Source organism: Carcharhinus amblyrhynchos, chromosome 1, assembly GCF_965287045.1.
Source record: "Carcharhinus amblyrhynchos chromosome 1, sCarAmb.v2.hapA, whole genome shotgun sequence".
In the NCBI taxonomy this organism is placed as follows: Eukaryota; Metazoa; Chordata; class Chondrichthyes; order Carcharhiniformes; family Carcharhinidae; genus Carcharhinus; species Carcharhinus amblyrhynchos.
The window spans coordinates 113,819,505-114,383,452 of NC_137324.1; the positions used below are offsets into that span (position 1 = coordinate 113,819,505).

Here is a 563,948-nt window from a genome sequence, read left to right on the forward strand (position 1 = left end):
AGCCATGTCTCCCCTCAGCCTTCTCTGCTCTAAAGAAAACAATCTGAGCCTATCTATTCTCTCCTTATAGCTCACAGGCTCCATCCCAGGCAAAACATGCTGGTGAACCTCCTCTATTTCCACTCTAGCACTATCACATCCTCCCATTAGTGAGGGGACCAGAACTGCACACAGCACTCCAGCTGGGCCTAACCGGCGCACTGTACAATTCTAATATCAGGGTCAATGGAATTGCCTCTACTGAAACTTGGATATAAAATTACTTGTCACCAAGAAGATCTTCTAGAAGGAGATGTTCATAGAATCATAGAAACCCCAACCACTGTGACCACCTGATCAAACAACCTAAGCCTAAGAATGCACTATCCTTTAGAGAGGACAAGGAGGCTGAGCTTCTGGCTGTAAAACCTGTGATGTAAATGGTGCCGTCGGCTCCTGTTCTATGTACCTCCCTCCTGCCCACCAGCTGATCCCACCATTGCATGTCATTGTTTCTATGGATGGTAATGGTCTTCACCATTTGAAAGAATCCAAAGCTTTGAAAAAGCTGTATCTAATCATGAACTCTCTGCCACAGGTTTGCCAGAGGGAACTAAACTTTAATTCAGATCAAGCAATCACAGCTTTAAATGCTCACATTAACCGCAGCTCAATCATGCCATTGTTTCACTGGTCAGTTTCCTGAGCCACAGGAAAACTGTGCTGTGGTGTTACATTTAAAGGTCAGTGAAAGTCAATTCAGAAAGATCTAATTAACTTCTCATGAGGACATTAAATACTGCAATTCATGCCCATTTGCCAACACTAATTAGAGTATTGACTAGAGCAAGTGACTCACTTGCATGTACCAAAATGCATTTCTGTTAAACCTGGGCATGGGCCTGCTGGCACTGGGTTATTTTCATGGTTTCAAGAAATCAATTATTTAGCTACACATGCACTTTCAACACACTCTCTCCCAGGGGTTAAAATTTCACCCAATATTGCAAGTTCAGGCACACATGTGCATCACTTTCCAAAATAACCTGGCTGGAGAGATGCACCACTGACAAAACAGTTGCAAAATGACCCCTGCTTCCTCAGAACATAGGTGCAAAGTACATACTGCAACACAGATTCTATCCATACAGTGAAGGCATTACATATTATATAGGTCTTTTCATATAGAGGTTATAATACAGTTCGGGCATGCATAAAAGTACTGAATAACAAGTACTTTTATTTATATAGCATCTTAAAACAGTAAGAGGTCCCATGGTGCTCTCCCACAGCATTATCTGAGAAAATCTGAGATTGAGCCAGATAAGGACATATTAGAATGGGTGACCAAAAGATTGTTCAGAGGCAAGGAGCTAAATTGGGTGCAGGGTTCCAAATGATGTGGGCAGTGTGTAAACATTGTGCTACCAGCTGATTTCTGTGATTGTGTAACACAGCACAGCACTGAATGTGCTGGTTAGCCTGATTTAAAGTTAGCCTGCATTACTTACAAGCAGCCTCTACCTTTTAAGGGCGATATGCATTTTGGAAGTAGCAGGGACTGAAACGGCTTATGCAGCATTTGAAGTCCTTCAGGAAGGTACCAAAATGATGCAAATAACAAGAGTGTGCTCCCAGATATTTAAATACCATGCTGGAGTTGTTGGTGCAAGATATCAACCAGAAGAAAGAGGTTCTCTTCTCTCAAGTGTTTAAAGCCCCTTGGATGAGTGTTCTGATGACAATGGAAGCAGGCAGTCCCAACAGTCTGTACCACCAGTCTGATGTGCAGGTCTGAATGTAGCTTAGTGACCTTCCATGAATGGTCAAAGTCAGCAAATGCACCCTTACTTGCCAAATCCTTTCAACTGTATCATCTGTCTTGTACATTAACCTCACATGCTTATCAATGACTGATAACAACTATGACTCATAGCTAGTATTTGCTTGCTTCACTTTATCCTCACACATTCACACTGCTGCAACACTCACAACCACATTTCACAGCTTGCACACTGCTAGATTGTCTGCCACAATTGACTATCACCCAAACATGTTGCACCACACTCACTGACCTGCTTCTGTTACGTGACAGGGTCATCCATAATAAATAACTGCAATAGAAGTTAACCAATGGGGTGCTGACATAGCTACATTTGCCCATCCCTGAAAGAGGCAGTGCTGGGGATAATTGGAGTGGCCGTTATTGAGGCCAGGGCAAGTGGCATCACTGAAGCTATCAGAGGTGATAGTATGTTCCTGCCTAATTCGCCTTCTCAAATCCCACTTTACCCTCATCCTGCAATCTATGATGATGTATATGTGGCAGGAGGTGTAATTATATATATCTCATTTCTCCAACTACCTTTTCATGTTGCATATTTTATATTTGGATCTATGCAAAAACAAGACCAGTTTGTGTTTTATTCACAGGGCTTTAAGATATCTACTACTTGTTACAGCTCTGGATTCCAGCTCTTTCCACAGTTTATTTATTTTTCTGAGTCCACACCCAGGCTTAACCACTCAAGCACACTGAACATTAATAGTAAACAGACTCGTATAATCATACGTAGAACAATTGAACACAACACTTTCTTTACCTCAAACATCTGCTTGTGCATTTATGCTTTCAGATAGCCAAGAGCTGCCAATGGTGATGCCTAATAATGAAGGTCCATTGGCAGAGCAGATTGAGGAGGAAGAAAGATCATTTGAGTTGCCATTGACAACCAATAACTCAGAAGATGGCATTGTGTATAAAAGGTAATACGGAGGTGGAATCTAACTTGATGAGTCATCAGACATGAGTGGGCTAAAGATAGGGAAGGGGCAAGTATAGTGTGGGACCCGTTCCTGGAAGGGTGGACTTGCACATAAGCTTTTTTGCAGAGGACTCCGAGGAATGCCTTGTTGACATACAGACAAACATTGATGGGCACACAGTCATGGTTGGAACCTGTTGTCGCTGTCAATAAACATTGCACTCTAACTTGGTACAGCTCTTCAAACAGAACACTATTTTGGCCTTAGCTGCAACAGTTTGTGCTGGTTGGTGACAGACAACAACAAGGGTGATGGTGAAGGAGCAGTGTGGAAATGGTGGCCAACTCCATTAGTTGTGGGCCCAGCCATAATACAGCATCTGGTGACCACTGTCTCAGCTTTGATTGGAGCACAAGCAGAAACCATTCAACATTTGAGTGCAGTAGAGGAACCTCCTGCTAAAGGTACGAAATCTTTGCTTGGTACCATAATAGGTTTAGATTGCTGCCATCGTTGCTGTGGATACTAATACTCAACGAGCCTTGCCGGATCTCTCAGAAATCTGTCCGCTGTGAAAAGCTGGCAATGGTTCCATGGAGCATGTCCTTTGTCAAGATAACAACAATTACACTTCCAACACTGCTCCTCCACCAGCACCCTTGCTGTTGCCTGAGACCAGCCAGCTCAGATTGTTACTGCCCTGGCCAACATATTGTAGTTTAAATCTGAGCTCGCAAATCCCAAAGCGGTTTAGTCAGCCTCCAAGGCCATTTGCCATCTCCTCCACTGAAACTCAGTAGCCTTCCAGCAGTTGGTGGAGTAGTGGTGGCGGTAGGACAGACAACAATACCTACAAAGTGAGCATTTCAGAAATGTATACGACTGAAGAGTTGAGTATTGTGTGGAGTGTTAAATGTGCTGTTGGACAAGGTTTGTGTGGAATGGTTGCTTTGTGGTGAATTTATTTCAGGATTGTGACCAAGCCTGTAACAGAGAGATGGTAAGGTGTAGATGTTGAACAGTGGAGACTTTGGAGTTCATTCATGGGAATTAAAGTCAAATGATACATTCACAGATCATCCATCTGTAATGTGAATGTTCTGGCTGCCTCCTCCCTTCCTCCTCCATCCTTATGATGGCCAGATCATGTTGGATGCAGCAGGTTGCCAGGATTCAGGCCTCCCACTCTATTGGATATTGGAGGATTCCTCCAAAGCAAATGGAGCTGTTGCTTCGGCATACAAATCAATTGCTCAGTGATATTCGACACAGCAGTATGCCACTCATGTAAGAGTACTAGCCACATGTGGTTGTGGAGGGAATTCATTAGACAGACAGAGTGGAGTAGGCCTTGTTGCTGTGCAGCCCCCCTCAGGTTTGATATGATGACCGAAAGGTGGATTGGAATATGTTGACTGCATCATGACTGCTGCCGCTCCTTGTGGATGCACAGGAACACTTTAATGAGTGGTACATCTCAATGAGGTACATTGTCCACAAAGGCACATATATGGATTCAATGGCATCCTGCACCACGGGAAAGCCACTTACAAGCTTCTCCTACTTCTTCTGTTTAGAGAGAGGACAGTGACAGGTTTGGAGTGCCTGCCTCCCCATCTTTTTCACCTCAACCAGCAAAGATAGCACCAAAATCACCAGCTACAGTGCTAAATTGTGTGGTCACAAATTAGAATGAGACTCTTAAAAGAGGAGGAAAAGGTAGAAAGGCAGGAGTTTTAGGAAGGGAATTCCAGAGTTTAGGGCTTGGATAGCTGAAGACATGGTCAGCTAGGGTGGATTAAAATCTGGGATTTCCGGGTCCTCCAAACAGCAGGAGCACAGAGAAACTGGAGTGTTGTAGGGTTGATGGTATTTGAAAACAAGAATAAGATTTTTAAAATCCAGGAAGCAGTTTATAAAATTATCTAAGCCCTTTAAAGTATATTGTGACCTTGCCACATAATCTAACACATCTATTCTGTTTACAGTAGATATATTAACAGTTTTCTCCTTTTAATAAGGAATTTAAATTTTAAATATTGTGTGCTGTGTGCACAATTATGTCAGGCACACTGGGGATTTGTTAACGAATGAAAAGTACCACTGATGGGACATGGACAGTAAAAACTGACAGCCAGCCATTAACAAGTATTATATCCTGATAGAAAAGGAAAATTGCAAGTGTGAAGGTGAGGCACTGACATAACGACATCATTACAAATGGTGAAGATAAAAGGCCTCTTTATTTGAGCCCTCACTCAGTAATAAAGCATAAGCATAAAACTGAAAAATGAAAATATAAAACATTTGAAAGTACCTTGTACAGGGTCACACATCGGTCTGTCAATGCTTCAAACGTGTCCCTACATGGGGAAATTAGTTAAAGGCAACTAAGTCAAAAAGGTTAGCCAGCATCAAAATCAGATCCAATATTGCATATATCAAGCCTTAATGGATTGGATCATCTTTAGTCTGGCTCCTCCTTTATTTCTTTGTAAAGTTAGGTTATGTACTCCTGTTTTTATAGATTGGAGTTGTTATAGTAAACTGGAGAAACAAATATGCTACGGAACCTATTGCTGGCCTTGCTCTAACATCAGTCCATGAGAAAGACCAATGTCACACAATTGTAGTCAACTGAACCCACTAATACATAAAATAGTGGCCTTAACAGAGTGGATAGCAATTTAAAAGTATGTAAATAATTACAAACATTAATTTTTGAATCTCATTACTTGAATAGAGCCCCTCCCTATCCCCACCCATAAATGTATAGGATTGAGCTCGCATAAGGCATAAATATGCATATATACCCCCAGGTCTCTCCATTCCTGTTCCAGACCTTTACCACGTCTACATGGGTTTCCTCTGGGTGCTCCAGTTCCCTCCCATGGTCCGGAAGATGTGCTGGTTAAGTGCATTGACTACGCTAAATTCTTAATGTACCTGACTAGGCACCACAGTGTGGCAACTACAAGATTTTCACAGTGAATTCATTGTAGTGTTAATGTAAGCCTTGTGACATTAATAAATTTAAACTTAAAATGTGTCACTTCACTTTCCCGCATGATGTTTCATCTGCCGTTTCCAACAGTCTGTCTATGACTTCTTGAATTTAGTACTTTGAACCTCAATTCCCAAGTCATCCATAAATTTTGAAATTATGCACTATACATCCAAGTCTATGGCGGTGTTGTGGTGCTGAGGGTTACACCTTGTCTTTGAGCCAGAAACTCCAGGTTTGAGTCCCACTCCAGGACTTGATGGCCAAGGAAATTGTGTTCAAAATGTAGTCAAACAGGTTGAATAGCAACCGGCAAACTTCTTCCAACACATCAATGACAGGCAATAAAAGCAGAGGTGATACTTGACGCAAAGTGGCACCCCTAAAATTATAAGCCTATGACGATAGACCAGTGACCTGTTATAGGAAGAGCTAGCTATGGAATCAGAAGATGATCGGCTTTGTGCACCACTTAAGTGGTGAAATGAGTTGTTGACAATGCTATCAAGTGGTAATTAATTACTCATAACCAACTCACCCAGGCTCAATTTGGGATTTTCAAACGAGTTGGTTCCAGGCCTCATTAAAGCCTTGGCCCAAACGTGGAAGCAAAAACTGAATTCCAGGAGTGAGGTGAGAGTGACTGGTCTTGACATTGAGGCTGGATTTGACCTAAAACTGATGGACATTTGGTTGGGAGGTGTTGGTGAATGCAGCCTCACCCAGCACAAGACATGTTGTCCTTCACTGAGACACTTAAGGCAAGCAGTATGGATTTGTTAAAGGCAAACACCCAAGTCTAGTCAACTAATATGTATCAAAAAAGTAGTGGCCCAATACCAACTATGTGCCTTCCTTTGATCAAAAAACAACCATTCTGTCTTAACTGTCATTCAGCCAACTTTGTATCTATGCTACCAATGTCCCTTCTGTCTTTGGGCTTCAATTTTGCTGGCATTTTTATGAAATGGTATTTAGAAATCCACATACACCACATTAACTACTTGTCCTTATTGACTCTCCCAATTACCTCATCAAAAACCCAATCAAATAAGTTAAATGCAAATTCAATCAAATACACAATTTGCCTTAAGGCAAGCAGTATGGATTTGTTAAAGTGTCTCAGTGAAGGACAACATGTCTTGTGCTGGGTGAGGCTGCATTCACCAACACCTTCCAACCAAATGTCTATCAGTTTTAGGTCAAATCCAGCCTCAATGTCAAGACCAATCACTCTCACCTCACTCCTGGGATTCAGTTTTTGCTTCCATGTTTGGGCCAAGGCTTTAATGAGGCCTGGAACCAACTTGTTTGCAAATCCCAAATTGAGCCTGGGTGAGTTGGTTATGAGTAAGTAATTACCACTTGATAGCATTGTCAACAACTCATTTCATCACACTGCTGACAATTGAGAGTAGGCTGCTAGGACTGGAAATGAATAGATTGGATTTGGCCTGCTTTTTATTGTCAGAATATACAAATATTCCTGGGCATTTTTGCACATTTATAGCTAAATGACAGCATTGGGAGCATGGCATATTCTGCAGTACAAGTCTTCAGCACTATAGATAGGTTTTATTCAGGGCCATTACCTTTGTTGTAATCAGCACATTCGGCCATTCTTGTATCATATGGAATGAATCAAATTGGCTAAAGACTGGCAACTCTTGTGGTGGAGACTGAAATGGATCATTGACTTAGATTATTGCATATGTGTCTCCCTTACCTTTTACACTGATGTGCTTGGTTTCCCCATCATTGCAGTTGGTGGCTTAACTGTCCAATACAATTGGATGTGGCAGAACTGCAGAGCCTGGACCCAATCCATTCTTATAGATGGCTGATCCCATGATGTTGTATTATATACCATATAACTACCATAGTATAAATCTATGACGTGTATCATATAGCTGGAATTTTGCATTATCTTTTGAATCTAGCTAAAATTATTTCATTGATTTAAATGAATAATTATGTCAAGTGTTTCCATGATCTGAATGGAAAAAAAAAGGGCATTATCAATTTCTTAACTGGCACACTTGTTTAACTGGAAACTTGTAAATGGGATTTGCGTCTTAATACACAAAAATGAGTCCATTGCTGATTGAGCTAAGGAAAATCTATTGAGTTCTACAGTTGCATAACGTATTCTGATTCATGTCTTGTCGGTTAATGGAACTGTTGAAATATTTCAATATACTATTGCTAAATACACCTAAAATCCAGCTTCAGAAATGAAACGCGTTATAAAGAAAGTTTGTTGCAGTTAAAGTGTTGTTGCATCTTTTAGTGACATGTTTGATGGAATGTCAGACTTTATAAAACAACTATGTTCAGTATACCTTTAGAGATTATGAGCAGTAATTCAGAATGATATTTTGCATAAAAATAAGGTAATTATGGGCATCTCTCTCCATTAGAAAGAGACCATAAGTTATATACAACTTGATGGACACCTATCCACAACGCACATTAAGAAACCAGGCCTCTGTCAACAACAACATAAAAACCATAACCAGTCCAGGGATTGAACCCAGCCCTCGGCATCTTTTTGCAACAGTCTCTAGCCAAATGAGCTAACTGACCCCATAGCATATATGGGTATTATTAATTTTGAGTAAGTTAACTCATATTTGCCAATATTTCTCTTCATTTGTAGATAAATACTTTGGTGGTTGTTTAAAAAAAATCCTCTGATCTTTGTTTGATGTTAGCCAATCCAAGTAAACATGGGAATATAATCTGAGTTCATGTTAAATCCAAACAGCAGATAACCCCAAATAATTTAGAAGACTGAGATACATGACTGACATGCTTGTGTCTATTTTCTATAGCTAGTTTTTCCTGGAACAGGTCACTAGCCTAAAGCCACAGCTTGAGGGGCATCATTCTGCATCAGGCATGGATGACCAGAAATCTATCCTGCTCTCAGTACCTGCCATTGTCATATGTTGGAAGGATTTACAGGTTGCTATTCAATCTGTTTGACCATATTATGAATACATCTTCTGTAGCTATCAAGTCCTGGAGTGGGATTGAATCCAGAGCATTTGGTTCAATGATAGAGACACTCAATCTCTCAATGTGCTGCAAAACCTCCTTTCAAACCCAAATAGGATGGATGTTACCCTCAAGTCAGGGCAGAACATAAAAAGGATATATCCTAGGTCACGAAAAACAAGGCCCACTTTATGGGAAACAGCTATGATAGTCCTTGCAATAAGACAGCATGTGGCAATGATTTTGGTTAAACAATATACATCAAATTTCTTGTACTTTTTGAATGATCACAAATGGAGAGCAGAGGGGACTGGCATTGAATCAACATTAGTCTGTTATATTATAATTTCCATCGTCAGGTACATGAGAAAAGACAATGGTTTGATAATTTGGAGGATTGTCAGTGCCAACCTACATTCTACTATCTGGAGGCACAATAATTATCAACATATTCTCTGTATATTTTGGTAGTTTGTTTAAAATTCCACAGTTGGGCAACATTTCCTGTTTCATCAAATCCACTGTTTCAAAAGCGATGTGTACATATTTTTGCCACTTTCAATTTCTACACCGAATGAAACCACGCTGGACAAATTGAGAAACATAATTTCAGTTAGGGACTTGCTTTTATATAAATCATTTAATATTATGTCATGGAAACTTTTCAATGAGGTCTTTGCAAATTTTTTTTTATTTAGACTGCAGGATAGACAGGCCGCTGAAACTTCTAATCGTCAAAGCTGCTTGGGGCAATGTCCAGAAACGCTAACCTCCTCTGGGCCATTGCACTGTGCTACGAACCATCCAAAAATGTGATTTAATTTGCTAACTTCATATGATTCTGTCGTCTGTTACCAGTAGTTACTTCAAAAAATTTAGAAGAGTTAAAATCTTTTCTAACACCTGGGTTAATTCTTTAACTATTAAGTTAATTCTTTAACTATTGTAAACATCCAGACTAATCCTCCCATAGGACAACCCCATACCCCCAAGGTACTACCCCACAACTGTGACTACTGCCCCACAGTGGTTTTCCCTACCAACCTGATTCCTCATGGGTTCCCCAGGCGATTGGACCTGATACCATCCAACCCATGGACCCATCCTCTCCCACCGACCTCCGAGCCGTGGGCCTTACCCAACCTCTGTTCTCTGATTTAACCACCGCTCCCGCCCCACTTCCCACCCCCAATCCTGCAAACTACTCAAATCCTATCCACATAGCTTGGACACTTAGCTTCACTCTGGCCTATCAATTTCAATGAGCCCTTTAAATGTAGCTGCTTTACAATTAAAAAGGGGATATGGCCTCCTTGAATCTGCTGGAGCTGGATGGTGCTGAGGACTGTGGGGCCTCTTTCATAGATTGGAAGTTTCAGAACAGTTTGAGGCCAGGAAAGTGGCACTAAAGTCTTCTAATTCCTGTCATACTTGGCTTTTTGGAAAACATTGGGCCATAAATTCCATTTTGTGACTCTTTACTGCTCTGTCAAATAGGTGCCTGAAGGAAACTTTGTAACTCCTGGTCTCAAATGTCTGACACAGTCCACTGTCCCTATATAACTCTGTTCATTGTTAGAAAACATATTACATTGTCTTAGCATTAACAGCATTTAACATGGACCATAACTAAGCTTTTTTTAGGATTTAATGATCAATATTTACTTCCACTAATTGCATTAGCATGAACAGAGACAATTGAATAAATTCATCATTTCTATGTTCTCAGATAGCCATGGCTCTAATGTTGCTGATCCATCAATACCACACTCTGATTATGACTGCCTACTGGGTGTGCCGGATCAGTGGATTTAAAATTCCACTCCTTGATATTTTAAGTCATTTCAACAGCACATCAGAGGAGGCAGATTCACCAGAAATTCATTCAGAACTACAGCCAGAACCAACATGATACTGAAAATATTCTAACATGTTAATCTTTGACGCAATGGCTTATTGGGTGGAAGTTCTGCAGTATGTCACACAGACCAGGACGAGCTGTATTTAATTCCCAGACTGCACTGAGTGAAGTGATCTCAGCAATTGGCACATGACATTTGCCCCAAGATGCGACTGAGCTCGATACTTAAAGCTGCCAGCCATTGTGCTGGTTTCCCAAAACTGTTATAACAATGATTTTTCCTCTGCAGGGGGAAGCCAGGAACTGGCTCATTTGTATTACTGTCCAATTAGACAGTTGGCCATTTTCACAGATGGTCTTTCGAAAGGTGATCTGTTTCAGAACAAAGCTGCTTTGTACACTGGCATCCAGGACCATGATGGCAAGAAGCTGAGATTGCATGATATTAGTCTGAGCTCCTGCCATAGCATTCAGATATTGGATGGATGATGCATGTGCAGCAATGGAAACTGAGACAGCAGATGCTGCATCACATTTGACTCTGTGTGTGTTGATAGAGATGGCCACCATTTCATGTTGAAAGGGCTCCAAGCTCCATGCAAATCCCTATGTCAAGTTAGTGCTGGAATCCCCCACGTTCCTTGACATTGAGGAGAAGCTTTCTGGTAGGGTTTGCAGTGCCTGATGTATTTGAGTGTAGACACCCATCAGCCTTCTTCTGTAACCTGGCCCATTGAAGTGACGATCTTAGTTCTCTGTAGCAGAGTTAGTGAGCTGGTGAGGTGGTGAGGTAGTAGCTGAGTTACACTGTCCCTCTGCCCTGACTACAGTGGACTTGTATCCAGGGTCTTGCCAAGTGCAAGAGCCTACCTTTATGCTTCCCTTTAGTTACACACACTGTCTGTAACTGTGCTGGTAGCTGTAACTGTAAAATTGAATGTTGTGCCTTCATTTTCATTGTCATCTTGTTCTTATCGATTGTCTGACCAGGTTGCAGCTCTTGGGTAAGAAAAAGGGACAAAGATAGGATTGTGATGGGAGAAGTGGAGGCAAATTATAAGTGCGTACGTCAGAGGAGATTGTGGGACGAGGGAGAAGTAGAATGACAGAGGGAGGATTAAGAATGTAAATTGCCCCATTTTTAAAGGCTTCAGCCCCACTGATGACCACAGTTGCAGCAGTGGCCCATCTCATAATAATCAGAACTGTCTCCTTCACAGCAGTAGCAGAAAATGCTGGAAAATCTCTGCAGGTCTGACAGTATCTGTGGAGAAAGAATGGAGCCAACATTGAGTCTGGATGACTCTGCATTAGAGCTCCTTCTTGTGGGCTTGAACACAGTTGTGCTTTTTGTCTCTGGTTAATTCCTGCAGTCTCCAGTCATGTGCCACCTTCTCTTACAAGCAAGGGGGAAGTGTATCAGTGAATATTGTGTAATCTGTATGGAGATGAGAATTTAAAATTTGCAACAGTGCCAAGTGTAGGAGCCTGATGTGAAGCATGTGCCAATTAGAGATTGCCATCACTCACCTCCCAGCAATGTGAAGAATTGAGCAGTAGCTCACACTAGTGGTGCCATTAGCAGGATTATGGCATTTGAAGATTTATTCATGTAGTACTTGGGAAGTAACCATAATGCGAGCAGTCAATGATAAGGGCAGATGGAGGTGGCTGCACTTAGAAATCATAAGAAGAAGCGGGCAGCAAAAAGTTACCATTCTGCCTGTATTTGGGTTAATTTCTCAATGCAATCCTATGCCTGTGTTTGGGGGCTATCCAACTTAACATTTAAATTCAGTCCTTGCCTGTTCTCTAGATTTTATTGATTTTTGTACTTGGACCCCAAAATTCCTCTCTCCTCAACAGTTCCTGGCTTCCAATCACTGAAAAAAAATACTCAGATCTATCTTGTTTCTGTCCAAAGTGGATAACCTCACACTTCCCGATGTAAAATTCAAATGCCAGTTTTGCCCACTCACTTAATCTACCAATGTTCCTTAAAGGCATTTAGCTCTTTTTATGCAACTTGTGAAAAAGACTGCAGTTTTGTTTTGATAACAGCACATTAGGCTTCACATTTTAAGCAGATGTGACCTTTCACCATCAAATGTAAACTCAGTTATGGATTCACTAACCGTTACACATCCTCCATGATTTCCACTTCCTTTTAAGTTAATTGAAAGGAAATTTATGAGGCAGACAATCCTACATGTTGATATTATTGCCTGATGGTGAAATTTAAAATCCACCCGTGTTTTTATTACTGCATCAAATTATATCCATTTAAAGAAAGAACAAACCTGTATTGATGTAGCCCATAAGATAGACCAATGAGCTTCAGTGTAAAAATAACATTTCATATTCTGCATTGATACATCAACTTTAGTTAAAAAATGCTGTGGTGAAAATATATAAAACAACTATAACAATATAGACCAGCTTCATTCACATTAAATAGAACATCCTTTATTAGTTAAAAACCTCATGATAGGTAACGTAGTAGTCAGTTTGCTTATGTCATTAGCTCAACATACTGATGTAATGAAAAAATTACAGCACCACAATTGGATCACTCAATTAACAACATGGACAAGTGCTCATTGAGAGGGCTGATCCACACTGAAAAATGTTGACAGTGTTTTGTTTCTCACTGATACATAATAGAATAATTGAAGACAATAGTGTGCTATTGGATCCCACCAGCAGTGTCTGTTGGGGTCCTCATGGATACAGTAATATAACAATTCAAATATGATTTGCCACACAGCTCTATTAAACAGTTTAACATTGACCCTGAAATGTGTTTGTACTACTTCACTACACAGGATATAAAAGCAACAGTATATATGATACAGTAAATAATAGTGGAATTTGTTTAAAATAAAAGATTTAAACTGAGATTACATTGGGATTGCTAACAGTGTCCAAATACTTAATAATACCATTCTGATTTCAGTTTGTTTGATGTTCTATTTCCCACATGTATAAAAATGATAACTGAAAAACAAACTTTTCAAGTTGAAATAAAGCCAATGAGGACTACAATCACTCAAACACACAAGCTGACCGTTGTACAGGTTAACCTGGATGAACTTTGCCTCTAACTCAGAATTGCACTTAAAAAAGGATATTTACACATCTCATCCAGTTATAAACAAACTTTTACGTGAAACACATATGAGTGCTTGGGTGGAAACAAGGCAATAATACTCAAGTGTAAGTTTAGTGGTTTGATCTTTTGCAGGTATTTTTATACAATTCAAATAATCATTCAGCTCAACTATAAAAAAGAAAAATTTGAATATTTAAAAACATGCACAATGATTGAGCTACCAGTAGAAAAATATTGACAGAGATTATGAGCAGACAGAAAATACTTCACCAAAGGTATCTAATTTTCAAAAGAGCTTATGAACAGATATGCACCTGGTTTAATAAGTACTGTATTAATGTGGTACATGCTTGCATAGAATGAGGTAGCTCAATTGCAAAATGGATCACACAGTACAATCACTACCACTCAAACCATTTTCCCTTTTATTAGTTTTTTTTAAAAAGACCATTCTCTTCCCCACAAACCCTGCCACAAAAAAATTACATATTTTGTAATAAAATTTGTCAATCATCAAACTTCTGTACCATCCTGTAAGTTATTCTGAAGCTTAATATTGAGGTTTACCTGCTTAACCTTGACACCCTTTACCCGAATGATATCATCATTTTTATTTAAAATATTGATATTTTTCTCTGTGCAATGCTTGCTATTTAAATTCTTCTCCAACCTATTCAATGCCTTGTTGCAAATTTCAACTTTTGTGTTTAGTGGATATTCCTCTGGCATCTCCTTGGGCAATTTCTTCTTATGTTTACATTTTCTTGCTAAAAAGCAAGCGGCAGTGAGGAACAGGAGTAGCAGCATTACAGCAGCGACAGCACCGCCTATTGATGCCTCTTTGTGTGAGGTCAATGCCATAGCTTCAGACTCCAGCCTCAAGTTCTTCATGTTGGTGCCATTCTTGACCTGATCGTTCTCATTGTCATAAATCAAAGAGTCATCAAGTGTTAGCTTGCCATACTTATCCACCAGGTCCCGCTTTTGGCGTGGGAGTTGAGAGCTGAGTGAACGTTGAACCCGTGGTCCAGAAAGTGACTCTGGACCAATAATGTAGATGACTTGCAAGTACCACTGGTGGCCAGCTTCCACCTGATAAGAAATAACAAAGCTATAGTAATAGAAAGAAGTTTTGCCAATGGTATTTTAAAATGTATAGGCAGGACTCAATTAAAACCTGGCAATGGCCATCTTTACCAAGAGAGAATCTAACCATTTCTCACTGACAATCAATTGCATGACCATCACTGATTTTCACATGATCAACAATGGGAGTTACATAACTGGGCCAGCCAAATAAATACTTTGCTATAAGAACAGGTCAGAGGCTGGGATTTCCACAGCAAATAACTCAGCTCATGACTCTTCAAAGCATGTCCATCTATATAAAGGTACAAGTCAGGAATGAGATTTAAACTTGCCTGGATGAATGCAGCTCTAACACTCAAAAAAACTGACACCATCCAGGTCAAAGCAGTCTGCTTGATCAACAACTTATCCATTACCTTGCCCTCCACCACCATCACACAAATGGTAGCTCTAAACCATTTGCAAGATGCACTGCAACAACTTGCCAATGTCCCTTAGACATGATCTTCAAAATCTGTGACCTCTACCACGTAAAAGGACAAGAGCGGCAGATACATGGAAATACCAGCACTTGCAAGTTCTTCCCAAACATGCTGAATGGAACCTGAGTGATGTTCCTTCAATGCTGATGTGTCAAAATCTAGAACTCCCTTCCAAACAGCACCATACGTGTATCTACAGCAGATAGACTGCAGCAATTCAAGGAGGTAACTCATCACCTCAAGGGTTAATTAGGGATGAGTATTTAAATGCTGGCCTTGACAGCGATGCTCACATCCCATTTTGAAATATTGTGCTTGTAGTTAAAAGTGTTACAAATAATTAATACAGTGACTCTTTCCATTCTATGCTGGAAGAGGGTTCTATAGTACTGACCAGCTTTCACAGAAGTGCATGGTATTGATGTGTGAACTTTGGAAGTGAGCTGATAGTAAATGGCATTGTAATCAAACCGACTACTATGCTCCTTAATAGATAGGAATAAGGAATGGGTTGCCTTTTCCTCCCAAGGGGGGATAGTGAGGAAATATAGCCGCCGTTATCATGTAACTTTCCTGTATGGTTCAGTTGCTCACTGAACAAACTCCAGTGACCCCTTATCAAGTCCATACTATTGAGGTTGGCTGTGATATCTTGTTCACCATGAATATTTGAACAAATATGTATATTAATTCTCCTCCCCCACCTCCCCAGAAAGTATGATTTGAAAAAGAATATCAGTGTTCAAACTTTTCTACGTCTGCTATTATTTATTTAAGAACATAAGAACATAAGAAATAGGAGCAGGAGTAGGCCATCTAGCCCTTCGAGCCTGCCCCGCCATTCAGTAAGATCATGGCTGATCTGTTGTGGCTCAGTTCCACTTTCCTGCCCTCTCCCCATAACCCTTAATCCCCTCTCTTATCAAGAACCCATCAACCCGCTTCTTAAAAATATTTAGCGAGGCAGCCTCCACCACTTCAACGGGCAGAGAATTCCAGAGATTCACCACCCTTTGAGTGAAGAAGTTCCTCCTCAACTCCGTTCTAAACCGCCTCCCCTTTATCTTGAGGCTGTGCCCCCTAGTCCTACTGTCTTTTTTGAGCGGGAAGAGTCTCTCCACCTCTATCCTATCCATCCCATTCATCATCTTATACGTCTCAATGAGATCTCCCCTCATTCTTCTAAACTCTAACGAGTACAAGCCTAGTTTATCAGACAATGTGTTTTGGTGACACTTTGTGTATTTTTAAAATGTGGCAGATTAAATTTGGGCACCATTTGTAAATGTCCATTTTCTAATCCAGTAAGCAGGCTCCACTTCACCAGTCCAAGGTTCTAGTTTATATTGAGTAAATGAACCAGAGCTGTGGCAAGGGGAGCACAACCTTGGTTAGGAGGTAATTTAATAGTTTACTTACAAAGATAGTCTGGAATGCACTGGATCAAGGGAGATTCAATCTTGTTTCTCAGGTGCAATGATATAAACTATATTTCTCAAGATAATGGTTCAGTAGATTTGGCAGAATATTGATTTTGTAAATTATTGCAATTAACCTCAGAGAAGAAACATATGAACATCAGATTCTTAATGCTTTCCTTATAATTATTTCACATTACAGTCAGGTTGATTGTAAATGCACCAATGATCCAGTGGCTTTGAAAATGTTTTAAACGTATCAACAACTAGGCACATAAAGCAGTTTCTTTCAACCAAGATGTTAACTATAAATCCTCCATTGTGGAGTTTTCTATATAATGGACAAATAATCTGAATGATGTGGAGATCAGTGGCCAAGGAAGGAAGGGTCACAATAGTCACGCATTGTCTATTATATGTGGGTTGCGGGGGGTGGGGGGGGGGGGGCGGAGAGCGGCAGCGGTTCTGAAGTGATCTTGGTCAGGTGAGGGGGAAGGAATTCTGGGGGCAGAGAAGATACAAAGTTTCCTTATGGAACCTGCAGGAACACTCTGGCTCCCACAAGGAAATCTTTAAAAGCTCAAACAATGAAACTTCCTATGCCCTCTTCAGGCCACAATCCTTTGCATTATTTAATTGGAGAGTTCCAGGCCAGGTGGGTCTTTATCAGACTGGAGTTAAAATAGTTTTTGTGTCAGTAATGTAACACAACCTTGGCACAAGGCTGAATTTGTGCCTCATAACTTCCTCAGTATATTGCAACCTGTGGAGGGATGATGGATCGGTGGGAATGGGGGGTGGGAATAGTCGTTGTCTGTTAGAAACGCAAATATATCTACAGAAACAGAGAACAAGAAGTTGCAAAACATTGAGATATTTTTAACTTCTGTATTGGTGGAACCTTATCCCTTCAAGAATAGCCATGAGGTGAGACCATTTCCAGGACCCGATTCTGCTCTCCAACTAAGACACCACCTCTGAGTACTCTTCAATTAAGGATGATGGGCAAGGCTCTCAGATTTCAGGTTTTGACAGAAGGCCAGCAGCTTTGGAAAGATTAAAAGCCCACCAGTTGAGATGGGGGTTTGACACTGCAGGACAAGGAAACCATAGAATCTTTGCAGTGCAGAAGGAGGCCATTCAGCACATCGAGCCTACACCATCTCCCCAAATAGAGCATCTTACCCAGACCCATGACCCGCTGTCCTATCCCTGCAATGCTGCGGATTTATCATGGTTAATTTAGCTAACCTACACATCCTGGGACATTAAGGAGCGATTTAGAGTGCCAAGCCACCTAAAAAGCATGTCTTGGACTGTGGGAGGAAGAGGAAACCCGTGCAGACATAGGAGAACATGCAAACTCCACATAGTCACCCAAGGACAGAATTGAACCTGGATCCCTGGCACTGTGAGGCAACAGTGTACCACTATCTAAGTGTGCCTCCATCTTGATGTATATCTTGAAGTGGTATCAATTTGATTCTGTGGCCAGTTGCCAGGTGCCTCCAGGCACCTGCTGGGCTTTGGCTTCAGCTGGGAGGCCTTTTCTGGAGGCAACCTCAATTTGTCCAGAACTGGGCGCTTAATAATTCTAACTGACCATTTGCTACTGCTAGATGAGTAGCCATTGCCAATGGTGATCTGCCTGCAGCAAGATCACAAGGAAATAGGAACATGTCAGCCAACTGACTCAATACGCATATTTTAGAATCTCCTCCCAGTCCCGCCTTCAAGCTCACCTCTGTGGGAGCAGGAAATTCCCACCTGATGTGCGCACATCAGTGATACATATTGTTAAAATAATTAACATAAATGTCTACCCTGACATAAAATGTAAAATGTGATTACTTCTGAGATAATTGTCCAATCCAAGTCATTGTTTGCTTTGGTTTGAATCTTACTCTTACAGTTACAATTATGCAAATAGGTCACACAACCACTTCACGTTGTCCCATAGTTGAGGAATTGGGCAGGACAATGCACCTATGAATATACAACAGGAGAACGGCCATTGCAATTTCCCTGATAATGTAAATTGATTGAGTAAACAAACCTTGTAAAGAGCATCAACCTTCATTGTGAAACCATCCACTCCAGGCACATCCCTCATTGTGTGAAACTCGGGTGCGTCAGATGCAAACTGAGCATCAAATGGAACATCATGAAAGTACTGGTCAGTTACTTCTGGTTGGTTCCGATCCTTTAAAAGAGCCAATATTAATATTCAACAAAACCAGAATTCAGAAGGAAATCTATAACAAGCAACACAGTCTGTAATCAGCCTGTGTAATCATTACCAAATCATCATTACCAGGAAGAATCTTATAACAGGATTGCACAAGTTATAGTAGTTTTCCAAGCTCATAGAGCTCCTTAATCATTATTAAATCAAAGGTAATTTTCAGGAGCAGTCTATAACAGGACAGCTTAATTAAAAACAAACAAATGTGGCAGACTGAGTGGAAGGCTGAAAAGTAGAGTATGGACTTACTGGGAAGATATTCCTCTTTCATATATCTGTGGAAGCAACATTTCCAATCCACAGAGTGTTTATAAGGAGCATATGATCACCATGCCACACAGAATGGCCAAAACTTTTGGTGTTTTGAAGTCCAAGATGGCAGTGACCAGGAATGTAACTGGAGGCTTTGAGTCTCACCACATGTTCTGGTGCAAGGCCCAGCAAGAAATGGCAGGCGAGATTCTCAATAATCACAGCATATCGAATTAGCCTTCAGCCTTTCTTTTGCTTGCAGTAATATAAATGGCAAAACAACAAACTAGGGGATGGATGACAGCTGATCATTTTTATATAGGTTTTGTCAGCTTACCTCAAACTTTAAGACTACTAACATATCTCAATTTAAAAATTGGAAAGTTTCCTCCATAAACTTTTTATAAGTATTTTTTAAAAAACGTACCAAAAGAAGGAATCTGTGTTTCAAATGTTTATTGGGTTGGATGCAGCCATATTGTGGGCCCTCATTATAAATAGTTCCAGTGGGATCAAAGAAAGGGACATAACCATCTTTCCCTGTGCAGAGGTACACCTTCTCTAATTGTAACCTGTAGGCAGAGTTGAGGTTTTGTTCAGGATTCCAGAGCACACGTCCATACAGTCTCTGACCTATTAAAACAAAAAGGTATGTGAATCACCATCTCCTGGACAATGTTTTATCATGTGGTTTTGACACATGTCCTATGGTAATTGACCATGTCTTGCTATTAAAAGCACAAGCAAAATCACCATGTGTTCATATTTATCCAGCAGTAGAAATTATTTGATTAAGCATAGCTCTCTCTGGAAAACTTTCTTTCTAATTATTCTTTTATCTGTACTATTGTGACTAATATGTCAGATGCAAAGTTAAAGAGGACAATCTGAAAAAGGGGCTGAGCAAGAATCAGTGTTTTTTTTTTAACCCCTGTGCCAAGGCAGAGTAAAGGAAAAAGCTTTAATTATGGGCACTGCTGTGTAATCTTAAATAGAACTTTTAAATAGTATGGTTCAGAGCTGCTCTTCAAATTCTGCTATGTTGGGAATCAGATGAAGAAAAAATAATGAAAGACTGCAGTGAGTTGAATGACTTCTAAAAATAAAACAGCAATGATTTATTTGTTTTGTTCTAGTTAAAGATTTATCTCAAAGTCTGCTTCAGTTAGAATCTTGAGAAAAATTGAGCTCTAGCTAAAAGGCTTGAATTCCTGATTACTTTAAGTTATGGAAAGCTTGTTTGCCATCAGCTGGACCATTGGATAGAAAGACATGCTGGATACAAATTATTCTTTTGAAGCAAAAGTGTCTTGCTAGTGGGCCAGAACTGAATCCCATGCCTTGAATTTAATCAGTGACAATAGATTAGCCAACAGTTCAGAGAATCCAGCTGCCCTAAGGGAGGGAGACAACGTGACATTGAGCAACCTCCAAATGTAGAAATTGTGGAAGTGAGATGTAGAAAAATAGGGGTCTGGATTTTCCCAATGACAGAATCTCCACTGGGGCAAAAATGTCAGAAGAGGCCAGAATCTGGAAGTCCCGCCCCTTAACATGGTACCGACCAATTTTGCGACAGCAGGAATGGGCCTGGTTCCAGATTTGGTCATGCATATTTTATGGAGGCTCATAGGAATCAGCAGCTGCCTCCACTTGGATGATTTTGCAAGAAACCTGGCACGTACAGATTAGACCTGGTAGTGAAAGTCTAAACTTTGTGGAGTAATTTGGATAACAAGGGTAACCTTTGGGAAGCTCATTGGAACTGCCAAAATAATTGTCGACATGTCAAAGGGAGCAATTAAGTTGCCATGGCATCAAACGTTCCTGCCCTTTAAATCTGTGAAAAAAAAACTATCTGGAGTATTTAAAAAAAGACTGCTTGCTATTTCACTCTATTGACATAAACCTTCAGGCTACCGTTACTGAATTAGTACTGCATTACTGATTTCACAACTATTCATTATCACAATAGGGTGCCTGCTATTTCAGTTTGGTGACCAAATCCAAGTATCCAAAAATGTGTGGGTTAGCCATGCTAAATTGCCCCTTAATCTCAGAGGGACTAGCTAGGGTAAATGCATAGGGTTATGGGGAAAGGGTCTGGGTGGTGTTGTGGTCAGTGCAGACTCGATGGGCCAAATAATGGCCTCTTTCTGCACTGTAGGATTCTATGATTCTACCAAAGGATCCATTGAAGTGGGGCTATAAATGTCAATGCTCAGTTTGATAAGCAACTATGCAATTGAATGAAATGATTATTGTCTTAAGGAATAAAATAGTTGAAGAAATATAAATGGGGCTTTATGTTAAAGTCTGCAATAGACACTTAACTTTATTTTATCTCAGTTTGGATTCTGGTCTTCCCATTTTGGATACTGAGTGCATTGGCATGGTAGGTGTAAGGGCAAAGGTTGGTGCTGTGTGGGAAAGCATTGGGCATAGTAAGTTATCATGGTGCTATAAAGGCCCGGGGAGTGGGTGGGGACACAGGTTGACATGGAGGGTATAGGAGGCCATGTGGTTGGTGGGGTGTACGAGATTGGCATGGGTGGAGCATAGGAAATGTGTGGAATTGTGAGGGGTGAGGACTGTTTTCCACTTTTTAAAACTTCACTGTGCCACTGCACAGAGACAGGCCTTCTATCCAACCTGCTTCTACAACTGGCATCCTCCATACTCTTGCCAGTGTCATCCAGTTGCCTCTATTATGTTGAATTACAATGCAATCTGAACCTGTCATAAATGTATCTAAACATTAACATTGTGTGGTAGGTCATTGTTGAATGTCCACATGGTTGGTTTGGCTGATAAATCTTTCTGTAGTGTCTTCTGTTCTTAGGCTAAATAATGGCAGAGGTCTTGATGCCTTGTGCCTGGCATAAAATTGGATAATTGCTCCTAGAAAATGGCTTGGTATGAATTTCTGCTTTGTTCCTGCCACTAGTGGGTAATATCACCTCATCATGTGGCTGTTTCCTTTTGTGGTTACAAATAAGGGTCATTTGATGTGAGTGCGACATTAAACACTATGTTAGAACAGCATGGAATGGAACAGATGACTTGCACACTCTATAAAAGCTGTGGCCAAACTGAAGTGGAACACAGAAAGACTGTTTTAATTCAGTTGCCAGCAATGCACCCGCCAGAACTCCAGGGTCAAAAGGTGAGTGTGGACAGGATGTGGTGAGGGGTGAGGGGACTTCAATGGAGCTTGGGAGGGTGCAGATGCAGAGACAGAGGGAGTGGCTTCAACTACCTCTTTGGTCCCTTGATCAGGTATTAACTATCTTTGAATGAGGAATACCCCAAGGTACCCATAGAATCCCGACAGTGCAGAAAGACTCCATCCAGCCTACCAAGTCTGCACTGATTTGCCAAAACTGCATCCCACCCAGAGCTTCCCCTCTGTCCTATCCTTGTGATCCCATGCATTTACCATAGCTATTTCACCTAATCCTACACATCTTTGGACACTAAAGCGACAATTTAGCATGGACTGCGGGGGTGGAGGGGAACCAGAGTACCTGGAGGAAACAGTCAGTCAGTCAGTCACAGGAAGAATGTGCAAACTCCAAAAGTCACCCAAGGCCAAAAACAAATCTGTGTCCCTGGCACTGAGGCAGCAGTGCTAACCAGGTTTTGGATTCACTTAAGGCTCTGAATGGATAGTCAGGTGGCACTTGAGCAACAGCATTGATGAAGCAGCCCTGTCACCTGATCAGACATTTGCAGCCTCCAGTTGAGCGACTGGCATTGCAGGTACTTGGAGGCTAAAGTTGGATCAGTATGAGTCACCAAGCATGAGAAGCTGCAGCCAGGCTAGCAGGAAAGGAGAGACGGCGAAATCCTACTTGGAGGGCCTTTGGTTTCCATAGAATCTTCTCCAACCATGCTTTGGATCCAAATTTTACAGTCATACATATTCTCCTTTCTCAAGAGGTAACAATTACATCATGGCTTCAGGCAATCTGGAAAGCCAAAATGACTTCAAGTAATTGTAGTCCAAGGTGGGAAGGTTGGGGGGGATGGTGCCGCTGAGCTGCTGATGCAGAATACTAATTCTGTGTGGGTTTAGAACCAAGGCAACTCAGATTCAAATGAGCATACTGTTCTTATTTTAGAAGGGAAAGTTATTTTTGGAACTGGAAGGCAGTTGTTACTGCTAAGTTATCAGTAAGCTTCTATTTTCTTAAAATATGCTTCTTTTGTAAAGCATTTTACTTTTTGGAATCCATTGTGGGTTGAGTGCATTTAATTGCAAACTCTATGTTGGAGAATTATGTTTTGTTGGAATGGAACTGTACAGACCATTTTGCTGGAATGTGACAGTGGAAAAAAGCTCTGCAAAATATGATTGTCGTCAGCTGTAGCTCAGTGAATTGCCTTCATGCGTCTGGGTCAACAGATCATGAACCAGAATTTTACACTCCCCCACTGGTGAGGTTTTAGTTGAACCTGCCAGTCCATACAGTGATTTTTATGCTGGGCCGGGCAAGTCCTTAGGTGGGAAGCACTTTCTTGCCCCAACCGACTCCCACTTAATTTTTAGGTTGGCAGGAGGACTGAACTTTCATGGGGAAAATGGAAAAGGAAGTTAGTTCTCAGGTATGAATGGGGGTATGGGGCTCCATCAGGAGCTCCCATCTGAAACCAGGCATCCACCTTTAAGATCCAGTGGCCTCTAGACCTCTCAGCCCTCTCATCCTTCTCCGAGACCTTGATCATCCCTTTTGTGGCCCCCCCCAATCCTTTCTCTACTCTCGGGTGTGTTGTCTGCCTGGTGCTCGGGTCCGGGATGTCGCAGCTGGGCTGCAGAGGAACCTGGAATGGGAGGGTGAGAATCCGGTTGTTGTGGTACATGTGGGTGCCGGCGACGTAAGCAAAATGCGGACTGAGGATCTGGGGAGGGAGTATGAAAAGCTGGGAATGGAATTAAAAAGTAGAACCGACAAGGTGGTCATCTCTGGGCTACTGCCTGAACCGAGTGCAGACGGTCGTAGGGTAGATAGGATTAAGGAAGTGAATGGGTGGCTCAGGGATTGGTGTGGGAGGAATGGGTTTGAATTTATGGGGCATTGGCACCAGTATTGGGGTAGGAGGTGGGGCGGGCTGTTAACGCGCAAATAAGTGCGGTGTGCAGGAATGGGACGGCCGTAGTTATGGGGGATTTCAATGTGCATATTGATTGGTCGACCCATGTTGGACGCGGTGGGCTCGAGGAAGAGTTCTTGGAATGCTGCCGGGATAGTTTCCTCGAACAGTGTGTGTTGGAGCCGACGAGGGAGCGAGCTATCTTGGATCTGGTGCTATGTAATGAGGCGGGTAGAATTAGGGACCTTGCGGTGAAGGATCCTCTTGGGGAGAGTGATCATTGTATGGTGGAGTTTCTGGTGCAGATGGAGGAGGAGAAAGTGTGTTCCCGGACACGCGTACTTTGTTTGAATAGAGGGGAGTACAGTAGGATGAGGGAAGAATTGGCGAATGTGGACTGGGGGAGCGCTTTGGAGGGAGGGTCTGTTGAGGAGCAGTGGAGGATCTTTAAGGAGATCTTTCTTGGTGCTCAGCAGAAATTTATTCCGATGGTCAAAAAGGATAGTAGGAGGAGAGGTAATAAGCCGTGGATAACGAAGGAGGTGAAGGAAAGTGTTAAATTGAAAGCGGAGGAATTTAGAGTAGCTAAGAGTAGTGGGCGAGAAGAGGATTGGGAGAGGTTTAAATGTCAACAAAGATTGACAAAGAAGTTGATAAAGAAGGGTAGGAGAAACTATGAAGCTGGGCTAGCGCTTAATATAAAAAAGGATAGCAAGAGTTTTTATAAATATATAAAAAGGAAGAGGCTGGCTAGGGTGAATGTTGGTCCTTTAGAGGATGAGAAAGGGGACCTAGTGGTAGGGGATGGGGATATGGCTAAGGTATTGAATAACTTTTTTGTTTCTGTCTTCACGGAGGAGGACGTGAATAATTTGCCGGGTGTTAGCGATGGAAAGGTGGTAGACTGGAGGGTCTTAATGACATTACTGTTACTAGAAAGGCGGTGCTCGACAGACTGGAGGGGCTGATTGTGGACAAGTCCCCAGGACCGGATGGAATGCATCCGAGGGTTCTGAAAGAAATGGCGGAGGTGATAGTGGATGCCTTATTTTCCAGATGTCGCTGGATTCCGGGGAAGTGCCGGATGATCGGAAAACGGCTAATGTTACGCCGTTGTTTAAGAAGGGTGCCAGGCAAAAGGCGGGGAATTATAGGCTGGTTAGTTTAACGTCTGTGGTAGGTAAAATGTTAGAATCTGTCATTAAGGAGGAAATTGCGAGGTATCTTGAAGGGAATTGCTTGATAGAGCAGACGCAGCATGGTTTCATTAAAGGGAAGTCGTGTCTGACAAATTTACTGGAGTTCTATGAGGATGTGTCTAGGGCGGTGGATAGAGGAGAGCCGGTGGATGTGGTCTTTCTAGATTTTCAGAAGGCGTTTGACAAAGTACCTCACAAGAGGTTATTGCAGAAGGTCGAGGGACATGGAGTTGGGGGTAGGGTGTTAGCGTGGATAGAGGATTGGTTGTCAAATAGGAGGCAGAGAGTGGGGGTCAACGAGTGCTATTCGGATTGGTGGATGGTGACTAGTGGAGTGCCCCAGGGGTCGGTGCTGGGGCCTCAGCTTTTTACCATTTATATAGATGATCTGGAGGAGGGAACCGAGTGTAGGGTGTCGAAATTTGCTGATGACACCAAGATTGGGGGAACGGCAAATTGTGCGGAGGGTGTGGAGAGTCTGCAGAAGGATCTAGATACGCTAGGCGAATGGGCCAGGAAATGGCGAATGGAATTTAATGTTGGCAAGTGAGAGGTGGTCCACTTTGGTAGGAAGAATGGTAGGAAGGACTATTACTTACGGGGCGAAAAACTGCAGCAGGCGACGGTGCAGAGGGACCTCGGGGTCCTTGTGCATGAGTCGTAAAAACCCAGCTTGCAGGTGCAGCAGGTGGTCAGGAAGGCGCATGGGATGCTGGCCTTCATAGCGAGGGGGATTGAATATAGAAGTAGGGAGGTCTTGCTGCAGCTGTATAGGGCATTGGTGAGGCCGCAGCTGGAGTACTGTGTGCAGCTTTGGGCGCCGCACCTGCGCAAAGATATTTTGGCCTTGGAGGGAGTGCAGAGGAGGTTTACTAGGCTGATACCGGAGTTGAGGGGGTTGAGCTATGAGGAGAGGCTGAATAAACTGGGCTTGTACTCATTGGAGTTTAGAAGAATGAGGGGAGATCTCATTGAGATGTATAAGATGATGAATGGGATGGATAGGATAGAGGTGGAGAGACTCTTCCCGCTCAAAAAAGACAGTAGGACTAGGGGGCACAGCCTCAAGATAAAAGGGGGGCGGTTTAGAACGGAGTTGAGGAGGAACTTCTTCACTCAAAGGGTGGTGAATCTCTGGAATTCTCTGCCCGTTGAAGTGGTGGAGGCTGCCTCGCTAAATATTTTTAAGACGCGGGTTGATGGGTTTTTGATAAGAGAGGGGATTAAGGGTTATGGGGAGAGGGCGGGAAAGTGGAACTGAGCAGCGACAGATCAGCCATGATCTTATTGAATGGCGGGGCAGGCTCGAAGGGCTAGATGGCCTACTCCTGCTCCTATTTCTTATGTTCTTATGTTCAGACTTGGACTCTGATGTCCTCCTGAACTTCCAATTCTGTCAATAACAGCACTATTGTTGCAGGGACTGGACAGCTGCCAGCCAAGCAGACTGGTTGGCAGATCTCTAAAGCTGGGACTTCCTCCTGAGGAAGGTGCGGAAGTCCCACTTGCAACCACTTAAGGCTCATTCAAGTGAATGGGCTGTGGAGCTCTCAATCTCTTCAGATGGCCAGAAGTGAGACATTGCCATCTGAAAAACTTAGGCTATGCGTTGAAGTCCCGCTCCAGACACATAAGCACATAATCCAAGCTAATATTTCAATACGGTTTTGAGGGCGTGCAATCTTGGTGGTGCTGATTTTCAGATGAAATGTTAAACACAGACTGCATCTGCCCTCACAGTTGACAAAGAAGATCCCAGGAACTACTTTGAAAAAGAGCAGGAGGCACCCTTGCTAGTATTTATTCTTCAACTAACACCTAAAAACAGGTTATCATCATCACATTGCTGTTTACGGGAGCTTACTATGCACTAATTGGCTGCTGTGTTTTGAATGTGGCAACAGTGACTACATGCGAGAAAGTATACTTAGTAAGTAAGGGCCCAGTTCAAAGGGTCACAGGGCAGGGAGAGTAGAGAAAGGATTGGATGGGGCACAAAAGGGATGATCAAGGGAAGGATGAGAGGTTTGGGAGGTCTGGAGGCCACTGGACCTTAACAGTGGATGCCTGGTTTCAGATGGAGGCTGCTGATGGAGCCCCACACTCCCATTCATGCCTAAAAATTAACTTTTTTCCATTTTCCCCATGGAAGTTCAGTCCTCCTGCCAATCTGAAAATTAAGTGGGCCTTCCTATGATCACAAAATGCAAGTCTTTCTTTTTTAAAAAAAAACAAAAGTAGAAAATAATCAATTAGAAAGAAAAAAGCTTCCGGAAAAGGTTGTTCACAAAGGCAGCACTCAAGATATATCATAGTTGATGCTTATGGCAGATTTTATTTGAATGTTACTGAGAATTTCATGGACACATTCTTCTGCAGTATGTGGACATCACCCAGTCGTAAAAATGCAGCCGAGTGGTCGCGATATGAATCCACCTCCTACCATGGCTGCAGGAGTTCTATTCTCTGCCCAACTCTTTTATTGACACCATCATTTATCATAAGTGCAGTATTTTATTCCTCCAGTCATTTTATTTTTTGAGCTGCACTACTGGACAGATTTTATGTGATGAAGGCTATTGAAGTGAGGGCTGGTTAGGATACCATAGGCCTCCAAGCCCTTCATTTTCTGCTCTTCTTAAAATTAATAGGCAGAATGAAAAAGCTGCAGGCAGATTGTTTCCCAGCCAGCTCTCCAGGCAAGGGATGCTCCTCTCCGAGAATGCACTATTAGAAAATCAACTCTCACATTCAGCTTCCGCCTGTATTACAAAATGTTGATATCAACATTTAGTTCCATTCCTCGCCAGAACCTAATGCTCATTTAGATTCTCGACTCAAATGACAGAAAAAAAAATCAAAAATTAGTGAGTGTTTTGCTTTATTCTAAATATCGAAATATCGAAGAATTATTGTTTTTTCAAAATTATTTCATACAAATTCTCAAAATGGAAGAAATGATTTCCTTGGTCCGGGGATTGGGAGAATAATTTTGACTTGTGGATACAGCTCCCATCATGTAAGAGGAGTGATGTTGGATAAACCATCAGTTACGCATCTTTTCTGACGTCATATGAAATTAAGTTACACGTGTCAAGTTTAAGAATGTTAAAAATGAGATTTGCACGAGTTATTTGCAGGTTTGATGAGATGATAGTACATTGATAGATCAACTGATTGACTGACATAGTTAGCCATTGTCCATTCAAAATAAAGCACTGAAAGAGATCATGCAAAAAACTTTATAACGCATTTAGCTCTCTATGTAGGGGGACGGGGAGGGTATTCAAAACTTGTTTAAAGCAGGTGCTAGCAAATCAATGTGGAAGTAAATGGAAACAAAAATCAGGACAGATGTAAAACCGACAAACAATTTGCTTTTACAGGTTTTACACTATCACACAAAACCAAAATCCCACCACCACCCTTACCAAAAAGGTTGGGTGCACTAAGTGCATTTGTTAGACAATAAATGTTGTTTGTGGGATAAACAACTGGTCCTTCAACCAGGTCACGTAAACAATCAGAAATAATACATTTATAGCAATCAAATCTATTATAAAAAGGGTGGTCTGTATTTCATAATGAATTTAAAAAGTTGCATACCCATTGAGAAGGCTCCTTTATAATCCATTTCAGCCAGTGACATCTCTGTTTCAGAAGGATCCATCATAAAAACCTTCTCGTTATTGCAAAGATGAAACTCTGTATTGAGAGAGTAGACAACTGGAACTGGGCGATTTGTCTGTTGAAAGGCAATAGGGACAAGAAACCTTGACGGAAAAAAGAAACAAAGTCAATGTGCTGATACCACCTCAGAAGACACTTATATTGTATGTTCTCTGCAATAAGTGAAAGAGAACCACATCTACAAAGACAAATTTATTCAGAACTGGAAATTATATTGCAATTATTTCTTGATAAGTCTACTTTAGCTCTCATTTTTCACAATGGTTATTACATTGCCATTGAACACATACTGCTGTATTAATTTATAAATTTTGGTTCTGAACTACTGCTGTAGATAATGGTTTACGAACAAGAATCAATTTTAATTCTATGTGGGAACTGGAAATGCAGGGCTTAAAGTGTTCTAGTGCACCAGAAGTTGAAGTCCAGAAAAAATGCCTAACCCCCTACTCTCTTCAGTTCCAGTGGGTATGATGTCAACTCTACACTCTGTGTAGCACTTACAACTACAAACATAGAAAACCCGGAAATGGGAGTGGAATCTACACACTTCGCCTTTACTGGGCAGAAACGTGATGGAAACAGAATTCATCTTAAAATTGCTGGTAGACTACTCCAAGCCCATACACTGCGACACAATCACAGTAAATTCAGGACAAGTAGATATAAAACAGCTAAAGTGTGAATAATAACTTGTCAAATAAAGCCAGGTATTTAATTATTTTCTGGCCATTTGATAAATGCAATTTGCTCTGGCTATTTTCATTCAGCTGGTGATAAATCCATGCTTTTTTTTAACATGACCCTGGCTTTCCCAAACTTAAATCTGGGGTTTAAAACTAAATATGGCCCTAGTGACATTGCTGTATCCCTTCGTATGTATTTTGAGGACACTTTTTCAGATGATACAAGCTACATAGGTGATTTCCTTTCTCACCTGTAAAACATAGGACAGCATAATATTTGGCAGTAGTAACAACATAATTGTCTTTTGTAGTCTTAAATCCTGTAATTTTAGCTCCTTTTGTTATCATTGGCATATTACTGATGGTTCAGTGATTACGAGATTGCAAAAAGTGGTGTGAAGAAAGTTGGAAATTTATCTCTGGTTTTGCTTCTGAACCCTTCAGATAGGTTCAAGCTTACGTCTCTAATTCTATGTAGGTTTAGTGATAAAATGGCACAAAGCAATTTCCCATGACAGAAAAAATGGAAAAAGACTGGATTTTGCACATTTTATGCTGATGTTGAAGAAATAATTGAGTAGTGGAATTATAATCCATACTTTTCAGGAGCATGTGCGGTACAGGCCAATGGCTTATCTCCAGGGTCGATCCAAGGTTGTGTGGGTTGTACAGTGCAGGGGATCAGAAAGATTGTGTACTCTCCTGAATAATCTTTCCTGTGGAGAAGAACACCATCAGAAAAAAAAATCATGCAAATCCTTTTAAAGCTTGGTGCTACATGGTATATGCACAATGAGCTGATATAAGTTGATAAATATCCTACTATATCCTATGTAATCTAATACAATTTTTAAAAAATGCACTGAATGAGCATTTGGTTGATGAAACCTTCATTCCAATAGTTGTGACAATTTTTGTGGATTCAAAAGACTTTTTGAAATAGAATGTCATAAATGATAGTTTGCTGAGAAGTATACTTACTCAGTTTCAAATTCTGACAGGCTAAAAAATCACACAGAAATAGTCAGTAATGACAAAGAACCATGTCAATTAAACATAGAACACTACAGCACAAACAGGCCCTTCGGCCCACGAGTTGCGCCAATCACATCAACACCTATCTATAACCCCCAATCCCATAAAACCCCATATACTCATCCAGAAGTCTTTTAAAAGACCCCAGCGAGTTCGCCTCCACTACCACCGACGGCAGCCGATTCCACTCACTCACCACCCTCTGAGTGAAAAACTTACCCCTAACATCACTTCTGTACTTTCCTCCCCACACCTTAAATCTGTGTCCTCTCGTAGTGACCATTTCAACCCAGGGAAATAGCCTCTGAGAATCCACCCTATCCATTCCTCTCAACATTTTATAAACCTCTATCAGGTCGCCTCTCAACCTTCGTCTCTCCAGGGAAAAGAGTCCCAGCTCCCTCAACCTAACTTCATAAGGCATGCCTCCCAGTCCAGGCAACATCCTTGTAAATCTCCTCTGTACCCTTTCAATAGCTTCTACGTCTTTCCTATAGTGAGGCGACCAGAACTGCGCACAGTACTCCAAATGAGGCCTAACAAGGGTCTTATAAAGATAAAAGAATCTTATAAAGATATAAGAATTTTTAGCAATTCTACACAAGGAAAGGTAGAAAAGCCCAACATGTTTGTCCATTTTTGACAGATCAAAATCTTCAACAGAATTCAATGTTATTCGCATTCTGGACTTAGCAATACAAAATACTCTCATTTTTTGGATATTAATTTGGAATCTTAACCATACAAGATCTTGTTGCTCAGAAGAGCTAAATACTCTTATTATAGTCCTAAATTCATGAAGGTGCTAATACGTTGACATAAATTGCACGAATTGTCCAATTCTTATTACCTACTATATGCCCAGTTTTTAACTACTGACTAAAAACATTCCCCTACATAATTCCAGTCACTACACTTCAACAGTTATTAATTGTGTGGGGCATTTTGAGATTGCCCAACACGAAACAGGATTAACATTTAAAAATAACTTGTGTTGATATTATCAGAAGAGTGTTGAATTGTATAACATTGCCTTTTCTCTACTTTTACAAAGGATTGTAAATACATTACCCATTGGCCCATTAATACAGCTGACAGAAATTTCTAAGCTTATATCTTTTCATATTCATTTGCATGATGTGGGACATCACTGGCTAGGCAAACATTTATTGTTCATTCCTAGTTGCCTTTATATGAACACAAGTATTATTATCCCACAGATCTCACAGATTGCCTTATCTGAAATTATTTCAAAAAGCAGGATCTATCAATGAACCTGCCAAATCCTTCATTAAAACTACATCCACTTAGAATAAGGTAACATTATGTTTTAGATAATCACATTGTCTTATTTTATGCTTACCATCCTATATTGGGAAGCTAATCCTTAATTGAAGACTATTACTGCCTATCATAATACACTGTAAACATTTTCTAGTTTTGCCACATGGATTAAATACTCTCTGGAATGTGTCTCAGCATAGGACTACTGTGCTTTTACACTCACCCCCGCTCCCCCCATCTCCCCAAAGACCGAATTGAATTTTCAAAGTAAATAGATAAACCTTAAGAACACATCAGTTAAAAGGGAATTTTATTTAATATATAAAATGACAAATGACAATTGTTGAATATTCTGATCTGCATGCTGCTGTTTGGTGGAGAAATATGGTTTTTAGAAGGCTCAATGTTAAATTCCCACAGGGATTCTATGGATCGTCCATTGTAAGTTTGAGAGAGAATCTAGGAAAATCTCAGAAAAACATTCTAAATAGAAATTTATTCCCACCCCCACCCCCCACATGGGTGTCTGCAGATCTTTTCCCTAAATTACAATATTGCAATGAATGGTTGAGAGAACCACACTGGAAATGAATATGGATCTTCTTTCCTCTGTACAAGCATTTTTGGTACACAGTGTGATTTCTGTGGCTCTGTGGCTTTTTTTTGGGGGGGGGCGGAGGAGAGGAATTTAGTCTTGTAAACAAAACAGGCATTGATTTTTGTATGAATCGATGTTCAACGAAAGTTTTTACATTTAGCTTCAGAATGCCTTATTATAGTTACAAGAAGTGACGGAAGTCAAAAAAAATCAGCACTATCATCTTTGCCACAACAAACACTGTGCACAACAAAGTATCTCACTAACATCGTAAAAAAGTTAGATTAGCATGTACGTTTTTCCAAAACATGGCCGTTGACAATTCAATAAAACTGCATTCTGCTTTCATGTGTAAAACACTACCGGGTTTAAAACCTATTGTTAAATTGTGGCATTCCTCGAAAAGCACTAGGTCAGCAAGGAAGATGGATTTTTACTTTACCTGTTGTAAGAACTAGTTGCTCGCCATAGCTGATAAGGGGAATCAAATGTCTGAGCACTCCAGAGCAACTGCAGGTCAAATTCAATACCCCCCAAATGATCAGGAGCTACAATTTGAGATTTCTGCCCTGGCAGTGTGTGGTGATCCATCACAAAGTGACCTGGAAGGAAACACATATACCAGGTTCAGGCTTCTTCTCTCTCTGTCAGAATAGCACTTCTGTGCCATGATTTGGATGTACTTTATTTTGTTCTCCACCATCATTGCCATTCTCACATGCATTTTACTCTCAGTGGGAAGTGATGAGGAATCATGCGCTAATTCAACACCTGGAGTGTGTTTTTAACTTTTACTTCAGCTTTATTCCTTTATCATTCAAATCCTGCTCCACCAGTGGTAACCTTTGCTACTTTTTAAAAGTCCAAAATCAACTTGCCTTTCTCTCTTTGGCTGTCTATTTTACACTTTTGGAGGCAGGAGGAACTTACTTTAAGATGAGTTTTCACTGATTATAATCAGCTATGAAGCTGAGATGAAAAGCCTAGATTCAGAATACTGACAAGATTTCATGACAATGTTTGCTCTGGCCAAATTAGGAAATTCTGTGGTTGCAATGCTCAGCGTACTTAAACAAGCCTTATGTAACACAAAAGAAATATTTACTGAAAACAATCAATGCCTACTTTACTGTATTATACATAACATTGGAAAGTGAACTTTATTCCTGGCAGGATTGCTGCTGGAACTGGTTGAAGTAAGACATCTGCCCATTGGTCAGAACCTGCTGCGACTTGATTGGGTCAATTGAGTCAATTTATTGGCAAGTCTCCAGACCTTTCTTTACTCTTCAATTTGAGTTCTTGGGAGTTGAATTGCAAACGACAGCAGTGCACAAGTCTCTACAGGAGTGGATATTTTGCGTTCCTTTAGTGGTGCACTCGGGATTGCAGCTTTCTGGGGCCATTCAGTAAGGTTTCTCGATGGCAGAAACAAACAAATGAGGTGGGTTCTTGGGAAGTTTCTGTTTTGTGGGTGACCGGGAAGCAGTCGTGCTCCAGAGCCAGCACAGCAAAGTGTGAGAAGGAACAAACAGGCAGTAAGACCAGGCATAAATTGGAAAAGTAGTTTTCATTGGAATTAGTGCAGAAAAAAAAAACACACAACAAATCCATCAGCCATGCCTACTTACCATTATTTAGATGTGATTGGCTAGGTAGGCACAGGATAGTGTGATCCACCCAAAATGAGCAGAAGAAAATTCCAGCCACTTCTAAGGACAGTTAGTGGAAAACTATTGACCACCAACACTGCTCCCCCACCTCCACAAAAGAATCTCCCAAAACCTACAGGCTTTTCTGAAGGAACTCCACCCAGAACCTCATACCAAAGGGCAAAATTATTTCTTGACAAATCTGCAGTATCAACCCATCATTAGATACACAGTAAAACCATAATTATAGAGCAATATGATGGTTATACTGGCAGAGCAGTTGGTACAAAATGAATCAATAACTAAATTGAACCAGTTGAAAAGGTAAAAATAGTTACGTGATTAAAAACAGACCTTAAGCTTGAAGTTTAAAAAAGCTCTTACAGTTTAGGAAAATTCAGACATTCAGCTCATCTTAAAAAAAGATTCTGGCGTAGGAATGTTTTTTGTGTTGTAAATTCTCTATTGTGGGGACACAGGAATTGAATGTGGAATATGGATTTGGACTAGCTCTGCTGGAATTTGAGTCCTGATGCATGTGAAGCTCCAGATAGATTACTCCTACATTTTCACAAATGTTACATTTTGGATTCAATAGTAACATCCTGTTGAATATGCATTATATTATTCTGATGAAAATGATTTATAGGACACATGATGGTCGCTTGTAAAATATGAATTATAACCAGTAGCTAAACCTTCAGTAAACCTTGGCTTCTCCCTTTCTCAACATTCTTCAACTCATGAAGGAATTACTTGCCTCTAAATTTTGCATGGGTCTTGAATTCAATGACAAGACGACCATCGTCCCGTATATAAATCCGTATTATCTGAAGTCGCGCTGACAATACACTGTCAGTCTGTATGCCTACATTAAATAACAAGCCAAAATGAAAAACTTTGCATTAGATAAATGGAAAAGAAGTAAAATTAAAAAAAAAATTTCTTTGCAACCATCTTTCTTACCTGTTCTCCATAGAACGGTGTCATAAAAGAATGAGAACTCCATCTCAGTGTGATGCTCGAGTGAAGCCCAGCCTCTTGGTGCTGTTACGTAAATGTAAGAGACGTACAATGGAACCGATACTGTCAGAAATGACTGGGCAGAATCTCGTACCTGCCAATTATAAGAATGTAAGAAAACGTGACATGGGAGAAAACCTTTTGGGCCCGTTAATCCCTCTGCCCCACAGTCTGTGAATATGATCCACTTCATGTGAACCCATCACAATCCATTGCAAGGAATTGTTCTGCAAAGTCTCTGCTCTCACCTCCAAGATCTTTGGCATTCTTATGCATTTACTCAGACTCTCAGTAATCACACATCATGACACAAAATCTAAACTTTAATTGATATCAGAATGTAAATAAGCTGAAATAGTCTAATTAATAATTAATTACCTCATGTGAAAAGATAGACCAAATGTAACAAGCAATATTTCAATTTTATTTGAAATAATCACTTTTTGACAGACTTAACAGCGATGGAAATTTGTCTCATTTGCTCGCATTCCCATTCTGAGTAAGAAGAATGTGGGAGTAATTGTGCCTTTGGGTGATAGTGTAAAACAAATGATATCAGCTCAGTCACCTTTAAATCAATGGAAACAAATGTTGTGAAGAGGTGTATAATGGGTGACTGACCCAATATCATCATCCATTACACACCATTGTCCAAAGTCAAAATGACCCACTATGAGTTTAATGCTTGCTCCAGGGCTTGAGCACACGAATAAAATTAACATTTCAGGTGCATATTTCATTATTGAGGTTCTATCTTTCACAAAAGAGAACGGAGTTGAGGAGGAACTTCTTCACTCAAAGGGTGGTGAATCTCTGGAATTCTCTGCCCGTTGAAGTGGTGGAGGCTGCCTCGCTAAATATTTTTAAGACGCGGGTTGATGGGTTTTTGATAAGAGAGGGGATTAAGGGTTATGGGGAGAGGGCGGGAATGTGGAACTGAGCCAAGACAGATCAGCCATGATCTTATTGAATGGCGGGGCAGGCTCGAAGGGCTAGTTGGCCTACTCCTGCTCCTATTTCTTATGTTCTTATGTTCTAACTAGGGTTCCAACTATTTTTTTATGTAGATTTGAATGCTAGATATGTAGGTATTATATAAACAATCTAGGCCAATATTGTTCCCTCAACCACCACCACCAAAATCATTTGATTTACTGTTTGAGAGGTCTCTGTGTTGAGCTTCATGGCAGCATGTCAAAAGTAATTAACTGACCTGAAAGAACCTCAACAATGTCATTTTATATTTTTTAGATCCCTCTTTTTGATGGGTTAAAAATTAAAAATCTGAATAATACAAACTTTTTCTCTGGTTAAAATACTAAAACAAAGCTTTTTTTAACTATGATAGCAGTTTTTCATTTAATTGACAGAAATGCAAAGTGAAGTTGCTTATAATTTGGACCATTGTCAGTCAAATAATTGTAGACAATGGGCTGGATTTTACCATTGTGTTGTGCCCGTTTTTGGGCGCGAACACTTGGTAAAGTTGGGTGTGAGGCGAGTAGCACGATCTGTGCCTGCCTCCGCGCTGGTTCCCTCTTTACCAAAGCCCAAAAATGGCCTTGGTTGAGACTGCAAATGGGCGCAACAGCCATCTAAATTCATTTACCTGCATTTAAATTGACTCAACGGGCTGCACGCCCAACTTTACCATCGCGTTCGCCCATCCAGAATTGGTGTGAAACAGACATGCTCCATGTAAGTCCAATTCAGACATTCCGGTTAGTGAAGAGGTAGGTGCACAGTGTCTGACGGCTCTCTGCCTGAGACTGGCGAGGGTGGGGAGTGGGGGGTAGGGTGGGGAAGAGGTCTGCTGCCACTCTGCTTGAGATATGTGGGGGGGAATGGGGGTCTGCTGCCATTCTGCCTGAGATCGATGGAAGGTAAGGGAGGGGGAGGGGGGTGGTCACGATCGGTGTGGGTGGCATGGATGATGGCAGGGTCAGTAATGCTGTGGGGGTGGGCAATGTCTGTGGGGGCCAGGGGGAGCCATTTTCTGGCCTGAGGGGTGATGTGGCAGGGGAGCAGCATTCTATCTCTTTTTTGCGTATGCGCAGTTGGAAGCGCCAATTGGAGTTGCAGGGTTTTGGGTGCATTAAGCCCTGCCCACAGACTTGTGCAGCATGATTAGGACTCGCTGATATTTTTGCAGGCAGAGTGAGTATGGGGGCACCTCAGAACAGGTCTAAAAGTTGGAACTGAAGTACTCCCCGTTTCAAATTCACCCAGCACTTAAAATCAAAACAGTAAAATAGGGCCCAATGTTTGCAGAATGAGCATTCAAATTTTTGTGAATATAATCACCTGGAAGTCAGCTGTCACTGACCCACCGCAGACATCAATCAGTTCCGTCATATCATAGTAAGCATCAAATGTCCAGATACAGCTCTTCAGATTGAGATGCTTATAGAGCTGGATGGTCTTAGGTTCTCTTACATTCGGATCAAACTGGAAAGGCCGATCATACCCAGGGCCAAGAGTGATGCTATCATAGTTGACATCATCTAGAAATCCAGAATCTGTAGACACATCATAAACAGAAAGCATAAAAAATAGACACTCTGTTGCTTTTTATTCTCTGACTTCTAAAGTGCAGTTAGTTTCAGGACAAGAATAATTTTGATGATACAATCAATGTACAAATTATGGATAACATTCAAAGGATGCTAAATCAAAATAAGGTAAAATGTTTGATATTTTTCTAAATTGCACTTCTCCCATTTCACAAAATTCCTATATTTTATAGAGATATGTAAAAAAACACAAGCAGGATAACAAATGGGGCCAGAAAGGGGAAAGACCTGAACTATTGATCTTTCAGCTAAGGATCATCTATTACAAGGCTTCAAGTGTGACAACATTTCTATTAATAGCTCCAGGTATTTCTCTGCTATACAGTGTGGATGTGGAACTGGATTTTAAAAATGGGGCATTAAATGTTGTATAAGACAGCCACTGGGAAACTAACTGGCTATCAGCAAATTAGAATGACTCTATGCATGTTACTTGTTATGGAAGCAACACTTTGGGGGTCAATAACAAGGGTCAATTTTTTTTTCAACAACAGAAGGGCTCTCTGCCTTAGCTGAAATGTAACTGGAGCCTTGAATCCAGAGGTCCTGTCCCCACATCAGGCACTCACCATTTTCACCAGTGGGTGATAACAGGGTTGGGATAAATTTCACACACCCACAACAGAAGCAGTGGCACATCTGAATCAAAAGCAATTTTCATCACCCAGGTTTCTGAAATATGACTTATGGCTGAGGTCTAAAGCTGTCTGAGTCCTTTGGAGATATCTGGATCCTTTTAAGATTAACAGTAGACGTGACATGAATGTAGATAAGGTGAATAAAGTCTGCAGAACTGTCAAGCTGTTTAAACACCCTGCCTTTTACATTTTGGAAGGAAACCCAGTCAGCTCTGGCTCTCAATTGAAAACAAAAAGTGCTTGCAATTTCAACAGTTGTTTGTTGACAAAAGCATGATGGTTATCATTATAGGATTAGTACTACTTGACTGCTTCCACACCTATTGTTATCACAAAGTGAAGTCTCTAAGTTCTCACTTTGGCTAACAGCTCCAAGTGATTATAAAGGGACGAACTACCTTTGATGTGAGGTTATGAATACAAGTATTTGGTTTTATAATGATGTGGAGTTGTTGGCGTTGGACTGCGGTAGGCAACTAAGTGGTCTCACAACACCATGTTTATTTGATAGCACGAGCTTTCAGAGCACTGCTCCTACTTCAGAGTGCTGCTGGAACACTTCAGTAGTCAAGGGCATTCAGCCTCTGATCTTCGGGTAAGCATTCTCCAAGGCGGCCTTCAAGACACACGACAACGCAAAATCGCTGAGCAGAAACTGATAGCCAAGTTCCGCACACGTAGGATGGCCTCAACCAGGATCTTGGATTCATGTCACACTATGTGTAACCCCCACAACTTGCCTGGGCTTGCAAAATCTCACTAACTATCCTGGCTTGAGACAATTTACACCTCTTTTACCTGTGTTTAACCCTCTCCCCACTCACATTGTCTGCACCTGTAAAGACTTGATTATCTGTTAAGGCTCACGTTCCAACCATTATCTCGTAATTGAGTTTGTGTCTATATATGCCTTGTTTGTGAAACAAATCCTGCATCATTTGATGAAGGAGCAGCGCTCTGAAAGCCTATGCTATCAAATAAACCTGTTGGAATTTAACCTTGTGTTGTGGGACTACTTACTATTTTTATAAGCAATTAAGTATTTGATGGGGTTTGAATGTGTTGAATGGGCTCTTATCAATCACAGTGTTTTTTTAATATAGTGAACCCTGTATTAGACACTTAGAACTTTATTTTATTTCATCTCAGTATGCCTCCTGAGGTCTGCCCAGGCTTACTGGATGAGTTGGTATGTAGTGTGTAAGGGCATTGGATGGAGACATGGGAATATGAGAGACCATTGGGTGCGGGTGGAGATGCATGAGTTGGCATGGATGAGGAAAGGTGCATGTGGGATGCAGTCAAGAGAGCCTTGTTATTTTTATTATAACTGGGGCAAAATTTTCAAACAGCCTAACTTGGCACTCAGCAACACCTTTGGTTGTCCCTGTACTGGGTCCGAGGGCAGCAGGCCAAAATCCTGTTCTTACCCCAAGAATGAAAATCCGAACATTTGGAGAAATTTCTCCTAAGTCATGATTGGGAAGGCAGGAAAATTTCCACCTCGGGAGTGGAAATTTGGCCTAAAGTGATGGTTCATTTGCTCACTATTTAAATAGAAACAGATGATTTATGGTTCCTTCCCTCAAGTTTAACTATTCAATTTCTTCAGAATATCAGAACTTTTCTGAGCAAACCATTAGAAATAAAATCCTGCATTTTAAAATATTTAAGTTTTAACACATTGATTGAAAATAAATGGAAACATAAAAATGAAGGTTAGAAGATAAACAGTCAGTTGTTTATTGCAGTTTGATCATGGCCATAATTATGAAAAATGTTGATCATAAAGTAGCTCCTGTGAATAATAATTCTAGTTAAAAGAATTGGCATGAGTATTCCTATTCTGATTCATGCTGTTTCCTCAAAATTGTCAACAGAAATAATTTTACCCCTTAGAATGGATATGCGGATCTATTTGTCTTATTGCCTCTCAAAATACAACACACTAAAGCCTGAATTTTCACACAGAAGATGTGCCAGCAGGAACACGAATCCAGTGTTCTAATCCCCAAACTTAGTGCATAATTTTCACACTGGGGGAGGGAATTATAGGGATGTGAATGGATTCTGCCTCAGTAGAATCAGCAGCTGTCTCCATACGTGAGTTTGATGAGTGAGGTGTCTTAAAAGGCTTAAAAGACCTCATAGGAGTAGGTCTGACCTTTTTGGATTAGTTTCAATATTCAGGGTACTCATTGGAGAGGTAAGTACCAATAGTAAATGGTCCTGTGACACTTTTGGTAAAAGACTGGTGCCTTTTGGGATTATTAAAAAAGTACAATGAATGTGCATAAAATGTGCAGAAGCCCATTACAACTGTGAAAGAACTGTCAAACCCATTGGAACCATCAAAGCTGATTTTATTCTGTTGGGCCTTAAGGTAAAAAAAAGTAGTATTTATAAAACAGTGCTGGTTATTTTACTCAGATTGTTGATATGAGCCTCTGGGTTATCATTATAGGACTTGTACTAGCGTTATAGGACTTGTGTTGCATGACTTATTTTACCACCTATTACTGTCAGAGGGGCACCTGTTACGTAAGCAGTTTGACAGCTCCAAGTGGTTATAGAATAGGGATATTTGTTTTCATAAGAGATTAAATACTTAAGTGATTTTTCTTTCATAAGCGATTAGAGAAGGAATTTCAATGTAGTGATTTTTTTTAAATCAATGAGTTTTTGTTTCAAATAGTGGCATCATCAATAGGTGTGTAACTTTATTTTGTGTCAGCATGATCCCTGAAGTTTGCCCAAGGTTTCTACAGGTAAATTGGCATGGAGGAAGTAAGGTCAAAAGGGTGGTGGATTCAGACTATGGTTCACATGATTTGGCACTAAGTCACCATCGTGGCTATAAAGGGCCATAGGGATAAGTGGAGGGCATGGTTTGGTGTATAGGGTATGAGGGACCAGGTGTGAGCGAAGGCATAGATTGGTATAGATGGGGATATGTGGGGGGATGGGGGGGTGGCGGGGGGGGAAGGCGGGGTGGCGGGGGGGAAGAGGAGGTGAGGGCTGGATGGATGTTTTTCTTCTTTTGTTTTTTTTTTGTCAATCTTTCACAAGGTGCCAGCGCACCGGGCCTTCTACCAGACAGCTTCTACACCTGATAGCCTTTGCATTAGGCCCAACTTTTAATTCAACTCCCACCCCCAAATCAAAATCCCAACTTTCAGGCTTCTCTTTCACAGGTCAGGTTCAAGGAGCTGGGAAATGTTCTGACTCTACACACTAACCAAGGAGTGAAATCTGGGCCTAAGTTTTAAACATAATAAAACTCAATCTTATGTGCTATAGTTTATGTCTTTCGACTATATTAATAAAAAGGTGGCAGAAACTTTGCTGCTGAGTTTGTGGAGTTTTGAATTCACGCTTGGTTCTACCTGTAATACTCCTGAGATCCTTGAGTGTAACCAGGTTGGAACAGATGTGTTGGTGCCGGTAAATGGATTCTGACAAGAGGAAGTGCAGGTTATGCAGCGGCATTGTGGATACTAGAGGTAGCATCCCATCCTGATGAGGGATCTGTACAGAAATGTGGATTCTAAGCAAAACAAGTGGAAAAGAAACCTATAAATATGTGAATTGCACTGTTTATTATCTGAACATTAAAATGTTTCACAATAATAGAGTTTTTATTCAATGAACACAATTGGGTGATACTCCATTGTGCTTGCCAATCTTGGCATCACATAACCGCTATTGATTGCTCTTTTGTTCCACATATTCTTCAGCCTGTAGAGATTTTCTGCATTGTCAACTGTTGCAAATAAGGCGTGCATCATATGATTTGTTGACTTCAATACAGAAAAGACAAAGGGGCAGAATATAATGTCCGCTCGTCTGTGGTCTATTTGGTGGTTGACAGGACATTTAATCCAATGGCAGTGGATGAGGTCACCACCATCCTCACCCCAATTAGGCTTATCAAGAATCCTGTCCTGCCCCACTGCCAATTGTGGCCCTTAAGTGAACAATTACTGCACACTTAAGGGCCTCACCCTGGCATCATATTGGGCAGGGTCTCATCATGTCGGGAGTATGACAGGCAAATCTATGCAGTGTCACTTGTGAACTTCAAGTGGGTGCCTCTCATTCAAAGTGTCTGTTGGAGAGAACTATCATCAGAAGAGGAGGTCATCTGTTAAACATAGAAAGGAGTAGGCTACTTGACTCTTCAAGCCTGCTCCGCTATTTGTTTTGATTATGGCTCATCATTGAATTCAATATCCTATTCCCTCCATATCCCTTGATCCCTTTAGCCCCAAGAACTATATCTAATTTCTTCCTGAAATCACACGTTTTGGCCTCAACTACATTCGGTAGGAGTGAATTCCACACATTCACCATCCTCTGGGTGAAGAAATTTCTTCTCATCACAGTTCTAAATGGTTTACCCCTTACCCTTAAACCATGACCCCGAGTTCTGCACTCCCCCACCATTGGGAACATTCAGTTCCCTCTTCCAAATCATCAATATGTAATGTGAACAGTTGAGGTCTGAGTACAAATCCCTGTGGAACTCCACTAGTCACTGACTGCCAATCAGAAAAAGACCCGTTTATGCCAACTCTATTTTCTAACCAGCTTTCTATCTATCTCAGAACATTACCTGCAATCCCATGTGCTTTAACTTTACATAGTGGTCTGTTGCAAGATCTTGTCAAAAGCTTTCTCCTCAGTCAACTCTACTAGTTACATCCTTACAAAATTCCAATAGACTCGTCAAACATGATTTCTGTTTTATAAATCCATGCTGACTTTGTCTGATTTTACCACTGCCTTCCAAATGCCGAGTTATAAACTCCTTGACAATAGACCCTAGCAATTTCCCCAGTACTGACGTTAGGCTCACTGCTCTCTTATTCCCTGTTTTCTCTCTACCTCCCTTTTTGAATAGTGGGCTTACATTAGTTACCCTGCAATCTATAGGAACTATTGCAGAGTCCAAGAGTTTTGGAAAATAACCACCAATGAATCTACTATTTCCAGGGCCACTTCCTTATTCTGGTATGAAGATTATCAAGACCTGGAGATTTATCCATCTTCAATCTCATCAATTTCCCTAAAATCATTTCTCTACTAATACTGATTTCCTTCAGCTCCTCATTAAAACTTGTTTCTCTCAGCACTTCTGGCACATTATTCATGTCTTCCTTTGTGAAGACTGAAGCAAAGTACAAATTTAATTCCTCAGGCACTTCTTTATTCCCCGTTATGAATTCTCCCATTTGACTATAAGGGGCTTACATTTGTTTTTGCCAATCATTTTCTCTTTACATAACTATAGAAACTTACAGTCACTGCCTGCTCTTGTTCACTACCCTCCCTTACCTGTCTCCTCCCTCACCTGTTGCCCCCCTTTTACTCACAGCATACACCCCCAACACTCGCCTGTGGCCTGGGATCCAGCGACGCTGCTAAACCTTTCTGATATACACTAACTGAACTATAGGCAAAGATTAAAGTTAAATGAAGAACAAGTTGCCTTGTATGGCCTCTCAATTTATTCCAGTCTATGAAGGGCACCTGGAGGGCACGTGGCCCATCCAGTCTGCAGTGACCCTCTGAAAGAGCACCCCAGCCAGACCCTCCCCTCTGCATTTAACATATTTGGTCACTAAGGGGCAATCTAGCATGGCCAATCCACCTAACCTGCACATCTTTGGACTGTGGGAGGAAACCCACAGCAGTGTGATGTTTTCCCTTCCAGCACAGCCATTCTTTTGGCCTTGCACATTTGTCAATTAGCACTACCATCATTTGAGCAATTTTATACCATGGACTCACATCTGCTTATCTCAGGCACACTGGCTTCCAGTTCTTCCCCCATTGGCTTCAGGCTGATCTCCTGCTCTCTCCTCTTCCTTGCTCTCCTCCATCAAATTCCCAATTGGCCACTTTGTAAGAACGTTCTAATTAGCCAATCAGGGCACTGAAAGGTATATCCCATTTAAGTGAATGGAATATGAGGGGCAGGGGAAAGGGGAGAGTCCTCAGTGGAGCTGAAAACCCAGACAAGTGGGCAATTTGCAGTAAACTGTTGGGACACCCGGTCCAATGAAAAACCCAATTGTCCCAGTGAAACCAGGATATCTGATCATCCAAGGTTGTTCCAATTATAATACATTTCTATTACAATGGCTAATCTCCGATATTATGCACTTCCTTTAGCTCTTTTTTGGGTCTGTGTATTTCTGAAACATCTACATTGGCCAAACATTATGTGAAAGTCTTCAGAAAACACTCAGTTATACCCAGATACCTGCAATTCTATGATTCCTTTCCCTTCTTACAAAAAAGCGATATGACCATCGTAACAAAAAACCCTGTTCCAAGAGTGAAATCACTTGTTTCATTACATGGTTCCCTTTTCACTCAAACATTAAAGTTGAGAAACATCCACAGTAATTAAAAGGAAAAGAAAGTTGGTGATCTAATTAAAGAATGGCTTCACTGCAGGAATTATGTTGCTCTTGAAGTGCTGAAGTAGGATGCATAGGCACCATTGCTTTCCTATCTGCTGTGGCTTGTAACTATTATAGTCTATGATCTTCCTCATAGGAGGAGGTTTAAAATCTACAAATTATAATGAAGAATCTAGTCTCTAACTAGTCACTTCTCCCTAGATCTAAACTTTCTTCCTTTTCTTGTTTTTTGAATCACAGAATCCCTATGGTGCAGAAAGAAGCCATTCTGCCCCTTGAGTCTGCAATGAGCATCTCACCCAGGCCTCCTACTCCAATCTATCCTCCCCGCACATTTACCATAGCTCATCCACCTAACCTGCACATCTAACCTGTCGGAAAAAGCTGGAGCACCAGACCATGCAGACATGGGGAGAATGTGCAAATTCCACATAGTCACCCAAGATCAGGATTGAGCCCCGATCCCTGGTGCTGTGAGGTAGCATTACTAACCACTGTGCCACCATTCCATCTGTAAGTCTGTGACCTTCTTAGCTTGGCAACACATTTCACCATATTATGCACGCTTTCCTTGTACTAGTGCTGTCAACTTGTCTCCTTATTCCTTCGGCACGCTCTCCGCCTTTGATCACCTAACATTCGATCACCTTCCCACTTTTCCTTCAAAGTCTATCTTTTCATCTATCATCATTCTAAGTAGCCTGGTGACTTAGCTACAATCCCCACTCACATCAGTGAATGAATCTACATTCTTGGCGATTTTAGTTATCACCAAAATTCACTGGGCCCAAGCAACTTAAATTTCTCTCTTCCCTGAATCCCTTTCTCCAGTGGACTCTCCCATTCACAGCAGTGTCCTAGTCTGGGTACATCCATTGTTTCTACCTTTGATAAATTAACCATTTCACTAATCAGTGACTTTGTTCCTCAGATATAAATCCATACTGATATCATCCATGCTTCCCTGGGAAATGCTAGCTCCCACCCCCTTTCCAAGGCTTTCTCAAACTACACATCCTTGGACAACTTTCTTTCTTTTGGAAGCCAACTGCTTCAGCACACCGTTGTCCTTGCCATGTCCAAAAACAGCCCTGCCTTTATCTTTGTGACTTTCTTCTAAATCCTTCAGTTTCCCACACAACATTTCTGGTACAACTTCCACTTCTCTGCCCATAATTTCTAGAGCAGCTGGTGGTCAGCTTCTGAATTTGGATCAATCAGAAAGCAAAACTGCATTTCATGCTCTGGGTTCAAATCACTCCAATATTACAAGATTATCCAGGAGATTAAATGTAATCTCAGGCTAATCTTTCTGATTACAAAATAATGTCCTCCAACTGCCTTCCTCCATCCCCTTCAGATTTTCCTCCAACATCAGTGACTGGAAGTTTATACATTTCTTTATCTTAAAAACTGAAACTAAATACATTGCCCATGTGCAAGGCCCTGTGCCAGGAGCATGAATCCATAAAATATACATTTAATAATTAAACTCATAAGGAGAATGAAACATGAAATGAATGAAAAAGGTAAAGTGCTAAAACTTCCATTTTAACTAATTTGTATATAGGTTGATTTCTTGATCCGATACTTCTAGAAAGAGATTGCCGTCAAAAAAAATATATCTTGAGAAACAGATTCAATCCCAATGAATCAGTAATCAGGATGCACGCCCTGCAAAATGTTACTTCCAGCATGGAGTATGATGAAATGGAGTCACCCTTATAGCGTAATAACCAGTCTGCTAGTCCTTTCAGTCTAATCTTTCTAAAACTGAGTGATACTATGGGAGATCCACTTATATTCAATAGAAAAAAAAATGTACACTGTGGTGGGTTACAGTCAATATCACCACCTTCCAAAATAAGATCATCATCTCAAACTTCACTCATGGCTGCATTGATTACACCACAGCTTTGTGATGTTTTAGGCTGGGACAGTGGTTAGGACTGCTGCCTCATAGCATCAGGGATCCAGTTTCAGTTCTGGCCTTGGGTGATTGTGTGGAGTTTAACATCCTCCCCGTGTCTGCATGGGTTTCCTCTAGTTTCCTCCCACAGTCCAAAGACGTGCAGGTTAGATGGATCGCTAAATTGCCCCTTGGTGTCCAAGGATGTGTAGATTAGATGGAATAAGCCATGGAAATGTATGAGATTACAGGGATAGGGTAGGGTGGAGGACCTGGATAAGATGCCCTTCAGAGAGTTGGTGCAGACATGACGGGCCAAATGGGCTCTTCCTGCAGTATATGGATTCAATGATTTGTAGCATAGTCCTGATACTCACTAAATAACACAAAGCAAGTATTACTGGAAATTGCCAATAATAGGTATTCCCACAATTTATCTTTGCATTTTTTCCCTTTCCTAATTTTCTTCTTTTTTCTCTTCTCAATCTGCCAGTTCATGCTGAAGTTTGGTTCCACATTCAGGAAAACAGCCAATAGCCATTCTTCACCCCCTCTTAGGCAATGACCCTAAAAGAATCGCTGCTGAGGGTTGCCCAGACCAGAGACTCAAGTCTCATTGCATCATCCTTATTACTGTTGCAGCTTATATCACCCGTTTCAACAAAGATCAAATACAGAAATTGAAACATTCTTATCTGTAAGGTTAATATAAGGAGGGTGGAATCACAGAGGAATTGTAACAGCTTTTAGATAAATGATTGGATAGTGAAATTAAAATTTACTGCAGCACAGAGGTCTTCAGTTGAAACAGGAAATACAACTAATAATATTGGACAATATTTTATGAATGAGCATTGGCATAATATTTATGCATTTGCATTAACATGTCCTTTGATGATTATGTCAACCATGTTATGAACACTCTGACAGTAGCTGTGCTTTACAGTACCTGTTTGGATGCTCCTTATGCTTCACATCCAAGTACTTCAGAGTCGCAATGAAGGATTGGGCCTGGAATCCTCTTGCTGTCCCTGCCACTACAGGTGTATGGCAGATAGAACTATCTGTTCCGATGGTGACAATGTTGCTCCTCAGCGGTGTCCCAACATGGCCAGCCTTGTCAACTGCTTTAGCAACACAGCGGACGTGGAATCGACGGCTGAAGTAGATACTATCCAGGACCTGGGGAAGAGGATAATATTAGAGGAAGAGATGTTAAGTTTTCTAGTGTCAAATAAATTTTGATAAAATGCAAAAGTCCTATCACATTTTGTTCAAGTCAAGATGCCACAATGAATTTCTATGTTACTGTGACCAAGGTAAACTCTATCTCTGCATCCTTTCCACTTGTCAGTAGCCAATGGCTCCACTGATCAGACTGTTCTTTTCTGACACCTCTCTCATGTCATCCAGCTGGGTGGAATTACATTGCCTGGTTCCATTCTCATCAACTAAATCACAGTCAAGAAATCACCTGCAATGGCTTCTCTTCCCAATTCTTCAACATTCCCCTTTTTGTCCCACAAGGATCTATGCTTGATGTGCTCGATTTCCACTTACCTGTTACACCTCAGTGACATCTGAAAACACAATGTTAGTGTCTACATCTATGCTGACGATTACCACTCACCTCAACCATCACCACCACCCTCTCCGCCATTAACTGCATGAATTGTCAGAATGTTTGTGCAATATCCAAAATTGGATGAACAGAAATTCCCTTCAACTAAATATTGGAAAACCATTTTCTTCAGTCCAAGTCACAAACTCTGCTCCCTTGCCACCCACTCTACCCTTCCCCACTACCCTCAGCACCTGTTTAAGGCTAAACCAGACTGTTTGGAACATGGTTTCATATTTGACCCTGAGATGAACTTTCAACCATATATCTGCACTGTCACTAAAACCCCCCTATTTCCTCCTTGTAAAATTACCTGACACAGCCCATCTCAGCTCATCTGTTACTGAAGCTCTCATCCCTGCCTTTGTCACTGTATTGACTATTCTAATGTACTCCTGGCTGGCCTCACTTGTACCAAGTTTCATTCACACATCACCCCTGTATTCACTGAGCTACACTGGCTCCTTGTTATGTAATGCCTAAGTTTTAAAATTTTCATACTTGTTTTGAAATCTCTCCGTGATCTTGCCCCTCCATATCTCTGTAATCTCCTCCAGCCTCATAATACTGAGATATTGGGTCTCCACTAGCTTCTTGAGTATCCCCAAATTTAATCTTGACACAACTATTGGCGAGCTGCCTAAGCCCCAAACTCTGGAATTTCCTCCCTAAATCTCTCTATATCTCTTACCTCGTTTAAAACGCTTCTTAAAATCACCTCCTAGGCTAAGCCTTTGACATCTGCCCAAATATGTCCTTAAGTGACTTGATTTCATATTTTGTTACATAATATTTCTGTGAAGCACCTTGGGACATTTTATTACAGTGCTTTAAAGGTGCTACGTAAATACAAGTTATTGTTAGAACAAGTCTCTTAAATTTGTTTCATTTCTCAAAATCCGAGGAAACAAAATTCTAGAATTTCTCCCTTTCCTTCCTTCACCCAGAAAAATCAGTAAAACTCCACAGTGCCAATCAAGTGTTAATCTGCATCATTCGACCTGCCCAAGTACGTTCTATAGACGGTGTTCACATGGTGCCAAAAAGGCCTGGAGCTAAAGCTGTTCAAAGAGTATTTGATCGTCTCTCCCTATACACTACTTTTAGACTTCAATCCTTTCATAATCAGACATCCGTTCAACTATTTTTAAGCTTTAATTAGCATCGCATTAATTATCTTTGATGATAGACTATTCTACCTATCCACTAGACTGAGGGAAACATTCTTCTAATGTCTGGTTTTGCTTGAAGCTCACTAATTTTACAATCATTTCCTTTAATCCGTGACAAGAATTAAATGATTTTCTTATAACCATATTATCTGTGACTTTTAGTGCTTTGTTTCCTTTAGTAATTTCTTCTCTCCATGTTTACTGCCTCACCGCATTTTGTTTAGCTCCAGTCCAGGGAGCAGAGAAGAGACGTCCCCCCCATCATTGCACTAAATTGTACAGATTTCTTTCGTACACAGCTGTTGGCATTGATCAGGAAACAGAAATCTCAACCTCTCTATGGTTGGGTATTATATGAGAAAGCTTTCTCTATCCCTGATCAAAACATGTGTCGTCATCCCAAGTTCAGAAGAGACCAGTCCCAACTCTATCAGTGTGAGTTTGATGCCCAATGTTATTAATGTTAATCATTTTTAAAAAACCTGGGGACATAATTTCCACTATTAAAATATCGAAACTGTGGCAATCTTGTGCAGAGATCCAGAGCGCTGCTTTTTCACATTTGTTGACTGCATTCTGGTCTAGTTGATACTCTCAGTGTAAAAGGCCCTCTGCTCCGCCAGCTGTATGGGTCCTGAGTGAAATCAGTGTAACATCTCAGCTCGATTACATAAAACTACTCAAGTTCACCACATTTAATACTAACTTTACAAACTTCCTGACTAAGACCATGTCAATAATTGCTGTTAGCAGCAAATCAAATTGACACTGGTGTGCTAGGAATGTGTCTTCTGAATTTGGGAATTATGATACTTGTGCATTTAATACTTATTCATCAATCAGGAGATATTCAAAGCAGTATTAATGGCTGAAAAGAGATAAGCTGCATTTCACATAACACAGCATCATAGAATCCATAGAATTCCCCCACAGTGCATGAGGTGGCCATTTGGCCCATTTAGTCTGTACTGACAAAAATCCCACCTAGGCCATATCCACCTTGCTAATCTCCTTGACACTAAGGGGCAATTTAGCATGGCCAATCAACCTAACCTGTACATCCTTGTAGTGTGGGAGGAAACTGAAGCACCTAGAGGAAACCCACGCAGACATGGGGAGAACATGCAAACTCCACACATTCCCGAGGCTGGAATTGAATCCGGGTCTCTGGTGCCGTGAGGCAGCAGTGCTAACCATTGTGTTACCTCACGATGGAATGTATTAAAGTGTCATCTACATTTCTAAGGTTCATAAAAATGAAATCAAAATATGAATACATTTGTACTGAATTATTCTAAACATCCACTTATGCAAACATAACAATGCAGTGAGGGTAACACAGCACAACCCAATTTATTCTGTTTACTTGACCTATTTGTTCCTTCATAGACTCTGCATTTTTTTTTAAAGGAATGCCCCATACTACTTATTGTGTATTTGTTTCTTGTTACCTAATAGATATAAATTTGTGTCTTCATGTGAAACAGTAGTTACACACTAAGGATTGCACTGTATCCTGAAATAAGCTGCTATTTTTGCACTCTGCTCAATGTTGACAGTGAAAGCACAGATTTTTCAGTTTCCTTCAGAATAAGTTTTGGCTACAGCTGTGTTCTGCGCTATGACCATTATGTTCCTGATTCCATTGTTCTCCTCAATGTAATGTACGGTGAGAAAAGATCAGAGGGCTCAGTGTTAGGAATGGATGAAGAGTGTATCAAGATTAACATTTTCCCTGTTTGTATTCAGCATTACCGTTAGTACAGTCTTCCATCTTTGTTAATATTTCACTAAGAGTGAGGCAATGCTGTCTTTCGGCCTGGGGGTGAAACTTCTCACCGTATGAAATAAATGGGAGGATGGCTGTTCCCTAGAAATAATGATCTGTCAATGAAATTGCATTTCCCAAAATCACTTCTTTTTAAATTGCACAACTCTGGAATCTAATTAGTACATCAGTAATTGCAAGGCAATAGTCATGCTCACAATCAGAGCGCTACCATTTTGGGGTTTAAACAGATGCTATAGAGCAGACGCAGCACGGTTTCGTTAAAGGGAAATCGTGTCTGACAAATTTACTGGAGTTCTATGAGGATGTGTCTAGGGCGGTGGATAGAGGAGAGCCGGTGGATGTGGTCTGTCTTGATGTTCAGAAGGCATTTGACAAGGTACCTCACAAGAGGTTATTGCAGAAGGTCAGGGGACATGGAGTTGGGGGTAGGGTGCGAGCGTGGATAGAGGATTGGTTGTCAAATAGGAGGCAGAAAGTGGGGGTCAACGGGTGCTATTCGGATTGGCGGATGGTGACTAGTGGAGTGTCCCAGGGGTCGGTGCTGGGGCCTCAGCTATTTACCATTTATATAGATGATCTGGAGGAGGGAACCGAGTGTAGGGTGTCGAAATTTGCTGATGACACCAAGATTGGGGGAACGGCAAATTGCGCGGAGGGTGTGGAGAGTCTACAGAAGGATCTAGATAGGCTGGGTGAATGGGCCAGGGAATGGCAAATGGAATTTAATGTTGGCAAGTGCGAGGTGGTCCACTTTGGTAGGAATAATGGTAGGAAGGATTATTACTTACGTGGCGAAAAACTGCAGCAGGCGACGGTGCAGAGGGACCTCGGGGTCCTTGTGCATGAGTCGCAAAAACCCAGCTTGCAGGTGCAGCAGGTGGTCAGGAAGGCGAATGGGATGCTGGCCTTCATAGCGAGGGGGATTGAATATAAAAGTAGGGAGGTCTTGCTGCGGCTGTATAGGGCATAGGTGAGGCCGCAGCTGGAGTACTGTGTGCAGTTTTGGGCGCCGTATTTACGCAAGGATATTTTGGCCTTGGAGGGAGTGCAGAGGAGGTTTACTAGGCTGATGCCGGAGTTGAGGGGGTTGAGCTATGAGGAGAGGCTGAATAAACTAGGCTTGTACTCGTTAGAGTTTAGAAGAATGAGGGGAGATCTCATTGAGACATATAAGATGATGAATGGGATGGATAGGATAGAGGTGGAGGGACTCTTCCTGCTCAGAAAGGATAGTAGGACTAGGGCGCACAGCCTCACGATAAAGGGGGGGCGGTTTAGAACGGAGTTGAGGAGGAACTTCTTCACTCAAAGGGTGGTGAATCTCTGGAATTCTCTGCCCATTGAAGTGGTGGAGGCTACCTCGCTAAATATTTTTAAGACGCGGGTTGATGGGTTTTTGATAAGAGAGGGGATTAAGGGTTATGGGGAGAGGGCGGGAATGTGGAACTGAGCCACGACAGATCAGCCATGATCTTATTGAATGGCGGGGCAAGCTCGAAGGGCTAGATGGCCTACTCCTGCTCCTATTTCTTATGTTCTCATTTTTTTAAATCAATTATTCAGCAGAGTCACCCACTGACTGAATATGATAAAACATGGTAAGTTTGTGTTTTGAATGTAATTGGACCCAAAAGGGTCCAAAAGGCACTTGGAAATTGTGCTGGTTAGGTTGCAGTTCAAGTTTCTGCTAATTTGCATTATCACATGACATCTTCCATTAACCAGCTCAACTGGGCAACATAATAGCACATAACTGTGTATACTTAATTCCAGTAAAAATATTTCCTCATGTATCTAAGAGTGGTAACATGGCACAGTATTTTGTTTATTAGCAAAAAAAACACAAGCCAATAATGTCCAATACTCCACCTATGAGAATTTGTTTTAAAATATCTAAAAATGGCCAAAAAAATTGAACTTTTATTAGTTTTATGGTGTACATTGGTCAGTTTACTTCCTAAATTAAATATTTTATGTTTTTTTTAAATGTTTAAAAGGTGACTACTACATCTTGTGGGTTTAAGAAAATGGGAACAATATAAAAAGACTTCCTAAACCAACGCCAAATGGTGGAATTTTGTCACTTCGAGCTTAGGGTGTAACTCATTTGATGCACAGTACTTGATCCAGGAGAACTGAATCTTGGACTTGCGTAAAAGAGGTTTGAAAAATGGAAGTAAGTGGTTTAGGGGATATTTCTCACATACAAAATTTTCCAGTGTTTTGTTTGAGATTAGCCAACTGCACCCAGGTTACACTACTAATAGTGTAAACAAACAGAAACTAAACTTTTGTGACTTTCCAATCAAATTGATTTTATGCAATGGGAACCAATGAGAAACTCCCCTATGGTCATGAATGTGGTCCATTCAGCATGATGAAATTTTAACTCTGGCCATCTTACCACTTGACTTTGCTAACACTTTGAGACCAAATTTTTCTTATGGATCTTCAGTTGGATATTAACATTATCTGACTGAAACCTTCCTTCTAAAAATGGGCATACGTAACTTTGTTGTGAAGTAAAAGGACTTAAAATAATTTCCAAGTATAGGCATTCAAATGTATTCTTGATGATTCTCCGTACCCAACATTTAAATAATAGATCTAGGATAATATACAAAATCGACACTGGATTGTATTTTGCCCTGTCACGTTTGATGACATTCAAGTATTGGCTTCACATTGTGTGTGTACACAATGCAAAATTTTAAGCATGGGACTATGACAAGAATATTTTAGACTGAAGGAGTTTGGGTGATTTTGATAGCTTTAAGTAAATCAGAGGAATTAATTACACTTTATCGAGCAAAATCCATTCTGAAAACGTAATAATGACTTAACATATTGCCATTTAAAGTATTTATCCTCACAGATTAGTTCACTGGAACATATTACATAAATATATGGTGATTCCATCAATGGAATTGATGCAGTGCACATACTATAAAAATTCTCACACCAACATGTGGTTGTTTTAGTCACAAGTCCCACTCTAATCAAATCATAAGAACATAAGAACTAGGAGCAGGAGTAGGCCATCTAGCCCTTCGAGCCTGCCCCGCCATTCAATAAGATCATGGCTGATCTGTTGTGGCTCAGTTCCACTTTCCCGCCCTCTCCCCATAACCCTTAATCCCCTCTCTTATCAAGAACCCATCAACCCGCTTCTTAAAAATATTTAGCGAGGCAGCCTCCACCACTTCAACGGGCAGAGAATTCCAGAGATTCACCACCCTTTGAGTGAAGAAGTTCCTCCTCAACTCCGTTCTAAACCGCCTCCCCTTTATCTTGAGGCTGTGCCCCCTAGTCCTACTGTCTTTTTTGAGCGGGAAGAGTCTCTCCACCTCTATCCTATCCATCCCATTCATCATCTTATACGTCTCAATGAGATCTCCCCTCATTCTTCTAAACTCTAACGAGTACAAGCCCAGTTTATTCAGCCTCTCCTCATAGCTCAATCCCCTCAACTCCGGTATCAGCCTAGTAAACCTCCTCTGCACTCCCTCCAGGGCCAAAATATCCTTGCGCAGGTGCGGCGCCCAAAACTGCACACAGTACTCCAGCTGCGGCCTCACCAATGCCCTATACAGCTGCAGCAAGACCTCCCTACTTTTATATTCAATCCCCCTCGCTATGAAGGCCAGCATCCCATTCGCCTTCCTGACCACCTGCTGCACCTGCAAGCTGGGTTTTTGCGACTCATGCACAAGGACCCCGAGGTCCCTCTGCACCGTCGCCTGCTGCAGTTTTTCGCCACGTAAGTAATAGTCCTTCCTACCATTCTTCCTACCAAAGTGGACCACCTCACACTTGCCAACATTAAATTCCATTTGCCATTTCCTGGCCCATATCATTGTTGGGGATCTTCAACAATGGATTCTTCTGACTTCTTGGAATTCCAAAGGGACTTTTCTTCCTCAACAGACTACACTTTAAAAGAACTGTATTAGTTATGAAGCACTTTGGTCATCATAAGGCCACGAAAGATGATGTATAAATGTAAATTCAACCATCACACTCTCTTCACTTGCCAACAGTTTCTCTCTTTCCACGTTTATTCCTTTACAACATGAATTTAAACTCAATTTTTCAACCAAGCTTTAAGTCATCCTTTGAATTGTTTCTTCCTTATCTCCATTTCGGTATTGTCTAATAATGCTTCACTGAAGCAGCTCCAGGATCCTGGGTTTGATTCCCAGTTTGGGTCACTGTCAGTGTGGAGTCTGCTCGTTCTCCCGTGTCTGCGTGGGTTTCCTCCAGGTGCTCCAGTTTCCCCCCACAGTCCAAAAGACATGCTGGTTAGGTGCTTTCGTCATGCTAAATTCTCCCTCATGTACCCGAACAGGCGCCACAGTGTGGCAACTATGAAATTTTCGCAGTAGCTTCATTATGGTGTTAATCTAAACCTAATTGTGATACTAATAAATAAACTTTAAAACTCTAAACTGAAGCACATTTCCACATTAAAGCTGTGACACAAATGCTAGTTGTTGTAATCATTAGTTTTCAGAGGTTACAGTGCCATCCTTTGAAAGAAGTGGGAACAGCATGCACCAATACAATGTTAAGTAATGATTTCAAGAGGCCTAACAATAACGAGTTAAAATTCCAATTGTCAGATGTTTCCCATTTAAATGTTGAAATTCATTCAATTTGAATTAAAAGCCTATAATTCTGAAAAAAAAACACTGGTGATAACTTTTGATTCATTTAAGCCCTCTACTTCTTATAACAGTTATGCTATTAATGAAATCCAAACACTTGCTCCATGATGTATGGTCACATAGATGAGGAATTGGAGTGCACCATGTTTCTTTATCCAAGTATGAACTAGTGCCTTCAGGATAAGAGGGAAGAAAAAAAATGTGGAGAAAATCAAACTTGAAATTCCCACTACCTAGAAGGAAAAGGGGAGAGGTGTATCTGAATATCACCCTTAAGTTTGCTTCCACATTACACGCCAACTTGACTTCAGAATGTATCCTTCGTCAATATGTATAATTCCCTACCTTACAGTATTGAGTGAATACCTTCACAATATGGACTGCAACATTTCAAGACGGGGCAGGGGGCTCAGCACAAGATTCTCAAGATAACTTAGGATGGGTTACAACGCTGGTCTTGGCAGTGACATTCACATCCAGAGAATGAATATATAGTTTAAAAATAGAATAATGTATATTAGTATGGAGGCAGGAGAAAGAGCAGCTCGTGAACCTCAATTTTACTTTAAAATATAATAAGGAATGATGGTGACACTTTAGTACCAATGTTAACATTTAAGAGCAGGAAAGGAACATTAGTTTGAACAGCCATTACATTTTTGTTAATCTCAATCCCATCAACCTGGCGAGCACATTATATATATTCTTCCTCCCTTCTCCCACTGGAAATTTATCTAATTACCACTGCTATAATATCCATTACAATCACTTCCAGTTTTGCACTGCTGAATGGCCAATAAAATGCAACATGGCTTTTTGTCTGAACTTTTAACCATTGAGTTCTCCGATATGTGTATTGTTTTTTACACTTACCATATGGTTGATGCTGGTGAAGGGGGTATTATCTGTCACAGTCTCAAAGGGTGACCTGGCTCCAGTTGTATCCGTGGGTGTGGCTACTTCCCAGCTGAAGCGAACAGTAGACTGGTTAATTCCTGCCTCATCACAGCGTTCTTTCATAACGAAATACTTTGGAAAATGTGTGTCACATGGTGTTACGCACACCAGCGGGTAGCCCGGGGATGGGTTCCTTTTGGTTCCTTCCTTTGTCACTTCTCCAACATGATCATAATCAACCAAAGACACAACCTGCAGCAATATAGACAAGAATAAAAGTTTAAGATCAAACCAAATGCATTTATGTTTAAAGCACACAATGTATATTATAATTACAGTTTACAAAATTAGTTGGACAGGGTTGTCTAAGTGATCTCAAACTAAACTGACATTCTTTGTGCCTATCTCACACATAAAAAAACAGGCACAACATATTCCAATTTCTACCCCCATGCAGATTAGACTTTCCCTTTGAATAGTTGCAAACTTAATTATTTCTGCATTCAGACTTTAGTCTGGGCATACAGGAACGTAGTCTTCTGGTTGAACTTTAATAGCATTCTGAAAACCCAACGAGGGCCACTGCTCCAGTGCAACGAAGGTGAGTGAGAAAGTTGTCAACAGGCAGGAATCAAATGTGTCCCTGTAGCATAAGTTGCCAATATCTGCTCAGTGTTGTGGAGCGGAGCATTTCTGTGGCCCCTCTGGCCAGGTGTTGAATGTAGAAGTGGCTGTGTCCAAAAGGCACCCAGTCACCGTGTTTTTCAAAAAACAGCCTTTCAAAAGTTAGCAGACACCACTTCTACCAGGAGCAGGTCCTGCCACACTTTGTCCACCTGCTTCATAGGCACAGATAGCAACAGGCAGACTTAGCAGAAATTCCAGCAGATTACATCTTTATGCCAGTCTCATCCCTTTCAGTATTATCCATATGGAAAGGAACAGATGCAAGAAATGCCTGCCCAAGCTTTTGGTGAAAATGGCAAAAGTGGCCAAAACCCAGCAAGACTTGAATCCTACTTCAATGTCTGATTCTCTATCCACTCCAAATGCAATGTCATGGCACTGAAACAGATCAGGCTTTTTAGGAACAACGGTTCCAGTAAGCTTGGTTTCTGCAATGTGCACCCAGCATTAACATTGAGTAGATTTTCTGATCTGGATTCAATTTATTCCTGAACAGGTTAAATGGAAGCAAAGCTCACCTGAATTGAAATGTGGTGTTTACACACCACTTAACAAATCTGCTTATTATCATAATTAAGCGCAGCTGTGGGTGCAGATCTGAATGTGTCCCAGAGGTATTACTATTGCGAGAGGAGAAAATCGTGCGCAAGTGACATGTCAAAGGATGCGAAAGTTAAAGGGAAGCATCAGAAAAAGTGGAAAAATTCCAAGTAGATTTACAAAAGGCCCGAAATACATTTCAATCCATGATATGCCTTTGCTAAACTGAACAGAAACTGCTTAAAATTGATGAAAATAGAGTAATTGCAAACCCGGTGAGGACAAACTGGTGAAGTGGTAGTAGAGCCATCACCCAGTGCATCATGAGAGGATTGATAGAAGAATGGCTCTCTGAACAATTTCATGACACCACCCTCTAGGTCAGCACTGCAACATGCAATAAGGAATCCACTGATGCATGGGGTTAGAGGGATAAGGCCTGAGTGGGATTGTTGTTGGTGGAGACTCAATGGGCTGAATGGCTGCCTCCTACACTGTATGGATTCTATGACAATGCCTGTGCTATTGGGTCTGCTGTCACAACTCCCTTGGTAACAGCAGGCTGTGTGTGTGCCACAACAAGATGCAATGATACGATTACTGACTGGGGAGGGATTTTTGATTTGATTTATTATTGTCACATGTATTGGAATACAGTGAAGAGTATTATTTATTGCATGCTATACAGACAAAACAGACTGTTCACAGAGTACATAGGGGAGAAGGAAAGGAGAATATGAAGGAATGTGTTATACTCATAGCTAGGGTGTATAGAAAGATCAGCTTAATATATGATAGGTCCATTCAAAAGTCTGATGGCAACAAGGAAGAAGTTGTTCTCGAGTCAGCAGATATGTGATCTCAAATTTTTGTATCTTTTTCCCAACGTAGGAAGGTGGAAGGGAGAATGTCCGGGGTGTGTGGTCTTTGGAAGAGGAGAACACAAAATATCTTGGGTTACACATGCAACATATTTTAAAGTTCTGTCTATTTCAGGTGGACGCTTCGTAATGTTTCAAATTTCAGCAGCTGGAGATTTGCAAGTGATGAAATGTAGCTGCAGATTCGAAGTAAAGCATTTCTGTCCACTTCACTGACCAAATTAGCCAGCTTTTCAAACAAAGCAAACTGGATTAGAACATAGTCTTCATAATATTTGACACATGAGCACAAGTAAGCATTCAGATGTTGTGATACTCTGCCAAGAATAGGAAATGTAAATGTGGATTATTTAGCATAACCTGGATGAGATTCGTAGGGCCTGATTTTACCTTTGTGTCACACCTGAAAAACCTGGTAAAGTCAGGCGTGATCTGTGTCTGCGGAGATGCCCACTTTACCAAGGCCCCGAAAATGGCTGCAATCTGAACCGTGCCTGGGGGGGGGGGGCGGCGGCGGAGAGAGAGGGGGGCGGCGGAGAGAGGGGGGGGGCGGCGGAGAGAGGGGGGGGGAAAGCGGAGGGGGGGGCGGCGGAGAGAGGGGGGGGGAAAGCGGAGAGGGGGGGGAGCGGAGAGAGGGGGGGGGGAGCGGAGAGAGGGGGTGGGTGCTTGGGGGGGGTGGGTGCTTGGGGAGGGGGGTGGGGTTTGGGTGCTTGGGGGGGGTGGGTTCTTCGGGGGGGTGGTGGGTGCTTGTGGGGGGGGGGGGTGCTTGGGGGGAGGGAGGGAGGCAGGCATGCAGGCCAGACAATTCACTGGTGGGGGGAGGCCACAGGACAATTCAGACCCCCAATTTTTTTTCAGGCTAAGTGCGTACGGGGACACCTGAGAGCAGTTTTCCAAGTCGGGTCTAAATTGTGCTCAGATTCAGCACTTAGAATCAAAATAGTAAAATCAGGCCCATAGCATTCAGTATGTGCTGCAAAGCAACATGCCCACTTACAATAGGTGGTGCTGGTAAAATGAGACTTCCTGCTGCCTCCTGGTCAAGAATGGTCACTGTGGCCATAGTGATGTCGCCAAGAATTGCCTCAACCGGATCATCTGGGCCCAGCACCAGAGAAAAAGATTCATGCCACTCTCTATCATCATTGGACAGGATTTCCACTTTAAATAGAATGTGGTCAATGCCTGGAAAGAAATAAAATGAAGTCAATAACAGCAATGAAGCTACAATGCCTACTTCTTGTAGAATCAACAGTAGCACATGCACAAAGGTGATTTACTTAAATAAAGTTTATGAGGGCTGGGGCTTGAATAAATAGGAGCAAAGACTATAGCAACGTCCTCTTTTTCTTATCATAGCACACTTCCTAGTGCTGCTCTACAAGTTCATTATTCCTATATTGGCAATTGATTTCCTCATAAAATACACTGGGCCTAATTTCCAGCTTTTAGGAGGGGTAGAATAGAGCAGAGCAGAGCAGCTGCCCCACTATCTGTTCAGCCTGATTTTCCTTCCATTGACCTAGTCTGTGGCCTGCAATATTCCGGATGGCGATGATGTTGGAAGTGGAAAAGGAAAGTGGGAACGTGGGAGACTCTGTGGTTGCTGTGCATTAACCACAGTGTGAGCACCACTGCACATCCTGGGTGAGTGCCGTTTCCAGTCCAATGTGTGAGGACATCCAGGTTTGGATTTTGAGAGTATGTATCAAGTGACGTTGGGAACGTCACTCTCTTTCCCTCCCACACAAGTCACACCTGCAACACCATCCCACTATTGGCAAAATTTGCATGGCCTAAACTGAACATGAGTTGTGATTGTCCCACAAATGATATAGCACTCACCTCACTCAACATCCCCAAACCTGGTTAACACATAACACATTGGTGGTTTAATGCAGAATCACTAGAAGTAAAAGGAAGTAAGTTAGTGCCCTCCAGTTCCGAGGTGGCACTTCCAGCTGCGTATACAGATGGCAGCTTGGTCTGGCCTAATGCGAGGTTCTGACAGTTCCCCAAGCCTGCTCTAGCCTTGTTACTGGTAGATGTTCCCTACTTTTTTTTTATTTCTGATTCTTCTTAGCCTCCTGGAGGACATCAAAAGACTGCTGAAGACATAGCTGAAGGATCTTGAAGGCAGTCATTGGTTCGGCCCCAGATTAACTACTCCAGATTCTCCAAACACAGGATCCCTTGCTCCTGCCCTTGCTATTCCTCCAGTCATAGATTCTGTCTTGGAGGAGCAGCAGCAACAACCATGTGAGAGACAGAGCTGCTCCTCCAATCACAGACCTGCAGTTTGTTCCCACTTTCACTGACTAATAGCAGAGTTGTGTTTTAAGCCCTGAAGGTCACAACGTATTTAAAATGAACAGATTTCTGAGAAATCTTTGTTGGAAACCCACCAAATGGTGGAAATTTCTCATTCTTGCTCACATGTGATTGAGTTTTCTCAATTGTGAAAAAAGAGTCATATTGGACTTGAAACATTAATTCTGTTTCTCCTTCCAGGTGTGCTACTATAGATGCTGCCACAGGTTTTCCAACATGTCCTGATTTATTTCATTTCCTTATAACACTCAAAATGAGTTAGCTCACATTTCACTATTTTCTTGCTGACCTGATTTTGCACTCTTTAGTCTTTATTGCTTTATTTGTTTAATGCCCTTAATTTGTTCCACCATACTGGTGTTGTGTGTTGTGCAGGAATCTGAACAATCTATCTGAATTTGATAATGGCCTCTGTCTGCAATACCTGAGTGTTATTCACAATAGCTTCAGAGGTCAGGCTTCAGACTTTAGATGTTACATGCGCTTCAGTTACTTTTTTTTTTAATAAGAACATAAGAACATAAGAAATAGGAGCAGGAGTAGGCCATCTAGCCCTTCGAGCCTGCCCCGCCATTCAATAAGATCATGGCTGATCTGTCGTGGCTCAGTTCCACATTCCCGTCCTCTCCCCATAACCCTTAATCCCCTCTCTTATCAAAAACCCATCAACCCGCGTCTTAAAAATATTTAGCGAGGCAGCCTCCACCACTTCAACGGGCAGAGAATTCCAGAGATTCACCACCCTTTGAGTGAAGAAGTTCCTCCTCAACTCCGTTCTAAACCGCCCCCCTTTTATCTTGAGGCTGTGCCCCCTAGTCCTACTGTCTTTTTTGAGCGGGAAGAGTCTCTCCACCTCTATCCTATCCATTCCATTCATCATCTTATACGTCTCAATGAGATCTCCCCTCATTCTTCTAAACTCCAACGAGTACAAACCTAATTTATTCAGCCTCTCCTCATAGCTCAACCCCCTCAACTCCGGTATCAGCCTAGTAAACCTCCTCTGCATTCCCTCCAAGGCCAAAATATCTTTGCGCAGGTGCAGCGCCCAAAACTGCACACAGTACTCCAGCTGCGGCCTCACCAATGCCCTATACAGCTGCAGCAAGACCTCCCTACTTTTATATTCAATCCCCCTCGCTATGAAGGCCAGCATCCCATTCGCCTTCCTGACCACCTGCTGCACCTGCAAGCTGGGTTTTTGCGACTCATGCACAAGGACCCCAAGGTCCCTCTGCACCGTCGCCTGCTGCAGTTTTTCGCCACGTAAGTAATAGTCCTTCCTACCATTCTTCCTACCAAAGTGGACCACCTCACACTTGCCAACATTAAATTCCATTTGCCATTTCCTGGCCCATTCGCCCAGCCTATCTAGATCCTTCTGCAGACTCTCCACACCCTCTGCACAATTTGCCGTTCCCCCAATCTTGGTGTCATCAGCAAATTTCGACACCCTACACTCGGTTCCCTCCTCCAGATCATCTATATAAATGGTAAAAAGCTGAGGCCCCAGCACCGACCCCTGGGGCACTCCACTAGTCACCATCCGCCAATCCGAATAGCACCCGTTGACCCCCACTCTCTGCCTCCTATTTGACAACCAATCCTCTATCCATGCTAACACCCTACCCCCAACTCCATGTCCCTCGACCTTTTGCAATAACCTCTTGTGAGGTACTTTGTCAAACGCCTTCTGAAAATCCAGAAAGACCACATCCACCGGCTCTCCTCTATCCACCGCCCTAGACACATCCTCATAGAACTCCAGTAAATTTGTCAGACACGACTTCCCTTTAATGAAACCATGCTGCGTCTGCTCTATCAAGCAATTGCCTTCAAAGTGCAATCAAATAATCAGCTCAGTTAATCTGACACATAAAGTTACAAATCTTTTTAACTATTGTGACATTACTCACTGGGGTTAAATTTAAGGACCCTGCTCTTGGGGTTGTAGTCTATGCCTGACTGGGCTGATCCATCCCGAGTGCTGCAGCGAACCTTTGAAGTCCTGTTTTGGTCTCCCTTCCTGATCACTTTGACATTCAGTATAGCAATGCCATCGGGGCCTGGGGGCTCATGCACCTGGTATGTTGCCTCTTCAAATTCAATTGTTGGGGCTTGAAAAGGAAACATCAAAACGAAGAATGCATTAGAATAGAATTCAAGTAAATAACAGATCAACATAATCTACATACTGCAAGTTAGAACAAAACATCAGCATCTCTGATTTAGATGGCACCCAATAGTAATTTACGTTATGCGATTATTTTCTTATCACTTGTAGTATTAAAGAACTCTTGTATTTTCGATTAACTTAGTTTCTGATTAATCTCTTACTGATCAGTGTTTCTGTTGAGTTACACTTTTTCAAGCTGCTTTTTCTATTGCATATTCAGCAAAATTCTGAATGTATCAATCAAGCCAACAATGCTTAGACACATCGAACTATTGTGAGAGTGGGAATGGATTATTTCTGGCCTTTTTCCTGTCATGCTTACCCACAAAATAGAGAAAAGGCAATAAGTAATTGGACCTACCTTTAGAGTTGCTCTACAAATTTTGTATTGTTTTGCATATTAGAGTCTAAGCCTGGAAAGGCCAAAGTACAAGACTGCAATGATTATACAAAGTCTTTACAATGCAGCAGCCAGACTGCACTTGAAGGAATGCACAAACCGTGCACTGGGGAGAGTGCAAAGAAGTTCTAAAATACCCAGGCCTCCATTAATGCCTTTGGGGCAGTGTCTAACTCTTACTCCGTCCCCTGCCTACTTGAAACTTGGTCCCAATTTACTCCATTACTAAAGAGCATAAGAAATAGGAGCAGGAGTAGGCCATTTGGCCCCTCAAGCCTGCTCCATTGTTCAGTAAGGTTATGGTTGATCTGATCATGGCCTCAACTTCACTTTGTTGCCTAATTTTTATAATCCTTGACTCCATTGTAAATCAAAAATCTAACTTAGTTTTGAACATATTCAATGATCAATTTCTAAAGATTAATGACCCTCTGAGAGAAGAAATTCCTCCTCACTTCTATCTTAAATGAGAGACCATTCATATTTCTCATAAGCCAACCCCCTATCCCAGGAATCAACTTCAAGAACCTATGATGAACTTCCTCAGATACAAGTATATCCCTTCTTAAATAAAAGAGACAAAAACTGTGATCTCACCAATGCCCAGTAGAGGTGCAGCGCAGCATCCGTACTTTAATATTCCATCACTCTTGCAATAAAGGCTAACTTTCCATTTGCCTTCATCTGCACTTGCTGTACCTGCATGCTAACTTCTTGTGATTCATATACAAGTACACCCAGATTGCTCTTACCACAGATTCTGTAGTCTCTCTCCACTGAAATCATTATCTGCTTTAGAATTCTTCCTACCAAAGTGGACAATCTCACATTTACCCATATTATACCTCGAACATCTGTACACCTATTTTCAGATACCTCGTATCCTCTTCATAACTTGCTTTCCTATCTTGTTAGCAAATGTGGCTACTATGCAATCTGACCCTGTCATCCAACTCATTAAAAAGTGTGTAAATAGCTGAGGCCCCAGTACTGATTCCTGAGGAAATCTATTAGGTACAGATAGCCAACCTGAAAATGGTGCATTTAATCTGACTCAATGTTCCCTGTTAATTAGGCAAATCCCTTATTCACACTAAAATATTATTATTACGCATTATTATGAACTCTTATTGTATTAACCATTTGTAGAGATGTTGATGTTTAATTATTTTACTAGTTCTAGTTTAGTTATGTACAATTATCAGGAAATCAAAGTGTATTAATCAATTGCTTAAGTATGTAAGCCTCAATCTTTAGGTGCATTCTTACTTGACAAGTGATGTGTGCCATATTACCTTAGGCTAAAGTATGGTTACATTTTATGGTTTTGCTACAGGATAAATGGTGAAGAGCATCACTGTTGCATTTTATGGCTTGATTAGAGGATACATTTGAGGTCTTCTGTAGTTCAATTGTGAAAGTGAATGCTGCAGCAATGTTGTAGGGATTAGGCGTTGGGAAGGGGTTTGACACTTATGCTATATTCCTCTTAGGGATCTGTTGTGTGAAAATACAGTAAGAAGTCTCACAACATCAGGTTAAAGTCCAATAGGTTTATTTGGCAGCTTTTGGGCTTCTGACCCTTCGTCAGATGAGTGGAGAGTTCTGATCACAAACAGGAGATGTAAAGACATACACTCAGTTTACAGAATACTGATTAGAATGTGAGTTTTTACAGTTAATCAAGTCTTAAAGGTGCAGACAATGTGAATAGAGGCCCAAAAACTAGTGGCTTTTGCTACCAAATAAATCTGTTGGACTTTAACCTGGTGTTGTCAGACTTCTTACTGTGTTTAGCCCAGTCCAATTCTGGCATCTCCACAATATGAAAATACAAGCAGGAGTACACCATTCAGCTCTTTGGGGCCTGCTTTGCCACTCATTATGATCATGGCTGATCATCCAACTCAATACCCTTATCCTGCCTTCCCGCATATCCTTTGATCCTCTTCATCCCAAGGGCTATATTTAACTCCTTCTGGAAAACATGCAATGTTTTGGCCTCAAATGCCTTTAGGTCTCAGACTCGAAAAACATTCCTCTGTCTTATATTATTTTAGTTATTAAACTTAAAGTGCCTTAAAGAGAAATAATAATTTCCTTCAAGGATGCAACAGATCTTGCACATTACTGTAGTTTGTATCCGTTTCTGTAATAGTATTGCAGTTATTTAGCTTTAGTGACCTTTGTTTCTTATGAACATGTAATGTTTTAATCAAACATGGTATTTTTAATATGTCTACTGTTCCAACATTAGCACACAAATTGTTATGTATTGATTTTATATGTACTATAGCAATTTTGTAATTGCTGTATTACTTTAGATTTTGTATCTCTTTTACCTTTAACTGTTTGATTTTAAGAAACTTGCTTCAGGCACCAGCAGGCACAAAAGTTACATATTGATGTTTGAACATTCAAGAACAGCTAAGATGCATCAGGTTTTTGGGATGATAAGCCTGAGAGAACATTATTAGGAAGTGACCCCACAAATTCTCTTGTTACAATAAGCAGACATACTAATTACCTTATGTAGCCTTGTTAACTTAGTTGAAAAGCTATAATCTTAAAGAAATAACAGGAAAAAGCTACAAAGAAAAGGATGTTCACATGTGACTAATATTTTAGGGGACCAATTAGGAATTAATGTGAATTGACATCAGCAAGGAGACCATCACCCTTAAGAGACCAATCAGACATTGATCATGCACCATGTAATCAATCAGGGACTGATCGTGTGCTGCTTGGGCCAATCAGAACTAAAAGGTATGACTGACTATGCATAGAGCTAGTTGGTATCAAGGGTCAATAAGCAACAATGTTCAGTATTGAAGCAAGAAGTTTCACTCAGACTTTAATCAACAGAGCAAGAGACTGTGCCACAGTCAACAGAAAGTCAAGAGCTGGTATTTCGGAGCGAATGGACTGATCCATTGCCTTGCTAAGCTTTGTAATTTTGTACTTACTGCAATTAACTTAATAAATTCTGTGAAACTTGTGACAACATAATCATACCCAGCGTGATCTATATATGTTCGGAAACTACAGGTTTCTTTTAGATTCCTTTTAGCTCATTCTGAAAATTGAAATTGACTTGAGCATTACAACCGAGGTTAGAGCGAACCCTAGATCTTACACATATATGTGGCACCTTATTGAATGTTTTTTGGAAGTTCAATTACAATGCATCTACTAGTTTTCTTTAATCCACCCTACTTCTTAAGTCTTCAGAGAGCACGATTTACTTTTTCTAAAACCACATTGAGCATGCTTAGTTAGATTATGATTTTCTAAATATCCTGCTATGTTGCCTTTAAAAGAATTCCAGCATTTTCCTAATGACAGATTTTAAGCTAACTGGCCTATAGTTTCCTGTTTACTATCTTCCTCTTTTCTTGAATAGTGATGTTGCATTTGTGGTTTTCCAACCAGCTGGGACTTTCCCAGAATTCAGGGAATTTGGAAGATTACAACCAATTAATCAACTAACTCAGCAATCACTTCTTTTAAGATCCTAGAATGCAGGCCTTCATGTCAAGTACTGATCAGCTTTTAGTCCCATTAGTTTCCTGGTATGGTTTCTCTTGTGGTACTTTTTCTGTAGTGATAATTTGAAGTTCTTTTCTCTCTCTTGTTCCTCAATTTCCTGCTATTGTTGGGATACATCTAGTGCAGAATCCTCCTGTTCCATCTGCCACAGCAATCATAGAGGGCAGGACATGGACCATGTAAAGGCCTGCTGACCTTGGGCAAGATTTTCCAGTTCTGCGGCGAATGTGGCTGGAAAATCCCGACCTTAGTGTCCACTATCATGAAGACAGAAACAAAATAATTGTTAAATGTCTCTGCTATTTACTTGTTTCCCATTATTAATTTTGCAGTTTCAGCCTCCAAGGGACCAATATTTAGTTTGGCTATTCTTTTCTTTTTAATGTAATTGTAGAAGCTCTTGCTATCTTCTTATGCATCTTGCTACTTTATTCTCACATTCTAATTTTGCCCTTTTTTTAGCCTTCCTTTGCTGGTTTCTAAAACATTTCCAATCTTCTGGCCTATTAATAATCTTGATATCATTGTATGCCTTTTCTTTCAGTTTGATACCAACCTTAACTTCCTTAGCTAGCCATGAGTGATTCATCCTTCTCACAGAGTGTTTCTTTCCCATTGAAACATTTCTTCTTTGTGAGTTATGAAATATCTTAATTGTCTGCCATTGGTTATCTATACTCATTGCTTTCAACCTATTGCCCCACTCTATTTTAGCCAATTCTACCTTCATATCTTTGTAATTGCCTTTATTCATGTTTAACACATTAGTCTCAGACTAGTGCTGAGTTGGAAAATTCTGACCTACTTTAAACTTATGTCCCAGTTTAGTGGGGGGGGAAAAAAACTTGTTAAACTCATCAACCAAGAGGATGCTCACTCTTGTGGGGCATTATAGGATGAGAAGTCATAGTCTTATGATAAGAGGTAGCAAATTTAAAACACAGTTGAGGAGAAACTACTCCCAAAGGGTTGTCAATCTGTGGAATTCACTATCCTACAGTCCGGTGGATGCTGGCACAGTGTGTAAATTTGAGGAGTTAGACAGATTTTTAATTGGTAATGGGTTGAAGGATTATGGGGAGAAGGCAGCAAAATGGGGATGAGGGGCATATTGGCCATGATCAAATGGTGGCGTGGATTCGATAGATTGAATGGCTTAATTTTTATGAACTTACGAACTAATCCCCTATCTGTTAACTAAATTACTATCTTAGATATTAGGCCTCAGTCTCTCTTATTCCCCACCTTGGACCACTCTATGCCTTGTAAAAAAAAGTCAGAATGGTACCTCTTCGCTCATATGGCTAGAATTCCCTCATTCAACAAAATTCTGCTTTCAGTACAGCATTAAAGCTGTACTCCATCAAGCTGACCTCCACATTACCTTGTGCATTAATTAGCAAAAGCTTCCTGTTTTTACGCAAAAAAGAATTGCAAAGACAAAATGGGTGGCTTCTTTAGACACGCAGTGATAGGCCCCTTTCAAACTGGGTCTGGGAACATCATCTGGAATAAAAGGAGCCTGAAGCTACCGACCCCATTTTGAGGCACTTAACACCAGGCAAAAGCAGCAAAAATCGACCCCTACACTTTGTAATCTAGAGCTTGTTCATTATTTTATATTATTTAGTAAAAAATGTTCCTGCATATAACGTAATCTATAAATTACTGATAGTTTTAATGATAAGGCATAATCCACAGCCATGTAATACTGATAAAAAAGGTTCTTGAAAAAAAAGCTTACCATCTTCATCATTTGATATAGTTATAGTGGCTACGTCATTTTTTCCAACTTTGGCTCCACTCCAATGATTACCCAAAGGGTTTCCCAAGTGGAGCTGGAACCTTTCCTCGGGCTCAAAGATTGTATCGTCATTTATCAACACCGTGCAGTTCTTTACCTGTTCATTTCAAATGTAGACATTAGAGAATAAAACATTTCTCTTCAAGTAAAGGCTTTATTTCTGGCATACCGTTTTTCTGGAGTTTCGTGTTTTCAAAATATTACCTGAGATTAAGCACCAGCTGTCATTTCCATAAATGGAGTTTGAGTGCACACTAATACAGAATAAGCATGTCCATCCAGCATCTAGATACGCAACTCAGAAATCATAGCAGAGAATTCTTATTGAGTACCTCTCCCACAATGTGAGGTCAATAACATAGTTTGGTAGGGTGGTGGCAGAGATCCAGGCTTCAGTATTAACTCAACATGATGCGGGGAGTGGGTTGAATTAAAAAGTTAAAGCCAGTAAACAGAATTTTAATCCACCTTGAGCATGCTCATTCTTTTTTCCCTAGTAGCGAGTTTCTTGGTATCTGCCTGTCCTGCTCTGAAAAGATGGAACACAATATTAACATATTCAAATCAGTCTCCCACTCTCCAATTGTGAGTTCTATTTAAGTGTTCACAATTGTTGTCAGAAATCAAAGTAGGGACTGCAGGCTTCCCAAGGCAAGTTGCTTTTCCAGAATTTCTTGTGCCATGAGGAGCTGAAGTGTCCCCTTTTGTCCCCTGAAAGGAGCCTTCTGCTTCCCCTTTGCAAATTCCATCCTCCACCTCCCCAGTGCCCAATGTTCCCTACCCGCCCAACTGCTGTCAATCCAGGATCTTTGGCTGGTGGTCCCTGTTTTCCTACAGCTTTCAATCTGACCATCTGTTGAACAGGAATGGAAGAAAACAGTGATAGTTAAATTTGGCAGGACTTATTTGTTCTTGGCTTTTCCAGGGTCTTTGGCCAATTTTACCCACCCCATAAATATCAGATAGGGTCTAAAACAGATCTGACAGAGTAGCACACTCTAAGGCATGGCATGGTGGCACAGGGGTTAGCACCATTGTCTCAACAGCTCCAGGAACCTGAGTTCAGTTCTGGCCTTGGGTGACTGTCTGTCTAGAGTTCGCATATTCTCCCCATATCAGCATGGATTTCCTCCCAAAGTCCAGATGTGCAGGCTGTTTTGATACTTGTGAAGAAGTGGGTGTCTGAGATATGTCCGGCTCTGATTGATGAATGACAGAGGAAAGAGGTTAGGTGGATTGGCCATGCTAAGTTGCACTTAGCGTCCCAAGATGTGTAGGTTAGATGAATTAGCCATGGGAAATGTGTTGGGTTACAGGGATACAGCAGGGTAGAAAACCTGGGTAAGATACTCTGTCAAGAGTCAGTGCAGACTCAATGGGCAGAATGGCCTCTTCTGTACTGTAGGGATTCTATGATACCAGCCTGTTAACTGGCATGATCTTCTGACTCTTAGGTGAGAAAGCTGCCATGGGAGCCATATCAAACACTGAAGCACTGCTGTTTTGATCTTTTTAGATGCAACATTAAACCATGATCCTGTTTGATTTTTCATGAGGACATGACAGGTCCTATGGCACTTTTTGAAGAACAGCAAGTTTTGCTCACTGTTTTCAGCTCTGTAAAAGGTGCTGCAAACAGGAGTGCACGCTTCAATCAGCCCACGATAGGGCCTCATTAATATTAATTGGGTGAGCTGTCAGGACCTGTCACAACTGCTGGAGAATCCCAAGTGGAATTGATATGGCACCTATTTACGTCTGTCCAAATTCAGCAAGGAGACCCGTAATATATGTAAATGAAATAATCATGAGGAAAGTCTGAAAAAAGCCCCAACTCAATATGTTGATCCATAAATTTGGCTCTTACTGTGCTTGTTTGTTGTACTTGTAAAACATGTACAATGAGTTCCAAACAAGCACATTTTCTCATCATGCACCTCGGTGTTGTCTGTGGGATTTTGCCGTGTGAAAATTGGCTGCTAAATGTTCCCTTTTCACAACCATGACTACACTTCAATTGCAATTCACTAGTTGTGAAGTGCTTTGGAACAGTTGCTGGCTAAATAAATTCAAGTTTGTTTTTTTCTGGATGTTAGTGTACTTTTAAAAACGTTGAACAAAATTTGGATGGAAATAAGAGTTTACAAATTCTCATTTGGCAGATGTAACATCAAGCAACACATGGGTTTTATATTTCTGCCACGAACATTACTGTGCCAACACTGTCATTCTGTGGTAACTTGGCCACAAAAATGGTAGTTAAACACATTGCAATATTCAATCTTCTTTACTTACAAAAACATCAAAATACAGGACTACATGGACTCAGAACTGGTGGCAACAAGTTACATAGGTCCCTCTCATGAGACTAAGACTGAAAAAGCATCACTCACACATGCTCATACCTGCTAGATGCTTACTATAACACTCTCAAACATTTTTCTCCCTAAGTTCAATCAATCATAGGGAAAGAAACATAACGAAACTCACGTCCCAGCTATATGTCAGTCTTTCAGGAGCTTTGCAACTATGCTGTGACCTGCACAGTGACTCAGTAGACACTGGTGAGACTTGTTTCAGTGGAGCTGGACTCATGGGTGCAGCAGGTTGAATATCTGTGAATGAATGTCTCTCATCCTCTCTTGGAATACAGTCCACTGGATGTCCTTGTATATCAGAAACCATTTCCTGTCAAGTGTTCACAGCAACTTTTCCATCTACTATGTAATCTGGAACTTTTGCTGTCTCCGAGTCATGGTGTAAATGAATGCGATCCTGGTGAGCTTGCAAACGGCTCTTCGGTTGGTTAAGCGAACTGTTACAAGAGGAATCTCTGGCAACTGTCCTTGAAAAATCGCTGGACTGGAGGACACATCGAAAACCAGACATCTGTATGTGAACAAATCTTTGAGAGTGTTGATTGTGACATACTGTTTTAAGTCCTCCTCTAAAAAAGCTGCTGGGAGGCATGGCTCACGTCAAATTCTGAGAACATCTCTCTTCCTGAAAATAGATCTTCCACCCATGGCCATGGGTAAGTATCCAGATTGGAGATCTGATTAATGGTAAATTTGTAATCCCTGCAAAGGTGCACAGTGCCATCAATTTTAAGAACTTGTGGGGAAATACTGATGAGTGAATGAACAAGGTGTGAATCCCAAAGCTCAGTCAGTTGACAAAGAGGGTCCCAGGAAAGTAAGTTTGAAAAACACCGCCATAATACATTATTTTTAAAGGTTATGTAAAAGAGAATCTAACCATCTACCACTGGTATTCAAATGTATCAGGTCGAATTCTCCACCACCAACATCCTGGGCTCACCATTTGTCAGACTAGGGTCACTAACCATCCAAGATTTTATGAGATTGTCCCATAATTAAGGTGATTGCTTTGTATCTTAGGTTGCATGTTGTTTTTCCCATATTAAGATCTTCTAAGTTTTGTGCAAGTGCAGTATATGTCTGCACATATTTGCATTACTTCTGGCTCCTCGATCTGATGGGTTTGCCAACACCTCCGCCACCTTCTCAGTTTTGCCAGCAACACTTGCCCACTTGTATGGTCCCCCGCACCAAAGTGCCCATTAATTCTACCCCCCAGCCCCAGCCCCCGGAGAGTTAGTCACCTAGGATCAGACATTCTGCATCAGCCACATAAGCTGTGATTGTAAGAACAGGTCAGAAGCTGGGTATCCTGTGGCATGTCACCCACCTCCTGACTCCACAAAGCCTGGACACTATAAGGCATATGTCAGGATTTTGATGGAATGCTCTCCATTTGTCTGGATGAGTGTGGCTTCAGTACTCAAGGAATTGACATGATTGAAGTCAATGCAATACCTTGAACGTCATCCCATCCACTGCCTTAAGCTTCACTATCAACACAGTGGCAGGAATGTATACATCAGCAACAACTCATCAAGGCTTCTTCAACAGCACCTTCCAAACCTCTGCCTCTACCACCTAGATGGATAAGGTGCATGGAAACTCCACCTGCAAGTTTCCTCTCAGCCATACACCAACCTGGCTTAAAAACATATCGCTGTTCATTCACTGTCACTAGGTCAAAATCCTGGAACTCCCTTCCGCTCAGCATTGCAGGAGCACTTTCATCACCTGGACTGCAGTATCTCAGGAAGGCAGTTCATCAACATTCCCTGTACTTCTTTCAAGCATGTTGTCAATTTCTTTAAGTGCGCAGCCATGAAGACAGAGCAATCTAAAGCAGACGACTTGTGCCTGACCTACACAGTAACTTACAGGTTGCCATGTAGCCCTGTGACTGCACAGCTGAGAGGGATCATGGCTCATCACCATCTTCTCGAGGCCAATCAATGCTGATCTTGCCAGCAATGACCAAAGAAACTATGAATGAAGTTAAAGAAATGTTTCCTGACATCAAACTGTCTCCATGCAGGGCAGAATGGTACAATACGAAGCTGACATTTCTTCCCAATTTCAGGCAAATGATAAGTAAACAAACTTATGCCGAGACAAGTTAAAGAGAGGTTTACCTTTTCTCCCTTCTGGAATGTAAGACGTGAATCATCGGAATTCCTCCTCTCTTCAAAGTCTTCCATTACTTCTGCAGTCAGCTGCCGAGTATAGCATCTCACTGAAGACTCATAGCTAAGATCACCAGTTCGGATAATGGGAACATGCAACTCATCTTCCTTCTCCTTCACTCTGTAGATCTCCTTACCAAATTGCATACTAGGAACTGAAACATTAATTCTTTTTAAATCACAACAGCAATAAATAAATTGTCTAAATTTGAGGTTTATCAAGTATAACCACATCTATATTTTTACAGTACATTTCATACATTGCATCAAAACCCTGGAATTTCCTATAATTCCCTCCCTAAAGGCATTGTGGGTCAACCCACAGAACATGGACTGCATTGATTCAAGAAGACAGCTCACCAGTACCTTCTCAAAGGCATCTAGGGATGGGCAATAAATGCTGGCCAGCCAGTGATGCCCATGCCCCGTGAATAAATTAAAAAAAAGCTGTACTCTTAATTCAGTAAACAGAATGATAACAGTGATTTTAATACAGCCCTTTGTTTTAACAATGCACCCACATCAGAAATATTAACTCCACAGATGTTGACTGACCTGAGTGTTACCAACACCTTCAGCATCTTCAATTGCTATTTTTGCTTTACATTAATAAATCTTCCCTCTTGATATGATGTCTCAACTGATAATAGCGCATATACCAGGTTCATATGACTTTGGAATAGGAGATCACTTTTCTTGGATTGTCATAACAACATTCTTATGTTTATGCTCAGCTTGTGTTTTCCCCAACACCTACTAAACCAAATCTATTCTCCTCCAATGGAGAGTAGAGAAAGAACAATGCTTATTATTTTTCATCCACATGGTTTGAAGGTGGAATTGTGGGGGGGGGGTAGTGGTTTGGAGAGTCAGACAAACGCAGACAGAGAGCAGAGCTGGATTTTCACTGAGTTGAGGATACTGCACACATCATCCAAAATGGAATTGGGATGCTGGGTGTAGATTCTGTCCCCATTTCTGACAAATCCTATTTTAGTATAGGAAGAGGGGTGGGATATGATTCACGTAGGGAAAACCTGAACCTAGCAAGGCTCAGTGTTGAGTTCAAACAGACTCCATTTTACTGCAGCAAAGTCTATTTCCCACAAAACATGACTAATAATTTTGAGAGGTGAATACTCATAAGAGGCACAAAGGCTGTGGCACTGTCAAGATGCCAAGTTATTTAAATTTCTGCCTTTTAAATTTAGAAAGAACTATTTTCCTGTGTCTCTGGGCTGCATTTTGAGAGGTGTGGGTGGAATGCTCACCATCTCATAAGTGAAGTCAGCTGGAAACCAACTTGCTATATGCTGGCCCATAACATGCTGCAGGCAGGCTAAATTGCTGAGTAGTGGAACTTCTGCTCCTCACACAGGAGGAAATTATGTCCTTGGGAGTTATCAGCCAATCTGATTGGCTGGCAGCTCCATCAGACCCAACAGTAAAGCTCAGTAGTGGGAGCTGCCTGGAAGGCGGCCCGGGGAAGATCATGTTTATCCAAAGAAGATATGTCCTGGTGATTTAGGGCAGGAACGGACTTTACAGCTCATAGATGGGGGAAGAGGATGGTGGGAAACCAGGTTCTTTCAGACAGGTGGTGAAGGAAGAAGGGGGAGGTGACCTTCAGATGGCAGTGCACCATATACATGCAGGACACCCCCCCCCGCCAACCCTGCCGCCCCCAAATGTTGCCTTCTCTCTTGTCATTTCTTGTGTAAACCTTTAAATAAAACTCACCCACTCTGCTCAACTTCCTAAGTTATGTCATAGGTAGGGTATTGTTCAGGTCAATAGACCTATTTACAATCTTAAATAATCATTCATCATTTTACAAATGGTGGGCAGGCTGCTGATTTCAGTATCCACCATTATGGAGTAAGCTCAGGGGTGCAGAAAGTGATGGGCTAGCCACTGAACTATTTTATATCCTCCTCTACCGCCCCCCCGCCCACCTGCCGCCGCTAGAGAAAACATGCCTACAGGTGCAGGTAGAATCCAATTCTCCAAGTTGAAAAAAAAAATTGGTGTTCCCAGTTTCAATAGCTGTTTGTTAACATAGCTCTAGGATAAAGTATTATAGCATTATTACTGCTAGGCTGCTTCCACAAGCTATCATTATCACAGTAGGCAGCTGTAAGTTCACAGCTTGGTTGACAGCTCCAAGAGATTGTTAAAGGGTTAGCTGTTTTTGATACGGGCAATGAATGCAAACGTTTGTTTTGATGAAACATTAAATACCTGTGGAGATTATAATGTAAGAACAAAGAATAAAGAAAATTACAGCACAGTAACAAGCCCTCCAAGCCGGCACCGACCTTACTGCCCGACTTAACTAAAAGCCCCTACCCTTCCAGGGATCATATCGCTCTATTCTCAACCTATTCACGTATTTGTCAAGACACGCCTTAAAAGTCACCACCATATCTGCTTCCACTACCTCACCAGGGAACGAATTCCAGACACCCGCCATCCACTGTGTAAAAACTCTATCTTGTACATCTCCTTTAAACCTTAAACCTCTGCCCTCGAGCAATTGACTCTTCCACCCTGGGGAAAAAGCTTCTGACTATCCACTCTGACCATGCCTCTCATAATCTCGTAGACTTCTATCAGGCCACCCCTCAACCTCCATGGTTCCAGTGACACCAAACCAAGTTTCTCCAACCTCTCCTCAATGCTAATACCCTCCATGATGTGGAGATGCCAGTGTTGGAATTCATCAGGCAAATGAGGCTGCAGGAATTCTTCCACAAACTCCAAGAGGCCACGATGAGACAAATCAGTGAACTGGAACCGGAACAGCCGACAGAGAGATCCGCAGTGCAGCGACCGAAGAGGAAGGAGTCCAATTGGACTCCTCCAGAAGGCCGCTGCCCTCGATTTGACCTGTATGCCCAAGCCATCAGGAGGTGCGTCAACACCAGATTCATTAATCGCACTCACAAGACAACCCTGAACATCACTCAAGCACAACGCAGCACTATCTCTGCTCTCAAGACCAACCGCAACATTGTCATCAAACCAGCAAAGGAGGGGCCATCGTCACACTGAACGGAACGAATTACTGCAAAGAAGTGTACCGACAGCTGAACAACAAGGAACACTACAGACAGTTACCCATAGATCTGACCAAAGAACACACCCATCAACTCAACACTCTGATCAAGACATTTGATCCGGACCTTCAGAGCACCCTCCCTGCTCTCATCCCACGTACTCCCTGCGTTGGAGATCTCTATTATCTCCCAAAGATACACAAGGCAAACACACCCGGCCGTCCCATCGTATTGGGCAATGGGACCCTGTGCGAGAACCTATCTGGCTACGTTGAGGGCATCCTGAAACCCATTGTACAAAGAACCCTCAGTTTTTGTCACGACACTGTGGACTTCCCACAGAAACTCAGCACACATGAAGCAGTTGAACCAGACGCACGCCTCGTCACAATGGATGTCTCAGCTCTCTACACGAACATCCCCCACAATGATGGCATTGCTGCAATTGCCTCAGTACTCAATGCCGACAACTGCCAGTTTGCAGATGCAATTTTATAATTCATCCACTTCATCCTGGACCACAATGTCTTCACCTTCAAAAACCAGTTCTTCATCCGGACACATGGAACAGCCATGGGGAGCAAATTCGCACCTCAGTATGCCAACATCTTCATGCACAGGCTTGAACAAGACTTCTTCGCCGCACAGGACCTTCAACCGATGCTATACACTAGATGCATCGATGACATTTTCTTTCTTTGGACTCCTGGTGAATGGTCACTGAAACAACTATATGAGAACATCAACAAGTTCCATCGCACCATCAGACTCACCATGGACTACTGTCTGGAATCGTTTACATTCTTGGACACATGCATCTCCATTAAGAATGGTCACCTCAGCATCTCACTGTACCACAAGCCCATGGATAACTTCACGATACTCCACTTCTCCAGCTTCCACCTTAAATATGTTAAAGAAGCCATCCCCTACGGACAAGCCCTCCGTATACAAAGGATCTGCTCAGATGAGGAAGATCGCAACAGCCACCTCCAGATGCTGAAAGATGCCCACATAAGAACAGGATATGGCGCTCGACTCATTGATCGACAGTTCCGACGCGCCACAGCCAAAAACCGCACCAACCTCCTCAGAAGACAAACATGGGACATGGTGGACACAGTACCCTTCGTCATCCAGTACTTTTGCGGAGCAGAGAAGCTACAACATCTTCTCCGTAGTCTTCAACGTGTCATTGATGAAGATGAACATCTTGCCAAGGCCAACCGCACACCTCTACTTCCCCACTTCTTGCCTTCAAACAACTGCACAACCTCAAAGAGACCATTGTTCACAGAAAGCTACCCAGCCTTCAGGCCATGACACCACATAACCCTGCCACAGCAACCTCTGTAAGACATGCCGGATCATCGATACGGATGCCATCATCTCACTTGAGAACACCATCCACCAGGTACACGGTACATACTCTTGCAACTCGGCCAACGTTGTCTACCTGATACATTGCAGGAAAGGATGTCCCAAGGCATGATACATTGGGAGACCATGCAGACGTTATGACAACGGATGAGTGAACATCGCTCGACAATCACCAGACAAGATTGTTCTCTTCCTGTTGGGGAACACTTCGGCAGTCATGGGCATTCAGCCTCTGATCTTCGCGTAAGCGTTCTCCAAGGTGGCCTTCACAACGCACAACAGTGCAGAGTCGTTGAGCAGGAACTGATAGCCAAGTTCTGCACACGTGAGAATGGCCTCAACCGGGATCTTGGGTTCATGTCACACTATCTCTAACCCCCACAACTTGCCTGGACTTGCAAAATCTCACTAACTTTCCTGTCTGGAAACAATACACATCTCTTTAACCTGTGCTTAAAGTTCTCTCCACTCATATTGTCTGTACCTTTACGAATTGATTAGCTGTAAAGACTCACATTCCAATCATTATGCATGTAAATTGAGTTTGTGTCTTTATGATCAGAACTCCCGGCCACCTGACGAAGTGACAGACTGTCCCAAAAGCTTGCGGCTTTTGCTACAAATAAACTTGTTTGGACTTTAAGCTGATGTTGTGGAACGCCCTCCATACCAGACAACACCCTGGTAAATATTTTCTGTATCCTCTTCAAAGCCTCCACCTCTTTCTGGTAGTGTGGCGACCAGAATTGAACACTATATTCCAAGTGTGGCCTAACTAAGATTATGTAAACCTGCAACATGACTTGCCAATTTTTAAAGTCAATGCCCAACCGATGAAGACATGCATGCCATATGCCTTCTTGACTACCTTCTCCACCTGCATTGCCACTTTAACTGACCTGTGTACCTGTACACCCAGATCCCTTTGCTTATCAATACTCTTAAGAATTCTGCCATTTATTGTGTATTTCCTATCTGTATTAGACCTTCCAAAATGCATTACCTCACATATGTACTGAATGAGCATTTATCAATTAGTATTTTTTAACATGTGGTGGAATCCATAATGGATGTTTTGAACTTCATTTTATTCGAGCGTGGCTCCTGAAGTCTGCCAATATGGATACTGGATGAATCGGAATGGAGTGTGTGAGAGGGTGTGGGTTTGTATGAATTGATACTAAGTTAGCATATTGTTTCTAAAGGAATATGGGGATGAATGGGCAGGGGCTCATGGATTGGCATTGAGGCATGGAGGTGAGTGAAGCATTATAGGCTGGCATGGAGGTAATGGAGGCCATTGGAGTTGGGTGGGGGCACAGCACAAGTTGGCAAAGATACAGCATGGGGAGTGTGTTGGGATTGAGGGGGTCCGGCTAAGGTTTATAGGGCCTAATAATAAACCACACCATTGGGACAAAATGCCAGAGCACCAAGGTGGGCCTTTTAATTAAACTGTCTTGGCACTCTGCACCCCCTGTAGCTGCCTCCAAACTTTCTGGGGAGGGACGGCTGGGGAGGCAGGCTAAACACAAATACAGACTTGTTCCTCTCTCCCATGGAATGAAGATCCTGTTACTAGGACACTATACCCCAAACGTGAGGGAGATGAGCCAGGAAATTTCTCGGCCTTGTGCACCCAACCTCAGGAGCAAAGAATCAGGGCCAGGGAGAGAGAGAGAGAGAGAGAGGAAATAAGGAAAATAATGGCATGTAAAGAACAGACTAGGCAGCAGTTTTTCTTTCTTTACTGGTTCTACAACCTTCATTTATATAGTGCCTTTAATACAATAGAATGCCCCAAGGCCCTCACTGGAGCTTTAGAAAGCAATATTTGACACAAGCCATGTAAGGAGATATTAGGTCAGACAGCCAAAGAGGTACATTTTAAGGAGAAAATGTTGGCAGCGAGGGAGAGAAAAGTTCAGGGAGAATGTTCCAGAGGTTACAGCATTGGCAGCTAAAGGCACAACTACCAGTCGCAAAGCAATTAACATTGGGGATGCTCAAAAGGCTGAAATGAGAAGAATGAGAGATCACAGGTTCCTTAGTGTAGATTACAGAGCTCGGGTAGGGGGAGCCATGGAGTGATTCACCAACAAGGATGCAAGTTTGAAAACTGAGATGCTGCTTAACAGGGAATTATGAAACCGGACTTCATGAAAACATAAACAGGCTAGTGTCGCAATCCAGTGGGTTAAATAAATCTAGTGTTTGTTTCCATAATAAATCAATAATTTGATCATAATGAAATATTCAATGTTAACAAGGATACAAAATATGTTACACCACATTCACTAGGGAAATTCCCAATGCAATCCGCCTTCCAACATTTAGTAAGAAACAGGACTGAATGCAGTTGAGTTCCTTTACAGCAGTGAACAGTAAAGGAATTGGACAACTGCATAATTTGGCAGCAATCTGCCATGTTAATAATAATGATTGCAAAATGACAGATTTACAGCAGACATCCATTCGAATTCACTGACTTTGCTGCAAGAGTGTGAATACTAAATTTACAAAGGCACATTTCAGACTTTCTGCTTGAACTGTAAGCAACCTACCGTCCTGATAGGTATCATTGATAGCAACGACAGCCTGGAAGGGTTTTGTTAGCTCTGCTCCTTGTGCTGAGCTCAAGAATACAATGAAAGTTTCATTCCCTTCAATGATTGGATTCTGCACATCATCCAGAATTGTTAAAGTGCAGGTCTGTAAGGATAAAAGGAAGATTTTTAAGTAACCTCAGCCATAAGATGGCTCTATTGATAGGAATTAAAACAGGAAGTGCTGGATCAATGATCCAGGATCAAACTACCCATGTTTCAAATGCTTCCTCTCTTCTGCACTAGAATACCGGTGTTCCACTTGTTTTCTGCCCTTTGTAAAAAGAACGTCTGCACTCCACAGGAAGAATGTTATGAATTTGTGCTGCCTGTACAAACCTTGGCAATATCAGAAATTTGGCCCTGAATTGCGCATAGCTTTCCAACTATTAATTTTCACTCACAAGGCTGACTTTGAAAATTATCTATCAAGCATCTTTATCCTTCTAGAAGAAAAATATGAGAGGCATGGATGAGATTGTAAACATGACATTAGGGGAAATCACACGTGTAAAACCATTTGCAAATGAATTTTCATTTTGTATATATTATCACCATGCATTTAATCAATGCCTTGGTTTAAACATAGCTCTGTGCAAATTGTGATATTATTTTAGATAAAGGGCATTTACCTCTTCTGTTTTGCCAGGCGCAAAGTCAATTTTCTTTGAACTGGGGATATAGTCAATGCCTGGAGTTGCAGAGGGAGGATCTGAAGGGCGTGTAGCACACCACACTGAAGTAGGAGTGGACAAATCACTGCCATGTCTGATAACTGGTATTTCAATAGAGCCTATGAATAAATACATTTCAGTATGATATTATGCCAATCTGGTGAGAAACTTCAGTTCCTGCACTACTTCTGAAGTATTATATTTTATACATTTAAATCTTTAAATTATAATTACATATTTTATTATAATAAGGCTGACACACAGGTCAGTCCCACATACTTGTTCAACATTGTACCCAATGTTTACTGTTACAGTGCTGGACCTAAACCCCAATGTATATCATGAAGCCAGACTAGGTCCAAAAATATTCTATTTTGACATAAACATGGAGGAAAGGATACTTCACCTCAGGAGTAATTCCACTGACAAAGCAGGGTTTTGTTTTTAAAAAACAAGCTTTATTCATAACACAATTTAAGTATAACTAACAAAATGAAACAGTTTAACTCTTAACCATTGAGCAATCTTTAAAAATGAAAAGAAACAACTCTTAACTTCTAACTTATCACGATTTTTGTTCCAATTAAACAATATTTCTCTTGCATGCTTAAACCTCACTTGAAATATAGATAGCAAAACATAGATATACTTGCTCTGACTTGGGTAACAACCTTGGAGCTTTAAGACAGAGAGACCCTCTTCTTTTTAACAGCTGCAGTCACCAACTACCTTTTAACAATGAAAATGGAACTTTTTTTCCTGCTACAAGCCTAGTTCCCCCATTAATCTAACATCACATGACTCTGTCAACCTAGTCTGAAATCCAAGCAGAATATAAGTAAACAAAAGTGCATTAGCTCTACAAAGAAACATATTGTTAGCTGAGATGTATTGTCCTGCTTTTGCAGCATCTGCTGCCTTCCCTGCTTGTAGAAAAACATGGAATCATAAAGCAGTTCCACTCAAACGTAATCAATAGCAAAGAATCATTCCATTAAGTAATACCAAAATAAATCAAAAAATATTGCAGAATATATTTTAAAAAGCCCATTATACTTTCTGTAACTTTAGTTTGTGGCAAAGCAATCAAAGAGATTAGTTGATTGATGGTAATAGGAGTAATCATGCACATACCTGCATCTTCACTAACGGTGAAAGAAGAGTTCCCAAGAAACACCAATGAGGCATCATTAGGGCCACTTATAATTACTTTGGCAGCTGCAACTTCCCCAATCCGTGCATTGTCAGATGCATCAGCCAGGATGATCTCAAAGTCTTCCTCTTCCTCATACTCACTGTCATCAATCAGCTTGATATCACATGTTGACATACTTACACCAGGGCCAAAGACCACACGATACTCATGTGTCATTCCTCTGGTTTTGAAATCTGAACCAGAATCCAAGGCATACAGGCTGCTGCCTTTGGCAGTTTTTGGTACAGTATAGCAGATGGCCGAGACTGTACTACTGGTGTCTCCTATGGAATGATAACAGATCAAAGAGATACATGATTATATTTTTTTCAAACCACATCTGGGTCATGTAAAACGAGAACTAGAAGAAAAGTCCCTCTTTTTAAATTTTTTTGTAATTCTATGCTTCATCACACCTCAGTATCAGAATTCAATCAAGCAGCAGCAAGAAAACAGCATCTGCCTGTCACGTGAGATAGTAGTTAATGCCTGTTGAAGCAATAGTAAAGACCATCTACCAAAATGTTGAGAAACTCTTGGGCTAAATTATATAGAGTGTCGTGATCTCTGCCCCCTGCCCCCCAGCTAAAGGTTGGGGGCGGGGGGGGGGGGGGGGGGGCGGTGGCGGGGGTGTGAGGTAGTGAGCCTCTCAGGGAAGAACACAGTCATCATGTAACTGTTAACTGGTTGTTAATAGACTGAGGTGGGATTTGTGTCCCTCAGAAACAGGGGGCATTTTACCGTTCTGCCCATCATGGGAATTGGAGCGGGTGAGAGGTGGACAAAGGGAAGGTCCGTTGACCTCAGTAGGGATTTTATGATTTTGGGATAAGTGAGGCCACAAAATACCGACTACTATCTTAGAATGCTCACGGATAATTAGAGATCAGCAGTTCAGGGGCCAGTGAGGAGGGTGAGGGCTAGGGCTTGAGAGGCCATGGGGGGAAGGAAAACTAGTGGAATCCTACCAGTAAAAATACTCAGAGGAATTTGAAAGAGTCATGTGCTTTTATTCAGGTGCTCCCTTTTATGACTTCAATGTTCATTACAAGGTGCAACATTTCTTGGTGCCCAAATGTTCAATTAAAAATAATTCTAGATAGACATATTGAAAAGGTTCTCAGTTGCAAAATGCAGTCCAATCTATAAACACAGGATAGTGTTTGACATTGTGAACGTTGAATACTCTAACCATATTTGATTATTGTAGGAGGAACTATCCTTCAGAAAGTAATTAAAGTAGGATGATATTTTACTATGTAATTAGAGGAGTTCTATAATCAGTAGGAGCAAGAAAAATTGAAAACCTATTTAAATGTGTGAAGCAGTGTTCATTTTTAAGTGTGAACTTCAGCATGGCTACCTGAAGGACAAGAACAACAAAAGCTCACGTGGTGATTCAGTAAATAAATGTACTTCATGGTTTGGTACAAAGCCTCAAGACAAGAAGATTGCACTCTCAGTTCTTTATTTTGCAGATTTCAGGACAGCAAGAGGTGAAATGAATGGAAAATGTTAGTGATGGAAAGGTGGTAGGACTGGAGGGTCTTAATGACATTACTGTTACTAGAGAGGCGGTGCTCGACAGACTGGAGGGGCTGATTGTGGACAAGTCCCCAGGACCGGATGGAATGCATCCGAGGGTTCTGAAAGAAATGGCGGAGGTGATAGTGGATGCCTTGGTGGTTATTTTCCAGACGTCGCTGGATTCCGGGGAAGTGCCGGAAGATTGGAAAATGGCTAATGTTACGCCGTTGTTTAAGAAGGGTGCCAGGCAAAAGGCGGGGAATTATAGGCCGGTTAGTTTAACGTCTGTGGTAGGTAAAATGTTAGAATCCGTCATTAAGGAGTAAATTGCGAGGCATCTTGAAGGGAATTGCTTGATAGAGCGGATGCAGCACGGTTTCATTAAAGGGAAGTCGTGTCTGACAAATTTACTGGAGTTCTATGAGGATGTGTCTAGGGCAGTGGATAGAGGAGAGCCGGTGGATGTGGTCTTTCTTGATTTTCAGAAGGCGTTTGACAAAGTACCTCACAAGAGGTTATTGCAGAAGGTCGAGGGACATGGAGTTGGGGGTAGGGTGTTAGCGTGGATAGAGGATTGGTTGTCAAATAGGAGGCAGAGAGTGGGGGTCAACGGGTGCTATTCGGCTTGGCGGATGGTGACTAGTGGAGTGCCCCAGGGGTCGGTGCTGGGGCCTCAGCTGTTTACCATTTATATAGATGATCTGGAGGAGGGAACCAAGTGTAGGGTGTCGAAATTTGCTGATGACACCAAGATTGGGGGAACGGCAAATTGTGCGGAGGGTGTGGAGAGTCTACAGAAGGATCTAGATAGGCTGGGCGAATGGGCCAGGAAATGGCAAATGGAATTTAATGTTGGCAAGTGTGAGGTGGTCCACTTTGGTAGGAATAATGGTAGGAAGGACTATTACTTACGTGGCGAAAAACTGCAGCAGGCGACGGTGCAGAGGGACCTCGGGGTCCTTGTGCATGAGTCGCAAAAACCCAGCTTGCAGGTGCAGCAGGTGGTCAGGAAGGCGAATGGGATGCTGGCCTTCATAGCGAGGGGGATTGAATATAAAAGTAGAGAGGTCTTGCTGCAGCTGTATAGGGCATTGGTGAGGCCGCAGCTGGAGTACTGTGTGCAGTTTTGGGTGCCGCACCTGCGCAAAGATATTTTGGCCTTGGAGGGAGTGCAGAGGAGGTTTACTAGGCTGATACTGGAGTTGAGGGGGTTGAGCTATGAGGAGAGGCTGAATAAACTAGGCTTGTACTCGTTAGAGTTTAGAAGAATGAAGGGAGATCTCATTGAGACGTATAAGATGATGAATGGGATGGATAGGATAGAGGTGGAGAGACTCTTCCCGCTCAAAAAAGACAGTAGGACTAGGGGGCACAGCCTCAAGATAAAGGGGGGGCGGTTTAGAACGGAGTTGAGGAGGAACTTCTTCACTCAAAGGGTGGTGAATCTCTGGAATTCTCTACCCGTTGAAGTGGTGGAGGCTGCCTCGCTAAATATTTTTAAGACGCGGGTTGATGGGTTTTTGATAAGAGAGGGGATTAAGGGCTATGGGGAGAGGGCGGGGAAGTGGAACTGAGCCACGACAGATCAGCCATGATCTTATTGAATGGCGGGGCAGGCTCGAAGGGCTAGATGGCCCATTCCTGCTCCTATTTCTTATGTTCTTATGTAAAATCTGGCTGGTTGTGAAAGTGTTCATGAACTACCCCACCGCACGCTCCCCAGACGATGCTCAATACTCAGATGGTAAAGATGAAAAGCTATCCATGCTCAGTCAATGGGTGTATCTTTCTGTACTTTTAGAGCTGAACGTAGGATATTATATCTTTCTCCACAGTGAAATCTGTAGTACCAGTGAGTAAGCTTACAGAGATTTTGAAAATACAGTCCAGCCTAAAGATTCTACTGATTGATATACTGAGGTTGATGAGTCAGAAGATTTAACACAGTTAACACAGTGTTAACATAATAAAGTATTAACACAGGTGACTACAGGGATGCAATCGGATTTGAGGACAGAAACGACCTTTCTACTTTCCTCCAATGTCACCCCAAAAAGACAAATACAATATAACTTCAGAGAGAATGTAAGGAATAGGAGCCAGAGTAGATAACGTGGCCTGTTAACCTGACCAATTCATCCAATATGGTCATGGACTGATTTTCAACTCCACTTTTCTGCCCTCTCTCCATTTCTCTTAATTCCCTGAAAGGCCGAAAATCTGTCAATATCAGCCTTAATTATGTTCAGCAGGAGCATGAATTCCAAAGATTCACAACCCTCTCATCTCGGCCATAAATGATTGGCTCCTAAACCTAAAACTGTACCACCTGTGGTCTAGGTTCCCCAACTATGGCGGACAACCTCTCCATACATATCCTGTCAAGCCCCTCCAGAATCTTGCATGATTCAATTCATTGTATGTTTCATTCAGTTACCAGCATTAAGATCAAAGGTTGCCCAATTCTGAAACTCTAAAGTATCTGTAAAAGTAGGAAAAACATTTTGTAAAATAGAATTTCAGAAAAATAATATAGTTTTTGATTTATTACACGTTACAACAAAGGCCGGAATTCTCTGGCTGTTCAAGCCCTGCCACCGCTGCTAGGGAGGACAGATAATTTGGCACTCAGAGTTTGAGGTGGGAGAATCCTGCCCACGAGGTTCAAAACTTGAACAGGAGAAGGAAACCTAGCCCTTTAAGCCTGTTTCACCATTTAATGGGATTATGGCTGATCTACAACTTCACTTCATATAATCTCAATATCATTGAATATTTCTGGTTGACAAAAATCTATGAATGAGTTTTACATTTAACAACTGATCTAGCGTTAAATGCCATTTACCAAAAGGAGTTCCAAACTTCACCGCCCTTTGCATCCAGAGATGTTTCCTAAATTCATCCTTCAAAGGACTGGCTCTGATACTTAATCTATGTCCCCTAATTCTAGACTCCCCAGCCAGCCTATGTGATTTCCCTCCATCCACACTATCTGCCAATTTCCCAGCAGATCAATAATTTGCTTTCAACTCCATGAGCTTCCAATACTTTATGAGGGACTTAATCAAATGCCTTCTGGAAGTCCATATAACTAGCATCCATAGAGATTCCCCTGTTCACTATTTTAGTCACATCTTCAAAATATCTAATCAGATCCTTCAAGCATGACCTAGACCTCTCAAATCCATGCTGGTCCTCTCCGAGCAGCTGAAAATTTTTAATTTGTTCCATCATCCTAAAATCAATTATAGGACCTAGTATTTTCCTGACAACAGATTTCAAGTGAACTGCCCTACAACTTTTTGTTTTCCCTCTCTCACCTTTCTAAAACTAACAAAAGAAACAGCATCTAGCACACTGTAGAGCACACCTACGCAAACTGGATCCACTTATGTGGATTAAGAAATATCCACAAATTATCTATAATTTTAAGGGCTCGTATCCAACAATGGACTGTGGCAAGGACTAGAATTATCCAACCTATTGTTGGCTTCAGAGCATCAGTGACTTACTACAGTTTGCACTGCTGATGGGATTTAGGAGCAAAATGCAAATCTGACCTGCTGCTCGAGGTACAAGTCGATAGTGTTTTGCTACTACTACAGAGGACCAGATTTTGCTGTTTCCTTTTCTTGAAATTCCGTATCAAGAATTACGCTCTCCTTTGTTTCCCATAACTTAATATTACAGTTCATAGAAAAAAGAACAATACAGACCCTTTCTTTCCACTGGGGCAAGCAAAAATCCAGCACTTTCATTAACTCGATATAGCTTCTTGTCAAACTGTAGTGTGGGCTCATCTTCTGTGTCATTGATATTGACTGTAGCTCTGGTAATCTTCCCAAGTAAGGCATATGCAGGCATGCTCAATTCCACATTAAAGTTTTCAGTGTTTTCAAACACCTGGTCGTCATTTATAATAATAGTGCAAGCCTTTGTATCCTCTCTCTCATCAAATTGAACCTATTGAAGCAGCAAGGATATGGAGACAGCTTAATGTCTTTAATGTACAATGGAAGGCCACTTCATTGTTTCTTGTTCTCATGGCACTCTTAAAATGTTACTGCTCCACCAAATATTAACTGTCCCTTCAAATATATTTTCCCCACCCCCAGTTTTCTTCCACACCTGTTAAAGGTGTTGACACAAATTGGTAGCTCTAGAGGCTTTGTGGATAAAGTCCACTTGTACCTTTCCCAAGTGGATGAAAGCCTAAACAAATGGGTGTTGAAAGGGTTTTTAGTTATAGGAGACTTCACATGACAGCTGATCCTCTTGCCTCACCCAATAGGCAGACCTTTTCAGCAGAAGTCAGTGAATAGCAAATAGTTAAAGAACATTTTCATACAGTTAATCTTAATTACTAATCCAACTTAAATCAGTGAATTCATTATAAATTAGATCCTGTAATATCACTAAGTAACAGCCACAGATTTGATGATACATTTCTGAGCTATGTTATCAGGAAAGTAACATTTTAATTTTGTTTTGTAGGAAAGTGATATCAAATTGGCTGCTTGTTGTATATCCTGACCAATTCTTCTTCATGTTAAAATATTATCGAGTAATATTTGTTTGCTTTAGCCACCATCAGTAATTAAAATGAGCAAAAGCAACCAACATTCAGGTCTAAACAATACCAGGAATGGAATCACTAGATTACAAGAATAACCCAAGGCTGCTTGGTATATTTTTGCTTTCTTCGGAGTAAAATTTCTACCATTTGAAAATTTCAGTTAAAAGAGTAAGGCAAACACTAAGTATTGTTTCCCATGTACATCCTTGTTCACTTTTGTCCAAAAACTTAAACAGGAAAATATAAGAATGGCTCCTGTTCCACTTTCAGAAATGCATTCAAAACCAAGTGTGGAGTTACAGTGACAGATCAAAACCAATGCTGGGGATGTCCAGCAAACCTTCCCTTTAAAGTTTCTGCATCCATCTTAAGTGCATACCTGGCATCCATCCAACTTTACATTGAAAGGACTTAGTTGTCAATGCAAAATACACATTTTGAAATATTTAAAGCAACAGTTTCAAACAAGTAACTGTCAGATATTATTTCATCCTTACTTATTCTGTTGACACCAAACATATCAGTCCTGTATGTATCAGTCTTGCACATACCTGTCCCGCATACTCTACATAATCCTGTTGGCCCAGCTTTGAGCCAGCTCCAGAAGTAGATGTTGCTGACCCCTGTTCAGTACGGCATAGTACAATGGCATACTGATTGAGGTTCCCAGTCCTCTTCACTGTGACACTCACAGAGCCTGCCTTTTCACTGACATTGTAACTGCAAACAGAATAATGGCAGAGATCAGATTTTTTCTAAGGCAACACACTCATTGTTCTTATACTGCTGAATTAACTCAAAGAACAATGAAAAATACAATACAACAATTAGTCATAAAGATAAAAATTAGGCATCTAATAATGAAGCAATTGAACTACTGATAGTTAGCCAAAGATATGTATAATGCCAGTGTGGATGGGAGAGTGGCTTTGCTGAGTTTTCTGCCTCCAGGGAATATACAGAGTTTGTCTGAAACCTACATGAGTACATAACATTTTTACACAGTACTTTAAAAAAACAGATTTTCATATTTCCATGATAAATTATGTATTTATCTGCAATAAGCAAACTTTAATAATTATATACTGAATGTTATTCGCTACTTTATTGCTTATTGATGACTTCTGAGTTCACATTAATTCTCAAGTGTTAAAATGAGGTCGCATTGGAAAGTAGTTTGGGAAGCACTACCATAGATACATTACATTACAATCATCAGCTTTCTCTGTTACTTCATCATAGAATTTAATCAGATTAGTCGGGACATGATTTGCCTTCAAATCCATGATAGCTGTCCCTTAATAACCCATGCTTCTCCGAGTGAGAATTAATTTTGTCTTTGACAATGGACTCTTGGAGTTTTCCTATCACTGACATTAGATAGATTAGCCTGTAGTTACCAGGTTTATTGCTCTGCCCTTCTTTGAATAGTGATGGGATGCTGGCAATTCTCCAGTTCTTTGGCAACACCCCAATTTCCAAGGATGATTAAAATACTGTGGTAAGAGCACCCCTTGTCTTCAACAGCATCTGTCTCATCCTCATCTAAATTCTGTCAGTATAACCCTCTATTTCCTTCTCCCTCATCCGGCCACCCCTTAAATGCAGTCATGCCATTTGTCTCAATCACTCCCATGGTAGCAAGTTCCATGTTCTTACCACTGTCTGGGTAAAAACATTTCTTCTGAATTCCTTCCTGGCTTTCTTGGTGAGTAGCTAATGTTGATGACCTTCAGTTTTCTCTCCCCACAGGTGGAAATATTCACTCTGTGTCTATCTATCAACGCTTTTCATAGTTTTAAAGACTTATATTAGGTCACCCCTTAGTTTCCTTTTCAAAGGCAAAAAAGGTGTGCATTCTTTCCAGATGGGTATAACCTTGTTTTTCTGGCACCATTCTTGCAAATCTGCTTTGCAACTTCTCCAATGCCTCAATGTCTAGAAGCAACCAACAATGTACATAGTCCTCCAGGTTTGACATAACTTCTCTACTAACCTGTCCATCCCTTGGCAGAATTATTCACATTTCAATTTTCCTTTTTGACCAATGTGCCTTTAGAATATTTTACTCTTTTGGTTTATGTTTCTTGATAATTTAATTCTATAGTTTCTTTTTTGCCTTCCTAATTGTTTCTTTGACTTAATTCCTAATCTTTTTGCATTCTTCCTTGTCATGTTCTCCCCGCTTTCCATATACTTGATATGTATCTCTTTTCTAAACTAACCTTTTTACCCGTTTCTTTGGTCAATTAATTTCAGGGAAATTGAAATCCCTCATGGTTATTATCCTACATAGTCATTAAATTTATTTTTCTGATTTGTTTGCTGATTTCTTCCTCCACCTCCTTTCAATTAGTGCGCTTGATCCTTTATTATTTTAGCACTATCGGTGTGGATTTCAATTCTGTCTTTTAATAGCTATGTTACTTTTTCCTATTTCCCATGTTATCTTTAATCAGTACAGCTACTCAACCTCCAGTTTTTCTTTCCTGATCTTTTCCAAACATTATATCCTGCAATATTTCATTCCAAATCCTAGATTTTTCTGCAACAAAATGTCTCAATAGGCTCCAATAGATCTGATGCCCAGCAATATTTTATTCCCTCAGTTTCCTTGTTTTATTACATACACTTTCTGTACTGCTGTATGGACAGTTTAACTTTTTTTTAATGACCAGTTGTTCTCACCTTATGTTTGCTAATCTTTTACCCCCTTGTCTATAACACAACTTGTTTGCTGGTCATTTACATCTTTCTTTAATTTAGTCTGTCCCAACTCTCTTTTCCTGTTCCATTTATAGTTAGGTTTACTTCATTGCTCCTCTTACATGAAATACATGCAAGGTATTCATTCTGCACTTGAGTCATCCACTTTGCCTCCACAAGATTTCCTTCTTTGTCCTTAATTAACTCTAATGTTATTCTGACATTCCTTTAGCTTTTTTATATGTTGATAAAATATTTTTGGGGGTATTCTTGTATACCTGTTAATCTTTCTCATATTCCCTGTTTGGCCTCCTTATATCTTTTATAATTTCCCCTCGCAAATTCTGCATTTTTATTTGGTTTTCTATTGTACCCTGTACCTGGAATCCTTTTTCACCTTTACTGATTAAGCCCACCTGTCTTCTAGAGATCTCTAAGCTTTGGCTGTTCCACCTTTCCTCCTTATAGGGTTGATTTATACCTGAACTATCTCCACCCTGCAAATTCCTCATTACCGTCCTTTTGGCCAATCTTTGTCCTCCGTGGAGAAAGCGCTGCAACTATTCATTGAGATCCTGTTGCCTGTCATCAGGGAGACAGTATATCATTCAGTAAGTACATCTATGGCTCCACAAATGCTTGTCAATTTCACCAACTATTGAATCCCCTGTAACACTTATATTTCTAAGTTCCTTATGAACATAAGAAATAGGAGGAGGTGTAGGCCATCTAGCCCTTCGAGCCTGCCCTGCCATTCAATAAGATCATGGCTGATCTGAAGTAGATCAGTTCCACTTTCCCGCTTTCTCCCCATAACCCTTAATTCCCCTGTCTATCATAAGAACATAAGAAATAGGAGCAGGAGTAGGCCATCTAGCCCCTCGAGCCTGCCCCGCGATTCAATAAGATCATGGCTGATCTGTCGTGTCTCAGTTCCACATTCCTGCCCTCTCCCCATAACCCTTAATCCCCTTGCCTATCAAAAACCTATCAACCCGCGTCTTAAAAATACTTAGCGAGGCAGCCTCCACCACTTCAACGGGTAGAGAATTCCAGAGATTCACCACCCTTTGAGTGAAGATGTTCCTCCTCAACTCCGTTATAAACTGCCCCTCCCCTTTATCTTGAGGCTGTGCCCTCTAGTCCTACTGTCCTTTCTGAGCAGGAAGAGCCTCTCCACCTCTATCTTATCCATCCCATTCATCATCTTATATTTCTCAATGAGATCTCCCCTCATTCTTCTAAACTCTAACGAGTACAAGCCTAGTTTATCCAGGCTCTCCTCATAGCTCAACCCCCTCAACTCCGGTATCAGCCTAGTAAATCTCCTCTGCACTCCCTCCAAGGCCAAAGTATCCTTGCGTAAGTGCGGCGACCAAAACTGCACACAGTACTCCAGCTGCGGCCTCACCAGTGCCCTATACAGCTGCAGCAAGTCCTCCCTACTTTTATATTCAATCCCCCTTGCTATGAAGGCCAGCATCCCATTCGCCTTCCTGACCACCTGCTGCACCTGTAGGCTGGGTTTTTGCGACTCATGCACAAGGACCCTGAGGTCCCTCTGCACCGCCGCCTGCTGCAGTTTTTCGCCACGTAAGTAATAGTCCTTCCTACCATTATTCCTACCAAAGTGGACAACCTCACATTTGCCAACATTAAATTCCATTTGCCAGTTCCTGGCCCATTCGCCCAGCCTATCTAGATCCTTCTGCAGACTCTCCACACCCTCCGCACAATTTGCCGTTCCACCAATCTTGGTGTCATCAGCAAATTTCAACACCATACACTTGGTTCCCTCCTCCAGATCATTTATATAAATGGTAAATAGCTGAGGCCCCAGCACTGACCCCTGGGGCACTCCACTAGTCACCAACCACCAATCCAAATAGCACCCATTGACCTCCAAAGAAACCTATCTATCCGTGACTTATGCTCCTCACCCCATTCATGCCATCCTATCCACGCAAACAAGTTTCTCACAGCCATATGGATTTGCTTCTGATGTATTTCCACAAGGCAACATCATCTTCACTATTAATGAACATGGAATATTGGTTTGTGAATACCATACTCATAGCGAATTCCTTTAACGCCTGCCTGTTCCTCTTAGTTTGTTTGGAGTTACTCACTCCCTCGCCTGCTGAACTCTCTGAAACAGCAGGGTGAACAGCTTCTGAGTTTCTCATCTGTGTTGTGGTGAAGCCATCTGCCCCTCATCTGAATCTCTGGCATCTGGTTAAGGATTTTGGTTCTTGAAGATTCGCCAGTGTTGGAAGAACCACTTTGTTATCAGGGACTTTTGGTTGGAGTTCCTTTATGTATCCTTGCACAAAGATGCAAATAGCGACTGCAATTTATCACAACAGTTAATGTCCATCCCTTCACCACTGGCCACATGCAAATGCTGGCCAAAAGCTAGGAAAGCCACCAGACTTCTTACCACTTCTCGCTCTGACATCTCCAGTATGGGGATGATGCTTGTCCCTGCATCGGTGGTGGTCAGGTCTCTAAGTCATTGAATAGAGGAAGATGGGCTAAAAGTATCCTCATTTCCCTCCGCAAGGGTTTTAACCAACTATCTAGAGGGGCCTGGAAGTCTTCTGGATGCTTCCATCCCATTAACACCTCTCTGGCTTTTCATTTGCTGATATACTAATTTTATTAGAATATCACCTCAATTTTTCTCACTTCTTGGGCCATGTGTACCTGCTAATCTTTGACAGAGGAAAATGAATCAAGATTATGTGGATCAAAAGTTCCTGTAAAACAGAAGCAATAGCGACGAATTTTAATGCATTTGCATTTGGCTACATTTATACAGAGCCTTTCAGAACATCAGAAGGCACTTCACAACTAATGAAGCACTCTTGTAGCATGGTTACTATTATGATGTTCGCAGATGATAGTAATTAAATAACAATATATAAAGATTGCCAACCTGATGTATTCAAAGCTGATTAGAGACCACTGGATGTGGAACACATTATCACTGACTACATTAGGTTTGCTGTCTTTCACCAAAAACTTGAATGTGTCCATAGTCTTTTGAAACTTATCTTCATTTAAAATGTAGGAGACCAAACCCAAGTTGATATCCTCTGCAAGAAAATAAAATTTATACAGAGCATGTTACATAATTCTTAATGAAGAATAAAGTTAATAAACATAAATGCTAGAATCCGTCATCAAAGAAGAAATAGCGAGGCACCTAGAAAAGAATGGTTTGATCGAGCAGATGCAGCACGGATCTGTTAAGGGGAAGTCGTGTTTAACAAATTTATTGGATTTCTATGAGGATGTGACTAGTGCAGTAGACAGAGGGGAACCGGTGGATGTGGTGTTTTTAGATTTCCAAAAGGCGTTTGATAAGGTCCCTCTCAAAAGGTTGCTGCAGAAGGTTAGAGTGCACAGAGTTGGGGGTAAGGTGTTAGCATGGATAGAGGATCGGCTGTCTCATAGGAAGCAGAGAGTTGGAATCAATGGGTGCTATTCTGATTGGCAGCTGGTGACCAGTGGAGTGCCGCAGGGATCGGTGCTGGGGCCTCAACTGTTTACCATTTACATAGATGATCTGGAGAAGGAGGCTGAGTGTAGGGTGATGAAATTTGCTGATGACACGAAGATGAGTGGAAAAGCAAGTTGCGTGGAGGGTGTGGAAAGTCTGCAGACAGATCTGGATAGGTTGAGCGAGTGGGCGAGGACCTGGTAGATGGAGTATAATGTTAGCAAGTGCGAGGTTACCCACTTTGGTAGAAATAATAGTAGGAGGGATTATTATTTAAAAGGCGAAAAGCTGCAGCATGCTCCGGTGCAGAGGGACCTGGGGGTCCTTGTGCACGAATCACAAAAACCCAGTCTGCAGATGATCAAGAAGGCAAATGGAATGTTGGCCTTTATAGTGAGGGGGATAGAATATAAAAGTAGGGAGGTCTTGCTGCAACTGTACAGGATACTGGTGAGGCCGCAGCTGGAGTACTGTGTGCAGTTTTGGTCGCTGTACTTGTGGAAGGATATATTGGCCTTGGAGGGAGTGTAGAGAAGGTTCATTAGGCTGATACCGGAGATGAGGGGGTTGGACTATGAAGAGAGGCTGAATAGACTGGGTCTGTACTCATTGGAGTTTAGAAGGCTGAGGGGGGATCTTGTAGAGACATATAAGATAATGAAGGGGATAGATAAAGGTAGAGGTAGAGAGATTCTTCCCGCTTAGAAAGGATAGCAAGACTAGAGGGCACAGCCTCAAGATAAAGGGGGGCGGGGGGGCAGTTTAGATCGGAGTTGAGGAAGAACTTCTTCACTCAAAGGGTGGTGAATCTCTGGAATTCTCTGCCTGTCGAAGTGGAGGAGGCTACCTTGCTGAATATATTTAAGTCACGGGTAGGTAGGTTTCTGATAGACAGGGGAATTAAGGGTCATGGGGAGAAAGCGGGAAAGTGGAACTGATCCACTTCAGATCATCCATGATCTTATTGAATGGCAGGGCAGGCTCGAAGGCCTACTCCTGCTCCTATTTCTTATGTTTTTATGTTTTCAAAAGGTGGTGGTGAACTGAACTGCTCGAATTCTTGAACTGCTGCAGTCTATATGGCATAGGTACACCCAGAGTACTGGTAGGGAGGGAGTTTCAGGATTTTTGACCCAGCAACAATGAAGGAACAGTGATATATTTCCAAGTCAGGATTGTGAGTGCAGTGCCTTGGAGGGGAAATTTTAGCTGGTGCGTCCCCAGGTATCTTCTGCCTTGGTCCTTCCAGAAAATAGAGGTCATAGGTTTGGAAGGTACTGTCTAAGGAGCCTTGGTGAGTTCCTGCAGCACATCTTGAAATTGGTACACAGGTGCCCTTATACACACTGGTGGTGGAGGGACTGGATATTTGTGGAAAGGGTAGCAATCAAATGGGCTGATTTGTCCTGGATGGTGTAAAGCTTCTTGAGAGTTATTGAGCTGCACTCATCCAGGCAAGTGGAGATTATTCCATCATACTCCTGATTTGTACCTTGTAGATGGTGGACAGGTTGTGGGAAGTCAGGAGGTAAGTTACTCACTGTGGAATTCCCCGCCTCAGATCTGCTTTGATAGCTATAGTATTTATAACTAGTCTGGTTTAGTTTCTGATCAATGGTGAATCCCCACTTGATAGTGGGGGATTCAGCGATGTTAATGCCATTCAATGTCAAGGGACGATTGATTAGATTCTCTCTTGTTGGAGAAGGTCATTGCCTGGCACTTGAGTGAAGCAAAAGTTACTTTTTTTTTGTTGGCCCAAGCCTGCACATTGTCCAGGTCTTGCGTCACTTGACATGGACTGCTTCAGTATGTGAGTTGTTGTGAATGGTGCTGAAAATTGTGCATCATTAATGAACTATTCCACTTCTGACCTTATGCTGGAAGGATTGTCACCGATGAAGCAGTTGGAAGATGGTTGGGCCTTGGACTCTCCCTTGAAGAACTCCTGCAGTGATATCCTGGAGCTGAGATGATTGACCTCTAAACAATCACAATCTTCTTCCTTTGTGCTAGGTATGACTCCAATTGGTGGAAAGATCCCTCCCATTTCCCACTGACTTCAGTTTTGTGAAGGCTCCTTGATGCCACACTTAATCAAATGCTGTCTTAATATCAAGGGCAGTCACTGTCATCTCTTTTGTTCATGTTTGAACTAAAGTTGTAATGAGGTCAAGAGCATCAGTGAATATGTTATTGCTAAGGAAGTGCTGCCTGATAGCTGTTGAAGACCTTTTCAATCAGTTTATTTCTGATTGAGACTCGACTAATTGAACAGGTTGGATTTGTCCTTTTTTGCGTGTACAGGATATATTTGGGCAATTTTCCATTTTGCTGGGTAGTTTCCAGTATTAGTTAGGAGTGCAGCTAGTCCAGTTGGTCAATGGTGACCTCCATTCAGGATGTTGATAGTGGGGGATTCAGTGTTGGTAATGCCATGGAATATCAAGGGGAAATGTTTGGATTCTCTTGTTTGAGATGATCATTGCCTGACACTTAGAATTAAAATGGTAAAATAGGGTCCTCAGTGCTGGGCAGACTTGACATTGGGAGTGTTCAGATCCAACTTATAGATCCATTTTCAGGTGCCCCCATATGCATTCTGCCTGAAAAACAGCAGTGATTCTGAATCATGCTGCAGAAGCCTTTGGGTGAGGCTTATCGCACCCAAAACATTGCAGCTCAAACTAGAGCCTTCAACTGCGCATGCGTAGTAAAAGAGATAGAAAAATGCTCCCCTGCCAAATCGCTCCCGGGCTGGATAATACCTCCCCCGGCCCCCACAGACACTGCCCCACCCCAAAACATAACTGACCCCCTTATCCCCCCCAATCCCTCCACTGCTCAGACCGATCACACGCACAGTGGCAGCGGACCTCCCTTTCCCCCCACCGATTGCACACAGAGTGGCAGTGGACTCCCCTGCCAGAAAACCATCTGACCCGCTTCCCTCTGCCCCCACCTCCAAGCACCAATCTGAGTCAGAGAGCCGTTGGAAGCTCTGAGACCTCCTCAGAAGCTGGAGCATCCAATTCAGATCTTTACAGACCACATCTGTTTTGCATCGAATTTGGATGGGTGAACATGGTGGTAAAGGGGGAAGTGTTGGCAAGTTTGGGCGTGCAGCCCATTAAATCAACTTAAATGCATGCAAATGCATTTAAAGTAATGTCGCACCCATTTTTGGAATGGTCCTGACAGCTGTCATTTTCAGCCATTGATAAAGGGGGAATGGGCATGGATCATGCTACTCGCCTCATGCCTGACTCTACCAAGTTTTCATGCCTGAAAATGGGTGCAACTTGTTGGTAAAATCAAGCCCTTATTGTTACTTACCACTTACTAGCCCAAGTATGGAATTGGACCGCTTCGCTATCTGTGGAGCTGCAAGTTACACTGAATCTTGCACAAACTACCCAACCAGTTACATCCTCAAAGCCAACTCAGTAACACACAGACCAAGAGTACTATGCAGGAAGAAGCATATTGACTAAAATGTACAAGTCAACTGATGATTTACTCTCTACTCTTCTTTATATGTTGGAGTCATTATAATCACCCTGTTTTGTACACTGCAATATACCGCTCTGATTTTCAATAGCATATGAGGATCAGCAGAAATAATATTCAAGAACTCACCTTGTGTGAAAGTCTTCAGGTGGATTCCAGGCCTCAGTTTGTTTTCCAGGTGCCCATGTTTTGGTTCTGCTGTAATTTCATAAATCAGCTGCTTGTCCTCAGTATCAGGATCCATGGTCAATAGCTCCCTCTTGGTGATCAGGTTAACAGCCTGAATCAGAAGGATCATTATTTCACAGAACACAAAAGAATATAATAAGATATTCAACTTGCATAAATTTTGCATGAAAAAGCATTTCAATTTAAGTATATTAGTATAAATAGATGTGTGTAATTTCCTCGAGTTATGCTACAACACCTGTCAGGAATTTCCTTAGTGCTTCTCTTTCTCAGCTTTGACTTTGGTAAAAGATCAACAGAAAGTCCGTTTACTTGTGTAACTGGGTTTTTGACTGAATTCACGCTGGAGGGACAGTGCAGGAGGAGCTCTAAAAATATATCAGTTTTTTGCATTTAGAGCAAAGTGCATATAATTAGAATTCTGTCTGAGGAACTGTTTTGTGAATATGTATTGTTGAATTAGAAAATATAGCAATATTTAAAAATTTGGATTATTCAGTGTTTCCAACCTTTTACTGGTTACAGCACACCTTTAAACAATAAAAATCTTGTGGCACACTTCCAATATTCTCCAACTGAAGGCTCGTCTGACAAAAAAATTACTCACTCAATGAAAAAAATTTGGATCAGATTTTCCATCTCAGTGGAATTGCCTTGATACAAAGGGTTCCACAATATGCAATTTTCACTTGGGGGAAGCGGGTGCAGGATTGAGTCAGGCCCACCAACCCCAAAAGCAGATTAGAGGCAACAATATAGGTTGGCCTGTGCAGAGACTTGGCTCAGTTCTCTGGGTCACCAGCCAGTTAGGTTTTCAAAATTCCACACCTGACTTCCCATCACTCCTCTAAGCACACCCCATTTCTCCCATGCCACCTCCATGTGCTTCTCTGGCCCTTTACATGCCCCTTCCACATCCACTCACCCAGTATGCAGGATGCATCAGAACCAACAAGTGCTGGATGGGAGATGGAATACAAGGCATGGAAGTAGCAAGATGGTGATACGTTGGCATGGAGGGGGCATGAGCAAGACTATTTAAACAAACTTTCAAAAGGCTACCAAATCCAAACTATGGTTCACAATTCCTCTCAGGGCCCATGAGTCACAAGTCATAGAGAATCTGACTTGCCCTCATGGACTTTTGCTGGCAGAGTGTGTCTGAGATGCCTATTCCTACAATGGAACACGCCAGCTTGGGAGTGCAGGGTGTGGATTCACTAGCTGGTGGCATGAAAAGGGATGGGAATCCAGGAATCAGGTCCAGGTTGTCATTTTTAAATACTTCAAGAGTCAGCATAACTTCAGGAAAATCCGGGCCTTAATCTTTGTGAATCTTGGTTTTAAATACAAATTTAATTGGTGCAACAAACTTATTCAAATTTGTTTTATTACAAATGGTATTATTTTCCAAAAAAACAAACTTGCAGAAGATCTGTTTTTTTCTATCTGAGTTCATATGTATTTATAGTTTTTATTTATTCTTTGTTTATAGGTTTTTATTTATGATTTCACTTTTATTTATATGGAATTAAACATTGGTTCAGGCAGTGTTAACAAATGTTAGTTTCATATGAAACGAAAATCATTGTTATATGAAATAGAATGTAGGAATACAGTGCTTTTAAATGAGCATTGAGCTATTTAGAGATCTGACTGCAGATCAAAATCCTCGGATTATTCGATTCGACAGGTGAATTAACAAACTGGGGACATCAAGACTGGTATTTTCTTGGACTGAAGGAGCTGAAATAGATTATTTAAGAACATGCCCATTCAAGAAGGAGGCATAAATTGATTCTCACTTAAGCGATGTCTCAATTTTAGAATTCTTATCTTTGTTCTGAACGGCCTCGCTCCTCCATATTTATGTAATCTCCTCAGGCCGAAAACCCTTCAAGATTCTGCACTGTTCTAACCTGTTGTTCATTCTTATTTTTAAAATCACACCACTGAGAGTGGCTGCACTTTCAGCTCTCTCAGGCTTGTGTTCTAGGATTTCCCTCCCTGCGACAGCGATTTCCATCCCCTCCCACCCCAGTGGCGGATACGGTGAGTCATTGACTGTGAGATCTTTTTGCATGGCATTGCCTGCCCACTGCTGGGGAACCACTGGAACAGATCGACTTCAGCAAGACCAGAACATTCCATTGGCTGGAAGGGCCAGAAAATTCCATCCTTCAACCTTATGCCTCATCACCAGTCTTTCCATCATTAAAATACAGCTTAAAAATAACTTGGTAACAAAGCTGCCCTAATACATACTTATGTGGCTCAGGGGCCAATTTAATTTGATCAAACTCCTCTGAAGCACCTGACAATATTTTGCTGCTTTCAAAATGCTATATAAATGCAAGCTGCTGTTGTTATAATAGAAAACACAAATTACACCGATTGTAAAAATCTGTGCTTAAAAAATTTAAACAGTCTTAGGTTTATTGGAACTATTAATTTGTTTTTAAGTTTTTCTTAAACTTACTTAATCTGTTGCAGCTCTACAGAAATTGGAAATCAGTGCTGTGAGAAAATCACATATTGTAATCAGCCAATCAGATAGAAATTCAATCTATTTGGCTGGATTAGAATAAATGTGGGAGTAATTATATTTTGATTAAAATTGAGAATTACTGAAGATGGTGACGGATGTGCACTACCTAAATTCCTATTGCCTTGCCACTTTTTTTAGCTAAACTTTCTTTAACTTTTGCCATTATAAATTCCTACCCCTTCATTTCTCATTCATCCTTTCTATTTTGATACCACAGTGCAATTACAGACTATGGCCACTGGCTGGCACTTTGAAGTAGATCTGTCAGCTTTACTTGTTGTTGCAGTCAAATGGTTCCTTTTGCACTCCCAATACTGCTTCTGGCTTACTAAAGGGTCCAGACTCCCATTCCTCTCTTCAACTGCTTGTATACTTTCAGACACTGTTGCCTTTTATGTGTATAATTACATAATTTGATGATCAAATTAAAACTTATCCTGGTAAATTAACTGGATCTCTGTAAAGTAACAGGCAACATAATGGTTATTTAAAAATGGACAGGACAGTGACAATATTCAGAAACAATTTTCAGCTGCAAAATGATTTATTTGGATGGATCAATAAACTGCAGCTGTCAGATCCTCTAATGAAGTCCAAACATGATTATATTTTTCCAAGCCTTGCATAGAAAAAATCCTTACTTATCTTTGGTCCTTTTACACACTTCTTTACTCTTATCAATAACTTGAAATTTCACTGAGCTAAAAGTATACATTCAACAATTACTCAGTAAATTGGCACTTGGTGAACGAAAAGGTCTATCTACCCTCATCACTAAACAAAGCAAACTGTATAGACATAAGAGGCAAATTGACTAAGTTACATTGGGAAAGTACATTAAAAATACAATGGCAGATAAGAAATGGCCAACATTTATAGAATTAATGCATGGACGTGGATCTTCCAAAGAGCACCAAGCATCACTAAATTGCTGGTCCGCTCGAAATTTGCCTCACACCGACGCTTTTCCGCATTTCATTCCACATCTTCTGAGCTTAGTTTTACCAGAAATGTAAAAGACCACATCCCTCCAAGAGCTCTGTCACAGCACTATAGAGTTGGAGGGAAGGCAGGACAAGCCTTTTTAAGGCACTAGCTATCTTACGAAGAGTTTAAATGTCCAGTTTGGATGTTGGCAAATGAGTGTGTGAGTGAATGAATGAATGGGTAGCTTGAGTGGAATGACAGGTGAGTGAAGTGGACAGCAGGGTGGGTGAGAGAATGGGTAGGTGGTTTAGGAGCAGTCAGGTCAGATTGGGCGAGTTATACTCAGGTTTGATCAAGAGGGATTGTCTAATCAGGTCGTGGAGGGATATTTGGGTCAGTGGTTGGGTGGTGGGGTTAGTCAGGTGTGGTGGGGTGGGTTGTTGGGTCAGGTTGGGAGGGGTCGTGTCAGGTCAAGGATAGTTGGGTCAGTAGTTGGGTGGTGGAGGATAGTCAGATATGGTTGGGAGGGGTCATTGGGAGCATGGCTGTTGTGTGACAAATGGGGGGGGGGAGGGGGGGGGTGCGGAGTCAGTTCTGGAGTCACCCAGGAGTTGTGCTCAGTTTTTTATGTCTATCATTTCCTGGATAATTATCCAGGTTAAGTCCCATGGAGCTGTCCAAAGTCTCTGACTTGCGCTCAGAGTCGAAGGGACAGGGGTGTCGTTCATCCAAAATTGAAGCATCTTAGGTAACTCCCATGGAGTCTCCCATGGAATCAGTGCATTAGGACCTTCGCAGGATCCGACACACATCTTGGGTCATACATCCAGTCTCCAATGATTCTGACAAATGAAGATTTGGGCCACAACTTGCAGTAAATATGTATTCAAATATGCACAAAAATCTCAAAAAAGTGACCCAACTATGGCTAACAAGAGGAATTAATGGTAATATGAGATCAAAAGAGGAGGCTTCTAATGCTATAAAATTGTACAACCTGGAAGAGGTCATTGAGTGTGTGCAAGTTCTTTCGAAAAGCAATCCAATTAGTTCTACTATCCGACTGTTACCCCATAATCCCTGCAATTTTTCCCAGTCTTTATCCAATTTCTCTTAAAATGCCACCACTGCATTACAGAGAGCTGTGGATGCTTAGTCATTCACTATATTCCAAGATATAGATCAATACTTTTTTGGATACTAAGGGAAATAAAGGATAGAGGAATTAAGTGGTGAGATGGAATTGAGGTAGAAGATCAGCCATGAACTTACTGACTTAGAAAGAGGCTCAAAGGGCCAAATGGAAACTCCATTTCCTATACCTTACATTGTTAGGAACTGGGGAGTTAATAGGGAATGCGGTGGCCTCGTGGTTTTGTCGCTAGACTATTAATCCAGAAACTCAGCTAATGTCCTGGGAACCTGGGTTTGAATCCCACCACTGAAGATGGTGGAATTTGAATTCAAGAAAAAATATCTGGAATTAGAGTGTACTGATGACCACTAAAACATTGTTGATAATTGGAAAAACTCATTTGGTTCACTAATGCCCTTTATGGAAGGAAATCTGCTATTCTTACCTATGACTCCAGAGCCACAATAATATAGTTGACTCTCAACTGCCCTCTGAAGCAGCCTAGCAATTGCTACAAAGTCTCAGCAAAGAAATGAAACTGGATGGACCACCTGGCATCAACCTAGCACTGGAAAAGACAACGGCAAAACAAACAGCCCTGCAAAGTTCTCCTTATTAACATCTGAGGGCTACTGCCAAAATTGGGAGAGCTGTCTTACAGACTAGTCAAGCAACTGGGTGATACAGTCATTCTCACAGAATCAGACCTTACAGATAACACCCCAAGACACCACCATACCATTCCTGGATATGTCTTGTCCCACTGGCAGACAGACCCAGTAGTTGTGGCAGCACAATGATACGCAATCAGGAGGGAGTTGCCCTGGGAGATCTTAATATTGACTCCAGACCCCATGATCTCATGCTTCAGGTTAAACATGGCAAGGAGATCTCTTACTCGTTCCCGCATATTGTCCTTATTTGGCTGATGAATCAGAATTCCTCCATATTGAGCAACACTTGGGGAATGCACAGAAGGTGGCAAGGGCGCAAAATGTACCCTGGATGGGAGAGTTCAATGTCCATCACCAAGAGTGCTCAGCAGCAGCAGTACTGATCAAGCCGGTCGGGTCCTAAAGGACATAACTGCTATACTGGGCCTGCAGCAGGTGGTGAAGGAACCAACAAAAGGCAAAATCATACTTCACCTCATCCTTACCAATCTGGCAGCTGCAGATGCATCTGCCCATGACAGCATCAGTAAGAGTGACCACCACTCAGCTCTTGTGGAGATGTAGTCCTGCCTTCACATTGAAAATAACCTCCATTGTGTTGTGTGGCATGATCATCTTGCTAAATGGGTTAGACTTTGAACAGACCTAGCAACTCAAGACTGGGCATCAATGGGCACTGTGGGCCATCAACAGCAGCAGAACTGTAATCCAGCACATTGTGCAATTTCATAGCCCGGCATATTCCCCTCAATCATCATCTAGCCAGGGGATTAACGCTTGTTCAATGGAGAGTGCAGGAAGGCATGCCAAGAGCAGCACCAGACATACCTAAACATGTGGTGTCAAGCTGGTGAAGCTACCAAAACAGGACAGGACTACTTGCATGCCAAACAGCATAATCAGCAAGTGATAGAGCTAAACAATCCCACAGCCAACAGATCAGATATAAGCTCTGCAGTCCTGCCACATCCAGTCATGAATGGTGATGGATAATTAAACACCTCACTGGAGGAGGGGATATTCACAAATATCCCCATCCTAAATGATGGAGGAGCCCAGCACATCAGCACAAAAGACAAGGCTGAAGCATCGACAGCAATCTTCAGCCAGAAGTGCTAACTGGATGATCCATTTCGGCCTCCTCCAGTGGTCCCCAGCATCTCAGATGCCAGCCTCCAGCCACTTCGATTCTCTCCACATGATGTCAAAAACAGTTGGATAGTGCAAAGGCAATGGGCCCTGCTAACATTTCGACAAAAGTACTGAAGACTTCTGCTCCTCTAGCCAAACTCTTCCAGCACATTACAATGCTGGCATCTACCCGACAGTATGGAAAATTGCCCAGATATTCCTGTATACAAAAGTAGGATAAATCCAACTCAGCCAATTACTGCCTAGTCTACTCTCAATCATCAGTAAAGTGATGGAAGACATCATCAGCAGTGCCATCAAGCAGCACCTGCTCAGCAATAACCTGCTCAGTGACACCCAGTTTGGGTTTTGCCAGGGTCACTCAGCTCCTGACCTCACTACAGCCTTGGTTCAAACACAGACGAAAGCTGAATTCCAGAGGTGATGCAAGAGTTACAGCCCTTGACATCATGGCTGCATTTGACCAAATGTGGCATCAAGGAGCCCCAGCAAAACTGGAATCAATGGGTATCGGGGCAAACTCTCTGCTGGTCGGAGTCATCCCTGGTAGATAGGAAGATGGTTTGGTTGTGGAGGGTCAGTCATCTCAGCTCCAAGGCATCTCTGCAGGAGTCCCTCAAGGTAGTGTCCTAGGCCCAACCATCTTCAGCTGCTTCATCAAAGACCTTCCCTCCATTATAACGTGGGAAGTGGGGATGTTTGCTGATGATTGTACAATGTTCAGCATCATTTACAACTCCTCAGATACTAAAGCAGTCCATTTTCAAATGCAACAAGATCTAGACAATATCCAGGTTTGGACTGACAAGTGACAAATAATATTTGCACCACACAAATGCCAGGTAATGACTGTCACCTAAAAGAGACAATCTAATCACCGCCCCTTGACATTCAATGGTGTTACCATCACTGAATCCGCCACTGTCAACATCCTTGGGGTTACCATTGACCAGAAATGACTCGCCACACAAACACAGTGGCTACAAGGACAGGTCAGAGGCTAGGAATACTGCAGCGAGTAACTCAACTCCTGACTCCATAAAAACCTATCCAATATCTACAAGGCACAAGTCAGGAGTGTAATGGAATACCCCCCACTTACCTAAATAGATGCAGCTCCTAGAACACTGAAGAAGCATGACATCATCCAGGACAAAACAGCCTGCTTGATTGATACCACATCTACAAACATCCACTCTCTCCACCATCAACGCTCAGGAGCCGCAGTGTGTAGTATCTACAAGATGCACTGCAGCAATTCACCAAAGATCCCTAGACAGTACCTTCCAAACCCATGACCACTTCCATTTGGAAGGACAAGGGTAGCAGATAAATGGGAACACCACCATCTGCAAGTTCCCCTCCAAGCCACTCACCTTCCTGACTTAGAAATATATCACTGTTCCTTCTCAGTCGCTGGGTCAAAATCCTGGAATTCCCTTCCTAACAGCATTGTGGGTCGACCCACAGCACATGGACTGCAGTGATTCAAGAAGCCAGTTCACCACCACCTTCTCAAGGGCAACCAGGAATGAGCAATAAATGCTAACCAGCCGACGATGCCCATGTCCCATGAAAGAATTAAAGAAAACGAGTTCGACAGCAAATGTGAGATAAACACAAAATAATAAACAAGTAACAAGATTAGCAGCCACCTAGAGAAATTGAGTTGTGAATTGCCATATCAGAAAAACTGTTTACCAGAGGTCAGTGGCTCTACACAAATGATAAGACACTCTCATAGGTAAAATTAAGAAGTCTCACAGCAGCAGGTTAAAGTTCAACAGGTTCATTTGGTATCACGAGCTTTTGGAGTGCTGCTCCTTGATCAGATAGTGGAGAGGTGCTTCGCAAACAGAGCATATAGAGATATATAGAGACAAGGGCTCATTTGCAAGACAATGGTTGGAATGCAAGCCTTTTCAGTAATCAGTTACAGACAATGTGAGTGGAGAGAGGTTTAAGTACGGGTTAAAGAGGGGTAAATTGTCTCAAGCCAGGACAATTAGTAGGATTTTGCAAGTACAGGCCAAATGGTGGGGATTACTCAGTGTAACATGAATCCAAGATCCCCATTGAGGCCGTCCTCATGTGTGCGGAACTTGGCTATCGGTTCCGGCTCGGCGATGCTGCATTGTCGTGTGTCTTGAAGGCCACCTTGGAGAAAGCTTATCTGAAGATCGGAGGCTGAATACCCTTGACCGCTAAAGTGTTCCCGACAGAAAGGGAACAATTCTGCCTGGTGATTGTTGAGCAATATCCATTCATCCATTATCGTAGTGTCTATGTGGTCTCACTGATGTACCATACCCGATCTTGGACTTTAACCTGCTGTTGTGAGACTTACTGTGTCCATCCCAGTCCAATGCCAGCATCTCCACAAACAGTGGCACAGTGGTTAGCAGTGCTGCCTTACAGCATCGCTGCCTTACAGCATCGGTGCCCCAGGTTCAATTCCCAGCATGGGTCACTGTCTGTGTGGAGTCTACATATTCTCCTCATGCTTGCGTGGGTTTCCTCCTGATGCTCCAGTTTCCTTCCACAGTCCAGACGTGCAGATAAGGTGAATTGGCCATGCTACTTTCTCCCTCAGTGTACATGAACAGGTGCCGGAGTGTGGCGACTAGGGGATTTTCACAATAACTTCATTGCACTGTGAATGTAAGCCTACTTGTGACTATTAAGTAACTTTAACATTATTAGGAGGGTCTTCGCAATATGTCAACACTCACTAAAACTTAAAGACTTTCATCAGGAAAAGTGAGATTCGCCCACCTCCAGAAATCTTTGGTTGTAAACTGTGCTGAAAATAGCAAAGCTAAATCAAGCCTCTCTTCATATTCATTTGATTTCTGCCTTTTTGAAAATTGTTTTTTTTTCCATGTTAATGCCAATTACAGCACATTCGAAATACAATAGTACTAGTTCAGCTGATATATATTAGTTGACATAGTTAGTATAACACAAAGAATGTAATGTGTGGATTTAAAAACAAATGATGGAATCTTGTGGAAGTGATGGGGGTCTTGGCTGCCAGCTGGAGAGCCAGCGAGACCCAGATTGTGCCTCTGCAAGAAAGTCAACTATAACAGGCCAAAAGTATATATTCTCCTGGGATCAAAGACTCCGGGTGCGGAAGTTCTGCCTGCAGAGAGATGCTGGTCAGGCAAAGGCCGACAGGTCTTCTGTACTTAGAAGCACAACCAGGGATATGATGGCTGTCAGTACCACACCACCTTAGACCTTGGGTTGCCCGTGGACCTAAGCACAAGTTGGTGATGGCCGTAAGGAATTCAGGTGTGAGGGGATGTTCAGGGACATTGACAGCAAAGGAAGAGTGTCCCCTAGTGGCCCCACTTGCAGTTGCTGGCTTCAGGCAGGCACTGAGCTCCCTTTGAGCAGAGGACTCACCCCACCTCCTCCCTGCCTACAGTCAAACTTGCCTAAGTTTCCTTGTCATGCTCCCCACATGGCAACTCCCCTGTCTATTGCTGGGGAAATGAGGCCCTTATGTGGGCATTAGTTGCTCACTTAAGATCCTCAGTGGGAAGGCTCAGAGAAAGAAATGAGTTGAATGGACTAGATAGTTCTTTCTTGTCCCATGCTTTCATATGTTCGTATTGTTGTCAAAAGGCAACTTGATTTTCACTGTAAACATTAACTTAAGTTTCTGTAGCAAATGCACCAGTTTTGGTGCTGGACCAAAGAAAATACATTTATTGAAGAAAAAAAATTACCTGTTTTCTCGGAATCTGATGAAACAAACTTTGTCCAATTAGTCTTTTACAGCACCAGAAATCAGCTGATTACTTTTCTATTTAAATATTGCATCCAATTAACATAAATTGCAAAACTTGTAATGCAAAGCATTATGATTAGTTGTCAAATAAAACTTTTAGTTATTATGTTTGAATTGAACATAATGAAAATTGAATTACTTTATTATCCATGTACTCCAGCCACTGCAGTCCCAGGTTGGTAACAATTCTTGGTGTCCCATCATCCACAGGCAGAATATCAATTTTAAACTTCTGGGGAGCAGCTGTCACAATCTGGTTTCAAATGATCAGAACAAGATGATGTATTCAGTGAGCAGCAACTCCAAATTGTACAATTGTGTCATAAGTCATATTGCAGGGATATTATCCAGCTTTGCGGTTCCTACTCTCACCACCTCTCTCCCTCGCCTCTATGACATCAGACTGCTTGAGTGACGACTAGCCCAAGATTCCCCAGCATGGGCCCCTTCAAAATGGGCACTGGGATTGGTGGGGAAATTCCATTGGGGAGCTCGGCATGCATACCAGATGAACCTTGACCCAGGAAATGGCAAGAAGTTTTGGAGGCAGCTGTTATGTAGCATTCTTGTTGCCCTCACCATTCAATTTTTTAAAATATACACTTCTTATAAACGAGTCAGATCATATCTCCCACCTTTATTGCCAATATTTCTATCGTTTGTCTTGTTTGATGCTTTCAGCTGAGAGACAGACAGACCGACAGGATTTTCTGAGGCTCCAGCTGACACTCCCCGAGACACCATCATGAGTGACCAATGATTACCCCAAGCCCATCCTCACTATCCACCCTAAATCTGCCAGGCTTTTGCTTAGCTCTGTGACTATGTACATGCTAAATATATTTAAAAAAACACACCAGAGACTACATTTTAAAATCTAGTGTCAACTTTGAACTTATAGCAACATCAATAAATAAAAAATTAAGTGTAACTGAAATACACATGGAAAAACGTTTGGCTGCTGCCTCCCAACTTCAATTCCCAGCCTTTATTCAATTAACTGCTCTCAACTGTCAGAATAGTAAAGGACAAACGTCCTGAAATTTTTCAGCATTCAGGTGAAAAATTCTTCTCTGCTAGAAGTGTGCAGGGATACGCGAGTGTGCAGGAGTGGGCGCGTGCACAGGGACAGGGATGCAGGGTCCTCACCTGTGCCACTCACTAAATTTCAACACCGCCAATAATCTGGGGGTGGAATTCAACTTGGGAGTACAGAATAGATGACAGAGGATCTGTGACCGGCTGGGCAGTCTGCCAAATTTCTTTTCGACTGCAGATAATGGAATGAAAGATCACATTGGTGTAGAAAGGCTGTCAATTTGCCATTTTCCACTACAGCTGAGTTTTACTCCCTTGGCAGGCAGCCACACACACCAGGGAAATTAAAAGAACAAAAAAAAACCTGAAGTTCTATTTCTCAATGCCAGAACTGAGGTTTCTGCACTCTTTCCTTTTAACAAAGTAACACCTGCTTCATTAAACTAATCCTTTATGACAAGAACTCACCTCCTTCCCTGCTTCTTCAACGATGAAGAAAGGATTTGTCCCATCAGACACAGAGAAAGAAAAGCGATCTTTGAGAGAATTACTACCATCATGATTGTAGCTGATGTGGTTCTGATAAATGTCATCCATTGTAAATGTGTTGGTCTGTCGATAGTGGTGACCATTATTAGTACGTTCAATTGTGCCATGGCGCGGTGGTTGCACAATGGTAAATGTCAATGATTCAGCCTGTAGTGTTAGAGTTCATGGCAATAATTAGGTACTCAGGTTACAATTCATTCTCATTAATTCAAACTATCACATTATTTTTAACACAAGAGGCAATTTGTAGTTTCACAGCTTGAGTGGTAAGTCAGTGAAGTGAATTTTCTTGCCCCGTTTCAACAGTAACTAAACACCAAAAGAGTACTTCATTAGTTGAAAGTGCTTCAGGGCATCCTAAGGTCATGAAAGGTGCTGTACAAAAGCAGGTTTGTCCTTTTATTTCTTTCTCTTTTAGCACCTTCTCTAATTTTGTTCCATTAATGTAAATGGAATGGAAATCAATTGTGTTCTATAAAAGGAGGACTATTTGCTTTGCCAAGTTACTGTCCACTTGGAAGTGGTGCAATTTTCAGAGCAATATAAATTAACAGTGTCTTCAATACAAAACAAAGAAACAGTTGGGAAAGTGTGATTAAATATTGAGCTGGTGATATAATGAAAAAGAAAATAAGTATTCTGCTTGCATTCAATGAAGAACCAAGTACAACTGACTGCAGAAAAACATTCAAAGTGAGATTGTTCCTTACTGACGATGACTAAACAGAAATTTCACTTCCAAATTTCAGTACATTCTTTTCTGTTGATTATTACCATTATTGTGTTATTGCAGTCTCAAAGCACAGAAGTTAAAACTGCAAATCAAATTCTCTTCCATTCATCATTAATTACTATCGGTTACATGCTGGTTGTTGTCCACTTGGGTGGGACTACACTCATATTTTCACATGAATGCTGATGACACTCAGGTCTCTCTCTCCCACCACCTCTCGAGACATTTCCACCTCTCTAAACTGTTAGGCTGCTTGTTTGTCCTCTAGTACAAAATTTGCTGCAATTAAAATTTGAGAAAACCAAGACCATTGTCTTGAATCCCCATGACAAACTCTAGTCCCAAACCACTGGTATCCCTGTCTCTGGCCATTGTTTGTGGTTGAACCAGACCGTTGCGAACTCGGCATTCATTCCCAAGATGAGCTTCTAACCACATATCTGCATCATTACTAAACCCACCTATATCCATCTCCATAGAATTGTCTGACTCAGCCTTTACCTCAGCTCCTCTGCTTTTGGAAGACTTGCTTTGACCAGCCTCCCATGTTTTATCCTCTGTACCACGACAGCATCCAAATCTCTTCTGCTTGCATCCTAACTGGTATCATGTTCCAGTCATCCATTGCCCCTATGTTCGCTGATCTACGCTGGCTTCTGGTTAAATAGCACGGCATTTTTACAATTATCTTTATTTTCATAACTAATGTGGACCTTATTCTCTTTCCCATCACTGTAATCTCCTCCAGCCCCACAACCCACTGAGTTATCTGCACTGTTCCAATTCCCGCTTTTTGAACACCCCAATCTTAACCATTCTATCAGAAGCAGTCGTAGCTTCAGCTGTCAAGGTCCTAAACTCTAGAAATTCCTGCCTAAACCAATCTGCCTGCTTACTTTTCTTTCCTGTTAAGGCATCCCTTAAAATATGCCTTTGACTAAATTTTCGGTCATCTGCTCTGATAGTTACGTGGTTTAGTATCATATATTGTTTGATACCATAACTGGAATACATCTGGGATGTTTTGCAGTGTTCAGGTTGGTATATAAACGGAAGTTGTTGTTGCAGAGGCAACAAAAATATTCTGCTCCGTGAAAAAAGTGGTGAACAGAAGTGGAACTGGAAGCATAGCAAGTACATGTCAGCAATGAGAAAATACTGATAACTCACTTCACTGTCTGCATCAATGGCTTTTAGTTCAAATTCAGTGATCGTTTTTCTCACTCCCTCTTGCACTCGCATTCCCGGGATCTGTACCACCGGCAATGCATCATCCACAGGACGAAGAGTAATGTAAAATGTTTGAGACACCTAATTTAACGAAAAGACAATGCAATACTTAGTCCTAATTTCAGTAACTTTAGGCAGCATAGAAATTGCAACCATCACAGTTTTATATACTTAAAAAGTTGTCACAGGATAAAGTAACAAAGATTACTATCGGCATTCAGTTAGCTTTACAGATAAAAGTAAAACATTGCCATGAATTACATTTATGAGCTGGTTTTTAGAAATATATCAAATTATTCATAAACATTTGCAACTGTGGCCTTCTGCATTAAAATATACTGAAGTATTGCAGTTATTCAAAAATGTCTGATATTTCTCACTCATTATACAATCATAATTTAATCACACTGGAAATATAAATGCCTGAGGTAATGGCTATTGCCTGCTCCAGCACCTCTGGCTTGATTTTACTAAAAAGAGCTTTACATTAGAGTTTAGCTGACACCAAGTGGGGAAGATTCAATCACCTATATGGGGGATTGTACATGGGCTCAGAAAATCACACAGTTGGAAGGCTTCACTAGTTCTCAATGCCTCAGTAATACGAGGTGATTTTCAGAGGGACAGTTGGAGAGCTAAGCTAGCAATCCATATGATCTATTGGTCAAGGATTTACAGTGGCATTGAAGAGTTAGTGAAGATGTGCGAGGCATGCCAGAGCAACAGCCACAGCAACATAAAGAACCTCTAAGGTTCCATGAGTGCCTTGGTGCAAAATCACCACTGATCTATTTGCCATAAATGGAGGTGTTTCTATCTTGAGTCTTGACTCCATCAAACTCTCAGTTGTCAACTCAGGAGAAGTCAGGAGGTACTGTCTATGATGTAATATACAAGTACAAGCTAAGCTTACTGCCCCACATCTGTTCTGATTTCTCAAATCCCTCCATGACCTCATTTAATCCAACCCAACCATTGTGATGGCTTTAACTTTACACCTTTGTAGGCATCCTCTGCCGCTCCTCTAATACCAGGCCACCACTGATGGATTCATATTCACCTTTAGTGCACTGGAAGATGCTGCAACTTGTCATTTGTCTATCTGCTTTTAAAAGCACAAGTCTCAAAGACTTACTCTTTGGTTCCTCCATCCTAATCCATGCTGCTATCCATTTTTCTCACCAGCTTGCCATCCTCCTTCAAACAAAATGCTTTGCGACATTGTGTTATACATATGGAGCATTTTAGAAAGCAGATCCTCACTCACAACATGATGTGGGTAGTTTAATTGTGCCCATAAATGTTAACGTTTACTATACCTCATTGACGCCGTCGGACACTGAAAAGGTGAAATCATCAGAATATTTCTCTTCCTCACTCGTGTGGACGTACTGAATGCTTCGGGCAGCAAGGTCAGCCTGAGTAAAATAGCTGACTTTTGTTCCTTTTGGAGTGAATGAAACAGGAATAAAATGCATGCAGAATATTATAGGACAACTGGTATAAATAAGAAGAAAATCAATTTTGGAATATTTTATCAGATTTTCCAATCTAACTGTTTCCCATTAACCACAAGGATTGTCCATAAGTTTCAGTTGATTTGAGTGAGACTGTGTGAATGATACCTTGGAGCTGGACTATATCTTCCCTTATATTATTAGTTTCAGCAACAAGTTTAGTCGTTTAGACTTGGCACAGTCCCCAACATGGACCACACAGAGTCTTCTTTGTTCATTACTAGTTAGCATAAATACATATTTCTACTTTTGGTTCATTATTGAACATCAACTTACTTTACGGTATGTCCTGTAAAAATTACTTACACTTTGGTGTAACTTACACATTGAAAGTTGCAGAGTGACTAAAGCTATAACAAAATTACAACTAGGGAGAGAAAGACAAGCTATAAATGAATTATTTGTTTCACAACGACAAAACTAAATGAAAAGAATTCTGAAAATGCCAATTTTTGCTAATTATTGTTGAAATTATTTCATGATCAGCATTCTAGATGGTGTATTGCACACAGTATCATTCCTAAAAAGCACAACTGAATTACTCACTTAACCCTCATAGAATTAAAAACTGTGGTTAAAATATTTATGCGCTCATTCACTGAAACATTATTGGCTCATAGCAGTTTATTGAAATTTGATGTCAATTACTCCCTCACTTCCAAAGGAACGTGAGTGCCAGAGAAGAAAGGAAACAGACAAGTTGAAGGTTTAAATATAGAGATGCCATCTTGTGGGTCATCTTAGTTAAATCCCAGGGTACCTTGTTCAGTTTCCAACTTAAATCATGGATGCATTTTTACTCAATTTAAGGATTGCAGGCAGACTTCCAGGTTGCATCATTATCACAAAATTAAAACTTGTCCTGTTATTTGAATAAAAACAAATGGCCATGCTAAATTGCCCTTTAGTTCAAGGGTCTAGCAGGGTAAAAACATGGGATCATGGTACAGGGCCTGGGTGGGATTATTTTTGGTGTAATCTGGATGGACTGAATGACCTCCTTCTGTATTATAGGGATTCTATAAATAAATGCTGGATAAACTGCAGCGCCTGTGGAGAGAGAAACACATTTCAGGTCTATTGACCTTTCTATAGAAGATTCTGTAGAACCTGGACTCGGGACATTAATTCTGTTTCTCTCCACAGATTCTGCCAGACCTGCTAAGTTTGTCTAGCATATTGATTTTAGAAATAATCCAGGAGTTAAGTTATCTTTGTTCTGTTTACCTGGAGAAGCAGCATGCTCAATATGACCCAGCTTGGGTTGTTTGGTTAATCTGTATGTTAGTTCACCAGGTTCACTATCCTGGTCAGTAGCTGACAGCTGAAGGGTTGTTATTTTTTTCACTGTGTTTTCATCCAACACCAAGCCTTTATTAACTACAATAGATGGTGGAAGCTTATCCTCTGCAAAATGAAAACACAAATTTATGTTAGTAACTAGAACATACATAAAAATAAAATGATTACATTGCTTAACATAAATATGATCAGAAAACATTCCAAAATTTGAAGAGACCTCTATAATTTCTTGAATATTTACCTCAGAGTAACCCCCCCCTACAAAGTTGTAGCTTCCATCTGTGGAGGAATCAATTCTACACCTGCCTTTCAACATTGCAGTTCTTTGTAGCAAGAAATTAGAGATCTCCTCAAAGGTTCAGGCCATGATCCTGGCCACAGTTCTACCAATGATTCAAGCATTCTCCTGTGACCATCGTGGTGTGGGTAACTGCCAATGGCAGATTAACGAAGGAATTTTTGCCAACTCCATCAAATTTGCTGGGATCAGTGGCAGAGTTTGTTGGAGGGAAAATCCTGGAAATTATGTTGCGTCATGCACCACTGAGAGTTTTTGGGCCCTTAGTGTTTTGTCAGTGTTACAAAATAACAGTTAAAGTAATTGTTAAGTTTATAGCAGTGACAATTTACAATTAACAGAAACATGAAACAGTCTTTATTATCAAGAATGAAGGCACTCTTACCCAGCACGCTAATGAAGAAGGACTGATCAATTAGTTTATTTCCGTCTGGATCAACAATGTCAAATTTGAAAGCAAAACTTCCACCAGGCTCTCCTTTTTCATGTCTGTACTCTACATATCCTGCAATGTAGAAAAATAATGATTTTTAGTAAAAATATAATGGCCATTTAGTCTTTCAATTTGATTTTGACTATTTTATCATAATACTTAAAATTCAAATTAATTTATTGGATATTTAAAAATCATTCAATTTGCTAAAACTGTTAAAAATGAGAATGCTACAAAATAGTCAAGCTTCCTTTTCGGGAGATTTATACAGAAGCGCGTTCAAGTCCAATTTCATCAACACCAAAGCATTTCCCTATAGTCTGGAAAGCTGTTAAGAATTTCAGGCAGTAAATGATGGACAGCATGTGCCTAAATTTTTGTTACCTGTTTTTGGCAGGTGTGTTTCTTCTAAGTACCATGAATGCAGACATTATTCCCTGTGTGGTTTATTTTGCAGTTAACATTATCAATAAAAAAACACAAATGAATGGCAGCGTTAATTCTTGACCTGAGATGGAGAAGTATTTTGTTAAATAGCTATGTATTGTCAGCATTTGCAGCTAGGCTTACCTTTGTTAATGTCAGCTTGGGTAAATCTTTTAATTGGCCCCCTGATTGAAATTTGAACCAAATTATCATTTTTAGACATCTGCAAACGTCCAACAGACGGATCTTTGGTTATGACAAACGTAAGCTTTTCATCATCAGAATCAATATCTGTAGCTTGCAGGTGCTGTTGTGTGATTACTGATACAGAGCCTAAATGTAAAAGAGGGATTATTTTGTTAAATCAGCAGACATTGTCCAATTGATAGGTCTTTTCTGTTCTGTGTTCCATTATGTAAAGTAACGTCTAGTCTATTGTGTAGTTTTAATGATTGGAAAATCATGGACTGTGTCCTTTCGATTTCCCTCATGTACTGTCTGTGAGCACAGAAGCATAGAACTAGCTCTTACATTTCTACATATATTAGAGAAAAAAAACATATATTGCAGGCTCCAAGGGAATAATCCATTTCAAAGATAAGCTTATTTTTGATTGAGGCAGAATTGCTAGAGATTTACCACTGTTCTTTTGTTAGCACTTTAATGCATTTTCTCCACTTCTGAATGAAGGCTCCTTGCTGCAGTACGTTTGCACTGTTCTGGGATTGCAGCAATTCTCATAGTCATATAAGCAAAGACAGGGATGTTAGCAGGGTATTCAACATCAGAGCATCACAGTAGAGTCCAATACTATTTGCGGCCATGTTAACAGATGTACAGTCCTGGATAGTAGTTTAGAACTGAAACTATTGCTCTGCCATCAGCCTATCTGAACAGTGATGGATCAAGTTGCAGGCAAAATGCATTGTGTTCGCTTGCTGTTACTTGCATACCTCCGTCTCTAGATTCAGGACTAGATCTAGCTAGTGACCAACAGAATCCTTGTAGCAATGTCATTTCAGATCTGATCTGTATGTTTCCACCTTGAATTAATGGCATGAATTTTCCTAGGCAGTTCCCCTGCTCATCTGTCATAATTTAAACAAAAGAGCTGCTAATACTTTGAGGAAAATGGTTCAAGCATTGTTTGTTCAAGCTCTAATGAAGAGTCATCCAGACTCAAAACACTGGCTCTGTTCTCGCTCCACAGATGCTGTCAGACCTGCTGAGATTTTCCAGGATTTGCTGTTTCAGATTCCAACATCGACAGAAATTTGCTTTTGTATTTATTTGTTCAAAGGTTCTGCAGCTTTTCAACCAGAGTTACAGTGAACAAGTGAGTGGACTGTTATGCAAATTAGCCCCATGAAAGTTTTCTTGGTTAATTAAATTCTTATTCTTACCTGCCGAGAACTGTAGGCCACGGTTGGTTGTTAATCTTGGTGCCTCATTCTTCTGCTTTTCCACATGGAACTCCATTTTCCCATTTTCTGTATATAGGCCATCTGTAAAGGCGAAGCGGAACTCATCTGACTGCACGCTGGTCCCATCATGGGTATAAACAATTAGTTCATCCAGCACATCCTGGTACGTGAAGGAGGAGCCTTGTGTCAGTACACGGCTATTTTCCAGAGGCTCTGAATAAAACTGCCTTTTCCGTAGCTTGCCTGTTATATTCAATTAAAATAAGTAAATATTTATTCAAACAGCAAGTATTTCATACTGTTAAGAGCATTAGAGCAGCACAAAGTGTTAAAGTAACCCATGAATATGCCACAAAGTGGTGGCTTTTTGAATGATACCTATGATTCCTCAAGCAATACATTGCTAATTTTACCCATGTTGTCATGGGAAATCAGCAAGCAAAGGAAGTGAAAGGACTAATTACTGTAGACTGAATTCATGCAAATCTTGGCAGGAAACACCAAGCAGCATTTATGTAACACCTTTAATATAAAAGAGAAATAAAGTAAGGTAAATTAAAGTTATTTATCAGTCACAAGTAGGCTTACATTCACACTGTAATGAAGTTTCTGTGAAAATCCTCTAGTCGCCACACTCCAGCGCCAGTTCATGCGCATGGAGGGAGAATTAAGCATGGTCAATTCATCTAACCTGCATATCTTTGGACTGTGGGAGGAAACCGGAGCACTCGGAGGGAACCCACGCAGACACAGAGAGAATGTGCAAATTCCAAACAGACAGTGACCCAAGCTAGGAATCGAACCTGGGTCCCTGGCACTGTGAGGCAACAGTGCTAACCACTGTGCCACCGTGTCAAGGTGATTCACAGATTGATATACAATGACCACCAAGCCAGGAAAGAAGCAATTTAAAAAATCGTAAGACCATAAGACATAGGAGCAGAAATAGGCCACTCAGCCCATGGGAAGGCAAAGGGATGTCTGGTAAGTAGGAGGATTTCAAAAGTGCGTAAACCAGAATTCAGGGTAAGCACGTGGCTCAGAATGAAGAGCAAGACTGGATGACTTGGAATAGTGAGGCCCTGGTCAAGAAGAAGGAAGCACATGACACGCATAGGCAGCTGGGATCAAGTAAATCCCTTGAAGAGTATAGAGGGTGTAGGAGTAAAGTTAAGAGGAAAATCAGGAGGACAAAAAGGGGAAACAAGATTGTTTTGGCAGATAAGGCAAAGGAGAATCCAAAGGGCTTCTACAAATATATAAAAGGACAAAAAAGTAACAAGGGAGAGAGCGGGGCCTCTTAAGGATCAATATGGTCATCAATGTGCGAATCCACAAGAGATGAGTGAGATCCTAAATTAATATTTCTTATCAGTACTTACAGTTGAGAAAAGCATGGATGTTAGGGAACTTGGGGAAATAAATAGTGATGTTTTGAGGAGTGTACATATTATAGAGAAAGAGGTGCTGGAAGTCTTAAAGTGCATCAAGGTAGATAAAGCCCTAGGACCTAATGAAGTGAAGCCCAAGACATCATGGGAGGTTGGGGAGGAAATGGCGAGTCCCCCAGCAGAGATATTTGAATCATCAAGATTCATGGGTGAGGTGCCTGAAGATTGGAGGGTGGCAAATGTTGTGCCTTTGTTTAAAGAGGGTGCAAGGAAAAGCCTGGGAACTACAGGCCAGTGAGCCCCACATCTGTGATAGGTAAGTTGTTGGAAGGTATTTTGAGAGACGGGATCTACAGGCATTTAGAGATGCAAGGACTAATTAGCGAGAGTCAGCATGGCCTTGAGAGTGGAAAAATCATGTCTCACAAATTTGATTGAGTTTTTTCAAGGGGTAACCAAGAAGATAGATGAGGTTAGTGCAGGTGATGTTGTCTACATGGACTTTAGCAATGCCTTTGACAAGGTACCGCATGGTAGGTTGCTGCATAAAGTTAAATCTCACAGGATCCAGGATGAGGTATCTAAATGCACACAAAGTTGGCTTCTTGACAGAAGCTAGAAGGTGGTTGTTTTTCAAACTGGTGACCAGCGGTGTACCTCACGGTTCAATGCTGGGCCCACTGTTAGTTGTCGTTTATATTAATGATTTGGATGAGAATATAGGAGGCATGGTTAGTAAACTTGCAGATGACACTAAGATTAGTGACATAGTCGACAGTAAAGAAAGTTATTTTGAATTGCAATGGGATCTTGATCAATTGGGCTGATGAATGGCAGATGGAATTTAATTTGGATAAATGCGAGGTGATGCATTTTGGTAGATTGAACCAGGGCAGGGCTTACTCAATTAATGGTAGGGCGTTGGGGAGAGTCACAGAACGAAAAGATCTAGGGGTACACGTTCACAGCTCCTTGAAAGTGGAGTTACAGATGGACAGAGTGGTGAAGAGGGCATTCAGCATGCTTAGTTTCATTGGTTAGGACACTGAATACAGGAGTTGGGACATCATGTTGAAGTTGTACAAGGCATTGGTAAAGCCACACTTGGAACATTGTGTACAGTTCATCCTATTTTAGAAAGGGTATTATTGAACTAGGAAGAGTGCAGAAAAGATTTACGAGGATGCTTCCGGGACTTGATGGTATGAGTTATGAGGAAAGGCTGGATAGACTGGGACTTTTTTCTCTGGAGCGTAGAAGGCTGAGGGGTGATCTTAAAGAGGTTTATAAAATAATGAGGGGCATAGATCAGCTAGATAGTCAATATCTTTTCCCAAAAATAGGGGAATCTAAAACTAGAGGGCACAGGTTTAAGGTGAGAGGGGAGAGATACAGAAGTGTCCAATGGGGCAATTCTTTCACGCAAAGAATAGTGAGTGTCTGGAACAAGCTTGTCTTGAACAATTGTCTGGAACAATTTTGTCTTTTAAAAAACATTTAGATCATTACATGGATAAGATGGTTTTCGAGGGATATGGGCCAAATGCGGGCAAAGGGCCTACTTCCATGATGTAAACCTCTATGACTCTGTTCCACCATTCAATCATGACTGATTTTTTTTCTCATCCCCATTTTCCTACCTTTTCCCTATAACTCCTGATCTCCCTTTTAAGGGGTGACCAAAGGATGGGATTTGAGGGATTTGAGGTTTTTGAGGTGGTGGTGGGGTCAAATGAGGGAGTTCCAGAGATTAAGATCCAGGCAGCTGAAGCTTCCATGGCAAAGTTGAGGAAGAGATTTTTCAACATGAGGGCTTGTGAGACAGGGAGTCAATGTATGTTAGTGTAGACTAGAGTGGAGAGTGAATGGAAATTAATAAGGACATGAAGTGTGCAGCAGTATTTTAGAGTTTATGGAGGGAGGGGGTAGATCGGATATATATATTGCAAATGTGGTTCAACTCAGGGTTGAATAGGTTACTCGACTGCATACACTCTGGTTCAGAATCAGTGGCAAGGTGGAGTTTGCAGCAACGTCAGAGAAATTTTGGGTGATTATTTTCAGGAATCAAGAACACTTCTGGGCCCCAAGACCACCTGAGTTAGCAGTATGTATTCTGGAGTGATCTTTGGGGATAGGCCTCCTCTAATTGGACACCTCTGTTGTTCAATTAACAGCTGACAGATTCCTGGGGCTGTAGGTCCAATCAGAGGGCTCACAGCTGGGGATGGCCAGCCAGAACAGGAGAGCAATACTCAGGCAGAAAGGAAAGTGCCTCAAAATAAGGTAACTTTGGAAATGTGCATCAGATTTCAAAAATGGAGAAGAAGGAAGCCTGTAGAGCCTTCAGAACAAATGGGAAACCCCCTGAGGAATTTATTTCAGCTCCAATTGCGGCCTTACTTACCCATGGCCTAGTCATTGAAGTATCAAGCTCTGATGGCCATTGCTATGAGGCTGCCCCCACAAAGCTACTGGGCACAGGGGTAGTTCACTGGGAAAATACTGGTGGAGTACCCACTCCTCCCATCTTCAGTATGTGAATTGATCATTACTAATTACTAACCAATACTGGGTGCGTAGCCATTCACCAGTAAGGTTGTTGAGGTGGGAATGCATCAGCCTATCAACCGGAGCCCTAATCTAGTTTGCTCCCAATCCTGCCTTCAAATGTGCCTCCACAGAACAGGGAAGATTCCACCCAATATGACCTCCCTAATGATTCAACTCTCAAATTCCCTGTCAAATCCCTTATTGAGATCTGCCCTTTGGATTTACCATGGTTGGGTTTTTTGGTCACCCTTAAAATCAGTTCATTCTCAGGTGTGTCCAGATCCTGCAGATTAAGGGAGGTGTTTCTAATCACAACACCTGCTCCTTCCTTTACTTGCACAGTTTCGACACTCATTTTGGGTGGTTCATCATTCTTTTGCTGGTGAGAGAAACAGAGAAAATGATTTCATTTCTGTCCTTTTGATAATATGTATATGTAGAATAATTTCTACAGTATTAACAATTGGCAACAATGAGCTTGCATACAAAATATGAACGTTGAAAGGGGATGAAATCATTAAACAATGGAATAGTTAATCCCAGGTTTGCGATCTGAACTCCTAATCTATCTCTACTTTGTGTTATCTGACAACAGGATTACAAGAAATTTTATCAGACAGGCTGTTCAGCACCCACAAGCAGCAGTTACATACAGCTTACTGTAAAGAAACAGGCTTTCTGGCCCAATGGGTCTCCACATGTACCTTACATAATTGAACTTGATTAACAAACTCTCCTTTTTTTTTGTTTTTATTCCAATTTAATCAAATTAAGTCCAATTCAGAGTCTCAACAAGTTGAAACATTCCTGATCTAAGCTGACAAGTCAGGGCTCTCACCTCCTGTCTTGGGTTTGATCTACATAATCCAGGCTGCTTGAAGTAGGCATAGCTCCTCCTCCAAGGCTTGATTTCATCTGCATCTTGCTGAGATGCTACTTTTAAAAATTGCTTCAAATGGAGCTAAAATGTAACCTAATGACTTCAACCAAGCACATATCGATACCACACTTGATCTTAGCCAAAACTCTCCTATTTATTTCTCCCTCAAACAGATATTTAACTTTCTCTTTAGTGCAATAATAGTGCTCGTCTCAACTCCACATGGTTACCCCTCTCTGGCTGGGCAAATTTCTTTTAAATTCCTTTCTGAATTTATTAGCAACTATCTCAGTGCTTTATTTAAGGGCTGCCCTACAAGTAGAAACATCAAGCAGAATTGAATGCCCTGCACAAGACAAGTTTGGTGATGGAATATTTAATCAAGTGGAAGGATACTACAATGGGATCCCAATACCTCTGCCCCTGTTAAGTCCTTGGCTGGAACACTCATAGCCACCCTGCCACTGTCGGCTGAGATCCTCAAGATGGCAATTAAGCGGGAGGGAAGCCTTGCTGTCAGGCACTCAGAACCTCACTGAGTAGGCTGGCATCGGAAAGGAGGGGGCTCAGTCAGCACCACCCTCTGTCCTTACTGCCAACTCCCTTTCCACCACCATGAACTCTCTCCACCCCTCGCAAACCCCCAGCACTCACTCACCTGTGACCTGGGTGCCTCAGTAATCCTGGGTCTTGGATGTGAGCATTGTGCACAGTGACCACCATTTCTCAGGTGGCACTACTGAGCATTGTAAAGTTACCAGCTTCTGATTAGTCTTTGATCACAAAGGCCCACTGATTAAGCACCTGGTTGGCACTTATTTCAGGGTTATTAGCAAGTATTGAGAGGGATTTTCTAGATTGATGGTACATTAGAAGGGTTGCGGATAGTGTGGAAATGTAGAAGTAATAAAAAACACTGTGAAGGGCAATTGCTGGGCATAGAGACATGGAACTATTGAGAATGGCTTCAGGGGTAATGAGGGAGTTGTAGGTTTAAAAACTAATTGGAGAGGATTGCAAAGTCTGCATGCACTAAGCTACTTAGTAGTGAAATCAGGAAGCAGTTGCCTGTATAGAAGTGTAATTAATTCTGAATCTATCTCCCACAAAAGTCAATGGATTTCAGGCCAATTGAAATTTAAGATTGCAATGGTACTTTTTGTTAGATAATGGTATTAAAGGATGTTGATTAAAGGTGGATAAATGGGATTGAGGCACATGAATGGCGGAAAAGGTTTGAAGGTTTGAATGGCTTGCTCCTGTTTTTATGCTGCAACTGAGATCGAGAAGCAATGGGAGTTGGGATTTTGTTTAGAAATTATTCCAGAAAAGGTTATGTATTTGCCATGTACTGCAAAGGATGTACAATCTGAGAAAATTACAAAAGGGCCTTTGATCTGGAAGGATTGAGATGATCAAAAAATCGTTGGGCCAACATTGGGCATCTGGATAACCCTTCGTCAGAGCTGGTCCTCCAGACTTGGAAGATTGGCTCTGTTCCCTCTCCACAGACCTGCTGAGATTTTGTGGCATTTTCTGTTTTTATTTCAGATTCCAGCATCCACAGTATTTTATTTGAAAGAAAATTGTGAAAGGTCTGCTATTTGGTAGTACTGGAGGCTTAGATTGGGTAGTATTTTTAAGAAGGATTAAGACTTTAAGACATAGTGAATACCTTCCTCCTAGGTGTCTTAAAAGAATACCTACTTGGTGGTTAGTTGGGTAGCTCATTTCAGCTAAAGGCCTTAGAGGTATGAGGTGGTGCACCTTGATAGACAGAATAAAGGGAGGAGGGATCAAGGGATATAGATATGCAATTGCCAGAAGTAGCAATGCAAGTTAATAAAGCAAAAAAAACCCACAATGGGTTTCATTTTTAGAGGGTTAAAATTGAAAAGCAAACAAGTTTTGTTACATTTGTGTGGAAGTTCGGTCAGACCAGATGTGGAATACTATTCACAGTCCTGGTCTTCACATTATATAACAATATGACAATATCACAACAGATGCAGAACTGGAAGGATATACTTGCCTTACTCAAAGATTAAACCGGCTGTGATTCCTTTCTCCAGAAAAGTGAAGATTGTGAAATGGCATGATTTAGGTCTTGAAGTTTATAGAAAGGCTTGGCAAAGTAGATGTTGAGAATATTGGGGGAATTTGATGCCTTTCCTTGAGGGAGGGGGTATTTAATTAGATGGAAGAGTACTGAGTGGGGACCCTGCCACCTTTTCCCCTCTCCCCTGATTAAGTAATCTGGGGCAGAAAGACTCTTTGGTGGCCTACCCACTAAACCAACTGAGGCCCCTGAATGGGCAATGTCTATTTAAGGGCCTCAACCTGATTTTGTTAGTAATCAGACAGCAGCAGGCATGGAAATAATTAATAAGAGCCATCTATTTTTCTACCCCCAGGCAGTGACAACTTCTCTGTGACCCCCATGTCACGCTCACTCACCTGTGGGCTGAATCCCACACTGATCCTGGGCCTCTGGTGGTTGAGTTGTTGGCAACTACCACTGCTCCCCAGGTGATATTGATGGCAATGAGAAGCGGCTGGCTTTTGATTGGCCAGCAGCTCTTTTTTTTGGGGGGGGTGGGGGGAAGAAGAAGAAGAAGAAGAATAAGAATTCCTGCAATGTTTGTTTGTTTGCAGGCCTTGGGGTGGTGGTCCCTTCATGCTTGAATGAGGCCCAGAATCAGGAAAGATTTAGGGGTGCTGAGAGCCACTCCACTACACTACACTTGGTGCTGACCCTAAAGCACCTTTCTACAATTCCCATCTTGCGACCCCTCTGCTGCCATTATTCACCTATGTCGGAGTCAATTGGCGATTCTCGGCTTTAAGAAGATGTAGTATCGGCACCAGCCACCACCTACCAAGTGCTGCTGCTAAGCAATGAAGAGCGCTTGGCCTCTGATTGGCCTGAAGCTAGGTGGGATGTCCGTATCCGGGGTTCCTGATCTCAGGGAAGGCTTGAGTGGCACTTAATATGGTGGGTCTTCCCCAGAGGAGATGGCATGGAGCTCTTGCCAGTTCTCCAACCTGCAGTCAAAATCTCTGCTGCTTGGATTAAATTACACCCCATGTTTCTGCTTGTGTTAGAGATCAAAACTAAGAGTCGTAAATACATGTTACCACTAATAAATTCAAAAAGAAATTCAGGTAGAACCTGTTTATCCAGAAGGTGGTTAGAATGTGGAACGCATTACTATTGAGAATAGCTGAGGTGAATGGTATGGATGTAATTAAAGGGAAGTTAAATAAACACATTGGAAGGCATATGTTATGTTTTTCAGTTAGATAATGAGAAGGTAGAAGAATCTTGTGGGAATCATAAACACCGACATGGATCAGTTGTGCCAAATGGCCTTTTTCTGTGCTGCTTATTCCATGTAACTTTACACTGTATGTCCACAAGTACAGCATGAAGGCACCAGGTACTTTACATGCCTTTCAGCTCAGCACCAGGACAGGTATTCGTGGAAACTTGTGGCAAAAGCTATCACCCTCAAACTAACTACTGTTCTTTAAAGTGATTACTGCATTGTCCTGTTGTGGAGTCTTGGGTCACAACTGGGAATGTGAATATATGACTTCTCACAAGGAGAGCAGCAGGAAGTGAAGGGTGACACATGCAACTGGGAGAGGAATACAGAACGAGCATCAGATGAGAAGTCCTGGGTGATGCTAAAGGGGCAGTATTATCTACATTTAAGGTGCAAAATCTGGGGTGGGAGCATTCAATCATAAGCAACTGTTGATAGATAAATTTAAGCATGACTGGAAGATGCGATAGCAATTTTGCAATATGATGGAGTAGTGTAAAAATAGTTGGGCCATATATATTTTTGGTGACATCATACTCTAACATTGGTGACCATCATATATCATAAATAGTTTTAGCTTCACTTTGAGACCTAATCAGACATACAATCATTTCCTAATTCTTAAGGACTGATTTTCTTCCTAATGTACCCATGAGAAGAGAATGCGTTTAAGTCGGAGGCTAGATTTCAAACCCAATTTATTTCAATGGAGTCCAATATCAAGTGGGTTTTAAGGTTAGTGTTTGGCCCTATTGCATCCAATCTTTCTAGGCACTTTTAAAGTTAAAATCACGAATTCAATACTTCGGTGTTCCTGATCTGAATTTTTGGCTACTTCAGTAAAAATACTTGCTAGCTGTAAAGTATTTAAGAAAGGCACAATTTTGTTCAAAGTACAATGAAAAACAAAGAGAACATTAATTACCTGTATTATAATGTTGAAGTGGTATACTGGAGACTGAATAATACCATCGGTCACATAGAAGTCAAAGCTATCTGAAATTGGCTCAATGCTGCGATGGACACTCTGCACATAGTAAACATTATTGTCGAGAATATCTTGCACAGAAAAGGGCACATCTGGGCTGATGATGACAGCTTGATCAGTTCTTCCTTCTGTCAACAGAACCAAATCACAATTGACTAACAGCTTAGAAAGTGATAACAAGCATATTCTGCATATTAGATGGTTTAAAATCAACCCAGGAGCTGATTCCATTCTGTTGACAGGGCAGATCAAAGCTGGTTATGTTCAGTATAGTCCCCAATATTTACACGCTTAAAACAGTCAATAAATTTTATTGGCCAGAACATAATAACTGGAACTCATTTGCATTAATGCCAATTTCAAAGTTGCCATCTCTTGTTTAAACACATTTTGGACAGAAATTGGTGTGCTTACTCAGTAGTTCACACCTCATTAACCTGCACTGAATAAAAGAATCTTATTAAAGATAAAACTCTTCCACCTTTCCAGTGAATTTGTGCCTACAATTCATTTGCTGTAATAAATGGTCCAAATTCAAAATCTATGTAGTAAGTAAAAAATTCTGGTAACACTGCTTTTACTGCTATATTTCTATTAAAAGGTTCAAATCTGCAAATGCTCAAAATGAATTAGAATCAAAATTAAACTGTTCCAAAATGGAGAATATAATGTTTAACTGCACGAAAGCACTAACTTGTCATGTGAAACAGATTAATTCATTGATGTTTCAGCTATAGCATTACATGCACAGTTTTATGTACAACTAAACGCACCCATGCTGCTGCAGTGTTCCATTTTTAATATTTATCTCTAAATATTCAAAAGTATATCTTTCTAACTGTATTTGATTCTACCTTGGTGTTTCTGAAATTCAAATAGTAGAAGGGTAATTAAGGGCTTTAGGAACATTGGTTTTCTCCAATGCAAAGTGGTTTTGCCACTTTCGTGTACCCAAGTGATAGGGTTGTGCCATATAATATGAACCTCCCTTAAGAATTGCATGCTATTAAGCAGAGTCTCACAGTATTGGATTTTAGATTAAGTGATGCGATAGATCAGGGACTGTGGCCTGAACAAACCAATGTGTTTTGTAGATTATTTTAAATAGCAGGACTTAAATCTGAAAAACAAGTGAAAATTATGAAGCCAGTATAGCCCCACCAATTCCAGGATTCTGGCCATCTGGTCACACTAACTCAACACAAAAAATGGTCTAGATTCTGACAATTGGAAGCAAAAGCAGTAAATATGCTGGAAATACTCAGCAGGTTAAACAACACCTATAAAAGAAACGGATAAAAGTTTCAAGGTCAATGCCAGTCCAAGAAGTAAAAATATCATCAACCACATTTCACAACATTCAATGAAAGCAATGGGGAGTCCCGCCTAACGGCTGGAGTCAGTCAGAGCCGCACATCTTCTCATTTCACAAAGGCCCATCAAACTGGGCAGTGGCAGCCCTTCCCCAGGATCGAGGAGCCTGGAGAAGGTATCTCATCCATCAAGAGACCGAAGAGCTCAGCGAACAAGACCAAGCAGCTCGATCAAGTTCATCAACATGGGTAGTATCAGAAATGTCAGACAGATGGCATAAAGTATTGAGTTATTATGGGAGTTGAAAGGTTTTTTGTATCGATTTTGTTAAAATTGGATTAAACCATGAATCAATTCTTGTCCTTTTTCATCTCATGAGTAAGAGTACCTGGGTAAACAAGTTTTTTTTATAAACAGGTCAAAGTGTACAAAGTTAGAGACAACAACATGGACATCCAAATACTGATCAAAGAGAAATGGCTGCATGGGATCAGAAACATATTTATTTAGCAGGTAACTACAAAATATTTTATTGATAATATTTATAAAAACACAACTTAAAACCAAATAAAAATCATATTTTGCAATGAGTGATTCAATTTAATGTAACTTAAAAGTGCAAGGGGAAGTGAATGATAAGGGAAGATGGTTAATTTGTAGTTCATGCTCTGATGCACCAATGCATTTTGTAATCAACTGGTTGATATCTTAGTAATGTTCCTCTAAAATAACACAAACTAGAAAGTCATATTTATTTTCAAATATAATATAGAAGATTGTGATTTCTGCCTAATTAACACAGTTGCATTTGACAGTATAGTAATATGTTTGCAGCTTTTAAATTTTATAAAGAATAAATAAAATGAGATTTAAATGCAAAATGAGGAAGTTAACATTTTATCTTTTAAAACATTCCTCTAAGAGAGTTCATTCACGAGAATCAAGTTTTTAATCTCATAAACATATTACAAACAATGTATTCAATCTACGATATTTACCCAACCATTTTACAGGTCTTGCTGTATGTCCGCTGTTGACAAGTTAAAGGTACAAGCTGTATTTTGTTTCTTTATCCCATTCTCTTGTCACCCTCCACAAAAGATCGACACTGAGCAAGCTATGTGCTGCTCATTATCTAATGCACACTGCAGCTGGTGCTAATGGAGCAAAATGCCTGTCATTACCAGGGAACAAGACAACACAGTATTGGTCTTGGTTAATTCATTACATCACTACACTTGGCAGTAAAATCTGGCCTTTTCACCTTTTCCAAGAGATTATATGGCTTCCAGGTGTGCCGATGAGTGTTGATGACAGACAGAATGGTTCAGTAGGTTGCTTCTTAGCCATCATTTTCCTCATGTTTACAGAAAAAAAAAACAGCTTTCCCTGTTCCCTCAAATAAACCTATGGTTACATAAGGCAGATATGCAATACCTCTTTTCAGATTTTCAATGTAGCCAAATGTAGGTGCAGTGATTATCTTTATTAACAAGTCCTTCTCTGGGGTGTCTGGATCTGTTGCAAGGATACTGTGAGATGACAGCAGTATTCTTCCTCCTTCTTCTACCTGCAACCAACATAAAAATATAATTCATTAAATACACTATAAGATGACTGACACGTCATACTATCATTTCAATGGGCAGTGGTGTCAGTTTTTCCAAATCCTTCTTTCTCCATTCATCTTTCCAGGCCACAAAGAAAGACTGCAGAGCTGGTCCCAAACCTTCACAAAGACTACTTGTTCAGTAGTTGTGCAACTATGACCCAAAGCAGTTTGCCACCAAATACTTTCATCCAGCAGTTTCCACAATACAGAATTAACTCTTGTGCAGAATCACAGGACATCCAGAGCTTTCACACCAACTGAGTGGCTGAACGCTCAAAGGCATGGATCATAAAACACAATGAAGTTATCACTTCACATTGACAGTTCTTCAATTATTTATTTTAGAAACAACAAAGCAACTCATTCCCAGTGAAATTAATATTTTCAATATATGTTGCATATCCTGTAGTTAGTGACATTCCTTTGAAATCTATTATTAGACCATTACCTATTATTAGAGGCCAACTTAAATTATACAAAATGTAGTTGGGTTTGGTTGCTAACAGCCAATGAGCATGAAAAGGGCAGTATGATTGCAAACATGTTAATAGAAGTCAGCCCAAGATCATCTGTCATTGGTTCTCATGAAACTAGTGACCTCTGGATGCCAGTCAGGCAAAGCACAGGATCTGCAGGCTCAGATGGCTGTGATGGCCTTCAAGACGAGAAACTCAACTTGACAATTCATATCAAATCAGTGGTTACAAGAGCAGGTCCGAGACTAGGAATTCTGCAGCAAATAATTCAACTTTTGACTTCTCAAAGCCTGTTCACAATCCACAAGATACAAGTCAGGAGTGTGATGGAATACTCCCCCCTTGTCTGGTTTTGCAACTCCAACAACACTCAAGATGCTTGAGATCATCCAGGACAAAGCAACCTGCTTGATTGGCACCCCTTCCATAAACAAACATTCACTTCCACCACCACTGACATATAGCAACAGCTGTGTGCACCATCTACAAAGTACACTGCAGGAACTCACCAAAGCTCCCCAGACAGCAACTTCTAAACCCATGACCACTATCATCTGGACAGACAAAGACAGCAGAAACACAACCATCTGCAAGATTCCCTCCAAGCCACTCACCATCCTGGTTTGGAATTATATTGCCGTTCTTTCACTGCCGCTGGATTAAAGTTCTAGAATGCCTTCCCTAACAACACAGTGGATACACTTACACCAGATGGATTGCAGGAGGCAAGCAGGCAGCTCACCACTACCTTTTCAAGGGCAATTAGGCATGGGCAATAAATGCTGTCTAGCCAGTGAAGCCCACATTCCTTGAATGAATAAATAAAGTAGGTAGGTCCCAAGGAGAGTGGGATGGCAAAAATAAACCTGAAGGACAGGGTAGTTGTTAACAGCAACTTAAAGTATTCCTGTGGAGCGAAAGGTTACATTTTACTTCTCTTAGCAACACACTTAGGTATAAAAATAAATTTACTTATTTTGAATTCCAGTTGTCTCTTTAAGAACTGCTCAGTAGACCACTGTTCCGACTGATAAACTAGTCAGCACTTGTGCAGCACACATTCCAAAGTCTTTAACCAATTTCACAGAAGGCCCATAAATAAGTGAATGACCTTATTATTAAACAAGGAATCAAACATCTGTTTAAGGTGGCCATGGGGAATACCCAAATGCCACTTGAGTCAATATGATATTGGATGTAGTTCAGATGCCTCGGGGCACAAAACGTAAACGTGTGCAGAAATTGGCCAACAGGAACAAAACAAACTTCCAGTTTTGCCCTGAAACTTTTAGATGACACTTTCTGGATCAAAATGTAGTCCTATGTCAGCATCATTAAAGCTAAGCTCTGTGCTGAATGCCTAAGGTAAAAAAAAAATCAGTTTTAACAGCTCTTTGAACTGCACACTCATCGATAGATCAGGAAGACGACTCACTCACGTGTGAGATGTGCATATGAAGTTAACAGGTAAGTCAGGCCCAATTTTAACTCATCCAAAACCCATTCACTTGTAGAATTAAAATCAGGATCATCATTCATGTCTTGTACAGAATCAATCCATAGATGTTCTTTACCTTAGCTTGTTTCTATACTTACAGCGACTTCATCCCTGACATTAACAAGTGGCGAGTAGTCCCTGGCAGTGGTGATGGTAATGGTAAACATTTGGTTGTCGAGGCGGTTGTTATCAAGGTCATAGACAGTGAAGTGGAAAATATCAGTGATGGGTTGACCATCTGTGTCAAAGTCTGTAGTGTATCTATTTAGAAAAGGAAATTATGCAAATGGTAAGTATCACCAAAGATGTGTGTTAAATGGTTAGATAATGCAAATATACTGACTTATCAATTACACATTTCTGATTTATATAAACATATTACTCAGCATTGTACAGATGTTACATTGTGACAATGTTTACATCAAGTCTAATGATGGTTCAGTAATAGATTATTAAGAAACAGTAAATCACACTGACAGTTAATAGCACCTTGAGCATATCATCATGTTATAGAACAGAAATAGAATCCATCAATGATGCCTCCTAGATAATCATTCATGATAAATCCACAGTGGTCTACAGTGCAGAATAAGGTCATTCAGTCCATCATCTTTATTCCAGCTCTTTTTTGGAGCATTTCAAATCCAATCCTAGCATAGAAATGTGGAAACTTATGGCATAGAAAGAGGATGTTTGACTTTTTGTTCCTGTACTACTTCTGAGCTGTTCAATTTAGTCTCAGACTCTAATTTGGATCCATTAACCATTCAAACTAGTTCTTTTCAAATACATAATCAATAATTTTTGAAAATTCCAATGGAAGCCAATCTTTTGAGCCAGTGCTTTCCAGGTGTTAACAACCTTCCGTGACGTCATTTCTCCTCCAGTTCTTTTTCCAATTCAATCCCAGCTTCTCCAATCTCTCCATATAAGTGAAAACTCTCCTCACAGGTATCATGCTGATGAACACTTCCTGATTTATCTTATCAGCTTGTCCTGCCACCCTCAAAGAATTGAAAATATGCACCCAAAGTCCTTCTTTACTTGTCACTATCTCGAAAATTGAAAGAAATCTCACAGCACCAGGTTACAGTCCAACAGGTTTATTTGGTAGCACAAGCCACAAGCTTTCGGAGTGCTGCCCTCTGCAAGACGTGCCACATCATCGACACGGATGCTATCATCTCATGTGAGAACACCATCCACCAGGTACACAGTACATACACTTGCGACTTGGCCAACGTTGTCTACCTGATACGCTGCAGGAAAGGATGTCCCAAGGCATGGTACATTGTGGAGATCATGCAGATGCTACAACAGATGAATGAACACCGCTCGACAATCACCAGGCAAAAGTGTTCTCTTCCTGTTGGGGAACACTTCAGCAGTCACGGGCATTCGGCCTTTGATCTTCGGGTAAGCATTCTCCAAGGCAGCCTTCACAACACACGACAACGCAGAGTCGCTGAGCAGAGACTGAGAGCCAAGTTCCGCACACATAAGGACAGCCTCAACCAGGATCTTGGGTTCATGTCACACTATGTGTAATCCCCATGACTTTCTGGGGCTTGCAAAATCTCACTAACTGTCCTGGCTGGACACAATACACATCTCTTTAACCTGTGCTTTGCCCTCTCTCCATTCACGTTGTCTGTAACTTTAAGACTTGACTACCTGTAAAGACTCGCATTCCAACCATTATTTTGTAAATTGAGTTTATGTCTTTATACGCCCTGTTTGTGAACAGAACTCCCACTCATCTGATGAAGGGGCGGCGCTCTGAAAGCTTGTGGCTTGTGCTACCAAATAAACCTGTTGGATTTAACCTGGTGTTGTGAGATTTCTTACCGTGCTTATCCCAATTCAACACTGGAATCTCTACATCAAAAACTGTACCATTTGTATTATACTGCCTCTCCATGCTTTGTCCCAAAACGTATCATTTCAGTTTTGTGGAATTAACTTGCTTCTAGTCCAGCTCTGAAGATCAGGGAAATTTGAGTTGCACTGAATGCAAATTGCACATAAAACTTTGTAAACTTCTGTACCAGTTAAATCAATATAGAGGGAATTATGTTAAAAAAAATCAAAGTAAATGAGCTGAAGCTCCACCGTGAATCTCTTCAAATTGTGCATTTCCGATGTTGATTTTTCTTTAACCTTTTCCATGTCTACTTTAAACTTAATGATAAATATATAGGGAAGGATAACTTGCTGCAGTTAGATAAGATGTAGTCTCCCAAAATCCTATGTACAGTTTTGGTCTCCAAATGGGCTTATATTCTCAGGAGCTTAGAAGAACGGGAGATGATGTTGTTGATATGCATAAAATTCTTCGAGGACTTGTCAAAGAGGCTGAATCCCCAAGAATCTGGGATCATGGTCTCATGATAAGGGCCAGGAGTTGAGCCTGAGATTTGAAGACATTTCTTCAAAGAGTTGCGAATCTTTGGAATTCTCTACTTGAGAGTTGGGAGGCTAAGTCATCAAGTATATTCCAGAATAATGTCAATAGATTTTCAGGTACCACGGAAACAGAGGTTGTAAAGGAGAATTAGAGTAGAATATCAGCCATGATCTCACTGAATGGCAGGCCAGATTCAATGGTCATGTGGCTTAATCCTACTCCTGTTTCTTACATTCTTATTATGACCACTATTACCTAGATGTTCTCCCACAGTGATGTTCTTTATTTGCCATAGTTCATTCTCTAGAATTAGATCCAGGAGTTTAACTCCTTGTTGGATTAGAAAAAAAACTGATTAAGAAAGTTCTCCTGTATATATTTTACAAATTTTTTTCCCTCCTTGTTTTTTACTTTGTTTCCCACACCCCGGCAATATTATGTCATTAAGTGCACAATAATTTCCACTTCATTTTTTTTACATTTCTAGGGGAGCATGTAGATTTGTTCCTCCATCTGTATCACAGTATTTGGGATTTATTGTAAACACTTCTCAGAGTTTTGTTTATGTTATTTAGATCTAACAAAACAGCTTTGGCTTTGAACCTTTTAGTATATCATAGAACATAGAACACTACAGCACAAACAGGCCCTTCGGCCCACGAGTTGCGCCGATCACATCAACACCTATCTATAACCCCCAATCCCATAAAACCCCATATACTCATCCAGAAGTCTTTTAAAAGACCCCAGCGAGTTCGCCTCCACCACCACTGACGGCAGCCGATTCCATTCACTCACCACCCTCTGAGTGAAAAACTTACCCATAACATCACTTCTGTACTTTCCTCCCCGCACCTTAAACCTGTGTCCTCTCATAGCGACCATTTCAACCCGGGGAAATAGCCTCTGAGAATCCACCCTATCTATTCCTCTCAACATTTTATAAACCTCTATCAGGTTGCCTCTCAACCTACGTCTCTCCAGGGAAAAGAGACCCAGTTCCCTCAACCTAACTTCATAAGGCATGCCTCCCAGTCCAGGCAACATCCTTGTAAATCTCCTCTGTACCCTTTCAATAGCTTCTACGTCTTTCCTATAGTGAGGCGACCAGAACTGCGCACAGTACTCCAAATGAGGCCTGACAAGGGTCTTATAAAGTTGCAGCATTACCTCCCGACTCCTAAACTCAATCCCTCGATTAATGAAAGCCAGTACACCATACGCCTTCTTGACCACCTCTTCCACCTGCGAGGCCGATTTAAGAGTCCTGTGGACCCGGACCCCAAGATCCTTCTGCTCCTCAACACTACCAAGACTCCTGCCCTTGATAATGTACTCATTCATCCCGTTGGTTCTGCCAAAATGGACGACTACGCATTTATCCGCGTTGAAGTCCATCTGCCACTTCTCCGCCCAGTCCTGCATCCTATTTATGTCCTGCTGCAACTTTTGCCATCCTTCCAGACCATCCACAATACCACCGACCTTCGTGTCATCAGCGACCTTCATATCATCTCTCTCTAGAATAGTATTATTATCCTTGATCAATAATACTGCCACACTGACCTGCCTGTTACCCCACCATCTTTATTCCTTTCCTATACATTGTAGCAGGAATATTTAGTTTCTTTTCCAGCCCATGTCTCCATTACAGGCATTATACCATAACCCCATGTAGTAATAGCATACCCCATGTAATAATAACTTATCAACCTTAACTGTAACATTTGCCACATTAACACACGTACATTCCACCACCACACTTTTGGTTTCGCTTTTTTCTTTAATCTTTCTGCACTAATCTTTGTTAGGTTGCTATTTGACCCTTCAAATTTATTTTGGATTTCCCAAACATAGATCAACTCACTGGATGGGGATTTTCTGGTCACACTGGACCCAAAAATAGAAAATCCCACCTCCAAGGTCAACAGACTTTTGAGTTGTCCACCCACTGCCCTCTATGATTCCCATGGGAGGCAGGGTGGGCAAATTCCCCCCAGTGTATTTTTGGATTACACACTACTTCTTTGCCTTACCTAATGTTAAAAACACATAAAAGCACGCTGAAATGTCATTGTTTTCTTAAATACACTCCTAATCTCTGATTATCTTGCTCAAGGCAATTCAGAGAATTGTAAAAGAATAGGATCATTATGCCACATTATGCACATCTTGCAATTTTGATGTCAAAGGGGAGACAAGGTTAATATGTAACCTACCGTGGCTCCGAAGGACACAAGGTATTAGTACTGTAAATAAATGCATCCTGACTTCAACTGGAGATAAATTACCCTTAAAAAGACCCTGATGTCAATTAGAAAGCATTTTATGCTGCAAGAGAAGCTTTTTTCCCTCATCAACAAGAAGTAACCATCTTTATCAAACATGTTGACATGCTGGCAGAGCTCTTATGGTGCTGTTCACACTAAATTGGAATTTTATACAACAAAGACATTTGGCTTTTAGGGTGAAAATATTTAAAACAGTCATCCAAAATTCCTCTCTACACTATTTTAGTGGAGATATTAACGTGTTTATCTTAAATGGAATAATATCTCCAGTAAAATCAAGGCGAGGATGTTCAGAGGAATACACGAAGCAGCTGTCTGCCAGCATCCATAAAGTAGCTTCAGGACCAATGTACTATTTTGCTGCCAAGGTGAAGCTGTGTTTAATCTATCTCATCCTTTCAGGACCACTGTCTCTAATTGCTGTAAACAGGCACCTCCTGAGGGAACTGTTGGGACAAACCAGTTGATTGACAGCTGCTTGCAATTTCTGCACCTTGGGGAAGACAGGTTATTGAATTCACAAGAAAACAGCAGATTTTTAATAATATACTTTATATTAATAGGTTGTCTGTTCACTCTTGGGCTTGTTGTTTTATGTTTCAGTATCGTAAATCCTGGTGTACAAGTTAACCTGGCATGAAAGACAACCTATTTTTTCCAGCTCCATGTATCGGGCAGAATTTTCTGTTTTATTTTTAAGTGCTGTTTTGGGTGGGAAATGCGCTGAATAGCACACCGGCTCCACTGATGGCTTTCCCTGCCACATATTTCTAAACTTAGTTGAAAGTAATGCTGAAGCAAGTCCCATGCTGGTGGGGCGGGCTCTAGAGATTGGGGTGCCATTTCTGAAGTGTGCCTCGATCTAACAGAAATAAAAGCAAGGATTTCCCCCCCCCAATTCATTTAAATGAGACAAATCCCCACCATACATGGGGAACCCTGCCCCCACCGACACGGGAACACAGGAACATCTCCCAATGACAGGGGGAACTCACAACCCTCCCACTGACATGAGGAACCCAACACCCACGTAAACAAGGAAATCATGCTCCCCCTTAGTGCCAATGGGTAGTGCCAGGCATGTCTCTCTCCTCCACGGGACTGTACTTACATGTGCACCCCTGGGGGGGGTTCTTTGCCAGGTTCCTGTTGATTCAGATTTGTTGTAAACCCCAGCCCCCTGGTGACATGACATTACATTTGTAGCAGGAAGGGGTGGTGCATGAATCCAAAAGTGTGGATATGATATAGCGGATGAGCCCCTAATGATATTAAAATGTACATAAATGGGGTTCTCACCATTGCCAGCATTGCATGCGGGGAGGGCGGGAGGACCACATAGTGAGATTTTGGCAGCATGAATCCCGTTTATCAGCTCTCGCGATCCCTGCTGGTCGTCCGGCCTCAAGCATATCTTTCAGTGCCAGATTTCTGGTGCCATCAGTTCCATGCCTGAAGTAGGCTCGGAGCTGCATTGGGCATGCAAAGGAGCATTCAAATCTAATTTAGATGTCATTAGTGGGCCTGGGACTTAAGTCCTGGACCCACTACCCTCTTCCACTCCACCAGAAGTATTTCACTCCAGTGGGGTTTACACTAGCTCCCTTCTTTTTGGGAGCTGGCAGCCTGACCCCATTGGAATGAAGGTAGAGAGGGGAGGGATTAGGGCCCCCTAGAGGTTAGGGTGTGGGAGGTACCCCCATGAGCATTGGGGGTACCTCCTGGATTAGGAGCCAGCCTACGCCCCAGAACTGTCCAAGGGCCAAAGTGCCAATGCCCAAGGCGCACCTTGGCACTGCCCAAACATAGCACAGTGCCAAGTGGGCGGGGCAGTCGGTGAAGGGGGTTTCCACTGCCACCCTGCATACTGGTCATGAGCAGAGGGAGGGAGGCCAGCAATCTGGGTTGGGGGGTGTGGGGGTGGGTCGGGAGTGTTGAACAGGAGATCGGGGCTACGGAAGGTGGTGGGGCAGTGACCAAAGCAGGCCGGCGTGGGGGGGGGGGCGGCGGCAGGGGGAGAGTGTCAGGGCTGGGCCTCGACATGTTTGGAGGGACAGTGATCAGGCTGTGAAGGGGTTCCATAGGTGGCTTTCTGGGGATTGCAGGGCTGGCCAGCGATTGACCTGGCCAGTAATCAGGTGGCCAGCAGACAGGGGCCACTGCACATGCGTCTATCTCAGCTCTGACAGATCGATGCACGTGTAGTGGCTCACTCAGCGCTATGTTGCCAGCCTCTCCAGTGAGAATAGGTCCCGTCCACTGATTTTTCACATGATTTGGGCTAGTGCACAATGTATGGGAGATTCCTCTCTGAACCAGTTTTCACACTAATTCAACGCTTAGAATTCTTTTGGGAGAATCGTCCCCAATATTGCAGTACTAGTGCCAATTGGTGTGAATGCCACGTACATTTTGTACGTCTGACATTTTGAAGTGTGACTTCACTGAGTTTTTGTAAGCAAATGTTGGAATTTTTGTGTGTTTAAAAGTTTTTTTGCCACTAATTTTGCACCTGTATATCATGATGCACCAATACATAATGGAAGCAGTTTTGACCTTGTGTGAGCGGGCAGTAAAGTACAGATTGGCCACACATTACATACGCCACCCAATTTCCATTCGCAGCCCTGCCCCCCGCTTTCCCCCATTCGGGTTTTCTTGACCCCACCTAATGTGAGAACTAACTCTAAATACATACTGACATGTATTTAATGAAAATGTCATTGTGCAGATAGTGCCAATGCAACTTCTGATTTGAATTTCAAAGAATATGTTCAGCAGCAGTAAAATTGTTGTTGTGCAAGGTTTTCTTGGGCAAACAGACAATTAGCACCACTGGATTTACTACCCATGGAAACAAATGCTTCGGGCATTCTTTCTATTTAGTCCAGTCTTCTTGATGACTTTAATTTTCCAAAATGGTCCAATAAAAGAAAGTGGCATCTATTATGTCTGTAATCACTAATTAAATACATTTAATTTTATTTTAACAAAGGCATTACCCATTTCTTACCTGAATCTATATTCAGGGCCAAGTGTATATTTTTGATAATATTTTATATAGATTGCTCATTATAAGGCAAACTTACTACACCAGATATCAGGATGGGAGGATCTGTCAACAATTCTGCAACAAGTCTGCCTCTTTAATTGATTAACTTGGATCCTGGACTACCAGCATACAAGTACCATTCAGTTTATCAGGAGACTGCTAAAAATTATAATTTGGAGGAATCACGAAGGACTTTTTTTTTTAAACACAAATGTAAAAGTGTAACCAGTATGTCCTGTACTGCTCATTATGATCAACCCTTTACCTAATTCTTAGGTTATCAATATCCTCCATCGTAAAAGTTGAAAATTCCAACAGCTCTTCATCGCCTTTGGTGAGAATACCATACATGGGCAAAGATATCAACTGAATCCGGATCTTACTGTCAGGAGAATTATTGTCCTAAAGAAGAAAAGGTAAATGTTCAGCTACTTGGTTTCTTTTTAACATTTCTAATAATTTTCCATTACTCAATTGCGAAAGCAACATTAATACATCTAGAAAATAGCAAGTAATATTTCTCGAATGCAACCACTACTGCACAAAACATTCAACATAGATGTGGCAAAACACTCTAAAGTTGGTGTAATATTATCAGATAGAGAACTCATGTCGGAATGTGTTAAAGTGTGGATGTGAATTTACACCTGTGATCCTCTCCCTCAGTGAATGAACTTGGCCTGATTGTGTGACTGAATGGACAAGAGTATAGCATTGGTGAATAAAAGGAAATCTAAGCAAAGGTGTACCTACAATTCCAGCAAACATATTTGTTAGGATGATACAGAGTTAAGTGATAAATTAGGATACAGTTGTGCCCAAAAGAAGGGTAGCCATAAGACATAGGAGCAGAATTAGGCCACTCGGCCCATCAAGTCTGCTCTGCCATTCAATCGTGACTGATTTGTTTTCTCATCACCATTCTCCTGTCTTTTCCCCACAACCCCTGATCTCCTTATTAATCAAGAACCTATCTATCTCTACCTTAAAGACACTCAATGACCTGGCCTCTACAGCCTTCTGCTGCAAAGAGTTCCAGAGATTCACCACTCTCTGGCTGAAGAAATTGCTCCTCATCTCTGTTTTGAAGGATCGTCCCTTTAGCCTGAAGTTGTACCCTCTGGTTCTAGTTTTTCCGATATGTGGAAACATCCTCTCCACGTCCACTCTATCCAGGCCTCTCAGTTTCCTTTAAGTTTCAATGAGATCCCCCCTCATCCTTCTAAACTCCAATGAGTACAGACGCAGAGTCCTCAACCGTTCTCAAACGATAAGCTTTTCATTCCAGGGATCATTCTTGTTAACGTCCTCTGGACCCTTTCCAAGGCCAGAACATCCCTCCTTAGGTATGGGGTCCAAAACTGCTTACAATACTCCAAATGGGATCTGACCAGAGCCTTATATAGCTTCAGAAGTACATCCTTGCTCTTGTATTCTAGCCCTCTCAACATGAATGCTAATATTGCATTTGCCTTCCGAACTGAACCAACTGAATCTACACATTAACTTTAAGAGAGTCTTGAACAATGACTCCCAAGTCCCTTTGTGTTTCTGATTTCCTAAGCATTTTCCCATTTAGAAAATAGTCTATGTCCCCATTCCTCCTTCCAAAGTGCACAACCTCACACTCTTCCACATTGTATTCCATCTGCCACTTCTTTGCCACTCTCCTAACCTGTCCAAGTCCTTCTGCAGCCCCCCTGCTTCCTCACTACTACCTGTCCCTCTAGCAATTAAGAAATAATGTTAAAGAATATTAATAAAGACATTTCTGGTGATTCACAGCTTAAATTAGGTAAATAATTTAACTGATCCCCTAAACGGACCTTCGGAGTGATTGCAAGGTCAGAATCTAACTGAGGGCTTTAGATAATGTGTCATTTCCCAGGATGGCTTATTTGCCACAGGTCTTTTTTTGGACATCAACAAATGAAAATCAAAAATTGACTAAGTGAAACATAACAGAAAAGCAAAAAAGTGAAAGCTAAAACGCAAAATGAAAAACATACAAAACAGATCTAAAAAAAAATCAAGAATTTACAAAGATAAGAATCTGTGAGGAAAGTGAAATATCAGGAAAAGGCACAGGTCAGAAAAAACCCTAACAGAGATGTCCTTCCTGTTAATATCCGACAACCAAAAATTACTGCAAGTTTTATAATGGCCATTGAAACAAACGTATAATTTCTATCACTTAATAGAAAAACAAAGTGTAGGAATGCACTATTTTTTGGAAAGTTGAGATACATAATTAAACTATATTATTATTATTAATTGGGTTTAGAACAGAGTGCAGTCAGAATCAGTTATCTGTCAGAGTATGAGTTAACATACTATGTACGCCAGATGAGATCTTGTTATAGTTTCCAAGCTTTTCTCAGGCACTGAAATAGTCAACAGAGATTCAGGTGCAAGCCTAGGTCCATCACCATCTGTCGCTGAGATATGAACATCCAACATTGTTGTGGCTGTGGTAACTCCATCTGTGACTAAGATTTGCATATTGTCCTCAGTTGTCAGGGTGCCACTGTGCACATAATGAATCGCGTTTCGTACCACATCATCATGTGTGAAGGTATCACCTGTACAAAATGAGAGGGTGGATCAAATTAGGATGTCAGTAGCATGTAATCTCTTAATGATAAACTCATTGATCTTAACTGTATAAATTAAGACAAAGTGTGTACAGGTAGAGGGCACTCATTGGATGTGTGCCTATAAAATAGAGGCTAGAAGAAGCTACCAATTTATTAATTAGTTATATTGGTGTCCTCGAGAGAGAACAAAATTGTGACACTTATGGACACTGGTGGGAAGTTGTAGAGTTAAGAGCTGTACTCAACAATCTCACCCAGGCCTTATCCCTGTAACCCCACATATTTACCATATTAATCCCCCGATACTAAGAGACAATTTAGCATGGCCAATCAAGCTAATCCGCACATCTTTGGAGTGTGGGAGAAAACTGGGGCACCCAGAGGAAACCTACACAGACATGGGGAGAATGCATAAACTCCACACAGACAGTGACCTGAGGCTCAGTTATTGAACTCAAGTACGTGGTATTGTGAGGCAGCAGTGCTAATCATTGTGCCACTGTGTCACTTCTCGTGATTGTACATTTACAGTGGTAACCTGCAACAAGAAAAAGAATGAGATTTTGGAAAGAATAAGGTGCAGCCACTTGTCTGTATGTGGGCTTGGAAGCTAGGTTCCATGTAAATGAATAGATCACTGAAGAACAACCTCTATGGTGAAATTGGTTTAGCCACACCAGACAGCAAAGATAATGCAAATACAAAATGAGATTTCCAACTATTTCAGTAAAATTATAGACAAAAAGAAACTCAGAAAAACCTTCAAGAACAATGTAAAAAAAATAGAAATTCACAAGTAAGATTGTTCTGTGCCACCTTATCTTCCATAAACACTTAAGATGGAATGTAGGACTCTGGCAGCTACAAATGTGAATAAGTTAGAATGGCAATGATTGCACAAATGAATTACATTTCCCAGTTATCTCAGTATCTGGGTATCAATCCAATTCATATGAAATGAATAACATTCCTGTTTGTGATCAAGATTTTGTTGTAAATGACTTTAATTAGTCTCAGCCTAGTTGTTAATAGGCTACATTTAAATTGTAAATGGTACTCAGGTGGTTATAAAAATGATTGATACAGGTTGTTTGTTATAAATTTAGCTATTTGACATTGAGGATGGCACAAGGTGGGGGCAGGGGAGGAGGAGGGGAGTTATCAACTTCACCACCCAGGATGCAGATCACCAATTCATTCTAGAACGGGCCAAATATTTAGCACAATGTTCGGTCAGGTTACTGAGCAGGCAGCAACACTGGAAATTGTCTGATTAGTTGGGATTGAGGAAAAAGGAACTTTGTTATGCAGCTGAATATATTAATTGTTCTTGATCATGCTACACAACTCAGAGGGTGGGATTTTCAGGCCAGGCTTGCTCCAAGACCATAAAATCCCACCAGAGATCAACAGACCTTTGCATGGTCTGCGTTCCGCCTGCTACAATTCCCATGGCAGGCAGGATGGGAAAATTCCACCCAGAGGCTCTGCTCATCTGAGAGATTGCTAGCTGAGATATAACTTCACTCACAATGTTAACAGGGTACAGCAAATTTTTCTTTCCAGTTATATAGTCTTCCCCACATGTAAATTTAGAAGCCACTGCTTTAACGTGCAACCATGTTTGTCAAATCATTACCATGGGTTCCAATCACTGGTCAATAGTTAATCTCAGCCAGAGTGACAGTAAAGTTGACATAATTGCCTTCAGTGTCTCTGAGCTGTAACTGTCACTCACCTTTTACCATTGGCTGTCTGTAGTCTGATTTAATCAATACCCCAAACTGAGGGGCTTCCATCAGTTCAAAAAGGAGGTCATCAGGGTATGTGTCTGCATCACGTACTGCCAACTGGCTCAAACCTTAGCACAAAAACAAAGTGATATTTGCTTAGATAATTGTACTAGCTTATTCTGAGCAGGTTTCTTGAAGACAATTTTCTGTGCTCATTGTGGTTTGTTTGTTCAGAATTTTGCTAATGTTATATTCACTGCAACAAGGGCTGGAATGTAACACTTCATCAGGGACTGAGCTGGCAGGTGATGGTGGTATAAAGTGCATGTCATCATGATGGAGGAGAGAATTGGGGGTGTTATGCCCATCACATACACTAATCCGCTGGAATTTTTGCAGTCGCCAGGAAAATGCTGGGTCACCCTGCCACTCTTGGGCCACTTGAGGCCAAATGATGAAGTAATGGCTTCTTGAATACCACCTCGGCAAAGCAGCCATACTTGTATTCACGCTTCCACCATTGGTCATGCTCAAGAACCGGCTGCATTCCCAGTGGCTCCCAAAAGCTATGACCAGTGAAGACGAGCTTTCCCCCAACTTTCCAGCTGGTGTGGTGAGGCCACCACTTCCACGTTAAATTTCAGTCATTGATTCCAACACGAGGAATAGTCAGGCTTCTCGCCAAGAAACCATTTACTTACAATTGTTGTGAATGCAAAATACATACATGAAAGCAAACTACCTTAATACAGTTCTGCCATATTTGTGAGTTTTAAAGTTTTACAGATAAAACGACCAGCTTACAGAAAGGCACCGTTGTAAATAAATGGGGATTCAGTTAATATTTGACATGGCAAAGAATGGATGGTGGTGGATAAGTTCCTCAGCATTCACCATTCCTGATTTTCTTTTCAGCAGGTAACTGATGTGCTAAAGCCAATTTCATGCTCCCATTAAAGTCATATTTTGCATACAATATTTGTCCACAACACCGATTTTATATGGGCAGGACTTTTTGTATGGCAGAGTTTTCTGCCACTCAAGGAGCAGTATGGGTTGGTGACAAGATTTCTGTCCTTCACATGGGAGGAAATTCCATCTCAGAGAGCTAAGTCTGAATCTGATTGACCACCAGCTCTGTAGTCCCAGCAGCAACAGAACTGGGACTAAAAGCATTCCCCAGATTATAAGTCCTGGATCCAGGTTCAGGAGGGGCTTTCGCAGCAGGAAAGGGTGGTGAGGCCAGGGGAGGACACAGCATTTGCAAAAAGCAGATCTGGGAGGTGGGGGTCCCAATATTGAAAGGGGACCCTTGAGCGAGGCACCCTTCCTTCCTGAGGCTGAACCAGAGTTGCCCCTTGCCCCTCCCAACCCCTGAACTCCTGCCAACATAAAATTATGCAGACACCAGGACTGTCCCTTCCCCCATCCTCCTGCAAAACCTCCAGAGAGAAATCGAGAAAATTGTGCTCCATTTGTCTGTTTTTCATAAATTATGCTATCAATCCAAGATCCCTTCCACTTGCAGGACTTGGAAAAGTACACTTATTGATTGAGAACATTCTCAAAGGAACAAATGGATTACAAACCATTGAAGCTTTGAATCTTATAGGAATTCTCTACCACGTTAACTTCTCCTGTAAGCCCCATGCCTGGTAACAAGGAGTCACATAATCTGGGTTAAAACCGATTGCGTTGGAGACTGAGTAAGGATTGGGCCAGTTATACCTGACAGCTGGGCCGGAATTGCCTATTCCTGATTGGACAGGAATGGAGGTGAGATGGCTAACAAACTGAGAAAACAATTCCACCCTGTGCCATTTTGCTGAGGGCAGAGGAAGGAGTAGGCCTCACACAGTCGTTCCTCCCCCCCGCCCCCCATTAATAAACTCCTTTATATCGTTGCCAGATTGTGAAAAACCCATCGCTGGAAAATTTAATGATTCTGAACGAGGTGGCCGGGGATCAGTTGCTGTTGGATTTTACACAAGATGGAAGCCAGATGAGTTTAAAAGCGAAATAAAATGGTTTTGCCACATTTACAGTCCACCAGAGGACTATGGCTTTTGTAGAATGATTTGTTTCTGTATTCATTTCAGTGAGCCATGACTGTGCTGTGAATGAGAGATTTAACTAAGGATTAAACAAGGTATTTTCCAAATTTTCTCTTAATATTATTGGACATGCTGTGAGAATTACTAGCTCAGTATTGATGAGAAGAGTAATGAACTACAACAATAAATAGCAACCTGGTTACTCAAGGGCACTTCTTTTTGGATAATTGCAGGGAGATACCTGGGTGCTTGCTTATCCATCCTCTGATGAGAATATAGTAGTAACAGCAGAAGTAAACAGATATTGAATCAGTCAATTGATTAGGGCAAATGCCTTACCAATGGCTGCTCTTCCTCCCTGGCTAACCTCGATGAAGGGTTCTAATATTTGAAAAACAGGAGGTTGCTGATTGGTAGCGAGCAGATGAATGGTAAATTCCATTTCTGGTGATGTATGTTCACCATCAGAAACTGCACAAAGAAAAGCAAACAATGTAAGCTTGCAGTCATCCCCAAATACATACGGCAAAATACTTCTGAACATTCTAAAGAAAACCACAAACAAGCCTCAGGCTGGACCTAGGCATTAGACATACCAGTCTCTTGTATTATATTCATGTTAACATGATAAAACATATGTAAGAGGTGTTTCAAGACAGCACATTCCTCTTGTGTGACAGAGTTGCTCCTTAACATTTATTTGGGGGTAAATGGTAAAAATTCTCAGAGACGGTATTCATAAGAAAATCTGGTTTATCAGATTGATGAGATAAGGGTTTACTGTACTTTAAATATAAAGTTAATTAAATTTCTCTAATGTTGGTGTATTGGGAGTAGAGTGGAAGGATGTTGTTTTCGTCACTGAGCATGTTGAACTGACAACAGATTTTCCCTGCGGGTTTCAGGACCCCACCATTAGACACAAATCGGGGCTTGCAAAATGTGGAAAATAGTCATTCATCTATAATTTACTCAAAATTGGTAATCAATGGGCAAATTTGCAATCTGATTAAGGATAGTAACTGGGCTCTTGAAGCTGGAGAGCTGACAGGAAGCCCTCCAACACTGAAGCAGCAGCAGTAAGATGCCATGGGAGATAAGTGGCTATTGCAGCTGCTCGCCAAAAATTTGGAAAATGCATCTCTCTCGGGCAGCCTGAACCCCAATCCAGGCAAACAGGACTGCACAGTCCCTAACCAATTGCAGGAGGCCTGGAGGCTAACTATAAAATCGAGGCATCGCAGCACTAACAAGCCTTTAAGTGCCTCTTGTGGATAGGTGCTCCTGTTGACTCCCTATCCTCCAGGAAAGCAGCTAAAAATTCAGCCCCATGTGTCTTCAAACTGTGAACACAGATCCTCCTCACAAAAAGGGAAAAGACATTTCCACACAGGTAATTTCTTGTCTTTGTAGATTTTTCAGCAGTCACAGGTCAGTGTTGGTATTAGTTTGGCAGCAGGTAACTTGCTCCTTCTCTTTGTCTAACAGTGGTATTTTGCATAAAATTGGAGAAAAGTATGGACCCAAAGGAGGGGAAAACTTATTTTTTATATGCTGAGAGATGTGTGTTATTCAGTCATGAATGCAATGTGTACAATGTTTATTTAAGAGAAAATATTAGTGATTATTTCAAGTTTCAAAATAATTTTCTTTTCAGAAAAATGCAAATACTGTCCAAACAAATCCAACACTCATATCAGTGGAACAGATAATACAGAAATAAAGAAAATTTTGTAAAACCATTGTTATATTCGTACTATTTCGAACTCTGATTTGTGCATCCATGCAAAGGCGTTAACAAAATACCTATGGAGATTACATATTTGTATAGTGACACCCATCCCAACCAATGTTTAGTAAATACTGAGAGGCTCAATGGCATGTAGAGTGTTGCGCATCATTGGTTTTTCAGTAACTGCATCTGTTGAAATGAAGATTTAATTTCTTCATTTGTAAGATGATAATTTCACTATGTTAACATTTGATAGGCTATACAGATGTTGGACATTTTATTGTTGAATGGCATAGAAAGTTGAGCATTTAATATTAATCTGAATTTGGGTTGTGGTATTAGGAGACATGCAAGAATGGAGATAGCCCCTTCCCTGAAAGTCTGGAACTGCTCCTGAATATAGTATGTGATAGCCACCGCAATGATTTTTTTTTCAGATGCAGGAATGTTATGTTCAATTCCACCACATTCAAAAGTAAGGGTATTACCCAAAGCCACCACTAAGTATTTGACAGAGGGTGTTAGAAACTCATTTACTTGAAGCAGTTAGATGAATGTTTATATTTAGCAACTGTATACCTGTGAAAAGGAAGCTCACTGACTCAGGCAGACCTAGGAGAATGAAACCAGGTTCAAATTACATTGTTTGGAGATGCTCACAGTTAAAGTCACTTCTCATACATTGTGGAAAGGATAAATCTGAGGCCAGTCTTTTCTTTAACCCAGGTACATTTCCAAGACGACATAGCATAGATTCTTCTTGTTTCCCCCTTGACGCAGTGTGAATTGGTATTTGTACACTTGCAATAATTCCCCATTCTTTCCCCATTTGGTGGCAGCTGCTCACAATTACAATTTGAAAGTTCCATTGCAGCATAATTCCAACATTAACACCACCGTAGCAGAGTGGCAGTGGAAGTGTGCTGGGGCCATAATCCACTGGTTGATGGATTGATACCATCCTCTGCTATCCCTAATAGCACTGGAAATGAAGTAACTTGACAACAACTGCGAAGCATGTAGTGGCTCTGTGGCTCAGTGGATAGCTTGTTGGATTTCTAGTCAATGACTTGAGCTGCCATTCAAAGGTTGTGGGTTTGAATCCCACCAGAGTTGGGTTTTAGGTCAACTTTCTCCACTTTCCTTTAAAAGAGGCAACATTAACACCCACAACTGAGAAGTGAACAAAGGAACCTACACAAACAATGGTTCTTGGTCCGAATACCAAAACAAATTGAACTGTATGGAATTGACAGTTCACCAAATACAAATATATCAGCACCCATAATTAACTTTCAGGGTTTAAACTGAGTCACAGGATAAGCCACTTATAAAAGCAAGGAGTAATCAAGGACTGTCAGAATGGTGTTGTTAGAGAAGTTCATGTCTGACTAGATATTTTGAGAAGGCAGTAAGGAGGATTGATGAATGTTGTGCAGTTGATATGGTCTACATGGATTTTAGCAAGATTTTTGATAAGGTCTCATGTGACAGTAGGTCTGTTTTCTTTAAAAAAAAGTAAGAAGTCTCACAAAGCCAGGTTAAAGTCCAACAGGTTTGTTTGGTAGCACAAGCCACAAGCTTTCAGAGGGTTGCTCCTTCATCAGGTGAGTGGGAGATGTGTTCACAAACAGGGCAGAAAAAGACACAAACTCAATTTACAAAATGATGATTGGAATGTGAGTCTTTACAGGTAATCAAGTCTTAAAGGTACAGACGATGTGAATGGGGAAACGGTTAAGCATAGGTTAAAGAGATGTGTGTTGTCTCCAGACAGGATAGTTGGTGAGATTTTGCAAGCCCCGGCAAATCGAGGTTACAGACAGTGTGATATGAACCCAAGATCCCGGTTGAGGCCGTCCTCATGTGTGAGGAACTTGGCTATCAGTCTCTGCTCAGCGACTCTGAGCTGTTGTGTGTCGTGAAGGCTGCCTTGGAGAACGCTTACCTGAAGATCAGAGGCTGAGGTGCCCGTGGCCACTGAAGTGTTCCTCAACAGGAAGAGGATACTCTTGCTTGGTGATTGTTGAGCGGTGTTCACTCATCCGTTGTCGTAGCGTCTGCGTGGTCTCTTCAATGTACCATGCCTCGGGACATCCTTTCCTGCAGCGTGCCAGGTAGACAACGTTGGTTGAGTTGCAAGTGTTATGTACCACGTACCTGGTGGATGGTGTTCTCACGTGACATGATGGCAGCCGCATCGATAATCTGTCATGTCTTGCAGAGTTGCTGTGGCAGGGTTGTGTGGTGTTGTGGTCACTGTTCTCCTGAAGGCTGGGTAGTTTGCTGCGGACAATGGTCTGTCTGAGGTTGTGCAATTGTTTGAAGGCAAGAAGTGGGGGTGTGGGGATGGCATTGGCAAGATGTTCATCTTCACCAATGACATGTTGAAGGCTCCGGAGAAGATGTCGTAGCTTCTCCGCTCCGGGGAAGTACCGGACGACGAAGGGTACTCTGTCCGCTGTGCCCTGTGTTTGTCTTCTGAGGAGGTTGGTGCGGTTCTTCGCTGTGACATGTCGAAACTGTCGATCGATGAGTCAAGCGCCATATCCTGTCCTTATGAGGGCATCTTTCAGCGTCTGGAGGTGTCTGTGTGATCCTCTTCATCTGAGCAGATCCTGTGCATTCAGAAGGCTTGTCCACTGGGGATGGCTTCCTTAACGTGTTTAGGGTGGAAGCTGGAGAAGTAGGGCATCATGAGGTTATCCGTGGGCTTGTGGTACAGTGAAGTGCTGGGGTGATTGTCCTTGATGGAGATGTGTGTGTAAAAGAATGCAACCAATTCCAGAGAGTAGCCCATGGTGAGTCTGATGGTGGGATGGAACTTGTTGATGTCATCATATAGTTGTTTCAGTGATTGTTCACCGTCGGTCCAAAGGAAGAAAATGTCATCAATGTATCAAGTCAATAGTATTGGTTGAAGGTCCCATGTGGTGAAAAGGTCTTGTTCGAACCTGTGCATGAAGATGAAGGAGCAGCGCTCCAAAAGCTAGTTCTACCAAATAAACCTATTGGACTTTAACCTAGTGTTGTGAGACTTCTAACTGTGTTTACCCCAGTTCAACATTGGCATCTCCACATAATGGCTACCATTTAAAAATAAAGTCCATGGGATCCAGGGGAATGTAACAAACTGGATACAAAATTGATTCAGTGATAGGAAACAAAGGAAACGAAGATGAGTGTTCTGAGATTGAAAAGATATTTCCAGTGGGGCCTTGCAGGGTTCAATACTAGCTCTGCTGCTTTTTGTACTATGTATTAATGATTTGGGCTTAAATGTAGGAGGGAAAATCAATAAGTTTTCAGATGACAGAAAGGTACAGTTAATAATGAGGAACAAAGCTGTAAACAGCAGGCAGAAATCATTGGCAGGTCAGATGGGCAGGAAAGTTGCAATATCATCCATCATCCTTTGTTTCCTGCCACCTGAGTCAATTTTATATCTAGCAGCAAATGGAATTTAACTTGCAGGAGTGTGAGGTGATGCATTTGGGAATGCCAAACAAGACAAAGGAATAGACAATACATGGGAGGATATTGAGAGGTCTGGTAGAAATGAGGGACCTTGGAGTGCACGTCCACAGATAACAGGACGGGTAGATAACAGGACAGGTTAATAAGATGTTAAGAAGGCCTAAGGAATACTTCACTTCATTGGTGGAAGAGAGCAGGAACATTATGCTGGAACTGTATAAAACACCAATTCAGCCACAAAGCAAGTACTGTGTGCAGTTCTGGTCACCTCATTACAGAAAGAATATAATTGCACTGCACAGGACACAGAGGAGGCTGAAGGGAATTTTGATTGAGATGCACAATGTTGTGAGAGGCTTGGAGAGTGTGGATGGAAAGGCCTATTTCCTTTAGCAGAGAGGTTAGTGACAAGGGGGCACAGATTGAAAGTGATTTGTAGAAGGATTAAAGGTGAGATGAGGAACATTCTTTTTTGGTAAGGGTCTCAAACTCTCTGAATGAAAAGGTAGCAGAGGCAGAAACCGTCAATTCATTTTAAAGGTGTCTGGAAATGCACCTGAAATCCTGTAACTTCCTGGGCTATGAACCAAGTGCAGTAAAATGGGATTTGGCAGGTGCAGACATGATGGACTGAATGACCTCCTCCTGTATCATAAATGTTTCTATGTTTTCTAAATATCTGAAAAGGAGGAATGAGGAGAGGACAGCGGAGTGAATTGCTCTTTAGAGAGCCAGCATGGGCTTAATGACCTTCTACCATGCTGGAATAATTCTATGATTCTATGACTCGATCAACCAGAGACTTGGACACTGATTTTTCACCTTATAGAGGCAGGTCAAACTGACACTGTGGAAACTATTTTTGTTAGCTGTTATTGACTGAAGCAATCTCAACCTTGTTCTAAAACACAATTGCAAAACCACCTAGAGTGTCATTGCTGGTGTGGAAAACTCCAAAGTATAGCAGTTTTTGAGAAGTGAGGAAGAAACAAGAAAACTTTATTCTGCAACTATTTAAGCTGTAATTAGCCTATAAACGATTGGGGTTGATCAGAGATGAGCAAGGTGAAAATTGCACCAGGATTGACATTCTTCACCTTGTCGGAAACAAAATTCATCCAGTAAATTAAATCTTGAGGATCGGTTAACTCAGCCTGCCATATGACGAGCATGTGATGCTGAACAACACCATCGATAGCATGGAATCAATTCTCATTCCAACTGAAGTAGACATGGGGACCTACCCATGAGAGAGGAAGGCATTAGCAAACCACCACAAAAAAAAGCTCAGGATGGAGCATCAGCAAATAATCAGCCAAAGATCTGCCTCTGGGAAAAGCACGTATGGAAATGGATTTTTTTTAAAAAGTAGATTTCCCACTTACATAACAGATCTTCTGGGCACAGCATGTAGATTAAATAGAATGGTTGAAGATGAAAGGGTTGCATACATGTAATCATTCCCACTTGACTTTCTTCCCAATTAATGCGCATATGGGCCTTATGCACCGTACCAATTAAACTTCTATGCCCAGATACAATGAGGAAAGTCTTAACTTTGATGGTTTCTAATACTAAAACTTTGTCTTAATCAGATATAATTTCAGTAATTATGAATCAAAACATTGGCATAATTAAATGGAGAAACTTGTTGTCTACTAATATTACTACCTAGCAGAAACATACACGAGTCATGGAATGATATAATGAACACTCTTCTATGACCATATGTTTTTTGTACATTTTTCATTAATGTTAATGGTCCAGAATCAGAAACACTAACAACATGTGTAAGCTGTGATTCTTAAGTCCCAGGAAAAGAATGTCTGGAATGTCTTGTCACACAAAAATGCTCCATTTACTGCATAATTAAATTATGGTTGACAGAGTTGCCAGGTTTGTGCTCGTTTTGACCATTTACACCACTTTGGAAGTTTTACCCTAGATCAAAATACGTTCTATACTGACATCAAGATGAATAAGTTATCAATAACACGTAGCAGTAACGATACCTGTGCAAAAAAAATGACATTTTATATAAGTATATATATGTGCGCATCATCTTGTTTCTTACCAGTGAAGGAGAACTTGAATAAGCCTTGCGCATGCAAAGATGCTGCTGGAGGACGGTACAAAATCTGCCCATTATCAATGTCAGCCTGAGTGAAGAATGTGACTGGGATGAAAGGGCTGTCAGAGTGTTCAATAGTGCCTAAAAAAGACAACACTGTTATACAATAGGAACACAAATACTAATAGTTACTACCCATCTACTGTCATGTAGATCTTTCAGGGGGTCTACTCAATGGATGGAATAGTGGTGAAATTGGACAGCAATCTCTGGCATCTTCACAACAATGAGAAACCTGGAAATCCAGAAGTTGCAGTCCAACTTCTCCTGTTTCTCCACAAGCTCTGATGATCAGCACCTTGCCAATAGTTTCAGTATTTGAGAACTTAGAGGGCGTGAAGTTGTAACACTTGCTCGCAGGATACCAACTACACATGCCAGAAAATGTTAGGGTTGTGCATAACTAAATATTGAACAACATGATAAATATTAATTACTGCCAAACAATCTTTTTTGTACTGAATCTTGGGTTATCTGTTAAAATTTTAAGTCTTAAATCGATTGCAACCTGTTCCTAAGTGGTCCACCTGGAGGTTTAACAGAAGTGGGTCAAAGGTTGGGCATCCATACTGTTGTTCCCAGAAAGTAGTCTGGCAACTTAAATATTTGAACGAAGCTGGAAACCTCTGACTTAGTCTGCTTTCCGGATTTGATAGTGATCAGCTAGGTTCCCAGATCTTGGGAAACCCGGCAAGGGAGGCAAGGACATCTTCTGGAAAAAGTTTTTACAATATTACTTGTGGCCAGGAGGAATCGGACAGCTAAAGTCCAACACTTGGCAATGCCTACCCTAAGCAGCCCTAATATATGCTCTTAGCACATTAGGATCCATGCCAGGAGCACAAATGAATACAACGTAGCCAACAGGTTAACCTTTTCTGACACAAATAAAAGCACCACGATGGACCGAAAGGTAATACGTGGTTCTATGTTTTTCTTATTGCTTTAGCCCATATATGGTCATAGAATTTCCTTGGCAATCAAATGCAAAGTAACATCTCAGTGAACCTGAAGTAATGATGTTACAGTTACTAATGCTTTTGTCTACTAATTCCTACACAGCAAGGACACCAACTTGTCCTGACAGCTGGTGGTAACAGCTTTTGTGTGCAAAATACTTTGCGACAAAATGTGGTACGAAACAAGAAATATGCTGCAGTGACATATTACATTCATATCTGAGTCAATTAATTTGAAATATAACTTCCAGGTTTGTAGTGTAATTATTGAGTGAATAATTATGTTGGATGTAAACTTTTACAATATTAAGTTTATTATATTATAATGCACTGTTTTTAAACATGAGCTAATGATACACTGTCCAGTGTAGAAAATACCTACTTATGAAAACCATTTTCCTTCTTGTTACTTAGCTGGAAAATAATAATAATTCTGTTGATAGCCAATGTTGACACACTGAGTTGCCTCCCATTGCCCTAAATCCTGGCTCCTTTACCAGCGTTGGAGGAAGTCCTGATGACTCTGAATTTCTTGGAGACCTTGCCAGTGTCAACAAGGCAGATTAAGGTCAAAAATATTTAACCTTATTTAAAATAAGGCACATGATCTTTACAAGGTGGATTCCAAGAACGACCCTCTGAAGAAATTACACCTTTTCTTATGAGGAAAGATGAATTTAGTGTTGAGGGCAGGATCATTGTTTGGGGGTCTCGAGTATTTGTTTTGCCCCGAGGATAATGTCCAATATTAACCAAGCTAAGTAATGGCCAATTCAGAGTGTCAAAAATGAAGGTGCTGGCTGGGAGTCATGTCTGGTGGCCTGGTCTTTACTCTGACATCACAGACTTGGTAAAGCGATGTGACCAGTCCCAGGAAAATCAAAAACCCCACCCTCAGCCTCTCTACATCCATGGGAGTGGCCTCACAGGCCATGGGTGTGTGTACATGTGGACTTTGCAGGTCCCTTTATGGGTTCCATGTTTTTCATAATGGTAGGCACATACTCCAAGTGGTTGGAGGTGCATCGCATGGGTGCCACAACATCTCAGGCTATGTTCGAGAAATTACAAAAAAGCTTCTGTACACCTGGAATACTGGAAATCCTGGTTTCCGATAAAGGCTTGGATTTTACTAGTGGTGATTTCCAGAATTTCATGCTCTCCAATAGTATCCAACATGTCTGGACTGCTCCTTATTAACCCATCATCAAATAGACTGGCAAAACAGGTGATTCAAACCTTTAAAAATGGCACAAAGAAACAACAGGCAGCATCCTTGGAGACTAAACTGGCATTTTTTTTTTTACAGGACCACACTGCACACAATAACAGAGGTTGCTCCAGCAGCATTGTTAGTGGGACAATGGCCTTGTACTAGATTGAGCCTGAAATTCCCAAACTTGGCAGGGAAGATGAAATCCCAGCAGGAAAACCAAAAAAGAAGCTATGATTTTGCAAGGGCAGAAAGTGCTTTTGCAAAGGATGATCTGGTCCATGTAAAGAACTTTGGAGATGGTCCCACATGGGTCCCTGTGACCATTATGGAGAAAACAGGACCAGTACCTTACAAGGTCAAAGTTTAGGATAAAACCTTAAAGAAGTACTCAGAACTAGGAAGTCTTTGCCCTAGCAGCACCCGCCACTGGGTTGTGGGTTTTACACAAAAACAAAAAAGCGTAGATTCAAAGTAACAACAAGGTTTATTCTGAGAGCTGTTGCCTGCATGGAGCAGAAACTGAAACTAAACAGGAGCCTGTAAAATGCAATGTCATCATGATCAAATCATGTGACCAGTTCTTAAAGTAATCATGCAACCACTTTAAATATGTAACATACCCTACCTAGCCTGGCCTAAAATTTGATATTAGTCTACACCCACCACATTCTCCTACCTGTCTGCTGTGGCTTTGGTGGAAGTGCCATGGAAACCCCAGAAAAATGATGTTAACACACATTTAATGCCATGAAGAGACTAAGTCAGTTAGGATTATATTCATTGAAGTTTAGAAGAGTGAGAGATGATCTTATACAACTTATTAAGTTCTAATGGGGTTAGACAGGGTAGATTCAGAAAGAATTTCCCAATGATGGAGGAGTTTAGAACTAGGTGCCATAGTTTGAGGCAAACCTTTTAGAATTGAGATGAAGAGACATTTCTTCAACCAGAAGGTGGTGAATGTGTGGAATTCACTACAACAGAAAGTAGTTAAGGCCAAAACGTTTTCTGATTTCAAGTAAAAATTAAATATAGCTCTAGGGGCTAAAGGATCAAGGAATAGGGGGGGAAATGGCCTATTCCTTCTTCCAGTTTCCACATTTCTACATAAATTCATCTGGAACAGGGGAAATGTTTTTCCACTGCATGTGTTATACTTACCATGTTCTGAGAATAGTGGAACAGTAATGTTGTAGATTAGATCCTGACTTGGTGTGTCTTTGTCTACAAAGGACAACTGCATAGGCTGGATTACTGTAACCCGATCTTCAAGTGCCTAACAAAAATAAAAAGTTATTTTAGAGTATTTCACAAAATAAACAATTTTACTATTTATTCTGTTCGTCAAATATTGCAATGAAAAAGTAGAAAAAAATGTCATATCAAAAACTGATATAAATAATGCTTGCAGTTAAAAAGCTAATAGATTAAATATCAAAATACATTTGAATTATAGTTACAAAACTTAAATTGGCCAATTGTCAGACAATTATATTTTTATTTACAATAAGTCTAAATGCCATAAGGCCAGATTTGAGGTGGGGGAGTATTAATTTAACAAGATATTGCTTACTGTGATTTGTAGAGGAGTAATAACTCCTGAAGCTAGATGTGGAACATCTTCATTTTTCTGTAAAATTCCAATTTGAAATATGTGGCTTTCGGCTCCAGTATAAGGCCCAGCACCATTTGCAATCTGCAAGAAATAAGATCAAATGCATGGCAAAAAAAGTTTCCTTAATAGTTTTATTAATTATTTGTTCCAAAGAACTGCAAATTGTTTCATAATAAACCAGAAGAAAATGAGTGTCTAAATTGATTGGTTCTTTGTGTATTCTGTAAACTAAGTTGTAATCTTAGTAGTAATGGTAAAATAAGTCATTATAATCTTCAACAGTGAGAACCCAAGGTCTCAATCCTTTAAGTGATTCCTTGATGTGTTTTACCTCATTTCTGAATCAATCACTGGGAATTTAAACATCTTTTTAAAAATTATTGGTCTCTAAGAGAATCATAACAGTATTCATTAACAAACATGCCCATATCTTGCACCTCCACACAGAAGTTATCTTTTTGGTCTCTATTGGCTCAACGCTTTCCATAGTTTTAATATTTCACTCTCTCTCTCTTTAAAACATATGTGTTTTCCTTAATCTTAAATGCCAATACTTTTGCATGCCCTTCCTGGGTTTTCTTAACTTCCTCTATAATTTTACTTCTGTATTTCTAGACTCTTCTAGAACTTCTAGATTTTCTGCAGTCAGCGCTTGGCATCTGACATCAGCTTTCATTTTTTGCCTTATCCTACTCCATGCTCGTTGACTTTCAGGGCGGGGGGGGGGGGGGGGGGGGTGGGGCCTGGGTTGATTTCTGAGTCCAACACATTTCTTTGTGGGAAAATATTTGTTCTGAAATCTCGTTAGTTTGTCCTTGAATGCCTCCCACTGCTCTGACATTAATTTACCTTCAAGTAGCTGTTTCCAGTCCACTTTTGCAAAATCATATCTCAGCCTAGTAAAACTGGCCTTTCCCCAATTTAAAAGTTGAATCTTGGCCGAGCTTTATCCTTTTCTGTAACTATTTTAAATCTAGTAGAATGATGAACATGAACATAATGCTCCCCTACTCCTTCCACCTGCCCAATGGCTTTCAAGAAGCATGAAAGCTTCAGGGCAAGGCAGCCCACTTGATTGGCACCCCATTTAACATTTACTCCCTCGATACTATTTTGGTTTTATGTACCATTTGAACTGTAGCATCATGTCAGGGTTGTTTCAACAGCATCTTTCAAACTGTGATCTCTACTACCTGGAAGATTAAGGAGGCATAAGGTGCATGAAAGCATCTCACCTACAAATTCTTCTCTGAGTCACACATCATCCTAACTTGGAAATATATTGACATTCTTTCGTTGTCACTGGGACAACATCTTGAATCTTCCTACATAACCCTATCATGGATGTAACTATAGCACAGAACTGCAAGTGGTTCACGAAGGTAGCTCACTGCCACTTTTTCAAGGGTAGTTATGAATGGGCAATAAATGCTGGCTTTGTCAGCGAAAACCACATTCCACTAACACTTTAAAAAGCATAGATATTTTGCTGGAGTTAGTTTTTAATTCACTCAGTAATCTGCATATTAATCTGGAATATATTTTGAACTTGGGCCTGGAGGCCTGAGCATAAATTCAAATTTTGGACCATTTGGACATTATAGCATTAAAAGTGTCACACTCATTTGAACTGTCAAGAGATTGGAGTTTCAAAGGAATTGAATCTCTTGCCAAATAAATTTGGAAAAAAAACTGTCCGCAGTGTTAAAATATTCAATTCTTGCTATTTCACTTTACATGTTGACATGAGTCTAAGGATCATCAATACAGAATTAATAACTGATGACTGATTTCTTTATTATTAGTTATTACAGCTGGCTGCCTTTCAGTTCACAGTTTGACTGATGTGACTAATTTTGATGAGAGGTTTCACCTTGAATATTAACATCTTTCTCGTTCAAATGCTGATCACCCTATATTTCACGATGTTTTCATTTTCCACTTGAGTCCTGAATAGATTTACAGGAGTTTCTTTCTTTTTCCATTGCATTCAATAGCATCCTAAAGCACAGGGTTCATACACTGGCAAGACCTCCATACTTAGCTGTTTTTTAAACTAATTCTTCCTTACAGTCAGTATGTCTGGCAAGTTTAGTTTTGATACTGATGCTAACAAGTCAAAAGGCCAATAGCATTAACTACAATATAATAGTTTAAAAGCAACGAAAGATTCTTAATACCAAACCGCCAGAGTCAGTACCTGAAACTTGAACGAGTCCTCTGAAGACGTTACCCCTGAGTGTTGGTACCACACAATACCATTGTTAAGATCCTGCTGAGTAAATGACTTTGTCACAGTAGCTATTTTCCCATCAGGCAGCCTTTGCCACCCATCTGCTGGACCATCTGCTGGCATTGGGACCAAAAGGATAACATCACCTATTGAAAATTAAGAATCACAATAAATGCACAGTGAGTTAACATGAGACATACTTCACGTAATTACTGCTACTAGAAGAAAAAGACCTAACAGCAGAAAGTTTGTTTTCTCGATACAAAATTGAAATTGAATGAAACGTAAAACCCAATGATGCTTGGAATAATTTTCTATTCTTAATAAAAACATAAATTTTGTTTCACTCCTCCACACAGGAAATTAAACATGGCATTGGTAAAATCAGGTTTTACCAAATGGGCTCCAGGGTGGCCTACATCCAATGCATAATGACCAGCCTAGTCAAATCTTGTGATGGGAGTCTCTTGTACCAATTTAAATGAGCCAAGGGCAATGAAACTACTGCCAAGGAGCTTGTGCATAATTCTGCCTTGTAGTTATGCTGGTTTCCTGGTGCAATGGCAGCTGGCAAGGGCTGTAATTGGTTGAAATGCCATTCAGCCAGCTTTCTTCTAATTTTTTTACTTGACACTAAGAATGGCTTTGGTGGTACTGGATGAGTCTTTATAAAAATTGAGGGTGCCAATGTAAACAAAGGAGGGCTTTTTAATATTTGAAAAGAATTGCAAATTTTTTTGGATGAATCATAAGACATTGCTGGCCAAACAACATTGTGCCACTCCCCAAGATCTGTGGTAGTCTGTTCCACCCTCCTCTGCCAGATGGACTCCCCTATAGAGGCAACTATCCTACCGGAAGTCTTTAAGAATAAAAATTATTTACATGGCTTTGTCCACAGAAAATCTGCCAGTATCAGGTGGCAGGATTTCTCTCCTCCCTAAGAAGTCCTAAGAACTTATTGAGGTGGAAAACGCTGGTCCCTGACCTTAAAGCGCATTTGACTGGAAATTGGGCCAAATCAGAGTTGACAGTGATCCTAAAGGACTGAAGCAAACCTTTAGAAATAAGTGGTAGCAGGAAGTGAAGAAATTGAACTAAATTGCTCAATAAGTACTTGTGAAAAATAATACTGAAAAGGTGGAGATCCTCCAGCTGGAGGATGCCCATACTTGAAGCTGAAAACTAATCTCCAGCAAAAGTATAGGAACTGGTTAAGTGGATGGAGGCAACTAAGGCAATGCAGTTTATCCATGCACCTGACTGAAAATGAGAAAGATGGCTCATTTCCTGTGATGCCCATCGAGAAAGGTACAAGTTCAATGCTGGAACCTTCCCACACTCTGGAAGGTACCATTTCAAACATGGCACACCCACTATTCTTGTACACATCCGTTGATCTTGTGCATACAGTTGTCCATTGATGGAAGTTGATTTTTGTTGCAAATGGAGGTAAGGACCACAGAATAGGTATGTGGACCTCAAACTGAGGTAGTAGGTGCAACCTATGCTTGTGTACAAATATAGTGGGTGTGCCATGTTTGAAATGGTACCTTCCAAATGAGTCATCGTTCTCATTTTCAGTCAGGTCCATGGATAAACTGCATTGCCTTAGTTGCCTCCTTCCATTTAGCCAGTTCCTGTACTTGCTGGAGGTTAGTCTTCAGCTGCAAATACGGGCATTAGGCTAAATTGAGCTCTGTTGCAACTGAGAGAAAGACAGCAGGAGCGGGAAAGTTTCATGCAAACTAAGAATAGGCCACAAACAGGAACAAGGAGGCTGGTGTGGTATCAAAACCTATTGTTTTCTTTTCAGAGCTGTTGTTTGGACTGGCACTTGATAGTTATATAGTTGTGCAGGTTTGTACAGAATGAGATCTGGGGGGGCTCTACATTATATCATAGGCACACATTCACTTATTGGGATAGATAAGTGAAGAGTACAGGATTATGGAAAGTCAAAGATGAGAATCATCGACTGGAAAAGAGCAAAGTTCAGTGGAAGGGTGAAGAAGTGTTTCACTAAAATGATATCAGATATAAAGCTTTAAAGTTTTATATATGAGGAAACAAACAGTTTAAGAGTTCCAACATGGACTGTTCAAATTATATGGGGAATTTAGAAACATTATTTCTACTATTAGTGATTCAGAAACAAGGATGAATATGTCAAAGTTCATCTTCAAAAGAACAAAGGAAAGGTTGGAAGCTTTTTAGATAGTGTAGTGTGTTGTTGTGGTAAGGCACGTCCAACCAGAAACAGTGATGGAAGCAGAATCTGTTGCACCTTTTAAAAGGAAAGTGGATAAATATTTGAATTAACAATGCTACCTTATGGAAAAATGGCAGAGATGTGGGGAAACAGTGAGTCTGTAGATTCCTCCATAACATCAACCAGCTGGAGTGAACCCAGTCACGTCATTTACAGTTTTGTCAGAATGGAAGAATCAGGCTGCATTATCCAATATAAGAGAATATCAGAATTTAAAGAGATATTTGGTGTCATGTTCAAAAGATAAATCATTAACTACCAAATTTAGGAGATTCTTTTGCATTTATCAGATTGAAGATAATCTCAGAGTCACTAGCATCTTTGTCTGCTGCCTGCAGCAATCGGTTGGTAATCTGGAGTAATCCACCCTCAGGGACCCATCCTTGTAAGTTGTTCAGGAGTTGTGGCCCTTTGTCAATATTCTGAAAAGAAAATGAAAAAAGTTAAAAACGTACCTCACAATCTGGATTAAGTGGCATTGTGAATTAGCAGTGTCCATGTACTTTTAGTAACTAGGTTTGATGGGTGAAATAAAACGCCTGGCTACTTCTCAGTTGCAAGCCCCTTACGTGAGATAAGCTTGAATGACCTCAAACCAAGTCCCAACGAATGCACCACAGAAGTTTAAAATATAGAAGGCCATTCACCCCATCAAGTCTGAGCTAAAGCATTTGAATTCTGTTCCACTGCCTTGCCCACTCCACACAACCCTGCAACCTCCATGTTACTATTCGGCTATGCCATAACATCGCATATCCACTGAGTACAGACATTCCTTTCAACCTTTCTCCTTAACTCACTGAGAATTGTAAATTGATCAATGCTCACCAGTGGCTTTACAGCCAGAGGAAATTTTGCAGCACAACTGAGCAAAATTGATAATCTCACTTCATGTAGCTACTTATGAAAATGGAAAATTTCGCTCTGATGCAGTAGGAATGTTCTTTGGAAGTTCATATTACAGTCGTTGGAAAGAACAAGAGGGAGCTTTTCTCAATGATGATTGTGCACCTCATACTTTCATGCGATTTCCAGCGGCCCTGCTAAATTACATTGTATTTCTTTCTCTGATACAACATACGAGAATGAGTAAAACACCAGATCTGTTTTTCCTCTGACTTTTATGTCGAGGAGCCTTGTTAAGGCCTTTTGATGTCAGTTTTTACAGCAAGTTTAAAGACTTACATTTCAGGTTTTATCTTAAGCATCAAAAGTCAAAAGAAATTTGGGAAGAAAATTAGTACCCAAGGAAGAGTAAATTAGCATTTTGTCACTGTACTATATTGTGCTGTTAAATGATTTACAGTGCTGTTTAGTTACCTAACACTTCGTAGCACAGCATAATACACACTTAAGTTAAAGGACAACTAAAAAACTATTCACAAAGTACTTAAGTCTTGCTGACAAAAGAAACATGCTGTTGAAGCTTTTTATCTTGCGCTTATCTGGACAGATGCAGAACACCAAATTTCAAAGGGAATAACAATTTATAATCCATGAGAAAAGGGTTTTCATTGGTTGGCAAGTCATGTCTGATTAATCAAAGTGTAGGTTTTTGTGTAAATAGATAGTATAATTCTTCACACATATGGAATTGTTCACCAGGTCCTGCTAAATAACAGAATCAAATCAGCTTTTTCTGAGCATTTTGCTCACCATCCAACAATCAATTTGGCTCATAATGTAGCTCATTTCTACTTGCTTGAAACTACTTGAGATTCATATGCAGGGACCTGTCTTCTACAATGAAAAAGGAATATGTCCAGATATTGCACCTTTTTTTGAATTAAACAATTGCTCCCTGGTGTATTTGCCACAACAATTCCTTAACCAGCCAGAGCCAATTTGTCAACCGATCACCATGCAATATAAATTATTGTTCCCTTTGAAGTTTGCCATTGTTGCGTCTGACCTGATGACTGTAAGACAATAAACTTTGGCAACATGTCTCTTTCTTTGGCAATATTCGAATTCTGTATCACCAAGCAATTTTTTATTTACACGATCTACTGATTAATACTTATGAAGCCTAACAGCAGTTCCTAAACATAAACATACGCTACATTAGGGTTCTTTATGTGACAATGAAACGCTGTGAAATTTTAGGGGTGAAATGTGTAAACTATAAGATTTGAGAAGATTATGGGCAGGATTTTCCAGGCCCAACATTGTTGCATACAGGATGAGAAAACTTGGTGAACTGCATTTTCTTCAGTGCTTCAATACCCTACTGGAGCACAGAGACAGTAAAGCAGTTTTCCTGACATCATCCACATTTTATACATTTTTATCAACATTGCAAAAGAATCTCAACATCTTTCACATAGCCTGATTATGATGAAGAGAGATTATATGATATCACAGTTGTTACCACTTTTTCTTTAAGTAGCAAATATTTCAAGCCAGGTGTAATTCTATGAAATGAATACTAATTGTGAAACATTGGTTTTAAAACAAAATTCACATTGCAACCACAATACTTCCACAAGGTGGCAGTGCTTATGCAGTCATCTACAGGTTGACAGGAATTAAAATTCAACATGTTAAGGAACTTTATTCTATAATGTTAGAGTTGACACACACTAAGGTTGTGTTATGGGACAGGAAATTGAAATGTTAGCATTGATAGATATTAGCACGTTTATTTTCTCATCTCCTACTTATCTCTGCGAGTAGAAATCAGGGGTGGAACTTTCCCAATGCAACTTTTTGGCACTCAGTCACTTTTTTGGAGTGTGGTTAGTTTTGTGCAGGGAGGGATGGCAGACGCTAAACATGCCAATAAGCCAGCTGCATTGCACTCAAGTATCATTTCACACTGGCATCCTGATCTTGCAGTGCACTGGAAAACCCCCTCCCACTCCCACCCCATCAAATCGGCAGCATGCTTCCCCCAGCCCCCATCCCCCATGTCCCATGTCCACATCAGGGCAGCATGTGGAAGGAGTGAGAAATCCAGACAGGGTTGGTAGTCTCTCTTGAATATCCTTGGAGGAATGAGAGTGCAGAAGGATCCTACACAAATCCATTTACCTTAAAGCTTGCAGACTTTTCCATGTCAAAATGCCATAGTCTTTGATTGATCATGCATTAAGACAGCAGGAAACGGTCATAAAAGGAAGTGACACAAAATAAGTCTGGGAACAACTCCTGTCTCATTAACTTCGTTTCACTGAGCCACTGGAGATAGAGGCTAGGTTCTCTATGGCTCCTGCTCTGTCTAAAACCGCAAGGAACTACAAAAGGTCGCAAATGTAGCCCAATCCATCATGCAAACCAGTTTCCCATCCATTGACTCTGTCTACACTTTCCACTGCCTCAGCAAAGCAGTCACGTACCAACTGACTCAAGAACAGCTTCTTTCCTGCTGCCATCAGACTTTTGAATGGAAGTTAAGTTGATCTCTCTCTACGCTTTAGCTATGACTGTAACACTATACTCTGCACGCTCTTGTTTCTTTCTCTATGCATGGTATGTTTTGTCTGAGTAGCATGCAAGAAACAATACTTTTCACTGTATGTTAACACATGTGACAATAATAAATCAAATCTCAAGTAAATGTCAGAAATCCTGGTGTAACAACAAAAGGAGTAGAGACACTGAGCTGAAGTTTCCAAGCCCCATAAAGTAGCTTGGAGTCAGGGAAGGAGATGGGAAGGAAAAGGACCAGGAAAATAGTGGAGAGCTGGATAAGGCCAAATTCCAGCCATATGGGAACTTTCTTGGGTGGGTTGAAAGGAGAATCAGCAGCCCATTACACCAAGGCAGGCAGACAATTGTTTAAGGTCCCATTTTGGAGCTATTGTGCCCAGCAGTGGAATCTCCCTATTGTCCATTCCCCCAGTCCAACCCCTCAACCAGCACAGTATCATGTAGGAGCCACGGTTCACTTGATGCCACCTCTCCACAACAGGCCAGAGGGAAGAGACAGAGACTCAATGCCCCAAAAATGGGGCTTGTGAACAGGAAAGGCCACACCCATGGCACTACGTAGGGTCACTCCTCCACCCATCTGGAGGGGTGTCCCTATCCTCTGAGTAGCTTACTGCTTCACGCCTTATAACATTTTAATATCAATCCATGAATTGGGCGTTTCCCAACCTCTCTCAGTGGAGCTGCCGAAGCTCCAGAACTACTGGCTCATGCGCTGTCTTTAATAGGAAGGCAAGCACAAGGAACATAGAACATAGAACATAGAACATTACAGCGCAGAACAGGCCCTTCGGCCCACGATGTTGCGCCGACCAGTTACAAAAACAATGACCCACTAGCCTATACCAATCCCTTTTCGTCCATAAACCTATCCAGAGATCTCTTAAACGCCCCCAAACTAGACGCATTTACAACTGCAGCAGGCAGGGCATTCCAATCCCTCACCACCCGCTGGGTAAAGAACCTACCCCTGACATCCGTCCTGTAGCTACCCCCCCTTAATTTAAAGCCATGCCCCCTCGTGCTAGCTTTCTCCATCCGAGGAAAAAGGCTATCACTATCCACCCTATCTAAACCTCTAATCATCTTATATGTTTCAATAAGATCCCCTCTTAGCCGCCTTCTTTCCAACGAAAACAACCCTAAATCCCTCAGTCTCTCCTCATAGGACCTCCCCACCATACCAGGCAACATCCTAGTAAACCTCCTCTGCACCCTCTCCAACGCCTCCACATCCTTCTTGTAATGCGGGGACCAGAACTGCACACAGTACTCAAAGTGCGGCCGCACTAGAGTAGTGTACAGGAAGGCAAGTGTGGGTTCGGGACCCCCCATTTAGTATTGACATTAGTATCCTGAAAGTCTCTCTCACTTGGCCTTTGTGTTAAAATTATACAAACACATGAAACCAGCTCATGGTACAGAGGATTACCCTGGGAAATGAATACAGAGACCTGCTGTAGCTGCTATTTTCCTTCTGTGAGCTGGCTAATTGTTAAGGTGGAACATTAAAATTAGTAGATGGATTTTCTTGTTGGCAACCCAACACAGTACAAGGGCTGCCATCGTGCCTCCTCAACGAGGAACAGAATAAGGGGGATGTAGATGAAAGGGAATCATATTTTAGGCCTGGTGTCAAGCTATTATTAATAGACCAGCATTCAAAGGAATAAATATCCAGACAGCGAAAATTATAATGGCCACAGTTCTACACAAAGACTCTAAAAGCTTCACTACTGCTTTGAGTTTAGGATCAGCCAGTATGTAGCTCGACACTGTATCTGGGACAATAGATGTCAATGTCTGCCATATATCATCATATATCACATTCATTAGCAGCATGCAATGCGCTGAATGGACAGCAGACCCAAATTTACCAGCCATTTGTCATTCCTTAAATAAAAGGCACTATTCATTGCAATTATGTCATTCATGCACCTGCCAAAAGTGACATTCTTTTAATTGGCAGATACAGTTGTTGCTCTCTCAACATTGAAATGGAAAGCAACATCTGATGAAGGATTTACTTTAAGACGAACCTAGAGGGAATCGAAGGTCCACCTGCTGTTCAAGCCACATAACATGGGAAATACTGATTGGCCAACCCAAATGTAGCTGGTTCCATCACTGTAGGAACCCGAAACTCCACAGAAGGATAACTGTTGTTTGTCACAAGCTGAGCACTATTGCCAACGAAAGTGGTACATGCACATTGTAGCAAATTAGGGCCACGATTTTCTGGCCTCGTCATGCCTCATGCAGATTGTACCAATCCTGGAAAATTGAATGCAGGCCAAAAGATAGTTTTGTACCCTGCGCCACAGATTGCAATTGCCCTAGTCCCTTTCTGCTGGCACAAACCAGATCTCGCCCAGAAAGGACACAAGGATGATTAGCATATTTAAATATGCTTAGCCCATTTGGCAATGGATTCTGCCAGCTCCCGGGATCTTCCAACCTTGGGCGTGGCAGGAACACAGTGAGAATCACTACTGGTCTTCACTAGCACCATTGTGCAAGGGGTATTGCCAAGGAAATGGAGCCTGAGTGGGCAGGGCATGACAGGCAAACACGAAACTGGGGGGCATGAAGGAGGCCTATGATGGGTGAGTTATGAAAGAGGGGGGGAGCAGAGACCATGGGGTTGTTACAAAGTCTTTGAACCTCTCCCGAATGGATCACCCCAGTCTGTCAAAATTTCCCATTATTACTACGCCATCTACTGTGATCCTCAATGTATTTTCATCGTTAGCAGAAGCATTTCTGAAACGCACTTCAACTAACTCTTGTGCGAAGAGATATTGCCTGTGATATCGCTGATGCTCTATCTTGCAGAATAATAGCCTGTAGATTACAGAAATCCAAGCTTCATAACTGGGTGACAACATCCACAAATCTATCCAGGCCAGCTTGTCTCATCTTGTGCAACAAAGCAAGTGATTTCACTCACCAGCTCATACCCATGAAGAATCCTCCAATTTATCAGCCTTCAAGTCATCACACAGGAGTTATAAAATAGGTCAGCTGTAGCAGACCTACGTTGTACCTCCCCACAGTAAGTCTGTCTTTCTTTACCTATTTCCTCAGTCCCTCGTTTATCCATCACTAGTGAGTCATTTGTATCGCTTCATCAAATTACCTGCTCAAATCTTCATAAATTAATATTTCTTACTGTAATATGCTATGATTCAGCAGCATCAGTTTTCTCCTGCTGCCCTGGCAGCTTTTCTATTTAAAACCAAAAAATAGGAAGATGAACATTTATTTGCCTATTGCTGTTACACCATTAGATTATTTACTTTGGTGCCTTTTTTTTAAAAAAATGCCACTATGAAAGGCTTTGGAGCATTTCTTTAAATCAGCATAGAAGAATGCCATTCGGTCCATTTTAACTAGGCTTTTCTTTGAAAAAGTAATCCACATCTTTTTTGCTTTTTGTCCAAAGTTCTGTGAGTTCCTCATCATCAAAAGCCTATACAATTCCCTTTTAAAATTATTTATAGAATCTGCTTTCACCACCTCCTCAGGTAAAACATTCCCAATCCCAACATGTCTCAACAAAAAACAAACTCTCTCCTAATATTGTCTCTCGATGTTTTGTCAATCTATGCCCTTCAATTATCGACCCACTCTCCAAGGGGAATATGTTTTCTCTATCTAGTCTAGCAAAATCCATCATCATCTTGAAAACCTCCGTTAGGCCACATCTTATGGTAGGATAAGTAGGAATAATCTACTTTTTCCAACCTTTTCAAATTTCTTCTTTAAGGCCTGCAACACTCAAGCATGATCTCTTTACCAAGTTAAAGGTACATTGCAAACAGAAGTTGTTGCTTTAATGCTCACTCAGTGGACTAATACAAACCAAAGGTTTTAAATTCTTTTAAAAATCAAGTCACATTTTTGAACTTTTGTTCGGAATGCAAGTGTTCGTCACTTTAGAGGACAGTTTGTTAGCATTAAAATATGTATCTGGAAAAGAAAAGAACACATGAACAAATATCAATGTTTTAAATTAAGAGATTAAAGTAATGGTGGCAAACAAGAGGAGCTTGTCTTTTTCAGAAGAATCCAGTAACGTTATGGCACTGAAGGAAATTGATTTTATTCAAACTCCAATTTTCAACAAAGTCAATGGTTTGAAGCAGCAGCAGCACACATTCATGTTGCAATGGGTTTTTGCAGTAGTTTTCTGTTGTTCAGCACTGTTTAATGAACATTCAGGCAACAAAAGGAGGCAATCAGATCTGAGTCATTAGAAGACACAGTTTTTAATCCATGCAATTACCAGGTGGGTCTTTAGCTTGTTCACTTTGCTGAACAATTTCTAAGCTAAAGGTAGAACAGCCACAGTGTGCTATCTATCTGAAACTTTATTAAAGTCAAAATTTCTGCAGACAACAATTGGCACATTACAAAGAAAGTTTGTTTTACTTGACAAAATGAATTGAATAGCCATGTCTGTCACTTTGAACCATGTATGCACTAAACTTCAGTGCAAATTGGTCTGAAACATTTCAACACAAATCAGGATGTCGCAGAGTAGGCTACCACTATTTATCCAATTTAATTATTTCAGATCTGATTGAGAACTGTAAAACTGTGCAAGAACCTCCAAGTTAGTTAACAGAAACTGCTCGTCTGTGGCAGTTAACTGTCTATCAGCCTGAAAGCAATAGCCTGAATAGGTGTTAATTATGGAAATAGACAGCTGAGTTAGCACTTGTGACTTGAAAATGAATCACAATCTCTATATGAGAAAACAGTATTTGTTTCTGCCTGAGGTAGTTATTAAACAGTGCTTTATGAACAGTTGGGAATTTGATACAAGTGGTAATTGGGGGAAAAAGTTGCTGTTTTTTAATCATATCTTTAGAAGCTCCTGACTTTTTCTTTTGTCCCTTAAGCTAGAAAACAGTAACTTGCTATTATTTTACTAAATTAATATCTTAAATTTGATAAAGCAAGTAAGTAGTCAAACTAAAATAATCAAAACAATTGTTAGGTAAAGAAGATGAGATAGATATGAAGAGCAGTGGATAACTGCTGTACATAAGAACATAAGAACTTAAGAAATAGGAGCAGGAGTAGGCCATCTAGCCCTTCGAGCCTGCCCCGCCATTCAATAAGATCATGGCTGATCTGTCGTGGCTCAGTTCCACATTCCCGCCCTCTCCCCATAACCCTTAATCCCCTTGCTTATCAAAAATCCATCAACCCGCGTCTTAAAAATATTTAGCAAGGCAGCCTCCACCACTTCAACGGGCAGAGAATTCCAGAGATTCACCACCCTTTGAGTGAAGAAGTTCCTCCTCAACTCTGTTCTAAACCGCCCCCCCTTTATCTTGAGGCTGTGCCCCCTAGTCCTACTGTCCTTTCTGAGTGGGAAGAGTCTCTCCACCTCTATCCTATCCATCCCATTCATCATCTTATGCGTCTCAATGAGATCTCCCCTCATTCTTCTAAACTCTAACGAGTACAAGCCTAGTTTATTCAGCCTCTCCTCATAGCTCAACCCCCTCAACTCCGGTATCAGCCTAGTAAACCTCCTCTGCACTCCCTCCAAGGCCAAAATATCTTTGCGTAAGTGCGGCGACCAAAACTGCACACAGTACTCCAGCTGCGGCCTCACCAATGCCCTATACAGCTGCAGCAAGACCTCCCTACTTTTATATTCAATCCCCCTCGCTATGAAGGCCAGCATCCCATTAGCCTTCCTGACCACCTGCTGCACCTGCAGGCTGGGTTTTTGCGACTCATGCACAAGGACCCCGAGGTCCCTCTGCACCGTCGCATGCAGGAAGTAGAAGAAAAGCAGCTAAGGAAGCCTACACAGACATAGGAAGAACGTGCAAACTTTACATACACAGTGACCCAAGGCCAGAATCAAACCCGGATCCCTGGCACTGAGAGGCAGCAGTGCTAACCACTGTGCTACCGTGCCACCTGCCAGCAGTAAGTGCACAAATGTGGCTCTCAGCAGGCCCCCAATTTCCAATGCCAGGTCACTTGATCACGCACTGACACCACAACCAAACCCACCACTGTTGTGCTTCCTGCAAGGTGAGCACCACACCCCCCACTCTCCCCACTCCTCCACCCACTAATCCCAGTGAGATAAGCTTTTGAAGTGGGCTTGAGTTGCTCACATAAGAGCCCCAATTAATGGGGGAGTACTTTCAGATATAAGTGGACAGAATTTATCAGAAACCTAAATGAACCAGCCAAGTTCTCTATACATTCAGAACATTGGTCACAGAAGATGACTACATATCACAGATACAACCGACAGCTTCATTCATACCAATTCAGTTCAATTTCCCAATATCTGCAAATGACAACTTATAAACGGATTCTAGAACTATGCAGACTGAGCTATGAGGGTGGGTTGCTTTATAACTACTTTTATAATTATGAAGGGTGGAGAGAATCTAGATCATAATGAATTTGTCAACAGTGTGTTAAATTAGGAATGGGGGTCACATTTCTGAATTAAAGGCAACAAAAGAGAATGACAAATTGAGGCAAGTTTGTTCAAAAAAGAGTGATAGACTACAATTCCAATAACAGAGAGAACAAGCAAGTGTAATTGGCTTCCTACAAGTCAGTAGGATTCAGGGTTAGTAAATTCAGAAGCACATCATGGGAAGTTTGGAAAAGTAGGCTAGGTGGAACAAAGGTCTGCTTCTTCCTGAACTCTAAATATGTTACTTAAGATGCAAGCGTAAATTGGAAAAATATGATGTTAATCTGATAACCAACGTATGTTGTCCAATCAGATTTTGCAAGCAGAAAGACTTGAGAGATTATTTGCATCTCAGAAAGTTACTTGCATACGAATTGCAGCCTGGAGCATATCTTTAATGGACTGTAATTTGTTTTATTGCATTGAATTCAATGCCAGCACATATACACTGAAATCATGCTGTTCATCTCTAGTGTGCCATATTGTTACTTGTTTTTAGGTTAATTCATGACATGCCCTCGATAATTGTGCCAAAATGGGGGTGTGACTCCCACAGAGTTTATCTGAGCAATAAGCTCTTTATAGCTTCATTTGTTTTCCAATAACAAGCCGAGTGATGCCTTGAATAGCTCATGATATATTACAATATTTGTATTGTACCTTTAACATTCTTTGGGGGTTGTACAGTGAGAGGAAATCATAGAGATGAGGAAGAAGTAGGTAATGGAGGGATTTGAAAACAAAAATGAGAATTTTAAAATTGTTTAACCAGGAGCCAACTTTGTCAACAAGCAAAGGGGTGATGGATGGATGGGGCATGGAACAAAGTGAAGATTTGGGCAGCAGAGCCTTGGACCCCAAGTAAACTTGACCTTAAGTTTATGAAGGGATAGAATGTGGGAGGTCGACCAGTCGTGCATTGGAATAGTCAAGACTGGAGGTAACAAAGACATGGATGAGACTTTCAGCAGAAAATTCATGGGGCAGAGGCAGATTAAGGATGGACAAAGACAGAAACAGTTGGACCTGACATGAACTTGTAATGGAAAATTCTTCTCAGGGTCAGATGTGACAGGATACTGTGTCTCAGCCTCAGACAGTTGCCAGAGAGTAGGAAAGAGCTTGCGACTAGGGAATGGAGTTTGTGGGTGGGTTTTGAGACAATGGCTGGAATTTTACCACCCTGCCCACCACAGAAATTGGAGTGGGTGAGGGAAGTCTGTTGACTTCAGGCAGGATTTTACAGCTTCAGGACAGGAAGGCTGTAAAATCCTGCCAAATAGCTTTGGTTGTCCCAATAATTATTTGAAGAAATTTCTGCTCATCCAGTACTGGATGTCAAACAGGACTGGAAATTGCAGTTGAGGGATCGAGACAGGAGCCGAGTGTTCTCAGCTTTAAGGTGAAAAATAAATGCTGTGTTATCAGCTGATGTTGCCAGTAGGATGTATATAATTGAGAAATATAAGAAGCCTAAGGAAAGGTGTTTTGTTGGGGACACCAGAGGAAAAGTGATGAGGAGAACCACTGCAGTTGATTCTTTGGTTACAACTAGATAGATAAGAATCAAACCAGGCAAGTGCAGTCTCAACAAATTGGATGTCGGTGCAGAGGCAGCGATGGAGAGTTAAATGGTTGACTGTCAAAGACGACAGACAGGTCAAAAAAGATGAGAGGGATAGTTTGTCACACCCACACAGGACGTCATTTGTGATTCTGATAAGATTTGTTTCAGTACTTGCAGGGGGCACAAAGGGAAATATAGAAAGCCTAAAGAAAGATCTGAGTTAAGAGCAAGGGTGGGGGGACCTCAGAAAATCTTGGCCAGATATACTGGGAAGAAGGCAGCAGAGACAACTGAACAAATAGTTTTAACCTTAATGACAAAATAATCCAGGGGTTCACATCTCTTTAAACTGTGATCAGTGCTCCTACCACTCACATTGTCAGCCACTTCAGGTCTTGAACAGCAGGTTAGGTGTAAGGATTCGCATTTTAATCAGTAATCTCTAAACTGTCTGTGCTTTATATGCTCTGTCTGAGGCCAGAACTCTCCATTCACCTGACGAAGAGGCTGTCCCCTCGAAAGCTAGTGAGAATATTATCAAATAAATAGGTTGGACTAAAACCTGGTGTTGTCAGACTTTTTACTTGTGTGGAAGAGACAGGGAGAGGAGTTTATAAAGATGGTTTGTTATAGAGAACAAAACTTCAGAGTTATCTCTGCATTTCTAGGAAGACTCTGGAAAAGAGAATTGCTTTAGCAGATGGGAGCAGGACCTGATTGTACTTTCTGAGGCTCAGTTACCTCTGGCAGTCAATGTTAAATCAGTTATCTTACATATTAATATCAGTCAGCATTTCTTGGAGTTAAGAAATGAATGCTGTGCTGGAGCATTGGTCTGGGTGACAGTGGGTAATGGTTTTAATGGGATCTAAAGTAACAAAGTTGAGGGTGCAGCTGAATGGACCAGCAGCTGCAGAAATGCCTTGGTTGAACGCAATGCTGGAAAACTTAAAATTTTAAAAGTTTGGTTTTTTTGTTTCCCAGCGGTGAACACAGAATAAAGTAGCATTCAGAGGGAAAAGGGTAGATAGCATCAACAGGAAGTAATTAGAGATATAAAGATAGTTAGGAAACAAAGTCATGAGGAGATTACAAAGCATTTGTAAAGGAATATAGTTAGGTTAAATAAATGGACAACATTTGACAGATAGAGCATAATGTAGGAATTTTGCAAGAAGAATAAAGAAGGCAGAATATTAGTTAAATGGGGAAAAAAAAGTGCAAAATGCTGCAGTAATGGGGATCTGGATGTGGTACCTTTATGAATCACATAATGTAAACATGCAGGTATCACAAGTAATTAGGAAGGCAAATGGTACATTGGCCTTTGCTGCACGTAAAGTCTTACTCAGTAAGACTTGCCACAACTATATAGGGCAATGCTGGAACTCCACCTGGAATACCGTGTATAGTTTTGATCGCCATACTTAAGAGATATATTTGCATTGGAAGCAGTTCAGAGAAGATTCGCCAGGCTCTTTCTGGGATGGAAGTATGTCTGAAGTGGGAAAGTTGAGCAAGTTGGGCCTAAGTATTCTAAACACTGGCAATCAGAAGAATAAGTGATCTTATTGACATGTATAATATTCTAAAGGGGCTTGACAGAGTAGACGCTGAGATACAGGAATTCTCAAGCAGCTACATGTTTGTGGCACATGAGACATCTCAATAGGCAGGAGCTGGAAAAATTTACCAAAATGAAAGCCTTTTCAAGCGAATGAACACACAGCAATAAGCAGTTCACAAAATATGCAAATAGTCTGAATGCACAGATAAATAAATAATACTACGCACTTGAATTCTAAAAATGTAAATACACAGCACAGTTTGATATCTCTCTATGCAGCACAAGGCACGATTAAAGCTGAAATTTGAACAAACATGAATTACTTATCAAGGATTTCTCTTGGACAATATCTAGGCGCATCTTCAGATAAAAACAGATTCACCTTTATTGTAATAGTAGTCACCAACTATTGAACACCGACTAAGCACGCATGCTGATGGAGTGACTTGTGGTTGTTTTTACATAAAATCAATGAATTGAGGTTAACTTTTATCTGCCTGGCCTGTTGCCAAAATAATGTACACGTCTCAAGGCATCTTCTGTAAGGTTTTTTTTCTGCAACCACCATGAACTCAAAAATTGTCTCTGAATCCTTTTACAGGATTTTTCAATAGTGAAGACAGATCTGAGAGAATTACAGGGATGAGAAAAGGTAGAAGAATTGGGCTTTGAAAGCATTATTGGGAGAGAATAGGTGCCATAAGACATGGCAACAGGAAGGTGGCATCCTAAGGATGGTAATGAGATATGGAATACTGACGGATCTCTGTGCTGTGTTTGGGGAGCCAAGGGTGTCTGGTAGTGCGTAGAGGTGCCTGGTGGACATATAGAATGAGGCAGTATGGCGGTGCTCAGTGTGGTTTGGAGATCTGGCTGCCTTGAGTTGGAAGTAGTATCACAAGAATTGAGAACAACAAAAAGGATCCAGAGGCATTGGGGAACTTGACCAAACAAAAGGAAATTTCTGAGACACAATGAGATCCTAAGGCAATACAGCACTTGGGGAGGTACCAAGGCCTGCCAGTGTGGAGTTGGAAAAGCATGAGGGACAAGGGAGTATTGATTAGGTGGGTATCAGTGGAGGGCATAGATTTTTGGAATGAGAATATATGAGAAGTTTGGAAGTCATGATGTGGTAACAGAGGAATGGTCATCCCAAGACATGAGGGCGCAGAGAGGAAATCATGGGATCAAGAAAAACTGGGAATAACCACAAAAAACATGGCAGTACTCAGGAGAGACCACCTATGGCTTGGAAACACTGGGAAATGGGATCCCAGGATCCAGGAGAATGTTTGTGGGATACAAAGATCAAGTAGCATTAGTGGGAAGAAAGGTCAGTATCTGATAACATTTGGGGTGCCTGCGTTATTGAAGGAAATACTAGTTTCCTTAAATTTTAAATCAAGGAGGCAGAGTCTTAACAGCACTGAGGGGCAGGAGTGCCCAGGAAAATGTAAACCAATCTACTAAATCCTACCAACTGGGGATATGCAAACTAAGATGTCAATATGAAAACACACTGCTGGCATCAAATGATGAGCATTTAAATTTAATAGATTTACCTATTTTTATGGACTTCATGATTGCAGTAAGCCCAATGGAAATTTTTAATAAATTTCAAAATGTTTCATAATGATTTCAAAACTAAGTTCTACAATGGCTTTCCATTGGCAGCCACGTTATGTTTATACCCAGGGGCCACCATAATTTTCCACCTCCAAAAACATTAGGTTACAATAGCTGCAATGACTTTCTGCTGGCAGCTATGTTACACTAATGATTCCCCATTGTCAGGTAAGGTCCATGACACAAGGTACTGCAATGACTTCCCATTACAGTATATTTCAGTACTCTGGAAAGTGTAACATAGCAAAATTTGCTAACATCATGAAAATAGGTAGGAAAGCAGGCTGTGATGAGGAGATAAAAATCTACAAATGGATATTGACAGGCTAGGGGAGTGGGCCAGAATCTGGCAGATGGAGTTTAATGTGGATAAATGCAAGGTTATCCATTTTGGCTGGAAAAATAAAAAAGGAAAATTACTATTTAAATGGGAAACAGATTCAAAAGGTGTCTGTACAGAGGGATCTGGGTGTTCTTGTGCATGAGTCTCAGAAAGTGGGTATGCAGGTACATAAGGAAGGCAAATGGAATCTTGGCATTTATTGCAAAGGGTCTAGAGTATAAAAGTAGAGAAATGTTGTTACAATTGTATAAGGAATTGGTGAGAGCACACTTGGACTACTGTGTTTAATTTTGGTCACCTTCTTTGAGAAAGAATGTGATGTCACTGGAGGTGGTTCTGAAGAGGTTCACTCAACTGATTCCAGGTTTGAAGACATTGTCGTATGAGGAACGGTTGAGTAGCTTGGGCTCGTACTCGTGGAGTACAGAAGAATAACGGAGGATTTGATTGAGGTATATAAAATACTCAACAGGATTGTTGAAGTAAATATTAACCAGATGTTCCCCCTTTTAGAACAGTATAAGACAAGAAATCATAGTTGTAGAGTAAGACGGGAGAGGTTCAAGACAGAGGTAAAGAGAAGCTACTTCTCACAGACGGATGTGAATCAATGGGACTCACTGCCCCTGGGTGCTGTGAATACAGAATCAATCAATGGATTCAAGAAAGAGATAGGTAAATATTTGATCAAAAGCAGGATTAGAGGGCTATGGAGGAAAGGCAGGGAAGTGAAATTAGGATGAGATGGAGATCAGCCATGTTCATATAGAATGCTGGAGTGGGCTCAAAAGGCTGAATCACCCTAATTCCTGTGTATCAAATTTTCACTCCCAATGGGAGAATTCCTGCTCTGAAAACCTGGCTCAGGAGAAAGTGATCTCAATCTTCTGATTGTTTTTGTGGGTAAGTGGGGGGCACATAGTGGTACTAACTGGAATCAGCACAGGCGCCTCCAGACTTCCCTTTATTAAAAAAAAGCTCATTGATAACATTTAAGTCTGTTCATGTACTGAATTCTTCATAAACCAGCATTTTCTTGAAGTATTTATTCCCTTATGAAACTGTTCATTTCCTTCAAGTGTTTAATCATCAAAGACAGCTTATCTTTTTAAAACTTATTAGAGCTTTCAATCAAACTGAATTTATAGAAGCCCCCACTGTAATAATGATAGGTTTGGAAACAGTTGAGAAGCGCTAATCCTTCTGTCAGCAAGGAGTGAAATAGCAAGCACTGATTTTCTTCAGCTGAAGCTAGATGATTTTAGTTTCAGAATTTATCTCAACAAATTGATAGTTCCACAAGGTTTATCCACTTTTCAATGCACAATCATGTTTACTTTTAACAATCCCTGACCTCTCTAAAATTGTATTTTATCTCTCCAAATAACTGCAGCAGCTTTAGAACATTTCCTCAGACGTCTCAAAGTTGTGATTTGGAAATCCCAATAACGAAAATTTAATCTTTTCAAAGGCAGCTGCGCTTTTACGTGAACCACAGATATGCAAAGGACAAACCGTCCCTAGTGAAAATGGTGTGTGCTGGGTTTGTAGGAGAAATTTCAAGAATTGAGGCTCAAGCATCATTTATGCTAACCTGTGGAGCCCTTCCTTCTCCCTGAAAATTCAGGCATGCATGTTGGAATGACCAACCATTGCTAGAAAGGATATGATACGGAGAGGTACAATACTGATTTCTCTCTTCACACCTGAAGCAATCAACTCAGCTGGAGCAAAAGTATTATGAGCCTGCCAGGATTATAATAATTAATCAATCTGATCCCGAAAGCTGCACTAGATTCAGAAGAGAGCTGGATGAGCGGATGCCAAGCTAGGACCGCCATCAAATGGAACCTTTGTTAGGATCAGATGATCCAGACAACAGGGTGGGGATTGTATACTGAAATATATATTTAATACAAGACATTGCCTTTAGCATTTCAAAATTTGTACAAATGGGCAAGACAAAAGCCTTCTGAGTCAAATTACATTAATGGCCCTGTGTTTCGTTTTCATTTCTTCATGGATACACATTCATAAAATTAAAGAAAAGCATAATTTAGCCTAAGCTGTCAATTGAACAGAGTACAATTTCTGCTGGAAGTGTAAGTGTCACAGTGGTATCTTATTTTAGTTATAGGATAACATTCTGTGAACTATTCTGGCTACATCTTATCTGGCATCGTCGCGAGGTTCACTCTGTGGTGTGACCTAATATGATACAATACTAATAATGTTAATAGATAAAGCAAATTATCCTCGCTGCCAAAAAAAAGGCTGTATAACATTAATAAGTATGACTTACGGGAAGTAATTTGGATCAATACCTGCTGAGTAATTTTGATCTGGAAGGGAACATTCAGGATGTTATGGCCGTCATTAATCTGCAGTAGCACTTGATCATACAGGTTGTTGGTTCCATCATGAACGTAATGCAACTGTCCCCCTTTAAGATCTTTCAGTCGGAACTGCTGTACATTTACACCTGCTGGGTGCAAAATGAGGTGGCCATGTTTTGGAGGGTCCAAAACTGATAATACCACATCTGACGGGTTGTCATCGTCTTGAATGTCCAATATCAGATTGGAAATGGCACCTAATTCACCTCTACCGAGCAATAGAATTTTATTAGTCAGCACAATGGGACCCTGGAAGGAAACAGACAGCAATTAAAAATCACTTATCTCTCAGTTTGATGACTTCTTTTAAAAGCAATTATCGGTCAGATCCATAAAACAAATTAAAGTTGTCAATGAAATGCTTTTATTAGTACCTGGCTGAATAATTGCTGGATAATGAAAACATTTTACAAACAACTTGAAACATTTCACTGAATTATTCCTTTAAATGAACACAGACAAAATATTGTATTATTTTAAAACAAAGAATCTAATCAATCTTAATAAACCTGCTCATCAAGCTACAAGAGTTATAGTCCTGGAGGTTTAAAATGCTGTACATATCATTTATTAAATGTTTAATTTCAGTTAACATAATGGGTGCTAAATTCAATAGCTCCATGAAAACGGATGCAGGGAACTCTTTGGAGGATTAAATTAATTTGCAGAGATTGTTTCTGATGCAGGCAGCACGCCAGCCTTGTTTTGCCTGTTACTTAACATGATACTAGTGTCTGGCCATCGCTAATCATACTGTTAAATCGCTTTGGGTTTCAGGCCTGGTCGCTGACCTCCTGAGTATCGGCTAACTATTTTTTTCCTCCGTCTGTTTTGGATGGTGCCTTCAACATACGGGCCAAACACGGGATCAGAACATTCTGGGACTTGTATGTGGACGGCGTGTATGCATCATTCCAGCAGGTGGTGGATAAGTTTGCTTTACCCGCAACGCACTTTTTCAGATATTTGCAAATTTGAGACTGGGTGTTGGGCCGGCCCCCAATTTTTGACACTTCCACTTCATGCCTCCATTGACATCTTCTTAGTGCCTTTTATTACTATGTGTGGTATCATTTCTGTCCTTTATTCTCAAATTCTATCCCATCAAACCCCTCTATCAGTGGTTAAGCCTTTACGGGAACGAGATCTGGGGGAGGATTTCTCGGAGGAAGATTGGGACATGGCGCTGCATCAAGTACACTTTTCCTCAATAGGTGCCAAGCTGGGTGTGATATAATGTAAACTCTCTCACAGAGCATATCCAACTACAATTAGACTCTCTGAAATGTATCCAGGCACAAGCCCCATTTGTGAATGATGCCGGCAAGCTCCCACCACTCTCTTGCATACATTCTGGGCTTGCCCATCATTGTATATCTACTGGATATCGATACATAAGATGATTGCAGCAATGCTAGTTCGGGACATAAGTGCATCCCCCCAGGCTGTTCCATTGGGGTCGTGCCTTTAAGTCCGCCACTGCCAAAGTTCCAAGCGGATTTTGCAGCTTTCACTATACTCCTGGCAAGACGACTAATTCTGTTTAGGTGAACATTAGGTGCACCCCGATGCACTCACAATGGGTGAAGGAGGCGGTAGATACCATTAAGCTGGAGAAGATGAGGTGCACGCGACATGGGTCCACTGCTTGGTTCTATATGACCTGACAACCATTTATAGCGCATGCCGGGTTCCTGCAGTTGGAGCTGGGTGAGTAGATATCCAATAGCCCCAGGACTCCCACAGAACCCCCCCCATCCCGAATGGTGGATGCACTCTGGCCCTTTACCTGAGTACATCCTCCCACCCTGCCAAGGTATAGGGATCAACATGAAAACTTTTTTTTTCCCTCTCTTTCTGCTCTCTCCTTCGCCATCTCTCTTTCTCTTCACCTTTATAGCCTGGGCTATTTGGGCGCTCAGTTGGTTCTCCAGTGGTGTTCTTCTGCCTTTTTGTTTTTATATTATTACCGTCATTACTGGTGCAATTCTATGGGATTGGGTAGTGTAGGTGCCAGGGATACCAGGGGCTTGTCCCCTGGCCACGGGGAGCCCTATGCCCAGTTGCATTGGAATGCACACACAAGCACTGTGTGGGTCTATGTGTTTGTTTGCTATGTGAAATATAAGAAAATTTTCAATAAACTTATCTAAAAAAAATCATACTATTGAATGGCTGCACGCCTGAGCCTGAAATAATGGGAGGCTAGCAGCAGATAATGCCAACCAGCCCCTCTGAAAGGAGAACTACACTGTGATTGAAGCTGCTGCCAGAGCAGATGTGGAACTCATTCAAGATGTAACATAATAATTGGACAACAAAGGAGAGCATAGGCTCCAGGTAATTTCCAGTACTGCACAGTATTTAATGCATTCTAAAGGCCTTGGTCAAGGAGGTCTATAGAAAAATGTGCTCCATCAAAAGGGGACCAGCAGACATTCCAGACAACCTTTCAGAAGACGGTCATGTTATGTTCGGCGTGAAGCCCCAAGAACCTGAATACAGTGCTGCAACACGTACAAGATCTCACATGAGAGATCGCGGTGAGTGGAATGCGCCCTCAAATATCAGCGGGCCAGGAGACTCAAGCGGAAATTGTTTAGTGGGCTTACCGCTGGGTGCTATGAATGTCGCAGGTCTCTGGGCATTGGATACCTGGCACCGTCAGCATCAGACCAGAAATCGGCACGGAGTTATACAAATTATTTCAATGACAATTTGCATTTATACTAGCAGGCCCGGGACTGAAGTCTCTGGGTCTGCTGGCAACCCCCCCAAGGAGTGTTTTCACTCCAGTAGGATTTACACGACTCCCCATTAACAAGCAACTGGCAGGCTCACCCCGCTGGAGTGAAGGGAGGGGCAGCTAGCATTCCTCCCCCCACCCCATTCAGGAATGTTTGACTCCAGTGGGGTTTACAACAGCTTCCCACTAACTGGGAACTGGTGGCCCAACCCTGCTCAAGGACCCCCCCCTCCCAAGGAGGTTGGAGATTGGGGGGGAGGGGGGGGGGCTTCCCTGGGAATTTCCATCTTGGCATTGCAAACCTGAGCCCCTGGCACTGCCCATGGGACAAGATGACAATGCCCAGGGGATACCTTGGCGCTGCCCACCGGGCATCAGACAGTGCCAAGGGGACGGGGCTGGAGGGGCCATGCCTAATGGGGGCGGAAATCGGTGGGAGTGGGGTGTCCCACTGCCACTCTGCACTTGGGATCAGTGACAGAGGGGAATGACAGCAATCAAGACTGGCCATCAGGGATGGGGGGCGGCAGGGGGAGGTTGGTTGGTTGGTTGAGGAGGGTAGGAGTGCGGGTAGGGAATGTCAAGGCCAGTGATCAGGGCTCAGGTGGAGTTGCACAACCAACTATGTGAGGTAATCAGGCTACTGGTAGTGAGGGGCCAGGGCACACACAATGTGGCCTGCTCAGCAGTATGCCGCCGGGCTCTCCAATGGGAATAGGCCTCGCCCACAGATTTTTTGTGAGATTCACACTAGTCCACTCTACACTGAAAAAAACCATGGTGATTTACTCCAGATTTTACGCAAATTCAACACAAAGAATTTTTTGGGAGAATCCCACCTCATAATGCATCAACTAGCCTCACACACCCATCACTTATCAATCAACAGTCTCTATCAAACAAGACTAAAACCTAAGTTTCATTGTTTACCTCATCCTCATATACATAGTATTGCTATTACTATATCTCAGTTCATGCAAACTGCTAACTGTACAACCATGGCAGCCACATCACTCGAGCACGCTGCGCCGTACTCAATGACACACTTTCCACTTACAGAACGAAGCGCTGCATGGTGGCACAGCATGTGCTAACCAGCAGGGAACAAGGAATGTCTGCATTTCATTATAAAGTAAAAAGTCTGACAACACCAGGTTTTAGTCCAACCTATTTATTTGATAATATACTCGCAAGCTTTCGGGTTAGCCCCTTCGTCAGGTGAATGGAGAGTTCTGGCCTCAGACAGAGCATATAAAGCACACCTGAGAAAAAGACTGAGAAAAAGAATCAAAAGGGACAGCGAACAAAGTACGAAATACAGTTAAGTATACATCAATGTTGGGAGGACGGTTCACATTTAATACTGAACGGTGCTAGTACAGATGGAACTCTAATGGGTGGAATCATAACATAACAGATGTGAAGGCTGCTCAAGAACCGGCTTATATGCAACCTGGCTTTACCATGGCTCTTCAACTTACCCACGGCATTAGTTTCTCGCTATCATATTTCACGCTCAATAACACAGAGCACACATGCTGATGCACAACATCTGTCAAAGGAAGCATTTCCAATGAAACAAAAAGAGTTAAAAAAGCAAACACAAGAATTAAAAAAAGCAACCATAACTGAATGCTACATTCATCCCAGGGGCTTCAAGTATCAAGGAGATGGAATGGACAGCTGGGAAAGCTGCCTTTAGGATCTCAGAGTCATAACTGGAGCCCCAGCTATGCAATATGAGAGATTGAAATGAGGTGATGTTTCCCAAGGCTGGGGAAAAGAGGCCAATCTCTCAAACCAGGCAGGCATGATGGAAGTAACCAAGGAAGTCAGAGCAGAAATGTAATCCTCCCATGGAGACAGTGTTCCCAGAGGATCCAGGACTTTAGAATGATGGGAAAGGTGCGTGATATAACACTACAGATGGTAAGCCACACACTCAAACTATCCAAACATTTCCCTCCACAGACTCCTCAAAAGCAACATGCAGTTCCATTCATTCCCTTCTCATCCCCATTTAAACAACCAACATTCTAACTCTCTCTCTCCTGTTGCCTCTTCACATGGCTCATAGTCACCTCTCACAAATGCTATCCTTCCCTCCTAATCACACAATACATTTCTCACACTCACAACTCCGTTTTCTGTACCGTCAGAACAGAGCACATATGCATCAGGGAGGGAGGAATAGGTATGGCGCTGCAATAGTAACTACCTTGACAGCCGCTGGCCATGCATGCTCACCAGGTTTTCTGGGAGCTGGAGGCAGCACATGTCAGCAGTGACCTGCTATGAAATTTCAAGCTCTCACAAAGCACTGGTGCTCACATGTGTCGAGAGAGCTGATTCTCTCCTTCAGTGTTGGGGGTTTCACCTCCTTCGATTCAGATCTTTGTGCCCATCCATCCTTTCCTACAAAAGGGTAAGTACCTCAGGAGAGGTGACTGCTGCTCCTATTGGTGTTTCTAATCCTTTCATTCTTCATCAGAGGTCCAGGGCAGAGCTGCACAAGCTGCTCTCATATTGCTGAGAAGGCCAACAGCAGGAAAGTTCAGATCAAAGTGAGTGAATCTAAATCAGATGAAGTGATTTCCCAGAAATTGGAAATCACCTATAAGGCACTGAAAGCACATTTTCCAGAGAGGTTCTGATAGTACCAGCCTCTCATCTGGACATGGATACACATTTCAGTTTCATTCTTTGAAGGCCTTCCAGTCTATCAGCTTCACTGAAAAAAGTGCAATACAAATGCAAGTCATTATTGCATTAACAGTAAATATCCAATAGTGGATACGTATGGTATACACATGGCGGCCATGCAGAAAATAAGAAGTGACTTTTCAAAAGTAATGGTCCAAGGGGATTACCCAGCAATAAAGGCATTCACTTAAAGCATTAACAGCTCTTTACATGCTTCATTTTATTTTCTGTTCAGATTTTGTCTCTTTACAATGTATGTTTTCCTGATGTATCTGAAGATACTTCAGTCACTGTGACAAAGGTGTCTGGATATAATGGCTCAGATCTTCTGGTCAGTGGTGTAGAGGGTATGCCTACTGTTGACTGTGACCTCATCATGTCTGTTTATCATTTTACGTTCAAGCCTTTGCACTTCCAGTCTCATCTCCAGAAGGGACCCAACCAGGAAGAGAATTAGGAAGCCAAATGGCAGGCATGTCTTAAGGCATGTCTTCAGTTCATTGATTTACATTGTTTTTAAATGGAACACTGTTTTTCCTTCACTCTCCAAAATAAATGCTCACCCTTTCCCCTGAACCTTCCCTAAGTGTTCACTGCAACTCCTCCATCCCCTGACAGTGGTCACCTCCTCCCCTCATCCCAACAATGCTGGTTTCCCATCCTCCCCCACCTCTCGACAGTATTCACCCCCGACAATGCTCATCTCCTCTCTCCTCACCCCATCTCCTCCTCCCGCCTTCCTCACCCTGAAGAATGCTAATCCCGTCCATGCACGCTCCTGAACAATGCTAACCCCCAGATAATGGTTGAACGAGGACCAGGGAGTCCAAAAAGTGAGTCTCAAGAGGAAGGGTGAACATTGTTGGGGTTGTGCGTGTGAACATTTTCAGAAGGGAATGGTGTGGTGAACATTGTTTGGGGATGAAAATTTCCAAAAAGGAGGGGAGAATATGGTGTCAGGATGACAGTTAAACATTTTTTGGGAGAGGGGTGAACATGATAGCGGGATGAGGATTAAACGTTGATGGGAGAGGTGAGAGCATGGTGTTGGGACTGGGGTGCGGGGTGGTCTAAACATTGTTGGAATTGGTGGGATACTAAAGGTAGTCCAGAGGTGAATGGAGGTCTGTGACAAGTGGCGTTCCTCAGGGATCAGTGCTGGGACCTTTGCTGTTTGTAATATATATAAATGATTTGGAGAAAAATGTAACTGGATTGATTAGTAAGTTTGCGGACAACACAAAGGTTGTTGGATTTGCAGATAGTGATGAGGATCATTAGAGGATACAGCAGGATATAGATCAGTTGGAAACTGGGCGGAAAGGTGGCAGATAGAATTTAGTCTGGAGATATGTGAGGTAATGCATTTTGGAAGGTCTAATACTAACAGAAAATATGCAGTAAATGACAGAACCCTGAGTGTACAGGTAGACAGGTCACAGAATTTTGGCAATGCAGGTGGAGAACGTAGTCAAGAAGGCATACAGCATGTTTGCCTTCAATGACCGGGGCACTGAGTTTAAAAATTGGCATGTCACGTTGCAGCTTTTTAAAACCTTAGTTAGGCCGTACTTGGAATATAATGTTCAGTTCTGGTTGCCACACTACCAAAAGGATGTGGAGGCTTTGGAGAGGGTACAGAAAAGACTTACCAGCATGTTGGCTGGTATGGAGGACATCAGCTATAAGGAGAGGTTGGAGAAGCTGCGTTTGTTCTTCCTGAAACAACGGAGGTTGAGAGGTGACCTGATAGACGTCTAAATAGAAAAATAGGCCTGAATTTTCTGATGTGGAGAGTAACATCTGACAACTTAAGCCCCTAAGCAGGTATAAAGCCTGCTAAGAGAGCAGCTCAGATTAAATCAGCTGGCACACCAAAGCACTGTAGCTCACCTCTCCTCCTGGCAGTGTTAAGCCACTCCCCCCATCACTTCCAACAGTGTTCACTTCTTTTTGGCATTGTTCACCCCACCCCATCACCGACAATGTTAATCCCACCACTCATGGTGACCTGATAGACGTTCCACCCCAGGGTGGAAGAGTCAGTTATTAGGGGCCACAGATTTAAAGTGCAAGGGCCAAGGTTTAAAGGAGATGTACGAGGCAGGTTTTTTTACATAGAGGGTGGTGGTGCCTGGAACTCATTGCCGGGGGGAGGTAGTGGAAGCGGATACAACAGTGACTTTTAAGGGGTGTCTTGACAAATACATGAATAGGATAGGAATAGAGGGATACGGTCCCTGGAAGAGTAGGGGGTTTTAGTTAAGTCAGGTGGCATGGTCAGTGCAGGCTTGGAGGGCCGAAGGGCTTGTTCCTGCACTGTAATTTTCTTTGTTCTTTATGAGTAATCATTATTCTTCATTGAGTGGTGGGATTAACATTGTCGGTGATGGGGTGGGGTGAACAATGCCAAAAAGAAGTGAACACTGTTGGAAGTGGTGGGGGGGAGTGGCTTAACACTGCCAGGAGAAGAGGTGAGCTAGAGTGCTTTGGTGTGCCAGCTGATTTAATCTGAGCTGCTCTCTTAGCAGGCTTTATACCTGCTTAGGAGCTTAAGTTGTCAGATGTTACTCTCCACATCAGAAAATTCAGGCCTATTTTTCTATTTAGCATTAATGAGTCTGAAGACAGCAAATGTATGATTAAATGAATTATTAATTACACTTAGCATCAGTAAGTTTACCTTCCATAAAAATGCCTAAAGAAGACAGATCTCCATATCAGTGGGATATGTAAATCTATGCGACAAAGGCAGAGTACAAGAAGACCTTGTGGCAGCCTGGAAGATAATTGTTGAGCTTGTTAATTATTCAGCAATAATTTACTTGAAGGGCTGACAGCTGATTCAATAGATACTAAAGCTAGAAGCAGGGCCACAATGGCCACTCTGCATTTGAATTCTGCTTTCCTCGCACTATCTAATCTGAATCTTTGCAGAGACTGATAGCCAAGTTCCACACACGAGGACGGCCTCAACTGGGATCTGGGGTTCATGTCGCACTATCTGTAACCCCAATGACTTGCCTGGGCTGGTAAAACCTCACTTACTGTCCTGTCTGGAGACAATACATATCTCTTCAACCTATGCTAATGCTATCTCCCCTCACACTGTCTGCATCTTTAAGACTTGAATAGCAGGTTAGCTGCAAAGACTTGCATTCTAATCAGTATTCTGTAAACTGTGTGTGTCTTTATAAGCCTTTCTCTAATCAGAACCTTCCACACACCTGACAAAGGAACACCGGTTCTGAAAGCTTGTGGGATTACAATCAAATAAACTGGTTGGACTTAAACCTGGTGTTCTGAGACTTCTTACTGTGTTTACCCCAGTCCAACGTCGGCATCTCTACATCACAGTAATATCAGCCATAGAAACTCAATGTCCCACCATGTCACAGTTTGTTCTGCAGCAAAGCAAATATTCAAAACTTTATGTCCCACCATGTCACAGCAAGTATTCAAAGCTCAATGTCCCACCATGTCACAGCTTGTTCTGCAGCAAAGCAAGTATCCAAAACTAAATACATACTGCTGATTTTATAAAAAAACAAATATTTTCCAGTTCCATGGTAATGTTTTATTTGTCAAGATAGCAGTTGAACAGAATGCAAAAAATTCCTATTTACGGAGTTAACAGGTACTGATGTTCAAATAGGTACATCTTTTTAGAAGACTGAACTAACTCTTACAATGAATGAACTCACAGTTGGTTGCCTGTAGTTTACTCCTTCAGACAAAGGCAGGGCAAACACCATTACCTGCCTGGTAACCTTTATTTACAGACAGGAAGTGCTCACAATGAAAAGTCCCTTGTTCTCTGTTTATCATTTCCTCTTCATTAAATGGTAAAATGGAAATGACCCTATTCTCCAAACCTAGAATCCAAATCTGGGAGGAGATTGTCAGAGATTAGAAAAGGTGAAAGAATGATTGAACAATGCCCCTGTGCGAAGTGTGAAAAATGATCAGTTTAGTTTAAAACCTGGGCATTGTTGTCCTCTACTTGACTGCAAGAAACCTCCACTTTTTCAGCTAAAGAAAATCCAATACCCAAAGCTTTAAAGCATAAGAAGGAAATATTTAATTTCAGTTCATACCTTGAATGAAAGAGCTTGAATGTTAATTGTTTCTGGAAGGGAATATAGTTGGTGGTCACTGGCTTTCAGGGTAAACTGACCCTTCCTGACAAAATTAAGAAACAAAAAAATTAGAGTAATAGGAAATCACCAGTTCTTATGCAATTTTTTTACAAACAGTACTTAACTGAGTTTATAAATATATACAAAACATCAAAGCATTTGTCTGTTAAGGTCTGATAGTAGGCTACAGCTTTGAAAATATGCACATGGTTCCCATTATATGACAGCTACACAATAAAATATATTTTTGTGAACATCTAATACTGAATAGTAGAATGAGAGCGATGCAAAGGACCACAAAACTTTCCTGTTATTCAAAGCTGTTTGTTAAATGACACTAATATTAGTCACTGTAGTTCATAAATGGTCTATTTACTCAGTCTTGCTTTGCTGTACTCTACAATACTGATGAACTTGAGCCCATAAACTCAAAATACTTGGGATAAATTTTCTCAACTCTGATTAACTCATTTAACCAAGCTTTGCTGTAAATTTGCAAATGCAGTGGGATTTGGTGTTGACACGTGAAAGGTATATCATATTATTATGAGCAACATGGTGACACAGTGGTTAGCATTGCTGCCTCACAACACCAGAGGCCCCGGCTTGAGTAATCGTCTGTGCAAAGTCTGCACTTTCTCCCCGTGTCTGTGTGGGTTTCTTCAGGGTTCTCTGGTTTCCTCCCACTGCCTGAAAGATGTGCTGATCAGAAGCATTGGCCATGCCAATTTCTCCCTCAGCGCTTCCAAACAGGCGCCGGAATGTAGCAACTAGGGGATTTTCACAATAACTTCACTGCAATCTCAACGTAAGCCTATTTGTGACACTAATAAATAAACTTAAAAAGCTATTTAACAATGTTTACAAAGTTCTAGATAGCAAGGGTTTAAAATCAGTTTGACTGTTTGATCATCTGGGACCAAGCTGAACAGTATAGCAAGTTCTTTTAGGGAAACAATTTTATGCGCAATATATACAGACTAACATACCAAAAAAGAGGAAAAAATGGCACCTAAATGGATTAAAACATTGATATATCATACAACATTATTTCATCATCTATCAGTGCAACTGTAAAAAATGTAAAACACTACAATAAATATTAAGGATTCGGATCTTGTAATCAGCACTAAAGCAAGGATGCTTGTTGTTGATCTCGAAAATAACTGCCCACAATGATCTAGCAATTTCTGTGACATGATTTCCTGATGTTAATTTAAATCTGGTGGCAAGTAAAGGGGCTGTCTTGGCATGCAGCAGATGTGAGGCCAGCAAGCAGGTAACTTAAGAACATAGCAACATGACTAGGCCATTTAGTCCCTCAAATCTGCTCCGCCATTTGATGAGATTACGGTTCATCTGTGATCAAATTATATGTACTCACCATTGATCAAAATGCCTCAGTACCTTTGTTTAATAAAACCATCAATAATTGTTAATTTTAAATCTGCTAATCTAGCATCAATTGTTTTTTGTGGAATCAAATCCCAAACTTCTACCATCTTTTCATGCGTAGAAATGTTTTCTAATTTCACTTCCGAAAAGACTGCCTCTAATTTATAGACCACAACATAGAACATAGAACATTACAGCGCAGAACAGGCCCTTCGGCCCACGATGTTGCGCCGACCAGTTAAAAAACAATGACCCGCTAACCTAAACCAATCCCTTTTTGTCCATAAACCTATCCACGGATCTCTTAAACTCCCCCAAACTAGGCGCATTTACAACCGCAGCAGGCAGGGCATTCCAATCCCTCACCACCCTCTGGGTAAAGAACCTACCTCTGACATCTGTCCTATAACTACACCCCCTTAATTTAAAGCCACGCCCCCTCGCGCTAGCTTTCTCCATCCGAGGAAAAAGGCTATCACTGTCCACCCTATCTAAACCTCTAATCATCTTATATGTTTCAATAAGATCCCCTCTTAGCCGCCTTCTTTCCAGCGAAAACAACCCCAAATCCCTCAGTCTCTCCTCACAGGACCTCCCCTCCATACCAGGCAACATCCTGGTAAACCTCCTCTGCACCCTCTCCAAAGCCTCCACATCCTTCCTGTAATGTGGGGACCAGAACTGCACACAGTACTCCAAGTGCGGCCGCACCAGAGTTGTGTACAGTTGCAACATGACGCTGCGACTCCTAAATTCAATCCCCCTACCAATAAACGCCAAGACACCGTATGCCTTCTTAACAACCCTATCTACTTGATTCCCAACTTTCAGGGATCTATGTACACATACACCTAGGTCCCTCTGTTCATCCACACTATTCAAAGTCCTCCCGTTAGCCCTATACTCAACACATCTGTTATTCCTACCAAAGTGAATTACCTCACACTTCTCCGCATTAAACTCCATCCGCCACCTCTCGGCCCAGCGCTGCAACCTGTCCAAGTCTTCCTGCAAACTATGACACCCTTCCTCACAATCTACCACACCTCCGACTTTGGTGTCATCAGCAAATTTACTAATCCACCCAACTATACCTTCATCCAGATCATTAATAAAAATTACAAACAGCAGTGGCCCCAAAACAGATCCTGAGGCACACCACTCGTAACCGAACTCCATGACGAATATTTACCATCAACCACCACCCTCTGTCTCCTATCTGCTAGCCAATTCCTGATCCAATTTCCTAGATTACCCTCAATCCCATACATCTGCATTTTCTGCAGAAGCCTACCATGGTGAACCTTATCAAACGCCTTACTAAAATCCATATATACCACGTCAACTGCCTTACCCCCATCCACCTCTTTGGTCACTTTCTCAAAAAACTCAATAAGGTTAGTAAGGCATGACCTACCCGCTACAAAACCATGCTGACTATCTCCAATCAATTCATTACTCTCCAAATAACTATAAATCCTATCCCTAATAATTTTTTCTAAAACCTTGCCCACAACAGAAGTGAGACTCACCGGTCTATAATTCCCGGGGAAGTCTCTGTTCCCCTTCTTAAACAATGGGACAACATTCGCTAACCTCCAATCTTCTGGTACTATATCAGAGGCCAACGATGACCTGAAGATCAGAGCCAGAGGCTCTGCAATCACTTCTCTTGCCTCCCAGAGAATCCTAGGGTAAATCCCACCCGGACCAGGGGACTTATCTATTTTCAAACCCTCAAGAATATCCAGCACATCCTCCTTTTCAACTGTAATACTGTCTATTCTACTCCCCTGCAACCCAGTGTCCTCCTCAGCTATATTCTTGTCCCCCTGCGTGAACACCGAAGAGAAATATTGGTTCAATGCCTCTCCAATCTCTTCCGATTCCACACATAACTTCCCTCTGCTGTCTATAACTGGCCCTAATCTTGCCCTAACCAACCTTTTATTCTTGACATACCTATAGAATGCCTTAGGATTCTCCTTAATCCTATCAGCCAGAGTCTTCTCATGTCCTCTTTTAGCCCTTCTTAACTCACTCTTCAACTCCCTCCTAGCCAATCTAAAGTTTTCTAGTGCACTACCCGAGCCCTCAAGTCTCATCCGAACATAAGCCTCCTTTTTCTTTTTAACCAATGAATCAACTTTAGTGCACCACGGTTCCCTAGCCCTACCAATTCCTCCTTGCCTGACAGGGACATACCTATCACGGACTCGCAGTAGCTGCTCCTTGAAAAAACTCCACATTTCGGACGTTCCCAGCCCCTGTAATCTCCTAGTCCAACCTATGCTTCCTAATTCTCTCCTAATGGCCTCATAATTACCCTTCCCCCAGCTAAAACTACTGGCCCGAGGTTCATGCCTATCCCTTTCCATTACTAAGGTGAACGTAACTGAATTGTGGTCACTATCACCGAAATGCACACCAACTTCCAAGTCTAGCACCTGGTCTGGCTCATTTCCCAGCACCAAATCCAATATAGCCTCACCTCTAGTTGGCCTATCTACATACTGACTCAAAAAACCCTCCTGCACACTTTGTACAAAAACTGACCCCTCTAACGAGCTACAGCTATAGCAATTCCAATCAATATTAGTAAAGTTAAAGTCCCCCATAACAATTACCCTATTACTTTCACTCCTAACCAGGATCATCTCCGCAATCCTTTCCTCAACCTCTCTAGGACTTTTAGGAGGTCTATAAAAGACTCCCAACAGGGTGACCTCTCCTCTCCTATTTCTAATCTCCTACTTCTAATCTTCTAATAACTGTCCTAAACATTCCAACCAGCAGAAATAGTTATGTCAATTTTCTCCTATCTCTTTCCCTTATCTTGAAAACTTCAATCAAATCACTCTGTGATCTTTCAGATTCCAGGGAATACTACCCCACTTTGTGTAATCTCTTAATCCTCGCAGTCCAGATATCATTCAAGTAACTCTACACTCCCATTCCATCCATGTTTAATACATTCTTCCTAAGGTGCGCTGCCCACAACTGTTCAGAGTACTGAAAGTGTAATCTGAACAGGGTTTTGTATAGTTGAAGTACGATTTCTACCCATGTATTCTAGTTCTCTAGATATAAAGACCAACAATCCATTAGCCTCTATGATTATTTTCTTTACGTGTTCATGATGTTCTAATAATCTGTACACTCAGACCCTAAATTTCTTTGGATCTCCACTGTGTCTAGCTTTTCACCATTTAGAAACCAGCCTTTATGTCCCTTTTAGGTCCAAAATGGATGACCTCAACTTTGTTTGCATAAAATCTAATGGCACAAATTTATCTATTTATTTAATCTATTAATGTCGCTTTGTAAATTAATCCGTCCATTCACACAGTGTAAAATATCATCTACTTTTGTGTCATCAGCAAATTTGGATATATGAGCTTCTGTTCCATCATCAAAGTAGTTAATAAATAGTGACTAGTTAAGACCCAACATGGATATCCTGCCAATGAGAATATCTAACAATATATCTGTCTCCTGCCTTTCAGTCAATTTCTGAATACATTGTAATTATTCAACATGTCAGGCATTTTCTAATTTTCACTGAAAATATCACTGCTTTCAGCTTTCAAGCTCAATCATTGCTCATTCACACCCTTTTCTTCCTAATATGATTCTAAAGGTAAGTGGCCAATCACAATGAAGAATAAATACAACAAACCAGGAAATTAAGAAGTACTTGGTATCCTTTACTTAGTAAATTATGATTGAATAAAGAAGCAAATAAAGATAAACATAAAAAAAGGAAAAAAATTTGAAAATAAATAAAATGCATTGTCTCTGCGGAGAAATCTGAAATTGCAAAATATACAATGAGCCTTTCCGAACCCTGAGGATGTTCAGCAGTATACACTTCTGATTTTGACAATCAATAACTTGATAGGTCAGTAAAAGCTCAATTATACCTCAGTCACAAGAAGTAACTTTTGAGGTTTTTAGAGCGAAAACAGAGCAAGAAAAAGGAAGATGTGCATTTAGATAGTGATTTATATAGTGACCACTGGGCATCTCAAAGTATTTCAAAACCAGTATTATATTGGTTGAACTGTATATCCTCTAGGCAGAATCTTGTTGAGATGTTGGGTCTCTCACCTGCTGGCTGGTAAGCAGGTGAGAGACCAGTACTGCCTGTTTTCAGAAGGCCCGCCACACACCAATCAGGCAGTGGTAAGGCCAGAGGCAGAATCACCTTGAATCAAGACCCAGGGGATGGAAGTCATCTCAGTGTGGGCAGCGGGTTTTTGCAGACAAAAGGGTGTAAGAGGTCAGCAAGGCCAAGAGTTTGCTCTCAACAATCATCACCCCCCAACCCCATCTTCCTGAAATCCAGTTCTTTGATAAGGCACTGACTGCCTTTGATCAGAGATTTCCTTCAGAAAGTGACAAGCTAGGGTGTTTTGCACATCGCGCAACAAAAGGTCCTCCTGCAGCTGGTTTTAAGCTTTTTAAAGTGATCAATATTTGATCAGTTATGGACCTTTATTGGCAGTGGGGCAGTAAGGTCAATCATGAGCCTACCTGCCCAGAACTTAATGCCAGTGAACATGGGTTGGTGGAAAGGTTCCTATATGCCACCACCCTACCCAAGTAAGAGCCTATTCTGCCTCTAAGCTCACTACCAATGAAAACATAAGATTCTAGCCATTGCTGTCATGTAAGAAATGAAGGAGCTAATCTATGCTATAAACAGCAATGTGATGATGACTCGATAATCTGCTTAAGATTGGAAATACTCAATAATTCTACTGATTTCCGTTACTGCAGTACGGGGCAGAGGAAGAGGAGGGGGTAAGGGAATTATACTTCAACAATACACCCTCTGGAGAAATGTAGAATCACTGACAGAAACTTTTGGATTTCTGTGTTAATCTAATTATGTACAGAGTTCAAAAGTTGTCATTTTCAGTGGCTGAATCGCATTGAATGTTGACAGTTATGCCATCATTACCAGAGCAAAAATTGGGGTCATTGGGATTTATATTGAATCAGCATTCCAAAGTGATTTTTCGAAAACTTGTGATACTACAAAGTGAATCTCTTGGTTTCCCATCATAACTCAAGTGGAGTTGCCCCTAAAAATGGGAAATATAATAGTGGGTGGTACGTGGATCTCTCGTCAAGAGTTTAATTCTCAAGCGTTAGTCTATAAGAGTTAGAGTAGTGTTTTAAAAGCATAGAACAAGAGTAGAAGATAGAATTACAGGGAATGCTGGGAACAGCTTGCAAGAGGTCGTCATACTTGGTGTTATCTCGAATCAACATCAGAGTTTATCTACAAGGACCCATGGTCAATATTGCTGACTAACATTATTCTTTTGCAGGATTTGCTAAGCTGCATATACTGTCATGAGAAGAGAGTTTATACACTTCTGATTTTGACAATCAATAACTTGCTGACCTGAAAACTTCTGACTCGATGTTATACAATATTTTCTGTTCTCACACACACTATTAATGCTGTATTACAAGGACTCCTTGACATTGATTATCCAACAAAGATCTTCCTGAAATTATTTTTGATGCATTTCATTTCTATTACAGAGGCAGTGTAATTAGATTCAGCATGCAAATTTCAAATCACACCATATATAACCATGTGTTTTGGCATTTATGTGAGTTTAAAAAGTTCTTCAGACATTGCATTCTATAAAAACAGTTGTAAACTAACAGGAACAGTGTATGCTGGTCTTAGTAATTAATACCAGCAGCAGGAGGTCAGAATATGCCGACAACATTGAAGAGATTGGCTTCTGCAAAAATGTTTACCTTGACTTTTCTTTGTCATGAATAAAAAGGATGTTATGCTTCCTCAATTCTTGCACGGTGAATGAGTCTCCTTTCTGAAGATGGATTTGATTCCCTTTTTCCATTTTAATCAACTTCCCATTGGTAGGAGGGTTGACGATGTGAAGAATGAGATTTTCAACGGGGGTGTCGGCATCATATATCCTCACAAAAGTAGTGTTCAGTACCTGGCTTCCACCAATGTCCACATTTACAGAACTGCTTACTTGAAGGACTGGTGCATAAATATTGACTGGAAAGATAAAAATATTTCTTCAGTTTGGTTCACTGAAAACGTTAGCACTGCATGTTCTTTTGTTACATCACCCTGAAATTTAACAATACATGTACAGAGGATGAAAATCAAGAAACGTTGGACAGAGGGGCCTCCCACCTCATTCCTGTTCTCCTGAAGTAGGTTGAACACTTTTGGCAGCCACCACCAGATGTGGTATATGCAGGATCACCTTGTGATTATCATGTTATTAGCACTATTCCATCTCCACTCCCCTCCTAGGTTAGATAACAACCGCTGTACATGCACATGTGGGAACCACGCTGTGTTCCACCCTTTCACACCAAACCCACCTCCAGCTGCCACTTAATTATTTTGCGAATGTTTAGAAACTCTAAGTTTGTAGATCCTAGTTTCAGAACAACTGTTGTTGGATGAGACTTGTTTTATATATCCCAATGCCAAATTCAGGCCTCTCCGAGTAACATTACGAGTCAGCACCTTATTAGAAGGCGTTTAGTGCTGAAGGCCCATGCCTGATAGAAATAGGAACTAGATTCAGACAGTTCAAACTTATTTTGAATAACACCCTGATAATTAGAAAAACCAAGACAACATTTATCCCATTGTCTGAGCTGCATTTAAATCCAGTGGTGAAAGGCCAATCTGTAGGCTTCTTTCAAAATTTAAAATGTAACTCATGCTTGCCTTAGTAAAAAGCAGAACTAAATACCTTGAAGCATCCTACAGATGTGATAACAATCATGGATTTAATGACATTCATACAACAGAGAGGTTTGCAATGGGAGTTTTAGCAGTTTCATCTTGTGCCAAAACTACTTCTGACAAGGCAAACTCCCACTACCTTATATATGCTTCAAATTGCTTAACTTTAAACATGCAACATAACATTTAGAGCGCACTTGCCATCCTACCTACTTCCAAGTCAGATAGTTGTTGTCTCATGTTCCACTCCACCACAAAATCTAGGCTGACACTCAGTGCGTTTATGATAATGTCACATTTCAGAAGAGATGTTAAAATGAAGCCTTGCCTTCTCTCCCAAGGTGTATGCAAACAATCCCTTGGCACTATTCAAAGAAGAGGTGGGGAGTACTCTTCAACAGCCTGGGCAACATTGTCCCTCAACCAAACGTTTTCAAAACAGATGATTTGGTCATTAATACAGGGCCGGGTTTGGGATCTTACTCTGCACAAAATGGCTGTTATGTTTCCTGTATTACGACAGTGAATATAATTCTTTGGTTGTAAAGTACTTCAAATCACTCTGAGGTTTTGGGAGGTACTGAATTCCATGAACTTCACAATGAAGTTTCACAGACAAATCAAATACATATGTTATTTGCGCAAAAGTCACCTCATTATTTTGAGGATTGTGTGAGAGGAAAATTGATGTTGCAGCTGATGTTCAATTATCAACTATCTCATCACAGAATTATTTAAAAACAGTTCGTTGCTTATAAAATGCAGTCTTGTACTCAACAGTTCAGACACTGATTGTATCTGAAACCCAGATATTTCTCTACCTAATGTTTAAGACTAAAAAGATCTAATCACGACCTGGATCCCAGCCTGATTCTCTTATATTTTGTCTACTGCATCTGTAATGAGTTCTGCAGTTCCAAATCTTCCTTGGAATCAATCAGTTGAATAAAATACGATTATCTGGCCTAGTTATTTTTCTCTATACAGGTATTCTGTTATCTTTTACTGTGAATAGAACCAACAGACTCTAGAAACAAAATGCAGTCACAGGGCTGATTCCCCAATTCACACTTGTGCTTAAATTCTATTCTGCTCCCAAGAGGCATGCTCCCGATTCAGTCGAAGATTATTTTTGATGCCATGCACAGACCTTGATTGCTCTTGAAAATCACTAAAATGCAACTTAATAGATACTACAACAAACGTTTACTTGCTGGTCCACTCTTTCTGAAGGTACTGTTTGGATGTGTTGATATTTCTGCATTCCTTGCTTGTACATGTAGTGTTTACAGTTATTGTTGCTGAATTTCTAAAATCAGGACTTTATGCTCAGAACTCCAACTGCCAACTACCTTCCTAACATCCTGTTCAACACAAGTCTTCCATTGGGCCTTGCCAATTGACCGTTGTAGTGTAGGAAATAGAACTGGTTTCCCAAGCTACACAATCATCTCCAGACTACATTAAGCAATACCAGTTTTAATAAGAACATAAGAAATAGGAGCAGGAGTAGGCCATCTAGCTCCTCGAGCCTGCCCCGCCATTCAATAAGATCATGGCTGATCTGTCGTGGCTCAGTTCCACTTTCCCACTTTCTCCCCATAACCCTTAATCCCCTTGCCTACCAAAAACCTATCTACCCGCGTCTTAAATATATTTAGCGAGGTAGCCTCCACCACTTCAACGGGCAGAGAATTCCAGAGATTCACCACCCTTTGACTGAAGAAGTTCCTCCTCAACTCTGTTCTAAACTGCCCCCTGCCCCTTATCTTGAGGCTGTGCCCTCTAGTCCTACTATCCTTTCTGAGCGGGAAGAACCTCTCCATCTCTACCCTATCCATCCCTTTCATCATCTTATACGTCTCAATGAGATCTCCCCTCATCCTTCTAAACTCTAACGAGTACAAGCCCAGTCTATTCAGCCTCTCCTCATAGCTCAACCCCCTCAACTCTGGTATCAGCCTAGTGAACCTCCTCTGCACTCCCTCCAAGGCCAAAATATCCTTGCGCAAGTGCGGCGACCAAAACTGCACACAGTACTCCAGCTGCGGCCTCACCAGTGCCCTGTACAGTTGCAGCAAGACCTCCCTACTTTTATATTCAATCCCCCTCGCTATGAAGGCCAGCATCCCATTTGCCTTCCTGACCACCTGCTGCACCTGTAGGCTGGGTTTTTGCGACTCATGCACAAGGACCCCCAGGTCCCTCTGCACCGTAGCATGCTGCAGCTTTTCACCCTGTAAGTAGTAGTCCTTCCTACCAAAGTGGATAACCTCACACTTGCCAACATTGTATTCCATCCGCCAGGTCCTCGCCCACTCGCTCAGCCTATCTAGATTCCTCTGCAGACCTTCCACACCCTCCGCACAACTTGCTGTTCCACTTATCTTTGTGCCATCAGCAAATTTCGACACCTTACACTCGGCTCCCTCCTCCAGATCATCTATATAAATGGCAAATAGCTGAGGCCCCAGCACCAATCCCTGGGGCACTCCACTAGTCACCAACCGCCAATCCGAATAGCACCCATTGACACCCACTCTCTGCCTCCTATTTGACAGCCAATCCCCTATCCACACTAACACCCTATCCCCAACTCCACGCCCCCTAACCTTCTGTAACAACCTTTTGTGCGGCACCTTATCAAACGTCTTCTGAACTGTTTAGCGCAACAGTTCTCTAAGGTCTGTTGCTTGTTACCTTAATGTTCTTTGCAATACCCAGAAAATGCAATGCAGCTATGGAAATTGTTTAAATGAACCTGGCAGTATGAAGGAGTGCAGTGATTGAGTCGTCAGTCCTGATTTCTACAGTTTCTTACCTTCACATATTCTCCTCTTGTGCACATTACCATAGTAACCTGGACCACAATCAGGAACACAGAGTCCATTCTTCAGGAAGGTGGTGCTATCACATAACTTGCATTGTGAGATGCTGTCACATTCTAAACACCCAGCAGAACAGGCTACGAGTTAAAAGAAAAACATTTAAGAAATGAAATGTTGAAACTGAGGAGACCTGCAACAATAAATGAACAATATTGTCAAGGGCATCAAAACATACAAGACCAAATAAATCAGTGGTAATAGGTATGAATCAATAGGAACTTTTGGGACAAATATTACATAAATCGCAAGGCAATTTATCACTGACTTGGGAAGAGCAGGTTTTTGAACGTACAGTACATTCCAGTGTTTTCTATTGTAACAAGAAAATTACATTATTGTCCTATTATTTTATGCACCAAACAATGGTGTCAAGCTCATGGATTTAGTCACGAACACAAAGTGCCAACTTGATCGACTGCTTACTTTGCTGTAGAAGATAATTGTTTTCATCTATAAGATAATTACCAGGTAATCTACATCTCTCCAGGGTTCTAAATTATTCAAATAGAAAACAATCAACTCCTGCAGGCACCTGAGGTATGGGATGGGGATAATTACTTCTTAAAGGGAAGGAACTTATGTTTGACCTGAAAGAGTTTTTCAAAGTTGTAACTAACAAGAAAATACAGGCAAAAAGCATTCAATAAAAGTGCCAAATAAGAGGTTATCACACCAAATTAAAACTCATGAGATTGGGGTAGCATAATGGAACAGTTTGTGGATTTGTTAAGGAGTAAAATTCAGAAACTATGAATAAATGGATTATTTTCAAAGTGGCAGACTGTAAGTTGTGGTTTTCTGAACTCCTGCCTCTACTATTTATAATCAGATAAGGAGACTGGAAGGTAATGTACCCAAGATTGCTGGCATTACAGAGTCAGGTGAGAAAATAAGGTTGAAGAGGACATAGAGGCTAAAAAGGAATATGAACAGGTTGAGTGAGTTGACAAGAACATGACACATGGAATACAATCTGGCTAAGTGTGAGGGAATCCAGTCTGGGAGGGAAATAGAAAGTTGAATATTTTTGAAATGGTGACAAACTAAATAACGTTGATTCAAAAGAACCAGTGTAGTCCTTATACACAAATAACATTCATGTACAGTAAACAACTCTGGAGGCTCGCCTTCATTACAAAGGGATTGAAGTACAAGAGTAAAGAAATCTTACTACAGATATCTGGCATTTTAATGAAGACGTTCCTGGAAGTATGGTGTACACTTTTAACACTCCTCAGGTAAGGAATAGTTATCCTGAAGATAGTATGGCAAAGGTTTACTAGACTGATTCTTGGGGTGAGAATATTGTTCTGTGAGAAGAGGTGCAGTAGACTGAACATAAGAAATAGGAGGAGTAGGCCATCTAGCCCTTCGAGCCTGCCCCGCTATTCAACAAGGTCATGGCTGATCTGAAGTGGCTCAGTTCCACTTACCCGCTTTCTCCCCATAACCCTTAATTCCACTGTCCATCAAAAACCTGTCTACCCGTGACTTAAATATATTTAGCGAGGTAGCCTCCACCACTTCAACGGGCAGAGAATTCCAGAGATTCACCACCCTTTGAGTGAAGAAGTTCCTCCTCAACTCTGATCTAAACTGACCCCCCCCCTTATTTTGAGGCTGTACCCTCTAGACCTGCTATCCTTTCTAAGCAGGAAGAATCTCTCTACCTCTACCCTATCCATCCCCTTCATTATCTTATACGTCTCTATAAGATCCCCCCTTATCCTTCTAAACTCCAACAAGTACAGACCCAGTCTACTTAGCCTCTCTTCATAGTCCAACCCCCTCATCTCCGGTATCAGCCTAGAGAACCTCCTCTGCACTCCCTCCAAGGCCAATATATCCTTCTGCAAGTGCGGCGACCAAAACTGCACACAGTACTCCAGCTGTGGCCTCACCAGTACTCTGTACAGTTGCAGCAAGACCTCCCGATTTTTATATTCAATCCCCCTCGCAATAAAGGCCAACATTCCATTCGCCTTCTTGATCACCTGCTGCACCTGCAGATTGGGTTTTTGCAATTCGTGCACAAAGGACCCCCAGGTCCCTCTGCACCGTAGCATGCTGCAGCTTTTCGCCTTTTAAATAATAATCCCTCCTACTATTATTTCTGCCAAAGTGGATAACCTCACACTTGCTAACATTATACTTCATCTGCCAGGTCCTCGCCCACTTGCTCAGCCTATCCAGATCTCTCTGCAGACTTTCTATACCCTCTACGCAATTTGCTTTTCCACTCATCTTTGTGTCATCAGGAAATTTTGTTACCCCACAGTCAGCCCCCTCCTCCAGATCATCTATGTAAATGGTAAACATCTGAGGCCCCCAGCACCGATCCCTGCGGCACTCCACTGGTCACCAACTGCCAACTAGAATAGCACCCATTGATTCCAACTCTTTGCTTCCTATTTGACAACCAATCCTCTATCCACGCTAACACCTTACCCCCAACTCCGTGCACCCTAACCTTTTGTAGCAACCTTTCGTGAGGCACCTTATCAAACGCCTTCTGGAAATCTAAAAACACCACATCCACCGGTTCCCCTCTGTCTACCGCACTAGTCACATCCTCATAGAAATCCAATAAATTCATCAAACTGGACCTTTATTCCTTAGAATTTAGAAGAATGAGAGGTGATATTATTGAAATACAGAAGAATTTTAATTCTTAAAGGGCTTGACAGGGTTAATATTGAAAGAACTGTTTCTTTTGGCCGGGGAATCTAAAACAAGGGGTCAGAATCCCAGAACATTTTTTTATTCATTTCCAGGACGTGGGTGTCACTGGCTCAGCCAGCATTTATAGCCCATCCCTAACTGCCAATTACACTTGAGACGGTGGTTGTGAATTGCCTTCCTAAACATCTGTGCTCTATGTGGTGTAGGTACACCCAAAGTGTTGTTCAGGAGAGATTTTGACCGTGTGATAGTGAAGGAGCAGCAATATGTTTCCAAATCAGGATGGTGAGGCACTTGGGAAAGGAACTTACAGGTGGTGGTGTTCCCAGACATCTGCTGTTCTTGTCCTTCTAGACAGTAGTCGTCATCGCGGGTTTGGAAGGAACAACCCAAGGAACCTTGGTGAGTTGCTGCAGTACATTCTAAAAATGGGGCAACCTGCTGCTATTATTCATCAGTGGTAGAGCACATAGAACATTATAGTACAGTACAGGCCCTTGCGCCGACCAGTGGAGCCAATCTAATGACCTTCTAACCTAAACTATTCCAATGTTATCCATGTGCCTATCCACAGACCATTTGAATGCTCTTAAAGTTGGCGAGTCCACAACTGCTGCAGGCAGGGCATGACCTTACTATCCTCTGAGTAAAGAACCTACCTCTGACATCTGTCCTATAATTACCACCTCTTAATTTAAAGCTATGTCCCCTTGTGTTAGCCATCACCATCCGAGGTAAAAGGCTCTCACTGTCCACCCTATCCAATCCTCCGATCATCTTGTATGCCTCAATTAGGTCACCTCGTAACATTCTTCTCTCTAATGAAAATAACCTCAAGTCCCTCAGCCTCTCCTCATAAGACCTTCCCACCATACCAGGCAACATCCTGGTAAACCTCCTCTGCACCCTTTCCAATGCCTCCACATCTTTCTTATAATGCGGCGACCAGAACTGTACGCAATACTCCAAGTGTGGCCGCACCAGAGTTTTGTACGGATATAACATGACCTCAAGGCTCCGAAATTCAATCCTTCTACCGATAAAAGCTAACACACCGTATGCCTTCTTAACAACCTTATCAACCTGGGTGCCAACTTTCAGGGAGCTATGCACATGTACCCCAAGATCTCTCTGCTCGTCAACACTACAAAGAGTCCTACCATTAGCCCTATATTCTGTATTCCTGTTACTCTTTCCAAAGTGAATCACCTCACACTTTTCCATATTAAACTCCATTTGCCACCTCTCGGCCCAGCTCTGCAGCTTATCTATGTCCCTCTGCAAACTGTAACATCCATCCTCACTGTCTACAACTCCTCCAACTTTGGTGTCGTCAGCAAATTTACTAATCCATCCTTCTACACCCTCATCTAGGTCATTTATAAAAATGACAAACAGCAGTGGCCCCAAAACAGATCCTTGAGGTACACCGCTTATAACTGAACTCCAGGTTGAATATTTCCCATCAACCACCACCCTCTGTCTTCTATCAGCTAGCCAATTCCTGATCCAAACTGCTAAATCACCCTCAATCCCATGCATCTGCATTTTCTGCAATAGCCTACCACGGGGAACCTCATCAAACGCTTTGCTAAAATCCATATACACCACGTCAACTGCTTTACCCTTACCCTTACCTTTGGTCACCTTTTCAAAAAACTCGATAAGGTTTGTGAGGCATGACCTACCCTTCACAAAACTGTGTTGACTATCCCTAATCAATATATTTCCCTCTAGATGACTATAAATCCTATCCCTTATAATTCTTTCCAAAACTTTGCCCACAACAGAAGTAAGGCTCACTGGTCTATAATTCCCAGGATGGTCTCTACTCCCCTTCTTGAACAAGGGAACAACATTTGCTATCCTCCAGTCTTCCGGCACTAAACCTGAAGCCAATGACAACATGGCTTCAGAAGGAGTGAATGTTTGTGAAAGGGGTACCAATCAAGTGAGCGGCTTTGTCCTGGATGGTGTCCAGTTACTTCAGTTCCACTGGAGTTGCACTCATCCAAATAAGGTGTGTTCCATCACACTCTTGACTTGTGCTTTGTAGATGGTGGACAGGTTTTGAGGAGTCAGGAAGTGAGTTACTCGGCATGCGATTCCTAGCCTCGGGCTGCTCTGGTAGCCACAGTATTTATATGGCTGATCCAGTTGACTTTCTGGTTAATTATAACTGCCAGGATGTTGACAGTGGGAGATTCAGGATGCCAATATCATTTATTCAACATGGATAAATGCATAGTGATCCATTTTGGCAGGTCCAATGGGATGAAGGAGTACAATATCAAGGGTAGGACTCTTAGCAGTGTTGAGGAGCAGAAGGACCTTGGGGTCCGGGTCCATAGGACTCTTAAATCGGCCTCGCATGTGGTCAAGAAGGCATATGGTGTACTAGCCTTCATTAATCGAGAGATTGAGTTTAGGAGTCGGAAGATAATGCTGCAACTTTATAAGACCCTTGTCAGACCCCACTTGGAGCGCTGTGCGCAGTTCTGGTCGCCTCACTACAAGAAGGATGTGGAAGCTATGGGAAGAGTGCAGAGGAGATTTACAAGGATGTTGTCTGGATTGGGTGGCATGCCTTATGAGGATAGGTTGAGGGAGCTAGGTCTTTTCTCCCTGGAGAGATGAAGGTTGAGAGGCGACCTGATAGAGGTTTATAAGATGTTGAGGTATAGATAGGGTGGATTCTCAGAGGCTATTTCCCAAGGCTGAAATGGTTGCTACGAGAGGACACAGGTTTAAGGTGCTGGGGAGTAGGTACAGAGATGTCAGGGGTAAGTTCTTCACTCAGAGGGTGGTGAGTGAGTGGAATCGGCTGCCGTCGGTGATGGTGGAGGCGAACTCGTTGGGGTCTTTTAAGAGACTTCTAGATGAGTACATGGGGTTTAATGGGATTGAGGGTTATAGATAAGCCTGGTAGGTAGGGATATGAATGGCGCAACTTGTGGGCCAAAGGGCCTGTTTGTGCTGTAGTGTTCTATGTTCTATGAATGTCATAGGGTGAGGGCTGGATTTTCTCTTGTTGGAGATGGTCATTACCTGACACTAATGTGGCACAAATGTTACTTGCCAATATCAGCCCAAGCCTGGATATTGGACTGCCTCAGTTTCTGAGTCGTTCTAAATGGTGTTGAATAATTTGCAGTTCACAAACAGCCCCACTTCTGACCTTACGTTGGAAGGAAGGTCATTAATGAAGCAGCTGAAGATGAGTGGACATTACTCTGAGGCACTTTTTCATTGGTGTCTTGGAAATTAGATGGTTGACCTCCAACCACCATCCTTTCTTCCAGATGTGACTCTAACCAGTGGAAGATTTTCCACCTGTTTCCCATTGACTCCAGTTTTGCTGGGGCTTCTTGCTGTTACTCTTGGTCAAGTGCTGTCTTGATGTCAAGGACAGTCACTTTCACCTCACCTGTGGCATTCAGCTCTTTTGTCCATATTTGAACCAAGGCTATAATGACATCAGGAACAGAATGACCCTGGTGGAATGTAAAGGAAAAGAGAGAGACAGAGGGAGAGAGAGAGAATGGTCGGTGAGACCCAGTGATCAGTTTTACGTCGCTGTCAATTTTCCATGGGATCTTCGCTGCACCTCACCAAGGCAGACAGGTAAAACCACTGAAGGACAGCATGAAACTGATTTTCATCTTGTAAAACACAAAGTGGCATTCAGATGTCAGGATTCACTTGAACAATGCCTGGGATTGTCTGCAGAGTTCAGGATGGAGGCCGCCAGAAATCCTGGAACACCACTGCAGTGCATTGACTGAGCATCTACAGGTGGTTTTCCAGATTCAGCATCCTGGAGGAGGTCCATCTTCCAGCCTCAGGTTGTTCCTGCACATTTGTCTGCTTTCACAGGAGGTTCATCTTAATTTTCTGGAGATTCATTTTCTTTGCTCAATAGTTGGTCAGTGATGTTGGCTGCACTTTCAGTATGGTACCTGGATATGACAAGGGCCTGCCCAACCACACAGTGTAAAACTCCTCATTACACAGTTAATGAGGTCTGGGCCCGAAGATTTGCCATGTTTTCCCACTAGCCTCCGTAATGGTAAACACTCCACGTACCTGCCCATCAAGGGACTTAGTCCCAGGATGGGAGAATTCTGTCCGAAGTGTTCAGCCATTTAGCACCAGGACAAGGAGAAACTTATTTATAGAAAGCATCATGAATCTGATCAGAATTCTCTGCCCTTAGAGGTCTGCAGATGTTCAGTCTGAGTAAATTTAAGACACAGATCAAAAGATCTTCGGCTACTGAGGGAATTAAGGAATGTAGAGGTAGTGTAGGAAGGTAATGTTGAGGTAGATGATTAGCCAGGATCTCAAATGAATGTCAGACAGGCTCAAAAGACTGAACAGTCTATCCTTGCTTCTTTTCTTCCATTTTGTTACATGGCTGCCTGACACCCTCTCATAACTCTGATGTTTTCCTCTCCCTTGTGCTGATGTACTTTGTAGAACACCCAGTGAGATTAGATGATCAACACAAACTATGAGTCTTAATAAATATATAGCTCAATTCCCCAGTGGACAACAGTTACAAATCGAAAAGCCTCCCGAGCTGTAATCTATGTTTTCACACGTTTCATTGTAAATATGTGAACAGGCTCTGCATTGGATAAATTATTACTTGTTTACTTTGGGAAAAAAAGGCATTAAATCTTACCTATGCATTTCTGTTGACGGTGATTGGAATAGTATCTTTTCCCACAGTCATGAACACACTGTGTTTCTAACAGTAGGTAAGGTGACTTACACTGGCTACACACACTGGGTCTGCTACACTTCATACAGCGTTCATTACATCCTACAGAATGAATAATTAAAACAAATTCATTAAAGTTAAAATAAAGCTGGCTTCATTTCCTAAGTACAAAGTTTTTATTAAGTGTCTTAAGTGTTGTTGACAAGTGGAATAGCGAAAATGTTTCGAAAATGAGAGTTCTGTTAAATCTATCATGTACATAAGGAATGTTATGGGAACAGCTTTAATATCATATAAGATGAATATTCATGATTTTGGAGGGGAATTTTAATGCAAAAATAGACTGGATTTCAGTCAGATGGGAAGTTAAAGTGCTAAAAATTTGAATCCTTCCCCAACCTGCCTATTTCTGATTTTAACAGAGGCAGGGCAAAGACGTGGAGCCAACCCTGTCCTGTGAAGCAGTCTGGCATTTTAAATTTTATAACCAAGCCTCATTGATTTTCCTAATTTGAAATTTACCATTGAATCTGCCTTGGGAAACCTCCTCCTGAGTATATAATCCCATCTCACACCTCATCCATGCCCCTAATGCCTGCCACTCCCCTTTGACCACACATCCCCAAGGATTCCAATCCAATCCCTCACCTAGGCCTCTGATTTCCCCGCAATCCCCTAAATCTCTCCCACAGAAGCTTTGGAGTAGTGGTGGGCAACCTGCAGCCTGCACATTGCTCATCAGGGTTTCGAGTGAGAGGCATTCTGTTGGCCATTGCCCACAGGAAGGTTCACCAGATTCTGCTGGTTTCTGTGCAAGTAGTTTCTTTCCTACCAAAATTACTGATGTGAAATGCACGTAAAGCAGGGGCGCATGATGTGAGGTGCATGCTGATTGCACACAATGATAGTGAGAACCTTCTATTCCCTCTGCATCCAAAGAAAGCACTGCTACAGCCCTGCAAAGTCTAGGTATGCGAGCACAGTTAGCAAAGCTACCCTATCCTGGGAGATTGTCCTGTTTCCAATACCGGTGGATGAGGCAGGTTATCCGTTTTCTTGCAACTTCAAAGTACAAATATTTATTTTGTTTTTCCCATTTGAGGTTGATGACAGTTTTATTAACATATCATTGTCTAAGCATTTACTATAACTCGTTTTAAAATATACATTGTGTATTAAACGTATTTAATCTTATTCATATTTCACTGAGATGAATGAATGCCACTCATGCAGGCCAGGTTGTCCATCACTGCTTTGAAGCCTCCTCCCAGGCCTCTGAATCCCCTCCCCCACCCATGGTTCCTTTCACTGTCATAGATTCTCAACTCTACCGCTCCATATTAAATCCTACATACTACACATTTGCGTAAGGTGGATTTTGTCAGATCCACATGAGTGCTACAAATATTAAATTATCACATAATTGATGAATATTTAGATCAAAATTGTGCACCAACAAACTTGCTTATAAATAAGTACATCTTGTGGGTATTGATCATAGAATCCCAACAGTGCAGAGGCCATTTGTTCCTTAAGTGTGTACTGACTCTCCAGAACAGCATAGCACTCTGGCCTGTCCCTCCATCCTATCCCTGTAACCCCATGCATTTAACCATGGTTAATCCACCCAATCTACATATCTTTGGACATTAAGGAGCAACTTAGTGTAGCCAATTCACCTAAGCTGCACATATGTGGACTGTGGGAGGATCCAACGCATCTGGAGGGAGCCTGAAGCATCTGGAGGAAACCCTTACAGACATGGAAAGAATATGTAAACTCCCCACAGGCACTTACCCAAGCCCCAAACCTGGGTCTCTAGTGATGTGATACCCAATTTCATTTGCCAAATATGATAAAATAAAGATAAGGCATTTTGAAGAACTGATTACCAATGGTACATGACTGCGGCCTAAGCAAATGATAAATCAATCCTCTTAATCGGTTACAAAGGAGAAGGAACATTATGTTGGCTTCTGGTTATTTTGGATTCAGAATCTTTTCTGCTAATGTCCTTTCATACATCTATGTGAGTCGCAGAAAACTGGTACGCAGATATAGCAGGCAATAAGGAAAGCAAAAGGAATTTTAGCGTTTATTGCTAACAGAACAGATAGTAGTAAGGAAGTGCTGCAACGATACAAGGCACTGGTGAGAGTGCACCCGGGGTACTGTGTACAATTTTGGTCCCCTTATTAGAGGAAGTACGTAGTAGCATTAAAGGCAGTTCAGAGGAGGTTCACTAGATTGATTCCAGAGATGAGGGATTTGTCTTACGAAGATAGATTGAGCAGTACAGGCCAATACTCTCCAGTTTCAAAGAATGAGAGGAGATCTAATTGAGATATATCAGATGATAAAAGACATTGACAAAGTAGATGTACGTAACAGTGAACTCACGTATGCATTCTTCCCCCACTTTGTAGAAGCCTGTTGCACATTGCTCTACACAGGAGCCCTCTTGCAATACATAACCATCCATGCACTGCAGGCAGTCTGTTTTGAGTGGCCCCTTGCAAGCATTACAGCTCCAGTCACATTCTATTAAAAAAAGATTGTTAATTTCTTTAAAGATAGCAGCTTGACATACAAAATGTGATAAGAAAACAAGTGGAATAAACATTTGATGTTTATCTATCTAGTCTCTGAATGATTAGAAGCCTACCGCAAGAAGAGGATACCAGCCTTGATGACAAAACAGATAATAACACCATTGATTACAGCAGTATATATTTTCTGGCTGCTAGTAAGCTGACCTAGATAAAAATAAATTTGATCTCACACAACAATCAATGTAGAAATTATGGTGGCTTTTAGCAAAACAATAAATCACAATTAGAACAAAAAAACTTGTAAAGGTCCTTCCAGTTGCTGTAAAACATCCTGCAATGCAAACTGTGATTTCCACAGAATCAGGACAGTAAGACAACACTGAAGGACCATTTTGTTCATTACTTTTGCTATATTAAAGAGGCATAATTAAAATAATTGCCAGAGATGGTTTCACAACTGGCATATCTTGGTCAAATCTATATTTTAACCTGCTTGCATAAACAGTCAGACTGACTACTCAAGGCACTAATCAAAAGGCATATACTGTTTGCATACACTTCAGCCATGAAGGCCATTGAAATCTAATTATCCTGACAATTAAGATACACAGCACCATGGTAGCTTCAGTTCAACTCAGCTCTGAAATAGGATGTCAAATATGCATACAAAAGCTTCAACATATAATATTCCCCTCTGACATTTAGTCACAAAGACCATTCGAGTCCCAAGTTAAATTGTTGTCAATGGAGTCAGCTGATCTCAGTTGCAATGGCAGTTGAGGCACTGCAATTGAACCAAAAAAGAAAACACAAGTCCTGTTCCTTATTTCTGTCCAATAACACAATTGGACAATAAGAATGTATTAAAAAAAAGACAAGGACATCACTGTACTTGACAATGGTACCTCACCCTCATCAAAAAACCTGTTAAGACTCACCTGAAAAATGAGCATTTTGAGAAGATACAGGTGGACTGTTCAAGTGCAGTGTCACAAGTAAAGAAATAAGGATCACAGACTCCATGGAATCCCTATAGTGCAGAAAGAGGTCATTCGGCCCATCGAGTCTGCAGTGACCGCAATCCCACCCATGCTCTATCCCCATAACCCCATATATTTACTCTGCTCATCCTCTGACACTAAGGGTCAATTTAGCATAGCCAATCAACCTAACCTGAACTGTGGGAGGAAACCGGAGCACCCTGAGGAAACCCACGCAGACATGGGGAGAATGTGCAACCTCCATGCAGAAAGTGACCCAAGGCTGGAATTGAACCCAGGTCCCTAGCGCTGTGAGGCAGCAGTGTTAACCACTGTGCCACCGTGCCGAGGAGGAAACTGTTAAACAAAAAATTACAAGTGAATTTCCATAGAGTTTCTCCTTGGTAACTTTGACAGATGAGCTGAAGAAACCCTGAAAAAATGGTGCAATTTATTTTAACCAGGGTTCTTCCAACAAAGATATATACGTCCAACGGGAGAATCCCTGGAGAAATTCACTGCCACTCTTTATAGTGCGAAGACCGCTTCTAAATTTAAACTGACACCATCAAACTGAGCTTAATAAATCACACTCGCAGCAGGAAGCTTTGGATACCATGAGAGGAAATTTTCAAGATGGCTCTCATATCTGTGATAAAGTGGATATGAAACCCAAATGCCCAAGGTGGTGAATTTAAAATGAGTTACACGTTCAATCCAATCAATTTTTCAGACGATACAAGCTGCTTTTGAGCAGTTGGAAAAGTGGTGGAATAAGTGAGGATGATATGTGAAGCAAAGCCAAGGACTCATTTGGCTTTCAAAGTATTTTTAAATATTACTATCCAAGGTGGTTCAGACTTGCAGTATAAGAATGATAGATCAACATGGTGAAATGTCATTGCCTGCACAGAGTAGAAACTTGAAAATATGATTGTGGAAGCATGTGGAAACATTGCATGCTATAACACAAGTCAGTTCACTTTAGATTCACTATTCTTCATCTGCCGTTTCTGCTAAAAGTTTTGTTCTAAGCTTATTAGCTATAGAGAGAGTTCCAGTCCTGCCCAGAAGGGACAGAGATGGGAGCTTCAGCAACAAGGCAGATGGGATGGTGAGGTTATGAAAGTCTTGTTAAAAGGGTAATTTGAAGTTTCTCCCGCAGCTGAATGTGCGAGATCCGTGAGGAGAGTTGCTGTTTGAGTGCATGATGCTGTGCTGAGTGTTTGGTAGTGGAAGGATCCAAAAGGACTTACCTTGGCGGAGCAGAGAAGATCATTCAATATGCTTCCTGCACTGGATTACACTTTGTGGGTTGGTAGTGGCCATGCTGACCTCCAAGGCAATGGCCTCCCAGGCCAGAAAGGTGAGGTTGTTGTGCGCCTTTGAGCCATTATTGGGATAGAGCATATGCGCATAGAGCATATTTGGCTAGCCTGGACTGCCAAATAAAGGCCCCATCCTGAAAGCTGGTGGGACTTTCTTTCCTTTCCACTATGCACCTGGTTGCTGACAGTCTTAAGAGCACAGGTGGGCTGGAGAGAGTATACTGCACTGGTATTTAAATATGGTGCCAAGACCTTCAAACCTGCCAACTGATGGCAGGCAAATGTATCAGCTGCTGGCTGATACATGTAGCATGGGATATTGCCATTCTGGTGAGTGAGACAGGCAAATTCCACTCTAAGTACCACTTTGGAATTGTGAAATCAGAAACAAATAAAAGGCAAGATCAATAACTAAGACACTGACGGTAAAGCAAAATACAACCAAACAATAAAAAATGAATGGAGACAACAGTATGTTCAGAGCCATGTCATCGAACAAGAAACGGCAAGATGTGTTACACACATCATCCCCAAAATAACATCATTGTGCACTACTATGCAAATTAGAGTTGCAATTTCATTTTAGACATTCAAGGATAAATTCTGATGTTTTCATTAACATTAAAGAGCATTAAGTTTAACATTTACTTTCAAAGTAAATTCCAGTCAAAATCAAAAATAATTTCATGAAGATCATTTTTTGAGTGCCACTCCTAAATCATATAAAGCATTTATCTGCCATTTAAGAACCAACAGTTTAGTAGCTAACAGTCTAATTTCTATGCACCATCTCCTGCATTTAGCTGAAGGGATTTTTTTATGATCTTGTTGCCACAATCCACTGTTGTGCTGTGTGTCAGATAAGCATTTTCATTTTAAACCACCAAGGCACTTCCAACAAATCAGGAATGCTATTTCACAAAGCCTGAAGATAGCCTGAAATGACAGAATTGCTGGAATCCCAGCTGACAATTTATCCGCTTAACAATGTTCTCACTTGAATGTTCAACATGGCATTTTGATACTCAAGTACACTTTTCAAATAGTTTTTGATAGAAAGTGTTAGGCACATAGCACTCTGAAACTTTATATTAACAGACTTCCTCTTGAATTCCTCCTACTGACAATAGTACATCACAACATTTGACATAAAGTTAACTGCCTTCTTGAATAATCAAAATATTCACAAATACACCACCAACATGTTTGGATGAGGAGTTCTTTTCAGACTTTTAAACTCAGCCACATTAGTTTTAAAAAAACGTAAACTAAAAACTGGGAGAGAAGCTGCGTTATCTGCCTGTCTTACCTTGGCAAGTTCCTGTAGTGTAATCAATGTAGTACTGCTGGGCACAGGCCTCATATTGACATTCTCCAAAGAGCAAAACTTTATTGGGGTCTTTACAGGACAAGCAAGCTGACCCAGACTCACAGGTCAAACACTGGCTGCTGCAGGCTAGGAGACACAAACAAATAAGCCATTGAAAGATTTTCCCCTACAAAAAGACCATAACATCATAGAATCCACCTTGTGCGAAAATGAATCATTTGATTCAAAGTATTAGATTAACTTTCTCCCTGTTGCATGGTTAATAGCTTTCATTTGTCACATGGTTACTTATGCTTGCAAATGTTCAAGTAAATCCTATTCACAAAACAGGAGAACTGGGATTCAACTAAATGAGCGATTAGGCTTTAACAGAAAAATGATTACAACAGACAAAATGTGCTACATTTGGATCAAAATGGGTTTTAACTGAGTAAGAAAGAATTTTAAACGTTTCAGAACTGGGTGGCACAGTGGTTAATACTGCTGCATCACAGCGCCAGAGACCTGGGTTTGATTCCCGGCTTGGGTCACTGTCTGTATGGAGTTTGTACTTTCTGGGTCTGTGTGAGTTTCCTCTCGGTGCTCCGGTTTCCTCCCACAGTCCAAAAATGTGTGGGTTAGGTTGATTGGCTATGCTAAATTAACACTAGTTTTGGGAGGATTAGCAAGGTGGGGTTACAAAGATAGAGCCTGGGTGGGATTGTTGTCGGTATAGAGTTGATGGGCCGAGTGACCACCTTCTGTACTATAGGGATTCTATGAACTCTGGAATGCCAGAATTATTTCAGGAATCACTGGTGAAAATGCAAATGAAAACAATAGCTATCAGAAATCTAAACTATTACATAAAGTGGCACTTCTGTTGCCAATGCAGCATTATCACAATAGACTAAATGGCCTCTTTATTTGCTGTAACCATTCCATGATTTGAAATTGAGATGATTAAAGTATAACATACATCAGCAATATTCTGTTCATTGTCAGGTAATATTCTCAATAGGTTATTGTTGTAAATAGTCTTTTAAATTTTGAGTTTTGTTTGATTTACAAAACTGCAAATTTAAAATCACAAATGTGCACCAAGGACTTTAAAACTAGGGTCTCTGAAACATGAAGGTTAAATGTTTAGACCACAGGGTGTTTACAAGGCAACACATTTCTCTTGTTCTGCGATAGATTTCTGTATTTTTTGGCTTACAGACACTGTTATATTTGATGTAGGATACTAACAAAGCACGAATTGGCACCATCTTTCAGAAGTCAGGGAAAGTGTCATAATGTGTCAATATTTTCAGATGACAGAGGTCAATATGTTACAATTGACTGCAATACCCATTAAGGCAGGGGAATATTTGCCACAGTTGCTGCTGTTGATTCTTACCCAGTAGTTTTATGTTAAAAATATGTATGTGTATACATCAGGTCAGTACATAATCAGACCTGGCTATTACATCTCCAATTAGATTCACCTGGGGTAGTGCCAGGTGATATGAAGTATCAAGGCATACACGCATGAAAACATGCCAGGTATGAGCAGCCAACTGACATTTATAGAACTGTATTCTACCAAAAATCAACACTGAGAAAAGGAGAAAAAGTTGGCAAAAACAGGACTGTGTTAGAAATTGGTGTTAGATTCCCTAAATTATGGAACAGTTAATCAACAAGCACTTCCCATTTCTGACTATTATCCAAGAGTACCTCCTTTAAAAGGTATAGAGTAAATTTTCCTTCCACCAGTAATGGGCAGAATCGCACACCAAATGTGCACTACTCCTTCCAAGTCCAGATCTTGATAATCTCCTGGCCTCGGCCAATATGGTAGCCTAGGGCACCTCAGGCAAAGCCCGAGGGCCCAGTGTTGCAGAAGGGGCAGAAGAATTAATTGACAGACCTCTGAGATCAACAGCCAGAAGAACTTAATTACCTTCAGATATTCAACCTAGGGGATTTAAGATTAAAACTGATCACTGATCATTGTTTCTTTCATAGCCCCCAGACATCTGTAGACGCTCTAGTTAGTGGTGACCTGGGGACAGTCCTTGGCGTCCTGGGGTTCCCAGTGAGTAATTCTTAGGAAAATGTCACAGGAAACCATGACTGGCTCCTTCTGTTTAGTTTGTATTGGTGAAATAGGCCAATGTTTCTGTAGCCCCAAGTATGGATCTGTAACCGCAGAGTTCCTGGCACTACATAGAATGGATGGACTCTCTGCAAAGTAGCTCCAGTCACCGTTTTATAACTCAAAATCCCTACAGCACAGAAGGAGGCCATTCCACCCTTCACATCTGCACCGACTACAATCTCACCCAGGGCCTATTCCCACAACCGGGAAGATAGATATTCTCTTGAAATAAAGGTCAATAAATAATCCCTTAAATAAAGAAGTCAGGTGAGAATAGGATAGGATTTGACTATGATGTCTTCCACGCTCAAGTTAAATGCCTATATTATCTATGCTAATGCCTGAAACAAAAGTTACCACTTACCAACAGTACTGGGGGACTCCTGACACTCATGAAGTTGTCTACGAGCATTAATCAACACCATTTCAGAAAGAGGAGGACAAGAGGAAAAACAACACTGGAAGAGAAACAAAAGCAGAAACTGCTGGAAAACCTCAGCAGGTCTGACAGTATCTGTAGGGAGAGAATAAAACCGGGATTTCACCAGCACGACCACCCCAATTCTGGGGGCGGGCCAGGCTCGGAGAATGGCATTCTCCATTGGCTTCGGGCAGGATCATATGAACCGCGGGTGGACATGCCGGTAAAATTCCACCCAACATTTTGAGTCTAGCTGACAAAGGGCATATTCTGTTTTTGTTTCAGTTTCCACCATCCACACTATTTTGCTTTTATGTTGGAAGAGAAATATTCCATCTGAAACTGTTGCCAATTACTAGTAATATGCAAAAATGTTAGCATTTATTGCACTTACAATTTAGATATGAGACCTGAAATTTCAAAAGTCTATAAGGAAAGTGTCTGTTTAGTTTAAACATTGACCGAGATCAGAGGCTGCACATCACACAAAGTATTTTTTCAGTTACAATTCCAACACAGATCCTGACAGTCAAATTTGCAATATGCGATACTGGTGGCCGAGCTGTATTACTGTGAAGTTAGAAATTACGCATGAAGTAGAAATTCCAGCACTGAGCTGGTGTAACAAATATAATGGTTGCAGCCCTTAGATACATACGCTGGCAGATCTGTTTGTTGTCACTGTAGAAAGCTGGGGGACAGGCAGCAACACACATGCCAGTATTGGCCAGAACCAAGTCAGCTGCACAAGCAGTGCAACCATAAGCACCTTCAGTATTGCATGTTTTACATGATGAATAGCATTCTGGAAGAAGCAAAGAGAAGACATACATTTATCAGCAAGTTTATTCCAATCTAAGGAAGAACTAAAAAAAACTATGGAATACAGTTTCATTGTAAGTACCCCACCCCACTGCTTACTTTTGCAAGCGCCTCTGCTCATGAAGTATCCTGTGGGACAATGAGAAATGCAACTGTCTCCGAGCAACAGCTCACGGGGATCCTTGCAGTACAGACAAACACGACCTGCATCTTTAAGGTCAGCTGTACAGTGCTTACACTGAGGGTGGCAATCTGAAACAAAAGGCAAAAGCAAAATTGATTTTGTATGGTAATAGTAAACTATCAGCCAAGAGAAATTGGCAATAATTTAAACACTGATTTTTTTTTAAATCACTGAACTTTTTAATTAGGCATCTATAAACATAGACTCTGAGATTCTGCTTTTGTTGGGTTGAGCACCTGATTAAAATAACTCTTACACAGACAACTTTCTCAAAGCAGGTGTATTTACATGTCAGATCAATACCAAGGCCATTCATACTGTCACAAGGGCAGCTGCTCAGTTTGTGGGAGATGGTGGGTAAGATTCAGATTAACCTTAGCATTTTACCACGATGCAAGTGGACGGGCCATGCATCAGATATTTATAAAAAATAATATGTGTTGAACGATCGCTTTTCACACTGCAAACAGTTCCTCTTTGAGCAGCTGAAGTCTGTATTGAAGTCAAGAAAAAACGGTTCTAAATTTGGAATTCATTGAGTTTAATTGCCTATTTTTCTATTTCCATGCTCCGATAGTTGTTTTTGACATTGTAAAACAAAATAACCAAAACTAGATCAAATGAGGGCATTGTGAACCTGGTTCTAAGCTTATGGATCATGTTAAATTAGTACGTTTGTACAGCAAAAAAGATATAGGCATTAAGAATTTTGTACTGCTCTCCCCATCCACTGGGTTCAACGCTCACCTCCCCCTTATAGCCTGCACCAGGAATGCCTCAGAATTGAAGGCCAACCTTCTGACGTTGAGATTACAGCAGGGACAGCCGTCTCTCTCTTAACTCCTGTGGAGTTCTAATCTTGATCCCGAAAGCATTGTGGGAAAGCATTGTCTCACCTCAACCATGCTGGAAAAGCTAATGACAACTTGACTTCAATACAGGCATTTTTGTTTGTTAAATTCTAGTTCATGATGCTGCTTTACAAGTTATTTCCAGTTGCAGGAAAATTGTTGGGGTTTCTGTTTTGTTCCACAGTTAGTGTTTTGTAAATCATGGTGCATAGTTAACCTGCTCACTTACCCACACAGTATCCAACTTGATTCAGGTATTGCCCTTCTTGGCAGCTGGTTCTGCAGTATCCATTCAGCAGTGTAGCATGAGGGTGACATGCCAAACAATCCGAGTCTGAAGGGCCATTACACTGCTGGCAGGAGGGATGACATGCTAGAAAGGAAGAGGAAGTTTAAGATTAATAATCAAGTGCATTGGGAAGTTTTATTAAATTGCTAATTCTATATAAATAAACACAATATTTATTTTGAAACTGTAGATCTTTGCAGGAATGTTATCATCTGGCCTTAATTTAACCTCTTCAACTGTACAAAAATATTCAAATTTTTCTAAAATATTGTCTAGATCTGATATCTACACTCATTTGCTTTCCCACATTTATTTATCCAATAGCATTATTAACTGGTTTGTGGAATATCATAACAGACATTCCAGCAAGTGCTAATTATTGTTCACCGTAGTGTAAATGTACCCAGTGGATGGGAAGAACAATATAGAATTCTTAATGTTGGCATAATTTTTTTTTCCCGATTGACAGGCAGTGACTAGTGGGATACCACAGAGATCTGTGCTAGGACCCCAACTGTTCAGTTTATATATTAATGATTTGGAAGAGGGAATTAAATGCATTGTCTTCAAATTTGCAAGTTGGGTGGGAGAGTGAGCTGTTAGGAGGATGTAGAGACGCTTCAATGTGATTTGGACAGGCTTAGTGATGGGGAAAATGCATGGCAATGCAGTATAATGTGGATAAATGTGAAGTTATCCACTTGGGAAGAAAAAATACGAAGGCAGATAATCTGAATGGGTGTAAATTGAGGAGAGATCACACCAAGGCTTTGGTGTCCTCATGCATCAGTCACTAAAATTAAATGCCCAAATACAGCAGACAATAAAGCAGACAAATGGTATGTTGGCCTTCATAGCAAGAGGAATGGGAATGGGAATGTTTTGCTGCAATTGTATAGGGCACTGGTGAGGTCAGAGCTGCAGTATTGTGTGTAGTTTTGGTGTCCTTATAGGAGGAAGAATGTCCTTGCTGTAGAGGGAGTACAGCAAAGGTTTACCAGGCTGATTCTTCGGAGGCAGGTCTCTCATATGAGGACAGAATAAATTTGTTAGGATTATATTCATTGGCGTTTAGAAGTGTGAGAGAGGATCTTATAAAATTTTAATAGGATGAGACAGGGGAGATTCAGGAAGAATATCCAAATGGCGGGGGAGTCCAGAATTAGAGGTCATAATTTGAGGATAAGGGGTAAACCTTTTAGGACTGAGGTGAGGAGACATTTCTTCACCCAGGGAGTGGAGAATCTGCGGAATTCATGGCCACAGAAGTAATTGAGGAAGAACATTGTAATTTCAAGAAGGAATTAGATTATAGCTCTTAGGGCAAAATGGATCAAGGGATATGGGCCGGGCGGTGGGGGGGGCAGGATCAGAATATTAAATCTGGTGATCAGCCATGATCATAATGAATGGCAGAGCAAGCTCAAAGGGCTGAATAACCTACTCCTGCTTCTATTTTCTATGTATGTTTTTATGTTAGAATCCTGACCCACCTCCCTACATTCATCTGGGATGACCACCCAATGGCAGCACATTCAGTAGGTGTCTCAACGCCATCCCTCACACCTTCCTCTCTGATACACCTCCACACTGATCCCTATTAAACTCCAGCAGGGTGAGATGCATGGGCGCACCACCAGCATCTCAATGCTACCAAACATCTGCATTCCCGCAGCTTCCAAGTCATCAGCGTCAGACCTTGCATAGGAAGGACACATCAGTGTTATCTGTCCAATGGTGCAGCCTTTCTGGAAATGTTAGCTCAATACCTGGAACACTGGCTTGAAAAGGGTTAAAAATTGACTTCTGCTAAATGGCAGTTTTTTTTTGGCTGCACACTATTTAATAGCCTAATCACTAGTGAGGGAAGGCTGGGGTGGCTATTCAGCTAAGTATCTTCCTCTTCTGGCAAACGAGGCACTGCTGAACATGAGGCCACAATTAGCAGTCCAGTGCATTCCCAGAAGGCATTCTTTCTCCCAGGTCACATGAGATACATAGAACATAGAACACTACAGCACAAACAGGCCCTTCAGCCCACAAGTTGCGCTGATCACATCCATACCTACCAGGCCTACCTATCACTCTCAATTCCATTAAATCCCATATAGCCATCCAGAAGTCTCTTAAAAGATCCCAACGAGTTCGCCTCTACCACCACCGACGGCAGCCGATTCCACTTGCTCACCACCCTCAGTGAAAAACTTACCCCTGACATCCCCTCTGTACCTGCTCCCCAGCACCTTAAACCTGTGTCCTCTCGTAGCAACCATTTCAGCCCTGGGAAATAGCCTCCGAGAATCCACCCTATCTATACCTCTCAACATCTTATAAACCTCTATCAGGTCACCTCTCAACCTTCGTCTCTCCAGGGAGAAAAGACCTAGTTCCCTCAACCTATCCTCATAAGGCATGCCACCAAATCCAGGCAACATCCTTGTAAATCTCCTCTGCACCCTCTCAACAGCTTCCACATCCTTCTTGTAGTGAGGTGACCAGAACTGGACACAGTACTCCAAGTGGGGTCTGACAAGGGTCTTATAAAGTTGCAGCATTATCTTCTGACTCCTAAACTCAATCTCTCGATAAATGAAGGCTAGTACACCGTTCTTGACCACATCCTCCACCTGCGAGGCTGATTTAAGACTCCTACAGACCCAGATCCCAAGGTCCTTCTGCTCCTCAACACTGCTAAGAGTCCTATCCTTGATATTATACTCCTTCATCCCATTGGACCTGCCAAAATGGACCGCTACACATTTATCCGCGTTGAACTCCATCTGCCACTTCTCCGCCCAGTTTTGCATCCTATCTATGTCTCACTGCAACTTCTGACATCCCTCCAAACTATCCACAACACCACCAACCTTTGTGTCATCGGCAAACTTACTAACTCATCCTTCCACTTCTTCATCAGGTCATTTATGAAAATGACAAACAGCAAGGGTCCTAGAACAGATCCCTGGGGCACTCCACTGGTGACCAACCTCCATGCAGAAAAAGACCCATCCACAACCATACTCTGCCTTCTGCAGGCAAGCCAGTTCTGGATCCACAAGGCAACAGCCCCTTGGATCCCATGCCCTCTCACTTTTTCAAGAAGTCTTGCGTGGGGGACCTTATCAAATGCCTTGCTGAAGTCCATATAAACCACATCCACCGCTCTTCCGTCGTCAATGTGTTCAGTCACCTTTTCAAAGAACTCAACTACGCTCATAAGGCACGACCTGCCCTTGACTATTTCCGATCATACTAAACTTCTCTAAATGTTCATAAATCCTGTCCCTCAGTATCCTCTCCATCAACTTACCAACCACGGAGGTCAGATTCACCAGTCGGTAATTTCCTGGGCTATCCCTGTTCCCTTTCTTGAAAATAGGAACCACATCCGCAATGCTCCAGTCCTCCGGAACCTCTCCCATCTCCATTGACGACGCAAAGATCATCGCCAGGGGCTCTGCAATCTCTTCCCTCACCTCCCACAGTAACCTGGGGTACATCCCATCTGGTCCTGGCGACTTATCTGTCTTGACAGAATTTAGAAGTTCCAACATATCCTCTTTCTTAACGTCTACACACTCAAATCTTTTCAGTCCACCGCAAACCTGCAATACAACCTCCCAGATCATTTTCCACTGTGAATACCGAGGCAAAGTACTCATTAAGCACCTCTGCGATTTCTTCTGGTTCCACACAGACGTTTCCCCCTTCACCTTTTATAGGTCCTATCCCTTCACGTCTCATCCTTTTACTCTTCACATATTTGTAGAATGCCTTGGGGTTCTCCTTAATCTTACCAGCCAAGGCCTTCTCATGACCCCTTCCGGTTCTCCTAATTTCCTTTTTAAGCTCCTCCCTACAACCCATATACTCCTCTAGATCCTTAACATCTCCAAGCTCTCTGAACCTTCTGTACATCTTTCTTTTCTTCCTGACTAGGTTCATCACAACCTTCATGCACCATGGTTCCCGCGACCTACCAAAACCTCCCTGTCTCATCGGAACATTGTTGTGCAGAGCTCCAGACAAACATTCCTTGAAAATCCATCACCTTCCTTCAGTACTTTTCCCAAGAACACCTCCTTCCAGTTTACTTGTCCAATTTTCTGCCTGATGTCTTCATATTTCCCCTTACTCCAGATAAACACCTTCCTAGCCTGCCTGATCCTATCTCTTTCCAACGCTATCGTGAAGGAGATAGAATTATGATCGCCATCCCCAAAATGCTCTCCCACCGAGAGATCTGACACCTGTCCAGGTTCATTAGCCAGCGCCAGGTCAAGTACAGCCTCTCCTCTCATAGGCTTATCCACGTACTATGTCAGGAAACCCTCCTGAACACACATAACAAACTCCTCCCCATCCAAATCCCTTACCCTAGGGATATTCCAGTCGATGCTTGGGAAATTAAAGTCTCCCATCACTACAACTCTGTTATTACTACATCTCTCTAGGATCTGTTTCCCTATCTGCACCTCAACTTCCCTGTCACTATAACACCCAGCAAAGTTACCAACCCCTTGCTGTTCCTAACTTCCACCCACAGAGACTCTGTAGACAATCCCTCCACAGTGTCCACCTTCTCTACAGCCGTGACACTGTCCCTGATCAATAGTGCCACTCCGCCCCCTCTTTTGCCTCCCTCTCTGTCCTTCCTGGAACATCTGAATCCTGGACTGAGCAGCTTTCCATGAGTCATTGAGATCTACCATTAGACACAAGCAACTCTGACAATTCATTTTGGTCTCACCTCTTTGTCCTCAACTGTTGCTCGAGTGTGGGTCCCAATCCTCTACTGAGCCTGAGGCCCTTCAGGCCACATGAGGGGAGAGGCAGCCTATTCCTGGTTCCTTTATTGTGCACTGATAGCCATGCCTCTCATGGGACCCCATCTGGATAACCCTCAGCCTCCCCCAGTGCTGAGCCTCTTGTTTTCAAACCCTCTCATCTTCTGGCCAGCCCCAAACACTCTCTCAACTGTGATAAGGATAGGAACCCATGGAGGAGGAAAAAAGAAGCACTACCCGCATACCAGCCTTCATAAACTCTTAAAAGGCAAGGGGCACCCCAAAATGCATGGAAAGTAAGGCCTGCAAAGTTACCGTTATGGACCCCTCTCCCCGATATGGCAGTTGTGGGAGCCCCACCCCTTGCACTTACCTGTGTCCCTGCATCCTCTCTGGTGATCCCTGAGCAGTGAACATCCTGGGAGGGGTGCTGGCTGCCTGAGCCCTCACCTCCAAACTCCTCCTCAGAGTTGAAGGTGTCAGGTTCACATTCATATGGAGCTGTTGCAAATAATGCCAGTGTGACATCGTGTCAGCGCCCTTCATCAGCCTTTTAAATTATTTTTTGCACCCCTCCTGAACTTTTAGCTTTCAGTGATTTGTGTTCATGGGCACGTAAATTATTTGCTTCACCGAAGTTCTTGGAACAAAAATTTCCGATTTGTCTTTCTTGGATCCAAAATGGATAGCTTCACATGAACTTCATTTGTTATAAGTTTGCACACTTATGTAGTCTCCCGATGTCCTTTTGTAAATTCGGGTTCTTAGCTATACAACATACAGAGCATCCTAATTTAGTGTCCTGTGCAAACATGGATATAGAACCTACTATTACCTTATTCCAAGTCATTTATATTTGTGGTGAAATGCTGAAGCCTCAGTATCGATCCCTGGCCAACACCATTTGTCACATTCTGTCAAATACAGAACATTCCAAATGTGCTCTCTCCCATCTCACAACCAATTACCAAACCGTGGCATATGTCTTCTCCAACTCTATACACCCATACTTTTGCTAATAATTTTGGTGTTGGAACATATCAAATGCCTTCTGGAAGTCCACATAGACAACACCCTTAGGCGTTCCCCTGTCTATCATGCCAGTTACCTCATCAATTTTACAACTAGATTGGTTAGACATGATCTACCCTTTATTAATCTTTGTCAGGTGTCATTGATCAATGCATGCTTTGCTCCAAGGGAACAATACCCTCATCATGAATCACAGAACTGATCTTTTGTAAACTGACAGCTTAAAAATCAAAATACATCTATTAGTTTATAACACTGGATACTGCTGTAAAGTACACAAAAACATGAGAGTGGAAATTGAAATAGTGGCTGTGCAAAAAAAAACAGACTTACAGTAACAGACATTGTCTTGACTGTAGAATCCTTCAGGACATGTATGCAGACATTTGCTTTCATAAAGGGCTCTCGGTGGAGAACAGACTGTGCAATTCTGCGGACTGCTCCCTATGCAGCTTGCGCACGTGGAGTGACACTCTATATGCAAAGATGTCAGAAATCACATGCAAACAATTATTAATATTCAGTACTTAACTTCCTTTGTTATATCTCAAAAAAATCACAACTCACCTCAAGGTAACCAAAATTAATTCTATGTTATTCAGATCCACTGCTTTGGCTAGATTTCATACTGCACCAATCGCGGGTTTGAAGATGGGGCTTTTAAACTCTGGTGGCAGCTTACAGCTACTTACTTGCCTGCCCATGGTCTGTTGAAATTTTATGAGGGACAGGACAATCAATAGCTACTTAAGGACCTCATCTTGCTGCTGTCAGTATTTTACCCACAGGGGCGAAGGGGCCTTCATGCAGGAAGCCCCAGTTAGGTCCATGGCAGAAAGACTCATTGACAGCTTTCCTGAACCATTGCAAACTAAGATCCTTAAATGGGCTATTAAAACCCACAACGGCTTCATCCCCTCATCGCTGATATTCACCCAACAATAGACCACCACAGGAAGTGAATAACACCTGTATGGGTTTGCTGGTGGGGGGCTCTAGAGCTGGGATAGAGGGAGAAGTGGGACAATGAGGAGTGGAGAGGGAGGCAGAGGGACCTGGCATCAGAAATGGGAGGCAGAGGGACAGAGAGATGCTGCTGACAACTACATCCTGCCCTTACTGCAAATACCCCTCTCCCCTGTGTGTCTCACCTCATTATCCCCTTCCCCACCATCACTTACCTGTGGCCTGGGTCCCTCAGCATTCCTGAGGCTCAGCTGCATGTATCACCAGCAACATAAGAACAGACATAAGAAGTAGGAGCTGGAGTAGGCAATTCAGGCCTTCCAGCATGCTCCATTGTTCAATAAAATCGTGGCTGATCTCACCTCATCCTCAACTCCATCTTCCTGCCAGCTCCCCAAGCCCCTTCAATCCGCTACTAATTAAAAGCCAATCTATCTACTCAAATGTGTTCAGTATTCTGATGTTCTCTGCACTCTGTGGTAGAGAATTCCACTGATTCATGATCCTTTGAGTGAAAAAATTGCACCTCATTTCTGTTTTAAATCTACTGTCCCCTCGCTTTCCAGAGCCACCACTTTCCCAGTCGTGCTGTCAGACAAAGAATAGCAGTCAGCCTTTGATCTTCCAGCAGCTCTTGGCAGGCAGGACTTCCACACTCGGGGTCCTTGATCCCAGTGAAGGTCTGTTGCTGCCCAGTGCAGTGATTGACAGTGCAGCGGGCCTTCCTGAAAAAGATGACCAATGGCTCTTGCCAGCTTACAGGCAGCACGTGAGAGCTTCATCATTTGCATTAAATTCAGTCCCATACTTTCTGTGGAGTTTGATGTTATTTTCTGTGGAGGCTGGTAATAGACAATCACTTTTGTGTTGATACAAATGCAGATGGGTGTTCTGAGACCCTGTACCAACATAAAGTTATGTCCACTGCAATCGCTTGACACTTTGATGGATTTGATTTTTCTTCCCCTTCCTCTTCAAGAGAAAATAGATGTTTTTTTTCTCTCAGTCTGATCTATTTCTCATCTGGCAAAAGATAGAATGTTAGAATCATAGATGTATAGAACAGAAACCCAGAGGCAGGTCAAGGTGGTTGTTCAATCATGCAATCATTATTTTTTGATTGCTTGCAAGATCTGATGTGTTCTAAAAAAAATTAGCAACTGAGAATGAATGCCTCAAATCATTCAGAAACTAATTTCTTCAAACAACGGCAGGATAAAAGACTTGTGACTTGTAACTCAGCAGAGTGAAGGTGAAAAATAATTCATAACCACGATTGTTGTGCTTTGAAGAAGGAAACCCTAAGGGAAGTACTTTTAATTCCGAGCAAGGATTCAATTCCGAGCAAGGATTCAATTCCGAGCAAGGATTCAATTCCGAGCAAGGATTCAATTCCGAGCAAGGATTCAATTCCGAGCAAAGGAGAGGTGAGTTGCAATTTTTTTGTCCTTTTACCTGTATAAGGGTAACATGGCAGCTAGGGCAGTGTCATGCTCCTCCTGCTAGATGTGGGCAATTAGGAAGCAATCTAGTCTCCATGACAACTTTGTCTGCAGGAAAGTGTATCCAGTTGCAGCTCCTCACAAACCACATTATTCGGCTGGAGAAGCAGGTGGATCAGCTGCAGAGCATACGGGAGGCAAAGAGTGTGATAGATACTAGTTACAGGGAGGTCATCACAGCACAGTTCAGATAGGTAGATGGGTGACTGTCAAGAGAGGCAGGCAGGTAGTGCAGGAATCTCCTGTGACTAATCTCCTTTCAAACAGATATACCATTCTGGATGCTGTTAAGAGGGATAGCCAGGCCTGTGACACCACAGCTGGTTCTGCTATGGGACAGGGTTGGGCAAAGAGCAAGCGAGCAGTGGTAATAGGGTACTCACTAGTTAGAACAGACGGGCATTTCTGTGACCACAATCAAGACTCCAGGATGGTGTGTAGCCTCCCTGGTACCAGGGTCAAGGACGTCTCTGAGCGATTGCAGGACATTCTTAAGGGGGAGGGTGAACAGCCAGAGTTCGTTCTACTATTGGTACCAGTGACATAGGCAGGAAAAGGGATAAGGTCCCAAGATGTGAATATAGAGAGTTAGGCAGAAGGCTAACGTGTAGGATCTCGAAGGTAATAATTTCAGGACTACTATCGGTGCCACGTGCTACTGAGAGTAGGAATAGGAGGATTAGGCAGATGAATGCCTGGCTTAAAAACTGGTGCAGGGGGCAGCGATTTAGATTTTTGGATCATTGGGATCTTTTCTGGGGAAGGGCTGATCTATTCAAGAGAGACGGGTTACATTTGAACTGGAGAGGGGTTAACATTCTGGCTGGAAGATTTGCCAGAGCCACTGGGGAGGGTTTAAACTAGTTTGACGGGGGGGTAGGATCCAAAGCAGTAGGGAGATAGAAGAGAAGTTTAAGGACAGCAAAGAAGTTAAAGAGAGCACATTAGTTAGTAAAGGCAGTGTCAGGAATCCTAGTACCAGACGGATCAGGCAAAAGCAAGACAGAGAGCAAGGGAAGTCCAGATTAAACTGCATTTATTTCAATGAAGAGGCCTGACGGACAAGGCAGATGAACTCAGGGCATGGATGGGTACGTGGGACTGGGATATTATAGTAGTTACAGAAACATGGCTGAGGGAGGGACAGGATTGGCAGCTTAATGTTCCAGGGTACTGATGCTGAAGGGAAGATAGAACAGGAAGAGAGGAGGGGCAGTTGCACTTTTGATTAGGGAAAAATCACATCTGTACTGAGAGGGGATATATCCAAGGGTTCAGCCACAATGTCTATACGGGTAGAACTGAGGAATAAGAATGGGGATATCACTTTGATAGGGTTGTACTATAGGCTGCCAAATAGCGGAAAATTGAGGAGCAAGTATGTAAGGAGATTACTGATAGCTGCAAGAAAAATAGGGTGGTAACAGTCGGAGATTTTAATTTTCCCACATTGACTGGGAAAGTCATAGTATTAGAGGGCTGGATGGAGAGAAATCTGTTGAGTGTATTCAGGAGGAATTTCTCATTCAGTACGCCCAACTAAAGAGGGGGCAAAACTTGACCTCTTCTTGGGAAATAAGGAAGGGCAGGTGACAGAAGGGTAGTGAGGATCACTTTGGGACCTGTGACCATTTTTCTATTAGTTTTAAGATAGCTATGTAGAATGATAGTTCTGTCCCAAAATTAAAATTCTAATTTGAGGCATGGCTAATTTTGATGGTATCAGGCAGGAACTTTCAAAAGTTAATTGGGGGAATCTGTGGGAAGGCAAAGGAACGTCTGCTAAGTGGGAGGATTTCAAAAGTGTATTAACCAGGGTTCAGAGTAAACACATTCCAGTGAAGGGCAAGGCTGGCAAAAATAGGGAACCCTGGATGACTCAGGATATTGAGGCCCTGGTCAAGAAGAAGAAAGAGGCATATGACATGCATAGGCAGCTAGGATCAAGTGAATCCCTTGAAGAGTATAGGGGTATAGGAGTAGAGTTAAGAGAGAAATCAGGAGGGCAAAAAAAGGGACACAAAATTATTTTAGCAAATAAGGCAAAGGAGAATCCAAAGAGCTTCTTCAAATAAATAATGGGCAAAACAGTAACAAAGGAGAGAGTAGTGCCTCTTATGGATCAACAAGGTCATCTATGAGTGCATCCACAAGAGATGGGTGAAATCCTAAATGAATATTTCTCATCAATATTTACTGTTCAGAAAAGCATGGATGTTAGGAAACTTGGGGAAATAAAAAGTGATGTCTTGAGGAGTGTACATATTACAGAGGAGGTGGCGCTGGAAGTCTTAAAGTGCATCAAGGTAGATAAATCCCCAGGACCTGATTGTATATCCCAGGACATTGTGGGAGGCTAGGGAGAAAATTGCGTGTCCCCTAGTCGAGATATTTGAATCATTGATAGTCACAGTGAGGTGCCTGAAGATTGGAGAGTGACAAATGTTGTGCTTTTGTTTAAAAAGGGCTGCAGAGAAAAGCCTGGGAACTACAGGCCAGCGAACCCCACATCTGTGGTGGGTAAGTTGTTTGAGAGATACGATCTACAGGCATTTAGAGATGCAAGGTCTGATCAGGGATAGTCAGCATGGCTTTGTGAGTGGAAAATCACGTCTCACAAATTTAATTAAGTATTTTGAAGGGGTAACCAAGAAAGTAGATGAGGTTAGTGCAGTTGATGTTATCTACATGGACTTTAGCAAGGCCTTTGACAAGGTACCACATGGTAGGTTGTTGCATAAAGTTAAATCTCACAGGAGACAGGGTGAGGTATCTAAATGGATACAAAATTGGCTTCTTGAGAGAAGCCAGAGAGTGGTTGTAGAGAGTTGTTTTTCAAACTGGAGGCGTGTGACCAGCGGTGTGCCTCAGGGATCAGTGCTGGACCCACTCTTATTTGTCATTTATATTAATGATTTGGATGAAAATATAGGGGGCATAGTTAGTAAGTTTGCAGCTGACACCAAGATTGGTGGCATAGTAGACAGTGAAAAAAGTTGTCTCCAATTGCAACGGGATCTTGATCAATTGGGTCAGTGGACTGATGAATGGCAGATGGAGTTTAATTTAGACAAACGCGAGGTGACACATTTTGTTAGACTGAACCAGGGCAGGACTTACTCAGTTAATGGTGAGGCATTGGATAGGGTTACAGAACAAAATGATCTAGGGATACATGTTCATTGCTCCTTGAAAGTGGAATCACAGGAGAGAAGGCATTTAGCATGCTTGGTTTCATCGGTCAGAACATTGAATACAGGAGTTAGGAATCTTTTTGAAGTTGTACAAGATATTGTTAAGGCCACACTTGGAATACTGTGTGCAATTCTGGTCACCCTATTATAGAAAGGATATTATTAAACTAGAAAGAATGCAGAAAAGATTTACTAGGATGCTACTGGGACTTGATGGATTGAGTTATAAGGAGAGGCTGAATAGACTGGGACTTTTTTCTCTGGAGTGTAGGAGGCTGAGAAGTGAGCTTATAGAGGTCTATAAAATAATGAGGGGCATAGACAAGGTAGATGGTCAATATCTTTTCCCAAAGATAGGGGAGTCTAAAACTAGAGGGCATAGGTTTGAGGTGAGAGGGAAGAGATACAAAAGTGTCCAGAGAGACAATTTTTTTTACACAGAGGGTGGAGTGTCTGGAAGAAGCTGCCAGAACTAGTAGTAGAGACGGGTACAATGTTATCTTTTAAAAAGCATTTAGGTAGTTACATAGGTGTGATAGATATAGAGGGATATGGGCCAAATGCGGGCAACTTGGATTAGCTTAGAGGTTTCAAAAAAAAGGGCGACATGGACAAGTTGGGCTGAAGGGCCTGTTTCCATGCTGTAACCCTCTATGACTCTACTCCCTCCAATTCTCAAAAAGCTATGCATGGCACCTTGGGTAAAAACCCCTGATCTATCACGTTGCTGACACTATCATGGAGGCCAACAAGCTGGATGTCTTTTTTCCAGAGACTTTTCAGTAACACAGGATAGTTTGCTTTCATCCCACTGAGACTTCATTGGCTTCAATGAGAGTCAAATGGGCTTGAGAACTGATCCACTGCTCTACTCCAGGGGCCTTTCACAGTATGAAGCAATGTAAGTAAACAACAGTGTATTCTTTCCCTCACAAGGAATCGTCAGTCTGATGTCTGGTGCATATAAATCAAAGTCAAATTCTATGAAAGTTAATGGCTGTGATCCAGATTTTATATATAATGCAACATACATGGTGAAGGCAAAATACTGCAGAAGCTGGAATCTGAGACAAAATCAGAAAATGCTGGAAAACCTCAATAGGTCTGACAGCATCTATGGGGAGAGAATGGGGAGAGCTCTGACAAAGGGTCATCTAAACTCGAAACGTTAGCTCTATTCTCTGTCTACAGATGTTGTCAGACCTGCTAAGATTTTGCAGCATTAAGTGAAAGTCAGGGACATAAGAAATGCAGATAACATGTATTATCTAGATAGCTCCTTTTAGTGCAGTGAACATCCCAATGAGCTTTGCAGGAGTGTGGAAGCTTTGTGGTGCAATGGATAGCATCCTTGCTTCTGAGCCAGAAACTCCAGTTTTGAATCCCACCCCAGGAATTGATGATCAAGGAACCTGCATTCATAATGTGGCCTAATCAGGTTGAGCATCAACCTGCGAAATCTTTCCAACATGCTAATGGCAGGATGCAAGAGCAGGAGAGTCTCCTGATTGGCCATGCCTGATGTAGACTGGCACCTCTCAAGTTATAGACATCTGGCGACAGGCTTGCAACTTGTTCTGGGAATTATTAGCTTACGGAGACAGACAAAAGTCTGCCTTAATGCACCATTAGGTGCAGAAAGAGAACTGGTTTGGATGGATTGCACGAGTGGACAGCAAGATGAGGAAGGGCCCAAAATGCTCTTGAAGCACGATTTTGAAGTCTAAGGGTCTAGGAAAGCAGTTCTGGATAACGGTGACAGTTTTTAAAATTCATTCATGGAACATGGGCGTCGCTGGCTGACCAGCATTTATTGCTCACCCTTAATTGCCCTTGAAGTGGTGGTGATAAGCCCCTTTCTGCATTGCTATGGGTTGACCCACAATGCCATTAGCAGGGGAATCCCAGGATCTTGACCCAGCAACTGTGAAGGAATGCCAATTTATTTCTAAGTCAGGACAGTGAGTGGCTTGGAGGGGAATTTGCAGGTCGTGGTGTTCCAATGTATCTGCTGTCCTTGTCCTTCTAGATGGAAGTGGTTGTGGGTTTGAGAGGCACCATTTAAGGATCTTTGGTGAATTGCTGCAGTGCATCATGTAGATTGTATGCACTGCCGCTACTGAGTGTTGGTTTGGAGAGAGTGGGTGTTTGTAGATGTGGTGCCAGTCAAGCTGACTGCTTTGTCCTGGATGGTGTCAAGCTTCTTGAGTATTGTTGGAGCTGCATCCATCCAGGCAAATGGGGAGTATTCCATCACACTCCTGGCTTGTGCTTTGTAGTGGATAGGCTTTGGGAAATCAAAAGGTGAATTACTCACCGCAGTATTCCTAGCCTCTGACCTGCTCCTGTAGCCACTGTGTTTATGTGGTGAGTCCAGTTGAGTTTCTGGTCAATGGTAATCGCAAGGATGTTGACAGTGGGGAATTCTATGATAGCAACACCACTAAATGTCAAGGGGCAGTGGTCAGAATGTCTCTTATTGGTGAAGGTCATTGTCCGGATTTCCATGGTGCGAATGTTACTTGCCACTTGTCAGCCCAAGCTTGGATATTGCCCAGATCTTGTTGCAATTGAACATGGACTGCTTCAGTATCTGAGCAATCGTGAATGGTGCTGAACATCCCCACTTCTAACCTTATGGTGGAAGGAAGGTCATTGAAGACACCTGGGCATCAGACACCATCCAGAGGGACTCTTGCAGAGCTGTCCTGGAACTAAGATGACTGATCCTCCACAACCATCTTCCTGTATACCAGTCCTATATGACTCCAAGTAGCGGAGAATTTTCCCCTTGATATCCCTTGATTTCAGTTTTGCAAGGGCTCCGTGATGCTACACTCAGTCAAATGCAGCCGTTGTTTTCAAGGGCTGTCACTCTCACCTCACCTCTGGAATTCAACTCTTTCATCCATGTTTTAACTAAGGCTGTAATGAGGTCAGGAGCTGAGTGACCCTGACGAAACCCAAACTGGGTGTCTCTGAACAGGTTATTGTTGAGCCGGTGCTGCTTGATAGCACTGTTGATGACACCTTCCATTATGGGGTCATCAACAGTGAAGCCCAGTCACAGATATCACACAGATTATTGAAGGAGTATGGAAAAATTGCTTGTATTGTTCTCACTTTCAGAATAATTAAACAAAAAGTCACAGAGCAAAGAAAAACATTAAGTACAAACCCCAAATTTTAAACTAAGAATTAATACTGACTATAACCAAGATTTGTGAGTATATAATAAAAACATTTTATTCACATAAAAGTAATTAAATGTTTAAAAGTAATGTTAGTATTTATATTTAATGTTTGTTGTGTGGAATATCCAGTAAAGAAATATTGATTCTAAATTTCTAGCTGCTGTGATTGATTTTAACTTTCTGTCAAAGCTCGGTAATTACCATCAGTCCAATGTAAAAGTGTCTGACCTTTAAGGGATGCTATTTGGGAAGGGGAGTGGGGGGGCAGAGAATGGTTATCACAGGAGATTGGTTGGAATTGTGTACAGGGCTACGTGAGATAATACATTTTTGTGTATATGTGACCTTGCAAAATTCAAAGAAGCCAGCTTTCAACATCTGCCATTAGTTTTTTTTTCATCAATAATTAACATTAACTGTGATACCAATACATAGTTAGGATGTATTACGTTACACCAAAACTACTACTGAGTGAAACAGGCGTGCGACGAAGGCTCTCTTATGTCCCTGAAAACTGATTGTATATCTTCATTCTTTGAGGGGCGAATTGTTGTTGAGTAATTTTTTGACAAGTCATTAACTTTTGTGAAGCGCAGCAGAAAATCCTCCTGTGTCAAGAAGCTAGTCACAGGCATTGAATATTTCACGTATATGAAACTATTAAATAGTAATATCTTCTGTAATTTAAAAATAAAAAAAATCCCCGTATAGCAGAAACATTTCAAAACTGTACTGTCAAATATGATAATATTAAGTATCAATATGTCCTCAAATCTAACTGAATCAACTAAGAGCATTTTATCTGCCATGATGCACTTACCTGTGCATACTTTCTCACTGTTAATGTAGAAATGTGGTTTGCAATCAGTCACACACTGTCCATATAGTATTCCATGGCCATCCTGATGAATCTGAATAACTTCCTCCAGTTTGAGGCAACTAGTACAGTCTGACTGCTTGGGGCCTACACAGGCACGGCAAGGATGGCTACAACCTTAGAAAGGATAAAGTAACAATGAAGGTGTTTAAAACTTCAATTATTTTTATACAACTAACACAATGCTGCTTCATCAAGTTCTCCTATTGACAGATAACGGTCAAGGATTGCACCTGCAATTCTCATTTTCAGCTCATCATTTATAAAAGCAAATGGTGGAGATCAGCTTTTCCTCCTGCCCAAAAAACAATTTTGACAGGCCACTCAGCCGGGCTGCTATCCAGCATCCAGGACAAAGATAACACAGCAAGCCTGAGGTTGTGCCAGGTTCAGCAGCACATTGATCACGCTGTTGGACTGGCCACTAGAGGTCTGGATGAATAACCCAGAGTATTGGGAGTTCAATGCCGACCATGACAGTTCGAAAAACTGGGTTTAGTTCAAAAAAAATCTGGAAACAAAAACCTGATACTACTAACATTGTTAAACCCTAACTGGTTCACTGATATCTTCTACAGAAGGAAATCTGCCACCCTTGTCTGGCTGGCTGAGAGATTAGTCCGGTCCTACACCAAATTGTCCTCTGTAGAGTCCAGCAAGTTGATCAGTTGCATCAGATGGCTACCAGCAATTCAAAGCGAAGGGAGACTTGCGCTTATGTAGTGCTCATGACCACTAAACATCTCAAGGCGAAATCTAGCAAGAACTTATGGCAATCTAAAATTTAAATGTTTGCCTTGGTTTAATCAAAATAATTAGAATTTGAATAAAATTAAACTTTAGACTCCATTTTTTTTACTGCTAACAATGCATATTTTTAAAATTAGTATATTGGTCCAAGTATTCTTTCGTATTAGTATAGTAATTAGTATTGAGGAAAACAATATTCTCTGATCCTATGGAGGAAATCATAAAGAAACTTTCATTGTCCACACATGTGCACTTTAGAGTAGAAAACCAGAAGTTGTTGTCAGAGATACCCAGCTCCTTCACAAATGCATTGTAAAAATTCATGCCAATAGGTTTAGCATTGCAAGGCATGCAACGGTGTGAACTTAGGATACTTGCTCACTGGTGCCTCACTGAAGACGCCATAAAGTGTGCATTCAAGAGTAAGTGAATTTACAATGGCATGATAATGAACAATTACTACAGAATCACAGAATCCTCCAGTGCAGAAGGAGGCCATTTAACCCATCGAGTCTCCACAAACCACAATCCCATCCAGGCCCTATTCCCGTAACCCCACGCATCTACCTTGCTAATCTCCTGGACACTAGGATCAATTTAGCATGGCCAATCAACCTAACCCGAACATTTTTGGACTGTGGGAGGAAATTGGAGCACCCGGAGGAAACCCACGCAGACACGGAAAATGTGCAAACACCACACAGAGAGTGGCCCAAGCCAGGAATCGAACCCAGGTCCCTGATGCTGTGAGCAGCAGTGCTAACCACTGTGCCACCGTGCTGTGCCACTATCCCAAACAACTTTTATTTGCAGCCTTATGATTTCAACTGCTAGGTCATGTTGAAAATGTTTAAAAAATAAAAAAAACACTTTTCTTTTCCGGTGTCTCTCACTTACCAATTCATATACAAATTAATTTATACTTTCAACTTTGTGAGGCAGAACATTCATGAATCTAACCCACTTGTAGTGGAGGGACAGGTAGCCAGCAGTGGGTCTCACAAAGAAATCAGCTTTTCCTTGGCTGTTTAATGCAGCGAAAAGTGGAAGAGGAGTTTACCTGGGTATTTATAACAATGTCAATTTTGTACTGCATATGAACTTCTAACGAATCCAGGATATTAGTTCAAGTCTCCATTGTCAAGTCATCTTCATTGTTGCCTTCGACATTTCAAATGGACATTAGCATTGAGAAGAATGGAATGACCAGAATGGAAGATAAGCAAAAGGTATGAATTAAAAGGAGGGATTTTTAATTGTGGGGATGATTTTTGTCAGGGTTTTGGGGATGGGGAGGATGTGCAGTAGAGTTAGCATTGAAGTGCCATATTGATTCACACACTTCAGGTTATCTGAAACCTGTATGAGTCCATCACAGGCTCCTCTGGTATCCAGGTAAGTGGCTGCAAGCACTTCTTCCTCCTTTTCCTTCATCTCTACCTCCCAAAAGAATGCTGAGCCATCAGCACCTTCCTCCTCTTGTAGCTCAATTCCTCTCTGTAGCAAAATGTTGTGCTGGGCACAACAGACCACAGGACACTCATACCAGTACGTACTGACAGGTACCGCCGGATCTGTCCGGGTGCCTGAATCGTATCTTCAGTAACCCAATGTTTGCTCTTGGTCATGTGGCTCAGGTTATACTTTTCTGCTGCGTCACTGGTGGGCTCTTCACCAGAGCTCCACCTCCTTAGAGGGCAACTCTCATGTCCAATGAACCATCAGCACACTCTGTTTGGGGATGCAAAAGCTTATGAGAGATGTGACTGGCGCAAGATGAAGGCATTACAGCACCTTCCTGAATATTTTGCATAGACGTGCATGAAAAGCTTCTGAAGATTACATATCGGCCAAACATTGATGGAATGGAATCCTCTTTGATTGATAAATATTCATGATTAATCTGATGGCATCTTGATTGCCACATGTGTGCAGTCTATGACTCCCTATACCTGTGGGAAATCAGCCACTGCAGCAACGGCGACAACCAATCTGGTTCTGAGTAGCCTTATCAGCAGCAAACTGGAGGTAAAATTGCAGCCTTAGCAAATACAGCATCTAATCCCTTAAAGGGGGTATGGTGTTAGTTTAAACTGCAGATTAGGTTGAGGACAGCACTGAAGTTAAAGAGAAGTTAAATGGTAAAGGCAGTGTCAGCAATCCTAGTGTTAGACAGGTCGGGCAAGAGCAGGGCAGGCAGCAAGAGAAGTCGAGATTAAGCTGCATTTATTTCAATGCAACAGGCCTGACGGGCAAGGCAGATGAACTCAGGACATGGATGGGTAAATGGCATTGGGATATTTTAGTATTATTGAAACATGGCTAAGGGAGGGACAGGACTGGCAGCTCAATGTTCCAAGGTAGAGGTGCTATTGGTAAAATAGAACAGGAGGTAAGGGAGGAAGGGGAGTTGCGTTCTTGATAAGGAAGAACATCACGGCAGTACTGAGGGGTGATATTTCTGACGGTTTGCCCACTGAGTTTATATGGGTAGAACTGAGAAATAGGAAGGGGAAGATTATTTGATAGGATTGTACTATAGACTTCCAAATAATCATTGGGAAATTGAGAAGCAAATATGTAAGGAGATTACAGATAGCTCCAAGAAAAATACGATGGAAATAGTAGGGTATTCTAACTTTCACAACATTGACTGGGACAGCCATAGTATTAGGGCTTGGATAGAGAGAAATTTGTTGAGTGTATTCAGGAGGAATATTTCATTCAGTATGTGGATGGCCTGACACGAGATGGGGCAAAACTTGACCTCCTCTTGGGAAATAAGGAAGGGCGGATGACAGAAATGTTAGTGAGGGATCACTTTAGAACCAGTGACCATACATCTATTAGTTTTAAGACAGCTATGGCGAATAATAGGTCTGACCCAAAAGTTAAAATTCTAAATTGGGACAAGGCCAATTTTGATGGTATTAGACAGGATCTTTCAAAAGTTGACTGTGGGAGCTTGTTGGCAGGCAAAGGGATGCTAGTAACTAGGAGGCTTTCAAAATTGTGTTGACCAGTGTTCAAGGTAAGCACACTCAGAGTGAGCACATTCAGGGTAAGGGCAAGACTGGCAGAAGTAGGGAACACTGGATGACTAGGGATAGTGAGACACTGGTCAAGAAGGAGAAGGAAGCACATGACATGCATAGGCAGCTGGGATCAATTGGATCCATTAAAGAGTATAAAGGGTGCTGGAGTAGAGTTTTATGAAGGGGTAACCAAGAACATAGGTGAGGGCAGCGCAGTTGATGTTGCCTACACGGACTTTAGCAAGACCTTTGACAAGGTACCACATGCTAGGTTTTTGCATAAAGTTAAATCTCATGGGATTCAGGACGAGGTAGCCAATTGGATACAAAATTGGTCTGACGACCGAACACATAGGATGGTTGTAGAGGGTTATTTTACAAACTGGAGGCCTGTGATCAGTGGTGTGCCTCAGGGATCAGTGCTGGGTCCACTGTTATTTGTCATTTATATTAATGATTTGGATGAGAACTAAGGGGGCATGGTTAGTACGTTTGCAGATGACACCAAGATTGGTGGCATAGTGGACAGTGAAGAAAGTTATCTAGGATTGCAATGGGATCTTGATCAGTTGGGCCACTGGGCTGCTGAACGGCAGGTGGAATTTAATTTAAATAAATGTGAGGTGATGTATTTTGGTAGATCAAACGAGGGTAGGATTTACTCAGTTAATGGTAGAGTATTGTGGAGAGTTATAGAACAAAGAGAACTAGGGGTACAGGTTCATAGCTCCTTGAAGGTGGAGTCACAAGTGGACAAGGTGGTGAAGAAGGCATTTGGCATGCTTGGTTTCATCGGTCAGAACACTGAATATAAGAGTTGGGACGTATTATTTAAGTTGTACAAGACGTTGGTAAGGCTACGCTTGGAATACTGTGAACAGTTCTGTTCACCCTATTATAGAAAGGATACTATTAAACTAGAAAGAATGCACAAAAGATTTACTAGGATACCACTGGCCTTTGATGATTTGATTTGATTTCTTACTGTCACATGTATTAGCATATAGTGAAAAGTATTGTTTCTTGCTCACTATACAAAGCATACCATTCATGGAGAAGGAAACAAGAGACAGCAGAATGTAGTCTTACAGTCATAGCTTGGGTGTAGGGAAAAATCAACGTAATGCCAAATAGGTCCATTCAAAAGTCTGATGGCAGCAGGGAAGAAGCTGTTCTTGAGTCAGTTGGTACATGACTCAGACTTTCGTATCTTTTTCCCAATGGAAGAAGGCAGAAGAGAGAATGTCCGGTAGCATGGGGTCCTTAATTATGCTGGCTGCTTTGCTGAGGCAGCAGGAAGTGTAGACAGTGTCAATGGGCGGGAAGCTGATTTGTGTGATGGATTGGACTACATTCATGAGCTTTTGGAATTTGTTGTGGACTTGGGCAGAGCAGGAGCCACACCAATCTGTAATACAATATTCTATGGTATTTCTGTAGAAGTTGGTGAGAATCATAGCTGATATGCCAAATTTCCTTAGTCTTCTGAGGAAGTAGAGGCGTTGGTGGGTTTTCTTAAATTTAGCATCAGTACAGGGAGACCAGGACAGGTTGTTGGTGATCTGGACACCTAAAAATGTGAATGATTTGAATAAAAAGATGAGGTTGGATAGACTGGGACCTTTTTTCCCCTGGACCGTAGGAGGCTTAAAGGCGGTCTTATCAAAGACTATAAAGTAATGAGGGACATAGATGAAGTAGATAGTCAACATCCTTTCCTGAAGGTAGGGGAGTCTAAAACTAGAGGGCATAGTTTTAAGGTGAGAGGGGAGAGATACAAAAGGGTCCAGAGGGGCAATTTGTTCACACAGAGGATGGTAAGTGTCTGAAACTAGCTGTCAGAGGTAGTAGTAGATGGGAGGGGGGCGGGGGGGATACAATTTTGTATTTTAAAAAGCATTTACACAGTTGCATGGGTAGGATTGGTATAGAGGGATATGGGCCAAATTGGGACTAGCTTAATGGTAAAAACTGGGCGGCATAGACAACTTGGGCCAATGGGCCTACTTCCATGCTATAAACCTTCATGACTCTGTAACAAATGTACTTGTGGACATCAGATTCCTGGAAGGAGCAGGAAGCAAAGAAATTCAGGACTGTGGGGATTTTGACAGTTGTTGGCATTGTGTGCCCAAAAAGTTAACTGGGAAGTAAACCTTATTCCAGAAAGGTACAGATGCCAGCAGCAGCCTGTCTGAAATGCATTCTTTCTCAGGTTTGACAAGAAGATTCAACACTTTGTGCAAGACCCGGCACTGGAGGTGTTGCCTCCTTCAAACTGGATTTGTGTGTCCATCTCTGCTGCCTGTGGAGAGTCTGCAGAGAAGACAGCTGTGGTGCTGCTCCTTGACCTTTACCAAAGGTCCAAGGTAGGGCTGCATAAATTTTTCCCACACTACAGTGAAGGCTGACAGCAGGGAAGTGCAGATCAAAATAGACAAAGTCCAAGATAGGAGAAATGGCTTTCTATAAGTTCAAAATCACTGCTGAAATGTGAAAGAATATTTACAGAGCAGGTCTTTTGAGCACAAGCCTTTCATTCAGGCAAGGAGGCAGCTCAACAGTTTCATTCTTTAAAGTAGTCCAGCCTTTCAATTTCACAAAGTAAAGAATCCACATTGTGCCCTGACCTTGTTGATCCTGCCAAGTTTTACACAGCTTAGGAAACCTGTGCAGACATGTTAAAGCTGGAATGGTAGGTTAGAGTCTGCATTATATGACTCTTTATATATTAAAATTAGAATCAATAGGGTTTCCTACATACATCACTTCTTACAAAAATAGGAGTGAACAAGATCACGTTGGATATCTGAAATGCCAACATATTCTGGGGATTGTACATCTGGCCCACATCCAAACCTGCCCCAGCTGCCAGTTAAAATTCAGCCCATATTCCTGGTTCAGACTCTGAATGCCTTACTGAGGAATCCTAAATTGAGGCCACTGATTACAGAATTGCATCTTGTAAAGGAAAATGATATCAGTTGGAAATGAACGTTAGCTGACTCATATCTCATTAGTATTCCTTTAACTAAAGCTGCCGTGCTTTAAAAATATATTATACATGATTCTAAAAAAATCCAATTTGAATATTTGCATGCTATGAAATCATGCTCCTAATAAAACCAGTTGCTAAGATATTGAAGTGCTTCAAGGTTAATGCAGTACAAGGCTACCACTTATTAATCCGGTGGAAGATAGTGCTGTACAACTAATCAGAGATGAAAACTTGTATTGCAGAATTCAAACCAAGAAACACTATGTAAGTCACCTTTCATAATCACCTTCAAAAAATTACAATGAAATACCCCACATTGAGTTCAAATCTCAGTTTCTGTGAATTAAGCTATTTCATTCTAATATTTCAAGCCATTGCAATGGAACACTGCAGCCTTAGCTGCCATATATTAAACTTGTAACTGCATTGGGCATCCAATAATTTTTTTAATTCTTCCATGGGGTATGAACATCTCTAGCAAGGCCAGCATTTTTTGCTCACCCATAAAACTGCCTTTAAGTGGAGATGAGCCATCTTCCTGAACTACTGCAGTCCATCTGTGTAGGTACACCAACTATAGGGAAATGGTGGCATTGTTTTAATGTCACTGGACTAGTAATCTAGATGTCAAGACTAATACTCTGCGGACAGAGGTTCAAATCCCACCATAGCGGCTTATTCAATTAATAATATCTGGATTTGACAGCTAGTCTTTTGAATTGTGACCAGTAAACTATCATAGTTCTTTAACGTCTAATATCCTGATGGGAAAGAAATCTGCCATCTTTACCCAATCTGGCCTACATGTGACTCCAGTTCCACAGCAATGCAGTTGATTTATAATTACCCTCCAAAATGGCCCAGAAAGCCACTTCATTCAAGGGAAATTAAGGATGGGCAACAAAAGCTGGCCTTGCCAATAATGCCCACAATCGATGAAAGAATAAGAAGATTTTGATCTGGTGAAGGAAGTGCAATATAGTTCCAAGTCAGGATTGTGTCCAGCTTGGAAAGAAACATGCAGCTGCTGGTGTTCCCATGCACCTGCTGCCTTTGTCTTTCTAAATGGGAGAGGTCATGGGTTTTTAAGGATTGGTGTGTTGCTGCAGTATATTTTCTTTTGCAGTGTGTGGGTGGCATGGTGGCACAGCAGTTAGCACTGCTGTTTCACACCGCCAGGGACCCGGGTTCAATTCTCAGCTGGGTCACTGTTGGAATCTGCACGGGTTTCCTTTGGAGGCTCTGATTTCCTCCCAGAGTCCGAAAGATGTGCTGATTAGGTGATTTGCCATGCTAAATTCTCCCTCCATGTACCTGAACAGGTGCAATTGCTGCCACAGTGCATCAGTGGTGGAGGAAGTGAATAGCTACTTCTCAATTGTGCCTTGCAGATGGCGGTGGTCTTTGGGGAGCCAGGACAGGAGTTGCTCTCTACAGAATTTCCAGCTTCTGACCTGTTCCTTTAGCCACAGTATCTATATAAAGTTAATTTATTGGTCACAAGAAGGCTTACATTGACACTACAATGAAGTTGCGGTGAAAATCCCTTAGTCCCCACACTCCGGCGCCTGTTCAGGTACACTGAGGGAAATTTAACATGGCCAGTGACCTAAACAGCACGTCTTTCACACAGTGAAAGGAAACTAGATCACCAAGAGGAAATCCACAGTTAAATCTTTGGTCAATGGTAACCCCTAAGATGTTGATGGTGGGAGAATTCAGCAGTGGCAATGCTGATGAATGTCATGGGGAGATGGTTGGCTTCTCTGTTATGTTGCGTGAATGTTACTATCATATTGTGATCAGCCCTACCTACAGAGGACTGCCAGAACACTCAGTATGCTTTTTTTTTGACTCTCAGTCATTTTCTGTAACATTTGGCACATGCTGTTTTTTACTTCAAGGAATTGTGCTTGTAAGTAACACAGCATGAAGTGTTCATTTTTACAACTGAAGCTGGATTGGTCTATGATGCAGCTCACTGCAAAATGGTTTTGACATCAGTTTCAATTGAAATCCCTCAGATGATAGCACCATTATGATAATGGCTGTTTCAGTCCACGCACATGAATTACTGGAGTAAATTAAGCAGCCAACCAGATTGATAGGTAGAAAAGCTTGTAGCACACAATCACAACCAGAGAGGAGAGCAATCATATATTTTAGAATCCCTACAATGCAGGAGGCCATTCTGCCCATCGAGCCTGCTCCCACAACAATCCTACTCAGGCCCTATCCCTGTAATCTCACAGATTTACCCTATTGATCCCCCTGACCTAATCTGCACATCTTTGGACTGTGGGAGGAACATAAGAACATAAGAAATAGGAGCAGGAGTAGGCCATCTAGCCCTTCGAGCCTGCCCCACCATTCAATAAGATCATGGCTGATCTGTCGTGGCTCAGTTCCACATTCACGCCCTCTCCCCATAACCCTTAATCCCCTCTCTTATCAAAAACCCATCAACCCGCGTCTTAAAAATATTTAGCGAGGTAGCCTCCACCACTTCAACGGGCAGAGAATTCCAGAGATTCACCACCCTTTGAGTGAAGAAGTTCTTCCTCAACTCCGTTCTAAACCGTCCCCCCTTTATCTTGAGGCTGTGCCCCCTAGTCCTACTGTCCTTTCTGAGTGGGAAGAGTCTCTCCACCTCTATCCTATACATCCCATTCATCATCTTATATGTCTCAATGAGATCTCCCCTCATTCTTCTAAACTCTAACGAGTACAAGCTTAGTTTATTCAGCCTCTCCTCATAGCTCAACCCCCTCAACTCCGGCATCAGCCTAGTAAACCTCCTCTGCACTCCCTCCAAGGCCAAAATATCCTTGCGTAAGTACGGCGCCCAAAACTGCACGCAGTACTCCAGCTGCGGCCTCACCAATGCCCTATACAGCTGCAGCAAGACCTCCCTACTTTTATATTCAATCCCCCTCGCTATGAAGGCCAGCATCCCATTCACCTTCCTGACCACCTGCTGCGCCTGCAAGCTGGGTTTTTGCGACTCATGCACAAGGACCCTGAGGTCCCTCTGCACCGTCGCCTGCTGCAGTTTTTCGCCACGTAAGTAATAATCCTTCCTACCATTATTCCTACCAAAGTGGACCACCTCACACTTGCCAACATTAAATTCCATTTGCCAATTCCTGGCCCATTCGCCCAGCCTATCTAGATCCTTCTGTAGACTCTCCACACCCTCCGCGCAATTTGCCGTTCCACCAATCTTGGTGTCATCAGCAAATTTCGACACCACACACTTGGTTCCCTCCTCCAGATCATCTATATAAATGGTAAATAGCTGAGGCCCCAGCACCGACCCCTGGGGCACTCCACTAGTCACCATCCGCCAATCCGAATAACACCCATTGACCCCCACTCTCTGCCTCCTATTTGACAACCAATCCTCTATCCACGCTAACACCCTACCCCCAACTCCATGTCCCCTGACCTTCTGCAATAACCTCTTGTGAGGAAACCGGAGCTCCTGGAGGAAATGCACACAGAAATGAAAAGAATGTGCAAACTTCACACAGTCATCCGAGGCTGAAATTGAACTGGGTCCCTAGCATTGTGAGGCAGCAACACTATGCTACTGTGTCACCCTACAGAGGAGGGAAAGATCACAAGATGGGGATGATCACGGCTGGGATTAAGGGGTCAGGGCAGAGTTGTGGTTGTGGGAGAGACTGTAATGGGTGAGAGTTGGTGATTGCAGTCATAGTTAGCTTATTATGGACAGGGAAGTATGTAAACTTGTTGGACCTAGTGAAAATGGTCTTTTTCTCCTGAACCACAAGTGGCGCACCCACTTTATTCATCTAGCCCTTCTTGATGTGTCAACATAACTGACGCTTGGGAACCTGGTCCAAAGTAAAAAGCCTACAAAAATAGATGCATGCAAACTTCTTGATTAGGGGCAGACACCCTTACTTGCCTCCATTAAATCCAGATGCAAACGCATTGGGGTCAGGTTTGAAACTTACTTGTTACTTGGGTTCAACCCATCTGTCATTGGAAGTTAAAATTACCCAAATTAAGTCAACAATAATTTTTTTTAGAATCTTTAGCAATATTGAGCAATAAGCTGGGATGCCAACTAAATCTATAATATACAAAAATTCTGACGAATGATGGTATTAACTGCTTTTGTAATTGTACAACTTAAGCCTCTCCTGTCAAAGAGTAAGAATGCGTCAGACTATATTTCACAATTGTGTTTACGACATACCTTGGCATGTTCCATTCTCAGAGTAAAATCCATCTGGGCAGGCTATGAGACATTGACCTTTGTGCAAGGAAAAGTGGTTGGAACAGGAAACACAATATACAGAAGAGCCAGTGCAGGTTGCACATGAAGCATGGCAGGCTGAAACAAAGCAACAGACAACCTTAAATACATAAAGAGGATTGACATGAGGAAGTAATAGATTATAGTTTTCAATTATCAAGCTACATAAGAATATACAATTCATCAGCACAAGTGTACAATTAAAGAAGCCTTCAGCCCAGCATTTTAAAAGAGCTATCTAATTAGTTCCACTTACTGAGCTTTGCCCACAGCACTGTAAAGTCCTCCTTTCCAAATAAACCTGCTGTTTATTGTTACAACAAGGCTCATTTTTTGTAAAAATAACTATGTGAATCTATGGCATTAGTACGTGACAACCCCTAGCTGGCTGCACATTTGGCTGAAAGCGTTAAATCTGAAGTACATCAAAGGAGGATGGAGCAACATGTGGCTGTTCTCAGTTCATGAGTAAATAGTCGCATATGTCCTTGACCTATCCCAGCAGGTTGACTTGTTGGCTTTCCAAAACTGCAAATTAACACTATATTTATATAACATTATATAAAAGCTATATAACGCTTGTGTATGCCGTGAACAAATTTAAGGGTACTGATGAAGGTCAATCTGCTTCAACAACATAATTTACCAGCACTGGTCATTTCTGTGCTACTTGCCCTGCTAAAATCACCCCACCCTTTAGAGCAGCGACCTCCAAACTCTGATCCGGATGCGGCCCAGATTTGGCCTGCGGGCCATAGTTTGGAGGCCCCTGCTTTGTGGCAATTTCTTATAAGGTTATTTGTAACTAAGTGAGAAGGACTCAAGCCTTTTTTGAAGAGCCTAAGCCTCTGGATTCTATTTCTGATGTGGACATCAATGGCACTGCCAAAATCTACTGGCCAACTTTAACTGTCCTAACAACGTGCTGAACTATTATAACCATAGCTGCCTGTTTGGCATGTCAGTAGCAATCTGATACAGTGCCACTGTACCTTTCCAATCAACAGAGTATAGTTCAGGATCAACCATGTTCTCTCTTGTATTGCGTGAATGTTACTATCATACTGTGAACAGCCCTACCGACAGAGGACAGCCAGAACACTCAACATGCTTTTTTTTGACTCTTAGTCATTTTCTGTAACGTTTGATCTGTCTAACAATCTGATACAGTGCCACTGTACCTTTCCAATCAACAGAGTAGAGTTCAGAATCAACCATGTTGGACGCGATTTACAGATAGTGCAAACATTAGAAAAGCACTTTCCTTTTACGGCAGTCCAATAGCTTCACATCACTGTTTCAATTTCAATTTTGCATTCTATGATTTTTGAAACCAAATTCAAATTTTCAGATTGTCATCTTGGAGCTTGAACTCAATCCCGTAAAATAACCACTGAACCATCATAATAAGCATTAATGATATCTGTGCTGATTAATCACAAAGAGCAATGTAGATGAATGGGTGAAGTTATGTGCCAGCTGTGACAATCAGAACACCTGTCCTAAGGTCTCCAGGTGTGGTCCATGAAACAAAGAGTTCTGCAATATTTTTTAAAATCCCCAGATAGAGCCTCCAAGGGTGTTTTTCTTCCAATGTCACCTGGCATGTTACGGATAAAGATTTAGAATAGGACGGTGATAGTAAATTATACCTTGCCCCTCTTTCAGGACAGAAAGGTTTGATTAACGTTTCATGTATACATATACTGGAGCTGAAGTACATCTCCTGGGTAGAATCATGTACCCCCACAGCACCCATTCCCTTCATAGAATCATAAAAGGATTACAGAAAGGAAAGAAGCTGTTTGGCCCATCATAACTGTACCAGCTCTCTGCAAGAGCAACATGAGGTCAAAAGTCTTATGAAAGCTTTACAAGTATGATCCCACCACCCTTTCCCCCCACCCCAGATTCACAATGCTCTACAATTTATTATTAAATCAGAATTTCCCCTAGGAGACATTCCTTTTTGTTTGCCTTCTGGTCCTGCAAAACATTCCCAAACATAAGAAATGCATTCATAAAGCACCTTTAATGTAGCAAAAATGTTCCAAGATACTTCCAACAAATGTTGAGACTGCGTGACATAAAGACAAGTGGCGAAAAGCTTGGCCAAAGAGGTAGGCTGGAATTCTTTAAAATTAATTTAATTTTTACTTGTACTGTTCTTAACATTTATTTCCACTTTTTTAGTTTTCTTCTCTGAACACAGCTGAAAATTTTGTCCAAATTTCTAACAATCCATAACACTTGACATTTACAATATTTGAGGGTGACTACAAGTAATCAAGACTAACTTACTGAGCAACATTCTTCCTTTCTGTGGGAGATCTACCTTACTTCTTTTTGTCAGCTTTAGTATATTAAATTCAATGATTGAAGGAAACACAGTTTGGAGCTAGGATTACAAAGTAGGGCACGGATTTTCAGAGCTGCACTTCCTTTGATCATTACTCGCGACTGAGAATAAGATAAGCAATTACTTAGGTGTCACTGGCAAAGGTTAGTATTTATTCCCATCCTAATACAACTGAGTGGTTTACTTGTCCATTTTAGATGGCAATTAAGAGCCAATTACATTGCTGTGGAACGGGAGTCACAAATATACCATATCACGTAAGCAGATCTCATTTTCTAAAGGACCTGAGTGAACCAATTTTTTATAGCAATACTGTATTTTCATGATCAACATTATTGATACTAGCTTTTTATCCCAGATTTACTAATTAAATGAATATTAATTCCCCAGCTGTAATGATTAGAATTCATGGGCTGAATTTAACCAGCCTGCAGGGAACATACTGGAAGATGGAGTAGGCCCATAAAATGGTGAGGGAAAATGGGGATAGGAAGCCATCCCTAATAGGGATGGTCACCCTGGCTGCAGTCAATTAAGTGGCTGACCCTGACAAGCTGCAGAACTGGGTACCACAAGCTGCCAAAGTGGGGTCACCACTCTGCTTTAAGGGCTTTTTGAAGGATTTCCATTGCACAAGAAAATTCAGCTTCGTGTCTCTGGATCATTAGCCCAGGCACGTAGATTCCTAGTCCATTAACAAAATCACTATGTTTCCATCGCCACTTCTGATATTCCATTAGTGTGAATGTTACACATTGGATATGGTAAGGAGGATCCTCCTTGCACTAATGCAGATGTTCCACCTTTTGCTGAATAAAATACAGATGTGAGTGATACATAATAGGATTAATATGCAGGCTTGCACTGAAACATGTGAATATTTGAAAAAAATAATTTAAATTTCTAAAGGTAATCTATAATAATATTATATTTCCTGTTAATGCTGCTTGCCTTTCATATTTCGTTCACTATTTTTAGTCATCATACAATATAGTATATGTTTGGAACTAACAAAGTTGTACATAAAAAAAATCACAATCTCCATTCCTGAATCACCAATACCATCTTTCTCTTTGGCAACTGTTCAAGGATAAACCAGAATATTCACAATATTGCCGTTGTACTGTACTCTGAGATGTAATTTCAACTATAGATCTGCACCATCATTAAGAGCATCTATTTCCATCACTGCAACATTGCCCAACTACACTCCCACCTCAGTTCAATTGTTGCTGAACCCCAGATCCATGCTTTCACCACCTCTACTCTTTGCTTTCACCTTTCCACTCACCTGATGAAGGGGCAAACCCCAAAAGCTTGTGGGTTTACTATCAAATAAACTGGTTGGACTTTAACCTGGTGTTGAGACTTCTTACTGTGTTCACCACCTCTAGCCATGACTATGCCAACACACTCCTAGCAAATCTCCCATGTTCTAGCCTACATGGACTTATCATCCAAACCTCTGTTGCCTGTGTCCTTACTCACACCGAGGTAGGATTTTCTGGCCCCACCCATCACCAGGATCTTCTTGTCCATCAAATGTCAGAGGACTTTTGGCTGGCCCATTATATCGCCTAAAGTGCATCCGCCACACCATGGCTGGAAAACCCGGCCCAAGTTCCATTCCCTCATGATCCCTGTGTCTTCTAACATACGTTTGCTTCCAATTAAATGGTACTCAATAACATTTGCATCCTTATTTTGAAATCTCTTGATGGTCTTGCTAAACCTCTCCTAGTTGTACAATTTCCACTAGCTCTGCACTCCTTCAAATTTGACTTCTTAAGTACCCCTAATTTTAATCATCCCACTACTACCGACAATGACTTCAGTTGCCAGGGTACGAAACTCTGGTATTCTCTTTGAAAACTCTCCACTTTTCTCCTTCAAGATTCTCCTTAAACACTGCCTCCTTGTTAGCTCTACGCTATCATGTGGCTAGTGTGGTACCTGTGCAGCACCTTAGGATTACTGACTACAATAAAAGTGCTGCAGAAAAGCAAATTGTCGTCCCTATGGCTGAGGATTAATCTTGCAACTCCTACCATGCCACAGTGGAGCATGTGAAAGCATGGTCCAAATGCATGCTTTTATTTTGAAGTCTTTGCTAGCAAATTGCCAAATGAAGCTTTTGAACTGCGCATTGAGCTCAGAATCCAGGAACAGGCAAGAGGCCAACTCAGATGTACCTCTTCAGCAGCCAGTCAGGAACATATCCAAAGAAAGGTCATCCAAGTGGCACCTTTCTTGCTGGTTGAATTAACATGATGGGAATATTTTCTCTATGGGAAGGCATATGCCTGCATTTTCTATGTAGTGTTTCTGGGGGAAGAAGGTAACTGTTTATTACCTTTTACCAGCTGCACTCCGTGAAACCACAGTTTTCCACAGATAGTGAATTGTTTCTGTTTACATTTAACATGAGAACCCAGAAGTGTTCCTTACCAGATATTTAACTGACTTTCTTTAAAGGCAAAACGTGATATTAAATGGTGGGTAGCTATTACATACATATCAGACTCATGGGAAAATAATTCTTCAAATCTCTATCAGGTAATCAAGGATCAGGAAGTGGGTGGAAAAAGGGAGTTAAGGCTGATCAGCCATGATTGTGTTGAATACCAGAGGCGGCTTGGGGGTCACATGGTCGACTCCTAATCTTATTTCTTACATTCTATATTTCATTTTTGTATTTCTGATATGAATACCTACTTTAAGAACCCAGTTTTAGTTAAACCAGCTCTTAACTCAATATTGTCTTTAGAAGTGCTATGATGAGTTGGTGCATTCATACAGGGAGGAGAAAGAATTTTATGAACTGCGCCAACCAATTCTCTATGAGGTGTAGGAGTTGTTGTTACAGTGACGAGTCTGAAACAGGACAGACAAATGGAGCAGAGAGTGAATCCTTCACAGGAGGAGGAGGTAAGCTTTCCAAGAAGGCCCTACTCCCATCTTTATCTCAGCCAGAAGCATGTCTCAATTTTAACAAGACAGTAGTCACTGAACTATTTCACCTTCTTCCAGAAAGTCCTGCAGTTACAGACCAGTTGAGGATGATGCAACAAATAGTTGTCAAGATGACTATGATCTTCAAATTCAACACTTCAGGATTATTCCAAGTTGAATCAGGCAAAAATGGGAACATCTCCTACCGCATTGTACATTGCTGCAATAGAAGGGTTACAGAGGTCCTGTACACAAGTAAAGACCACTTAATCTTTCTCCCCCTAACAGAGAGATGGAGGATGAAAGGGTACAGAGCTTTGACAGGATAGTGGGATTCCACAGAGTGCAGGAAGTCATCGACTGCATGCATATTGCACTGTAGGTGCCTCATGTCAATGGAGAGAGGCACAGGAAGAGGAAAAGGATTCCACTCGTTTTATGTGCAGTTTGTGCGCGACCATGCACAAACCATAACATCAATAAATGTCTGATAAGCTAGCAGCAGTACTTGGGTTTCAGTAAGATGATGGCCCCTCCTTTATCTGCTGGTTTGATGACAATGCTAAGCTAGCACTGATGATAAGCTAGCAGCTTATCTTGACAGAGTCTACCATTCCCCTGTCTTCAGGCCTCCTGGAAGATCTAGACGGTGGTTGCATGGTGTTATGATCCCAGTTGGTTTTATAACTGGGCAGGAAGATCCCAGAATGGAACCCTGGCTCAAAAGACTGTAACATTTACTTTTTTTTAATAAACGTAGAGAAGTAGAGTCACAGGACTGCTAATTAGGTTTAAAAAGAAAAAAAGTATTAAAACACAAAAGATTGAATTATGCTACAATATTTCTTTACCCCCCTCCCTTAGCTTAACAAATACACACAGATTTTAAGATTGCCTTTCTCATCCAAATAGCATACTAACAAGGATTAGCGAGCTTTATTGGTGTTGGATTGGTAGCAGATGGCTTGTCAGTTGTCAGACAGGGATGGTTTGTATTGCAAGGGGAAGAGGAAACATAAATACCTCAGTGGATTGAAGTATGATATCCATCTCAAGACAGCCTCCCACACTGAAAATAGTGGATTACATTCTACAAGAACAACCCCTGTACTTTGTCTCTCACACTTCAGTACATACTTCTCCAATGTTAGAGGAAACCATTCACCAGTCCAATTAATTCTGATTATACCATATAAAGGTTACAGAAGAAATTATGATCCATCAACAGCTATCAGATGTTAAGAAAGCCAGTGGACAATAAATGTTTCTCCTTTGAACATTTTCCAGGACTCAAATTAACTTATATCAAATTCCTCTTGCACTATTTTCTGCTTTGACATTATAAAGTATATTGAATCCCATCATTGTATTGCATGCAAGATAAATATAAATGAGCACAATCAAGCAGTATGCTAAGCTGATCTTGCACAGTATCTTCATGGGAATAGTACAAATATCTCAAATAAGTTATATATTTTTTTGTTGAAATGTGGGTCCACTCACTCACTAGTCAGCATTCGTTCTTACCTGCACATCTATTTGCCACATCTTTGTAATACCCCTCAGGGCAATGTAAGGCACACTTTCCATTGTGCATAACTCTTCCTTCAGGACAGGTCAGGCAATTTGGGTTGTCATGGTAGCAAGTCAGACAAGATGAGTCACATGCTACACAAGAAGGGGGGGAAAAAAAAGAAATCAAGCAAAATCTAACAGATTAAACTGCTCTCTAAATAAATGGCTCAAGCCAATTAGCTGAACCATTCATGTATATAGTTAATAGGCTTAAGTTATGTTTTTAGTGCCTCAAGCAATTTCTCTACTTATAGAAACTTCAGTTAGATCTTAGGACTGTTCCCACTTGTATTTTGCAAAGTGTTTAGGTACTCTGAAAATTCAGCATAGATAAACAGTGGCTAAAATAAAATATTGCACAGGTGCAAGTGACCACTGGTACATGAAGGGTTAGTTCAGCATTTAAGTGCACAAGGCATAAAATGATATTTGAGAAGATAAACCATGATATTAGTTTAGTTGTTATCTTTATCTCGAGAAAGCTTTTAAAACTCTAAGTTGCAAATTATTAGACTGAAGAAGTTTGTCACCACTTTCTGCCATTTATTTCTAGAGTATTATTTCTTCACTTTTACTGATTTTTTTAGATTCCTCATGGTTACTGGATCCCTGCTTTCCCATTATCCCGTGGATTTTTTTCCATTTCCGACTGTGAAGGCAAATACAAAGTATTTTTATTTAATGCCCCTGCCATTTCCTTATTCCCCATTATTTCATCTGCCTTTGCTTCTGGTGGTCCATGTTTACTTTCACTGCTCTCTTCCTGTTTATATATGAATAGAAACTGTTTTTATGTCTCTTGCTAGATTACTCTTTGATTTTCTTTTACCTTTCCCCTTTCCTTTTCAAATTCATGATGCTCCCTTGCTGAATTCTAAAATACTCGCAAAGCTCAGGCCAATTACTCTTTTGACATCTTCTTTGATCTCATACTATCTCTAACTTCCTTTATTAGCCACAGTTAGACCACTTTTTGTGGGGTTTTGTAACTTTAAGTTATTTATTCTTCATCATCTTGAGTTCTCTGCCGGAAGAAAGGTACTTGGCAATTATTCACCTAGCCAGACTAAATTGCCATGAATTTTTACTACAGTTCAAGCAAAGAGACAGCATCCCCCCCCCCTCCCCCTCCCCCCCACTGAGTCTACCTCATCTGGAAGAGGGATTGAATCCCATGCTGCTGGTGGGTCACATGCTAGCTGAGCTAACGGCAATCTCTCCCTCCCCCACAAAGGGTTTTATGGGTTGCTGCAAATTCAATTTTACAGTAACTACCCCTGGAAAGAGAAACACAGTTAACATTTCAGGTCGGTGACATTTCATTGTGAAAGGTCATCGACCTGAAACATTGGGGGCAACTGTCCGACTTCGCCGCACCTGGTGCGGATCGCAATCCCAAAAAATTACACGTAGGCCAAAAACGAATTTCATATCTAGCACCAAACGATTTGCAATCACCCTGGTCCCTTTCTACTGGTGCAAACCAGATCAAGCCCAGAAAGGGCATTAGGCAGATTAACATATTTAAAGTAGTATTTAGATATGCATAGCCTGTTTGACTTCAGATTCTTCTAGATCCCAGGATTTTCTGACCCTTGGATGCAACACGATCCCAGTGAGAATCATTGGTGGAGACCAGGTGCGATAGTTATGCAGGGGACGCAGAGGCCATTGAAGCCTTGGGGGTGGTCAGAGATATGGCTAGGCAGTGCCCACCTGGCAAACTGGCAATGCCAGTTGGGTACTGCCAGTGTGCCAGGAGTCGTGCCTCAGCGGAGCTTATGATAGGGGAGTCATGAAAGGGTGAGGCTTGAAGGGGGGTTGTGAAGGGGGATCGTGAAGGGGGATCGTGAAGGAGGATCATGTCTTGGTTCATGAATGGAGGCCCGTTGGGAGGGCCCTGATGCTACTGATCCCTGTTGGGGAGAGGGTGGGGAAATATACTCCTATGAAGGGCGGGGGGAGGGACGATGGTTGTGGATGTTAAAGTCAATGGGGGGGTGGGAGGGGGTCTCCCAGTACACCCAAGAGATTGGGACACCTTTTCAAAACGGCACCTGAGCACTTTGCAGCCTGTCTCGTGTTTAGGCCCTGTCCCTCCAAGAACCAGCAGTTCATCTACTAATACATTTACCAGGCTATAGCCACCACTTTATTTACCAAACTGCTTTGACTAACATTGACCTGGGTTTAATGCAGCTTGCCACCACAGGAATCATGGTAACTGGGCCCATTTAATTGCAGGAGAAACTGTATTACAGTCATCTGGCAGTGGAAAAACTTCTCATGATTGGAGCAGGAATGGGCCCGTGGGGGAAAGTCACCTGTCCATAACATGAATGTCATTTTTGAATCAATTGACACAAATTATCCCTGAACCCACTGGAATTGAATGGTGACTCAGGGAGGAAGTGCAGGTGGCTCAGCTTCCATGTGCTTCTAGAAGGTTGCCGGCCTTGGGACCCTCTCCCTGTGACCTTTATTTCATCCTCACTCACCTACGGCCTGGGGGATCCATCATTGACCCAGAGCCTCTGGTGGATACATTGCGGGTAGCAGACACCACTCCCAGAGTTGCAGCCTGCAATGGTGAGTGGCCAGCCTCTGATTAGCTGGCAGCTCTCGGCAGCTGGGATTTTCACTCCCAGGATCTGTATCTTGGGTAAGGTCTGATACTGGCTAATTACTTAATTCTGTCAGGCCACCCCTTCAGAAGCAAAGTACATTTCCCACAGTTTTCCAAATCAGTGGGCTGAACCTGAGGCAGTTCCATAAAATTTTGCCCTTCATCTGTGTGTGTGGAGTTTGCACATTCTCCTCGTGTCTGCGTGGGTTTCCTCCGGGTGCTCCGGTTTCCTCCCACAGTCCAAAAATGTGCAGGTTAGGTTGATTGGCCATACTAAAATTGCCCCTTGGTGTCCTGGGATGTGTAAGTTAAAGGGGTTAGCAGGTAAACATGTAGGGGTATAGGGGATAGGGCCTGGGTGGGATTGTGGTTGGTGCAGACTCGATGGGCAAAAGGGCCTGTTTCTGCACTGCAGGGTTCTATGTTCTATGTTCATCACTAGTGGGTAAATATATATAAATGAGCAGCATATGCCCATATATGAAACTACAACTGACAATGAAAGCTTTCAAACTCAGGAGATGGTTACAGGCAAAAACAAAAGAATCACTGTAAGTCTTTAAAAGAATTGGCTTACCATGGCAATGTCCATCTTTTACGAAATATCCAGGCCCACAGTTAGCAACACAGGCGCCGTCTTTGAGCAGATATGATTGATCCCTGCAGTTAACACAATCAGTCTCTGAAGGGCCACGACACATCAGGCAGGATTCATGGCAAGCTGAAAGAAACATTTTAAAGTGACCATTCAATCTATGTTGTGAATCATGCTGTTCTTCAACTTACCTTGAAATTTTTATCATCAGTCAAACATGACTATTCCAATTGAGGCTCTTGGAAATGTTATCCGAAGCTATTCATTGTCTCATCAGTACTGACCATATATTACCCAGATGTATATAAAAGCCTTGTGGCTTTAAACAAACAAAATAAACTCTGTACAAAGGGATAAAAATAAAACAATTTACACTATTTAGTCTTTTACTCAAACATTCAGAATTAACATGCGGCACATGTGAATTGACAGGCAAACTGCAGTTATACACAATACTACAGATTAAATAGTAGATGTGACCAAGCCAGAGCCCATCAATTTACCAACAAACCACCCAGTTGATAGTGACCACAATGAGTCACAAAATCTTGCTAAAATGCTGTCTCCCTCGCAAGGGATTTCACCTCCTCATTTACGAAGATCCAGCCTCTGAATTCTCTCAAAACCCACTCCAACTCTGACTGCCTCAATGACTGCTCACTTCCTGGTGGTTCAGTGTCTTTTCCTGAGAATATATTCCACAGGATTCAGAAAGCTGCATTCCTGTCTCCAATTACTGGCATAATTCCACTTCTTTCATAAACTGCTAGATTCTCTAAGATGCCACTGCACCTGGCTTTCTGGAAACCTCAGTTTCCTAATTGTACCAAGATACAAATGGCTCCCAGGGCTTCTTTTGAGCCTTAACCCTCTTCAGCACGGAACTGGTGACCTTCCTCTACCTTCTCAAGCCTTCAGAACTTCTCCCAAGCCCTAACTGTACCAAAAAGCTCCCTGGGCTTTTCTGATCGCCTGCACCCTGCAGCTTGATAACAGCAGCACCTTGTCACAGGAGCCTTTCCCCTGCTGCACAACACTCATCACACTCTCAGCAAACACATGGATAAACTGAAACCAGCGAATCTTCTTAAGTTTGATCCAACTTCATGACAACATAATGTGTTCACGGAACGCTTTAGGTCCAACTCCCAAAAGAAAACATGTCTTTTCAGACATTTCAGATATCACATCTCCAGCTCTCCAGCTGAGTAAGCCCTCCTGCTGATTTAGAGACTTATCTTTCTAGCTGCTAACCTTTTAAGCCAATTTGGCCCCAACCTTCTGACTGTAATAGACTCAAACTGCTTTAATTGCCTTTATTCTGTTTTCTACAGTTAAGATTTCAATATTTCCAGAACCAAATATTGCCTCTAAAATATTAACATCAACTATGAACTAGAAACACATCACAAAAGGATCATGCACCTCTTCAGAAGGAATCTTCATATTGGTGTTGGGGGCGGTCCACCCATCAGGTTTGCACCGACTCTCCAAAACAGCATCTTACTCAGGCCCAGCCCACTACCCTATCCATGTAATGCTATGCATTTACTATGATTAATCCACCTAACCTACACATCTTTGGATACCATGGGGCAATTCAGCATGGCCAATCCACCTAACCTGCACATCTCTGTACTGTGGTAGGAAAACAGAGCACCCAGAGGAAACCCATGCCGATGTGGGGAGAAAATATGTAAACTCCACACATACAGAGACCCAAGGCCGGAATCAAACCCGGGTTCTAGCACTGAGGCAGCAGTTCTAACCATGGTGCTACCGTAACACCCTTAAATTTCACCAGCTGTTGCGGCAGGATTTGAACCTTTGTCCCCCAGCGCATTCATCTGGGCCTTTATTTTACTAGTCTTCTGACCTTACCACGATGCCACTATTTCCCCTGTCAGGAGTCTTCCACTCAAATGTTATCTGGCAACAAGAATCCCCCAGCTGCGTGGAATAGATGGGTGTGCACTTGTACAGGTGTCTACCAGTCCATACAACAAAGACACCCTCAAATTTGAGAATGTCAACACTGATGGGTTGGTTCTGAATTAATTGCCAGCATTCTATTTTAATAGTTTTCAGCGATACTTTGGCAAGGAAATTAGTACATAGTAGCTGGAAGAAACCCCCTGGGTTTAATTACTTTTGCCAGCAAATGTTCCTTGGGCTTTATTGAAGCTCATGGCATCTACATCAGCTGGTTTAGATTTGGTTGCACCAATTAGACGCACTTTGTATGGAATTCATAACGTAGCGCCCAACATTGCACAACACGAGGAGGGATGCAAAGAGACAAGTAGTCTGCCGCCTGCTAAGTGGAATAGCTCTTAAAACAGGATGAAAACCAATCCACCCTTTGACAGCACTGGAGTTCTAGATGGGAATTTATTAAATGTGAAGCTCAAAATAATAAAGCTGGTTCTCTGAGCAAACATTAATAGCTATGAAAACTCAGTCAAAGGAATGTAATGGTAAGTTCTCTAAGTTCATTTTTTAAGAACAAGGACACTTAGATTTACAGCATTAATATTAAATTTAAAAAGTAAACTCGCACCTTAAATTTGATGAATGAAACATAGTAGGGGCCAAAATGCAGACACAAACCCAAATCCTCAAATGTACTGTAGGTACATGAAGCATTGTATCACAACAGTAGCAAAAATGAAAATTTGCCCTTAACACTGTCACTTAAGAAAGTAAACTGCAGGGAATATATTCCAAATCATTATATAAAAATGCCTTTTTAATCTACCTTATTTGCACTGAATAACTATTTACCGAGTGTTCGCCTATCAACAGCATTGCCACACTTTACTGTGACCATGTTAACTTTGCCCTGCATTGGTGCCATAAACATGGCTATCAACACGGTCTCTTCTCTGGTTCCCTTTTACATTCCATTGTTAAACTGCCCTGCCCAGTGTGAGACAAAGCTGTACAGATCAGGAAGATCCAAGGGTCACACTTATTTCTGTGCTAATTTATTTTAATGGAAAATGGCAACACGCTGTTCTTAATGTCATCAGTGCCTCAAGATTACAGGGGTGAAACAGATACATGCACTTTTCTACACTTGCTTAGAGCTCATGATCCCAGTAGAGCTTCAAACGAGGACCATTTTGTGCTCTGTTAGACTTGGAGTGAGGACTGTTTTGTGCTCTACTGTTCTTCCCCCATAATTGAGTGATCTTCACTATTTCTGCTTTCAAAGAACAAAGAACAGTACAGCACAGGAACAGGCCCTTCGGCCCGATAAGCCAGTGCCGATCATGATGCCCTAACTAAACTAAAAACCTTCTGCTCTTATTCAGTCCATATTTCTTTATTCCTTCCCTATTCACGTACACATCCAGATGCCTCTGAAACGTTGCTAATGTGTCTGCTTCTACCACCTCCTCTAACGGCACATCCCAGGTACCTACCATTCTCTATAAAAAACTTCCCCCAACATCTCCCTTAATCTTCCCCCTCTCACCTTTAAACTATGCCCCTTGTAATTGACACTTCAACCCAAGAAAAAGGCCTCTGACTATCCACACTGTCTATGTCTCTCATAATTTTGTAGACCTCTATCGGGCCTCCCCACAGCCTCTGTCTTTCCAGTGAAAACAATCCTAGTTTGTTCAACCTCTCCTTATAGCCAACACCCTTGAGACAAGGCAATATCCTGATGAACTTTTTTTGCACTGTATCAAAAGCTTCCACATCCTGACCAGGACTGCACACAATACTCCATACGCGGCCTAATCAAAGTTTTACATAGCTGCAACATGATTCCCCAATTCTTGTACTCAATGCCGTGGCTGACGAAGGCAAGCATGCCATATGCGTCCTTAATCACTTTGGCCACCTGTGTTATGACTTTTAGAGAAGTTTGGACCTGTACGCCCAGATCCCTCTGCATGTTAATGCTCCTAAGGGTTCTGCCAATTACATATAATTCACACCTAAATTTGATCCTCCAAAATGCATCATTTCACATTTGTCCCAGTTAAACATCATCTGACAGTTCTGTGCCCAAGTCTTCAATCTATCTAAATCCTCTTGTATCCTCTGACAATACCCAGTATTATCAGCAACTCCACCAATCTTCCTGTCATCCACAAACTTATAAATCAGACCACCACAAGGGATCTTGATCAATTGGGCCAGTGGGCTGACGACTGACAGATGGAGTTTAATTTAGATAAATGCAAGGTGATGTATTTTGGTAGACTGAATCAGGGCAGGACTTACTCAGTCAATGGTAGGGCACTGGGGAGAGTCACAGAACAAAGATCTAGGGGTACGTGTTCATAATTCCTTGCAAGTGGAGTCACAGGTGGACAGAGTGGTGAAGAAGGCATTCAGCATGCTTGGTCTTATTGGTCAGAACACTGAATACAGGAATTGGGACATCTTGTTGAAGTTGTACAGGGCATCGGTAAGGCCATGCTTGGAATACTGTGTACAGTTCTGGTCACCCTATTCTAGACAGGATATTTTTAAACTAGAGAGAGTGCAGAAAAGATTTACTAGGATGCTACTGGGACTTGATGTATTGAGTTATAAGGAGAGGCTGAATAGACTAGGACTTTTTCTCTGGAGTGTAGAAGGCTGAGGGGTGATCTTGTAGAGATCTACAAAATAACGAGAGACATAGATGAGCTAGATAGTCAATATCTTTTTCCAAAGGTAGGGGTGTCTAAAACTGGAAGGCATAGGTTTAAGGTGAGAGGGGAGAGATATAAAAGTGTCCAGAGGGGCAGTTTTTTCAGAGGATGGTGAATGTCTGGAACAAGCTACCAGAGATAGTAGTACAAGTGGGTACAACTTTGTCTTTTAAAAAGCATTTAGACAGTTACATGTGTAAGATGCTTATGGAGGGATATGGGCCAAATGCAGGCAATTGGGATTAGCTTAGGGGTTAAAAGAAAGGACGGCATGGACAAGTTGGGCCGAAGAGCCTGTTTCCATGCTGTAAACCTTTGTGACCCTATGACCTACATTTTCCTCCAGATCATTGATATATACTACAAACAACAGAGGTCCCAGCACTGACCCCTGCAGAACGCTACTAGGTACAACTCTCTATTCTGGAAAACACCCTTCCACCATTACACTCTATCTTCTACGACATCTACCCATCTAGCCAGCCCCCCCAAATCCCATATGATTTTAGATTTCCTACCAGTCTGCCAACTGAGACCTTGTCAAACACCTTACTAAAGTCCATGTAAACTACATCCACATCCCCACATATGAACATCATTTTATGACTATGAACAAAGAACAAAGAAAATTAGAGCACAGGAACAGGCCCTTTGGCCCAAGCTTGCACCAATCATACTGCCAGACTGAACTAAAACCCCATATCCTTCCAGGGACCATATCCCTCTATTCCCATCCTATCCACGTATATGTCCAGGTTCTCCTTAGAGAAGTCTTTGAGGGGAACCACTTCTCCTGACTCAATGCTACTTGGGCCAATCTTTTTAATTATTCTTTTCTGGGTTGTGAGCACCACTGGCAAGGCCAGCATTTGTTGCTCACCTAACTGCCCTTGAGAACAGAGGAACATAAATTTGGCCATTCGAACCTGCTCCGCCATTCAACTAGATCCTGGCTGATCTTCTATCTCCATGTCATTTTCAAGGAGTATCTCCACATTCAATAATATCTTTAAAATCCAAAAATCTATCAAACTCAGTCTTCAACATACTCCATGAGCCTCCACAGCCCTTTGGGGTACAGAATGTCAAAGGTTTATCACCCTCTGAACCCTAACAGCTTCTTAGTCTGAGACAGACTGGTCCCCTGGTTCTAGGCATCCTGATGTGTAGATGCCTGTGTTAGACTGGGGTAAACACAGTAAGAATTCTCACAACACCAGGTAAAAGTCCAACAAGTTTTGACTTTAACATGGTGTTTAGAGACTTCTTATTGTGTCTAGGCATTCTCCCAGAAAGGGAAATATCCTTCCATTTCTACCTTGTCAACCCTTAATAATTATCTGTTTCTAAGAGATCATTTCTCATTCTACTAAACTCTAGAGAATACAATGTCTTCAATCTCTCCTCATTGGATACTCCCATCATCCCAGGAAGCAGTCTGGTGAACTTTCATTGCACACCCTCTACAACAGATAAATCCTTCTTGAGGTGAGAAGGTTGTAGGGAACCACCTACTTAAACCACCGCTGTTCATCTCTGGAGGTGTACCAAGATTTTGACATAGCAACTGTAAAGGAATGGTAATATAATTCCAAGTCAGAAAGATGTGTAGTTTGGAGGGGAACATGCAAGCAGTTGTGTTCCCATGTACCTGTTGCCCTTGTCCTTCTTGGTGGTAGAGTTGGCGAATTTGGAAGCTGCTCTCAAAAGGAGGTTTGGCAAATTGCTAAAGTTAGCAATATTCCTTCAAATTCCTGATTTATATATTTGAGATGGGGTGGACAGGCTTTGGCAAATCAGGAAGTGAGTTATGGTCTGCAGAATTCCAAGTTTCTGACTTACTCTTGTCACTTACTTTTTACATGCTTCATCTAGTTCAATTTCTGGTCAATAGTAACTCCCGGGATGTGGGGATTCAGTAATGGTACTATTGTTGAATGTCAAGAGAGAATGGTTAATTTGTTCTTATAGGAGATAGTCATTGCCTGGAAACTTCTGTGGCACAAATATTACTTGCTATTTTACAGCCAAGCCTTCTGCAGAAATTGCAGATGTATGGGATTGAGGGTGATTTAGGAAATTGGATTAGGAATTGGCTGGCGGATAGGAGACAGAGGGTAGCAGTTGATGGTAAGTATTCGACATGGAGTTCAGTTACGAGTGGTGTGCCTCAGGGATCTGTTTTGGGGCCACTGCTGTTTGTAATTTTTATAAATGATCTGGATGAGGGTATAGCTGGGTGGATTAGTAAATTTGCTGATGACACCAAAGTCAGAGGTGTGGTAGATAGTGAGGAAGGGTGTCTTAGTCTACAGGGAGACTTGGTCAAGTTGCAGAGCTGGGCCGAGAGGTGGAGGATGGAGTTTAATGCGGAAAAGTGTGAGGTAATTCACTTTGGCAGGAATAATGGATGTGTAGAGTATAGGGCTAATGGTAGGACTCTGAATAGTGTGGATGAACAGAGGGATCTAGGTGTATGTGTACATAGATCCCTGAAAGTTGGGAATCAAGTAGATAGGGTTGTTAGGAAGGCATACGGTGTCTTGGCATTTATTGGTAGGGGGATTGAATTTAAGAGCCGCAGCGTCATGTTGCAACTGTACAAAACTCTGGTGCGTCCGCACTTGGAGTATTGTGTGCAGTTCTGGTCCCCACATTATAGGAAGGATGTGGAGGCTTTGGAGTGGGTGCAGAGGAGGTTTACCAGGATGTTGCCTGGTATGGAGGGGAGGTCCTATGAGGAGAGACTGAGGGATTTGAGGTTGTTTTCATTAGAAAGAAGGCGGCTGCGAGGGGACCTTATTGAAACATATAAGATGATCAGAGGTTTGGATAGGGTGGACAGTGATAGCCTTTTTCCTCGGATGGAGAAAGCTAGCACGAGGGGGCATAGCTTTAAATTAAGGGGTGGTAGTTATAGGATGGATGTCAGGGGTAGGTTCTTTACCCAGAGGGTGGTGAGGGATTGGAATGCCCTGCCTGCTGCAGTTGTGGATGCGCCTAGTTTGGGGGCGTTTAAGAGATCCGTGGATAGGTTTATGGATGGAAAGGGTTTGGTTTAGGTTAGAGGGTCATTGTTTTTTAACTGGTCGGTGCAACATCGTGGGCCGAAGGGCCTGTTCTGCGCTGTAATGTTCTATGTTCTAAGCCTGAATGTTGTCCAACTTTTGTTGCATATGGACTTAGACTGCTTCAGTATCTGAAGCATCATGAATGGGGCTGAATTGTGCAATCATCCATGAACATCCTCCTATTTCTGACCCAAGGGAAGGTCAGTGATGAAGCATCTGAAAATGGGTGAGCCTAGGACAGTACCCTGAGGGACAACTACTGTGGTGCCTTTAGGCTGATATGATTGACCTCCAACATCCACAAACATTTTTCTTTGTGCTAGGTGTGACTCCAACCAGTGGAGAGCTTCCCTCCCCCCCACTCCACAATTCCCACTAACTTCAATTTTGGTAGGTCCACTTGATGCCACAATCGTGCCCTAGTGGAACCCAAACAGAACACTGGTGTGCAAGTTATTGCAATGCAAGTGCTGCTTCATGTCAATAATGATGACATCCTCCACCACTTTGTTGATGATCAAAAGTGAATGGATGAGATGGTAATTGGCCAGATGGGATTTGTCTTGCTTTTTATGGATAAGGCATACTTGCACAGTTTTCTACTTAGTAAGGTAGATACTAGTGTTGTAGCTGTGTTGGAACAGTTTGGCTAGAGGCAGTGTTAACTCTAGAGCACAAGTCTTCATCACTACTACTGTGATGCTGTCACAGCTCATAGCCTTAGCTGGGTAAATCTTGGGGGTGAAAGGGGGATGGGTAGAAAATATAAGTCTTATTATTTTATGGTAACTATATTATTTTATGGTAACTATTTTCCCAGTGACATCATGAAAAAGGATCAGTCCACAATTAAGACTTCAAGGTAACTTGGAAATTAACGCTTTATGTTATTTTAACCATTTTTAATCATTTGCTTTCCTAAGTTTGGAATGAATAGAATACAGAACAAAACGTCAGGTATGATTTACGGCTGAGAGAAAAACTCATGTACAAATGTGTTGCTCATTTATTACTTGGTCAGCACATTCCTTGAAGTGAGGCACATCATATGATTTGACACCCCATAACCTCAGAACCTACATCTGTACAATTTGTTTTACAAATACAGAGCAACTACATTTTTATCACACACTGCAGACAACTGAATTCTTTACATTCACCATGAGATAGGCATCTAAAGCCGCAGCATAATCTGACTCTCAGATACTTCCAACATCTATCCTAAAGAGAACAGCTGTTTCAGCATGTCTGATTCAGCCAAGCAATTTGTGCTATCACTGGAGCAGAAATCCATGGTATCCCTTCAGAGGAAATAGTTATATAGAGTTTCTGTCCCAGATTGCCTCTAACAAATGCTGCAAAAGCATAAAGCAGGACACATAAAGGAACAAGGACTAACAGGTAGGGACACTAAGTTTGCAGATTATACAGCTCAACTTCAAAAATTATCAAGACTGACACTTCAGTGTATTACTGAGGGAGCACTGCATTGTCAGAGGTGCTAACTTTCAGATGATATTTGAACTGACAGCATTATCTGCTTAGTCAGGTGAACAGAAAAAAAATCCATAGCACTGTTCAAGAATAGCAGGGACCTTTCCTTTGGCTCTGGCAGTATTCATTCTTCAACCAAAATAAGGTTAGCTGATCCTACAAACCCGACAGTGCAGAAGGAAGCCATTCAGCTCATTGAGTCTGAACTGACCACAATCCCACCCAAGCCTTATTCCCATAACCCCACTTATTTACCCTGCTTATCCCCGACACTAGGGTCAATTTAGCATGGCCAATCAGCCTAATCCGCACATCTTTGGACTGTGAGGGAGGAAACTGGACCACCCAGAGGAAACCCATGCAGATACGGGGGAAAGTATGCAAACTCCATACAGACAGTGATCTGAGGCCGGAATTGAACCCAGATCGCTAGAGTTGTGAAGCAGCAGTGCTAACCACTGTGCCACTGCACTACCCACATTCATATAATTCATCATTCATATAATTTACTGTTTATGGAATTTGCTATGTCTAACTGGCTATCACAGTAAGAAGTCTCTCAACACCAGGTTTAAGTCCAACCAGTTTATTTGATAGTAATCCCACAAGCTTTCGGAAACGGTGTTCCTTCGTCAGGTATGTGGAAGGTTCTGGTCAGAGAAAGGCATATAAAGACACACACAGTTTACAGAGTACTAATTAGAATGCAAGTCTTTGCAGCTAACCTCCTATTCAAGTCTTAAAGATGCAGACAATGTAAGTGGAGATAGCATTAGCATAGGTTAAAGAGATGTGTATTATCTCCAGACAGGACAGTAAGTGAGATTTTACAAGCCCAGGCAAGTCATGGGGGTTACAGATAGTGCGACATGATCCCCAGATCCCGGTAGAGGCCGTCCTCATGTGTGCAAAACTTGGCTATCAGTCTCTGCTCAGCGACTCTGTGCTGTGTGTCATGAAGGCTGCCTTGGAGAATGCTTACCCGAAGATCAGAGACTAAATGCCCGTGACCGCTGAAGTGTTCGCCAACAGGGAGGGAACAGTCTTGCCTGGTGATTGTCGAGCGATATTCATTCATTGTCGTAGCATCTGCTTGGTCTCCCCAGTGTACCATGCTTCGGGATATCCTTTCCTGCAGCGTATTAGGTAGACAACGTTGGCTGAGTTGCAAGAGTATGTGCCGTGTACCTCGTGGATGGTGTCATCCATGTTGATGATCCGGCATGTCTTGCAGAGGTTGCTGTGGCAGGGTTGTGTGGTGTTGTGGTCACTGTTCTCCTGAAGGCTGAGTGGTTTGCTACGAACAACAGTCTGTTTGAGGTTGTGCGGTTGTTTGAAGGCAAGAAGTGGGGATGTGGAGATGGCCCTGGCGAGATGTTCGTCTTCATCAATGATATGTTGAAGACTCCGGAGATGTCGTAGCTTCTCCGCTCCGGGGGAGTATACTGGACAACGAAGAGTACTCTGTCCATAGTGTCCCATGTTTGTCTTCTGAGGAGGTCGGTGTGGTTTTTCGCTATGGTGCGTCGGAACTGTCGATCAATGAGTTGAGCGCCATTTCCTGTTCTTATGAGGGCATCTTTCAGCATCTGGAGGTGTCTGTCGCGATCCTCCTCATCTGAACAGATCTTGTGTATATGCAGGGCTTGTCTGTAGGGGATGGCTTCTTTAACGCGTTTAGGGTGGAAGCTGAAGAAGTGGAGTATCATGAGGTTATCTGTGGGCTTGCGGTACAGTGAGGTGCTGAGGTGACCGTCCTTGATGGAGATGTGTGTGTCCAAGAATGTCACCAATTCTGGAGAATAGTCCACGGCGAGTCTGATGTGGGATGGAACTTGTTGATGTCATCACATAGTTGTTTCAGTGATTGTTCACCATGAGTCCAAAGGAAGAAAATGTCATCGATGTATTTAGTTTATAGCGTTGGTTGAAGGTCCTGTGCAGTGACGAAGTCTTGTTCGAGCCTGTGCATGAAGGTGTTGGTATATTGAAGTGCGAATTTGGTCCCCATGGCTGTACCGTGTGTCTGGATGAAGAACTGGTTTTTGAAGGTGAAGACATTGTGGTCCAGGATGAAGCAGATGAGTTGTAAAATTGCATCTGGAAACTGGCAGTCGTCAGCGTTGAGTACTGAGGCAGTTGCAGCAATGCCATCATCGTGAGGGATGTTGGTGTAGAACGCCGCGACATCCATTGTGACGAGGAATGTCCCTGGTTCAACTACTCTATGTGGGCTGAGTTTCCATAGGAAATCAGTTTTTGTTGCGACAAAAACTGGGGGTTCTTTGTATAATGGGTTTCAGGATGCTCTCGATGTAGCTGAAGAGGTTCTTGCACAAGGTCCCATTGCCCGATATGATGGGACAACCGGGTATGTTTGCCTTGTGTATCTTTGGGAGGCAATAGAGATCTCCAATGCGGGGAGTACATGGGATGAAAGGATGCTATGAAGGTCCGGATCAAAGGTCTTGATCAGAGTGTTGAGTTGATGGGTGTGTTCTTTGGTCGGATCTGCGGGTAACTGTCTGTACTGTTCCTCATTGTTTAGTTGTCGGTATACTTCTTTGCAGTAGTCCATTCTGTTCAGGATGACGATGGCCCCTCCTTTGTCTGCTGGTTTGATGACAATGTTGCCGTTTGTCTTGAGAGCTTGGATGGCATTGCGTTGTGCTTGGGTAATGTTCGGGGCTGTTTTGTGAGTGCGGTTAACGAATCTGGCGTTGACGCACCTCCTTGGGCATACATGTCCAGTTGAGGGCAATGGCCTTCCGGAGGAGTCCAATTGGACTCTTTCCTCTTCGGTTGCTGCACTGCGGATCTCTCTGTCAGCTGTTCCGGTTCATTGGCTATCTCATTGTATTCGCTGCTGGCCTCTTGGGGTTTGTGGAAGAACTCCCACAGCCTCATTCGCCTGATGAATTCCTCTGTGTCCACCGTGAGACTGGGGTCCATTTTGGTGGTAGGGCAGAAATTGAGCCCTCAGCTGAGAACTTCGATTTCATCTGGTTGAAGTGTGTAGTCCGACAAGTTGTTACAATAGACTTCCCTGCGGTGGTACTGTTACCTACTGTGATGCCGGGGAAGGCTCGGTTGTTGCTGGTGGTGATGCCAAGTTTCCTGTTCTTGGCGTGCATGTAGACGGTGTAGTTTCTTTATCTCATCTGCTTGGCAAAGTTTCGCAGCTGGTCTGCGTCTTGAGCACAAGTTGAGAATATGTATTCTATTATAGTTTCCAGGATGCAGCATTTGCTGTAGAGCTGGTGTATGAGGTGGTTGAGGAGTGTGACAGAGGTGCAACGGCAAAGTCTCTCAGCATAGTCTGTGTTATAGGTTGACCTGACTGGGTTTGTGATCTGTAGTCCTTTCGGTATCTTGTCTGCTTTTCCTGCATTTTTGTAAAAACTTGATGTGTATACCAATATGTGCAATCTTCTTGGAGATCCTCTCCACTTGGATCCAGCAGTTTGCGGCGTCGATGGTAGTCATGATGTAGAGATGCCGGCGTTGGACTGGGGTAAACACAGTAAGAAGTCTCACAACACCAGGTTTAAGTCCAACCAGTTTGTTTGATAGTAATCCCACTAGCTTTCGGAAAGTGTTCCTTCGTCAGGTGTGTGGATCATCTCACGTGAGAACACCATCCACCAGGTACACGGTAAATACTCTTGTAACTCGGCCAACGTTGTCTAGCTAATACGCTGCAGGAAAGGATGTCCCGAAGCATGGTACATTGGAGAGACCATACAGACGCTATGACAACGGATGAAGGAACATCGGTCGACAATCACCAGGCAAGACTGCTCCCTCCCTGTTGGCGAACACTTCAGCGGTCATGGGCATTCGGTCTCTGATCTTCGGGTAAGCGTTCTCCAAAGCGGCCTTCATGACATATGACAGCGCAGTCACTGAGCAGAAACTGATAGCCAAGTTCCGCACATGAGGATGGTCTCAACTGGGATCTGGGGTTCATGTTGCACTATCTGTAACCCCCATGACTTGCCTGGGCTTGTAAAATCTCACTTACTGTCCTGTCTGGAGATAATACACATCGCTTTAACCTATGCTAATGCTATCTCCACTCACATTATCTGCATCTTTAAGACTTGAATAGCAGGTTAGCTGCAAAGACTTGTATTCTAATTAGTACTCTGTAAACTGTGTGTGTCTTTATATGCCTTTCTCTGACCAGAACCTTCCACATACCTGACGAAGGAACACCGTTTCCGAAAGCTTGTGGGATTACTATCAAATAAACTGGTTGGACTTAAACCTGGTGTTGTGAGACTTCTTAGTGTGTTTACCCCAGTCCAACGCCAGCATCTCTGTATCATAACTGGCTATCATGCATGCCTAATATAATTCGAGATTGAGAGATTGTTAAACTGCTGTAGATGCTGTCTTTTGGCTGAGATGTTGTACCAGGCTTGCTCAGGTAGATGTAGAAGATTCCACGACATCATTTAAATACAAGTACAGTTTTCCTAATGACCTGGGCAAAGTTTTCATATTAATCAAAATAGAATAACTGGTTATTTATCTCACAGCTTTATGAGGAACTTGCGCACTAATTCATTACACACGTAAATACATAAAACAAAATGACCACACTACAAATTAATTTATTGGCTGTGAAATTCTTTGAGGCATTTTGAGCATGTAAAATGCAATACTTAGATGCAAGTTCTTTCTTACTTCTACAGAAGATCATTACATGTAGGAATTATTGGCCAAGGATCTGCAATCTATTTCCGTTTTAAACGTGATCATATGATTCTAGGAACTAATTATTTATTTGAAACAAAAATGTTGGGTGGGATTTTTCAGCCATGCTAGCCCCAAAACCAAAAAATTCCACCCAAGGTCAATGGACCTTTGCACGGTCTACCCTCGTCCACTACAATTCCCATGGTGGGTGGGACAGGGAAATTCCTCCCAATGTGTCAGTTTAGAGTCTGAAAATACAAGGTAGCCATTTTTGAGTCAAATGAAAATATTAATTGATTCAGTGTTTGACAACGATTCATCTCGTGTCAAACAACAAGAAACATTTCTTTTAAAATACCAGACATAGGTATACAGTCCATTCAGAATTGCGCTATTCTACATTATGCCCAAGGGATGTTCCAAGTCAATTCAAATGAGATGATGCATCAAACAGTACCAAAACGCCAGGCTCCACAAAACTGAAACTTAAGCTGAGAGGTGAAAGAGAAAGAACAAACTGAACATTTGAACATCATGGTACCATTTCTCTCAGAAATATCTCAAAGTACTTCATCTACAATATCAGACTTTGAGGTATAATTATTGCGGCTACATAGCAAACACGGCACCCATTAAGCTACTTCCCACAAACACTTGCGCGATGAATGACAAGTTAATTAATATTTTGGTGATGTTGTTTGAGGGAGGATTACTGGCCAAAGACAAGGACAACTCTGCACACGCAGCTGCAGTAAACTGCTCAATTTAAATTTCGTTTTGCAGCCTTACACCGACACCACCCCCCCACCCCCACCGCCCAACTAATCTGGAGGCCCACCCAGCTCTAGTATCTTGCATTCAAACACCGCAGAAAGTAAAGTCAAAGGAAAAGAGTTGAAAATAAAAAAAGAAAGTCAAAGCAATAAAGTGAGAAATAAAGAGAAGTAAAAGACACAAAAACGAACAGCGAAAAACATAAAAGAAGGAGATAAGCAAAAGAAGAGAAACAGCCATGAAGAAGACAACCTGTCAGTGGCATCCTTAGAGAGGCTAAAAGCTTTTCTTAATGGCAGTCCAACCCTTCAAAGTCTGATAATCTTGTTTGAAACTTGTTAGATTTAATGTCAAGACTGGCAATGGGCTTGAGTCATGGTGTGCACATTGGCCAGGCAAGCTCTATACAGTTAATCAATTTCATTTAAAACAAAAGAAAATGTGGTACTCTTGCAAAAAGAAAATATTTCTGAGCCCTTTCTTCTAAGTCATGCAGTCACATAGAAAAAGGATTAGCAGATCTGTCTGAAATATTGTAGTTAAAAATTAACTCCAGCAAAGCCAGCCACAAATGTCAGACAGACATTATTGTGAAAATATTTTGAATGTCAGACAGCCAAGAGAAATCACTTGAAGCAGTTTAAACACATTTAATGGAATAAGACTTTTTTTTAAGCAGCTGACTACATCTTGGCTTTTAATCTAAAATTATGCATTGCACATTTCAATTATGTGTAGACACAATACATGATATGTATTTTCAAATGTGGGGGGAATGTGTTGGCATCAATTGCCACAAATTTGCCATGGAGGCTATAATGGGCAACGGAGTTGGGTCGATGATAGGTTGGCATGCAGTGTTTCAGAAATTGGTGAGGGGCATAGGCTGGCATTGAACGTATGAGAGGTTGTGGCAAAGAATTTATGAAAGATTATGGGATTGGGTTTAGAGGTACGGGGTGTAATGGAGAATTCTGAGGGTTATGGATGAATGCAGAGGGGATGAGGTGGCATAGGGGGTGTGTGAATGGTAAGGACAAAAATGCTGTCTTTTGTTTTATTGCTTTTCTAAAACACAAATCATTGACAAAGTGCCAGTGCATTGAGGCAGGCCTTTCACCTACTCTGCCTCCACATGCAGCAGCCCCTGCACGCAGTCGAGGATTGCCCAGTCAGATTGCCAGAGAATCCTCCCACCCCAGAACAAAAATTTCACCTTCCAGAGCATTATCTCCCGGGTTGGATTTGTGGACTGGGAAATGTCCCTACTCCGTATACCTGACATGGGAATGAAAATTGCCACGGTGCCAGCAATTTTGCATAGTAATGTGCATCTGGGCATTTAGAAATGAATCGGGGTACTGACTATTGATGAAGGGAATCTAAAACACCTGCATCTTTATTGCGTATCACAGAGACGATGCAAATGTATTGTGTCCATTCATACTGCAGCTACATTCAGGAATGACTGGAGTTACAAAGTACCAATTTTTGTTGATCATATGGCAAGGTGTTTGGGGAGCAATTTTCAGAAGCAAAAAGATAATTTTAACAACTTTAATTTAAAAGGAATAGCTTCCCTTGGTATTTTTAAGAGAATGGTGCAGGCTGGCTCCAAGATACACTTCAACTAGGTGTATTAAAGGTGCCAAATATTGTGTCTGGCTTCTGAGGAGCTGTAGACCTGGAAACGCTCAGCACTGGGCACCCCTAATCTGGCCCCCACCAAAGCCACTGACCTTAATCAGGTAGAGAGTCTTCAAGAAACCTAAAATAATCAAAACCCAGTCCTACTTTCAGCCTTCCCAATGCAATCCTACCAGAGTCAAGGCAGAAGCACAATCGAAAGAGCTATGGACTTTTGGACATGATATAAAATGATTGTAAATGTGTTAAAAGTTTTAAATATTAATAAAATCATGGGATAAAGTTCTTCCTTTGGATAATTTTAACATGAGTGCCGAACAGGAGTACATACAAGAAACCCATGGAGTTCTCCTGATGTCATAGCAAAATCCTTGCCGAACACTATTTAGAGCAGGTGTGTACCTGTGAAACAGCAAGCTCAACTAAATAAGGATACAACATTACTGAAATACTAAAGTTGAAACGGATGTGAAAGCACTGGGAAATATGAAAATAATCAAAATTTTCAAAAGAACTGGAGGAAAAGTAATAACATATCATCCTCAGTGGTGCTATCCAGATTATGTAGGTGATGGAAACCTGGTACTTACTCCCCCGGAAAACAATGAATGCTGGATTAATTAAAATGTTCAAGATTGTGTTGGATAAAGTTTTATTGGGGTGAGGACGTTAAAGAGTGTGGAACAAAGGCAGGTGCATGGAATTGATGTATGGGTCAGGCATGAACTAAATGAACAGTGGAAGAGGCGCAAGGTCTAAATGACCTACCCCTTGTTCCATGTGCCTATCTTCCACTGTGGGTGGAAGTGTAAGCAAAAGTTGAGCTTGTTTCCAATATCTACAATCGGTTTTTAGCGTTTTTATCTATTTTTCCAATGAACGCACTGATTTTCTGCTGATTTTACACTAGTGGAACAGGGCAAATCCACGGAAATTCCAGATGCCTGTCTCTTACAGCTAAATGATAAGCAGGAGCTATTTGAAAATATTTAACTTGGGTAAGCTTCACTGAGGTTTTTAAGATGAATAGGATATTGTTAAGTGGTGATCTTACAAAGAAATCAAAATAGTACAAACCATTGGCACATACCTGAACACTGCAAGTGATCCTGGAATAGCTCCTCCCCACAGGAAGCCACACACCGACCATACTTCATCAGCAGTGGCTCCTTACATGAAATGCATTCAAACTCATTTCGGCAGGTTGCACATGACTCCTCACATGCTGTTCACAGAAACATGGTGAAGTACAGATTAGACCAACTGATTCTTCCAACAAAACAGGGCATGTAGAAATAATCCAATCTTGCTAGTTACTGCCACCACATTTTGTACTTGACGTAAACCTGTTCCAACTCCACTCAAACTGCAACGTTCAGAACTCTACAGACCTGATTTCTTTGGTTGTCCTTCACCTGAGGCTCCCAGCTGCAGAATCTGTAGGACAAAGGGAACTGGATGTCCCCCTATGTCTCACAAATTTAGCATGTGGGGACAGCAAGTAATTCAGAAGAAAAATAGAATGTTAGCATTTATTGCAAATGGGGGTAGAGTATAAAGTAGGATGTTTTTCTACAACCACGGCATTGTTGATACTACATCTGGGGTACCGAGTACAATTCTGGTCCCCTTATTTAAGTGAAGAATGCATTAGAGACAGCTCAGAAAAGGTGCGCTAGGTTGATTCCTGGAATAAAGAGTTTGACCTGTAAGGAAAGGTCCAGCAGGTGGGCCTACGCTGATTGGAGTTTAGAAGAACGAGGAGTGGTCTTATTGAAACATGTAATAAGAAACCAAAAGAATTTGATAGGCCAGATGCAGAGAGGATATTTCCCCTTGTGGGGAAATCTAGAACTGGGGGAACTTCCAATTAACATAGATACATAGAACATTACGGCACAGTGCAGGCCCTTCAGCCTCAATGTTGCGCCGAGCCATGTCCAATCCCAAGATCAACCTATCCCACTCCCTATCATTCTGCCTATCCAATAACCGCTTGAAAGTTCCTAAAGTGTCCGACTCCACTATCGCAGCAGGCAGTCTGTTCCACATCCCAACCACTCTCAGAGTGAAGAAGTAAGATAGAGATCAGGAAGGGTTTCTTCTCAGAGGACGACTAATTTTGGAATTCTCTTCCCCAGAGGGCAATGGAGGCTGGGTCATTGAATATTTTCAAGATTGTGTTTAACCAGATTTTTGATGAACAAGGGAGGGAAAGGCAGGCAGGGAAATGGAGTTGGGGCCACAATCAGATCAGCCATGATGTTACTAAATTGTGGAGCAGACGTGACAAGCCCAATCCTACTTCTATACCTATTTCCTACTTTCCACGTTCATGTGGAATATGTTTTCCCCAGCAGAGAAGGCAAACCGCCTCTGCCAGTCCAGTCTTCAAGCCTGTTTTTGGCAATTTGCTAGTAGTAGACCAAATTGATTTTACGTAGAACACTACAGCACAAACAGGCCCTTTGGCCCACAAGATTTTGCCTCCATCCATTCTTGTGGGACATGAGCTTTGTCAAATTCTTTAATGATGCAATTCCAATTCTTTTCCCACACCTAGCAGTGCACTAAGGCAGCCTTCTGTCTGTTACCATAGCAAGTAATTCCTGGGACAGGTTACTAGTCTGTCACCAGGGTCTTGTAGCTTGAGAGGGTACCACTCCACATAACTGACAGAAGACATGACAAGATCAGAAAATCCCCATAGGTCTGTACTTACTTCCTTCCAATATTAATCCAATTTTCTTTTGAAAGTTGCTACTGAATCTACTTCCACCATCTGGTCAGGCAATGCATTCCAGATCAAAGCTCACCATAGTCAGGGAATCACCTGCAATGTTTCCTCTAGTGCCCCTCAATGATCTTTCCTTTGTCCCCTCCTTTTTCTCTGCACATGTGACTGACAGAAGTCTCTCCCCCTCTTACCACTAGCACTGGCAGTCTGGAAGGACTTGCAGTTTGACAGACTCAATCTGTTTGACCATGTTTGGAATGCATCTTCCTTGATATTAAGTCCTGGGGTAAGATTCAAACCTGGAGTTTCTGGCTCAGAGGCAATGATGCTAACCACTGCACCACAAGACCTCCTAGTTTATGAGAGTAGTGCAAATGGCGTCACATACATGAACTTTCAAAATACATTTGACCAACAACAACTTGGATTAATATTATGCTGTTAATATAATAAAATGTCTAAAGGCACTTTACAGGAGTAATAGAGAACAAAACCTCACACCAAGTCACATAAGGAGACATTAGGTCAGAGGAAGGAGGCAGAGATATACAGGGAAGGAATTCCAGAGCTTAAGGACAAAGCACCTGAAGGCAAGATCACCAAAGAGTGACTAAAACAGAAAATGTTCAAGAGGCTAATGATGATGCTGCACAGAGATCTAAATGAATTGTCGAGGTGAAGGTGTTTATGGCAAGAAGACCTTGGCGAGACCATGAATGTATTTGGAGACAAGGATGCAAATTTTAATACTGAGGCAGTATTGATCAGTAGTCAGCACAGGAGAGATCGGTGAGTGGGGCCAACTTTGTATTAGACACAGGCTAAACAAAACAGAAGTTTTGACTGAGGTTAAGATTACAGAGGGTAAAGTATGGAAATTAGACCATAAGTGCTTTGGAATAAGAACGTCTAGTTGTAAAAAAGTACAAATGAGGGGCTTCAACAGCTCACAGACTAAGGCAAGGGTGGGTGATATTGCCAACGTGGAACTAAGCAGTCTTACTGATAGTGCAGATACGTGATTGAGGACGAACACGACACCAAAATTGTGAATAGACTGGTTCAGCCTCAACAGTTTTCAGCTAGAAGGATTAAGTCAGTAACTACAGAACTTATTTGAAGACAAGTACTTCCCTTGCAATATTTACTTGAAGGAAATTAATTCTCAGCCAATTTGGACTTTTGAATATGTGTCGAACAAAAGTGGGGGATTTGACAAAGGATCATATGGACTCAAATAGTCAGCACCTTTTTCTCTCCTTACACATCTGCCAGACCTGTTGAGAGTTTCCAACATTTTCTTTTTTGGTCAAACACAGAGGTAGGGTAAAGAGAGTGAGAGCTGGGTATTGTCAAGTGGTAACTTGCTGCATGATTTTAGATGGCATCGCCAATGGCAGTTGAGAAAAAGGAGGGGGCAAAGGAAAGATCATTGAGGGGCACTAGAGGAAACAGTGCAGGAGCAGAAGATAAACCATTGCAGGTGATTCCCTGACTATGGTGAGCTTTGATCTGGAATGCATTACCTGACCAGGTGATGGAAGTAGATTCAATAGCAACTTTCAAAAGAAAATTGGATTAATACTGGAAGGGAATAAGTACAGACCTATGGGGATTTTCTGATCTTGTCATGCCTGACGCAGTGAGCATTGAGGTCGGGACGCTCTTGCAAAACAGCACCTGATCATTTTGCAGCCAGGCTACTCAACATTTGCCAAAAAGTGTCTGAGTGTGGGATGATTGCAGTGCAGAGCATGCCTGACAAAATGGTGCAGATCGCTCCAGCTTTCTCGCTATTATGACTCTTAGATTTTTGGGGGAAAATTCTATCCATGGTGAAAGGGGAGGAGGATGGGATTAATTGAATGCTTCTGTCAAAGGGTAGGCACCAGCATGATGAGTCAAATGGCCTCCTTCTACACTATATCATGCAATATCCTGTGAAAGAACCCAACCAAACCATTTCTTCCGCTACCTAAACCTTCCCTATCACTTAACACCTTACTAATGCTGGAAATCTCTCCAATTTGATACAGAATTATTTCATCAGGCCAGACAGTTGCTCAATATAAATGTATTCTTAATTAAATAGCTGCAATTTCTGTGTTACACACCCCATAATTGTTTTTCCCTGCTAGAAGTGACAAAGGGAAGAATCATCCCTTGTAATGCTTGAGTGTGAAGGATTGCTCTTCTATATTGTGGTGCTCAAGGTTTCTTATTATAATTATCACTTCTGGTTTTCTTATAGATGTAGCTCACCTTTCTCATTAGGTTGAATAATTAACTCTGGAATTATACAAGAAATGGAAATAAATTGTGTGTGATTAATTCCTTTTTCTTACAGAATTCAAATATATAAAAATAGTTTGTGAAGGTATTTACTCTTCATACAAGAAAATACACCTGATCAAATACATGAAACACATCATATACTTTCAATGCCTTTGCTTTCATTAGCTATTGAAACTAATTTTGAACGGCTAACCTTAAAAGTGAATTCCACAACCTGATAACTCTCTGTAATGAAATTTCTCTTGTTCTTTGTTCTAAATTTCATACAATTAAGTCAGGATTCTCCGGCTGCGAGTGCCCCAATACCGAAAATTCCCACCCAAGCTCAACAGATCTTTGAATGGTCCACTGAATCTTCGATCTCGCTTGCTACAATTCCCATGGCAGGCGAAAGGGGAAAATTAGGCCTTAATATCTTATCCATGGCCTCTTGCAAGAAATCCCTTACTATCTACTTTGCTCTAATTCATAATTTTAAACTTCTATCTTTTTGCCCCATGGCTTACATTGTTCCAACAAAAAAGGCATCTAATTTTTCAAATCTTCCTTCACATCTGAATTTTCTCATATCCCAGTAGCTTCCTTATGACTTTATCAAGCTGTACTGTTGCCTTTAACGTCTGGTGTACTGTACTCAAATATCAGTATCCATCTGCCCTTCCACAGCATCAACTTTTATTATTATTCAGAATATACTTGCCACTGCTAATTTACTGTGATGTATCACATCATATTTACTGTCATTAGAATTCTATCACTCCATCATTTTCAACATCAGTTAGTAGCTTACTATGGTCTTCTAAAGAATGAACAACCATATTTTGGCATCATTAGATATTTTCAGATGATTAATCTTCAATTATCCATGAGGTTCTCTGTCAAAGAAATTCCTAAAGTTCACATACACTACATCCACTGCAATCTTCCATCATCATCTTCTCCTTGATTCTCTTCCCACACTGAGAGGCACTTGAGGTAGATAGAGCACAAGCAGAGGTTACTACCCTGAATCCAGAGGCTATAGCTTGAGGAGCTCCACTTCACATTAAGCATGGTTGACCAGGAGTCTCTCCTAATCTTACCACCCATCATAGGTATACAGATGGATTTGGAGGTTGATAATCAACCTGTTGTCATATTATGAATGCACCTTCCTTGGATTAAGGCTCAAACACTGAGCTTCTGGCTCAAAGGCAGGGGCCCTACCCACTGTGCGACAAGACCTCTTCATTTTTTCATCTTTTGTTTGGTAGAGAGCTATATGAATGCAAAAACGTTAACTCTGTTTCTCTCTCCACAGATGCTACCACATCTGCTCAATTTATCTGGCATTTTCTGTTTTTACTTCCACCTACCAAGTCTGTTATTTCAAAAAAAATTCTATGAGATTAGTCAAATGTGACAGTCTCTTTCTCTTTATCATTGTGTTGTAATTTCATGCTTAACAAAATACAGTAATATTTTTCTTACCATAGTTTTTAAAAGAACAGGATTATAGCTACTCAATTAGCTCCATCTACCCTTTTAAAAATGCATACTACACTGTCTATTTTTCAGTCCTCCAGCACATATACATACTCAATAGAGCCTTGAAATATTTCAACATTTACTGGCTACACTCAAATGTTATGAAGTTTGCAATTATTCCTTCTGAGAAAAAATTCCTGAAATGGGGACTTTTTTGGCAAAGTTGCTGATAATCAAAGTTAAGACATTTTTGTAAGCTATTGAGATAAATTTATTTTCTTGACAAGCGTGTTTATGGATACATTCGCAGTGAATCACTTTCCAACTGACTTTGATGAAAAAGGTAGAGCTTAATGGACTAAGGCATCTGTCAGATTTGATGAAAACAAGAGCAGAAGCAGATATAAGTGCAAGTACAAGATACGTTCCCATTTCCTAACAGATGGAAAAGGGAGATTTAATAATCCAGAATGATAGTCTTCCAATAGACTCTATTAGTGCAGTAATTTAACTATTATCTTAACAATTGCCTTCACCATGAATACTCGCTTATTATACACATGATGTGATAACCAAGTTAGCAAATGTTCTGCATACAGCTCTGTGAATTCATAACATTTAATTTTAAACTATTACATTCCCAATAGAAACATAGAAAATTAGAAGCAGTTGGCCATTTGACCCTTCGAGCTTGCTCTACCATTCATTTTGATTGTGGCTAATCATCGAACTCAATATCCTGATTCCCCTTCTCCCCATTTCCCTTGATCCCTTTAGCCCCAAGGGCTATATCTAATTTCTTTTCAAAATCAGACAACATTTCTGGCCTCAACTACTTTCTGTGTTGGAACACATTCACCACCCACTGGGTGAAGGAGATGCCCATAAAAAAGTTTGCTCACTTTGATAAAGATTTCATTCAGCATAAAATCACTCAACGTACCAGATGCCCAAACACCCTCTGGTATTGTCAGTGTTGCAAGGGCAAATTTCAAAATAAGCAGAAGCACAGATGAATTTATCACATACCTATACATAGTCCACCTTCTGTGTAGAATCCAGGGTCACAGTTCTGTAAACAGCGGCCGTTCTGCAAGAATTTGTTCTTATCATAGCAGATGTCACAATGATCAGGAGTGTGCGTGCAGGTCAGGCAATCAGCATGACACTGAACTATGAAGTAAATAATAAAGTAAAATATTAACTAATCTTTCATGGACTACAAACTATCCCCACAGACATGTTGTTTCCTCCATTTATTCTTCAGACAATATAGAAGAGGCTTTCATTTTGACCAAATGGTTATTTAATAAATGCATACAAACCATTGCTCTTGATGCAAACAGTGCAGGTTTTATGAATACTATCCACATCTGCATCTGTGATTCAATATCCGCATAGATGGGATTCTTCCCCCTCCTTCTCCACTCCAGAGCCTCTGCCTCATGATATCATTGTTGTAGATGAATAATCTCAAGCAATTCTCTCAAGATTGGGAAATCTTGCCAACAAGTTTAAAGGCATCCAATCACTAATGCAGCAATTTCAACAGGAGATAAGAACAATGCTTTGGGAACAGTTTTTACCCACTGCATATGGAGTCTTTGTGTAATCCCTTTCAGTAAACAATGTAGTATCGATATGGCGGGCATGGTACCACACTGGTTAGCACTGCTGCCTCACAGTGCCAGGGACCTGGGTTTGATTCGAACCTTGGGTGATTGTATGGAGTTTGCGCTCCTCACCTCCTCTCCCACACTCCCATGTCAATGTGGGTTTCCCCCCACAGTTCAAAGATTTTCGGTGAATTGGCTTAAATTATCCCTAAGTGTCCAACGATGTGTAGGTGAGAGGATTAGCCATGGTAAATGCATGGCGTTACTGGGATAGGGTGGGCCTTGGTGAGATGCTGTTTTAGAGAGTCAGTACAGACTTGATAGGCCAAATAGCCTCCTTCTGCACTGTAAGTATTCTATGATCCCTTTAACCCCCATGGATGTGACCTTTTCTCACAGATTTCTTAGAGTCCAGTTTCCCTCCGCCTTCAATTGTTTGTCTTCTTCACCCACCTTTCCTCTCTGCCTGCCATTGTGAGCATTTGCCCTATCACCACCCCTTTCCCACATGGCTCTCCTTCCACACTGGCCCCCTTTGTCTTCATCAGGCCACCATCCACTTCTCTACCTTGGTTGAAATTTGGACCTTGATCACAATGGCCACAAGAGTCCCACAGCATAGGGCTGTCTAGATCTAGGATTTGCTCAACTTTAAATCAGGTCCGGCTTTATCTCTCAGCTTCCAAGGAGTTGCAAGCTCCACAAGGCCAAAAACTGACACACTCTCTTAAGCTACTTTTCCAAACATTAAGCAACCTTGCATGCTAGCTGTATCCTAATTGAATTCACAGAGATACTCAAAGCAAAGAATCCCACTTAGCTCCACTCATCTCCATGGCAATGTGACACTCACAGCTTCTTTCCAGTGTTATGAACAATAATTTTAACCTGAATTACTCTAGATATTTGAACGTTAAAAAAGGGAAAAACACATTCAGTTTCATTTAGATTTTTGTTAGTGAACCTTGGTGCTTGGATAGATTTGTCACTGATAGGTTTCAGGTCTTTTGGGTTTGTTTGTATATATACAGTTTTAATGAAGTTTTACAAGCACTGAAGTGAAGGAGATCGATTAAAGAGGGTTGGAATTTCAGTGGTTGAGAAAATAGAATAACAATAGAAAAAGCTGTGACAGCTTTTCATTTCATTTGTCGGACATGGACATCACTGACTAGGCCAGCATTTATTGCCCTAGTTGCCCTTGAGAAAGTAGTGGTGAACTGTCTTCTTGAAACGCTGCAGCCCAGGTGCTGCAGGTTGACCCACAAGGCCATCAGGATTTTGACCCTGTGATTGCGAAGGAGCACCATACATTTCCAAGTCAGGATTGTGAGTGGTTTGGAGGGAAACTTGCAGGTGGTGGTGTTCCCATGTATCTGATATCTTTGTCTTTCTAGGTGGAAATGGTCATGGGTTCTGGTAGATAGTACACATTGCTGCAACTAATCATTGATGGTGGAGGGAGTGGATATTTGTGAATGAGATGCCAATTAAAAAGGCTGCTTTGTCCTGGATGGTGTCAAGCTTTTTGAGTGTTGTTGGAGCTGCACCTACCCTGGCAAATGGGGAGTATTCCATCACACTCCTGACTTGTAGATGGTGGACGAGCTTTTGGGAATCAGGAAGTGAGTTACTTGCTGCAGTATCCCTGGCCTCTGATCCGCTCTGATAGTCACTGTCTTTATGTGGCAAGTCCAGTTGAGTTCCTGGTCGATGGTAACCCCAAGGATGTCAACAGTGGGGGATTCAGTGATGGTGACATCATTGAATGACAAAGGGCTATAGATAGAGTGTCTCATATTGGTGATGGTCATTGCCTGGTATTTGTGTAGCATGAATGTTACTTGCCATTTGTCAGCCCAAGCCTGCATGTTGTCCAAATTTTGTTGTATTTGAACATGGACTGCTTCAGTGTCTGAGGAGTCATGAATAGTGCTGAACATTGTGCAATCATCCGCCAACATGCACACTTCTGCCCTTATGATGGAGGGAAGGTCATTGGTGAAGCAGCTGAAGATGGTTACACCTAGGACACTACCCTGAGGGACTCCAAATGTCCTGCAGCCAAGAAAGCTGACCTTCCACAACCATCTTCCTATGTGCCACGTATAACTCCAGCCAGCAGAGAGTCTTTCCCTGATCCAGTGACACAGATGCAGAAGAGACAGGGTGTGTTCAGTGTGAGTCAGAAAAAGAAGACAATGATTTTTAAGATGAGAAGAAAATCAGCAATGCTAATGGGACAGTAGTTAACTGAATAATTAGTTATGGAACTCAGTAAAATGACCAGTTTAGCTGAGATACTACCAGGTAATGTTTAAAAGTTTAGTAAACTAATTGCTTTGCAGTTGTAGAAACAGTGAGTTCAGAGGCAAAAAAATGCTGAAAATTTTCAACAGATCTGACAGCATCAGTAAAGGGAGAACGGAGCCAACTTTGAGCCTGGGTGTACCTTCGTCAGAGCTGAGTTTAGATGTGATTTCTGGGTGTGTCGGGGAGAAATGTGAGTTGGGTGAGAAGTATGAAGTGAATGCTCAAGATTTCACTGGAAGAAAACTGTTTGCAGCTGTGCTAGTCCCAGCGAGAAGCCTTGTGTCAAGCTGGTGCTAAAGCTTCACTGGTTTATGCCTCTACAAAGATATTGCGCGAGTAGAGGAATAGTGAGAATTTGAATTGTCTTCTTGTGATCTTTCCAACCTTATTGTCTCGTGCATTTAGGGTAGGTTGCTGAATGAGAAACCAAATGGCAAGGATGGAGAGGTCCCTTTTCTCAGATTAATAAGAACACATCAGCGGGTTTATTATGGACAAGGGGGAGGGCAAGGTAGCTTCAATAGGATATCAAGAAGTCAAAAGTGATTAATTTTGCAATAAGGCAGCAAGAAGATTTTGACAGCTATTAAAATACTTTAAAATGTTGAAAATAAGTAAATGCTATTCACACAGGGGGTTAATTTTACAAATTTGTGATCATAATATGGGGTTCACCACTGGGTTCACAAATTTGGGAGTAGAGCAAGCGCCCAACAGATTTCTGGTCAATTCCCAAAACATTCTTCTGGTGGGTGAAGTTGCAAACCGTTTACACAAACATGCAAGATGCCCCGACGTAATACCATTTTATGTTCTACATTATTGAATTCAAGTTGAAATGATTCAGGTTTCTGACCAGCCATTACAACAACCAACTGCTTCAACCATTGTAAAACTGCCCCTCTGATTTGGCCAATTTCCAAAATGAACAGGTCTACTTGTGTTCAAGTTTTAAAAGGTTCCTCTGTTATCCACAGCTGGATGCTGAGGTTGTATTGTGCGTGCAGTACAATAGGGCAGGACACTGGAGCTTGCATCATACAACATATTTGTGTAAGCATTTGTAAGGCATTTAAATACATTGCCCACTTTTGAGTGGATGTATCCTGAGCCAGTCTTGGTGGAAAAGGGAGATGCAGAGCCTCAGAGCTCCAGGGACCTGGGTTCGATTTCCCAATTGGGTCACTGACTGTATGGAGTTTGCACATTCTCCCTACGTCTGCATGGGTTTCCTTGACGTGTTCTGTTTCCTTCCACAGTCCAAAGATGTGCAAGTTAGGTTGATTGGCCGTACTAAATTGACCCTCAATGACCAGGGATGCTTACATTAGAGGGATTAGCGGATTAAATATGTGGAGTTATGGGGATAGGGCCTGGGTGAGATTGCCAGTGCAAACTCGATGAGCCAAATTGCCTCATTGCACTACAGGTATTCTAAATAATTCTAAAACAAAGGCAGCAGAGCAACTTAAGGCTGTTCTGCGGTATTCCACGGAATCTGACTCCCGAGGGTTACTCTAGCAGGAACTTGAGGTGTGCATCTCTTTTTTAGATCTATATACATTAATTGCAAACAAAATACAACTGTGCATACAAACTATATCACAAATCTGTCAGAAAAATGGCAGTTTGAATCTGCTCTTTTATTCTGTCACATAAACTTCACATTTACTTGTAAAATGATGACAGTAATATATAATTTCAGTCAGTTAACATGCCCAGTTATTAAACTGAAACCTACTGAACAACATAAGTATATGCATCATTAGGTCTGGCAGGCTCTGTGGAGAGAGAAACAGAGTTAATGTTTCAAGTCCATTTGACTCTCTCAAAACATTAACTCTGTTTCTCTCTCCACAGATGCTGCCAGACCTGCTGAGCTTTTCAGCATTTTCTGCATTTGTTTCAGATTTCCAGCATCCACAGTATTTTGATTCCACTACAGACATCACTACCCTGCTTCTATAAATTTAATTCCCAGCATTGGTCTAACACCATATTGATCAACTTTGATTTCACTTCCTGTAAAATAGGTGTATTTATGTAAAATGTTAATGTAAATAATGACAATTACTTAGCAAGTGAATGATTCTTTTAAAAAGTAACTAAACACACTAAACGTAGGTCTTCTTGTTTGTAACAGGATAGCATGATCATGAAACTCATACTGCAATTCCAGATAATTCTGCTTCCATCTTGACAGCTGCAGCTTTGATTTAGATTTATTTATTTATATATAATACATATACACACAAGTGCATGTTTGGGTGCTCAGACACGCACATAGTCAGCCTTGCACAGGCACGCATAGACACACACAGACTTCTACCAGCAGAATTTTTAATCAAACGTAAAAAGGAAATGAGGTTATTTATAAATAATATGGACAGCCAGGGTGTTAGAACTATAATCTGTAGTCAGGTTGCAACCATCTTTTCTGATATGTTTAAAAATTAATTAAAAACACAAGTTACATAATGCAAAATTCTCCGGACTCTCTTATTTTTCTCCAGCCACTCTTAGATAAATGGCAGATAGACACAAACCTGGTTGGCATTCAAGGCAACATTCTCCTTTCACTTCAACAGCAAGAGTCCCAACTGGGCAGAGAGGGCAGGAGCGCTTATAACAGGTCACCTGTGAATCGCGGCATTCACATTCTTTACAAAGGCCTTCCTTCCATTTCTCACCATTCTATTTTAGGAAAGATTTAAAAAGGCGTAGCATTTTTAATGGAATAAATGATTTTGATCTAAGATTTATCAAGAAGTTAATGCACACAAAAATATGTACAGAATTCCCAAAGCAAACCTGAGAGACAATACCTGATTCATATTAAAGACAGACAAGGCATTGAACTGGATTCTTTATTAGGATATTAAAATGGTCCTCATTTGAATCTTAATTTAGGAGGGCAAAGTTTAGTTTAATAAAGACATCAGATATCAACAACTACAAAAGACTACGCTGAGTGGAACTATAAAGAGATGTATATGTACAGTTTTCTTAGGAAAATGGAAATAATTACAACTTCAATACCCAGCAGTAAAAATCTCAAAAGACCATGTGATAAAAAGGGATTTGGATTATTTAATTGTGGCAAATCTGTGACTGGTTCATGTTAAAAAGCTAAAAAAATGTATTTATTAGTCACAAGTAGGTTTACATTCACATTACAATGAAGTTATTGTGAAAATCCCCTAGTCGCCACACTCCGGCACTTGTTCAGGTACATTGAAGGAAAATTTAGCAGGATCAATCCACCAGCCTGTACATCTTTGAACTGTGGGAGGAAATCAGAGCACATGGAGGGGAGAATCTGCAAATTCCAAATAGACAGTGATTGACCCAAGTCAAGAATTGAACACAGGTCACCCACAGTGAGGCAGCAGTGCTAACCACTGTGCCACCACTTAGGAGCAAGCAAGAGTTCTAGGTTCTTCTTACAACTTGGAAGAACCTACAGCTCTTGCTTGCTCCTAAGTGCATGCATGATTTCTAGACCTCCGACCAAACAATGGAGTTTCTGAGTTAAACAATTATCATTTCAGTTCTGACATTGTTTAATCATTGCTGCCATTTCACTCAAAGGATCACAAAACAATTTATATACCTGCAGATGTTTTTCACCTTTCAAATCTGAGTGATGCATCTGAGAGAAAAGAAAGGCAATTATTCATAAATTATGCACAAAAACATTTCTTTTGATACGAACATCAGCCTCAAACATGATGAATTTTAATTTTAACCATTCAGCCTCTAATCTGGTGGCTCAGTCATTAAAGAATCAATTGAAATCAATGGAATAATAATTGGATGAATTTTATAACAATCAATGCCTCATTTCACTATCACCTTCGTGATGATTGCAGATTGATCCTTAAAGGGACAAAGTAAAGGTCACATGACAGCAGGAAACCAATAAGGGAGCATGGGCTTCTGTCCTCAAGAGTCATCTCAGGAACTGATTGCAGCCTTGTGGCTATAAGCCTCTGTATAGTTTTTACCTGTAAATAAACGAGTTGCGTTTTCTCTAAACAAGTGACAAGTGTCTTTACAAACAGCCACGTAATCAAGATGAAAACTTACTCAATATGTTAGTTTTCTTTTCTATGAATCTACATTTTTGAATTTTCTTTGCATATCCTTACATTCTTTACTCTGAACTGGCAATAACTATTCAGCACAGAATGTTCCTGCACTATTGGATCAAACATTACATATCATACCTCCAAATTATGCTTTTAGTGCTCCTTCATGTGCATTATCAATTGTTAACACATCAAAATCTTGGTTTACTTTTCTTTTGACAGACCAAAGCTGCAAATTAGGTTTCATATTATCATATTGTTAATCAAATGGAAAAGAACAAACTGACACACTGGCAAAAGATATTAAACTAATATCAAACACTCCAATTGCCAAATTGCTTTAATGCTTAGGTCAGATAAAATGGAGACCATAAACAAACATTTCTCTCAGCAACTGACAAAGAAACTGCCTTGTAATTATTAACCACAGAATTACTATTAAAATATTTCTGTTAGCAACCCAGATATTTTCCTTAAACTTACCATGACAGATTTTCCTGTTAAATATGAATAGTCAAATTAAAAAAACAGGTGGGCAGGTTACATTTGAAGTTTTCATTAACAGCAAACTTAGAATATAAGGGAAAAATTATTTTTTTTCAACTTAACCCAGCACCTACCAACTACTGTACATTGTGGCAAAGGACTGCAACAATTTCCCTACTCCTTTCACGTGGGGACTCCAGCAGCATCATGAATGCCCCCAGCAGCATCCCAAATTGCTAAAAAGTGCCTAATCAAAAGATGAAGTGCTGTTCGTCAAGCTTGCATTGGGCTTCACTGGAATACTAAAGTGAATACGCTACTTTCCACACTGGTGCTTCTGACATGGTTTCCTTTCTCCTCGCCGTAGTTAATAGGACCCTTGACCCTGTCCGGCCCATTTACTGCACTTTCCTTTCCTCCCAGAACAAAAACAGAGTTCCCCTTGTACTCACTTTCCACCCCACCAGTTCCACATTCAATGGACCATATTCCATAATTTCTGTCACTTCCAGCATGATGCCACCACCACATACATCTTCTCCTCCCTTCTCTGTCAGCGTGCTAAAGAGACTAATTCCTCTGTGACACCCTGGTCCAATCCTCTATCATCCCTAACATCCATCTTCTTCCTGCGAAATTACAGGGGCTTTATCCCTGCTTTTGCACCTTCCCTCTAACTATCCAAGGGCCCAAAGCAGGCAAATACGCTTCTTTCAACTGTACTTCTTTCAGTTTCGTATACTGTATTTGCTGCTCACAAGCAGTTTCCTCTACACTGGAATACCTTCACACAATCTGACAACATGACCTCGACTTGTTTGCTTGCCATTTTATTTTGCTACACCCTAAAGTCTGTCCACCATCTCTACAAGGCACAAGTCGAGAGTGTGATGAAATATTCCCCACTTGCGTCGATGAGTGCAGCTCCAACAACACCCAAGAAGTTCAACATCATTCAAGACAAACTTTACTGACACTGCATTCACAAATATTCACTCCCTCCACCACCGACGAACATTGGCGGCTGTATGTACCATTTACAAGATTCACTGCAGCAATCCATGAAGATTCCGTAGACAGCACCTCCCAAGTCCACCACCTCAAACAACTAGAAGGACAAAAAAAGCAAATGCATGGGAACAACACCACCTGCAAGTTTCCCTGCAAGCGAGGCACCATCCTGACTAGGCAACAAATAGGCATTCCTTCACTATTGCTGGGTCAAAGTCCTGGAACTTCTGAAAAGCACTGTGGGTGTTCCTACAGTATATGGACTGCAAAGGTTCAAGGCAGCACATCACACCTTCTGAAGAACAATTAGGGACGGGCAATAATGCTGGCTTAGCCAGTGGCGCACACATCCCATGAACAAATCTAAAAGAAAAATCATATTTCCACCTCTTTTTAGTGCCAAACAAGTAGTGAATTCAAATTGAATTCCTTTTTATCCACTTACTGAAATTTTCCAGCAATTTGCTTTTATTCCTTTTTTTAAACTGAAATTGCTTCTACAATGTTCAAATAGTGCACAAGTGGATTGTTCATCAAGTCTAAGCCTACTGAAATACCACTTTTCAATGAGCCTTCTAGGCAGCCAAGTCTTTGCAAGTTCCAATAGGTTTATGTCTGTAATTGACTGAATAAACACTAATTCTTGGAAGAAGCCACATCTATGTCAACCAAAAACCTGATTCAATGGACTATCAACTAACTGTGGATGTGTCACAAGACATACTTGTTTAGACAGCAAAACCCTGAAGAACTATTGCCTGATCTATCAGGATACTCAGTAGCTTTCATTTCTACAGGCAGTTGATGAAATGTAGCAGACATCCAACTCACTTCTTCCTCCCACCAGGTAACCACTTGTAAGCAGCACAGAGTTAGCAAGTAGAAGGCACATATACACATTTTGGGTAAAGGAGAAGCATCAGGGCTAAGCACAGTGATCACATATGCATTGTACAGAGCTAGTGTGAATATTAACTTGAACTCCAATGTGTAAAAAGTTATTTTAGGATGAAATGAACTCAGAATAAGGCTGCAGTGATAGTTATGGAATTTGAGAACTTGATAGGCTGCTGCAGCCAGTTTGGGCCAAATGGCTTTCTTCGGCACTGCACCAATTCAACGTGGACAATAATGCTTTATTGGTGAGGGCATGAATACACTGCAGTTGTCTGATGCTCACGGTTAGTTCAAAAGCTTAAATAACTATATCATTATTCAACTATTTTCTGCAGATTAAAGGCGTAACCAGTTTCCTGGGCAAACAAGTCTTCAGTTGCCTGACTGATGTCATCATTTGCTGCTGGCTACTGCCCATTCTCCTGTCTGCCCCATGCATGGCTGAGCAGGTGATTGACTCAGCAGGCAACAGCTGGACAGCTTGGATAGCTTGTGCTGCAACACTTCCCCCATGGTTTGGGGCTTCCAAAACTTTGTTTCAGGGTGCTGATAATCTGGTCCACTAAAACTCTTCTAGCCAGGTGTACCTTGTAATATTGTTCTTCACGTCTTCTCCATTGATTCCTCAATGAGGTAAGCAGCCATAGTAGGTAACGTTTGTGCCTAGCAGATTGCCATCTAATCTTCCTGGCTCTTAAGATGATAATGGTGGCTTTGTAGATTGGTGTAAAATGAGCCACTGCCAGGGTCATAGATATTCTTGTGAAAGATTCCATGTATATTGGTGATATACTTGTAGCACATTTGTAACGTAGAATGCCATCTATGCATAATATGGTGATATTGGAAGCTGAAACTTGTATAGCACGTTCTCTCATGTTTGTGAGGGTTTACTCCCAGTGCTCCAATTTCCTCTCACAGTCCAAAAGAAATACTGGTTAGCTAAGTACTGGCCATGTTAAATTCTCCCTCAGTGTACCTGAACAGGCACTGGAGAATGGCGACTAGGGGATTTTCACAGTAACTTCATTGCAGTATTAATGTAAGCTTACTTGTTACACCAATAAAACTGAATAATTTGGATCTCAGTGATTACCCACAATTTGGGAAGTCCAGACAGAATGTGTGAGGGTTCCATGGGAGTACAGATGTACAGTTTGCTAACAATACATCAATGACCAAAACAAGCAAAAGAATTAGTAAAGAAGTAGGTGAAATAATTTTCAGGTTAAAAAGAGCCTTTTTAGAGCTTGTGATTAAAGCTACTTGATAGTTGATGAACTATTTTGAAGCCAATTTGACAAAGTAGGCTCCTTTAAATAGCAATGAGATTTCTAACCAATTAAACAGGCATAATGATGTCTGTGAGGGGTATCTGTAGTCCTTTGCTTTTCTTCAAAGAATGCCATGGGATCTTTTATGTCCAACTGAGAGGAGTTCCATATCACAACTGAGAGGAGGCGGGGTATTGCTTTAACATTTCATCTGAATGCTAGTACTCACAGCAGAAGTAAAAAGAGTTTGTCTTGATTATCTGCTCAAATCTAGAATGCAGCTTGAACACACAATGTTCTAATTTGGAGGCAAGGGTTTGACCATTGCACCAAGGTTAACATCTAAAGCAGCAACACCAAACAAATCTACTTCAACATGAGGGAAAAACATATTTTGTAGCACCAGTTTTACTTGGAGCACTGTTCGGGCCCCCAGTGCAATCTAAGGTTGTTAGGGGGAGACGGGAAATGTGGATCTCAACATGTGCAGATCATCCATGATCTTACTGCTTGGTGGCGCAGGCTTAAGTGGTCGAACAGCCTGCATCTGCTCCTGTTTCGTATGTTGTAAAATTATGACAATTGGAACACAGAACGAGCTGCACAGTAATTCTATATTGGAGAGCAATAGAATCAACTTGTCATTTGGATTCCTAAATAAAATCTATGCAAAGTAGCTTAAGTTTATTATAATCCTTTTTGCTTCCATTTAATCCTTCAGGAATTATAACAGGTAATTTTGTATTGCTGGGAAGTGTGGCCCAGTAGAGGCACAAATTGGAAATTTGGATCTATGTTGTGCATAATCCCTTGACTACTGATTTAAACAGTCAGAGAACCATTTAGTGTTCACCTAAAATTTCACGATGCTTAGCAATGCTCCCCACCAGGAGCACAAGTTAGATAATTGAATGTACAATGTCCTCATTCAATTTATTCATTCAAATAGTTCTACTGAACTTAATTTCATAAGTTAATCAAGCATACTTAAATGTTCAAATTTTAGTAACCAATGACTGGATATACATGTCAAAACTATTGAGTGGGCTACATATGATTATATAGAAACTCAATCCCCTGAATCTAACTATTGTGAGACACGGCAACAAAAATTAACTGTTTTTGACTACTCTTTATGGTGGGGATGTTCTTCATGTTCCATTCATGGTACGTAATCAGATTGAAAACCATTCGTAGTTCATATTTCTGTACCTCGTGTACCTCAAGGCAACATTGCAAGATATATTTGAAAATTTGGAAAGTCAAAGTCAAGAATGCAGTGGCAGAACGGAGGGGCTCTAGGATATGAACAACCACACCATGCTTCCTCCATCACTTTATAAATTTTTTAGTTGAATAAAATAGCACTGGAGAATTCCCCCATCTTCATTTCTTTCCCAGTATCCTCTGCCATCCGTCTTGTTCTTCAGCCTGCAAGTCTAATTGTTCTTCGCTTTGCTGGATTTAATTGTCACTCCTCCAATCTTAGCTCTAAATTCCTCTTTTAACATTCTTCGCTGGGGCCTTAGTCCCTAGGTAATTCTAGCTTTATCTTTGGCTCTAAACACGACAAGTTCTATGCCCTTTGAAATAGTGACAGAACTATGTTGGGTGGAGGGGAGGCAATGTTACGGAGCTGCTCACAAAGACAAATTTTCATAGGCTACTACTAATATCTGGACTTCGTATAATCCCAAATCTTCAGTTCCAGTTCCACGTTATCAGGAAGTACCAATAAACATTTCCTGGGATAATAGAAAGAAAGTGGTCTGAATATCTAAGGCTTGTAAGATTCGAACCTAGACCAATAACTTCCCAGTTTAGCTAACAGCTTTGCAAACAGGTGCACAAGAAGAGGGGGGGGGGGGGGGTGGATCAGGTGCAAATCATGCATTTGATCTAGTCCTCTGGTTTTAACAAAGTAATTCAATCATTCCTTCATTGGATTATGATTAGTTCCTCTGTATGCACACAACCGTGCCATCCTCAAAACATTTTCCATTTGATTCTGAGCATACTCTACACATATTGAGATGGACTTACCTCCTTGACTTGTTCTCTATAAACACAGTAACTACCAACCGACACACATTCAGGACAGCATTTTCCAGGCAAATGTAACAATTCTTCACCCTGCAGATAATTACAAACATTTACTTAAATCTGATAATGATTACCACAACTTATACTGCAAGTCTAAAAACACACACTGCCAAAGGAACACATTAATAGTAATAGTTTCGGCCCAAAGTTCCATGAGCCTTCTTCACCGCAAAAGTGTAAGAGTCACAAAACTAGTCAACAGCATACAGGCAGATAGTTGTATGGAATAAATTGGATTAAATAAACTCTCAGCAGGCAGAGATGCCATATTGAAATGGTAATGATGACCTCAAAATGGAATATTAATTGGTGAACAGATGCCAAGATATCTTTAAAGGTGGTAGGAGTGCCAATGAAGAATAGACCTCAGCATAACAAACATCTGAAGAGATATAAAAAAAATTCTGAAGGCCATCTTTGGTTGATCAAGCATGTGGGATGGCCAGAGAACAATAAAGAGATAACGTTTTAATAAGTAAGGGCAAGAGCCACTGGTAGGCGGCCTTTATGACCACTAACATGTTTAATTATTTACCCCGCATGCTTGTATCCTAATTATATGTCCAATGCATGCGCTTACAAATGGATACAATTCTTACTTCACATAATTTAGCATATAAATGTACGACACAATGGTCGTGACAGCTTTGAGCTGTAGGCAACGCAATTCATAAGGGCCAATAAATTTGTTGTTTAAGAATGAAATTGACATTAATCTCATCATCCTTGCCTGTATGGGGTTTGTATTCATGTGTTGATAAATAAAAATGATTAATTAGATGTGCTTCTGTTGCTCGAGTCCATGGACCCATATTAAAATGAATATTAAATATTAAAATATTAATTTAAAATACGCTTTTTCCTAAACACTGAAACAATTCACTAAAATCCCAAATTGTGGCATTGCGATTTATTTAAATAGCCAGGATGAGAAATCCAACTGAAATGGAAAGGGTGATCACTGACTACCCAGCAGAAAATCAGAGTAGCATATTGTTGGTTGAGCCAAAACTTCTTTAATGTCTGAAATAGGAGTGATAAAATTTTAACTCAATTCTGTGGGATTGAATACTTTTCCTTCTCATGGTGCAGAGAGTCCTCAGCAGATGTGACTTCTTCTGGAACCTAACAAGGGTGCAATGGGCATAATTCCCAGCCAAATCCAGAAATACAAAAAAAGCTGGCAGAGGTGGTGGAGAAATTATGCCAAAAACTCATGGCCAGGATTCTCCCAAAAAAATTCTAAGTTCCCAACATGCGGGAAATTGGGAGTAAAACCTGCCTGTTTTTTCCCCACGTGATTTCCAGAATGAAACGCCAATGCTCTGTGCATCACAGTACCCTAGCAGGATTCTCTCTGAAAATCAGGGGCCTATTCCCACCCAGAAGGTCAGCAGCATAGTGACGAGTGGGCCAAAGCTTATGTGCTGATCTGTCAGCGTAGAGATCGGCGCATGCACAGCGACCTCCCCCTCCTCACTTGCCAGCCTCCAGATCACTAGCCAGCCCCACAAACCCCCTGACCACTGGTCTTTTGGACCTCCTAGGATAAGCCCCTCCCCCCGGCAGTCCCAACCCACCCACTGAACCCAATGACAACTCCCGATCTCCCCCCAACAATTTCAAACACCCACTCCCTCCCTACCCACCTGAATGGCCAGCCCAGATTGCCCTAACTCCCTCCTTCCCTCCCCCCCAACCAATCCCAATGGCAAAGTGGCAGCAGGTTCCCCCCCATTACGCCCTGCCCCTCTGGCCTCACCCCTTTGGTACTGCCTGGTGTTGATGGGCAGTGCCAAGGTGCTCCTTGGGCATTGCCAGGGTGCCAGGCTGGGGGAGCCAGGCTGGCACTGCCCAAGGAGCACCACCTGCCTCCCTTACCGCTGACTTCCTGGACAGGTGCCTCAATGGTCTCTCCTCCCTCCAGCAGTGTCAGTCTGTCTGTTCCCCTTTAACGTGGACCTAGAGAATTCAATCCTGGGCCCGCTAATCTTATGAAAGTGTCAATTACCATTACATTTCCATATGATAATCAGCTATGCGCCATAGCTGACTACATCAGAAATCCTTGCCACGGAGAAGCGCAGAGGCCATAACACCCAGCAGGAAGCCTGCAAAACAACCACCGCTGATGTCTCCCGGCTATTCGAGCAGTGCCCCATACATCTCTCCAATCGTAATTTAGTCTACATGATGCACAGGTGGAAACAAGGTCTAACTCCAAATTCTTGTCCCTACCCCATCCCTCCCACAAGCCATTGAACTACATCTCTGAATGTGTTCCATAACAAGATGTTCCACTTTAAACTATCCTCAGGTATATTTTAATGAATTTGTGCAGGTACAATGTCAAAATAACGGCAAATCTTTATCTTTGTTGGCCTACAAAACATATCTTGTGATTCTCTTCAGAAGCAACTCTTCTGTTCTGATTGTTTTGGATATTATCAAATTGTGCAAGATAACATTTGTATATTTTCAATTGGGGTGTGTGAAGGGGGGAGGGGCAAGTAGCATCTCTCACAGGTGGATTCTCTGAACCATTGAAATAGCTCATGCTGTATTTGTCTGCACCTTCTTCCACCTGTTAACTGTGGCTCCAAGTTGTTGTTAGCACACACACTGGCTGTAGCCTGGTAAACTGCTGTCAAGGGCAGGCCAAACCTGGTGAGAACAGCCAGCGGGTCTCCAACTCTTGATGATTCTTGAATTTGTTGACTCTGGTGTGCGAAGACTGACTCCATTGGGTTAGATGGATGAGACCATTTCAGGCTCAATGGCCGTCAAGGCAGTTCAGCACAGTCTTGTAGAATACACAGAATTCAACAAGCCACAGATGATGTCCTGGTCATCTACCAAATCCAGATCTATCCCTAGCCATCCAGTTAGTCTCACCACTGGACCAAGATAGGTCAGGCTGACGATGTGCAACTCTCCCTCACCACAATCCAACTTATGGGTAAATCACGTTTATCAACTTAACATGATGAAGATGGCTATCTTCACCTCAAAGGATGAACAATGTATTTTCAACTTTACCTGCTTTGTGTACAGGCCAGACAATACTGAACCTGAGATATCAATACTTGATGAGTCAAGTTTCAAGTAAATGTAATATGCATGTGGCTGGGAGGAGGGTAAAATTTGCTTCAAGATGAATCAGTGCATTGATTACAGAAAAGTAATGAATTTTTCTTTGATTTAAGTTAGATGATATGATACCAATTGTCATTGTCAGCCGGATATTGTAAATATTTCAGCAATATGCCCACTTTCAGAATGCCAAAATTCATGATATGCAGATAATTCAGAATAATTGACCTGAAGACCTGAATATTTCTAGCATTTCATTCAGATGATTTCTTTCACTGAATATAGCAAAGCCACACCACCGTAGGTAATGACAACATAGGAAAACAGGCTGCCTTACCCACGAGCATTCCACTCGGGCACATTCGGCAGTCTGACAGATGACCTGCCCCCTCTCACACATGCAGAACTCGCAGCCAGTTACATTCCACATCTCTCCGTGATACCTGATGACACCTTCATACAGGCAGTTCCCTTTTCCAGACACACATTCCTCACAACAGCGTCCAGATCTTCTGACTTTATTCAGTCCCTGTGGAAATAAATAAAACATCAAATATCAAAATGGTGATTCGTTTTGGCATCTTGAGGGTTGTACACAATGGCCCCAATACTGGGAGGGGGGGTGGGGGCAGCAGTATGCATTTCGAAAACTTGGAAGACCAGGTTCCATGTTGAATAAAAACAGAAAATATTGGAAAAACTCAGCAGGTCTAACAGCATTTTTGGAGAGAGAAGGAGAGTTAACAGTTTGACTCTGCATTATGAGGGTCATATGGACTTGAAATATGAACTTTATTTTTCTCTCCAGAGATGCTGACAAACCTGCTGAGTTTTTCCATCATTTCCTGTTTGTGTTTCAGATTTCCAATCTTCAGAGTATACTGCTTTTATTTTGGGTTTTCATCTGGTCCTGCTGAATTTAATGGCAGGTTAACACCGTTTGTTTCCGTTTCTTAGCTGCAATCAGCCGGGTTGAAGACAATCCAGCAGTAAAGTGGGTAGGCTTTGGTGCCAGGTCACAGCTGGAGGTTGCAAAGGAAGAAGAAAGGAGTCATAAAAGGGGAAGGTGGTAGAAGATTGGAGGTTTGAGACACATTTGAGGCTGGTGGCAAGGGAAAATCCAGAGGCTGGAGGGAGTTAGGTATGTTATCCTATATGTTAGGTATGTTATTTCACAACTGTAATTTTGTGTCCAATTGCAAGCCACAAATAAACATACAAAATAATTATCTTCAGCAAATTCAAAATATTAATTATATGTACCTATAAAATGCTCACGCTTTGCAAACAGACTTAAATTGAAGAACAAGTGTCACTATGACAGAATGTGAGATCTTCCTCCTTCTGCACAATTTCAAACTTTTGTTTAAAAATGCTTTTCCCTTTACACTCGAGAGTCCTTGAGTTAAATACCACAAGTTAAAACTACATGTGCATCATGCTTGGGAGGCTTGAATCTCAGCACTCCTTAACTCCATGCACAGTCTTCAGAATGACCCCACCTACATTAACAAACACACAAAGCTTCAGGGCAGCAGACAAAAGCTTCTCACAAACGTACACCATGTGACTGAAACTGCCACCAAACCCACAAACTTACATGGTTAGCAATTCCCAAACAGATTGCGATTAGTTTCCTGGGATATTTTGGAAACACCCAAAAATCTTACAGTTCTTTAATTACAAAGGGTTCATCTGCTGGGTTAGCCATATCAAACAACAGGTGGGAATGTTTAACATTTGCTCATAGCCAAAATATACCCTTTAATCAAGATGGCAAAATCTTCCACTTTGCATGAAGTTTAAGCACACTGCTGACAAAACTTTCAAGTAAGCAGAAAGACATAGCTTAGTCAGTGATGAGTCCTACAAATTTTATGAACAGCATATTTTTGAAAAGACAAGCACCTGACTGCTCACAAGACATGAAAGTGCAAGATGCAATTAAGGTAGTACACTAGGTGGATAAGGTTGTTAAGAAGGCATACGGAATTTTTTAACTTATTATCCGAGGCATGGAATACAAGAGCAGGAGGATACGTAGGAACAATATATAAAAAAATTAGTTAGGTCACAGCTTGAGTAATGTGTGAAGTTCTGGTCACCTCATTGCAGAAAGAATGCAATTGCACTAGAGACGGCACAGAGAAGCTTATGAGGATGTTGCCAGGTCTGGATAATTGCAGCTATGAGCAAAGATTGATAGGCTGGGGTTGTTTGCCTTGGAACCAAGGGGACTGAGGGTAGATTTGACTGAGATATACAAAATAGTTAGGGGTCTGGATGCAGTGAAGTTATTTGGCAGACAGCTCAGTGGCTGGGATGCATTGATTTAAAATAATTGTTGGAAGGATCAGAGGGGGATGAGGAAAAACATCCTCACCCATGAGGGTTGTCTAAAACTCACTGCCCTCAACTTATTGAAGAGATGTCCAGATATGCACCTGAATTGCCATAACCTGCAGGGCCATGTACCAAATGCTGGAAAGTGGGATTAGCCAGGGTGCCTCTTTTGTCAGTCGGGGCAGACATAATGGTCCAAATGCTGTCTTACAGTGCCATAAACTTTCTATGGTTCCAATGTAATGTTATGTTCATATTGTCAAACAATACACGTGCAAAAGCATCCTGATAACCATTGTTAATATTGCTCTGCAATTGATTTAGGGAGGACTAATCAGAAATTCCAACTTCCTTGAAGTAGATGCACTGATGTGTTGAAAAATTGCCTTTAGTCCAAAGTCCAAGAAATCCACTTCTGTAAACCAATTTCCAACATTAACACTGCCAGAGAGAGGGATAGTGCACCTCAAAATTGGCAGGGTCTCTAAATTTCCTTTTAGTACAAAGATGCAGGACAGGAAAACCTTCTTCATAATATCCCATAAATCAACATGTGCTTTACTCCACTTGTAATTACCTTTTCACAAGTCAATGATGGGCATGTCTGCGTATAACATCTAACATCACCATGGTCGCAAATACAACTAGTGCACTCATTCTTCTTCCACTGATCACCATGCTGAGGAAACAAAGAGCAGACACTTTTTAGTAAACATCCAAGACCTAAATTGTACTTTTATGGTGAATAGATATCTGAAATCTGTAAATTTGAGGGCCAATGCCATCAGTGCTGCAATAAGATCACAACGAGGATGTGGCAGAGGGAAGCAGCAAGCTGGAGGATTGAGGAAAGAAGGGGCAAAGCAGATGAGATAGTGAGCCGGAGAGGCAAATGGCAGGAAAGCAGGGAGTGGTGACTAGCAGGAGAGCGGGGAGAGGCAAGCTGCGGGAGAGCAGGAAGATGCGAACGGTGGGACAGCAGGAAGATGCAAGCGGCGTGAGAGACGAACGGCCAGAGAGTGGAGAAAGATGAGTAGCTAGAAAGCCAGGAGAGGTGAGTCAATGAGCTGTTTAATCTAGGGAAGTGGCATGCGAGTAAACAAGTATTTAGTAAGCACTATATAAACGCAAATCTTTCTCTCTTTTGCATCTCAACACAAGCAGCCTTTTCAGATGTATCGCACACTTAAACACTGCTGTCAATATAGGCATCTAAAATTCTAATCTAAGACCTTTTTAAAGGAAAAGCAGAGCCTCAGAACAGCCTACATCAGTTTTTTGTGTTGTCAGACCTGGAACTTGACTGGCAATTGAAAAATAGGCTTTAACTAATAAAATCAAAACTTGTAGATTAGCTTCAAGGTTACCTTGTACTTCTTCCCTGCCAACGTGCAGGATTTTGGCAGACATTCAGGACAGCATTTTCCAACTTGCATTACAACATCTTCATCCTGAAGTTAACGGGGAGGGAAAGTGATAAATGAGAAGCTTTAGACACTTCATTGCTCAGATTATAATTTATTAACATTTAAATTCCAAAAGATAAATATAGGAATTTAGAGACACAATAAGATTTGATTTGGGGTCATAACTGGTTGATTGGTGAAGGAAGGTTTTGGTTTCACCTCCTTCCATTCTGCTGTCACTAATTTCAATCCAAGCTTTGAATTCTTTATCATAATCCTATTGCCTTGCATTGGGAAACTTCTAAATTACACAGGAGCTTATTTTAGTACCTACAAATCCTATCTTTGAAGCACCTTCTTCCCTCTGCAGGAATCCTAATGCCTCAGGCCAGAAGTTTCTTGTTCCTGCTATTTTTTTCCCTGGGATTTGGCAGGAAAAGTGGTGGGAAACAAGAATACATCCCACCTACGGTACAGAGATTTTTTAATTCGTTCCACCCTTCAGAATTATGGCGAAACAGGAATTATTTTAATTTGTTCATGGTATGTGAGAGTCACTGGCTGGGCCAGCATTTATTGCCTATCTCTGGGCCTTTAAGAGTCAACCACATTGATGTGGGCCTGGATTTGTATCGAGGCCAAACAGCGTAAGGGTGGAAGATTCCCTTCCCTAAAGGACATTAGTGGACCAGATGGGTTTTTAATAACAATCAACAAGGGTTCCATGGTCATCAGTAGCCTTTTTAAAAGCCAGATTTCAATTAAAGTTGAATTTCACCATCTGCTGTGGTGGGATTTGAACCAGGTCTCTAGAGGATTACCTTGTGTCTCTGAAATACTTGTCCAAAACAAGTTTAAACCACATGGTTCTTTTTGCCACCTAGATACTGCTCAGGAGATGCTTTAACACCTGACATTGAGACATTTACCCAAGTCAAGTGGATGCCTCATAATATTATCAAATCCTGTTTTTACCAAGAGTAACTATTTATTGAATGGACTGAAACCACGATAAATTTTAAGATGGCCTAAATAGCAGTTCTTTAAATGGTCGAACATTTCCCCTGCAAATTGTAAAGCAGTCAGAAAGGAGGTATGTTGTCTGGAAGTGGACCAAGAGAACAATCATCTTAAACAAGTGGCAAAGTGTAAAAGGCCAATCCTGAACTACTCAAAGACAACCAAACATAATCTATTTATCCAGATGGGTGCACACTAATCAATTAAACTCATCACTTTGGACAATGAACTTCAGCTGAGAAGGTCTCCAACCCAGAGCATTCAGACAACTCACTGTAGTAAACAATTAACACAATAAACCTCAAATGAGGGTATCAAGGTCTGGTGTGACCATATTTAATAACTAGTGAGATTGTGAATAGAGGTCATTTGGCAGCAAGCTTTCATCTTAAAAACAAAAAGAAATTGGGTTTCCAGAGCGAGCCCATCTTTTTTCTCTCTCCCAAGCCCTTCTATAAATATAAGCCTTCTTGTACATGACCAGCCAAACATCACAGTCAACATCCAAATAGCGTGGTCCAAATAGCTGCAGATTTTAAAGAAAAATACAGAGATCATCTGTTAAAACTTTAAGTCACCTCTGCACAGAATCGAGGAAAAATCACTGAACAAAGTCTGAAACTGTTCTCTATGCACCCATTCCTGACTCTTCAGATGGTGAAGCAGTCCACGTCCAAATACAGCAAGACCTAAACAATATGCAGGCTTGGGCTGACAAGTGGCAGGCACATTCACACCACACAAGTGCCAGATAATAGCCATCTCCAGCAAAAGAAAATTTAAACATCTCCCTTTGGCATTCAATGGCATTACTTTGCTGAATTCCTTCTATCAACATCCTGGGGGTTTACATTGACCAGAATCTTAACTGGCCACCCACAGAGATACTGTGGCAAGTCAAAGGCTAGAAATTCTATGAAGGTTAACTCACCTCCTGATTCCTCAAAGCTGTCTACCATCAACAAGTAAAGAGTATAATGGAATACCCTCCATTTGCCTGGGTGAGTGCATCTCCAACAACACTCAAGAAGATTGACACCATCAAGCAATCCACTTATTTGGCACCCCATCCACAAACATTCACTCTGCACCACTGACACACAGTAGCAGCAGCGTGTACCATCTACAAGGCGCATGGCAGCGACTCACCAAGGCACCCTGACACCTTCCAAACTCAAGACTGCTACTATCTAGAAGGACAAGGTGACAGATGCATAGGTACATCCACCACCTGGAAATTCCTCTCTAAGCCACACATTATCTTGACCTCGAAATTGCCATTCCTTCATGGTCACTGTCAAAATCCTGGAATGCCCTCCCTAACAACATGGTAGGTTCACCTACGCCACATGGACTCTAGGAGTTCAAGGAGGCAGTTCAGCATCACCTTCTCAAGGGCAACTAAAGGTGGGCAATAAATGCTGGCCCAGCCAGCAAAGCCCACTTCCCATAAGTGAACAAAAATAAACTACAGGAATCATGGGGGCAATTCTTGCAGTTAGCTATGCAGCGGGCGGGAGACTCAAGCAGAGGCTGTTTGGCAGACTGGGTGCCAATAGCCTCTGCGAGTCTCCATACACTGTATTTCCGTTGCTAGCCTGCCTGTGCAATTGAGGCTGCAAGGGGGTGGGGGACTTCCAGAATGGGGGAAATCAGGACTGCCAGGGGTGGGGTCGAACTGGCTTGGATATGTCCAGGAGGCCAGCAATTGGACTGTGGAGGAGATCGGAGTATCAGTGATACAGGGTCATGGGGCTGGCTGGTAATCAGGTGGCCTGCAAGCGGAACCAGTGCACATGCGCCAATCTCCGCTATGACAGATCAGTGCGCATGCAGTGGCCCCCTCAGCAGTCTCTCTAGTGGGAATAGGCCTGCCCACTAATCTTTCACATGATTCACATTAGTGTACTCTGCAGTGCACAGAGTGTAGGAGATGCATTTTGAAAATCCTGCTGAAAAAATCAGCGGGACTTACCCCAATTTTTGCACAAATTTGACACTTAGAATTCTTTTGGGAGAATCCCACCCCATATATGATTGACTTTCTATTGAACATTCAAACAATTTAACCCAACTGCTCTTCTTGTAACCTACCTCTGTCTGTGTGTGTCATGGGTGCATATTTGAGTTGGAGCATTTTTATTAATTTTTCTTTATCTGCATTAAGGACAATAAGCACTATTTCCTTTTCTTTTAAATCTTACAAGAAAATCCGTCTGTGTTTATCTTTTATAGTCACAGGACTTAACAGTTAAACACTCACTAGGCTGACAAGAAAATTCTAATGGAAACACCTGTTGTGGTCAACCGCAAGGTGGGAGAGATAGCAGCCATTCTACCCCATCTCACCTGGCCGTAACAATATAATATTTATTTTACACAAAGGCAATTTGGCAATTTAAATGCCTGCTGGCCTTGACATCTGTTGTGGGCACTCTTACCAGTAACACCTGCTGGAACAGAAGTGAAGTCACAGAAGTTAAATATGAAACTTACATTTTCGGCCAGGTGCTTCTCTCGGCTGCATAGGAAACGTTTGAGATACTGCTGACCCAGACTCCAGTGTCCTCACCCTACCATTGAAACCTCGCCATATGCTTAAACACAATGCCTGTGAGCAGTCTCTGAACTGCCCAAACGTCACAGGGCAGCAGCTATTTTATGCCTGTTCTGGGTGGGCGGCTATCCAGCAAAATGTTAATGAAGTCTACTTGTTAAAATCAACTGGGTGCCTATGACAACTTCAGATTTGGCATCTTTTTCCTGCTTATCAATCAGGGCTTAAAATCTCTTGGATCTTTTGCCAATTACAACAGATGATCAGGAGAATCTCTATGGAGGTTTGATCTGTGTCTGTACTTAGCTCCTGCCAAGACCCGAGCTCACCATATAGTAAATCTTCAGTTTAAAGTAGTCTCCCACAAGGTCAATATGTGCTAGCACAGTTCAGTTATACGTCCTGAACTCATTTCAATATTGGTTTAAGAACAGACTGAGATGGGAATAAATATATCAGAGTTTATTGGGAATGAAAATTTATGACAGGGAAAGATTGCATGATCAACCTATATAGGAAATTCAGACCAAATTCCAAAGTGGTCTCTCTGTACACAACTAAATTGGAGAGCAGGTCTATCAAACCGACCCTACTAGGCAGATGATGTAAAATTTATAGTGCCACTGGCTTCTCCTAACTTATTAACCACTTGTGAGGGGCCAACAATTATAGGTAATAGTGGCAAGAAAACAAGCCCCTGATAAATTACTCATTGATACCTCACTCCAATTGAACATAATCACAAAGGACTTCAAAACAACTGTTTTCAACTGCTGCTGGCAACCTGTAATACCAAGATGCCACCAGAGTGTTGTGTTCAATATTTATTTATCTATAATTGTTATTTGCATTAGTCACTGTACTGTGTTATTATTATTTGTTTTATACTTGTTTCACCCTTGAATGCTTGCCACAATATACTTCTCTTGTCCAGTAACACTGGGGCAACACTGTTTCAGTCGAGCATCTTGGTTCGACTGGATCATATATTTCTTTCCCATATTATTCCCATTTGTGTTGCCTCTTGTTAAAATTTATTCCTTCCTTGGAAGGCAGCAACACTGGCAAGGTCAAAACTTGTTGACTGTCCCTAATCACGCTCAAGGAGGTGATGCTAAGCTGCCTTCATAAACTGCTGCGGCCATATGGTGCAGGTACAGACATAGTGCTTGCAGTTTGGTGCAGCTTGGCTTGGTAGACATTTCAGAGGGCAGTTCAGATTCAAGCACAATCTTGTGGGTCTGGAGTCACATGTAGGCCAGGCCAGATAATGATGGCAGATTTCCTTCCCTAAAGGACATTAGTGTAGCAGATAGGTTTTTATAACAAGCTGATACTTTCATTGCATCGTTATGGATCTAGCTTTCAATTCCAGATTTATTAATTTAAATTCCTCCAGCTGGATTGTAGATATGAACCTACAATCCATGAGAATTAGTCTGAGCCACTGAAGGACTAATCCAGTGACACTACCACTATGCCACTCTTTGCTGAGCCTGGAAGAGCACAGTGCCAACCTTTACTGATCCATCAAAATATGTCCTCCAAATAGAAAATCTTTAGTCCATTTCTTATTCAGATGTTTGCCTATCTCTATTAAAAGGAATTTAAGTAACACGGTCACAATTATTTCAAAATATTGATTATTGCATGAAAAATGAGAATATAACTTTGTTTTTTTTAAAAATGAACAAATCCCCAAAGCTAGATTTTCACTTTGTTCTGTAAGAAATGATAGCCCCTGACTTTAGATAGGAATATATCCCATTTACCTTTTCAGCTGAAATTATGTTCATGTCTGACGGGTCAGGATATTACGGTCCTGCTGAAGTCAACAGCAATTTAAACGGCTCGGCGCATTTACGGGGCAGGGGGATGCTGTGGTGGGGTTGTAAAATCCTGGGCATGGTCTTTGGAATTACAGATGAATCACATTGATGATCTCTGTTTAATTTTGTTATGGCCAGTTTTCAAAATTAGGGGATTAGTTAAGGAGCACTCATGAAACATTTATTAGATTATTATTTATTAAGCAAGAGAGTAATGAGAACTTTCCACAAAAATCTACTTTTGGTGAAGTCTCCTTTTGCTTAATAGGAAAGAATGGTTTCTTCCTTCTGCCTCCAATTAAATACCTTTTACTTCTGTTGCAGAATCATTGTCATAGTTTGAGACAGCAGGGATAACTGAGCTCACACAGCCACAACTAATGGCACTGTGGATCAGACAGGAGATCAATTTCTGTGTCCTGCAACTGCTCCTCCTTCCCTTACAATTAACATACAAGTAATCTTGGAAAACTTGAAGGGGCTTAAAAGTCAGAGCTCTACAAGTTGAATTACTCAAATGAAATAGAAATGTCTGTCCTCATTAAGAAGGAATGCGTTTCCAAATGGAATCAAGGCCTTTTTGTAAAATGGTCCAGTGAAGACTAACTAAAAAGGGATCAATAATTGAAACATGGTAAATGTACTGTAGATATAGGAAATATTGAAGCACAGAGCTTTGGGGCTCTTTTCCCTTGAAAGACGCCGACTGAGGGGGGATCTAATAGAGGTATATAAGATTATGAAGGGTATAGATAGAGTAAACAGAGGTAAGCTATTTCCTATAATAGAGACAAGTAGGACAAGGGGCCATGGACTTAAGGTGAGGGGGGAGAGGTACAACACAGATATTAGAGGGAGGTTTTTCACACAGAGGGTAGTGGGGGTATGGAATGCTCTGCCAAGTAAGGTTGTGGAAACAAACACGCTAGAGTCCTTTAGGAGTAACTTAGACAGACACATGACTGAGTTGGAGATGGGTGGATATAGGAGATCCTTTTAAATAAAGGTCATTAGCATTGGGGCGTCCCTGGTAATGTAAATGGGTATAGTATGATAATAATGTTTTTTCTCTCTTCATTCACAGGTTTTAAGTCGGTCCACCTCGTGTCCAACGAGGGGCATACACGCAATGGGTCGTACCGGGGCTGCTCTTGGTTGTTCGAGATTGGCCCAGTGCTTCATGTCGTTAGTGTGTGCCTAAACTGGACAAGATACTGGGCAAGACGACAGCTCAGTGACTATCACTGATTGCTGTGCAGACACATGGATTTGGGCCGGTGTCTGTTGGAGTTTGTGCATTCTCCCCGTGCTTGCGTGGGTTTTCTCCGGGTGCTCCGGTTTCCTCCCACACCTCAAAGATGTGCTGTTAGGCTGATTGGCAGGAATAAATTGTCCCTAGATCAGTTTCCCTCAATCCGGATGGCCATAAAACATTAGACAGGGGTCGTGGGTAGAGAGGTGGACTGGTGGTGTTGAGATGGCGGCGCAGGCTCGTTGGGCCGAAGGGCCTGTTTCCCGGGCTGATTTTGTTCTTTGTTTGATGGTATTTTGAAAGGAAAAACCTATTATTTATTTAAGCAGCTTTAATAAAGGTTAGTTTAGTTTGCAGCATTCTTTAATCAATTTATAAAGCTCTGTCTACTGACTAAAATAGTTATGTGCAAACAATTGGTATCAATTATATCATACTTATGAACACAGACATTAGGAACAAAAATAGGTCATTAACATTACGTTGGGATCTAGGACCTAAACCTAAAACCAGCATTCCCTCTGTTGGCAACATCGAACCACCTAAAACACATCTATGCATCTCAGACCTGGATTTCAAGCTACCACATGGTGCTAAACCAAAGGTACACACTCTTGATATATTGTTTGACTCTGAACCCAACTTTCTCGTTGGCATTTTTATCAGTCTCAAATGCCACTTTCTTTAACCTCCAAAGCATTATCGACCTCTGTCCTTAACTCTCCCTCTGCCATTGAAACCTTAGCCAAGCTTTTATAAACACAAGGCTAGATATCTCCAGTCATCTTCTTGTGGGCATTTTAACATTCACTCTGTAAAAGTTACAAGTCACACCAAATGCACAAGTTCAGAAATTAAGTTCATTAACCATCACCCTCACCCTTGTTGATCTTACCTGGCTCTTTGTGCATCATAGAAGCAAATTCAAGCTCCTGGTTCTCATCTGTAAGTCCTTCCATGGCATTGCTTCTCCCTGTTTCTAGAATTTCCTCCAATTATGACCCTCCTAGCTGTATGCCCTTGTATGCATAATTGTTCCAACTCCTTACATTCCACTTCTGGTTGTTGTTTCTTGAGCCACTGGGCTTCATTCCCCTGAACTCCATAGCTCAGTCAAACACCTTGTCACCTCCGTCATGGTCTTTAAAAGCTTCCTAAATGCACCTCTTGTTCTGCTACTCAATATCCACTTTTTTACCTACCATCATGGAAAACACTTTTATGATGTGTCTCTCTGCAAGTTAACAGTGCTACACAAGTGTAATGTTCAGCTTTCAAAGATCCTCTGTTAATTTTATCTACATATTAGATATTAAGAACATAGAAAATGGTTTGGAAACATATTTTTGAACTTGTTTTAAACCTAACAAGAGGAAAACAAATCAGCAGCTACATTTTAAAAATCAGATTGAGGATTTCAAGTGAAAATGAATAAGACATTTCTTGCTACAAGTTTCCCAAATTTCATGCCAGGCTAATCTTCTTCGATTGCCTATTTGAAATCTGCTAAATGCAATTAAATCTTTCAATGGTCTGTGCCAATTAGAGTCTTTGTAAAGTCATTTTCAGGTACCTCACTTACTTCATCTTGTCAATTCCTTGTCCAATAAAAACAAGTAGACACAATACACATTACAATTCAATACAGTGTCTCTCCACTAATTACCTTGCAAGCATCAATACTCCAGAGATTACAAATTTGCAGAGTTTGTAAGTAATTCAGTGTTGGGTAATTTAAACTGCTAACAGAAGATTCAGAACAAGATAGGATATAAAGGAACTTATTCAGAACAAGACAGCAATCTTTGACTTCTGCCCAAAATATATGTAAAGTTGCTGAAGGAGACACACGGAGCCAAATTTCCTTGTTCCAAATTTCCTTGTTCCAAAATGAATGTGGGAATTGGCAAAATTGAGGCTGTGGGACTGTAAATTTGAATTTTCCCCTCAAAAAGAGCCCACACATAGGCAGGAAAAGATTCAGAAGGTGTTCAGATTGTGGCATCCTGCAACATCGGAGTTGTCACTGACATGCCACAAGAAATTTGTATTTAATGACTTAGAGTATTTTCATCAGGTCAGGCAGGCTTTGAAAGTCTTTGAGAAACCCATTACACAAGAGAGTTTGGGAACACGCTGAAGAGTCACAAATATTTGGCATGCAAGTTTAAAATGATTTGCCAACTTCAATATCATTATTAGATGCTGTCTTCTATATTAGATGGGTTTTTATTACAGAGATTGATCTTAGAATCCTGTCTTGAAAAAGTAAAGTGACCTTTATCGCAAACATCATTGCACAAGTGTGAGCTGCAGTAAATAAATTTTCCCATTGGAAACAGTGGTATTGTGTGTTTAAAACTGTATACAACAACGCTTGGAACCCTCCCAACATGATCTGAGCCGGGGTTTCAATGTCCAGAATGCATTAACGTAGGGTAAAAAAACAACCACCTGCTTCACTCCTTTGATTGACAGGCTACCTCCTTTGAAATGGGAAAAATGTTCTTTTAGTTTCAAGAGACTGAAGCAACATGAGGCAGAATTAGATTAATGAGGGGTGAGGCTCAGGACATAAGAATCATGTGGAGACTAGGCTGATATCTCAAAAATGGTGACTACTTTTCATTATTTACACAAACATATTAATTACTTAAGTACACTCACCTTCTTACAGCTCACTGGTTGGCATTCTGCAACGTAGCACTGCACCTCTCCATTACTGCAGACACATTTTGAACATTCAGCCGTGTTCCAGTCTTCACCATCCCTGTACATTCTTCCCTCAAATACACATGACTCTATTCATAAAGACAATCAATACAAACAAATGAGCAACATGAGAAACAATGTGTGAAATTTGCTGTGGCCCTATCATTTTGCCCTGCACTTGAACACATTTCCATCTGAAAGGTATTAAAACCAGACTTCATTTAAATAACATTTTGTTTGCTTAGGACATCCCAATGGAGCTTCACAGTCAATTAATTAAATGGTTACTGGTGTGATGCACATAAATTGTGCAACTAATTTTCACACAGCGAGGTCCCACAAACAACAGATGAGTTGAATGGCCAATTAATTTGTATTCCATGATGTTTAGAAATGAATGCCTGCTACGAGAGTTGATGAACCTCTCTGTTCTTTAAATTGTACCATGGAATCTTTTATCTCCATCTAAACAGGTATACAGGGCTTTTTTTTTATCATCACATCCAAGAGGCGGTACTTCAAACTATATGGCATTCCCTCAGTGCCAGTGTAGATTACATGCTTAAATTCTGAGTAAGCTTTCAATTGGCAACCATCTAACTCTGTGGCAAGAGTGCTATGCAGTAAGACGAGCTGCCCCTAAACGCAGACAAAGAAAATATCACAAAGATCTCAAGTTTTCTATCCTTTTGACAACTTTCGCTGCATAAGCCTTCACATATCATAATACTTCACGTTTACACAAGAATCAAGAATGAAATAAAGTGAAACAATGTCACAATATGGCTCAGACAATGATAGGCCAAATGGCCTACTTCTGTCCTGTAAATTTTCATAGTTTCTATGCGACAGTTAACTGACAACAATCAGAGACACAAAAACTTGTTGGCTTACCTCCAGTCTTGACACATTTTGGACAGCAGTCTCCATCTGGGGTGTATGTTACTTCCCCTCTCCCACAGGAAATGGGGGGACAATATTTTGAGCCACATTCAACTTTATTGTTGATGCAGGAACACACACCACACTTTGAGGTCGTCCACTCTGTCTCATGCTGCCAAAAAAAAAAGCAGAAATCAGGAGTCACCATTAAATCTAAATTACAATAAATATCTTCACTGAAAACTTTTATCCTCATTCGGGTTTGGGATTCTCTGGTGCCATTCAAAGCAAATGGAGTTTTGGCTTTAATGCCAAATTCTCCATTCTCACTTGCAGCAGGATGGCCACGACCAAGTTTAGAAAATCCCACTCCTGGTAGCCATTAATTTGAAACTACACTTGCTGACGTTTGTACATTTAACTTCTGAGTTCCTGTCAACTTTGCGTTATTCTATTACAGTGGAAATCTCAGATATCCATACTCCAGCAATTGACTGTTCTATCATCATTTTGACATTTTCATAGATTTTGACATCAAAGTCTTTTTTTTTAATAAATTAAAGTCCAAAACAGTAATTTCCACTCAGTGTTATACACATGGCACTAATGCAGCTTTGAAATGCTTACAATGCTACAATATTATGTTATGAAAATGATTGTAAAAAATACCTGTTTCAAAAATGACAACAAATGAATCAAAAAGTAAGTAAGTGGAACACATGTTGCAAATCAGTTTTTTTTCTATTCATTGGTGGAATGTCCACAACACTGGTTGCACCAGCATTTCTTGTCCATTCCAAATTGCCCTTGAACAGAATGACTTGCTAAACCACTCCAGAGGGCATTTAATGTTGATCTGGAGTCACATGTAGGCCAGAGCAGGTAAGGATGACATATTAATGAACCAGATGGATTTTTACGACAGTGGTTTCATTGTCATCATTAAACCTTTAATTCAAATTTCACCATCTGGCATGGGATTTGAACCCAGATCTCCAGAGCGTTATTGCCCTATGTTTTGGGATTACTAGTCCAGTGATAATACTACTGTTCCACCGCCTCCCCTAACAAATAATTACATGTCAAGGAATTGCAACATTCTATAATTCCTTATTGGGATTTACATGTTGCAATACACCCATCAGCAACATTCACTTCATTATCTATGTTATCTGTTCTGTTTACCATAATGGTTTCTGCTTTACTGAGATTGCATGTGTATGTGAGATGGGGCTTCTTTTTGTCAAACAAAACAGAAAATGCTGTAAATAATCAGTCTGTACTGATGGAATGCTGCACTGTCAGGGAAGTAGCCTTTTGAATAAAAGTTATTTTCCAGCATTTTCTCTTCAGGTTTCAGCTTCTGGATAAGATGTTAAATAAGATCTCTTCAGTCTCTCAGATAAAAGATAACATGGCATGATTTCATAGAAGGGTGGGGGGTGTTCTTCCTTGTGTTCAGAAGAATAATCATGCTTGACCAATATCACTGAAACAGATTTTTCTGATCATTATTTCATTGCTGTTTGTGGAATCTTTTGAACAGACAAACTTGCTTCTGTGTTTTCTACATCTAAAAATGAATGCACTTCAAAAATAGTTAATTGGCTGCAAAGCACTTTGAAGCATCCTGAAAGGATAAAAAGTGCTGCAAAAATGCAAGTATTTCTTTAATTTTTACCCCACTGGAAAAGAAATAAAGTGACTGAATAGGGGTGTTGCAAATCCACGAGAATCTTCATATTGCTCCCCGACATCGTTGACAGGCATAAGAACAGGTACCACATGTATTGCAACACAACCCAGTTCAATCTCCCCACTGCAACAGTTATCAACATTCAGACTTGACAAACAAAATCCTTCAGCTTTGGGTCCTCCCACCATCAATTCCAACTCCCTCATCAAACATCAGATTGATTGCAAACTCGATAAACTATTTGATCCTGAGCTGAGCTCCTGACCACATAATGCCTCCTTTAAAAGGTTCTACCGCTTGAATTTTCTGGCCCGGTGTCTTCCTTAAACTAAATGATGCTGAACTCCTCAGCCAGCCATTCTCTTGTCATCTCTAAATTGGATTATTTCAATGCTCTCTTGATTAGCCCTCCAGTCTTCACACTCCATAAAGATCAGTATTCTACAGCCCACATCTTAATATGCAACAAATTATGCTAATCTATCATCTTGCAATGCCTCAAATGTAAAAGTCTCTATATGAATAGAAGTTACTGTTATTGGTGAATGTAATGACAATGGTTTGCCAATATGAAAAGAGTCACTTAGAGTTATAAAGGGAATGTTGGGACATTGCAGTATTTTTACATGAAAGCTGACAAGATTAAAGGATAAAAACAGTATTCAAGATCAGGGATGGTAATGGTAAAGAGCAACAGATCATTTTCATGTGTTGGCAAAATGTTATGAGCAGGCACAAATGCAATATTAAATATGCAAATGTTAACATCAAGTGCACATTTTAAATGTGCTCTACTGTTCACCTTGATGCTTGCTTCACCATGAACACAACTGTAAATGCGAGGCTGCTTACCCCATGAACCTGCCCCTCATATTCACAGACATTATGGGTCCTCAAGGCACATTCAGGGCAGCAATCATTTGGACTTATTTTGAAAACTTCACCCTTATAATGAGAAGAACAAAGCATGAGTTATAAAATATAATCCATATACCTAAGATAGAATGCAGCTCCAGGAATATTTTTCACAATTAGAAGACATTAGTTGTTTAACATTAATGGTATCTTCAGCAATAATTTTTAAGTTACTCCTTTTATGAAGATATAAACAAATTATCAACTACTTTTAAAGTAATGCTTTTATTACATATTCTAGATAAATTTGCTGTTCCTAATAATCTAAGAGTACAGCATGCAGGGTAATATGTTTCCTAATATTTTCATCAGGATTTCAGCAAAACATAATGCCAGCCATATAAATGTTTGTCAATCAAGTATTAAATTACATTTCCTTTCCACCCAAAAGTAAATTGTGTCAACAGAGAGCTGTTGAGCATCTTACCAGAAGGATCTTACACTTATGATTAAAGGTCAACCGTTAGCGGTGCACATTGTGTGGACAGTTTGAGGCAATAAATTACACAACTTGCGCCATACAACACTGAAGGAAATTGGCTTAAGTATAATTTTTTTGACCTCCTTGAGTGGTTTGACACCAATATATCAAATCAATCTGAGGACAGCAATCAAAACTTGCTCTGTTGTTTTCTAAAATGTTATGCCACTTGACACCAATTCAGGAAGGAGGCAGAACAAGAACACAATACTATCATTTAAAGGACTGCACACCACTGAAGGGCTGAATGGGTTCTTAACTGGAGAAGTGAAATGGCCCCTACAGCAGAGGCAAAAAGTGAGCATTTAATTTATCCAAGGCTGATGTGGAAGTGCTTTAGTCTCAGATTAAACAATAAAATGATGCCTGTTGGAGACCCAGGGAGCAAGTCATCACGAGCAGTGTAGAAGGAGATAATGACAGCTGTGAGCGGGACTTCAATAATTCCAAGGAACCCTTTATAGTGTCAGATGAAGTTTAACTCACAAAGTTAGTACAGTAAGAATGTTGTCAGATAAATAACAGCACAGCTTCAAGAATAACAGATACTCTCTGGCACAATAGTCAACCAGTGCCTTTTCCCTTTAGGGTATGATAATGGCACCATGTTCCTTTTCTCAGCAACAAAGTCACCGGACAGCACTCATGTCATTCTCTCACATTCCAGCATACTAGGCCCTTGCTCCCTTTCACCTATCATGATGACCACCCATTTCCAAAACCCTGACTGATTGTGATTACAGGATCTGGGATCCTGCAATTAAATGCAGGAATGCCAGAAACTGTTAAAGCACAGAGGGAAAGTGCACAGGTCCAACATTAAAATCATATAAAGGAGAAACAACTGCAACCATTGGCTTTGGTGCCAAAACCCAGGATCTGTTTACGGGCTCAGGTTGAATGGCCACAATCTGGGTACTGAAATAGATCACTGAACTTAATAGGGTGAGTCAAACTGCAGTGGGGAATGATCTGTGATAGAATAAATTGAGTGCATAAAATAACCAACTTATAAATGGGAAATTGCCTGAACTTATAAGAGGTAAATCAGTTTAATTTTGACAAGAAGGTGGTATTGGAAATAAAGCCTGTACTGCGTAAATGTTATCTGTGGTAATCCTCATGTTCACATGTAAAGTTTGTTGATTCAATGTATGTAAATGCTAATATGTTGGGAGTTAATCTTTCTGAAAAGCTCAGGGCTCTGGAGAGTGTCAATGACTTTACAACAGATGACAGGAGTTTTTCTAGTAGTTATTATAAGAGTTAAAATGCTCAAAGGGGGAAAAAATGAACCATTTGTGTAAATTATGTTATTCATAAATAAATTGATAAAATAGACAGAATGATGGAAGAGTTTACATTGTGTTAATTGGGTCAAAGACAAACATAGCATGTGTGTACCAGGTGATAGATTGAGCTGTGACTATGCAAGTTTAAATCTAAAAATGGTAACTGTGACAAAAATGTGCTTATTATTCAAAATTGGATCATTTTTAAATGACGAATATTTTGGAGAGTTAAACCTACCTCTTCAGCACTTTTTGGGTGCATGACCCTCCAAAATCCAAATTTGAATGTTATTTCCTTTTGCATTTGTATCAATGATTTATTATTGTCCTGTGCATAATTCTGAACCTAAAATGATGTTTAGAGTATGTCATTATTTGTATTTGTAGCATATTGTTGTCTGTAACTTCTGGAATATCAATATGCTGTGGGGATGTATTATTACTGTGCATGCCAATGTCTGAGCCTTGCTTGACTATTGGGTGACTGGGGATTTCCTGACAGACACTGGTCCTGAGTTTGTGATCTGTCATGCTTCGCGTTCAGGATGGAAGGGAGATATGTGAACTGAACCTCCAATGTCTACAGACATGGTCAATACTCAGAGATGGGTGTGGCAGCACCTGACTGGACTCTTATCGATGAGGGGGATGAAGTCCTGATTGATTAATTGGCAATGACCAATCAAGAACGAGTTACAGTGAGGGTGACCATTGCCAGCAACGACCAGCAGTTGGAGAGCCACCACACCCGAGAAGGAAGGAAGGAAAACCAGAATGCCAAGCCAGGCCAAAGAAGTATAATACGCAAAGGACAACCGAGACCAATGCACAGATAAAGGCCAGTGTTTGCTTGGGTACTTGCCAGCCACGCATGGTTAAGTCAAGCTCTTGTATTGGACTTGAATTTTGGTATTTTCCTGTAAGATAACTTATTGTTGGTTGAGTAGGTGCTTATTGATTGTGTGGGTACAAAGAATCCCAAGTTGTCTTTTGTTTTTTAACTGGGGGTCCATATGCTGGTAACATTTGGCTTTGGATTGGTCATGGGGCCATGCTTGGGCCTGGCCCAGACCAAAAGGAGGGAGTGAAGTAGGGAAAAGGTGAATGTATTTTTGTACCTGAAGGGAAAGGGTTAATGGATTTTGCACCTAGAATATGTCACAAACATAACCCTTCATCATGGCTGATCTTCCCAGGCTTATATTGATCCTGGCATTACTGTAAGTTATTTGTTCACAGCTTACATGCTTTAATTCTCATTTTTATAAAGACAGATAGTTTAATGTGGCTGTTATTTTGTAGACTTTGTAAATCTTACCTATTTGTGTTAGTAGTCATCGTTACACAGATGGTAGTTTACGATACCGGCTTTTGACAGCTGCTGATGGCAGATCACGATGCTGGCTTTTACCAGGAAAAGTCCTGCTGGGACAGCCAGGATCGCATAAGTAACTTCAAAGACAGGGATGCCGGTACTGCTGCGGAAGAGAATCCTGTGTCCTGACTGCAGGACTGTAATTCCCAATTAACTCTGGGGCTGCATCATGACCCAGGAAGGAAGAAATGGAGGTCTGGCAGGAATTGGAACTTTGAATTGTGATTCCTGCTGGAGCTCATAATGTATAAATGCCCACTTGTGTTTGTGTTCTATGAGAAGTCTGGAAATCCATTGTAAGGAACCAGTTTCTCCCAAAGTTCTGGAATAAGGCGCCAGAGTTTTGTAATAAAAACCACTGTATTTTCACTCACTGTCTCAGAGGTATTATTTTACCTACAACAGCTTCACCTCTAGTCAGGCAGTTGGGAATGGGGATGTGGGAGCCCTAGTGCATACCTTTATTTATTTCACATTTCTGTGCATGTTTCAATCTTCCACCACCTGCTATATAGTTGATGACTAAAATAAAATGTGGCTTTAGTGGGACAAAGTTAACAGTCCTGTCTTTTTCTCCAGAGAATGCAAGCCAGGAAGCAACCATGAAAAGCAAAATATTACAGTCTTTTCCATGCAGCATTCTCAGTTACTCAAGGATCATTCAACCACAATTAATGCCACGATTTTAATTTGGGACAACACTAGGAGGCAGGTTCCAAGTCTATCTCAGCTAGAACAGGGCTCAAGTCTTGTGCTGTCGACGTTATTCTGAACCACACGCTACCTACCTAACCAACTGAGCTAATCAGCACCTATACTTTTCTCTACCTCTCGCAAGTTATTGGCCATTCACACACCCTGGGCTAGATTTAATGGCAGCAGTGGTGACTCCATCCAATGGCCAGAAAGATGTTTGAGGAAGCCACAACAAAATTCATGCTCATTAGGTAATTAACTATTTGGCATTCAGGCTTCCATCCCTTTAAGTGTGAAGATTCCAAAGGCTTCAAAAACTGCCAGCCAATCAGGTGGCCAACAATTCTTCAGTCCTAAAAGCAGTGCCACATCTGGTACTGCAGCAAACCCAGACTAGCAATATGGAGGAAAGCTGGCAAGCAAGGTTAAATGGGTCAGGCTCACCAGGACCAGTGTTTTGCAACACGCATCTGAGATGTCAGATCCTCAAGATAGCAGCTGGAAGGAGCGTCAGACTATAGCAGGAAATGCTTGTGAACACAAAATGTGAACATCAACAAAGTGAATATTTCTATAAATAGCTGCAATTAAATCAATGAAATACTTGATGGAAAGATACTTGGAAAGGTGCTTGGTTCTCCTGTAAGAAAATGGAGAACTGGTAATGTGCCAATTTTGTGGCTAAGAACTAGGATGTCATGGTTAACTGTGAGGAACAAGGATTTTATTCCGACCACTGGGAGATTATTGAGAAGTTGCAGCTCTTTGATGGGCTGAGACTTCCGGGTAAACATGAATCTGATTCTTTCTGTCGCTGAATTAGATTATCAGCATTACCATTATTGGGCTCTGACATTTCCAGCATATTTACGATCAGAACATTCTGACTTGTAAAAATAGGAAGCACAAAACATACTGGCACAAATTGTCAGACAGCACTAAGTGCATCCAAAAAAGCACCCAACAGTTTGCTCAATTCGTGACTGTATCTGTATGCATGCTTTATTATAGGGCTTTTCTTCAATACTAGGGACCTTAAAAGTAAGGCACCATAGGCAATCATCATGAGTATCCCTCATCACCCAACAGCCAGGCTCTTGAAATAGTGCTGAGACACTTGACGAACATAGGATAGAAGCATCACAACAGCTTCCAGCGTGCTGTGAATTCACATGAAAGAAGTTTTGTCTGACATTCCAGGTGGTCTGCACACTTAGAGGTTCATATAAATAAGAGAATTTTGGGCCACAATGTCAAATTGATGCAACTAATAACTTCCACAACTCTGGAGAGCCCGTAATTTCAAAAATTTGTTTTGTCCTTTAAATTATTTCCACGACTTCTGTTGTAGTAATGTTTACAAATCTGGATGTCTCTATTGTCTACATCAATATCCAGATTCTTATTGTATACAGAGAACAGAAATCTGTGCAACATTATTATCTAGTTTTAACCATTCTGAACTGTTACTGAGGTATGCAGGATAAAAACTGATATGGAAGGGGCCATCTGGAATAGTACATGAAGATAAACAGTGAGAGATTGCAAATGGACATGGTTCAGACAAGTAAAAGGTAAACTTGTGGACAGTATGAGGGGTTTCTTCTTCACTGAGACTGAGCAACACTTGGAATAAACTGCGGACAGAGTAGTGCAAGAAACAAAACACAAGATTGTTTAAGAAATAATCAGATTCAGTCATGGGAGATTGTGTCTAGAAACACATGAGGCAGGTGAAAGACATGCTTATATCATCTGTTTCTGTAGCTGATCTTTCTTGGAACAGATTGCTAGCCTGAAGTCAGAAGCTATAGCTTGAGGGACACCATTCCACATCCAGCATAGCTGATCAGGGGACTCTCCTACTCATTTTGCTTGCCACTGGTGTATTGGAAGAGTTTGCAGGTTGACAATCAACTGGTTTGGCCAAATTATGAATGTGCCTTCAGTGGCTGAAATTTCCTAGCATGAGTTTCAAACTTGGATCTTCTCGCTCAGAGGCAAGAATACCACCCACATTGCCACAAGACACTGCGGCATTGCTTTGGATCGATAAATTAACATGGTCCAAATGGTCGGGATCTTATGATATAAAATAGGAAGTGCACAGGCAACTCCTTGTTCTCTTTGCATTTTCACAAGAAAAATAAAATATATATCTGTCAACTATGCCTTATTCTCAATACCACACATGAAGACCTCAAATCTCTATTTTTCAAGTGTGTGGGTGGTGACACATTGTTTCTTACTTCGCCTCAAGGCACTGATTCAGTTCACTGGGTTGGCAGCTTCACTCTGCTGAATAAACATTAGTTTCTTGCCAGCATGGATTTTCACTTTCGTGCAGGAAATTCCATGCAGGTGAGTGAACGGCATGGCCCAAACACTGCATTTGTTTAATCCATCTTGGACAAGCAGTTCCAATCGAAAAATTCTGTGACCGTTGCCACAACCTTGTCTCATGTGGAATAACCATGACTGGCAAGACTCTGTTGTGGAATTTTATCCACTATCCTGCTCAAAATTTATGTCAAAATGCTAGTTTTCCTTCCAGGTGACAATGGCAATTTGCATAGGGCCAAGTCAGAGGAAGCTCCCTCATCAGTAAACATGGCGTCTGACAGAGTGAGTGGTGATCGGAAGGTGGGGTGTGCGCAGTGAGGCTGGGAGAGGAGATGGTGAGGGGTGAGGGTAGGGGCCATTCCAAAACTGAGAAATTCTTTAGCTCCTTCCTGCCTATCATCCAGGGATTTGGACACCACAGAAGAACCCACCATATACATCAGCTTTAAGATGAAAGAATTGCCCTACCTGGAGTCTTGGCCTGGATCTTCAACTGGGCTCCCCTTAAAATCGCAGACACTACCCTGATAGATCAATCTTTAGCACCAGTAACCCAACTGAGTTCCTACGCAGCTCACTGGCAGCAGATTGCACATCCATTTTGTCCAGCCGGTGTCCAGGATATAACTAAAAGACCACTGGCAACCAAAGTTCTGGTAACAAAGTGCCCCTGCCATGATCTCAGATCATCGGTTATGTTAAGAATGGAGATCAATGGCTCCTGCTCCTTTTCCTTAGGGGTGTAAATTTTCAGTTCTCAACAGACATAAATGATTCTAAGTGAAACACAATTATTCAGGTATACTGTACATTTTCAATGATCTTATAAACCTGCAAAACATAGTCCATGAACTAACGTCTTTAAATTAGATTCACATTACTCACCTTCCATGTCAAAGGTATTAACAATACATAACTACATAATTACCTTCTGAAAATCACACTGAGGATTTTGACACTGGGTAACCGTGCAGAGGACAATATCACTGTGGCAGCTGCAATCTTGGCAAGAGTCTGGCTTCCAAACAGTATTATTCTGTAGAAAAGGGCAGAAAAGATAGACATTTAAGACATGTCAATATTCCCAGATTGAATTCTACAGTTTTGACTACTTTGTGGATTTAGATTTCATCAAGCTCACCACACTCTACACATTTGACAGTCGGCATTTTGGGAGCCAGTCCATACATGCACAAAGAGGACCAAGCAATTCTCTCATGAATGCCACTTCTACCCTACTGCTTACGTGGTTTTAAGTGATTCCATCTCTGCAGATTGTCAGCAGACATTCTTGAAAAACACTAATTCTCACCATGGTCATTTCAGAAGCTCAGAGAAACAATAGAGCACAAAGGCGAGGTGGAAGAGGGATGAGAAGGGTAATGGGAATGGAAGGGGCAAAGTCAAAAGAGAGAACCTAGGAATGACTCCTTCGGAGTGACGAGGGGAGAATCAGGAAGAACTATTTAAAAGGAGAAATGAAAGGCAAAATAAGAGCAGCAACATGGGAAGGAAAATGCAAGGGTGAGGGGAATTGAAAACAATCAGGGACCAAAATGATTTATGAGATTGGAAAGACAGTGTGAAAAATAAAAAATTACATTTGGTGAGACTAGGAAAGGAGCATGAATGTTCTATAAATTTAATGGTGTAAATCTACAGGATTTTGTGTGTTATAAATTCACAAGATTTTGGGTATTCGTTGGGCTGATTACTGTAACCAGTACACAGCAAATGTCAGTGGTTAAAAATAATGCAAGTATAATCCTGAGATGGACGGATAACAATCATAAGATGTGATATTGAGACAACGACTGGTGTGCCCTCATTTAAACCACTGCATGCATTTCTAGTCACTTTATTACAAGATGGACATTATGATTCTGGAAACGATGCACAAAAGAGCTACACATCTGACACTTGGCATTACACACACTCGATTCTACTAATCGCCAACTATAATTTCCACAGAAACCCCAGAGAAGCGCCATCTACACCGTTTCTTCAAAGTCTGCAATAAAGTTATTGGAATATCCACTGCGGAAATTCCAGCTAAAGAAACGATGCAAGACTGAAAAGCAACCTTACTGTGGTATTCAAGATCCTTAAGAATAATGTTGTCAAAACTTCTAATTTCTTCACCCATGGGTTTTAGGAATAATTATTTTAGGTTGATGTGAGAAGATACTGAATCAACTGAGTGATACATTGACTTTTAAAACCAAGCTACAAATGTGCAATAGTCCACCTACTGCAGACACAAGCCACAAACATAAATTGCTGACATAAATTGCCGAGGTGGGTACAGCCAATCAGAAGGTTGTAATTCAGAGTTGCTGAGCCAATGGGGGACAAAGAAGGGTTAGGGTTAAGGTGAAGGTTAGGGTTGCCAAAAATAAATGTAAATAAGGCTCGACTTTTCAAAGCAAGCACTCTCACCTTTTTGAATGTAGTTATCTTGTTTGAAGCAATAAAATTCGATCCAAACTTACTGCCAGACTTTGTCTCTTATTGAAAATATGAGAACCCAACAGTTGATGATTGAAGATTTAAATATAAGATAATGGAAGCACTTAGGTTCCGGAGGCTGGTAAACAAATTTAAAATAATTGCAAAAAAGGATGGCCTGTTTTTGTTTAACAAGGTCAGAGCTGCAAGTGGTAAAATAGTGAACAATGAGTGAGCACTTTCTGAGACTTGTGGAGATGTTAAAATAAACACAGTCCTCCTCATAAAGGAGTTAAGTTATTTGTATGATTTCCCACTACAAGGCCAAGTTTGGGAACATGAGATAATGAGTTTGAACGTTTTACTCTATTTTGAACAATCTGCAACATTTGGGTGATTGCTGTTATAAAAATGTTAGGGTGGAGGGGTAAAGAGCTGTATGACATCTCTGCAATAAACTGCTTTTTCTTTGCATTGTATTACTTTTTGGATACAGGGAATTTTCTTTGTATTTTGGATTAATCCCAATAAAATTGATCTTATATGTACAAAAAAAATCTCTATCTGGGTCATCACAATGGTACCATGTTGCTGAGGAGATAAATTGCTGGGAGGTGTTTTTCTTGGTTTGGGGTTTAATCTAGCTGTTTTCTCATTGGCAGTTGCAGTCAGAAACTGGTAGCAACTTTGAAAAGCAGAGAGAGAAATCTGCCAGGTGCTGTAGACAAGAAGCAATGGACAATAAGAATTCAGGATGTTTTTTGATTTTGGAATCACTGGGCATGACTGCAGCAATGCCTATATCTGAGCTGAGGTGTCCATAATCATGAGGTGCTTAAGGAGAATTGGAAATTCACCTAACTTGATGCTAATGGAAACACCTCAAGAAGCATCATACCTAGGGGAACAGTGAGAACAAGGAAGGAAATCCAAGTGAATCCCTAAGTGATGTACAAAACTGGTTTGGTCCCAGGAAAAGTGAAGAAGTCCTCAACATTCTGTAAAACACAGGGTAACTATAGGGTGGAAATAAAAGTAGAACACAAAGTGGCCTGTCAAGATTTTTGGGTTTAAAATCGAAGGCCTCGATTTTACCATCAAGTTGCACCTATTTTTGGGCATGAAAAATTGGTAAAATCAGGCATGAGGCGAGTAGTGCAATCCGCACCCGCCTCTGTGCCGGTTCCCCCTTTATCAAGGCCCAAAAACGGCTGCATGCATTTAAATTGACTTAATGGGCTGCACGTCCAACTTTACCAGCACTTCCCCCTTTGCCACTGTGTTCGCCCATCCAGAATTGGCACAAAACAGACATGCCACATCTAATGTCACTCTGCCTGAGACTGGGGGAGAGGGGGAAGAGGGCTCCACTGCCACTGTGCCTGAGATCGGTGAGGGGGAAAAAGGGAGAGGAGAGGACCAATAATGCTGTGGGGATGGGGCAATGTGTGGGGGTGAGGGGGAGGCATTATCCAGCCTAGGAAGGATGTGGCAGAGGAGCAGCATTCTATCTTTTTTTTCTGCCCATGCGCAGTTGTTTCAGATTCATTAAGCCCTGCCTACAGGCTTGTGCAGCGTGATTCAGACTCGCTGCTATTTTTGCAGGCAGTGTGTGTATGGGGGTGCTGGAGAATGGGTCTAGAAGTCAGATCTGAAACACTCCCAGTTTCAAAACTGCCTAGCACTTAGAACCAAAATTGTAAAATAGGGCCCAAAGCGTCTACAAAGGGATTTAGATAGCTGAAGTAAAAAAATTGGCAGATGAAGTAATGTACTTTGGCAGGGAGGATAGAAAAGCAGCATATGAGCGAGAGTAGGCAATTCAGCTCTTCAAGCCTGCTCCGTCATTCCATATGATCATAGTTGATCTCCATCTTATCCAAACTCCACTTCCCAATAGTCCTTTATCCCGCTTTTGATTGGATTTTATCTAACTCTTCCTTGTATCCATTGGTTGATTCTGCAAACATTGCCGTCTGGGGGTGAGTTCCATGGATTCACAATCCTTTGTGAGAAGTAGCTTTCCCTTAACGCTGTCTTGAACCTCCCTCCCCACTTACTCCACAATATGGCCTCTTGTCCTGGACTGTCCTGGAAAGGGGAACATTTGGTTAACATTTACTTTATCAATCCAGTTGCCCTTTGCCCTTTTATTTTCCAGCCAAAATGGATAACCTCGCATTTATCCACATTAAGCTCCACCTGCCAGATTCTGGCCGATTCCCCAAGCCTGCCAATATTCATTTGTAAACTTTTTATCACCTCATCACAGCCTGCTTTTACATTTATTTTCATGTCATCAGCAAATTTTGCTATGTTACCTGTCATTGCTTTTAAATCATTGATATAGATTGTAAATAGTTGTGGTCTGAGAACTGAACCATGTGGGACCCCACTAATTAGAGACCGCCAACTGGAGAAGAACTCATTTATCCCAACCCTCTGCTTTCTATCAGTCAGCTAATCCACACTCCGAGCCACTAATGTACCCCCAACCCCTTGTGATCTCACCTTCTGGATCAGTCTTGTGTGGCATCTTATCAAATGCCTTCTGAAAGTCCAGGTAGATCACCTTCGCAGGATCCCCATTCTCTACTTTGCTGGTTACACCCTCAAAGAACTCCAGCAGGTTTGTCAAACAAGACTTGCCCTTCATAAAATCACGCTGACATTGATGAATTGAGCTTTGCTTTTCCAGATGTTCCTTAATGAGTAACTCCAGCAACTTTCCCACCATTGAGGTCAAGGCGACTGGTCTACAGTTTCCCACTTCTTGCCTCTCTCCTTTCTTGAATAAGGGCGTCACATTAGCATGTTTCAGGTCTACGATACCTTTCCAGAATCCAGAGAATTTTGGAATATCATAACTAATGCATCCACTATCTCTGCGGTCACTTCCTTGAACACCCTAGGGCCATCAAGTCCCGAGGACATATCTATTTTTAAACCTTTTAGTTTACTAAGTACCTGCTCTCTGGTTATAGTAATTTCACCAAGTTCCACTATTAACTGCAGTTTTGGGATAGAATTATTATGTTCCACTGTGAAGACAGAGACAAAGTATTCGTTTGGTGCCTCTGCCATCTCCAAGTTTCCCATTATTACCGCATCATTTCCATCCTCTAAAGAGCCAACATCTACTATCACTATTGTCTTCCTCTTAAAATACTTATAGAAACCTTTGGTGTCCATGTTTATGTTTTCAGCTAGCTTTCTTTCAGAGTCCATTTTAGCATTTTTGATATTGTATATAGCTACCTTTTGTTGGCGTTTGAAGTTCTCCCAATCCTCTATGTTGCCACTAACTTTGGCAGTATTGCATGCTCTTGTCTTTTTTTCCCCTCATGTTATCCTTGATTTCCTTATTAAGCTAATTAAGGATGATTTTTCACCCTTTTGGCAATTCCTCTTTCTCTCAGGAATGTACCTTAGTTTGGATATCTTTAATATCTCCCTCAACAACTGCCATTTTTCTTCTGCAGCCCTTCCCTTTCATATTCTTGCCCAATCCACTTGGGCCAATTCTTTCTTGAGGCTTGTGTAATTACCCTTGCTTAATGTTCAGACTCGAGTAGGTGATTCTGTTCTCTCACTTCCAATCTGAATTTGAAATTCTAACATGCTGTGATCACTCTAAGTGGATCCTTAACTACAAGGCCATTAATCAATCCTTCCTCATTAGATAATATCAGGTCTAAAGTAGCCAGTTCTCTGGTTGGCTCCATAACATGCTGCTCTAAGAAACAGTCCTTCATACACTCTATGAACCCTTTCCTCATGGCTATCCTTGCCAGGTTGGTTTATCCAGACAGTATACATTTTAAAGTCACCCATAATTACCATTGTGCCTATTTCACAAGACCTCCTCATTTCCTGACTTATGCTATGTCCTACTTCAAAAGGACTGTTCGGGGACCTGTAAATTACTCCTGCAATATTTTTCTTTCCTTGCTTCTTATTTCTACCCAGACTGACTCATCATTTTGGTCTCCGGTACAATATCATTTCTGAATACAACTTTGATGTCATCCTTAACCAATAGAGCAACTCTACCTCCTATTCTGTCCTTCCAGAATACTGAATATCCCTGGACATTCAACACCCAGTCTGATTCTCTTGTAGCCATGTTTCAGTAATCCCCACAGGTCATACCCATTTGCCACTATTCGTGCTGTCACCTCATCAACTTTATTTTGAATACTGGGTGTATTTAGATATAAGGTCTTTAAATAAGTCTGACTGATTTGTCTTTCTTTCTCTCCATCCTTATTTGTTAATGCCTGATAACATCAAGCCTTTTCTCTAATACTGACTCCAGATTTCAGTGTACATTTTGGCTTTTTTATATTTCCTCCTTCCTGCAACATCGTTTTTCGACTGACTATTTAATCCGTTGACTTCCACCTTCTGCTCAATTGCTGTCATGCCCCTTTGGATCCCACCCAAACATGAAACGTTGTAGCATCCAAAGATGTGCAGGTTAGGTTGATTGGCCATGGTAAATTGTCCCTTAGCGTCCCAAGATTTATAAGGTAGAGGAATTAGTGGGGTAAACATGAAGGGTCACAGGGATAGGGTCTGGATAAGATGATCTGCTGGAGAATTGGTGTAGACTCAATGGGAGAATGGCCTCTGTCTGCACTGTAGGAATTCTATGATTATTCAAATAGCTAATAACTGGGAGCTTGAATCATAGGAGCAGGACTCAACTATCAAAAACAACAGGTAGTTAGCTTGAAAACCAGACTGATGGACTCATACATTGACCCTTCACAGTGACTGAAAGACAGGACTATCATCACTGATTTTGGACAGCATCATAAACTAAAAGTGGCACATAAGTCTCAACTAAAGCAAGAAATTCGATTACTGACTTGAATTCTGTCCAGTGTACTTCTCTTAATAATGTATGATATCAATTTCACAAAGTATTTATTCCTTTACTAGGTAATATATTTGCAATGTCAGCAGCCGTCCAAGAAACTGTAAACCATGAGCATGCTTCGCGCTGTTGATTCACTTTCACATCGAAAACTTTAGTCTCTGTGACAAATATCATTATTATTAAAGAAATTTAGGGGGCGCAAGTTTTTAAAAAAATCTAATTACAGATTTAACTTGATCCAATAGTTGAACCAATTTTCTCTTTCACATGATGCTTGACTTGGTTTATATTTCTTCCAGATTTCTAGCATTTACAATAACTTCATTAGTCTTTGAAATTGAACTTTCTATTACCAAGGGTACTTATTTTGAGCATAAGAACACAAAAAGCATGAATGAGCCATACAGCCCCTTGAGCATGCTTCACCATTCAATATGAATATGGCTGATATTTGGCCTCAACTCCACTTTCACACCTGCTCCCCATTTCCCTTGATTCCATGAGAGACCAAACATCTGTCTACCTCAACCTCATATTCAACGATGGAGTATCTGGGCCACAGAATATCAAGGATTCACAATGCTCTGAATAAAGAAACCTCTCCTCATCTCACTTTTAAAAGATTGGCCCTTTATCCTGAGACTGTGCCCCATATCATTTATTCCCCTCCAGGAAAACAATCTCTCAATGTCTACCCAATCAAGCCCCTTCTGAATCTTGTATGTCCAGAGGTTAAAGGCCCAATTTACACAGTCTCTCACCACACAGCAACCTTCTCAGTCTAAGAATAAATTGAGCAAACCTCCAATACTAATATAACTTCCCTTAAATAAAAAAGGCCAAAATACTGCACACAATATTCTGTGTCGCAGTCTCATTAAAGCCCTGGATGATCTTCCTCCTTCCTGTACTACAATCCTCTAGCAGTAACAGCCAACATGACATTTTCTTTCCTAATTGCTTCCTGTTTCCTCTATTTTAGCTTTTTGTGTTCCTTGCATGATTAAACCAATGTCTCTCTGAACATTAACATTTAAAAGTTTCATAATTTGAAAAATAATTGTTCTCATTACCAAAGTGAACGACCTCACACTTCCCCCATTATACCCATCTACCACCATGTTGCCCACTCACCTAACCTGTCTATGGATGGGATTTTATGGCCTCACTCATCCCCAAACAGTAAAATTTCACCTGAGGTCAGAAGAACAAGGAGCAGGATTAGGCCATCCAGCCCTTTGAGCCTGTTCTGTCATTCAATAAGATGATAGCTGATCTTTTCGTGGACTCAGCTCCACTTACCCACCCACTCACCACAACCTCTAATTCCTTTATTGTTCAAACATTTACTTATCCTTGTCTTAAAAATATTCAATGAGGTAGCCTCAACTGCTTCACTGGGTAGGGAATTCCAAGATTCACAACCCGTTGTGTGAAGAAGTTCCTCCTCAACTCAGTCTTAAATCTGCTTCTTATTTTGAGGCCATGCCCCCTATTTCTAGTTTCAGCTGCCAGTGGAAACAACTTCCCTGCTTCTATCTTATCTATTCCCTTCATAATCTTACATGATTCAATAAGATCTCCCCTCATTCTTCTGAATTCCAATGAGTATAATTCTAGTCTACTCAGTCTCTCCTCATAAGCCAACCCTCTCAACTCTGGAATCAACCTAGTGAATCTCCTCTGCACCCCCTCCAATGCCAATATATCCTTTCTCAAGGAGACCAAAACTGTACACAGTACGCCAGGTGTGGTCTCACCAGCACCTTATGCTGCTGCAACATAACCTCGCTGTTTTTAAACTCCATCCCTCTAGCAGTGAAGGACAAAATTCCATTTGCCTTCTTAATTATCTGCTGCACTTGCAAACCAATTCCTTGTGATTCTTGCACAAGGACACCCAGGTCCCTCTGCACAGCTACATGCTGCAATTTTTTACCATTTAAATAATAGTCCATTTTTTTGTTATTCTTTCCAAAGTGGATGACCTCACATTTACCAATATTGCCCTCCATCTGCCAGACCCTCACCTTATTTAGGCTATCTGTATCCCTTTGCAGACTTTCAGCATCCTCTGCGCACTTTGCTCTGCCATTCATCTTAGTGTCATCTGCGAATTTTAACACATTACATTTGGTTCCCAAATCATCTGTATAAATCGTAAATTACTGCAGTCCCACACTGATTCCTGAGGCACACCACTAGTCACTGATTGCCAACCAGAAGAACACCCATTTGCCCCCATTCTTTGGAATGGAAAGGTCAATAGGCCTTTCCATTGTCCACCCCTCGCCTGCTTCGATTCCAGTGGCAGGTGGGCGCAAAAATTCCAGCCTATATCTCTGAAGTCTGATATCTTCATAGTTTGCATTCCCCTCTAGCTTGGTCTCCTGAATAAACTTTGGATACATTATTCTGATTTTTCTTCCCAGTTATTAATATAAAACATGAATAGCCAAGAGCCCAGCACTGATTCTTATACATTCTGCTATTTAAAGCCTGAAAACTAGAAAACACCCCTTTTATCCCTAATCTTTGCTTCATGTCCATTAACCAATCATCCTTCTATTCTAATACACCGTCCCCCAATTCTGTGGGCCTTTATTTTATATTAACCTTGTGTGTGGCACCTTCTCAAATACCTTTTGGGAATCCAAGTATTTCACATGCTTTAGCTCTGCTTTATCTACACTTCCAGTTACATCACCAAAGAACTCTAATAAATTTATCAAAAAACTCTAATAAATTTGTCTAAACAGAATTGTAAAATAAGGCTGTCTTTATCTGATCATAGTATGATTTTCTCAGAGTTACTGAAGTTCCTCACTCTTATTAACACCTTGGTTACCCTTTTTTTCTGGTATGATAACTGTGTCCCCTACTAGGCCCAAACTTTCACTCTGGAATCAGGTGCAGATAATTGGGAAATTTCCCCACTCCTTTAAGCCAACTTGGGAAAAGGTTACTCGAACAGCAAAATTTTCATTCCAGGAGGGAAAAGGAGGGGCAGGAAGGGCTAACTGAAGTCAGGTGGCTGTCCCTGTGGCTGCCACTGCATTGTTTCCAAAGGCTAATTTAGTTTATTTGATTTACCAAAAAGATTGGCAACCACAAAGGCTGCTGAGTGCCAAAGGGCCTGTACTGTGCTGTACTGTTCTATGTTCTATGGCGCCAACCCATGACACTATCAACCTATCTTTATGGCCTTTTATAGTTCCATGCCCCCACACCCTCCATGCCAAACTACTCAGTAACCACTACAAATAGTTTGGCTGCAGGACCATGCTGATATGAAATAAAAATAACATTCTAAAGCATTTATTGCTTCATTATGATTTTTTAAAATTCTTGTTGATAAAAGTCCATTCAATATCTAAATTTGATAGATAATTAAGAACATTCAAATTACTTCACATATTCATTATATGTTCCTTTGTAAAAACAAATAAACATTTGTATTCCTAGCACATTTTTTTTCAACTGAGTGTCACAGCAGGCTATTGTTTTTCAAAATTTAAAGGACAAGAGATTTAAATGACTTTATCACTTAACAGCTCCACAGAGCTTATCCACACTTTATACACATTCACGTCTACTCTTCACAATCCCAAAAGGGTAAATGATCTCTCAAAAGAACTTTAGTAGATTCAGAGCATTTCTTCAAATTCATAAATTCCACAAGTCGTGTTTTAGAGACTTGGGTGATGACAATTGCTTCCGAATGAAGGCAGCTGCACTTCTAAACATACTCCTGCCTCCCTGAACAACAGATGTGTGAAATACATGCCCACATACACCATTCCCCATCCCAACCTCACAGTAAATAGCGGATGATGAATAAGAGGGTGTGACTTCTGGGTGCATGACTCCAATGCTTTTCTGACTAAGGCATGGTGGACCCCTTTTGTCTCTGCAAAAATTTAGACCAAAATATTTGTTCAAAATCTCTGCTAATTCCTCATTCCTCACAATAATTTTGCCTGTCTTTGCCTCGAATAAGCCAATGTTTACAACTGATACTCTCCTCTTTATGTACTTGCAATGAATCTTACAATCAGGTTTATAACCCTGACTAGTTTACTCTTGTATTATATACTTTTCCCTTCTCATCAATGTTTTGGTGGCCCTTTGCTGTTTTCTAATCCTCAGGGGTACTGCTATTCCTTGCCATAATACAAGCCTCTTCTGTTAATGTAATGCTATTCTTGTAAACCATAGATGGATTTTTCTTGCTGATATTAAAATGTAGAGGTTTTATTAAAATTATTATTCTCAATCCAGTTAAGTCAGACAAGAACTGTACAAGGAAAAGGAAATGCTCACTTCCTTTCAGTAAACTGAGAAATTACGCTTCAGTTTAATTTGCTCCTTTCTATATTCATACAAGGTTTTGTTGAAAAATGAAAGTAGTAAAGAGCTTAAACAGTTAACACAGAATTCCCAGCACATACTTAAACTGCCTGTCAGGGAGTTTTATTGAGAGTTAACAGTCAACAGTAAAACTATATTTCAGCATTCGGCAGCAGGTCATCTCCACTGTGAAGAAATGTGGAAAGAGCAGATGGAATCAGGAAATATTTGCTTTCTTCCTGTAAAATCAATCGAAATTAACGCCTTAACTGATTAAGGCTATGGTTAGATTAAATTGTCATGTGATCCAAATCAATAGGTTCATGCTAAATACATAATTTCTTCTGGAAATTAATTGTGTTGTCTTGTGTGTTGGTTTTTTTTTCAAAACTCAATGCAATACTCTCCTTGAAAGGAGGGTTAAAGACAGGTGGAGGGGTGGCACTGTTAGTAAAGGAGAACATCACAGTAGTGCAGAGGGAGGACAATATGGAGGAGTTAGGGATTGAGTCGCTGTGGGTGGAGTTGAGGAATAAGAAGGGAGAGATTACGATGCCAGGGGTATACTATAGGCCACCCAACAGCCCGAGGTCAGTGGAGGAAGGCATTTGCAGGGGCATTTTGGATAGGTGCAGAAAGAATAAGGTGGTTGTAGTGGGTGACTTTAATCTTCCTGGAGTGGATTGGAGGGGGCCTAGAGCTGGGGGTACGGAGGGAGAGGAGTTTGTAAAATGTGTTTTGGAAGGGTCCCTAGAGCAGTACGTAACTAGCTCGACTAGGGAAGGGGCTCTACTGGATTTAGTGTTGGGTAATGAGCCGGGGCAGGTGGTTGAGGTTGAGGTAGGCGAACATGTAGCTAACAGTTACCACAAGTCCGTCTACTTTAGGATAAAAATGGAAAGGGATGAGTGCCGTCCAAAGGGGAGGGTGCTGAACTGGGGGAAGGCGCGCTATAGCCAGATTAGGAGGGAGCTGAAGGACACTGATTGGGAGGGACTGTTAGCTGGCAAGTCCACGGTTGGCAAGTGGGAGGCTTTTAAGGGCAAACTGAAAATGTTGCAGGAAAGGCATGTTCCGGTTAAGCGGAAGGATGGGAAAGGTAGGATTAGAGAGCCGTGGATTACAGGGGGTATTGAAGACTTGGTCAGGAAGAAGAGGGAGGCGTATGTTAGGTCAAAACAACTGGGTACGGAGAGTGCGCTGGAGGAATATAGAGAGAGTAGGATGGAGCTAAAAAGGGGAGTTAGAAGGGCGAAGAGAGGGCATGAAATGGCTTTGGCTGATTGGATTAAGGAAAATCCAAAGGCATTTTACTCCTATATTAGGAGCAAGAGAGTGGTTAGAGGGTAAATTGGTCCTCTTAGGGACAAAGGAAGGGAGTTATGTATTGAGTCGGAGGGAATGGGGGAGATCCTGAATGAATACTTTGCGTCGACATTCACGAAGGAGAGGGGTTCGGTGTCGTGCAGTGTCTTGGAGGGAGCAGTAGATCAGTGGCAGGAAATATCCATTATGAGGGAGGAAGTGCTAAGGCTTTTAGGTGGCGTAAAGATGGATAAAGCTCCGGGGCCTGATGGTATTTATCCCAGGCTGCTTAGGGAGGTGAAAGATGAAATTGCTGGGCCTCTGGCGCAAATCTTTGTCTCTTCCTTGGACACAGGTGAGGTCCCAGAAGACTGGAGGGTAGCTAATGTTGTACTGCTGTTTAAAAAAGATAGTAGGGATAACCCTGGAAATCATAGACCGGTGAGTTTGACATCGGTAGTAGGAAAATTAATGGAAAAAATACTTAGGGGTAGGATGTATGAGCATTTGGAGCATTGCGATCTGATTAGGGATACGCAACATGGCTTTGTTAGGGGGAGGTCTTGCCTTACAAATCTGGTAGAATTCTTTGAGGAGGTGACAAAAACGGTTGACAATGGGCGAGCCTTTGATGTCATCTATATAGATTTCAGTAACGCGTTCGACAAAGTCCCTCATGGTAGGCTGGTAGAAAAGGTTAAGGCACATGGGATACAAGGGCAGGTAGCTAGGTGGATTGAGAACTGGCTGGGCAATAGGAGACAGAGGGTAGTTGTTGAGGGAACCTTTTCGGGCTGGAGGCCAGTGACCAGTGGTGTGCCGCAGGGCTCAGTACTGGGACCTCTCCTCTTTGTAGTATATATAAACGACTTGGGAAGAGAGCGTACGTGGTGTGATCAGCAAGTTTGCTGATGACACCAAGATGGCAGGATTGGCGGATACTGAGGTGGAATGTCAGGTGATACAGCAGGATATAGATAGGTTGGTACATTGGGCAGATAGGTGGCAGATGGAATTTAATCCTGACAAATGCATGGTGATGCATTTTGGAAAGAATAATGCAGAGAGGAGCTACATGATAAAAGGTAGACCGATTAGGAGTATAGAAATACAGAGGGACCTGGGAGTGCAGGTTCACAAGTCTATGAAGGTTGCAACACAAGTAGAGAAGGTTGTGAGGAAAGCTTATGGAATGCTAGCCTTTATAGGAAGGGGAATAGAGTATAGGAGCTGCCGTCTAATGCTTCAGTTGTACAGAACGTTGGTTAGACCGCATTTGGAGTACTGCGTCCAGTTCTGGTCACCTTACTACCGGAAGGACGTGGAGACTCTGGAGAGGGTGCAGAGGAGGTTTACCAGGATGTTGCCTGGCATGGAAGGACTGAGTTACGAGGAAAGGTTGGAGAAACTGGGACTTTTCTCCTTGGAAAGACAGAGATTAAGGGGAGACATGATAGAGGTATATAAAATACTGAAGGGAATAGATAGAGTCAATAGTGATAGGCTGCTCCCTAGATTGGGTACAATTATGAGAGGTCATGATCTAAGGGTGAGAGGGGAGAAGTATAATTTGGATATGAGAGGAAGGTTCTTCACGCAGAGGGTCGTGGGGGTATGGAACGCGCTACCGAGTAGGGTGGTGAAGGCAGGCACGTTGGACTTGTTTAAGGTTTACTTAGATAGACACGAGCGAAACAAGGATGGAGGGTTATAGTAGGGGGTATTAAATAGGGTCAGAGCCTCGGGAGACACCGGAAATGCAGACTTGCATGTTAACGTTTTTGTCTTTTTATTCCGCAGGTGGCGGTCCACCTTGTTGTCAAACAAGGGGCATGCACACGGTGGGTCGTGCGTGGGCTGCTCTTGGAGGTTCCGGGAGTGGCCTAGTACTTCGTGTCGGTGTGTGTGCTTGATCCTGGACCGGTAGACAGGCGCCGCAACAGCTCAGTGACTAGCACCGCTAGCTGTGCAGATACATGGATTTGGGCCTGTGTCTGTGGGAGTTTGCGCATTCTCCCTGTGGTTGCGTGGGTTTCTTCCGGGCGCTCTGGTTTCCTCCCACACCCCAAAGATGTGCTCTTAGGCTGATTGGTATACCAAATTGACACTATTCTCCCCTGAATCTGGCTAAGTTAGGGGTTCCACTCGCATACACGCAGGGCAGGGTATGTGTAGGAGGATGCGGCGGCGCAGGCTCGTTGGGCCGAAGGGCCTGTTTCCCATGCTGGGTGGTTCTTTGTTCTTTGTAAAACAGTTCCACTTACAGATAATGAAAACTGCAAAGTGGAAATCTCAAACTTACACTGCTAACAATTGCTTGTTTGATTAATTTTTTCTATATATTGTGCTTATCATAGATAATAAGAATCTTACAGTGCAGACAGAAGGAGGCCATCGGCCCATCGAGTTCGCACCCATCACAATTCCACCCAGGCCCTATCCCCATAATCCCATGTATTTACCTTAGCTAGCCCCCTTGACACTAAGGGACAATTTAGCATGGCCAATCCACCTAACCCACACATCTTTGGACTGTGAGAGGAAATCGGAGTTCCTGGAGGAAACCCATGTAGGCACAGGAAGAACATGCAGACTCCACACAGACAGTGACCCAAGCCAGGAATCGAACCCGGTTATCTGGTGCTGTGAGGCAGCAGTGCTAACCACTGTGCCACTGTGCCACCATTTCCGCAAGAATTTAGGAACATTTCTTTCTGAAAGCACAGAAGAACTGTTTACGCACTATTACTAAAACTCAGGATCTTCAGCCTGTTTTGAAATGAAGATAAGAAAGTTCACCTGAGTAAATGTTGCTCTCAAGGCTTCGGTAAAATAAGGATGATTCTCATAACATTTTGCAGATTTGGGGTTTTGGAAGAAACACTTACTTTCAATTTTTTTTTTTGAGGGCAGTACAATCCTGTGAGACATTACATCTTGTAGATTCTTGAAGAATTATCTTTATTATATATTTTGTTTATTAGAGGCAATTCAGAAAACTAACAATAAATAGTCAGCATGGATTTCAAAAGGGGAAAACTTGCGTGACCAACCTTATTTTTTGGAGGAAATGGGAGCAAGCAGACAATGGGAATGGTTTGGATGTAATTTATGTGGATTTTCAAAAGGCCTTCAATAAGGTGCCCCATAATAGACTACATGGAGACGGGGAACAAGTGGCAGAATAGATCGTTAGTTAGCTTCAAGAGGGATAACAGAGAGCAGAAATAAAGGATAGTGGCAGGTAGTAAGAAGTGTGGTCCCACAAGTAACAGTGCTGAGGTCACTGCTGTTCACAATTTATATTAACGATTTGGAGTTTGGAATGAAAAAACACAATTTCTAAATTTGTGGGTGACACCAAATAGGGGTGGATAGGCAATACAAAGGAGGATTGTTACAAATTACAGGAGGACATTACTAATTTTGCAGAATGAGCAAATGAGGTTCAACATAAATAAAAGAGAGGTTGTACCATTTTGATAAGAAAAATAGGGTTTGTACTTATTATTTGGACGATGAGAGTCTCAGTAGGGTAAAGGATCAAAGGGATCTCAAAATTCAAATATAACAATCAATTAAACGTGCACCACAATTTAGCAGGCAGCTCTCTAAAGGTGAGATGTCCCATCCTTGTGTTCCCTCTTCTTTGTACTTATCAGCTACCATAAGCTTTGGCATCAACAAATGGTAATCCACCAGATATATTCTCTCCATGTTACTTATAAATAATGCAAACAGTGGGGATTCATAACAGAAATGTACAGAAGTCCATTTAGCATTCAGTCATCTTCCACCTCACAATACGTGGTTAGTTCATGCTTTGGTGATCAACTCTGTATCAGACATGACCTGATGTGGCTTAAGACCCCACAGTAGCCTCTGCCGCATTTGAAAGCAGTGGGCTAAGATGAATTCTGTGTTTTCTCCGGGCTCGATTCTTGGCCAACTAAGCTTTCCATTTCTCCTCACCTCTTCCAGTGTCTCTCAAAACAATCAGACTCCAGAAGTCATGGTCGTCAATGACTGTGTCTCAGTTGTCTGTGCCAATGTCCACAATCTTTACATCTCAATTCCAGGTGTCCATGTTGTGGAGGGATGGACACCAAATGTCTTGACGTAACAAGCAGTTCACTGTACAGATGGCTTTTGGGTATACAGCAACCACTTGTTGAACATAGCTGAGCCAGCATAAATTTTGTTTGCTTAGTAATTGTTTAGTCCTGCGTCAGAGTCCGGTTGGGATTCTTTAGGGTTAGACTATTACTCAAAACTACTCAAGGCTATGGTTCATAAGACCATTGTTGTTTATTTACAGCTCTATGCATATCTCAGTAATCTACACAAGGTTGCACCTCTTTCCTCCAGAGATCTGTTCCTTCATCACATGACAATGATCATGGTTTCATTAGCATCAGGTGCTTCTGATGGTAACCCTTTACTTTGCCTTAATAACACTGATGGAAGTTGAATGTTCCAAGATTGGAGTTGATGGCCATATCCTGCCGACGATACGTCTAAGACAGTGACGGTGGGGTTTGGTGAAATGCAACTAGCTGAGGCACCATTACTTTAATTAGGCTTATCAGTGGCAAATCTATTAAACTAAATTATTCACAGAAGTATAAAGAGAGATCATCCCATTCTAAAAATGATGTGAAACAAATCAAAATTCTTTGCAAGAGATATTTGATGTTGAGACCCTTCTTTAATATGAGCAAAACCTCTACATTCCAAAACAGGATTTAAGCAAAAAATTTGAAAAAAATATCCTGATAAATCAAAAGAATCTGCATAAAAGGACTTGTCATGTATCGAAGTTATTACAGACTTCAAACGACATGCTTTGAAGTGAAGCTTAATCCCAGGCTGCAAGAGCATGAAGTATGTAGAGTACATGCAGCACTCATTGCATCAGGCCTCAACGCAAATTTATGGACCAACATAGTTTATAGGTTGACATCAAATAGCTCTTTTACGAAATACATTGCATCAATATCAGGCAGTTTCTTTTCTAAAGTCCAGGTTAATTTACAGAGATTTCCACACATTCCACAAATTGCAACATCATCAAACACTTCTGAACAAATTAAAGCAACATGCATCTTGATAACACCATACATACTGGTATTATCTCCTGAAGATTATCCAAACATGCAACTCCACTACTGGAAGATAATCTCCAGATTGCAAACTTCTCAACCTCACTAAAGACAAACAAATATTCCTGCCTGAAGGTACTTATGCAAATAGTATGAAAAAAATTTCCATTCTTTGACAATATATAATTACAAGTTAGACCATACACTTTTTTTTAAGTCACTAGCTTCTGGATTTTGTAAGTTTCTTTGAGCCCAAGGAAAAAGTTAATTATATTTTGAATATTTTAGAAGTTACAGTTTAGAGATTTGAACAGAACAAATTAAGCAGATGTTAACAGCATTTTATTTGGTAAAGCAGACTGCAGTTAAGCCAATTTTTGTGATCTAACTAATGATAACACATTAGTATTTTCTGTTACCCTCTGCCTTTCCACTAAAATAAATACTTTCTACTCAGACATTACACGATAATATATTTGATTTAAACTTGGCTTGGCACCAGGCTGTTGCTTTGTAAGAACTACTTCTCAGCAGTGTGGGTTTTCTCAGGACAATATTGACTTGCATTACCTGCCTCATGTTTTACTCCTAGCTTCACCAACTCAAATAAAAATCAAAGAAGATTTATAAGATTGCTGACTATGCACAAGGCCAGGATTTCTTCTGCTTTGATCTTTCAACAACAATGATTAATTTGGAAATTATTGAAGAAACAATGTGCTTCTCTGCTTCTTGGCTGTTACAGTAACATATTGGCACATTCTAATTCATTCCTAGTCTGGCAGAAAACTTACGTTTTCTTCATAAATCAGTGGCCAGTGAATTAAAATGATTAAAAACATATTTTATGTTACATAAATTTTAACTGGTGGGATGTTTGGTTAATAATACTCTGTAGATACTGCCCCTCATAGCCCCTAATTGAAACATCAAAAGGTGATGCAGCCACAACCTCATGAATCTACCAGTCTATCATTTCTGACAAAATCGGCTACGAAGAATCTACGTGCACAAGTTAATTAGAAAGATAACTGAAAGATAAAGCACTTGATGGCCTATTATAAACTTCATGTCATGACAAACTCCTTGAGATCATTTGGTTTATTTTTGTGATAAGTGCTGTTGGGTTAATGGTCTGACACACTGAAGTGCCAACCTCCAGAATAGAGTGCTTTCCCAGCAATTTTCCATCATTACCAACTTGTGAGAAATTACAGCAGCGCTCCAGAAGAACTATTCTAGGAATCAGCAATTTTAATGAAGGGGAAATATTGAGGAAACTAGGTCCGATTTTGTTAACAAATAGGAGGTCACAAGGTGACTCAGTTCTATTTTTTGAAATTAGGAAGGACATTGAGAAAATGAGCACTGTTACATATGATGGCTGTCAATTTATGGTGCATCTTGGATATGGTGTTGGGAACCTGCAAGTGATGATTAAAGAATGTTCCATTGTACGGAGATCCTTAAAAAAAAATTAAAGAAAGGCTATACTTACTCAACTTACATTTTTTCTAACTTTGACGTTAAGGATCAAAAACTCAAGGCTAATACAGGTTAAACCTCCCTCTAATTGCCACAATATAAAAGGGCTACAATTTTATAGGCATTTGGGAACAGGTTTGAAGGTGGAAAGGCTGATAAAATGATGAGTGATGGCAATGGGTGACCTGCCCAATGCCTTCTTGCTGCCATATCAGTTTGCTCAGGTGAGAAAGACACCAACTCACCTGGAGCTCAATTGAGATACCCAAGTGGCCAATTTAGAGCCTCTTCCTGCCACTCCTGGTTTGGGGGAGGGGGGGCAGGAGGAGGTGGTGTTAGTATCAGCAGTAGAGGTCCTCAACGGCCAACCCAGAGACCTTTCTTTGAGGTAGCACGTCCATCAATGCAGTCTCATCTTCCAAATGCAGCACCTGCATTTGGGACTCTGCAATGGTGAAATTCAAATCTGGGTCCCCAGAGCATTACCCTGGGTCTCTGGATTAGGAGTCCAGTAACAATACCACTATGCCACTGCTCTCAGTAAATGAGAAACACCTGCTGACACAAAAGCAGAAGCTCAACCTTTAGGGAAACCAAGTGAAAAAAATTTAAATCATATTTCACAATGTCAACATGTTTGCCGCCAGCCTTGCCTGCAGGAGCAGGTTTTGATGTTTAATTTTGTACTGGAAGCTTCAGCCTCACTTATGAGGAACTGGGCAGAAATTACACAAATATATTTCAAGTGAGACTGCCGCTTACAAAATCAAAGTTCATTCTGGAGAATACAGAAGCAAAGATTTATAGAAGTGCAAAATGTATTTTAATATCAAACAGTCTTTCAGTAGTTTTGAAGCACAACATTTCAAGGTTTTACATACAAACTTTGGAAAGAACTCCTGGACATTTGAAACATTTCTCGCGAGCTGTATGCAGTAAGCCATTGTCATTTTAGAAATGTGACTTGCTGAAAGACAGCCGTAAGGGTGATTTAAATTTCATCACTTATTATCAAAAATTTATTATCATACATTCTCGGTAAGGCATTAATTGCAGCTGCTGCTTTTGCTCATTTTAGTGCTTTTACTACTATGATGCTGGTATTTAGAAATCTCTAATGGTGGCAATTCCACAGATCTAGGTCTGCTGTCATCATGCATTATAATCAATGAAATTTTCCTTCATGCATTCTCAAAGAGCAGAAAATTTGGTTGAAATCTTATCCTACTAAAAAAGCATTTGTGATGTGGAAAATTATACTGAGGCTGCTGAAGGAAACATTTTTATACATCAAAAACAATCACGAATGATAGAACCTGAATCAGCCAGAGGGGTAGATATCAACATCAATCTTACACAGAGAAACCAAGTAAAATTACTTGAAAGTTTATTTTTTACTTGAGATTGACTAATGTGCTACAAAAACATAAGCACATAACTGTTGCCAAATCAGCACTGCATTTTAACTATTTATGCTTTGATCAATTATTTTCCAGCTTGTGACTCCAATCCTGAGTTCAGGTGATAGAAATGGTTGAAGGTCTGCTTCAGAAAGAGGGAGGTGTAGAGGGATCTATCCCAAACTATAAACAGGGTAATAGGAAATACAGTACCATTACAAATGGAGAAAATCTAATAAAGATGCACTTCAGGTCAATTAGAAAAATTAAGGTTCAGATATCTGCTTGCAGCAGTGACATTACACAGCAATACACAACCATATGTTGTGTAATACACAAGTACGTAAGGCAAAAGAAGTATCTGGACTGTTTGGGAGTGGCAAGAGGGAGGCTTGGCTAAATTTGAAAGCTGAACTATATGAGAATATGATGTACCAACCAAAACAACCAGCAAGTTGAATGGCAGCGGCTGCTTGGCCATTAAAATCAGACAGCAGCAGGTTGCCTGGGAAGCCAAGAAATGGTTTCCAGCAGAAGGGAAGTGCTCCAGGTGGGGATTTTTAAAAATTAATTTACAGGATAAGGACATTACTGGAAGAGTCAGCATTTATTACCCATCCTTAATTGTCTTAAGGTGGTGGTGCTGAGCTGTATTCTTGAATTCTTACAGTCTATTTGGTGAAAACAATCTTCAGTGTTAGTAGAGAGAGAAGTTCAAATTTTGACACAACAACAAACTGCAATATAATTCCAAGTCAGGATGGTATGTGACTTGGAAGGGAACTCACAAATGTGACTGTTGCTCTTGTCCAGGAGCAGAGGTCACATGTTTAAGAGGTGCTTGAAAGAAGCCTTGGCAAGTTGTTACAGTGCATCTTGTAGGTGGTACAAACTGCAACCACTGTTTGCTGGTGATGGAGGGAATAAATAATGGAAGTGGTGGATTGGGTGCCGATCAAACTACTTGTTTTGGCCTGGATGACACTGAACTTGAGAGTTTCTGGAGCTACACTCATCCAGCAAATAAACAGCACTTTATCACACTCCATATTTGTGTCTTGTAGATAGTGAGCAGGCTTTGCGTAATCAAGAGTTGAGTTTGGCTCTGACCTGCTCTTTCAGCCACACTAATCATACAGCTATCCAGTTAAATTTCTGATCAATGGTGATTCCAAGATGTTGATGATGGAGGGATCTGACAATAGTAATGTCACTAAATGTAAATGGGGGATAGTTAGACTCTCTATTGTTTCACAACTATTACTTGATACTCATCAGCCAAAGCCTGAATGTTATCTAGGTTTCCCTGTATGCAGACACAGAGGGCTTCTTTATCTGAGGAGTTGAATAGAACTGAAAACTGCAATCCTCAGCAAACTCTGCCTTTATGAAGGGAAGATAATTGATGCAGCAGCTGAAGATGGTTGGGGCGAGGACACTGCCCTTGAGGAACACTGAATGCTGCTGAAATCATTGGGTTCCAACAATCTTCCTTTGTACTAGGTATGAAATATACACCCCCAATTCTCATTGGCTGATTTTATGAAACCTCATGATGCCACACTTTGTCAACTGCTGCACTGACGTAAAGGCTAGTCACTCGCACCTCACCTCTGGAATTCAGTTCATTTGTCCCTGTTTGGGCAGAGGCTGAGATGAAGTCTGGAAATGAGTGATCCTGGCCTAACCCACATTGAGTATCAGTGAGCAAACTATTACTAAGTGCAGCTTTATAGTAATTGGCCTGTTTGAACCATAGAATCCCCACAGTGCAGAAGGAGGCCATACAGCCCATTGAGTCTACACTGACTCTCCGCAAGTCATCTTACTAGGCCCACCCCAAGGCCCATAACCTCACACATTTACCATGGCCAATCCACCTTGTATATCTCTGGGAGGAAACCAGAGCACCCAGAGGAAACCCACGTGTGCAGGGAAGGATGTGCAAACTACACACAGGCAGTGACCCATGGCGGGAATTGAACCCGGGTCCCTGGTGCTGTGAGGCAGCAGTGCAAACCATGTGCCGCCACCGATGACAGCTTTCACCACTTTGCTGATGAGTCGGTTGATGTGACAGTAATTCGATGGATTGGACTGGTCATGCTTTTTGGGAACTTGACATTCTGGAGCAAGTTTACCCTATGTCAGTTAGGTGCCTGTAGCTTTGCTAGAGTCTTGGCTATTTCTGGGGCATGGGTCTTCAGCATTGTAGCTAGGATATCAAGTATCTACCATACTCAGCCGCTATTTGATATAAAGTGGAGTGAATAAGTTGGCTGAAGAATTAATTGCTTCAGCGATGATGGGGACCTCAGGAACATGCCAGAACAGATCATTCACTCAGCACTTCTGGCTGATTGTGGAGTGGAAGAGTGGAGAGGATTCTGGAGCATAGGGAGCCCAACATTCCCTTGCAGGGTGCAGAAGGCCATTTCTACTCCATCTGCCTCATAACACACAATAAAAAGTTAAAACACATCTTCTGGTCCTGGCAGAGGTTCCTGGCAAGATTTTCCTCGTGACGAAACCAGTACTGTTTTCTATCATTCAAGACTGAGGTTAAAATGTCATACTCAGTAACATCATCATAGCTCAATCTGCAGATCAAAGAGGATCCTGCCGGCTTAGGGTGCATGTGCTGGCCACCTAAAAATAAAAACTTAGTCTACCGTATCAGGCCGGAAATGAATTTGTAAATTCTTTCCTCCATTTTAACTGCCTGCTGCCTGGCTTCTTTCCAGCAGAGGAAGAGTTAAAAACAATCCCAACCTGTCCATAATGATAAACAAACATAATAGTGAAATTAATTTTTAATTATCCTATTCTATTTTTTCTTCTCCCCTATAAAAAGTTGATCATAGAATTACAGAGTGCAGAAGAAGCCCCTCAGCCCATTGAATCCGCAAAAACACATTAGAAACACCTGAACTCCCACCTAATCCCATCTGCCAGCACTTGAATGTTATGCTGTGCCGCATGCTCATCCAGACACTTTTTAAAAGGCAACCTGCCTCTACCACCCTCCACTCTCCCAGGCAGCGCATGTCCAGCTACAGGTAAAAAAAAACTGCCAGGACCTCATCCAAGCAGTCATGTTGCACATGCAAATCTGGGCAGATAGTTTTGGCAGATCATTCAAATGTACAGCAGAGTTAATCCAGATCTCTGTGCGATGACATGCTACTTTTCAACAGGTATCACTGAGGCCAAATGTGTCCCAGTCATCACCTTAGTGACCAACTTAATGCTAATCAGAGATTATACCTGGAGCTTCCTCCTTTAGTGAGCCAATATTGTATTATAAGGTGTATTTATTCATATTTCAAAAAATACCAAGTTAGTTTGTAAAAAAAAGCCAAAGACACAACTAATTCATGAAAAAGATGTTTAGATTTGACATATGACATATGTTCAGAATGACATATTACAACAAAATTGAAGTTGATGAGAATGAGCAATAATGAACAATGTTAAACAATACTTCAGCAAACATTATACAACTACCAAAATAAGCATACTGTTTTCCATTTACACTTTTCTTACATTTTAGCTAAGTCTCAAAGCTAAAGGCTTTTAAGAGAATCATAAAAGCTATCATCAGTATGACAAAATATTGCCAGTTTATAAATAAATGATATTCGCATCATGTTCCCCTAAAGCATGACTGAACTTCAACAGTGAAATTGCATTAAATTCTTCCAAACTTAAGCCACATATGGAGAGGACATTGTGAGATATATAACATTTGGATAAAGTGCTGGTGAAGAAATGTCTGTCAGAAGTCATGGTAACGATGGAAGCAATTTGAGGTGATGAATTAAGAGCCTTACACAAATAGGATATTGCTTTCAAGTGTGCCTTTCCCCAGTAGCACATTGGTACCCAAACATTAAATATTTCTTATGACAGCACACTTAACACACAAGGTACAAACATCACTAAACAAATTTAGCATAGCTCCACTGCCAATACAGACTAAGGACAGTGGAGGTTGGAGAAACAGTCAAAGGGCAGCATATTCAATTTAGTGTTGTCTGTTCTGTTCACTAATGACTTGAAAATTAAAAATGCCATGAAGTGGCCATGCTGCCCTCCATGCCAATTCATGTGCTCTGGTTGATTTAGCTTTTATGCCTGGAATGGAGATAAGATTTGGTGCTAAGTAATTCCATAAATACCTAGGATGAGAAGGCTGGGATTCAGCCAAGGATGTGGAAATGCTGGCGTTGGACTGGGGTAAACACAGTAAGAAGTCTCACCAAGACAAACATAATGTTCATGAACAACACAACTCTTTACATGGAACTTGTTCAATTTATTTACCACTGCTGTAGATTTAATCTGCGTGATTTAGTCAGAAAATCCAGTTTTCCAAAGAACACAATCACTGCAAGTCTAAGTACTGCCTTCAGGAAACCTTTAAATCCAGCAATGGCAAGATGGAAAAGCTGCACTTTAATGTACTTGAAATAATAATAGAACCATTAGCACTCATGTTAGCTGACATTGTTAATGGTTCTCTCTCTTCAGCTTTTGTCCCTCCCTGATGTGTGGAGGCTAAAATTCTGTGGGTTCTGATTCCACAATTTCAGTAGAACAAAAGCCCAGGTTTTGGTGTGAAGTTGAGAGATCCGAAACATTAACTCTGTTTCTTTCTTCACAGACACTGACAAACCTGCTAAGTATTTCCAGCATTTTCTGTTTTTACGTTAGAGCAAAAGCCCTGCCTGCCATGGAGGAGGTGACAGACCCTCACTCCAAATCCTATGACTGGGTTCATTTTTCAGCCAGGTTGAAAGGTCAGTGGAAAGTAAATTAGACAGGGTTTAAAATGCTGCTCAATCCAATCATGTCAATCTCCCCCCCAAGAGGTTTAGTTAAAAAATGGAGTCTCTTAGCCACCAATTAGGTTGACAAGAACTATGTGTTTCAGTATCCATATAATACAACATCATTTGGTCATCAACCTAGATTTTCTGGACCCAATATACTCAGCAACTTGAGAAAAGATCAGATATAATCTAGATGATTGTAGACTGAAACTCCCTGACGTCTACCTTCACAATGTACCATAAATTCATTATAATTTCCCACAATAGTCATCCTGTGGCCTTGCGTCTACTAGAACCTGGTTTTGGACAGTCTAAAATGCAATTCGCTTTGAAGCTGGAGCCATCCCAACTTTAACCTGTCAGGTCCTTTTTAGACCAGCCGTAAACTTGCCCCATTTTTACCAAGAGTTCTGGTTGCCACATGTGTTAGTAAAATTGATTTCGTGGTGACATTATGGCATTGTCATGACATCATCCTTCCAGCATACGCATTGGTCAAATGTCATGATCAACCATGATACTGAACAGAATACTGGGCCCCCATTCAGTAGCCAGTCTACATATAGCCTTGAACTTCACGATATCAAGGAAATTTTGAGCTCACCTTGGTGGTCTGTGGGAACACTGATGCAGGCGGAAAATATGAAGGGAACTGGACCACGCGAGAATATGTGTTTGTCAATTTTCCACACCCGTCGGCAGTGACATCATAAGGTTCATGCCCAAATAAACCTGTTGGATTTTAACCAGGTGTTGTGAAACTTCTTACTTCATCATAAGGTCAGAGTTGGGATGTTTGTTAGCACCATTCACAACTCATCAGATCCTGAAGTTGTCCATATACACACATACAAGATCTGAAAAATATTCAGGCATGGGCTGATAAATGGTAAATAACATTCACATCACACAAGTGCCAGGCAATGGCCATCTCCAATAAAAGAAAATCTAACCAGCTGCCCTGGACATTCAATGGCATTACTATTGTTGAATCTCCATTATCAACACCTTTGGAGTTACCAATGATCAGAAACTGAACTGGACTAGGCATATAAATACCACTGATTAAAAAAGCAGGTCAGTGCTGAAAATTCTGGGGAGAATAATTTGTCTTACTCTCCAAAGGCCACCAACCATCTATTAAGGTGCAAGACAGGGCTGTAATGGAAGACTCTCCACTGCCTGGATGAGTTTAGCTCCAACAACAGTCAAGAAGCTTGACGCCATGCAGGACTAAGTAGCCTGCTTGATTAGTACATCATTCACCATCTTCAAACATTCACAGCCTCCACTACCGACGATGTGGCAGAAGTTGTGGACCATCTAGAAGATGCACTACAGGAACTCATTAAGACTTGTTTTAAAAGTACAACCTCTACCAGTTAAAAGAACAAGGACAGCTGAACACACCACCTGCACATTTCCCTCCCAGTCTCATGCTATCCTGATTTGGAAACATATCACCATTCCTTCATCGTCACTGACTCAAAACCCTGGAACTCCCTTCCTAATAGCACTATGGGTGTACTAGTAGATTGCAGCAATTCAAAAAGACAACTCATCACCAATTTCCCAAGGGCAGTTAGGGATGGACAATAAATGCTGCCAATGATATTCACACCCCACGAATATTTGTTAAAATGCATAAAAATGAACTATAATGCTATAGCAGTCCAGCAGCGGATGTGTGTTCCCACCTGTTTCTTTAATTAAATGTTTCTTGGGCTCAAATTCAGAGGTCCATGCATCAAAGTATCTGCAAAGCTAAAGTATGATCCCAAGAATCATGGCTGCTGTCTAAAATTTGTCAGGTGCAGCAAAGTGAGAATAGAACGGGCACCTGGGTGTCCTTGGACTGGCATGAGCAATATAGGCTAAATGGCCTCCTTCTGTGCTGTAATTTTTCTATGGTTCTATGAAAGTGTCCACAGATGCATCTTTCCTGGTGATATCAACAGGAATGGAATGTCTATGCTTACTACAGGGAGATTTTGGACTTGGACATTTCTAAAATAGGTAACCAACAGAAACAAGTTGCCTCAATCCCAATCTCATTCTGCACTTTATTATATTGTATTACTTATTCACTATGGTATTGTACCATCTATCCTTTTAGCCACACATACATATGTGCCAAAAAGCAGGGAAGATTTGACACTGGAGCTTTAATTCCTCACCATGGATTTTAACTTAAAACATTTAATCTTGTGAAATTAGACTGTGCAAATTAAGAGAATGTTTTCCCAGCAGGATTTGACATAGATTTTTTGAAATGTCAGAAGTTTCTTTGATATTCTGCTGAAATTTGTGAAAGTAACTATTGCAACTAATTGATGCAATGAAAAAGAAATCACCGAGCTTTAAAGAAACCATAAGATTAAGATAAGATTGGATCATAAAAAATAAGATACAATATCATAATCTGAGCAAAAAGTTTCTTTGCTTCACCCATGATTTAGGTGAGTGTTTCCTCACTGTGCTTGATAAAACAGCCCCCTCATCCTGCTGGAGTGCAAGGGACACACACACACACACACACACACACACACAGTCTGGGCTGCTGCCCATGAGGGTCGGCCACTTCTGAAATACAAGCCCACCCTATGTAAAGCGGGCCTGACAGTTATGGACAGATCTCCCAGGGCCTAGTGAGCCTCTGCAGGACGTGAAGCCTGTGATGACTCCCCCTGACAGGAAGAAGCCTGAGCAACTGATAAATATGTTTAGACCAAAGCTAAGACCTGCTTCTGCAAAGCTGGTCACCAGTTTTCAGGTGGCCACATCCACTGGCTACTAAGAAGCGATGATGGAGGGGATGCCAGTGTTGGACTGGGGTAAACACAGTAAGAAGTCTCACAACACAGGTTAAAGTCCAAAAGGTTTATGTGGTAGCACAAGCCACAAGTCACTAGCTTTCGGAATGCTGCCCTTCATCAGGTGAGTGGGAGTTCTGTTCACAAATAGAGCATATAAAGACATAAACTCAATTTACAAGATAATGGTTGGAATGCGAGTCTTTATAGTAATCAAGTCTTAAAGGTGCAGTCATTGTGAGTGGAGAGAGGGTTAAGCACAGGTTAAAGGGATGTGTGTTGTCTCCAGTCAGGACAGTTAGTGAAATTTTGCAAGAACAGGCAAGTCGTGAGACATGAACCCAAGATCCTGGTTGAGGCCATCCTCATGTGTGCAAAACTTGGCTATCAGTCTCTGCTCAGCAACTCTGCTCTGGTATTATGAGACTTTTTACTGTATTTACCCCAGTCCAACGCCGGCATCTCCACATCATGACTATCATCGACACCGCAAACTGCTGGCTCCAAGTGGAGAGGGTCTCCAAGAAGATTGCGCATATCGACACAGACATCAGGTTTCTACAAAGATGCAAGAAAGCAGACAAGATACCAAAAGGACAACAGATCACGAACCCACTCAGGTCAACCTATAACACAGACTACACTGAGAGACTTTGCCGCCGCACCTCTCTCACACTCCTCAGCCACCTCATACACCAGCTCTACAGCAAACGCCTCATCCTGGAAACCAAGATAGAGTCCATATTCTCAACTTGTGTTCAGACACAGACCAACTGCAAAACTCTGCCAAGTGGATGAGACAAAGGAACTGTGCCATCTATGTTCACACCAAGAACAGGAAACTTGAGAAACTTGGCATCACCACCAGCAGCAACCAAGACTCCCCTGGTACCACAGTAGAAAACAGTGCCACTGTAGGGAAGTCCACTGTCAACTTGTTGGACTACATATTTCAACCAGATGAAAGCAAAGTTCTCAGCAAGGGCTCAATTTCTGCCCCACCACCAAAACTGATTCCATCAGTCTCACCGCAGACACAGACGAACTTATCAGGCGAAAGAGGCTGTGGGAGTTCTTCCACATACCCCAAGAGGCCAACAGTGAACACAATGAGACAACCAGTGAACCGGAATAGCTGACAGGGAGATCCGCGGTGCAGCAACCGAAGAGCAAAGAGTCAAATAGGACTCCTCCGAAAGACTGCTACCCTCAACTCAACATGTATGCCCAAGCTGTCAGAAGGTGTGTCAATGTTAGATTCATCAGCCGCACTCACAAGACAACCCCGAACTTCACCCAAGCACAACACAAAAGCATTCACGCTCTCAAGACCAACTGCAACATTGTCATGAAACCAGCAAAGGAGGGGCATCGTCATACTGAACAGAACAGATTACTGCAAAGTAAGTATACCGACAACTGAACAACGAAGAACACTACAGACAGTTACCCACAGATCCGACCAAAGAACACACCCGTCAACTCAACAGACCGATCAAGACTTTTGATCCGGACCTTCAGAGCACCCTCTGTGCTCTCATCCCATGTACTCCTTGCGTTGGAGATCTCTACTGCCTCCCGAAGATACACAACGAAAACACATCCAGCCATCCCATCGTATCGGGCAGTGGGACCCTGTGCGAGAACCTCTCCAGCTATTTCGACGGCATCCTGAAACGCATTGTACAAAGAACACCCAGCTTTTCTCGCTACACTACAGACTTCCTACAGAAACTCAGCACACATGGAGCAATTGAACTAGGAGAACTCCTCATCACAGTCAATGTCTGGGCACTCTACACCAGCATCCCCCACAACACTGGTATTGCTGCAACTGTCTCAGTACTCAATGCCAACAACTGCCAGTTTCCAGATGCAATTTTACAACTCATCTGCTTCATCCTGGACCACAATGACTTCACCTCGAACAACCAGTTCTTCATCCAGACACATGGAACAGCCGTGGGACCAAATTCGCACCTCAATATGCCAACATCTTCATGCACAGACTCAACCAAGACCTCTTCACCACACAGGACCTTCAACCAATGCTATACACTAGATAAATCAATGACATTTTCTTCCTTTGAACTCATGGTGAACAATCACTGAGACAATTATATGATGACAAGTTCCATCCCACCATCAGACTTACCATGGACTACGGAATCAGTTGCATTCTTGGACTCACGTATCTCCATCAAGAATGGTCACTTCAGCACTCCACTGTACCGCAAGCCCTCGGATAACCTCATGATGCTCCACTTCTCCAGCTTCCACCCTAAACACACTAAAGAAGCTATCCCCTACAGACAAGTCCTCCTTATACACAGGATCTGCTCAGATGAGGAAGATCGCAACAGACAACTAGAGACGCTGAAACATGCCCTCATAAGAACAGGATATGGCGCTCGACTCATCTATCGACAGTTCCGACGTGCCACAGCGAAAAATCACACCGACCTCCTCAGAAGACAAACACGGGACACATTACACAGAGTACCCTTCATCGTCCAATACTTCCCTGGAGCGGAGAAGCTACGACAGCTTCTCTGGAGCCTCCAACATGTCATTGATGAACCCGAACATCTCGTCAAGGCCATCCCGCCACCCCCACTTCTTGCCTTCAAACAACTGCACAACCTCAAACAGACATTGTCCACAGCAAACTACTCAGCCTTCAGGAGAACAGTGACCACAACACCACATAAACCTGCCACAGCAACCTCTGCAAGACATGCCAGATCATCAACACGGATGCCATCATCTCACATGAGAACACCATCCACCAGGTACACGGTACATACACTTGCAACTCGGCCAACGTTGTCTACCTGATACGCTGCAGGAAAGGATGTCCTGAGGCATGGTAAATTGGGGAGACCATGCAGATGCTACGACAACGGATGAATGAACACAGCTTGACAATCACCAGTCAAAAAAATGTTTTCTTCATGTTGGGGAACACTTCAGCAGTCCTGGACATTCGGCCTCTGATCTTCAGGTAAGCATTCTCCAAGGCAGCTTTCACAACACACAACAACATAGAGTCACTGAGCTGGTAGCCTAGTTTGGCCTCAACCGGGACCTTGGGTTCATGTCATACTATCTGAAACTCCCACGATTTGCCTGGGCTTGCAAAATCTCACTAACTGTCCTGTCTGGAGACAATACACATCTCTTTAACCTGTGCTTAACCCTCTCTCCACTCACATTGTCTCTACCTTAAAGAATTGATTACCTATAAAGACTTGCATTCCAATCATTATTTTGTAAATTGAGTTTGTGAACTGAAATCCCCCTCACCTAATGAAGGTGCAGCGCTCTGAAAGCTAGTGGCTTGTGCTACCAAATAAACCTGGCGTTGTGAGACTTCTTACAAAGCAGTGTCACTAGGGACTCTATGCTAAGCACATCAAGACTGGTGCCCCTGCCCACCTGATTGCCATGAAGATCCTGAAGCTGACCAGCAACACAGCCTGGGACAAGACGGCAACCCACATCACCCCCCCACCACCTCCAGGTGACGATCTGCAACAAGGAGCACAATAAGCAGCAGGAAGGACTCACCATGGTGGAGACCTGTCTGTCATGCTGTTATCTACGGAAACCAGACAATGTAGCAAGGCAAAAGAACAAGAGAAGAAAAAAGAGTGAGGTGGAAGGGACCTGTGATTGGGGGAGTTGGAGTAGCAACCTGGAGAAATTGAATCTGAAATTAGAGGTGCAGATCCTCACAGCTTCTGCCTCCACACTTGCTGCTCCTCCAGTCAAAATAAGTGGAGATTGGGGGAGTGCCCCTTCTAGAATTCTTTCCATCTGTCATTGAAATTTCAGGAGTATTTGAGAGGTTTTCAGGTTGAATTTGCCCAATGACCTTGTGTACTTTGAATCCAGCATGAGCTGCTTCCACTGCAGGTCTTCGTGCAATAATAAAAACAGCTCATTTGTGCAAAAGTTTCTCATTAGAATTTTGGTTTTACAATGTTTGCAGTATGTTTTCATTGTGCTCAATCCATGCGGGGAGTGCAGAATGAGATTCACATAGCTCAGAATATCTTTAATGCCTCAACGTCTTGAACGGCACTTGTGTAAAACGACTGACATGCAGAATTCTGACAGACAATAATAACGTGTTACATGCAGGGTTCAATGTAATGGCTTGGCAGCAAACAGGTGAAAACCACTGGGCCCAAATTCTGATCATTGCCAGCGTAGACTAACACTCCATAAAGTCAGAAATAAAGTTCTCAGCTTACTTTACAACTGCGAGGGGCAAGCAATCAGAAGTCACGCATCTTTGTTAAAATACTGCAGTAACTGATTTACATTACGTCTATAAAGGAAACCAATCCAGGTTTGCCATCTTTTTACATCAGCAGTCTGCAGGAGCCTTTGAAATCTGATTGTACTTCTCTTGTAAATTCTCAAAGCCATTCAACATTGGCTACTCAACAAGACTGTAATGATGTTTTATGGCAATTTGTTTTATCATTGTTTGCTGTGCCAAGTCAAATTTATATTACACTGACAAGATAACTATAACTGGTGAACTATAGTAGTTACAGGCAAAATATTCCATTAACTTTCCACTATTCAAAAATGGACACTATTATTTTCTGTTCTTTATTTTGGGAATGAGCTTTGGTAAATGTCTACATATAAATATGATATGGAAATGAATTACAAGTCTCCACCACCAAGATTAGATATTGCCACTTCTGCCTTTACCCTAAAGATCCTCAAAGCCTTGTCCTTTTGCCATCTTTAAATGCAACTTTGCCATTTCTTCTCATCTTCTATCTTCCACCCCAAGAAACACTAATTTATTAGCAGCACCTGCAATGTGTCAGTATAAAGTTCAACTTACTGACATAATTAATAGTTCCTTGTTCCCCACACATTATACTTATATCCTCATCTTCCATTACTTCTACTGCCTTTAGCCACTCTACCCTTAGAAATCCTGCAACCTCAAGTCTTTTCCACCAATTTCTTCAACTCTGGCTTCTAAGCTTCCCCTATTCCTCCCACAGTCTTCAGCTGCTCCATCCCTATTCTCAGGAACTCCTTTCAATTTCCCTCTGCCCCAACTATTCTATCTCCACTTTTGAAGCAATTTCTTAAAAACATAATTTTAGCCAAGCTTTCAATATTTTCTCTCAACTTTACATCAATATCTTATTCTTCTTTACTTTTCCCCTCTGGAATGTTTTTCCACATTAGAGGTCTTTGATGAATGCACTTATTGTTGTATGAAGCACACAGACATGTGCTCAGAGGCAACTTGGAACCAATCAAACCTTTAATAGATAGGTATTTTCTTTCCAATTGATCACCAGAGACCTTGTGAAATATATATGAGTATATATGGAAATACATAACATCTAATATGAAGTTTGGATATCTCCACCTCATGTTTTAACACAGCTAGGAAAACAATCAAATAGAACACTGCAACAGATTATGTCAAAGTTCAGAATCAAGAAATCACGTACAATTCATTCCCTGCTCTACTGCTGGTCTTAGCATAAAATTAAAGTATTTGTACCTAATGCCATGATTCAGTATTTTATTAAGTCATGCACTGAACTGCAAGTGAGAATCCCGACATATTGTCTGCTCCACTTTTTAAAATAGACAGGATAATCTAGTAAAAACCTGATACTGAAACCTGATGAAGACAGTTGTCAATGATGATATAAATTTGTTAACATATGGAAAAACATATGGAAATGTTCACTTGAAGGAATGCATAATAAAATAGAATGCTATTCTTTCCACATTTCTACATCCTTTTCCCACTGTCCCCAGATAGAAAATACAATATGGAATTTCATTTTGAAATTCCAAGTACTGAATGCTAGACTTATAAAGAAGTACAAGGGTAAATTTTACAAATTCCCATCTGGTGCCAGAGACATGAATTTGGAAGATTAACCAACCATACAATGTCGATTAGGATGCTGATTTCACAAATATGTGACCCAAACCTCACCAGTCAGACATTCAAAGGGAATTCGTATTAATGATTTTCAGAATAGAGCACTGGTGTAAATCACACGTTAAGAATTCCTAATATATGCTTTCCCTGGATGAGGATCCCTGCCAGTAATGTCCAGACGAAAAGAGAAGATAGGTTTTTGAGACTCCCCGCCAGTAACAGCCATCCTATTATAGTTTAAAATTCAGGAACATCAATATGGTATTTTAAAATTGAGGCTGCAAATGTAAAATGGGGTTTTTCCCAAGCTTGTAACAAGCTGTTTCAGCCCCATATTGTAATGTGTTAGCCGTGGTACTTACTCTCAGCAGAAAATTAATTGAGCAGCAAGTATCCAGGGGTAGTGGACAGCTTTAACTGATTTTCTAAATTTGGTTTAGGCCTAAATCACTCGTAAGAGCTGGTTGAAAAATCTGAAACCAATAAACAGCCTCAGGGAACAGAAGTAGAATGGTACCTAAATAGTGCTGTCTACAACATGAACAACATGACACTGAGTATTCAGTGCATGTCATGGCAAATAAAAAATGCTAAAATTAGAGCATAGAACTGCTTTCCAAACTGATTTATTTACCATGTATAGGAGGCTTTTCACCATGTTCACACTCTATCCTAAATAAAGAGTGCGGAGCACATTTTCATCCCTAGAGTTAGCAAAGCTACATAATCCAAAAAGTAATGAAGCCATGAATAATTTATAAACGTCATCCTCACCAGTAGGATAAAAATGACTTTCATGTTACCCACTGCATAGTCTATAAATGTCAGGATTTAAAATATATACATGTATATTAATAACGCATTTTTTAAATACTTAGGATTTAATTTTAGTGAGTACTATTATAAGCACATATGGCACATCAGTTCTGCTGATAGTTAGGTGAGATAGCTTTTCTCTCTCTTCAGTTGGACTGTCACGTAGAAAATTCTCTAAGCCAGGACTTATGCTCAACTGTACGGGCTGATAGAGGCATAAATTCTTCATAAATGTCGCGCCCAGCTCCATGAAATATTCAATGCTCCAATCAAATAGCCCTGGCTATTCACACTGAAGATGATAACAGGTCAGGCATCTTACATAGGTTGGCTGATGCAGTTAAGTTCTCATCATAAGTTGTGGTTGTGTTCCTGAAAATCACAACTTCAAATGAATCACATTAGGATGCTTCAGACAGTTTTTGCCCAGAAAAAAAAACGTACCAATTAAAATGCTGTACCATACATGTGCAGCACTGTGCAATCCTAGCTGAAATAGCTTGAAAAATAGAATAAATCATTGAATATAATGGAAATACTAAAACATTGAAATTAGATAATGCTAAATCACTTAAATAAGCCTTGAGCAGCAATCCTGAAACTCAGCTCAACTTCCACTTTCCTTTTCCATTCTGATTCTCATTTTTCTCACTCTCAATTCTCCCTTCACATTCTGTTGCCTCCTCCTTTCCAATTCTGTCTCTCTCTCAGCAACCATGGGACTGAGACTATGCCAGATTTCACTGTGGTGTCTGTCTATGATAGCAACAAGGGTCAGAAGAAAACATTCATTCATTCATTGGTTTGAAGTAACAAAATTGAAGGAACAAAAAAAATTAAAGAAATTATGCTTGTATCAATGTTGGCTTTGAATTTATGCACTGGCTTTGTTTCCTGAATCATAGAATATCCTACAGTGCAGGAGGAGGCCATTCAGCCCATCGACCCAAAGATTAATTGTAACTTTACTGAAATGGAACAAACAGATTTTGGCTGAGATTACATCAGATGTTAAAATCTATTGTGATAGAACACAAAAATATCTGCTATTTTGTAGCATACAGAGTATATTAACTGTTTGGAGCACAGCTTTTGAAACTCATATTTTTTAACCACTAGAAATAATTTGTGTGTGACAACCACCTTCCAGTTTCTTGTTCAACAAGGAATGGCAGAATATCCGCTTTAGTCAGAAATTGTGAAGTACTTAGTAACCTAGAAATGATCATGGACAAGTTCTGTTTTCCACACTTCTGGTGCAAAGCTTTACACTTATATGACTGCACTTTAAGAATAAAGTATGTGTTTATCCAACAATAAGAATTCAGGCAAATAATGGTTATTGGTGAATGACAACAAAATTATAATTCTACCAAATAAATGACAGAATGAAATTCAAAGGATACATTAGTGTCAAACTCCCAAAATAAACCCTAGCCAGCAATCTCTACAAAACAGATTAAAACCAAAGCATCACTCCTAGGTACTGCAGATTTATTTGATTCATGTTGTTGGCAACAATTAACAAATAGAGAGTGATGGCATCCACTCCTCTCTTTGATTAGAAATTGGAATATGATTTCATTATTCCAGTAATTGAAGAATAATCTGCAGTTGACCAACGGTAAACTCTTACATCCAAATGATCAACAATAACAGATGTCTAGAATGATTAGGAAATAACTTACATTTATATAACACCTTTCATGACCATAGAGTATCACAAGGTTTTCAGCCAATTAGTTACCTGGATATTTAGTCACAACTGTTGGAAGGCAAATATGGTAGCCAATGTGCATCAAGTTCACCACAAAGAATAATAATGGCTTGGATACATAAAGGGAGTTGGAGAGAGTGCAGAGGAGTGTGAATGCCTGGTTTCTGCTGCACAATAGATATTTTTCTTCCATTTCTTGTCCAACAACCAACCATGTCAAAAGGAAATCCAGCAGCAAGAATCCACAGACAGGAGTACTTGAGATCTTCCTTTCTGATTGCTAGAGACTGGAGTAAAAGATCAGATTTTGGTGTGACAGGAGAGAGAGAGCTGCAACTGAGACAGCAAGCTAGCAAGTGTTGTGTTGGCTGAAGAAGAGTCACCGATTATGGCAAGTGGTAAAAAGAGGTGATCCCGGTCCATGCATGGAGTGTTAGAAGAGCACTCACTCGTGGAGCCAGCAGCTTCAGCTTTCTTTTCGCTGCCATGTTTCCTGATCCCTTGTAAACCCATGTATGAGTTATAAAATTTAAATCAAGCTCCATGCACTATGGGAGCATATATTCAAAGTTTTAATGAAGTATGCCGCTTCTCAAAGCTGAGACATGCAATGAAACAAAACCCGGTGCCACTAAAACAGGTACATACATGCAGTTTGGGAACATTTTCCATGCTATAAAGTTTTTAACCTTTCTCCCCCTCTCTCACTTATCATTAATGTTAAGGTCAATCTATTTTGTTTGAGGGATAACTGGCAAGCAGAAGACTAAGAGAATTTTACGGTGCTTCTTCAAGTAATTCACCTGGACCTTTCACATCTATCACACCAGTCAGGCTTAAACATTAAAGCTTACCTGACAGCTTAAAATAAAGGTTGTTCTCACACCACAGCAGTCCCTCAAACATTCCAGATTATTATTTTTGAGTGCTAAAATGGAACCTGAATTTATAAATCGAGATTTCTTAGCGTGTTGGGGTGGAGAGATCACATCTACTGTACATGGATGATGATGCCAAAATTCATCTAATATTTTGGACTGGGCTTCTGTATGAACCATAATCTTGTCATTCGAGTCAGTGTGGTGCTACTGAGTCAAGTCATCATTTGGAGCCATTTTTGAATCAAATGTGTTCAAATATCATTGACAATTAATAAATTATTGCCATGTAACTTCCACTGATGTAACAAACAACTGGAAAGTCACTGGTCAGTTAGCACCTTAAGAAAAGGCATATTAATTTGTTAGATGTTGCTGTGTGCACTCTTGTGATAGGGACATTAAAAAGTTAACAAAAACATTTTTTTGAACATTTCTCTTTACCACTTATAAAAGTATTAGAAATGGGGTGAAACTTGTTAAAGTTAGTTCACAGAAAAATCAGGAAATCAAATCAAGCATGCTGACCTGCACTCCCAATTCTCTAATCTTTTCAACAAAATTCTAAGACAGAAGTGGGGAGTTGGAGAACATATTGGAAGCACTCTTAGCCAGGGCAGCAATAGAATGCTTCAACACCATTAACTCAGGGAGACAACAACCAAAATCAACCAAGGTTTTTATTCCTAACCCTGCTAGCAAGTAGGCAGGGACAGATGCTGAGAATGGGCAGGCTCACGTGTGGCTGTGCCTCTTTCACAGCTGAATATTGCGCTATCACTTTTTGTTAAGGTCAACAATGAAGAATGTCCACTTGGTACAGGATTCTATAATTCATATAATCCCAACAGTACAGAAGGAGGCCATATAGTCCATCAAGTCTGTACCAACCACAATGCCATCCAAGACTTCTTCCCACAATCCCATGCATTTACCTTGTTAATCCTCTGACACTAGGGTCAATTTATCATGGCGATCAACCTAACCCACATTTGGATGAATGCTGCTAGATCCTGTGCAATAACCTGAAGGCAAGAGTCACCACCTTTAGAATGCAAGTATGAGGATGACAAGTAAAATACAGATAACTGATATCATTTGCACATACATGGACAGCAACCAGTACCAAAACATTGCATTAGGAGGGTTAGGAAAGTGATAGAGATCCACTTTCCATTGGTCTTAGACTTCTCCACGTATCATAACAGACTGTCAGTCATAAATGCAGCTCTTCAGGGCATAACTGTATCAAAAGTGCCTTCACTCATGGTAAATCTCACTGTAAAATTTAGATTAGAAGCTGATGACTTTGGAATCAGTTTGTATCTACTGTAACTACAGTATGATACTGGGACTGTCACTAAAATCACAAGAATATGAGAGTAAGGGTTTTACTTGTGGGAACAAGATGATATTCCAGCTCAAGGTAACAATGGCATATCTCCTCCAGTCAATCCTAGTGATATAGTAGGGACATTCTTGTTGCAAGCTTCCAACATCAATTTGACATATTGTTGGACTTCGTTCAATATAGCTCACACTAGGAGACTGCTGAAAGGAACAGGGTGTCATGTATCTTCAGAGGATGTTTCTACGCTGGCTTTGTTAAAAACCTCACACTGAACTTGGAGCAATTACACTGCTGGCACAAGTACAGGCATCATCTGCATCCAATGAAGTACCTATTCTTGGCAGGTAAACAATGCTCCTTTCAACTTGATCTTCCCATCACATTATTCAACAAAGACTGGTATTTAACACAGCAGAATTAAATGATAACAAAATCCAGGAAAGTTTAGACATTACTATCTACTCCCCAGAATTACACAAATGGATGTCAATGGCCATGTGGAGATAATATAACCTTTGGACAAAACATGAATTATGGAAACTGCCATTAATGTTAATTTGTTTTTACAAGATGTTGCCACTTATTCAGAACTTGCTCATGCTGATAAGGAAGGTGGCATTCAGGAACAATTTGTTATGTAAAATGATCAATTGCAATTATTGAATAAAAACACCAGAAAGATTAATGGTTTAAGGCAACCACAATCAAAGAAGGCACAATGCTGCCATGGTACTCAAAGCTTTTGTAAAATATAGAAATATTTTTGCATTGGCTGATATAAGGTTTTATTTAGGAAAACTAAGGGTTACATTTATATGTCCCATGATATCATGCCCTCAGGAAAGCATTTTACAGTCAATTAATTATTTTTTGAAATGTAGTCAAGGTCCCACAAACAAAAATGAGATGGTAACCATTTTAAATGTTGATTGAGAGAGTACATTTTGAGCAGTTACATGGAACTTCCTACATTCACTTAAGAGCGAAGATGGGGTTTCAATTTGACTGGTATCTGCATTGGAATGACAGCCTAAATTACATTTTCACTCTGGAGTGGAGTTCAAACCTACAACTTACTGCCTTAGCAGCAGTTATGCGAGCTTGGTCACACCATCATTATAAGTGCTATTTATTTACTTGTCTGAGATATACAATGACTGGCCTTTCATTCAAAAGTTTAAAATTTATTTATTAGCGTCACAAGTAGGCTTACATTAACACTGTAATGAAGTTCATGTGAAAATCTCCTAGTCATCACACTCTAGCACCTGTTCAGGTATACTGAGGGAGAATTTAGCATGACCAATGCATCTAACCAGAATGCCTTTTGGACTGTGGGGGGAAACTGGAGCACTCGAAGGAAACCCAGACAGACAGTGACCCAAGCCAGGAATCAAACCCAGATCCCTGGTGCTACGAGGCAGCAGTGCTAACCACTGTGCCACCGTAATAGGTGACTGCCATCACTGGAATGAGAAATGCCTAGCTTTTTTCCAATGGGACTTCATCTTTGAATTTAATCAGTTTTACTCCATTTTACTCTTCACTCAAAGGAGCAATGATACAGAATCATATAGGGTACAAGGCCATTATACCCATGTTGACTGTTTGAAAAATTTATTCGGTTATTGCAAATAGGTCTGGGTAGTGAGTTTTTCGTATAGTTTGACCATTTTTAGGCTATTTTCATTTTGTGTTCACTGTAGAAAATTAACATGGTCAAGGAAGCCAATTTGAGACTTAAGTTCGGCTCAAGAAGTCACCTGTAACTTGCAAATACTTTCATCAGAATTACTGCATTAATTGACCATTAGAAACAGGCAACTGAATAAGTAGAGTGCCTCAACTGAATTACAATTGTAGAATCAATAATTAATCAGTAGTAATATTAAAAAATTGGGTGACATTCAAAATTCCATAAGCTTGTTTAATGTCACTAATTAGCCAGCAAAGTTTCTAAGTATGTGAAAGAAATGTATGAGCAGATAAATTGTGCTGGCAATAACTCCTCCTGACCTGGATCAACCTCAGAAAGAGCTATGTGATCTTACATGGAACAAAATAATTGGAATATTTGTATTCTTGCCTAGGATAACGAGCACAGGTAACAAATAATTGGGACCCAATTGAGTTAATTCAGCAATAACTGACAGATAATCAAGTTACAACAGCCCTGATTCGGGGTAAGGTAATGATAATTTAGATGTTAAAAGTAGATTCCCAAAGGAGCTTCCTTGCTAGCTACATACTGAATATGCAGTTGGCAGAATTCTGAAAGAATTGCTGTCAAAGGGGTGTGAGAGAGAGGCACTTCTACACACTGATCATCTGGAAGAAGTTGGAAAAATCTGTCTTAAGTTGATAAGTTCCTCTTCCTTTAATAAAATTTCTCTTCAAATTTACTTTCCAAAGTTCTATTTTTGTCTTAATAATTAATCATTTGGTGTCCAAACCAAAAGAAATTTTTAAATTTTAAGTTGAGGGTGGCTGAAATCAATTAAGTTACAGATAGCAACAAGATTGGATAATATAAACTTTATTAAAGTTATTATCTCACTTCCCTGCTTTTTCCCCATATAGCCCTGCTATATCTGCTTTTTACCATGTATATTTGATTCCCTTTCAACAGTTGCTAGTGAATCAGCTTTAACCACCTTTTCAACTAGTGCATAACTATTCACTCAAAAATTATTCTATCACTTTTTTTTAAAACCAATTATCTTCAATCTATATGCTCTGGTTAGTGATCATCCTACCAGTGGAAACTTTCTCCCCACCATTTCTATCAAAATACCTGATAATTTTGAATATGTTTAATTTCTCCTTAACCCTCTTTTTATGAATAGTGTCTCCAGTGCTCTGGATTCCCCCAGTCTCAGTAACATTCATGGTTAGAGTTACCAACTGGAGTAAATATTTTCCTGGAAGTTCCATCATACAACTTGCCCCCATGCTCCAGCAACTCAACCACCAACACATCCATCCTTGTGATGCATTGTTTTCCATGCCAAATGGGAAGCAAAAAGACCCATTACCTGACTGAATAACGTTTGACTGTCAGCACCCTATTTCTAATGCTTTTATAAGTGGTAAAGAGAAATGTTCAAAAACAAAATTTTTTTAGTTAACTTTTTAATGTCCCTATCACAAGAGTGCACACAGCAATGTCCTGAAGATTGATCTTCAATTCTTGGGGATTCCAAGATAATTCTGGAAGGTTAGCCATTCTGTTTCTGATACATTGCCTGTGCAATATTTCCAAGGCCCTCAAAAACCTTCTTAAAAACTTTGGTGCCCAAAATAGAATAAAATACACCAGCTGAGGTCTATGCCTATCTTGTAACTTTATCAGGAAATGAAAATTTGCGATGCACTGTTCATCCATTTCTCTGAACTGATCTGTTGACTCAACTGCAACCTTAACTCTTGCCTGAAAAGGGAACTTACTGGGATTTTCCGACTCAGCCTCATCCCAAAAGAGGCCAAAACCTGATTTATTTTCTTCTACCTCCTCCATCCTTTCCTTTGTGAAACCTAGATCTCTGTCTTAGGCTTCTCCCTTTTTGACTGCAAGGTCCATGAGATAGTTTCTGAACACAATCTGAATACCTTACTTATCATTAGACAAGGATATAAATGGTTATAGAACCAAGGCAGATAAACGGAAAGAAGATAGGAATCAGCCATGATTTCAGTGAGTGATGGAAAAGGCTCAAGGGATTAAATGGCTGACTCCTGTTCCTATGTGCTTATACTTTGTGTTGGTATTTGGTGCAATTTAACTGATGAATGAGAGGTAGAATAAGCAGGACCTTTTTTCTGGAATAGCAAGAAAGTTTCCACTTCATCGTGTCATCCACTCACCCAGAAACTATCCAGTATCTCTCCCAAATCAAAACTTGGGAAGGAAAATTGGGCAGCACAGTAGTTAGCACTGCTGCCTCAGTGCTAAGAACCCAGGTTCAATTCTGGCCCCGGGTCACTGTCTGTGTGGAGTTTGCACATTCTCCCTGTCTCTATGTGGGTTTCCTCTGTGCGCTCCAGTTTCCTCCCACAGTCCAAAGATGCGCCAGTTACGTTGACTGGCCATGCAAAATTGACCCAGTGTCAGGGAATAGTAGGGTAACTATCTAGGGTTATGGGAATAGAGCCTGGGTGGGATTGTGGTTGGTGCAGACTCGATGAGATGAATGGCCCCCTCCTGCACTGTAGGGACTCTATTCTATGATTCAAAGTTAACTGGAGCTGTGGACTTGTACTGCAGTACAGGCTGAGGAGCTGTGCTCTTCTGTGTCTAAATTTGTAATGTAAATTCCCTCTGTAATCTTCTCCTGCCACCTTCACTGAGGGCAATCAATGGATAGTTTCCTGAACATACTCACGGCTGTGAAACAGCACAGATTGTACGCGATAGGTACTGACTACATTCAAACTGACAGTTCTGATGCAACAGTGAGACTATTTTTTTTGAATGAGAAGTTTGCATGTTAGTTGCTGAATTATTCACACTTAAATAACATGTAAAACTTTGCTACAACACTAACTGAAGCAAACTATTTCTTTTCTACACTTGAATGCCATGATTACATTAAATCATTCAAAAGCCTGTCCTTTTTGATCCTTTTACAAGCAACAGCAGTTTTTCCCAATCTATTTTATCCAGCCCCCTCATGATTTTGAACATCTTTATCAAAACTTCTCTTAGCCTTTTTTTTCCTCTAGTTGCAGTTATTACAAGATCTTGGTTCACTGCTAGGTTCCTGGTAAAATTAGCTTCTCAAACTGAGCAAAAGGCTTATTCCAAAAAGAGAAAGGAATGGTGAGAGAAAAGGAAAGCCCTCAGCATGTTTCCTCTGCTGAAGACTTTCTTGACACCACCTGTGTTACTTGCAATCTCTCTCTAGTGGCTGGCAGCCTTGTTTTGAAATACTTTTCCCATTGTGCATTTCCAAAGCTTTTGGATATGTCTGTCTGTGACAGCCATTGTTTCAATTTCCAATACTTCGCATTTTGAATGTCTCTTTCTTCCTGAGACAGTTTTGAGTTTCAATGGATCGCTGGATTATAAGAAATCTCTCTCTCTTCACACCCCGTTGATGGTGATTCGTTTGTTTTCCACTTCCACCTTGGAATATGGCCTTGCTCTGTCTCAGTCGGAATTGTAAAAATTCCAGTCAATTGAAAGCTTAAACACCATATTTTCAAAGATAAGAAGGCTTAGCCTCTTAACAAATCTCAGGGTGTCCCAATGTGTTTTATGGTCAATTAAATATTTTCTGCAATGTTGCTCCTGTTTTCATGTAGGAAATGTGGTGACCAACTTGCATGCAGCAAGGTTCTGCAACAGCAACATGTTGAATCCCAGAATATAAAACAAAAACTAAAAATGCTAGAAAATCATCGCAGGTCTGACAGTATCTGTGGAGAGAGAATAAAGCTAACGTTTTAAGTCTGGATGACCCATCGTCAGATCTGTATTTGCGACGTTGGGTGAGAGACAAAAATTGGCTGGTACATCAGAGAGAACTCACATGGATCTTTTACACCCTGCTGAAGAGGAAAAATGGGGCTTTAGCTTTTGTTTCATCCAGAAGACAAGATGTTGACAGTACAACACTCCCTCAATACCACACTACAGTGTCAGTCAAGAATTTGTGCTCTGAAGTGGGATTTTAACTGACAACCTTCCAATTCAGAGGCAAGCGAGCCATAGCTGGCACATAATCAGGGCAAAGGAAGTCGATTCCTCACCATGTAACAATCTCTGACGATTTTCTAAAGCATCAAATTACAATCCAAATTTTAATTTTTATCCTCTACTCCAACCTAGCTCGTCAGTGGATGTGTGCAATTTCCCTTCAATAGCAAACATTGACACCAGCTGGGTCAAACTAACATCCATTCTGTTGAAGAGTCAAAAAGTTAATTTGTCTTTTCTCATTTAAGGTACAAATACGTTTAAGAGATCTGCTATCTATTTCCAGCATTTTCTCTCTTTTCACCATTCTCAATGCTTATAGTTTACACAAACATATCATCTGCTCCTAGAAATTATGACACTGAAGGAGGCCACTTGGCCTACCATGCATCACAACTGGTAGATAGAATTATTTTTCTACGCAACCTATGTCACCCAATTACTTCCTTTGGGCCAATACAGGTTTAGGTCATGTTTCCCATTAACAGTGCAATCTATTATTAACTCAGCTTACAATTAGTCATAAATAGTAAGAATCACAGAACAGATAATAGATGTAATGGGTACTCGGTCAGAACAGAACACAAAAGGTCATACCATGGAATGAAAATTTCTTTAGGAATGACTTTCTGTTGTCAGAAATTAAGAGTCCACACTGGCTTAACTCTCGGCAGCAGAACTTGTTTTTATCCAAATTTCTGAAAGTTGCTATTTTAGTCCTGAATGCAAAAGTTTATAACAGTGATAAAGAAGGACTGTAGAAAAAGAGATAGTTGGCAATGGATATCTAAGGAATTAAAGGAGAGTATCAAATTGAAATAAAATGCATACAAAGTGGCAAAGATTAGTGGAAACCTAGAGGATTGGGAAATCTTTAAAAGTCAACAGAAAGGCACATAAAAAGCTATAAAGAAAAGATGGATTATGCAAGTAAATTAGCTGAGAATATAAAAACAGATAGCAAAAGTTTCTATAAATATATAAAATGAAAGAGTGGCTGAAATAAACATTGGTCCTTTAGAGGATGAGAAGGGGGATGTAATAACTGGAAATGAAAAAAATGGCTGAGGCACTGAACAGGTATTTTGTGTCAATCTTCACTGTGGAAGACACAAATAACATGCCAAAAATTGATGACAGGAAAGCTATGGCAGGTGAGGATCTAGAAACTATTATCACAAAAGAGGTAGTATTGGGCAAAATAATGGGGCTAAAGGTAGACAAGTCTTCTGGTCCTGATGGAATGCATCCCAGGGTACTAAAAGAGATGGCGGAAGAAAAAGCAAATGCAGTAGTGGTAATTTACCATAATTTGCTGGACTCTGGGGTGGTTCCCGCAGATTGGAAAACAGCAAACGTGACATCACCGTTTAAAAAAGGACATAGACAAAAGGCAAGTAATTATAGGTCAGTTAGCTTACCTTCTGTAGTAGGGAAAATGCTTGAATCTATCATCGAGGAAGAAATGGCGAGACATCTGGATATAAATTGTCCCATTGGCAAGACGCAGCATGGGTTCATGAAGGGAAGATCATGTTTGACTAATTTGGTGGAATTCTTCGAGACCATTACATGCATAGTGGACAATAGGGAACCTGTGGATGTGGCGTATCTGGATTTCCAGTAGGCATTTGATAAGGTGTCACACCAAAGACTGCTTAGTAAGATAAAGGTGCACATTGTTACGGGTAATGTATTAACATGGATGGAGGATTGGTTAACTAACAGAAAGCAAAGAATGGGGGTAAATGGGTGTTTTTCTGGTTGGCTATCAGTGACTAGTGGTGTGCTTCAGGGATCAGTTTTGGGACCGCAGTTGTTTACTATTTACATAGATGAATTGGAGTTAGGGGACCAAGTGTAGTGTGTCAAAATTCACAGATGACACTAAGATGAGTGGCAGAGCAAAGTATGCAGAGGATGCTAAAAATCTGCAAAGGGGTATAGATCCATCTAAATGAGTGGGCAAGGGTCTGGCAGATGGAGTGCAATGTTGGTAAATGTGAGGTCATCCATTTCGGCAGGAATAACAGCAAAATGAAGTATGATTTAAATGGTCAAAAATTGCAGCATGCTGCTGTGCAGAGGGACCTGAGTGTCCTTGAGCGTGAATCACAAGGAGTTGGTTTGTAGGTGCAGCAGGTAATTAAGGCGGCAAGTGGAATTCTGTCCTTCACTGCTAGAGGGATGGAGTTTAAAAACAGTGAAGTTATGTTCCAGCTATATAAGGTGCTAGTGAGGCCACACTTGGAGTACTGTGTACAGTTCTGGGCTCCTTACTTGAGAAAGGATATACTGGCACTGGAGGGAGTATGGAGGAAATTCACTAGGTTAATTTCAGAGTTGAGATGTTTGGCTTATGAGGAGAGACTGAGTAGATTCAGGCTATACTCATTAGAATTCAGAAGAATGAGGGGAGATTTTATCAAAACATATAAGATTATGAAGGGAATAGATAAGATAGAAACAGAAAAGTTCTTTCCACTGGCAGTTGAAACTAGAAATAGGGGGCATGGTTCTCAAAATAAGGGGAAACAGATTTAGGACTGAGTTGAGGAGGAACTTCTTCACGCAAAGGGTTGTGAATCTGTGGAATTCCCTACCCAATGAAGCAGTTGAGGCTACCTCATTGAGTGTTTTTAAGGCAAGGATAGATAAATTATTGAACAATAAAAGAATCGAGGGTTATGGTGAGCAGGTGGGTAAGTGGAGCTGACTCTGAAAAGATCAGCCATGATCTTATTGAATGGCAGAGCAGGTTCGAGGGGCCAGGTGGCCTAGTGCTATTTCTTACATTCTTATTACATGAAAAATAAACACTATTGAATAGAACCATAGAATCCCTACAGCAAAAGAAGGCTATTTACCCTGTAACCCCATGCATTTATCATGGCTAATCCACCTAATTACATATCTTTGGAGTCTACTAATTAGAAGGCGATTACCACATTCACAAATTGATAACAGTGGTTATTCTGACAACTGTTCGCCCACTCCCAGCTGCCACTTTCACTAGCCAGCTCCTTGCTTGACTAAAAATCAGCCTGTCAATGATCAGGGACCAATCAGTGACAAAAAGGGACATGCTAAGTGGGGAATTCCAAATGGAAGATCCCTAGTGGCATTGATAAAAACCCTAACTCTAATCCATATTGTTTTACAGGGAAATGATCATCATTCAATGCAACCCGTTGCCTATTTTAATTGATATATAGGTTCTGTATTTCCTTGCTGAAACATACCACTACTTCTTTTAGGCAATCCTATGCATGACTTACCATTGAGATGGATAAATGCTCAGGATAACTTAACTCTGCCCTACATTCAAAAATTAATTTACATCTGTGAACAGACACTGGTCCAACTTAAAATTAATTCCTCTGGCAGTCTCATATTTAAAAAAAAAATCTATGCCAAGTTACAAAAATATTTTTATGTTGAAATGCTGTTTAATTGATAGTTGATAATTGATAATTTTATTGCCTACCACATTTTTGTAATGCTAAAAGAACAATAGCTTTAAAATTCTTCCACTCTGGGTTCCACCTCTAGGTTTTAGAACTTTAAGCTTAATGGATCAGGGATATTGGGTGGGGTTTACAATGGACAACTGATTTGCTTGCCAATGTTCAAACCTTTCCTCAATTATTCCAATGCACAACTGCCCAGTCTCAATCTTCACCCTTGATGAACTCCATAAATTCGACTGTACATTTCCTATTGGCGCCAAATCCTGCCCATTCACCACCTTGGTCCAAATAAAAATCCTACCCATTCATCACCCTGGTCCTCACTGACCTCCTTTGAGCCCCAGTCCTCAAGTACCACAAATTTATAATCCCTATTATAGGATTTAAATCCCCTAATGACCTCATCCCTTCCCATCGCTGTAACCTCGTCCACACTAAAACCTTCACACCTCCTTCCCCCATCTTACAACTCTCCATAACTCAGACTCCGGCCTCTTAGGCTTCCAACTTTTTTCTACACAATCATTGATTGCCACGTCTTCATGCTCCTTAACCCCACAGTCGGGAAATACCTTCATTGAAGACCCTCTTTTAAGAGGGGGTTGAGGAGGGTTCGCCCTAATAGTAAAGGATGAGGCAAGGATACTAGTGAGAAAATAAATCAAATCTGTAATGGTGGAAATTAGGAATAAAAAAAAAGTGGAAAACACTGAACCGAATAGTTTACAAGCTTCTTAACCATAACTATTCCAGGGACAGAGTATCAGTCAAGAAATAGTAGAAGTTTGTAACAATGGTCATGCATTAATTATGAGGGGCTTTAATCTTCAAAGACATTAGGCAAATCAAACAGGTACGGTAGTCTGAAGGACAATTTAAAAAATCTGTTTCAAACAGTTTCCTGAAACCAACATCAAGAAACTAATAATGGATAAAAGTGTTTTCACATCATGTGCAATTACATTGGATTAATTAGTGATCTTATAGCAAAGGATCCTTTTGATTTGATTTATTATTGTCACATGTATTGAGATACAGTGAAAAGTATTGTTTCTTGCATGCTATACAGACAAAGCATACCATTCATAGATAAGTAAAGGAGAGAGTGCAGAATGAATGGATATGATCTGGTGGCCATTACAGAGACGTGGCTGCAAGGTGACAGGGACTGGGAGCTGAATGTCCAGGGGTATCAAGTGTTTAGGAAGGATAGGCGAGAGGAAAAAGGGGGGGGCGTAGCTCTGCTGATTAAGGATAGCATCAGGGTGGTATCCTGAAATGGCTGAGGTCTTGAATAACTTTTTTGTTTTGGTCTTCACGGAGGAAGACGTGAATAATTTGCCGGGTGTTAGCGATGGAAAGGTGGTAGGACTGGAGGGTCTCAATGACACTATTGTTACTAGAGAGGCGGTGCTCGACAGGCTGGAGGGACTGATTGTGGACAAGTCCCCAGGACCGGATGGAATGCATCCGAGGGTTCTGAAAGAAATGGCGGAGGTGATAGTGGATGCCGTGGTGGTCATTTTCCAAACGTCGCTGGATTCCGGGGAAGTGCCGGAAGATTGGAAAGCGGCTAATGTTACGCCGTTGTTTAGGAAGGGTGCCAGGCAAAAGGCAGGGAATTATAGGCTGGTTAGTTTAATGCCTGTTGTATGTAAAATGTTAGAATCCGTCATCAAGGAGGAAATAGCAAGGCATCTTTAGGGGAATTGCTTGATAGAGCAGACGTAGCACGGTTTCATTAAGGGGAAGTCGTGTCTGACAAATTTATTGGAGTTCTATGAGGATGTGTCTAGGGCGGTGGATAGAGGAGAGCCGGTGGATGTGGTCTTTCTTGATTTTCAGAAGGCGTTTGACAAGGTACCTCACAAGACGTTATTGCAGAAGGTAAGGGAGCATGGAGTTGGGGGTAGGGTGTTAGCGTGGATAGAGGATTGGTTGTCAAATAGGAGGCAGAGAGTGGGGGTTAATGGGTGCTATTTGGATTGGCGGTTGGTGACTAGTCGGTGCTGGGGCCTCAGCTATTTACCATTTATATAGATGATCTGGAGGAGGGAACCGAGTGTATGGTGTCGAAATTTGCTGATGACACCAAGATTGGTGGAATGGCAAATTGCGCGGAGGGTGTGAAGAGTCTGCAGAAGGATCTAGATAGGCTGGGCGAATGGGCCAGGAAATGGCAAATGGAATTTAATGTTGGCAAGTGCAAGGTGGTCCACTTTGGTAGGAATAATGGTAGGAAGGACTATTACTTACGTGGCGAAAAACTGCAGCAGGCGACGGTGCAGAGGGACCTCGGGGTCCTTGTGCATGAGTCGCAAAAACCCAGCCTGCAGGTGCAGCAGGTGGTCAGGAAGGCAAATGGGATGCTGGCCTTCATAGCGAGGGGGATTGAATATAAAAGTAGGGAGGTCTTGCTGCGGCTGTATAGGGCATTGGTGATGCCGCAGCTGGAGTACTGTGTGCAGTTTTGGTCGCCGTACTTACGCAAGGATATTTTGGCCTTGGAGGGAATGCAGAGGAGGTTTACTAGGCTGATGCCGGAGTTGAGGGGGTTGAGCTATGAGGAGAGGCTGAATAAACTAGGCTTGTACTCATTAGAGTTTAGAAGAATGAGGGGAGATCTCATTGAGACGTATAAGATGATGAATGGGATGGATAGGATACAGGTGGAGAGACTCTTCCCACTCAGAAACGACAGTAGGACTAGGGGGCACAGCCTCAAGATAAAGGGGGGGCGGTTTAGAACGGAGTTGAGGAGGAACTTCTTCACTCAAAGGGTGGTGAATCTCTGGAATTCTCTGCCCATTGAGGTGGTGGAGGCTGCCTCGCTAAATACTTTTAAGACGCGGGTTGATGGGTTTTTGATAAGCGAGGGGATTAAGGGTTATGGGGAGAGGGCGTGAATGTGGAACTGAGCCACGACAGATCAGCCATGATCTTATTGAATGGTGGGGCAGGCTCGAAGGGCTAGATGGCCTACTCCTGCTCCTATTTCTTATGTTCTTATGTTCAGTGTTAAAGTCATCGCTGCAGGGGAATTTCACAGTAACTTCATTGCAGTGTTAATGTAAGCCTTACTTGTGACAAATAAACTTTAACTTTAAAGCTAGGGTGTAGAAAAAGATCAACTTAATGCAAAGTAGGTCCATTTAAAAGTCTGATGGCAGCAGGGAAGAAGCTGTTCTTGTGTTGGTTGGTATGTTTCTTCAGACTTTTGTATTTTTTTCCCAATGCAAGAAAGTGGAAAACTATGTCCGGGGTGCATGGGGTCCTTGATTATGCTGGCTGCTTTGCCGAAGCAACGGGAAGTGGGGACAGAGTCTATGGATGAGAGGCTGGTTTGCATGATGGACTGGACTTCGTTCACAACCCTTTGTAGTTTCTTGCAGTCTTGGCCAGAGCAGGAGCCATACCAAGCTGTGATACAACCAGAAAGATTGTAATTAACATGTAATTAATTAAATTGCAATGCGTAATATTACAATTTCAGTATGGAACCTTCTCTAGGTTTAAGAATGTAGAATCAGCTCTATTTGAAGGGAAAGGTGGCCAGGCCCATCACAGATGCTAATAGAGCTGGGCGGAGAGGTGGTATATGGAGTTTAATGCAGAAAAATGTGAGGTGATTCACTTTGGGAAGAGTAACAGAATTACAGATCATAGGGCTAATGGAAGGACTCTCGGTAGTGTTGACGAGCAGAGAGATCTCGGTGTACATGTGCATAGATCCCTGAAAGTTGGCACCCTGGTTAATAAGGTTGTTAAGAAGGCGTACGGTGTGTTAGCTTTTATTGGTAGAGGGATTGAATTTCGGAGCCGTGAGATAATCCCCATGATTTAATTTCATACCAATGATGATAGTATCACTACAATTCAATTATTAATCATTTGACCATAAAGAAGATTGTATGATATTTTTAGCACTTAAACAATTATCATCTGAGAATCAAGTCTATTATCACACCCAAGCTTTAATTTTACCAGTTAACAAGCTGAGCAGACATGCATCACAACCTGGCCCTATTTTCCAAATGAACACATGGTACAAAAACAGGCAGCCACCACGTGCAGATGAGGGTGAGAAAGTTGGCACAGGCACTTGTGTCTTGCATTCGTAATTATTTAGAAATGAAACATAAGTAAATATGTACTATTGGAAAGTTCATACATGCATGAGTGACAACTTATTATTTCTAGAGTCTAGACTGCAAATTGATTTCACCAGGCCAAGAAACAATGAAGTCTTCTCAGTTTGTTAGCTTAAAGTTGAATCTGAAATCACTCTGGGTATTTGAAATGGTGTTTTTGGTAGGCGCAATACATAGCACAAAACTGTCCATAACTGGGCACCTATTTGACAATGTTACTGAGCAGTCCAACAAGCAATAGGTCATGGTAAACTACTGATGACCCCTTGGCTCAAGTACAAAGAACAAAGAACAACCCAGCACGGGAAACAGGCCCTTCGGCCCAACAAGCCCGCGCCGCCGCATCACCCTACACCTATTCTACCCTGCGTGTCTACGAATAGAACCCGTGATTTAGCCAGATTCAGGGGAGAATAGTGTCAATTTGGTAAAACCAATCAGCCTAAGAGCACATCTTTGGGGTGTGGGAGGAAACCGGAGCGCCCGGAGGAAACCCACGCAACCACAGGGAGAATGCACAAACTCCCACAGACACAGGCCCAAATCCATGTATCTGCACAGCTAGCAGTGCTAGTCACCGAGCTGTTGCGGCGCCCGTCTACCGGTCCAGGATCAAGCACACACACCGACACGAAGTACTAGGCCACTCCCGGAACCTCCAAGAGTAGCCCACGCACGACCCACCGTGTGCATGCCCCTCGTTTGACAACGAGGTGGACCTCCACCTGCGGAATAAAAGACAAAAACGTTAATCACAAGCCTGCCTTTCCGGTGTCTCCCGAGGTTCTAACCCTTATTTAATAACCCCTACCATAACCCTCCATCCTCGTTTCACTCATGTGCCTATCTAACTGAACCTTAAACGAGTCCAACGTTCCCGCCTCCACCACCCTACTCGGTAGCGCGTTCCATACCCCCACAACTCTCTGCGTAAAGAACCTTCCTCTCATATCCAAATTATACCTCTCCCCTCTCACCCTTAAATCATGTCCTCTTGTATTTGTAACCAATCTAGGGAGCAGTCTCTCACTATTGACTCTGTCTATTCCCTTCAGTATCTTATATACCTCTATCATGTCCCCCCTCAATCTCCGTCTTTCCAAGGAGAACAGTCCCAGTTTCTCCAACCTTTCCTCGTAACCCAGCCCCTCTATGCCAGGCAACATCCTGGTAAACCTCCTCTGCACCCTTTCCAGAGCCTCCACGTCCTTCCGGTAGTAAGGTGACCAGAACTGGACGCAGTACTCCAAATGCGGTCTAACCAACGTTCTATACAACTGAACTATACAGTAGTTCACTCAGAAGATTTCCTCTGTACACCAAGTGTAGCAGCATGGGAAATGTGTTCACGAACATATGTTTATAGTTTCACAATATATACTGCGAACAAGAAAACGTTCTCCTTGAATTAACAGAGTAAAGCTAGGGCTTTCTACATCAGGCTTATTCTGGTGAATTCTTGTTGCAGAGAAAAGCAAATAAAAATCCTTTCATCAGCAGTGATCTCCACTACCTTTAGAAGGGTCTGTCACAAGGATTGTAGAAGAACAGTTAATTTTTAAAGAAATTAAATGTCGGCGTGGAAAATATACTTAATTTACCTTTCCAGCAAAACGTAAGCCAATGAACAGCAAAAGGCATTTTCCAGCACCATAAAGGAGCTGAGTTTGCCTAAAAAAATTAATTTGGTGGCAATTTAATGAAAACTATCTAACATAAAGCAGCTATAGGTTAAAGGCAAAATCCACATCAACTCCTGGCTGAGCACAAAAGCAGCTGCCTGTACAAAAAGACAGCAAGAGGATGAAGCCCACTTAGCTCTAACCTGCTATGAGGTGTATATGATGGGAGTAGAAAGCATGCATACTGCCCGCCTTCAGTAGAACTGACAAGGTCAGGTCCTGAATCATAACACCTGCCACTACCCATCCCCAAGTCCAAAAACGGAGCAGGTGAATTCTTAGCCTGACAAATTTTAAACATGTGTAAAACTGAGAGTATTTGCATATAAAGCTGCCAAATTAAATCCTGTATAGAAATAACTGGGTTTTAAATTATTCATGGTAACATTGTAGGTAGCTGTCTCAATTGCCCAACAATTAGAAACGTTCCCTTTTTGATGTTCAAAGAGTCTGTTATTCTTGCATAATTTATTCTCAAATGTACATCTAAGAAACTGAGAAAAAAATTAGGCTTTAATAATAAAATCATTAGTTTTATTGCTTTGGCCAGTCTCTTCTTTTCATTAACGTGAATGTTTCTCATCCAATTCTCACTCTGTGGTCAGAATGTTTTGTGGTGACTTAATTATACCACAAGGTTTGCCATAGCATCTTGATTTCTGCCAATCTGCACTGCAGGATATACGTACAATTTTTTTTGATGTAGCATCTCACTACACTCTAAATAAATGTTAATATGTGTGGCAGAAAATGCAATATCAATTTCGAAAGATCTGAGAGGTCTGCATGTGAAATATGACCTGTTCAGTTCAGACAGAAAAAAGACAAATGATAGAAGTGTGATGGAGCAAGGACTGGTAGGATTCAAAGGGTATAAAAGTGAAAGTAGAGGGCGACTGCAAGCCAATGACAATCATTTAATAAGTTGCACAGTGTGAAACAAAACCATATATTGAATCTGATTTCACATTGTTTTCAGTTTCCTTATTATTATCTGCATTTTCTTTGGATTTTTTGATTGAAAGTTCAAGGATGCCAGCAGCTCATGGGTAATTTGCCTACCCATGAGCAAATTATGGGTAGGCAATCTTCACGTCCACGTCGGCAGGCAAGTGATTTCACTTCAAGAACTGATGCTGCTTTACCTGACCTCTACATATAGACGTTTTCCAGTGTGCATCACTGTCTATCAATCAGTCAGATACAGAAACACTGGCTTCTCTCCCACACCAGCACTTCTTTTGCAGCTCATGGCGCTAAGAAAATTCTAGTGCCCTATAACCACCTTGGTTGAAACATGGGGCGGAATTTTCTGGCCACACTTGCCCCGAAACCTGAAAATCCCACCCAAGATAAATGGGCCATTCCATGGTCCGCCCTCGCCTACTATGATTCCTGTGTTGGGCGGATAGGAAAATTTACCCCCTGGTTGTAAAGGTTCCATCTCTCTCGCATGGAGGTTGCAATTTGTGACCAGTCTACACCTATTTCTATTGATGCAGGCAGCATGCTTAATTTGTGCTACTTCCTCATTGCCAGGATTTCGGCATGAAGCCAAATGGATCCCAGGCTACTGACTGGCTACTTATTCAACAGGGTCAAGGCATACAAGGCTAGCATATGTTGCAACAAGTCTTCTGTTCTTAAAGCTGCACAAAATAACAGGAAGGCTGCTGCTGAAATTACGAAAGGGGAAAAGCAATACCAGGGCAAAGAGATATTGTCATGGATGTGACAGGAGGGAGGCCATATTTCCATGGAGTACCAGAGGCTCTCGAGGACCATCAGCAATGCCACAAAAGAGATGTGGGACATCAAGGTCAGTGACTGCGTCTTCGCATGACAATTCAGATCCACCATACTAGCATTCTCACTGCTCAAAGCACCTCACCAGATCACTCACCCAGCAGAGGTCCCCAGTACTCAGGATGCACAGCCAACACTCACACAGTTCACCGTACCTCACACACTTTCCACTGATGCCAGCCTCAAACCCAACACTCCACATATCTCCAGCTACTCTGCCCTGACAGGCACATCACCCAAACATATTGCAACACAATTATTAGCATTCTGCCCTCTCACTTTCAGGACAAAGCATCCCACAAAGGAATGAAGCAGAAGAGAACAAACAGTGAACACACATGCCTTCAACCACTGAACTTGATGGTAGAGATGTTGCTCCACATCTTGGGACCAGCTGCAATAAAGCCTTTTTCATTTGTTCTTGGGGTATGAACATGACTAGTACTGTGAGCATTTACTGCCCATCCCTAATTGCCTTTGTGATGAACCAGTTTCTTGAACCCTGCATTCCATTTGGATGGTGTTCACAGGAGTGTTGTTAGAGATGGAGTTCCAAGATTTTCACCCAGTGACAGTGAAGGAACAATGATACCTTTCCAAGTTCCTTCTGGTCATTGGATCAAAATCCTGGAATTCCCTTTCTAACAGTACTGTGAGTATAATTACCACAGACTGACTGCTGCAGTTCAAGGAGGTAGCTCACCACCACCTTCTCAAGGACAGTTAAAGATGGGCAATATATGCCAATGGATGATGCATGGAGTACCGATCAAGCAGGCTGCTTTGTCCTGGATGGTACCAGCCTTCTTGGGTGTTGATTGAGCAGCATTCATCCAGGCAAGTATTCTATCACACCCATGACTTTGAACCTTATAGATGGCAGTGTGACTCTGGGGAGTCAGGAGGTTGACTTACCCTTTGCAGAATTCCCTGCCTCTTGATCTTTGCTTGTAGACAGAATTTACATAGCTGGTTCAGTTCAGTTTCTTGTTAATGGTAACTCCCTGGATGTTGATGCTGGGGGATTCAGTGATAATGCCACTGAATGCCAAGGGCAGATGATTATATTCTCTCTTGTTAGAGATGGTCATTGCATGGCATTTATGTGGCACAAGTATTATTTGCTACAGATTCCCCAAGCTTAAATGTTCTCACGGTTTTTCAGCATATGGTCATGGACTGCTTCATTATCTAAGAAATCACAAATAGTAATGAGCATGGTGCACTCATCTGCAAATATCCTTATTGCTGGCCTTAATGAAGGGAAGGTTATTGGTGAAGCTGTCACAGAGGTTAAGTGCTAGGATATTACCCTGAGGAATTCCTGCAGTGATGTCCCAGGATTGGGACAATTGATCCCTGTGCCTTCCAAATGGATGGCATATTGACATGTACTCAAGAAGTTGCCCTGAAAAGTCTAGGATACAATAAAGTTCAATGCCACCATGGCCTTACCAGTGCCATCCTCATCCTGCTATAAGGTTCCATCTCGGATTATAGGATATGACACAGTTCAATGACCAACCCTTTGTTGAACAAGTCAGAAATGCCTCATCAGCTAGTTGATATCTGACACTTTAAATAATGCTAGCCAGCAGTGGGAGAAGGGAGAGAAGGATCCTTGTGCCATTGACTACTTTGGCAGTTGGATGTGATCAGTACATTGGAAATGCAGAAAGTTCCTGAAACTGTCAAGTAGCCATTCCGGCTGATTGATATCATGATGCCATCACTCCTGTTGCTTCCACAGTATAGTCGGTGCAGACTCAATGGGCCAAATGGCCTCTCTCTGCACTGTAGGGAATCTACGGTTTTATGAATGACAAACCCAAACTAGTACCACACAGAAAGTGACCAGAAATACAGATGTGCATTTTCTTGATTCAGACTTCCTTAGAGCTGGCACAAGCAGTACTATGGAGTTCAGTTTCATACCCATACTGCGTATCATAATAAACATTACATTACAAATTGAGTCAACATTATAATATTAGGAACACTAAACGGCAAATGAGGAAACAATCAATCCATTCTCCTATAGAGTACAATGATTTCAAGTGGATAGTTAACGTGTGTATTTCCTACTCATTTCCTGATAGAGATGGATCTACTAAAACTGAAAGATCCTAGGTTCCAAGTTGCTAAAAACTGCTTTTCCTCACATTTACTGAGCTTGAATTCATATTTTGTGGCAGTGTTGCTCCTTCAGATGAAGGAGATTGAAATGGTGATGATGGATTATAAAGCAGTAACCTAGTTAAAGGTTCAGGAGACATTCAGAAGCTGCAGGAGTGAAGCCTGAGGATTTCATTTGATTTATAGTCACATGTATTAGTATACAATGAAAAGTATTGTTTCTTGTATACCATACAGAAAAACATACATAGAGAAGGAAAGGAGAGAATGCAGAAAGAAGTGTTTCAGTCATAGCTAGAATGGAAAGGTCAACTTAATGCGAGGTAAGTCCATTCAAAAGTCTGGTAGCAACAGGGAAGAAGCTGTTATTCGGTTGGTTGGTACGTGTCCTCAGACTTCTGTATATTTTTCCCGACAGAAGAAGGTGAATGAGAGTATGTCCGGGGTGCATGGGTCCTTGATGATGCTGGCTGCTTTTCTGAGGCAGCCAGAAGTGTTGACAATGTTAATGGGTGGGAGGCTGGTTTGAATGATGGACTGGGCATCGTTTGACCCTTTGTAGTTTATTGCGGTCTTGAACAGAGCAGGAGCCATACCAAGCTGTGATACAACCGGAAAAAATCCTTTCTATGGTGCATTTGTGGAAGTTAATGAGAACTATACCAGATATGCCAAATTTCCTTGGTCTCCTGAGAAAGTAGAGGCACCACTGGCCTTTCTTAACTGAAGGAGATGGTAATGTACAGGCAGAATCTAGTCTTTGTGTTATAAATATGGAACCTTTTTTTTGATCCAAGCTGCTCAGTATAATGCAGAGAGAAACTTACCATCCACCACATGATGCATTTATTTTCCTCAAAAGCAATGCATTTCCTTATTTAATGCCCTATCCTGTAAGTGAAAAATACATGCAATAATTATGTTTGGATATTTTCCGTGGAACTCGAAGAAAGAATGCTGCTCTATATGTCTAAATGTTAATGCACCAGGTTTTATTTTGCAAGAAACGGAGGAATAGATTTGGAGGAAAATATATATTTATAAATACTGAAATACCACTTTGACAATTTACTTCCAATACACTTTGCAATGAGTCAAGGCAGCTGCCTCATTTTTCTCCTACAATATAGACATAATTCCCAAAATTCACAAATTCAGTTTATTTTAAAGTTTCATAGTCAAAAACTATTACAAAATATAAAAACTACAATGTACAAAGAGGACTTAGTACAGTTCGCATTCAACTTAAGATATGTGGTAACGAATATTCAGACAGCAATGCCGTGCCAAGTAATTATACATTAGAATGCATCTAATTATATTTCTTGTGTAGAAATTAAAGAATGTGTGAAATCAAGAACTTTTTTTTACTGCTGAGTTTAAATGCAGATTTAAATAAGTGTTCCATTCAGATCACTGCTCTTATTATCCGTGCTACCAAACCTGGTGCATCTATTTCATACAAGAAAAAGTCCCTGGAAATTTGTCTGAGAAACCACGGCTTCATCTGCCCTCTCAGGTGAATATAAAATATCATTTTGGAACAGGCAAGTTTCCCCCAGTCCCCAGAACAATATTTATCCCTCAACCAACATCATTAAGAAAACAGATTAATTGGTCATTATCTAATTGTTCTTTGCAAATTGGCTGCTTTGTTTGCTATTTACTGCACTGACTACACATCAAAAGCACTGTGAAGCTCTCTGTAATGTCTGGAGATCATGAAAAGCACAGTATGACTGCAACTTGTTTCTCTCATTCTTTATGTCCTACTGGCTAAATATGGATGACAGGAAATAGTAGATGTATTTTTTTTTAATATAGCACCATCACAGGGGAAATTAACTCAGTTATTTTCTTTCATGTTGCCAATCTTGCATGTCCATTTACTTATACCTATGGATGTTTTCTGAGTTAGAAGTCTCACAACACCAGGTTAAAGTCCAACCAGTTTATTTGATAGTAAACCCATAAGCTTTTGGGGTTTACCCCTTCATTAGGTGGACTGGTTGGACTTTAACCTGGTGCTGTGAGACTTCTTACTGCATTTACCCCAGTCCAACGTCGGCATCTCCACATCATGTTTTCTGAATTAAAAGTTGCTACAACATTTAGAAAAGCACATTGCCACACGGCATATCAGTGCGATCAGGTTACACTATGGGGCAAGATAGCTGAGCTAATATACCCCTGACGATCACTGCAAATGAAAGCCAAATCCAAACTGCTAAAATAACAATAGCAAATACACTAAATTCTCTAAACATGCTAAATTTTCCCTCAGTGTACCCAAACAGGTGCCAGAGTGTGATGACTTGGGGATTTTCACAGTAACTTCATTGCTGTGTTAATGTAGACCTACTGTAACTAATAAATAAACCTTAACACTATCAAAATCTCAGTCTGCATTATATACTCAAAGAGCAAAATACATGTTCCTCCTCAATACACATAGAAAATTGAAGTTTGCAGTGAGGGTGAATATTTATCATTGAACATGGCTGGAACAATGCTTGTACTGGGTGCAAGTCCAGCATTCTTTTAAAATTGGGAATCCCACCAAACAATCCACTGAAAGAAAAAAATTGAATAGTACAGCACCTTTCCAAGGAGCCAGGGTAGGCCAATCAATGAAAAATCCTCAATTTCCAGCCAGTTCCAAAGAAGAATCATATTGGACTCAACCTTAATATTAACTCTGTTTCCCTCTCCACAAATGCTGGCAGACATGTTGAGTTTTTTTTCGCATTTTGTGTTTTCAAATTTCTATCTGCAGAATTTTGCTTTTATTCAATTTTTATTTCTTTGTAAGACAGAGTTCTCAACTTTAAAGTATGTTCAAGTCAATCCTGAGAGATTTCAGTTCGATTTCCTCCCACAGTCCAAAGATGTGCGAGTTAAGTAGATTGGCCATCAGTGTCAGGGGGACTACTAGGGTAAATGCATGAGGTTATGGGGATATGCCACAAAGCTTCATCTCATAGAGTCCCTACAGTACAGAAGGAGGCCATTTGGCCCATCAAGTTTGCACTAGCCACAATCCCACCCAGGGCCTATCCCCATAACCTCATGCATTTACCCTAATGAGCCCCCCTGACACTAATGGCCAATCCATCTAACCCACACATCTTTGGACTGTGGGAGGAAACCAGAGCACCTGAAGGAAACCCACGCAGACACAGATGCAAGCTCCACAAAGACAGTGACCCAAGCCAGGAATCAAATGTGCTGTGAGACAGCAGTGCTAACCAATGTGCCACCATGCCACTCCTCCATCTCATCTCCGACTCACAAAACAATGCAGCAATCTCCAAATTGAAGTTTTGAATTACTGCTTTTTACTGCACTACCATAACTGTTTAACAATATTATTAATGAGAATTATATTTTTAAAGCTTAATACGTCAAAGACATTACACAATAAGACTATGATTTTTCCAGAACCATTCAACAGTTTAAGTTAAATTGACAGATTATTCCTGAAGCTGTGCACTTTGAATCATTATCTCATTGCATAAAATTATTAACGTAACAGAGTCAAAACATTTTTAGAGCATTCCATTTCTCTGGCACTCCTAAGAGTCAACTCCTTTTAATGTCTGGAGTTGTTTTTCTGTAATTCTTCCACTTCTCTCCTTGTGCTGCCATTTGTAGAATTAGTCCCTGAAACCACACAAAAACATCTGTTGCACTTTGCCCTTTCATTTCCTGAACATTCACAGGTGCTTTTAATGAACACTGCAGCTTTTGTCTCAAATAACATTGAGCTCAATAGTGGGAACATGCTGGATGGGTCAAAATTTATGTGGTCACTTTACTCTCGGAGCCAATGGCACAAGGTGAAAGGATGGCTGGAAGCCTTCCTGAAACAGAGCATGTAAAAAATGTCTTGGTTATAGATCATCACATGACAGTGATCATCAGTTTTTATGCAGAGGCTGCCGTTTACCATATTTACACAACATTAAGCTGATTTGGAGTAATTAAGTGTTACAATGTAATACACAAATTTAGATCAGCACTATGCTCGATTACATTCCCTTCATTATTCTAATTATTGTGTATGATTCTCGAGAAGCTGGTTAGTAAGGGCTGAGCCACATTGACATAAAGTAGTCAAGCAGCGATCGGAAAACCAGCATCCAACTGCAGCTCACCAGCTTCGGGTCGTCACAATATCAGGCAGCCTACCCAGCCTCCAAGCCTGGGAAAAGCAAATTTGGATGGAGCATTCTTTAAGTCTGACCAGAATCTCTGCTCCTGCCAACCCCAGTAAAACAAATACTCACCTTCCAGGTTCCCCTTCAGCTTAACCAACATGCCAAACCTGTGCATATCACAAGTTCCACCTAATTAAGACCTCATTAGCAATCATATGAACATGTGAAATAGGAGCAGGAGTATGTCATTCGATCCCTCGAGCCTGCTCGTCATTGATTAAGATCATGACTTATCTGATTGTGGCCTCAACTTCACATTCCCACCTACCCCCAATTAGTTTTCACCCCTTTGCTTAAGAATCTATCCACCCTGACGTAACAATATTCAGTAAGCCTGCCTTTGCCGTTCTGTGGGAAGGAGAGTTCCCAAGCCAAATGACTCTCAGAGAAGGAAATTTGTCTCAACTCTGCCTTAAATGGGAGACCTCTAATTTTAAACTGTGTCCACTAGTTCTAATCTCTCCCACAAGGGGAAGCAATCTCTACATCACCTTGTCAAGTAACCACAGGATCTTATATGTCTCATTAAGATCACCTCTCAATCTTCGATACCACAATGATACAAACCCAACTTGTCCAACCTTTCCTCATAGGATAACTCCCTCATCACTGGAATCAGTTACTGAACCTTCTCAGAACTGCATTTAATGCAATTATGTCCTTATTTAAATTTGGAGACCAAAATTGAACACAGTACTCTAGATGCGGTATCATCAATACTCTCTACAACTGTAACAAAATATGTATACTTTTATATTCCATTCACTCTGCAATAAACAACAACATTCCATTTACCCTCGAATCACTTGCTGTACCCACATACTGAACTTTTGTTATTAAGGTATCAAGTCATTCAGATCCCTCTGTACCTCAGCGTTTGGAAATCTCCCCTCATTCAGATGATATGCTACTTTTTTATTCTTTCTCCCAAAAAGGACAAGTGCACGTTTTCCCACATTATGCTCCATCTGCCAAAATTTTGCCCGCCTCATTCAATCATTGACTCCTTATGTCATTTTCACAACTAACTTTCCTACCTACCTTTATGTCATCAGCAATTTTAGCAAGCATACATTTGATTCCATCATCTAAGACATTAATATAGATTGTAAATATTTCAGGCCCCAGCACTGATCCCTGTGGCACTCCATTGATTATACCTTGTCAAAAGTGACAAATTAATGCCTAATCTCTTATTTCCTGTTAGCTAACCAATCCTCCCATCTATGCTGATACATTACCCCTACATCACGAGCTCTTATTTTGTGTAGTAACCTTTGATTTAGCACATTGCCAAAAGCTCTCTGGAGCACACATCCACAGGCTCGCCTTTATGCACATTGCTTGTCACTTCCTCAAAAGACTCTTATAAGTTAGCCAATCATGATTTCTCTTTCACAAAACAGTGCTAACTGTAACCAATTACATTGACATTTAAGTGCCCTGTTATAATAACAGATTCCAGCATTTCCCCAATGACAAATGTTCAGCAACTGCCCTGTAGTTTCCTGCTTTCTGTCTCCCTCCTACCTTGAACAAAGGAGTTACATTCACTATTTTCCAAACTGATGGGACTGTTCCAGAATCCAGGGAACTTTGAAAAATTAATTTAATTTCACTACTGTCTCAGAATCTACTTCTTTTAAGATCCTAGAATGAAGTCCATCAGCACCTCAGCTTTTAGTTCCAATAGTTTTCTCAGTATTCTTTCCCTGACAATTGTAATTGCGAGTTCCTCCCTCCCTTTCATTTCTTGAAGAACAGTTATTTTTGGGATGGTGTCTCTATCCTCTACAGTCCTCAATTCTTGAACCAATTCTTTATTTTCCATTATTAATTTTTCAGAGTTATTCCACAAAGGACCAACATGCATTTACTTACTCTTTTCCTTTTTAAATATGTGTAGAAACTCAATTCCTTCATATTTCCAGCTAGCTTTCTCTCCTGCTCCAATGTCTTCCTCCATTTTTAGCCATTCTTTTTTTCATACATTTTATACTAGATTCTAACTTACCAATAATCTTCGCAGAATTGTTTTCAATTTGATACTATCTTTAGTTATGGCTGGAATAGCCTTCCCCTCAAGTCTTTCTTTCTCACTGGATTGCATCTTTGCAGTGCGTTATGAAATATTTCCCTAAATGTCTGCCACTGCATATCCAGTTACTTATCCCTTAAATGAATTTCCCAGTTTACATTAAACAGATCTGTCTTCATATCTTCATAATTGTTTTTATTTAATTGCAAAATACGAGTCTTAGGCCCACTCTTCTCTCACTCAAATTGAATGTGAATTTAGTCATGTTATGATCACTGTTCCCTCAGAGGACCATTACAATTAGGTCATTAATACATCCTGTCTCATTAGACTTTACCAGACTTAGAGTAGTCTTTTGTCTGGTTGGCTGTTTACAAGTCAGAAAAATCTCCAATTTGCACATGTTCCTGCCATCAGGCTCGGGCAGGAGCTGCCTGAATAAATCCCAAGAAATATTGCAACGGTCACCCTATTAGCATTTTTGGGTGCTGCTGCCTTGTTTCTATTGGACAGAGTTCTCAGGATCTGTGCAATAGGTTGAGTAGTGATCATTTGTGGCAGGTTATGCTAATGTAATGATTATATTATTGGTCTTCTAGTCTGGAAACTGGACTAATATTCCAGGAAACATGAGTTCCAATCCCACCATGGCACCCTGAGAAAAAGCTGGCATCAGAAAATGACCATGAAATGGTCAACTCCTCTTTAAACCCTGCTGCTTCACCAATAGCTAATAGGGGAAGAAACCATAGCCAGATTGGCCCCCGTTGCATTGCCAGCCCCATTAACTTCTAACTGTTTTCTGCAGTTGCTGAACAAACCACTCCATTAAAGAAAAAGAAAGGTTTGAATAAATCATCACCCCTTTCTCGACCTTTGAAACATCCCAAGTGCTTTACATTCAACTAATTATTTTTGAAGTCCAGTATTGTTTTAATTTAGGAAACCATGAGATTGCAGCTGACCAGCACCATCTCAAGCTAACCACGAGTGGGCAATAAATGTTGGCCTGGTCAGCAATGGCTGCACCCTGATAATGAACAAAACAAGTTATGTCAAGTAGTTAAGAGAGCAGGATCGGATTTCCTGAACACATGGATTTTAGTATTTGGCTGAATGAATAGCCCTTAAATTATTTTAATCATAAACAATATTTTCCTTTGATGTCACAAGTTTGCTACTGGCATCTGAGAAGATGAAAGTCACACAGTTCCAACATATAACAGCTGTTCATGACATGTGACATGCAGAATAATTGCTTCACATTACTGCAGCTAAGATAATACCATGTGTTTCAACAGATCAGAATGGAACAAATGTAGTTTAGGCTTTTTTTTCCCCCCCACACAGAGTGAAGCCCCTGTAAAACTTCAAAGGTTTTTTTTTAAAATCACAATGCCTTGTTGTTCAGTTTTGTTGGGAGAATAAATAGCCTCGATACTGCCTGGGGAAAAACAAGTATAATTCTATCTTCTCATCAACAGCCATGATCAGTGCCCCTCTCTATTCCCATCAAGACCTCCTGCACTGTTCCAACCTTGTATATTTCAGCACTGTTGTTTAATTTTTTCTGTGGGTCATTTGCGGTCCTCCAACGTCCACTGCGCATTGACATTAACAATTTCAGACTCTGCCATTTTTGGCAAAATCAGCAGGGTTTGGGGCTATATGGAATTAGGAGCAGGAATATGCCATATGACTCTAGAGTCTGCCCCAGTGTTCAACATATTCAATGAACACACTGTGATTTGGGATTGGGGCTCAGCCCTGATTGCTTCTCCCATCATGGCCAGCCCTGCCCTGCATGGCTAGCAGCATCAACTCCCTCCCTGCCCTACAGATTGTTGCGCAAAGTGCGCAGTCCCCACTACCACCACTGATGGACCCGCCCCCGGTCTGCACCGCTGCCCCGCTCCCCGCAAAAGGCCTAACCCCTTAGCACTGCGCAGTGCCCCATGAGCAGTGCCAAGGTGACAATTCCCGTGACACTAAGGGGGCATTTTAACATGGCCAATCCATCTAACCTGCGCATCTGGGAGGAAAATAGAGCACCTGGAGGAAATCCACGCAGACACAAGGAGAATGTGCAAACTCCACACAGAATATGTCACCATGCTGCCCTGTATATCACACTTCTACTGCTGGCCCTGGGTCACTTGCGACTTATCAAATTATCTGACCAACCTACTTGTGAGATATGAATTGCATTCCCAATATAGCTTTTAATGCTTTCTCAAAATCAGGGATGTCTATATAGGTTACTAGAATGCCTCTTCAATTAACTAATAATTGTAGACAATAAACTTTTACATTCCTTGAAAAAAAAACACTAATACTTTTTATGGTTTTCTTTTTCTACCCACTCTCCTACAGATAGACACAGACCTACATTAGGGACATGAAATTCCACAGAGCATGCAGACAGCTGTTAACTTAGTGAAGAGGCTGTTCTTCACACCACCACCCCCCACCCCGCCCAATCCCACTTCAGCTTACTGATTAACAAAAAGGTATTTTGTTGCTAATCAACTTTAAACCCAGGAAAACAAGGCCAAGTTACAGTATCCAACTGCCAACTCAGATTTATGAGATTAATAGATTCCTTTTGATGTTTGATGATACTCTGATACATGATTTATTTGAAAAGTTCATTTTTAGTTTTTCCATCTTGATGAATCTGATTGAAATTGGAAGAAACAGTAAAGCCAATATCCTTAAGAGTTTTCAAAAAAGGTAGTAGGAAATGCAATCCCTCCAGCATTTTGCACTGTTCCACCCATTCATAACTTTTAAAATCTTCATTTAGATTGGATGAATCAAATTGGAAAAAGTAGCCTGTAGGATGAGTTCAATAGAGCACAATCAGGACAGTTTCTTGGTGCAATATATTTTGGAACCAACCTGGGAACAGATTATTTTGGACTTGGTAATGTGCATTGGCATAGGATTGATTAATCACTTCATAGCAAGGGATCCTCTAGGTAAAAGTAATCATAACATGATTGTGGAGGGTGAAAATTTTGGGTCTGAAACTATTGTTTTAAAATTAAGTTAAGGGAATTAAAAGGGTCAGAAGACAAAGTTGGCTAATCAGGAATGGGAAATAGGTTAAAAAGTAAGATGGTATAGAGGCAGTGGCAGACATTTAGGGAGATATCTCATAATTCTCAACAAATATATATTCCACTGGGAAAGAAAGATGATATGAAAAGGATACATCTTTATGGTTAAGGAAGTTAAGGATAGTACCATATTGAAAGAAAAGACATACAATGCTGCAAATATCCATGTTAGCCCAGAAGATTAGGAAAATTTCAAAAACAAATGGAAGGTAGTTAAAAAAGAGAAAGAAATTAGAGTATAATAGAAAACTGGCAATAAGTATAAAACAGACAGCACAATCTTCTACAAGTACATAAAAAAAGGAAGACAACAGCTAACTCCAACATTAGTCCATTTGTGGATAAGACTGGGGAATTAATAATGGGAAACAAGGAAGTGGCGAAGACTTTAAACAAGTATCTGTCTTCAAAATAGGAAACACAAAAAACACAAGGAGTTTGTACTCAAAGTTCTGAAAGGAAATGGCTGCAGAGATAGTGGATCCTAGAAACCCCTACAGCGCAGAAGGAGGCCATTCAGCCCATCAAGCCTGCACCAACAACAATCCCACCCAAGCCCTATCCCCGTAACCCCACATATTTACTCTGTTAATCCCCCAACACTAAGCGGTAATTTATCATGATCAATCCACCTAACCTGCACATCTCTGGACTATGGGTGGAAACCAGAGCATCCAGAGGAAACCCATGCAGACATGGGGAGAGAATGTGCAAACTTCACACACAGTTGTTAGCAATGCTGCCTCACAGCGCCAGGGACCCGGGTTGAACGACAATGCCATAATTTTTCAAAATTCACTAAATTCTGTAAATTTACCAGCAGATTGGAAAACTACAAATACAACACTACTATTCAAGAAAGAAGGGAGACAGAAAGCAGGAAATTACAGACCAGTTAATCTAATATCTCTCACATTAGTAAAATATTAGAATCCATTATTAAGAAGGGTATTGTAAAATTCATAATGAAATCAGGCAGAGTCAACATAGTTTCATGAAAGGGAAATCATGTTTGACAAACTTATTTGAGTTCTTTTTGAATGTAACAAGCAGGGTAGATAAGGGTAAATCTGGTGTATTTGGATTTCTAAAAGGCATTTGATAAGGTGCCACATAAAAGGTAAGAGCACAAGATAAAAGCTCATGGGTATTGATTTATTAGCATGGATAAAGGGTTGGCTAGCTTAAAAGAAACAGTATCAGGATAAATGGGTCATTTCAGGTTGACAAATTGTATCTAGTGGAGTGCTGCAGGGATAAATTCTGGGGGCCTCAACTACTGGCAAAAATACTAATGACTTGGATGAAAGGACAAACAGTGTTGTGGCCACATTTGATGATGATACAAAGATACACGTGAAAGCAAGTCGCAAGGAGGATACAAAGTGTCTGCAAGGAGTAAAGTACGGTTAGTAGATTGGGCAAAAAATTGGCAGATGGTGTGTAGTGTGAGAAAATGTGATGTTATGTACTTTGGCGAGAAGGATAAAAAAAACAGAATATTATTTAAATAGGCAGAGATGGGAAAAATTAGAGTACAATGGGATTTGGGTGCCCTCAAACATGAATCAAAAAAGATTAGCATGCAGGTGCAGCAAGTAATTAGGAAGGCAAGTAGAAATTTGGCCTCTATTGCAAGAGAGATTAAGTATTAAAGTAGGAAGTCTTGCTACAACTTTCCAGGGCATTGCTGAGGCCACACCAGGAGTACAGAATACAATTTTTGTCACTTTACTTAAGGAGGAATATACTCTTATTTGAAGCAACTCAGATAAGGTTTACTAGGTTGATTCCTGGGATGAAGCGGTTGTCTGATAAGGACTCACCAAAAAATAGATCTAAACCTATATAAAATCCTGATGGGAAGATCTATGAACACTGGAATAAATCCCAACTGGAACCAACAATCAGTTAGCCTACATAAAGTAAGTAATGAATGGGTACAATACTGCCTTGTGCTCAAGAAAAAATTGAGATCCATTCACGTACAGGTTAAAGAAGCTCAACCCTCACTAAATGACAAACCCAGTCACCACATAAAATCAGGGGACTGAGTCCTGTCATAGGTCTTCAATTTCAGGACTCCTAACTTGTAATTGTGTCACCTAATGTTTTAAATTTTATCATTATTGGAAAATATGACCAAGCTTATTTACCCAAATGGTGTAACATCAGTTAGATCCAAATGCAACTGGAAAAGGTAAGAAACAAAAGAGAATTGGGAACTATTCTGTGAGGAGTAGGGACAGGAATAGGAGCTACTAATTAAATTAATTTGGAAAACTTACAAAACAAAATATAAAAGGTGGGTTCATTGATGGAAGAAGGATATAGGATTGAATCAAAACTGACATAACTAAGTGCCAAACTATACCTTATAGATTGGTACTCAGATAAGATGCAGTGGAAACAAATAAAGGAAGTAGGTGAACGACCGAAAATGGTTAATGAAAATTCTACTTGAGAACAGAATAACACATTCTGTTGGAGAAAAATAAATTGTACAAGAACTTTTCAGAGCAAGGCTAGAAAGACATGCCTATACTGGCCGAGAGTGGAATGCTTTATTTAACTTTACCAATCCTCAATTACAAATTGAGCCAGACTTAAAATATACAAGATGTGATATCTCAGGATGTAATTTTATTATGCAAGTTGTAAATGTTACAAAAGCTCATTCGTGTTGTGAACTTGTAGTGCTACCTCACTTGTTTGGAGCAACCTTTTGGATTCCTGGACTTAAAGGAAACTGGATTGATCAGAAAAATAATACTCACATGGGAAAATACTGCATGAAATGGCTTAGCTGTATGCTGAGTCCTGTACATTCTCCTGCATATGAACCATGTAGTTTTAGTCACTCTGAAGAAAACTTTTTGTGGACTAGGGTAACATACCCCAGGCCACTGTCCATGAAATTGGACAAACTAAAGCCTACATCACCAGCTCACATGAAGTACACACAGATGGACAACGACAAGAACCACCCATAGACGAATGTTGTGACAAAATATACACTATTTTTTGACAGCTTTGATGATCAAGCTTGCCGACTTGATGGATGGAGGAATGTTGAGCTCTGTCGCAAAGTGGCTCAGATTGAAATGTTACCACCAATGGTTAACCTAGGAAGACTGCAGACATTTCTCAAGAACAATGCAAAGATCAATAAAGCCTTGCAACAAAGAGGAAAACTATTAGGTGAAGCCAGAATATAGCATCTACTCATAAAATGAACTTGTACACTTGTCTGACAAAATATCCTCACTGACAACACATCACTGGTGGGTCATTTTTAAGGGATGATCCCAAAGGCTGTATTATCGTTGCTTGTACATCCTATTGTAATGATGATAGTGACTGGATTGTTGCTCATTTTTTTTCTTAATCTTATGGTGTGAAGTTCAACACTTCGTAAACTCAGTAATGATATTAAGTGGTACTTTTAGAGCTTGAAAAAGAATGCTGTTAAAGAACTAAGTAAGTGAAGTTGTGCTTATAAAGCACAAAAGAAGGGACAGAGAAAGTAGAATATAAATAAAGGGCTAACTCAAAAAATACGGGTTAGCATGGCTTGACAGGAGTTAGAAAGGATAAAATGATTTGAATAAAATGAATACAAAGAATGGAATACACTTTGGGGGGGGGGGGTGGTGGAAAGCTCCAGCCACATAAGTAATTTAATTATGAGTGCAATTGCATTCTGGTAAAGACTTATTGGGTAAACAAGGTAGGAAATCCATTGTATTAGGGATTGCAATTACAACTGTATAGAATTGAATATACTCGTCTGATTAGATCAGCATAAAAGATGGCTGATGTGATTGGATCTGTACAGACTTGAATATACTTGTATGATCCGTATAAAAGATGGCTGTAACAGAACAACTTTGAGCAGATTCTTCTGATCACTCCCAGTGGCCATTGTAAGCGCAAAATAAAGTAATATGTGTGGATTTGCTGTGATGAAGGTTGTTCTTCAAAAAAAAACTTTAACAGTTAAAACAGTCTTTGAGGTAGCCTTTAATCATGGGCAGTCATCTGGCGGAGCGGGTCATCCGCCCACTTTAGAAACCACCCAAGTTTCATGCCATCGAGCTCATAACATTGTCCATTCTGATAGATTACTGCAGAAACAGCAGAAATATGCCCCTTATCTTAAAATATTTTGGATGAAGAATACTGTCTCCAACAAAAACTGATAACCACTATGAGAAATAAATTAATTCATGTAAAGCTGTTTCTAGTTTGGCATTCTTCATTGACATGCCTCACCATACAGAATCATGAGAAGTCTGCCCTAAAGTGTGCACAACATGAAACACATTTTTCTCCCCCTACATGTTAAAGAGCACTTAAATATCCTTGAAGCAATATGTCTGCCATGACTTAATTCTCATCTCTAAGTCAAAACATTGTGGGCTCACATCTCATTTCAGAGGATAGAATTCAGCGCAGTGTTGAGGGAGTGCTGCACTATTGGAATTGCTGCTGTCTTTCAGATGAGAAGGCTCCACCTGTCAGGTGGACAGAGAAGATAGAGCTATTTTAAAAGAAGAACAGTGGAGTTCTCCTCGGAGTCCTGGCCAATATTTATTCTTTAACCACCATCATTTTTTAAAAATAGATTATTTGATCATCGTTACGTAGCTATTTGTGATACCTTTGCTGTATGCAAATTGGCTTTCACATTTCCTACACTGCAACAGGGATTGCGTTTCAGAAAGTACTTAATTGACTGTGAAGTTCTTCAGGGTGACCCAAGCTGGGAGAATAAATCCATTTTAAAATACAAAGTGTTTAATTCAGATAATAGTGACTTGCAAGCAGTCAGACAGAGAGAGCAATCCTGACTCCATTCATTCAGTCCACACCAAAATAAAGCTGCAGGAAATGTTATCCTTTTCAGCTGATACTATAGCCTGAGGCTCATCTGTCAGGTTGCCAAACACTGTCTCAGTGCCCAATACTGTGAAATTTGCATGTGTAAAAATAAACCATTGGAAAATTCTCAAATTCATTGGAATAGTTTGCTCTTTAACAGTATGGTCAGTACTTCTGCATCATCTCAGCTTTATAGTTCGGCAAGATATGGCATACATTGAAAACGTTACATATTAAATGAGTTTATGTACAGTAAAACCACAATTCTGATGAAAAATACATCACCATATTTAAGATGACAGTGACAGATTTGGTTTACCAAAAATACTACCCCTTACATCTTGTAACTCTGAGGTCAGGCAAGATGTATTTTTATGTCATGATTTTCAACAGCTGTTAGACATGGATTGAAAAAATTTAAGAAACCTATTTTTGTAGAGTTGATGGGAGGTTAACACTCTGCAAATGCTATAAAAATATTCAGTTAAAAGTAGTTGACCTGTGAGGTTATGTAACTTTTGTAAAATAAGAATTTGATTTGCTTTGTTAAGGAAAAGTAGATGAAATTCAGTCCTTCACATCTGTTCAGCCATTAAAGGAGATCATTCTGTCATATACCTCAACTCTAAACAACCATGGCTCCATATCCTTTTATATCCTTGGCTGGCAAAAACATATCCATCTCAGATTTAGCATTAAATGAGCTAGTGTCTATTGCTTTCTGTGGGACAGTCCCATATTTCTACCCCCTTCATTAACTTTTCTCTTGAATGTCTTAGATTCTAAGGCTATGTCCCTCTTGCCTGGACTCCCCTACCAATGAAAACAAGTTCTCTCAATTTACAACATTTAAAAGGCATTCGGACAGATACATGGCTAGGAAAGGTTTAGAGGGATATGGGCCAATTGCAGATAAATGGGATTAGCTTAGATGGGCTTTTTGGTTGGTATGGACCAATTCAGGCCTAAGGGCCTGTTTCCATGCTGTAGATTCTACAAAGATAACTCAGTCAATCACCCTTTAAACTTCTATGTTCTAGGGAATGGAAGCCTAATCTATGTAACCTAACTCTCATCAGCACTCATCAGCCTAAGTGCTAATCATTTCTGCAGAAAATGCCAGAGATAAGCAGCATTAGATTGTGGAATGTTTTCACAATAATTTCATTTCGCTTTTTACTATACATAGTAGATATTACTGTAATACTTAAAATAACATAACATTTTCAATCTTTGTTTTGCTTTATTTTAAGTCATGTCCAAGAAGTGAAAATGTTGAATAGCTCATGGCAAAGCCCAGTATGCTTGTAATAATTGCTGAGAGTAAATTTTCTTATGGCTTTGATGAAGTACATTCCAGCTGCTTTCACTTGCAATGACAAAATAACTAGAAGATAAAAATAAACTGCGACACCAGCGAAGATTGCTTGTTGATCTTTAAATACATGATAATAAATATCAATGGAATACAGTGGATAAGTAACTATTCAAACTATTTAATTCATTACAATATTCATCACCATTGTAAACAGTGAGCAATGATATTTAAAGGGAACAGCACAAACTGGTTGACCACGAGAGTCAATTCCAAAAACCTGGGCAGTGTTTGAGGAAAACAAAATGCAAAAATGATCTGGCAGGAGCCGGCTGAAATTAAGCGAATTATCTGGCAATGCACAATAAACAGGAAAATACCTCTGAATTTAACTTAATCATAAGACCTGTAAAATGCATGTATGCTGTGGTGCAATTTATTAGAAGTTTTAGCACACAAATGCAAAGATTTGGTACAGGATTAAGGGGATCATGAACTGACTCAGGATCCCTCTGGCCATTAATCAGCTGTTTAGAACTTTAGCACACACCCTTTGTCTTCACTTAATAGATCCATAGAAACAGCCAATGTAAGGTCTAAAAACAAATGGTTGTGCTGTTGGAACATCTGTTAAATGTATCAAGTTGGTGCTTGTCCTGTGTCTTCACACTCAATTCTCATCAATTTTCTGATCCAAAACTTCTCTGATCAAAGTGCAAAACAACACAAAGGCAAGGCAGAAGTTAAATTTTAAAGGATCTGTGTGCACACCTTAAAAAGCAGTCTAAAAACATAAACACCCACTTAAATTTTGCTCATGGCAATTCTCACTGACACATGTTAAAGACCAAAGTCAACTAAATTTCTGGCCAGGTGGTGAATAGAAAAAAAAATTGAAACTAAGTGATGTTCTAAGAGCGCAAACATTTTTAAATGATGTATTTCAGTGACATCAGTTAGAAAAAGTCATTCTTCAATCTGATCCTATTTCCCTTCACTTGGACCAGCATTAAGGATGCGAGTGTATCGGATGATGATACTAACTTTAATTCAACACTTGATGGATACAGATTTTATGGATAAAAACTCAAAAATATTCTATCAATGTTTATGTTATCACAGACATTCTAATCAATTTTAACAGAGAACAATTGTTTAATTATTTCCCAAACTATTTTTAAGTATTGCTGTCATACAGAAAAGGGACCAATCAATATATCAGTTTCTCTCTGCTTTGTTTTTCCTGTACATTTTCTGGTGTACACTTAAGTGTGTGCACAGACAGAAAACAGAGTGAAGTAATAAAACCATTTTCATTGTTTTTATCTTCTTTCTTGTGTACACACAGAAAATCCAACCTGACAACAACCCATCCTATGTGCTGTAAACGGATGATTCCCTGCAGCTGAGGCACTGAAGTCCACACTGAGGTCACTTTCAGTCACTCACCAGGAAACATATGATACTGGACAAAGGACAGGGCTCCCTCCCAAGCAGGTTCAACCAGAATTGAAAATGGCAATTGTGATTGCTCCATGACACAGAAGCACATGGTTCACAGTAATACCTGATTCACAGTATATGGCAGAGATCTGGTATAGTTAGCCCATTTATTAAAATCTTTTATATAAATGCCATTTCTGTTTAAATAAAATTTGGCTGAGTATGCATATGACACTTCACACTGATAATAGGTTACCCAACACAACACTCCATCTATTGATTCTTGTTCAGGTACAAAGGAGCTTCTACCATTCCATTCAACATTCCAACAGATAGCATCAAGATGCTATTTCACAATTTGACCTGACACTGTTCTCCCAAAAAATCTATAAATGCACACTGTCTACTCATGGTCATTGTGACAGTGATCAGGAGTGAGAATGCAACTTACTTTGCTCAATCCTAACGACTGAATGCCAATTAGACTATCCCCACATCCACCCTGACCAGGATGAATTAACTCAATACCAATTAATCTGCATGGTACATCAGAGAAACTGTTTGCCTTTGGGAAAAAATTCAGAGCCCAAATTCAATAAAACCACACAGCAATCAATTCTGGAAACAAAATATGAATTTAGCAGTTAGTGTTGGAAAGTTCAGAAGGTGTGAAGAGCAAGACTGTGTTCTTCTTGCAGAAGTTTTGTTTGTGCGTAGGGGGTTAGAGGCCAAAAAGCTGTTATAAAATATATTGTGTGAAGGATCTCCGAAGTGAACTAAAGTGGTTCAGCACTAATTTTCTACAACTGGAATGAGATGAATTATTTAAATATTGCAGTGTTACGTATTTACCACATTCTTCCAAACATGGAAGTATTCCTTTGTCAAAAAACCTGAAACTGATGTATTCCATCAATTCAGATACTGTTGAGCTATTTTGTCCGAATTACTAGGTTATGCAGAAGAGCATTGGAAGAACTACTGATAAAATGCTTTCCTGCAATCATGGTTCCTTGTCCCTCAAATCTTCCCATCTTAGTCCAGTGCAATTTTTCAGTTGTCACCTGGATCACTGAATCTACAATCTTGAAAACATCCCTCACTGACAAGTTTTCATGTGCTTATTTTGGATTATAAAATGTGAACATTTACCATTTATTGAATAGATGAATCAATATTCCACAGCAGGTCTCATTTTCCTTCCTCAGTTCAGTGCTGTACTGAAAGTTGACGTAACACTGCTCCAATTTTTATCTGTTATACAAGCCTAGTTGCCAAACTGAGTAAATTAAAATAAATATTTGCACTAAAAAACAACGCAGATATATCCTTATTCCCTGCATGGATGGCGGAGTCATGTTTTGACAGTTTTAACTGAAGATTAGATCTCCAATTGGTTTGCAGTAATGCAAACTCAAGAATGCAAAAAGCTGTGCATTATGGCAATTTACATTAATATAAATTCATAGCGAGGGGGATTGAATATAAAAGTAGGGAGGTCTTGCTGCAGCTGTATAGGGCATTGGTGAGGCCGCAGCTGGAGTACTGTGTGCAGTTTTGGGCGCCGCACCTGCGCAAAGATATTTTGGCCTTGGAGGGAGTGCAGAGGAGGTTTACTAGGCTGATACCAGAGTTGAGGGGGTTGAGCTATGAGGAGAGGCTGAATAAACTGGGCTTGTACTCGTTAGAGTTTAGAAGAATGAGGGGAGATCTCATTGAGACGTATAAGATGATGAATGGGATGGATAGGATAGAGGTGGAGAGACTCTTCCCGCTCAAAAAAGACAGTAGGACTAGGGGGCACAGCCTCAAGATAAAAGGGGGGCGGTTTAGAACGGAGTTGAGGAGGAACTTCTTCACTCAAAGGGTGGTGAATCTCTGGAATTCTCTACCCGTTGAAGTGGTGGAGGCTGCCTCGCTAAATATTTTTAAGACACGGGTTGATGGGTTTTTGATGAGAGGGGATTAAGGGTTATGGGGAGAAAGCGGGAAAGCGGAACTGAGCAGCGACAGATCAGCCATGATCTTATTGAATGGCGGGGCAGGCTCGAAGGGCTAGATGGCCTACTCCTGCTCCTATTTCTTATGTTCTTACGTAAATGTCACTCTCTGCATTGCACACAGAGAGTATGTCACACTTTCCTCACACCAAAGGATTTATTCAGCAGCAAAACTGTCTAACATAAGAGCAAACAATTCCAGTTATCCGACACTAATTGTACCTTTAATAACAGTTGTGACTTCTGCATTTGACAATAATATATTTAACAGGAATTCTGGTAGTATTTTTATCTTGCTTTGCTCATCTTGAAGGAGGAACTTCACACAAACAAATATTTTGTTTACACATTATTTTAGAAACTTTCGGATCTCAAGATTCAATGACTACTTCATAACAACTGTTGTTTCTTTTGTCATATTGGAAGATAAGAACATAAGAACATAAGAAATAGGAGCAGGAGTAGGCCATCTAGCCCTTCGCGCCTGCCCCGCCATTCAATAAGATCATGGCTGATCTGTTGTGGCTCAGTTCCACTTTCCCGCCCTCTCCCCATAACCCTTAATCCCCTCTCTTATCAAAAACCCATCAACCCGCTTCTTAAAAATATTTAGCGAGGCAGCCTCCACCACTTCAACGGGCAGAGAATTCCAGAGATTCACCACCCTTTGAGTGAAGAAGTTCCTCCTCAACTCCGTTCTAAACCGCCTCCCCTTTATCTTGAGGCTGTGCCCCCTAGTCCTACTGTCTTTTTTGAGCGGGAAGAGTCTCTCCACCTCTATCCTATCCATCCCATTCATCATCTTATACGTCTCAATGAGATCTCCCCTCATTCTTCTAAACTCTAGCGAGTACAAGCCTAGTTTATTCAGCCTCTCCTCATAGCTCAACCCCCTCAACTCCGGTATCAGCCTAGTAAACCTCCTCTGCACTCCCTCCAGGGCCAAAATATCCTTGCGCAGGTGCGGCGCCCAAAACTGCACACAGTACTCCAGCTGCGGCCTCACCAATGCCCTATACAGCTGCAGCAAGACCTCCCTACTTTTATATTCAATCCCCCTCGCTATGAAGGCCAGCATCCCATTCGCCTTCCTGACCACCTGCTGCACCTGCAAGCTGGGTTTTTGCGACTCATGCACAAGGACCCCGAGGTCCCTCTGCACCGTCGCCTGCTGCAGTTTTTCGCCCCGTAAGTAATAGTCCTTCCTACCATTCTTCCTACCAAAGTGGACCACCTCACACTTGCCAACATTAAATTCCATTTGCCATTTCCTGGCCCATTCGCCCAGCCTATCTAGATCCTTCTGCAGACTCTCCACACCCTCCGCACAATTTGCCTTTCCCCCAATCTTGGTGTCATCAGCAAATTTCGACACCCTGCACTCGGTTCCCTCCTCTAGATCATCTATATAAATGGTAAATAGCTGAGGCCCCAGCACCGACCCCTGGGGCACCCCACTAGTCACCAACCGCCAATCCGAATAGCACCCATTGACCCCCACTCTCTGCCTCCTATTTGACAACCAATCCTCTATCCACGCTAACACCCTACCCCCAACTCCATGTCCCCTGACCTTCTGCAATAACCTCTTGTGAGGTACCTTGTCAAACGCCTTCTGAAAATCCAGAAAGACCACATCCACCGGCTCTCCTCTATCCACTGCCCTAGACACATCCTCATAGAACTCCAGTAAATTTGTCAGACACGACTTCCCTTTAATGAAACCGTGTTGCGTCCGCCCTATCAAGCAATTCCCTTCAAGATGCCTCGCAATTTCCTGCTTAATGACGGATTCTAACATTTTACCTACCACAGACGTTAAACTAACCGGCCTATAATTCCCCGCCTTTTGCCTGGCACCCTTCTTAAACAACGGCGTAACATTAGCCGTTTTCCAATCTTCCGGCACTTCCCCGGAATCCAGCGACGTCTGGAAAATAACCACCAAGGCATCCACTATCACCTCCGCCATTTCTTTCAGAACCCTCGGATGCATTCCATCCGGTCCTGGGGACTTGTCCACAATCAGCCCCTCCAGTCTGTCGAGCACCACCTCTCTAGTAACAGTAATGTCATTAAGACCCTCCATTCCTACCACCTTTCCATCGCTAACACCCGGCAAATTATTCACGTCCTCTTCCGTGAAGACAGAAACAAAAAAGTTATTCAAGACCTTAGCCATATCCCCATCCCCTACCACTAGCTCCCCTTTCTCATTCTCTAAAGGACCAACGTTCACCCTAGCCAGCCTCTTCCTTTTTATATATTTATAAAAACTCTTGCTATCCTTTTTTATATTAAGTGCTAGCCCAGCCTCATAGCTTCTCCTACCCTCCTTTATCAACTTCTTTGTCAATCTTTGTTGACATTTAAACCTTTCCCAATCCTCTTCTCGCCCACTGCTCTTAGCTACTCTAAATTCCTCCGCTTTTAATTTAACACTTTCCTTCACCTCCTTCGTTATCCACGGCTTATTACCTCTCTTCCTACTGTCCTTTTTAACCATCGGAATAAATTTCTGCTGAGCACCAAGAAAGATCTCCTTAAAGATCCTCCACTGCTCCTCAGCAGACCTACCTTCCAACGCACTCCCCCAGTCCACATTCGCCAATTCTTCTCTCATCCTACCGTACTCCCCTCTATTCAAACAAAGGACGCGTGTCCGGGAACCCACTTTCTCCTCCTCCATCTGCAACAGAAACTCCACCATACAATGATCACTCTCTCCAAGAGGATCCTTCACCGCAAGGTCCCTAATTCTACCCGCCTCATTACATAGCACCAGATCCAAGATAGCTCGCTCCCTCGTCGGCTCCAACACACACTGTTCAAGGAAATTATCCCGGCAGCATTCCAAGAACGCCTCCTCGAGCCCACCTCGTCCAACATGGGTCGACCAATCAATATGCAGATTGAAATCTCCCATAACTACTGCCGTCCCATTCCTGCACGCCGCACTTATTTGCGCGTTAACAGCCCGCCCCACCTCCAGATCATTATTCGGGGGCCTATAGACGACACCCACCAGCGTCTTCCTCCCTTTGCTGTTCCTAACCTCCACCCACAACGATTCCACGTTCTGCTCTTTGGCTCCGATATCATCCCTTGCTACCACCTTGATACTATCCTTAATCAGCAGAGCTACGCCACCCCCTCTTTCCTCCCGCCTATCCTTCCTAAACACTTGATAGCCCTGTACATTCATCTCCCAGTCCCTGTCACCTTGCAGCCACGTCTCTGTAATGGCCACCAGATCGTATCCATTTGTGTCGATCTGCGCCACCAGCTCATCCACTTTATTCCGAATGCTTCGTGCATTCAGATAAAGCGCTTTCATCCCAGCCTTCACCTGGACCCTATTTGCCATAACGCCACCAATTGGGACATCCTTGGCCTCTTCCCTTACCTGTACCCTATCCTTAACTTTAGACCTCGTAGCGTCACCTACCCTCGCACCCTCCCCCCCCCTAATTAGTTTAAAGCCCTGTCTACAGTCCTCTTTACTCGATTCGCCAACACTCTGGTCCCAGCACGATTCAGACCAACCCCATCCCGTCCGAACAAGTCCCACCTACCCCAATACTGGTGCCAATGCCCCATAAATTCGAACCCATTCCTCCCACACCAATCCCTGAGCCACCCATTCACTTCCTTTATCCTGTCAACCCTACGCCCGTCTGCACTCAGTTCAGGCAGTAGCCCAGAGATAACCACCTTGTCGGTTCTACTTTTTAATTCCATTCCCAGCTTCTCATACTCCCTCCCCAGATCCTCAGTCCGCACTTTGCCTACGTCGCCGGCACCCACATGTACTACAACGACTGGGTTCTCACCCTCCCACTCCAGGTTCCTCTGCAGCCCAGCTGCGACATCCTGTACCCGAGCACCAGGCAGACAACACACCCTTCTGTGCACTTTGTCATTGTGACAAAGGACAGTGTCAATACTCTTCACCCCACTATCTCCAATCACTACTACGTTCCTTTTCCCCTTCTCTTTGCCTATGTCCTGCTGCATCACTGTACCGTGTGCAGTTTGCTCACCAACCTCACCTGCCTTGTCCTCTTCCAGACTGGAAGCAAGAACCTCAAACCTGTTATGCAGATTAAGAGGCTGAGGCCTCCGCTCCTCACCCCCCTTCCTCCTCCCAGCAGCCCCCTTTTGTCCCTGATCCTTAGATTTAGCCAGTCTAGGGGCACCCTCTCTCCCCCTGATGAGCCTCAGTGTCTGTAGCTCAGAGGCCAGCTCATCCACCTTGAGCTGGAGCTCCTCCAGCAACCTGCACTTACTGCAGACATGGTCACTGGGAAGGACCCTGGGGTCCGCCAGTTCCCACATCATACAGAAACCACACATCACATGCCCCTCCATTATTCACTGTAATTTTTTATGGGGAAAAATTTTTTTTTCCTTGTTTCTTGCTGTAGTAGTTCTGAAAAAATTTTTTGTCCTTGTTTTTTTTCAAACAAACTCACCTGGCCTTTTTTCCTCCAAGCCCTTTTTGATATTAAGCCCTATTAACTCACTCTGCTTCCCACTCACTCCGCTGCCCGCTCAGACGCTGCCCGCTGTCTACACCAGGCCTCCTTTTAAACCTGGCGCTGATTTAAAGCAGGCTGGTCCACAACTACCTTTTCACCACACCCTCAGAATTCTTAAAGCAGTAAATACAATAAATAAATGCTTTAAACAGTTCTACAAAGAGTAAAGTGCTTTAAACTTATTTTAAACAGGTTTTTAACAGGTAAAATCTTAGCTCTCTCTCTGCTCCAGCAAACAATGGAAGGCTTCACCGTGTGGCCCCTTGATGATCCACTTGTGTTTTTTATTCCTGTTTAGCTTTGATAATCTTGATGTTTGTATAGTTAATTTTTATGTTTTCAAACTTTTGGTAAATAAAATTGATAAACCATTCATATTTTTCTCCAAACAACATCATTTTAGTCATACATCTGAAATAATAATCGAATGTACTTCATGATTGACAATCAAGTACATAACACCATTCAGAGGGGAAAAATATATTCCCACACACCCAATTCCGTGTCTGGTATTTCACCCTGTTTAATGCATAGCATCATATCAATGGATTGACTAAATTTAGCACAAATTGGAAGTGAACCAGGGACCATCGTGATCTAAAGGTACACTTATTTTGTATACTTATATTGTCAAAAGCAGTATTGTCATTGGAGCAGAGGTTGTAGGTAACTGGAGTTCATAGCACGGTCAAATAATCTGCGCCACATAAGGTTCACAAAAGTGGAAAATGGGATGGAGCTTCCATGTACTGAACTATTGCAGCAACTTTAGTGTTCCTTTTTACAAGTGGATTTTAGTGGTTAAAAGATTCTAAACAAATTCTAAGACATCTAACAAATGAATGGCAACTTTCTGAGCAGCGCATACTTCTGTCTACACTAGTAAACTGTGCAGATAAATCCACGTTTATCAGGGTGACAAGGCCGATTTTCCAGACCAAGGAATGCAACTTCAGTAAGATATTAGGCTAAATGTTAGCCCATGTAAAACACTCCAAAGTAACACCCACAGAACTTGCATTTTCATAAAAGAACAATAAACATTTTCAATTTCTTTGCAAAATAACATCATAGTTTTTGGTTGAATTTCACAACATTGATAGATTTGTGTTAGTCAATAAATGAATACACAGAAACAGAAACCCAAAGGCCACGAGATACCAAATTATCTGTCACTTGAAAATCATTAAACTTTATAAGACTGTTCAGGAAAGGGTACATACTCTTTCATTCCCTAAAGAAACACCTTACGCAGTATAATATGATTTGAAACGTTGACATTTCTTTTGGGATCCAGTCTGAGCCATTTCAACTTCAGTTTAAAGAGCTACATACTGAATTGGGTGACCATAATTTCAAGTGAAAACCATGACAAAGAGGTAATGCTCCTTCACAACATGAACAAATTTCCCTTTGCAGCTTCTCACATGCAGAACCATCTCCACTTTTATCACTGTACTACCTAAACAAGGGAAATGGCCATAAATTAATGCCTTTTTTATCTTTGAAAGTCCATTCCTGCTAAATTCTGAGGAAACCACACTCTTTGACGTGAAAAACTGCCATCCACTCTCTGCCCATCTCATCCAAAGTGCTTCCCACGGGCAATCAGGAAATGTCTGTTGTGTATTCCCAGTATCTATTTTTCATGACAACACACCACCCATTTTTTTGGAGAAGCATACTGTACATCCATCCTTCTATTAGCTTAAATGGAAAGATCCCAGCTGTGAACAACTGGGTAGAGCAGCTCGTGAAAAATTTCCGTTGGATTGGTGCCAAGGAACAGATAATCCTTCTCCCAAGTATCAATAGTATTAAGTACTTCCAAATTAGATACTGTGCATTTGATCGCAAAGCAAAGCAGTTCCTTTTCTGTCACAGTTGCACAAACTCTGTACCAAGCTGTTGTCTCTCCTGCGCTGAAAAGATAACATTGAGAGATAGTCGAGGCAGAAGTTATACATGCCACAAGAATGCGACTCTGACTCTGGGTGATTTTTTTGGCAACAGTTCACCTGAAATAGCAACTGCCCAAAAACCACACATAGGGAACCAAACATTCCCGGCGGGAAGCCCCAAGTGCCTTTGCTGATTTTAAATTCTGACATCTGAAACCAGTCACTACTTATCTGCAAGGCACTTCACACTCGTTTAGTGTTATGTTTCCCAGACTACAGTGAAGTCGGATAGAGCAAATAATTGTTGGTTCTTTTACATCTGGGGCTAGGTCTCATACCAGTAATGTATAATGTGCAGTAAAATGATAGGGGCTTTCATGTGGGCCAACTTCAAAGATGAAAATCATTGCTTTCTTTGTACTTCATGAGCTTCCTGTTATAGTGCATGCAGAGAGAGAAGACTCAAATTCATTTAGTGCTTTTCTAACTCCAATGAAACTTTCAAAGTGTGCAAATTTGAAACTGTAATCAAAAGTTGTAATATGGAAATAAGGATGCCAATTTCACATTTCAAGATCCCATGGCAGGATTTTGTGTGGGATTTGGGTTCCTAATGTTAGAGTCAAATAAGTTTCAGAAATCCACATGGTGTTGGGAACAGAAGCCAGCCAGATGCTCTCTCAAATTTGACCAATAAGTGGTCGGAAGTCATGTTTGTCACTCAATTGAGCATGGTGGGCCAACTCTCAAAGTTGGGAGTGCCAAATGAAACACCCCCAGGACTGAAGAAGACGTTGCAGACTGCCTTTATGGATTGAGGGAGAGGAACACCTCAAGTTCTAAGTAAAACAATGACAGCAGCTGGGCCACCCTTGTGGAGGGGTAAGTGCGGCCTTGAAGCTTCACTAAAGCACTGCCCTCACCACTGGTGTTCCATGAGTTGGTCACCTCCTGGCAGCTAGCCTCTGGAGGTCTGAGGTGGGTTGGAAAGTTCCAGTCAGCTTCTGACAAGAGACCCTGAAAGACCTTTAATAGGTTACCTGCTGCTTTCATGCAGCAAAGCTGTCAACCTCGTCTTGCCTCTGGGAAAAGACAGAAGAGAGATGATGTCAAAAACAACAGGCACATCAGACAGAAACATGATTTTTGGCACCTGCCTACTATTGTTTTAATCCCCAACCTAACTGAAGGTTAAAAATCAAGCCCCCGAACACAGCAATGTGTTAATGACCGGATAATGATTTAGTGATATTCCACAAGAGATAATTCTGGTCAGTACACCAGAGAGAACGCCCCTGCTCTTATTCAAAATAGTGTCATGTGAACTTCTGCATACCTAGGAAGTCAGATACAGTCTCAGGTTAACATTTCATTTGAAAGATCGCACTTTCAAGACTGTAGAACACCTTGCTCATTGTGCTGGAGTGTTGATTTTTTTTTAACTCAAATCTCTTTTGTGAGACTGGTGTGGGAATCCACAACCTTCTAACCCTAACGCAAAAGTGCAACAGTTTACCTGACTAACACTCAAATTGAGCACGCTGGTGATGCATCTTGGGAAAAGGATACTGGTGTGCTGAACAAGTTCACTACATTCAGAAAGTTAATATTGCAGCTCAGGATACCAATTTCTTTCGCATCTGCTTTAGTTGTATCTGCGTCACAAGCTAATATCCATATTCCATGGGTGGCACAGTAGTTATCACTGCTGCCTCACAGCGTCAGGGACCCAGGTTCAATTCTCAGCTTGGGTGACTGTCTGTGTGGAGTTTGCGCATTCTCCCTGTGTCTGTGTGGGTTTCCTCCAGGTACTTCTGTTTCCACCCAAATTCTGAAAGACACACGGGTTAGGTGCACTGACCAAAACAGGCTCTTGGAGTGTGGCAACTAGGGGAATTTCACAGTAAACTTCACTGCAGTGTTAATGTAAGCCTTACTTGTGACAAATAAATAAACTTTATTCTGCCGACATTTACAAGGGTAGTGCCAGCAGGCATGACCTGCTGAGATAATAGCCCTGATAACTGAAGCTTTTAAATGGAAATAATCCAGGGATGGGTCTTGAAGATTTCAAGTGATTGGGCTGTGACAATTTCCTTTGGCAACTTGCTTCTCATTGTGTGACTGCCCTTGGGAAGAAAGATTGCTAATACACTGACTTGGGAACAAATGATCATTGTAGGTTTTGTAGATAATTACTTTGTACTTTGTCATTGCCAGAGGAAACTAGATAACCAGTCAACTCCGTATCAAACAGATCAGATGTCTATGAAAGGACACTTTAGGATACCAGTAATAAATGAAAAACCTCCAAGGGTATGGTAGCAAGCTCATTTTGGTGATCAATTATAACAGAGTAAACCTCCTAGGGAATGGTAACATAGTTGTTATGTTACTGATCTAGTAATACAGAAAACATGTATAAAAAGTTTAACAATTTGAATTCAGTTTACAAAACTGAACATTATCAGACTGTCTTCAAACCCTTAAGCCCACTGGGGGTTATCCAAAATGGTATTTGGGACAATGGATCTTATTTTTGCCAACAAGGGAAAGGTAGTGGGATATGATTCATTCATTGGGGGAAATCTGAACTCAGCAGAGCCATTTGAGCTCAGTTCAAACAGAATCCATATTCACTGGATATGATCTGTTTTTTGTAGTATCCAACTTACAATTTTTAAGAGTAGATATGAATGTTCAGAAAAGGCAAATGAGGCAAATCTGTGGAGTTATTTAAATCTCCAGCACTTTAAATGTTGGAGAAACAGCCTGTGTCTCAGAATTGAAAAGGAATTACCTGTTTTTGTTATGGAGCTATGAATACAAGTGTTGTTTTTATAAGAGATTAAGTGCTTGATAGGATTTAAATGGACTTTCATCAATTTTTAAAATAATATAATGAAGTTTGTAATAGATACTTAGAAATTCATTTCATTTCATCTCAGCATGGCTACTGAGCTGGGTGAGTTGGCATGGAGATGTAATGGCAAAGGATGGTGGGTGGTGCACATGGGTTAGCAATAAGTTGGCATATGGCACTATGGGGATGAGTGGTGGGCATACATTGACATGGGAGATATGAGGCGCCAAGGGAGGTAGATAGAGGGACACAGTTTGGTATTGAGAATATGAAAGGTCATGGGATTGGATAAACGGGCATAGTTTGGCATGGAGGTCATGAGGGGCCAGGGTTGGCATGTAAGGTATGAGGGAATGAGTGAGGGCATGGGGAGTGGATAAGGCAATGGAAGGTGTTAAGTTGGTGTGAGCGGGCCTAATATTTAACCTCCCAACTGGAACAAACTCCCAAAGCATTGAAGCAGGACTCTGGATGTCTCTGAACTGTTTCTATGGGTGACAGGTCCCACTCCAGCACATACCCTACTTGTTCCCACTGCCCACAACACCCCCACAAAACAATGATCCCATTATTTGGGGCATTTATTCCAGAAATGTGTGTGTGGCCAAAAACTTTCCCAACTTGGGGCACCCACCTCAAGAGTGAAAATTTGGACCCTTACTTGATCTGGCCTACATGCAACACCATTGCAACTGACTCTTAACTGTCCCCTATCAGCAAGCTACTCCATTACCTCAACCTGCTTCACATTAAGAAGGTCTATCACCATCTGCCCAGGACAACCAGGAATGGTCAACAATTGCTGGCCACGTTCCAAGGACAATATTTTTCATTAAAGTGAGTCACTCCTGTCGTCGGCTGAATATTTATATATGATTCAGCTGTCAACTACACAAGAAGTGTGTCAACAGTCTACACAACAGATCAGTCAAGCACCCAAAATGTATTAACATGATGACATAATTAGCCATCCAGCTGCATACTACATGTTCTGTGCTGCAGGTCTGGGCATATGCATCTAGTACAAACAGCCTATTTTATCTTTCAAATTTGAGTGTGATATCAGGCCCATCATAAGATCAAGGCACTTTTTGGCTGCTACAACTCAGGTACTGAGCATTTTTCAATTATTTCCTTATCTCTGGGTGAGCTAGGTTTTTCAATGATTCCATTATTACAATGCCTGATGCACTGCATTATATAGGTTTACAATTAAGCCACTACAGACTATTAACATCAATTTCAAAATGAATATTTTTCTTTTACCATTATACTCCATTTTGAACTTTGTATGCTGAGCTGGTAGAGTTGGAATCTATTGAGATTCCTTGTTCCTTCTCACACTGTATGCCAACATAATTAATCTTACCAATAACCTTGAGCGGATCGACATTTTCCTGCCCTATTGTCTGTACACGTTGTCACTCCTTGTATTCAAACAAAGCACACAAAAGATTCTTCAAGAATTTTATTTGGTGTTCCTCCTGCTGAGATTTTTTAATTAATGTATTAATTTTCTGCCGAGTTATAAAATAAAATGTTTTATACTAACTTGAACTACTGATACTTCACAGTAATGTTCAACCTTCAAGCATTAACCTAAACAGTGAGTAGGCTATTTAAATACAGTAATTGTTTTTCAGAAGCTGATTAAATATACTTTCAGAAACAGTTATAATAGGCTTGTACAGAGTAAAAAACAATGTACAAAAGGCTGGAATGGAACCTGGCACAGCCACGTCACTCATCCCTTCATTTCTTAGCAAAACAACTTTAGTTTTCATCAGATTCAAAGCTTAACCCATGCCTGAAACCAAACAAATTAAGCTGATGTCTGGATCACACAATGGATCCCTTCGAGGTTGATAGATACATTCACTAGATCCTTGTTCTTGATGCAGTCTCTGAACCACAAAGTACATCCTGCCCCTGAGAGGACATCGTCCTTGAATCCAATCCTGCCTCACCACTTCCCAGCAGAGGCCACGAGCTGGCTTTTCTCTTGGTAACTCAAAATTTTTGAGGTCAATTGTACTGTTACCATCTTCCCCTGAGATTAGTGAACACAGTGCATTCCAAAGACTGAACAATGGACATCATGATCTTGTACAATTGCTTCACCAACAGAGCTTTAAGGAGTGCTGAGGTGTTAATTTTAACATTTTGTCTTTAAGAGTAATTATTTGGTGACAAATACATTTATAACATGGCATTCCCATATTATAATTCAAACCCTCGGCTTTATTTTAAATACCATCCCAGTGAAATTGTAAAACAAGAAACAGTGGTTTTACAAATGTAAGCACTGACAGCAAAGGGACAGGCCAATTGGCCATGCAGTCGATGCTGGTGGTATATTCTGCATGAGTCTCCTTCCACTGATTACCTATTGAAACCATATATTGAGTTGATTTTTCTCTGCATCCTAACTTTGACTGTAATACTATATTATGCACCCTCTCCTTTCCTTAGAAAGGTAGAAAATAGATGCAGGAGTAGGCCTTTCGCCCCTTCATGCCTGCACCACCATTCAATATAATCATGGCTGATCATGCACTTCCAGTATCCCACTGCTGATTTCTCTCCGCACCACTTAATCCCTTTAGCTGCAAGGGCCACATCTAGCGCCCTCTTGAACATATGTAATGAACTGGTCGCAATAGCTTTGTGTGGCAGAGAATTCCACACGTTCACAATTCTGAGTGAAGATGTTCTTCCTCATGTCAGTCCTGAATGGTTTACCCCTTAGTCTTACACTGTGACTCCTAGTTCTGGACTTCCCCAACATCGGCAACATTCTTCCCACATCTAGACTGTCCAGATCCCTCAGGGTTTTATATGTTTTTATGAGATCCCCTCTCATTTGTCTAAGTTTCAGTGAGTACAAACCTAGTCATTCCAGTCTTTCTTTATATGTCAGTCCTGCCCTCTGTCATATGTCATCAAGCCAATTTTGTATCGTTTTGCCTACGTCACCCTGGATCCTGTGAGATTTAACTTTATGCAACAACCACCTATGGAATCAGTCCTGTGAACCTATGCTGGACACCCTCAACAGCACGAAGGTTCTTCCTCAGACTAGGAGACCAAAACTACACACAATACTTAAGGCGTGACCTCACGAAAGCCTTGTATAACTGCATCAAGACAGCCCTACTCCTTTACTCAAATCCTCTTGCTAGGACTTTGACAAGGTACCACATGGTAGGTTATTGCATAAAGTTAAATCTCACAGGATCCAGCATGAAGTAGCCAACAGATACAAAATTGGCTTGATGACAGAAGACAGAGGATGGTTGCAGAGGTCAAACTGGAGGCCTGTGACCGGCAGCATGCCTCAGGGATTGGTGCTGGGTCTACTGTTATTTGTTATTTAAATTAATAATTTGGAGGCATGGTTAGTAAGTTTGCAGATGACATCAAGATTGGTGGCATAGTGGACAGTGAAGAAGGTTATCTAGGATTGCAACAGGATCTTGATCAATTAGGCCAGTGGGCTGATGAATGGCAAATGGGTTTTAATTTAGATAAGTGGGAGATGGTGCATTTTGGCAGATCGAACCAGGGCAGGACTTAGTTAATGTTAATGTTAGGGCTTGGGGAGAGTTATAGAACAAAGAGATCTCTGGTACAGGTTCATAACTCCTTGAAAGTGGAGTCACAGGTGGACAGAGTGGTGAAAAAGGCATTCAGCATGCTTGGTTTCAATGGTCAGAACATTGAATACAGGAGTTGGAATGTCTTGTTAAAGTTGTACAAGAAATTGGCAAGGCCACATTTGAAATACTGTGTACAGTTCTGGTCACCCTATTATAGAAAGGGTGCAGAAAAGATTTACTAGGATGCTGCTGGGACTTGATGGTTTGAGTTATAAGGAGAGACTGAATAGACTGGAACTTTTTCTCTGGAGCGTAGAAGGCTGAGGCATGATCTTATAGAGGTCTACAAAATAATGAGAGGCATAGATCAGCTAGATAGTCAATATCTTTTCCCAAAGATAGGGGAGTCTAAAACTAGAAGGCATAAGTTTAAGTTGAGAGGGGAGAGATATAAAAGGGTCCAGTGGGGCAAAATTTTTACACAGAGGTGGTGAGTGTCTGGAGCAAGCTGGTAGTAGTAGTCTACGTAGGCTACGTCGAGGGCATCCTGAAACCCATTGTACAAAGAACCCCCAACTTTTGTCGCGACACTACGGACTTCCTACAGAAACTCAGCACACATGGAGCAGTTGAACCAGGGACACTCCTCATCACAATGGATGTCTCAGCGCTCTACACCAACATCCCCCACAACGATGGCATTGCTGCGGCTGCCTCAGTACTCAATGCTGACAACTGCCAGTTTCCAGATGCAATTTTACAACTCATCCGCTTTATCCTGGACCACAATGTCTTCACCTTCAACAACCAGTTTTTCATCCAGACACACGGAACAGCCATGGGGACCAAATTTGCACCTCAATATGCCAACATCTTCATGCACAGGTTCGAACAAGACTTCTTCACTGCACAGAATCTTCAACCGATGCTATACACTAGATACATCGATGACATTTTCTTCCTTTGGCCTCATGGTGAACAATCACTGAAACAACTATATGATGATATCAACAAATTCCACCCCACCATCAGACTCTCCATGGACTATTCCCCAGAATCAATTGCATTCTTGGACACATGCATCTCCATTAAGGACGGTCACCTCAGCACCTCACTACCGCAAGCCCACAGACAATCTCACAATGCTCCACTTCTCCAGCTTCCACCCTAAACATGTTAAAGAAGCTATCCCCTATGGACAAGCCCTCCGTACACACAGGATTTGCTCAGATGAGGAGGATCGTGACAGACACCTCCAGACCCTGAAAGATGCCCTCTTAAGAACAGGATATGGCGCTCAACTCATAGATCGACAGTTCCGATGTGCCACAGCGAAAAACCGCACCGATCTCCTAAGACAAACACGGGACACAGTGGACAGAGTACCCTTCGCCGTCCAGTACTTCCCTGGAGCGGAGAAGCTATGACATCTTCTCCGGAGTCTTCAACATATCATTGATGAAGACGAACATCTCGCCAGGGCCATCCCCACACCTTCACTTCTTGCCTTCAGACAACCACACAACCTCAAACAGGCCACTGTTCGCAGCAAACTACCCAGTCTTGAGGAGAACAGTGACCACAACACCACACAACCTTGCCACAGCAACCTCTGCAAGACATGCCGGATCATCGACATGGATACCATCATCACACGTGAGAATACCATCCACCAGGTACACGGTAAATACTCTTGCAACTCAGCCAACATTGTCTACCTGATACGTTGCAAGAAAGGATGTCCCGAAGCATGGTACATCGGGGAGACCATGCAGACGCTACGACAACAGATGAATGAACATCGCTCGACAATCACCAGGCAAGACTGTTCCCTTCCTGTTGGCGAACACTTCAGTGGTCACGGGCATTCAGCCTCTGACCTTCGGGTAAGCGTTCTCGAAGGCGGCCTTCATGACACACGACAGCGCAGAGTCGCTGAGCAGAGACTGATAGCCAAGTTCCACACACATGAGGACGGTCTCAACAGGGATCTTGGGTTCATGTCACACTATCTGTAACCCCTGTGACTTGCAAAACCTCACTCACTGTGCTGTCCGGGGACAATACACATCTCTTTAACCTGTGATCAGTGCTCCTTCCACTCACATTGTCGGCCACTTTAGGACTTGAACAGCAGGTTAGGTGTAAAGATTCGCATTCTAATCAGTAATCTCTAAACTGTCTTGTGCTTTATATGCTCTGTTTGAGGCCAGAACTCTCCATTCACCTGACGAAGAGGGAAACCTCGAAAGCTTGTGCGTTTACTATCAAATAAATCAGTTGGACTAAAACCTGGCGTTGTCAGGCTTTTTACAGTAGTAGTAGAGGCAGGTACAACTTCGTCTTTTAAAAAGCATTTAGAAAGTTACATTGGTAAGATGGGTATAGAAGGATATGGGCCAAACACAGGCAATTGGGACTAGCTTAGGGGTTTAAAAAAAAAGGTGCAACATGGACATGTTAGGCTGAAGGGCCTATTTCCATGCTGTAAACCTCTATGACCATGACTCTATGAAGGTCAGCATTCCATTAGCTTTTCACCTTCAGCAACTATTCCACCATGACAACCAGATCACATTGCATTTCCCCTTTTCCTAAGCTGCCATCATTCAGATAATAATCTTCCTTCCTGTTTTTGCCACCAAAGTGGATAACCTCACATATATCCGCATTATATTGCATTTGCCAAGTATTTGGTAAATACTTTCCTATGTCAATGAACAGTACATTTCTGTCTGTATAGCACACAAGAAGCAATACTTGTTACTTTGTCCCATTGCATGTGACAGTAATACCACAACCATTCCTATGTCCTTCTTTCCCCTTCTCCCTCACAGGCCTATGTTCCAATACTCTCTGTTTCAAAGTCTTCCTCTGGCAATGAGTTCCACAATCTCACCATCCTCTGTGTAAAAGATCTGCCCAATTTTTTTCTCTATTATCATGCAAACTGAGCTGAAACAGCATTGTTGTCTTCTCAGATAAGTTACCAATTCATAGTGACAATTTGTGTATGTACTACTGTGCTCTGAGATTACCTATGGCAGGAAAGTATTTTGCTTACAAAAAGTGGCTTCTTAGCTAATTAGCAATGCCATTTTTCAAGTGGGAGGAAGGTGACTACAAAGATGGCCATTAGAATAGAACAGACTGTACAAATACTTACTTTAGTAGAAGTCAATATACTGTAATTATAACCCCTTTGATCATTTTGGCATGCAAAGGATAAGGTAGCAACTAATGCTTGTCTTTCATTTGCAGTTCTGTAATGCCTGTGACATTCCCTCAGGTCATTGGGTCTATTTCACTGAGCTTACTCCAACACAAAAGGCAACTTTTATCAAAATAAAGTAAATTGCACAAAGATTTGACAAGGCTCATAACCATCGAACACAAGAGAATATGAAAAGTGATGTTAGCATATTGGAGTACTGATGCATGTTACAAGAATGATCATATGTTAGTTTCATATCACTAGATTTCTATTCTTCATTACTTCAGTGGAGAAAAGGAAAATTTGTGGCAGTAATTTCCCCAACACTTCTTCAGCACAGTGCAGTTTCAAATTAAGATTGTGATAGAGAACGGGTCCACACGCTCTCTAGATCATAGTTATGGTGTGACATGAAGTAGGGCGGGGGAGGGGGAACGTTATTTTCAGAGAGGAAGAACATGAAGCTTGATTTATCATCTTGGTGCCATTAATTATTCAACAAAACTCAGGGATGTTGAATCACAAGTGAATGGGCATTAGAGTCAACCTCTTCAATGAGTTTGAAACCATACTATGTCTGTGTGGATTTGCACTTTCTACCTGTGTCTGTGTGAGTTTCCTCCCACAGTCCAAAGATGTGCGGGTTAGGTTAATTGTCCATGCCAAATTGACCCTCGTGTCAGGGGGATTAGCAGGGTAAATGTGTGGGATTATGGGAATATGGCCTGGGGGGAGTGGGATTGTGGTCGGTACAGACTTGATGGGCTGAATGGCCTCCTTCTGTACTGTACTGATTCTATACTAGGCAACCCACCAACTTCTTTTGGAACATAAAAATACACATGACTATTCTGCTTACATTCCTGAGCTTCACCATGTCATATTTTTTATTCATTCATGGGACACAGGCATTGTTGGCTGGCCAGCATTTATTGCCCATCCCTACTTGCCTGAGGGCAGTTGACAGTCAACCACATTGCTGTGGCTCTGGAGTCACATGTAGGCCAGACCAGGTAAGGATGGCAGATTTCCTTCCCTGAAAGACATTAGTGAACCAGATAGGTTTTTATGACAATTTTCATGGTTTCGTGGTCATCAGTGGATTCTTAATTCCAGATTTTTTTTATTGAATTCAAATTCCACCACCTGCAGTGGCAGGATTCAAACCTGAACATTAGCTGAGTTTCTGGATTAATAATCTAGCGATAATATCACTAGGCCATTGCTTCCCCTGACATGTTGAAATCCAATTAAGCACAACACTTCAACGCTGCCAGCTCATGTGGAGCTCAATAATAATAAAGAACAAAAGATCAATAAGTATGGAACATGAGAAAATTACTGAGGATGCAACAAGCCTGAAAATATAACAGAAGATGCAGAAAGCTGTGCAGGCACCTCCTTTGGTGAGCAAAACAAAGCTAACAGTTCAGGTTGATGATCTTGCATCAGAGCTGTCATTGACGTGAAACTTTGGCCAGAATTTTACCATCCCACCTGCCACAGGATTCAGACTGGGCGAGGGGCGGATCGATGGAAAGGTCCGCTGACCAAGGGTGGGATTTTATAGTTTTGTGATGAGCAAGGCCTTAAAATCCCATCCGGTAACTCAGGTTTCACTCTCCACTGATACTAACCAGCGTTTTCTTATTTTACACCAATAAACAGGCTTTAAAATTATAAACAGGAGAGGAATACAGCTCCAGAGGCAAAAGTATAGAGTGATGAAGCAAAGAAGCAGGAAGGGCATTATGCCAAATCCTAGCAGAGCATTAAGTTCTGCCTTCCTGCTAATTCTCCTAAAACTGTAAAAGACATCTGAGAACTGCTCTACTGGAAATATTTTAGGCATTTGACAATTTGTTTTAAGAACATGTTGTTTGGGAAAAAAACTTGCAAACGTAATGAAGATAGATCTAAATCACTCAACATGTACATCATGTCCACTCCTATTAAGTTGGATGAGATGATGACAGGTGTTGTAAGAATTAAAGATGAGGGAAACTAAATTTAAAACACTCAGTGAATCTCTACACTTGTACGCCAAGTTTGTTGGGGGAGGTACTGAAGGGTGATTGGCATTTGTGGAACTGTACCGACCCACTGCTTTCAGGAGAGGAAAAAGAAATGCAAAAATATATTCAAAACAGAGATTCACTCAGTGTTTTAAATTTACATTTTCCTTCATTTTCAATTCTTACAGCACCTGTCAGCTGAAGTAGTGACTTTCAATTCAAAACCCATCACAGCCAAGTATATTTCAAAGCTGATTGTCAGTCTTACCTTGCATCTGAAACTGCTGCATCCATGAACACCCGTCTTATACAGCTTACTGTCAAAAATACAATTATAAATTGGAATATGCTTGTGGGCATTCCGACATGAAGTGAAAAATATTCATCCTTTTGCCACACTGTGTCAGAGCAACACACTAACAATAGCCACCCTTTCAAAAAAAAATCTAATAAGTCCAAAAATGTGATGACCCAGAATTAGTAAATTTCTAAAGGATTGATACAGCAACAACATCTGACCATAACTTGTCAACATCTACATCCCAAACAGTTCAGATGTTTGGCCCTTTTTTGAAATAAAAACTCCTTAAATAAACTACAAATAAGCCAAATTAAGAAAGCTGAAATTTAACAAAAAACAGCAAGTGCAGGTGATACAGATCACATTGAACACAAGCCAAAAGGGGAAGAAACACTCTGGCTGATATAACAACTTAAACTTATATAGTGCCTTTAAAAGAATAAAATGTCTCAACGCATTTCACAGGAACAAGGGGCAGAATTCTCCCATGCTCCCATCGGCAGGATGAACAGCAGGGGGAGGGAGGCTTTGGAGGAGAGGGGGAACGGAATTTGGCAGGAACCCCAAGAATGTGTTTTATGCCGGCATGTAATCACAGAAGGATCTTGCAGTTCAAAAATCCCACTGGAGACCGGCACAAAACCAATTTGCATCCGACTAATGAGCTGCAGATGATGGCTTGACTGGAATCTTATCCCCATGCCCAATTCTCCACCATTCCAGCAGGCCAATCCAGTATACGGCTGGATCAATATGACATGCAGAAGTCGGGACATACCTGAAAAAGGCCTGTGGCTGCCTTCGGAGTTTGAGCCAGCAACTTTGGAACCTTTAGGAAGATAATGGCCTAGTGGTATCATCGCTAGACTATTAACCAGAAGCTCAACTAATGTTCTGGGGACTCATGTTCAAATCCCACCATGGCAGATGGTGGAATTTGAATTCAATTAAAAATATCTGGAATTAAGAATCTACTGTTAACCATGGGTGGCACATGGCACAGTGGTTAGCACTGTTGCCTCACAGCACCAAGGTTCCAGGTTCAATTCCGGCCTTGGTCACAGTCAGTGTGGAGTTTGCACATTCGCCCCGTGTCTGCGTGGGTTTCCTCTGGGTATTCCACTTTCCTCCCACAGTCCAATGACACGTGGGCTAGGTTGGTTGGCCGTGCTAAATTGTCTGTCAGTGTCGGGGAATTAGCAGGGTAAAATGCATGGCGTTGCGGGATTGGCACCTGGATGGAGTTGTGGTCGGTGCAAACTCGATGGGCCAAATGGCCTCCTTCTGTACTGTAGGGATTCTATGATGAAAGCATTGTCGATTTTCAGAAAAACCCATCTTGTTCACCACTGTCCTTTAGGGAAGGAAATCTGCTATCCTTACCCCGTCTGGCCTACATGTGACTCCAGAGCCACAGCAATGTGGTTGACTCTCAACTGCCCTCAGGCAACTATGGATGGGTAATAAATGCTGGCCAGCCACTGACTCCCATGTCCCATGAATGAAAAAAAACACAGCAATGGGTGGAGGGGAGCATCTATCAGGTGGATCTTCCAGATTCATTGTCATCGAGGAGGTCTAACTTCCAGCCACAATGTTTTTCTGGAGATTCATCTTTCTTCAAATATGGATCAGTAATGTCAGGCACCTTTTAAATGTGTAATCCAGATATGTGACGATGGCACAAAACATCTGGACACAATTAATTACATCAAGAATGGAAGATACAGTGTTGTTTCCCATCACCCTCTGCAGTGGGAAACATTCCCCATCACCACCCCAACTCCGGGACATAGTCCCAGATAGGAGAATTCTACCCAAAGTGTAACAATGACCCATATAAGGAGAATTAGTTCAGATGATGAAAGGCTTGATGGTAGACGTAGGTTTTAAGGAGTGTCTTAAAGAAGGAAATCAAAGTAGAGAGATAGGGAGATGTGATGGGAGGGGATATCCCAGATCTTGGGGCCGAGGCAACTGAGGCCAAGGACGCTAATGGTGGAGTGATGAAAATCGGGGATGCGCAGGAGGCCAGAATTAGAAGAATGCGTGTATCTTGGAAGGTTGTGGGACCAGAGGAGATTATAGAGATAGGGAAGGGCAGGTAGCAGTTGTGAGACCAGGCCATGGAGGAAGTTGAAAACAAGGATGAGAATTTTCAAATGCCTGACCAGGAGTCAATATAAGTTAGTGGGTTGTCAGGAATGTAGTAAATGGCACATCAGTTTTTTTATTGGGGGGGGGTGGTGGGTGCTGTTGGCTATGATTGCAGCTGACAATCTCCAGCATCCAAGTGGTCATAGCCATGATGAGTACATCCTTTCTCTAGAAAATTTCCAGTAGTTACTGAGTTCTTTCATATTAAAGTAATAATTCTGTTATAACTTATTGCATATAAAATAGGGTGGAGGTGCAACCAGAACAAAGTACTATACTACCAACTTCAAACATGTTATGCGCCAAATCAGATAAACTGGCAGCAGACACAAATCTTGCTAAACCACCCTTAAATTACATCAAACCCCATGGTTTATCAGGTTTTAGTTCATGCACAAACCTAAATCTATGTAGCCTATAAATGATCTAAATGATATCTGTTTACTCCTTCCTGTCCTTATCAGGCGCCAGCATTCGAGATAACAGGTGAGCTCCACGTAAAACATAAATGCAAGTATATTTAGAAACATACAAAAGGTGTCCTTTGGATAATTCATACATTATTTCAAGAGAAAAAATATTAACCATCTGAAAACCAGATATAGGATGGCATGCAGTGCAACGTGTGGCATATTGAGCCAAGTCTACAGAACCTAGAATGCTTCTCAAGACCCACTGTGAAAGCAAGAATAATTTGCAGCTTTAGTCTTTCTTTCTCTCATCAATATGAGCTTCAGTTTTTAATATCTAATTCTGGCAGAGGGGCAACGGCTATATTTTGCACGTAGGTCCTGCATTCCATTATGAAAACAAAGGGATTCTTTCCACATGCACGTCATGTTCAAGACAGTTGGCTGTCACCAAGAGTAAATACCAAATTTCTAAAACAACAGTGTCTACCACAAGATTTGCACAATAGACAGTTCTAAGAGCAGACTGGGAATTTGCATGTTTTATAATACATTGATGAATTTTAGACAGCTAAAAACCAAATAGATATGCTCTATGCATATGGTATATTATGGGGAGTAGGCGGGGGTGGTTTGGAGGTGAAAAAGACTTAACATAATAAAAACTATGATTTGATTAGAAATATTATTTTCTAGCTTACTTTCCTTAGTGGTCAATCAATATTGCAAAAACAATGCAATGAAGCTTCTACTGGAATGTGCTCTCACTACTTTTCCTTTTATCTTGTTATTTCACAATTTGCCTTTTGCTTCCCTATAATACTGTTATAAATTATTTACTTATTCTTGTGTATTCCATCTTTATCACCTCACAGTTAAGTGGTAAAGTAGGCTAGGGAGCATCTGAATTCCATAAGTTCCACTAACAATAATTGCTAATAAAATTCATAATTTAAATATAACTTACAAAATAGCACACTCAATGAGTTTTCAATCTCAACCTTTGAAGGCTGACATATTAACAGTGCACTCATTCTACAAGGTCAACTGTTTTGGTCTATTCAAAAGCTATCCTGATGGATCATGCATCTTCCATCCTCTGTAAACTCTACTACAGACATTCTACCCTCCATTCTACACATTCTACAGCTTATTCATTGCCTCTGTCCTCATTAGCTCCCACTTTCCAACAACTTACATTTTAAAATTGTGACCCACATACTCACATTAATGCTTTGCCTCATTCCTTGTAATCTCTGTAAGCTTTCTGCAGCTCTTCAATCCTGCTCCCAGTGCAATTTTACACTCTGGAATTTTATTTCTAAACCTTTCGACCTATCATGCTCCTTCTTTAAGATCCTCCCTACATCACACTTTTTTGACCAAGCTTTTGGTCATCGTTCCTGATAGCTTCCCTTCAAGGTTAGTGTCCATTTTTCTTGGACTCTGTGATTCCAAGTGATTCTCTGTGAATCACTTTGGAAAGTTTTTTTTACATTGCACCTTTAACTTGAAGGCATTTCACAGGAGCATTGTGAAAGAAAGTATGACATGGAGCTAAACTAAATTAAATCAGTTAAATTATATTCTGAACATCATTTCAGGAAAGGGTAAGCCATGACAGAAGTCAGTCACTGAATGGAATGGAACGGCCGTAATTATGGGAGATTTCAATCTGCATATTGATTAGTCGACCCATGTTGGACACGGTGGGCTCAAGGAGGAGTTCTTGGAATTCTGCCGGGATAGTTTCCTTGAACAGTGTGTGTTGGAGCCGACGAGGGAGCGAGCTATCTTGGATCTGGTGTTATGTAATGAGGCGGGTAGAATTAGGGACCTTGCGGTGAAGGATCCTCTTGGGGAGAGTGATCATTGTATGGTGGAGTTTCTGGTGCAGATGGAGGAGGAGAAAGTGGGTTCCCGGACACGCGTCCTTTGTTTGAACAGAGGGGAGTACGGTAGGATGAGAGAAGAATTGGCGAATGTTGACTGGGGGAGCACGTTGGAAGGTAGGTCTGCTGAGGAGCAGTGGAGGATCTTTAAGGAGATCTTTCTTGGTGCTCAGCAGAAATTTATTCCGATGGTTAAAAAGGACCACGGGAGGAGTGGTAATAAGCCGTGGATAACGAAGGAGGTGAAGGAAAGTGTTAAATTAAAAGTGGAGGCGTTTAGAGTAGCTAAGAGTAGTGGGCGAGAAGAGGATTGGGAGAGGTTTAAATGTCAACAAAGATTGACAAAGAAGTTGATAAAGAAGGGTAGGAGAAACTATGAAGCTGGGCTAGCGCTTATTATAAAAAAGGATAGCAAGAGTTTTTATAAATATATAAAAAGGAAGAGGCTGGCTAGGGTGAACGTTGGACCCTTAGAGGATGAGAGGGGGGACTTAGTGGTAGGGGATGGGGAAATGGCTGAGGTCTTGAATAACATTTTTGTTTCTGTCTTCACGGAGGAAGATGTGAATGATTTGCCGGGTGTTAGAGATGGAAAGGTGGTAGGACTGGAGGGTCTCAATGACATTATTGTTACTAGAGAGGCGGGGCTCGACAGACTGGAGGGACTGATTGTGGACAAGTCACCAGGACCGGGTGGAATGCATCCGAGGGTTCTGAAAGAAATGGCGGAGGTGATAGTGGATGCCTTTGTGGTTATTTTCCAGACTTCACTGGATTCCGGGGAAGTGCCAGAAGATTGGAAAGCTGCTAATGTTACGCCGTTGTTTAAGAAGGGTGCCAGGCAAAAGGCAGGGAATTATAGGCCGGTTAGTTTAACGTCTGTTGTAGGTAAAATGTTAGAATCCGTCATCAAGGAGGAAATAGCAAGGCATCTTGAGGGGAATTGCTTGATAGAACAGACGCAGCACGGTTTCGTTAAGGGGAAGTCGTGTCTGACAAATTTATTGGAGTTCTATGAGGATGTGTCTCGGGTGGTGGATAGAGGAGAGCCAGTGAATGTGGTCTTTCTTGATTTTCAGAAGGCGTTTGACAAGGTACCTCACAAGAGGTTATTGCAGAAGGTAAGGGGGCATGGAGTTGGGGGTAGGGTGTTAGCGTGGATAGAGGATTGGTTGTCAAATAGGAGACAGAGAGTGGGGGTTAATGGGTGCTATTTGGATTGGCGGTTGGTGACTAGTGGAGTGCCCCAGGGGTCGGTGCTGAGGCCTCAGCTATTTACCATTTATATAGATGATCTGGAGGAGGGAACCGAGTGTACAGTGTCAAAATTTGCTGATGACACCAAGATTGGTGGAACGGCAAATTGCGCCGAGGGTGTGGAGAGTCTGCAGAAGGATCTAGATAGGCTGGGCGAATGGGCCAGGAACTGGCAAATGGAATTTAATGTTGGCAAGTGCGAGGTGGTCCACTTTGGTAGGAATAATGGTAGGAAGGACTATTACTTACGGGGCGAAAAACTGCAGCAGGCGACGGTGCAGAGGGACCTCGGGGTCCTTGTGCATGAGTCGCAAAAACCCAGCCTGCAGGTGCAGCAGGTGGTCAGGAAGGCGAATGGGATGCTGGCCTTCATAGCGAGGGGGATTGAATATAAAAGTAGGGAGGTCTTGCTGCAGCTGTATAGGGCATTGGTGAGGCCACAGCTGGAGTACTGTGTGCAGTTTTGGTCGCCACACTTATGCAAGGATATTTTGGCCTTGGAGGGAGTGCAGAGGAGGTTTACTAGGCTGATACCGGAGTTGAGGGGGTTGAGCTATGAGGAGAGGCTGAATAAACTAGGCTTGTACTCGTTAGAGTTTAGAAGAACGAGGGGAGATCTCACTGAGACATATAAGATGATGAATGGGATGGATAGGATAGAGGTGGAGAGGCTCTTCCCGCTCAGAAAGGACAGTAGGACTAGGGGGCACAGCCTCAAGATAGAGGGGGGGGGGCGGTTTAGAACAGAGTTGAGGAAGAACTTCTTCACTCAAAGGGTGGTGAATCACTGGAATTCTCTGCCCGTTGAGGTGGTGGAGGCTGCCTCGCTAAATATTTTTAAGACGCGGGTTGATGGGTTTTTGATAAGCGAGGGGATTAAGGGTTATGTGGAGAGGGCGGGAATGTGGAACTGAGACACGACAGATCAGCCATGATCTTATTGAATGGCGGGGCAGGCTCGAAGGGCTGGATGGCCTACTCCTGCTCCTACTTCTTATGTTCTTATGTTCTAACTCTGTGTTAGAAAATACCAAACTGTTTGGGTGTGGAAGTCAAGGAACCTGGCAAAGTTGTCTGTTAAAAGTTATTGATGGAAGGGAATTCTTTTTTTTAATGACTAAGGGTTCATTGCCCCAAAATCCTGATACATATTCTCAGCAGATGACATTCTGAACTGAGGGTAAATTTGCAAAGTGTAGCCCCATACAATGAACAATGTTGGATGGTTTATTTTTTTAAAAATCTTGACTTCAGTTAACTTTGAATGCAACTACCACTTTAAAAAAAAAGTGTGTACTGCACAAATAAAAAGACTTGCATGCTGTGATACCAGTTCATATTTCTTAAACCGGGTCACAGATTAAAGCCATGTAATCACAATTTTTCATGTCTTTAATTCTCTTAGTGATAGAGAAAATGTACAGCTTTTTCAAAAATCTCTTCCAATTCATGTTAGCGTCCAATATCAACAAACCTAATATTGAGTCACACTCACCATTTTGTACAGTTGCTGGGTCAAAGACTCACTTGAACTTGACCTTGTATCTCTCACGTTCAGTCCTAACGTTGTGCCCTTGTTGTCATCTAGGTAATTTACAATAACCTTTTCAGTTAGATCCAACTTTTGGATAAAGCCTTAAACCAATGCACTATCCGCCTACTCAGGTGGATGTAAAAGATCCCATTGCACTACTTCAAAGAAGAGCAATGGAGTTATCCCTAGTGCTCTGGCCAATATTTATCCAGTAAGAAGTCTCACAACACAAGGATAAAGTCCAACAGGTTTATCTGGTAGCACAAGCCACAAGCTTTTAGAGCGCTGCTCCTTCATCAGATGAGTGGGAATTCTATTCACAAACAGGGCATATAAAGACACAAACTCAATTTACAAAGTAACAGTTGGAATGCAAGTTTTTACAGGGAATCAAGTCTTAAAAGTACAGACAATGTGAGTGGAAAGAGGGTCAAGTACAAGTTAAAGAGGTGTGTATTATCTCCAGCCAGGACAGTTAATGAGATTTTGCAAGGCTGGGCAAGTCTTGTGGGTTACAGATAATGTGACATGAACCCAAGATCATGTGCACAGAACTTGGCTATCAATTTTTGTTCAGCCATTGTGTTGTCGTGCGTCGTGAAGGCCACCTTGCAGAATGCCTTCCCTAAGATCAGAGGCTGAATGCCCGTGATTGCTGAAGTGTTCCCCACAGGAAGAGAACACTCCTGCCTGATGATTGTCAAGCAGTGTTCATTCATCTGTTGTTGTAGTGTCTGCATGGTCTCACCAATGTCCCATGCCTCAGGACATCCTTTCCTGCAGCGTATCAGGTAGACAACGTTGGCCGAGTTGCAAGTAAATGTACAGTGTACCTGGTGAATGGTGTTCTCATGTGAGATGATGGCATCTGATGGCATACTCTTGCAACTCGGCCAACATTGTCTACCTGATACGCTGCAGGAAAGGATGTCCTGAGGCATGATACATTGGGGAGACCGTGCAGACACTACAACAGATGAATGAACGCCGCTCAACAATCACTAGGCAGGACTGTTCTTTTCTTGTTGGGGGACACTTCAACGGTCACAGCCATTCAGTTTTTGAATTTCAGGTAAGCGTTCTCCAAGGCAGCTTTACGACACACGACAACGCAGAGTCACTGAGCAGAGGCTGATAGCCAAATTCCGCACATGAGGACAGCTTCAACCAGGATCTTGGGTTTATGTCACACTATCTGTAACCCCCCATGACTTGCCTGGGCTTGCAAAATCTCACTAACTGCCCTGGCTGGAGACAATACACATCTCTTTAACTGTTCTTACCCCTGTCTCCACTCACATGGTCTGTACCTTTAAGACTTGATTACCTGTAAAGACTCGCATTCCAATCATAATTTTGTAAATTGAGTTTGTGTCTTTATATGCCCTGTTTGTGAACAGAACTCCCACTCACCTGATGAAGGAGCAATGCTCTGAAAGCTTGTGGCTTGTGCTACCAAATAAACTTGTTGGACTTTAACCTGGTGTTGTGAGACTTCTAACTGTGTGTTTACCCCAGTCCAACATCGGCATCTCCATCTCAATATTTATCCCTCAGTCAACATAGCAAAATCAGATTATCTGATTATTCTAACACAGGTGTTGGTGGTAGCTTTGTGTGCAAATCGTCTATCCCGTTCCCTACATCACACCCGTGTAATTCGAAGTATTTCACTGACAAAGCACTTGCAGACTCCTAATGGTTGTGAAAAAAGTATGAGGTAAATGCAATGTTTTTTCTTTTGCAAACTACACTGCGGTGTTGAGCTGTTTATGGAAGCAAGCATCCGTGTATTGCTTACAGTATTTAGTAAAGGTCCTGCTTTATGTGTTGTAAATCTGATTCAGCACATTTTTAATAACACCATGAATCTTCACATTATCAGTACTAAATGGTTTTTTGATGGTTACCAGTTCCTTGTCTTTGCTGACTGCCACCGTCCTCTCAATCCTAGAATGGAGCAAATTGCTCACTGACACATTAATCCATTTGATTTGTGCTGCAGCTACAAAATGCCTGATAACAATGAGCTTGTTGAAACTGGATGGGATACATCACAGTTCAGACAGTGACTAACCCATGCTCAAAATACCCTATTCACTAAGCTTCAGTCTAATGTAAATTGACACGACTTTAATTCATATCTTAAGCCATTCACATTGATGTGTGCCAGCTTGTAGCACTGTGCCCGACAAAAATGGTAACCAAAGACAGATAAGAAGTAACTCACACCTAGTTAAGAAGCAAAAATTATTTCAGTGACATAACTGGAAACAATTATCAACTCATTATAGTGTATTTTACTCGCACTGAAATAGATGCTCCATAAACGAAAGATCTTGGCATAAATTAGGTTTCAAATTCTAGAACAGTTCCCTTGAGGTAACCTATTTTAAAAGAAGAGTATTCAACACTGTTCAGATTAATTACACTGTTTTATCCCAGGGTTAACTTTTACATCCACATTTTTAAAGATTTGCCAGCCTCCCACTTTTTAATTATTATGAATCTCTTAAGTACTTGCCTATGCTTAACTTGATTCTCAAAGAAGAAATGGACGACTCTGGGATCTCCATGAATGCTACTTTCTAAGTGGACAGCGGGAATGGAGACATTATCTGTTTACCTTTTCAACAAAACAATGAAAATCGTTCCCCAGGAAACACACAAGACAATCCGACATGATCTTCCTGCTCTTTCTTTGGGGAAATAGCCCAACCAATCTGCATTGATTCTGGTTCAAACTGACAATAAACTGGAAAAAGTATTGACTTTGAGTTATATCAGTTGAAATGTCCACTTTACATACCTCAGAAAATAAAAATTGGGAGAAATATATACTATCATGAGAAATCGTAGGTACAAACTTATATTCTGCCCTTCCAAGAGAAAATTATACTAGCCTCTTAGCTTTGGAATTGTTTTAAACTTATAGAACTATAGAATCCATACAGTGCAATTTTTTTGTTAATTTTGATTCACCTACCACTACCTACGCAAAAAGCCAATTTTAAGTATAAAATAATTTTCTAAATTAATTACAAGTATCATTTATTTTGCAAAATGACAGTAAAACTACAAAAGCATTTTTATTAGCCTGTAGGAGGTACTAATTCAAATTGGGCAAGACAGGTCAAGCTCAATTTTTTTCTGCTGCCCTGCCTAGGCAACATTGTGGCAGAAATGGAGCAGTGTGGTCATCAGCAACAATACTGGTGCTTCAATGGCAGCATTAGTCAGACTAGAGGACATCTTAAACTCTCAGAGGGAAGACATTATTGGAGAGACTCAGCTGCCACATGGCAGACGCACCAACAGAAAATGATAGGTGAGGGATGGGGTGAATGAGAGAAGGGTTTGAGAAGTAGGGGTGGGAGGGAGGCAATGAAAAGAGCAAAATAAATTTACAGTATCATTATTGATGTTGAGCTTACATTTTCCAAAAAAACTTACATGTGAAGCCATTTGATCACCTCCATATACACTTTGATAGCAAGGAAAAATCAATGCTAATGGATCTAATTTCAAACATTCAATTAGCAGAGGGAGAAATAATGAAAAAGAGGACGATAATGACCAAAAAGTTGTTAAGAGACAGCGAGAATGGTGAACAACTGCTTTCTTCCTGAAGCTACTGAATTTATTTCAAGTTGAATGTTAAGGATAAAGTCTTTTTGAAAGAAATAGATCGGATAGGTAGCAGAGAAGAAAATATGAAGGAAGGGGTTAGAGGGAGGGGTGATTGAGAGAAGATAGTGGGATTGAATGATTCAGATGAGGTACAGGAGTTTGAATGAAGGAGCCGTTGAATTAGGAAGGTTGAGACAGACGATTTCAGAAAACCAAAGGTTTAAGAGAGGGAGCAGAGAGCTGAAGGATTTGAATGAGCGACAGAACTCCCACATGATAGGTTTACATGGGTAATTTTCTATATAAATATATTATTTATGAATTTATAATCGACACATAAAATTAACAACAGAATATGGCCCTCAAATCAACTCCATCCACCCTGATCCCTCGTTCCCAATGAGAATGGAGAGACGGGGCTTTGTTAAAATGCTTGCAACAATCTACAAATAACCTGATCTCCACTGGCCTTGCATCACATGTAATTTTATCATTTGTTTTCTGCTCACCCAATGAATTCCTCGCACCCAATGAGTTAAGAACTCGTTGAGTTATAGATTGTGGGTTACCATTTCAACTCAACACATTTTGTAAGATTTTTTGATGGTTATGTGCAGGTAAGATGAAGTAGTGCCAAGAGCTAGATTGTGGAGGAGTGTTGTGTGTATATATATATTAAATAGAAATTGCTTGGAGTCTGAAAGTTTTTTTAAAAACCCGTCTTTGTTTACCACCATGAACGCATAAAACTCATAAGGAAAAAATGAAAACAATGGAGGGCACTACAACTCATAATCACCAAATTATGAAAAGCTACAACCTAAACTGCAATCATAAATTAATCAGTTCAAAAGATCTTTGGCAGGATATCTGAAGCAGTTCAGAAGCTTACATCTTTCTACAGCCATAAATGGATTTCAAACATCTAGAAATAATGCTAACAGCCTTAACTTCAGCAGTACGGAGACAAAGTGCCCTCATACTCTCTTTGCCCAATTATCAATGTCCTACATTTCAAAAGTACTTCATTGTTTGTAAAGTGCTTTGGGAGGTCCTGAAGTTATGAAAGGTATGATAGAAAGGCAGTTCCGGTTTGGTTGAAGGTACAATGACCAATGGTGAGCTGAAGGGAGCACAAGAGACCAGAGCTGCTAGAACATATGGCAAATTGTTTGGTCTATGGGCTGACAAATCTCCCGGTCTGGATCCATTCATCCTAATGCCTTGAAAGAAGTCATGAATGAGATAGTCGATGCATTGGTTTTAATTTTCAAAGATACCCTAGACTCAGGAAAAATGACAAATGCAACTCCTTTATTCAAAAAAGGGGGTCAGAGAGCAGGAAACTACAAGCCACTTAGCCTGACATTTGTCAAAGGGAAAATGTTAGAAGGCATTATTAAAGACATTTGGAAAAATTCAAGGCAATCAGGCTGGATCAACATAGCTTTGTGAAAGGGAAATTATGTTTAACCAATTCAAACAAGTTCATTGAAGGAGTCACATGTGTTGTGGATAAAGGGGAATCAGCGGATATAATTACTTAGATTTCCAGAAGGCATTTGATATGGTGCCACATCAAAGATTATTTGTAAAATAAAAGCTGATGGTGTGGGGGTAACATATTGGCATGGACAAAAGATTGGCTAACCAATAGGAAACAGAGTATTGGTGTAAATGGGTCATTTTTTGGCTACTAGGATGTGATGAGTGATGTTCTACAAGGATCAGTGTTGGGGACTCAACAATTTATATAAATGACTGAAAATATGGTTACTAAATTTGCTGACGACACAAGAGTAGGCCAGAAACTAAATGGTGAAAAGGACATAAGGAGGCTCAAAAAGGGCACAGCTAGGTTAAGTGAGTGGTCAGAAATGTGGCAAATGGGTAAATGTGAAATTGTCCATTTGGCAGGAAGAATAAAAATGCTTATTATCTAAATCATGAGAGATTGCAGAGCTCTGAGCTGCAGAGGGATCTAGGTGTCCCATGTGCACAAATCACTAAAGGCTAGTAAACAGTTACAACAAGTAGTTAGGAAAGCTGATATAATGTTATTGCTTATTGTGAGGGGAATTGATTAAAAAAGAGGGAGGTTATGCTTCAGTTTCACAAGGCACTGGTAAGACCACATCCTGAATATTGTGCACAATACTGATCTCTTTATCTATGGAAAGATGTAAATGCATTATCACATGCAGTGTGGATAAAGGGGAACCTCTATTGACTAATGCCAGGAACAAGCAGGTTGTCTTATGAGGAGGAGTTGGACAGGTTAAGTTTGCATACACCAAAGTGAGGGGCAACTTAATGGAAACCTAAAAGATTTGAGCAGTATTGATAGGTCGATGTGGAGAAGATGTCTCTTGTCAGAAAATCTAGAACTAGGGGGTCATTGCTTAAAAATAAGGGGTCACTTATTTAAGTTGGAAACGAGGAGAAATTCTCTCTCTCAGCGAGTTGAGTGTCTCCAGGACCCTCTTCCCCAAAAGGCAGTGAAAGCAAAATCTCAGAATTTTTTAAGGCAGGGCTAAATCGATTTTGATTAACGGGGGCGGGGGGGGGGATGTTATTAGGGACAAACAGGAATGTGAGGTTAAGGTTACAATCGGATCAGCCATGATCTTATTCAATGGTGGCACAGGCTTGAGGGGCTGAGTGGCCTATTCTTGCCTCTAATTTGTATGTTGGTATGTATGAGACAGTATCCAGGAGCAGCAATGAGATTGGTGGAAGGGTAAGCAGTTTGTGGCAGGGACTAAAGATTAGGGCTTTGATATTACCAACGTTTAACTGAAGGAATTTATGTTTCATTCAGGGCTTGTTATTGGACAATCAGTCTGACAAAATAGATGTGGCAGGATCATAATAGGTGTTAGAGGAACTGGATCAGAGGGCAGAATTTTCCATTCTCTGCACAGAGCACTGGCTGAGGCAAGAAAACTGACCTGCAGCTCGCAGACCACACAGCCAGCTTTTTTCTCCAGATAGTCCAGCTCGCGACAGACAAAAATCTGGGGGTGTGGCCCACTCTGTCAAGGCAGGGCTGGAAAAAGCCGGCAACTATCCCGAGATTGACGCACCCTTCTCCAACTGTCAATAGAAAAACACTGGTGGCGAGTGAGGAGAACCAGAAAACAAAATCTCGCCAGTGTGATTATTGTTTTCCAAGTCTCGTGACATTTTGCACCCAAGTCATCATTTGCACTCATGGCAAACAGGGTGCAAAATCACAGCAAGAGTATCATTAATACAAATGTGGAAGCTGATGCCATCCCTATGGTTATATTAGTAAGAAGCAGCATATAAATGATGAACAAGGGGCCTAGGATAGACCCTTGGGAGTCTCTGATGGTAACGGTGTGAGAATTCATTGCTATGTAATAATATTGTGCCATTTGATATATTTTATGTCTCTGTTGAATGTTTTAATGTTCAGTATTTGTTTTTGACAGGCAGTCGGTCTATCTCTGATCTAAAATGGCACTGGAGCGTGGTAACTTCTTGCAAATTGTACCCAGCACATCCTCTAATTCTATCTTTTACTCTCGTTCTATGCTTCTAAAACTGTATTCTAGCTCTTTTAAACTCCGTAACAGTGCTCTATTACAATCTCATACAGGTTTTGTGATCCTTGGCCACCATCAGATATTTGAATGGACTTACCTTGCATTAAGTTGATCTTTCTCGACACCCTAGCTATGACTGTAACATTACATTCTGCACTTTCCCTTCCTTCTCAATGCACAGCATGATTTGTCTGTATTATGCGCAAGAAACAACACTTTTCACTGTATGCTAATGCATGTGATAATAATAAATTAAATCAAATGTCTCAGAAACACACAGCTCAAACGCTGAGAAAACAAGATAATTAGTAATTGTCGACATGTGGCATTTATTCAGCAGAAGGCTTAATGCTCTTATTTACAAAAGAAAAGGTCCCCTGGGTTTTTTTTAATTAAATAAATGGAATGAGAGTTTGGGTATAAATTCTGTAATACTAGAAAAAGAAGAAGATAGGTTTGGAGCAGAGATACAATTTCTGTTTCAATTTAGAGTTAGTTTAATCTGTGACTTTGGTTCGGACCATCTCAACACACCTTTCAGTAAAGTAGGTGTGTTTGCAGGAAAGTTAATCTCATGGTAATTTTTCTTCCCGCACTGTCATGTCAGTAGCAGTGCCAATTGTTTGTGGAAGGTCTGCTGACTTTCACTGTTGACTGGCTTTGTCTGATGCTGTATCCTCTACCTTTCTATTGTACATTGATGTTAATGACATAAGGCAGCATATACAGGCACAGACATCTACCCTTTACTTAATACCAGCATATCTTGAACATTTTTGCTTACACATGATTTTGTTCTTCTTTGAAAGATCAGCATCAACCTTTGGCATCAGTAAAGTTTACAATCTATGCACAATCCATGTCAGGTACCTGAACTCCCAAAACAAGGGTTTGGGGTCATGTCAGGAGTCAAATTGTAAATAGTCTAAAAATAAGAACTCAACAACAACAGCTTGGATTTATACAACTAATAAAACAACCCAATCCAATTTAAAGAAGCATTCTTAAACAAAATTTGGCACTGATCCGCCAAAGGAGAAATTTAGATCAATCAAAAACGAAACCAAAGAAATAAGTTTTAAGGAGCAATTTAATGGAGGAAACAGAGATAGGATTCCAGAGCTTAGGACCTTATCAGGTATAGCCATGGTCAACAGGTAGAAATACTCCAGGGGCCAGAATTACAGCAACTAAGATATCTCAGTGGGATAGAGGGCTGAAGAAGATTCCAGGAAATATGAAGGGATTTGAAAATAAGAATGTTCCAGTACTTAACCAGAAGTCACTGCAGATCAGTGGGCACAGGGGCGATGGACAAACAGGACTTGATGCAAGTTAGAACACAGGCAGAGTTTAAATTATGTCTGATTTATGTGGGATAGAACATGGGAAGCCGGCCAGGAGTACATTGGAATAATCGAGTCCTAAGGAAACAAAAGGCATGGATGAGGATTTCAGCAGAAAGTGAGGTCCAGTTGGGTGTCATCAGCATATGTGAAAATTGAATTGTCTTTTCAGATAATGTTGCTGAAGGGGGTGAGATAGATGGGAAACAGGGGGGAGCCGATGATAGATCCTTGTCAGACACCAGAGCTAATGGTGCAAGAGTGGGAAGAGAAGACATTGCAGTACATTGGCTATGATTCGATGGATAAAAATGGAGCCAGATGAGTACAATCCCATCATGCCAAAGGTCGTTGACTGATCAAGACCGACAAGGAGGGATAGATTAATGCTGTCACAGTCAGACAGGGCATCATTTGACAAATCATCTGCCTCAAAATCACAATGCTCCTCCTGCTGCTGCTTGTGGCTACTCCAACCAAGAGTGTGCTGTCATGGTATGTCACACTCATCTGTCAGGTGCCATTTTCACACATCCACTGGAGTTTGTCTGAAACTGCTCTGTAACGTTTGTCATCCAACTACAACATGGTTGACCCCTCTTGCTGCTCTCCACTTTGCTCTCTGGAAGTGATCTCTACAGATTTTCAGCTCTAATCAAATGGCCAAAGTACAGACATTTTCTTTTCCAGGTGTCACCTTTGATAGTAAAAATCATCTTGCTATTTGTTTTATGGTCTGCATATGGAATTTTAAGTATATGTCTTAGTAACCACAATTCAAAGGCCTGTATTTTCATAATTACCAACTTCCTGTTTTAACAAAGACTGGATAAGGGGTGGGCGACAAATCCACTCAAGAGGCAAGTCGGTAATTTAATTGTCATATTGAGGAGTCTGGCATCAACATTGGAAGTCCATCTCATTTAAACTCAAACATCAACTGTTAGCATCATCTCACCCTCCACCATTAAAGGTTCAGAGATATGAGGAGGTTGGGGGGTACAGAATTTCTTCACGTAATATTAGTACTATGCAAACTTACACTGTTTCCCTAGTTCAAGCAGTAACCTGCACAGTCTGCATGGTGTTCTCCACTGATATAACTGAAGAACAGTGTGCAGATAGAGGCCCAAAATGCAGCCTGCCCTGGGAATTAAAGTCATGTGCTTGGAGTTGTGAGAAGTGGAACTACATTAATAAATTTTACCCCCTCCACCCCTATTTCTCCCAACTTCTTTCTGACTCTTCCCCTATTTTTCTTTTTTTTTTAAGTATAGGGGATGGGTGGGAGATTTTCCTCTATCTTTGCTTTTTCCCTCTCACATCCCATTAAATGCAACGTGACTGGAAGTCTTCTATTTTCTCTGCACGTTGCTTTAATCTGTGATGTTATTATTTTGTTCCTGCACGCATGTTCCTCTTCATTTTAAATCTGTCAGCTTTTTACAGTTCTGCCTGCCTTTGATAACAATCACTAGAAGTGGGGGGAATGCTCTTTCATTATATTTCCTCCTGTGCCTGTTCCCAGTGGATGAATCTTCTCATCACTGTTACTTCAGAGATGCTGCGTAGTCAGCCTCTTACACTAGCTATGCTTGAAAACATTTCCAAAAACTGGAAATTGTTAAAGTCCATGCAGTGTTACAATTTTCTTTTCATCCAATACATGCTTCAAACCATTATTTTAGCACATTACAATTAATATATTAACATTATATTTTCCATTTTATGCATATATTTTGTATTCCAATGAATTTATTGTTGTTGTTATTTACATTGGGGCTATAATCAATGTTCCTTCACTATCACTGGGACAAAGTACAAGAATTCTCTCCCTAACGGCACTATAGGGGTACCTACACCAAAATGACTGTAATGGTTCAACAAGACAGCTCACCTTCACAAGGCTTTTGAAATGGGCAACAAATGCTGGCCTTGCCAGTGATAAATTAAGTCCACACGCATGATCCTCAGCTGCTGATGACCTGTCATTTTAATTTTCTGCCCCATTCCCACTTTCAAGAAATTCCACCTATCAATTAGGCACTTTGCAATCTTCTGGACAAGTTCAACAATTTCAGTTTGTAATTGCTCCTTCCAATGTTTCAGACTGCAGCCGCTGGCAATGCTTCTACATCATATTTTGTTTTCTTATTAGTCTCATCATCATTTCCTTTTGCCTTGCATCATAGTCTTTTCCATCATGTAATCTCTCTTGTCTTCTACCCTATAACAAATCTCCACTTTTGTTCTTACCTAGCCTCTCTCCCATTCTGCCTCTATACCTGTTAAAAAACAACTATTACACCTCTAATGTTTCCAAGCTCTGGCAACTTAAACTGTTAACTCTGCCTCCCTCTCTACTGATACTTTTTGCCCCACTAAGTATTTGCAGCATTTTCTGTTTTTATTATGGGGATATTAGACACAGATGACTAAAAATTTTGTCAGAGATAGATTCTGAGGAAGAAGGTAGAGATTTTAAACAAGAAAAATTCAGAGCTTTTGTGCCTAGGCAGCAGATGGCATGGCCCACTTGAGTAAATAAAATTGTAGATGTGCAAGAAGTCAACAGAACTTGGGAGGGGTGTAGGGCTGGAAGAATTAAGAAGTAAGATGAAATTTTTAAGGAGCTGTAGATCAGATTGGTGAAGACCTCCATCTTTTGGCACAAATACTTTAGTGTTGGATGATTTTGGTGGTGGTACAATCTATGCACAACATTTCTATAAGATCAACTGTTCCTCTTGAAAACATATATATGATGCCTAAATTTAGCATGACATTGAAGTGTGGTGAAGTCATAAGACACCAAATTGGCAGGAATTGAAACAAACAACTTCCTGGTCACATTTTGACTAGTAAGTACAATATGTCATTTAAGCAGAATTGCATTCAATTGCTATCCCCATACATTTATTATCCTCCAACTAGTTGGTCCTTACAGAGGTGTTCATAAAATGAAACCTTTGGGAAATCACTGCTGCAGGTTAAGATAATTTATAACAAGTTTAAATTGTGTTGTATAATTGCAGTAATTGTTCCAGGATGATATGTTTGCTGCAGGTGCTCCATCTGCCCTTGTCATCAAAATAAATACACAATGACCCTTAAACTGAGTCTTACTGTCGAGTCCAGGTTCATCACTGAGTATACGCATCTTCACGACACCTCAGGATTCAATTCCTTATGAGTGTAAAACACATTGTGCCTGGTTCTGGAATGAAACCATATTCACTGCACGTTTTGTTGGGAGATTGCTCCTGTCAGTGCTAATTGGTCTGCTTCTCAGCAGCCGCAGAAAGTGATTCAAGGGAAATATGCAAACAATTTATTTTTGTTTACACCAAATTAAGTTTCTTGCTTTTTGCTCACCTCATCTTGCACTGATTCCCATTATTTCTAAATATGTTTAAAAAGATCAACAGAGTTACTGTTTTTAACAGTCTCGTACAAATAGAGTGTTATGGGACATTTTTTGTAGCTGAAAAGGTTTCTAAAATGCTGTCTAGTGGCTCAGCACAAATAGAAGTGGTATTAAACTGGGATTACAGCCAGGGAGCAATATGAATTCAGACCATTGACAAAACAGAAACAACCCCCAGAGTTGAGAGGCATCGAAGGGGAAGATTTACAAGAACAAGCTTAGACATTTGATTTCTTCTCAAACAAAGAAGTGATTTAAGTCCCATGAGTTTTCCTAACAAAATCTGTTTCTTAAAAACATTTCAATGGCTGCATCAGATATATGTGCAGTCAACAGCACTGGGCTGAAATCCTTTGATATTGTTGGAATCTGACATGAACTGACATTATTGCAGAAGCTGTACTACGTGCATTTATATACGACCTTTCATGTAATAAAATATCCAAAGAAGCTTAAAGAGTTGATTATGTGCAACAGTTGTAGCCTGAACTCTGCTTGCGAGGATAATCACATCAACACTTGCATTGCACCTTCACATTGTCACAATAAAATAAATAAGTTAAGCAGTGTAATTCTTCAGCCAGCAAAGGAAATTGAGACAGATTTCATGTCAAGAAGCCACAACAAAATTTGGATGGTCATGGAACCAATGGCTACAGGCTATCAGATTTAGTTTTGATCAGAGAATAGCATTTGTGTTTCTACTGCTTATACAACATTGACATAAGTGGTATCGTTGGGTTGGTGCACAATATAAAACAAAATCAGAACTTTCCTTAAATCACTGTATATACTTGAGAGGCTGTTTTAACACCAGTAGACACTGTTAATTTAAGTGCATTTATTCACAGGCAATTTTCTTTAACCATGTTTCAACCATGTTCCCACCATCGGTGACTACAATGCATTCCTGGTTATTTTATTGCTCCTTTTCTCAGCATCCCCCCTACCATCAACATTTTCACTTGCCAGTAGGTTTAAAAATGTCAACATATTTCCTTTGTGCATCAACATTCATATATATAATTGGAATGGTGTGTACAATAACATAAAAAACTTACTGTATTTCATGTATTAAAAAATAAGTTAAATCAGTGGCAGAGTTGTCTTCTGCAAACTTGTTTGCTACTTTGATCATGGATATGCTAGCCAGAACAAAAGCTTCCTTTTCTTTCCTTCTCCTTGATGATCAGATGCGAAATCTTATCAGCATTTGAATCCATACTCTCAAACACATCACGTACAAAGCAGTTTGTGGAGGGGAAGCAGTGGTGTTAAGATGGCTTGTCAGATTGGATTGATTTATAGCTAAGCCAGTGAGATTCCATGGGTGCTGGATCCATGGACAGGGTGATTATCTGATCAAAGGCAGGGAGGCCTCACACTTTTGCTTTCGATACATAAATAATCCCTTTTTGGTAATAGCTAGCATCTGTAAAAGAAATCATGTTGCTAACTATTCATGACTTGATTTGCATTTTGTATCTGTGTAGGATCTAGGAGCATTGAAGACTGAGGAGTGGGTTGATGTGTCTGAATTTGAGAGGTGGACTCTTCATAATTAGGGTGGGGGAGGGTTCCTCCACTGTGCCAAATAATGTACCTTAACTTTAAACTCAAATGCAAACTTAACAGGTATGATTTTTTAAAATGTATTTTCTGAACAATGAGTCCAATATTCTGGGTACTACATTTTGAGCAATTAGCAATGACCATCCCACACATGCTAGCAACTAAAACTCATTCCACTTATGATCTTTATTAGGGAAACAATCACCTTCATTTCGACAAATTGGTCTCTGTTAATCCAAATAGCTAACCTACCACGCTATGGAGCTTTTTCTCTAAACAGTTACTTGAGGTTTTACATAGAAGCGTATATAGAAAACAGAAGTAGGATTGGGCCATTCAGCCCTTTGAGCCTGCTCCACCATTCATTATGATTATAGCTGGTCGTCAAATTTAATACCATGATCCCACCTTCCCCCTATATGCCTTGATTCCTTCAATCTCAAAAGTTACATCAATTCGTTCTTGAAATCACACATAGTTTTGATCTCAACTACTTTCTGCAGTAGTTAATTCCGCAGATTTACCACTCTCTTGAAGAAATTTCTCCTCACCTCACTCCTAAATGTTTTACTCCTTATCCTCAAGCTATGACCTCCAATTCTGGACACCCCATCATCAGGTATTTCTTTCTGAATCTATCCTGTCTAATCCTGTTAAAATTTTAAATCTCTAGGAGATCCCCTCTCACTTTTAGAAACTCCAACTGACTTAGTTTCTCTTCATTTGACAGACCTGCCATTCCAGGAATCAGCCTGCTAAATCTTTGCTGTACTCCCTCTATAACAAGAGCATCTTTCCTCAGATAAGGACACTAAAACTGCATATAATACTCCAGGTGTGGCCTCACTAATGCCCTATACAATTACAGTAAAACATTCCTATTCCTATACTCAAATCTTCCCACTATGAAGGCTAACACATCACTTGCTTTCTTTACTGCCTGCTGTACCTGCGCGCTTACTTTCAGAGACTGATTCACGAGGACACCAACGTGTTGCTGAGTATCCTCTTCTCTCAATTTACACCCATTCAAATTGTAATTTACCTTCACGCTTTTGCTATTGAAGTAGAAAATCTCACATTTATTCATATACTGCATGTGCCATGCATATGCCCACTCACTCAGCTTGTCCAAATCATGCTGATGCATCTCTGCATCCTTCTGACAGCTCACCCTCCCACCCAACTTTGTCACATTTGCAAATTTGGAGATAATATATTTTGTTTCCTTGTCCAAAACATTAATATATAATGTGGACAGATGGGGTCCTAGTCACTGTCTGCCAATTGGAAAATGACCCATTTATTTCAACTCTTTGCTTCTTGTCAGCTAACCAGTTTTCTATCCATCTCAAGACATTACCTGCAATCCCATACGCTTTAACTTTACACAGTAATCTGCTATGTGAGACTCGTTGAAAGTCTTCTGAAAATCTAAATAAACCACATCCACCGATTCTCCTGGTCAACTCTGCTAGTTACATCCTCAAAAGAATTCCAGTGATTATACCCCTGCTTTCCAAATGCTGTGCTATGAAACTCTTGGTAATGGACTCTAGCAACTTCCCTACTATTGATGTTAAGCTCACTAGTCTGTAGTTTCCTGTCTACCTCTTTTTTAAATAATGGAAAATGACCAACAGATCTAATACTTCTAGGGCCACTTCGTTAAGTACTCTGAGATGAAGATTATCAAGCCCTGGAGATCTGTTCGCCTTCAATCCCATGAATTTCTCCAAAACCATTTCTCTACTAATACTGATTTTATTGAACTCCTTACTAAAACTTATATTTCTCAGAACTTCCAGTACATTATTCATGTCTTAATTTGTGGCACAAATGGGAACTATGTGCATAAACGTAAATGATGTTGGCGGGGGAAGGAACTCGTCCATATATGCATCAGTATTCGTGCGTTATGTAGTTGTCACAACCTACATGTTACCATCAATCTTCCCCTGATGTGCTATTTATTTTAGGCATTGATTATTAATTTTAAATCCACTCAGCATTTAAAGGATTGCACTTGAAGGAATAAAATTCTAAAACCTATTTACCGATCTTAAAACAATCTAATTAATAACAAATAAATGCAGCATTTACTATGCTTTAAATATGATCGCTAAGTGTCCCTTAGCAAAGATTATGAACAGTCTGAGACCTGGAAGCTAAGTGTATTCATTGTGGTGCCACTGATCATTAAACATGACTGTTGTCTGCTTTTAAAGTAACAGTCACTGAAGCAACATGTCAAATTAAGAAATAAGTAGCAAGAAAAATCCATTTTATGAAATTGCCTGTTTAAAAATGTTAAAACCTATTATTTTGATAGTCAGCTGTAAACAGCATTTTTGGAGATAGATGTTCATTACGAAGTACATAAAATACATCACAATGTAACATCCATCTCCTAATCCAAGCAGATATCCAAGAAGAAAAATTATCAATAATTACAATTCCCCCAATTTTCCTTCTTAATTTGGCTTCACAAAACAGAAACTTTGAATCCTACCCTAAAGCTATTCACCCTATGACAAAAACATACAATTTTAAGCTACGTTATTTATAAATCAAACAAAGCAAGACTTTATAAAAGTAGATTTTATTTTGTAAGCATTCAAAGCCAGATTTCACATTCCATGTAAATGAGGTATGCGTTCACTAATCTTTTTGGGAAATTAACATCCTCGTTTTTTGCTGCCATAACTTTGGCAGGAACATTGTTCATGGTATAATTCTGTTTTCTGGAGCTGTTATGGTAGTATAGCCCCGAAGAAATTCATAACCTTCATAGATATCATTCTAGTTGTTAAGCCAGCAATATCCAAATACCAAGTTCAAGAACTATACTTCCTGAAAACTAGTTGTACTCTGTCTCAGCAAGATGAAGCAACCTGCCTGCCCGACAACAGGATTAATAATATTAACATGTAATTCTTCTGGCTGATGGATGCATATTGTTTTACTTCTAGGACAAGCAGGCATATTCATAATGACTCTTAAAAAACACCTGGAAGAACTTTATGAAAGCAAATTTTTGCCTTTGCAGTTAACTGCTAAGGATGAGGATGATTGTTTTGAGCAAAACAACACATGAAAAACCATATCCATAATAACAGAAGGAAGACAGTGAGAAACTCCTTGAACTTGAAACTAGACCATATCATTAGCAAGGGTTTAATTTTGTTTTGTGTGTACCTGTTAAAGTCATCATTTGGTTCAACATCAATACAGAGTTTGACGTCTGGCGATATTATTTTTCGGTGAACTATAATAAGACAGAGTTCTTTTAGCCTATGTTAGTACAGGCATTGTGAGCATAATATGATACTACGTGCCTTCAATTGTGAATAGGCTGAGAACATTTTTTGACCATCTGGAAACCCAAATTCAATTCCTTCCTTCCTGCCCCCACTCTTCTCATGCCCATGGAATAAATAATGGCACAAAAATACCTGAGGATGAAAGCTGGTCTGGACAGGAAACTGTTTCCACCAAAATTCTACTTGATTTGGCCTGTCTAAGGAGTGTAACTCCCTTTAGAAAGATAGATATTCACTCTTGGGGTTCTGCTAGCGCATCAGCTTCGAACCATTCCACATTCTGAAGGTGGACGAGAGGTGGCCAATACCAAACTGCTCTTCACGTACAATGAATTGCCTCTGTCTTGGGAATGACCTCATTCATGATTTTTAAAACAGCATCTCCAAATCAGCCTCAGGACACTGGAGTTTCTGGTCTGCTTCTTGCACCAGTAGAGCAGGTCCCTGGCCAAATTTCAGGACCAAATTGTTTTCTTAGCATATGCAAGTCGGATTTGATTTAAGATCTACACAGAATCTTTGGAAAAAAAGATTTAGAGAAACAATAATTTAATGGGGATGCATCAGTATTGAGATAAGTTAAATAGGTTTCTTACCAGTTTACTGTTGTCAACTGTACTTTTAATCCTCAAGTTTCAGGAATGAGGATCCTGTAACTGTCATAATTTAACATGAGCAATGCTATAGCAATTAAAGTAATTGAGTTTCTACCACAATATTCATACAAGGTTTACTGAGCAGTGTAGGTCATGCAGAACTTTCAAACTGCTTAACCTTTTGCACATTTGTGACTTCAGAAATGTTTCGTGTGAGTGGAATCTTTGCCAGCAATATTTTGCAGCAGCAGAGAAGCAGCAGGAGGAGCAGAGAGCCTTCTTTATTAAGACTTTATCAGCTAAAAGCACACTAGTTTGGGCATGACAAATGACACATGCATTTGTGTCACGTCACCAAAAATACTCTCATTGATTGATATCAGCCATGTTAAATGATCACTCCATATCAGCTTCCCTGAAGGTAAGAGTTACCAGCTGCAAGGAAGGTAGCTGCAATGCTTAGTTTCTTTCAGATGTCAGCAAAACATAATAGTAGTGTGGCATATGCTACAAAATCAGCATTTAATCAAGAGGTTATGGATACTCTTTGCATGAAGAAAGCATTTACTGAAATATAAAAACCCAACAATTTGCCATCCTGAAATGCATTTATATAAAAGCTAACATTTTCATGGAATCTCAAATTAAGACCCATAAACATGCCAAGCACATTTAGTTCTAGCTACAAATCCATAGCCTCTTGTAAAATCTCAAGATTTTCTACCTACTTGCACCAAAAGAGATTTTGGTCTAATTTATATTATAATGTTACCTAATGATGATGAATTCAGATTTAAGTGGTTAAATCTGAAACAAATATGATCAGACCTATTAACTGGGAACTAAATGAAGGAGTGATCAGAATTGCATATTCATAGGATCACAAAAGAGTCACGATCCAGGAGGAAGGTTACTTGGTGCATCTTCGTTCTTCCATCCAAATAGACCCTAAAGTGCTCCCATTTTAACATCTAATTGCTCTCAAAAGATTCCAGGGCTTTGGTCACCCTTTTTTCTTGACATCCATTTCATACATTGATCTTCTGATCCTACAATTACCTGACCATAGTTTGAATCCATATCTTCTATTTTCCTGTTTCACTGTTTAACTTAAAATAATAATTTATGCTTGCCCTTTCTACTCCTTTACCTCATAAATCTCTATATGGTTACTTCTCAGATACTTGCATCTCAGGCTGAAGTGCTCAGGTTTCTCACATTTTTCCTATCTCCTCTATGCTACCTTTCCCTTTTGCCTTGCAACAACAATTTGACATTATTAAATATGCAATCTAATCAGAGAACAAAATAGTTTGGTCACACAGATTCCAACGGTTTATACTGTTGCAGATAAGATGACCACTGTTCCACATAAATTGGGAATGTTGGGGATGAAATTCCTCATGGGCGGATGGGGGGGACGAAATTACAAATTTTGTATGGACATGTTCATGCAAAAAATAATTTTACTGAAATGGATGATGTGATAAGCAGGGCAATGTGGAAGCTTCAGATTCACAAGGTATCAAGATATCAGCTGTATGAGGCCACTTCAAAAAAAGATAATTGGATACTGAGCTTTATAATAATTGTTGCAAATATCTACTTCGTGGTTCATGGGTTTTAGAATATAACTTTTATTTTGAGGAATTCTCAGGTCTAACTGGAGAAAATGGGGGTTTGGTTGAGAAACCGGCAAATGCAGCCCTGTAATTAAAACAAGGTCGGAGATTACTACACTTAAAATGATGGGACTAATGTTCACTTAAGATGGTAACAGCTAGAAAGATAAGATCATAAAACAACAATTGAGCCAACTTAGCTTAAGAACTGGATACACAACTCTTCAATCTTTGCAGTAAGAGCGGTCCATTGACATGTTTTGTTGTTGAGTTAGAGTCAAATTAGTTTAAAAGCATTCAGTAAGCCTTAAAGGTTATGAAATCAATTTCCTTCAGCAGACTAAAGAAGGGGTTTTAAATGAGTGATATCTGGAGTAACCTAAAGGACTGTTTGGGGCCAGACACCTTAAAGCTTGCTATGTTGTCATGCACTGGTTGAAGCTTAGAACGATTCTCTGGTTTTAATTTATTTGAGTGTTTGTTGATTTAGCTGCAGATTGGACCTGATGTGTACAGCTTGTAGTTCACTGAGACAATATAACCAAAGTAAATGACAGTTAGTAGACCTGCACTATATGCAGAGAAAAACCCAATTCCATTATTTTCCCAAGGCATGTGGGTGAGGTTTAATTTCAGTTTGGATTTCATGGGGGAAAAGTGGATAGGATAGTTTGAAGCTAATGAAAAAATACACACTGGTCCTCACAGAGTCTTATGGCAAAAGACAACACCCAGTAGGATTGCTTGGAAGTATTGAGAAGGCAACCAGAGCCGGAGTCTCTCCTAGTCAAGGGGTAGTCAATGAAAGTTTTGCTTCTGAGAATATCTGGAACTGAGGAGAATCAAAATAGTTTCCAAAGGACTATTGGGATACTTATGGATGGTCCCAACAGAATTAAATAATTTTGAGATTGCTGCATCTTCTGAAATAAAAAAAGGCTTGGTGGGATAAGGAGTAAAACTAAATACTTCCCATACATGGTTATAACTTAGTGTTCAAACTGCTCATTTTGTTTAATTTATTTACAAAAAAGTTTGTTTTTTGGTTAAAAATATGAAATATTATGCTATAGTTCTATTGGTTAAAACATGCTATTTGGATTTCTTTAAATGTTAACACTCCTTAACTGGAACGGTACAGTGAGGATATGCCACATCATCAGGTTACAGATTGCACTTGAGGACAATTTTGTTACTGCTGATGGCCCACAGTGATGGCCTAGTGGTATTCTCTCTAGATTATTAATCCAGAAACTCAGCTAATGTTCAGGGGACTGGGTTCGAATGCCACCATGGTAGATGGTGCAATTTGAATTCAATAAAAAATATCTGGAATTAAGAATCTACTGATGACTGTGAAACCATTGTCAGAAAAACCCATCTGGTTCACTGATGTCCTTTAGGTGAAGATGCTGAGTGTTGGACTAATGTCCTTCAGGGAAGGAAATCTGGCATTCTTACCTGACCAGATCTACATTTGACTCCAGAGCCACAGTAAATGTGGTTGACTCTCAACTGCCCTCTAGGGCAACTAGGAATGAGCAATAAACGCTAGCCAGCCAGCAATGCCCATGACCAATGAATGAATAAAAAAAAGTGCCTCATGGATGCCAAGTCTTGAGTTGATGCATCTGTTCAAAATCTATGTTGCATAGCGTACTACCATTTAAAACAACACACAACAAAAGACATCCTCAATGTGAAAATGCGACTTTGTCTCCACAAGGACTTTCCCTGTATTACGCATTTGCAACAGGTAGATTGGGGAGGACAAGGTCAAGTTTTCTTTTCCCCCTTTGCTAGTTACTTGACCAATTACCGAAAACCCAATCTAACGGTTATGTGCTTCAGGATTCAGCCAGCTTGGTGAGTAGTATTGCTACCAAGCCACTTGTAATGATGGATATCGAAGTCCCTCACCAAATGTACATTCTGTGGCCTTGCTATCTTCATTGCTTCTTCTGCATGGTGTTCAACATGAGGAGTACTGATGCATCAGATGAGGAGAACAGAAGTCAGTGGTAATCAGCAGGAGATTTCCTTGCCTAAGTTTGACCTGATATCATGTGAATTCATGGATTCAATGGTCCATGGTGTCAATGTTGAGAACTCCCAGGCCAACTCCCTCCTAACTGTATATCACTGTGTCACCATCTCTCGTGAGATAGTATGCAACCAGGGATGGTGATGGAGGTGTCTGGGACCTTGTCTATAAGATTTGATTCAGTGAGTGTGACTACGTCAGACTATGCTTGACTAGCTCTCCAAATTTTGGCACAAGCCTCTAACTATTAAAGGAGAGCTTTATCAGATCACAAGGCTGTGTTTGGTGCTGTCATTTCCAATGCCCGGGTCAGTGCTGGATGGTCTGTCTGGTGACATTCCTTTTTCACTTTGACACAACTAACTGGCTGATGAGGTCATTTCGGAAGGCATTTAAGCACAATTGCTGAGGATCTGGAATCATAGATAGGCCAGACAAGACAAGAACAGAAAATTTCCTTTCCTAATGGGCATTACTGCATCTGATGGGATTTTATAATAATCAACAAAGCTCACCATTACTGGGGCTCACTTTTAATTCCAGAATAATTCTACCAGCAACCACAATAAGATTTGACTCCCTTTCCCCAGAGCATTTGTCTGAATTATGAGTACGGTAACATTACCATTATGCCACTACCACTCCCTCCAGCCCTAAAGACTGGCTAAAGGCATTTATAACATGAAAGAAAGATTTCTATTTTAAGTACAAGTCTATAGATTTCAATGTAAAACTTGCACTACCATACTGAACACTGAAATATCCCCCTCTATAGCATTATCATCGTCTCATGAGATGACACAAAGCAAGTGCCAGAATTAACAGCATAGCTCATGTGCAAACATGACATTGAGGGCTAACTAAATCCTGTATGTTAGAGAAACACATCTGCATAAATAAAAAAATTCTGCAACAGAGAACCTTGCAAGATTCTTGGAATGAACATTGCCAGGGACATGTTTTATAAAGTATATTTAAGTCCTAAATCATGTAATAAGTAACCTGCAACATCACTGATAATTTAGTTTTTTGTTTAAAACTTATTTATTCATAGAGTGTAGGCATCATTATTAAGACCATTTGCTGCTCTTTTCTAACTGACCATGAGAAAATGATGATGAAACATTTCCTTGAATCACTGCAGTTCTTTCTTTTAAACTTCATTTACAGGACATGGGTGTCACTGGCTCGGCCAGAATTTGTCTATCCCTTGTTGCTTTTCAGAAGTTGTTGGCTCCTGATCAATGATAACCCACAGGATTTAAATGGTCAGGGATTCAGTGATGCTCAGGTGATTGAATGTCAAGGACCAATGATTGATGTTGAGCTCCTTGATTGTTTCAGAACTGCACTCATCCAGATAAGTGGAAAATGTTCCATCACACTCCTGATTTTGTCCTTGCAGAAGGTGGATAGTGTTTCAGGAGACACGAGATGATTCGACTCTCTTGTTTGAGATAGTCATTATCTGGCATTTGTGCTGAACAAATGCTACTCCTAACTTTGCAGTCCATGCCTGAATCTTGTCCACAGGCAAGGATTGTTTCATTGTCTGAGGATTGCAAATGAAAATGAACACCATGCTTTTAACAATTAACATCCATCCACACTTCTGAACCTTTTGGAGGAAAGCTCATTGATGAAGATGTTTGATCTAGGACACTATCCTGAGAAACTCTTGCAGTGATATCCTGGGACCGAGATTAACAGCCTTCTAACAACCAGAACTATCTTCCTTTGAACCAGTTCCACCTGTGGAAAGATTCCCCATGACCTACATTAATTTCAAACGAATTTATAGCACTGCTTAGTGTCACATGCAATCAAGTTCTGCCTTCACGTCAAACACTGTCACTCTCACCTCATCTCCAGAATTCGGCTCTTTTGTCTATGTTTGGACCAAGGCAATAATGAGCTCAGGAGCCAAGTGGGTCTGGCAGAACCCAAATTGAGCATCCAAGGACAGATTATTGACAAACGCCACTCAAATAGATATTCAGTTAGTTATTGGCTGTAAATGAACTGACATTCAATCCTTGACTCTGAAGAAGGAAAATTCTCACTGTGTAAAAAGGACACTGATTTTATCAAATGTTTTCTCAAGGCTTTGTTCATTTGTGCATTGGTCTTGCTTTTGGAAATAATCTAACTAGCGAACAAAATACTTAGCCGTCCTGTATCTGAATGTTGAAAGCAATATTACAAAATGCATTTAAAAACTACAGTGAAAACTCTTGTCCTAACATAGTTCATATTCCAAAGGTAAAATTGTGCAGAATTGAATGGCTTTTAGTCCAAATGATTAATCATTGTTAGTTAAGCAGATCGAACACAAAAATCTGATCTTGTGATCTAGCTCTGTGATTTAAGCAAATCAACTTAAAAAAAGAAAAGTAGCTCAAACTGCTGAGTCACTCGCCTTCTGGAAAACAAAGACCAAACGAAAACAGCTCACCATTTAGTCTCTCTGTGAAATAAATGACAGTATTTCTTCCTGGCAAAGGGAGGTAATAAATACAAGAAAAGTAGTCAAATCGAGCTCTTTGCAGTCAACTGTGCTTGAAGCTAATATTTTACCTACCACTTGACTCAAGGTCAAAGTCAACAGCTATAAAATAGTCCTATAAATTTGGTCCATCTTTCTAAAAAAAACCTAACGGTCTTATCTTGAGCAAGGGAGTCCTATACTATGAGGTGATCAGTGATTACTTTCGGATTGATAAAACATGGCATACTATGTCTTAAAACCGTGAATCATTCCATAAATTCCATCACATCAGATGGTGAGGATAACTTCAAACAACTGCCTGTAATCAATAGTCCCTCACTCCCTGTTCAAGAGCAGTTGTAGACACGCATGAGGCACTCTGGAGAAATTAGTTCTCATGGAGAAGGTTAGGTTAAATAAAAAATGTGTCATGAAGCATAACATTTTAATATAAATGAAGAATGTGCCTGTAGTAAGCTACTTTTTAACATTTAATTTTAACATAATGTTTATAATGAAAATATTCATATGATTTGTCCCATCTTGTGTTTTGATTTTCATCTGTTGAATCCTACCCCATATTCTGTTTTTCTAATGTTTCAGCCACGAATACACTGTAATTAACCAAGAAAGAGCAAACTTTTAATCCAGGAGGGAATGCATGAAAAAATAGTTAAATAAATTGTAGCAATCCTTCTGATAAAAAGGTGCCTTTTTCAGAGACACAGAGGAAAAAAAATCAACAAACATTTCAGGCTTGTCTTAGTCTCAAAATGTTTTACTTAGGAGACTGTATGTAACAGCTTCAAATGTATCGAGTTTTGTTTCCACAATTATTCAGGATGAGAGTATTTTTTAGGTTTGACACTTGCCCTGGCCTGCATGGCTTCCAGATTGTGCCCAAGTAAAAGACAAAGCCAAAATGAAGAACTCAACCTGTAGAGAATTGTGTCATCAAATCCAAACCTTAGGTACCATGTTTGAGTACTATTGCTGAACCAATCATGAAGATGTGAGTTCACTGACCCAATTCCTGTGGTTCTCAACACTGATGTGCCGCAGCCATGGGACAGACTCAGAGCACCAACTTTAATTTTTTTCTCTCTGTCAATTTCCCAAGGATCGGCTATGTCAATTTCCTAAATCAGCCACTTCAGCTTCGGGGAGCTTCCCTCCTACCAGAGTCAGGAGAAGTCCTTCAGTTCAAGCCTCTGACTAGAAAGTATCTGTGGGCTGAGATGCACTTCGATAGAGCTGCCACTCCAGTGTTATGTGGCAGCTATGGTTTTGAATGAGGTGGGAAATGTGCCTGATTACTGAGATGGCTCTTGGAAGTTTTGCAAGAGCTGTGAGGAGATCCACAGGCAGATCGGGGACCTTCTACCTATTGCTGTGTCTAGCCAGTGGGTGAGCAATGACACTGTCATGCATCTAGCCACAGTCCGAGCCCTGATGTGCACCAAAGGATCCTAGGAGTACACAAGATTGGCTCAGGAATACTAGGAGTACATAAAGGACATGGCAGAAAGAGCGCAGGTATACTGTACCCTGACAGCAGTTTTCAACAGATGTGCTGCAGCCCAGCTATGGAGCGGACTCTGTGCCCCAGTAGTCTGCACAACTACTCTTCAGATGGTTCCCATTCTCACATTACAAAATGTGAAATGTCACAACTTATCCAGTTCCAATGGGAAGTAAAGAGGACTGGTTCTTCTGATATTTCAGTGCATACTGTGTATTTTACTGCCTCTGTTCAGTAATATTTGTTGGTTTTTGAGCAACTCTCATTGTGTGTGTGCTCAGCTGGTGTCTGGACCACTCTCAGGGAAGTCATGACCCTCATGGCCAGCCATGCAAAGATTGTTAGACCTTAAAGTTGTGTGGGAACACATATTTTAGAAACATGATGACAGGGAAAACAAAATTGTCTTGTGGCTTGTGCTTACTGCTGATAGCACTTGAACGAGTCAATACCCCCTTTAAGAACACAAGATAGCCTGGAACAAGGAAATGCTATTTCAACTACTGAGCCCAATCTTTGCTACAAACCATGTCAAAGGTGCACTGACATGGTCTTAATAAATTTATGTAATCTCCCAAAGGAGTGATCAATGATGTGGTTCAGCTGATTCTCAATCAACTGTGATTGACGACTGGGACATCTGAGTTAGTGATTGCGTTAAACAGGACAAGTTACAGAACCAGGTTAACTGAGCCCTCGGCGAGTTAGTATTTTCAACATTGGCACATATAAAAACAATAGGAGGGAGCGCTTGTCAGTGGAACAAAAGCTGCAGGTGGCCCTCTCATCAATTCCTCCCCAGATCAAAAGGCTGTCTACACCAGTAGCAACAGGTTTCCACTAACACAGTAAGATGCCATTTACTCAACTTTGCATTTTGTTCTGATCCATTGCATTTCAACTGTAATGCTACAAACCTTCGTGGTAAGATCATAACCAAAGTAAATGTGACATTTATGAGCAATTAATTCATCTGAAAAAAAGCAGGCATGCCCTGGAACTGTTTGTCTCATTGGAGCGTGCTTTGTTACTGAAAGGACTGGGAACCACTGGTCTAAGCTGAAGCCTCACTACAGTTGAAAAAAAATGCTGCAATGTTGGATCTGCCATCTTTCAGATGATGCAGTAAACCAAAGTCAAGTCTGCCCTCTCAAGTGGATGTAAATGTTCCAATAGCATGATCTGAGGAGGAGCATGGGAGTTCTGCTGTCTTGGCCAATATTTGTCCCTGCACTTAAAAAAAAATCAGCTGGTCACCATACCATTTGCATCATCTTTCCTTTCTTGTGCAAGGAAGGATAATCTCAGATCATTAGATTTTGTCATGATGTTAATGTTAATTTCTTTAAAACCTTTGTGCCAAACTAATATCTCACAATATATAGTGGGCGGAATTTTCACAAAAAAAACCCCAATGGCGATAAAACTGGAGCAATTTGCAGCAGTTTGTCAGGCACACTCTGATTGCCCAGAGATTGTGCAATTGTCCCACACTGTGTTGGTCCCATAGTTGAGAATCATTACCTACACTAATATCAAAATGCAGGTAAAAATATAATACAAGACACCGGGAAGGCAAAATTTAAATTGTTTCTTTTGGAGAGTGTGCTGGAAATACAGTTTGCTGCCAGCAGGAAACTTGAGATCTTACTCAGCATGCTTAAAGGCCTTCATCTCATATCTGTCTCAGTCACAAATCACTTTCAGACCATTAACCTTTTCCATGGCAGCAAAACCTCCACTGTAGCTCAAACATTTAACTACACAGCACTTGGCAAAGATGTTATCACTCTGCCAGCAACCAAATCAGCCTGAGTACTGCATAACGTTACTCCATATATTTTAAAAAAATCAAAGACCAAGATTTCCATTTACTAGACATAAATGTTTGTTCCTGACATTGAATAATGTTTACATTACATTTTTTTTTCAACTGAAAGTACATTCCATGATGCTCCTTCGATTACAAGTACTCACAGAAGAAAGGTTATACATCAATAATTTACCAACAAACAAATTTGCATGACCTCAGGCTAGAAAACCCATACATTTTTTAAAATTGATTTCTAATGTAAAATATTTCATTTGATTTGTAAAATTTAGTGCCTTAATCAACCAAAAAATGAAGTTGGTACCCTTTCCACAAATATTTACTCCATCTACCATCCAATGAACAATGCAGAACTGTGTACCATCTGCAAGATGCACTGCGCGAACTCAACAATACTTCTTTGACAGCATCTAGGGGTATTTTACAATAACTTCACTGCAGCATTAATGTGGCTCTGCCAAGGCTGCAGAGTTGCTAACTCTCTGATTGGGTTAGCAGCTCCTGAATAATGATCCTGGCAATGCCCACTTGTAAAATGCCATCTAGAGTCCAGCCACCTGCTCACACACATTCAGGTAACGCTTCCATCCCAGCAGCAATACAACTCATGTTTCCATAAAACCCAGCCCCCATTTTCTTCTTCCAAATGACCGTATCACATTTCTTGGCACTTGTCAACACAGAAACATAACTGTCAGCTAAAAAACCAACTGCCCCGCTTGCAGGTGATAGTAACAGAGTAAATTATTCATATATCTGAGCTTTACTTAACTATTAGCATTCTTTGCTGTGCATGGCTAGGGCATGACTATTACTGTGGCTTACAGCCCAAGGATGTGACCTCTGTGACGGCGACAGAGACTGGATCTGCTTCACATTTTCCCAACCCTCTTCAGCAACAATAGCATTCATAAGGAAATGTGGATATTAATGACAGGTCAATAGCACCATTTAAGTGCTAGAGAAGAAATGAAAATAAATTAGACCAACTTCTCCAGCCAAAATTCCATGGAAATCAGGTTACTCCTAATGGTGGTGCAACTCCCCTGGGAAAATCAAGCCAGTGACTTGATTTATATTTTGCAACTAAGAAAGGAGGATGTAAGCAAAGGAGAGATAAATAGGTTTCTAAATCTGTCTGACCCTATGTGGCCATGGTGAGATTGAGTTGTTCAAGGTAAATAATAATGGATATAGGGTTCCAAAGAAAGGGAAGGTAATAGAAAGGCAGGTGAGTTACCAGATTGAAAAACTGCTTAAGCTCAAATTGAGAGCAAAGCAGTAAGAATAAAAATACAGAGAACTGTTGGACAACTGTATGGCCAATGAAGCAAATAAAGAAGATGGTGATATTTTGATTTCTGGAAAGCGTTCAATAAAATATCACTTTGATGGCTACTGCATAAAAATAGACTTATTGGAATAAGACACAGAATTACATATGAAAATAGAAATATATTTTCCAGATGGAATTAATTTTATTTATCCATTCAAAAGATTTATTTTCCATTAACAGGATAGAATAACTGGACAATATTTACAATTTGAAACTTCATAGTCCAATTTATTTACTTAAAAATTAATGAATTATTGAAGCACACCAGTTTTCATTCCATTGATTTTGGGCGGGGTCTATAATGGATAAATGAGATGATTTGCCTGATTACTGCTGACATAGTGGAGACAAAATTTTTTCTGTCTATTCCTATCTACTTTGTCCCATTCTCTCATAATTTAAAACAACTTAATCAAATCACCTATAATATCTTTTGGTCTTAAAAGTCATAATTTTACAACTTTTTCTCTGTATTGCATTTCCTCATGCTAGGAAACAATTCAGTGACAAATTTAGATCATATAGTTAATCCCATCAAGTATAAAACAAATAGAACATAAACATAAGAAATAGGAGCAGGAGTAGGCCATTTAGCCCTTCGAGCCTGCCCCGCCATTCAATAAGATCATGGCTGATCTGTCGTGGCTCAGTTCCACATTCCCGCCCTCTCCCCATAATCCTTAATCCCTTCTCTTATCAAAAACCCATCAACCCACGTCTTAAAAATATTTTGCGAGGTAGCCTCCACCACTTCAACGGGCAGGGAATTCCAGAGATTCACCACCCTTTGAGTGAAGAAGTTCTTCCTCAACTCCGTTCTAAAACGCCCCCCCTTTATCTTGAGGCTGTGCCCCCTAGTCCTACTGTCCTTTCTGAGCGGGAAGAGTCTCTCCATCTCTATCCTATCCATCCCATTCATCATCTTATATGTCTCAATGAGATCTCCCCTCATTCTTCTAAACTCTAACGAGTACACAAGCCTAGTTTATTCAGCCTCTCCTCATAGCTCAACCCCTTCAACTCCGGCATCAGCCTAGTAAACCTCCTCTGCACTCCCTCCAAGGCCAAAATATCCTTGCGTAAGTACGGCGACCAAAACTGCACGCAGTACTCCAGCTGCGGCCTCACTAATGCCCTATACAGCTGCAGCAAGACCTCCCTACTTTTATATTCAATCCCCCTCGCTATGAAGGCCAGCATCCCATTTGCCTTCCTGACCACCTGCTGCACCTGCAGGCTCGGTTTTTGCGACTCGTGCACAAGGACCCCGAGGTCCCTCTGCATCGTCGCCTGCTGCAGTTTTCCTCCACGTAAGTAATAATCCTTCCTACCATTATTCCTACCAAAGTGGACCACCTCGCACTTGCCAACATTAAATTCCATTTGCCAGTTCCTGGCCCATTCGTCCAGCCTATCTAAATCCTTCTGTAGACTCTCCACACCCTCCGCGCAATTTGCCGTTCCCCCAATCTTGGTGTCATCAGCAAATTTCGACACCATACACTCGGTTCCCTCCTCCAGATCATCTATATAAATGGTAAATAGCTGAGGCCCCAGCACCAACCCCTGGGGCACTCCACTAGTCACCAACCGCCAATCCGAATAGCACCCATTGACCCCCACTCTCTGTCTCCTATTTGACAACCAATCCTCTATCCACGCTAACACCCTACCGCCAACTCCATGTCCCCTGACCTTCTGCAATAACCTCTTGTGAGGTACTTTGTCAAACGCCTTCTGAAAATCAAGAAAAACCACATCCACCGGCTCTCCTCTATCCACCGCCCTAGACACATCCTCATAGAACTCCAATAAATTTGTCAGACACGACTTCCCCTTAACGAAACCGTGCTGCGTCTGCTCTATCAAGCAATTCCCCTCAAGATGCCTCGCTATTTCCTCCTTGATGACGGATTCTAACATTTTACCTACAACAGACGTTAAACTAACCGGCCTATAATTCCCTGCCTTTTGCCTGGCACCCTTCTTAAACAACGGCGTAACATTAGCCATTTTCCAATCTTCCGGCACTTCCCCGGAATCCAGCGACATTTGGAAAATAACCACCAAGGCATCCACTATCACCTCCGCCATTTCTTTCAGAACCCTGGGATGCATTCCATCCGGTCCTGGGGACTTGTCCACAATCAGTCCCTCCAGTCTGTCGAGCCCCGCCTCTCTAGTAACAATAATGTCATTGAGACCCTCCAGTCCTACCACCTTTCCATCTCTAACACCCAGCAAATTATTCACATCCTCCTCCGTGAAGACAGAAACAAAAAAGTTATTCAAGACCTCAGCCATTTCCCCATCCCCTACCACCACGTCCCCCTTCTCATCCTCTAAGGGTCCAACGTTCACCCTAGCCAGCCTCTTCCTTTTTATATATTTATAAAAACTCTTGCTATCCTTTTTTATATTAAGCGCTAGCCCAGCTTCATAGTTTCTCCTACCCTTCTTTATCAACTTCTTTGTCAATCTTTGTTGACATTTAAACCTCTCCCAATCCTCTTCTCGCCCACTACTCTTAGCTACTCTAAACGCCTCCGCTTTTAATTTAACACTTTCCTTCACCTCCTTCGTTATCCATGGCTTATTACTTCTCCTCCTACAGTCCTTTTTGACCATCGGAATAAATTTCTGCTGCACTGTATTTAAGTACTACAAGACTGTTGCAAGTGCATATCTGCAATATGTTGTCCATTTTTTGATCCCCGCACATGATAAAGCATATTGAAGTGCAGAGGAAAGTAAGTCAAGTGATATTTAACCAAATATCATTGGGTTGGGGCCATTTTGCTTAGAACCATAAAGACCCAACAGAGGCGTGACTGAGGATTTTAACATGATGAAGGAATTGGACTCAGTCAGGTTAGATCAGGATGATACAGTTTGGAGGCATGCAAATAAAAAAGTCATGTACGCTCAGAAGTATTTCCTTCTGCAAGAACTACTTTTGTCTGGAGAAATCTATCTCAATATGCAGTGAAAATGGATCCTCTACAATTCTTTAACATGATTTACAAATGGTTATAATCTCCAGGATACTTAATTGATTGCCTTACTAAGTCCAACAGGAATTTTATAGAATTTTCCCTGAATTGGGTACAGCTTTTTTTTCCCCTCTGCTGGGGGAATCACCTAATGAAATGCATGGATGTATTATGTAAGGATGAAGTGGTATGGTGATCCCAACCGCCTTCTCCCATCTTACTTTTCACACAACTAGCAAGTTTTAAATACTTCTTTGTAATTAAGTTATACGTTAGCTTATGGCTTCTGGTGGAAGGAAGATGAGATCTTCAAGACAGCTGAAAGGACATTTACAAAGGTTTTAAATCCATTACTTAAGCTATCAAATTCCAGTCTTCTGCTCTTACAACATGATTAAAACAACAATGGTTATCCAAAAAAAAATTAACTTGAATTTCACAGATTCTTTGTGATGAAGTTGATAAAAATAGTATGTTGGTTTTCATTGTACTGTGTACAGTTTTGGTCCCCTTATTTGAGAAAGGATATACTGGCACTGGAGGGGGTGCAGAGAAGATTCACTAGGTTGATTCCAGAATTGAGAGGATTGGCTTATGAAGAGAGTCTGAGTAGGCTTGGACTATACTCATTGGAATTCAGATGAACGAGTGGAGATCTTACAGAAACATATAAGATTATGAAGGGAATAGAGAAGATAGAAGCAGGAAGATTGTTTCTACTGGCATGTAAAACTAGAACTGGAGGCATGGCCAAAAATTAAGGGGAAGCAGATTTAGGACTGAGTTGAGGAGGAACTTCTTCACCTATAGCGTTGTGAATCTGTGAAATTCCTTGTCCAATGAAACAGTTGAGACTACCTTATTGAATACTTTTCAGACAAGGATAAATACATTTTTGAACAGCAAAGGATTATGGTGAATGGGCGGGTAAGTGGAGCTGCCTCCATGAAAAGTTCAGCTATGATCTAGTGAATGGTAGAGCAGGCTCTGGGCCAGATGACCTACTCCTGATCCTAGTTCTTATGTTCACTATTGCAGAGGATTTAAGTTCAGAAGTACAAATATCTTACTGCAGTGATACAGGGCCTTGCTGAGACCACACCTGGAGTATTGCCTGCAGTTGTGGTCTGCCTATCCAACAAAGAATATACTCACCATAGAGGGAGTGTGGCGGAGGTTCACTAGGCTGAAGCTGGAGTTGGCAGAACTGTCCAATGAGAAGAGATTGGTTCAACTGGGCCTGTATTTACAGGAATTTAGAAGGATGAGAGGAGATCAGATTCAAATGTTTAGATTTTTAACAGAGCCAGAACAGATTTTTAACAGAGACTAGATGCAGGGAGGATGTTTTCCCTGGTTGGGGAATCTAGAGCCATCTAAGAATCTAAGCCATCCCCTACAGACAAGCCCTCCATATGCACAGGATCTGCTCAGATAAGGAGGATCGTAACAGACACCTCCAGACATTGAAAGATGCCCTCATAAGAACAAGATATGGCATTCGACCCATCGATCAATGGTTCCGACATGCCACGGCGATAAACTGCACCAATCTTCTCAGAAGACAAACACAGGACACGCCAAACAGAGTACCCTTTGTTGTCCAATACTTTCCCGGAGCAGAGGAGCTATGACATCTTCTCTGGAGCCTTCAACATGTTATTGATGAAGATGAACATCTCGCCAAGGACATCCCCACACCCCCACTTCTTGCCTTCAAACAACTGCACAACCTCAAACAGACCATTGTCTGTGGCAAACTACCCAGCCTTCAGGAGAACAGTGACCACAACAGCACACAACCCTGCCACAACAACCTCTACAAGACATGCCAGATCATCGACACAGATGACATCATCTCACGTGAGAACACCATTCTCCAGATATGTGGTACATACTCTTGCAACTTGGCCAACATTGTCTATGTGATACGCTACAGGAAAGGACGAATGGTACATTGGGGAGACCATGCAGATGCTACGACAATGGATGAATGAACACCACATGACAATCACCAGGCAATTGTGTTCTCTTCCTGTCGGGGAATACTTCAGCGGTCACGGGCATTCGGCCTCTGATCTTTGGGCAAGCGTACTCCAAGGCCTTCACGACATACGATAGTGCAGAGTCGCTCAGCAGAGACTGATAGCCAAGTTCTGTACATATGAGGATGGCCTCAACCGGGATCAAGGGTTCATGTCACACTGTTAGCCCCATGACTTACAAAAATCTCACTAACCGTCTTGGCTAGAGACAATGCACATCTCTAACCTATGCTTAACCCTCTCTCCACTCACATTGTCTGTACCTTTAAGACTTGATTACCTGTAAAGACTCGCATTCCAACCATTATTTTGTAAATTGAGTTTGTATCTTTATATGCCCTGTTTCTGAACTGAAACCCCACTCACCTGATGGAGAAGCAGCGCTTCGAAAGCTAGTGGCTTTTGCTACCAAATAAACCTGTTGGACTTTAACCTGGTGTTGTGAGACTTCTTACTGGGGAACCTAGAACCAGAGGACATTGTCTCAGGCTACAGGGTAGACCATTTAGGATGAGATGAGGAAACATTTCTTCACTCAAGTGGAATGAATTTGTGGAATACTATACCACAGAAGGCTGTGGAGACCAAGTCCCTGAATGTATTCAAGAAAGAGAATTTCTTTTATATTTTAATGGTATTAAGGAGTATGGGGAGAAAGCAGGAATATTGCATTGAGATCAAGGATCAACCATAATCAATCATACTGAATGGCAAAGCAAGCTCAAATGGCTTATTGCTGCTCCTAGTTTCTATGTTTCTTGTTTATATGTTAGGATAACTGGTAAACGGAACATAGATGCGACAAGCATTTCAATATGTCAGGAAGAATGTAAATGCCCTGACCAATATTGTGAAGACATAACAGGTGGTATAAAATGATTTACAATCATGGAACTGCTATTAGATTTGTTCATTTTTCTTCAAGAAAACTGCAAGTCTAGTACATTAATTTTGGACACCAGACAGTAGGACTCCGTATAAGCAATCATGAAAAATGACTCCTTAACTCAGTCATATTACATCCCATGTCTTTATGGACTTGTGAACCCATGTATCACTATTTACATAAATTTACTCTTTCATTGAGATTTGTGAACAGAAAAAATTTTCTTATTGATCTATCATGTCTTCTTTGCACTCTGAAATAGAACTTCTAGTCCAGGTAACAGCAAGTCTTTTATCATAGTTTTATCCCTTGCGATCAATTTAACAGCTGTGGAGTTTGGCAGAAATGTCTCAATACAGGAATGCACCACAGAAATAGCTGCCATGCCAATCTGTTGTAATCCAAGAGCTCAAACATAAACAAAATATACTGCCAATATTGTGACAAAAGTGCAAATACATCTCATGTTTATTTTTGTAGCTATTCAAAACAATCCAAAATTTGAATATGTCATTCATTGATCACATCCCCCCCCCCCAAAATTTGTCCATCACATACAGAGCGATAGGGATTCCTTATCCCCAGATATTGCCCACCAGCTGGTCATAAACAGTCATCCTTCAATTTCAAGGACACAACCACTCAATTGTGCACATCACCCTTGAACTGGGAGAACAGTGAGAGAGAGAGAGAGAGAGAGAAGGACTTGATCCCCATTGTGCCTGCTTTTCACCAACTTCAATGGAAACAGAAATCAGGCATGTTGTAGAACAAGTAGCTGATCCAAATTGATGATCCACTGCTGAAGGTAAAGGATTCCACCCATTATCATCTGGCTGCCAGGGCAGGACCACTTATTACTAAATTATTCTCCAGTTAAGAGGAAAATGTGGAGAATAGCATAACTCAAGCTTTAAATTTTCAATAACTGCCATCATTGGCCACAGTAGCTTTGCTTGCAGATGGACAGCACGTTCCCTCACCCCCAAGGAAAGGCACTTTGCAAGGTACTGCTTAGGAAAGAATGTCTGCTCTCAGGAATTCAATTATGATTCTAAAAGGATTTTAAAAAGTATAGAGAATTAGAAACAATGACTTCAGTACAGTAATTACAAATGCCTATTTAATTAAAAGTACAGTCTCCCACAGAGGTTTTTCATTATTTGATTCTAATTCATCAAACGCATAATCTCATCATTAGAAGGGAACAGTATGGCATGTGAAGCAAGGCAGAATACTGTCTTTCTGCTTCTGGAACTTGGGGCTGGATTATTGTGTAGGGATCAGAAAACACCAGGTTGTGTCTTCCAACTAGTGATGCTGCCTCCAACCTCATTTTGCGCCATATTTTTGTATCTTGGGAGGCTATAATGGGTTCCAGGTGCAGCTTACAAATCATGATTGGGTGCGGGCTCAAACCAGAAAGAGGTCAAAGTGGAGAGGATTCTTCCTGTCCTCTGCCCAATAAAGGGCAATTAATGGCACAAATGTCAAAGATCTACCAGAGACAACCCCGAGAGGCCACTCAAGTAACTTGTAACTCAGGCACTGCCAGTACTGTTGAGTTAGATATTACTGGGTGTCAGCTGATGTCTAGGGCGGTCGATAGAGGAGAGCCGGTGGATGTGGTCTTTCTGGATTTTCAGAAGGCATTTGACAAAGTACCTCATAAGAGGTTATTGCAGAAGGTCAGGGGGCATGGAGTTGGGGGTAGGGTGTTCGCGTGGATAGAGGATTGGTTGTCAAATAGGAGGCAGAGAGTGGGGGTCAACGGGTGCTATTCGGATTGGCGGATGGTGACTAGTGGAGTGCCCCAGGGGTCGGTGCTGGGGCCTCAGCTTTTTACCATTTATATAGATGATCTGGAGGAGGGAACCGAGTGTAGGGTGTCAAAATTTGCGGATGACACCAAGATTGGGGGAACGGCAAATTGTGCGGAGGGTGTGGAGAGTCTGCAGAAGGATCTAGATAGGCTGGGCGAATGGGCCAGGAAATGGCAAATGGAATTTAATGTTGGCAAGTGTGAGGTGGTCCACTTCGGTAGGAAGAATGGTAGGAAGGACTATTACTTATGTGGCGAAAAACTGCAGCAGGCGACGGTGCAGAGGGACCTCGGGGTCCTTGTGCATGAGTCGCAAAAACCCAGCTTGCAGGTGCAGCAGGTGGTTAGGAAGGCGAATGGGATGCTGGCCTTCATAGCGAGGGGGATTGAATATAAAAGTAGGGAGGTCTTGCTGCAGCTGTATAGGGCATTGGTGAGGCCGCAGCTGGAGTACTGTGTGCAGTTTTGGGCGCCGCACCTGCGCAAAGATATTTTGGCCTTGGAGGGAGTGCGGAGGAGGTTTACTAGGCTGATACCGGAGTTGAGGGGGTTGAGCTATGAGGAGAGGCTGAATAAACTAGGCTTGTACTCGTTGGAGTTTAGAAGAATGAGGGGAGATCTCATTGAGACGTATAAGATGATGAATGGGATGGATAGGATAGAGGTGGAGAGTCTCTTCCCGCTCAAAAAAGACAGTAGGACTAGGGGGCACAGCCTCAAGATAAAGGGGGGGCGTTTTAGAACAGAGTTGAGGAGGAACTTCTTCACTCAAAGGGTGGTGAATCTCTGGAATTCTCTACCCGTTGAAGTGGTGGAGGCTGCCTCGCTAAATATTTTTAAGAAGCGGGTTGATGGGTTTTTGATAAGAGAGGGGATTAAGGGTTATGGGGAGAGGGCCGGAAAGTGGAACTGAGCCACGACAGATCAGCCATGATCTTATTGAATGGCGGGGCAGGCTCGAAGGGCCAGATAGCCTACTCCTGCTCCTATTTCTTACGTTCTTATGTTCTCATTTGGTGCATATCCTCAGTAAGAATAATAGCTACGGTTTTCATTGTTCAAATCCAATGTTGCCACTGTTTTTTGATTCCCTGAATATCAGGCCATTGCTGCTCACCCTTGAAAGTCCCTGATCTTTAAAGAAAGATCATGCAACAGCTCATCCATTTCTGCAAGTCGTCATAGCAGCACAGTTCACTGTACACAATGCCCATTCCAACTCACACCTATAACACCCATCTCAATGCATTTCCCTTCAGGAGTTTGCAGCTGGGGTTGGTCGAAATGCTCACAGCAGCCCAGATTCCCCGAGAATGAACTAATCATGGTGTCTGCCAGGGTAGCAGGTGCACACATGCAGAAACCTCCTGTGGTGGTCACAGAGGAGCTGGAAATTTAAGGAATGGAGACCCTTTGGTAAATGTGCCTACCAGTCAGCTACCTGGGTGGAACCTTTATTGCCACGTGCATGCAGTCAACCACATCCTGCAACTACTGAAACTCAGCAATCAGTCACCCTCCATGCGTGAGATGCAGCATTCCTCTTGAAACAGATAAACAGGCCCACCCTGACAAAAACAGCACCTGCGATTTGGGTGTATGCACTATTGTGCTATTCACTGCATGCATTATGTCACAGAACCATAGAATCCTTACAGTGCAGAAGGAGGCAAAAATAGTGTGCATTAGGAAAAATGAAGCCAAAAGAGAAAATGCTAGAAAACCTCAGCAGGTCTGGCAGCATCTGTAGGAAGATAAAAGAGCTGACGTTGAGTCTTTGACAAAGGGTCATCGGGACTCGGAATGTCAGCTCTTTTCTCTCCTTACAGATGCTGTCAGACCTGCTGAGATTTTCCAGCATTTTCTTTTTTTGCTTCCGATTCCAGCATCTGCAATAATTTGCTTTTATCTTAGGAAAAATGAATGTGCTGCAACTTTATGAGGGGGACTTTGATGTCAATGGACATGCAAAGTATTCAAACCCAGCCAACCTGTTAAGATTAAAACCCACTTTCTCTATAGCTGCAAAAAGGCTTGTACTTCATAAGCTTTGGTGATTTTAACTTAATCCCTTCAAGTATGAATACACAAAAGTGCCACAACCTGGCTGTGATTGCTACTTAGTTGGGTAGGCAATAAAAATGTCTAGTGTAGAAAGTTAACGAGTCAGACTACTGAGATACAATGTATTTATGAATTATGGGATGAGGCACAACATTGAACACTGCACCAATGGTTTCATTCTATACATTACCCAGGATTTGAGAATATTGAATGATAATAATGGAGGATTTAGTTTTGAAGTTCATACTGCCACTTACGGGTTGAAAATTGTGAGCTTCACGTTCACAACTCCCAGATATCATTGCCAGTGTAAAGGCTTCCCTTTGGCAACAACATTCCTGGAAATTCAACCCCTGGGCGTGAATAGAGGCATACATCCCATTTTCCAATGCAGCCAATCTGAATACACAGGCAGTCCTCAGATATCTCCCAAAATTGGTTCCTAAAAACCCTGTCTTAAGTAGGAAATGATTTTTCCATAAAAGCAACATTATAAATCAGGGATTGGTTTCTGAACCAAGACCTGATACTCTATTTTCACTGAAATAACACAGAATTTTGTACAAAGCAATCCAAAAAAGGCAATAAATGAATACTGTAAAATAGAAATTTTGAGAAAAAGTGTGGAAACACAAAGATTCACCAAGTAAAAATGCGTCAGAACAACAACTGAGTGTCTTGAGTCAGGGAGATGGGTGGCACAAAACATATGAATATTCATTTGGGTGGCATCCTAAAGTTGAAACAGACATTCTAAGTTCAAAACAGGGTGTCAATTTTTAAATGTTCATCATAATGCATAAAGTCAAGGACTATCTGTAGTGCTGACATAAGTGACTCCAGAAATATTTTCCTCCAAACACTCTCCTCGACCCCTTTCAGTTCTCAAATTACTTTGCTTCCTGTTCCAAACAAGAGGGAACAAGAATTTGTCCCTGAGCCTTTCTGCCTTGACACTCAATGCCTCTCAGCAGCTGTCTAACAAAAGATAAGCTGTTCAGACTGTGAATTTGTTTGTCCAATATAAAGCGCTCTGATCCTATGAACTGCTCCAGGAGTCTGGCCGAGAATTTGTCAAAATATTCATTAGCAGTACTGAGTCCCATTCATAACAGTGCTGATTCAAATTTGATCTCTTGGTTGGAAGTTCAAGTTTTGCATTCTGTTGCTTCTATCCTAGAAAAATGTGTAACAATACTAAAATGCAAAGGCTACAGACCCTGACAATATTCCAACAATAGCATTGGAGACTTGTGCTCTAGAACTTGTCCCGTCCCTCGCTAAGCTGTTCCAGTCCAGCTATAACACTCGTATCTACCCAACAATGTGGAGAATTGCCTTGTCCACAAAACGCAGGACAAGCTTAACTCAGGCAATTATTGTTCCATCAGTTTACTCTCAATTATTGGTAAAGTGATGGAAGGGGTCATCTATAATGCTATGAAGCGTCACTTACTCAACAATAACCTACTCAGAATTACTTAGTTTTCATTCTGCCAGGGTCACTCAACTCCTGACCTCTCACAGCTTTGGTTCAAATATGGGAAAAAAAAGAGATGAATTTGAGAGGTAACTAAGTGACTGTCTTTGATATCTAGACAGCATTTGACCGAATATGGCATGAGGAAGCCTTAGCAGGAATGAAGTACACGAGAAATCGGGGGAACTCTCCATTGGTTAGTCTTACTTAGGACAAAAGAAAATTGTTGTGGTTGCTGGAGATCTGGCATCTCAGTCCCAGACCATCACTGATGGGGCTTCTCAGGGTAGTTTCCTCTGCTCAAACATCTTCAGCTGCATCAAAGATCAGAAGTGGGAATGTTTACTGATGATTGCACAATGTTCAGCAACGTTCACAGCTTCTCAGATGCAGAAGCAGTTCATATCTATGTGCAGCAAGACCTAGACAACACTTAATTTTGTGGTGTGTTTCAAATAACATTTATGCCACACATATGCCACTGTAGCACAGTGGTTAGCACTGCTACCTCACAACGCCAGGGACCCGGGTTTGATTCCACATTTGGGTCACTGTGTGGCATCTGCACATTCTCCCCATGCCTGCATGGGTTTCCTCCAGGTGCTCTGGCTTCCCCCCCAAGTCTGAAAGATGTACTGGTTAGGCACATTGACTATGCTAAATTCTCCCTCAGCGTACCCAAACAGCCACCAGACAGTGGCGACTAGAGGACTGTCACAGTAACTTATTGCAGTGTTAATGTAAGCCTATTTATGACACTAATAGATAAAGTTTAAACTAAACAAAACATGCACCAGGCAATGACCACCTCCTATAAGAAAAAATCTAATCATCTTAGCTTGACATTTAATGGCATTATGATTACTGAAACACCATCAACATCCTGAAGGTTACCACTGACTAGAAACTGAATTGGAGCCATCATATACATACTTTGGTGAAAAGAGCAGGTCAGAGGCTGGAAAATCTGCAGAAAGTAACTCACCTTCTCACTGCCCAAAGCCTGTCCACCATCAACAAGACACAAGTCAAGACTCTGATGGGATATATGCCAGCCTGGATGAGCACAGTTCCAACTGCACTCAAGAAGCTTACACCATCCAGGATAAATTACCCCATTTGATTGGCACCCTATCCATCATAGTAAACATCACTCCCTCCACCATGATCGCATAGAGGTAGCAGCGTGAACCTTCTACTAGGTGCATTGCAGCAACTCACCAAGGCATCTTTGGCAACACCTTCCAAATTTGTGACCTCTGCCAACCAGAAGAACAATGGCAGCAGATGCGTAGGAACACCACCACCTTGTAAGTTCCACTCCAAGCCTCACACTACCCTGACTTGGAATTATATTGCTGTTCCTTCATTGTTACGTCAAATTCCTGGAACCACCTTCCTAACAGCACTGAGCATACCTACAACACATGGACTGCAGCAATTCACTATCAAGGGCAATCAGGCATGAGAAGTGTTGGCCTAGTCAGTGATGCCCACATCCTGTGAACAGATAAATTAACTGTAATGATAATCTACATATCTCTGTAGCTAAACACCTGCATTTTTTATCCAAAGCACAATGATCCTTCAATCAATTCGTTTTACTGAAAATGTCACACAAAGCTCTGAATGAATCCAAAGTCTGATCAGGTAAATATTGTACAGAAAACAATTCTGATTTTAAAATATAGTTTTAGACAAGTCTTTGTTCATGTTGTGGTTAAAAAAAAACAAAAATCATTAAAATAAGGATTTATATTCCAAAATAATCTAAATGAAGAGCTGCAAATCTTTTTTTCTCTGATACAAGAAATCATGTTTAACTACCTTACCCATAACATGAATATTTCATGAAACCACCATTCTGTAATTACTACCCCTCACACAAACTGGATGTGATGTAGTGACTGAAACACAATCTTTCAGTGAATGCAGTGTCAGCTGTGAGTCAAGAATACATGCACTGGAAATCTGAAGTGAATGATTCTCATTTTGTGACAAATGGGGCAGCTTGCACAGTTAACATTATAAAAACCTAGACTAGGTAATTTGTTTTCAACTTGTACAACTGGTATTTTTTGTTGTATAAAACTCTGTCTCTGAAATAAAAGGTGCACGAGATAATGGATTGCAATAAATCACTTAATACGAGAATGGTTTATTAATTAAGTATTCAACTACCTTAGGACCTCTCGCTGATGGTTCAAAAATGCACCACACTGCTTTCTTCAATGCCAGTTTATCAGATAAGTGTAAAATGAAGCATCTAAAATACTAATGGCATACAGACATATTGATGTTTCTAATGAAGCAGACATTATAAACACAGAAAATGCTGAAATTACTTAACAGGTAAAGCAACATCTGTGGAGAGCGAAAGAGGGTGAAGTGTAAAGATTAACAGACAGGACATGCAAACATATCAGTCATGTGTTATAACTTGAGACCAAGAGGCAGAGAGGTTTGGAATCATAACTAGGAGCAATATGCCTACTCTATGACCAGTTTAGATGTAGCACTAATAAATCAGTGTTAAACAGATACTAGAATGTGTCTACAGTTTGCCTAAGAACCAAAATCCCTTGCAAAACAGAAAGACTTATCTCAGAACAGACTATCCAATTTGTTTTTAATATTCTGGTATCTTGAATCATGATATTTTATTGTTTTGAATTTTAGTACCTCCAATTACCCAGAGCAGATATTTTCACATCAGTTGCAATTTTTAAAAAATTCTTGGAATGTGGGTGTCACTGGCTAGGTCAGTATTTGTTGTCAATACCTAACTGCCCTTGAGTAGGTGGTGTTGAGCTACCTTCTTTGACTGCTACGGTCCACGTAGGCATATCCAACGTGCAGTTAGGGAGTGTCTTCTAGGATGTTGGTCCAACGACAATGAAGGAATTTAGTTGAAATTCAGGAGAATGGCGTGACTTGGCAGGAATTTGCAAATGGCAGTATTCCAAAGAATGCAATGCTCTAATCCTGCTAGGAGGTGCAGACCCCAGAAGATGCTGTCAAAAGAAGTTCACTGAGGTATTGCTGTGCATAAGGATAGAGAGAGTGAATGGTTAAGATGTTGGGGGTTGCAATCAAGCAGGTGCTTTGTGCCAGATGGTGTCCAGCTTCTTGAAGGTTATTGGAGCTGCACTCATCCAGGCAAGAGGAGAATATTGCATCAAACTCCTGAATTGTGCCTATTAGCTGGTGGGCAGGTTTTAGGAAGTCAGGAGATGAATTATTCACCACAGAACTTCCAGCCTTTAACATGTTCTTGTAGCCACAGTATTTATATGACTGATCCAGTTCACATTCCAGTCAATGGCAATCCCCAGGGTATTGCTAGTGACTGATTCAGTGATGATGATGACATTGAATGTCAAGTGGAAAAGAATAGATTTTCTCTTGTTGGAGATGGTCATTACTTGGCATTTGTGTGCCATGAATGTTGCTTGCCATTTATCAGCCCAAGCCTAAATATTGTTCCAATGTTGCAAGTAGAGTGAGAAGTTGTGAATGCAACCGAACACTTTATAATCAATAGCATGCATCCCCATTTTCGACCTTATGATGGAAGACAAGTCATTGAAGCAGCTGAAGATGGGCAGGTTTAGGACACTATCCTGAGGAACCCTGCAGTGATGTGCTGGAGCGGAGGGGATTTTCATCCCAGCAACCACAACCATTTTTGTCCTAGTTTTGACAATTCTTTCCCCCAATTTCCACTGACTTATATTTTGTGAGGTCTCCTGATGCCACACTCTACCTTGATATCAAAGGCAGTCACTCTCACCACTGCTCTTGAATTCACCTCTCTTGTTCATGTTTGAACCCAAGGTTGTCACAAGGTCTGGAGCTGAGTGTCTCTGGCAGAATATAAATTGAGCATCCATCAGTAAGCTATGGCTGAATAATATTGCTAGTATTGTCAACAATAACTTCTATCACTTTGCTGATAATTGACAGAGTACCAATAGGGTGCTATTGCTCAGACTGGATATGCTTTTTGTGGACAGAACATCTCTGGGCAATTTTTGGAATTGTCAGGTAAATGCCAGTGTTGTAGATGTATGGGACAGATTGGCTAGCGGCATGGCTAGTGTTGGAGCACAAGTCTTCAGTACTACTTTTGGAACTCTGTTGGCCCATCGTTTACTATATATTGAAATGCAAATAACTATGCATTTGTTAAATTTTACTTTTAAGCTGGACACTATCATCTGAGCAGAAATTATCCAAACAAAGTTGAGTAGTGGGTCTGCCCTGTGTTCTGTAATCATCGCTTGGATTTTTTCTCTCAGTTTTATAAGGAAATGTTGTCAATTTTGCACAGATTATACTAAGTTACCATTAGCTGACCCAGTTAACAGCTTCTGAATTCCAACATCTTTTTAACCTTTACATAACTTGTGTCTATTATATGTTTTCATCACTGTTTCAAAACTTTGATCATTCTGTAATACTTTCTTGATTACCCCACTCCCATCAAATTTCAGAACTTTCTTTTAGACCCATGAATTCATTCAGTACACTTCTACTGCTTTGTACCATGATATGGCACTGCAACAACAATTTGCATTTACATAGTACCTTTATTGTAGTAGAAAAAAGGCATCTTACAAGAGCATTATTAAACAAATTTTGTCACTAAGTCACATCAGGAAATACTATATAAGACAGCAAAAAACTTGATCAAAGAGCTAGGTTTTATAACGTGTTTTAAAAAGGAGAGGGGGGAGAGGTTTAGAGAGAAATCCAGGGTTTCGAGCCTGAACTGTTAGCATAGCTGCCAATGGTTGAGCAATTAAATTGGGAATGGGAAGAAGGCCAGAATTAGACTAAAACTATAAACAACAGAAAATGCCATTTTCTCAGACAGTCTGAAAATTTATTGAAATCATTAATTATAATTTGATGTCTGAACACCAACTAAATTGTATTTTCTTGCTGTATATGCTCCAGCATTTTATGAAAGCAGTGTAGGAGTTACACGCAAGTCAAAACAACTTCACATTGCATGCATAGCATTGGGGTCACTTCTAGGTGTGAACATCTGTCCCCACCTCTTTGTTGCCTTTGATGTGCAATCACTGCATATACCCTATTTGGGTTAATTCCACCTTCCCAAAAACAAAGCGGCTCCCCTTACCTTCATTTTTCTTATGATCACCAGTTTCCCAAGGTACAACTAGGTACCAGATTATTTACTAATTATACCTTTGATGTGTCAAAGAGAGATAACCCCTTAAAATAGATATTGCAGGCAAATGTTTGTTGCATTACAATTGAAAAAGCTTTGATCTAAAGTGCCAAGTATGTTGAGAATGTTATAATAAAATATTAACAACCTAAAATTAACTGGTCTTTTGAACTGGTATTTGTCTCAACAGTTTGATACCATATCATCAGAAAAATATGCTTATATGTGGATATTATAAAGCACCAAATAAGAGAGGCTAGAGCCTCTGTTAAATTTGTGATTTGGTTTATTTATTGTTTCAAATGTTAGCATGTCAGTATTAGAGAAAATGAATAGCAAACTTTATCTAATTAAAAATAAGTCTTATAATATCTATTTAGTTTTTTAAACAGTATAAAATGTAGTCACTATTTTTGCCACTAAATGAATGATATTTGAGTACCAGTTCAAGCATTAAAATGTTTGAAACAAGCAAAACACTTGGAAGGTTTTTTGGATCCTCAGAGTCAACACAGTTATCCTACAAACAAAGTGCTGGGTTATCATTTCGAATGGAATCAAATGTCCACATTTCACCCTTGAGCACGTAATTAGTACATGAAAATTAATATGCACAAGGTACTCTGGAGGAACTTCAAATTCTGCTGTGAAATATTCAGCACCAACAACGATGAAAGATCCTGGGTTAGTCTTTGAAACGTGGTGCTCTTAACCAGCTTTCTAGTTACTGGAACTTGTATCTCTTTGCCCAGTCCACCAACCTGTCCAATCACCTCATTAATGATTTCAATTATATTAAATTAGGTTTTAGAAATACAGCAGTCAAGTCAACAAAAAACAAATAGGTTGCAGCCTAGTCGTACTTCCACTCAGCATCTCATGTTTATTTGGATGTTGATTTAACGTCAAAGCCATATGTTACGGGCAAAACACGATGTTGTATTAGGTTCCAAATCACACTGTTAATTTTAAATCTTTATGGTACGTTTTAAAGAAAAATGTCTTCAAGAAATAAAGGAAAGTACAACTAACACAATGTAGGAGACATTTTTTGATGCACTATGAGTATTAACTTCGGGTCTGCATGTATTGTTGTGCCACTGGCAGTACATAATTTTTAAGATTCAGTCCTATTCCTAGTTAAGAAACTCAGCTTTGCCTTTGAAAGAAAGCAGCACATGATTCTGTTCAGCATGTTCCTAATATATGTGAAATTTATTAATTTATGAGAGAAAGGACATCACTAATAGTTAAGCATTTAAAGTAGTCAATTAATTTTAAATCTGTTTTTTTATATATTTGTTCATGGGATGTGGGCGTTGTTGGCTGGGCCAGCATTTATTGCCTATGCCTGATGGCATTTAAAAGTCAACCATGTTGCTATGGATCTGGAGTTACATATAAGTGAGACCAGTAAGGACTGCAGATTTCCTTCCCTGAAGGACATTAGCAAACCAGATAGGTTTTTAACAACAAACAACAAGGGTTTCATGGTCATCATTAGACTTGTAATTCCAGATTTTTATTGAATTCAAATTTCACCATCTGCTGTGGTGGGATTTGAACCCGGGTGCCCAGAACATTATCCGAGATCTCTAGATTACCAGTTCAGAGACAGTACCATTACGCAAATGCCTCAGCTGTGTGTTGTCATTGTGTATGTTTGGTTATCTAAGGTTTATGGAAATACTCAGCATGATGCAGTGAAGTAATTATCTTTGATCTTCCTGCCCCTAACCTGTAACTCTCAGCAGAACTCTTGCTCCATGTGTTTCTGGGTTCCACTAGCAACCCAACAGATGTTTATGTTACTGATATTTATGGTTTTGTTTTATAAATTTTCTCCCTTCAATCTCTTCAGGGGTAAACTCCCTTCTATGCTATGGTTGAATTTGACCTCAAGTAATTATCATTAATCTATGAACCTGAACAATAAAGGTTGGAAAGTTATTTAAGCCAAACAATCTCATTTTTTTAAAAAATTGTGTCTAGGAAAGCAGGAGTACATTCTAGTCAGTTCCCTCCTACACAACATAGTGTGCACCCAACTGAGATTGAGCCTATATCCTTCTGGTCAGAATAACTTAATTATACCATGAGACATTAGTGGATGGTGGCAGGTGATAACGTTAACAAAAAAGCCTTGTATTCCAGTCCTGGCACAGTTTGGCTCCACGGGCTCCGGCCTTGACTTCCCTCATTTGCTGCTAAGTGGCTGATAAAGCCTGTGATTGGAGAAGCTGCTCTGAATAGAATTTTACATCAAAACTCAACCAGTTGGCTTGCATTTTGAAAATACTCTTGAGTGCTGTGTAGAAGGTCCCCCAGGCCATACCTTGGACAACCTGTCTTACTTATTTTTTTTAAATGTGCTCTGAGTTTCTACACAGGTTTAATGGTTGGTATACATAAAAAAAGAGAGATTTCGCATTTTTCTGGCATTGCTGCATAGTAGGTCCTTTCTGCCCACTGAAATATGCAGTGAAAAACTGCAAAGCTCAAAACTTCACTGTACAGGATTGATTTTATGCTCAGCAACTGTCAAAGACAATGTTAAGCAGTACCTAGTTCACTTTGCTCCCTTTAGATTACAACTTCAATGGCCAAAGTTGAATTAATTTTCTTGACTTTAAACTTCCAATCCTACCACTTTTCCTTTGCTTCAAAAATCTACTGACTTCTAGCAGATCGCATAATAACCAAGAAAAGCCTGCAAGTACAATACTTTGAGAATTGGAAACAGATCAGGAAAAGGACTTCAGTGATTCCCTTAAGGGGTGCTTTGGCTTAGAAATTTAATACATATATTTTAACCAACACCAAGGCATTCCATTAGGTTACATTGATGTTATGATGATACAGCATATTAACTGTAGCTCCTACAAACACTACACTCAGTAGGTTCAACCTTTGTATTCATTTATTGCAAAAATGATTTTCAACAACTGAACGTGTTTATCACAGTATCAAATATAAGATACTAAAAGTTACTATGATTATCCTCAATGGAAGAGCTCATCTTTTTAATTGGCAGAAACTTCATTATGTTTTTCAAAGTTTAATATCAGAAAACACAGAAGCCATAAATAATTTCACATTTGCAAACACCTTGAGAAATAACACTTGAAATGGAAGAGGCTTTATATTCTAAATAGACTTGCACAGCTGAAACAAATCCCATTGATTATAGCATGCAATTTAACTGTATAAATGCTTACCACATTCAGAAGAAATAATTTTAGATGTTAAACTATTAATCTCTCTGGTGTAAATGGTGCAAACATAATTTCATGTAAACTCATCAAACATTCAGAACTGAATTCTGTGGTATAAACTTTAGGTAATGAGTCTTATGCTTGTGATTTTTGACAATATCTTACTTGATACTTCCCTATTCTTTATGAAATGAACTTTAATATGCAATTCACAATATTGTTGATGCCAGTTAAACCAGATTCAATGGGCATCCTCAGCTAGTTACAATATCAAACGACTTTGTACTTCTACTGCAAAGAAGTCACCTATGATAGATCTGGTGAAAATAGAGTTGAGGTCAAGCACTATCCATTTCTTTGTGAATGGTGAAACAGAGTTGAGTGACCATGTGGTACATCCATGCTATAATTCTTATGTTCTTCATAAATTTTCTCTACACCCCTCTCCAGTGCCCCTATATCCTTTCTATAATGGGCAAACAAAACTGAACGTAGTACTCCAGGTGTGGCCTGACTAACGTTTGAAACAAGTTTATCATAATTTCTTTTCTCTTCAATTCCCTCCCTCCTGGAGGAAAAACACCCCAGTGCTTGGTTTAATTACTTATAGTCTTTTAAGTCATAGCTCTGCCTTTTTTTCATCCCTATTAAATGCACCATTTCTTTAAATATTCCTTTTTGATACATTGATAAAAGATTTTTTGAATTCTCCTTTATAATACCTGCTAATCGCTTCTTATTCTCTCTTTGGTTTTGTACGTAACTTTTCAATTTTCTTGCATTTTTTGGTCCCACCTGCCATGGAATAATCATGGGCAAGATGAAAAATTTGGTGGACCATTTAAAATTCAGACCAGAATTTCTGGTCTTGGGGCGGGCACAACCAGAAAATCCCACCCTATGTATTCTGCCTGTTTCATTTTGTGTACCTCCCATAGATCATAACCCTCCTTTTCCACATAAATCCAATACCTAGAGGTAATTGTTGGAGGGGAAGAGTCAAAAACAATTCAATCAAGAAGAATTAGTTGACCTCAGTGGTAAATTGGAATGGTGCAAAATCAAAGATCCACACTGAAGGCAGTTCTGTTGTTTATACAGCTTCGACTGTATTGCATTACATTACATAGAGTAATGTAATCTTTCAAATCGATAAAGTCTTGAACACTTGCATAATCCCAGGACTTCAGCAATGGCTTCCATCTTGTTGGTCATTCACAATAAGTTGAAGTGCACTATGCTATCAGATAGGCTTTATGTTGGACACTTGAACATTAGTCTTTCTCTAATTCTGATTGATGTCACCAGCATAAAATAATTTTTCTCTTTGACAAGATTTAAAATTTGCTGCTTGACTAATACGAGATCTGTGTAAATTGACCAAACAATTTCACTTGTTTAAGAATTGCATCAGAACAGCACATCTAATGAAGTTTGACAATATCAATCTAAAAAGATGAGTCAGAACTAGCAGTGTTTACTTCAAGCAAACTCCTTAGAGCATTATACAAAGCTTCAGATGCATAATTTAAAGTGAAAAAATCTTTAATGGGTATGAAAACAGTGGTGGGTGGAGGAAAACTTCATTTCAAGTAAAATGAAACCTGTTCCGCTTTTCAAATGTTTACACACAATGCAGCCTAATTTCAAACCAATTTAACAGCAATAGTCAGTGGTTCATTTAATTTCTCGCTTCACAGCAGTGACAGCCTGAACTCAATTTGTAATCTCATGGAAAGTAAAGCAGCAGTGTACCATGCTTTACAAAAATACAGCAAGATATAATTGAAATTGCAACAGATTAGTGGCACATGATTAGTTTTTACTTTGAATGCAAGATGCTGTAGTGTTTCTCATTGCTAATGCATATATTATTTATAGTATTGGCCATTTGTTTTAATAGGATTACTTCATAAATGATATATGGTCCTCCTTATGCTATTGACCTTTTAGATTTTTGGAATGGAAATCTAGCATGTTCTGATGGCAGCAATGTATTTCACACTTACGTCAAAAAACTCATACAGAGTAAATGTAAGATACTAATCATACTTTTTAATGTGCCAGACATAATCAACATGATTGTCACACACATACATAATGGCCAGAATTCTCCGGTCTCTCACACCCTGCTGCTGCAGCCAGCAAGAACAGAGAATTTGGCACTCAGCCAAATCTCCATTCGCTGCAGCGGAACCGGAGAATCCCAGCTGTAGACAAGGTTGGAGAATTTCAGCCATTTAAATGCCATTCTGTGAACATAAAAAGTAAAGTTTTGACCTACCGCGAAGAGTGACCCCTGATGGATGCATGCACCTGGAGGAAGAAAAGAAGAAGTCAGCTCACTGATGAAGTATTGTTTTAATTATAACAACTGTTAAAATAATTCAGTTCTAATTTTCCTCCAGCAGTACATATACTATCAAATTTAGTCATCTCATATTGTCTACTTTATGGAAATATTACTTGGTAAGAGAGACAGAAGAGTACCTACTTCCTGGCTGATTCATTGGATGAATGCACTGAGCTATATAAACAAATTCAATCCCTGTCCTGCACTACCTAATTTTGGATACAGTTCTCCTCATACTACAATTAGCCTCAAAACTCAACGATAGGAAGAACAGAGAAAAATGTCAGGTTTCTTGCTCCTAATCACCTTGCAGGATCAGGATTGTTTTTGAGAATAGTGAAGGACCACGAAAAGGTGGTTAAAAATAGGAAAAATAGAATGAGAGTAAAAGGGCAAGAATGTAAAAACAGAATAATTTACAAAAATATAAACAGGAAGAGAGTAGCAAATGTAAATATTGGCCCTTTAGATGTACAGATGGGAGAAATAATACTGAATGAGGAAATCGCAGGGACACCTAACAAATATTGTGTCTGTCTTCACAGTAAAAGGTACAAATTATTTCCCAAAAATAGAGGGTAGCTAAGAGGCTAATATGAGAAACTTATGGTAATTAATATGAGCAAAGAAATATTATTGGATAAATGGGACATTTTCAAAATGACAGATTGTGACAAGGAATGTTGCAAGGATTAGTACTGGGACCTCGCCTATTTACAATTTATATTAATGACTTTGACAAAGAGACCGAGTGTCTAACTTTACTGAGTATACAGAATTAGCTGGGAATGCAAACTGTGAAGAGATACAGACAGGTTAGGGAAGTAGATAATAAGGTGGCACATGGAGTGTAATGTAGGAAAGTGGAAAGGTATTCACTTCAGTACTAAGCACAAAAGAACATTTTTTAAAAAGTATGAAACCTGTAAATTTTGATGTTTAGACAGTCTTTGCTGAACTCAGACAAAGAATATTGGTGTAATCTGACAAAACAAATGGCAAGGTGTCAGGATCTGACTGAAAACTGGCATGTTTTTCCTCCACCGAAACAGGCAGGTTTTCTCTCAAGATCACATGACACTGTCAAAAAAAGCAGGAGGGTGTGTTTCACAGTCATTTTTGAGGAGAGTGCCCATCACCACAACACATCCATAACAGACGCCATCTTCCTGGCCGTACACTTAACTGTGGAACACCTAGGTAACAAAGACACCAATGTCAGACTATTTATTGACTCCAACTCAGCCTCAACACCATTATTCCTAAAAAACTCATCTCCAAACTTCATGGCCTAGGGCTCAGCTCGTCTCCCTGCAACTGGACCCTTAACTTTCCTACGCACCACATTCAGTAAGTTAACACCACCTCTTCCTTGGTCATCCTCAACACCAGTGCCCCACAAGGCTACGTCCTCAGTCCCTTACACCCTTGACTGTATGGCCAAATTCTCCTCCAACTCAATTTTCAGGTTTGCTGATGACACCACCATTGTGGGTCAGATCTCAAACAATGACAATTTAATTTACAGAAAGAGGTAGAGAATCTGGTGAACTGGTGCAATAATAACCTCTCCCTCAATGTCAAAAAAAAAGGAGATAGTCATCGACTTCAGGACATGACCCTCTCTACATCAATGGGGACAAAGTTGCAATAGTCGAGAGCTTCAAGTTTTTAGGTGTTCAGATCACCAACAACTTGTCCTGAGCCCTCCATGCAGATGCTATAGTTAAGGAAGCCCACCAACACTTCTACTTTCTCAGCAGACTAAGGAAATTTGGCATGTCTGCTCCAACTCTCACCAAATTCTATAGATGCACCACAGAGAACATTCTTTCTGGTTATATCACAGCCTGGTATGGCTCCTGCTCTGCTCAAGATTGCAAAAAACTACAAAGCGTCACGAACGAAGTTCAGTCCATCATTCAAACCAGCCTCCCACCCATTGCTACTGTCTACACTTCCCACTGCCTCGGCAAAGCAGCCAGCATAATCAAGGACCCTACGCACCCCGGATATATCTCTTCTGCCTTCTTCCATCAGGAAAAAGATACAAAAAGGCTGAGTAAATGTACCAACCGACTCAAAAACAGCTTCTTCCCTTCTGCCATTAGACTTTTGAATGGACCTACCTCGCATTAAGTTGATCTTTCGCTACACCCTAGCTATGACTGTAACACTACATTCTGCACTCTCTCATTTTCTTCCCTATGTACAATATGCTTTATCTGTATAGTGTGCAAGAAACACTACTTTTCACTGTGTACTAATACATGTGACAATAATAAATTAAATCAAATCAAATAAAGACACCAGCAAAGCCAGCTCACAAAGATCAGGGCACACTTTTTAAAGGGCATCCCGATTACAGGAAAACATAAACTCCCTTTCCAACCCCTCTCCACCTTTTCCTTTTCTCCTAGTACTTTGTGAACGGTATGTTTTACCTGTACAGTGCACAGGAAATAATACTTTTCACTGTATCCAAATACGTGACAATAATACATCAAATCAAAAACTCCCAAGCATTGGTGATATCTCCCTCTCACCCCTCCCCTGAGCATCACCTGCACTTCCTCCCCCAACTTCAGTGCACAATCCTTCCCATCATCCCACTACATAGACAATACCTCCCCTCCACCCTCCAACACCCGTTTCCATGAAGCACCCTCTCACATCGGCCCTGACACTGTCCTTTTGCACCGGTTGGCAGTGCCAGGAGACAGTGCCCAGGCATGTCCCTCTCCTCCAGGAGCTATACTCATCTTTGTGGCTCTGGAAGGATTCCCTCAACAGGTTCACGTCTGGGCGAACCTATCGTGTCATGTTGGTGAGGTTTGAAAATATGGTGAGGGGCAAAAATATGGTGGGAGGTCTGATGCAAATACATTAATATGAGGTTCTGACCCTTTGTGGGTATGAATCTCACAATGTCACCTGCGAGGGGCTGGGAAAAAATCACAGAACACAATCTCTCCAGAGAGAATTGCGTTTCTCAACTCTCTCCAGATTTTCAGCCTGTGTCACTGTTCTACCTGACGGTGAACGCAGGCTAAAATTCATCCCCTATACTAACTTAGCATGGAGTACGGCAAGCAATTAGGAAAGTAAATGATTTGTTTGTCTTATTGCAATGGGTTTGAAGTATAACAATCAAGAACTTTTGTTACAATTGTATAAGACTTTGGTGAGACCACACTAGATGTACTGTGCACAGTTTTGGTCTCCATATCTAAGGAAGGCTACACTTGCCTTGGGCACAGTACAGCAAAGGTTCACTACATTGCTTTCTCAAATGAGAGGATTGGACAATGATGAAACACTAAGTAAATTGGGCAGATACTTTCCAGAGTTAAGAAGAATGAGAGTTGTTCTCATTGATTCTGAAGAGATTTGACAGGGGAAACATGGACAGGTTGTTTTCCCTGACTGGGGAATCTAGAATCTGGAACATTGGCATACAGTCTCAAGATAGAGATTGGGGTTGATATTTAAGACTGAAATGACGAGAACGTTTTTCACTCAAAACATTGTGAATCTTTGGAATTTACTACTCCCAAGGGTTGTTGATACTCCATTGCTGAATATATTTAAGATTGTAATCTTAGAGAATCAAGAGATATGGGGAGCGGGCAAGAAAATGGAGTTCAAACAGAGTCAAGATCAGCCATGGTCATATTGAACTGCAGATCAGACTTGAGGCTCCCTATGCTCTGCACCTGCTCCCATGTCTCATGTTTTTACATTCTTCTGGCATATGTACAAACAATGACAATTTGGTTAAGATCATGCCCCAGCAGGAAACGGAGCTTTAAGGTAGAAAGGGTAAAGCTGGCAATAAAAGACCAACACATCTTCAAAAATAGCAGTGGTGAATACAGTGGCAAACATAATATGCTGAACCAGTTCTAGTTAGGCCGCAATTAGAATACAGTTCTGGACCCTCTAACTTAGGAGTGTTGAAAGATGATTCAGAAACCCCATAATGAGTAGCACAACATACATTGTCTAAAGTTATGCATGATGAGCTACAACTTGGACCCCATTAAACTGTACCGAGCACGAAACACTGCCTTTAGGAGAGATGAACTGGGACATAGGACTACATCTCAGACCAACTAGTCAGTGCTGAGGTATATGCTCCACACAAGTCTCCTCTTAGTCCATCCACCGCATCTCAACCTTGCAGCATACCTTTCTATGTCTTTTTCCCCTCATACAGCTATCCAGTTCCAACTTGAATGTATCTAAGCTATTTGCCTCAATCAATTCCCTGGTCGGAAGTTCCATTTCTAACCATTCCATAAAATTTCCCATTTCCCAAATGCGAGTTTTTGGTAACTATCCTGTTTTTATGTCCCAGAGTTTTAAATTCTCCCACAATTGGAAATTCTTTTATATCTATCCTACCCAACCCATTCATAATTTTAAAGACCTTGACGAGGACACCACTAAATCTTTTATTTCCTGAAGTTGAAAATCCAAACTGTTCAATCTTTCCCAATAGTTTCAGTTCTTGTACTATCCTCAGTTTTTTTTTGCATTTGTTCCATTGTTTCTTCCTTCTTGTAGTATGGGAACCACATCTGGGTACAATACTTCAAATGCCTAAACAGTGTCCTATCCATTTTTAACATAACTTCACTATTTTTTAATTCCATACCCTTGAGGGATAAATCATAATGCTTTATTAGCAGTTTTAGTTGTTTTATTGACCTGCAATGATACTTTGAATAATTTGTTCACTGGTATCTCTAGATTCCTTTGCTCTTTTATGCCATTCATTTTTTTTCCCTAAGGTGTGGGTAATGTTTCTACTTTTCTTCCCAAAGTGAAGCACATCACATTCATCTATATTGATGTACAACTGCCACTTAACAGCGCAATCTGCAAGTTTCCTAATGCCTTCTTGTAAAAAGTTGCATTCTTCCTGTGTTAGCTCTGCCTGGGTATCTGCAAATTTTGACCTCCCATACTTGTTCCTCAGAAAAAAAAATCAATCATTTGAATTATGAATAACAGTAAGCCCAGTACTAACACTTGTAGAATAATGCTCTTCAACTTCCAACAATTTGAATAACTACCCTTTGACCCCTACCTACTCTGTGCTTTCTACTTTTCAGTCAATTCACCTTTCTTGCAAATATTTTTCCCCCAACTCCACTTGCTCTCATCTTTTCATAAGCTTATTTTATCAAAGACATTTTGAAAATGAAAATAGCTGATCTATGGTGCACCAACTGTGTCTACTTATTTCCCCATTATCTCTATCAGGTTTACTAAGTCTGATTTAGTCCTTTGGAATCCATGCTGACAAAATTTTGTTATACTTTGTCCTCAAATGATCTCCAGCTACTTCTTTCAGTACAAGTTCCAGTATCTTTCCTCCTGTTGAAATTAAGCTGATTGGTTTGTAGATTCCCAAGTTTAGTTTTCCAAATTGTGTCCTATATAGTAAGATGTCAGAATGTATATGGTATGAGAGGGGGATTTGATGTACACAAATTAGTAAATTCTTTGGAAGTTGGTATACATCTTACAAGAAATACATTTGAGATCCATTTGTCAAGGAGTGCATACACTACTATGTATTTGCAAAAGAAAAACAGCAACGTATAAGCAACATGAGATTAAAAAAAAATACAGAATGCAGATAGATGTAATTGCTGCCTAAACTCCAAACTTAATTTGAAAGCAGGATGTCTATATATTTAGAATATTTTAATCTTAATTCGCATTGATACAATAATTGGGTGGTGCACTGGTATGAAAGGTATTGTGTACTGTCATTAAAGATTAACCACAAAATTCCTTTAAGAAATGTTACTCAGATTTTATCTCAATTTATTCAGATGTTAAGTGTTCAGAACCCTACATTCAATTTCTCATTCCAGACATGAAGAAAACATCAATTTGCAAGGTTTTTAAATAATGTTCCCTTTCATATTTATGTTCACTTTTTTGTGAATAACAAACAGAGGAAACAAACCCTTAAGAAAGAAAGACACTGTGCGTAACAGGAATTCAAATATCTTGGTTAAAATAGTCTATTATTTTTCAGCAAATCCATTACTTATTATTGTATAGTGCATCTGCATGCTGGTATTCTATAAAAGATCCTTTCCCACTTTTCAACCCACTAGTCAGAACTGTGGAGCAAGACTCATCAGCTTTTATTTAGAAAATGATAAAATAATCTGGCAGCACAACTAACAGAAGGAACAAAATTTGATGACAGTAGCAGAAAGTAGTTATGAGTGGTAGGAAATAGTTACATGATAAAAGTTCATCATTGAAGAAAATGAATGAGAATGGTAAAATGTGAATGGCAAATTTTGTGAATGAAGGAGTAGGAGGTTCAGTTTATAAATTGTTCTTTTATTATTTATTCCTATTCAGTTATTTACATTACATGATTATATTCTTATAGTCAAACTCCTTGTTAAGTCAGAAAGTATGGTCTCTCTCTCTCTTGCAGTTACTGAAAACTTGACATAACAACAGAAAATGATAAAACCCTCAGAGAAGACATGGTCTGAGTTAAAGTTTCATGTCACCTTTCATCAAAACTGGAAAAGTTAGCAATGTAACAGATGTTAAGCATTTATTATCTATTTTCTTAATTCCCTTGAACTGAGTGGATCTGGAGCCACATGTAGGCCTGATGAGGTAAGGATGGCAGAGTTTCTTCCCAAAAGGACATTAATGAACCAGATGGTTTGATGGTCAACATGAATACTTTTTAATTCTAGATTTTTACTGAATTCAAATTGCACCATTTGCCATCATGGAATTCAAACCCAGATCCCCCGTGCATGACCCTGGGTCTCTGGATTACTAGTCCAGCGACAATACCAATGCACCACCACCAACCCCAGGATGGTACAAAGCAAAAGGTGGTGGTAATAGTACAATAAAAGAAAACAATAGATGGATCTGAAGCACTAATGACTGTGGAATAGGATTGTCCAAAATACGGCCCACGGGCTACAAAATGGCACATCATGCCTCTCTATTCAGCCTGCAGACTCACTGTTCAAAATATAGATAAGCTAAATGAAAGATCATGCATGGAGCTGCTCCTCTAATCAGAAGTCACTTCTTTCCTTTGTTTGCTGCTGATAGGTTCCTAGGCATGAAGGTGAGTGGCCATTGTGCATTCTCTTTCCACCTTCGGTCATCTTCTCTCTCATTCTCCTGTGCAGGTCCCAGCCACCTAAAGGCGCACAGGGGTCAAAATGATAGAGCGGGCTCAGGTCATGAGGAATGGCAGAGTTGCAGCAACAGCACCCACATGCCCAAGGCAGCTGCAGTCTCAACATGATGGAGTGACGATGAGCCTCTTGCTACCTTCACACTCATCCTAAATTCCTCCTCAGAGGTATAATGTTCAAACGTTGCAGGCCTGGGTGGGAAGTGAGAGGGTGAGGTGAGTCAAGTAAGTGTGAGAACTCTGAGACTGCAAGTGAGGCGTCCACACACACTTTTCCCTCTTCCTTCTCCCTCCCCAAAATCCTGGAATGCAATTTGCTTCAAATTTCCATTTTATGTGAATTCTGCTGAGCCTAGCTCAGAGTATACACCACCAGAGGTTGACACAAAGCTAGCATTAGTTAAATCCAAATCCGTTGTTCAGTCCCAATCTCCACCTCTTCCCTCGTGACTTGGACATGGGGGCCTAGTTTGTCTCTCTAGCTCTGCTTCTAAGCGAAAAGGCAAAAACGATTTTATAAGTTAGCTCAACTGCTTGACACTTTCTAATGATCATTTTTATTAATTTTATCAAATTATTACTTTGATATTGATTATTTTTAAAGTTCATATTTAATGTTGTGCCAAACCTCATCTTTCCAAATGGAATGAGAAAGAAAATTGTAATCTGGCCCCTCACATGAAAAGCTTGGATAATCCTGCATGTAGAAGAACCACTACCAGCAGTTGTTTTCCAAAAAAAACAGAAAAGTGATTATGACCTGTTGGAATCAACATTGAGTCTGGAAGACTGTAAAATGCCTACTTAAAAGAAGCCTCTTATCTAGTTCTTCATTCTGCAAGTTTTCTTTGCATCTTCTCTCCTGGTCTAGCCCTTCTCATTAGCTTCTTAACTATTCTGCTTCTTTTTTCCTTTCATTTGCAAATCGTTTGGTGATAAGGCATGATGTCAAAGAACAAAAGAACAAAGAACAACCCAGCACGGGAAACAGGCCCTTCGGCCCAACGAGCCCGCGCCGCCGCATCACCCTACACCTATTCTACCCTGCATGTCTACGAATGGAACCCCTAACTTAGCCAGATTCAGGGGAGAATAGTGTCAATTTGGTAAAACCAATCAGCCTAAGAGCACATCTTTGGGGTGTGGGAGGAAACCGGAGCGCCCGGAGGAAACCCACGCAACCACAGGGAGAATGCGCAAACTCCCACAGACACAGGCCCAAATCCATGTATCTGCACAGCTAGCAGTGCTAGTCACCGAGCTGTTGCGGCGCCCGTCTACCGGTCCAGGATCAAGCACACACACCGACACGAAGTACTAGGCCACTCCCGGAACTTCCAAGAGCAGCCCACGCACGACCCACCGTGTGCATGCCCCTCGTTTGACACGAGGTGGACCTCCACCTGCGGAATAACAAGACAAAAACGTTAATCTTACAAGCCTGCTTTTCCGGTGTCTCCCGAGGTTCTAACCTTATTTAATAGCCCCTACCATAACCCTCCGTCCTCATTTCACTCATGTGTCTATCTAACTGAACCTTAAACGAGTCCAACGTTCCTGCCTCCACCACCCTACTCGGTAGCGCGTTCCATACCCCCACAACTCTCTGCGTAAAGAACCTTCCTCTCACTTCCAAATTATACTTCTCTCCCCTCACCCTTAAATCATGACCTCTCGTGTTTGTACCCAGTCTAGGGAGCAGTCTCTCACTATTAACTCTATCTATTCCTTTCAGTATCTTATATACCTCTATCATGTCCCCCCTCAATCTCCGTCTTTCCAAGGAGAATAGTCCCAGTTTCTCCAACCTTTCCTCGTAACCCAGCCCCTCCATGCCAGGCAACATGTCATGGGAAGTGAACTGCTACAGGGTCTGCATTTTGGATGAGGGTTGTGTTGATGATGCAGTCCTCAGCAGTTCCCGTTCCATTTTTTTTTCCCATCCCTCCACATTGTACCTCCTACCCATTCATTTTCTTCTCCACTTTCTGCCAATCCCTCACTCCCAGCCGTACAACGTTTTTCCCTCTCTGAACAATCCTCTACCTTTGCTTCTTTTTATCTGGCCCCCCAGTCACTCATTTCACTTTTAATCATCGACTCTCATCGCTCCACCATACCTAATTTCTTCCTTCAAAACCAAGTGTTGCCTTTTATTCACCCTTCCTATATTTCCCTCAAAGACACATTGTTTGCCTTCACAATTCAACTTGTTTTTTTTAAATTGCGTTCAATTTAATTCTGTTAATTAGAAAAACTGTCTGTCTTTGCTATGTCTGCCTTTTTTCTTTTTTCCCTTGGTCTCATAGGTTTTTGAAATTATAATCTTTGTCTCACTGGAATGAACTATTAGCATTATCCTTTTTTAACTAGCAGCTGGAGATAATTAGCTGCCCTCAAAATTCAATGGGTATTTATTTGAAACTACAAGTGGCATTATATGAAGAAGACAATTTTCCCCCACTGGGTCGCCCTCTCACATTCTCTTCATCTCTGACATTTCTAGAATATGAAACAAAGATATAACAGGTGTGTTGTCAGAACATCTCACTTTTATGTACATGCACACAGGAGGCACAGTTTTAACACAAACATTTCATTTTGAAAAAAGCTAATGGAACATTGGCTTTTATCTCAAAGTGGTTTTAATTCAAAAATGTAGAAGTAATGCTTCAGTTGCAGAGCCTCGAAGAGACCCAATCCAGAGCACTTGTATTCAGTTTGGGTGCTGAACCTTGGGAAATATATTTGACCTTGGAAAGAATACAGTGCAGATTCACCAGAATATCAGAGTTTATTTGATTATTTGATTTGATTTATTATTGTACATGTATTAACATACACTGAAAAGTATTGTTTCTTGCATGCTATACAGACAAAACATACTATTCATAGAGGAGGAAATAAGAGAGTGCAGAATGTAGTGTTACCGTCATAGCTAGGGTACAGAGAAAGATCAACTTAATACAAGGTAAATCCATTCAAAATCTGGCTCCAGCAGGGAAGAAGCTGTTCTTGAATCGGTTGGTACATGACCTCAAACTTTTGAATCTTTTTTGCAATGTTAGAAGACGGAAGAGAGAATATCCGGGGTGCATGGGGTCCTTAATTATGCTGTCTGCTTTGTTGAGGGAAGCGCAGACAGAGTCAATAGATGGGAGGCTGGTTTGCCTGATTTTTATTGCAGGAATGTGTTATAAATTTATTTTATTAGACTCTGAACATTTGTACATGTAAGTAATTTATGATTAAGCCAATTAATTCTGTACATCAATTTGCTTTCTGTTTCTGTAAGACACAGCTGGCGTATAACTGTGTTGCAGTGGTTTTGATCGTAGCATAGAAAGTTACAGCACAGCAGTGATGATGGTGGACTTCCAGCTATTACTAGATTTCCAGCATCTTAATCTCACTCATGCCACTGGCTGGGGTGCCACCAAATGGATTGAGCCACATTCACAACCTCTTGTAGTTCCTTGAAGTCTGGGCAGAGCAGGAGCCATGCCAAGCTGTGATACAACCAGAAAGAATGCTTTCTATGGTGCATCTGTAGAATTTGGTGAGAGTCTTGGCTGACATGCCAAATATCCTTAGTCTTCTGAGAAAGTAGAAGCATTGATGGGCTTTCTTAACTATAGCGTCGGCACGGGGAACCAGGACAGGTTGTTGGTGATCTGGACACCTAAAAACTTGAAGCTCTCGATCCTTTCTACCTCATCTCCATTGATGTAGACAGGGACACGTTCTCCTTTACGCTTCCTGAAATTGATGACAATCTCTTTTGTTTGTTGCCATTGAGGGAAAGATTATTGTTGCTGCACCAGTTCACCAGATTCTCTATCTCATTCCTATACTCTGTCTCATCATTGTTTGAGATCTGACCCACTACGGTGGTGTCATCAGCAAATTTGAAAATCGAATTGGAGGGGAATTTGGCCACACACTCATTAGGTGTATAAGGAGTATTATAGGAGGCTGAGAACACAGCCTTTTGGGGCACTAGTGTTGACGATGATCATAGAGGAGGCATTGTTGCCTATCCTTATTAATAGGTATGGAGAATTGGGGGTAAATAAAGTCAAGATACAAATCAACCAGGACCTAACTGAATGGTAGAACAAGGTCAGGCTGCTAAATAGCCTACTCCTGTTCCTGTATTTTATTTTTATCCATTCAAACATTACCCCTGCAGAGTATTTCAAATTTATTTTCTCACTTTTCTTCAAAATCTTCAGAAATATTTTAAAAAAGACCAAGATACCAATGCAAAAATATTCCTTCATGTAGCTGACTGAACACTTCCTGTGAAATTCCATAAACTCAGATAGCACTATTCAAATTCAGCTCAAGAAAATGCAATTATGATCAGAGTGACTCATTTCAAATGGTAATACTTATTGTTGTATTATACAAAAGAAAGAAAATGTCACCTTTCCCCATATTAATGGCTCATCTTGACTTATGAGTTGACAACTAACTGACTCTCAAGTATCTCTGACCTTAGGTCTCAGCAAAGCCTCTTGCAACATTCTCCTTAAAATCCTGCTTGCCCATGCAGCATTCTGTTTCAAAGGCCCCTTGGTCTGTCAACCTGTATTCACAATCCCTATTTTAAGTCCCTTAGTCTTAGTCATAAATGGAATCAAAGATTTTCCAATGGGGTATTTTTCAGTTTCTTAGATAATGAATAGTTCATGGTTTGCAGTCTATTAAAAAAAATCCAATTTAGCTCATCATCAGTCTCAAGTAACCATTGCACCAGTGGTTTTAAGCTAGTTTGAAGGGACCGTGCTTTTATTTTACAAAGATAGAAGTAATTTTTTTCCAAATGATTTCTATATTAAAAAAACAAGGTCCTAAAACAGAATAGAGTGTATCTTTCTGTAAGTACATACATGGGCATTTGCATGTTAGAATTGGGCTCAGATGTGATGACCCCCATGGTGCAAAAACCTCCTACTTCAACTATTTATGACCACGTGAGTAACATACAGGATTGTAACATTTTCTCACCAGAGAGGATGGAAGTTAATTGCAAATTCAAAAAGACAATTCAATTTGTTTTCTTTTTCTCTCAGGTATCAGTATCTGACTCTGTCTCAGAATCACTGCAGTTATTTTTAGTCTGTCTCTGTTAATTCCCAGATCACAGTAAAAAGTCTGACAACACCAGGTTTTAGTCCAACCTGTTTATTTGATAATATACTCGCAAGCTTTCGGGTTAGCCCCTTCGTCAGGTGAATGGAGAGATCACCAAAGAAAATATTACAAAATGATATGGGAAAGTAAAATGTTGTGTTAACACGTTAGTGCTGAGTCTCTTGTTGAAATAAAATGAAGCCATGTTTTTTAAAAGTATCGTTCCAATGCACAATCCTCATTTACTAATGCTGGGCTAGAGGGTCACTGAAAACAATATCAACTTTCTCCGGAGTTTGTTTACGTATAACAGTAACTACTTCCATTCATGTCTATTCAAAATAAACTAGCAGATAAATGAAACTGGAGTATAACAGACTTCGTGTGTTTATCCGTTGGGGAATGGATTGAGGGAATAAGTCAAAATAATCCTTGAGATATTGTTTTCGTAGCAGTGTATCAGTGCTGAATCAACACATCCGGTTCAGTTTCCAAAACAAAACAGCTAGACAATTTATATGACAATGCCCACCCTCATCACATCGAACCATCTTTTCCTCTTTTGACTGATCAACATTACGTATCATATAACTTCTCTAAAATAGTGATCACCTCTTTACGTTTAAAACATATGAATGGTCCCTGACGGTGCGGTTTGCAGGTATTTGTGGTACTGCGGGTAGTTGTCACATGCACCACAGCCTCGCACACAAGTGTGGAAGCGAGCACCTCTCTCAAGACACCCACACCGGGGGTAACCTATCCCGTCGGAGCGACAAGCAAATTGTGTAGACATATCTGCAGAACAGCTACCCTTGCATATTAAAAAAATCTAAATTCATGAACAAATATGTGTTGCTCTCAGAGGTAAGGTCAGATCAGCCTTCTGACTCGGGTCGCGCAAAAAGCACGGTAAGTTTCTTGTTTAGAAGGTTTTCGGCGGCATCCCAATATTGTTGAATTGCCTTTTTACAAATGATTTCAATGTAGCACCTCCCCCACATTATTCATCGCTAACCATTTTGGCAGAAACAGTGCAAGGAGGTCCTCGCTCAAATGTGGGTCCCACCAGTTAATGCCAGATATTGTGAAGTGAAGTAATAAGTTTTTAATAAAGTGTAAAATCGAGTATGCATTTGAATATTCCTAATTCCGGAGATAGGATGTAAACCTGTGTGTGCGCGCGTGTGTATGTGTGTGAGTCCATGTTGCCCTTTTAAGCTGGGTTCAAAGACAACGGCCGATTTGTGAATGAACGGTAATGACAAACTATTCAGAAGTCCACAATTCGGTTACTTGGTTTACTGGGAAGGGAAGAGCAGCCAAAACGCAAATCAAAAATTAAACATAAGGAGGATGGGTGTTACTTAAGTGACAATGCTGCCTGCAATATCACACTGCAGTGTCTCTGAAACTTAGGCGATTACAGCGTTGCCTCTGATAAATGAATGGGAGCAATTTGTAGTGACTTTCGCTTCAGAACAGTAAACGCTGCTGGAACATGTCTAACAGACCATTCATGATACATCAAAAGAAGATGCAACAGAATTTCTTATAAATTACCATATCCCCAAATTATAACAAATTCGTGAAACTAGTTACAGTGTTTGCCCATCTTCAAGAGCAAATCAGATTCTCAATGTATTCATTTCAGTCGCAGTTTTGGGAAACTCTCTGAAGTGCTTTACATTTTTATTCGCAATTGTCTGTCGCTCGTTATTATTAGGCAGGTTACTAAAATTATCATAATACCAAAGAACTGGATACTTCACTAAAACCTAAACGCGTGTGGCAAGGGTAGTAAAATTGATGATTTGATCCGATAAATGTTGTGGAAAGGAAGGCACTGTAAAGTACAACACTCAATAAATATTACATGTACTAACCTTCACTCTGCTGCGGCAAGGTTACAAAGCCGATCAACACAGCAGCAGCAGCAACAACCCAAAGGCTCAAGTCATTCATGATGGTGATTCGGCATGAAGACAACGTCTTGTTATTTTCGTTTCAGGCGAAAGCCGGTGGACAGGCACTTGCAAAAGATATATCCCAGATCCTTGATGCGGTTGAAGTTAATGCATGGGAGGGGGGGTGAGGGGGCATATAAATAAATCAATGACTTTTCTCTGAGAGCACTTGCAAATTGTGGCTGTGCCAAATATTTTCATGTATCTGCGGATCCTGCTTCCAGCACGCTGAATCCTGTTGGGGGTTGGACTGAACTGCAGTTGAGGGTACTGGTGAGTTTGGGGAGCAGGGAAAATCGGCGCTGATGTCCTCTCTGCTGCTCTCTCCTGCACCAGCTCGCATTTACCTTTTTCTGCACAGTGTGAACTTCACTTTGACACCATCCGACACAACTCCGTACCCCCCCAAAAAAACTGTAAATAAAATAAAACTCCACACAAAATACTTTTTTCCGCACCGAACACAATCGTTCCTCAAGTCATTCGAGCAGAGATTTCTCTACGACGTATTTCTCACAGAAACTTTGTTTTGAGGAGGGGGTGGGAGATATTTAAAAAATGGTATTTGCCTCAGCAGCAGCAGCCGGTGCCTGGGCTATAAACTGGCGGCAGGAGTCTCTGCACGAGCTGGGGGCGGGAGTAATTTCTTTTCTGCTTTGAATGCAGCTGGTCCGGTCTTCCAAAGCCTCCCGGGGCTGTGGGGTGATCAGACCAAGTAAGGGGAAGGGAAGGAGGGCGGTGAGAGATAATCCCTCGAGCCCTGAGAAGAAGTTTGGGAGGTAGGAGAAGTGCTGGAGTTGTGACAAAACTCGCAGTTGCTACTTGGTAACTGGGATACATTGGGCAGAGGCCGGGATTCCAGCGAGTCACGTGGATGTAACCCGATCCTCTTTCGCTCTCCCCCTTCCATTTACTCTCCTGCTTTCGGGGCAGCTCTCTCTCTCTATGTCCCTCCCTCTCTTAAAACAGGAACAAAAAAGTTTATCCAAATCCCAACTATTCCTAGCATTACGTGGAAACAGCTGCAGTAATTTAGTCAAAAGAACCAAGTCTCCTCAGACAATTCACAGAGCGTGGTGATGTGTGAGAAATCTCAGTTTTTTTCGGATGCACGAATATTTTATTCATTGTAATTTTTCCCCCTTGTAAAAATTCCAGCTTATTTTCCCAAATGCATTTACGGAAAGGAAGCAAACTGTGACTTCAGTCTTTTTATAAAGACGATGCGTTTTCCCCATTTATGTCTGTAAGAATTTTTTTTAAATTTTACTATAAGTATTTTTTCTTGTGATAACAGATGGCGCCCTCGTGTGTAACTGTGCGGACGCTTGTGTATGATTCAAATGTAGTTTCAGCGTGGGAAAAATGTTTTCCTTACCGTTAACACCAGTAAACACTTTTTGTATTCGTTTGCAAACACAAGCTTTCATTCCGGCACGTTAGCTGCAAAAAAAATCTCATTACAGTCACTATTCACTTTTCTGAAGGTGCAATGGACACCATATGGCTAGTCTTCAGGTGTGATTCCAATCTGCACAGGGTTGAATTGAGCTCAGCACAAAGGCATTGATTTTTGGGACCCATGGTAGTTTTGGGCATTATCTAACATCATCTACATTTCAAACAAAGTTTACCAGATAGCAGTCAGAAATTGGTCAATTTTCTCTGCCATAGTCCAGGGATTCTGAGATCAGGAGATAGTTACCCAGTTGTGATAAACGAATTTAACAGTGCCTGCGGGTCAAATCTGGGACTTTGTGTCACAGTAAGAGTACATATATCCACTGAGGTTTCAAGATGCAAAGTTGGGAAATTATTTGTTTGCTCAGTATCTATTAAGTTCATAGTTGCTTCCCTAATTCATAGTTCATCCCCAATTCATATAATTACAAATACATTTCTTTAAAATAAACCTTTTGGGTTTTATTTTGGATTACCATTATTTGTGGTATTTTGCTTTTTTCCCTTTAGCTTTATATTTTAGTCAACTTTGCACATGAAATGTTGAATCATATACCTTCTAGTTTTAACATCTAGTGTCCCTTTTGTTCATTCCCAGATCAAATATAACAGTGTGGGGCAAGCAAGTGACAATGATGGCGAGAACATATACAGAAGAATGAGAAATCCTCACATTCAGCATATTTGTCAATACAGCAGCCATTGTTTGTAGAAACTGACATTTATTTAATATCTTTGGCATAGCTTTATTAACCACAGCTAGATTTGTCCTACCCTTTAATTTGTATTTTACTTTTAGTGCTCTTGTGAATTACTGTTTACTGATATGTTTACATATTTACCTTTAGTCCTTCTAAGCTTTCATACCCATGTGGCACTTTCTATAATCTCACAATTTTCTTTAGTGTTTTACTTTTGTTATGTCTCCAGTAAGTATCAGTTTAGTTTTAATGTGGCAGCATTCCGTAATTCTTATTATACCCAGCAATTGTGGTGGAAGAGTAGAAAAGGTGGAAAAGCCAATGAAGTGGCATAAACAATCATTTGATTTATTTCTCCAGAATTTACGAATGGGCCTAAATAATACCAGAGGATCATTGTGGGAATTCAATGGCATAGCAAATTCACTAACAGTCAGGTTCTTCATCTTGCTGCACTCCGCAGCATGAAGACTACCTTCCAGAAAATTCAGTTTAGATATGTAGGCCATGTCTCCCTCATTAATGAATACAGAATCCTCAAGCAGATCTTCTGTGAGGAACTGTCTCAGGGCAAACAACATCAAGGTGGTCAGTACAAATTATACAGTGACATCTTTCTGATACTGATCCTGCATCAAACTCTTCAGTCTTGAAAGGGTCTGGAAGATGATTAAGTCACATGAAGTTTGGACATACTTGAACAAAAATGATCTACCACTGTTGTTCAGGTAACCCAGATGGTGCTGATACATGTGTTTTTGTACAATCTACTACTTTTTATTCTCCATATGGAGATGCGGCATTGGACAGGGGTAGGCACAGTGAGAAGTCTCATTAGTTAAAGTCCAACAGGTTTATCTGGAGTCACAAGCTTTCGGAGTGCTGTTCCTTCCCCAGGTGAATCCTAGCTGAGGAAGGAGTCTATGGAAAGACCAGCGGTCCGAAAGCTTGTGATTCCAAATAAACCTGACGGACTTCAACCTGGTGCTGTGAGACTTCTTACTTTTATTCTCCACTATTTGCAGACCTGTAATGCACACTCAGAATTACACATTTTTCATTTCACAGGGAGGAATTTAACCTATGTGGGGTGAAATGTTAATTTGTAAACAATAGCTGGGGATGGGTGGGTTGCAAACATCCCCTCCCAGAAGAGTTGCCCATTGGTTTCAAATACAATCACCTTCACTTCCAAGCAGGAATCCTGTCTCAAGAAAAAAGATGATACGTGTACCCTATGGACCTAAAAGTCTACAACTTTTAGGGTCCCAACCAGAACCTCCTCGCCTGTCCCACTCATCTTGAAATCCCATTCCAGTGATTCCTGGAATCCGATCCTTAAATTAGGGTGCTAATTAGCTCAGTTGGCTAGCATTTGTTTCAGAATAATGCAAACTACATGGGTTAATTCAGTGCTCTCATTGAGATAGACTTGAGGCTGCTTTCTCATCCTGTTCTTCAGAGTGGATGGCAATGGCAAACCAACACTGGCAACAACTGCTAAGAAAGGAGTTCAGAATGAAACATCAGCAGACAAAGAGCCAAGGACCAGCCTTCAGGCAGAGCATACAAGTGAATTAATTTCTTTAACTACAACCATGCAGGTTCTGTCTTAATGCAACTGTCTAGAATATCCTTATATTTGGCACTGTGATAAAAAAAATTATCAATACTGTCACCCCACCTGCTCTCTCTTTCTCTTGGAGCACAATTTTTATACCTCTACAATAAGTGGGAGTGAGGCTCTGGGATAGATTGAAAATTCAAAAATTGACCCTAACTCACCTCAACCAATCATGATGCTCAACTAGGAAATGAGAGAAAAATAATCAAATGAAGTTCTGCTCTAAAATTAGACAAGACATCCTGCATTTGCCATAGTTCAGTTTTGCCCAGCCAGTACAACCAGCAGCCCCCACTCCAGTCCCTCCCTGCCTCCATATAAACATCATTAACTATGTTTCACTTGAAAATGTTGTAACTAGCAACGTTAAGTTTCCAGTCCTGTTCAAACTTGAGCCTTGGCCCCATTGGAGCTATTACGTTATCCCTCTGCATAGCTGTTAATGATTCTGACATTCCACTTCTGTTTTGAACATTTTGTACATTAACTCACCTACCAATTAATTCTGATACTAACATTTGGTAATCTTTTTTTTTAATTTGTTCTTTTTGTGATCTGTTCTTTGTTACTTCCTTGCTTTTATATCCTTTTATCTTGCTTGTGTCCTTTGATCCCTTAGATTTGTTTGCTGCTTCCTTCTCCCTTGTCTTGATATATTAATTCAAACTTTTAACTCAGTACTGGTTACTCTTCCAAGTAGGACATTGAAATGCCACATACAAGCTTTCTTATTCTAGTAAGAGCTAGCGTTAACCTTGTTTGCGACTTCTTCACAGTCTTTTTCACTGCAGCTGTGGGTGTTTAAATTTAATATTCCAATCAGTCCTGCCTTTGTATGTCTGGACTTCTTCAAATCCTCAATGTGAAACCGTATCTTTAACATTCTTTAAAAATTGGCTGCAGTAACATTATATAAGCTGTTTTCTTCTTGCTATCATTTTGGAATTTTGCCAGTGTTGCAGTGTTTGAGTTTGGGCAGCTTTAAATTGTCCTCTGCATTACCAGTGTATCAATAACAGCCATTATTTAACAATTTACAAGCTCGCAGTGTCTCATTGTCACAAAATAGCACTGTCAGAGATTGTGTTGAGAGGAGGAGGATATTATAACAGACAGGAAAATATCCAGTATTTACCCTGGCTGAATTTTAACAGTCTATATTAGAAGTTGCTACTTCAAATGAATTTAGAAAGAATGACAGATTTAAGGTCAATCTCCAGAATTTTCTGATACCAGAGAGATCCACTACACTGCACATTCAACAAGGACATGTATGTATAGTTACACATATATACACCTTTTGGTAATCGTTAGCACAGTGCTATATTGATGTGTCTGTTGACTTAAATCATTCATTTGTCTTCCTGGCTAATATCAAGTGAACCATAATGACTGCTGGAGACATGACTTGGTCGCCAATGTAATTATTGCAATCACCAATACAAATCAATTAATATTTTAAAATACCTTCATTTATTAGGACATACTAGCAGTATAAAATTCTGTAACAGATTGTCCTTGAATTCAGGACATTTTCAATCCTGTATAACATCCAGGTTGCAAAAGTATTTTAATCTTTTCATGAAATTTAAACTGCATTCTAAATGATTTATCGTGCCCCATGCATGTAAAAACATTGGGATCAGTAAACCAATAATGATTATAAATACAAGGGCCCTGAAAAAGTGTTCAATCCTCATCTTATCTCCCCTCTAAAGAACCATTTGGGAAAGTATTAAAGCTTGAATTTGGCTGATTTGAATAATCATACTAGTCCTAATAATAACTCCCCACACCAAACGATTTGTTGTTGGGGGGCTGGGGGGGTGGGGGTGTGGTGGTCAGTGATATAGTGGGTGCTGTTAAATACTTAACTATAATGCATTCTGAACAGGGTATGCAGATGCCCTAACACTTTTTTAAAATATCAGTGGATAAATGCTGTTGAAGTATTCTGCTTCTTCATTGACAGCCTTGAATATACCTCCCAAAGTGCAATTCAGAGCCAATTTGAAATGTAATGTTTTTCAGGTTTTCAAGGGATCTGGAAATCTGGCAATGAATTGGAGATAGGAGTAGTCAATTCAACAAGCTAAATGCTATTTCCAACAATTCTTGTGGACCATGAGGATCAAGAGTCCTCCACTTCAAAGAAGTCTATAGTCAGATTTAAATTAATTATTATGAGCCACCATTAATTTCAGTAGCACCTCCACATTATGGCCTTGCTGGGTTTTTGGTTGGTTTTGACCAACTCTGTAACTTAGGGAGTACTTTAATGATCCCCACTCTCCACAAATATCAGGTCCAGCATTTTTTTCCAAATTCAACAAAGGTATTCTGATTTGTAAAGTTATGAACAAGCATTTCTTCATGAATGCACTTACAATTAGCAATATATTAACATTAATCTGTAGGGGTACTCAATGTGCATGGTATTATTGACAGAATTAATATCTCTCGTTAGAAAGTTCTAATGTATCAAAGTAATTCAGCACCATACTGGGCTCTATTTATTCCAGGTTGATGTACTCAATTTCCAAGACTGACGTAAAATCAGCAATTTAAATTTAGATTGTTTGTAGCTGACAAGTTAATAGCTTTGAATGGATAAGTTCACTTGATGAATCAAAATCTCGCGAGTCCAACCTACTGCTTCTAACTTTAATTATGATTTCCACATTTTCTGCAACTCCTCCTTCCTCATCGTCTTCAGGATGTCAGTGTGATGAAGATTCATCTACTATTGTTATAGTTCAGCATTTTCAATGTTTGTATTCTCTTTCTAATCTCATTTCTGTTCTCATGAACTTAACTTGCATGTAAGTGATACATTTGATTATTTCCCTGTTTCTATCAGGTGAAATTCTTGACCTTCCCTGGGCCCCTACGAGCCCTCTCAAAAACCTCCTATGAATCTTCTCTAGTTAACTTATTTTTGATCTATTGTGTTAAAATGTGCCATTTTTATGCACAGTAAGTATTTTTTCCATTTCTGTGAATGTGATGAAGTTGCTTGCAGGTCTAGTTTTGGAAACCCTACTTTGTTCTTAAACCATTGCCTAAGATTGTTAAGGATGGCCATTGTTGTTATCTAGGTCCTTCTTATCTTAACAACCTTAATTTAACATAAATGTGACTAGCTAAAACTACTGATGGAGAAGAGCCAGAGTTAATTTCTGTGAAAGATCCTTTCGTTCTTGATTGATCTCAAATTTACACTCCTTACATAACTGACCATCCATACCTATAGGGTGCACATTACAGCTGTAACCTACAATTGTAGGCCTTAACTCAAATCTTCAAAGGGTTTCCCACAGAAAAGAACTGCAACATAGCCTAAAATATATGATTCATTGTTACTTAATGACACCTGCATGGAGATGGGTTCTGACATAGTCAATGAGAAGGAAACAAGTGGACAGTTGACCCACTCCAGGCAGTTCCCTGATGGATTAGTGAGGTTAAGTTTACTGCTACTCTTGCTGTTTCTATGTCATTGAATTTAGTAAACTTCCTGAAGTTTATAGGGCACAAAATGGAAGTTACAGCAAGTGTGTAATCAAGACTGACTTTATTTCACACCCACATGCTATTTTTTAAAAGGCGGCATAAACCGATGCTGCAGTTTATTGGCACAAAGGAGAATGAGTTGTGGTTGGCAGTAACTTAAAATTAATGATTTTTTTGATTGTAACACCATTCTGGTTCCAACACATGCTATTTCAGGTTTAACAAACGTGATTGAACATCTTTGAGTAAGCTATTTATCAAAGTCAACCAGGGCTTTAATGCAAGTGAATGGAGTAGTTATTGTGCAACTAACATAGAACATTACAGCGCAGTACAGGCCCTTCAGTCCTCGATGTTGTACCGACCAGTGGAACCAATCTAATGACTCTCTAACCTAAGCTATTCCAATATTATCCATATGCCTATCCAATAACCATTTGAACGCCCTTAAAGTTGGTGAGTCCACAACTGCTGCAGGCAGGGCATTCCACACCCTTACTATCCTCTGAGTAAAGAACCTACCTCTGACATCCGTCCTATAATTATCGCCCCTCAATTTAAAGCTATGTCCCCTCGTGTTAGCCATCACCATCCGAGGAAAAAGGCTCTCACTGTCCACCCTATCTAATCCTCTGATCATCTTGTATGCCTCAATTAGGTCACCTCTTAACCTTCTTCGCTCTAACGAGAACAACCTCAAGTCCCTCAGCCTTTCCTCATAAGACCTTCCCACCATACCAGGCAACATCCTGGTAAACCTCCTCTGCACCCTTTCCAATGTTTCCACATCTTTCTTATAATGCGGCGACCAGAACTATACGCAATACTCCAAGTGCGGCCGCACCAGAGTTTTGTACAGTTGCAACATGATCTCACGGCTCCGAAATTCAATCCCTCTACCAATAAAAGCGAACACACCGTACGCCTTCTTAACAACCTTATCAACCTGGGTGCCAACTGTCAGGGATCTATGCACATGTACACTGAGATCTCTCTGCTCGTCGACACTGCCAAGTGTCCTTCCATTAACCCTATATTCCGTAATCCTGTTACTCTTTCCAAAGTGAATCACCTCATACTTTTCCGCATTAAACTCCATTTGCCACCTCTCAGCCCAGCTCTGCAGCTTACCTATGTCCCTCTGCAAACTGTAACATCCATCCTCACTGTCTACAACTCTTCCTACTTTAGTGTCATCCACAAATTTACTAACCCAGCCTTCTACACCTCATCTAGGTCATTTATAAAAATGACAAACAGCAGTGGCCCCACAACAGATCCTTGCGGTACACCATTAGTAACTGAACTCCAGGTTGAATATTTAACATCTTTGGAGACTATAGGTGCGGGGCGGGGGGAAGGGTGAGAGGTTGAATTCAACTTAGCTTTACATTTTTACATGTTTACTGGGGCTCAGGAAACTGACTGATGAAATGGGTAACGTTAAGCCATGGTTCCTGTGGGTATCTAAACTAGTGATTGTGCCTGTTGAATAAAAGCTCACTTGCCACTGGTGACTCGTTCCTTCTGGCAAACAATCAGCAGAGCTTTTGCTTGGATACAGCTTTGTTGAAACTTTGGAGACTTTCAAACTGCAAAGATCAGGAGAGGAGCAGTTTTGAATTTGTTTAACAGCATGTCAGAAGAGGAAGGTCATCATCATCCATCGCAGTGATAACATAATGTGGTGGAGTCAGTGCATGCATAGAAGAGAGACGCACAAGATGGTGGATAGGAGAGTAATGCAAGAAAAGGGCTGTGGGCTGCCCATGTCATGGAATTTACATCCAGAGAAAAGCCAAGGGTGTCACATAACGTGGTCACACACGTCTTCTACAGAAAGATCTGCTCTCTGTTGGACCTCAGGATGTGAATTATCTATGGTTGTGATGATGATCATCAAAGTCAATTTATTTGCTTCTGGTATTGCCAGGGACATAGTGAGGTTTAGACACGTTGCATATAAATGTATATGGTGATGGATGGATTGTTTGAGGGGCTGGCAGCTATGTATATTTCCCATGTGATAACCCAAATCAGCGTACACCCATCTGGTTCACTAATGTGCCTTGGGGAAGAAAATCTACCAACCCCTTACCTGGTCTTGCTGATATGCAATTCCAGTCTCTCAAAAATGTGGTTAATTTTTAAAGGCTCTCAAAAAACACCATTCAAAAAAGTGAAAGGATGAGTTCGCCCCCAGGGTGTAATAATAGACGAAACATGCAAGTGGTGCAATCAATTAATTAACGTGACATTTTTGAGAAAGGAAATTTAACGAAACATTGTCGAACAGTCACATCTTTGTGAATTACAGCTTAGAATTTCCACAGTGCAGAAGGAGGCCATTTGGCCCATCGAGTCTGCACTGAACCTCCAACAGAGCATCTTACCTAGGCCAGCCCCAACCCTATTCTTGTGCATTTACCTGCTAATCCTCTGACCTTACACATCTTTGGACACTAAGGGGCAATTTAGCATGGCTAATCCATCTAACCTGCACTTCTTTGGACAGTGGGAGGAAACTGGAGCACCTGGAGGAAGCCTACACAGACATGGCAAAAACGTGCAAACTCCACACCATACAGTCACCCAAGACTGAAAGCTAGCACGAGGGGGCACGACTTTAAATTAAGGGGGGGTAGTTATAGGACTGATGTCAGGGGTAGGTTCTTTACCCAGAGGGTGGTGAGGGACTGGAATGCCCTGCCAGCTGCAGTTGTAAATGCGCCTAGTTTGGGGGCGTTTAAGAGATCTGTGGATAGGTTTATGGACGAAATGGGATTGGTTTAGATTAGTGGGTTAGTGTTTTTTTTTTAAAAGCTGGTCGGCGCAACATCGTGGGCCGAAGGGCCTGTTCTGCGCTGTAATGTTCTATGTTCTATGTTCTAAGACTGGAGTCAAACCTAGGTCCCTGGCACTGAGGCAGCAGTGTTAACCACTGTGCCACTATGCTGCAAGCAAACCACTCAATTTAAGGCCAATTAAGGATGGGCAATAAAAGCTGTTTCAGTTAGTGATGCCCACATCCCTTGAATGAATAAAAAGAAAACCAGTCTCCTCAGACAGTACCTTCCAAACCCATGACTATCTAGAAGGGCATAGGCAGCAGATAGATGGGAACACCAGCATTTAGAAGTTCTTCTCCAAGCCAAGGAGCACAGTTTCTTCACTGTCACTGGGTCAAAATCCTGAAACTCCCTCCGTAGGAGCACTAGGGATGCAGCTACTCCAAATGGACTGCAGCTGTTCAAGAAGGCAGCTTACTGCCATTTTCTCAAGGGTAATAAGGGACACGCAATAAATGTTAGCCTGACCAGCAAAGTCCACAATTTTTGAATGAATGAGAAAAACCTGCATTCACCCCCTCTGGCTGTATTCCCACAGGCATACAGTATCATCAATTGTACGTAGCATGGCAAGCATCATCACAGCTGCCAGGAGATATTTATAGATCAGAAGGGATATTTGTCTAATACTCAACCACAGGAAGAGGTTCCATGTTGTGTGTTAGATTTCCTGGGAGCTGTCATGATACTTCATGTTTAAGTTTAACATTCAGAGCTTTTCGATCCAGAAAGCAGACTTAAGACGTTTGAGCAAGGAATATCCACTTCAAACTTTGAGATTTTTCCCATGTATCATGAGCAAGGAGGTGCAGGAATGCAACCATGACTTGACTGTAAGGTGTATTCTGAGCATGCTGAGAGATAATTGAAGCTATGTTCAGATGATACACCAGATCTGGAGGCACTGTTCAGTACTCACCAAAGAAGTCCAGAATAATAGCGACCACCGTGTCCTGCACAAAATTGCACGGCACTGGGGATTTCACATAGAGGAAGACAAACTCATTCATTAGTCATCTTCAGTTGAGGAAAGCATATAGGATGAGGAGGAGGAAGATGAAAATGGTACATTGATCGCCAGATCAGCCACTTATATCGCTGCCTACTATTGCCATGGTTCACCTATCGTTAAGTGTAAATGAAAATATGGGTTTTATTTCCATCTGTTGTACATCTGCCACATGTGTCCTGTCATGTATTAACACCATTCAAAAAAGTGAAAGGATGAGTTGGCCCTCCGGGTGTAATAATAGACAAAACATGCAAGTGGTGCAATCGATTAAATTACCATGACATTTTTCAGAAAGGAAATTTAACGTAACATTGTCGAACAGTCACATCTTTGTGAATTACAGCTTAGTGAACCAAGATTCCTCCAGCTTCTATATAGTGTGTGACTACAACAGAGATAAAGGCAAGCTATTCAAATGCATTCCCTGATTTTTGAGATGCTTTTGGCCTAAACCATGTGGGTCATGGCGCCTTAGAGTACCATCAAAGGTGGCTCTATCAGTAGCTTTCCAGGGACAGACATGACCATCAGAAGACAAATGTCAGGTATTAGCTAGTGGAGGATTGTGGGGGACATTAGAGTGAGAAGTTGGAATGCCACTTTGAATAAAATGCTCACTTCCATGTTCTTTTGCATTTTTCTACCTCTGTTGGGCTAATACCACATTACTTCTCTGCTTTATACCAGCTTGGTGGAAATCAATAATAGATTGTAAAACCATGGATAAGTTCTACTGTCATCCTGTTTAACATGGCAGACTATAAGGTGCATCAGATTAATAATTGGGGTTATGACTCATTTGAGAACTGTGCTTGAAGCTCATTGGCGCTGGTCATTCTCTCTCTGGAAGATATTCTCATAATTCTTTGCCCTGTTAATCCATTAGTAATCAGGTTCAACGCCTCCATATTTCCCACTATTGTGGAGAATGTGTAAGGCATATCTGTCATCATGTAGAGTCATTATGGTACAGAAGGAAACCATTCGACCCATGAAATCTATGGCAGCTTTTCATAGAGCAATCTAGGTAGTCCCATTCTCGCACTCTATCATCAAAACTCTTCAAGTTTAATTTTCTCAGGTATCTATTCAATTTCCATTTTAAATCATTGATCCGCTTTCACCACATAAGCAGCAAGTTCCACAGCATTATTACACACTTTTTTATTTCAAAAACGTTCTTCCTCACATTTCCCGACTCAGCCCATCCTGCCATATCTCTTGTCCAAAGCCTTAAATCCCCAAGTTCCTATAATTAATGGGAACTGCTTTTCTTTGTCTACCTTCTCTAAACCTGTCATCATCCTCAAATCTCCTCTCAATCTCCTTTGCTCCAAGCTGAACATCCCAAGCTTCTCCAATATAACTTTGTGCCTAAAATCTTCTATCCCTTGGCTATGATGCATCTCTTGCATTCTTCCCCTCAAGATCCCCCTGGAGTTCTGCACTTGCGTTCTGAATTATTTGGCTTTGGCAGATTTGAGATAAGCTATCAAGGCTTCACACTCATTTCCAGCTGTCAAGGAGAAAAATATTGTTTTTGTTCCAGGGACATATTTATTTGTATTCTTCTGAGTGTGTCCTCATCTTAAGTAATACTTTGTTTTTGTTTGTTTCAGTGTTCATCTGAGCAGAGCCCTCACCCAACCCTGCACACACGGAGATCTTCTACAGCGGCCTTGCTATAGATATCTATTCATGATCACTTGTGAGTTGGGAATCACCAGATGAAAGCCTGACAAATTAAAATGATCCACAAGTGTAAGTTTTCCTGCTAATGCATTGCTGTACATCCTATGATGGCTCACCTTCCGAAGCAATTAGGTCCTCTGAAGAATTGTTCTCATGGATGTTCTACAACATTTGCTGTGCACACAAAGACCCTGTAAGTCACAATCTTGACTACCACTAGAGGCCATCTCAACATGACTTACTTGCAACAGTGAGTGAGCTATCATGTGTAACAAAGATATTTATCGTTCTGTCACCACCCATCTATGAATTCTCAGTCGCTTTCTGTCTCTGACTGAGATTGATGTTACTGATGTGCAGAGCCTCTTCCAGGCATCTGTGAACTGCATTATTTAGCAGCCCACCTCAAGTTCCCTACCCCCGCCTCGCATTTTATACTGTCCTAGTATAAGGGCAGAAAGCAAACAGACTCTTGAGTGAGTGAAGGCAAAGTATTCAACTGATGGATATATTGCATTTGGTGAGTTTGACCATGAAATCTATGCATCTAACTGCATAAGGATTATGGTGAATGGCACATAGATCAATAGATAAGGGGGGTGAAGAATTGCTTCAAAATTGAGAGTGGGTGATGCTGAAAGTGAATGTGACGATGATGTGATTGAACACATTTGAAAAGACAGGGTGTGAAAGGATGTGGGCTTAAATCACAGGTTGTAGGGTAATCGGAACTTACCTGACTCTGATAAGGCCATTGGACCACTGTCTACATTGCTTTGAAGATAGGGGGGCATTTACCCCACTGCTCATCACCTCGATTACCTCCAATATGCGTTCTTGGTGAGAGCCTTTCAATACTGGGGAAAAGTATATCCCTCCTTCCAGTGATGTGCAATTGAAACTGGTGATGTCTCACTCTCTTTGCACTATCCATCAGCAACAATTTCCTTTTGTGTACTGTCCCTTCAAATACAGCTGAGATGACATGATGTACATGCACATCATGCCTGCTCCATAGCTGGGAGACACAAACCCTGAAGTCAAAACCAATTGCTTGCCTCAAGACAATTGGCTTAACAAATTCTGATCTGCTGAATTGACTTTTGGATTTTGAACTGAATAAACGGGGTCCACGATTCCCAGTCAAAATGAAAGTGATTATTACTTTTTGTCAACCATACCTGAAGCTCACAATGCTATAAGTGACAAGAATTATGTTCAGCACAAGATTTATGTTGTGTCATGATGATGGGGAGAACCCTGAATAATATACGGACATAGTGAACTCTTAAATAAGACCTGTAGTTTTTAAAATGTATATGCAAGCCCTGGATGGTTGAGGATATAAAAGTTGTCACTAAATGACTTGCTGATGGGTGATACTAAGAGGGGGACAATGGAATCACACCGTATCTCCAGACAAGTTTATAACAAAAGCATAAAAGCCATGCAGAAACTAATTGCCATCTCTGATGGAAATAATAGGAGTTGATTATCATCTCAGCAGGAATTATATCATGTGTGCAATGTCCCAGAATTTTTCTGTGAATTTTCATCCACCAGGAGTATACAAAGACTGGGTAAAAGCCAAGCTGCAAAACGTGGTCAAGGTTGACTAGCATTGAGTGTGTCAGCATGTGATAGGAGAAAAATATAGCAGACCACGGCAAATGTTTTTAAGGCAACTTTCTTTCTGATTGCTGAAGCAAACTAAGTCAGCAAAGCCAAAGCTGAGAAGGAAGCAGAGCAGCTTCTCAGTTAAGCAGCAGAACACTGGAGTCTCACAGCCAATTATTCACCTGCTGAACTCAGCGCTAATGGAATCATGGATCACAATAGTGCAAATCTCCACCACCTACTCTTCACAGCAAGCCAAAGACTGATTTGTATATATTTTGTTACTCAATTTTTAATTCAAGCAAACTTAGTAAATTGGCTCCTTTTAAAACATAAATATATTGGGCTGGGAAAAGGATTCCACAAGGGAAGGAGTCCTTTTCAAATTAATCTTATTGCGACCAATTGAATAATGAAAGGGATTCAGTTTATCCCTCCTCACCCAGGGTACAACAGCTTGGGGGTATCCCAACCAGAAGTTAACAAAGTGGGGAACCTTGCCTGGGGACAATTCTTAACATCTTTCTCTGCTCACCGCTGGAAAAATAATCTTGCTATGCTCAGAAGACTTGCTGTATTTTATGAATAAATTTAAATTCCCAATTCTACGCCTTTTAACTCACTAACAGATGTAGTAATGTTAATATTCACTCAATGTTTTGAAAAAAATCTCAGGCTCCAAATTTCCTCAAAGTTTGGTGTGGTCACCCAGCACAAAATAACTGGGGGAGAATTAGAGACAGCATATAATTGGGTGAAACATGGAAATTGCTGTCCTTTTGATCTTTCACCCAGAAAAAAAATAGTTTGGGACATCCTGTGCGAGGATAATTGTGAATGATGGTGCCATTCATGCCATAAATGCCCTGATATCAATAATAGATGGTGCCACCTACTGAATTTGTTCGAGATCCTGTCTCCAGTCGATGCAATAAACTAGACAGGCATGATCTTAGATTAATTGAGACCCAGTGGTTCAGACCTGTGCACAATCCAGAATACCCAAGAAGACAGATTTAAATAGGCCTCCAGTATGGACATTGATTTCCCCTGGTTATTGGAACATGATGTTGGTATGCCGGCGTTGGACTGGCATAAACACAGTAAAAAGTCTGACAACACCAGGTTTTAGTCCAACCAATTTAGGCCAGGCCCAAATTGACATTTTGCCCTATCTCCCTTTTAGTGCTGTCCAATATAAGTGCATATTTATGCAATATGTGCCATTTATTTTAATTACATGATCCTGTCTTGACCTGAGACACTCCCAAGAATCAGATGAATTGTACTATTAAATGTTGTACTATTAAATAAGACTTGTCTGAATAAAGCTTTTGAAATTTGGCATCCAGATTTTCCTCAAATGCTCAAAATGTAAAAATAAGTGACAGTACAGTTAATGAAACACTACTGATGAATCCTGTGGAGGTACATTACATAGAGTCCGTACACTACAGAAGAAGGCCATTACCTTTAACCTTGAGTAAAATATTCAACAGAAACATAAAAATGCAAAAGGCAATTCAAAGAATAAACTTAAAGCATTTTAATATTCATTTTTAAAATTTTGTTCACTTATTTTAGGCCAAGAAATTTTAGGTGGGAAAATGTCAGATCAAAATTTTTCAGGAAGTGTTTTGGGTGATGTAGGGAAACATGGCATTGGGGCCATAGTGTACATCTACAAGATAATGTGTCCCTTTAAAACAAATTGGCTCAATTTTTAAAGTTACAAAGCCAATGAGCAGAGTGGACTGTGCAAACTCAAATCCATTTCCTTGCTTGCTCCAAAAACCATATTCAAATTGAATCCAAGTCATGGTCCCCACATGAAAAACATACACAATCCAAGCTGACAGAGAAAGGCATTGGGCTCCATCTTAAGCTTGATCTTAGCCAAAAGCTTGAGATGTGTACAGCATGATGTGTCCATATAAGTGCTTTGCCTGATAAATTTGTAATGAAAGAAATTGGCTCCTGCATGGTCACCTAGCATTGCTGGACTCCCCTTCTGTTAAGTGTGGTTGAAATGTCAGATGGCAAACAATCAACCAACTCATGACATTGACTGTCAGGAATCACAAAATAATGAATATGTTATTGAAATTTGTGTAGGCACTTTCTCTTGCCAACATAATTTCTGGCAGATTTTTGCAAATATCATTTGTGGGTATGATTTTTGTTTTCTGTCCTAGCTGCATTGCAGCCTGCCCTGAATTCATCTGAAATCAGATGTCAAATTCCTTAGCTTCTTTTGCATGAAAACAAAAGTACAGAAATTTAACAAGAGTTCTGCTAGTTTGTTCTGCAACTCAACGAGAACTAGTAAAATCTCTGAGGAACTTCAGGATGAAATTATCAGTGACAATCGTGAATTGCTGAAACTTTTGACATGTTTTAGAAATGAAGTGCCTGCTTTTTGTTTATTAAATTGAGTTAATTTATTATGTGGGTGAGAAAGGTTATTCTATTTAGATAGTATAATTAATAACTGTTCCATCTTTAATATTTTTAGATATAGTTCTAAGTTTCCTTTGTAGCCACATCTGGGATTTCTGTGAAATCACTTACTTAGTGTATTCTATTTGCTATTTCTCATAAAATCATATTTTGCTTTGAAGTATCTTTTGCGAATTTGTTACAAACAGCACATTGTTATCTTCCCCTCACGCTTAGAAATGCTTGTAACGTTTTTAGCATTTCTTAAAATTATGAGCAATATACCGAGATAATTCCATCCCCTACCCCACCTCACCATCATGTTATTATTTACAATCATTATAAATGATTGCACTGAACCTAAGCCACACAAGCGAGGAAGATTCCAGTTCTCATCTATTGTTTGTGATGAGTTGGCTTATTTCAGGATGGCATTAGGAGTTGGTGAATGTTGATCTGCTGCACCTTCAGTGGGGTAGGGGGGTAAAAAATTGACCAAGACTTCTATATTCAAGAGGTGGCTGGATATAACACTTGGGGCGAATGGGATCAAAGGTTATGGGGAGAAAGCAGGATTAGGCTATTGAGTTGGACAATCAGCCTTGATTGTGATGAATGGCGGAGCAGGCTTGATGGGCCGAATGTCGTCCTCTGTTCCTAAGTTCTATATTACTATGCTTCCCTTCACTACCTGGTGCTTATTGAAGGGAGGGCTCAATTGTAATTCTCCTCCTCCTACATTGCAACAGTGACTACATTTCAATTGTACTTAATTGGATGTAAAATACCTAGGGACATCTTGAGGTCATTAAAAAGTGGTTGATAAATGCAAGTTTATCTTTTTTTTTACTCCCAACATATACTGCCAAGTCTTACACTTGGAGATGTTGAGGTAGTAGAGGATGACTGGCAGCTGTGAAAATGTATTCCACCTAGAAGCAGCACCATAAGGAAAGGAAAGCATGAAACCTGAGGAAGGAGGTAACAAAAGGTTGATAAATATTAAAAGGGATATCCAAATGCTGTATGAACCTGTGAAAAGAACAAAATGGTTTACCTGTGGAGTTTTAAAATCTGTGACTAATGATAACTGCAGACCATTGTAAAGGTGTTAGAATTTATGACCTTTACCATTTAAGTCATACAATTGTTACTGGAGGAACCAGAAGCTTATTACCACAGAACAAAAAAACACCAGCTGCTGTGTTCCTGGCCCAAGGCATTTAGCAGCTGGAGGAAAAGACTTTAAGGCAATTTCCCCACCTTCATATTTACCATCAGTTATGGTGATATCTAGCAGTGCTTTCTGAAGATATAACATTTGATGACCAGTGTACAGACCGTCAATTGCATTCACTTCATTACTCCTGAATAGATTACCCTTTTAAGATTTATATTTTTAATGTATGCAACATACTGAAATAATTTGCAAGTCAGCACATGACCAAAATCTTTCAGTTAGAATCAGGTTATAGAAGCTAGCATGGGATTGAGACCAGGTGTTATAGTGGCACAACCAGCAGTGGGCCAGGAGCTGATTTTTCAAACATCTGGATGTTTATTTAAAATTTAAATTCAAATTTACAATTTGAATAAATTAACACAATTGCTTAAAAATTAGATTTATTTGAGTACCCAATCATATGTAACTTTTTTTGGTTCTATCATTCTTCCATTAGTTGCTGGTATTTTTGCTGACATTACTCCAAGTCCTGCAGTTTAATCTTTTATTTTAATGCAGCTTGTCAGGATGTATTGTGTCAGATTAGAAAATGCTAATATGAATACCACCTAGAATTGGGTTTAAAAATATCCTTTCAAGACCAAAGTGCACTGGTATGCTAAAGTTATGGAATATTATGTTACAATCCTGCAGTGTTGCTGTTAGCCTTGCTTCTTACTTTCTTCCCCTTGGAAATGTATCACCATCTAGAGGTGAAGATAGAAGGATAAAATCTGTAGACATGTTGATGAATACTGGAGATGTTAGCATATAAGTCAGCCATTTGAACCCAAAAACCCTTCCTAAAACAAGATCAATTTATGCACAAAGTATAAATTGTGACCTGCAGTATGAGTGTGGATGGTTTCCATTTTGAAATGTGGAAAAGAAACATAATACCAGTATTTAATATCAATTTAATCTGGCACCAGTTATTGAATAAATGAATTTCACAAAAATATCATTAATCAAATGAAACATTCGAAAGTCCATTGAATTGATTGTCTTTAGCATTTAGCAAAATATTCATCTAATTCATTCTGAGCCACTTTCGCTATCACATCATAAGGATTTCCCTTGAGATTCAACAGAATCCCCTGCTACTAACGTCCTGGGAAACTGAACTGCTTTAGCTATATAAATACTTTGCCAAAAGAGCAGTCAGAGTTTGCAAATCCTGCAACATGTAACTCATCTCTTGACTCTCCACAGCCTGTTAACCATCTCCATGGCACGAGGTAGGAATTTTGTATTCATCTCCACTTGCCTGGATGAGTGCAGCTCAGTTATCTGGTATCTGAACTTGTCATATAAGCTGTATTCTTTATGTATGAGATGCCTGTTCCAAATATTAGTGATCCATAACATCACTCCGTCCTCATCCATTCAACTGATGTCATGAACATGCACAAGAACTCCTACAGGGACATTGATTTTTGGCATGGTTTTACATTTGAAAATTATCATCAATGTAATTTTTTTCCATCAGCCATGCAGGTTAGTACCACTGTGAGACTTGTCTTCTCATCTTGTGTTTTTCACTAGAACTATTGTTGAGCCATTCTGTTCGACGGTTTCGTTGCTCGATGTTTCTGAAGTTCATGGTCGTCTCATCCGTGTTGGTGATTTGGCATAATGGGCACTCATATTCTTGTTGCTGCCTAATGATGAATCGCTGGAAAGTGATAATTTTGCCATCAAGGTCTTTTGCTTGTTTCTGAGTGTTCCTGCTTTTCTGTTACATCACAAGACATTTAACAGCTTCAGCAGCTCATTGTTGCTCTGAAATCTTTACTGGACTCTTTAATTTAGCCCACTTAAGTGTGTATATATGTATTGTATTTCTGGTGATGATAAAACCATTCTGCTGATTTTTAAAGACCAATATATACCTCAGAGTCAGGCCCGTGGCTTGTCCCTATTCTCATGACACGTTTGGTATCGGGCACCTTCAGGGTGGATTCCTTTTTCTCTCATTCTTGCACCAAATTTTCACTAACCCTGGAATTTCCTCACTGCAGCACAATTACTTGACGAGTTAAGAACATAAGAACATAAGAAATAGGAGCAGGAGTAGGCCATCTAGCCCTTCGAGCCTGCCCCGCCATTCAATAAGATCATGGCTGATCTGTCGTGGCTCAGTTCCACTTTCCCGCCCTCTCCCCATAACCCTAAATCCCCTCTCTTATCAAGAACCCATCAACCCGCTTCTTAAAAATATTTAGCGAGGCAGCCTCCACCACTTCAACGGGCAGAGAATTCCAGAGATTCACCACCCTTTGAGTGAAGAAGTTCCTCCTCAACTCCGTTCTAAACCGCCTCCCCTTTATCTTGAGGCTGTGCCCCCTAGTCCTACTGTCTTTTTTGAGCGGGAAGAGTCTCTCCACCTCTATCCTATCCATCCCATTCATCATCTTATACGTCTCAATGAGATCTCCCCTCATTCTTCTAAACTCTAACGAGTACAAGCCTAGTTTATTCAGCCTCTCCTCATAGCTCAATCCCCTCAACTCCGGTATCAGCCTAGTAAACCTCCTCTGCACTCCCTCCAGGGCCAAAATATCCTTGCGCAGGTGCGGCGCCCAAAACTGCACACAGTACTCCAGCTGCGGCCTCACCAATGCCCTATACAGCTGCAGCAAGACCTCCCTACTTTTATATTCAATCCCCCTCGCTATGAAGGCCAGCATCCCGTTCGCCTTCCTGACCACCTGCTGCACCTGCAGGCTGGGTTTTTGCAACTCATGCACAAGGACCCCGAGGTCCCTCTGCACCGTCGCCTGCTGCAGTTTTTCGCCTCGTAAGTAATAGTCCTTCCTACCATTTTTCCTACCAAAGTGGACCACCTCACACTTGCCAACATTAAATTCCATTTGCCATTTCCTGGCCCATTCGCCCAGCCTATCTAGATCCTTCTGCAGACTCTCCACACCCTCCGCACAATTTGCCGTTCCCCCAATCTTGGTGTCATCAGCAAATTTCGACACCCTGCACTCGGTTCCCTCCTCCAGATCATCTATATAAATGGTAAATAGCTGAGGCCCCAGCACCGACCCCTGGGGCACCCCACTAGTCACCAACCGCCAATCCGAATAGCACCCATTGACCCCCACTCTCTGCCTCCTATTTGACAACCAATCCTCTATCCACGCTAACACCCTACCCCCAACTCCATGTCCCCTGACCTTCTGCAATAACCTCTTGTGAGGTACCTTGTCAAACGCCTTCTGAAAATCCAGAAAGACCACATCCACCGGCTCTCCTCTATCCACTGCCCTAGACACATCCTCATAGAACTCCAGTAAATTTGTCAGACACGACTTCCCTTTAATGAAACCGTGTTGCGTCTGCCCTATCAAGCAATTCCCTTCAAGATGCCTCGCAATTTCCTCCTTAATGACGGATTCTAACATTTTACCTACCACAGACGTTAAACTAACCGGCCTATAATTCCCCGCCTTTTGCCTGGCACCCTTCTTAAACAACGGCGTAACATTAGCCGTTTTCCAATCTTCCGGCACTTCCCCGGAATCCAGCGACGTCTGGAAAATAACCACCAAGGCATCCACTATAACCTCCGCCATTTCTTTCAGAACCCTCGGATGCATTCCATCCGGTCCTGGCGACTTGTCCACAATCAGCCCCTCCAGTCTGTCGAGCACCACCTCTCTAGTAACAGTAATGTCATTAAGACCCTCCAGTCCTACCACCTTTCCATCGCTAACACCCGGCAAATTATTCACGTCCTCCTCCGTGAAGACAGAAACAAAAAAGTTATTCAAGACCTTAGCCATTTCCCCATCCCCTACCACTAGGTCCCCTTTCTCATCCTCTAAAGGACCAACGTTCACCCTAGCCAGCCTCTTCCTTTTTATATATTTATAAAAACTCTTGCTATCCTTTTTTATATTAAGTGCTAGCCCAGCTTCATAGCTTCTCCTACCCTCCTTTATCAACTTCTTTGTCAATCTTTGTTGACATTTAAACCTTTCCCAATCCTCTTCTCGCCCACTGCTCTTAGCTACTCTAAATTCCTCCGCTTTTAATTTAACACTTTCCTTCACCTCCAGCAAATGTTATAACTTTTAGCTCGAAACCAGCTTCATACTTAACCTCTTTTGATGGAGGATGCATTTTTCTTCTTTTACCACATGGTGTCTGCTCCATCTAGGCTTGCCTTAAACTCTTTCATGTCTCACAATATAGCTCATATCACTTGCTCAATCCCTTGCAGTAAATTATTAGGTAGGTAAAACATGTATTTGGGGATAAAAAATTGAGGCGGACTACTAATTCAAGTATTGCATATCATGTGTAAGCCATTTGGCTCCTCAAGCCTGCTCCATCATTTAATATGACTATAGCTGATTCCCTATCTCAATGCCATACTCTTCTTTTTTCCCGTTGTCCTTGATGCCTTTAATATCTAGAAATCTATCCATTTATTTCTTAAATATATTCAGTGATTTGGTTTCCATAGCCTTCTAAGTAGAGAATTCCACAGGTTCACCACCCTCTCCCCATCTCAGTCCTAAATAATCGACCCTGTATTCTGAGTCTATGACCCTTTGTTCAAGACCCCCACCCCTCCAGCCAGGGGCAACATCATCCTATCTATTCAGCCCTGTCAGAATGTTATATATTTCAATGAGCTTCCTGCTATGAAAAGGTGAAAGGCAGGAGTAATGTTGTTACAAAAGAAATGACGTGATGATGAATGGTAATAATAGCTAGTAATGGGATAAGTAAGGAAGCAGCTGTATCCAAAGGAGGTATAAGTGGGAAAATGCAGAATAACAACCAACAGCTCCATTCTTAAAAAAATTGCAGCGAGTGGTCATGATCCAAAATTTTTGAACTGAATTTTGATTCTGGAAGACTGCACAGTACATCGCAAAAGATGAGGTGCTGTTCCTCAACTTATGATGAGCTTTACTGAAACAGTGTAAAAGGCTGAAAACATAAATAACAGAGTGGGAGTGGAGTGGACAGACAACTTGAAGCTTAAGGTCTTGATTGGTAGTGTTTTCTAAAGCCCAATATCCATTAGGTCTCCTTAACGTAGAGACAACCACATTGAGAGCAGTGACTGTTTTTCTCCTCTTAAGTTCTCCACCACAGTAAGGTCCCAAATTCATCCCAGTGGGAATGGGAATCAAACAGCATGCTGCTGGCATCAATATGATCTGCTCTCGCTATCCAGCCAATTGATCTTCCCCCAAGAAGTTAGAATTGCTTTAGCAATTTATACTCCTTATGTGCATGCTGTAACCTGGAACTATGGATTCTGATGATGGAGGCCCATTTTGTTTTCGTTATGCAGTTGACAAGGAATCTCTCCCGCTCTTACTCCTGCCATTGGTATGTGTTGGAAAGACTTACAAGTTGCTACTCAATCTTTTTGGTCATGTTGTGAACCAACTCCCTTTGGCCATCATGTCCTGGAATAGGACTTGAACCCAGAGCTTCTAGTCAGAGGCTGGCACACTACCACTATATCACAAGATCTCCTGAGTAGCAATTAAACTATAATAAATTGAAAAAAAAGGTAAATTGCTGTGTCATCTGGAAGGAGTTAGAGTCATAGAGGTTTACAGCACGGAAACAAGTCCTTTGGCCCAACTTGTCCATACTGCCCTTTCTTTTTTAAAACCCCTATTAACTCATCCCAATTGCCCACATTTGGCCCATATCCCTCTATACCCATCGCACCCATGTAACTATCTAAATGCTTTTTAAAATACAAAATTGTACCCACTTCTATACCACCTCTGGCAGTTTGTTCCAGACACTTACCACCCTCTGTGTGGAAAAAATTGCCCCTCTGGACACTTTTGTATCATTCCCCTCTCACCCTAAACCTATGCCCTCTAGTTCTAGACTCCCCTACATTTGAGAAAAGACATTGACTATCTAGCTGATCTGTGCCCCTCATTATTTTATAGACCTCTATAAAATCATCCCTCAGCCTCCTATGCTCCATAGAAAACAGTCCCAGTCTGTTCCGCCTCTCCTTATAACACAATCCATCAAGTAATGGTAGCATCCTAGTAAATCTTTTCTGCACTCTTTCTAGTTTAATAATATCCTTTCTATAATGGGGTGACCAGAACTGCACACAGTATTCCAAGTGTGGCCTTACCAATATCTTATAAACTTCAACAAGATGTCCCAACTCCTGTATTCAATGTTCTGACCAATGAAATCAAGCATGTCAAATGCCGTCTTCACCACTCTGTCCATCTGTGACTCCACTTTCAAGGAGCTATGGGCACGTACCCCTAGATCTCTTTGTTCTGTAACTCTCTCCTATGCCCTACCATTAACTGAGTAAGTCCTGCTCTGCTTCAATCTACCAAAATGAACCACCTCGCATGTATCTAAACTAAACTCCATCTGCCATTCGTCAGCCCACTGGCCCAATTGATCGAGATCTTGTTGCAATTGGAGATAACTTCTTTCACTGTCCAAAATGCCACCAATCTAGTGTTATCTGCAAACTTACTAATCATGCCTACTATATTCTCATCCAAATCATTGCTGATTGGTTGGCAAGTGAACGCTGATTGGTAGGGACGTTGACATGGGGAATGCACTATTTGATGATGAGAATCAGAGAATCCCTATAGTGCAGAAGGAGGCCTTTCAGCCCATCAAGTCTGCACCAACCACAATCCTATCCAGGCCCTATCCCACACTCCACGTATTGGTCCTGCTGACACTAAGGGGTAATTTAGCATAGCCAATCAACCTAATTTGCACATCTTTGGAACGTGGGAGGAAACCGCAGTACCCCGAAGAAACCCACACAGACAAGGGGAGAATGTGCAAACTCCACACAGACAGTGACCCAAGCTGGGAATCAAACCCCGGTCCTTGGTGCTGTGAGGCAGCCGTGCTAACCACTGTGCCACCGTGCTGCTTCTAAAAAGCCCCATTTTTTGGGACTTTGGACAGGGAAAAGGGAGGAGGCCAGGTATTACAACTTCTGTATGGGAAGGAGAGTGGGTGCTGGTGATGATTGAGGAATGGACCACAGCATTACCGAGGAAGTAGTCACTTCAGAATACTGAAAGGGATAGGTATGATGTGTTTAGTGGCAAAATCACATTGTTGGTTACAGGAATGGCAGAGGATGATCTTGTTGTGAAAGCTAGTTTATGATTCATGTGAATATTTTGGAGGTAACTTTTTATTTTAGTTTTGAGAAAATTGAAATTGTGAAGTAAGTTAATTAAAATGCTGGGCTTAGGGTTTACAAGAATAACCAAAGAAGGAACAGTTCCAAGGGTGATCCATCTTTGTTTAATAAAGTCAGAATAGAGCTATGGACTAGCAGGTGGACTTACTTAGCTAAAGAGCTGGAGACACGGGGGTGAATTTTACCATTTTGCCCACCATAGATGTCATGATGAGGGACAGACGATGGAAAGGTCTATTGATCTCGGGTGGGGTTTTTTGGTTTCAGGGCAAGTGTGGACTGAAAGTGTCCACAACATCTCTAAATCCCTACTGTAATCATCCTGGAGGTTACCATTGACTATAAACTGAACTAGACCAGCCATAGAAATACTTTGGCTGCAAGGGCACATTAGAAGCTAGAAATTCTGCAGCAAGTAACTCACTTCCTGACTCCCCAAAGCCTGTCCATCATCTGCAAGAAACAAGTCAGGAGTGTGATAGAATACCCTCCACTTGAGTATTGTCAACGCATTTCATCTTCCACTCCACCGAGATATTCACAAGAAGGGAAATCAACAAATATGTATTGTGTGAGGAGAGAGTGCAGATTGGTTGGAAAGCAGACTCTGATTGGAAGACGCATTGCCATGGGGAATACACAAGTTGACAGTTAATGGCTATCACCTATTTGCACCATCTGGTGATGATTTGCATAACAATTTTGGGCACCACCGTGGGACGCTATTCACTTGCTTCTACTTCATGAAAATAGATGGATGTCACTTATAAGTGATAGCCATTTGATGGTTCATGCCTTAGGGCGATGCCTTGACTAATTCCAATCAAGCTGCTTTGTTGAAATTTCAAACAATTCTTGGTAGTTGACTATCAGTCATCATCAAATAGTGCATTCCCCATGTCAATGCCCCTACCAATCAGCACTGTCTTTTCATACAGTATTAATTTATTGATCTCATCTGCATTGTATTCTTGTGAATGTCCTGATGAGTGAAAAAGCATTCTTTTTTTTTCAGGAACATTCAAGTTCTGTATTCTCCACTTACCTGGATAAGTACAAGCTTATGATGGGCAATGGGACCCTGTGCAAGAACCTCTCTGGCTATATCGAGGGCATCCTGAAATCCATTGTACAAAGAACCCCCAGCTTTTGTCAAAATACTATGGACTTCCTACAGAAACTCAGCACACATGGAGCAGTTGAACCAGGAGCGCTCCTCGTCATAATGGATGTCTCGGCACTCTACTCCCTCAGTACTCAATGCTGACAACTGCCAGTTTCCAGATGCAATCTTACAACTCATCCGCTTCATCCTGGACCACAATATCTTCACCTTCAACAACCAGTTCTTCATCCAGACACTCAGAACAGCCATGGGACCAAATTCGCACCTCAATATGCCAAGATCTTCATGCACAGGTTTGAACAAGACTTCTTCACCACACAGGACCTTCAACCAGTGCTATACACTAGATGCATCAATGGCATTTTCTTTCTTTGGTGAACAATCACTGAATCAACTATATGATGACATCAACAAGTTCCATCCCACCATCAGACTCACCGTGGACTACTCTCCAGACTCGGTTGCATTCTTGGACACACGCATCTCCATCAAGGACGGTCACCTCTGCACCTCACTGTACCGCAAGCCCACAGATAACCTCACAATGCTCCACTTCTCCAGCTTCCACCCTAAACACGTTTAAGAAGCCATCCCCTATGGACAAGCCCTCCGTATTTACAGGATCTGCTCAGATGCATCCAAACACTGAAAGATGCCCTCATAAGAACAGGATATGGTGCTTGACTCATCGATCGACAGTTCCGACTCACCACAGCGAAAATCTGCACTGACCTCCTCAGAGGACCAACACAGGGCACGGCGTACAGAGTATCCTTCGTCATCTGGTACTTTCCTGGAGTGGAGAAGCTACAAGACCTTCTCCGGAGCCTTCAACATGTCATTGATGAAGATGGGTATAGAGGGAAATGGGCCAAATGTGGGCAATTGAGAATAGCTTTGGGTTTAAAAAAAAGGGTGGCATGGACAAGTTGGGCTGAAGGGCCTTTTTTCATGCTCTAAACATCTATGACTCTGAGTACAGCTTCTACAACGCTCTAGAAGCTTGACACTATCCAAGGGAAAGCAACCTACTTGACTGACACCCCATTTGTCTCTTTAAACATCCCCTCCTTCCACTACCACTGCACAGTTCCATCTACAAGCTGCACTGTCAAGACATCTTCAACAGCACCTTCTGAGCCTGTAACTTCTATTGGGTAGCAGGTGCATGGGAACACCACTGCTTTTGAATTCTCCAAATCGCATACCTTCCTGACTTCCAAATATATTGCCAGACTTTCATTAGCGCTGGTTTAAAATCCTGAATTTCCCAATCTAATACAACTTCCAGAGTATCTACACCATATAGACTGCAACAGTTGTAGAAGGTGGCTCATCAACACCTTATCTTAAGAACATAGAACATAGAACATAGAGCACTACAGCACAAACAGGCCCTTCGGCCCACAAGTTGCGCCGATCACATCACCTACCAACCTACAGACCTATCTATAACCCTCAATCTCATTAAACCCCATATACTCATCCAGAAGTCTTTTAAAAGACCCCAGCGAGTTCGCCTCCACCACCACTGACGGCAGCCGATTCCATTCACTCACCACCCTCTGAGTGAAAAACTTACCCCTAACATCACTTCTGAACCTCCCTCCCCGCACCTTAAATCTGTGTCAGCATTTATTGCCCATCCTTATCAGCAAAGTGCTGTGAATGAATATATTGTATGGAAAATTCTCTGAAAGTTGAGTCATAACTGGCACAAAGGAAGATGGTTATGGTAGATGATGAACAATCAATTCCACTACAGGAAGCTAATATTATTGTCACCATCTGGTGACAAGTTATAACATAACCCATCGTGGGGAAGGTTTTTTCTCAAAGGTGTCAGATATCTGGCTAATTAAAAAGGTTGAGGACCTTCCAAGCAATGGAGAATTATTCTGTCACGTGAACTCTTGAGCTATGCACTTAATCACATTTACATTTTGTGTTTAAAGTGTCATTTTACCCTTTCCCATCTACTTCTATCCAAGTAGAAGCAAGTCGACAATCTCCCACACTAACGCCCAAATTGTTTTGTAAATGATCACCAGATGGTGCAAATGAGCAATCCAGACTGACTTTCTGTCCAGTTTCCCTGTACAACATCTAGATGATGCAATACGCCTACCTCTAATATCACAAACACAATTCAGATCTTGACATGGGAAATGGAGATCCCATGTACCCATCCCCCATGGCAAAATATGACAAAGTATAAACTGTAATTTTACTTAAATTATATGCTGACTCCATACAAACTTTGAATGTACATAGTTCCTTTGCAAGCAATCAAATGCTGAAGTAATATTCTGTACCTAAGTAAGTAAGTATAGTGTGTCAGCCATGGCTCAGTTGGTAACATTTTTCTCTCTGAGTCAGAAGGTTGTGGGTTCAATGACTCCTCATGCTAGGACATCAAGTCAAGGTTGACACTCCAGTGCATATTGTGGCTGTTAATTTGAAGAACAGCAGGCCAATATTTAATCCCTAATTATCACGAGAAAATAGATTGTCATAATTACTGTTTGTGGAGCTTGCTGTGTGCAAATCAGCTGCCATGTCATCCATATTACAACAGTGATTACACTTTGAAAGTTTTTCATTGACTGTGCAGCATTTTGAGATGTCCAATGGTCATGAAAGGACCTACGTAGATGCAAGTCTATTATTCACCTACATGAATAGCTTATAATTTCTTTCAAATAACCTCATGTATTTTGACCATTTTCCACCTTTCTCAGTTTGTTGCAATAAGGGTTTGGTTATACATCAGATGTTTTGACTGGTAGTACTAAGACAAAAAAATCATAAGGTGCTACATTGTGGGTTTTGAACCAACTCAGTGCAGATGTATTTAAGAGCTGTTGTCAGATTGAAGTCCAAATGGAAGAGAGAGAAAAACCTATGAATGTCTTTGGTAATGTATCAGCATATCATGTGACTAAACATGCAGAGATGCATTGCTTTACAATAGATAACATCATTCTCCCTTTACTTTAGTAATATGACAACAAACTTCTAAACATTAATGATTACCCACTATGAATATCAGGTATATTACCACGTATTATTATCTACATATGTACAATAATAGTCTTTTTGATTAATGTCAATTTTACTTTGGTAAGATAATACGTTCCAGAGTTTGATCTTTGATATCCTCGGTAGCCTGTTCCTCAGGAGTATCAGCATCTTGTGAAATTGTTTTGTTGTTAGCTTCCAGAGAGGTTAATTGTTCTACTGCAGTAGAATATGAACTTGGTTCTCTAGAAGTCCTTGGTTCAGGGATTTCACAATCTTGGGCGTCGGGCATCAGACGTAAGCCATCCTGATACTGTCTCTGCTAATTCACTTTTTTCAGCAAGAATTTGATAAAGTTTATTTATTTATTAATGTCACAAGTAGGCTCATGTTAACACTGTAGTGAAGTTACTGTGAAAATCCCTTAGCCGCCACACTCCGGCGCCTGTTCGGGTACACTGAGGGAGAATTTAGCATGGCCAATGCATCTAACCAGTACATCTTTCGGACTGTGGGAGGAAACCCATGCAAACACAGGGAGAAATGTCAGACTCCACACAGACGTGACCCAAACCGGGAATCAAATCTGGGTCCCTGGCACTGTGAGGCAGCAATGCTAACCACTGTACCGCCCATCTGTGTGTCTCCACCATATTCTTTTGTTATCAAGTTGCACTGTATAAGTATTTGGATCAGTCTTAGGTAGAATATCCACAGTTGGAGATATTCACATTTCACCTGTAGTTTCTCACTAAAACTCTTTCTCCTTGTTTAAAACTCCTCTTTTTCAATGCTTGTTCATGGCAAATAAATTGGAAAAAAGCTTCTTTAATATGGTAATATTTGGTAACAAATATATATTTGCTGTAGTAGCGTTAGGTGGTGTGAGTAGATTAAATTTAGTTCTTAGTTTCCTTCTCAGGAACAACATTGCCGGTGAATTTTGTGTGGTGGCATGAGTCGGGATCCAACAGGACATGAGAACAGTTGTTATCTCCTGGATAGTGAACCTTTGGCTTGTGACACTTTGATGGCATGTTTCAATTACTGTGCTAGCCTCTCCACCAATTCATTCATGGATAGATAATATAAAGCAGTCTTTACGTGTTGTATACCACTGTCCTTAAGGTAATTCAGTTTCTGAGTTGTGAATTGCATCTCATTATCGCTAACAGGTTGTTTGGAGTGTCCAAATCTTGCGGACAACTTATCTAATGCCTCTATAGTTCTTTCACCATCCTGACTTTGGACCACTTTGAATGCGCGTCCACTATGACAAGAAACATGTAGACATCAGTGTGTTCTGCAAAGTCAATATGTATCCTCTGCCAAGTTTGTTTTGGCCAATCCCACGGGTGAAGTGGTGGTAGAGGCAGAGTATTCCGTATTCTAGCGCATGACTGACATTGCTTTACATTTTCTTCTATTTGTGAGCCAAGTCCCAGCCACCAAATACAAAATAGCTCTGTACAAGATCTTTCATCCACACTATCCCCAGATGATCTTCATGCGGTTGAACCCGTATCCAGGTTCGTAAGCATAGAGGGATGATTACCCTGTATCCCCAGAACAGTTCTCCATTTTTGACAATTAATTCAAGTTTCCTCATTATATAAGATCTGAATTCAGGATTTTTTTTTGTTAGTCCAGTTATATTTTAAAATCGTGTCCATGACCCAACCCATTACCAGATTATTCCTCTTGTGCTTTTGCACCTGAGATGATACTGGGACATTCTTGCCCCAGAGGAAATACAAAAAAATTCTAAGTGTTGAATTTGAAAAATGCATTCCCGCACTCTGTGCACTGCGGAGTGCATCAGCATGATTAACTGAAAAATCAGTGAGTCGGGCCCATTCCCACTAGAAAGGCCAGCACATAATGCTGAGCCAGCTGCTGTGCATGCGCCGATCTGCCAGCATCGAGATTGGCGCATGCATAGGTGGTTTAGCAGGTCCAGAGATTTCAGGCCCGGGCCCACTAATGACATTCAAATGGCCACTTATATAATTTATACAGCTCTGCACTGGAAATTGGCCCGGAGCTGACAGTGCCAGAAATCTGGTGCCCGGAGACTTGCGGAGGCACCCAGTGGGAAGCACACTAAATTGCCACTGCGTGAGTTTCCCAGTCAGTGCAGAAGACTGGGACAATCGCCCTAATTTGTTAATAATTTATGAGTTGGTTTTGTCCTGAAGTGGCAATCTTGATAAGGAATCTGAGATGATATGCTGTTTTAATCTCTGATACTTGATTTCATAATTTTGCACTGATAATATCAACACTCATCTTTATAGACAACATGTGACTAATGATGGGATTCCCTGGTATGGACCAAAAATTGTTGTTAATGGCTTGTCGTCAGTTGACAAAGTCTGAAATACAGGTACTGGTGAAATCACTTAATGCCAAAAATTATGCCGAATGCTTCTTCCTCACGATGTGCTTTTTTTCCCATGCTTGATAACATTTGTGATACAAGCATTATTGACCACTCCTCCTCAGTTCCCATGATGTGAGATACAACAGAACCCCTCCATAGGGCAATGCAGCTAGCTCTATAACTCTCCGGCTGCGCTCTGGGTCTTGCTCCTACTCATGCTCTTTTATCTCCCCACCTCCTAAGTTACTTTTAGCCTCAAACTTCTAGTACTCAGTTGAGGTTGTATTCCATTGTCTGAATGTGACTATTTTGAATTGCTCTGCATCCACCAGTTCTAATAATAATTTTGTCTGCTAACTTTGCATATTACTCAAAGATGATCCTGGAATACAAAGATAACTTCTCGCTTTTTTCATCTTAAATGTCTCCTTGCCTCCTCGAGGAACTAGTGAAAAAAGCTTATGGACTTCTTTGTCAATAAGATTTGAGACCCATCAATCAGCTTCCACTTCCTCCTTTGTTCCCCGACCACAGAACCAAATTTCCTCAAGACTCCACACCCCCTGTTTTAGTCCCGAACTTGCACAGTTCTCTAGGTTCTCTCCCATCTCTGCTTTGGACCCCTTAATGTTCATTATGTCCATGAGAAAGATCAAACCTGATAGCAACTGTGGATGTTTCAAGGCAAGAAAGTTGCTCTATGCAATTAAACCAAAAAGTAGAAGTGGAATTAGAGAAATTAATCCAGGATTTAACCTATAATAATGAAAATTGGGCAACCCCAATCATCCCAGTTATTAAATCTGATGGTTTTATACATACCTGATCCAGTAGATCCAGTACTGTGTGTAAATCAGTACCCCTTGCCACTAATTGAGGACCTATATGCTGGACTGGCTGGTGATCAGCAGTTCAACAAGATAAACTTGTCCCAAGCATACCTCCAGATGAGAGTGGCAACTGAGTCACAACCACTGCTCCCAATTGTTACCCACAAAGGATTGTTCCGATATAAGCACCTACCATTCAGAATAACATCAGCAACAGTCATATTCCAGAAATTGATGGATCAAATCTTAAGTGGCCTCAACAGTGTCCAGTGTTACTTGGACAACATTCTAATCACAAGCAGAATCGAACAGGAACATTTACACAACAGAGGAAACACTGGAGCATGTAGATCTCTGTGTGAAGGAAGAAAAATGTGAATTTTTCAAATTATCCATCACCTATCTTAGTCATATTATAGACAAGGATGGCCTCCATAGAGAACCTATGATCCTGGATGCACCAAGACCACAGAGAAGGTCACAGTTGCGATCACTTTTATTAATGAATTATTACAGAAAGTTCATCCTAAACATGCCAACACTACTCAAGACGCTTTATACCTTATTGTGTGCTAACTGATAATGGAGTTGGACAAAGTAGTCTGAAATTGTGTACAAAGGAGTTAAAGTCTATGGACTGACAATATTTGGAGAAAATCGAGTGTAATTCCTTTATTGAAAAAGGGAGGAAGACAGGAAGCAGCAAACTATATGTTAGTTAGCTTAACTTCTGTCACAGGGAAAGTGTTAGAAGCCATTATTAAATATGTTATAAAAGGGAAATTCAAGACAATCAGGCAGAGTGAACATGGTTTTGTGAAAGGGAAATCATGTTTAACCAATTTATTAGAGTTTTTGAAGAAGTAAACAGGTGCTATGAATAAAGCAGAACCAGTTTGTACTGTATTTAGATTTTCTGAATGCAAAGGTTGTTGTGGAAAATAAAAGTTGATGGTGTGGGAGTAACATAATGGCATGGATCGAAGATTGGCTGGTACATGGAAACAAAGGAGGCATAAATCGTTCATTTTTCGTTGACAAGATGTGATGAGTGATGTGTCACACAGATCAGTGCTAGGGCCTCAACTCATTACAATTTATTGAAGTGATTTGGATGAAGAGACCAGTGGTATGGTTGGTAAATTTGCCGATGAAACAAAATTAGGTAGGAAAGTAAGTTCTGAATAGGACATGATGAGGCTACAAAAGGACATAGATAGGTTAGGTTAATGGGCAAAGATATGACAAACAGAGTATAATGTGAGATTGTCCATTTTGGCAAAGCATAATATCTAAATTGTGAGGGACTGCAGAGCTCTGAGGTGCAGAAGGATCCAGGTGTCCTGGTGCACAAATTGCAAGAGTTTAGTATGCAGATTCATTAATTAATTAGCAAAGCTAATGGAGTATTATTGTTAATTATGAGTGGAATTGAATACAGAAGTAGAGAGGTTATGCATAAATTATACAGCTTGTTGAGACCACATCTGGAGTACTGTGTAGTCTTGGCCTCGTTAATTAAGGGAAAGTTTAAAGGCATTGGAAGCAGTTCATGGTTTACTAAATTAATACCTAGAATGAGAAGGTTGTCTTATGCAGATAGGCTGAACAGGCTCAGCTTGTATCCACTGTAGTTTAGAAGAGTAAGGAGTAACTTGATTGATTCAGATAGGATATTTTGGGGACTTGACAGGGTGGATATGGAAAGGGCGATTCCATGAAGGGGATGGATAGGGTAGAGGTAGACAGATTCTTCCCCCTCAGAAAGGACAGCAGGACTAGAGGGCACAGCCTCAAGATAGGGGGGGGGGGGGGGGGGGGGGGGGGTCAGTTTAGAATGGAGTTGAGGAGAAACTTCTTCACTCAAAGGGTGGTGAATCTCTGGAATTCTCTACCCATTGAAGTGGTAGAGGCTACCTCGCTAAATATATTTAAGTCACGGGTAGATAGGTTTTTGGTAGGCATGGGAATTAAGGGTTATGGGGAGAAAGTGGGAAAGTGGAACTGAGCCACTTCAGATCAGCCATGATCTTATTGAATGATGGGACAGGCTCGAAGGGCTAGATGGCCTACTCTTGCTCCTATTTCTTATGCTCTTATGTTCTCTTGTGACAGAATCTAGAGCAAGGGGTTATTGCCTAAAACTAAGGAGTTGCCCATTTAAGACAGAGAATTTTTTCTGAGCATTGAGGGAGTTTCAAGATCTCTTTGTCGAAAGATGGTGGAAATGATAGTATGTGAAAGTTAACGTTAGTAGCATACATTAAGAAAAATATTATCCAATCAAGCTCATTGAACAAACATGAGCAGGATTGTGACTGTGCTACAGCAAATATCTTCTATCATCAATTTTCCTTACAAGGTTTATTGATCCTTGTGTTTCTAAGCATATGATCCAATATACAAAGCTAGAACCAAAACGACATGCAAAATAATTAGACTGAGTGTTATTCAGGATTGGCAACCTACAGAAAATTTCCAGAACTCATGACAATCCTGTAACAGAACTTGATATTGCTGTTTTTAAATGGGTTTGTATTGGTGATTGGAATAATTACATTGATCCACCGAAACATGATTTGACCTAAAACAAGACACAGTGGGAAACATTGTAGAATCTACAGCGTGATGTGTTCTAAAGCACAATATGATGGAAAAAAATGACACTATCTACAATGTGACACTCTCATAGCAGCAAAGTTTGTAATGTGATTCAGAATCAAAAAAGTAGCAAGAAAGATTTGGGATGGAATGAGAAGGGATTATGAAAAAGGAATTCAGTTCTTAGCCACAATCCAGAACCCCCAGTTGAAAACTGTGTATGTCTGAATATTGCTCAAAGGCCTGGTTTGCTTGTGATGCTATCTTTCATGCATAGGAATACATCATCTAACCTCACACATGTCAAACCACCACTGTGTGAGGTATGGGAGGATTGCCAGTTTTAACATGCATTAACGTGTCATTATCTGAAACAGAAAATGGTGAAGAAACACATCGACATTAAGTTAGTAATATTGAGGCTGAAATAATGAGCAGAATTGAGACTGATTATGGGAATTGACCCAAAGTATTCACAATGCAGAAACGGAAGACTTTAAACTTTTATTGAACTGAACACTAAACCTTCCATAACATTTATTACATTTATGGTCCACTCAAATCTTAGATAATGATTTTTATGAGTCCTTTTGATTAACATCAAATATTAATTTGTCCTTGCAATTTAAAGCTATTGGCAGACCTGCTGTATAAATCCAGCATTTAAAATTTTGGTCTATTTTTCCAGTTTATTGTTGAAGAATTGTTTTAAGATTATTTGTTGCTCAATCTTTTGACAATGCAATGTCCAACTGAAGGGTTTTCACAAAGAATTAATGATTATTAGGTGAATATTTTTCCTAACATTTTCTCCCAACAGAGAATGTGAATTAAAACATCCAATACTGAAAATTGCTTCACTTTGGAAATTGCCCAATTTACACACACACAACACTCAAATGAACACTCTGATGAAGTCATTTAGACTCAATGTTGACTCTATCCTCTCTCCATGGATACTGTCAGACTTGTTGAGATTTTCCAGCATTTTCTGTTTTACATTTCAACCTGCTCTGTTGCTATACTGAAGTTATATTCCATGTGGAGTCAAGACAAACTCCTTTGAAATAACTTAAAAATGACAACCTTTAATTAAGTTTTAAATTACGACAAATTCTCAAAGTATGGTAATATGTGGAATTGAATACAAAAGTAGAGAGGTTATGCATAAATTATACAGTTTGTTGAGACCACATCTGGAGTACTGTGTAGTCTTGGCCTCTTTAATTAAGGAAAAGTTTAAAGGCATTGGAAGCAGTTCATAGTTTACTAAACTAATACCTGGAATGGGAGGGTTGCCTTATGCAGATGTCACCAGACTGTGTGAAAGTTAATGCTTCAGAAGCTTATAGTAACATACTCAGAGAAAAATATTATCTAACATGCTCAGTGATTAGCTAAATATGAGCAAAATTGTATCGTGCAGCAACAAGTATTACTTTTAAGCAAACATTAACAGGATGCATCATGAATGTTTACTTTATTTGATTTCAGTGCACACAACTTCTGTTTAAGCAGTGCTGACAACCTCAACTTGCTAATTCCTGCCACATGAATCAAGGTTTTATTGCATTATACTGTGCTAAATGGACACAAAACGGCAACTGGGAAGTACATCTGTACATAATACAATGGTTAATTATTGACTGTTTGATTCTTCTCTTCTTTATCTTCTGTCATTTGAGGAAGGAAAGGTTCTACATTGAACAACAAAGACTCACTGGTAGCACTGCAAATAATAGCCCGCTCAACAAATGGCCCTGAAAAAGTAGAAAACATATGTTAACTTCAACTGTAATGCAAAAAAAATTCAAAAATTGGAGTACAAAAAGTAACAATTGCCTAAACACAAAATTAAACCCAGAGCAGCACAGTGGTTAGCATTGCTGCCTCACAGTGCGAGGGACTCTGGTTTGATTCCAGCTTTGGGTGACTATTGTGTGGAGTTTGCACATTCTCCCTGTGTCTGAGTGGGTTTCCAGTTTCCTCCTACAATTCAAAGATATGCAGATTAGGTTGATTGGCCAAGATATGTAGGTTAGGGAGATTAGCAGGGTAAATGCTTGGGGTTACAAGGCTATGGGGGTGGCCTTAGATGAGATACTCTGTCAGAGAGTCAGTGCAGGCTCGATGGGCCAAATGGCCTCCTTCAGCATTCTTGTGATTCTATATATGAAAATAGAAGACTGCACATTGAAAATTATATTTTCTAAAGTTAGCAATTCAAAGGAAGAATAATCTTTAAAGTAGTCAGATTTACTGGAAGTTAACTCACATTTTTCTTTGTAGTATATCTTGTTGTTTAACTGAGTTATTTGATCATTAGTAATCAAAAGAAAGCACAGTGGAATTCTGGAAGTCTGTTGCTTTTAAGCATGTTTTGTCTTGAATTGTGGTTTCTCTCTCTTTTGACTTGTAAATTTACTCTTCCCTGTCAGATTAAAATAACATCTTACATCAGTGTGCATTTGCCCATTTTCTCCATAATAAATTCCGATGCCCATGATTAAAATGGAAATTGCCTTTGTAAACTTTTCATAGTTGCAGCCGAACCCCACTTTAAACACTACCATTGATATGCAAATGAACCCTACATGTCAGCAAGGTTGTTGGAGCGGAATGCAATCTGGAGCAAAAACTCATCAATTTTCTTCTTTCTATTGCAACATGAATTTCAATTCTGTTATTTTGTTTGGTTGGGTTTGACTTCAGTTCTTTGTTTGGGTTTACTCTCATGTTTGTTTGGGTTTGATCTCAGTTTGGGTTCAGGGAGCTGTTGGAGGACACAGCAGAGCAGCACTGTATAGATTCTAACTAAAACAAATCACAAGAAAGCTCTGGCCTGACTGGCTGGTACAAAGTCTGTGCTAAACTCCAAAAAACTAATTAATGCTGACTGGGCAGGTGATGTGCTGTAGCTGTATGATGTGGGAGCTCGCAGATCCCATTGCGAGTTTCAGTGACCTCATCTGCAGCATGTGTCGGTTGCTTGAAGAACTTCGGCTCAGAATTGATGAGCTGGAGTCTGAGCTTCAGACACTGCGGCACATTCAGGAGGGAGAAGAGTTACCTGGAACTTTGTTTCAGAAGGTGGTCACACCTGGTAGATTAAGTACCTCTAATTTGGTCAATGGTCAGGGACAGTAAGGTGTGACTGCAAATAGGGCAGGTAGAGGGATCCTGAATTCAGGAACGGCGGAGCCTCAGCTTTTGACCTTAAGAACATAAGAACATAAGAAATAGGAGCAGGAGTAGGCCATCTAGCCCCTCGAGCCTGCCCCGCCATTCAATAAGATCATGGCTGATCTGTCGTGGCTCAGTTCCACATTCCCACCCTCTCCCCATAACCCTTAATCCCCTTGCCTATCAAAAACCTATCAACCCGCGTCTTAAAAATATTTAGCGAGGCAGCCTCCACCACTTCAACGGGCAGAGAATTCCAGAGATTCACCACCCTTTGAGTGAAGAAGTTCCTCCTCAACTCCGTTCTAAACCGCCCCCCCCCTTATCTTGAGGCTGTGCCCTCTAGTCCTACTGCCCTTTCTGAGCGGGAAGAGCCTCTCCACCTCTATCCTATCCATCCCATTCATCATCTTAGAGAAAAATGGAAAAATAGATATGTGGAGTTTGGAACAGGACACCAGAAAACATGCTGAGACAACTAAATGATGATGCGCAGCGAGAAACCTTTTTCAAAAAGACCTTGTTCAACAGGTATGAGTACTTGCTCCCTGTGCAGCTGAGGAAGAGGGTTGTAGGGAGGATGAGCTTGCAGACCACTACACCGTCGGACAGGAGGCCATTCAAGAGGGGGGAGCAAAAAGTTGTGGTAATTGTAGGGGATTCTATAATTAGCGGGATCGATCGATAAGATCCTTTGTAAGCAGGATCGAGAGTCCCGCATGGTATGTTGCTTGCATGGTGCCTGGAGGGACATCTCTGACTGACCTGAAAGGATAGTGGAGTGGGAGAGGAAGGATCCAACTGGTGTGGTCCATGTTGGGACAAACAACATAGGCAAGACTGGGAAAGAGGACATGTTTGGGAACTAAATTAAAGTACAAGGGTTATAATCTCTTGATTACTACCTGAGCCAAGTGCGAATAGAGATGAGGAAATTAGGGAAGTAAACGTGTGATTAAAGGAGTGGTGAGGGAAAGAGGCATTCCATTTCATAGGACGTTGGCACAGTTCTGGAACAGGAGGGACCTATATTATTGGGACAGTCTTCACCTGAACCGATCTATGACCAGTGCTCTGGTGGAAAGGATAAATAGGGTTGTCACGTGGACTTTAAACTAGCAAGGGAAGGGAAGGTAAAACTAGAGGAGATATAATGGTTAATGGGAAGCAAAGCAGCAGGTTAGCATTTGGGGAGCAGGTTCAACTACATGGAAAATTATGGAAAAAGTTAAAAAGGAGAACTCAGGGCATGTTATTAATGAAGGTGTTAGGATTAAAAAGGTATAAAAACTAGCATAAGGGCACTTTACCTAAATGCTCGTAGCATTCGAAACAAGGTAACTGAGTTGACAGCACAAATCATTGCGAATGAGTATGGTTTAGTGGCCATTACAGAGACATGGTTGTGGGGTGGTCATGACTGGGAATTAAATATTCAGGGGTATCAGACTATGTGGAAGAACTGAAAGGAAGGTAAGTGGGTGATGTAGCTCTGATATTTAAGGAAGGCATCAGGGCGGTAGTGAGAGATGATATAGGTTCTATGGAGAAAAAAGGTTTAATCCATTTGGGTGGAAATCAGAAATAATAAAGAGAAAAAGTCACTGATAGGCGTAGTCTATAGGCATATAAAATTATGAAGGGAATAGATAAGATAGAAAGCAGGGACATTGTTTCCACTGACAGGTGAATCTAGAACTAGGGGGTATAGCCTCAAAATAAGGGGGAACAGATTTAGGACTATGTTGAGGAGGAACTTCTTCACCTAAAGGGTTATGAGTCTGTGGAATTCCCTGCCCATAAAATAGTTGAGATTACCTTGTTGAATGTTATTAAGACAAAGCTAAATTTTTGAACAATCAAGGAATTATGGGCTATAGTGAGCAGACGGGTAAGTGGAGCTGAGTCCACAAAAAGGTCAACCATGATCTTATTGAATGGCAGAGCAAGCTTGAGGGGTCATATGGCCGACTCCTGCTCCTAGTTCTTATGTTCTTATTTTTACTGCCACTCTGCTAATTCAACCAGGAGCAGGGAGCAAGCTGGGAACTTCTAGGCTCTTAACTGCCATAACTGGAGAGTCATGATTTCAATTTTTTTTAAACAGTACACACGTACAACAGAAACATTTTGAATTCATGCTCTTCTCAAGATCATCTTACATTTGGGAAATGGAACCTAAAGTCTGTGTTGAGTGCTCTCATGTATGTGTATTAGGTATTAAATGCTCAAGTGGGGCATATGTGCAAACGTATTTCCCCATCCCACTCTCAAGCTGAAGCAGCAAAAATCAAGCTGACATTCCAGTGTAGTTCTGAGAGAGTGCTGCTTTGTCAGAGGTACAGGCTGGAATTCTCTGGCTGTTCATGCCTGCGGGAGTCTCTGATCCCACTGGCAATGCACTCCTGCTCGTGGGTTTCCCTGTAGCATGGGGTGCCTTCAATGAGAAATCCCACTGACAGCGGCCAGAGAATCCCATAGCCAGCAAACATCATGCCACCTTCCACAGCTAGAAACATGTGGCTAGGAGATCAGGGAATTTCTTCCACTAACTTTTGGATGACATATTAAACCAGGCCCCATCTGCCCTCACAGAAACCCTACAGGGCAAAAGGAGGCCATTTGGCTCAACAAGTCTGCACCAACAACAATCCCACCTAGGCCCTATCCCCATAACCCCACATATTTATCCCGCTAATCCCTCTAACCTGCACATCTCAGGACACTAAGGGGCAATTTAGCATGGTCAATGCACCTAACCGGCACATCTTTGGACAGTGGGAGGAAATCAGAGCACCCAAAGGAAACTCCCACAATCACGGGAGAATGTGCAAACTCCACACAGATAGTGACCCAAGCCGGGAATCAAATCCAGGTCCCTGGAACTGTGAGGCAGCAATGCTAACCACCTGCTCATCTCCCAGTGCCACCGTTCCATACCTCATGTGAAAGTAAAAGATCCATGGCACTGGAAGATGAGCAAGGGAGCTAGCCCCTGATGGCTTGACCAATATATCCCCCAATCAACATCACAAAAACACAGCTTATATGGTAATTTTTATGTTGTTGTGGGAGCTTACTGTGCACAAACTGTCACATTTCCTGCTTTGTACCAGTGACCAGACTCAAAAGGCACTGCATTGACTGATGGGCACTTTGAGGTGTTCAGTGGTCATGAAAGATGCTACATTAATGTGTCTTTTTCTTTTCACATCTGTCATCCTTGTAATCTCATTCTGGAAGACTGGCAGTAACATATCTGGTGTGAGGCTTAACATAATTGGTAAGAACTGGACTGAGATTCACTATTCATTCAATCTAAATCCACATTTCCAGCTGGATTCCCACTATAGCCTGAAGAAACAGTAGTAAAGTATGATGTTTGGTTTACTTCTCCAATGATTTCCAAATGTGTACATCAAAAACAGGATATAAACTCTAAACAGGAGCACCAGTATTACTCACCAAAACTCACTGGTCTATGTGTACAAACATCCTTGATAAATGCGGAAACATTAGCAGCAATGTGTTCCTTTGGCATATCCAACTGAAAAACAACAGAATAACTGATGGAAAAACTATGCAGTTAAGGAGATCACAATGCACATATCCAAAATGATCTGCAATTGACTAAATTAATTTTCTTTGGTGCTTGTCTTTCACATTCTGTCTGCTCCATCCTAGTGTTCAAGTCATCTCTACAATCATGTTACAACCAGTATCTTCAACTTGCTCAAGCCTTAAATTCCCTACAACATTCTGTGAGTTTCTTATTCAGGCCTTGTACACAATAATGCCCTCAGGAGGTATGAATCCTTTTTTTTAGCTAAGCAACACTTAGTCATCAGTTCACTACTCCAGCATCCATTATAATTTAGGTGAGCCACTGTGCTTAGTTCAATCAAATGCTTCCCATGCTTTTTTTCCATTTTAGTGTAATTCTACATCACTCATAGCAACTTTCACCTAAATAGGCTGCCCATTCATTTGGTAATGTAGAACTTGAATATTGCTGAGAAAAAAAGTATTGAAGCTTTTTATCTCGCAGTCATCAGGAAAATTATAAATAATGACTATATACTGTATGAAAAGGGAATGCTAACTGGTTAGCCCCAAGTGAACTCTGATTGCTTGAGGTGTTGCCATAAAAAATGCACCAGTTCACAGTAAGTGAAAGTTAACTGCCAGGCATTGTTTGCAATTTAAACCAGGCGACTTGATTTTGATTGGTGAAGACATTACTCTATGGCATGAACCAGCATTTTGTTTAACTAAAACAGGCATATTGTAAGTACACGTTCTGTTTGTCTGCAAAGAACAGGCTTTGTGTATTACTATGTGTAGCTTCCAGTACACCCAAGTGTGCCATACTGCAAACCCAACTGACAATCTTAAATTGTTTTTTGTGTAATTTTTAGCACACTCAGAGTTTTTTAAAAATGTCATCCAATCACACCTAATTCAGACTTCGTGTTTTGCAAGCACGGGCTGGTTGGGTATAGTCTGTAGCTTACCTGTTGCAAAGAGTGGGAGGGACATGCTGTTTGATACCATCCGCCAGTCTTTGGGACGTATTGCCTAAATACTTAGCATCATACTGGCACTGAAATTCATATATTACATTATTCATCTGTGTGATAGACAAAACTTCTTTTTGGTTAGACAGCTTCATCTTGTCAGTGACTAATATCACTCATGTTGTAACTGGACAGCAGCAGTGAAACAGGTAGCTTCACCTGTTGCACAAAGTCCCGAGATTGCCCTTCTAGGGGGATCTGAGATAGACTGGGCACTTATCAGGAATGAAAATGATAGCTTTAGGTCCAGTCATGAGTTTCTGTGATTGGATTAGGCAATTTCTCACAAGATGTGTTTGGTATACCCTATTTCAGCATCAAGCTTGCATGGTGAGCAAATAGCTTGAGCCCCACCTATGAGGTGGTCAATTAAGCCAATCATGGAGCATGTGGAACTGTAAGAATTCCAACATGTATATAGACCAGTGAAGGCAATTTTGCGATAGACCATGATAGAGAACCTCTGGCAAATTTCTCAAACGGTAGGTCAAGGAAAGGAAATTCATTTGACTACTCCATTTTGAAGGTGAGTTTGAGTGCAGGATGGAGCCCATTAAGACATACAAGGAAATTATTACATGCTGCTGTAGATTTAGATATAGCACATGAATCATCCACACATTGGAAATATTCCATGAGGCAGTTTAGCTATCATTCCATTGAAGCCACATTTCTCATGGAACCCAACAAAGATATTTGTGAGAGTTGGGCAAGGCGGGCATCGCATGGCAACACAATTTGTTTGGGCATACATGGTGCTCTTAAAGCTGAATTCAGCTGCATGAATTATTGAGTTCATAAGCTCAATGAATACTGATTCATGCAATGGTAGCCACGATGTGGTGCTGCAGTGCAATTATCTGGACTTCTATAAGTGGAACATTGGTAAATAGGCTAGTAATGTCAAATAAGCATGTGGACACAGCATTTTTACTTTTACACAAGTTCTGTATGGTTTGAGCAAACATGACAGAAACCTTCAATATTAATCTGAAAACTTGCTCAAACCTGATTGTAGCAATTTGCTCAACCATTTGGCCAATTCATGCTCTACAGATAAGATTGGGGGTAAAGGAACATCACTTTTGTGTGTCTTGGGTAGCCCGTATATACTCAGATGCAGCAAGCCATGAGTACAAACTCTGCCATATATATAATGCAATAGCTCACTGCTCTCATACGAGACCAGGAAGTTTTTTAAGCTTACTTTCCAGTAAGGCTGTCCAGTCATGTTGAGCAGCAGCGCGAGTTGATATGAATTTGGACCTGTCATTAAGAATGGTGTGTATTTTATTGACACAGACTGCTCATTGCTGCAAAAAAATTAAATGCAATTAAAATGGATGTAATTCCACTTGTATTTGTATAGCACGGAGAGAATGAACTAATACTTTATTATATGTTTACTTTAGGGCACTGAAAATAATCTTATCAGCAGAATTTCCTTTAAAATGAAATGATTATGAAGACAAAAACGAACTACAGACTCTTTCTTTCCTCTTATTTCTTTGTTTTTTTTTAAAGCTGGGAAATGTTGCCTTCAGGAATTATCAGATCCAAAAGTGCAAAGGAGTTGTCTTAACATATATTGTTAGGAAGATTACTGAATGAACCTTGATGAAAGAGTACAGCATTATGGTGGAGACCCCCTGATATATTGGAGAAATATGCTTTTACTTTCCAGCAAAATTGATCAGATTTTAGGTTTACTGTCGAGTTTTAGCCATGGTTTTGGCTCTGACAGCTGGCAAAGAGTTATTGACAGATCTCAGACCATTGGATTCAGTTGCAGATCAAAATCATTATCATTCCAGACGCCAAACCTTCGCTGTCAAAAAGATTCTGTTTTAAATTTGGTGCTGATTGAATATCCTCTGCAGCTTTTTGTCAACCACTTCACAAAACTGTGGTAAAGCAAAGGCATTGTAGCTAAAATCGTAAAAGATTTTTAATTATGTCAATACAGAGCTGCAGTAAGGCTGTTCTAAATATATATAAATAACACTTCTGCTTGATGAGTTTGTACGAAAACTACAATCCATTCCTAATTTAAAACCAAATCTTGCACAATACTCATTTAATTCCTCATCCTGTATTTATCACTATGTGTCTTTTACAACACTATAAACATACGGCGCCATATTAAGTTGACTGTTTTATACTGTATGAATAAAATCATCTTAAAATCTTACATTTGCTCATTTTAAGATGTGCAATGAATAGTTACTCACACCTACACAGTGCAATTGCTGCCACATTTTGACATTTTTATATTTTATTTACCATGTTATAGTCACACTAGAATCTGCTAATGCTGAAGAGTAACAGGCACGGTTCATCATTCTATCAACTAGTATAATGCATACGGATAACCTAAGTAAAAGTACTTGTCATGTTGTTCATTTTTTCCATTTTCTAAATTTAGATCCTTGTATGGGTGACATTGTTTCCAATTTTAAAACGATTAATAAGTGCAGTGAAAAAAAAAGGTGCTGCACAGGAGGACTGTACAATCTTGTCTAGTATTACACACTTTTCTGTTATTTTAAGTGTGATGGTATTGATTTGGGGCAAGCAAAATAAATACCAGATTTTTGTTCTGTATCATCTGTAGGTTTTCAAACCCATTCATAATGTTATTCACAACTATTATAAAGACAACACTATGTTAGTAGATAGACATTAAAGTAGTAAGCCAAATTAAATATTCATTTTTATTGAAAAGGTAAACCCTACTAACCATTTTTCTGCTTCCTTTCCATCTTTTACTAAGATCCCAAAATACATTTTAAAAACTAAATCAGCTCTCAAACCATGGCCAAATGTTGCATATCTAAATGTTTAAAATTATACTGATTATTCTATTATTACTGTAATGGGATTGTTAATTTAATTTCCTCTATTATAGAAGTCAAACATGGCCAAATAATGTCATCTCCAACTTATGAGAAAGCTTAACCATTATTGAAACTCATTACAGTTATGAAACGTGAAAATTAAAGTTACCATTTAATTCATGATGAATTATATAACTGCAAATTTTAAACTTGGAGAGATTTCCAACCCTTTCAGTGTTCTTTAAAAATGTCCAACTGGCCATTTTACTTTGGACATCAATTCAGATCAAATAAAAAAACTTTTTACTTTTGAAGAAACCTACAATTTTAGCTTTAAATAAATTATTTCACATTTTCCAAATATTATCACATCATTAAATATATAAAAGACGTATATTGAATTTGAATCCACAGTAAAATAAAAGACACGTTAAAAACCAATATACTACGATGTAATCAGAATATCTACCAGATAAATCCGCATAAAGTTAATACAATCCACTCCAGGCACCAAAGGTTGACGAGCAACTTGAAAACGTATTCCGGATTCATTATTCAAATCATTCCAGGTTGGGAAAGACTTGTGAACCATATCTTGTTATCTGGAGTTATAGAACCTCACCATGTTTTTTTATAATCAAACATTAAATAAGCCTTCTCAATCCCATAGACTGCTGTTTTCAAACCAGAGAGGAAAACACTAAGCACTAGTGTTCAAACATATTTCTTTAGTATGCTATTGAAGTACAGTATCTCACAGTTTTAGAACCTCGCTGAGCCTTTTTTCCCCCCAAGAAACACGGTCTTCATATAATTTGTCCACAGTTCACGTCAGACACTTTCTGAAAATCCTTCAGTTGGCAGAGACTGGTTCTCCACATTTTGTGTTTTGCAGCAAATTGAATACAGAAGTAAAAGGCACACAATGACATACAGTCCCACTATCAGCCAAACTACAGTCCCAAAGAAAGCAAAGCAGATCAGTCCCCTTTCCATTTTGTCAAGCTTCCGGGACTTGGATTTAAATAAGTCGAGACAGGAAAGAATGATAAACTGAATGCATCAATCAAAGCATGCTCCCAGCAGCTGTAATCAAACAGGACTTCCTGCTGTCTGAATGCTCCAGTTGCTACAGCTACATGAAAAGAAACAGCTGTCATAACCTTTGTAAGTGGCTCAAAGTTCAGGTGATTTTTAAATAGATACTCACATTGTGATACATTCAAAATACATTATGAATCCTGAAACAATAGATAAAAAGCGTACTGAGTAACAACTCTCTATCAAATGACTTCAGGATTATGAATTAAATTGCAGCTCTTTTATAAAACAAGAAGGAAAATGCTACCGGCATGATAATGCTGAACTTGAAGATCAACTCTTCCAAGAATATTTTCTGGTTCAATAGAGTCAGACTATTGTCCATTATATACTACATCCATAGGGAGTAGTAGCAATGTTCAAACGCTATTGACGCGTTTGTGATACTGTAAGCATAATGCTATGTCACCTACAATGACATGACAATCTATCAGCTGAACTCAAGACCCTTATGTCAATCTCACTGCAGAATATTCACCACTGAGTGGCACTATAGCAGTGCATTCACCAGAGAATAGCAGGCATCTTCAAAAAGGCATTTCCATTACACTCGCCCTTCGGCTACCCTCGCCCCTGTTTTTAACCAAGTAGTATGAGTTCTGCTCCAGCAGAGTCACCAGCTCTGCTTGACAACCCCTTCTGTTTGAAAAACAGAAAATGCTGGAAAATCTCAGGAGATCAGACAGCATCTGTGGAGAGCGAATAGAGCCAACATTTTGAGTTTGGATGATCCTTCATCAGAGCTGGAAGAAGGAAGAGCTCTATTTTCTCTTCACAGATGCTGTCAGACCTGCTGAGATTTTCCAGCATTTTCTGTTTTTGTTTCAGATTCCAGCATCCGCAGTATTTTGCCTCAACCCCTTCTGTTTAGTGGCAGTAGCGCCATCACAGCTGTGCTGCTTTCCCCCAGCATTTGTTAAAAGACTGCCTTGGCTGATGGATCATTCTGCCTACTGTTGCTAAGCAGTCTCTCACAACTGCTCACCAGGGCGGTGCTATGGACAACAATGTTTGCCACCTGTCACAATAAAATTAGAATAACTCTGAATATTATGATCTTTATCGAGTCTGAGCCATTGCTTAAGATGACAAACTGGCAGCTGTCACTTGGGTTTCTTTTTTGCCAACAGACTGAACAGTATTAGCTGGAAAGCCACTGAAGTTGAGCATGTTTGGTGGCTCACTAAATATCCAGATCAGCTAAATCCAATTCTCCAACTTCAACCTTACTGTAGCAATGCTGCTCTACTTATGTTTCTTCATTCTCTCCTTTTGTAGCAAAAACCCGTGCAGCCAATACAATTACTCATGTATTGAACACAACACAGTATCCAATAGAAACAAGTTGCAGCAGTGCATTTACAATCTTTAGATCAGCACACAAAAGGCAACCACACCTTCAATAAATTACTCAACTCTCCAACATCACCTTCACTGAATGCTAACAATTAGCAAGCAGTTTTATTGGATCCAGAGTAATGAAATGGTGTCAAATTCATTCATTAGTGCATAAGGTTGTTACAAATATATGTCAAAAGTTCTTACCATCATTATCACCACTATGGATTGCAAAAATTCATGAAATTGCTAAAGTGATTAATTGCTGCCAGTAATATTATTAAACAGTGTTATCAACATATTAGACCTCTGCAGTTTTCCTCACGCACAGAAAAGTACACCAGAGCATGATTACAGGGAGGAGGCTAAAAGGCAAAATCAAGTATTGGGAGAGAGCACAGAAAAGAAGGAATTCTGGTTTAAAAGCAGTGGTTTTAAATTGTTTTGGAAAGGAGAAAGAACTTAAAAAAAAGCAGTAACATTTCGACAAGCGTGTTGCTGCTATCCAAGTATTTGATCGCATTTACAGGCCACAGGTTTCAAAGTTACCCATAACTACACAGCAGCTCCTTGAATTCATAACTCTCAGAGTTTCTATTTACCAGAACATTTCTCCGAATGCTCAAAACCTGCTTGGATCTGTTGATAAACAAATATCAATTCCCTGTACATGATCTCTTTAGGGGTATCAAGCAATAGTTGGCCAATCTTCAGCTTACAATTTATTTCACCTGATCGCAAGAAAGCATTTTTTTAAAAGTCAACTGTGTTGAGAGCACATGATTTAACCTGTGGCTAATGCAATTTCATAAGTTACATATGCACATGTGAAACTACACTCGTTAAATCAGAAGACATCAATTTACTAGAGCAGAAAATTTAAAATACAACTTTCTCTTGCATGCAAGTGTAAAATTTGGTATATTATTTGGTTCATTAAAATTAATCACTAACATTACTGCTGGTACAATCTGTTAAACTACAGAACACAGTAAAACAAAATACCCAAAACTGATGATTTAAAATGTTAGGTTACCTGGATTCTGTCACAATTTACTTGAATTTTTTCTGCAATATAGCATTTACATTTTGTTTTCATAATCAAAGCCAATTATTACATAATATCTAAAGGTATATCAAACAATTTATCCAACATGGCAATATTAGACTAAAATGAATTCTCAGCACATGTTGCGAGTATCTGAAGCTGGGCACATTCATATGAATTAAAGAAGCAGTGCTAATTAAAATAGCTTTTTTTGCAAGCTGTAAATGGTGCTGTAAAGATGAACAGACTTGACAGACAGGCACGTGTCAGTAACATTTTGTCATAAGCTAAACTAATCCTTTTCGCTATTAGCAATTTAAAATGCCAAGTATTAATTCTCAGTTGTTCTAGTCAAACTTACCGTCCCTATTTTAGATAGAATGTAGCAGTCACGTTCAATGAGGTACTCGTGGCCAGTTTTAAATACTTCTATCATTTGGGGAATATCAGATCCAACAGAACCTGGAAAACAAAAGTACAAAATACACAAGAGGAATTCAGAGAATATATCTGCATTTGATCAAAGCAATTGAATTAAAAAAGAATTGCAAACAGGTGAAATTTGCTGCAATATTTCTAAATGGGAGAAATGTATTATTAAAGTTATTATGTGTTACAAGTGCGAATTATGAATTTACCAAATGGTGTTGATTTAGCTCAGTTGGCTGGATGGCTTCTCAGTGAGGCAAAGTGATGCCTAGAGCATAGATTCAATTCCTGTACTGGACTGAGGTTATTCGTGAAAGCTTGCCTTCTTGCCCCTTGCCTGAGGTGTTAAATCACCACCAGTCAGCTCTTCTCCTTCAAAGAGGCAGAGCAGCCTGGGGTCATCTGGGAATATGTCGACTTTACCTTTTAAAATACAAGAGTTTTAAGATGAAATTAGAAATTCTGAAAGCACCCCAACTCAGAGACGGGTCAATGTGGTTTGTTTGCCATTTGGCTGACATTTAACCTATTTGAAATTATGGACAGAATCTTTAGAATGGCAGGGTTTCCTTACTTGCCATCCAAAGAGAGCACATCTGTGCTAACACTGGCTGCCCCATGGCCATTTAATATTTCCATTAGCATTAACTGAATGGAAGCCCCATCTCCAGTCAATGAGGGAAGGGGTGGGGGTGGGGGTAGTCCCGTCTCAGAGAGCTGTCAACCAATCTGATTGGTTGGCAGCTCTCCAATCCCAGCAGCACCAGAAGCTGTAGTGGACAGTTCAGGGGCTCTGTTGATGGAGATTGTGGAGTACAAGGGAGTGAAGGTTGTTGAAGGAGGCACCTCCTCCCCACCAATTCCTGTCTGAGGTGCGAACAAAGTTACTTTCCGGCTATCCCCCCACGCTCCCAGTACCTGAACTCATCCCACCAATCTGAAAATTGAAGCTGGATGGGAAACAGCCCTTAACAGTCATTAAGGGCTAAAACTGAGGCAAGGGCAGGTAGGCCAACCTAAGCCTTGTGCAACTGACAATAAAAATTGCAGAGAAGCAGGCAGAGGCCTTCTGGGTAGTCCATCCAAAGAATTTTACAGGCTCTCCCTGCCTGCAACCTGCTGGACAGGAAACGTAACATCCTGTTTCAAATGACAGTTTTCATAACTTTACACAGTGACTCATAGTAAAGGTACAGTTCCTTTTATGACACATAGACAGAGAGAAACAAGACAGATATTGCCGTGGGGACGCAGAATGCTTGTAATAATTTGTTCTCCATTCAAAAGGAAGGAAACAGAACAGATAGGATTTAAGGAATAAGGAGTCACTGAGGTGGGCCTTGCACGAGGAGAATGGATCGGGAACGCTCAGACGGAGCAGAAACATTTTCAAAGTACACAAGTTGCAACTTAGCGTGGCGAGAAGAAGTTAACCTAATGGAGAGTCGGGGATAACATTAGACTTGTTCTTGTAATGCTACACATTTGACAGAAGTGCACTGAACAGTGAAAGGGATTGTAATTGGTACCGTGTTACTGAAAAATACCTTTAGTTTGTGGTGTTAGTTGACAATTCAGTTATGTTTGATTTGTGTTGATTTTAGTCAGTCACAGTAAAAGCCTTAAAATGTGAAATCTTGTCCTTTGGACCTTATGTTTGGGAAATTGATCTCTTTTTAAAAGGTCTCTATGAGTATCAGAACAATAATGCCATGCAGGACATACTGCTGTAGGCTGAATGTCATTGGATTACTTTTTTTCAAGTTCAAACAGTACATTTGCTTCATGTATTGCACACATATACCCAAAAGAAATAGTCTTTTAATCTGTAGTGCTGTTACAGAAAATCGGATCAGTCACCATTAAAAATTACACTAATAAAACTGATGATTCAGACTGAGTTCCATTAGGTGTCTTTGTTTAAAATAGCAATTTCATGGCATCTGATATTGGATCAAATACTGGCAATAAAATACATGGTTTTGCTTATTCAATTTAATCTGTTAAGGTATCATTAAGTTGCACTGCAGTAGGATTTTTAATAAATGTGTGTGGAGTTTGCACATTCTCCTCGTGTCTGCGTGGGTTTCCTCCAGGTGCTCCAGTTTCCTCCCACAGTCCAAAGATGTGCGAGTTAGGTTGATTGGCCATGCTAAATTGGCCGTAGATGCATAGGTTAGAGAGGATTAGTGGGTTAAATATGTACGGATTGGGGGTAGGGCCTGGGCGGAATTGTGGTCTGTGCAGACTTGATGGGCCAAAGGGTCTCTTTCTGTACTGTGTTCTATGTTTCTATGTATGCTTCTAAATGAATAAAAGCATTGAAAGACAGCAAAACATAATTAGATTCAGAAAAGAACTCGGGTCTCTCAATTTTATACACCTCAATTAAATCAGCCCTCAGCCTCCTGCATTCCAAAGCAAACAACTGCAATTGACCCAATCTTTGTGCATATTAAAATTCTCCATTCCTGGCAACATCCTCACAAATCTTTCCACACACGCTCCAGTCAAATCACAAGCTGTCTGTATCTAGATGGTGTTTGTTGGTATATTATTTATACTCTTGTTATCCCTGATTCAAGCAGTTACTGTCGGACAAATAACACTCCGGGTGAGGTTTTCTGGCCATGTGCGTCCCAACACTGGAAATTCTCACCTCAGCTCAATGGACCTTTCAATGGTCTGCCAAATTTTTTGTCTCACCAGCTACGATTCCCATGGCAGGCATGGGAAAATGTTGGAATCAATTTTATTTTCCCTCCCTTTACTTTGAATGTCTATTTTCAAACAAACACAAGTCACAACGATAAAAAATGTTTCTGTTTGTCTGCAATTATGATTCTTTACAGTCTAATTTTGATTAAAAGGCAATTGTAGTAGCTGGTTTGTGTCACTTGGTGGTACTATGTTGAAACACAAATGTTGAATTGTGTAGCTAAAAGGGATGGGATACTAAACAGGACTGAACTGAAGATGTCTCTACCAAACTATAGCGTTTGGAAGTCAAACTGAAATTTTATTATTTCAATGCTCTGCAATTTCTTTCCTTAACCTCTTTGTCTTTTTCTTCTTCCTGGTCAGTGACATGTTCTTTGATCATTCCCCTCTTGGGATTTTCATAACAGGTGATTTATATTCATACAGGTTATTATTAGAAGCAATTTGGGCAATGAATTTTAGTTTTTCCAATTCACTGAAGTTTCCATTATCTCCAAAGTATCCACCAAATACCCATTCGCAGCCCCACATGAGCAAAATGGACATTTGACATCATTGTAACAAATCACAATCATAACTGTATCAGTTCACGAGAAACATTATTTCATACCAACATCCCACACTTCATTTCAAGATAGAAATTCAGATTCAAATGGTTAAAAATCGGATACCACAACAATTGTATGCAATGCACCATCCAGACTTCTATTGTTGGCACAAATCAAGAGATTATAGTAAATTTCCATCTTTACTATTGGGCATAAAGCTTATAAAACTATTGAATAAGGCACCGCATAAGAGTCTGTTTTACAATGTTATGGCACTTGGCATTAGGGAATATGATAGCATGCTGAGGAAGTTGATTAATGGACAGAAAACAAAGTAGCATTTAATGGATAAATCTGAACTTGGTTATAGGGTGCAATATCAAAAAATTGCAGATAGCACTCAATTGCAGTGTGGTGAATTGTGAAAAGGACTGTAAGCGAACTCCGAAAGGCATGGAAAGTTAAGAGATTGGGCAAACTTTAATGCAACATTTTGACAAAAAGAATCGAAAGAATTTAAGCTAAATAGTAAAAATTATAAAATATAGGAGCAGAAACTTACAGATTCATATAAATGAGGGGACAAGTTTATACATCTGTAAATAAAAATACATCTCATAAATCCTAGGTTTGCATAGTTGGGCAAATAGATTATAAAAGCAAAAATGTTAAACCTATCTTAGTTAGGCTAGTTAGAATATTGGGCGGAATTCTCCCATCCTGCCCCTGGTGCATTTGGTGGCAGGTGGGAGCAGAGAATCTAGCAGCAGCCCAAAAGTCAGAAACTCACTGGCATAAAATCTCATTGCAAATTTCCCAATTTGGAGGGTGGGTGGAGTCGGTTTTCCAGCTGGCTGGTGGCATGAACATCATTCGCATTCATTTCATGAACACTCATTAAAACAGTTGGCCATGGTGTCCCATCAGAACTTCCAATCTTGTGTCATGCCAGCATGAAATTACATCAGTCTAAAACCCAATTGATGAAGAGCCTACAATCCTGAGGTAATCCTCGGTTCAAAGCGAGTGCAACAAAGCCTTTGTCACTGCACTGTGCCTGACATCTGTATATCACTCTGCTACACACAGTAAAAAGTCTGACAACACCAGGTTTTAGTCCAACCGATTTATTTGATAATAGACTCACAAGCTTTCGGGGTTAGCCCCTTCGTCAGGTGAATGGAGAGTTCTGGCCTCAGATAGAGCATATAAAGCACAGACAGTTTAGAGATTACTGATTAGAATGCGAATCCTTACACCTAACCTGCTGTTCAAGACCTGAAGTGGCTGACAATGTGAGTGGAAGGAGCACTGATCACAGGTTAAAGAGATGTGTATTGTCTCCAGACAGTACAGTAAGTGAGGTTTTGCAAACCCAGACAAGTCACGGGGGTTACAGATAGTGTGACATGAACCCAAGATCCCTGTTGAGACCGTCCTCATGTGTGCGGAACTTGGCTATCAGTCTCTGTTCATTCCCTATGGACAAGCCCTCCGTATACACAGGATTTGCTCAGATGAGGAGGATCGTGACAGACACCTCCAGACCCTGAAAGATGCCCTCATACGAACAGGATATGGTGCTAGACTCATAGATCGACAGTTCCGATGCGCCACAGCGAAAAACCGCACCGATCTCCTCAGAAGGCAAACATGGGACACAGTGGACAGAGTACCCTTCGTCGTCCAGTACTTCCCCGGAGCGGAGAAGCTACGACATCTTCTCCGGAGTCTTCAACATATCATTGATGAAGACGAACATCTCGCCAGGGCTATCCCCACACCCCCACTTCTTGCCTTCAGACAACCACACAACCTCAAACAGACCATTGTTCGCAGCAAACTACCCAGCCTTCAGGAGAACAGTGACCACAATACCACACAACCCTGCCACAGCAACCTCTGCAAGACATGCCGGATCATCAACATGGATACCATCATCACACGTGAGAATACCATCCACCAGGTACATGGTAAATACTCTTGCAACTCGGCCAACATTGTCTACCTGATACGTTGCAAGAAAGGATGTCCCGAAGCATGGTACATTGGGGAGACCATGCAGACGCTACAACAACGGATGAATGAACATCGCTCAACAATCACCAGGCAAGACTGTTCCCTCCCTGTTGGCGAACACTTCAGTGGTCACGGGCATTCCGCCTCTGACCTTCGGGTAAGCATTCTCCAAGGCGGCCTTCACGACACACGACAGCGCAGAGTCGCTGAACAGAGACTGATAGCCAAGTTCCGTACACATGAGGACGGTCTCAACAGGGATCTTGGGTTCATGTCGCACTATCTGTAACCCCCGTGACTTGCCTGGGTTTGCAAAACCTCACTTACTGTACTGTCTGGAGACAATACACATCTCTTTAACCTGTGATCAGTGCTCCTTCCACTCACATTGTCAGCCACTTCAGGTCTTGAACAGCAGGTTAGGTGTAAGGATTCGCATTCTAATCAGTAATCTCTAAACTGTCTGTGCTTTATATGCTCTGTCTGAGGCCAGAACTCTCCATTCACCTGACGAAGGGGCTAACCCCGAAAGCTAGTGAGTCTATTATCAAATAAATCGGTTGGACTAAAACCTGGTGTTGTCAGACTTTTTACTGTGTTTACGCCAGTCCAACGCTGGCATACCCACATTATCACTCTGCTAGGCAGACTGGTTTCTGCCTTCCATCTCCACGCTGAGCTAGTCTCCATCAACTGCACCATGCTGCTGGATCCACGGACTCTCCTGTGTCACTGTCACAGAACAGTACTGTGCCTGGGAATGGGGAGTACAGGAGTCTCCTTCCCCCTGCTGCCACACACCAGTGATTATCCATGCAGGACTCAGTAGCCATTGTAAAAAAAGGTGCAAAGTTCAACTGGGGATAAAGTGCCTGACAAAGACAAGGGCGGCAATGTGGTAGGAGGATTGTGCAAAGGGTAGGGTGAGGAAGAGGGTGAGGGCCCACAGAGGGACAGGGGAATTGAATGAAGAAGACAAAGAATGGGAGGCAGAGGGAAGACCGATGGGAGGAAAGCTAGACCCCAACGAGACATGAAAAACTCATAAACAAGGGGGTCAAAAGGATACCACATTATTTACTGGAAAAGGTTGGATGAAGACTTCAGATGCGAGGGATAGAGGTAGTACAGGCACCTCGCAAGTGATGGGCTTGGGAGGAAGCTGGTTGGATCAAGGAACTGACTTCTTCTTGAGGGTCCTTGTCCTTTCCCTCTGAATTGCTGACATCCTGCATGGTATGATGAAGATGGTGGATTGGGCAGAGTGTACCGGACTTCTATTTAAATATGGTGCCAGGATCGAAACCGCCAGCTGACGACAGACAGACAAATCAGCTGCTGGCCCAACAGGTGATTCAAGGGGAACTCATCTGTGCATAATTATGAGATTTCAAGCATAGAATCCAAAGCAGGATCCCGCCATACTGGCCAGCGGGAAAGGTGCCATCCACCACCACACATAGTTTCAAAATGGTAAATTCAGCCCAATGTGTCAAGAGCAAGAATCTTACTTTAGGAATTACATTAAAAACATAAAGAGGGTACAGCCAAGATTCAAGATGACACTTGTAATGAGGAGGTTTTAATTCTGGTGAGTCACAAGAGAAAGGGCTCATTTAATTCAAGCATGAGGAGAATAAAGATATCCAAAATCATGCGAAGTTTTGATGAAGTAAATCAGCACCAAAATAAAGAAGTTTACACGATGAGTTGTCCAAACTTGGAATTTCCTACCAGAAACATTGGTCGATTCAAAATCCAAATTCACTTTTAGAAAGGAAATGAATAAAAATTTGAAAAAGAGAAAAGGTTGTAGGGAACGAACAAAGAAATTAGAGGTGAGACAACACCAAAAATGGTGTTTTCCATGAACAGGATCTGCTTCGAGTTCAAAAATGTTTTATCTACCACACAAATGAGTAAAATGTTATATGAATTTCAGTGTCGATTGATGTCAGATATGTAGGCCATATGTCCTGACTGGCAGATCATATCTAACAGCATGTCCCTATGGCTGCTTGCAATAAGCAGTGTAGTAACCGTACTAAACCAATCTGAACATTCAAAACTCATAACGTCTAATATTAATCATAATTCAATAATTGGGCAGCATTTACTGTATAATCCCAAGTGTGCTAAGAATCACACTAATAACCAATTTAAGATAATCAATTGAGCTTGCAAATATAGCTAACTTAAGCTTCCTGGGACCTAAATATATTCATATGGAATGATCTGTCCTCTGCAAACTAAAGAAATATGTCCAAGTGTCTTTTTTTTTAAATAAACAAAAGATGGGAGACGCAGTTTCCTGCTGCATTTGCCATGGCAGCATCTCTAACAATCAGAACTCCTTTTCAGCACTCCTTTTCTCATGCAGTGTAAATGTTTGTTCCCTTTGAAATTTAGCATCCTTGCATCTGTCCTACTGAGTGCCAGACAAAAAAATTTGACAGCATGTCTTTTTTTTAAATAATATTTAAGTTCTGTACCACCAAGTAACTTAACCTTGAAGAATGAGCATCAGGACATCCTACAGTTCAAAAACAGACAGCAGTTGGATTGCTCGGTTGGGGGTCTGCAGAGGGTTGGAGCAGACCTGATTTATTGGGTAACTTGTTGATTAGCCTGGAGAAAACATTGCTGTTCCTCCTGATTCATTAGTAATGCTATGAAGACAGCAAATCCCTGCATAAAGTCCTTCTTTCACCTTATGTGTTTCTTGAACCTATTGTGGTTAATAGGTGGTTCGCTGTTAAAATGAAGCCACACAACCTCATTAAAATATTTAAAAACTAATTTGCCTCCTGAGAACAGATAGGAGATGGGCAACTTCAAGGCAAATTAGATTCTTGTTTCCAATCTTTAGCCTTTTAACCTTCCTCCCAAACCAAACCCACTTCATCTATTTTAGAGGTTAAAATTACTCTGTAAGTCCCAATTGTAACAAAATCCTTCCTTTGTCTCATCAAGTAAACAACATTAAGTAATTACTAATGTTCTGTCGGGATAGATTAAAAACCTAAAGTTCCATACTATAATTCCACTGAAGAGTTTATGTTTTCTCACTTTTTACTACTCAAGTATATATCCAAGGCCATTATTTCCTTACCCCGTTTACTTTTAGGAAACTTTTTCCTTAACTTGTTCTTGAGAGGCACCAGTTTTGGTATCATGTTAGGAACAGACACATAGAAATCTGCTTGAATTTCATCATCCAAGATCTGAAAGTGAAACAAAGTGTTTATAGGGTTTCCACGCTTAACCAAGTGGGTTGCACGAATTAAAACAGCCTCATACCCATTTCTCAATGCAAATTAATTAAACAATTAATAGTAATTTCTGTTTGTTCTCCAATATCATATGCAAGGTGATTGACTAGATGGCATGATGAGTTGAACGCTTTCCTTTTACTTAGGGAAACTGGATTTGAATTTAGCCCTTTTGATGAAAGTCCAATCTCTCTGTTCGGTGTAAGGGTCTTTTGTTAAATAATATGTATTGTTCCACATGTTAAGTGAAACTGCTGACAATTTAGCTGACAATTTCCCTAAGTAGCAAAAGTTAAGATATAGGAAGTGGAAAAATCCACATTAGTGAGGGATGGAGTGCTCTTCGGGGGCTGAAGTTACTGCAAATTATTCCGGAAAGGATTATACTTTGCAAGTGGATAAGGTGTGCCTGACCTCAGAATAATCAATGCTAACAGACGGTTGATCAAATTAAGAGATGCGTTCTGCAGCTTGGTGTTGAAATCTCCAAAATAAGTTTAGTAGAAGAAAATACAAAAACATAATTTAAAAGCAAAGAATAAAACATTTTCTATGTGTGGATTAATAGCCAACTGAATATTTACTAACATTCCTTCATGAAATTAATAATTGCTTACTCACACCAACTTTTGCTAACTTAATATTTAAAAGCAACAACACATTATAGACAATTGTACTTGGGCAACATCTTAAATATTTAAATTGGATGGACTTTGAATTTAACTCTAACAAAGGATACTGAAACTTTTAGCTCAGTGAAACAAAATTAGACCAACAGTTTACATCCTTGAAGTCAGATGATCTTATATCCACGGATTTAATTAAAATGCATTTATCCAATTTTCAGTTTCCTTTTGCAAATTAGATTCATTCAAAAGAGAGAAAGCTGTCACTTTAAGGTGTTACATATTTTCCTTCATCACACTTTTAGACTTCTTTGGTAAATATAATTATTATTGTGGATATATGCAATTGGAAATAACCCAGATTGCATTCTATCTGTTGAAAAGCAGTTAGTTTAAGGTCCTTGAACAATTATTTTTGCATTTATTTTATATCAAAGAATGAAGAACATTAAATTCTACAATCTTTTCAGTTCCATTTTGAAACCTGGTTGTGCAAAATGTTTGTCTGTCGTAATATATATAAAAAAGCAGACGCTCACTGAAAAGTTTCCAAACATTAAACAAAATAACTGACCTGTAAACCGAGTTTTAGTGGAATCATGAATCTGGTTTCAATGGTGATGTTGATGGCTGAGGGACAAATGCTAAGCAAGAGACAGGAAAACTGCCTACTTTTCCATGAATTGCGGCATTAGGTTTTTTAACTTACTTGAACAGGCAGAAAGGGCTTGGTTTAGCATCCATCCAAAAGATGTAATGCTTAATGATGCAACACCATCTGCTAAAATGTGAGCCTAGATGGTGTACTCAAATTCCAGAATGGAGCTAGAACCAATAATTTTCTGATTCAAAAGCTAGAGTACTACCATATGAGTCAAGCTGACTGTGATTCAACATTTCTCCAAAAACATCAAATGTTATGTGATGTTCATGGGTAATTTAGAAATTTCTTAAATCTAACCCTCACATTCACTCATCCCAATGCAAAACTGTTTTGTCATTTGGCATTAAATATTTGATCTTGTCAGATGCTGTATTTCAAAAATGGATGCATTTGGTTAAAGGGATCTAACATCTGCAACAACTTACAATTCTGGGCTTAAGGAAGCAGCAGCCTTTCAACAGGACTGAATATAACAGAAAAGTTGTTGTTGCAAATCTATCTGGCAAATTCACCAGTTAAGAATTATTTTGGAACAGTGGGTGGCATGGTGGCACAGTGATTAGCACTACTGTCTCACAGCTCCAGAGACCCAAGTGTGGAGTTTGCATTCTCCCTGTGCCTGCGTTTCCTCGCGGTGCTCTGGTTTTCTCCCACACTGTAAAAAGTCTGACAACACCAGGTTTAAGTCCAACTGCAAAAATTGGTTGGACTTAAACCTGGTGTTGTCAAATATTTTACTGTGTTTACCCCAGTCCAATGCCGGCATATCCACATTATTTCTCCCACACTCCAAAGGTGTGCAGGTTAGGTGGATCAGCCATGCTAAATTTCCCCTTAGTTTCCCAAAATATATAGGTTAGATGGATTAGCCATGGGAAATGTGTGGAGGTTATAAGGGTAGGTTGTGCGAGGTGGGGTATGACCTGGGTAAGATATTCTGTCAGAGTCAGTGCAGGCTCAATGAGCCAAACAGCCTCTTCTGCACTGTAGCGAAATCTGCAAATTACATACCCTTCAGGTACTGGTATCAGCTGTTCTTATTTTCAAAATGGTCAGTGTAATATAAACATTTTCCTGGTAATCTTGAAGAAGCAGTTGAGATTATGATTAGGATCTAATTAATTGCATCATCGCCAAGTGTCACTGTCTGTCCCACTGGTATTGGCTCTGCTCACTTAGCACTTTCGTTTCCATAAATTCCCATTTCATTTCAAATGACTCTCATGTGGAGCATAGTGCAACTTAATTAATGAATTGGGTTTCTCAGTTCCACTTAAAGCAGAAGGGCCATAACAGGACAAATAAAAAGGAAATGGCTGTGCTGGTATACTGAAGCTTTCAGAGACAAGTTTGAGAATGGATTGAGGGTGATCTGAGAAGGAAAACGCAACAGGTCACAGGTATGAGCCAGATTGAAATTGAAAGCTTCTGGTTGCAGGAGGACTGAGTGATAGGTGGGCATCAGAGGTCTGGCCATCACTCTACAGAGCAGCACAGACACCCAGGACAGCCATCCATCTTCCCCTTCTAAACCAAAGGTCGTCAAAGAAACAGATCCACCATCACCATCACCAAAACAGAGTCATGGGGAGAAGAGCAGTTAGCCACCACTGAACAAGTTATGGATGTGGTTATGTGGACAAGAAACAACAATCACTCTCACTGTTTGCAGGCACTTTCCTTGTTTCAGAAATCTGCTGAAGTTAGTGCATGTAGGTCAGCACAAGGAGGCAGTGACTTGTGAAAGAAGCAGCTTCTGTCAAATAAAGATTTCTTTACCATAATGACAAAGACACTGTTCTATCCATGGGATAGGATTGTGCAAGCATTCAAACCAAGAGACAGAGCAATTTCTCCACCGCAATGAATACTGGGCAAAAAGCTCCCCATTACACAGAAGCCATTTGTGTCACAAAATCTGCAGAATCCTCATGTTGACCTGCGTGCAATGACCTCAGAAAAGCAGCAGATCCAGGAGAATCTAGTGGCCAAAGGGAAGCATCAGTGATCCTGACTCAGTGAAAGTTCTAGATACAGCAGCTTTGGACAGGCCATATCTTGGGTTTTAAGTTGTAAAAAGGTTTAATCCATGACCATTCTGCTCATTTGTCAAATTGCATTTTGAAAATAAATTGCAGCATTTAACAAACATATTAACATTTCAACATGCTAATATCACAGAGAACACTTCTGGTGGAACAGACATTTTCAATTATATGGTTAAAATCATTTTGGTCATAAAAACATACTTTCTCAATGAGCTCAGTTCCACCCACAATATCTGCTCCATGTTTCTGAGCGACAGCAGCTTCTTCTGGACTCTGCAATAAGAATAATACTTTAGAGACCAAATGCAGCATACTAACAATTTGTTACTGAGGGGAATTTCAGACACTTTGGCAGATACTGCCTTTAAAGTTATTTTGTAAGTGAAATAAATCTTATACTTCACAAGTGGCAAAAATCAATAGTAGAATAAACATGACAATTAAAGATATACATATTTCACAGAACGATTGGGACCAACTGCAGTGTTTTTTTGGCAACCAAAAAATGACAAATTTCTCAAGCTCTGCACAGACATAACAAAGTAAATCAGAGCTGGTACGTTCCAGTTTACTGCTTGGCAGTCTCCCATCCTTCACAAAACATAGTTATTCCAGACTCTGCAGATCAAACCTCCTCTCGTATAAAAGTCCACACTCTCATCATCCCTGTCCCAGGCAGCAGCCTATCAGCCTCCCCATATTTCTACATAATTTACAGGAAACAGGAAAATAATTTGCTCCCTCCTCAATAATAAAGTTTTGTTGAAGCTAGTAGGAAAAATAAGTGGATATGTAATTTTTACTCACCTCTGTGAATACCAGCACTTTGTTAACAGTTGTTGTTAAAGCATAAGGCAGGTGTACAATGCTGACAAATGGATCCAGTTTTTTCTTTGGTACAAGAAAAAGCATAAGTCAGAAACCAATACAATTTACGTTTGTATCCAAGTTATTTAACAAAGGGAGTGGTGAGGTGCTTTCATTTGGCTTCATTAAATTTTACCCTTAAAGTTTCTAATATCACACACATGATGTAAACAGGTGCTGAAGAATGCATCTTAACCAAAAAGAATAACTTTAAATAAACAAGACACCTTCCACACACCCCCTCCCCCCTGCCACTCCCCATAACCCTTTCCTATCTCTTCTTGCAGCTAACTCATGAGTAGCTTTGACAGAGTCATGACAACAGTTAGTCTTCCCACTCTCTTAAACAGAGGTTGAAGAGGCCTTCAATGGAGAAAGAACATTAAAGAGAGGATTCTATTTATTTTTAAAGTACATTTTTTCAAAAGTGCAAGGAAACTATCACTCTGGCTGAACCAATTTCAATTTTCCAGCATGAAAAAAATCTCTAGTCAATTGACAAAGGGGGCACATACAACAAATACCAGTTGGGAGGAAGGGGGGAATCTATTTCACTCCATTCTTTTCTTTTAAATTTAGCATTTTTGACATGCTGCTTGCGATCATCTAAGGAACAGCAGAATCAAAAAGAGAAGACCTTGCACAAACAGACTTGATTTATTCAGTCAAACAGGGCTGCAAATTCAAACTGACATGGGAACTGATCTCGAGACAGCTAACCTGAGAGAATGCGCCTTATATAAACTTAAGGAGCCTTTTCAGGATATTTGTGCCTAACAGAATGGTCTGGGAAATGGAAGACACTGATACTCAACTTATTCTGAACATGAGTATTCCAATGAGATATACCTAACTGCAGCAGGCTTAATCTACAGTGGCACACAGAAAAACACAAACATTTGGAGAAACTTATTCAATTACTTATCAAAAAGCTAATTTAAAAACAGATAATTTGGATGATTCTTTAAAATTCTATAACACTGAGCTTCTACTCAAGAACATAAAGCGCACCTTTTTTTCCAGTTTCATGTCAAGCCTCAGATCAATATAAACAGGTTGCCTGGGGTAAGTAAAGTCTAATTGCTGAAACTTCTTCAGCATGTCAATTGCTGTCTCAATATCGTGCACTTTCTTTGGATAATACTGGATCCGGTAGACATCATCAACTGGCTCCCAAGCTGTCAGACCATATGGTTTATGTCTGTTTGAATCTGTCTTCTTCTCAGTTTTAGGCTTCAGGTTTTCCTTCTTTGGGTCTTTCTGTTCTGTTTTGGAAGGTCTGTTATTTAAAACAAAATGGAAAACTATTCAACAGTTTCACGTAGCAAATACAGAATATTGCATTGGACATAACTTGTTCTTTTTTGTTTAAATTCCACAAGTTAATCTGTCATCATAACTCCTGAATAAACAAATCAAAAATTATATTGTAAAGGGAACATTACATTAGTTATAGGAAGTTTATGATTTTTCAGAGGAATGACTTGTCAAATTACCTGACTTATTTTTTGTGTTTATAAAGAGTCCAAATAGTCGGCTGGAACTGCTTTGAGTTTTCTGATGTTACCAAAGAACTTCCAGCCCCACTGATTCTTTTCTGACACTAGAGAATTAATTGGTTCTTGCTGTCATGAGACAGAACTGTGCAGGTCATTAGTCTCAGTCCAGGGATACTGCTTTCGAAATCCTATTATTGTCAAAGTGTCTAATTAGGGACATCACTTCATGGCACGAATGTTACACATGGCTAAGAGATAGATTTCTTCAAAGCATGACAGGAAATAACCAATCTCAAAAGCATCGGAACTATCAAATATCATAACCAGGTTGATGGACTATTCCATGTCATGAGCCTCAATTTTGTTAACCAGTCTTTTATGTGGGACTTTGTCAAGTGCTTTCTTCAAATCCATATAGATAATATTCATTGCAATCCCTTCATCAAGCTTCTCCATTAGCTCATCAAAAAATTCAACTATGTTAGTCAAACATGATTTCCTAGTACAATTCGTGCCAGCTCTCCTTAATTAATTGACCTGCTTCAAGTGCCTCTTTTTCCTCTGATTATTGCTTTTAAAATCTTACCCACCACTTTTGCTAAACTAGCTAGCATGCAGTCACTAAGAATGCTCTTACACCCTTCCTTGAGCAAAGGTGTCAGATTTGTCTCCACTGTATTGAAGATTCTGGCACATCCTTCCGCTATCTTTGCCTCCCGCTTTGTTTAGCAACCTGGGATGCAAGTCCTCCAGACCAGATAAATTATTCCTTCCAGCACTGACAAGGTACCTCTATCCCATCCACTGCCTCTACCATCTCTCCTTCTGCCAATATTTTATCAGCATCCTCTTCCTGAGTAAACACAAATGCAAAGTACTCATAACATAATCTAGCTTGCTCGGCAACTCTAAAAATATATTATCTTCTTTGACGCTATCCCACCCCCAGCCCTCCTCTTAATGATCTGTTTATTTCACATGCCGGAAGATTATTTTGGGTTATCTTTTATGTTAACTGCCTTCTTATTTTCATATTTTTTCTTCATCAATCGTATTTTCACTTCCCCTCTCAACTTATTATATTCAACCAGCTTCTTGCTTGAAGAATTCAGCTGACATGCATCAGAGACCCTCTATTTTTGTTTCATGTTTTCCTTTCCCCTTCCCAATAGTTGATAAAGAATACCTAGCCTCTACTCAGAACAGCTCTTACATGAAGAATCCCATTCTGCTACAGCTTTTCTTGTCAAACATTTGTTCTATTTTACTCTCTTCTCGTCCATCTTACAATTTAGATGTTCTATTTTAGATTTCTTCTTGTTCTTCCCCATTACTAATCTAAAGCTCCTGATAGGTCAATCATTCTTACCCAAGTGTTCCCCACAGACACTTGGCTGACTTCATTCCCTCGTACCAGATGCAGCAATGTGCCCATCCTGGCTGCACCAAGAGCATACTGGTCTCAAGAGCACATTTCAGAAATTCCTCCTTCTCTTTACCCTTTCCTCTAACATTTGGGTAATTGAAATAGCCCAATATCACCACTCTAGAGATCTTGCAAAGCTTTGTGATTTTTTTGCAGATCCTTCCTCTGTCTCCCTCTTACTATGTGAAGACCTATTGAATATCCCTACGAGTGTGATCGTACCCTTTATGTTTCTCAACTCTAACCAAACGGATTCTATCCTTGCCCCCGTAAGGATATCCTCTTTTCCAGCACTACAATAATTTCCGTAATCTGTCCTGCCATCCCACATCCCTTTCTCTTTTGTATCTTTTCAGAACACTTTATATCCATGATTAAGCCCCCCAGTCCTCACTATTTTTAAGCCATATTTCCATTACTGCAAATTCATAATATTCCCACATAGTTGTTTTCACTTGCGGCGCACCAATCTTATTTACCACTTTGTCTGGTTATAAATATGCACTATAAACCTGTCTTTATATTCCTCACAGTCATAGAGTCATAAAGCACAGAAACAGGCCCTTTGGCCCACCATGCTTATGCTGACCATCAGATACCTTCTTAGTCTGGTCCTATGTAATATATTTATTACTTTCTTCTCCAGTACTATTCAATATGCTTAATCTCTTAAGTAATTTATTCCTCTTTTTGATTTCTATCTGCTAGTGCTCTTCCCCTGCCAGTTTAGTTTATATTCTCCCCAACCACATGAGTGAACCTTACTGCAAAGGCAATGCTCCCAGTCCTACTGAGGTGCAACTTATTTTGAATCAGTGCTTTTTGCTCTAAAACTAGTTCCAATGTCCCAAGAATCTGACCTTACTGATGCATGGCACTGGTGATAGTCCACAGATTACTACCTTTGAGGTCCTATTTTTTAATTTCCTTTTAGATCCTTAAAGTATAACCTTAGGACCTCAATGTCTGCCCTCTCTACATCATTTGAGCTGACATTCCCTTCTGCTGCAGAATATTCTGCAACCTCTTTGTGATATCCTTTCCCTTGACACCAGGGAGGCAGCATTCCATGAGGAACTCATGGTGATGGTTACAGAAACAGCTAACATCTCAATTATGGAATATCTTTTAATAACTGCATTTTTACAGACTGCTGCTGCCCTTCAACCATTTATACCCTTGCATCACTCTGAGTAGTCTCCAGGGATAAGTACTAGTTTGAGAGTGACACATATCCCAAGAAATCTGCACTTCCTGGCCACCCATTGACTATGCTGAACTTCCATTGTGTGAAGGGTGACCATCTCCTGGAATATCCAATACAGGAAACCTTCAGCCCATCTGATGCTCCAGAGTGACTCCAGTGCTGCTCAAGCTCAGAAGTCCTGAGCTCAAACTTAAGCAGCTGGAGGTGCTTCCCTACATGTGAAGTATCCTGAAGTTCCAACATGGTGCAGAAATTGCAGGCAACAGATCTCGGCTGCCCATCCATGATCTAAACAGAAATCTTTTCCCTCTTTTAGAATCTAGTTGGTACCATGTTTAAACTAAATGTATCCATATAATTGACCTTCCTCACCCTCTTTTCTGCACCCGCTCGAAAGCCTTCACATCCTTTCTGAAGTGTGATACCCAGAATCGGACAAAATACTTCAACTGAGGTGGAAGCAGTGTTTTAGAGAGATTTCCCATAATGACTTTGTCTTTTGTAGTCTATGTTCTATTTTAACCACTTGCTCAACCTGCCCTGCCATCTTCAATGATTTGTGCATGTATATCCTCTCATGTCTGCTCCTGTACCATTTTTAAAAAAATTAATAAAACTCTCATGTAGAATAGTAATTTATAGTACATACATTAAAAAATAATAATTCATATTTATCCTACACAAAATCAAATAAAGTTTAAGAAATCATACTTCACAGCAGCAAATTGCCTGAGCGGAAGGTGTTTCTTCAATATAATGGACAATCCAGTAATGTTTTGACGTCCCATTAATATGTGCTTATGGCATCCAGCAAACACTAAAATATAAAAAAAAATGAAAATCGTCTAAAATATTATGTTTAGCACTCATACATTGAAGATTCTTTAGGTGATAAAGTGAACAAAAATAGAAAAAACATTTTATATTTGTTCATTCATATTTAAATAAAGTCTTGAAAGCAAAATAATTTCTAATTTGCTGGAAATAAAATAATTTTTCTAAGATATACCAGCCTTTGTCCAAAGTTCACACCTGGCAATTATCACTGTGTAAAAATACATTGTTTGAGAAATACACTTTGAAGCAAATGTATCTATTTAACGCCACAAAAAAAATTGTGCCTTGTGTCACGCATTCTGATTAACTCAAGCTTAGTGACCAAACTGTCCAACTACAGCATTGGTAGAACTGTGTAAAAATATACAGTTTGAATAATGTGGCTTTAGTGAAGCTGTTTTCACATGTGAGCAATGGAGAACAAGTCCAGAACCGAGGTATTAAAAAAAGACAGCCATTAACAAATAATTTAAAAAGAATTTCTTTACACAAGGCAATTCCATATGGGCAGCACAGTGGCACAATTGTCAGCACTGAAGTCTCTCAGTGCCAGGGACCCAGGTTTGATTCCAGTCTTTAGTGACCATCTGTGGGGAGTTTATATGTTTACCCGTGTCTCCGTGGGTTTCCTATCACAGTGCAGATTAGGTGGATTGGCCATGCTAAATTGCCTCTTAGTGTCCCAAGATATGCACGTCAGGGGGATTAGCGGGGCAAATATATGGGGTTACGGGGATAGGGCGGGGACGAGTCTGGGTAAGATGCTCTGTCAGAGAGTCAGTGCAGACTTGATGGGCCATGATCTCCTGTACTGTAGGCATTCTATGAGTCAAACCTGCTGCCAAAGGAGCGGCTGAACAAATAGTAATGGTATATAAGGAGTTAACATCCTGTTCCCCCATTACCCCCTGTGCTTACTGATCTGATGGACATTGGTTCCTGATTCAGCAATAATTTTAAATTCTCATCCTTGTTCTCAAATCCCTCCATGGCCTCATCCCTCCCTATCTCTGTTTTCTCTTCCAGCCTCTCAACCTTTGAGATATCTGCACTGCACTAATTTTGGTCTCTTGTGCATTCCTGATTTTATGTGTTTCATTGTCAATGATTGTGGCTTTAGTTGCTCAGGTCCTAAGCTCTGGAAGCCCTTCCTGAACCTTTCCAGTTTGCTTTCCTCTTGTAAAACATTGCTTAAAACCTACCACTTTGTCTTAATATTTTTTGAAGTAGCTCAGTGTTGTTGAATAATACTCCTGTGAAGTGCCTTCGGAGTTGTGATTACGTCAAAGGTATGTAATTATATGTTTCTATTCATAGAATCATAGAGTGCAGAAGGAGCCCATGAAGTTTGCAACACCACAATCTCACCCATGCCTATCCTCATAACCCTGTATATTTACACTAGGTAGTCCCCCTGACTCTAAGTGGCAAGTTATCACGGCCAATCTGCCTAACCTGCATATCTTTGGACTGTGGGAGGAAACTGGAACACCCAGAGGAAACCCATGCAGGCACGGGGAGAATGTGCAAACTCTACACAGACAATGACCCAAGCTGGGAATCGAACCCGGGTCCCTCTCTACTCTGTACTCTAGGCTGCTCTCTACTTTGTGGATGAGAGCTGACTGGTGGTGATTGAACCTGCGGATTGCCACACCTCAGTTGAGGAGAATGGTTAAGAGGACAGGCCTTCACGAACAACCTCAGCTGATATGGGAATTGAACCCTCACTGTTCGTGTCCTTCTGCATCATGAACCAGCTGTCCAGCCAACTGAGCTAAACCAATTCACCTGTAGTGGGATGTGGACACAGTAAGAAGTCTCACAACACCAGGTTAAAGTCCAACAGGTTTATCTGGTAGCGAACGCCATTAGCTTTCAGAATGCTGCACCTTCATCACATTAGTGGGAGTTCTGTTCACAAACAGGGCATATAAGGACATAAACTCAATTTACAAAACGATTGGAATACAAATCTTTACAGCTAATCAAGTCTTAAAGGTACAGACAATGTGAGAGGAGAGAACGTTAAGCACAGGTTAAAGAGATATGTATTGTCTCCAGACAGGAAACTGGGTGAGATTTTGCAAATCAGGCAAGTCGTGGGGTTACAGATAGTGTGACATGAACCCAGGATCCCGGCAGAGGCTGTCCTCATGTGTGCAGAACTTGCTTATCACTGGGTTCACACACTATCTGTAACCCCCACGACTTGCCTGGACTTGCAAAATCTCACTAACTGTCCTGTCTGGAGACAATACACGTCTCTTTAACCTGCGCTTAACACTTTCTCCACTCATACTGTCTGTACCTTTAAGACTTGATTGGCTGTAAAGACTCGCATTCCAATCATTATTCTGTAAATTGAGTTTGTGTCTTTATATGCCCTGTTTGTGAACAAAACTCCCACTCACTAGCTGAAGGAACAGCCATTTCCGAAAGCTAGTGGTGTTTGCTACCAAATAAATCTGTTGGACTTTAATCTGGGTTTGTGAGATTTCTTACTGTGTTTACCATAGTCCAACAATGGCATCTCCACATCATGGGATATGGAGATAGAGTTGGAATTGGTGATTAAGGTAGGAATAGACATAGATAGTGCACAAACACCAGAATAGACAAGTTGGGCTGACTGGCCTGCTTCCATCCTATGAACAACAGCAAAATCTGTCTATCAAATAAAAGTCTTACATCCAAAATATTGTGTCTGTGTTTCATGGGTTCTTAGATGCAAAGTATTTTAGTTGACTCCAATTTCCTAACAATCAACACTTAAAATCAAAAAGTAAAATTTCCAAACTCATTTCAGTTGTCAATTTGCTTCTTTTCTTTTTTTGATCAGCCAAGAATTCAGTCATCCACAGACCAAACCAGATAGAAGCCCCCATAGATGAAAAAGTTGGACACATAGCAAGGATCTTGTTCATGGCATGGGGCTAATATTAACAAGGCCACATTTATCGCTCAGTTTGAGATGACCTTCATATAGGAACTGAGTGGCTGATGAGACTTTAGAGGGCATTAGGAATCAACCAAATACTGGAATCATATGTGGTCTCAGAGCAGGCAGGAATGGAAATTTTCATTCTCTGAAATATAAAGTGAATCAATTGGGGTTTCACAGTAAGCTGGCAGTTTTCATTGTCATTTTCCTGGTTGCTGTTCACAAATGGCTAGATTTATTGAAGTTAGTTCAGTTTGAACATAAAACATAAGAAATAGGAGCAGGAGTAGGCCATCTAGCCCTTTGAGCCTGCCCCGCCATTCAATAAGATCATGGCTGATCTGTCGTGGCTCAGTTCCACATTCCCGCCCTCTCCCCATAACCCTTAATCCCCTCTCTTATCAAAAACCCATCAACCCGCGTCTTAAAAATATTTAGCGAGGTAGCCTCCACCACTTCAACGGGCAGAGAATTCCAGAGATTCACCACCCTTTGAGTGAAGAAGTTCCTCCTCAACTCAATTCTAAACCGCCCCCCCTTTGTCTTGAGGCTGTGCCCCCTAGTCCTACTGTCCTTTCTGAGCGGGAAGAGTCTCTCCACCTCTATCCTATCCATCCCATTCATCATCTTATACGTCTCAATGAGATCTCCCCTCATTCTTCTAAACTCTAACGAGTACAAGCCTAGTTTATTCAGCCTCTCCTCATAGCTCAACCCCCTCAACTCTGGCATCAGCCTATTAAACCTCCTCTGCACTCCCTCCAAGGCCAAAATATCCTTGCGTAAGTGCGGCGACCAAAACTGCACTCAGTACTCCAGCTGCGGCCTCACCAATGCCCTATACAGATGCAGCAAGACCTCCCTACTTTTATATTCAATCCCCCTCGCTATGAAGGCCAGCATCCCATTCGCCTTCCTGACCACCTGCTGCACCTGCAAGCTGGGTTTTTGCGACTTATGCACAAGGACCCCGTGGTCCCTCTGCACCGTCGCCTGCTGCAGTTTTTCGCCACGTAAGTAATAATCCTTCCTACCATTCTTCCTACCAAAGTGGACCACCTCGCACTTGCCAACATTAAATTCCATTTGCCAGTTCCTGGCCCATTCGCCCAGCCTATCTAGATCCTTCTGCAGACTTTCCACACCCTCCGCACAATTTGCTGTTCCACCAATCTTGATGTCATCAGCAAATTTCGACACCATACACTCGGTTCCCTCCTCCAGATCATCTATATAAATGGTAAATAGCTGAGGCCCCAGCACCGACCCCTGGGGCACTCCACTAGTCACGAACTGCCAATCCGAATAGCACCCATTGACCCCCACTCTCTGCCTCCTATTTGACAACCAATCCTCTATCCACGCTAACACCCTACTCCCAACTCCATGTCCCCTGACCTTCTGCAATAACCTCTTATGAGGTACTTTGTCAAACGCCTTCTCAAAATCAAGAAAGACCACATCCACCGGCTGTCCTCTATCCACCGCCCTAGACACATCCTCATAGAACTCCAGTAAATTTGTCAGACACGACTTCCCCTTAACGAAACCGTGCTGCGTCTGCTCTATCAAGCAATTCCCCTCAAGATGCCTCGCTATTTCCTCCTTGATGACGGATTCTAACATTTTACCTACAACAGACATTAAACTAACCGGCCTATAATTCCCTGCCTTTTGCCTGGCACCCTTCTTAAACAACGGCGTAACATTAGCCGCTTTCCAATCTTCCGGCACTTCCCCGGAATCCAGCGACGTCTGGAAAATAACCACCAAGGCATCCACTATCACCTCCGCCATTTCTTTTAGAACCCTCGGATGCATTCCATCCGGTCCTGGCGACTTGTCCACAAGGTGGATTGATAATCTCTGAATTGCAAGTCCAGTAACATTACTCTTACATATCCAAGATGAAGTTAGGAAAGTTTAAGTCTGGGGATCTCCTAGTGATTAGTTTCACAGAATTTGGCAGCACATGGAGACCATTCAACCAACTGCAACTTTGGCAGCTCTTTGAAGGAACTATCCAATTAATCTTGTCATGCCCTTTCCATTATACTACATTTTTTCCCCCAGGTATTGATGACACACTCACTGCCCCTGACCATTGGGTTGATAACACACTATCACCCTCTCCTCCCTTGGGTTGATAACACATTCTCCCTCTCTCCACTGGGATGATACCGCTAATACTCTGCCTTCCCTCCCCTACGATAACACACACACACACACACACACACTCTCTCTCTCCCTCCCCTTTCCCTCCTGTGGGGATGATAACACACATACTCTTTGTCTCTCCCTTCCCTCCTGCAGGATGATAACATCTGAACTCTCTCCCTATCTTCCTCCAGGATGATAATACACTTACTCTCTCCTCTGCCTTGGGATGATAATGCACTCACTCTCTCCACTGCTCTGGTATGATAACGCACTCACTCTCTCCACTGCCCTGGGATGATAACACACTCACTCTCTCTTCTCCCGTGGGATGATAAAACAAACACACACACACACACCCACATTCTTTCTCTCTCTCTCCCTTCCCTCCTGCAAGATGATTACATCTGAACTCTCTATCTTCCCCCAGGATGATAACACACTCATTCTCTCCTCTGCCTTGGGATGATAACACACTCACTCTCTCCTCCCCCCTGTGATGATAACACTCACACTCTCTTCCTTCCTCCCCCAAAATGATAACACAATTGTTCCCTTTCCTCCCCCCAGAAATAATAACACTTTCTACCACTCCTCATAGAATCAGCATTGCTGCCTCACAGCACCAGCGACCCAGGTTCAATTCCAGCCTCAGGTCACTGTCTGTGTGCAGTTTGCACATTCTCCCCATGTCTGCATGGGTTTCCTCCAGGTGCTCCAGTTTCCTCCCACAGTTGGAAAGATGTGCTGGTTAGGTGGATTGGCCGTGCTAAATTGTCTCTTAGTATCAGTGGCTTGGGGGGGGGGGTGGGTGGGAAGGTAAACGCATGGGGTTATGGAGCTAGGACCCAGAGTGTAAATGGGACAGTTGGGGGTGCAGACGATTGGCCGAATGGGCTCCTTCTACACTGTAGGGATTTTCTGATCCTAATGAATCTCCTCTGCACCCCCTCCACAGGTGACACCTACATTCTCATTTCCTCCCCCTCCCCAGAAAGCCGAACCGCCGCCCCCCACCCCCGTGGGTATTGGGATTGTTCATTGATGTCACAAAAAGCGAACAAAGGAGCAAGTGACGTCACTAACTGACCTCGAGCCGCCACCGTTGCCATGCTGCTGGTTCCCGAGTGTTCCGTTCATTCACCGGATCCCCCGCTCTGCGGACTCCCGAACATCAGTTCCGATCTCCTTCCGATCTGCTTTCGGGCAGGTTTCCAACGGACCGCGAATATTTCGCACTCTTCATCTGGTCGCAAAAAAAAAATCAACCCTGACTATTGATCAGACTGAATTGGAGAATTCATGGTGCACTCACTTCCAGTGTGGCGGGAAAGCATGTGAAATATAAATTATTTTGTTCAAAATGTGGAGGGAAACCTCACTTTATTTTCAGTTCCAGAAACAATTCCAGATAATTGATCTGCTCGCAACATTGCTACCGTCACAGCTACATCAAGATCAAGGCCTGCAGTTATGTATAATAATATTAAAACTGAAAATGTATAAATGCCAAATCAGAAAGAGGGAATACGTTGGAGCAGTTAGGAGAGACTATGTTCAGAAAGGCAAGGGGAGGATGATCAACATTTTTGAAATAAAATAAGAGGCATTTTAGAACAGGAGAGGGGGTTCTGGTTTCCAGAACATCTAGGGGAAGGGGGAGTGGTATTTGAAGAGGTGCGTACTGACAGCTGAGAAAAAAAACAGGCAACTGGGGCCTAAAAGCAAAATACAGCGGATGATGGACTTTGAAGCAAAAACAGAAAATGCTGGAAAATCCCAGCAGGACTGACAGCATCTGTGGAAAGAGAATAGAGCTAACGTTTTGAATCTGAATAACCCTTCGTCAGAGTTAGCTAGCAATTAAGGGTCTCCTGGATTCAGTCTTCCATGGGCTGTTCTAGAAATCAGTGTTGGGGGGAACATTATGGCTGCAAGACAGTCAAAATAAGGGACAATCCCTCGAAATAGAGGACAGTTGGTGACCCCAAAAAGGCATAAACTGTAAGATAACAAGTCTGATATAGAGTGCAGCTAAAGATTCTACTGCCAATGGTGGGACAAGATAAAAGGGATATTGCAAACACTTGAATCAGCATGTCAAACAGTGGCACCGGGGACACAGGCCTTTTTTCATTGACCTGTATAAGAGATACTAAGTTGGCCAATTGTGCCTCCAAACAGAAATGTGGCTTGGGGTTGGGTTTATGGACCAGAAAGAAGGAAAAGTGGTTTGTTGGGTGATTGAATTAGGCAGAAGCTAAAATTTCCCGGTGGCAGGAATTGAGATACAGAGATTAAATCAATGGCATGTTGTGGTATGTCAGGCCTCATGCCATCCTGTAGAGGGGGTTTGTTCTTGTAATACAATAGCAAGCCATGGATTCTCATTAGTGTAAGACTTTATTATATACTCCAAAATCGGCAGTGTACAAGAGTCTTGTAGGTCCTGGTTCACATTTGTTTGAAGATGCAACAGCTTTGTGCAGTTGTGTTTGAGGTCAGTGGTTTTTCCTGTTGCACTCTATGGAAAACGGAGGAGATCAGGAGAATGGTAACGTAAGTACAGGAGGCTTGGCAAACGTGAGTCAGTGGTGAGGGCAGGGGTTGTGGAATGGGGTCAGGAGCATGAAGGAGTGGTTGAAGGATCCAAGGGAAGATAAAAGAGGGCGGCACGGCAGCACAGTGGTTAGCACTGCTGCTTCACAGTTCCAGGGACCTGGGTTCGATTCCCTGCTTGGGTCACTGTCTGTGTGGAGTTTGCACATGCTCCTTGTGTCTGCGTGGGTTTCCTCCCACAGTCCAAAGATGTGCGGGTTAGGTTGATTGGCCATGCTAAGATTGCCCCTTAGTGTCCTGGGATGTGTAGCTTAGAGGGATTAGAGAGTAAATATGTAGGGATATGGGGGTAGGGCCTGGGTGGGATTGTGGTCAGTGCAGACTCAATGGGCCGAAGGGCCTGTTTCTGCACTGTAAAGTTCTATGTTCTAAAAGATGGGGTCAAGGATACAAAGAATGGCAGAGCAAAGGATCTGGAATCTTAGATATGGTGGTGGAGGGAAACGGGAGAGGGCTGCAGTGAGTCAAAGTAAGAAAATGAGGGGCCCAAAAAGTGGTCCATCTCAAAGTGTTGGCTGGCACAGACCTTATAGGGCTTTGAGTTAATCTACAATATTTCACTTACCCTAGCTGAGTGGGATCTTGGTCAATGTCCTTTATAATGTAAAAAAGGGAGGGCCAGCTGAAGCAGCAAGTTCAGCCATCCCAGAAAGCAAAAAAAAAATCATTTTGGACCAGTATTCTTTTTCCCTGTTTTACTGGTGTTCCATTTTAAAGTATACACGTTCAATCCAATATTCTTACTTCCCCGTTTTACTGTTTTTATCTTCTGTGATAACCCACAAAGTGAAGAGTACAACATTGGACACTAACATGAACGTTTAATAAGAATGAATGCAAAAACACATCATTGTTTCTTCCACAATAAATAAATTCCCTCCCTCCTCTGTAAGCATGAATGCCAAATATGAGGTCTGTCAATACATTTAGCTCTCCAACTAAGCTAGTCTCAACAAATGATGATGATACACACATGAAAAAGTGAAATATTTGCAAGTCAGCCACCTTTGTGTGCAGCTGCATCAAGCTGTGCGTAGATCCTCGGTACACCAACAGCAAGTGCCACTACTTTTTGAGGTTCTACCTGTCCCAAGTGTTGCGAAGGATGGGTCTGGCCACACTGCCGTGGAACGCTCCAAGTAGTTGAACCGTACTGCAGCACCTGTTGTTCGTGGAGAAATTTTTCCACAAACACATCTTTGACGACATGGCGATTATCGTCCTGGAGGCCCTGAGAGAAAAGGAGATGGTGGATCCTGTTGGACGGTTCCCTGAGCAGACTGTCAGTGTTATCTAGCAGAACGCCTCATCACCAGAGCTCACAAACAAGCACCAAGATCTGGCTTGGCTGGTGGTGAGAAGGGCACTCCCCGTTAGATCCTTTATGCACGCTCGAGGTCTCAACATCACCACACGCTGCCCTCGAAGCAGCTGTGGGGCTGATGAGACGGTCGCACACCTCCTTATGGAATGTGCCTTTGCAAAGAAAGTCTGGAGTGAGACGCAGTGGTATTTGTCGAAGTTCGTCCCGAGCAGCTCGGTGACGCAGGACTCTGTGTTCTACGGGCTGTTTCCGGGGACGCACACCGAGACAACTATCAACTGCTGCTGGAGGGTCATCAACTCGGTGAAGGACGCACTTTGGTCCGCCCGAAACTTGTTGATCTTCCAGTTGAAAGAACTGTCCCCGACCAAGTGTTGCAGACTGGCATATTCCCAGGTCCAGGACTACGTGCTGATGGACGCGCTGAAGCTTGGGGCAGCCACCGCAAAGGCATAATGGGGAAAGGCCACACTATGAGGCCTTTTAATGGAGGCAGACCGGGGGCCCGGGAAAAGCAGAATACCTTCGGCCTGCGTGACTGTGTGCCAATCTGAGAAATAATGGCACACAGTACATTTTGAGGCATGTATATAGATTTAAGGTTTGAAATGTAATGACTGTAATTTTGTATAAGACTGTAAAAATGTCTTTTTTCTGCACTGTTTGCAATTTTTAGACATGTAGGTCTGAAATGGTTTAATTGAGATTTTTATGAATAAAGTATATTTTTGAAATAAAAAAAATTGCAAGTCGGCCTTTTGGCTAAGATCAAGTGTAGTATTGACATGCTGCACTTGGTTGAAGTCATTAGGTTACATTTTAGCTTCATTTGAAACAATTTTTTAAAGCGGCATCTCACCTTTTGGCTAAGATGCAAATGAAGTGAAGCCTTGGAGGATGAGCTATGCCTACTGTAATCAGCTTGGATCATGTAGATCAAGCCCAAGACAGGAGGTGAGAGCCCTGTCTTGTCAGCTTGGATCGGGAACATCTCAACTTGTTGGAACTCTGAATTGGATTTGATTTGATTGGATTGAATTGGAATAAAGTATGTAAAAAAAAAATTTGCAAGTTGAAATTTGAATTTGAAAAATACCTTTGTTCTCTCGTGTTAACTGAAATTAAGTTGGACAGGAAAGTTGTGCTCTTTTGTAGCCCACTCTTACTTGTGCCTTGGCCAATAAAGGAAAGCAAGCCATATGCCTTCTTAACTACCATTCTGCCAACTTTCAAGATCTGTGGGCATACAGTCGAAGATACTGCCTCCACAGTATTCATTACACAAAAATTTATTGTGGGTTTGCTTCCCTGTTCTACTTCCCCAAATCAATATCTGACATTTCTTACGACTGAAATACATTTTCCACTTAGATAGTGAACAGGAAATAGATAGATAGATCATCTATCTATTTTCTGTTCACTGTTGTTAGCTACATGGTTGGTATTGGGTTTGCCAGTGTCCAGACTCACGGGGAAATGGGTTGCTGGGAAGGAGTGAGGGGCCAGGGATGGATAACCTCATGGAGTATCTCTCTCTCTCTTTTCCATCCATCCGCTCTCCATGCTCCTGCCCCTCCTCACCCCCTTGAGAGCAAATATGAGCCAATAGAGTTGGCACTTATTCTTGTGGTTGCTGAGGTAGAGGAGGGAGATGGTTGCCCATGGCAAAGGCAATCCGGGCTAGATGCCGGAGCAGGAGATCAGGAGGCCGCCAGCCAGGATCAAGACGCAGCTGCCCATTGGTTGGAAGGGGGTGGAGGGGAAATAGAGGACGGCAAAGATGGAGATTCAGGGTGTACAGGACACATGTATCCTTTAATGAGCCGCAGGACACCGTGTGCCACCACAGTCTCCTGCTCAGCAGGAAGACAGTATGCACCTGGCACCTCATAGGGCAGGAAGACACCCACTCCCTTTGGCTGTAAAGGTCATGGACGACTTCTATGCCACTGGGTCCTTCCAGGCTTTTGTGGAATCTTGCAGTCCCTGCACACCAAGTGCACCTGGGAGGTCACAAAATGCCCTGTATGCCTGGGCAGGCAATTACATCCATTTTGATGAGGCCAGGTCCAACAGGATGCCCAGGTTGTAGGCTTT

At 41.1% G+C, this 563,948-nt stretch overlaps 2 protein-coding genes across 3 annotated transcripts; both read right to left on the minus strand.

The window, feature by feature from the left end:
• Positions 1 to 13,062: 13,062 nt before the first annotated feature.
• Positions 13,063 to 486,081, minus strand: fras1 (Fraser extracellular matrix complex subunit 1). 2 transcript variants are annotated; one of them, XM_080191285.1, is made up of 74 exons: positions 485,188 to 486,081; positions 470,884 to 470,915; positions 318,536 to 318,643; positions 311,358 to 311,450; positions 308,822 to 308,981; positions 307,883 to 308,016; positions 298,519 to 298,602; positions 297,729 to 297,830; positions 295,146 to 295,337; positions 291,656 to 291,745; positions 285,467 to 285,505; positions 284,400 to 284,547; positions 278,954 to 279,097; positions 272,516 to 272,650; positions 255,060 to 255,203; positions 251,809 to 251,949; positions 244,911 to 245,048; positions 233,843 to 234,016; positions 224,500 to 224,640; positions 218,288 to 218,431; positions 217,123 to 217,275; positions 216,860 to 217,006; positions 213,635 to 213,781; positions 209,866 to 210,006; positions 207,427 to 207,567; positions 199,991 to 200,134; positions 196,191 to 196,461; positions 188,970 to 189,054; positions 179,352 to 179,672; positions 162,283 to 162,445; positions 159,719 to 159,897; positions 157,477 to 157,599; positions 157,065 to 157,179; positions 153,672 to 153,809; positions 148,700 to 148,732; positions 146,728 to 146,859; positions 144,340 to 144,462; positions 142,339 to 142,586; positions 140,270 to 140,406; positions 132,353 to 132,515; positions 130,106 to 130,238; positions 127,292 to 127,482; positions 122,383 to 122,536; positions 118,193 to 118,456; positions 116,934 to 117,122; positions 116,316 to 116,435; positions 115,558 to 115,737; positions 114,133 to 114,257; positions 112,754 to 112,894; positions 110,770 to 110,997; positions 109,403 to 109,516; positions 98,969 to 99,119; positions 94,763 to 94,922; positions 89,670 to 89,838; positions 88,259 to 88,505; positions 82,955 to 83,299; positions 81,779 to 81,939; positions 81,105 to 81,252; positions 74,051 to 74,256; positions 69,478 to 69,634; positions 63,525 to 63,725; positions 60,275 to 60,462; positions 57,146 to 57,421; positions 47,970 to 48,202; positions 42,067 to 42,227; positions 37,774 to 37,988; positions 35,413 to 35,563; positions 35,207 to 35,314; positions 33,237 to 33,396; positions 30,477 to 30,593; positions 29,108 to 29,274; positions 19,636 to 19,841; positions 18,768 to 18,914; positions 13,063 to 14,814 (listed from the first exon to the last, which is right to left on the minus strand). In XM_080191285.1, exons 1-74 carry the CDS (start codon positions 485,264 to 485,266, stop codon positions 14,236 to 14,238), a joined length of 12,018 nt encoding a protein of 4,005 aa, XP_080047411.1. In that variant the 5' UTR covers positions 485,267 to 486,081; the 3' UTR covers positions 13,063 to 14,235. The 2 variants fall into 2 exon arrangements, with proteins under 2 accessions (XP_080047411.1, XP_080047418.1); XM_080191292.1 differs by lacking the exon at positions 148,700 to 148,732.
• A 35,547-nt stretch (positions 486,082 to 521,628) lies between these two features.
• Positions 521,629 to 559,070, minus strand: mrpl1 (mitochondrial ribosomal protein L1). Its single transcript, XM_080191305.1, has 9 exons — positions 558,999 to 559,070; positions 552,682 to 552,787; positions 548,850 to 549,117; positions 547,779 to 547,862; positions 547,173 to 547,244; positions 543,474 to 543,585; positions 535,006 to 535,106; positions 527,209 to 527,290; positions 521,629 to 522,320 (listed from the first exon to the last, which is right to left on the minus strand). Exons 1-9 carry the CDS (start codon positions 559,018 to 559,020, stop codon positions 522,196 to 522,198), a joined length of 972 nt encoding a protein of 323 aa, XP_080047431.1. The 5' UTR covers positions 559,021 to 559,070; the 3' UTR covers positions 521,629 to 522,195.
• Positions 559,071 to 563,948: the final 4,878 nt, after the last annotated feature.

Excerpts from the sequence above, each read along its gene's own strand:
- mrpl1 (XM_080191305.1), bottom strand. The coding sequence starts at position 559,020 with ATGGCAACGGTGGCGGCTCGAG. Across the intron at positions 549,118-552,681 it reads AGGCAATTTGCTGCTGTGAA|ACCTTCCAAAACAGAACAGA; the intron begins GTATGATTTCTT and ends TTTAAATAACAG. Across the intron at positions 547,863-548,849 it reads ACATGAAACTGGAAAAAAAG|AAAAAACTGGATCCATTTGT; the intron begins GTGCGCTTTATG and ends CTTGTACCAAAG.
- fras1 (XM_080191285.1), bottom strand. The coding sequence starts at position 485,266 with ATGAATGACTTGAGCCTTTGGGTTGTTGCTGCTGCTGCTGTGTTGATC. Across the intron at positions 153,810-157,064 it reads TCCACTATTCTCAGAACATG|GCACTATTGAACACTCTGAC; the intron begins GTAAGTATAACA and ends TGTCTTTTTTAG. Across the intron at positions 19,842-29,107 it reads TAAAGGAGCCTTCTCAATGG|GTCAGAGACTGTATGGACGT; the intron begins GTATGCAACTTT and ends TTGTTTTAATAG.